Source organism: Podarcis melisellensis (assembly GCF_964234715.1).
Source record: "Podarcis melisellensis genome assembly, chromosome: 18".
NCBI classification, from domain to species: Eukaryota; Metazoa; Chordata; class Lepidosauria; order Squamata; family Lacertidae; genus Podarcis; species Podarcis melisellensis.
The window spans coordinates 8155204-8730470 of record NC_138536.1 but is presented as its reverse complement, the minus strand read 5'-3'; the positions used below and the strand labels follow the sequence as shown (position 1 = coordinate 8730470).

The following is a 575267-nucleotide window of genomic DNA, read 5'->3' as shown; positions in this document are numbered from 1 at the left end:
CAGGACAAAAATTGGAAAAGATGGAAAGGATTTGCTGAAATAGTTAACTGAACTGAACTGATACAAAAAAGGGAGGTGTGAGGAGGTCAAGGAAACAAGCAAAGGAAAGGTAAGTTATGTGAAGTTTTGCTGTGGGTTTTTTTAATGGATTTTATTTTTCTGTATTTTTTTCTCTTTCTTTTTCTTTTCCCCCCCTTATTGTGATGTGTTGTTTTGTTTTTGTTTATTTTTTCTTTTTGTAACTTTTAAAACTTTAATAAACATTATTTTTAAAAAATTGAATTTTGCAAGGGGATGTTGTCGGTTCAAATATGGGGTCAGAAACCATCGCCAGCCAGCTGGCTGCTTAGTCCACTTCACGGCAGTCAGGTCAGTAAGAGCAGAGCGGCTTTCTCTTCCGAGGGCCGCATGCCAGTGTTGGGCGGGGCCAGAGGCAAAAGAGGCGGAGCAACACATGCCAATATTGCCTGCCCAAGCAAGAGTCGTCGTCAGAATTCAAGGACACATTCCCGGCTGGCGAAAACGTGTGGGGTGGGAGGCAGGGGCAGTGAGGGGGTTGGCATTCAGGGGGGGTTGTGCATGTCTTGCGGGAGGATTTTGAGGGCCAGGTAGCGAGGCCTGAAGGGCCACACCTGCTCCTTCCACCCCTGGCTTAGGATAACATTTGCCAGTGCAGCTAGGATCTGGTTTTGCTCTGTCTGCCATTAAGAGGGATGATTGTGCCGCTGGCGATTTGATGGAGCAAAATCTACAGGCTTGAGTCAATCTCTGTGTGTGTGTGTGAGAAAGGGGGCCAAGAAATTCTGAGCCAAATTTCTGCATTCGTTAGGAACTTTGCTTGGTTGAGCTTATTCCTAAACCTCTGCTCAAGGATGCCTTTAAATCTGTAGGATAGATTTGGATACAGCTTGAAATTTGGAAGGTGTTTCCTGACTCGCCTGTTCGTCAGTTTATGAGAGACGAATGCAGTACAGTTGTACCTTGGTTCTCAAACGCTTTGGTACTCGTACGTTTTGGTTCCCGAACGGCGCAAACCCGGAAGTGAGTGTTCCGGTTTTCGAACGTTCTTTGGAACCTGAACGTCCGACGCGGCTTCCGATTGGGTGCAGGAAGCTGCTGCAGCCAATCAGAAGCCGTGCCCTGGTTTCCGAACGTTTTCTGAAGTCAAACAGACTTCTGGAAGTTTGAGAACCAAGGTATCAGGTGCAGCTGAAGAATTCAGAGGTGGCGATGCTAGAGCCCTTCGAGATCTTTGCCACGAATTGTGCTGGTTTTGGCAACAGGAAACAGCGTCCAAAATGCGTCATTGGGTGACACAGCTTGCCTGGCCTAACGTAGAAGTCCTGAGCTTGCACGCTGCGCCTCTTCAAAGGGGTCCAAGTCTGCAAACGTAGATGGCTTTCGGCTGTAGCTTTGTCACTCACGCTGACCCTCCCACGAAGGCTTGGTGGTCATTGATGCTGAGTTTATGATTCCAACTTTTCGTTCCGGCTCAAGCAGCTGACTCGAAGGGGTCTGGGTTAGTGCACCCACCCAGACCAGCTCTGGGTTTAGGCAAGGTTCTCTAGAGCACCCTGAAGGTCGTCGGATCCAGAAAACGTGGTGGTGTTGAGAACAGAAAAGAAACGGAAGACAAACCTAAAAATTCCCGGAGATGTAGGAGACCTCATTTTATATTTAGAAAACCAGCCGAGACATTTTGAGCTGCTTGTGCTTTTTCGGGAGCTGAGCGTCGGAGAAGCTCTTGCATAGAGATGAAGGAGTGGTAATTACGGACGGCGATGCTTTTCGGCTAAGGAACAGAGCGCTTCTTAAAGGGCAAGAGATTCTGGGGAGGGAAATGTGGTGCTTTCTTTTCCCACCCCCAACCCCGCAAAGCAAGGGGGCGGAGGGAGAAGTGGGTGGGAGGCTTAGGTAAGAATAACCTAAGTATGATGCTCAAATTTTAAAGGAAATGCGTTCTGAAGGCAGTAATCATTTTTTAATAAAGTATTTGCATTCTACAGACTCCTTGGCCTTGCATATTATTAAGCGCTCATGTATATAATGAGGGTGGGAGCAATTAATGCGTATGAATGTATTTTCGGCTTACCCTTGAAACAGAAGAGCTAGCTTGAAATGGAGCAGGGAAGCTTTTTAAATGGAAAAGGCAGAAATAAATTGTTCTTCTGCAAAATAAAAAAATTCCTTCCAGTAGCACCTTAAAGACCAACTAAGTCAGTTCTTGGTGTGAGCTTTCGTGTGCATGCACACTTCTTCAGATACACTGAAACAGAAGTCACCAGACCCTTCTATATAGTGAGAAGGTGGGGAGGGGTATTACTCAGAAGGGTGGTAGGAATGGGTGATTGGCAGATAGCTGTGATGAGCCTGTTGACGACTCTTAATGACTGCAATAGGTCTTACAGGAAAAAGCAAGGGGTGAGAAGGTGAAAAATGGCTTTGTCATGTATAATGAGATAAGAATCCAATGTCTTTGTTCAGACCAGGTCTCTCCATGGTTTTAAGTTTGGTAATAAGTTGCAATTCAGCAGCTTGCTTCTCACCCCTTGCTTTTTCCTGTAAGACCTATTGCAGTCGTTAAGAGTCGTCAACAGGCTCATCACAGCTATCTGCCAATCACCCATTCCTACCACCCTTCTGAGTAATACCCCTCCCCACCTTCTCACTATATAGAAGGGTCTGGTGACTTCTATTTCAGTGTATCTGAAGAAGTGTGCATGCACACGAAAGCTCATACCAAGAACTGACTTAGTTGGTCTTTAAGGTGCTACTGGAAGGAATTTTTTTATTTTGTTTTGACTATGGCAGACCAACACGGCTACCTATCTGTAACTTGTTCTTCTGCGTTCACCTTTTTTGCCTGGTCCATCGTGTCGGGATCCCTTTGGGTCTCTCTCCCCCAACTCTTTTTTTAAAAAACAGTCACATCTTGCCTTTCCTTCAAGGAAACACACATGGTTTTCCACTTTCTTCCTGTTTTTCCTCACGCCACCCCTGTGAGGTAGACCAGGCTAAAGGAGGAGGCAACTGGTCCAAGGTCACTCACTGAGCACCACAGCTGAGTGGAGAGATTTGAACCTGGATGTGCTGGTCCCGGGGGGGTGGGGTTGCCGTGCGGCATGGTCTACGTCCGGTCCTAGGTTGAGGGTAAGGAGGCTGTCCGTCAGGGGCGAAGCGAGGTCCAAAGCGAGGAGTCAGGCGGGATCAGGAACTCAGGAGAGCAGGTCAGGGTGCTGGTAGGGACAGGTTACCAACTATGTTGCTCCCGCGACCTGGGACTGGGCTGGCTGGCTTTTATCTCCTCTGAGGCATAGGGCGGCCCCGATCCTCAGGTGACTCGCCTCTCCTGGCCTGAAGGTGAAGCACTCCTCCTGAGAGAACTTAGTTCCCTCCGCCTCTCTGCCCTGAGCCTCTGCAGCTCAGGAGAGGCTGGAGGGTGACCGGACCCACAGGCAACCTCCGCTTCCCCTGATGGGGCTGGGAGTGGAGCACCTGCAGGCAATGGGTCCTCCATCCCCTCAGGAGCCAGAGTGGATTCACCTGGTGCCTGCTCCTGAGGATCCGGCACAGGTGCAGGCCCTTCAGATTCAAGCCCCTGCCCCAGTTCAGCCGGCCCTGGAGGAGGGGACTCCTGTGCAGGCTGGGATCCCTCAGGTTCAGCCACTGAATCAGATTCCCAGGCCATCACACCGGACCTCCCAGCCCCTAGTCCGACACTCTAACCCAGGGTTTCCCCAGACTTGGGTCTCCAGCTGTTTTTGGACTACAACTCCCATCATCCCTAGCTAGCAGTGCCAGTGGTCAGGGGTGATGGGAATTGTAGTCTAAAAGCAACTGAAGACCCAAGTTTGGGAAGACCTGCTCTAACCTTACGCCTGGGGGCCTAATCCAGCCCTTCAAGGCTCTGTGCCTAGCCCTTGGGGCTTGCCCCAGGCCACACCCCTCTCCTCAGCCCCACATCATATCCTCATTGAGTGTTTCTTTTCCTGACTGCGATATGCCCTTGACCATTCGGCGCCCTGCCCACTTTTGCCTGCTAGCCCCGCCCACCACGGACCTGTCCCTTGTCCCTTGGGAAGTTAGAGAGATCCCTTGGGCTGCAAAGGGCTTCCCCACACCTGCTGTAGCTGCTGGAAGCAGTGAAGAACCACCGACTGGGGTGTATTGGCCAGTACCCGAGACGCAATTTTGCGCTGGGTCTCTTTCCCTTCGCCTGCAGGGTGTGAGTCGATCAGCTTGGCTGCAGCTGAGGTGGACAACTTTGTTAAATTGCTCCAGGGCAGGCATAGGCAAGCTCCGGCCCTCCAGATGTTGGGGACTACAATTCCCATCACCCCTAGCTAACAGGACCAGTGGTGAGGGGTGATGGGAATTGTAGTCCCCAACATCTGGAGGGCCAGAGTTTGCCTAGGCCTTCTCTAGGGGCTGCATTGAGGTAAGACCACAGAACCGAAACAATCTCTGCATGGCGGTTCTTAAAGAGAAATTAGAAGGCCATCGGCCGGCGGTTATTTGGCTGAGATTCCCGCACCACAGGGGTTGGACCAGATGCCCTTGGGCTTCCTCCCAAATCTGCTATTCTGTGATTCTGTGCTTCTCCTCTTTATTCCCGCCCTCCCTTCCTCTGCTGCCTCCCTTATGATTTCAGATTGTAAGCTCCTCCAGGCAGAGACCTCCCCTCTTCATAAACTGAAGTATGCAGTGAAGATGCAATGTGAACAACAGTCCAGGCTTCCAGCGGTGGCTGCACATCTTTCACGCTTGGAAATTTAATTGTTTTTTGAATGCCTTCCAATCTTCCAAAGTGTGTAAATATATATATATATTTCCCATTCTGACCCAGTGCCCTATTAAAATCGCATGCTGAGCGACTTAGCGGCCTGCAAGCGACTTCTCCAGCTGCGCTGAAGGAAAGTGCCAAAATTGTACCCAATAGGAACCCTGAAGGCTGTTTTCTCGCTCGCTGTCTCATTAGGTTGCTCCTAATGTGTTCTGAAAAGCCCAAAATTAAGTACGGAGGTTTTTTTTTTTAATTTGCGTGGCGCTGCGGGTTAAACCACAGAGCCTAGGACTTGCCGATCAGAAGGTCGGCGGTTCGAATCCCCGCAACGGGGTGAGCTCCCGTTGCTCGGTCCCTGCTCCTGTCTACCTAGTAGTTCGAAAGCATGCCAGCGCAAGTAGATAAATAGGTACCGCTCCGGCAGGAAGGTAAATGGTGTTTCCGTGTGCTGCTCTGGTTCGCCAGAAGCGGCTTAGTCATGCTGGCCACATGACCCGGAAGCTGTACGCCGGCTCCCTTGGCCAATAAAGTGAGATGAGCACCGCAACCCCAGAGTCGGCCACGACTGGACCTAATGGTCAGGGGTCCCTTTACCTTAAGACAGGAAATGTAATCTGCCGTTTTGAGTGTCTCTGGAAGGGGCTTTGGGAAATGTGAATTTCCCAGGGTACCCGAGTCTTGATCTTTTTTTATGTTGGGTCATCACGGGAAGCCACATATCCGAGGGCTATCCTGGCTGCCCTAGAGGAGCAACTCTCTTGTGGGGAAAGGTTGCGGCGCTTGCGAGTTTTGTTAGCAGCCTGGGTCCAAGGGCAGCCCTGTGCTCGGAGCATTGCAGTAGTCCACCCTGGAAGTGACCGGTGGCTGCAGACTGTGTGCATTCTTGGCTGTAGATCATGGGGAAAGAGAAGAGAGAGGCTACCATCTTTCTTTTTTTCCTTTTTTTCCCATATCATTTTTATTAGGTTTACAATAAAACTTTCCGTTGCAATATCACATATTATACATTTTGGCTTTTTAGGGCCCTGACTTCCTTCAAACCTTCCTTACGATTTTCTGTCTTTCATTTCAAATTTCTGCATTTTCACTATCTAACGATTGCTTTATAATCAAAAACGTTGAAACACCATACGTTCTTATTCTTATCTGCAGTGGTTTTTGTACCTTTCCTTACAAAGCTTCTTGCAATCCTACCAACGTGTATTTGATTGAATACAATTGTCTTTCAAATAATTTACAAATTTGGTCCAGTCCTTGATTAACTTTTGGTCCTGCTGTTCTCAGATTCTTCCAGTCATTTTGGCCAGTTCCGCATACTCCATTAGCTTCAATTTCCATTCTTCCTTTGCTGGTAAATCCCCTTGTTTCCACTTCTGAAGCTATCACCTTTCATTCCTTGTTTGTGAGATTATTTCGTGTGGCGGAGGGGATCTTCTGTTGCTCTTAAACATGGCTAGGCAAACTAAGTACCGGGGGCCGGATCCGGCCCAATCGCCTTCTAAATCTGGCCCACAGGCGGTCCAGGAATCAGCGAGTTTTTACATGAGTAGAATGTGTGCTTTTTTTAATAAAATGCATTTCTGGGTTATTTGTGGGGCCTGCCTGGTGTTTTTACAGGAGTAAAATGTGTGCTTTTAAATAAAATAATCTCTGGGTTATTTGTAGTGCATAGGAATTTGTTCATTTACCTGTATTTTTCGCTCTATAAGATGCACCAGACCACAAGATGCACCTAGTTTTGGGAGGAGGAAAACAAGAAAAAAAATATTCTGAATCTCAGAAGCCAGAACAGCAAGAGGGATCGCTGTGCAGTGAAAGCAGCGATCCTTCTTGCTGTTCTGGCTTCTGTGATAGCTGCGCAGCCTGCATTCGCTCTATAAGACGCACACACATTTCCCCTTACTTTTCAGGAGGGAAAAAGTGAGTCTTATAGAGCAAAAAATACGAAATATAGTCCGGCCCCCCCACAAGATCTGAGGGACAGTGGACTGGCCCCCTGCTGAAAAAGTTTACTCTTGGAGATTAGAGTGCTTGGCTGCATGCGCAGTTCTGCAGTAGCCACCTTGGAAAACCCTTCGCAGTCTAAACTTGCATCTCTTTCCCTCCCTCCGCAGGTTTTGACGCCGTTCCAGAGGCGCTGTGAGTTCTGCTAAACTGGGGGGGCCGCCAGGCCGGGGTCGGAGACCTCCACCCGCCGCCAGCATGATTCCTGCCTCTGGATTAACACTGCTGCTCCCCCTTGCCAACCTCGTCTACTTGCTGCTGGTGGGCTGCACCGCTGAAAGTAAGTGAAAAACCCCAAAATCTATTATGGCATCGTGTGCTCATTTTCTGAAATTGCACAGTCTTCATTTAAAACATATCCTCAGGTCTGGGTGCAAATGAGTAGCAAGCTCCCTGCATGCTCTCAAGGTGCTCTTTGTTATTGCATGTTTTTTTACTCTAAGGATTTGTTGGAGTGGGGGAGAGGAGTCCCTAAAACCTAAGAGCTCCATATAGATGTGCTGATAGGGCAGTTCTTCTTTGGCGATCCCTTGTAGCCAAGTAAACACAGTCTTAACAATGAGTCCATAAGTGACTGTGGAGGCCAATTCTGGATCCACACATTCTTCCACAGTGGGGACATTGGTTTCCAGGTGGGAGTTGATCACGGTGTGGATTTGCCAATCTTAGCACGTTTCTCCCTTGCGTTCTGAGTTCGAGTGTCTTCAAAGCCCATGACGCCTTTGGTAAAGGCTGTTCTCCAACTGGATCGCTCGCAGGCCAGTGTTTCCCAGTTATCTGGGTTTATACTACATTTTTAAAGATTTGCCTTGAGAGAGTCTTTACATCTCTTTTGTTGACCACCAGCATTACGCTTTCCATTTTTAAGTTCGGAATAGAGTAGTAGTTGCTTTGGAAGACGATAGTCTGGAATCCGAACAACATGGCCAGTCCAACATGACAGCCCTGAAAGATTGTGTCTCTCTCTACTAACGGGTGCTAAGATCTTCAGATGAGAACCATCTCTAGGTCCCATCTACTACAGAGGCAATGGTTAGTGGTGACACAAGAGACAGAGCCTTTTCTGCAGCTGCTCCCAGGCTGAGAAAGACAAGACCCTTTTAGTGCTTGAGACCCTGGAGAGGTGCTGCCTGCCAGAGTGGAGAGTACTGAGCTAGATAGATGCCGTGGACCGGTTGGACCCAGAGGAATGGTGTGAGGCACCAGCTGGGGGACCCGCCAAGGGAAGAAGGCTCAGAGCCCGGGGAGGGGTGGTGGGGTGACAATGAGTAGTTAGAGGGAGAAGACTGGGAGGAGGAGGTGTCAGAAGCTGAAGAGGCAACAGGGCTTAGTGAGCGGGGAGAGTCTGTGGCAGAGAGAAGACCAGACTCAGTGGCAGAAGCTGAAGCAGGAGAGGAGGGAGGCCAAAAGGCAGAGATGAGTCCGACTGGTGAAGAGGCACGGGTATCTCCTTGTCCTGCTGCAACAAGCTCCCCTTCCCTCTGGTCTCCCAGCACCCGGAGAGGCATGAAGAGGGCAATGGAGATGTTAGTTCCAGGCAGGCACAGTCTCAGATTGCATGAGGGGAACTCTGCAGAGGAGGGGACTTAGGCAGCGGTGGGGAGGTAGAGACTTCCAGTCCCAGCAACTGGGGGCAATATTTGCCAGAGATGGGTCGCTGTGCTCATTAGACCTGACACTCCTGTGCAGATCCTGGTTTTTTTTTGTTTTGTTAATAAAGAGTTAACTCCAACTTGCACAGTGTGATTTACTGCTGGCTCAGTCTTGGGACGCGGGTGGCGCTGTGGGTTAAACCACAGAGCCTAGGACTTGCTGATCAGAAGGTTGGCGGTTCGAATGCCTGCAACGGGGTGAGCTCTCGTTGCTCGGTCCCTGCTCCTTCCAACCTAGCAGTTCGAAAGCACCTCAAAGTGCAAGTAGATAAATAGGTACCGCTCTGGAGGGAAGGTAAATGGCATTTCCGTGCGCTGCTCTGGTTCGCCAGAAGCGGCTTAGTCCTGCTGGCCACATGATCCGGAAGCTGTACGCCGGCTCCCTCGGCCAATAAAGCGAGATGAGAGCCGCAACCCCAGAGTCAGTCACGACTGAACCTAATGGTCAGGGGTCCCTTTACCTTTACTTTTTACAGTCTTGTCAGTGGAGGAACAGCCCCACCTGGAAGAAGGCTTGCTCGGTGTTAGGATTCCTGCTTTGCTTCCAGAAGGGCCTAGATTCCATGCCAGGTATCTCCAGATTTATTCATCATTTTTAACAACACAGATTCTTTACAAGTCTGCTCAGAAGTAACTCCCTGTGAGCCCAGTAGGGTTTGTTCTTGGGTAAATAGATTGCAGCCAAAGTATTAACTGTCTGACCCTGGCATAAGGACGTTTGCTGTGTTCCTTTGTGTGGGTTGACCCCTGATTGTTGTCTCCATGGTGGGGACATCCTGACCTGAGTCCCGGAGGAATTCACGTACCTGAGCCATCTGGAGACATGAGATTTGCCAACCTGGGTGAGAGTTGTCCTAGGCGAATTTGCAGGGATGCCATATTTGAAAAAGCAAAACAGGGAGAACTTTCCCCATGCTACCTTGGTTATATACACCTGACTTTTCTTTTAAGTATGTGGCTTGAATCGCTTGCTTGAGCCCTTTCAGGCTGGTTCTGCCCCAAAGTACCTTTCTGTGAACTTGTCTGGCTGGTGATGTTTGGTTCTACAGTGATACCTCGGGTTAAGAATTTAATTTGTTCTGGAGGTCCGTTCTTAACCTGAAACTGTTCTTAACCTGAGGTACCACTTTAGCTAATGGGGCCTCCCGCTGCTGCCAGCGTGCGATTTCTGTTCTCATCCTGGGGCAAAGTTCTTAACCCGAGGTAATTTTTCTGGGTTAGCGGAGTCTGTAACCTGAAGCGTATGTAACCTGAAGTGTCTGTAACCTGAAGCATCTTTAACCCGAGGTACCACTGTAGCTGGGGTGCGGGTGGCGCTGTGGGTTAAACCACAGAGCTTAGGACTTGCCGATCAGAAGGTCGTCAGTTTGAATCCCCACGACGGGATGAGCTCCTGTTGCTCAGTCCCTGCTCCTGCCAACCTAGCAGTTTGAAAGCACGTCAAAGTACAAATAGATAACTAGGTACCACTCCGGCGGGAAGGTAAACGGCGTTTCCGTGCGCTGCTCTGGTTCGCCAGAAGCGGCTCAGTCCTGCTGGCCACATGACCTGGAAGCTGTACGCCGGCTCCCACAGCCAATAAAGCGAGAGGAGCGCTGCAGCCCCAGAGTCGGCCACGACTGGACCGAATGGTCAGGGGTCCCGTTACCTTTACTTTACCACTGTAGTTGAGGTGGAAACCCCACAGACAGACATACACCTATTGTTTTGGGGAGGCTCTCCCCAAAATCTTCCATCTCTGGTTGGTGGTTCCTTCTCTCGTATTTCATGCTGTCGTGGTGGGAGAGTTTGGGACAGTTGCTCTTGTCATTGTCGTACCCCCTCCCCTTTCTCTCTCTCTCTCTCTCTCTCTCTCTCTCTCTCTCTCTCTCTGTTTCTTTTGGATCCAAGGACACTGAATTAAACTTTAGTGTCACCTTGTTTAACTGCTTGATCAAATTAAATCAAGTCGCAGTGATGTCATCTTCTCTTCCCACACTTCCATCCCTCCGATAGTGCTATATAAATAAGTCAGATGGGGCGGGCGGGGGGGGGGGACGGGACAAGAGGACAAGGTGAGCAAAGGGAACCCTTGCCAGGTTCTTCAGCTGGGAATTAAAAACAGAGCTGCAACCGAGTGCAGTCGCATGATTCCTCTGAATGTTCAAGATGGGCTCTTGGATGGGCTTAGATTAGATGAATTAGATTAGAAAAGGAGCGCCAAAATGATGGAACGACACCCCTTTGAGGGAAAGGTGTATATAAATTAGGTTACTGCAATGCATTGTATGTACGGCTGCTTCTGAACACGGTTTGGAAAATTCGGCCAAGGCAGAATTTGGGGCAAGATGCTTTGATCATATCATGCCAATCCTGGCCCAACCGCACCGGCTGCCAGTTAGTTTCTGGCCCAAATCAAAGTGCTTGTTTTGACCTAGGAAAAGGTAAAGGGATGCCTGCCCATTAGGTCCAGTCGTGGCCGACTCTGGGGTTGCGGCGCTCATCTCGCTTTACTGGCAGAAGGGGGCCAACATACAGCTTCCGGGTCATGTGGCCAGCAGGACTAAGCCGCTTCTGGCGAACCAGAGCAGCGCACAGAAACTCCGTTTACCTTCCCCCTGGAGTGGTACCTATTTATCTAGTTGCACTTTGATGTGCTTTCGAACTGCTAGGTTGGCAGGTGCAGGGACCGAGCAACGGGAGCTCACCCCGTCATTGCGGGGATTCGAACCGCCGACCTTCTGATCGGCAAGTCCTAGGCTCTGTGGTTTAACCCACAGTGCCACCCGTGTCCCAAAGTGCTGGTTTTGACTTACAAAGCCTTAAATGGTTCAGGACTGCAAAAACTCAAGGACCCCCTCTCTGTATGTGAACTGCCCCGGACCGTGAGATCATCATCCATGCCCCTCTTCATCTGCCGCCTCTGCCAGAGGTCTGGAGGTGTGGCAGCATGAGAACAGGGCCTTTGCTGCAGTGGCTCCCTGTTTGTGGGATGCTCTCTCCAGGGAGGCTCACTCCATTGGTTACAGCTTGGCACTGATGGCGCAAAAGTTGCAGGTTCAGCCCCCATACGGGAGAGTTGCATATTCCTGCATTTCAGGGTCTTGGATTAGATTATTTTTACAGTCTCTTCTAACTCTCCAATTCTACGATTCTATATCTTTAGGCACCAGGCTAAAACATTCATCTTTTCCCAGGCTAATTAAACAACCTATGGCCTTTTAAACTTTTTTGGGGGGGGGGGTTATAGAGTTTGTTATTATTATGGTATGCATTTCCTTTAAGCAGCCCTGTAATTTTTGGGTGAAGGGTGGTATAGAAATTTAATAAATGGATTTAAAAGAGTAAAAATACTCCTTCTCTATATTCCTCAAACCTGGGAGGTTGAACCCTCTCTATATTCCCTTTTTGGGGGTGGGCAGCAAAAACGACCAAAGGGGCTGTGGCGAGTCCCCGATGAGGAACGGTCGCAGCATATGGGGCTTTTCTGGTTTAGAGAAAAGGCGAGTTAAGAAGGGACCTGATAGGAATTTATAAAATGATGTATGGCAAGGAGAAAGCAGACAAGGGAGAAGTTTTTTTCTCTCTCTCTGTCATCTGGGACATCGAAGGAAGCTGAATGTTTGGAGATTCAGGGCAGAGGAAAGAAAGCCCTTCTTCCATGGAGCAGTGAGTTCAACTACGGAACTCATTGCCACAGGAAGCAGTGATGGGCGCCACCCTAGACGCTTTTAAAAGCAGATTGGGCAAATTATTTGGGGAGGATGCTATTGATGGCATGGAAACCACAGGAGAGGAAAGTTTGCTCTTGTTCTCAAATTCTGCTTGCTGATTTCCTAGGGGATCTGGTCAGCCACTGTGCAAACTAGGTGGGTCGCCGGCCTGATCCGGCAGGTGGTTCTCCCAAGTCACGCAGTGTAGAAGCTCCATCCTGTTTTGTATTGGGGGGCGGGACAGAGGGGAGGTTGTTAAGCAGAGCCACCGCCCCACTGCTGGACACTGTGGGTCACGAATGGCTATAAATATAATATAATGGCTATAGCCACATATCTTGCACTAGCCAGCCCAGTGCTAATAGACCAGTGGTTGAAAATTGCTCTCTTCCTTCTTGCATTTTTGTGGAATCAATTTCTTTTTCTATATGCTCTTGTTTCTGGGCTGAACACAGGCCATTCCCTATTGGAAGCAGGAGAGCGGGTTTGGTCGGCCTTCTCTGTCCAATCCAACCAGGACACCCTCAACTGGTGTCTTATGGAAGCAAAGGCCAGCACCATGGTTTTAGTTTGTTGTTGCTGTTGTTTAGTCGTGTCCGACTCTTTGTGACCCCCTGGACCAGAGCACGCCAGACACTCCTGTCTTCCACTGCCTCCCGCAGTTTGGTCAAACTCATGTTTGTAGCTTCGAGAACACTGTCCCACCATCTCGTCCTCTGTCGTCCCCTTCTCCTTGTGCCCTCCATCTTTCCCAACATCAGGGAGTCTTCTCTTCTCATGAGGTGGCCAAAGTCTTGGAGCCTCAGCTTCAGGATCTGTCCTTCCAGTGAGCAGTCAGGGCTGATTTCCTTCAGAATGGAGAGGTTGGATCTTCTTGCAGTCCATGGGACTCTCAAGAGTCTCCTCCAGCACCATAATTCAAAAGCATCCATTCTTCGGCGATCAGCCTTCTTGATGGTCCAGCTCTCACTTCCATTCATCACCACTGGGAAAACCATACGGACCTTTGTCGGCAAGGTGGTGTCTCTGCTTTTTAAGATGCTGTCTAGGTTTGTCATCGCTTTTCCCAAAGTGGTTTCTCCCAACCCTTTTCTCTCCATGGTTTTAGTTAGGAACGTCAAAGGGGCTATTTGCCCAGATTTTTCAAGCTTTTACTCAGTTCGTTTGCAGGCAGGTGGATTGAAGCAGGAAGAGATTTATTTCCATATAGAGTAGGCACACACAAATATGAATATGAATTTTATTTATACACTAGCCTAGTTTAAGATACTCTAAAGTATCAACTCCACCACCCCCCAGCACCCAAAAAAACCCCTTTAATTGACTCAAGAGCATAGCATCATGAAGTGGGGGAAGAGAAGAGAGAAAGTGGGGAGGGGGGAGAGTGAAAATGCAGGAGCTATTTGAATAATTTATTGTCCTTTGAAGTTGCAAGAGAAATTTCATCTGCCTTGGGGAGTAATTTCTCCCCGTTCTAAAAGGGTTTTCTCCTCCTTTTAAACTCATCTAGAGGATGGTGGTTTTGGGTGGTGTGGGGGGTGGATTCCCCCCTCCTTTTTGCATTTTCTGCATAATTAATGAAGCCATCACTCCTCTCTCTCTCTCTCTCTCTCTCTCTCTCTCTCTCTCTCTCTCTTTTCCTTTTCTGTCTCTTACAAACCTTAGAAAAGGAGAGGAGATGGTTGTGGGGGAAGGGATTTCTTCTTAATTAATAGAAATCATTAGAGATGGTTAGATCACATAGATAGATCACATAGATAGATAGTCAGACCAGGGGTCAGCAAACTTTTTCAGCAGGGGGCTGGTCCACTGTCCCTCAGACCCAGAGATGCATTTTAAATAAAAACACACATTCCACTCATGCAAAAACACCAGGCAGGCCCCACAAATAACCCAGAGATGCATTTTAAATAAAAAACACACATTCTACTCATGTAAAAACACGCTGGTTCCCGGACCATCTGCGGTCTGGATTTAGAAGGTGATTGGGCCGGATCCGGCCCCCGGGCCTTAGTTTGCCTACCCACGATAGAAACCATAAGGTTCCTTTTAAAGCCATCTATGTTGGGTTAGGGTTAGGGTTTGACTAACTTTTGCAAAAAGACAAAACAGTGATCCTAATTAAATTATGCCAAGAAATGGAAAACATCTAAAGAAGGCAGTTAAGGAAAGGAAAAATGACTCAAATTGAGATGGTGGATGGAAGTCAGTCCAAAAGATTAGAATATGAAGGTTTGATCATTTAGATTTGCAATTATGGGGAATGGGTGGTTGGGGAAAATATTTAGTTATTATGTATTTTTATGCATTTTTTATCTTTAGGCTTAGTTTGAATTATGTATGGAAAATGTCTATGGATGTATGCAAAGCAAAATGTAATAAAAATATTATTTTAAAAAGGTTGCTTTCACACGGCAGTTCGTTTCCTTAACGGCTAATTCCCGCACCAAATGTGAGCTTTAGCATGACGCATTCTGCAAAACCGAGGGAGTACATTGCGTGCTTGTCGCTCATTTCTGTGCTATCCGGTTCCACGTTATACCTGAGCTTTTGCACCACATAAAAGCCACTTCCGGAAATCTAGCAGAGCACATTGGAAGTTCAGTGCTCATGTGTTATTTGATGGGGGGGGGGAGAGATTCGTTTGCAGGCCGCTCAAACCAGAAAAGTGTGGGAGGGAAGTGACAGCCTCCTTGCTGTCGCTCCCACCGCCTCCTCTGGGCTGGGGGGCAGAGAGGCTGGTCCTGCAGCGCCAGTTCTGTGGCCTGCTACTTCTCTGAGCCCCTTTGGTGGCGGGGGGCTGCAAGGCGGTCCCTGCTCCTCTGCGGGAGGGGTACTCTTCCTTCCCAGCCTGGGCCCCCCACTGTATTTGTCCTGGTTCACCCAGAGGGGAAGTAGCTGCCCGAGTCCTGTTAGAATTCCTGCTCCGTGATTGCAGTCATGGGATTGTTGCCTTTCACATGACGGTATATGTTTTGACTCCACAGAGTGGGAAGTGATGGAAACGGGATGTTTGTGTTACTGTGTTCCGTGAAGTGGGAGTACAGTGGTACCTCGGGTTAAGTACTTAATTCGTTCCGGAGGTCCGTACTTAACCTGAAACTGTTCTTAACCTGAAGCACCACTTTAGCTAATGGGGCCTCCTGCTGCTGCCGTGCCGCTGGAGCATGATTTCTGTTCTCAACCTGAAGCAAAGTTCTTAACCTGAAGCATTATTTCTGGATTAGCGGAGTCTGTAACCTGAAACGTATGTAACCTGAAGCGTATGTAACCCGAGGTACCACTGTATTGTCTTTTGTTCTTTTTCTCTTTGCTGTCTGATGCTAGAGAGAGAGGGAGCCGTGTTACAGTGCTCCGTGTGTGTTTATATGTAAATAAAATAGATTAGCCAAAATGCTGAGTTGCTGAGGTCTGTTACGCAACTGTGAAGAGACTGCAGATCCCTAAGTGTGCTGGTGTCTGTTGGCATCGGTCACTTTGATGTTCGGGCTGAAGAAAGCTTTTGAAGCTCCCGAACGAAAGACCAGGAGGGAGAGAACATGCCAGTCGGGCATGTGTCTCTGCCAGGGTCCTACTCGAGTGTAGGACAAGCTCCTGACAAGTCCCTCAGGGGCGTTTCCTCCTCGCCGCCGCTGCACAGGTATTAATCCTTGTGATCCACTGCGGCCGGTCTCCCACCTCCTCCTAGCTGGACATGATGAAGTCACATTGGCTCTGGGTGGACGTGGCCGCGGTGCTGGCCAGTCCACCATCTCAGTCGCCTGCCCAGCGGCCTCCCCTCCGCTGGTGCCCTGCTGCTGGTGCTGGGTTGCGCCGATGGCGCTGAAGACCTTCCGGACCCAGGAGCTTCCTGCACTCAACTGGAAGCAGTGTCGGATGTTTGGCTTCCGAAAAAACGTTCACAAACCGGAACACTTATTTCCAGGTTTGCGGCGTTCAGGATCCAATTTGTTCGGGAGCCAAGCCGTTTGAGTAGCAAGGTACCACTGTAGTTGTTAATTCCCTTGACATCTGATGGGAGGGTGTTCCACAGATAGGGCACCACCACCGAGAAGGCCCTCTGCCTGGTTCCCTGTAACTTTGCTTATCACAGTGAGGGAACCGCCAGAAGGCCCTCGGAGCCCAAGCTGGGCAATGGGGGTGGAGACGCTCCTTCCAGTATACTGAGCCGAGGCCATTTAGGGCTTTCAAAGTCAGCACCGACACTTTGAATTGCGCTCAGAAACGTTCTGGGAGCCAATGTAGGTCTTTCAGGACCGGTGTTATGTGGTCTCGGTGGACACACCCAGTCCACAGTCTAGCTGCTGCATTCTGGATTAGTTGTAGTTTCCGGGTCACCTTCAAAGGTAGCCCCACGTAGAGCACATTGAAGCAGTCTAAGCAGGAAAAAACCAGAGGATGGACCACTCAAGTGAGACAGGCAGGTAGGGTCTCAGCCTGCGTACCAGATGGAGCTGGTAAACAGCTGCCCTGGACACAGAATTAACCTGCGCCTCCATGGACAGCTGTGAGTCCAAAATGGCTCCCAGGCTGCGCACCTGGTCCTTCAGGGGCACTTCTTGTTTCTTTTCCTTTTTTATAGGTTGGGGAAATTTGAGGCATCAACACCTTTTGGTTCTAAGAGAGTTATATAAACCTTTTGCCAAAGAAGAGAGGGGGTGTTGAAGAGCTTTAATTGTAATCAAAGTGCTGACACCGTGTTCGCTATAACTTTGCAAGCAGCTATGCTATAATATCCGTCCAGCAGAAAGGAAAGCGAGGGGGTGGATTGGTAATTCATACCCAGAGTACCTAACTGCAGACATATGTTTGCAAATCAATTTTGCTGCTCTCCTGTCTCTCCAGGAGTAACTTCAAACCAAGCGCAAGCGTTCATGTTGAAATACCCTCTCCTCTCCCTGCTTTTAGAAGACAGGCAGGTTTCTTAAAAGTCTTATTATACAGTGGTACCTCGGGTTAAGTACTTAATTCGTTCCGGAGGTCCGTTCTTAACCTGAAACTGTTCTTAACCTGAAGCACCACTTTAGCTAATGGGGCCTCCTGCTGCTGCCACGCCACCAGAGCATGATTTCTGTTCTCATCCTGAAGCAAAGTTCTTAACCTGAAGCACTATTTCTGGGTTAGCGGAGTCTGTAACCCGAAGCATATGTAACCCGAGGTACCACTCTACACACTCAAGTCAGGTTCACGAAAAGTAACACACTCCATGAGGCTCAGGAGAGAAATCGCACACACTCAATAAGGCTCGGGGGGGGGAATCCAAGATCGGGAGGGGGGGTGGAGGGCAGAGGGTGCTCTCATTCTCTGCATTCACCCAGCCCTCTGCGGGGGGCACCCGGCCCCCCCCCCGATTCTGCACCCGGGGACACACCTGCCCCCATGCTATGGCACTGACAGAAGTGAGCCAGCAGTAAATCACATGGAACTAGTTGGAATTAGCAAAACCAGGGTCATAGAATCATAGAATCATAGAGTTGGAAGAGACCCCAAGGGCCATGGAGTCCAACCCTCTGCCAAGCAGGAAACACCATCAGAGCACTCCTGACATATGGTTGTCAAGCCTCTGCTTAAAGACCTCCAAAGAAGGAGACTCCACCCCACTCCTTGGCAGCAAATTCCACTGTCAAACAGCTCTTACTGTCAGGAAGTTCTTCCTAATGTTGAGGTGGAATCTTCTTTCTTGTAGTTTGGATCCATTGCTCCGTGTCCGCTTCTCTGGAGCAGCAGAAAACAACCTTTCTCCCTCCTCTATGTGACATCCTTTTCTATATTTGAACATGGCTATCATATCACCCCTTAACCTCCTCTTCTCCAGGCTAAACATGCCCAGCTCCCTTAGCCGTTCCTCATAAGACATCGTTTCCAGGCCTTTGACCATTTTGGTTGCCCTCCTCTGGACACGTTCCAGTTTGTCAGTGTCCTTCTTGAACTGTGGTGCCCAGAACTGGACACAGTACCCCAGGTGAGGTCTGGAGTACTCAGGCCTCACGAGCGCAGCAATTCAACCTCCATCGGATCTTGCCCCCGTGAAGCGGTTGCCAAGACTTCAAGGTCCCTGCCTCCCCAGAGCTGTCTTATACCTCTTCCTCTCCAGGATTTCTTCCTCCAGGCACTCTGAGACTGTGCGCCTGTCTTGGCTCCTCTCACGTCATGCCTCTCCTGGTTCTGCGAAACCAGGTGGGCAACAGGACGGGGAGACACCTGTGTCTCTTCGCCAGCCAGACTCCACTCTCCCTTCTCCCAGCCTCTGATTCTGAACTGCTCTCTGGCACCGACTCTCCCCGCTCACTAAGCCCTGTTACCTCTTCTGCTTCAGACACCTCTCCCTCCCAGTTTTCTCCCTCTTGGCTCTCTGACCTTCTTCCCCAGCTGGTCTCTCTCCCCCCCCCCCCACTACTCCTCTGCATCCATGACACTCCAACAGGCTCTTCTCATCTTACCATCACTCTGCTGTGCAATTTTGCAATACAAGGCGATTTCGGCCCCCCATCACCTAACCTGCCCCCTATCTGTGGTGGTAGAGTGTCCAGACATAAGGTCAACCACATTCTATGGCAGGGGTCAGCAAGCGTTTTCTAGCCGTGGGCCGGTCCACTGTCCCTCAGACCTTGTGGGGGGCCGGACTATATTTTGGGGAAAAATAATAATGAACTAATTCCTATGCCCCACAAATAACCCAGAGATGCATTTTAAATAAAACACATTCTAAAGGGACCCCTGACCATTAGGTCCAGTCGTGGCCGACTCTGGGGTTGCGGCGCTCATCTCTCTTTACTGGCCGAAGGAGCCAGCGTACAGCTTCCGGGTCATGTGGCCAGCAGGACTAAGCCGCTTCTGGCGAACCAGAGCAGCGCACGGAAACGCCGTTTACCTTCCCACCGGAGCGGTACCTATTGATCTACTTGCCCTTTGATGTGCTTTCAAACTGCTAGGTTGGCAGGAGCAGGGACCGAGTAACGGGAGCTCGCCCCGTGGCGGGGATTCGAACCGCTGACCTTTTTGCAAGTCCTAGGCTCTGTTGTTTAACCCACAGCGCCATTCGACTCATGTAAAAACACCAGGCAGGCCCCACAAATAACTCAGAGATGCATTTTAAATAAAAGCACACATTCTACTCAGGTAAAAACACGCTGATTCCCGGACCGTCCACGGTCTGGATTTAGAAGGTGATTGGGCCGCATCCAGCCCCCCAGGCCTTAGGTTACCTACCCCTGTTCTAGGGGGAATTGAGTTTAAAAATAACAGCCATCACTTCTAAAAAGAAAGTTCCCTTCCTTCATCCTGCCATTTCCTCTGTTTTCACTTGAGGGGAAACTGACAGGCGCAGTCCGTTAAAGGAACTCTCTCTCTGTAATTATCTTGTCTTGATGGTTAAAGTGAGGGGTCTGTCCTCCCCCCTCCGTACTTCCCCACCGGATATTCTTAATGGACTTTCTGTGACAAGGGGGCGATTTGCTGAAGGCAGATGGACACCGACAGGAAAATGATTATAATTTTCTGCTTGCTGTTTTTTCCACAGTTTTTTTTTTCATGGCGGGGGGGGGGGGTGAGGAGCCCTTGCTTCTCCCCCACATGCAACAAAAGGGAGAGAATCGTCACCTGGTATTAATCTCATTTTTTCCCTGTTCCATATGAGGCAGGAGGGGCGGCTGAGGAAGAGGGGGGGGAAAGATGGGGGGAATCTGTTAGCAGAGATTTTGGTTCTAGAGCCAAGCATACACCCAAGAGCATTTTGTTTTGTGTGGTATAGGCAGGAGTCTATATACACAATATATTTAATTAAGTATATGTAATTAAATGCACAGTTGATTGATTTAATAAATTAGATTCTCAAACAAATCTAATCATTCACAACTACTTCCATTACATTCGTAGCAATGCAGTTCTTAAAATACCGTATTTTTTGCTCTATAAGACTCACTTTTTCTCTCCTAAAAAGTAAGGGGAAATGTGCGTGCGTCTTATGGAGCGAATGCAGGCTGCGCAGCTATCCCAGAAGCCAGAACAGCAAGAGGGATTGCTGCTTTCGCTGCGCAGAGATCCCTCTTGCTGTTCTGGCTTCTGAGATTCAGAATATTTCTTTTCTTGTTTTCCTCCTCCAAAAACTAGGTGCGTCTTGTGGTCTGGTGCGTCTTACAGGGCGAAAAATACATTATGTTCTAAGTTGCCTTGGTGTTAACTTTGGAAAGGTGGCATACAAATAAAAGGACTGGTCGATCGGTTATTTGACGTTACTCCCAAACGTGTCATGCAAATGGGGACCACAGTGAAGCAAAAACTGGATATCATCATATGTTCAATTTAGAGAGATTTCTGCCTTGCAGAGGATTGGAATAGATTGTGCTTGAGGTCCCTTCTAACTCTCACTTCTATGGTTCTCGGACATGGGTAGGCAAACTAAGGCCCGGGGGCCGGATCTCGCCCAATCGCCTTCTCAATCCGGCCCACAGACGGTCCAAGAATCAGCTTGTTTTCACATGAGTAGAATGTGTCCTTTTATTTAAAATGCACCTCTGGGTTATTTGTGGGTCCTGCCTGGTGTTTGTACATGAGCAGAATGTGTCCTTTTATTTAAAATGCACCTCTGGGTTATTTGTGGGTCCTGCCTGGTGTTTGTACATGAGCAGAATGTGTCCTTTTATTTAAAATGCACCTCTGGGTTATTTGTGGGTCCTGCCTGGTGTTTTCACATGAGCAGAATGTGGCCTTTTATTTAAAATGCACCTCTGGGTTATTTGTGGGTCCTGCCTGGTGTTTGTACATGAGCAGAATGTGTCCTTTTATTTAAAATGCACCCCTGGGTTATTTGTGGGTCCTGCCTGGTGTTTTCACATGAGCAGAATGTGTCCTTTTATTTAAAATGCACCTCTGGGTTATTTGTGGGGCCTGCCTGGTGTTTTCACATGAGCAGAATGTGTCCTTTTATTTAAAATGCACCTCTGGGTTATTTGTGGGGCCTGCCTGGTGTTTTCACATGAGCAGAATGTGTCCTTTTATTTAAAATGCACCTCTGAGTTATTTGTGGGGCATAGGAATTCGTTCACCCCCCCCAAAAAAAAATATAGTCTGGCCCCCCACAAGGTCTGGGGCACAGTGGACCGGCCCCCTGCTTGCTGACCCCCTGTTCTAGGATGTGTCTCCTTAGCAAAATATAAGCGAGTGTTTCAGCCACACAGCTCACCCCCTTCTCTTCAGACAAACCAACAAATCCAGGAAGTTTTACACTTAACTACAACTTCCCGTTTGAGGACCGCAGGAAGGGAACTGACTTCCAAGCCTAGCCTCATATCCTGACTACATTTGCCAGAGCTCCCCAGTTTGGGTGGAAACGGGAAACGATCGCTAACCAAAAACTTCCTTCTTTTGTTTGCTGTCTTTGCACCAAGGGAAGAAAGAGCAAAGGGGTCGCATCCAAAATAGGTTTGCCACACCTGTCCTGACTCCTACAGGTGTGCCTGGGTCCCTCCTGGTGGAGGGCCTTTATTGGTTTATATCTGTTGTTGTTATTGTTGTTTAGTCGTTTAGTCGTGTCTGCCTCTTCGTGACCCCCTGGACCAGAGCACGCCAGGCCCTCCTGTCTTCCACTGCCTCCCGCAGTTTGGTCAACCTCATGCTGGTAGCTTCGAGAACACTGTCCCACCATCTCGTCCTCTGTCGTCCCCTTCTCCTTGTGCCCTCCATCTTTCCCATCATCAGGGTCTTTTCCAGGGAGTCTTCTCTTCTCATGAGGTGGCCAAAGTCTTGGAGCCTCAGCTTCACGATCTGTCCTTCCAGTGAGCACTCAGGGCTGATTTCCTTCAGAATGGAGAGGTTGGATCCTCTTGCAGTCCAGGGGACTCTCAAGAGTCTCATCCAGCACCAGAATTCAAAAGCATCAATTCTTCGGCGACCAGCCTTCTTTATGGGTTTTATATCTATAAATCTAAGGGACACGGGTGGCGCTGTGGGTTAAACCACAGAGCCTAAGGACTTGCCAATCAGAAGGTCGGTGGTTCGAATCCCCGCGACGGGGTGAGCTCCTGTTTCTCAATCCCTGCTCCTGCCAACCTAGCAGTTCGAAAGCGCCTCAAAGTGCAAGTAGATAAATAGGTACCGCTCTGGCGGGAAGGTAAACGGCGTTTCCGTGCGCTGCTCTGGTTCGCCAGAAGCGGCTTAGTCCTGCTGGCCACATGACCCGGAAGCTGTACGCCGGCTCCCTCGGCCAGTAAAGCGAGATGAGCGCCGCAACCCCAGAGTCAGCCACGAATGGACCTAACGGTCAGGGGTCCCTTTACCTTTTTTATCTATAAATCTAATAGATATAGGTATCAAGTTTGAGCCCTGACATCTCAGGATCTGGGATACTGCTGACCTGGCGATCCTAGTCCAGAATACTTTTTCATTTTTTTAAAAAAATGAACTTGTGTATGTAATTTTTATTAAATGTTCTGTTTTAGAATTTATAAAGTACTCATTTTTGCATGCTTAAGATATCAGTGACATCACTTCTCTTTCCATGGTTCATTTTGCGTATCATAAATCCCTGCATATTTTTAAAAAACGAAACCATTATTACATCCATCAAAACTTATTTACACTGTTTATCTTAATGCTTCCAGCATTTTCAGCTATACACAGTTGTTTCCCATATATTCAACAAACATTTCCCAATCTTTTCTAAACGTATGTTCTTCTTGTTCTCTTATTCTATAGGTTAAGCCTGCAAGCTGCGCGTATTCTGTCAATTTAAGTTGCAATTCTTCTTTAGTTTGGACCTCGCTCGTTTTCCATTTTGGGCCTAACAAAACACAGGCCGCAGTAGTGGAATACATAAATAACCTTTTTTGACACCTGGGAATTTCAGTCTGGATTATCCCCGACAGAAAGGGCTCTGGCCCAGAATACTTTTTCATTTCTCATCCTGTTAAGGCAATATACAATTCTCCAAATGAGACCACCACCAGAGGGGGAAAAGTCACCTCTCGGTGCATAGTTTATAAATATATCACGTCTTCCCTTAAGGGGGGGTTTGCCCCCCTGCCTCCTCACTTTTCTCCTCCTACAGCCGCAAGGAGTAATAAATTTAATTTCCTGTTCGTTTATTGTTGTGATCATCGATTCTGGATTTTTTTTATTATTATTACTATAAAAAAGATACAATTCAAGATGTAAAAAGAAGAGAGAGAAAGAATGCCAGGCGTGAGAACAATAATCAAAATTACCATTTGCGGCCAGATAACACAAGGTGTGTGTGGATTTAAATTTTCTTTTACTTTATTAAACCAATGAATAAATGAAAAGCACGACATCTGGAGGTCCACAGGTCTCCCATAGAGACCAAGGATTCCTTTCTCTCTCTTCTTTAAAGAGAACACAAATTAGAAGCTGTGCAAAGTGCAAGCCAGTAAGTGCTCCGTGAGATTTGTGTCCTATTAAGTCCTGCTCAGAGTAGACTGGTTGAAATTGATGGACAGGACTCACTCAAGTCCATTAATTTCCATGGGATTGCTCTGATAAGACCAGGCCACATCTGTCCTGTGCATTTTAAGCAATACAGTGGTACCTTGGTTCTCAAACGACTTAATAGTTGAACAACTTGGAACCTAAATGTTGCAAACCCAGAAGTAAGTGTTCCAGTTTGCAAACTTTTTTCAGAAGCCGAATGTGCTCCGTTTTGAGTGTTACGCTTCTGATTTGAGTGCTACACTGAGGTCTGTCTGTTTTTGCTATTTATTTTGTGCTTCTGTTTTTGCGGCTCTTTTTTCATTTTGTTTTTATGACAGCTTGGAACCCAGTCCAGCTACTGATGGATTGATTGTGTGACTGCAGTACATTGTTTATTGCTCTCATTTTATGGATCAATAGTCACATTAGATAGTAAAGTCCATGTAAAATTGCCCTTTTAGGGGTTGTTTTTAAAAGTCTGGAACGGATTAATCCGTTTCGCATTACTTTCTATGGGAAAGCGCGCCTTGGTTTTGGAACGCTTTGGTGTTGGAACAGACTTCTGGAACGGATTAAGTTTGAGAACCAAGGTACCACTGTATCATCCTGCTTTAAGCAGACATGGCTTCTCCCAAAGCATCCTGGGAGGTGTAGTTTTTTAAGGGTGCGTACAGGCATGCTTTCATATTGGCACGGGACTCTGGGAACTGCAGATTTCTTAAGGGGGCCAGAGGGTCCAATCAGCAACCATAACAAAGTTTTCTCAGAATGCTTTGGGGAAAACCACGACTGTTTCAAGTGGGTTGGCTCTGCTTTAAATGCATAGTGCATGGATAGGCAAACTAAGGCCCGAGGGCCGGATCTGGCCCAATCGCCTTCTAAATCCAGCCCACGGACAGTCCGGGAATCAGCGTGTTTTTACATGAGTAGAATGTGTCCTTTTATTTAAAATGCATCTCTGGGTTATTTGTGGGACATAGGAATTCATTCATTTACAGTGGTACCTCGGGTTACATATGCTTCAGGTTACATACGCTTCAGGTTACACACTCCGCTAACCCAGAAATAGTGCTTCAGGTTAAGAACTTTGCTGCAGGATGAGAACAGAAATTGTGCTCCGGCGGAGCGGCAGCAGTGGGAGGCCCCGTTAGCTAAAGTGGTCCTTCAGGTTAAGGACAGTTTCAGGTTAAGTACGGACCTCCGAAGCGAATTAAGTACTTAACCCGAGGTACCACTGTATTTTTTTCCAAAGTATAGTCCGGCCCCCCACAAGGTCTGCAGGACAGTGGGCCGGCCCCCTGCTGAAAAAGTTTGCTGACCCCTGGCGTAGTTCATTTGGGACCTCCTAGATTCCCATCTTTTGGCCTTCTCTGATCCCGGGGGGCTGCATTCCCACCCCCACCCCAAAAGATCTACATTTGCCTAGGTAGATATGCACGAAATTTTCAGCATGCCAATCCCACAGGTTCCTTGCATCAGCAGAATTTGAATTGTGAAGGGGGTTCTCTTTGCCCCTGTGCTGATGACGGATGCCACAGAGGCGGCGAGAAGAATAGGACGTTTATTTCACTATTTCCTTTTAAAGATATGCACATATATATTCACCACCCAACAGGCCCTCTCTTGTTACCGGTGGGTTTTTTAAAAATACAAAAAAATACTTCACTTCCGTGGGTAGAAGGCTCCTCTCAGACACCTTCATGCCAGATAAAAGAATAGGTTTATTTTGCCCTGTGTACTTTGGCCTAAAATCAGCCCTGAGTGCTCACTGGAAGGACAGATCCTGAAGCTGAGGCTCCAAGACTTTGGCCACCTCATGAGAAGAGAAGACTCCCTGGAGAAGACACTGATGCTGGGAAAGATGGAGGGCACAAGGAGAAGGGGACCATAGAGGACGAGATGGTGGGACAGTGTTCTCGAAGCTGCCAGCATGAGTTTGACCAAACTGCGGGAGGCAGTGGAAGACAGGAGTGCCTGGCGTGCTCTGGTCCAGGGGGTCACGAAGAGGCGGACACGACTAGACGACTAAACAACAACAACAAGAATTTTCTTCGTATTTCACATTATGAGGCTTATTTCAATTCTACCTGTTTCACTATTTCACCTTATCTTCCCTATGTACGACATAAATTTTTCCCATTCTTTTTGAAATGTTTCTTCGCCCTGTTGTCAAATTTCCCCTGTTAATTTAGCTATTTCTGCATATTCCATTACCTTCTGCCGCCATTCTTCTACTGTTGGCAATTGCTGTTGTTTCCAAACCTCCAATTCAGGGATTTGGGATTACATGACCCTTGCGGTCCGTTCCAGCCCTACAATTCTTGTTGTTGTTCAGTCATTTAGTCGTGTCCGACTCTTCGTGACCCCCTGGACCAGAGCACGCCAGGCCCTCCTGTCTTCCACTGCCTCCCGCAGTTTGGTCAAACTCATGCTGGTAGCTTCGAGAACACTGTCCCACCATCTCGTCCTCTGTTGTCCCCTTCTCCTTGTGCCCTCCATCTTTCCCAACATCAGGGTCTTTTCCAGGGGGTCTTCTCTTCTCATGAGGTGGCCAAAGTCTTGGAGCCTACAATTCTAGGACCCCACGAAACTTCAGAAACGGTGCTTTGAGATGTATACAGGCAACCCATTTTTTGTGTTCCCCCTTCGCCTGCATGGAATGTCTCCAAACGTGCTCTGTGCTGGAGCTGAGTTAAATCCAAGCGGATCGTGCCCCTGATGCGCATCAAAAGACAAAGCTTGCGCGCCTTTTGTCAGCGGCTCATGCTCTGCTCCATGTGGCAGCGATGTCAAGTGTTGTGACAGGGACAGAACACGCTTGAGGGCACGAGCAGGTCAGAGTTCACTCTGGAAGGTGCAGAAGGCATTTGGGTACCTTGTAATCGCCGAGTCTGGAAGAAGCTGCTGGTATTCTTTTTTGGGGAGGGTGTGTGAATTTTGCTGCTTCTATTTCACTGGACACTTACCTGCCTGCAAGAATCTTCCCCACAATGAGACAAGGCTAAAAAGACATTTTCAGTCAAGGAAGACGAGGCAATTCAGGGAAATACTGTAAGTTGAAGTTGGGGTGGGGAAATTATATCTAGATGCTAGAGAGAGAATGCAGATGACAAAACCTTGATGGCAGAAAGTGAGGGGGAATTAAAGAACCTTTTAATGAGGGTGGAAGAGGAGAGCGCAAAATATGGTCTGAAGCTCAACATCAAAAAAAACTAAGATCATGGCCACTGGGCCCATCACCTCCTGGCAATTAGAAGGGGGAAGAAATGGAGGCAGTGAGAGATTTTACTTTCTTGGGCTCCATGATCACTGCAGATGGTGACAGCAGTCACGAAATTAAAATTATGCCTGCTTCTTGGGAGAAAAGCAATGACAAACCTAGACAGCATCTTAAAAAGCAGAGACATCACCTTGCCAACAAAGGTCCGTATAGTTAAAGCTATGGTTTTCCCAGCAGTGATGTATGGAAGTGAGAGCTGGACCATAAAGAAGGCTGATCGCCGAAGAATTGATGCTTTTGAATTATGGTGCTGGAGGAGACTCTTGAGAGTCCCTTTCCCGCCCCAACCTGGCCACAGTGATCTATGCGACGGTCACCTCCAGGCTTGACTACTGTAATTCGCTCTACGCGGGGCTGCCCTTGAAGCTGTCCCAGAAACTCCAGCGGGTGCAGAATGCTGCAGCGAGGCTCCTCACGGGGTCTCTGCCATGGGAGCATATTCACCCAGTGCTTTTCAAGCTGCACTGGCTCCCGGTGGAGTACAGGGTCAGGTTTAAGGTGCTGCTTTTGACCTTGAAAGCCCTTCACGGCCTAGGACCCTTGTACCTACGGGACCGCCTCTCCTGGTCGGCCCCACAGAGAGCCTCAAGGTCCATAAATAGCAACACCCTAGAGGTCCCAGGTCCTAAAGAAGTCAGATTAGCCTCAACCAGAGCCAGGGCCTTCTCAACACTGGCCCCGGCCTGGTGGAACGCTCTGCCTCATGAGACCAGGGCCCTGCGGGATCTGATTTCTTTCCGCAGGGCCTGTAAGACAGAGTTGTTCTGCCTGGCCTTTGGCTTGGAGCCAATTTGATTCCCTCCCCCTCTTTTTTCTTTTTTCCTTTCTCCTTCTGTGTTGAGGCTGCATTTTAATACTTTAATGTCTCAATATTTTAATGTTGTATTTTAACCTTGTTTTTAAGTTTTATTCATTCAACTTGTTTTTATTATTGCTTGTTAGCTGCCCTGAGCTCGGCCTTGGCTGGGGAGGGCGGGGTATAAATAAAAATTATTATTTTTTTTTATTATTATTATTATATTGTATGTTGAAAAGTCTCAATAAAAATATTTTAAAAGGGAATTGCTGTGCTGTGAGCAGAATTGGGGTGGGTCTTCTAACAATTCCCAGTGCCCACAGCAAACCACACAATTCCCAGGATTTTGATCTTTCCATTCAAACGAATCTCAAAGTGGCTTACAAACAATAAACAAGAATAACATAATAGAGCATCAGAAATAAATGCTCATATGAAAAAAAGAAACACATCGGTGGAACAATGGATAGATCAATGGATCTATGAAACGCTGTTTAACGAAACAGCAGCTTAGAATAAGCTAAACAACTACAGCAAACGTCGTATTATATGATTAACAAATCAATGCGGCATTTGTAATCTATAAAACAGTATTAACAACATTATCTAAACAGCGACCCCAAAATCAGCTAAGTGCTGTTAAGTTCAGACACACTCTCCCTAAGTCATAATCTTTTAACCATTTAAAGTGGACCAATGATGCATCGATTGCATGGTGCAACTGGGCCTCTGCAGCAGAAAAATAAATTGTGAGGTCGGTTTTGGGGTGGGGTTCTGCTCATAGCTGTCAACTTACAGGTTTGAAAATAAGGGACCAGCAGCCTCGAAAATAAGGGATCAGCAGCCAAAATAAGGGATTTTCCAAGAAAGCCCAGCCAGCAGCCAAACGAAGCCTCAAGCGGTGGTTCCCACAGCGCAGCAACCCGGCAAAGGGGATGCAGCAAGGAAAACCACCGTCACCTCTCCGCTGGGAAGCGCTGAGCAAAGGCGAGTCCCCAAGCAAGCAGGGAGGGAGGGAGGGAGGGAGGGAGAGGAGCTGCTTCCTTTGAAACCCGGGAAATTTAAGGGACATCATCAATAAGGGACAGCAGCGGGACACGGCGCTGGGATAAGGGAGTTTCCCGCCAAATAAGGGACAGTTGACAACTATGGTTCTGCTTGGTTTGGGTTCCGACTGTAAGTTACCCAGAGCCGATTTGGGACAGGACCCGATGTGAGGAACTCTTTCTCTCTGCCTGGCATCTGTCTCTCCTTATTTCACTTCCTGTCTCGTTAGTTTGAAATTTACTGAAATATTGAAATAGCAGAGCCACAGCTGTGCTCGGGTGATTTCCTCCCCTTCCAAAAAAAACACAAAACCGCAGCCCGCACAAACGCTCTTGATCATAAAGCTGCCTTCTGCTGTTCTTGAGGACAGGGAATGGGTTTACGTGCAGCTGCATAGTTGCAGAGTGCAGATTGCACATGCCTGCTGGGTGTGATGCAGCTGCAGCGAACGCCACCCCCGCCATCCCATAAATGTATTCTGACACTAATGGAAAGGGTGCCAGGTGTGCGTGCAGGAGCCAGGCCCTGTGACCAGCAGGGCTTCGCAGGACTGGGGGCTTCCTAAGTTTGTTCTGAAGAGGCAAGGCGCGGCCGCACAGGTGAGGCCGATTGGTAATTCACAGCACCTGGTGGCAAGAGCCGGGAAGGGATATAAGGTCAGCATTTCCCTTCGGCTCTTTGCCACAGCAACACGTCCCCTGCCCTGCTGTGTTTGACTTTGTGACTCCCTGCTTCTCGATCCTTGGACCCTTGGCTTCTTGACTCCCGGCTCCCAGACCCTCGGACTCTTCGCTTCCCAACTCCAGGCTTGTGGACTCCCGTTCCTGCTCCCACCCCGCCAACTTTCACCCTTTCCCGATGTCCTTCGCCAGGACTTTGAATGTCCCGATCAACCATTAAACCAGCAAACCACATGATGGGTGAATTTTAAGGCCTGTGGCTGTTCCAGAATTTTGTTGCCTCTCTGTCCCCAGCCCTAAAAGGTACAGGGACCCCTGACCATTAGGTCCAGTCGTGGCCGACTCTGGGGTTGCGGCGCTCATCTCGCTTTACAGGCTGAGGGAGCCGACGTTTGTCCGCAGACAGTTTTCCCGGGTCATGTGGCCAGCATGACTAAGCCACTTCTGGTGATCCTAGGACCCCTGACTTCGTGACTCCTTCCTTCCTGATCCTTGGACCCTTGACTTCGTGACTCCTTCCTTCCTGATCCTCGGACCCTTAACTTTGTGACTCCTTGCTTCTTGATTCTCGGACCCTTGACTTCATGACTCCCTGCTTCCTGACCCTCAGACCCTTGACTTTGTGACTCCTTGCTTCTTGTCCCCGGACCCTTGACTTCGTGACTCCTTGCTTCCTGACCCTCGGACCCTTGGCTTCTTGACTTCCGGCTCTCTGACCCTCAGACTCTTGGCTTCCTGACTCCTGCCTTCTGGACTCCCATTCCTGCTCCCACCCCGCCATCTTGCCCCCGGTCCTGACACCCCCAGCTTTGATCGCCCGTGAACTGGACTGTGACAAAGGGTCCGTAAGGGATGGGGAAATTCAGGCCACGGGGCCAGGTGTCTCTGTATCTGGCCCCCGGAATCCTCTCCAAGGCCCTGCACCTTTCCCAGGCCATGCCCCCTCACCAGCCCTGATCTGCATCCCTTTGGGTGCACTTTCTGGTCGTTGCTGAGCTGCCATGACAGGTTGAAAAGGTTGGTGTGAGCATGGAGCTCGCTGTACGAAACCCGGGAGTCTCTTTCGTTGCACTGGTTCCCACGCCTGGTCAGTGACGAGAACAAGCCGTGTGCATGTTCCCTCCATCTCTTACGGCGATGTGTTTATTTCTGCGTAGAAACCCCCTTCGCAAGCGCCATTTTGCACCTTAGCAGGGCTGTTGCGGACTGGTTGGATGCAGAGGAACCCCCAAAAGATGAAGGCTCAGAGCCTGGGGTTTGGTGGTGGGATGACGACGTGTGGGCAGAGGGAGAAGACCGGGGGGAGGAGGTGTTGGAAGCTGTAGGGGCAACAGGGTTTGGTGAGCAGGAAGAGGCTGAGGCAGAGAGCAGTCCAGAATCAAAGGCAGAGAGGGGTCTGGTTGGTGAAGAGTCCATCCTGCTGCAATGAGCTCCCTTCCCCACTTGTCTCCCAGAATCAGAAGAGGCGTGAAGAGCGCCAAGGGGAAGTTAGCTTCTTGCTGGCCCAGTCTCAGGTTGCTTGGCTGGAGGAAGACAGGGACCTTTGGTCTCGGTGACTGATCCACGGAGGCAAGACATGCCGGAGACGAATGCTGTGCTCATTGGGCTTGACATTCCTGTGCAGATCCCCCCCCCTTTTTTTTGCTAATAAAGTGTTAGCTCCAACTTCCACAGTGTGATTTATTGCTGGCTGTATTGCTCCTTTCCGCCACTCAAGAAAGGAGATATAGTGGTGGAGTTCTGTAGATTGTAGGATGTTTGGCTACGCAGGAATAGGCAGCTGTGGTTTTCAGTGGCTGATGTCACACAGAGGGAGAACGGGGGTCAGTCTCCTCCCTCTTGAGTGGCCTGGCTCCCACTCAGGGAAGACTCAAATTCAGGCTGCAGCTCCTACCAAAATGTTTAATGCTCAGATCGGTGTGATCCGTGCGTTGAAAAGCACAGCAGGTGCTATGCATGGCTCTGCAAGCCAAGATGTTGATCCAACCCATCACATGTTCCCGTTGTAAGGTGGAAAATGTAAAGATAAAGGACCCCTGACAGTTAAGTCCAGTCGCAGACGACTCTGGGGTTGCGATGCTCATTTCGCTTTACTGGCCAAGGGAGCCGTTGTTTGTCCGCAGACAGTTTTTCCGGGTCATGTGGCCAGCATGACTAAGCCACTTCTGGTGAAACCAGAGCAGCGCACGGAATCACCGTTTACCTTCCCGCCGCTGTGGTACCTATTTATCTACTTGCACTTTGACGTGCTTTCGAACTGCTAGGTGGGCAGGAGCAGGGACCGAGCAACGGGAGCTCACCCCGTCGCAGGGATTCGAGCCGCCGACCTTCTGATTGGCAAGCCCAAGAGGCTCAGTAGTTTAGACCACAGCGCCACCCGGGTCCCTATTGTAAGGCAAAGGGGCATCAGTTTCACATTTCACCCATCGTATCTGTTATAAATAATAGGATGTTAAACCCACATAGCTCTGCAATCTTCATAGAATCGTACAGTTGGAAGGGACCCCACAAGTCATCTAGTCTAACCCCCTACAATGCAGGAATCTCAACTAAAGCATCCATGACAGAGGGCCTTCTGGTGGTTCCCTCGCTGCGAGAAGCCACGTTACAGGGAACCAGGCAGAGGGCCTTCTCGGTGGTGGCGCCCGCCCTGTGGAACGCCCTCCCACCAGATGTCAAAGAGAACAACAACTACCAGATTTTTAGAAGACATCTGAAGGCAGCCCTGTTTAGGGAAGCTTTTAATGTTTGGTGTATGACAGTATTTTAATATTTTGTTGGAAGCTGCCCAGAGTGGCTGGGGAATAAATAATAAATTGTTGTTGTTGTTGTTGTTGTTGTTGTTATCCAAACACTGCTTAAAAACCTCCAAGGAAGGAGAGTCCACAACCTCCTGAGGGAGACCGTTCCACAGTCTTAACAGCTCTTACTGTCAGAAAGTTCTTCCTGGTGTTTAGTCGGAATCTCATTCCTTGTAATGTGAAGCCCTGAGTTCGAGTCCTACCCTCCAGAGCAGGAGAAAACAAGACTTCTCAATCCTCCATATGACAGAGATATCTGAAGATGGCTATCATATCTCCTCTCGGTTTCCTCTTTTCCAGTCTAAACATACCTAATTCCCTCCGCAATTCAGCATGTGTCTTAATTTCCAGACCCTTGACAACTTGGTTGCCTTCCTCGGCACACATTATATGCTGCCAAATGCTTAAACAGGTGTGCAATAAGGCAAACTAATAGTTAAAGAGCGAAGCAACAAACCTTAGGTTTGCTGGTTTTTGAAAGCTTACAAATTTGTTTTTAAAATCCGTACATTTTGACTCTTTCTTTACTCATCATTTGTGAAATATTTCAAGTTATTCAATATTCTCTCCCACCCCTTTCTGTTTCTTGCACATAAAGGTCCCCCCGAGTTCATCAAGAATCCTGTGGACCAGATCGGGGTCTCGGGAGGGGTCGCATCCTTCGTCTGCCAAGCGAGGGGAGACCCCAAGCCCCGCGTGACCTGGAACAAGAAGGGGAAGAAAGTGAACTCCCAGAGGTTTGAGGTAAGCGTCTCCTGCCTTTACAGGGGAGAGAATAAGGGCACCCTAGCATCCTGGAGTCGGAAGGCACCCCGGGGTCATTTAGTCCAACCCCTGCGATGGAAAAAAAATTAGATTCTTGACATGGGAGCATTTAGGGCTCTAGTGTTGCTTCAAACACCTCTGTTGTTTGCGTCTTTTTAAAATGCTCTCAAGGGTCTTATGTTTAGATCAGGGGTGCCCAAACTTTTTTCAAAGAGGGCCAGATTTTCAAAGAGGGCCAGTTTTGTTGAAGTGAACATGAACAACAACTACCAGACTTTTAGAGGACATCTGAAGGCAGCCCTGTTTAGGGAAGCTTTTAATGTTTGAGGCATTACTGTGTTTTAATATTGTGTTGGAAGCCGTCCAGAGTGGCTGGGGAAGCCCAGCCAGATGGGCGGGATATAAATAATAAATTATTATTATTATTATGCGTGAGGGCCAACCAAAGTTGTTGACTTTTTTAAGGATTGAAATTGTTCCGCTTTTTTAAGGATTTGACCCCGAGAAATAAACTGCCACAGGGGCCAGATAAAACCTGGATTAGGCCCTCCGAAACGGACTTTGGACATTCCTGGTTTAGATGATGTTTAGGAGGTGATTTATAAATCAGTGATTATAATCAGTGGTTCGTGTGTTGGAGGAGGACCAGGGAAACCAGGGTGGAAATCCCTGCTTGGCCACATGAAGCTCACAGGATGACCACATTCTCTCCACCTCAGCCCTACCTCACAGAGTTGTTGTGGGAGAGAACCATGTACATCACATTGAGCTCCTCGGGTTGTTGGGAGAGGAACTGGGAGCCAGGTTCGAATCCCGGAGAAACAAACTGGGTGTCCTTCAGCCAGTTGCTGTCTCTCAGCCTACCTCACAGGCTTGCTGAGAAGAGACAGTGGTACCTCGGGATGCGAACGTGATCCGTTCCGGAGCCCCGTTGGCACCCTGAACAGAACGTAAGACGCAATAGCGCATCTGCACGGGTCGTGTCTCGCCACTTCCACGTATGTGCGTGACGTCATTTTGACGGTCTGCGCATGCGCGAGCGGCGAAACCCAGAAGTAACACGCTCCGTTACTTCCGGGTCGCCGCAGAGCGCAACCTGAAGCGTATTTATCCCGAGGTATGACTGTAAAGTGGGGGGGGGGGGATAGAGCAACAGCAGTGCGTCCTTTTTGGAGGACCGGTAGGATAAAATCGTGCATGTGCAATCTTTGGTCCCTCAAAGTGTTGTTTGAGATGGAAATGCCGCTTAAATTTTTTAAAGCGTCCTTTCGGCGTCTCCAGTGCGTTTTGTTCTGTGCCCCCCTCTCTCGCCACTCGTGCAAAGTCTTTTACGTCTCTTCAGATGTTTCTCTATGCACAAGCTCGTTAGGGAGATGGATTTTCATCTCCTGCACAAAATAGCTGTCGTGCGGTGCAGGAAATAGGAAATCCAAATGGCAAATCTGTTTCTGGGTTGTTTTTTCTTTCTGATGGACTCAGAGGAAGGGCAGTGTGAAGTGTGTATGTGTGTGAGATTTTAGTCCCTGTTTTTGTCAACGTACGTATGCAACAGATTTCTCTCCCGTCGTTTTTAAGGGCAACCTGCAACTCTCAGCCTGGTTTCAAAAGGCTCTCTGTAGTCACTCCGTTGAGACATCTTGAAAGCATTGCTCTTCCTCTGGAAGGCTGCTGAGTGGGGGGAGTGAGATTGGGGGAGTGGGGTGTCAGAAGAGGAAGCAGGGAGAGCAGGAGAGAGAAGGGGTGACAGAGAAAAAAAGAGAAACTGGCAAAAAACGTATACCATATTTTTCGCTCTATAGGACGCACGTTTTCCCCTCCAAAAATTAAGGGGAAATGTGTGTGCGTCCTATGGAGCGAATGCAGGCTCCTTGGCTTCAGCAAAAGCAACGCGAAGCTTCCAGAGCATGGAGGGAGCGCTCCCTCTGCGCTCCGGAGGCTTCGCGTTGCTTTCGCTGAAGCCTAGAGAGCAAGAGGGGTCGGTGCGCACCGACCCCTCTCGCTCTCCAGGCTTCAGGGATAGCCACCTGAAGCCTTCGGAGCGCAGCGCGAGTTCCCACAAGCTTCAGGTTTCTTTCGCTGAAGCCAGGAGAGTCTTGCTCTCCCGGCTTCAGCAAAAGGAAACCGAAGCCTTTGGAGCGCAGCGGGAACTCGCACTGCGCTCCGAAGGCTTCGGGTTCCTTTTGCTGAAGCTGGGGGAGCAAGACTCCTGGCTTCAGCAGAGAGGGAGAGCTGCTCAGCGCCCCTTCAGCCAAGTGGGGGGAGCAATGGAAGGGGGTCCGTTTCTCCTGCCGCTTCACTGAAGGGGCGCTAAGCAGAGAGGGGGTTTTTTTTTTTTCTTGTTCTCCCCCTCTAAAACAAGGTGCGTCCTATGGTCCGGTACGTCCTATAGAGCGAAAAATACGGCAAATACAAATCAAGCGAGTGCTGGAAATGTAAAGAGAAAGAAAGTTCTTTTTATCATATGCTGTATACTGGGAAATGATATATAATGAATTGTAAAAGATGTTTAAAATATCGTTTGTAAAAGAAAAATCCCAGAAGCTTTCCTTTTGGGGAATTACAGGGGCTGAACTACCCAAACTCTATAGAAATTTATTCATGCATGCAACCACAGCGGCAAGAATGTTACTTGCCCAAAAATGGAAAGAAGAAGCAGCTCCAGCGAAAGAAGAATGGATGTGAAAACTCATGGAATATGCAGAAATACTGGAATAAGAAATCAAGATATCGAACTTTTTATAAAAGAATGGAAATGGTTTATTGAACATTTACAAACAAACTGTAAACAGATAAGAACGTTGGTAGGGCTATCGCAATAGCCTGCAGTTTTATAAGAGTATCTATTTAAAGTAGATGAATAAACGAGCAAATTTAAGTTCATTTGGATATGCAGAAAATATTAAAAATAAATTTAAGGAACCGCAGAAAGAGGGAGAAGGAAGTCGAGTTTTGAAATGTTAAAACGATTGTAAAATTATTGAAATGTATAAAACTGAAAATCATAAATAAAAAATATAAAAGAGAGAAAGAAGGGGTGTCAGAGGGGGATGTCAGAGAGAGAACAGTGGTTGACTCAAAATTGCAAGAAGTCAGACCCAAACTATCCATCTTCTGCATGAATGTTATCATTGCACCCTCAGTTTTAAAATACAGCCGTACCTTGGAAGTCGAACGGAATCTGTTCCAGAAGTCCATTCGACTTCCAAAACGTTCAGAAACCAAAGCGCGGCTTCTGATTGGCTGCAGGAAGCTCCTTCAGCCAATCGGAAGCCCCGCCAGATGTTCAACTTCCAAAAGTAGTTCGTAAACCGGAACAGTCACTTCCAGGTTTGCGGCGTTGGGGAGCCAAAAACCTTCGAGAACTAAGCTTTTTGAAAACCAAGGTACAGTGTTATTTCCTTTGAGTCTGAGACAACAAAATACGGGAAGGGGGGGATCAGAGATGTTCTCTGCTAACAGCGACCCCCCCCCCGAAAACTTTTAACACTTACTTTCTCCTCCTCTCCCCGTCTCAGACGATTGAGTTTGACGAAGGGGCCGGCGCTGTCCTGAGGATCCAGCCCCTCCGCACCCCCAGGGACGAAAACATTTACGAATGCGTTGCTCAGAACTCCGTGGCAGAGATCACCGTCAACGCCAAACTGACTGTCCTGAGAGGTAAATTCCTGCGACGGGGCAGATCTTTCATTGCTTGGTGTCTCGTCTCTCCAATATTCCAAGGCTGCTTATCTGGGATAAAGCTCTACAGGGCAAGTTGAATGTGGGTTGGATCTGCCAGTAGAAAATTCCGGCAGACTGAGTTCTTTTAAGGCAAGGGCTGGCGCTGTGACATTTTTAATGCAATTGTCTGTATGCTTTTAATAGGTAGACTTAACTCTATCCATGTTTAATTGTTTTTTAACGATTTCCCCCTATGTCGCCAGCTGTTCTTATTTTTAACTGCCTTAAGTCCATGTCTAATAATAATAATAATAATAATAATAATAATAATAATAGCAGATAGTTCCTGCAGGAAGTTCTGCACCTCCTCATTGTTTTCTCAACAAGGGAACACCTTGCACTTTCTCTTGCTCCCATAAAAAAAAGGTAAAGGTAAGGCGCTGTGGGTTAAACCACAGAGCCTAGGACTTGCCGATCGGAAGGTCAGTGGTTCGAATCCCCGTGACGGGGTGAGCTCCCGTTGCTCGGTCCCTGTCCTGCCAACCTAGCAATTCAAAAGCACGTCAAAGTGCAAGGAGGTAACTAGGTACCGCTCCGGCGGGAAGGTAAACGGTGTTTCCGTGCGCTGCTCTGGTTCGCCAGAAGCAGCTTAGTCATGCTGGCCACATCATGTCAAGCTGTATGCCGGCTTCCTCTGCCAATAAAGCGAGATGAGCGCCGCAACCCCAGAGTCGTCCACAACTGGACCTAATGGTCAGGGGTCCCTTTACCTTTAAGGGACCCCTGACAGTTAAGTCCAGTCGCGGATGACTCTGGGGTTGCGACGCTCATCTCGCTTTACAGGCCGAGGGAGCCGGCGTTTGTCCGCAGACAGTTTTTCCGGGTCATGTGGCCAGCAGGACTAAGCCACTTCTGGCAAAACCATAGCAGTGCACAGAAACGTTGTTTACCTTCCTGCCGGTGTGGTACCTATTTATCTACTTGCACTTTGACGTGCTTTCGAACTGCTAGGTTGGCAGGAGCTGGGACTGAGCAACGGGAGCTCACCCCGTCGCGGCGATTCGAACCGCCAACCTTCTGATCGGCAAGCCCAAGAGGCTCAGTGGTTTAGACCACAGCGCCAACCCCTATTCCCCGTTGCTCCCGTACGTTCAACCAACTGCCACTCTGCCTTGCAAAGGAGCAGGGTGCATTCCTGGAGCTCAGCAAGAGGCCCCCAAGTCCTCGTTCTGCGATGCCAACACGTTGTGCTGCCTAGCCGCCTCCCTCTCCCAGTGAATGGCAAGGTGTCGCTTTGACGAGGATCTCCGCTGTCGGGAGTTAAGCAGGGAGACGTTTCCGTATCAGGCGAAGCACCGCTTTATCTTAACAGCGTCTCAAGGGGCTGGGATTGGAGGGCAACAGATATGTCTTCGCTGCCTTTCCAGTTGTTTGTGATGGTTTCTGGGAAAATGAAATATTACCCTTCTTGTTGTTGGAGCACAGGAAGCTCTTTTACTGCGATAGACTGTCTCCCCTGATATTGCTCTTAATTCTGACTGACAGCGTGTCTCTAGGGTATCGGGCCGAGAGAGGGATTCCTCCCCCCCCCCCATCACTGAACATCTCATCATTTTAAACAGGACTGGATCTGGGGCCTTCTGCCAGCACGCCCAGCCACTGAACTTCTCTTCCCCAAAGCATGACATTTTTTTATTATTTTTTAAAATAAAACTTTAGTCTCCTCCCCCCTCTGCACAATTCACTGTTCTGAGCTCCCTCCTTTAACACCGGCACCCGCTGAGGGTGCATAACTTTGCCACTCCACTGTGTAAGTTGTTGCAGGATCGTTTGGTCAAAACTGCCTTCCATGGATTGTTTGCAGGGACTGCCACGCTGAACTTGCCTTCTTCCAATCAGCCCAGTGGCTGGATCAGTCCCTCGCATCTCTGTTGTTGGGCTCAGTCAATTACGCCTGGTGCAGTGATGACGAGAGAGCAAGTTTGTATACCTTAGACCAGGGGTCAGCAAGCTTTTTCAGCAGGGGGCCGGTCCACTGTCCCTCAGACCTTGGGGGGGGGGCGGACTATGTTTTTTTTTGGGGGGGTGAACGAATTCCTATGCCGCACAAAGAACCTAGAGATGCATTTTAAATAAAACCACAACGGTACCTATTTATCTACTTGCACTTTGACGTGCTTCCGAACTGCTAGGTTGGCAGGAGCTGGGACCGAGCAACGGGAGCTCACCCCGTCGCAGGGATTCGAACCACCAACCTTCTGATCAGCAAGCCTAAGAGGCTCAGTGGTTTAGACCACAGCGCCACCCGCATATATTTGCGATAGTTTCCATGCCACACCCCAAAGCGATTTGCTACTATGCTGCAAAATGTGGTCATGTAGAGTGCGTCAGCCTGTTAAGAGCACCAGCCAGCCAGCTATTCCTTTTCCAAGATGTGCCATTCCATGTGTTCTGCTGCTCAGTTTCCAATTTCTTTCCCCTCTGTGGGCAGTCAGTTCTGTGGCTTCCTGGGAATTGCTCAGTCCTTATTGGGCAGGTTTCGAGTCTACGCACACTTAAGATGTTGCTGTATTTCTGCAAATTTTGGAATCCCCTACACCCCCCCAAAAAAAAGAAAGCTTCTTTCCACGCAGATTTTCCCAGGTTCACTCCTCAGCATCTCTAGGTAGGGCTGAGAAAGACCAGTTTGAAATCTTGGAGAGCAGCTGCCAGTCAGTGTAGACAATATTGGGCTAGGTGAACCAGAAGTCTGAAGCCGTATAATTGTAGCCTTATTGGAGTTCACCGATAGGGTCTGCGTTGCTCCCGAGAGGGAGGAAGGAAGTTCAATGACACCGAGGTTTGGTTCAGAGAAAGAGTTTATTCTGCTCTCCGGATAGCAGAAGGCACTTGCGTGGTCAGTCCACAGCAAGTCCAAAGAAATGAGAAATTTCATGCAGTATATATATCCTCCAGACACCCTCTCCCTCCTTCCCCAGGAATCCAACCACGTCAGCCTATACACGCAGGTTGACATCACATATGTTCCTGCTCCGGCACTCTTAACCATAAAAGGGTATTCCTTCCTATACTTCTGATCATAAAAGGTTTTTCCTTCCTACACTCATATCTCGGAGCAAGAGGTCACCATCTCCAAGAACACCCTCTGGCGCTGTTCCCAGACTAGGTCTGTGTGTGTTTGTGGTCAGGATATAAGATAAGGCACAGACGTGTCTTCCCTGTTCTACTGGTACAGTCAAGGCCATCCTTGCCATCACAAACTGATAAAGGAGAGGGCTCTGAGCACTTGTTTATACAGCTGGGTTTTGGCTCAAGAGCTCAAGTTAAAGCATTTTAGTTAAGGAAAAATAGGGATTTTGGTGCAGTTTCAAACTGCCTGCACAGTCAATTTTGGGTTTGGGAAACCCATTCCTTCAATATTACTGCTTAAATCAGCTCTTTATTCAGAGTCACGAGGGCTGACTCTTTAGGGGATGAGCTGTAGCTCATATGTGGAGTGCAGAAGGCTCCAAGTTCAAGCATATTCCAGTAAGTCCGGGAGAGAACCCCTCTCAGAAATACTGGAGAGCTGCTGCCAGCCAGTGTAGACAACACTGGGCTAGATGGAGCAATTGGTCTATGTCAGTAGAAGGCATATTCCAACGTTACCATTACTAACAACTTAAAAACACAGTAGCGGAGTATAACGTCATGCAATGTATGAATACGAGTAATATTTATTCGTGAAGCCGGAGCCATTATGAAATAAAATACATTAAACAGAATTAAAAACACCCAGTAAAAATAGTCATTAAAACCAGGGCTTCTTTTAGATAAGAGTTGGAGTTTAACTTCTCATCCCCCACAGACTTTCCTCCTTAAAATCGCCGCTTTCGAGGCAAAAACTGGCCACTTTTTCAAACGTGTGTCAGGGGGACCTATCCCCTAACAAAAAGTTAAATCAGATACCTGATCAGTCTCTCTCACCTGAGAGATCCGAGTCTTTGAGCAAGCCTGCTTCTGCTATACAGTGGTACCTCGGGTTACATATGCTTCAGGTTACAGACTCCGCTAACCCAGAAATAGTGCTTCAGGTTAAGAACTTTGCTTCAGGATGAGAACAGAAATCATGCTCTGGCGGCGTGGTGGCAGCGGAAGGCCCCATTAGCTAAAGTGGTGCTTCAGGTTAAGAACAGTTTCAGGTTAAGAACGGACCTCCGGAACGAATTAAGTACTAAACCTGAGGTACCACTGTATAAAAAGCAAAGAAACAATAAATGATAAGGGGGAAGAAATGGGAAAACACCAATATTAATCACAACTTCCGTATTTCCTGAGCTAGCGTGGATGATCAACGTTGGGCATCTTGAGTCCAAAGCGCAGGAAATAAAATCATAGAATTGAGAAGGGACCAGAAATGTGCATGTTTTCCTCAGTAGCCCAAATCCGTAGGTTCCGAAACCACCACAACAAATGTATATTTCCCCCCCAAATATTTCCATCACTCGGCTGCCAGAATTCCTGCCTGCAGCCGACACCCGGATCAAAAGTTCTTCAGAGCAACGAGCTTTCATGCTGTCAGTCTGCATATTCACTACAGAGAGCTCTGCTAACATCTGCGGGCCTGCAGTCGGGATGGCTGCGCCAGATGCAAGCCTAGACTCTTATTTAAGGCTTCTCCCCACATTCCTGGGACACGGGTGGCGCTGTGGGTTAAACCACAGAGCCTAGGGCTTGCCGATCGGAAGGTCGGCGGTTCGAATCCCCACAATGACAGGGTGAGCTCCCGTTGCTCAGTCCCTGCTCCTGCCCACCTTGCAGTTCAAAAGCACGTCAAAGTGCAAGTAGATAAATAGGTACCACTCCGGTGGGAAGGTAAACGGCGTTTCCGTGCGCTACTCTGGTTCGCCAGAAGCGGCTTAGTCATGTGGCCACATGACCCAGAAGCTGTACGCCGGCTCCCTCGGCCAGTAAAGCGAGATGAGCGCCGCAACCCCAGAGTCGGCCACGACTGGACCTAATGGTCAGGGGTCCCTTTACCTTTTTACCCACATTCCTAGGAGTGAGCAATGGCAAAAAGCAACAACAAGAAAAACGGGGGAAAGGCCGTCTCCCCCCCCCCAAAAAAAAACAACTGGGGAAAAGAACAAGGTAGCAAAACAAACAAGCACAAATAATGAACATTAAGTACTGGAGCGCTGATAGCGAATAAATCACATAGCGGGCACTGTTTTAAATGGATCCTTAGTGCTGTGGTGGGGGAGCCCTCTTTGGTGACAAATACAAATGTGCGGAAAGAGCGGGGTTGGGGGGGGAATAGATCAAGGGAAGTAATAGTGCCACTGTATTCTGCTCTGGTCAGACCTCACCTGGAGTACTGTGTCCAGTTCTGGGCACCACAGTTCAAGAAGAACACTGACAAACTGGAAGGTGTCCAGAGGAGGGCAACCAAAATGGTCAAAGGCCTGGAAACGATGCCTTATGAGGAAGGGCTAAGGGAGCTGGGCATGTTTAGCCTGGAGAAGAGGAGGTTAAGGGGTGATATGATAGCCATGTTCCAATATAGAAAAGGATGTCACATAGAGGAGGGAGAAAGGTTGTTTTCTGCTGCTCCAGAGAAGCAGACACGGAGCAATGGATCCAAACTACAAGAAAGAAGATTCCACCTAAACATTAGGAAGAACTTCCTGACAGTAAGAGCTGTTTGACAGTGGAATTTGCTGCCAAGGAGTGTGGTGGAGTCTCCTTCTATGGAGGTCTTTAAGCAGAGGCTTGACAGCCATATGTCAGGAGTGCTCTGAAGGTTTTTCCTGCTTGGCAGGGGGTTGGACTCCATGGCCCTTGGGGTCTCTTCCAATTCTAGGATTCTATGATATTACGCAAGGCTGGAATTGCCCTGCAACTGCAGCTGTTCAAGCTCTGGGCCTCTGCAAGCTCCACAGCTGTCGCTCGTCTGGGGTGGGGACCCACGAAGCAGTCTGCCTTGTCTCCCCCTCCGTTGGGGGCTGGCAAACAGGCAAAAGTGTCAGCCGAGGAGGGACCCGGCTGACAAGGGGGGGTTGCCACCGAACAGCTGGCACGCTCATTACGCGGCCGACTAGTGCTTCCCGGTTCAAACACAGCCGACATCCCCTCGCTGGGCTCTCAAAGCTTCGTTAGGTGATGTGCTAATTGCTGCGGCTCTCTCCGGCTAGCAAAAAAAGGGGGCCACCCAGCCGGAAAAAATCTGCTGGCGTTAAGCAGAAGTTGTCTGCGTCACCCCACCCCACCCCCACCCCCCACTGGCCCGCTGCCAGAACTGGAGAGTGGGGAATAAGAATAATAAAAGTCCTTTCCTCCATGAATTTGCATCCTGGGAGCTCTGAGCTGTTGCGTGGGGGCAGCAGGAACCCCATCTTGGGGGGGGCTGAGCAGGAATGTTGGGGGCTGAGTGAGCTGCTGCAACGCTGGACGCCTCTAGACAACCTGTTAATTGAGCATATTTATCCTGATTTGTTGCCAGGCAGATTAGACATCAGTGGCTTGTTTAGTGAGCATGCATCGTTCATTTGTTTGCGTGGAGTTTAGAAGGTGGGTAGGCCGACTAAGGCCCGGGGGCCGGATCCGGCCCAATCGCCTTCTCATTCCGGCCCGCGGACGGTCCAGGAATCAGCGTGTTTTTACATGAGTAGAATGTGTCCTTTTATTTAAAATGCATCTCTGCATTATTTGTGGGGCATAGGAATTTGTTCATTTATTTTTTCAAAATAATGTCTGAGGGATAGTGGACCGGCCCCCTGCTGAAAAAGTTTGCTGACCCCTGGTTTAGAAGATGCTGCGTCAAAGCAAGGAGGACAAAGATGGCGAAGGGTCTGGACACCAAGCCTTGTGAGGAGCGGTTGAAGGAGTTGGGGATGTTTAGCTTGGAAAAGTGGAGACAGACAGGAGGATAGGATAGTCGTCTTCAAATATCTCAAGGGCTGTCCCATGGAAGAGGAAGCATGCTTATATTCTCCTGCTCTGGAGGGTAGGATTCGAACCCATGGCTTCCATTTACAAAAGAATGAGATTCCGACTCAACACCAAGACGAACTTTCTGGTCATAGGAGCTGTTCCACAGTGAAAAAGACTCTCTCAGAAGGTGGTGGACTCTTATTTGCTGGAAGTTTTTAAACAAAGGTTGGTTGGCCATCTGTCAGGGATTCTTAAACTGTGAATCCTGCATTACAGGGGGCTAGTCTAGATGACTCTTTGGGATCCCTTACAATGCTGCAATTCAGTGATTCGTTGACCTTTCATCCAGGGCTTCCCTGTGCAAAATCTTCTATACAAGATCTCAAAGTAGCTGTCTTATTCCAAAACAATTTCAGAAATAGACTGGGAAGAGAAGTTGCTGAGTTGCAACTTACTACCAAACTTAAAACCATGGAGAGACCTGGTCTGAATAGAGACATTGGATTCTTATCTCATTATACAGGATAAAGCTATTTTTAGCCATCTCACCCCTTGCTTTTTCCTGTAAGACCAATCGCAGTCGTTAACAGGTTTACCACACCTATCAGCCAATCACCCATTCCCACCATCCTTCTGAGTAATCCCCCTCCCCACCCTCTCACTATATATAAGGGTCTGGGGACTTCTGTTTCAGTGTATCTGAAGAAGTGTGCATGCACACGAAAGCTCATACCAAGAACAAACCTAGTTGGTCTCTCAGGTGCCACTGGTCCCCTCACCTCCTGGCAAATAGAAGGGGAAGAAATGGAGGCAGTGAGAGATTTTACTTTCTTGGGCTCCATGGTCACTGCAGATGGTGACAGCAGTCATGAAATTAAAAGACGCCTGCTTCTTGGGAGAAAAACGATGACAAACCTGGACAGCATCTTAAAAAGCAGAGACATCACCTTGAAGACAAAGGTCCGTATAGTTAAAGCTCTGGTTTTCCCAGTAGTGATGTATGGAAGTGAGAGCTGGACCATAAAGAAGTCTGATCGCCAAAGAATGGATGCTTTTGAATTCTGGTGCTGGAGGAGACTCTTCAGAGTCCCATGGACTGCAAGAAGAGCAAACCTCTCCATTCGGAAGGAAATCAGCCCTGAGTGCTCACTGGAAGGACAGATCCTGAAGCTGAGGCTCCAAGACTTTGGCCACCTCAGGAGAAGAGAAGACTCCCTGGGAAAGACCCTGATGTTGGGAAAGATGGAGGGCACAAGGAGAAGGGGACGCCAGAGGACGAGATGGTGGGACAGTGTTCTCGAAGCTACCAGCATGAGTTTGACCAAACTGCGGGAGGCAGTGGAAGACAGGAATGCCTGGCATGCTCTGGTCCAGGGGGTCACGAAGAGGCGGACACGACTAAGCGACTAAACAAGAAGGTGCCAGTGGAAGGAATTTATTTTATTTTGTTTCGACTACAGCAGACCAACACGGCCACCTACCTGTAACTCTCCCTAGAGAGTTTTGCAATACTTGCTGCCCTAGAAAAGAGGAGTTCATCCTGATCTGAAAGAAGAAACAAAGCATAAAACTTATTCCTTGAAAGTTGGATGTTCATCAGCCACAGATGCTTTCATTGAGATTCCTGCTTTGCAGGGGGTGGGCTGGAATTCCAACTCTGCAATCCTCTGAACCTATGAGCGAATCCCTTCACCACACATTTTCCTTGTTGCAGAAGTCCAGTTTTTTCAAGAAGCGAGTCTGGGGTGCAAGGGCTCCAGGGCTGCTTTAATTGCTCACCCCGGAGTTGCCAGTTTGCAATTGAATCCCCTCCGAAAGCAGCGAGGGTCCAGAAAGTATCACTAGATTTGGTTTTGGTTTCTAGTGACACTTTCTGGACCCTCGCTGCTTTCGGAGGGGATTCACCTCCGAAAGGTACATTCTTGCACCTTTGGTGGACATGCCCAAGGATTAAGGTTTTCTGGGAGATGATCTATAATGAAATGAAAAAGGTATTTAAATATACCTTTCTGAAGAAACCAGAGGCCTTTCTCCTGGGCATGGTTGGCCAATTGGTGCCAAAGAAGGACAGACCTTTCTTCATGTATGCAACAACAGCAACAAGAATACTTTTTGCAAAGTATTGGAAGACACAAGAACTACCCACTCTGGAAGAATGGCAGGTGAAGGTGATGGACTACATGGAACTGGCGGAAATGACTGGCAGAATCCGAGACCAGGGAGAAGAGACGGTGGAGGAAGATTGGAAGAAATTTAAAGACTATTTACAAAAGATCAATGAATGTTAGAATGATGTTGGAATGAATTTATGTGACTCTAGCAATAATGTAACAAAGATTTAAGAAAAATAGACTGTTAATTGGTGAAAGGAAGGAAAGTAAACTCATATTAGTATCAAGAAAAATTCTCAGGACAAAAATTTGAAAAGAGGGAAAGGATTTGCTGAAATGGATAATTGACTTAGAATACAGTGGTGCCCCGCAAGACGAATGCCTCGCAAGACGAAAAACCCGCAAGACGAAAGGGTTTTTCGGGTTTTGCGACGCTTCGCTAGACGATTTTCCCTATGGGCTTGCATCGCAAGACGAAAGCCCATAGGGAAATCTCGGGGACCTTTTTTTAAATGCTGGCGGTGGGGAGCAAAGCCTTTTCCCCCCCTCCGGACTTCAGAAGAGGTCCAGGAAGGCCGGCGGGGGCGAAAGGCTTTGCTCCCCACCGCCAGCATTTTAAAAGCGGTCCGGGATAGCAGGGAAGCGCTTCCCGCTATCCCGGACGGCTTTTGAAGGCAGGCAGGGGGGGCAAAGACTTTTGCCCCCCCCGCCCGCCTTGGGAAGAGGTCCTGGACCTCTTCCCAAGGCGGGCGGGGGGCAAAAGTCTTTGCCCCCCCCCTGCCTGCCTAACCGGGGGCTTTTAAATCGCCCCGGGACTGTCCGGGGCGATTTAAAAGCCCCCGGACGGCTTTTGAAGCCTCCCCCCGCCGCCCGGCATCGGGGCAGGAACGCCTCCCCCCGCCGCCTGGCATCGGAACCATGTCCCGATGCCGGGCGACAGGGCGAGAAAGCCTCCCCCCGCCGCCCGGCTTCGGGGCATCGTCCCGATGCAGGGCGGCCGGGCAGGAACGCCTCCCCCCGCCGCCCGGCTTCGGGGCATCGTCCCGATGCCGGGCGACGGGGCGAGAAAGCCTCCCCCCGCCGCCCGGCATCGGAACCATGTCCCGATGCCGGGCGACGGGGCGGGAAAGCCTCCCCCCGCCGCCCGGCTTCGGGGCATCGTCCCGATGCCGGGCGACGGGGCGGGAAAGCCTCCCCTCGCCGCCCGGCTTCGGGGCATCGTCCCGATGCCGGGCGACGGGGCGAGAAAGCCTCCCCCCGCCGCCCGGCATCGGAACCATGTCCCGATGCCGGGCGACGGGGCGGGAAAGCCTCCCCCCGCCGCCCGGCATCGGAACCATGTCCCGATGCCGGGCGACGGGGCGGGAAAGCCTCCCCCCGCCGCCCGGCATCGGAACCATGTCCCGATGCCGGGCGACGGGGCGGGAAAGCCTCCCCCCGCCGCCCGGCATCGGAACGATGTCCCGAAGCCGGGCGGCCGGGCGGGAAAGCCTCCCCCCGCCGCCCGGCTTAGGGGCATCGTCCCGATGCCGGGCGGTGGGGCAGGAACGCCTCCCCCAGCCGCCCGGCTTCGGGGCATCGTCCCGATGCCGGGCGGTGGGGCAGGAACGCCTCCCCCAGCCGCCCGGCTTCGGGGCATCGTTCCGATGCCGGGCGGTGGGGCAGGAACGCCTCCCCCCACCGCCCGGCATCGGAACGATGTCCCGAAGCCGGGCGGCCGGGCGAGAAAGCCTCCCCCCGCCGCCCGGCATCGGAACGATGTCCCGAAGCCGAGCGGCGGGGCGAGAAAGCCTTTGTCCCCCCTGCCTGCCTTCCCAGGGGCTTTTAAATCGCCCCGGACAGCGGAGAAGTCCTCCGCTGTCCCGGGTGATTTTAAAATGCCGCCCGCCAGAAGAGGTCGGGGGAAGGCGTTTTCCATAGGAACGCATTAATTGATTTTCAATGCATTCCTATGGAAAACCGTGCATCGCAAGACGAAAAACTCGCAAGACGAAGAGACTTGCGGAACGAATTAATTTCGTCTTGCGAGGCACCACTGTACAAGAAAGGGAGGTGTGAGGAGGTTAGGGAAATAAGCTAATGAAAGGAAAGTAATGGGAAGATTTGTTGTTTTTTCTTTTTTTTCGTCTTGATTCTTCTTTTTGCTTACCGATTTTTCTTTTTTTCCTTTTTGTATTTTATCTTTTCTTATTTAAAAGGATGTTTTCTTGATTTCTCTTTTTGTACTTCTAAAACTTTAATAAATATCTTATATAAAAAACCCCAGAAAGTGTCACTAGATTCTTCTGTGCAGCCACACACTCTCTCTCCCCCACCCCCATTCCTTTTCTCAGACAAAGTTATCCTTTTGACCTGTCTTTGGATTTCGGGCCGCAAAGATCGACTTCTCCTTCCCCTTGTGCCGGACTCATTTCTAACTGCTGGGGAGAGTTAAAAGGACAAAGACCGAATCTATTAACCTCTGCTTTTTCACAAAGAGCAGGCGAGGGAGTGTGGACAGCCTCCCTGACTCTTTGTGCCTCCCCAAACCCCTTCCCCCCTCCTCCCCCCTCCTCGTGCTTTTCTTTCTTCCCTCTTCTCCCTACTCCAAACCTCCACCGTCTCTGCTACCTAGGGTAGCCCTCTCAACAAAGCTTTCCAACAGGAATACACTGGACGCTGCCTTAAATCAGGGACGCTTATTATTTGTACAGTCATACCTCTGGTTACAGAAACTTCAGGTTGCGTTTTTTTGGGTTACAGACCACCGAAACCCGGAAGGACCGGAACGGGTTACTTCCGGGTTTCGGCAGTCGTGCATGCGCAAAAGTGCTAAATTGCGCTTTGCACATGCACAGACGCGCCGAATCGCAACCTGCAGAGACGCGCCGCTGCGGGTTGCAAATGTTGCAAGTTGCGAGCGTTCATCCTGCATGGATCACGTTCGCAACCCGAGCGTCCACTGTATTAAAGGTAAAGGATAAAGGGACCCCTGACCATTAGGTCCAGTCGTGGCCGACACTGGGGTTGCGGCGCTCATCTCGCTTTATTGGCCGAGGGAGCCGGCGTACAGCTTCCGGGTCATGTGGCCAGCAGGACTAAACCGCTTCTGGCAAACCAGAGCAGTGCACGGAAACGCCGTTTACCTTCCCGCCGGAGTGGTACCTATTTATCTACTTGCACTTTGACATGCTTTCGAACTGCTAGGTTGGCAGGAGCAGGGACCGAGCAACGGGAGGTCACCCCGTCACCGGGATTTGAACCACCGACCTTCTGATCAGCAAGTCCTAGGCTCTATGGTTTAACCCACAGTGCCACCCGCGTCCCACTGTATTATTATTGCATTTATTTCCCACCTGTTGCCCCAAGGAGCCCAAGGTGGCTTGTGCCTGGTTCTCCCTTTTCTCATTTATTCCCGACAACAACCCTGCAAGGTAGCAACCTCTCTTCGCAGGGGAATCAATCCATCCCCTTGATCATTTTTGGTTGGTGGAGCACGAGACTCTTAATCTCAGGCTTGTGGGTTAGATCCCCACACTGGGCAAAAGATTCTTACATTGGAACGGGTCGGGCTACTGGATGAGACCCCCATGGCCCCTTCCGACTTTGCATCTCTATGAGTCTGGTTTCCCTTTCCTGAACCTTTTCCCAACTCCATGATACCCTTTTTGGACCAAGGCGACCAGAACCCTTCACGGTATTCCATGCGCGGCTTCCCCCAGATTTGCTTAGCAGCGTTATGATATCGGCAGTTTTATTTTCAACGATCCTTAGCGTGGGATCGTCCTTTTCCGTTTGTTTCTCAATGCACCCTATTAAAAGAGCAGCTGTTGGCTTCCCTGGGAGACCTTTGCACTTTCACTTAACAAGCGGCTGATTCCAGCAAGGAGAGTCGGGGACGGACAGACAACAAGGGGTGCACAGCAAGGGGGAGAACCCTCTGGGAAGGGCTGCTGCGAACAGAGAAGACCAAGCCCTGCAGATGTGGCCGTGTAGGGGTGACATCATCCCAAGGAGAGGCGACTGACGTCTGCGTTGTACCTGTTCCAAGACAAACGTAGACCCCCAAAAGGCCTGACCTGAAAGCAGCCCCCTCACTTTGCCAAGGCACAATGTGTGCTTTCAACTGAAGTTTGGTGACAGCGGGGAATGCTTTGCATGCACCAAATAAGAATGGATCAGGCCAGAGCGGGTCCATCTTTTCCAACATCCTGTTCTCGCAGGGGCTAACCAGGCGATCTGAGCACAAGAGCATGGGTAGGCAACTAAGGCCCGGCGGCCGGATCTGTCCCAATTGCCTTCTAAATCTGGCCTGCAGGCGGTCTAGGAATCAGTGTGTTTTTACACAAGTAGAATGTGTCCTTTTATTTAAAACATATCTCTGGGTTATTTGTGGAGCCTGCCTGGTGTTTTTACATGAGCAGAACGTGTCCTTTTATTTAAAATGCATCTCTGGGTTATTTGTGAAGCATAGGAATCCGTTCATTATTATTTTTTCCAAAGTGTGGTCTGGCCCCGACACAAGGCCTGAGGGACAGTGGACCGGCCCCCTGCTGAAAAAGTTTGCTGACTCCTGCACAAGAGCAATTCTTTCCGCCTGCAGGCAACTGGTATTCTGGAGCATCGCAGGCCCCAACAGTGGAGCCTTATTCTCCCCCATGCAATTGTCTAACCCCCTTTCAAAGCCAAGCATTTTAGAGCCCACCGCTACTTTCTTTGCAGTTCAGCCCTGCGTTGCGTGAAGGAGTTCAAGGCACATGCTTCCCCTGTTGGAGGCTGGTTCCGGGTCACCCACGCCGCCTGTTCGGCCACCAACGCTGCATCTGAACTTGTCAAAAACCATCCCCATCCATCTCTGTTGTTATTGTTGTTTAGTTGTGCCCGACTCTTCGTGACCCCCTGTACCAGAGCACGCCGGGCACTCCTGTCTTCTACTGCCTCCCGCAGTTTGGTCAGACTCATGCTGGTAGCTTTGAGAACAGTGTCCCACCATCTCCTCCTCTGTCGTCCCCTTCTCCTTGTGCCCTCCATCTTTCCCAACATCAGGGAGTCTTCTCTTCTCATGAGATGGCCAAAGTACTGGAGCCTCAGCTTCAGGATCTGTCCTTCCAGTGAGCACTCAGGGCTGATTTCCTTCAGAATGGAGAGGTTGGATCTTCTTGCAGTCCATGGGACTCTCAAGAGTCTCCTCCAGCACCAGAATTCAAAAGCATCCATTCTTTGGCGATCAGCCTTCTTGATGGTCCAGCTCTCACTTCCATACATCACTACTGGGAAAACCATGGCTTTAACTATACGGACCTTTGTTGGCATTTGTTGACCTTTGTTGTTCCTTCATGGATTACTGCCTTGCCGTGGCGAAGGGGCTTGAATAACTCAGAGAAGCTATGAGCTATGCCGTGCAGGGCCACCCAAGATGGACAGATCATAGGGGAGAGTTTTGACCAAACATGATCCACCTGGAGCAGGAACCGGCAAGCCACTCCATTATCCCTGCCAAGAAAACTCCATGGACAAAGACAACAGGCATCCATCTCTGAGGAGGCCTAACACCTCCTCCTTCAACGCCTTTGCTTGTGTGGTGTCTGTGTGCGTTTGGCTCCTTCATCGCCCCAATCTGTTAATCAAAGGTTTGGGCAGGAACCACGCCCTGAGTTTGAGTTCGCCAGTGAGCAGGCGCCAAGAGCTTTGCCCTCAGATACCAGTCTGCCACTGAACCTACTGAGAGCAGTGTTGAACAGGATGCTGGACCAGATCGCAAGGCTCGATCGATTTTTTTATTTTATTAGTTTTCCAAATATATAACAGACATATTAACAAACAAGAAAAACATCAAAGAACAAACAAACAAACATTTATCCTGACTGTAATAATCCCAATTTTGTTATCATTTTTGGGTGACTTCCTTGAATCCCCCTTGCTGAGTTTCCATATACAGTGGTACCTCGGGTTACATACAGTTCAGGTTACATACGCTTCAGGTTACAGACTCCACTAACCCAGAAATAATGCCTTGGATTAAGAACTTTGCTTCAGGATGAGAACAGAAATCGCGGCGGCAGCGGGACGCCCCATTAGCTAAAGTGGTGCTTCAGGTTAAGAACAGTTTCAGGTTAAGTACGGACCTCCGGAATGAATCAAGTTAACCTGAGGTACCTGAGGTACCACTGTAGATCATTGTAGCAGTTTTCCAAAGCTATTTTCACATAGAATTTAATTGGTCAATTAACATCTTTCTTTCTTTTCATTTTGACTTTTCTCCTTAGTCTTCACAATATCACATATTTAAATCCTAGGCCAATCTGTTACTCCCAAGTATTTCTGTTTAAGTTATCTTAACATATTTAACTAAATCATCTTTAAATTTTTTCCCATTCCTCTTGATACTCCTTCTGGTTGCGGACTCTTCCGGTCAGGTCGGCTAGCTCCAAAAAGTCCATCATCTTCATCTGCCAATCTTCCACTGTTGGCACTTCTTGTAGTTTCCAATTTTTGGCCAGCAAAATTCTAGCTGCAAGGCTCGATCGATTGCTTGTTGGGAACCCCGGGCGTTTGGGGTGTTTAGATGCGCATCAGTGGCCCCTGTTTTTCATGCCAACGGCTCCCTTCTCGGCTGGGTGGGCGGGCTCTCCTCTTCCCCCCTATTCCCCCACCCCGGTCTGTGGCATGTTCCAGCCTCTGGGAGCCACGTCCTTCGCAGATCTCATCTCCAATCTGATCACGCCTCCAGCCGCGGTTGTTTTAATTAAACTCCGAGGAATTCTGCACAATGTGCCACAAGATTAACATTTTTGTTTAATTAGAAACACTCCGTAATAATAGTTGTCGCAGGCACCCTCCCTTCGCCGCCCTCCCTCCCTGATCTCCCCGCTCATATAGTATCCACCCACCCATCTCCTGCCTGTCAAGAGGGGCTGATCTATCTCTTGGCAGATTAATTAGTTTGTGGAATTAACAAGCTTCGGGAAGGGGCGGCATCTGAGCGGAGGAGCTGGAAGCTTCAGAGCATGATGTCACATCCAGCCAATCAGGTGCAAGACGCTCCCGGTTCCACATGGAACGATGCAAACAAACCGGCTGCTGGGTGCGCTTCGGATGAATGCACAGGAAATTCTGAATGGTGTGGAGCATGGGTAGGCAAACTAAGACCTGGGGGGGCCAGATCCGGCCCAATCGCCTTCTCATTCCGGCCCACGGACGGTCTGGGAATCAGCGTGTTTTTACATGAGTAGAAAGTGTCCTTTTATTTAAAATGCATCTCTGGGTTATTTGTGGGGCCTGCCTGGTGTTTTCACATGAGTAGAATGTTCACTTTTACAGTGGTACCTCTGGATACGAACGGGATCTGTTCTGGAGCCCCATTCACATCCAGAAGCAAACAAAACTAGCAAGTCTGAGCACGCACGCATTGTTTTTTGCCACTTCTGCGCATGCGCGTGATGTCATTTTGAGCGTATGCGCAAGCGGCGAAACCCGGAAGTAACACGCTCCGTTACTTCCGGCTTGCCGCGGAGCGCAACTCGAACGAGCTCAACATGAAGCATATTCAACCTGAGGTGTGACTGTGCAATGGTACCTCGGGTTACACATGCTTCAGGTTACAGGCACCGCTAACCCAGAAATAGTGCTTCAGGTTAAGAACTTTGCTTCAGGATGAGAACAGAAATCGTGCTCCGGCGGCGCAGCAGCAGCGGGAGGCCCCATTAGCCAAAGTGGTGCTTCAGGTTAAGAACAGTTTCAGGTTAAGTACGGACCTCCGGAACAAATTAAGTACTTAACCTGAGGTACCACTGTATTTAAAATGCATCTCTGGGTTATTTGTGGGGCATAGGAATTCATTCATTCCCCCCCCCCAAAAAAAAAATTTAGTCCGGCCCCCCACAAGGTCTGAGGGACAGTGGACTGGCCCCCTGCTGAAAAAGTTTGCTGGCGCCTGTGTGGAGAGAGGCAGCCTTTCTCTCCCTCCCTCACATCATACTAAAACCTTATCTGTCTATTCTGAACTTCAACCCTTGGCCCAATCAAGACCTTCAGGGTCCCAAAGCTGTGAAGACTATATCTGTAATAATTAATATTTATGATTGATAGAATAATAGAGCATAGATTTGCTGCAGCACATGGCGGGATATTGCGTCCTTGCATTATTTTTGCTTGCATTTGTAGGAAGTGTCCCTCCACCGTCCAGTTTAGCTGGGGGACAAGTGATAAAAAGAGAAGAGGAAAAAATGGGGGAATAATGTGGCGTTCAAAGAAGCCTATGTTCTGATTCCCCCCCCCCCATGATGGCTCCTAAGTTTTGGGGTTTTTTTAAACTAGAAAATGTACAAACTCCTAAATAATAATAATATATTTGTGTGTATGCTCCCCTGCTTTGCTAGTGCCAGTCGGCCTTGTGAGTTTCCCCGTTGTTGTTGTTGTTGTTAAGGTTGCAAACCCCTGCTTTGCTAGTGCCAGTCGGCCTTAACGTTGCAAAACCGGAAGTGACTGTCCTGGTTTGCGAGCTATTTTTGGAAGCCAAACGTCCAACGGGGCTTCCGATTGGCTGCAGAAGTTTCCTGCAGCCAATCAGCAGCCGTGCTTTGGTTTTGGAACTCTGACAGACTTCTGGAACGGATTCCGTTTGACTTCCAAGGTGCGACTGTATTGGTCTTTGGTCCATCTAATTCGATTCACACTTCCCTCACGACCCAGAAGCTGTGGTTAGTGCAGAATGCTGCGGCACAATCGCTGACAGGAGTGAGGCCTTGCCTGCGCATGGCGCATGGTGCCTGTGCTCAGAACCGGTTGCCAGTTTGTTGCTGGACCAAGTCCAAGGTGTTACTCTTAAAGCCCTTAGCAACTGGGGACCAGTTTACCCGCGAGATCACACCGTATTTGCCCATTGCCTGCCAGCGACGCTGGGTGTTTTGTGTGCTCCAGAAGCCTGAGATTACATTGTGCAAAGGAACGAGTTAGTTAGTTAGTTTGATTTATTACGGCCATTGGCCCATATCTAAAACAATACATCATAATTTATCCATAAACAATACAATTTAAACAGTTCCAAGTTAAAACACCCATATACAGTGGTGCCCCGCAAGACGAACGCCTCGCAAGACGAAAAACCCGCTAGACGAAAGGGTTTTCCGTTTTGGAGGCGCTTCGCAAAACGAATTCCCCTATGGGGTTGCTTCGCAAGACGAAAAAAAATCTTGCATCCCCCCACGGGTTTTTTCCGCTTTTTCCGCCCTTTTCTTAAGCCGCTAAGCCGCTTAGCAGCTGTTCCGCTGATAAGCCGCTTAACAGCTGATCGCTGGAAGCCGCTTGACAGCTGTAGCGCTAATCCGCTAAGCTGTCAATGGGCTTGCTTCGCAAGACGAAAAAACCGCTAGACGAAGAGCCTCACGGAACGGATTAATTTCGTCTTGCGAGGCACCACTGTAAAACCAATTTTACTTCAATTAAGTAAACACTATACACAATAAGCTCCCTCTATGTCAACCGCAATTCAAATCCCTCAGATTTTGGGGGATATGCGTCTTAGTTCTGGCACTTATTGATGGTTCTTAAGTGATCCATTTCTCCTCTTATGAAATAAGACATTAATCAGGTATCTAGCGACTGCAAGGGATCTACTTGAGTCTTCATCGTTTAATAAGTATATTATTTGGGCTTCCTGAGGTCTGTCAGCAATTCTCGATAAATATGGGGCCAGAAACTTGGACCGTGAAGCTGAATGTAAAGGACAACAGAAGATTATATGATATAACGATTCTATAGATCCACTTTTACAGTCACAGAGGAGTGAGATCTGTCCGTTGGAGAGTCTGTTACCCAACACATTTGATGGGAAAACATTGAATCTAGCCTTTATAAAGGCATACCTGTGCATCACCACAGATAAGGTACTTAAATAAGATGGAAGTTTCGTTGGTGGTGTTAAGCCAAGGTTTATCGGCGAACAGGTGCCACCACCTGTCGCAATATTAAATTGTAAATGAAGGAACGAGTGGTGGCTCCTTTCTTTGAGGATGCCAAACCAAATTCTGATGGTCTGAGGCAGAGGTGGTGACGCAGGGAACTGAGAAAGCGAGAAAGTACCGTATTTTTCGCTCTATAAGACGCACCAGACCACAAGACGCACCTAGTTTTTGGAGGAGGAAAACAGGGGGAAAAATATTCTGAATCCCAGAAGCCAGAACAGCAAGAGGGATCACTGCGCAGTGAAAGCAGCAATCCCTCTTGCTGTTCTGTCTTCTGGGAGAGCTGTGCAGCCTGCATTCGCTCCATAAGACGCACACACACTTCCCCTTACTTTTTAGGAGGGAAAAAGTGAGTCTTATAGAGCAAAAAATACGGTATGTGTCTCCTAACACAAGGACTCGTGGGCATTCGGCCTAAAAAAGAGTACTTCTTCACGACAGTGTACAGTTAATAATAATAATAATAATAATAATAATTTACTTATACCCCGCCCCTCCCATGCCAGAGCCGGGCTCAGGCCGGCCATCACCAGTAAAATTACAGGAAAAACGTAACGGGGGGGGGGGACAATTTAAAATACAGGTTAAAATGGAATTTAAAATGCAGCCTCGTTTTAAAAGTTAAACTGTGGAACTCCCTTCCACAAGAGGCAGTGGGGGGCACAACCTGGGATGCTTTAACAGAGGAAGGCTCCTAGCCACAATGTTCTGTCTCCACTCTTGGGTGCAGTATGCTTCTGAATACTGCAAGGGGATGGGAGCTGCAGCTGTAGACTTCCCATCTTGCTTGTGGACTTCCCATTGGGGCGTCTGGTCGGCCACCGGGAGAACAGGACGCTGGACTAGATGAGCTTGATCCAGCTGCTAATGTTCTTATAAGAGAGCATTTCCTACCGGGGTGCATGGGAGTCACAGTTTCCCATGCCTCCCCGGGTGGCAATTTCCCATGCTTCCCTGAGACGCATTATCCCATGCTTCCCCGAGTCGCAATTTCCCACGCCCCCAAGTCGCAATATCCCACGCTTCCTCGAGTCGCAGTTTCCCACGCCCCCAAGTCGCAGTTTCCCATGCCTCCCCGAGTACAATTTCCCACGCCCCCAAGTCGCAATTTCCCATGCCTCCCCAAGTCACAATTTCCCACGCCCCCGAATCACAATTTCCCATGCTTCCCCGAGTCGCAATTTCCCATGCTTCCCCGAGTCGCAATTTCCCATGCCTCCCCAAGTCGCAATTTCCCATGCTTCCCCAAGTCGCAATTTCCCACGCTCCCGAGTCACAATTTCCCATGCTTCCCCAAGTTGTGATTTCCCATGCCTCCCTGAGTCGCAATTTCCCATGCTTCCCCAAGTTGCAATTTCCCACGCCCCTGAGTCGCAATTTCCCATGCCTCCCCGAGTCGCAATTTCCCATGCCTCCCCGAGTCGCACTTTCCCATGCCCCCAGTCGCAATTTCCCACGCCCCCGAGTCACAATTTCCCATGCCTCCCCGAGTCGCAATTTCCCATGCTTCCCGAGTCGCAATTTCCCACGCCCCTGAGTCGCAATTTCCCATGCTTCCCCGAGTCGCAATTTCCCATGCTTCCCCGAGTCGCAATTTCCCATGCCTTCCCGAGTCACAATTTCCCATGCCTCCCCGAGTCGCAATTTCCCATGGTTCCCCGAGTCGCAATTTCCCATGCCTCCCTGAGTCACAATTTCCCACGCCCCCCAGTCGCAATTTCCCACGCCTCCCCGAGTCGCAATATCCCACGCTTCCTCGAGTCGCCGTTTCCCATGCCTCCCGGAGCCCTTTGCAGAGAATCCTGCCTCCTGCCGCCTCCTCAGAGTCTAACCCTTTCCCCTTTTGCCCGTGTCGTTTCGAACAGAGGACCAGCTGCCCTCCGGCTTCCCCATCATCGACATGGGACCCCAACTGAAAGTGGTGGAGCGCACCAGGACCGCCACCATGCTCTGCGCGGCCAGTGGGAACCCCGATCCAGAGATCACGTGGTTCAAAGATTTCCTGCCCGTCGACCCCAGCGCCAGCAACGGAAGGATAAAGCAGCTGAGATCAGGTGAGGCGAACAGGTCGGCTTGGCGGGGCAGGTGACGCTTCGGTCAAGATCCTGCTCGGACGTTTGTGTGTGCTGTCTGCAGAGTAAACCGCTCTCTGTGCCAGAGAGTCCTCTTTGGAACCCTGAGCTGACTCTGGGAAAGGATTGGGGGATCACAAGGTCTTATATATACTTATTTATTGCGTCCATATATTCTCCAGCGAGCTCATGGTGGCATCCCACCTTCTCTGAGAGGCAGGTCCGGGTCTGGAATTCTAACCACTATGCTAGCACTGCCTGTTTCAGGAATAATAACAATAATAATTTATTATTTATTCCCCATCCCATCTGGCTGGGCTTCCCCAGCCACTCTGGGCGGCTTCCAAAAGAATATTAAAATACTGTGATACATCAAACATTAAAAGCTTCCCTAAACAGGGCTGCCTTCAGATGTCTTCTAAAAGTCTGGTAGTTGTTGTTCTCTTTGACATCTGGTGGGAGGGCGTTCCACAGGGCAGGTGTCACCACCAAGAAGGCCCTTTGCCTGGTTCCCTCTAACCTCACTTCTCACAGGCCCTCAGAGCTGGACCTCAGTGTCCGGGCCGAAAGATGGGGCTGGAGACGCTTCTTCAGGTATACTGGGCCTTTGAGGCCGTTTGGGGCTTTCAAGGTCAGCACCAACCCTTTGAATTGTGCTCTGAAACGTACTGGGAGCCAGTGTAGTTCTTTCAAGACCGGTGTTATGTGGTCTCGGCGGCCGCTCCCAGCCACCAGTCCGGCTGCCGCATTCTGGATTAGTTGCAATTGCAAAGGTGGCCCCACATAGAGCGCATTGCAGTAGTCCAAGCGAGAGATAACTAGAGCATGCACCACTCTGGCGAGACAGCCTGCTGGCAGGGAGGGTCTCAGCCTGCGTACCAGATGGAGCTGGACACAGAATTGACCTGCGCCTCCATACACACAGTGCTTAACATGCGCTGTATGTTAAGCACGCAAGTATCTGGAAAAGTTAACTTTATGCAGCTGGGCACACTTGCAGTTTTGCCAGAACTCGGCTGCATTTAAATAGCCTTTGCCAGGGTTGAGTATTATAAACCCACTTGTGTGAATGTTTGTGGCAGTTTGGAAGCTAGCGTGACGGCTGGTACAATGATTTGAGGGACGTCGTGGGCCCAGGACTCTGCCGCCCCTACCTGGGCTTTGTGACCGAAGTAACGGATGTGGAAACGACCACATGAAATTCCATTTGTTGGGTCTTTTCCATCTTCTCATTTTTCAGGAGTGCTTGGCTTCTGTCTCTTGTATCAAGGGACAGATGAATCTGTGTTGGTTTCCATTTCTTAAATTCAGTTCTCCACGCTTATTTTTTCATTTATTTATTTATCGCATTTATAGATACCGCCTCCCCCCCCCCCCAAAAGAGCTCAAGGTGGTCAAAAGGTTCTCCAAACCCAATTTATCCTCACAGTAACCCTGCGAAGTAGTTTAGGCTGAGAGGTGGTGACTGGTGGACAGGTCACACAGAAAGAGCTTCATGGCCGAGTGAGGATTCGAACCCAGCTTCTCCCAGGTCCTGCTCCAACCCACTAACCAACACACTAAGCGGCATGCCGCATTACACAACACGCAGGGTGTGCTGCTCAAACAGATCAAAGAACGGTAGAGTTGGAAGGGGACCCCCAAAGGACATCTATTTCAACCCTTCTGAGGTGCAGGAATCACTGCAGGTGAGGCCTCTACTTCCACCTGTCCGTTTGTTTACCTGCCCTTCAGTTAATTTTGAGTTGCGGTTTTGTGTCTCGTGATGTGGCTTTGCGTTCAGAGTTGTTTCCTCGTTCCCTCCCCTGGTTGTGTGTTGTGTAACCCTGTTTGTGTGTGTTTAGCTTTGAGGTGTTGGCCGCTCTTAGTTCCAACACGGAGACCTCCTTTGTTACGGCTAAAGAAAGCCACGCTTTGCAGAGTTGGAATAACCATCTCTGACGGATGCTTTTGTTGAGATTCCTGCATGGAAGGGGGTTGGATGAGATGGCGCTTCAAGTATACGATTCTATGATTCTGCACTGTTTTGTTTCCCAGTTGCAATCTCCAAAAAGGGACGCGGGTGGCACTGTGGGTTAAACCACAGAGCCTAGGGCTTGCCGATCAGAAGGTCGGTGGTTCGAAGCCCCACAATGGGGTGAGCTCCCATTGCTCAGTCCCTGCTCCTGCCAACCTAGCAGTTCAAAAGCACCTCAAAGTGCAAGTAGATAAATAGGTACCGCTCCGGCAGGAAGGTAAACGGCGTTTCCGTGTGCTGCTCTGGTTCGCCAGAAGCGGCTTAGTTCTGCTGGCCACATGACCCGGAAGCTGTATGCCGGCTCCCTCGGCCAATAAAGCGAGATGAGCGCCGCAACCCCAGAGTCAGCCACGACTGGACCTAATGGTCAGGGGTCCCTTTACCTTTACTTTACCTTGCAATCTCCAAACACGAGTGCTCTGCTTGCAAAAAGAACTCCTGAACAGGTGGCCAGCAGAGATGAACCCCATACATTTAAAGCACTTAGCATCCCCCACTCTGCTAAAATCCTGAGTACTGTAGTTTAGCTTCTCAGAAAGTTATACTTCTCTGCACCCTTAAAAAACTGCATTCTGGATTAGTTGTAGTTTCCAAGTCACCTTCCAAGGGTAGACCCACGTAGCGCGCACTGCAGTAGTCCAAGCAGGAGCTAACTAAAGCATGCACCACTCTGGCGAAACAGTGCGCAGGCAGGGAGGGTCTCAGCCTGCGTACCAGATGGGGCTGGTAGACAGCTGCCCTGGACACAGACCTGACCTGCGCCTTATATTCAGGCCAATACGGTATATACAGCTATTAGTTTGCTGCAATAGTACCTTGAAGCCATACAATTAAAAAAAAAACATATAAAAAGAAATCAGCTAGCCGTTGTGGAAAGACACGTTCCCTGCGTAAGCCTGACGGAACCAAAACGTTTGGCGCAGGCCGCCTGCTGGATCTCCAGTGGCAGGCAGTTCCACAAGACTGTCCGATGGCAATAAAGTTTCTTGCTGCTGTCAGAGGAGCCTTGCCAACTGAATGGGGAATTTCCGGTGTTGCTCCTGCAGGTGATCTCGGCGATCCAGCCGGGATATAAGGGCCCAGGCAGTCCCTGAGTTATACTGAACCCAGGTGGATTAGGGCTTCACAGAACCATAGCATTGTTGGATGGGACCCCCAAGGGCCATCGAACCCAACCCCGTGCAGTGCAGGAACCACAGTTAGGTCGGCACGAAGGCCTCAAACCCAGCTCTTGTCTCGCAGCGGCAGCATGAACCTGCCCTTTGTTCCGACGTCGCTGCGGGAACGTTTAGGATTGGAGGGGAAAACCCGTTTCTGCAGGGCAGCAGACCCCCATGCGGCGAGCACCCGGCAAACAAACAGCCCTTCTGCAAACCAGCCTGCCAGGCAGCACGCCGCCCCCTCCCGTCGGAAATGCGGCCTGCGTTGGAATTTCTGGAAGCCTGACAACCGCCTAATTTGTCCTCTCCCTTTTCGCTTTCCTTTCTGGCATGAGTTAGCCGTCTTGCTTAATGGGTGGCCGGAGTTGATTCATTCCTTCGTTGCCTCCCACTCTGCTCCTCGCTCTCTTTCTCTCTCCTGCCCCCGCCCTCGCGAGAACCGCTGCATTTTGCATTCTGGCAGGTCCAAGATTTCATTAAAACGAGTGCTTTGTGCAAAAAGTGCTTTGAAACACTGCCAGTCCCTGCACGTTAAAACGTTCTGTTTTGAGGAATGCCGTTTTAATTAAGAACGTCAGGAGGAGCCTGAATCTGGATCAGACCAAAGCGGTATGTGTGTTGTGTGTGTGTGTGTGTGTGTGTGTGTGTGTGTGTTTGCATGAAAGGGTTGCCTAGTCCAGCATCCTGTTCTCCAGGGGCCAAACAGATTCCCCAAACGAGAAAACTCCATTTGTGAGTCCCAGAAACTGATGTGTAGAAGCACTTAACTGTCTCTGATCCTGGAGGGAAATCCTATTACTGGTGGTCATGGATACTTTTACACACACACCCTCCATGAATTTGTCTGATCCTCATCTGAATTGGTGGCCATCATAGAGTTGTAAAGACGGAAGGGTCCCCCAGAGTCATCTAGTCCAACCCCCTGCTATGCAGGAATTTTTTCCCCCAATGTGGGGCTGAAAACCCACAACCCTGAGATTAAGAGTCTTCACCTCGGTCTACCCCACCCCAATATTTCTGGTGGTGTCAATCCAAGTAAACGCTACTACAGTGGATGCTCGGGTTGCGAACGTGATCCGTGCGGGATGCACGTTCTCAACCTGCAGCGGCGCGTCTGCACACGCACCGGTGGCGATTCGGCGCTTATGCGCAAAGCACAGTTCAGCTGCGCATGCGTGACCGCCAAAACCCGGAAGTAACCCGTTCCGGTACTTCTGTGTTTCGGCAGTCCGTAACCTGAAAAAAAAGCATCTGTAAGCCGAGGTATGACTGTATTTTAAAAAACAGGGAGGGTCATAGCTCGGGGGTGAACCTGCAAACGGGACCCGAGCACGAGAGCACTTTTTCTCCTCTCCAGCAGCTGGCGTTCAGATGCATCGGGGCCTCTGACTGCGGAGGCAAGAGCGTCGCCATTGTGGCTAGTAGCCACCGACACCCCCTTCTCCAATGGTGGGGGACGCTAGTGTCAAAAGAGGGTTGAGCCGGAATAATACCTTCCCTTCTGCCAACTTGATGCCTTGGTTGTCTGGAAGCAGAACAGCAATGGGAGCGGGCAAGTGGAAAGCAAGGGTACCCTACAGAGAAAAGGTACCGGTCACTCTTATAACTCCGCCCACTTTTCTCTCTGGCCCTGCCCACCCACACCACGTGTGGGCCCACCCCCAGTTGAATGTGGCCCCAGGGATGAAAAAGTCCCGTCTCCCCTGCTCTGTGCCTGGTTTTCATTCTTTGGGCACAGAAGTGCCCCACTGAGCTCAGGCGCTGACCCGAGACAGGGGTGTTTTGATTCACAGACGTGGGATGAATCAAAAAGGGGGTTAGAAATCAATTAGAAATCAAGGGATTTTAAGAGATTTCTATCCCTGAATGTTGTCTCCCCCCAAAAAAAGAAATCCTACTGGAATATAAATACAAGTCTTTGATAAATGCTGAAAGTTCAATAAGGAAGGGGCCGTTTTGAGTCCACAGAGTTGGGCCCGGGATACTGAGCACGCAGCTCATGTTGGATCCGAGCCGCGGGGAACTAAAAAAGGTGACTCCCTCACAGCGATCCAGCAGGGATGTTGTCAGAAGCCAGAGTCACGCATAGATCAGCAATGAAATACCCAGTGTCAGTGAAGTTAACTCTCTGTTCAAAGAAACCAAGGCAGCGCAGGCCTAGCGGTCACAGCGACTCTTCCCCTGGGGGTTCCCTTGGGGGGGGTTTCCCCAGCTGATGCCTCCCACCAGTTACCCAGACAAACCCCTGTGTTGCAAAAGAGAACAATGACCACATACATACGTAATAGACAATCTTTGTAGAAGTCTTTCAAACAATAACAAGTTCAAAATGAAATCTTAGACTCCAAATCTCCAAAAGTCTTTAAATGAAGCGAGGTACCAAACTTTGTACGATGAAAGATAAGCAGTGAAGCTTTGTGTATTCAACAAATATAATGTCCAACACTTGCAACCTCCGCTTTAGACCTCTGAACTAACAGTAGCATTAAATCAAAGGAACATTTGTTAAGAATGGCTACCCATTTCTGTTTAAACTCAATGTCATTAACAAATAAGGTTGGCGCTCTCTGCAATCTCAACCCCCTGGGTATGCGGCTAGATTTAAGATACAGTGGTACCTCAGGTTAAGTTCTTAATTCGTTCCGGAGGTCCGTTCTTAACCTGAAACTGTTCTTAACCTGAAGCACCACTTTAGCTAATGGGGCCTCCTGCTGCCGCCGCGCCGCCGGAGCACGATTTCTGTTCTCATCCTGAAGCGAAGTTCTTAACCTGAAGCACTATTTCTGGGTCCGCGGAGTCGGCAAACTGAAGCGTACACAACAAGAAGCGTATGTAACCTGAGGTACCATTGTAATTGGGAGAGTGAAGAGGCACGAAATTCATAGCGAATCTTGCACTTCTGTGCATTAAGAGGTTGTGGAAAATCCACATTAGAAGGACGGGTATCAAAATCCAGCGAAGGTATATCACAGAGAATGTCCTCAGAATCCTTGTCAGAAAAAGCCCATTTGGCCATGGACTTTCAGAGGCATGGAGTCTAAGATTTCATTTTGAACTTGTTATTGTTTGAAAGAATTCTATAAAGATTGTCTGTTACGTATGTATGTGGTCATTGTGTTGCCCAAACATGGTGACATTTCCACCAGTTATCAGCATCCAGCCAGTCCACGACATCTCTAAGGGGGTCAGGCGGTCTGTGATGGATGCTAAGCCCATCCAGGACCCTCCGACAGCAGAAGAGCCCCCTCCTCTCCAATGTCTTTTGTCCCTTGAACTCGAGAAAGCTTTGGTGGGAGTCTTCTCAAAACGGAGGAAAGACGCCAGACTTAATTTTGACAGGCCTGGGAAGGTCGGTTTTTGTGCATGTGTTTGTTGTGGCACTTCAGGAGGGGGAGAGGGGTGCTCGGTGGTGTTTGCCGGTTGCAAGCCTCGAAGCTTGTGCTCGCCTCGGGCGACTCGAGAGGAAGAGCAGAAGACCTCGCGCAGACTGGACGTTTGCATCGCGCGAACACCAGGCGTTCCCAAAGGGGGCCTGGTAGCATGCTTGGAGGGAGAGTGGCCCTCCGACCGCCCCCCAAAATGGCCAACATGGTGAATACTCCATGTTGCTTCTCTGTGTGAGTCCCTGGCCTGGTGCCTTCCTCGTTTGAGTATGCCATCCCCCCATTCAGTGGCTCATGCAGAGACACGGCGGTGAGAGTGCGGCAGTTCCTCCCCTCCTATAACTCTCAAAGTAAAACTTTTCAGAAGGTAAGGATGAAATGTGTCTCCTCTACTCGTTTGGGAGGCGGTGGGGAACCTCAGCTGTCATGTCTGGGAATCAATGTCTAAACTTCTGTATGTGATAACCTCTGTCTTATCTATGTCCTGTCCTGTGTTGGTTTTTTTTTTTTGGAAAGATTTCTTTTAAAAGTAACTGGCTTATAACCACACTTTTAATTTTTTCCCCCTTTTCTGTTTCCTTTTTAATTTTATTTCACTCAGACACCTTTGGTAAGTGTGCTTTCCACATAAATCAAGTCAATTCTTCATTTTCTTAAATATTAATAGTTCTTTTTTTTAAAAAAAATGACAACCAGTCAACCCCAAACCTGTTGCCTGCCCCACCCTTAAAACTAATTCCTTCTTTTAACAGCTTCCCTGCACCCTTTCAAAGTAGGCATGCGGCATAACTCTTCTACTAACGCCTTTATTTCAGTAGGGATATTCTGCCATTTTTAACAAAACCTTTGTGACCTGGGAGGTTGTCGTAGGTACCTAAAAGCAAAAATTGCCGGCGTCTCAAACCTCATGGCTGTTTACAAGGAAAAGGAGAAAATGCAAACTCTTCCAAAATTAGGTAAATTCGGTAGTTATAAAATAAAGTCGTCCTGGAATCCCCACTAACACAATATGGTGAGCTACCTTAAAACTGCATCGTGTCTCATTTTGCCCCCGCCCACAAACTGATTTGGGGCTTGGAGTTTCACATTTAACAACTGTGTGTTAGAAATTTCCTGGAAATCGCAAGGGGGTCCGCTATGGTTTCAAATAAACAAGCTACAGCACCTGTTGTACTCCAGCCTGCCCCTTTTGCTTATTAATGGATGGGCTAGAGGAAGAGCCCACCGCCAGGGAGTTGAGAATCCATCCCCGCCATAGAGTCCAGTGTGACTGCTGATTCCGGATGAATGCAGGGGGGCGGGGGTTGGACTGGATGACCCTTGGGGTCCCATCCAGCTGCACAGCTCTCTGATTCTACGATTGCCTTATAACTGGTTCAGCCTTTTAAGAAGGGGGTCCAGGAGTAAAACAAGCTCCTTCCTTGCTTTCCTGCTTCGGGAGCTCTCGGCCCGGTCTCGATTCACAAAGTCTCCCTTTAAATTATGGACCTTGTTTACTTGCCAGATGCCACAACTGCCCGCCCACCAAATAAAAATCTCCGGCCTACTGCCCTAGAAGCAAGGTTCTGGGCAATTGCCACAATATACTGTTCAGGAGGGACACAGGTGGCGCTGTGAGGTAAACCACAGAGCCTAGGACTTGCCGATCAGAAGGTCGGCGGTTCGAATCCCCGCAATGGGGTGAGCTCCCGTTGCTCAGTCCCTGCTCCTGCCAACCTAGCAGTTTGAAAGCACAACAAAGTGCAAGTAGATAAATAGGTACGGCTCCGGTGGGAAGGTAAACGGCGTTTCCGTGTGCTGCTCTGGTTCACCAGAAGCGGCTTAGTCCTGCTGGCCACATGACCCAGAAGCTGTACGCCGGCTCCCTCGGCCAATAAAGCAAGATGAGTGCTGCAACCCCAGAGTCTGCCACGACTGGACCTAATGGTCAGGGGTCCCTTTACCTTTACCTTTACTGTTTGTGAGTATTTGGGGAAAATAGGAACTCTTCTCAAAATCAATTTATTCCTGCACTGGAGGGGGTCGGTCTACAGCAGTGTTTCCTTCCCCACCTTGCAAATATTCTCCAGCTTCTTAGATGTGAAACTCCAACAGGTTTTTTTAAAAATAAAAATCTGCCACCTGTGCCCTGTAGTCCTAGTTTATTTTCCCCCCCTCATAAATTTTCTTTCTGCCCCCACCCCCAGTAGTTTAAATAACTCTTCATGAGCCAAGCAAAGCCATGCCCATTAGAACTTCCACCTGGCGTTACTGCAATTCAGGGCTAGCGCATGGCAACTGCTGCCTGATGCGACGGACGAGATCCCTGTCTCCCGTTCCTTGTGCAACACCGTTTAGGTGTTGGTGAAGCATCACCTCCGCATACAAACCCCTGAGGGGGAAGAATGCAAGTTTAGGGGGTGCAAGGCAGGCTTCTGTGGCGCACAGGATGAACAGCCACTGCTGATGCCAGTATCTGCTGCCGAAAGGTGGCTGGGTCAATTCCCCTAATGGTAGGGCCGGCCTTACTGGAATGGAGTATTAAGGGGAAATTTGCCTAATGGTAGGGTTGGCCTTACTGGAATGAAATCTCGAGGGGGAGAAAGGTTTTTCTAAAAAGTGTTCATCAGCGTTACACAGGGGTCAGCAAACTTCTTCAGCAGGGGGCTGGTCCACTGTCCCTTGGACCTTGTGGGGGGGACGACTATATTTTGGGGGGAAATAAATGAACGAATTCCTATGCCCCACAAATAACCCAGAGATGCATTTTAAATAAATGGACACATTCTACTCAGGTAAAAACACGCTGACCGTCCGCGGGCCGGATTTAGAAGGCGATTGGGCCGGATCTGGCCCCCGGGCCTTAGGTTGCCTTCCCATGGCATTACATGTAAAATTTCACCGGGAGCAGCAAAACTGGGAGCAAATCCCATTCACAGGCAAATAGGATGCAGGTATAGACCCCAGTTGGGACATGGGTGGCGCTGTGGGTTAAACCACAGAGCCTAGGACTTGCCGATCAGAAGGTCGGCGGTTCGAATCCCCGCAACAGGGTGAGCTCCCCTTGCTCGGTCCCTGCTCCTGCCAACCTAGCAGTTCAAAAGCACGTCAAAGTGTAAGTAGATAAATAGGTACCACTCCGGCGGGAAGGTAAACGGTGTTTCCGTGCGCTGCTCTGGTTCGCCAGAAGCGGCTTGGTCATGCTGGCCACATGACCGGAAGCTGTACGCCGGCTCCCTCGGCCAATAAAGCGAGATGAGCACCGCAACCCCAGAGTTGGCCGCGACTGGACCTAATGGTCAGGGGTCCCTTTACCTTTACTTTTACCTATGACTTCCCTAAGGACACGGGTGGTGCTATGGTCTAAACCACTGAGCCTCTTGGTCTTGCCAATCAGAAGGCTGGCGGTTCGAATCCCCGTGATGGGGTGAGCTCCCATTGCTCGGTCCCTGCTCCTGCCAACCTAGCAGTTTGAAAGCACATCAAAGTGCAAGTAGATAAATAGGTACCACTCCAGCGGGAAGGTAAACGGCGTTTCCGTGCGCTGCTCTGGTTCGCCAGAAGCGGCTTAGTCATGCTGGCCACACGACCCGGAAGCTGTACGCCGGCTCCCTCGGCCAATAAAGCAAGATGAGTGCCGCAACCCTAGAGTTGGTCGCGACTGGACCTAATGGTCAGGGGTCCCTTTACCTTTATAGACCCCAGTTTTCTGACCTGAAGGCAGGGCAAGGGGGTGGCAACCTGGATAGTCACAAAGATTATCAACACAAGCCGTCACTGGGGTTGCACTGGTTTGCAGAGGTAATGGTTTTTGGCCATGCCAATTGGACACCGCCATTTTGGGACTGGGGACCCCTCTTTCCTCTCTCCTCCCCCCCCCAGACCCAAGTTTGATGTTCGCCCCCCCCCCCCCGAATGCCCTCGTAGGCTCCAGATAATTTGTTCCTATTGGAAACAATTGTTTTGCGGTAGCACACCAGTGATGCAGCAAAGATACCTTTCAAGTGAGTCAGACTCCCATAGACCAGCACCTCCGCCCCCTTCTCCCCACTGGTCCTCTCCCCGCATTGCTCCAGATTGTTGTCACAGATGGCAGATTTTTGAATGTGTTTCGTTTCCAAGCCTGATTTTCTGAGACGGAAAGATGAGTTCAAGGCTGTTCTATTTCCACTGAATAAATCCACAACCCTTTGCTAATTTCCCCCTCTTCTCTCCCTCGCTTTCTCTCTCTCTCGCTGCCTTTTTTAAAACCACCCAGTTGCTCCTCTGCAGAGATTTGCCCAAATTAACGCTCCCTTTATTCCCCCTTTCCTTACTCCTTTTCATTTATTTCCACACTGTTTCCCCCCAGCGAGTGTACCTTGCTTTGATTAACATTTACTAGCTAGTAACCTTAACTAGACGCTAACTAATGCCTTTCTGTAGATTCCTGTTTTTTGTAACCTGTTGTCCACCCAGAAGCTGACTCTCTAACTAGAACCTTAACCAGCTTTAACCAAATAACATCTCGCCCTATCCTCACCCAGCTGACACTAACTAATCATAATAACTAGGTGGTTTATTTTACCCCTATCCTGAAAACAGGGCACATTCATCTAGGAGGTTTGGGGTGGGAAGAGTATTAGAGACATTTAAACTCTTAAAAAAGAAAGCCGGTTATTTCAGGGCGGACCTGGAGGTTCCAGCGAGATTCCTCTGCTGCAGACATTGATGATGTTTAGCAAGACCGGGGAATGCCAATATTTGGAGATTCTGCAAAGGGGGAGTTTTTTGGACTTGGAAGAATGGGCCGTGCTTTGCAAAACCTGCTCTGTTTTCAGGATCGGAGTAAAACCCTAGAGATCTTCTTACGATAATACATTTCTTGACTGAGATGTGCAGCAATCTCTTGGAAAGCCAGTGGGGGCTGGGAACGGGGGAAGGATCCAGCAATTTTATGAGGAAGGCTTTTTGAACCCAAACCATGAGGAGAACGCCCAGTCCACCCATTTGGACTGGGGTGTTGGGTTCAATGCTGGATGTCCAGTTCGACCCATCCTCCAAGGATAACAGTGCCTCTGAGCACGTGGAAAGTGGCTCACCTTGTTGTCCCATGGTTTGTAGGAAGCTGCCTCTTTCCAAGTCAGTCTGCTTACCCACCCGGGCCATTGTTCTGTGCTCAGACTGGCAGCAGCTCAGAGTTTAGTGCAGCGAAGGGTTCCTTTTAAGCAGAGATTGGACCTGGGACCTTCTGCAGTCAAAGCACGTGTCCTGTGACGAAAAGCTGCCGTTTTATAACATTGCCCAGAATTGTCTGATTGGCAGAGGCCTTTCCTATTTAACTGCTTCCTGACCCGTAGTTGTTGACCAGTGAGATGACCAATATGGAACCTGGGACATTCTACCTGCCAAGCAGCCGCACTAGACCATCAGGTGTTGGCTCCTCCCCCTTGATGCTTTCTTGGGCGACCAATGGCGTCCGCAGCTGTTGCCTTCCTGATTGGCCAAAGTGAACATGAAATCATCCATTCAGAATTTTAAGTGCCGTATTTTTAGCTCTATAAGATGCACCAGACCACAAGACGCCCCTAGTTTTTGGAGGAGGAAAACAAGAAAAAAATATTCTGAATCTCAGAAGCCAGAACAGCAAGAGGGATCGCTGTGCAGTGAAAGCAGCAATCCCTCTTGCTGTTCCGGCTTCTGGGATAGCTGTGCAGCCTGCATTCGCTCCATAAGACGCACACACATTTCCCCTTACTTTTTAGGAGGGAAAAAGTGAGTCTTATAGAGCAAAAAATACGGTACTTCTACATCTCTCAGCCCACTCAAAATAGGACAGCGTTAGAGATTCTCCAAACCTTCCTTCTCCTTAGGATCCTTTCTCCCACTGGCACATCCAGGGAAACGAAAAACAAAAAAACTCCCACTATTTTCCTCCCCGCTCGTTTTCACTTCTGTTTTTTTTCCTTTTTTCTTTCGTTTTTCCTTGCAGAAGGTACTCCGATCCGAGGTAAGAAAACACCCTGCGCACACTCACACAAAACACCTGTCCCACACGGCGCTCTCACTTTCCCTGCTAGCCTATTTGCCACCTCAACCTCTCGATTATAACCAGTTCTTGTTCCGTGTTAGTTGTGTGATTTTTTATTTTTTTAAATATATATATATATATATATATATATATTAACAACAATCTTGGAGTTTTGTCAGCCTTTCACTGTTGTGGGTGTTTATTTACTGTCCTGCCTCTTGTCCTGTCTTCTGTGACTCCTCCCCCCCATTTATTTCCTCCCCTCAATTCTGCATTTATTTTCAATACGTGTATAATTCTCTTTCTTCCTTGGCTGGCTGAATGGAACGGGCCACTGTGTCTGTCGGGGGCCAGGGGAGGAAGACTTCCCAAGCTCCCGGCCACACTTGCAATTTATGACATAGCGCCAAGAAGCACCGAAGGTGTATTTCTGGTTTTCCTTGTGGTTCCTAATACTATTATAAAATCACTCCTGTTATTAATTCATTTCTCCTTCACAGTCCACAAAAGTGGTAAGGTTTCATTTGAACCCGAAACGGTTGTGAATTGGGAAATTAATGCAATTGTATTTGTATTTTCTGGTAAAAATGGAGAGGGGGGAGGAGGAGGAAAATATATCTTAAATGTCTTAAGAGAAGCGCTGATCAGACCAAAGATAATAATTTACCTCTGGATAGCCTACAGTGTTCCTCTTCCACTGTTGGTCTCTAGCAACAGTGCCTCTGAGCATGGAGGGTCTGTTTCACCATAGATAGACTCATCCTTTTGTGGGGTCTTGGACAGAGGTCTGTAAAGCTAGGGAATAGAGGGTGAAGAATATGGACAAAGAGGATATTTATCCTCTTCCTCTCCAGGAGTGACCAGCACCACCTGCTTTCTCTGCTGCCTCTGCCAATTTTGTGGTGACGTTAGAGGGTTAGCCTGAGCCAAGAGAGCTCATTATAAGCCTTTGAATTTGTGTGACACCTCTTAGTCTGCTGGCTCGCTTTTTTCTAGATGGAGAGCTCGGTTTATGCAAATTCCTGCATCGGGCTGCAGTCTGGCATGCACATAGCACTAAGCACTGTGTTCACGACTGTCTGGTTTGCATACTCCTCAACCCCCGTCTCTTTCCCGGAGGGGATTGCAAACATCTGTTTCCAGTTTGAACTCACTGCACAGTTAGTTGGCAAGATGTCTGAGCCAGGGCAGAGTGTGGCAAGCGTTCATTTTAATGATGGTTTGTTGAAACTTTAGGCACTGGTTGGTGCCCCTGGCTTGCCCAGATAAACCATAGTTGCCGCTAAACTAACCATGATTAACACTAACTACACTTCCCAAGTCCAAACTTTGGAACACGTAAACCATGGTTAACACTAACCACACTTCCAAGGTCCAAACTATGGAACACATAAACCATGGTTAACACTAACCACAGTTCCCAGGTCTAAACTATGGAACACGTAAACCATGGTTAACACTAACCACACTTCCCAGGTCCAAACTTTGGAACACGTAAACCATGGTTAACACTAATCACAGTTCCCAGGTCTAAACTATGGAACACATAAACCATGGTTAACACTAACCACACTTCCCAGGTCCAAACTTTTGAACACATAAACCATGGTTAACACTAACCACACTTCCTGGATCCAAACTCTGGAGTAGATAAACCATGGTTAACATTAACCACCGTTTCCAGGTCTGGTGTTCAGAGCAGATAAACCATAGTTAGCATTAACAACTTTTCTCAGGTCCAACAATCGAAACATGCATCTGCGCCAGAGGAGGAGAGGGAGCTTGAGAATCGTATGCTGGCTGGGAGAGCCATAATGTAAGATGATAGATAGATAGATAGATAGATAGATAGATAGATGATAGATAGAAGAGCTATCGATGGTGGGAGAAGAATGAATAATGTGAACCAAGCCCATGTCCACAAATGGCTACCACTTCTCACCCATGACCTATGCTATGTGAACAAGAGCATGCTGGGGTCGCAATCCTGCGTGCCCTTACTAGCGAGTAAGTCCCACTGAGCCCAGCTGGTGAGTAAGCCTCAGGGCGCCGCTTTTGGGTAAGACGAAGAAGCACCGAGTGAGCGCTGGAAGCGTTGAGCTGCGATGGAGAGGGAAGTGGGGAAGAGGTTGCCCTTTCCCTCCTGGGCTGCTGGTCCTCTGAACTAACACGTTTCCCTTCCTCTCCCTGCTCCCGTTTCCAGGTGGCCTTCAGATCGAAAGCAGCGAAGAGACCGACCAGGGGAAGTACGAGTGCGTGGCCAGCAACAGCGCCGGCGTGCGCTACTCCTCACCCGCAAACCTATATGTGAGAGGTAGGGAACGCCGTGACTCGCAAGAGTGGCAAATGCCGTCCTCTCCAAATTCCTCTCCCCCCCCCCAGCCTACACGTGTGCAGAGACGCACACACACTTCTGAAGGCTTCTGTTTTTTGCTGCGTTTCTCGTTTTCTCAAGACCCAGAAGGTGTTTGGGGTGGGTTGAAAAGTCCGTATCGGAGACAAATGGGTGGCCCAGAGCCTGGCTGGACATTGGAGAGACCCAACTGTTTGGGAATATGCACTGGGGAGCAGGAGGAAATGTCTGATATATGGGTCTGCGCCTACACTTCAGGAGGCCTCCGGCTAACAACTGGCTCAGTTTCCCCACTTTTTCCAACCAACACTAGGGCATGCCAAGGGGCGGTCTCGAACCTGGAGCTGCCCCTGTAAATATCCCACACCAACCCGAACTACATATGTCATTCCTGCTTTGCAGCGGGTTGGGATGAATGACCCTTTAGGTCCCGACTCTTGTGAGTTTGCATGGACTGCGCCAGCGGAGGGAGTGTTTGGGTGTGCAATTGCCCCGAGCAAGGAGCTGTCGCCCTGCCCTTATTTCTAAACTCTTGTGTTTTTCTCTCTAGCCCGCCTAAAAATATACCTTGCTCTTTCGGTTCCCCCTGTCAAATAAAAGTTTTTTTCCCTACCACCATTGTGGTAGCCAATACTTATGGGCTGGTCCTGAGCCTCTCCGCCATTTAGACATTATTTCTGGGCCAATTGGCTCAGCCAAACTGGCATGGGACTGCAAGAAATGAGAGAGGCAAGTCTCTCAAGGCCATCTTTTAAGACACTCACACATTCCTGGACCCTTCCTCTCGGGATTCTGGGAATTGTACTCTACCCAGAAGGAGGGGGCAGGGGTGCCAAAAGTACTGGAATTCCCACAAATCCTCACCCGCCAAGATGTAAACCAGTTGTTAAAGCTGGTCCATGTTTGCGGTGTGGGTCAGCCTTTCCCTGATAATTCGGATTTGGTTTGTAATGCGGCCATCCTCCTTTTTTCCTCCCTTGAGGCCGGAGGTACATCCTTATTTATTTATTCCTGTACATCACCTTTAAGGGGCGCTGTGGGTTAAACCACAAAGCCTAGGACTTGCCAATCAGAAGGTCGGCGGTTCGATTCCCCGCTACGGGGTGAGCTCCCGTTGCTCGGTCCCTGCTCCTGCCAACTTAGCAGTTCGAAAGCACATCAAAGTGCAAGTAAATAAATAGATACCACTCCAGTGGGAAGATAAACGGCGTTTCCGTGCGCTGCTCTAGTTCGCCAGAAGCGGCTTAGTCCTGCTGGCCACATGACCCGGAAGGTGTACACTGGCTCCCTCAGCCAACAAAGCGAGATGAGCGCCGCAACCCCAGAGTCGGCCACGACTGGACCTAATGGTCAGGGGTCCCTTTACCTTTAACTTTACATCACCTTTGCCAACCTGGTTCCTCTAGACCAGCCTTTCTCAACCTGTGGGTCCCCATATGTTGTTGGACTACAACTCCCATCACCCCTAGCTAGCAAGGCCAGAGCTCAGGGATGATGGGAGTTGTATTCCAACCACATCTGGGGACCCACAGGTTGAGAACCGCTGCTAGACTACAGTAAACAGTAATGTCTGGAGCGCACCAAGTTGGTGATGGATGCCGTAAAGGAATGTTTTAAGGAGAGTTGTGCAGTCCCGCCACAGAATTATGATCAAACACCTGACCTTTCAAGCCGTCCCAACAACAGCACCCCACTTAAAAAAAAAGGGAACCCCTTTTCATATGTGATTCCTTGAGCCACCTAGCAAAAGCCCAGGATCTGACCCTGTCAGGTGCTTAGACAAAATCGTGCACAAACACAACACCGTGTGCGAAGGGATGATAAAACCCCCTAAAAGACGTGTTTCAGAGTCTACATCCGTGTTCCTTGGGTCTCCAGTTGCTGTTGTGCTACAGACACACCAACTGCAGCCAGTTGTCATCAAAGATGATGGGGAATTGTGGTCCATCAGCACCTTAGGGCCCAAGGTGAGAGAGCTGTGGTCTTGGTGAGGTTCAGACGGCTGCACGAATCAGGTGGCGTTGGGGTTCTTGGAAGGCCCCTGCCCCAAATGGCCAGAAGTGACCTGTTCACCACCATCAGAGTATAGAGTCTCACGGTGCAGCCAGAGGTCTCCCAAGCCCCAGCCCTCATAGGCTCACGCCGTTCCGTCAAGGCTTGACAAACTCCCCTTTTGGGGAATGTTTTTGGAAGCCTGGGCACACACAAAATGGGTCTTCGCCGTCTCTGATCAGAAGGGCGCACTCATCAACAGAGGTGGGGCGCGTGGGGGGGTGCCTCTTGCAGTTATTGTGAAGAGATAGGCTGCGACACTTTTTCTTCCTCTTTCCAGTCTGATGTCAGGTGCACAAAAATTAAAATAACTTTCTGTATCAATGACTTGCCAAACCGCACATCCCTTTCAAACTATGGATTCTGGAAGCTGTGGCCGTCCTAGATATCTCCTAGGAGTACACCTTCCGTCATCTCCTAAGCATAGGTTTCCCCAGCCTCCCACTAGATACCCGATAAGCCTCCTTGTTTTCACTACCTGGGACAATGAGGTTGTTGGCGTCTCTGCTATGGACCAGTCCATGGCTTCATGCACCACAGTAGATCAAAAGCTATATAGGCCTTTAGAAATTTCAATGTCTAACAGTAAAGTGACCTCTTTTTCCAGTCTGCTTGGGGCCACATGCCTGATAACACTGCTTATTTTCTGGGTTTTGTGTGTGTGTGTGTGTTTTTTTTACACCCAAGCTAAATTTTTTAAGGAGGCTTTTGTCTTTGTTTGCTGTTGTTACTGTTGATGTTGTGGCCCAATGACAAAAAAATGAGAAATGATGTCTGTTGCCTCCATTGTTGATGCAACCAGCAACGTAGAGCGTAACATCTGGTGCTGTGCTGAAGGAAATGTTTCTCAGAGTTTTTGTGCCATGGGTGAAATCTCCTCAGGCCTCGAGGGCCGAGCTCACATGATCCAAGACTCATGTGGGTTTGTCCCTTCCGTCGTGGGTCTTGTCTGGGGGTGAGAATTTTAACCTGCCACAGTTCAGAAATTGGGAGCTTTCTCTTGCCCCATTTGTTCAATTTGGTTGCTTAATTTTGTGTAAAAACGCTTCATTCTTCCCCTACAAAGCTGGGATGGTTTGGCCCACTCAGTCATGGAAAATGTTGGAGCGGTGAACGATGGTAACCATGTCAGTCCATCCAAAAAAAGCAATCCAAAACCCGATACCTTGGGGGGGGGGGCTGGCCAAAGTGTCAGAAAAGTGGCCAAATTTACGAGTTCCTTTTTGTCCTGAAATCTAGACAGAGCTCATTCTCCCCAATATCAATGCTTTGTGTTGTTGTTTGCTCAGCACTACGCAGTAGCGACACCTGGTGGGGTAATACCAGCATTGCATGATATTACAACACCCGCCCAACCTGTTCCCTCACCTCCTAGGAATCCAGAAAAGAAATGATTTGAAAAATGAGCTCTTTCCAAGTACAGAATAGTCACTGAATGATGCAGGTTGCGCAGGCTCCCTCCGGAGCTGCTTACTGTTTCAAACCCAGCTTTGGAAAGCCACAGGTGTGGCGCATGTGTTTACGGAGACATCTGTTTGGGTTCAAAACGTAAGATCTTCCATAGAGTCAGGCAGCACCTCGCATCGTAGATGGGGCGAAAGAAGCTCACCTTGGGAGTTCACCTGGACAACGGAGCGCTCTCTCTAATAATTTCTGCTTCCTTATTGTATTTTACGATTATCGCGCAAAGGGGAGAAATGGTTTGGATTGTGTGACTGGGGCCTTACCAGTATTAGCATTATTTTCCTTTTCTTTCATTATTTCCAAAGAGCCTTGAACATGATTGCGGGGTTTATGGTTGATGTTTCCCCCTCCTCCCAATTTTTCAAACTGTTTCTCCCATAATATGCTTTTATCCCCTCCCAAAAAGGGAATTTCAGGTGCACAGAGTAGGGCGTTTGCACCGTTTGGTTTCCTCCCCATTTCTGCCCTTTTCCTGTCGTCGTTAGTAATTTTAACAACCATAGGGAACTTCCTTCCACCCCCACCCCTTTCATGTCTGAATGAGTTTGGATGGAGAGGGGAGGAGCCTGTGTTGGAAGGGGCGGGGCTTTAAGGCATGTCTGAATGGGCGCTGGGAAATCGGTTTGGCAGCTTCACAGGAAGCCAGAAGTACGGGAAACAGCATCCTTTTTTTAAGAATAAAAAAGAGCCCCCAAATATTCCAAGGGTTGAATTGCGAGCCTCAGTTCTCTTACCTGGTGAATGGGTCCAGGGAGACAGACGCGACGCTTCTATCCAGGTGCAACTCACCTGGATTGGCACAGGGTTGCGGGGACAGGATTGCACCGCCTCCGTTCCCCTGCAGTTCCCATGAAGACATGCCTTGGAGGGGTTTTCGAGGGCACCTCAAAATATTCGGGCGGGCGGCTGGAACTTCCCGGACGACGACTGACAGTGCCAAGGTGGAAACGGAGTAGAAGACATCCTTTGTTTTGTTTTGTTTGGGATGCCATGCTGTAAATGTTGTTTAACCTCCCTTTCTTTGAGCTACAGGGGCTTTTTGCCAGATCTATGAATGCAGGGTAGAATCCACCGAGGGTTGGGGGGTTTGGGGGAGGGTCTGATGGGGTGCGGGGGGGTCATTCCTGCCGAATTGTCAAGGAAGGGCCATGCTAACACAGGGAGTGGGGTCACGTGGCTAAATGTGGTGGGGGAAGACGGTCGCTGGAAAAAATTAAAAATATATATGGACATTTTGAGATGATATATATTACTTTTTTTAGCTCGATATTTTTATTTTTTTAAGTTAAAAGGCGGAAATGCGAAAGGAAAGGAAAGGAAAGCAATTGAAATTGCAGTTGCCAGCCGTGAAGGCCTTTTTTTACTCTCTCTGTGTTTCCCTTATTTTTCTTCTCTCCTCTTCTCATGTCATTGTGTTCTGCATCAAACCCCTTTAAAACATCCCTCAGAGCTACGAGAAGGTTGGTGTGGTTTTTTTTTTTCCTTTTTTACTTTCTTTACCCACATATTTTTACATTTCTTAATTAAAAAAATAAAAAAAATTAAAAAAGAGAGAAATATATAAATAACCCTATATCTTATTATTGCGATATATATCTTTTTTTTATAAAAAAAAAATTAATAATAAATAACATAAAGATAAAATGGCGAATATATATATATATATGATTGAATATTCTTTTTTTAAAAAAAATTAGAGAAAAAGAAAGAAAATCTCTGCGTTTATATATATATCTATATATATATTTTATATATTAAAAAAAAAAAAGTTGACAAAGCGAGACCCCCCCCCCTCTTCGTTCTCGGGTCTCGTTGGAGATGAGTTGAGTTGCATTGTGGGACGGTGTGAGCAATCTTCTGCATCCGTTCGTTGCATTTCTGTGTGCACTTTTTTCTGTCGTCATGGTTACCTTGCTGTATGGACATTTTGGGCCTGGTCTGCATGACAGGAGAATGTTTACGAAGCAACGATCTTTTGCATGCCGGTCCTTTTCAGTTTTGTTTTGTTTTTTTATTAAATTAATATTATTTCGTTTCTCCCGCCCCACCCCCCCTTTAAATTTTTATGGTTATTTCCGTTCTTTCAAATTGTGTGCGTGAGTGTGCGTGCATGTATATATATATATATACATATATACATATAATTTCAAAGGAACCTTTTTTTTTTTTTTTACGTTATCAGTGGGATTTTTTCCCCCTTTCCCCCCACCCGCAAATTTATTTCTTTTTAAACATTTTGATTTTGGGTTTTTTTTGCTTTTTTTCCGTTTCTCTCTTTTTTTCTTTTTTCTTTTTAAAAAAAACCCCTTCCTTTGTCGGTTTGTCAAGTCGGTTGGTTTCGATCGGTTATGCTGTGCTGTAATTTTATTCCAATTGCATTGTGGAAAAAAGCCAGTGTTCCTGCTTCCCTTTCTTCCACCCCCTCCTCCAAATCTTACCCCCCCAACCCACACCCCTCTGACGATTTAACAACCTCCAGCCCGATAATATTGCAGCCACACAGCTCTAATGCCTGTCTGAGGAACAGCCTCCCGGGACAAGGGGGGGGGGGTCTTAGCTAGACGGTCCCAAAAGGAACTTGAACTTTACATTTCATGGGCTGCTAAAAAGGGAACTTAAGCCTTGCCCTCAAGTTGGCAGAACAACCAGAAGTTTACTTTCCTTAAATTTAATCGCTTCCGGATAACCACCGCACCAAAGTGGTTTTAATCACCCAGAAAAACACACGTGCAAATCATTATGCTCTTGCAAATTTTTGCAGCAGGGGGCCGGTCCACTGTCCCTCAGACCTTGTGGGGGGGGGCGGACTATATTTTGGAAAAAATAGTAATGAACGAATTCCTATGCCCCACCAATAACCCAGAGGTGCGTTTTAAATAAAAGCACACATTCTACTCATGTGAAAACACCAGGCAGGCCCCACAAATAACCCAGAGGTGCATTTTAAATAAAAGCACACATTCTACTCATGATTCCCGGACCGTCCGCGCGCCAGATTTGGCAGGCGATTGGGCCAGATCCAGCCCCTGGGCCTTAGTTTGCCTATCCATGGTCAAGACTGCATTGCAGAGGGTTGGGCGGGATGAACCCCCTACCTGTGTCATCTAATGATGACTCTGTCTGCAAAGGTTGCGAACGTTTAAAGTAAGCCGATAAACGTCTCTTTCAGCGCCCTGCTTGAAAGTACGTCGCAGCAGGAGGATTAAAGAATTCTCTTTTAAAGCTTCAGCTAAACCGCTGGTTATTCTCAAGATCCCCCACAAAGTGCCTGGGCTTCCACACAGAACAAAATCGCCTTCTGAGACTTTGCTCCAGGGATGAAGAGCCTGTGTGGCCCTCCGAAATATTGGTGGACTACAATGCCCATCATCCCTGACGGTTGGCCATGTTGGCTGAGGCAGGCGGCATCTAATAAGGACCACTTTCCTGCCATTTTTAGTTCAGGGCTGGGTTACCTGTCACACCCTGGGCTCCTTTTCCTATTTAGAATTTATATGCCACTCGGTTTACAATAAATGTTTAAAGGATCAGTGGAGACTGTCGAAAGCTTCCAAAGGGATTAGGATCAACAGCGAAACAGATTAAAATCACATTATTTATTTGACAAAATTAACTTTGCCTCCCTGGGTGAGAACCAGAAATCTGGGAAGTGCAGTTTGTTGAGGGTGCTGAGCCTTGTTTGGAGAGCCCCTCAGAGCGCTATAGTTCTCAGAGCAAGCCATCAAGAATAGGGGGGTCTCCTTACAATTTAAAATATATAGTGCAGATGGAGACAAAGTCCTGCTAGGAGTAAACCAGTTCAAAGCGACATTCAAATTACTTGTCTCGGTAGGCCTGCCTGAGCAAAGTTTTCAACAGGACCAAGAAAGAAGCAGCACGAAGGCCTTTGTCTAATATCAAGTAGTAGAGAGTTCCAGAGAGTAATCCACCCTGATGGACTTTCTTATGTGACTGAGATGAGTGCCACATGAATACCCCTGGAAACCATCTGGATATTTTTGGATATTTTGGATATTTTTAAAGCTAAACTTTGAAATCCTTTGTATTTGCGGGATGGAATCATCATAGGGTATAGATTACTGCAATGTGTTATATGTAGGGCTACCTCTGAAGACGATTCAAAAACTTCAGCTAATGCAAAATTCAGTTGCCAGGTTGCTCACTGGAGCAAGACAGTTTGAGCATATTAGGTCTGACTGCACTGGCTACCAATTCATTTCTGGGCCCAATTCAAAGTGCTGGTACTGACCTATAAAGCCTTAAACGGCTCAGGACCACAACACTTCCAGGACCGCCTCTTTCAGTATCAACCAACCTGGACCCTGACATCAACCTCTTGTGCCTCCTCCTCAAGAGGTCCAGAAGGTGGCAACACAAGAACAGGGCCTTCTCTGCAGTGGCTCCCCATCTGTGGAATGCTCTTCCCAAGGAAGTTCGCCTGGCGCCTTGATTATACACCTTTGGGCTCCAGGCGAAAATATTCATCTTCAACCAGGCCTTTGGTTGACTGACATTCAATGCCCTTTTAAAATGTGTTGGGAGGAGGTTACTGGGTTTTTCTTGTTTGTTTTTTCGTTATTATTATGTAGTATGTCTTTGGGGGGGGCGGGGGGGCTGTTGTCTAAACCACAGAGCCTCTTGGGCTTGCCAATCAGAAGGTCGGCAGTTCGAATCCCTGTAATGGAGTGAGCTCCCATTGCTTGGTCCCTGCTCCTGCCAACCTAGCAGTTCGAAAGCACATCAAAGTGCAAGTAGATAAATAGGTACAGGAAGGTTAACGGCGTTTCCGTGCGCTGCTCTGGTTCGCCAGAAGCGGCTTAGTCCTGCTGGGCACATGACCCGGAAGCTGTACGCCGGCTCCCTTGGCCAGTAAAGTGAGATGAGCGCCGCAACCCCAGAGTCGGCCACGAGTGGCCCTAACGGTTAGGGGTCCCTTTACCTTTATGTCTTTTTTATATCATGATTTTATGTTGTGAACCGCCCTGAGACATGCAGGTATAGGGCAGTATACAAATTTAATTAATTAATTAATTAATTAATTAATTAATTAATTAATTAAATGCACCACCCCATACACACTTCAGACAGCATCGGTTTGATAAGACTCCCCATTGCAAACTTTTGAAGAGTGCTGCTACTGCTGCTAATAAATGGCTCTCTGACTGACACACACACACACATACGTATTCCGGCATTCCCAAATCTCCCCCCACCCACCCCAAAAAACCCCACCCCTCTTCTATATACTCCTATTTCCTTAATTATGACAAAGATGACAGCCTTATAAAACCCAGTGGGCAAGTTCCTAATGTGCAGGTATTAAAGCTGTGTGGTCGATCTGTTTGTGTATTTATTTATTGAGAAATCCGGTGCAGCTTTGACAGTTATCTGTCTCATTATTATTTCCTCTCTCTTCTACTTTCGCTTTCTCTTCCTCTCTCTTTCATTCTTTCTCTCTCTCTCTCTCTCTCTCTTTCTCTCTCTGTCTGTCTTTCTCTAAAGATGCTGGTATTTCTATGCTCAAGAACGCCTGGGTGCTGGCGCTTTTACATGCACACACTTCATCCTTTCAGAGATGCTCCCCTCGCTTCTGGGGTTCGGGGGAGGGCGTGTGCCTCACCCCAGAACGCCCAAAAGCAGGGGATCCAGAGTATGGATCTGAACTCCAGTTTCTGGGTATCCACAATCTTCCCAGAAGAATCCCTAGATAGACATTTGATCTGGACCAGCGTAGCTCATCCAATGTTCTCATGAAACAATAGAGGTTTCTTCCTTGCACCCCACTTGCATCCTTGACCCCACTTGCCCTTTCCTCTGGAGATTAATTAGCAAGGCTTCACTCAGTGTCCTCTTGACTGGGTTTTGCAAATGATTACCGCAGCTAGAGGACAGGGTGAGCTTGCAAGTCAATGTGAGCTACCTTTCAGGCAAGTCTCAAGACTCAGTTGTGGTCCAAAATCTCTGCAGGGCAGCAATCTGGTGATGGCTGCCGTAGGGCTTCGAGGCAGCAATAACCCCCTGGAGTTAGTCTGCAAACGTGTGAGAAATGTGGAAAATAAATGAAATATATAGGGCCAGATCCCAGGCTTACAGTGGTACCTCGCAAGACGGAATTAATTCGTTCCGCGAGTTTTTTCGTCTTGCGAATTTTTCGTCTTGCGAAGCACGGATTCCCATAGGAATGCATTGAAAATCATTCCCATAGGAATGCATTGAAAATCATTCCCATAGGAATGCATTGAACGTTTTCGTCTTGCCAAGCAAGCCCATAAGGAAATTCGTCTTGCGAAGCAACTCAAAAAACGAAAAACTCTTTCGTCTTGCGAGTTTTTCGTCTTACGAGGCATTCGTCTTGCAAGGTACCACTGTAGTTGAAATTGGGTCTTGTCAAAAGCTATGGGGCAAGAGTAATCTTGGCTTGGGTTTGGTCCTGCCTGGAGCAGACCCCGGCTAATTAACGACCTAAGTAATGTAGGACAGCTAACTCCAATGAGTCTACTCTGAGTAGGACTTAGTTGGATGAAACCCTTGACGTTTAAGCCCCCGCTTATTTCGGTGGGAACTTAAGCACAGCTGACTTGTTCCGAATCCAACAGGTGGATGGAGCTTGCAGTGTAAAATATTTTGAGGCGAGGGACTGACATACCTTGTGCTAGAGTAAGGGGTTAAGGCTACAGTGCTGACCAAGTGAGGACAGGAATTTGAGAAGGCCAAACCTGCATGAAGATTATTTTGTTGGTATGTCAACATCTCCCATTCCTAAAAAATAAAAAATAAAAAGCAGGAACATGAATTTTGCGGTCTGAGAACTTCCCTGCCCTATGGATTCCTCCACTGGGATTTCTTCCCACAGAGTAGTGTAGTTTGTTTGGGGTTTTTTTTAGTCTTCCCCACATAAAAGTCCTCAGAGAGTTATCAGAGGTCCTCAGTTTTTAAGCTCGTCTTCAAAGATACCATTCATTAACTTGCCCTGGTCCTTCAGGGGAGAGTCAAGCATCTTCATATAACATCATTGGGGAGGCCGCTTGAGGGTAGAAAGTTTTGAAAAACACCACCTGTGGAGGAAGGACCATTCAAGGATAACCTGCCCATTGTAGGAGAACAGGTGTACTTGAAAACCTTGGGCATCTTCAATTCCGGTGGGGTATAAACCAGCCAGGCCCGTTACGGAAAAAACAACACGCATGTTCTGTAACATGCCTATGAAAAATCAAGCAAAAAAAATCAAGTCCATGGCCTACAGTGAGTAGAACAAACTCGGCCCTCCAGATGTTTTGGGACTACAATTCCCATCATCCCTGACCACTGGTCCTGTTAGCTTGGGATGATGGGAGTTGTAGTCCCAAAACATCTGGAGGGCCGAGTTTGCCTATGCCTGGAGTATAATGTCTGGGTGGCCACTGTGAGACCGAGATGCTGGACTATTCGGGCCCTGATCCAGCTGTGATCATCTTTGGGCTCTTGCAGTAATAACCAAACCGTCTTCAGGATATCAAAGCTTTGGGGGTGACCATATCTCAGTATTTCACTGCTGTGGACATTTCAGAACACATTGATGTGACATTAGCATTCAGTGTGGCAAAGCTACATTAAGAGGTTGCTTGGTTATTACTGCAATTCTCTCATCCATAGGCTTCCTCTTTGTAAAGTTATTGATTCCCCCCCCCCCATACCTGTGTTCCAGATTTAGTCCCTTGAATTTATTTACTCTTTTGGCATGACACCTTTTGCTCTCCCCACCCCCCGCCCGAGTTCTCAGTATTAATTGCTTTGATGTAGGGAGGGTTGGAGGGACACAGGTGGCGCTGTGGTCTAAACCACTGAGCCTCTTGGGCTTGCCGATCAGAAGGTCGGCGGTTCGAATCCCCGCGACGGGGTGAGCTCCCGTTGCTCGGTCCCTGCTCCTGCCAACCTAGCAGTTTGAAAGCACGTCAAAGTGCAAGTAGATAAATAGGTACCACTCCGGTGGGAAGGTAAACGGCGTTTCCGTGCGCTGCTCTGGTTTCGCCAGAAGCGGCTTAGTCATGCTGGCCACATGACCCGGAAAAACTGCGGACAAACGCCGGCTCCCTCGACCAGTAAAGCGAGATGAGCGCCGCAACCCCAGAGTCGTCTGCGACTGGATTTAACTGTCAGGGGGCCCTTTACCTTTTTTCTTTTTTTTTTAAGGGAGTGTTAGGTTGGGTTTTTTTTTTTTTGCAGGGTGCATCTCTTTAAACATCCCCCACACACACACACCCCACTGAGGAATTACCCACTCCCACCTCACCTGCAAACAAGGGACACCAGGGAGGTATCTAGAATACAGAAAGTAAGGGAAAACTTTGCCGGTTATGGGTTGTCTTCAGTGTCAGTCCTACTCAGAGCAGAGCTGCTGAAATTAAAGGACACAGCTAACCATTAACTGTTGTAGGTCTACTCTTGAGTAGGATTTAGTTGGGTGCAAGCCATCCCTCCAGCTTTCTACCCTGATCTCTGGAACTCAGGGTGAGAGATCTGTCTCTTGCAGTATTATTTATTAAAATTCAGTCATCTCCACATTTGCATTGAAAGAGAGAGAGAAAGAAAGAGAGAGAGAATGAAAGAAAGAAAGAGAATTGGTTGCGGGGTAAGTGGAATGCCCCCTGCTATTTTTGGAAAGCCTGCTACTTTTAAAATCTGTATGATCTGAGCCGAAAAGATGCTGAACAAAACGAGAATCAGTTAAATTAACACTCTGTTTCTGCAGAAGGATTTCTCAAGAGTTTCAGGGAAGTATATGCCTTAAGACCAAATTACTTGCTGCAGGAACACTGTGCTATTTGTGATTTCGAAATCCTCTGCCTGCTTTTGTCTTATGCCTTTTTGCATTGCTGTTCTCTTTCTTTTTAAGGGGGTGGGTGGGGAATTTGGATTACACCTTGTCACACACACGGCAGACGAAAAAACAAAACAAAACAACAACCACAATTTTTAACAAATGCCACCCTTAATTTGGGGGGTGTCGATCGGAGCATCCGGCCGGGATCCAATTTGGCTTCCGAATGATCCCATTTGCCCGTCGTGCAAAATGAACCAACCGATTCACTAAAAAGGAAACCAGCTGAACAACCAAATTGGGGTGGGTGTTTAGAACAATTCCCGTGAGTTGCTGTATTTGGTTAGCCAACACGCTAAATTGTTTAAGGGGGAAGGAAAGAAACCCATCGTTTTGGGGGGTAAGGGGTAAATAATTCCACTCATACCCTGCTTATGACAGGCAACATAGCCGAAATTTGCATCTAGGGGGAGACGAAAGGAAGAAGGAGCAGAGAGGTACCCACAAATCACCTGTTTGAGAAGGGACGGGACAGGTGTAATCTAATATTCACTACAAATATGTATATCAAGGCTGCACATTATTTTGCCCCCCCTTTCCTCCCCCCCTCCTCATTTTGGAGTAAGACAGAACGGACTACTCCTCTGTCTTGCCCAAAATGGTAATAATGTCCGCCTTCTCACCTCATTCGGAGATATGGGCTTGCTGGGTGTCAAAATGTTTTAAGACCATTTCGGTTTCCTTTGGTGCTTTCTCAACCAGTCACCCTTCAGTTTTGATTTGGTGTTCTTTTGGTTTTTTTTTCCGTTGTGTGGTTGTTTTAGTATTTTTTATTTTTTTATTTTGAATTTTATTAAACGTAAAACAAAGCACAATTATTTCCCGCCCGTTCCTTATGTCATTACAATTGCAGTTGACTTCTATTTTACCACGTTTTAATTCCACATGGATTTTTTGTTCTTCTCCTCTCCCCCCGACCCATGACCTTCCCTCCCACCTACCTACCTACCTTTCCCTTCCTGTCTTAATTTTGACTTGATTTTCTACGTGAATCGGGGTTTGAAGCGACGAGAACTCGCCCAAAAGGCTACCCCACCCTCTTCTCCACGTTCCCAACCCTTTACAATCCCTTGCAAATTGTTCCTCTTCCATGGTCAAATCTGGGTGGATCCGGGTCGGGGGGTGAGGGCTGGGCACGGGGGGGGGGGATAAATTATGATCATAAAGCAAAAAAACCAGCAGGGAGACAATGGAATCAGAACTTTCCTTCCAGCATGGGAGTTCGGTCCCAGGGCAGTCTGCAGGGGTCGCCGTTGCCCCACAAAGCTGGACTCTCCGTTCCTCTACAAGCAGGTCTGTAAAAAAACAAAAAATAAAGCTTGCACCCCCCCTTTCTCCCTTCACCCCCTCATGGATCCTTTTGGTTCTCATACAGGTCAAATAAGTAAGGACAGCACAGGGGTTTTTAGAAGCTAACTGGAAACTGTCTCTCCAGAGTCTCAGGCCAAGAGAAGGTCCTCTCAACCTTTATCTCCCCCCCCCCAAAAAAAAATAATGACTTTTTGCACACATAGTGTGTTCTCTGTCACTGAGCTAAACCGCTCCCCTCCCATAAAAGAAAAGCTGTAGAGATAAAATTACAAGCTGCAAGAGCTCTTCTCTTTTCCGGTTCCAGTCTAGCGTAACGTGGCACTTGGCATTGCCTGCACACTAAACTGTAGTTTGGTGCTGCATGACCAAGGCTTGGGCCACCTTAGCAGCATCCTTTTAAACTCAGGGGTCAGCAGGCTTTTTAAGCAGGGGGCCGGTCCCTCAGACCTTGTGGGGGGCCGGACTATATTTTGGGGAAAAAATAATGAACGAATTCCTATGCCCCACATATAACCCAGAGATGCATTTTAAATAAAAGGACACATCCCACTCATGTAAAAACACGCTGATTCCCGGACCGTCCGCAGGCCGGATTTGGCAGGCGATTGGGCTGGATCTGGCCCCCGGGCCTTAGTTTGCCTACCCATGATTTAAAGCAGCGGTTCTCAACCTGTGGGTCCCCAGATGTTGTTGGACTACAACTCCCATCGTCCCTGAGCTCTGGCCTTGCTAGCTAGGGGTGATGGGAGTTGTAGTCCAACAACATCTGGGGACCCACAGGTTGAGAAAGGCTGATTTAAAGGGTTGTGAGGCTTCTTCAAAGAGCCGTGGCTTCTCTCACAAAAGTGGTGGGGGCCATCATTTCTTAAGACCTGCTAAGACTTGTTAGGACGAACTCTCTTCCCATCCTTCCTTCCCATGGAGCTGAAATCCCCTGTGAAAAGATATTGACTGTTAAACCGCTCCTGGAGATGAATTGGGGCCTCCTAACCAACTCTCAGCCTACTTCAGAAACTACATATCCCAGGATTCTTTGGGGGGCAGCCATGATTGCTTAAAGTTGTTTTGATAATGCAGTGTTTCCCAACCTTGTGCCTCCAGCTGTTTTTGAACTACAACTCCCATCATCCCTGACTAGCAAGACCAGTGGCAAGGGATGATGGGAATTGTAGTCCAAAAACAGCTGGAGGCACAAGGTTGGGAAACACTGTGATAATGCTTTAAATGGTGTGAATGTATTCATGCCCGTTTTGAAATAAGCTCGGCTGTCGTTTTGTCCAAACTGGCTAGCGTAAACTCTACCCTGAGAAGCCAAGATCAAACTTTGGATTCTGATCCTGGCTCGTTGGCAGGGCATGAGACACTTAAATCTCGGGGTTAAGGGTTTGAGCCCCGTGTTGGGTGAACGATTCCTGCAATTCTGTTAAAAAAAACAACAACAGTAGTGCCCCCACCCTACAGTGCCCAGATAATCGGGTGCCGTCCAGCTATTTTGGGACTGACGTGAGTTTTATTCATTTGTTTATTTCATAAAACTTACACACCTCTTGATTTAGAAAAAAGAAAAGAAACGTCTAAGCAGTTTACAGAAAGAATCAATCAGTAAAACTACCAGTTAAAAAATACCCCATAGAACCATGGAATTGTAGAGTCCAACCGACTGAGCCTCTTAAAAAACACCTTTTGCCCCAAAAACGCATGTTTTGGGGTGCTATAAGAGCACAGCCCCCCAAAATTGTGTCTTTCGGGCCCACGATCTCGCATGAATCATGTGAGTTGCACAGGAACGCAAACCCAGGAGATGGGTTGGAGGTCTGCAACTCCAAGGAAAAGACCGGAACCGTCTGCTTCCTGTTCTTGACCAGTCATTGTTAATCTTTACCTCCAAACTGGAAACTGGTTAGTTAAACTTGCCAGGGTCACAGGCTACAGTGTGATCCTGACTTCCCCCGCAATAAAACCATAGTTTAAACTAACCACCGTTTGCTGTTTTCAAATGTTAACAGTAAACCATGGTTGGTTTAAACCACAGAGCCTAACCGTCCAGAGCAGTTTAACAGTGGGGAAATAAACCACCTTTGAGCACTCTCAAGATGACAGAGAGCTGAGATGGTGTTGAACCCATATTTTCTGTTTTGTAGTTGTTGTTTTTTATGACACCTTCACTCCAAATGTTCTCTTCCACCTTCCTCTCCCCAGCTTTTGCATAAATATGCTCCCCTTTCCTCCCAGTCAGCCATATGATCATCAGGAGAGGGGAGGGGTATCGTGAATTGTTTCACACTAAATGTGAACGGGGGCCCATTTTCTCTCCCCCCCCATGGGAACATTTCCTTCCTCCCTTCCTTCCCGGCCACTTTGCAAGGAGAGCGCTGAAACGCTCCCTTTATCCTCCTGGCTAACTTGAGAACAACGATTTGGGTTCCCTTCAGACTTCGATTCACAGCACTGGTCTTTCTTTTGAACTATGGTTTACCGGTTTTACTTAATTCTGGTTTGTTCTTTCTTTCCTTTCTCCCTTCTTCCCTTTCTTTCCTTCCCCTGTTTTCCTCCACCCCTCCCCTCGCAAGTGCAAGTCTCCCTTCAGTTCTCCTGTTCTGTTTCCAATTATTATTTAGGTGTGTGTGTTTTTGCATTCATTCCTGCCATTTGTTTTCCACCTGAACGCCGTTTGCTGACCAGATCTGCTCCGTTCAGTTGAATACCTCCCAAGTTTTCTTCCCCTTTGCTTCTTCCCTTGTTACTCCCATCCTTTCCCAAAAACTGGGTTCCCAACCCCACAGAAATTTTTTAAAAAGCTCATTCCTCCTGCCCCTTTTCCTGCCTGCATTCCTTCAACCGGTTCCCTCTCTCGCCACCCCTCTCCCCTTCGTTTTCCAAAGTCCGCCTCTCCATTTTGATTTAAAAAATGGGCTCCATTAAAAAATACCTATTATTTCTCTTAACTGCCACTTTTTGCTGAATTTGGACAGTATCCCAAGCAGATAAGACAATATTTAGTCTCAAAAGGAATAATTTTTTGGGTGGAGAGGCTGAGATTCCCTCACACTCATACTTCCATCTCTCGCGGTGAATCTGTGTCTCTCCAAAGCGTTGTTGGACTACAACTCTCAATCGGCCCCAGCCAGTGGACTCAGGGATGATGGGAATTGTAGTCCAGGAGCGTTTAGAAGGTCGCAGATTGTCATTCCTAGTTAAGATCATGAGCAGAAGCATTTAGATGATAGGCAGATGCCTTGACGCGGGTGGCACTGTGGGTTAAACCACAGAGCCTAGGACTTGCCAATCAGAAGGTCGGCAGTTCAAATCCCCGTGATGGGGTGAGCTCCCGTTGCTCGGTCCTTGCTCCTGCTCACCTAGCAGTTCGAAATCACGTCATAAGTGCAAGTAGATAAATAGGTACCGCTCTGGCGGGAAGGTAAATGGCGTTTCCGTGCGCTGCTCTGGTTCGCCAGAAGCGGCTTAGTCATGCTGGCCACATGACCCGGAAGCTGTACACCGGCTCCCTCGGCCAGTAAAGCGAGATAAGCACCGCAACCCCAGAGTCAGTCACGACTGGACCTAATGGTCAGGGGTCCCTTTACCTTTACCACTGGCTGAAAGAGCCTTGCACTGTTTCAGAGAAGGGGCGTTTCCAGTCCTACCTGGAGATGTCAGGAATTGAATCCAGTCCCAAGATGCTCTCCAGTTGAGGTAGAGCGTTCCTTCCCCTGAACAGATAAGTCTCTTAACCCTCATGGTTAAGAGTAAGAGGGGACGATTTAAATAGGAATATAGGAAGCTGCCTTGTAATAAGCCCACTGTAATGAGTGGAGCATAGCTGTCAACTTACAGATTTGAAAATAAGGGGCCAGCAGCCAAAATAAGGGATTTTCCAGGCACAGGTATATTCAACTTCTGAGCCCCTGCGAGCCAAAGGCAGAAAGCCCAGCCAGCAGCCAAACGAAGCCTCAAGCGGTGGTTCCCACAGCGCAGCAACCCGGCAAAGGGGATGCAGCAAGGAAAACCACGTCACCTCTCCGCTGGGAAGCGCTGAGCAAAGGCGAGTCCCCAGGCAACGCGGCCGATTTGATCGGCACAAGGCATGCAAGCTCCACCCCCCATTCGTTCTTAGACTCCTTATTGGGTGAGCAACGCAGCCAAGCAACACAGTTGGAGCCTCCCTCCTCCCTGGCCGGCAGGGAGGGAGGGAGAGGAGCTGCTTCCTTTGAAACCCAGGAAATTTAAAGGACATCATCAATAAGGGACAGCAGCGGGACACGGCGCTGGGATAAGGGACTTTCCTGCCAAATAAGGGACAGTTGACAGCTATGGAGTGGAGCTTAAGTCTGAATACAACCCAGAGGTTGCAGGAGGGATTACTTTGAAATCTTCATAAAATTGTAAGAAAGGCTTGCTAAATCGGGGGGGGGGGTGTTTCTCTTGCAGAAGGGCCCTGGACATTGCAGGGCCCCCACCCAGAAACCAGTTCCACAGCCTTTAGATCACTGCCCCCACCCACTTCTGGGGCCAGTGAGAGAACAGGAGATTTTCAGAATTCAGAATAAAATAAAATATGGACCCACCCCTGCCTGCTCCCACCCCGCCCTGGAAAAAGTACCCTCTCCTTGCCCTTTTTGCCCCCCCCTCCCCCATTTAAAGGTCTGCAAAGCTTCGTCCTTCCACCTAGGAAGTGCACTGGGCATCCATCCATCCATCCTTTCGTTTGTTTGTTTCCTTTTTCGAAGTTGCCCGTTTCCATGAACTTGTTTTTCCTTCCTCTTATGATTATTATCAATTGTTTTAATATTATTATTATTATTATTATGCCAGGGCTGCGATGTGCCAATGTTAAAACCTACTGCGCATTGGTTCACATCGGCAAGAAAAAAATAACAAAAATGAGTATGCAGCATTTTTAAAAAGTGGGTTTCCCCCCCCCGACCCTTAACCCTTCTCTCTGTCTCTCTCTCTCTCTCTCTCTCTCTCTCTCTCTCTCTCTCTCTCTCTCTCCTGGTCTCTTTTTCTATTTTCCTTCCCCATGTGGGCATTTGCAGTGGCCCACAAACCAGTTCCAATTCTCTCCATTCTCCTTTTTTCCTCCTCCTCCTCCTCCTCCTCCTCCCTGTCTCTGTCTCTCTCTCTCTCCTCCTCCTCCTCCTCTCTCGTTCTCTTCTCTACATTCTTCTCTTTTGCATGATGTTTGTGATTCTGAGAGCTGCATCTATTGATGGAATCATGTCAGATCTTTCAAAGAGGCTTCGTTAGGGTTTCACTGCCCGAAAACCACAAAAATTTCATTAGAGTTTCTCATCTTTTCCCTCTCGCCGGCTCTCGCCTCGCCGCCACGTTCCCTCTCGCCCTGCACTCCTCTGGGTCGCTTCGTGGAGGCGGGGGTGGGGTGAGGACAGGAAATGGGGGGACGACCCCTCACCACCACCACCCAGAGAGGACACCCTTGTGAACTCCCCACTTCCGGTTTGCAGGCTAGATTTTGGCCACCTCCAGAGAACAACCCCCTTTCCCTCCCACCCAGCTCCCAATCCCACCCATTTTTACCTGCCTTAAGTTTTGGGGGGAACTGCTCTGTCCCTCCAGTCTCCCTTAGGAGACATTTCTAGAAAGGACAGGGTTTTTGAGCCCATGCAGATGTTCATTGTAGCCCACATCTGCACCAGATGTTAGGATGGGCAAGTCCTACCAGCCCCTGCAACCAGCATGGCCAATGTCCGAGGTACGGTGGTGTCCAGACTTATTTCAAAGAGGGCCAGATTTGATGAAGTGAAGGGCCGTGAGGGCCAACCAAAGTTCTTGACCTTTTTTAGGATTGCAGTTGGGTTAAAGGATTGAGGTTTTTTACCCTAGGAAATTAACTGCCACAGAGGCCGGATTAAACCGACCAGCGGGCAGGATTAGGCCCCGAAATGGGCTTTGGATGATGGGCATTGTAGTTCTGCAATATCTCAAAGGCTGCAGGTTCCTAATTCCTGAGCCTGAGAAGCATCCTGCTCCATGCAAGAGAGGGAAGAATGCCTCATTTAAAAGAGGCATTTCCTCCTGAGACCAGAAAATGCTTCTTCTTAGCTCAGGGAGGGGTAAGCTGTTCCCCCACGCCAGAGATGTTGTTGAAGCCTATTTCCCATCAGGGGACGGTGGGAGTTTTACTCCAGCGGCATCTGGAGGATCGCAGGCTCGGCAAACAGGGCTGCTGCTTCTTTCCACCAAAGCTCAGTTATGGCACCTCTCAGGTGGGCGCCATTGTAAGAGTACGAGGGAGGCCTTCGTGGTGAGGACTTTCTTCCCTAGAAAAACAGCACTTTCTGCAACCCCTATCCTAATGGGTAGGTGGGTCTTCCTTCCCTTTTGGAAAGTCGACGTGGATGGGCAGGCTACCCTCTCAAGATTGTTGTGGCGGTGCGTGGTTCTGTGTGCGAAAGATGCACCAGTCTCGGCACGTGTGACCTTCTCACTTGAAAATTTGCATTCCCCTTCCCCCCCCCTCTCTCTTTTTCCATTCTTGCTTCCCCTGCCCACCGTTTTGTTTCAAGGGGCGTTGGTCTCTGGAGGGGGCCAATTTAGCTTTGCAAGGGTCCGCTTTGAAAACCTGATTTGAGGGAAGGTCCTCTTCCCTTCGCCGCCTCCGCCGGAAAGGGGCCTTGCCGAAAATGTTGGGGAAGGGGAGTAGAAGGATAGCCCACCCCAACGTACGCAGGGAGGGGGCCCCACCATCCGGAAGTGCCACGCCCAGCTTCTTTTGCTCTCTTAAAGATGAGAAATTGCTAATAAATTTTTGTGTATTTATTTGTGCTGTGATGGGTCTTAAAATCGATCAATGGACTCCTGTTGCTATGAGATACCGCTTTTATGTCTATATTCTACATATCGTTTGTGAAAGTAAAATTATTTTCGAAGTTCTGTTCGTTTGGTTTTTTCCTTTATCGATTGATTATCATTTCTCGGTATTCTGATGATTTTTAATTTCAGCTTCTTTTTTTTGTCCCCCTCCCCCCTTTAAATGAAGGAACGACAACAAAATGATAACAGCAGAATCCCCGTCTGTATTTAAAATCTCTTCTGCTCTTCTTTCCCCCTTATCTTTCTTTTTCTTTTTCTTTTTTTCCCTCTCTCTCTCTTTCTCCTTTTTCTTTCCCCCCCTTTTTTATTTTGCTTTTGTTTTTGTTACCTCTGTGCCTTTTGTCCGCAGTGCGCCGCGTGGCCCCACGGTTCTCCATCCCTCCCTCCAGCCACGAGATTATGCCTGGAGGCAATGTCAACATCACCTGCGTAGCGGTTGGTTCCCCCATGCCCTATGTCAAGTGGATGCAGGGGGCGGAAGACCTGACGCCGGAGGACGACATGCCCGTGGGGCGGAACGTCCTGGAACTGACCGACGTGAAGGATTCGGCCAACTACACCTGCGTGGCCATGTCTAGCCTGGGCGTCATCGAAGCCGTGGCACAGATCACCGTGAAATGTAAGCAGGGCTAGTTTTCCCGCCGTCGGGCGCTTGGCATGACGGGGGCTCCGCTCGCGTCTTCCTGGCTGGTCTTCACAGCCCTCACGTGGCCAGGGGTCCAGCCTGGTTAGCAGAGGCAGGGAAAGCTGTGCCCTTCCACACACGGACTCCAACGCCTATCATCCTCCAGCGAGCAGGACCAGCGTGGAGGATGATGGGAGTGGGAGCCCAGCAAGATATCATCATTCTCTCTCCCTTGCCTCTGTTTGCATCAGGAGCCTCACCTTGCCTCCCAGGTGGAAGAGCTGTTGCTTAAGCCCTGTTTTGACTTCCCTGCTTGTCCCCTCCCTCATGTTTGCATGCCTATTTCTGCATCGCCCACCTCTCCGTCAGTTGCTCCTCCTTGCTTGTTCCTTGGCTGATCTGGAGAGCTTGCTGCCGGGGCAGAACTTTTGGGCAGTGGTCAGCGGGGCTGGGGCTCCCGGGCTCAATCGGCTGGTACCCCTTTGCCCAACCCCTTTGCTCGCATGTGTAGAGAAAGCTTGAACGAAGCGTTCAGAGCTGCATCTGTGCGTGATGTTGCTGCTAACCATCTGTCAGGTCAACTTCCGCATGTCTCCCAAATCGCCCGAGAGCTCTAGCAACAGGCTGCTGCATGAAGAATGAAAGCCCTGGGCTTTTCGGAAAACTCGAGATGTGGCCAAAACACACCTTGGGTACTCCATGCATCCGTTCTTAAGTGTGCACGGGTTTCCTGTGAATTTTGCATGAGTCTTTTTGCCAATGTTGTATGATGTGTGACGGTTTACTTCCCGTTCGTTTTTTAATGAAGCATGTGGCGTTTTTGCAGAGCGACGACAGCAAAAAAAAAAAGGCAGGCCTCTGCCCCCAAGGAGAATACAATCAACAATTTGACACAGGGATAAGAGGGAGCTGGGAAACGAGGAACGACTGGGGGACAGAGGACACACACTTGGTTTTGGGTTGTGTTCAGGCTTTGAAGAGTGGTTTTGAGAGGGGCAGAGGGGGCATCAGATACGAGTTCTCTAATGGAGTTGGGGAGGGGGTTAAAGGGGCTCTTGGAAGGGGTTGAACCTGAAAGCCCTGAGTTCAAACTTTGCCATCTGCAGTTAATAGGCTCAAGTAGCAGAGACTGGGAAGGCCCCGAAGGGAGAGATGGTCGGTCAGCAGAAACACTGGACTCTGTTGGCCAGTGGTCAGACTCAGCTGCCCAATAACAAACTGCATTGCAGAAATAATATTGAGCAGGGTAGTAATAATAATAATAATAATAATAATAATAATAATAATAATAATAATAATTTATACCCCGCCCATCTGGCTGGGTTGCCACTCTGGGTGGCTTCAAACACAATATTAAAATACAGTAATGCATCAAACATTAAAAGCTTCCCTAAACAGGGCTGCCTTCAGATGTCGTCTAAAAGTCTGGTAGTAGTTGTTCTCTTTGACATCTGGTGGGAGAGTGTTCCATAGGGCGGGTGCCACCACCGAGAAGGCCCTCTGCCAGGTTCCCTGTTCTCGCAGGGAGGGAACAGCCAGAAGGCCCTCAGCGCTGCACCTCAGTGTCTGGGCTGGACGATGGGGGTGGAGATGCTCCTTCAGGTATACTGGACCGAGGCCGTTTAGGGCTTTCAAGGTCAGCAGCAACACTTTGAATTGTGTGTATAAGCATAATATGCCCCCTTCCCGCATGAACAGTAGTTTGACAGTGGAATGGGCTCCCATGAGAGGTAGTGGACTCTCCTTCCTTGGAGGTTTTTAAGCTGAGGTTGGGGTGCCCGTCTCTCATGTATGATCTAGTAGAGATTCCTGGGTTGCAACGGTTTGGACTGGATGACCCTTGGGGTCCTTTTCAACCCCATGATTTCAGGATCCATATTCTTCAAAACCCTCAACGTTACTCTACAAGTAGAATTGAGAAACTTCCATTTAGCAGAATATTCAGTCTACTGTAATGCACAGTATTTCTTCCTTTGCGGCATTCGTTTGTTTTCTACAGCCAATTATCAAAACAAATGATGCTATTCATCCGATCCACATTTTGTGTTTATTTTTCTCTTAATTTGCCTAACCACCTCCAATTAGCCTTTCAAAAGACCAAACCATTTTTCTGTGTGGTTGAGACTAATCTACCAGATTCCTGGCTGTTGATAAAATCAAATAAGCAAAGACCAGCCTGACAGGAAAAAAGGCTTTTCCATCTTGCTTTATTCTTTCATTAATTGAGAGCCTGTGTGACGTAGTGGTTAGCTTGTCGGACTTGGGCCTGGGAGAGCCGGGTTCGAATTCCCACATGGCCATGAAACTCGTGGGGTGGCTAGTCACTGCCTCGCAGCCTAACCTACCTCTCAGGGTGGTTGTGGGGATTAAGTGAGGGTGGTCTTGCCGATCAGAAGGTTGGCGGTTCGAATCCCCGCGACGGGGTGAGCTCCCATTGCTCGGTCCATGCTCCTGCCAACCTAGCAGTTCGAAAGCACGTCAAGTGCAAGTAGATAAATAGGTACCGCTCTGGCGGGAAGGTAAACGGAGTTTCTGTTCGCTGCTCTGGTTCGCCAGAAGCAGCTTAGTCCTGCTGGCCACATGACCCGGAAGCTGTACGCCGGCTCCCTCGGCCAATAAAGCGAGATGAGCGCCGCAACCCCAGAGTCGGCCATGACTGGACCTAATGGTCAGGGATCCCTTTACCTTTACTCATGAATTTTAGACTCATGAACTTAACTTAACTACCTGCCCGACCCCAGTATTTAGCTGTCACCATTCTTGCTGTAAAAAAAATGAGTTGAGGTAAGATTAACAAATAAACTACGTGAACAGATTAAGAAAGATGGCTTTACCCCTGCGTGGTTTAGCATAACATATGCCAGTATTCCAGAAAAGGAACATCGGCCCCTCTCACACCTCTGCATTTCGCTCAGTCTGGTCGATCTAAATTTAAAATTAAACATAAATCTAAACATAAAATTAAACATAAATCTTCACTTTGAACGCCCCCCCCCGCCACGTTCACCAATATACACATTATATTGTTTTATTGGTAACATAAGAGCCACGGGGTGAGCTCCCGTTGCTCGGTCCCTGCTCCTGCCAACCTAGCAGTTCAAAAGCACGTCAAAGTGCAAGTAGATAAATAGGTACCGTTCCAGCGGGAAGGTAAACGGTGTTTCCGTGCGCTGCTCTGGTTCGCCAGAAGCGGCTTAGTCCTGCTGGCCACATGACCCGGAAGCTGCACACTGGCTCCCTCGGCCAGTAAAGCGAGATGAGCGCCGCAACCCCAGAGTCGTCCGCGACTGGACCTAACGGTCAGGGGTCCCTTTACCTTTACTTTAAGAGGAAAAATGGCAATTACTCATATTTAATCTAAGCTCAGCCACAAGGGATCCTGATTGGAATTTTGTCGAATGTTATCTGTTCATTCTGCTCCTATCCTGTTTCCCTTCTGTTTTGGTTTAAACCAATTCACGAACCAAGAACCTATACATTGACCACCGTTAATGTACTATGTGTCACAGATACTTCTGCAAATTTACTGTGCTCTTTTCATGATATGCAAATACCACGAGAAGACCTGGTCTATTTATTTGTATCGTTCGTTATTCCTATGATCCCTGTCTAAAACCCAATAAAACATTTAAAAAAGAGGGAGGTGTTGAGTAACCAGTTCCTTCTCTTTCAGATCTTCATTATCATTGAACATTACTATGTTCTAAAATAATGGGAGTGATTCCCATCTCTCCCCACTTTCCTCCAGGCTCCCTAGTACGGTGGATATTTTGCCCTTTCCTTTCTTTTAAATTTTTTTTTTATTCAAAATTATAACAAGACATATTGTCCAAAAACATATCATCCTTGTTCCCCCACCCATTTTTCCTCCCTCCCCCCTCCCACACAAAACCCACCCCATCCCCCGACTTTCCTCAGTTCCAGTCTTTGGTTTCTCTAAGAATGCTGTTTTCTGCATGTTACAAAGTTGTATAGATCCTCAAACTATTTAGCTGATTATTATCAATAAAAAGTTCGTGAATGTTTATTCAAAACCTGCCAAGGAGTCCAGTTCGCTTGGTTGCGTCTTCAGGTACTTTGTAAAAGGTTCCCATTTATCCGTAAAGTCACAGTTATCCTTGTCCCATAGCTTATATGTCAGTTTTGCCAGTTCTGCATAGTCCATCAATTTTTCTTGCCATGATTCTTTCGTTGGGGTTTCTTCAGTCTTCTATCCTTGTGCTACCAGAACTCTTGCGGCCGTTGTCGCATACATGAAGATGTTTTTCAATATTTTGCCCTTTCCAGTATGTTTTCTGAGCAAGACGTGTTCCAAAATGGCGGCCGTGCTCAAGGCGCTCAGCTCCCACCTGTCTTCTTCGGAAACCGTGTCTCCATTTAGACACACACTCACAAGCAAAGCTGTTGGTTGGCGGGTTGTTAGTTTTTTAGCTCTGAGCTCACGTTAATGATTCCAGATGCCGAGCTGAGCACTTTCCCTTTTGATTGAGCCGTTTAAGGAGGATAATAAACTGTGCCTAACAAGGCTGGGAACATTTCTCCAAACAGCCGCGCCGTCTATAGACCTGCGCTGCCGGCTCCCCATGCCCTAACGCACCAATTAGGTGCAGCATTTAGCATATGGCGTCCTGCTGTTTGCATTTGCTTTTCGTTTCCCTGAGTTTTCCCTCTCCCGGTTTGCTTCTCAGCGCTCCCCAAGGCTCCGGGAACCCCCATCGTGACGGAGACGACCGCGACGAGCATCACCATCACTTGGGATTCGGGGAACCCTGACCCTGTGTCCTACTACGTGATCGAGTACAAGTCGAAGAGCCAGGACGGACCCTACCAGATCAAGGAAGACATCACTACCACCCGCTACAGCATTGGTGGGCTCAGCCCCAACTCGGAGTACGAGATCTGGGTGTCGGCCGTCAACACCATCGGGCAGGGGCCGCCCAGCGACCCCGTGGTGATGCGGACAGGGGAGCAGGCCCCCGCCAGCGCCCCGCGCAATGTCCAGGGCCGGATGCTGAGCGCCTCAACCATGATCATCCAGTGGGAGGAGCCCGTGGAGCCGAACGGTCAGATCCGGGGCTACAGGGTCTACTACACCATGGAGCCAGACCAGCCGGTCAGCAACTGGCAGAAGCACAACGTCGACGACAGCCTCTTGACCACCGTCAGCAGTCTCCTGGAGATGGAAACCTACACCGTTCGGGTCCTGGCTTTCACTTCCGTGGGAGACGGGCCGCTCTCGGACCCGATCCAAGTCAAAACCAAGCAAGGAGGTGAGTCCTCGCCGAGCCAGTGTTGTGACTACAACACGGGTCCCACCATCCGAATGCAGCACGTTCTCAGGAATAATCATTTGCTAGGCGAGTGTTCACACGACAAGTCAATGTTGATTCCTATAAATTTATACAGTCATACCTGGGACCGCCGAAACCCAGAAGTACCGGAACGGGTTACTTCCGGGTTTCGGCGGTCGCGCATGTGAAGAAGCGCTAAATTGCACTTTGCGCATGTGCAGAAGCGCTGGGTCGCAACCCGCACATGTGCAAACGCGCCGTTGTGGGTTGTGAACGCTGCGGGTTGCGAATGTGCATCCCGCACGGATCACGTTCGCAACCCGAGCGACCACTGTGATTTATATAAGTGGTGGGGAGGTGGGGGGACACACACAGGAAAACAACTTGCAAAAAAACAAGCAAGGAAAGGGGGGGGGGAATGCTTTCTTGTTTGTCCAATCTCTCCCCCTTCCTCCCTCCTTCAGTGAAAGCAGGGTGCTGGGCCCTGATCCGGCAGGTCTCATCTTACGTTCTTATATTCTTACCTACAACAACGTCTGGGTCTTTTTGTTTTTCCTGCTCTCATCAGTTCCCGGGCAACCCATGAACTTCCGTGCAGAAGCCAAGAGCGATAGCAGCATTTTGCTGACCTGGAGTCCTCCCCGCCAGGACATCATATTGAAGTATGAGCTGGTTTTCAAAGACGCCACACAGGCAAAACCCGAGGTAAGTGCTTTTTTCGCGGGGGCTTCTTTGTGGTGACTCCCCTGGTGACGGAATGCTCTCTTCGGAGAGACTCACCTGGCACTTGTGTTAGGACCCATTCAGGGCACAGAGCAGAACTCCCCGTCCTCCAAAGCCCTTTCCCAAAACAAAAAAAAACCACATTATTTTTATTTCTTAGAACAATCACGCTTCCTGAGCCCCACTTCCTGGTTCTCAAAACTATTTTCTATATCGATTTCACCCTACTTCGTATGGCTTTATGCCGGCTTGCACTAAACGTTGTGCTGGCACCGCTTCCACGTCAATAGTTTTTAAGTTGTTTATTGATTGCGTTTTGTCGTGTTTAATTCAGGGGCTTCCTGGAGTAATAGCGAGGAAGGAGTCCCTGTTTGGCCTTTGGTACCCGGACCAGAACATTCGCCTCTCTGAGCCACACCCTTCACTGCTGTGGGCTCCCCCTCCAGTCCTTTTTAAGGAAATTTGTAATGTTTTGATTAGATAGATAGATAGATAGATAGATAGATAGATAGATAGATAGATATAAAAGGAAAAAACACAAATACCAAATTACACACAGGAAGAACCATAGGCACATAATTTTCTTAACAAACAATAAAACATATATTGGTCTTAACACTAAAGCCGCAACCTCCCATCTATTCCGTATTTCGATTTCATATTACTTATTGCCAATACACACTTTTATCATAATTAAACTTTTAATTTCTTATATCTACCTTGCAACTATCACTGAAGTTCCTCGAATGCTGCAACAGAATTTGAACTACTATATTTATTTTTTTCAGATATTCTTTGAAAACCTCCCATTTTGAAACAAATTCCTGTTTTGATTTGTTCTTTATTTTTTCTGACAGACCGTCTAATTCGGCATATTCTGTCAGCTTTTTGGATCCAATCGTGTATAGAAGGGATTTGTAATGTTTGGATGTTTTATTATGCTTTTACATCTGTTGGAAGCTGCCCAGAGTGGCTGGGGCGACCCATTCAGATGGGCGGGGTACAAATAATTAAATTATTCTTGTTGTTTTACCTGACCAGGATATGCCCTTGAATGTAGATAACTCCTCTTGCTTACCTGAGGATGGTAAGCAAATAAAATAATATGTGCCCCTCTCCGCGACATCGGTTCGGCTGAAAAGGGTTTTTGGATAGAAATCCAGATCTTAATCATAAAGGCGGCCGAGTCGTTTACTCTCGGCTGCCGGAGCAGTTGCAGCTCATAACTGGAAGAGCGTAAATATCGACCGGCGACATCAGAAAGTTTGGCAAAGTGCTCCTTTGGAGAAATGAGCACAGAAGATAAAAGGGCATCTGAGAATGCGCAGAAAGCGTTTGTTGACTCTGCTGGTGTAAAAAGATGTTGCCTGCTCCCCAGTCATGCTGGGAGGTGTAGTGTTAGAGCGCTGGACCGGACCTGGAAGAGCTGGGTTCGAATCTCCGCTCAGCCATGAAGCACGCCAGGTGTGACCGTGGGCCAATCCCAGTTCTCAGCCTGACCTACCTCTCAAGGTTGTTGCTGTGGGGATTAAATGAAGACCAGGGGGTCATCCCGTGAATGCTGCTTTCAGCTCCTTAGAGAGAAAGGGGGGTGTAAATCCAGTAAAAACTAATAACTCAAAAAGGCCCATAATATATGAATCGCTCCGTCTCAAAAACCTGTAAAAGAGAAAGGGAGTATTAAGATAATCTGTGTGTGCTGTTAATCGAGCTGTCCTAAGCTGCCTCCTTGCATCTACAGTGGTACCTCGGGTTACATACGCTTCAGGTTACAGACGCTTCAGGTTACAGACTCCACTAACCCAGAAATAGTGCTTCAGGTTAAGAACTTTGCTTCAGGATAAGAACAGAAATTGTGCTCTGGCAGCACGGCAGCAGCAGGAGGCCCCATTAGCTAAAGTGGTGCTTCAGGTTAAGAACAGTTTCAGGTTAAGAACGGACCTCTGGAACGAATTAAATACTTAACCCGAGGTACCACTGTATCCTGTTTCTTTCATTTGTAAATTCAAGAATGAAATGTTGTTTTTAAGTGTAGTTCCCCCTCAGACCACCCCTGCCCCCCCCTGCTAGTTCCAGATGCATGACCATCGGCCATGCTTCTCATGAAATCATTTAATTGTATGGTTTAGGGACCCCTAAGGCTCATCTAGACCAACCCCCAGCAATGCAGGAGTCACAGCTAAAGAATCCCAGGCAGGTGGCCACCGAACCTTCTTAAAGACCTCTGCGGAAGAAGAGCTGACCCCCTTTCCAGGGCTGAGCCCATTCCATGCTGCTGAGGCTCATGGGAGTTGTAGTTCGGGAGCAACACAAACGGCGCGTTCGCAAGAACTGAGCGTTCGTTGTATGGAAACGGGTGTGCCTCTTGTTCCTGTTCACACTTTTTGCACTTTGGTTTGTCTCCCCGTCTCCCCCCCCCAATCATCTCCCCGCTGCCCCCCTTCTGCAGACGAGGACCTTTGACCCTGTGACCTCGTTCACCGTGAGAGACCTGAAGCCCAACACAGAGTATGTCTTCAAACTGGCTGCTCGCTCGGCCTTGGGCATTGGGGCCGAAACCCCGGAGGTCAGGGAGCGAACCCTGCAGGCTAGTAGGTGTCTTTTTTTCCTTTCCCCAAAATTCTCCGCCAGTGGGGGGGGGGGAATCCCTTGTCTGGGAGGAGGTGTGGATGGTGGTCAAGGGATGGTGAGTGGGGGAAGGGGGCGCCGGAGGGCGGGCATGGGAAGCTGCGTGACTCAATTCGGTCCTTTCGCTTGGTCTCACCCCCTGGCACTTAATCCGAGGGTCTCTTTTGCTCTCTGGGCTCCGTTCGGTCCAAACCAGCTGGTGATCATGCGTGTTGTGTGGAAGTGTAGGCAGGTGGGCAGCCCGTCCTGGTCCCTCTGTCCGCACAGGTGTCTGCATTTAAACCCTCGTTTGCAGAGGGCACAGGTGCATAGCTGTCAACTGTCCCTTATTTGGCGGGACAGTCCCTTATCCCAGCCCTGTGTCCTGCTGCTGTCCCTTATTGATGATGTCCCTTAAATTTCCCGGGTTTCAAAGGAAGCAGCTCCTCTCCCTCCCTCCCTGCTAGCCAGGGAGGAGGGAGGCTCCAACTGTGTTGCTTGACTGCATTGCTTACCCAATAAGGAGTCTAAGAACGACTGGGGGGTGGAGCTTGCATGCCTTGTGCCGATCAAATCGGCCGTGTTGCCTGGGGACTCGCCTTTGCTCAGCGCTTCCCAGCAGAGAGGTGACGGTGGTTTTCCTTGCTGCATCCCCTTTTCCGGGTTGCTGCGCTGTGGGAACCACCGCTTGAGGCTTCGTTTGTCTGCTGGCTGGGCTTTCTGCCTTTGGCTCGGAGGGTCTCAGAAGTTGAACATACATGTGCTGGGAAAATCCCTTATCTGTAAGCTGACAGCTATGCACAGGTGCCTCTTGAATGAACTAATGATACCTGTCTCCCACCTCCCTCTGCACCAAGGGAACATTGCACTTCTTCTGTTTGTCCCCAAACCAGAGGTCAGCTGCCTGCTTCCTTTAGGTTCTGAGCCGTTTCTTTCAAGTTCCACTTCGTTGCCAAACTTTTAAGTGGCAAGAGGGCCACCTGTAGCTGATGGGCAGGGTGGGCTTGGGGCAAATGGATGTGTGGCCTCTTAGTGTCCCAAGAGGGGTAAGGTGCGAGAGTTGTTGTTTTCCCATATCGGGTGCCTTGTGCCTGCTTGGCGAGAATGTCCCCGCACCGGTGCTTTTGCCAACCTGGCGCCTTCCAGGTGTGTTTCGAACTCAAAGCATCTGTGGCGCGGTCCGAGCCGCCCCCCTCTTCGGCTGCATTCCCACAGCGGTTTGTTCCATTTCTGTGGCTTCCGCCTAGCTGCCAAGTTCGTATCTTGAGCTCTCGCACAGCGTAAAAGCCATCCGTAGCCGGACAAAGAGCCCGTTCACTCGCTTGCAGGAAAGGAGACGAAGAGTTCGCCGGTTATACGGAAACTGAGCGCGAAACCTCTGTTCGGCTGTAGCTCTGGGTGTGGCTTTTACGTTGTGCCGAAGCTTGAACGCAGCGTAGGGAATTGGGCCCTAGGGAATGCAGCCACTGAGAGGAGCACATTGACAGCCACACGGGGCTTGTTTTGCAGAAGAAAGCAACAGAGCACTGATGAAGAGGAAGGAAAATGGCTGGGAGCCAGCGCTCCTTTCTCGAACCCCGCTGCCCCGCCGGCCCAACCCCTTGCCCATGATCCACGATGCTTTCTAGCCTTTAGAACAAAGGCAGCCTTTTGGCCACCCTAACCCCTGAGTGGCGGAGGGCGCTGGGATTAATGGTGACACCAGGATGCAATCTGGTGGTGGTTTTAGTTTAATGGATTGTCTCCCTTCGCTGTTGTTTCCCCTTCCCCTCCACCCACCTCTCCCCCACAACCACCGGGGATGGCCACGATCCCTGGCTGGCAGCACCGCAACCTGGGCTTCTCACGGATCTTTGCTTTTATTATTTTTTTAAGAAACAACAACGGACGAGGTGGTTTTCACACACACACAGGCACAAACATAACACACACAAACCCTCCTTTCTCTCTCTCTCTCTCTCTCTCTCTCTCTCTCACTCACTTTTTATTTTCTATTTTTCCAACCGCATGATTGGCTGTGGCAGGCTGTTCTCTGTGTCTCCCTGTCCTCTCTTTACCGTTTTTTTAATTTAAAAAAACAACCCACAAAAACTTGGCCAGGGCTTCAGAGTAGCCGTGAACGGGGTGGGGTTCCTTTGAGTTGGAGCGGAAAGCAGTCTTTGCAGAGGATTCTCCTCCTCCCAAGGAATCCTGCCTTATGTCACCACTAGGTAACTCTGCCTCCCTCTAACAGCCTTGTAGAGTCGATTTTTCTCCCCACGCTTCCTGTTGTCTCTGCCTTGGCTTGTTTTGGGCGACTCTTCGTTTCTGTTTTCTCCCTGACTTCCACACCTCGACTCTACCCTTGCCCTCGCGCATTGTGGCTTCTGCACAGCGTGAAACCAGAATCGTAGGTGCTGTTCTCATATGGGTTATGCCTGTGGAGGATGCAAAATTACCGTATTTTTCACTCTATAGGATGCACCTTGTTTTAGAGGGGGAGAACAAGGGAAAAAAATTCTCCCCCTCTCTGCTCAGCGCCCCTTCAGCGAAGCGGCAGGAGAAACGGAGCCCCTTCCATTTCTCCTCCCGCTTCGCTGAAGGGGCGCTGCGCAAAGAGGGGGAGAATTTTTTTTTTCTACTCGCCCTCTAAAACAAGGTGCGTTCAACTGTGCTGCCCCCTGAGTTTGTGGGGCTGGCGGTGGGGGGAAGCGATGCATTCCCCCCCCACCAGCCTCAAAGATCCCTGAAGCCTCCAGAGCGCAGTGTGAGTTCTATTCATCCCGCGACGGGATGAGCTCCCGTTTCTCTGTCCCAGCTCCTGCCAACCTAGCAGTTTGAAAGCACGCCAGTGCAAGTAGATAAATAGCTACCACTGTAGCAGGAAGGTAAACGATGTTTCCATGCGCTCTGGTTTTCATCACGGTGTTCTTTTGCGCCAGAAGCGGTTTAGTCCTGCTGGCCACATGACCCAGAAAGCTGTCTGTGGACAAACACCGGCTCCCTTAGCCTGAAAGCGAGATGAGCGCCACAACCCCATAGTCGCCTTGGATTGGACCTAACTGTCCAGGGGTCCCTTACTTTTTTGCATATACCTGAACTGCTTATATCCAGATATGATTTTAACCTGAAGATTCCAACTCTTGCTCTCTGCTGTTCCCAAAAAAAGCACCTACATGCTAGGAAAAATTGGAGAAAGGTGTCTGCAGAAAGCCAAGAGAAGCTCTTTTAAAGCTGAGCAGATGTCCCTTTTGGATTTTCTGAGGATTAGGAAGCTCTCAATTTTAGCAGGGAGAAGGTTTGGGGTGACAGCTCTTTCCGATGAAAAGAGCTCACACTGTGCAGTGTGAAGAGAGCAAGACTCTCCCGGCTTCAGCAAAAGGAACCTGAAGCCTCTGGAACGCAGCAGGAACTCGCACTGCACTCTGGAGGCTTCAGGCGGCTATCTTTGAAGCCCGGATAGCGAGGGGTCGGTGCACACCGACCCCTCTCGCTCTCCAGGCTTCAGCGAAAGCAACGCGAAGCCTCCGGACCGCGGAGGGAGCGCTCCCTCTGCGCTTTGGAGGCTTCGCGTTGCTATCGCTGAAGCCAAGGAGCCTGCATTCGCTTCATAGGACGCACACACATTTCCCCTTCATTTTTGGAGGGAAAAAGTGCGTCCTACAGAGCGAAAAATACGGTATCTCTGTGCTCTTTGAGTGAAAATCCAGCTCGTTTTGTGTTTGGGCGGGAAGCAGGGCTTTCTCTCTCCTCCCCCCCCCCCATTTTTAACCTTTATTAATGCCACTAACAAGCCAGAAATGTGGTAGCAGGGTATTACTGCCATTGAATTCTACTCAGTATTCATCCAGAGCAGATTCCAATGTATAGTAAGCAGAGTAACAACTTAAACATGTTGCAGGATTCCCCAAAAATAGACCAGAGGCAAATAATATTTCATCCAGCAGAGCTTTACTAAAGGCAAATGAGCATAGTGGTCACAAATCCAATAGAGTCAGTATTGGCCCTGTCCATAAGAAAACCAGTTGCAACAGACTTAACTTAAACTTACAATAACTTACAATAAGTCTAAATCTTAACAGTCTATACCAGGCATAGCCAAACTTGGCCCTCCAGCTGTTTTGGGACTACAACTCCCATCATCCCTAGCTAACAGGACCAGTGGTCAGGGATGATGGGAATTGTAGTCCCAAAACAGCTGGAGGGCCAAGTTTGGCCATGCCTGCTCTGTACGGAACACCACACCAGAAGGAAGAGAGATAGAAAGAGAAAGTGAAACCTTCTGGCCTTACTTTCATAGTCATCATGACCTTGACAGAAAGAGATAACAGGACCAGTTTAAGCCAGCGGCACTCAGCTTCTCGGAAGGAATAACCCAAACATCAGGAACCTTCTGCCTGTTTCTTTCACACAGAGAAGCTTCCAGAACCCTCTCGAATTACGTAGAATAGGAAAGATCTCTACACATCAGCTCAAAACTTCCTGTGCTACGAAATGCAAGCTGACAATTATATCATACAAAGCAAGCAAGCAGTTAATAATAAGAGACAGAACGAGTGATGCACCAGTACAGATCCAAACATCCATATTTACTCAGGTGGCATGAATGGTGAATGCTGAGCATCAAAGTCCAAAGCGTAGAAAATAAAAGTCCCACCAGAGGACATAAAAATGTCCTGGATGCTCCACGCCCCTGGATACAGGCAGTTTATGTTTGATTTTCTCCCCCCCGTCAACACGGTCCTACGCAGATTTTCTCCCCCCCGTCAACACGGTCCTACGCAGATTTTTCAAAGTTTACCACTGCTGGACAATCGAACTCCTGGCTCCAGTGAGCACCCACGTCAAAAGTCCTTCAGAGCAACAAGCTTTCATGTCCACGTACTCAGTAATGAGACTAATAATTTGATTATTTCAGAAATTTATTTGAGTACTTGGGACTAGAATAATGAAACCGGAGGGCATTCCCACCAAAGATAACAGAATGCCCCTCAAGAGTTCACTACCATTCCAGCAATCCTGTGTCGATTGCGATGTGATCAGAGATATCCGCACAGTTGTGTGATGCCATCTATGCAGAACAGGGCCTTTTCTGCGATGGCTCCCGTTTTGTGAAATGCTGTCCCCTGGGAGGCTCACTGGGCGCCTTCACAACATATATTTAGGAGCCAACCCAAAGCAGGCCCTTGACTAATTAAACCATCAATGACCTTATATGGGTTGTTGCTTCATTTGTCATTATGCTGTTTTTTGTGTTTTTATACAGTAAAGCAGTCTGATGAGAGATGGTCTATAAATTTAATAAGTCGATAAATAACTTTGAGGGAACGTTCCCTCACATATAATGAAACAGGTTTATAGGATTTAGCTGGACTTGTCTCCAGCGAAGGTATAGTTTATTCTCCGCATTTTATGTGAGCCAATTTGTCCCCTGGCAGTTATACCTGAGCTAGGGTTGCGGGTAGCACTGTGGTCTAAACCACTGAGCCTCTTGAGCTTGCTAATCAGAAGGTCGGCTGTTCAAATCCCCGCGACGGGGTGAGCTCCCGTTTCTTTGTCCCAGCTCCTGCCAACCTAGCACTTTGAAAGCACGCCAGTGCAAGTAGATAAATAGGTACCACTGTAGCAGGAAGGTAAACGATGTTTCCATGTGCTCTGGTTTTCATCACGGTGTTCTTTTGCGCCAGAAGCGGTTTAGTCCTGCTGGCCACATGACCCAGAAAGCTGTCTGTGGACAAACGCCAGCTCCCTCAGCCTGAAAGCGAGATGAGCGCCACAACCCCATAGTCGCCTTGGACTGGACCTAACCGTCCAGGGATCCTTTACTTTTTGCATATACCTGAATTGCTTATATCCAGATATGATTTTAACCTGAAGATTCCAACTCCATTCTCTTGCTCTCTGCTGTTCCCAAAAAAAGCACCTACATGCTAGGAAAAATTGGAGAAAGGTGTCTGCAGAAAGCCAACAGAAGCTCTTTTAAAGCTGAGCAGATGTCCCTTTTGGATTTTCTGAGGATTAGGAAGCTCTGAATTTTAGCAGGGAGAAGGTTTGGGGCGACAGCTCTTTCCGATGAATGTTGTACGAATGGGGGTGGGTTTGATGGGTGCAGAAACGGTACCCTAACGGACGTTAAGCTGAGGTGCGGATGCGCCCTGAATAATGGCGTAAAAGGTCTTCAGCCAAAACAGCGCTCAGATGATAACGAATAGTGGTTGTTGCCTCTCCCCAGAAACTGTGGAGTTTGCTGGCGAATAACAGGAAAGGAAGTTAATTTCTGCTTTGGTTTTTCTCCCTTTCTTTTGCGTATAAAACCCAAGTCTTAGAAGTACAACAAGGCTATAGTAAAAGGTGTAAACGTTGTGGAAGAATGGTGTTTGGGTCCAGTCGATGGTAGTTAATTGAAAATCTACGGGGGGGGGGGGACTCTAGTTAAGTTACATTTTAGCAAAACTGAAAATACGCAGTAGTTAAGGATGGATGGATGGTTAGAGGGATGCGTAGATAGAGATAGATGATAGATGATAGATATAGATAGATAGATGATAGATAGATGATAGATAGATGATAGATAGATAGATAGATAGATAGATAGATAGATAGATAGATAGATAGATATAGATGCCTAGATAGATAGATAGATAGATAGATGATAGATAGATAGATAGATAGATAGATAGATAGATAGATAGATAGATATAGATAGATGATAGATAGATAGATAGATGATAGATAGATAGATGATAGATAGATAGATAGATAGATAGATAGATATAGATGCCTAGATAGATAGATAGATAGATAGATAGATGATAGATAGATAGATAGATAGATAGATAGATAGATAGATTAGATAGATAGATAGATAGATAGATAGATAGATGATAGATAGATAGATAGATGATAGATAGATAGATGATAGATAGATAATAGATAGATAGATGATAGATAGATAGATAGATAGATAGATAGATAGATAGATGATAGATAGATGATAGATAGATAGATAGATAGATAGATAGATAGATAGATAGATAGATATAGATGCCTAGATGATAGATAGATAGATAGATAGATAGATAGATAGATAGATAGATAGATAGATAGATAGATAGATGATGATAGATAGATAGATAGATAGATAGATAGATAGATAGATAGATCATAGATAGATGATAGATAGATAGATGATAGATAGATAGATAGATGATAGATAGATAGATAGATAGATAGATAGATAGATAGATAGATAGATAGGTAGATGATAGATAGATAGATGATAGATAGATGATAGATATAGATAGATAGATAGATAGATAGATAGATAGATAGATAGATAGATAGAGATAGATAGATGATAGATAGATAGATAGATAGATAGATAGATAGATAGATAGATGATAGATAGATAGATGATAGATAGATAGATAGATAGATAGATAGATAGATAGATGATAGATAGATAGATAGATATAGATGCCTAGATGATAGATAGATAGATAGATAGATAGATAGATAGATAGATAGATAGATAGATGATAGATAGATAGATAGATAGATAGATAGATGATAGATAGATAGATAGATAGATAGATAGATAGATAGATAGATAGATAGATGATAGATGATAGATGATGATAGATAGATAGATAGATGATAGATAGATAGATAGATAGATAGATAGATAGATATAGATAGATATAGATAGATGCCTAGATAGACGGATTTAGAAGATGTCTTGATTGGAGTCATCTGATCCATGGTAAAACCTTTGCGAAATCTCCCCCCCTCACACACACACACCATTTATATTTTTGCATCCTCCACAGTTATATATCTGCCCCACAGCAGCAGGTCCTATGAGGACAACAGCCGTCCAAATAATCTCACCCAAAGTTTTTCAGAGGCCTCGCGCGCCCGTGGCAGTGATGATGGTGGTTCTGTTGCCTTCCTGTTAAATGTTTGGTTCTCATATCTGTCCCGTTCGAAAGGGAAAAGAGGTCCTCTTTGGTGGTTTTCCGCAGGCATGCTGTTTCGCTGCTAACGGAGGAAATGTGTCGATTGTCGGAGATGGGTCTTTGTCTTGTAATGCTGTTGTTTGTTGGTTTTGTTTTGTTTTGAAAAATGAAACAAGCGTCAGTAGAAGAAGCAGTGTGGGACCGCGGTTAACCTTTCGACTCACTGCTTGCCTCCTTAAAAGAGAAGGACCCTTCTCCATCACAGGAGAGGCGTCCCTGGAAATCCTTTAGGAGCTCAGGAACCAGGGGAGAAGTTGGCGATGGTTCTGGGCTCGCATCAAGGTTCCTTGCATGTACCCCTTGGAGAGACCCTCTCACCACATTTTGGTTATTCTGTGTGTGAAAAGCCCCTAGGTTTTCGTGAATGGGGTGCAGGGATATCCCCATTTCTCTCTCTCTCTCTCTTTCCCTTTCTCTCTCTCTCTCTCTTTCTCTCTCTCTTTCCTTCCTCCCTTCCTTTCTCTCATTAATTAGTTCAGAGAGGATTTGCTTCCCGGCTTGAAGACCTGGTTTTGGGGTGGCCTGGGGATAAGAAGAGGAGTGGGGCTTTGTAACGTGGTCTTGTAACGTGGTGAAACCAATTCTTTTTGTTTCCTGGCTGGCTGTTGGAGGAACGAGTTCAATTCTTCCCTGATCCCGGCGGCATCCTTCGGCGCTCAGACCTCCCAGCTTGGGACAGGCTTTTTGTGTCTCTCCTTTTCCCACCCCCATGCAGTCGTCCCCCCCCCCAACTCCATACAGCTCCCTCCCCGCAGTCTTAACATCATGGCGAGACCCTTTCCTCCTTTTCTTCCTTCTCTAGCTGGCATGCCTGTTCAAACGCATGGGGAACTAGAGCCTTGTAGATTTTATTTCTCCCTTTCTCTTTTCTGGGCGTATCCGCAGGGGCTGTCCTCCGTAGTAAAAAAGGATCTAGTAAAAAGGATCTAGGAGTCTTGGTTGACCACAAACTTGACATGAGCCAACAGTGTGACGCGGCAGCTAAAAAAGCCAATGCAATTCTGGGCTGCATCAATAGGAGTATAGCATCTAGATCAAGGGAAGTAATAGTGCCACTGTATTCTGCTCTGGTCAGACCTCACCTGGAGTACTGTGTCCAGTTCTGGGCACCACAGTTCAAGAAGGACACTGACAAACTGGAACGTGTCCAGAGGAGGGCAACCAAAATGGTCAAAGGCCTGGAAACGATGCCTTATGAGGAACGGCTAAGGGAGCTGGGCATGTTTAGCCTGGAGAAGAGGAGGTTAAGGGGTGATATGATAGCCATGTTCAAATATATGAGAGGATGTCGCATAGAGGAGGGAGAAAGGTTGTTTTCTGCTGCTCCAGAGAAGCGGACACGGAGCACTGGATCCAAACTACAAGAAAGAAGATTCCACCTAAACATTAGGAAGAACTTCCTGACAGTAAGAGCTGTTCGAAGCTGGAATTTGCTGCCAAGGAGTGTGGTGGAGTCTCCTTCTTTGGAGGTCTTTAAGCAGAGGCTTGACAACCATATGTCAGGAGTGCTCTGATGGTGTTTCCTGCTTGGCAGGGGGTTGGACTCGATGGCCCTTGGGGTCTCTTCCAACTCTATGATTCTAGGATTCTAGTGCTCAGATCCTCCCTCCCTGAGAAAGTTTACGTCCTACGTCGAAGGCGTTGCGATACCGCTTCAGAAAAGCATGGCTTCTTCCCCCAAAGAATCTTGGGAGTTGTAGTTTGCTAAGGGCACGGAGAGTTGTCAAGAGACCCCCTATTCCCCTCACAGAGCTACAATTCCCATAATGGTTTAAAAGCCAATGCCTCTTCGCAGGGAACTATGGGAACAGCAGCTTCACAAGGAGAAGACGAGGCCTACTAACAACTCTCAGGACCCTTAACAAACTAAAGTGGTACCTCCAGTTGTAGACAGGATCCGTTCCAGAGGTCTGGTCAGAACCCGAGGTTTCTGCCACCTGAGGACCGCTTCTGCGCATGCGCGGTCTACTGCCTCTGCGCATGCGCGCGCGGTGAAACCCGGTAAAATACTTCCAGGGTTGCCGCGCACGCATCCTGAAGTTTACATAACCTGTACAGCTCTCCCGGGATTATTTGGGGGAATCCATGGCTGTTTAAATTGGGATTACTAAAATGGAATTAGACTGCTTTAAATGTGCACTGTGAATGCAGCCTAAGTTAAATTAAGAGTGTCGTAGAATCACAGAATTGTAGAGTTGGGAGGGACCCCACGAGCCATCTAGTCCAACCCGCTGCAATGCAGGAAACTTTTGCCCAGTGTGGTTTTCGAACCCATAACCCTGAGATTAAGCGTCTCGTGCTCTACTGACTGAGCTATCCGTCGACTTGTGTTTTTTTAAGACAGTGTTGCTATTAAAGAACCTACGGTATGAATATCATACCTTAGGTCCATTGATGGACCTATGAATATCAATGGGATCTACTCTGAGCATGGCTAACATTGGATTCAATTTCTACTCTTGAGAATTAGTAACATTAACTGCAACTCTTTGTTTTTTCCTTCCTTGGTGTGCAGAGAGTGAGCTCTGAAAAAAATGGACAGTATGGTCATTCAGGCTAACCCAGGCGAAAGCAAATTCATTCACTGCTACTGATTGCTTTTCAGCCTATTGGCCAGTGCCAGTGTCGTCACCCGACGCTCACAGCAAGGTCCATTGCATTTTCCTTGTGGTTCCTTTTTAGTAAGGTTCGCCAAGGTTAGTCTTCCCCAACGTGGTGCCCTCCAGATGTTGTTGGACTCGGTTTCCCATCAGTCCTACCCAGTGTGGCTGGGAATGATGGGAACTAGTGCCAGACCACATACCACCTGCCCTGCTTGAAGAAGCTCCCAGGTCCAGAGGCTTGGGCAGGTGCTAGCAATGCCAGCCCTGACACTAGAGTAGGAGGGAAATACCAAACCTGTCTTCCCACCTTATGTATAAAGTGCATTCGTCCCCCCAAAGAATTCAGGGGGTTAGACTGGATGACCCCATGGGGACCCCCATCCAATTCTACAATTCTGTGAAATGTCCTTGCGTGCAGCCCCCGTCTTCCTTCATAGTTCCGCCTGGCAGAACAGCAATAACTGAATTTGTTCCTAATTCACCCCCAGCTTCCCACAACCCTATTAGAAAACATTGTTCAGAAAATCTGTTTGCACGACCCACAAAGGGAGATAAAAACATGACAAAATTGAAACCAGGAGCAGCTATTTAGGCACATTTATTCGGAATCCATTTGAAACGATTCTGTTCAATTAATTCAGCAAAAGTAGAACTGTAGAGGGGGAAGGGACCTCTCAGGGTCATCTAGTCCAACCCCCTGCAATGAAGGAATCTCAACGGAAGCATCCATGGAAGGTGGCCATCCAACCTCTGCTTAAAAAACTCTGAGGAAGGAGAGTCCACAATCTCCCTGGGAGTCGAACAGCTCTTACCTTCAGAACGTTCTTCCTGATGTTTAGCTGAAATCTCCTTTCTTGTAACTTGAAAACTATAGCTTGCTCCATCTTCCATATGACAGCCCTTTGAAGATGCGGGTGGCGCTGTGGTCTAAACCACTGAGCCTCTTGGGCTTGCCGATCAGAAGGTTGGCGGTTCGAATCCCCACGACAGGGTGAGCTCCTGTTGTTCGCTCCCAGCTCCTGCCAACCTAGCAGTTTGAAAGCACATCAAAGTGCAAGTAGATAAATAGGTACCACTCCGGCGGGAAGGTAAACGGCGTTTCCATGCGCTGCTCTGGTTTCGCCAGAAGCGACTTAGTCCTGCTGGCCACATGACCCGGAAAAACTGCCTGCGGACAAACACTGGGTCCCTCGGCCTGTAAAGCGAGGTGAGCACCCCAGAGTCGTCTGCGACTGGACTAAACTGTCAGGGGTCCCTTCACCCTTTACCTTTGTTGTCTCCAAATATCTTGATCCAGGGATGCCAGCTTTTCAAAGTCTGGTATTCTCCAGTGCCTTCCTGCTGCCCCCTTGCCAATTCGCACCCCACTAGATAATCCCACCCCCCACCTTTGGAAACCACTGTACCAATCGCCAGGCCTGTGCTGGATTTCCAATAAAACCTTCCCAGAATTGTGGTTTGATGCTAAAGGCTCTGGCCTTATGAGAAGCCAGGATAAAGCTTCAATACGGATACACCTTTCTCTTATTCTATCTCTCTCTCTCTCTCTCTGATTTCATGCTTCTCTTTTCTTTCCCTCGCTCCCCTGCCTGCGATTCTTCTCCGCCTCAGCTTTTCACACGCAAGCGTGCATGGTTTGGGCAAAATTTCCTTTCCCTACCCCCCCCCACCATCCTCCCCCCGCATGCCAGCACATCCCGCTACACCATTTTCCGTGCTACTCCGCCAGGGTGGCGTTCCCGAGCATCAAAAACCCGTTTTTTGTTTCAAAAAAAATCCATTAAACTAAAGGTAAAGTATTATTTTTTGATCTTGCAAAAGAATTCTGCCTTTAACTCTTCAAGTACCAGAGACAATAGACTGTAGAACACCTGGAGGAAAATCTAGTGGAACGAAAAGAAAATTGGCTGGGAGGGACCTAAAAAACAATTTTTAAAAAAGGAAACCAGATCAGTGATTATTGGTGGATATAATGCCATTTCTAACCCAACAGTAAAAGTGACAGAGTTGGCCTTTGCTCTTGCTGGGCGATTGGTTCCCTTAGAAATAACAACAACAACAATTTCTTTTCAGTATTTTTGGGAAGCGCTAACCCATTCAAAGGACTTTCACTGGCGTGCAAAGTGCACGGGACAGATTTGTAAGGAAACAGGGAGGGCAGGATAAAGAGAGAGAGCCCCCGCCCCACCCCTCCAGAGCTTTTAACTCTGTTGAAAACACATTTAATGGGGAGAAAAGGTTGTCTTTGTGATTTAGAACTCTTAAAAGAGTTCCAAGCTTGCCCCCCTCTTTTTCTGCGCATAGAATAAGCCAGTGACATTGAACAGATGTATGCAAAGTCTATGGTACCTAAAGGGTTAAAAACAAACAAACAACAACAAGTAAAGCCACTTTGCATTTGGTATATGGCAACTCAGTGAAGGGGCCCGATTCTTGAGGCCTGGACAGTCATCTTTTAAGGCCGCGTGAAAGCAGCGGCAGAAGGTGAGTACTGGCTGGTCTCAAGCGGATTCACAAATACAGCCCAACCTGTCACCTTTCCCGCATGCTCGGCACCCCTCTCTCTCGGCCACGCTCCACGCAGCTCTGGGCACGCTCCCCTACTCCTGGCGGCCTTCGGGAAACCCCCCCAGGGGGTGGGGGAGGAAGGAGGCGCAGGACAAGTGAGTTGGAGGTGGGCGAAGGCTTTTTTCGGAGCTCTCTCCAAAGTTCTGACCTCGCTCCAGTCGCTGCAAAACCTCCTGCGTCCTCTTGTCGGGAATGGCTGTCTCTCATGCAACGCACACATGCAGGCAGACACCCCTGGATTTGCACAGGTTGGGCTGGATTGTGATGGAACGGCCATGAAACCCCCCTACGAAGGGGTCCTCCTTCGCAGACGATGCGGTCCAGACAAGTAGGAGCTGTGGTTCTTCTGCCTCCCTTGCTTTGGTTGGATAGGAGGAGGTTCCCTGTCTCCTCGCCTCTTTCCCTGCCCCTCTAAGGAAGGACGGGCGTTCACACACGCACACCGTGTCTTCCTCTCGGAGCTTTTAGAGGGGTGAGTGATCAGGGCCATCCTCTGGAATAGCAGCACAGCCAAAGAAACTCTGCACTCCGCTTTTGTTTTTATAAAACATTATTTTGGACCGGGGCTGGACTCTTTTTTTTGGTACTGGCTGGGGAGGTTTTTTGGCTCAGAATGCAAACAGGGGAAAAAGGGGGGAAGAAGTTGGGTAGGTGAGGCCAGGTCTGACTCTGCAGTGGGTTTCTGGAAAGTTTTAGCTGAAGAACTGTCCCATGGTTACAAGCAGTTGAAAGAGCCAGAGTCGGCATGTGAGGGCAGCCGGTTTTAGGCATTGAGAAGAAGTCTTCTCCCTGATCAGAGCGAAAGGCGGGTGAGTTGGGCGCCGAGGATGAGAAAAGGCGCAGGGAAAACACTAAGGAGGAGTTACTCTGCATATTCCGAAGCTAAGCCATTTAGGTGCTTCAGTTTAAAGACAACAGGACGCCAGTTCTGCTCTGCAGAAAGGAAAACGCAACTCGGAGTCGCTCCAGAATAATGCGTTGGAGCACTCCAAACCGTTTGCCCGCGCCCGCCACAGAAAATAGACCTAGCTGAAAGGCAACCCGCAGAGATCTGCATTTAGCACTGCAGTGTAAAACCAAGAGGCCGAGGAGGAAACGGAAACTGTTCTGAAGAGGACGCATAAAGCCCTCCGTTCGAATCCCGACATCTCCTGGTCAGGACGGGAGAGACTCCTGCCATGTGATGGCACCGTCCCCCTGCTGACGAGGGCCGTCTTTGAGAAAAGCCCAGGTGGTGGGGGCATCAAGTGAGTTAGTGTCTCGTTCTTTCAAAGAGGCAGACCGTTGGAGGAATGCCTTAGAAACCCACCAGGAGTGCGGTCTGGCCTCCGCCGCACCAAGCGACCCTAGCCCTCTCGTAAGAAAGTCTTATAAAGTTAGCCGATGCGCGGAAGGTAGGTAAAAGAGACTACGAGGACTCTGGAAGTACTTGATTTATATTTTTTTGTATAACTAGAGAAATTATTATTATTATTATTTTATTTTGTTACAATCATCATTTCCCTTCTTTTGAATTTGTCCCCCCCCCTTTAATGCAGCGACTTGCTTTCGTTACTAATTTTCCGTTGCTGCCCCAAGCTTGCCGTTTGCTTTTTAGTGCCGTCCACCACCCCACCCCCAGCTTTCTTCTGAACGTCTGGTGTGTTGGAAGAACATTAATCCAGGGGTTGCTGATGGGCTGTTTAGCAAGTTGCTTGGACTTTTTTTACTCACAAAGCGGTGCTCTAATAAAAAGGCTCTAAGGCTGTGAAGGTCTGCGCACTCTTGCGAGGGGGGGGGCGGGGAGAAGAGAGATGGGGCCCTAAATGCACCTCTCCAAACCTCACAAGAGGAACCCTGTGGCCTCTTGTGGTTTTGGAGGGTAAGAGACAGCTAGCCTAGGCTTCTTGTGACCTTAACAGTTGCTTGGGTTGCGAACGTGATCAGTCGCGTAGCGTGGGTTGTCAGCACCCGGGGCAAGGCAAGTAATTTGCGCCCCCTAACCTGCCTCCGCTGCCAGCTTCTTCTTGCTGCTGCCTGGGCTGGTCTGGTGTGGTTCTCTCCCGCGCTCAGCGCTGCGCTGGGCGGTCGCTGCACTGTCCCTCCCCCAGATAGTCCCTCGCTCTCTCTCCGCACCGCACACCTGGCACCCACCCCCTCCACAGTGGGCAGCGACCCGGCGGCTCGGATCGGATTCGCACAGCCAGCACTGCAGTGAGAGAGAGTGAGTGAGCCAGGTAGGGGCAAAGAGCTGCGAGTGCAAGCGCGCCCCCCCCAGATGTTGCGCCCGGTGCGGCCGGCCCCCCCTGCAGCCCCCACGCTACGCCACTGTGCGGGATGCACGTTCACAACCTGCAGTGGCACGTCTGCACACGCGCGGGTTGTGATTCTGTGCCTCTGCCCATGCGCAAAGTGCGATTTAGTGCAACTGCCGAAACCTGGAAGTGACCCATTCCAGTACTTCCAGGTTTTGGCGGTCCATAACCCAAAAAAACCACAACCTGAAGCCTCTGTAACTCGAGGTATGACTGCACTTAGTTACAGATACACCCACCCCTTGGCTAATTTAAGAGACCTCCATTTGGATTGCAACCCCGATTTGCAAAGTAGGAAAACTTTGCCCCTCTCCCTCCGCCCCGCCGTGGTCCCGATCTAGAGCACTGCAGCTTTGCAGTACCAAAAAAAATGTCTCATCCGAATTAATGGAAGCGTTTTATTTATTTTTGTACTGGGTTGGGGAAACCAACCCTACACTCAAGGTGAAGAACGGGGCAATTAATATCACAAGCTGGAGCAGTGCCAGAATTTGGGGGTGTGGAGGGGGGAGAAGATGAGAATATCGTCTCCGAATTCAGAGCTCAACTCTCTCTGTATCTCGAAAGCAGCTTTGGAACAAAGCCTGGTGGATGTGTGTCTAGCACAGCCAACTCTCTGTTTAGTTTTGCCTAACTTCAGTATCCATTGAAATCCTGGTTCCAATTGTTATTCCAGCAACCCAACAGCTGTATTCCCACCTGAGCTGGGGGATCTGGGGCATAAATTTAGGAGGAGAGCAAAATCAGAAGGATGGATCCAGAGATTCATCACAAGTGATTGACGCTGTGTGATTGTACTCATTTTCAGAGTAGACCTCTCCCGCGTAAGTCAGAGGTGACCCATTGAAATTAATGGATGCCATTTACTTAGGCCTGTTCATTTCGGTGGGTCTACTTGCGAGTAGAGCTTAGTTGGAAGACCCTCCTGATTTCCCTCCCCCTGTTGAAACAGGGTGGGCTGTTCTCCCCATGTCTGAACAACTTTGTGGGAAAGAGGGAAGAAAATGCAAAATTGCCGTGCAAAATTAGGACCGTAACCCCAGCGTGAAGAGAGCTGCTTTATGAAAGACTCCCTTCTTCTTCCAGCAAATCTTTATGCCGTGAGCCCTGCAAGGAATTGCTCGCTGGGTTGCAGCGAGCCCTGCAAAACACCTTTTGAGCAGGTGTTCAGCAATAGGAAGCGGGGCTGTGGACCGCCGTAGGTCAGCAACAGAGCATCTGTTTTGCATGCACAAGGTCCTGGGGTCAGGCATCTGGCATCTGCCGGTAGGGCAGAGAAGGTCCAATGCCTGAAACTTGGGGACAGCTGCCACAGCGCTAGCCACCACTTTAGAGAGCCCAGTGGGACAATGATCTGACTTACTTTAAGGCAGTTTCCTGTAAATGCCAGCTCTCCACTGGGAACCATGAGGACTAGAACAAGGGTCAGCAAGGTTTATCTTGCCTGGGCCGGATCGGTCCCGCGGTGATCCCTCTGTGGGCCGGATCCTGTGATTTTCAGCATCTGCGCAGACGCAATTTTCGGCACTGCAGTAGCGAGTCCCCTGCACTGGTTTAGTGCGGCAGCTCGGTTCGGGGGCTGGTCAAACGACCTCCGCAGGCCGCTTCTGGCCCACGGGCCTTAGGTTGCAGACCCCTGGACTAGAACCTTCCACTTACAGGAGGACCGCAGCTCCATGATAGAGCACAGGCTGAAGTTCCCAGGTTCAGTGCCAGCACCTCCAGTTAGGACTGGGAACGCTGCCTGCCTGAAATCGGGCAGAGCTTCTGCCACTCAGTGTAGTCCGTCCTGCGCCAGATGTTGCAGAGGCGCAAAGCACCTTGCTATACTTCAGTGTAGCACTCAAGCTTTTAATGTTTGATGTATTACAGTATTTTAATATTTTTTGGGAAGCCACCCAGAGTGGCTGGGGAAGCCCAGCCAGATGAGCGGGGTATAAATAATAAATTATTATTATTATTATCAGACGGAGGGACCCCCTTTGCAGTTCTTCCCTGGGGGGGAATTGGCAGCCGGGAAGCAGGGAAGAAAAAGTTGCCCTCCGTGCTCCCGCCTCCAAATAGACTTTTGCAGATCAAGGCCACATCTTCCCCAAAGCAGCAGAGCTACTCGGGAGTAAGCAGCACCGCCTGCCGAAATGTGTAGCAGCAGACTGGACTGCTTAATAGTCAAGTAGATCTGATGGCCTTTCTTGGTCGAAGGATCTGTCTGCCCATTTTGTGTCCCTGCTTCAATTTTCTGCTGGCCTATGGCGCCTGCGGAAGTTTATTTTCCCCGTGTGAAGAACTGGAGGAGGTGTCCAATCCTTTGGACCGGGGAGAACCGAGGGAAATTTCCCCTTGCTGCGTTTGTGGAAGCACTGCAGAGAATCGCAGCAGGATCCACCACCTATGTGGGTTTTTTCCCTATTTAAAATGGGCACAATCTCTTCTGGCGTGGGGAGGGGGACCCCGTCTCCCCGTCCCCCAAATCCATGTAGATGAGTAATTCTGGCTGTTGAGCTTGGCCACATTCACACCGTAAAGCTCTGTGCTGCCGCTTTAAACAGTCGCGTCTTTCCCCTCGAAGAATCCTGGGACCTGTAATTTGTTCCTAGGTAAACTCCTGCCCTCCAGATGTTTGGGACTACAATTCCCATCATCCCTGACCACTGGTCCTGTTAGCTATGGATGATGGGAATTGTAGTCCCAAACATCTGGAGGGCAGGAGTTTACCTACGGCTGTCCTACCCTGAACCAATTGCAGATCCCAGGATTCTTTGGGTGATCAAAGTGGCATTGTAGCACTGGAAGCACACAGTGCAAATTTGGCCCTAGATAGATTCTGTTCCGGGCAGGAGTTAAATCTGTAGTAGCCTTACAAGCAGTTGAGAAGAGACCTTTGCCAATCTGTGCAAGCCATTTTGTTTTGTACGATTCGCATCGCAAGACCCCCCCCCCCCCCGCTTTGTTTCTGTTGCAATTTTGGCTTTGTTCGTTTTGTTTTTGTTTTTTAATTTAAAGGAAGCAGAGCTCCGTTTCTTTTTTTTTTAATTTCTCCCCCCTTTTAAATTTTGTCCTCCTAAGCCAAATTTTCGTACGTTTCGTTTTAGATTTTTTTGTTATCATTTTTCCTGTTTTTCTTTTCCCCCCTTCCCCATCTTTTGTTGTTTTCCTGACCCGACCCCCCCTCCCGCTGTCCCCAATACCTCTCCCCTTCCTCCTTGCCCCCGCCCCGCCCCGGACTTCCCCTACTGCTCCCTTCTTCCCTCCCCCCACCCAACAACAGAACCGTCCGCCCCCCCTCGAGACGTAAAATGTGTCAGCACCAGATCCACGGCCATTCTGGTAAGTTGGCGGCCCCCTCCAGCCGAGAGCCAAAATGGCGTCTTGAACGGATATAGCGTTCGCTACCGAGCCCTGGACTCAGAGGACACGGAGCCGAGAGAGGTGACCAACATTCACCCAAGCACCAATCAGATCCTGCTGGAATCGCTGGAGAAGTGGACCGAATACCGGATCACTGTGGTGGCGCACACGATGGTGGGACCCGGGCCAGAAAGCTCACCGGTCATCGTCCGCACCGACGAAGACGGTAATTGGTTCCTCGGCTTCTCTGCTGAGCCTCCTGGAGAGTTAGGCCAGAGATATTGGGTGGGGCAAGGATGGAGGGCAGTCTTACCCATAGGTGCTAAGGGTGCAGGAATAGATAGATAGATAGATAAACTTTATTCGCATTAGCCAACGGCCATAGCAACAAAAAAACAAGCAATATATACAATTAAAAAGACAACAATGGGTAAAAGGGGCATTCAAATGACCAAGATTATCGTCCAGATAGTGGCCCTTAATCTCATTGCACCCTCGATAAACCTAGCAACCTGTTGTCTGATCATTTTGATCTGAATAATAATAATAATAATAAGGGACGCGGGTGGCGCTGTGGGTAAAAGCCTCAGCGCCTAGGGCTTGCCGATCGAAAGGTTGGCGGTTCGAATCCCCGCCGCGGGGTGCGCTCCTGTTGCTCGGTCCCAGCGCCTGCCAACCTAGCAGTTCGAAAGCACCCTCGGGTGCAAGTAGATAAATAGGGACCGCTTTCTAGCGGGAAGGTAAACGGCGTTTCCGTGTGCAGCTCTGGCTTGCCAGAGCAGCGATGTCACGCTGGCCACGCGACCCGGAAGTGTCTCCGGACAGCGCTGGCCCCTGGCCTCTTGAGTGAGATGGGCGCACAACCCCAGAGTCTGGCAAGACTGGCCCGAACGGGCAGGGGTACCTTTACCTTTTTACTTTAATAATAATAATAATAAATTATTTATTCATATATATATTATATACCCCACCCTCCCCAGCCAAGGCCGGGCTCAGGGCGGCTAACAACCAATAATAAAAACGAGTTGAATGAATACAACTTAAAAACAAGATTAAAATACAACATTAAAACAGTTAAAATGCACAAAGAAAGAACAATGTGGCCACAGATGGGCAGCCTGGGATGGCAAGTAAGAGTGGGGTGATGATCTCATTCCTCAGATCTTTATAAAGGGGACAAGAGAACATGAGCCACTGTTTCCAAATTGCCGTCAGTCGGAGTGCCGCAGCAGGCTCTGCTACTGCGGGGGGCTCTGCGCCGCAAGTTCAGGCGCAACTGAGTCAGCGAGACGCTGAGGTGGCCACGCTCCTGTGCGCCTGGGACTGGGCAACCTGGAGGGGTTTCCATCGGGCAGATCTTTGCAGCTGCATATGCTTAAGACACCTCTGGGCCGGGTGTCCCAAACACAGCTATAAGGAGCCTTTTAAGGCAGGGTTTCCAAAACCTATGCACTCTCCATCGCTCTTTCTGGTAACTTCCAGGCTGGGCTACCGCAATTCGCTGTACAGGGGGCCGCCCTTGAAGGCGACCCAGAAACGTCAGTCTGAAATGCAACCTCCCAGAGTTGGGTTTCAAATACAAATGTGTAGTTCGCTTTTTAAAACATGCCGGTTTATTCCCAAGCCCAGTTTGAGGTGTTCGTGTTGGTCTTGAAAGCCCTCAACGACTTGAGCCGCAAATAATAATAATAATAATAATAATAATAATAATAATAATAATAATAATTTATTATTTGTACCCCGCCCATCTGGCTGGGTCTCCCCAGCCACTCTGGGCGGCTTCCAACAGAACACTAAAATAAAATAAAATAAAATATCTGAAAGGCCACCACGTAGCCTCTCAGGTGCTGAGATCAACAGTGGGGAGGGGGCTCTTGGTTGTTCCTTAGAGTGGCAGCCCAGGGGGACGGGGCCTTCTCTGCGGCAGCCCCTAAGCTAGCCGTGGAACTCTCTGCATTCAGAGGTGCGCCTGGCACCTTCATTATAGAGCTTGCAGAGAATGCTGAGGACATCCCTACTGGCTTTTGGGCCCCAACTTAATCTCTTCTCATTGTAATTCACTTTACACTGCTTTGTAATGTAAGGCAATAGACAAACAGTTGGTGAGACCACGGTGGTGATAACAGCTAAGGCTGCAGGTTCGATCCCTTTACAGGACAGGTGCATACTTCACACTTGCTCCCCTGTAAAAAGAAAAGATCTACTTTCCAATGGTGTGTGATTGAGGGCTTAGCTCCATCCGAGGAGCCTCTTCCCCTTTATTTGTGCACGAGATTAGCCCGGAGCAGGGACTCATGCAGAGACGCAACTCTCGTAGAATAATTCCACTATGTGCGCGTGCTTTTGGCCTCACCCTGGCAGGGGGACCTCCCTGCTCCGAGTGGAAATGTATTGGAAAGGGGGGGTGCCGGAGCACTCGCCCAGAGGGGCAACAGGCAGCCTTCCCCTCCCTGCCTTTCTCCCACCGTGGTTGGGCGTTCGATATGCCGTTAATTAATTCCTAGTGGCACTTTCTTTGTTTTAGAGGGCCGTAAATATCCCACTCTCTGCCAAAGACTGAGCACCCGAAGCCACATCTGTAATGTAGTAAGATAAACCAATTACAGCGCAGAACAATTTTAAAAAGAGAGAGAGAGAGACCTGTGTTAGGATTTAAGGACTATATCGCTGCTTTGTTTGAGATATTCGTTTATCTCCGCATTGTGGCGTTTTAGTCCGTCAGCGCAGTGTTCGGGGGGCAGGGGGCTGTCCCTCGGCAAAAATAATTCCCTTTGTTGACTGTGCCCGGCTGCAAGGGGTTGGACTAGAGGGACTTTGGGGTTCCCTTCCAAATCTACGATTCTGCGGTTCCGCAAAAAGACAGCCGGATCTGGCTTCTTCGCCACGCACCGTTCCTCGCAGCACAATTTGCTTTCGGCAAATGCTGAACTTGTGGCTCTTGGATTCCTGGGACGAGTGTTTTGAAGGCCCACCCCTGTCTGTGATTCCCACATTACAGGGGGTTGGTCTAGATGACCCTTGGCCCCTTCCCAGCTCTCCAGTTCTGCGATTCTAACAATCCTGCCCAACTCTCCCTGTGGCTCCCGTCCGTCTTTAGCTGTTTTTAATTCTGAATTTTCAATTGTTTCAGCCTGCCCTGGGACATTCCACTGCTGGTGGGGGTAATAAATTTAATAATAAGAAGAACAATGCTTTATAGCAACGGTTCTCAAACTTTTCCCCCTGGGCCACACTTCCCAAAAAAAAAATTTTTTTTAAAGGCTTGCGCCACACCAGATTTTTTTAATTCACAAGAAATACATTTAAAAATAAAAACCAACAATGCCTACTAGTGCTTGATTTTGAAAAGATCCATATTCTGAAAATAAATTTTAAAAATTGATGCTGTACTATATTATTTCCCCTAAATTGATTTTTGATTTTTGAATTTTATTGTTATACTGTATTTTATGCTGCTTTTATAATTAAGTGTTTTAAATTTGTTGTTAGCTACCCTGAGCCCAGTCTCTGAACCGGGAAGGGAGGAGTATAAATAAATAAAAATTATTATTATTATTTATTATATTACACTGAAGTATTTAAATGTTTATTTGATTGTCCTTGAGTCTTCCTACATAACCTATCATAGAATAGTAGAGTTGGAAGGGACCCCAAAGGACATCTAGTCCAACCCCCTGCAATGCAGGAATCTCAACTAAATCATCCACGACAGAGCACCATCCCGCCTCCTCTTGCTGTCAGAAAGCTCTTCTTGTTTAGTCATGTTTAGTCAGAATCTCCTTTCTTGTAACTTGAAGCTGTGGGTTCGAGTCCTACCCTCCTCCAGAGCAGGAGAAAAGCAAGCTTGCTCCCTCTTCCATGTTGACAGCTGCCACACCTTGAACCCAGGATCGCTGCTTTGCAGAGTGGGATTAACTGACCGAAATACTATCCTAGCTTAATTCCTGCTTTTGTTTCTCAGCAACCATGGCAGCTCCAGGTTAGGCTGTGACCGTCCCCTGGAGAGCTACCGTTAGTCATCATAGCACTAAGCTACATGAGCGGGACGCGGGTGGCGCTGTGGGTTAAACCACAGAGCCTAGGGCTTGCCGATCAGAAGGTTGGCGGTTCGAATCCCCGCGACGGCGTGAGCTCCCGTTGCTCGGTCCCTGCTCCTGCCAACCTAGCAGTTCGAAAGCACGTCAAAGTGCAAGTAGATAAATAGGTACCACTCCAGCGGGAAGATAAACGGCGTTTCTTTGCGCTGCTCTGGTTCGCCAGAAGCGGCTTAGTCATGCTGGCCACATGACCCGGAAGCTGTACGCCGGCTCCCTCAGCCAGTAAAGAGAGATGAGCGCCGCAACCCCAGATTCAGTCACGACTGGACCTAATGGTCAGGGGTCCCTTTACCTTTACATGAGCCAATGGCTACTCATTGTAGACCACTGTTTCTCAAACTTGGGTCCCCAGATGCTTTTGGACTCCCATCACCCCTAGCTGTCAGGAGCTAGTCAGGAGCAGGTCAGCAATGAAACACCTGGTGCCAGTGAACTCTATATTCAAGGAAACAAGGTCGGCCCAGGAAGCCAGGCCTAGTGAGCAAAGCAACTTGCCCTGGCAAGACCCAGCCCCTATGAGGCGGTTGCTAGGACTGAAGGGCCCTGCCCGCCCACAGTCTGTCCTTCGGGCACTGGCAGAGGAAGAGGGGTGTGGGGGAGCGCATAGCCCCCGGCAGCGCGATCCCGGTGGGGTGCCATCGCAGCTGCCCCCCGCCTGCTCTCCACACCCCGGTGCCGGACCATGAAGCTCCGCCACTGCCTTCGAGTCCTTCCCCAGCAATCTGAGACTTCTCTACCTCATTTATCCCTGCTCCACCCTTTTCATGCCTCTTCTGGTTCTGGGAGACCAGTGGAGAGGGTAGTTGGCCACAGCAGGAAAGAGCCTGCCTCATATCTGCCTCCTAGTCCCCACCAAACTGGGTCTGGACTGCTCTCTGCCCCAGCTTCTTCCTGCTCACTAAAGCCTGTTGCCTCTTCAGCTTCTGACACCTCCTCCTCCTGCCAATCTTCCGGGCTCTGAGCCTTCTTCCCCTGGGGGTTCCCTCGGGGTTTCCCCAACTGGTCCCTCCCTCCTCATCCATGCAGCCCGTGGCACTACGTAGCAGGACCAGGGGTCGGGGATAGTGGTAGTCCCAACAACTGCTGGAGACTCAAGCTTTGAGAACCATGTGGACTAGTGCCTTTAGATATGAGGGAGAGGTTGCAACTCACTCACAAAGCTCACTCCTACACCTTTGGGAACTGACACTCCTGAACCGCTGTGTTTGCGTGGAAAATAAAATTGGGCTAAATGGCAAAGAAGCCTATCTCAGGTCCTCTGAACCCTGGATGCTTTGAGCGTCGTGTGAATTTCCTGTGTTAAAGCTGAAACATGCACCTTCTCTCTGTCTCTCTCCTCTCTCTCTGTTCCTCTGGCTCCTTCCTTTCCCTCTCTTCCAGTGCCCAGTGCCCCGCCACGCAAAGTGGAAGTGGAGGTTCTGAATTCGACCGCCATACAAGTGTCCTGGCGCTCGCCGCTCCAGAACCGCCAACACGGGCAGATTCGCGGCTACCAAGTACACTACATCCGAATGGAGAACGGGGAAGCCAGCGGTCTACCCCAGATCAAAGACGTGATGCTGGCCGATGCTCAGGTAATGATCTGTGATAGCCTAACATCCATTCTCTGCACGCTCTGCTGGGTTAGGCTACTGCAAGGTGCTAAGTGTGGGGCTACCCTTGAAGATGGTTCAGCGCCTGGGCGCATAACACCAAGTCCTGGCTGACCCCTAGGCTCAACAAACCCCTGTGCTGCAAAGAGAACGTCAGCAATGTCCAGGCAACACGATGACCGTGTACATACGCAATAGACAATCTGTTATACAATTCCTTTTTTAAAAAAAAAGATATTTATTAACATTTCAAAGGTTATACAAAATAATAATAATAAAAACAAAACACAAACACAAAAAATAACAAATATAGAAAAATACAAAACTAAAAACAATTTAAAAACAAGTAAAATTTCATTCCCTTGTTTTCTTATACCTTACTTCCCAGACCTCCTCATACCTCCCCTTTTTGTATTCCAGTTCTAATTATTAATTCAGCAAATCCTCACCCTTAGTTTTCATTTAATTTTCAACCTTTCTTTTCTTTTTACTTAATCATTACAGCTGAAAACCACTTAATTTCTAAACCAACATCATTCTAACATTCATTAATTTTGCAGTATTTCCCAAGATAGTCCTTAAATTTCTTCCAATCTTCTTCCGCCGTCTCTCTTCCCTGGTCTCGGATTCTGCCAGTCATTTCTGCCAGTCCCATATAGTCTATCACCTTCATCTGCCATCAATTCCTTCAAACCATAGCAAGTCCTTCATAAACCCATCTTATTTTGAATGAATGTATGTAAATGAAAATATCAAATGCTGGGGAACAGTGCTCATGTAATAACGTAGTGACTATTTTAATTTACATACATTCATTTGAAATAAGATGGGTTTATGAAGCAATTCTATATCCTCCCACCACGCTGACGAAGAATTCTATGAAACAGTAGTCAATATCCGGAATCACTGTTCAGTGTTGGTCATCATATTTGCTGAATACACAATGCTTCACAGCTTGACTTTCATCATACAAAGTCGGGTACATTTAAAGATTTTCAGAGATTTTGAGACTAAAGATTTCATTTTGGACTTGTTATGGTTTTAAGGAATTCTATAAAAGATTGTCTATTGTGTATGTACATGGTCATCATGTTGCCTAGACATTGCTGACACCTAGACTGCACTGGCTACCAATTAGTTTCCTTGTCCAATCCAGCGCTGGATTTGACCTACAAAGCCTTATCAGCTCAGGACCCTAGTACCAGCGCCGAGGGCCTTCTGGCGGTTCCCTCGCTGCGAAAAGCCAAGTCACAGGGAACCAGGCAGAGGGCCTTCTCGGTGGTGGCTCCCGCCCTGTGGAACGCCCTCCCACCAGATGTCTAATAGAACAACAACTACCAGACTTTTAGAAGACATATGAAGGCAGCCCTGTTTAGGGAAGCTTTTAATGTTTGACGGACTATTTTATTTTAATATTTTGTTGGAAGCTGCCCAGAGTGGCTGGGGAAACCCAGCCAGATGGGGAGGGTATAAATTTTATTATTATTATTATTATTATTACCCTGCTCAATATTATTTCTGCAATGCAGTTTGTTATTGGGCAGCTGAGTCTGACCACTGGCCAACAGAGTCCAGTGTTTCTGCTGACCGACCATCTCTCCCTTCGGGGCCTTCCCAGTCTCTGCTACTTGAGCCTATTAACTGCAGATGGCAAAGTTTGAACTCAGGGCTTTCAGGTTCAACCCCTTCCAAGAGCCCCTTTAACCCCCTCCCCAACTCCATTAGAGAACTCGTATCTGATGCCCCCTCTGCCCCTCTCAAAACCAGGACCGCCTCTCTCCTTATGAACCAACCTGGACCCTGAAATTGTCCTCTGAGGCTCTTATCTTTGTGTCCCCTCCAAGGGAGCTCTAGAGCAGCGGTTCTCAACCTGTGGGTCCCCAGATGTTGTTGGACTACAACTCCCATCATCCCTGAGCTCCGGCCTTGCTAGCTAGGGGTGATGGGAGTTGTAGTCCAACAACATCGGGGGACCCACAGGTTGAGAAAGGCTGTTCTGGAGCATGGCAACATGAGAACAGGCCTTTTCAGTGGTGGGCCCCTGCTTGTGAAACGCTCTCCCCAGAGAGACTCACCTGTCGACATCATTATCTGCTTTTAGTCAACAAGGCGAAAGCATTTTCCCCCACCCCACTTCGGCTCTTAGTTATTATCTGCAGCCTCTTGCTAGTGGGCGGGATGTTTTAATCCTGCCTTTCAAAAGGGGGGGGGGATGAATGTGTTTCAGATGGTCATATGCGCTTTGAATTGCTTCAGTAAGAGATAAAGAAGCTCTTCCTAAATACAGTGGTGCGAAGCAACCTTATTAGCGGATTAGCGCTATTAGCGGCTATTAGCGGCTTAGAAAAGGGGGGGGGAGCGAAAAAAATCACAAGTCTCGCAAGACGTTTTCATCTTGCGAAGCAAGCCCATAGGGAAATTCGTCTTGCGAAGCGCATCGAAAAACGGAAAACCCTTTCGTCTAGCGGGTTTTTCGTCTTGCGAGGCATTCGTCTTGCGGGGCACCACTGTATTTTTCGCTCTATAGGATGCACCCAACCATAGGACGCACCTTGTTTTAGAGGGAGAGAACAAGGGAAAAAATTCTCCCCCTCTCTGCCCAGCGCCCCTTCAGCGAAGCGGCAGGAGAAACGGAGCCCCTTCCATTTCTCCTCCCGCTTGGCTGAAGAGGCACTGCGCAGCTCTCCCTCTCTGCCAAAGCCAGGAGAGTCTTGCTCTCCCGGCTTCAGCAAAAGGAACCCAAAGCCTTCGGAGCACAGCGCAAGTTCCTGCTGCACTCCAAAGGCTTCAGGCGGCTATCCCTGAACCTGGTGAGCGAGAGGGGTCGGTGCGCACCGACCCCTCTCGCTCTCCAGTCTTCAGCAAAAGCCAGTCTTCAGCAAAAGCAACGCGAAGCCTCTGGACTGCGGAGGGGGTGCTCCCTCTGCACTTCGGAGGCTTTGCGTTGCTCTCGCTGAAGCCAAGGAGCCTGCATTCGCTCCATAGGACGCACACACATTTCCCCTTAATTTTTGGAGGGGGAAAAGTGCGTCCTATAGCGCGAAAAATACGGTATGTTGGTGGTTAAACCTGGGAGCTTAGGCAATATGCAATGCAGCTGAGCTCTGCCTGCATCAAGTATAAGTTGCCTTCTGAACCGCTGGTCCATTTGGCTCAGCGTCGGCCCCACTGACTGGCACCAGCTGTCCAGGGTTTCAGGCAGGGACTGCATGCACACAGGAGCTCTAACCACTGAGCAACATTCCCCCCACCCCCCAAAAGCAAACCTTTCACCTTGAAAATGTTCCACGCTCCGAAAAGGGTTGTTGTTTTCCCCCCAGTTGGCGCCACTGCAGATGCTTCCTTTTCAAAGCTCTGCCACTGCTATCTGTAAGAATCATAAAATTCTAGTTGGGGGGGAGCCCAAAGGTCATCTAGTCCAACCCCCCAAGTAGCGCATCCTACTAACCTCATCCCTCCTTGGACCTCCCCCTCTTCACGGGCTTCCGAGAAGCGGACTATTTTGCTTCCAAACTGCTCCTCTGCAAACTTTCTCTCTCTCTGTCTGTCTTACACGTTTTCCTCTTTCTGTCCTTAACCGCATACCCTCTTTTGCTCAGTGGGAAACCGATGACACTGCAGAATACGTAAGTACGGACTCTTTCTTGTCCGGGGTGACCCTTTCGCTCTGCTCCCCAGCCCCCTTTCCCTTCCGTTGGTGATGCTGTGGCATTCGTGGATTTCTGCTTTCGCCCTTTTTCTATTCCCATGCCCCGTTCTGGCAGTTTCCTTTGCATCGCTCCAGCCAAAGGGAGGCCTTGCCAGCCGTTTAACTGGGCCGCCGCACTATCACTATCTTCTGTGATGTCTCTCCTAATTTATAGCTCTCATAGTGGCTTTCAACCACACGTGTACAGTCTGGGGCAAATGTGGCCCTCCAGACCTCTCTACCTGGCCCAGGAAGCTCTCCACAGGCACCACCGCCCATAGCTGTCAACCGTCCCTTATTTGGCGGGACAGTCCCTTATCCCAGCGCCGTGTCCCGCTGCTGTCCCTTATTGATGATGTCCCTTAAATTTCCCGGGTTTCAAAGGAAGCAGCTCTTCTCCTTCCCTCCCTGCCGGCCAGGGAGGAGGGAGGCTCCAACTGTGTTGCTTGGCTGCGTTGCTCACCCAATAAGGAGTCTAAGAACGACTGGGGGGTGGAGCTTGCATGCCTTGTGCCGATCAAATCAGCCGCGTTGCCTGGGGACTCGCCTTTGCTCAGCGCTTCCCAGCGGAGAGGTGACGGTGGTTTTCCTTGCTGCATCCCCTTTGCCGGGTTGCTGCGCTGTGGGAACCACCGCTTGAGGCTTCGTTTGGCTGCTGGTTGACTAAAATCCCTTATTTTGGCTGCTGACCCCTTATTTTTGAGGCTGCTGGTCCCTTATTTTCAAATCTGTAAGTTGACAGCTATGCCCCTGCCCCTTCGCCAGCCCTGATTCGCACTCTCCTTCCATTTTTTTCTGAGCTCTTCTTGGAAGCGTAGTTTGTCCAGAGGGCTGGAATTCATTCGCCTTGCCTGGAGCATGGAGAGGGGGAATTAGGGAAAGTAGGGAAATTAGGGAAAGGTGGCGTTTGGCAAATCGCACTGCCCACCACTGATAAGTGGCCCCCTAAGGTCGCCCAGGAGAAAATGTGGCCCCCGGGTTCAGGGGGGAGGGGCCTTCCCCAGGCTTGCTGCACAGGAACAGAGACTGCGCAGTGTCCTTGCAGAACCAGGATTCTCCAAGCAGCGCTTCCTGGTCTGTCCAGGGGCCATATCAGCAGAGCATCCCTCGCACCTGCCCTGCAGCAAGCCAGCTAGGCCTCCCTTAGCCCACGGTAGAAGCCCCCTTTCCTTTGCTGGGAATTATGGGTAGGGGGCAGGTAAGCCCCAGCCCAAAGAATTGATCAGAAGACCACACCACAGGCACACAATTTGAGCGGCAATGCCAATTATTATTATTATTATTATTATTATTATTATTATTATTATTATTATTATTATTAAATCCCGCCCTCCCCAGCCCAAGCCAGGCTCAGAGCATCTAACAACAGTAAAATGATACCACATTCTAAAATCAATTCATTATAAAATCAGTTCAAATCAAATTAATGGCACCATTGGGCGAGAGTTCTATGAGGATTACCAAAGGAGGGGGTCAGACTGTGCCTTGGCCATAGGCCTGGCGGAACAGCTCTGTCTTGCAGGCCCTGCAGAAAGATGTCAAGTCCTGCAGTGCCCTAGTTTCACCAGATCGGGGCCACGGCCGAAAAAGCCCTGGCTCTGGTTGAGGCCAGCCTAACCTCCCTGTGGCCCAGGACCTCCAAGATGTTTTTGTTTGAAGACCGCAGGGTCCTCCGTGGGATATACCAGGAGAGCTTTGGGTTCCCAGCCCCCACAAATATTTAATTGGGGGGAGCCAAAGGGACCTTGGTGGGACGCGGGTGGCGCTGTGGGTTAAACCATTGAGCCTAGGACTTGCCAATCAGAAGGTTGGTGGTTCGAATCCCCGCAATGACGGGGTGAGCTCCCGTTGCTCGGTCCCTGCTCCTGCCAACCTAGCAGTTTGAAAGCACGTCAAGTGCAAGTAGATAAATAGGTACCACTCCGGCGGGAAGGTAAACTGCGTTTCCATGCGCTGCTCTGGTTCGCCAGAAGCGGCTTCATCGTGCTGCACACCGGCTCCCTCGGCCAGTAAAGCGAGATGAGCACCGCAACCCCAGAGTCGGCCCCGACTGGACCTAATGGTCAGGGGTCCCTTTACCTTTAAAGAGACCTTGGCTCCTGCACTAGCTGCCCTGCTCCCCACCTCTCCCGTCTCTGAAACAAGGGAAGGGAGACCGTGGCAAAGTGGCCTTGAGCTGACGACGCAGTACCCCAAAACAGCTGCATTCACAGTCCCAAAAGGCACCCCCTGCCTGGAATTAAAGTGCCCCATAGCCGCCACCGCCCTCAAACACACACGCACCCTCTTCCAGAATCGGCTTGTCGGCAGGGGAGGGGTGCATGGTGTTTGCACGTGTAAAGGAGGTTTTTAATCTCCTTGAAGCTGCTGGATTCTCTTTTCCTCCCCTCTCCTCCGAGACTCTGGACTCCTTTGAAGAACCCGGCAAAGCGTTTTGACAGCGGATGCATTTTCTGCCGAGATAGAAGCTGGGAGGCAGATGGAGGAGCAAAGGGCCCCCCTCTCTCTATCTCGGCTGCACGTTTTGCATAAAGAGGATTCCTCAGAGTTTGTGTGTGTTTTCGTAGCTAAACTGTGTGCATTTCCTTCCCGCAACCTCACAACCTTTTCCTTTTCCTCTCGCTTGCTTTGTGTCGTGTTCCCTGCATGCATCGCCGTTGTTGGTTTCTCCCCCCCCCCCCAGCCACCGCCAAGCTCAAACTGTTCTGCCTTCTGTATTTTAAAAGGGTAAAAATCTCTCTCTCTCTCCTTCTCTTGGATTCCCGTCTCCAGGAGATGATCATTGCTGGGTTGCAGCCAGAGACTGCCTATTCCATCACTGTGGCTGCCTATACCATGAAAGGCGACGGCGCCCGCAGCAAACCCAAGGTGGCCGTGACCAAGGGGGCAGGTGAGCATCTCTCGGAGGGTAACACCGCCCAGCCTTCATTGCAGGGCAGTTGCACAAAGGCAGCTCCAGAATGCTTCCTTTTCTACTTTTAAAATCATTTTTAAAAACATTAAAATGCCACAGTGATCCATGTGACGGTCACCTCCAGGCTTGACTACTGTAATTCGCTCTACGCGGGGCTGCCCTTGAAGCTGTCCCAGAAACTCCAGCGGGTGCAGAATGCAGCAGCGAGGCTCCTCACGGGGTCTCTGCCATGGGAGCATATTCACCCAGTGCTTTTCCAGCTGCACTGGCTCCCGGTGGAGTACAGGGTCAGGTTTAAGGTGCTGCTTTTGACCTTTAAAGCCCTTCACAGCCTAGGACCCTCGTACCTACGGGACCGCCTCTCCTGGTATGCCCCACGGAGAGCCTCAAAGTCCATAAATAGCAACACCCTAGTGGTCCCGGGCCCTAAGGAAGTTAGATTGGCTTCAACCAGAGCCAGGGCCTTTTCAACACTGGCCCCGGCCTGGTGGAACGCTCTGCCTCATGAGACCAGGGCCCTGCAGGATCTGATCTCTTTCCACAGGGCCTGTAAGACAGAGTTGTTCCGCCTGGCTTTTGGCTTGGAGCCAATTTGATTCCCTCCCCCTCTTTCTTTTTTCCTTTCCTTCTCCTCCTGCGATGAGGCTACATTTTAATATTTTAATGTTTCAATAATTTAATGTTGTCTTTTAATTTTGTTTTTAAGTTGTAATCATTCAACTTGTTTTTATTATTGCTTGTAAGCCGCTCTGAGCCTGGCCTTGGCTGGGGAGGGCAGAGTATAAATAAAAATTATTATTATTATTATTATTATTATTATTATTATTATTATTTTATCATCAACAACCATTACTAAACCCAGAAGTGCATCATCAGGGTATTGTCTCGTGCCATGTACAAAGCAAGCGAGAAATAAGAAGCAAAAGTGATGGTAGCACCCCGTTATCAACCAAGGCACCCATATTTCCCAAGGTGGCGTGAGCATCCGAGTTTGAAGCGCAGGAAATAAAAAATCCCACTCAGTGCCGTAAGCGCAGGCAGTGATTTTCTAGAAGCTCATGAGAGTGATTGGCTAGAAGATAAGGATTCTGATTGGTGTCAAGCTGACAATTCTGATTGGCTAGAAAATAACGGTGTAAATTGGCTAGACGATCAGGATCCCGATTGGTGTGCAGCTGAGGATTCTGATTGGCTAGAAGATCAGCATTCCGATTGGTGCGAAGCTGAGGATTCTGGTTGGCTAGAAAATAAGGGTGTAGATTGGCTAGATGATCAGGATCCTGATTGGCTAGAAAATAAGGATGTAGATTGGCTAGAAAATAAGGATGTAGATTGGCTAGAAGATCAAGATTCTGATTAGTGTGAAGCTGAGGATTCTGATTGGCTATAAAATAAGGATATAGATTGGCTAGATGATCAGGATCCTGATTGTCTAGAAGATAAGGATTCTGATTGGTTTCAAGCTGGCAATTCTGATTGGCAAGAAAATAAGGGTTTAAATTGGCTAGACGATCAGGGTCCTGATTGGTGTGCAGCTGAGGATTCTGATTGGCTAGAAGATCAGGATCCTGATTGGTGTGAAGCTGAGGGTTTTGATTGGCTAGAAAATAAGGATGTAGATTGGCTAAGTGATCAGGATCCTGATTGGCTAGAAAATAAGGGTGTAGATTGGCTAGATGATCAGGATATAGATTGGCTAGAAGATCAGGATCCCGATTGGCTAGAAAATAATGATGTAGATTGGCTAGAGGATCAAGATTCTAATTAGTGTGAAGCTGAGGATTAGCTAGACTATATGATTGGCTAGAAGATTATTAGTGTGATTCACTAGATGACTAGACCTTCCAGGAAACTCCCCTGCAAAAAACCGAATATTTTGTGAAGATTTATCTTCATGTTTTTCTCCCTTTCCTCCTCCTCCTCCTCATTTTCTTCCTGGATCTTATTTCATTGCTGCTGGGTTTGTCCATCCATCCATCACTGAAGGAGCATCTCTCCAGCAGATAAGCTCTTATCCAAGAACTTGTTCCACTTAGCTCCAGATAGATAATTTGTTTTATTTCCTTTTTTAAAGGAAAAAAAAATCCTAATTTGGGGAAATTGCTTCTTTTCCTTGCCAAATCTTTCAAATGGGTCTTTGGCGATCTTTTATCTGCTTTGTGCTGTTCAGTCAATAATTCACATTTTGGTAAAGGGAAAAGAATTTCCCAAGCTCACATCATCCCCGAAGCTCACGGGGTGTTTGGGGGCCAGCCGCTGCCCCTCTCGGCCAAACCTGCCTCACAGGGCTGTTGTGAAAATAAAAACAGGGAGAAAGAACCGTCCTCAAATACAGAAATGCCAAGCTCAGCCCCTGGCAGTCTCAAGACAGCCGGTGATAAGGGCAGAGGGAACCCTTCTTTGCCCATTGCAACGCTGGAGAGCAATTGTTGGTCAGAATCAGGCAATCCTGGACAAGCAGATGATCTGGAGTCCCAGTTTCGGCCCCTCCAGATGTCCTTTTTTAAAAAGTGTGCATTTGCGATGATTCGTGCTCAGGGCAGTCACACACAATCCCACTTTCAGTCCAGTCGCACTGCGACGGATATCCAGTATCCTCCTGCTGAAGTCCTGTAATGTTTCATCCTGCAGGTAATTCTGGTTTCTTTTTCTCCTGATTTTGCAGTGCCATAGCTTCTCTCTCATATATATATATTCATATAAAATTTTCAAGAGACGCGGGTGGCGCTGTGGGTTAAACCACAGAGCCTAGGACTTGCCGATCAGAAGGTCAGCGCTTCGAATCCCCGCAATGATGGGGTGAGCTCCCTTTGGTCGGTCCCTGCTCCTGCCAACCTAGCGGTTCGAAAGCACGTCAAAGTGCAAGTAGATAAATAGGTACCGCTCCGGCGGGAAGGTAAACGGCGTTTCCGTGCGCTGCTCTGGTTCGCCAGAAGCGGCTTAGTCATACTGGCCACATGACCCAGAAGCTGTACGCCGGCTCCCTCGGCCAGTAAAGCGAGATGAGCGCCGCAACCCTAGAGTCGGCCACAACTGGACCTAATGGTCAGGGGTGCCTTTACCTTTTATATATAATTTTCAACAGTTATTAAACATACTTTTATACCTTACACAATTTCTTTGACTTCCATCAATCACATCTGAAAATTTTCCAATCTTCTCACTTAATATCCATTTCTTACTTTCACTATTACATTAAAATCTCATAACTAATGTCTCTCTTCTTTCTTTTCTTTGCAATATTTCATATATTTTTCCTTACAAAACTTCTTGTAGTCCTACTAGCGTAATTTGTTGATTACAATTGCTCTTCAAGTAGTTCGCATATTTCTTCCGATCTTCTGCAAATCTCTGGTCGCGCAGGTTTCGAATCCTTCCTGTCATTTTATCCAGTTCTGCGTAGTCCATTAGTTCCGCCTGCCATTCTTCTTTCGTCGGGATTTCTTCCTGCTTCCATTTCTGAGCCGACAATACTCTTGCCGCTGTTGTTGCATATAAGAAGCAGTGCCATAGCTTCTCAGGGCAGGAACAAAGCGGTGTCACAACTGGGGAAGCGATTGCACAGCGAACAGTTAAAGCAGGATGGATCCAACGCTGAGGCACTGCTATTTTGTCAAGAAGGTGTTGCAGGGAGTCAGAACAAATCCTGAACCATCTTGGAATGTTTTCCTCCCTAAGAGAGCAAGAATAGGGAGTGCCCATCTCCACTATACATTTAAAGCAGTGCCATATCACTTTAAACTGCCCCCTCCCAAAGGATTCTGGGAACTGCAGTTTGTTCTGAGTCCTGAGAGCCCCTTATCTCTCTGCACTTCGGTCCCAAAATATGTCCCTTCTCTAAGGCCCCATATAAGCCATACCTTTAAGGCAGGATCAGACCACTTCAAACAGTCATGACTCCCCCCCCCAAAGGATTCTGGGAAGTGTGGTTTGTTCAGAGTGCTGAAATTTGTTAGGCAACCCCGGCTCCCTCTTACAGAGCCATCCTCAGCCTTCTAAAATTCTCATTTCTTTAAACTGGCCATCTGTCAGTAGAGCATGAGACTTTATCTCAGGGCTGTGAGTTCGAGTTTACCCACGTTGGGCAAAAGGTTCCTGCATTGTAGGCAGTTGGACTAGATGGCCCTCATGGTCTCTTCCAGCTGTACAATTCTATGATTCTGTGGGAGGAGGAGGAGATGTCAGATGCAGAAGAGGTAGAAGGGTTTAGGGAGAGGCTGTGGCAGAGAAAAGTTCAGAAACAGAAAAGGAGAGGCGCCAAGAGGTAGAGAGGAAGTCTGTCTGGTGAAGAGTCGCGGATTTCTCCCCCTCCTGCGGCAACCAACTCCCCTCCCTCTGGTCTCACAGAACCAAGAGAGGCATGAAAAGGGTGGAGGAAAGGTTGGTCTCCATGCAGGCACAGTCTCTGGTGGCCTGGAAAAAGCCCTGGAGGGGAGGGGGCTTTGGCAGCTGTGGGGAGGCGAGGACTTTCAAGTCAACCTCCTGGGGATAATCTGCTGTGCTTAATAATAATAATAATAATAATAATAATTTATTATTTATACCCCGCCCATCTGGCTGAGTTTCCCAATCAAGTGTTAAAAAACAACACAGCATTAAATATTAAAAACTTCCTTGAACAGAGCTGCCTTCAGATGTCTTTTAAAAATAAGATAGCTGCTTATTTTCTTCACATCTGAAGGGTGGGCGCCACTACCGAGAAGGCCCTCTGCCTGGTTCCCTGTAACCTCACTTCTCGCAATGAGGGAACCGCCAGAAGGCCCTCGGCGCTGGACCTCAGTGTCTGGGCTGAACAATGGGGGTGGAGATGCTCCTTCAGGTATACTGGACCGAGGCTGTTTAGGGCTTTCAAGGTCAGCACCAACACTTTGAATTGTGCTCGGAAACATCCTGGGAGCCAATGCAGATCTCTCAGGACCAGTGTTATATGGTCCCGGCGGCCACTCCCAGTCACCAGTCTAGCTGCCGCATTCTGGATTAATTGCAGTTTCCGGGTCACCTTCAAAGGCAGCCCCACATAGAGCGCATTGCAGTAATCCAAGCGGGAGATAACTAGAGCATGCACCACTCTGGCAAGACAGTCTGCGGGCAGGGAGGGTCTCAGCCTGTGTACCTGATGGAGCTGGTAGACAGCTGCCCTGGATACAGAATTGACCTGCGCCTCCATGGACAGCGGTGAGTCCAGAATGACTCCCAGGCTGTGCACCTGGTCCTTCAGGGGCACAGTTACCCCATTCAGGACCAGGGAGTCCCCCACACCCGCCCGCCCCCTGTCCTCCAAAAACAGTACTTCAGTCTTGTCAGGATTCAACCTCAATCTGTTAGCCGCCATCCATCCTCCAACCGCCTCCAGGCACATTAGGCCTGACATCCCACCAAGCCTGTTCAAGTCGTGTTCTTGCTCATCAACTCCCAACTCGCACGGTGTGTGATTTACTGCCGCCTCTCATCCTGACCTGGTCTGCCTCTCTTCTCTCCTCAAGTCCCAGGGAAGCCGATCCTGTCCGTCCACCCAACTCAAGAAAACGCCCTGCTGGTCAAGTGGGAGCCTCCTCTGGACGCAGAGGGTCAGGTGCTGGGCTACCGCTTGCAGTTCGGCCGCAAGGACGTTGACCCATTGGCGACGCTGGAATTCTCCTCGGAGGAGGACAGGTATACCGCCACCAACATCCACCGAGGGGCCACCTACGTCTTCAAGCTGGCCGTCAAAAGCCGGTCCGGCTTTGGGGAGGAAGCAGTCCAGGAGCTCACCATCCCAGAAGACGTGCCCAAGGGGTACCCGCAGATCCTCGAGGCCAGCAACATCACCTCCAAGTCGGTGCAGTTCCACTGGATGCCCCCGGTCCTGGCCGAGAGGAATGGGGTCATTGTGAAGTACACCGTGGCCTATCGCGAGGCCACGTCTTCCGGGAGCCCGCAGGAGAAGGATCTCCCTCCGTCTCCCGAGAACTCGTACACGCTGAACGGCCTCAAGCCCAACACGGCCTACGATGTTAAAATCCGAGCCCACACCAGTAAAGGTCCGGGGCCGTACAGCCCTTCTGTCCAATACCGGACGTTCCTCCTGGACCAAGGTAGGACTTGCCGACTTCTCCACGGTGACTCTCTCTCCCTGTATCCTGAGCTGCTCCCGGGAGGCAGAGAAGTAAACAAAACCACAAAGCGATTAAAAATGAAATGCAAACAAAAACACGCAAGCCCGCAAATCAAAAGCCATTAAGCTCCCCGCTGGCTTGGAAGACAGGCATGCGAGTACATTCCTTTAAAAAAAAAAATCAAAATTAGAAAGGCAGGTGGCTTCTCTCTGCCTTCGGCAGGTAAGTCCTCTTTCCTCTTTCTTCCGAAAGTCAAGTCCAGACAGTCCTCCTTGATTGACAGCTGGGCGGAGCAGTCGCTATCACAGGTGGGAGGAGCCTTTTCTTCTGCTTTCTCGCCTTTTCTTTCTCTTTTTCTCTTTCTCTCTCTCTCTCTTTTGCAAACCACAAAACAGGGGAAGGGGAGATAAACGAAACACGAGCCCCACATGTCCGTCCCCCCACAGAGGCCCTTTTCTCCTCAGCAGCCAATCAGGAGCTACATAGCCTGTTTTCGAGGGGCGGGCACAGGGAGGAGGGGTGTGTCCCGTTGTGTGATGTCATGGCGCCATGGTTGGGTGTGGGATGAAACGGAATGGGCAACCGTTCTGGGCGGAAGCCGTAGCGTTGTGTATTTCGGAAGGCGTTGCCGATTGGTTGGAAGATGATTCTTGCCGGTTGTTTGGAATTCCAAAATGTGGCTCTTTTCACCCCGTTCCCCTTGCTCCCCGCCTCCCCTCACTGCTTTTGTTTCCAACAGTTTTCCCCAAAAACTTCAAAGTGAGGATGGTGACCAAGACGTCCGTTCTCCTCGGATGGGAGTTCCCAGAGAATTACAATTCTGCAGTTCCGTACACGGTACAGATCTATATTATGTTTGGGGAGCGTTGCGCTACCTGTCGGGGTGGCTAGGGGGTGGAGGGAGCCCCCCTTCACCCTGAGGTTCACGTTCCCTCACTTGCCAACCTCTCGTAAATCTCGATTCGCTTCTCCCCTCTCCCCCCCGAACTTCAGATCCAGTACGAGGGCAAAGAGATCGAGGTGGACGGCCGTGCCACTAAGAAGCTCATCACGAACTTGAGACCTCACACGTTGTACAGGTTCGTCCTGAAAGGTCCCAAGGGCACCTTGGGGAACCTCCAACAGCAGGTGGAGGTTTCGACGGCAGCCAACCTGCTCAGCCGGAAGCCGGAGGTGACCTACAGACACGACCTGGACGGGAGCATCGTGGTGAACCTGCCGGAAGTGAAAGGCTCAGATTCACCTGCGCAGTACGTAAAAATAACGGGGAGGCAGTGTTAGGATATTTCCGTTCCTCCTTAAAAAGGGAGCAGGCTGTTGTGTGTCACAAGCCTGCGTACTTCCTTCTCACAGGGAGTTTCCGTTTTGTATATAGCTTTTGTTTTCTGTCTGTTGCCTCGACACGAAGGCAGGCAGTCATGTTTTTCCTTTGTTCTGACCAACGCTGAATAAAGTTGTAAATAATAATAATAATAATTTATTATTTGTACCCCGCCCATCTGGCTGGGTTTCCCCAGCCACTCTGGGCGGCTTCCATAGAAACAAAAAAACCCCCAAAATGTCACACATTAAAAACTTCCCTGAACAGGGCTGCCTTAAGATGTCTTCTGAATGTTAGGTAGTTGTTTATCGCTTTGACATCTGATGGGAGGGCGTTCCACAGGGAGGGCGCCACCACCGAGAAGGCCCTCTGCCTGGTTCCCTGTAGCTTTGCTTCTCGCAATGAGGGAACCGCCAGAAGGCCCTCGGCGCTGGACCTCAGCGTCCGGGCAGAACGATGGGGGCGGAGATGCTCCTTCAGGTATACTGGGCCGAGGCCGTTTAGGGCTTTAAAGGTCAACACCAGCACTTGTGCTCGGAAACGTACTGGGAGCCAATGTAGGTCTTTCAAGACCGGTGTTATGTGGTCTCGGCGGCCGCCCCCAGTCACCAGTCTAGCTGCCGCATTCTGGATTAGTTGTAGTTTCCAGGTCACCTTCAAAGGTAGCCCCACGTAGAGCGCATTGCAGTAGTCCAAGTGGGAGATAACTAGAGCATGCACCACTCTGCTCTTCTGGGTGCATCTTCTGTTGCGGAGTCTGCTGCAAGGGCGTGCATGAGTCCTGGAATGTGTCTGAGGCTCGTGTCGCTAACTGACTGATGCTGTTCTACGGGAGATCGATGGATCGTCTGGAGATGACTGTCTCCCTGGCAGTATCCCAAGAGGCAGGGCCGTCTTACCCATAGGCACCAGGGGTGCGGGGCACCCGGGCACCAGGCTCTTAGGGGCGCCAGGCCGAGAGTCCAGGGGCCTGGAGTTGAGGCCGGGGAAAAGCCCACCGCTGGCCAGAGTGCCATGGCGGGCTTTTCTGAGCCACAAGTTCGAGGGCGACCAAGCCAGCGAGATGCTGAGGCAGCCGGCTGGCTCCGCCCTCCTGCGCACCCGGGACTGGGCAACCTGGGGGGTGAATCTTTGCACCCCAGCGCCACATATGCTTAAGATAGCCCTGCTGGGAAGTCAAGCAACTTGTAGCCCACAAGCCTGGTTTCATGTAGCTCCCTGCCAGGGATTTTAATGTATTTATTTCTGAATAATAATGGTGATAACAATGTCACACGGGTGTGGGGTGGGGACTTAAACACGTTGTTGAGTTTCCAAAAAATAGACCAGAGGCAATTGTATTTCATCCAGCAGAGCTTTACTGCTACTGAAGGCAAATGAGCAGAATGGTCACAAATCCAATAGAGTCAGGATTGGCCCTGTCCATAAGAAATCCAGTTGCAGCTTAATTTAAAACTTACAAGAACTTATAATAAGACTAAACCATAACACTATAGCATACAGAACACCGTGCCAGAACAAAGAGTTAGAAAGAGAACATAAATAAAAACCAGCCTCCTTCTGGCCTGATTATTATAGTCAGCATGATCTTGCCAGAAAGAGATAACAGAACCAGTTCAAACCCGCTGTACTCAGCTTCTCAGAAGGAATAACCCAAACAAGAACCTTCTTTCACACAGAGAAGAAACCTTCCAGAACCCTCCTGAACTAAACAGAACAGGAAAGATCTCTACACATCAGATCAATATTTTCTGTACTAAGAAATGCAAACAGACAAATAATAATAATCTTATTACAGTGGTGCCTCGCAAGACGAAATTAATTCGTTCCGCAAGTCTTTTCGTCTTGCGAGTTTTTCGTCTTGCGAAGCACGGCTTCCCATAGGAATGCACTAAAAATCAATTAATGCGTTCCTATGGAAACCGCCTTCAGACCAGGTCCGGGGACAGTCTGTCCCCCGACCTCTTCTGAAGGCTGGCGGGGGGCGAAAGTCTTTGCTTCCCCCCCGCCTGCCTTCCCGGGACAGCGGAGACTTCTCCGCTGTCCCAGGGCGATCTTAAAATGCTGGCGGGCGGCAGCGAAGGACAGCCCCGGGGCGATTTAAAAGCCCCCGGGAAGGCAGGCAGGGGGGACAAAGACTTTTGCCCCCCGCCCGCCTTCAGAAGAGGTCCAGGACCTCTTCTGAAGGCGGGCGGGGGGCAAAAGTCTTTGCTCCCCCCGCCTGTCTTCAAAAGCCCTCCGGGATAGCGAGAAGCGCTTCCCTGCTATCCCGGACTGCTTTTAAAATGCTGGCGGTGGGGAGCAAAGCCTTTCGGCCCCCGCCGGCCTTCCTGGACCTCTTCTGAAGGCCGGAGGGGGGGAAAGGCTTTGCTCCCCACCGCTAGCATTTAAAAGAGGTCCCCGGAGATTTCCCTATGGCCTTTCTTCTTGCGAAGCAAGCCCATAGGGAAATTCATTTTGCGAAGCGCCTCCAAAACGGAAAACCCTTTCGTCTAGCGGGTTTTTCGTCTTGCGAGGCGTTCGTCTTGCGGGGCACCACTGTATTAATATGCTGCCCATCTGACCGGCTTGCCCTATATCCCTTTTTTAAAAAAGTTTAAAATTCTGTGGTATTTCATTCCACCTTTAACGTTTTATTTCTTAGCTAGGTTGGTGCTAGGTTTGCTTTTTAGCCTATTCCCCATCTCAGTTCCTTCTCCTTTCCTGATCTGCCAGGGCATACTACATCGTCGTCGTTCCGCTGAAGAAATCCAAAAGTGGCCAGTTTCAGAACATATACCACAGTCCGGAAGAGATGGACTTGGAGGAGGTGAGTGGCAGCCGTCATTCATGTACCCCGCACCCCAGCCAACTCGGGGTTGGCCCGGGACATCTCCCAGAATCCTCTTGGGTAGATCAAAGAATGGGGGGCAGTGGGATGGTTTAGGGCGTGCAAAGAGCAATAAACGACTACCAGACTTTGAAAAGCTGGTATCACTCCATCAAGTTCATCTGGTTTGTTCAATTCATTTGAATTAATGCACAATTAAATGTTGCTGTTCTGGATTTTCTTTTACTGTTCTCCTTTTCAGTGGGTTCTGCAAACCGCTGTTCTGAATTTTCTGGATTTTCCTTTTACTATTCGTTTCTTTAGTGGATTCTGCAAATCACTATTCTGAACAATGCTTTTTATAGGGTGGGGGGAACTGGGGGTGAGTTTATGGAACGGGGGTGGGAGTGAAAAAGTTTGGGAAGCACTTCTCTAAGACGTCAGCAAATGTCAGAGGAAGTCAACCCTGGATATTTACAGAAGCCTACAAACTTGTGGGGACGCAAGTGGCACTGTGGGTTAAACCACAGAGCCTAGGACTTGCCGATCAGAAGGTCTGCGGTTCGAATCCCCACGACGGGGTGAGCTCCCGTCGCTCAGTCCCTGTTCCTGCCAACCTAGCAGTTCAAAAGCACCTCAAAGTGCAAGTAGATAAATAGGTACCGCTCCGGCGGGAAGGTAAACGGCGTTTCCATGCGCTGCTCTGGTTTGCTAGAAGCAGCTTAGTCATGCTGGCCACATGACCCGGAAGCTGTACGCTGGCTCCCTCGGCCAGTAAAGCGAGATGAGCGCCACAACCCCAGAGTCGGACACAACTGGACCTAATGGTCAGGGGTCCCTTTACCTTTACCTCTTTACAAACTTGTGAGTCTGTCAGGAGAAAGAGTCTACAGCACCTCGAAACCTGCATGTTTCTAGACCTCATTGCCGCAGGGAGAAGATTTGAAAGTGGTGCATAGAGAAGTTTTAAGTAGCCCAGGGATGGAGGGCTTGGGACAGGTTGTTGTGGGGCAGGGAGGGGGAGCTTCTGCCCTCTGGGTGCTGCCGAACTACAACTCCCATCATCCACAGCCAGCATGTGCAGTTGCCAGGGATGATGGGAGTTGTAGTTCAGCAACAAGCAGAGGCACAGAAATGCCCCCTATACCTGGCTTAGAAGGAACTTCCATAGCGGTGTGGAGGCCCTACACATCTTCATATATAAACCCTCTTCCAGGGGCGTATTTAGGCACAGCTAAGCTTTGTTCTTTGGTCTCTGATTCGTCCAACGAATTGCAATGTTGGAAGGGACCCCTGAGAGTCATCTAGCTTAATCCCTTGCAATACAGGAATCTCAGAACGGGGTCTCCCATCCGATTGGAAACCACACCGGGCCCCGCTTAGCTTTGCAAACATGCTAGCAGTTTTATTGCCCCACTTCTACGAAGGTCTGTGCCATTGTGCCCCTGAGGGATAGGTGAGCACAAGACCTTTAAATCTCAAGGTCATGGGCTTGAGCTCCACGTTGTATGAAAGATTCCTGCATTGCATGGAGTTGCATGATCCTCAGGGTCCCCTCCTACTCTGTGAAGAAGGAATTACCATATTTTTTGCTCTATAAGACTCACTTTTTCCCTCCTAAAAAGTAAGGGGAAATGTGTGTGTGTGTTATGGAGCAAATGCAGGCTGCACAGCTTTCCTAGAAGCCAGAACAGCAAAAGGGATCACTGCTTTCACTGCGCAGCGATCCCTCTAGCTGTTCTGGCTTCTGGGATTCAGAATATTTTTTTTTCTTGTTTTCCTCCTCCAAAAACTAGGTGCGTCTTGTGGTCTGATGCATCTTATAAAGCGAAAAATACGGTATATCTGCAGAGGTGGGGGACATGTTGATCTCAGTAAACCAGAGGTCAGCAACCTTAGGCCCATAGGCCAGAAGCAGCCCATAAGGGTTGCTTAACTGGCCCGTGAGCCACCCCCGAATTGAGCCACCCGCTCGGCGAGTCCCCACGCACTGCGCTAAACCAGCGCGGCACGGGGGCTCTCTTCCGCGGCTCCGGAAATCACTTCTGCGCATGCCCAGACGCTGAAAATCACTTCTGCGCAGGCGCAGTTTCCGGCACTGGTCCGGCCCACGGAGGATCTCCACGGATCTGGCCCATGCCCAGTAAGCCTTGCCAGCCTCTGCAGTAAACACTGTCCAGACCCTTATATTTTCTTCTGAGACTGTTCTCCCTGAGGGAGGCTGGGATAGTTTAATAAAGGAGAAGAGTAACCAAACTTTTGTGCACCTGGAAGCTTTTGCCTTGCCTTCTTCTCAATCTCTGTGGTGCCTCGCGTAGCTGATTTGAATCTCCTTCCTCGTGGTCCCCTTCCCCAGTTGATTCAGATTTCCCGGCTGCAACGGCGCAGTCTCCGCCACTCCCGCCAGCTGGACCTCCACAAGCCCTACATCGCAGCCCGCTTCAACACCCTGCCCTCCTACTTCATCCTCGGGGACTTGAAGCGCTACGACGGCTTTGAGAACAAAGCCTTGGAACCCGGTCAGAAGTACGTCATTTTCGTCCTGGCTGTGCTGCGGGCCTCCGATCCGGTGAGTTCTCTTCTGCTTCTGAACTTTGTGCGTAATGCTCTGGATCCCTTTGGCTCAGACAGATTGCATCCAATGTAATTTGAATCCCCGTGACAGGGTGAGATCCCGTTGCTCTGTCCCAGCTCCGGCCAACGTAGCAGTTTGGAAGCACGCCAGCGCAAGTAGATAAATAGGTACCGCTGCGGCGGGAAGGTAAACGTCGATTCCGTGTGCTCTGGTTTCCGTCATGGTGTCCCGTTGCGCCAGAAGCAGTTTAGTCTTGCTGGCCACATGACCTGGAAAAGTTGTCTCTCCTAGTCTTGGAAACCCCACCAGTGCCATATAGGGTGGCAAGCCAAAGGGGGCAAATAATAATACATAATACATAATATTAATTAAAATCCCTATATTTATACAAGTACCAACTGAGAAGATTGTTTTACTGACATTACATATGTTTCTATATGATTTATGCTGCAATTGCAGCATAGTATGTCCTGTTCTGTTCTGTTACTATGGTGTATTGTTTGTAAGCTACTTTGGGATTCATTTGAATGAAAAGCAGCCTAGAACTACTAATAAATCAATCAATATCCGTTTTTTAATATATTTTTTAAAAAGCATGGAAAAGCTTCGACCCACAATACAGATGCAACCCTTTCCAGCAAGTTTTTTTTCCTTCAGATCCCCGCAGAACACCCACCAGTGTTAATTGAACACCCACTGTTAATTTAACTGCAATTCTTACATTGCAGCCGGGGGCTGGACTAGAGGACCGCTGGGGGTCCCCCTTCCAGCTGTTTGATTCTAAGTGACTCCACGTTTGCCGTCGCCTGCGCGTTACTGATTCCCTTCCCTCGGCTCTCCTTGTTTTCCCTCCCTCAGTTATACACTGCCAGCCCCTTTTCAGACCCGATTCAGATAGACAACCCTGACCCACAACCAAAGATTGACGGCGAGGAGGGACTGATCTGGGTGATTGGACCGGTCTTGGCCGTGGTTTTCATCATCTGCATCGTCATCGCAATCCTCCTCTACAAAAAGTGAGTGGCTTTCTCGTGCACGTTTTGCGCTTCCAAAGCATGTGTGTTTACCCCCATGCTGCTGGCTGTGCGGTGCAGTGGTTAAGGCAGTGGCTCTCAGAGTGGGCGATACTGCCCCCTGTGGGTCAGCGGGGTGATCTTGAGGGGGGCGTGCTGGGAGGCAGGGGGCACTCAACAACTCACGGTCTTCCAAACAACAACAACAACAAATGTTTATTCAGCTTTACGCCCATCATGAAACACAACACAACAAAACAAATCAAATAAAACAGCGGACTCGTACAAACCACAAGTAGTATAACACAGTTCGCAACTCACAAGGACGGATATTAGCCATTCATAAAAAGTTTAAGATTAAATTTTTTTGGCACTACACTAAAATCAATATCTGATGTCATTATGGAAAATTCTTATAACTATCAATAATCAGCTAACATTCCGTTCCGTCTCTTGTACGAGAGGACGGCTGTTAGGAATTTAGCAACCTGTAGGGTAATATAAGGATACACATCTTGAAGAACCCAGGCACGGTTTTCCAAAAGCTGTTGTTACTATATCCAGGCACCACTATGCATTAGAAGCAGAATCATACCTCTTAAAACATGTCCAAAGTTTGCTTCAGGGGCCTCATTCGACCCGCCGGTCAATTTAATCTGGCCCCCATGGCAGCACCGTATTTTTCGCTCTATAAGACGCACCTAGTTTTGGAAGAGGAGAAGAAGAAAAAAAATATTCTGAATCCCAGAAGCTTGCTGTCCTGGCTTTATGGGATAGCCACATGCAGCCTTTCCTGGGCTGGGGAGGCTGCACACGGCTATCCCATAAACCAGGGCAGCCAGCAGGATCGCAGCGCAGCGATCCTGGCTTCTTGCTTGGCCGCGCGCAGACTCTCCCGGGCAAGGGGAGCCTTCATTCCCTGCCCAGGAGAGGCTGCGCATGGCTAAGGCTCCCCCAAGAGCCATGCTCCCTTTAAAGAGCGTGCGGAGTATGTGTGCGGCTCTTGGGGGCTTTTCCCCGAGGAGGGAGAAGAGCAGCCCCAAAGAGCCACACACACGCTCCGCGCGGCTCTTTAAAGGGAGCGCTGAGCAGAGCCTCCCGCCTGCAGTCGCTCCATAAGACGCACACACATTTCCCCTTACCTTTTTTGGGGGGGGAGGGGCGTTTTATAGAGCGAAAATTACGGTTTATGTCCTGGGGTAAAATCCTAAAAAAAACTCAGAAACTTTGGTCGGCCCTCACCATAGCTGTCAACCATCCCTTATTTGGCGGGAAAGTCCCTTATCCCAGCGCCGTGTCCCGCTGCTGTCCCTTATTGATGATGTCCCTTAAATTTCCCGGGTTTCAAAGGAAGCAGCTCCTCTCCCTCCCTCCCTGCTGGCCAGGGAGGAGGGAGGCTCCAACTGTGTTGCTTGGCTGCGTTGCTCACCCAATAAGGAGTCTAAGAACGACTGGGGGGTGGAGCTTGCATGCCTTGTGCCGATCAAATCGGCCGCGTTGCCTGGGGACTCGCCTTTGCTCAGCGCTTCCCAGCGGAGAGGTGATGGTGGTTTTCCTTGCTGCATCCCCTTTGCTGGGTTGCTGCGCTGTGGGAACCACCGCTTGAGGCTTCGTTTGGCTGCTGGCTGGGCTTTCTGCCTTTGGCTCGGAGGGGCTCAGAAGTTGAACATGCCTGTGCTTGGAAAATCCCTTATTTTGGCTGCTGATCCCTTATTTTTGAGGCTGCTGGTCCCTTATTTTCAAATCTGTAGGTTGACAGCTATGGCCCTCATGCATGTTCACTTCATAAAATCTGGCCCTCTTTGGAAAATGTTTGGGCACCCCTGATAAAACAATAATGGCTCCCCCCTCGCCCCAATGAATCCTGGGAATTGTAGTTTGCTAAAGTAGCCCGGAGTTGTTGGGAGACAACCCCGCAGAGCTGCAATTCCCAGAGTTCCCTGGGGAAAGGGGTCGACTGTTAAAGCGCTCTAACCTTTGAAGTGCTGGAGAGCTGGCCAAAATCTTTGGCAGAAGACTGCGAGGTTTGGACCTGGCGCAAGATGGCTCCTTCCTTCCGCCAGATTCGTGGGGTTGATCTGCAAGCGACTCTCAGCACCCTTAGCAAACTACACCCCCCAGAATCCTCTGGGGGTGGAGGAAGCCATGGCCGCTTTGTGACGGGCTGTGACCTTTAATATGTTTAGTACGGCATCTCACTCTTGAATGTACGGTGGTTGTGGGGACACAGCGAAGCGAGGATCAGCTCCGTTTGAATCTTCGCATGTGATTTAGCTGCGGTTCGTACATGGCTGGGGGCTGGACAGGATAGCTCTAGGAGTCCCTTCCAACCGCAGAGTCCTGAGTTCATCCATTTTATGGCGTTAAACTAAGCCATTTTCATTGTACTTTTAACATGGTGTAATCATGGACATTTTGAAATCTATTGCGTTGCAATCTTCCTTAGCAAAACTTCGAATAACGCCTTTTCTATAGGGTAGCAGGCACTGGGGATGAGTTTGTGGAACCAAGGATGCAGTGGCTCAAAAAGAGTTCAGCAACCGCTGAGTTAGAGTATTGGGCTCGGACCTGGGAGACCAGGGTTCGAATCCTGCCCACTGAGTGACCATGAGGACCAGTCCACTTCTTTTCTCAGACTGCCCTACCTCACAGGGACGTGGAGAGGATAAAACGAAGGAACACAAAGGTTTTAATGTACTTGCCACTCTCTGAGCTCCTGGGAGGAAACATGGGATATAAATCAAATCGGTGAATAAATAAATAAATGTGGAAGATTGTGCGTGGCAGGGGGGAGGTAAGCCATTCACTTCCTACGGAAGTGTCAAGAGCTGCCATGACCAGAGACAACATGTTGCAAGGGGTCAATCACACACGATTTATTATTTATACCCCAGTTTCCCCAGCCACTCTGGCCGGCTCCCAATCAAGTGGTAAAAACACGATAAAACATTAAAGACTTCCCTAAACAGGGCTGCCTTCAGATGTCTTTTAAAAATAAGATAGCTGCTTATTTCCTTGACATCTGATGGGAGGGCGTTCTACAGGGTGGGCGCCACCACCGAGAAGGCCCTCTGTCTGGTTCCCTGTAACCTCACTTCTCGCAGTGAGGGAACCGCCAGAAGGCCCTCGGCGCTGGATCTCAGTGTCCGGGCAGAACGATGGGGGTGGAGACGCTCCTTCAGGTATACAGGTATATACGACCCACTATTTTAAAGATTCATATAATTCAGATGGTTGAGAGTCCTGGTGAAGGGGTGTGAAGGGCGACTCTCACTAACCACATCTTTATCTTTTCCTCCTTCTCTTCTTTCTTTCTTTCTTTCTTTCTTTTTTTACTGCTTCCCTGGACAGCAAACCAGACAGGTAAGAGTTTTTAAAAGCTCCCCGTCTCTGATTCAGGTGGCAGTCAGGTGCACTTTAGGAACCAAGAGGCAATCAGTAAAACAAAGGTGGCACTTTAAGCTGCAGCTGAGCTACTGAAACATCGCTGCTCCTAAAAGTGCCAGCAAGGTTTAACCCTTGAGTAAAGAGGGAGGACAACCCAAAGGGAACGATATTGCAAGCTGTCCAAAAACAGGTTGCAGGTGGAGAGGGCAGTTTCCTGGCAACACTGCTAGGCTCTTGGAATTATTTGGGTTTGGGTCGCATATTTCTCCACTCGCACTAGAGCTCAGGGTTCTCAAGGGGAGAGAACAAGCCATTTCTCAAGGCTTTAGACAATAAAGTTTGGGCTTTCCAGATGGCTGGCTATTGGATTGCTGGCTTACAACCATAGATTTGACGTTTTGTATGTTGACGCTGCTTTTTCTTCTTGGAAAAAAACCGCAACAAAACCCTGATAGGTCCGGGTGCTGTTTGTCTTTATTTATTTGCATTGTTTATATCCCACTTTTCCAGCCTTAACAGAACACGCAAGGGAAGCTCACAAGGCAATTAAAACCAGTACGCAAACAACATCTAAATTCCAGATCATGCCGTTGAAAGATAATCACTGCTAAACAAAAGCCAGGAAAGGGGGGGGGAATACATTTAGTGAAACAGAAAAGGCAAGAGTAACGTAACAAGAAAAAAAGACTTAGCTTGGAGGCAGAAAATCACCAAGGATGGGACAAAATGGATTCTCATGAGGCAGAGAGTTCCACAGACTAGGTATTGCTTCTTAGGTGATATTTTCCATTGTTCCCTCTCCATCCGTGAAGGAAAAACTTTCTGGCTGATCTTGGTAGATAGGCAAGGAGGATGAGATGGTTTGGGCTCCGTTTAGGGGTTTGGGGGTAACAGGTTGGCGGCCCCCTGGGCTGATCCAGAAGCCTTTTCTTATGGCCTTAATCACAGAGCCTGGGGACTCCCAGATCACAAAGAGCCTTGTCTCCTCCTTGCCGTAGTTTTCATCCGCTTGGAGATGTCTGTCCCAGCAATATCTTCAATGTCAAGCCTAGATGAACTCTGCTGCGTTCTCCTTTTCTGAATAATAAAAAAGTTGACTTCGCGTTGAGTCTCGAGTCTTCATTCTGACCTGTGAATTGTCCTGCCTGTCTGACCGTCCTGACATTCAGCAGCCATAATTTATCAAAGCCAAGCATTCTTCTGGTTTTAACGCTCGTTCCCTCGGCTGTTGGAAATCTAGGTAGCAACAACTAGACTGTGGAACACCCTGCCTCATGAGATTCACTTTGCCCTGCACAGATTTTGTCAGAATTAATTTGACACTGCTTTTGAGAGCCTGTTTGGGAACCGTAATGTGCAGTTCTGTGGTGGTGGTGTTTTTCATTTAAGCGCAGCGTAAGCCAAGTCGAGGGACGCGGGTGGCGCTGTGGGTTAAGACACAGAGCCTAGGGCTTGCCGATCAGAAGGTCGGCGGTTCGAATCCCCGCGACGGGGTGAGCTCCCGTTGCTCGGTCCCTGCTCCTGCCAACCTAGCAGTTCGAAAGCACCTCAAAGTGCAAGTAGATCAATAGGTACCGCTCCAGCGGGAAGGTAAACGGTGTTCTGGTTCACCAGAAGCGGCTGAGTCCTGCTGGCCACATGAGCCAGAAGCTGTACGCTGGCTCCCTCGGCCAATAAAGCGAGATGAGCGCCGCAACCCCAGAGTCGGTCACGACTGGACCTAATGGTCTGGGGTCATGACCCATGACTTCCCCCTTCCACAGCTGTCCACCTTCCCTATTTTTGCGGGAAATTCCCTTATTCCAGCGCTGCTATCCCAGATTGTTAGATATCCCATAGACTGTCCCCGGGACAGGTGAGGCTGCTGATCCCTTGTTTTCAAATCTGAAAGTTGACAGCTGTGCCCCCCTCCCCGGCCCAAAAGTTGCTGGACTCTTGGGCTCCCATCCTCCTTGACCGTTGGCTGCTATGACTCCTGGAGGGGCCCCAGGGGGTCCCCAAAACTGACAGAGGTGCAGCGCTGCACACACTCCTTAAAGCCTTGCCTTTTATCTGCTCTCTCTCTCTCTCCCTCCTTCCTGCTCCTCAGCAAACGAAAAGACTCGGAGCCGCGCATCAAATGCATGTTGAACAACGCAGAGATCACCCCACACCACCCCAAGGACCCTGTGGAGATGAGGCGCATCAATTTCCAGACCCCAGGTAAACAGGCCGCACACCACCAGCACCCCCGGAGTCTCCCCCCGCCCCATGAAACTTCACTCGAAGAGAAACCGACCCGGCTTGGTTGCTGCCAGCCAGAGTGTGAGGCCCTGCGGCCTTTGCAAACGGCTGCCGTCGCCATGCAACATCTCAGGTAGGAGGAGGAAATGCCCAGATCGTGTGGGGCAGAGGCGGCAGCGGCAGGTTTGCCTGCTAGGGAGGCCTCTAGCAAATCATAACTGACCTTTGGCAGGGCTGTTTGTGTCCGCGATATTTGACCATCGCCGAAAAGCTGCAGAATGAGATGGTGGCCACAGGATTTGATTTCTTTTCTTTTTCTCTCTCTTTTTTTAATTAAAAAAAAGCAAGTTCCTGGTCCTCATTATTATGGAATGAACACGAGCAATGCAAGGGGGAAATCCCATACGTTTCTCTGCCTGGTGCTCTGACTGATACTTTTCTCATTTTCCTGGGAAAGGGAGTAAGGGCTGTAGGCTTTCCTGGTTTAAAACAATTACTGTTTTATCTGTGCCTTCTGCCGATATGTAAGCTTGCCTTTTGACTTCTAATGACTTGTTTTCTTTTCTGGTTTTTGTTTTTTTAAAAAAAAACAACCCGAAGGTTTCTGGATTTAGGTAGGTAGGTTTAGGCAGCACTGCTCCGTGCAGAAGTGAACAAAAAAAAAAATGCAAAATTTAATTTATTAGTTTGGCTTTTTAAAGGCAAGGCGCTAGTCCTCATGACCAGACAGAGAAGTCTGAAAGTGTGCAGGGAACGCTTGGCAGAAGCTCAGGGCGCAAGGCAAGGCTGCCTGGATGGGAATTCTAGTGCTTGGATGGGCTGTGGGTGCGATTTGATGTGTGTCCCCCCCTCGATTTGCCTAGTGGAACTCAAAATTAGTGATGCCAAATTTGTGGGAGGTGGAGCACAATAAATAACGCCCCCAAAAAAGTGGATTAGTGGAAACGCACTTACGTTTTGCAAGGATTTATAGTCCAGAATCCAACTTTCATTGGTGCGGGATTTTGATGATAATAATGAGAGCAGCTATTATTATTATTATTATTATTACTGCTACTGTTATTTGTTGTAACTGATGTTATTGGCACATTCTCAGCCCTGGCTTCAGAGAAGGGGAACAAGGGGGGGGGCTTAATTTCCAGGGCTCTTTGTCAGTTGCCGCTAGTTTATCAGCCTCTCTAGGCACACAAGATGTCTGTTGACGGAAATACCTTTTTGTTGGTGGGGGGGCAGAGGGGGGGTCCAGATCCGGTCCATAATTTGCCTCCTTCCTTGGAGGTTTCTAAGCAGAGGTTGGGTGTCCATCTGCCACGGATGCTTTAGCTGAGATTCCTGCGATTGCAGGGTCTAGACCAGTGTTTCCCAACCTTGTGCCTCCAGCTGTTTTTGGACTACAATTCCCATCATCCCTGACCACTGGTCCTGCTAGCTAGGGATCATGGGAGTTGTAGGCCAAAAACATCTGGAGGGCTGCAGTTTGGGGGTGCCTGGTCTAGGTTACCGTAGGGTTCCCTTCCAGTTCTGCAATTCTGTGATTCTCTGATTCCCATTGCCATCAGACAGATTAGCCAGCGCTCCAGGATGATGGGGTTTGTAGTCCAGATTTGGGGACACCAAGGTTCCTTTATATCTAGCTAAATATAGTGCACGGGTTTTGCACTCAATGGTGCAACAGCTGCTGCTGTTTATTATAGGCTATCGCTAACTGAATGTTGTATGGCAATGGGGTTGCACCCATTGCTCCTCTCCCTTGTTTGCCGCCCCACCGAAAGCATGCAGCCCCAAGTAGCGGGATTGGGGAAACCCAGTCAGATGGGCAGGGTACAAATAATAGAATTATTATTCTTATAAAGTTGCCATTATGGCATGTGAAGGATAAACCAAGAACTCTGGCCACAAGTTTCAATGTAAGGATTAACTACTACTCAAGAGTTGAAAAGAAAGAAACGTATATATTCTGCAAAAAATGACAGTTTAAAGCTAATAGTAAATTTAAACGCAACGTGTGAGTACAATAGTTTTAAGATAATAATAAATTTAGATATAACGTTTAAGTGCCGAAATAATGTAGTTTCAAATGTGCAATAATATAGTATAAAGGTACATAAAATACCAGTACACAACAATAGTTTTATACAAGTCTCAATGGTAGTCAAAAAGAGTCCATATTATATAAACTCAGAATAAAGAATAAAGAGCCAAAAAGGAGTATCCGGAGTATGAATCAGATGTACGACTCAGTAGTGGTGACCAGGACGGGGCCCTGTTTCGGAGTAAACGCCTTCTTCAGCTCGGTTTTTTGAGGACTATAATTCTGTTGGAAGTCTATATCATATCATATTATTCTTTTATGTTTCTTTTTCAACATGCGTCTTAGATAATTGAATCCAAGTTTTCTAGCGTTTCTCTGTGCGTTTTTTGCAGAATATATACGCTTCTTTCTTTTCAACTCTTGAGTAGTAGTTAATCCTTACATTGAAACTTGTGGCCAGAGTTCTTGGTTTATCCTTTTCAGTGCATTTTCCACAAGAACTCCAATTTCTTTACGATTATTATGGCATGTGAGGCAGCCACCCCCCAAGCTGAGAAAAGACTCTCCACACCGGACATATAGGAAAGCTGCAAGGTGCCGCTTCCCATCTCAGAAGCGGAGAACAGTGTGTCAGCGTTTGGCATCTCTGGGCATCTGGTGAGGAATCATCTGTGTCCCACCTGGAACTCCTTCGAGAGCCAGTGTGGTGTAGTGGTTCAGAGCGGCGGACTCATAATCTGGTGAACCGCGTTCGCTTCCCCGCTCCTCCACCTGCAGCTGCTGGGTGACCTTAGGCCAGTCACACTTCTCTGAAGTCTCTCAGCCCCACTCACCTCAGGGGGAAAACAACGCTGTCCAGGGTTGTAAAGACTGCGGAGAGAATAATTGGGTGCGCTCTTCCCACCTTGCATCAAATCTATGCTTCCAGATGCCATAAGAAAGCTGCAGAGATAGCGCAGGAGAGTGCGCAGCCCGGAAATGTTCTCTTTCAGCTTCTGCCTTCTGGAAGAAGTTACAGGGTTATAAAGACTAGGACTAGCCGCCTGAGAAACAGTTTCTATCCAAATGCGGTTTTGGTTTTAAACGCAGTGTAAGGAGTCTCTATGGGAGTATATTGTATTTTAAAAATGGGGTATCAGAATTTTTAGGGGGCTGACCAGGCTGGGATAGCAGGCTTGTTTTTGAATGTCTTATGCAGATTTTTCAATTTCGTTGTTCTGTATGGGCCAATGACAATAAAGATTATCGTATCGTAGAGTGTTTGTTGTGGGGGAGGAGGGGAAAGGAGATGGTTAGCCACTTTGAGACTCCTTAAGGGGAGTGAAAGGTGGGATATCAAGTCCAAATTCTTCTTCTTCTCCTTCTTCTCCTTCTTCTCCTTCTTCTCCTTCTTCTCTTCCCCTTTGCAGGCTGCTTGCATGTTCCCCCTTGCTTTGGCCAAAGGACAAAAGCCCTTTCTTCATTAATGCAGTGATAGTTAATCTGCGGAACTCCCCCCTGCAGTAGGCAACTATGTCCCCCAACCTGGTTGGCTTTTATATTTGTTAAAAGCTGCCCAGTGTGGCTGGGGCCCACAAGTCAGATGGGCGGAGTATTATTATTATTATTATTCATTGAGGAGAGGGCTCTGTCTCCATTGTGGCTTTCTGCACAATGAGCAAACTGTTGGTACCAAGGACGAAAAAGAGTCATTGCCACATCTGCTGGTGCTATTGGCAGGATCACAGGGGGAGAAGAAATTGGAGAGCGAGAGGAACCGATATCTCCCTCTCAAATGTTGGCGGGAGGGAGGGGATTCAGCCCTTACTAACCCAAACTTTCCAAAAGAGTCTGAGAACCGGGAAAAGGTGGCCGTTTTCTTTGCCAATTCTCTCTCCCTCCGAAATTTGCACTGTAGTTCTTCACGCCAAAGTGATCAGGGCAAAGCGCGGTTTTTAAAAAATGAAATGAAATGCATGCGTTAGAGAAAACGACGGTACAAAAGGGTGTGTCGCTTATGGGGAGTTTGCATTGCGAAAAGTACGCACGCTGGGCAAAAATGCACGGGAACGTTTGTGCGTTAGGATTTGATCTGCATTTAAACGCTGATGGGTTTTTAATTGCGGTTTTCTTTTTGCAAACCGAAGCGGAGAGCTGAACTTAAAGACAGGAGGAAATGGAGAAAGTATTTCCCGCGCCTAACTTTTAGTGCAAAACTTAACATGTAACGAGACTTTGACGGTTGGGGGGTGGGGGTCGCCTCCTCCAAATTTTCTTCGGTGTTTCCTTGAAATCAAGATATTCATTCAATCGTTTTTTCGTTACTCAGACGCTTTTTTGGGTGGGTGGGGGAGGCGAAGGGGCTTAAGGTGGGGGTAAGATTCTGGATAAAACAAAGCAGCTCTTTTGTTTTAAGCCCTGCCCCCCCTCCCCCCATGCACGCACCCAAGAACGTGGCCAAAAAAACAGACAAAGCCCAACCCTTTGTGAAAAGGAGAAAAAAGTGGGGGGGGCGAGAGAGGGAGGGGAAAGAAGAAAAAAACACCTTTCATTTCCTCTCGGATTTTGTGTTGCTTTTTTCCGTTTTCTGTTTTCTTGGTTGAGTAGTGTTTTTTCCTTTTTTATAAAAGTCTATATATTTTGTTTTTTTTGTTTTTGTTTTTTTTTGTTTTTGTTTTTTTGTTTTCCTGTTTTCTGCAGATTCTGGGCTGAGCAGTCCCCTCAGTGACCCTGAGTTTGACCTTGAAAGTTAGTTCCTGTGTGTTTTCGTTCCTGTCCGTTTCATTGGTTGTGCTCCCCCCCCTCTTCTTCTCAGCGCCACCCGACCTCCCCCCCCCTCTCCCCACTCCCCAAATATATATATTTCGTTTTCCTTCTGTTGCACTTTCTTCCTTCCATCTTCATTCTCACACCCCTCTCTCTCCCTGCATATCTGTGGCCTTTGCCATTGCGTCCCTCGTGCTGCCGCTTGTCTCATTTCCAAACCGTGCTTCCAGTTTTACAGTTCTCGAAACGAAAAGGCTTTTTGCAAAACGGTCGAAATTGCGACTGGGTCAGTGTGTTGCGCTTCGCTGCAATCCTGCGCATAACCTTCGCAGAAGTCAGCCCCGTTGAGTTCAATGGGATTTACTCCTATAGGACTGCAGCAGAATTCCAACTTGAATTCTACTCAAGAGTAGACCCACCAGGTTGTATCCAGCGGCAGTCCCATTGAAATGAATTGTCTTTGGTCCATTAATCTCAGTGGGTACCACTAACTAAGCGTCTGGTGGAAATCAGCGGGCCTAAGAAAGTCACTTTCATTCGCTTCCTTGGTTTACACCCAACTAAATCCTACTCTGAGTAAACCCACGTACATTAATGGACACTGCAAACTTACGACTTGGGCTGCAATCCTAACCTCACATCCCTTGGGGTTATGTTTTGCAATTGGGCACATTCATGAGCAGGCGGGATTGCAGCCCTACTCAGAGTAGATCCATTGCAGTTAAAGGTCTTGGCTAACTTGGGTTCAATGGGTTTACTCTTGAGCGGAACTCAGTTGGATGTAACCCTCCCAGGTGTTTATCGGTATAGCAGTTTGCATTTATATATTACGATAGTTAATTTCCCCCCCATTTCCCCTACTTTTTGGCAGTTCAGAGAATTCAGGGCCACCTTTGAACAGCCAGCACAGTCAGCTGTTTCCCCGAACTTGCTCCGAGGGTCTTTTGTGTGTGGAAGTGGGGTGGGACAAAGTGGGGGGGCGGCCCTCCCCCTGCATCTCTCCCGCACATTAGGTTTCCTGTTAGGGACTGCAGCCCCCGGGCTGAGAAAATATTCCCCGCCCCTGATGTATAGGAAATTCAGCAGTTCTCAACCTGTGGGTCCCCAGAAGTTGTTGGACTACAACTCCCATCATCCCCGAGCTGTGGCCTCGCTGGCTTGGGGTGATGGGAGTTGTAGTTCAACAACATCTGGGGACCCACAGTTTGAGAAAAGCTGCGCTAGGTGCTGTTTCCCATCTCAGAAGCAGAGACAACGTTCGTCATCTCCCGGCATCCTTAGAACTGTTGTTTACCCCCCAAGCGCCCTGTGCAAACTATAGTTCCCAGCCTTCTTTGTGGGCGGAGGGGAGGCGCATGTGCTTTAAATGTGGATGTCTTTTAGGAAAGGAACGCAGAGCTGGCATTTTCACGACTGTGGGAGCAAAAAAAAACAACCCACGACCATTACCGTATTTTTTGCTCCATAGGGCGCACCGGACCATAGGGCGCACCTAATTTTTAGGGGGGAAATAAAGGGGGAAAATATTTTTTTCCCCAGCCCCAAAGAGCAAAGAAGCCAAGACAGCCTGTGGGATCCATCCCGCTGGCTGTCTTGGCTTCCTCTTTAGCCACGTGCAACCTCTCCAGCCGGGAGGATGGATCCCGGTCGCTGTCTTGGCTTCGTTTTTAGCCAGAACAGGTCTGGGAGCGGCGACAAGGTTGCGCGCAGCCTTGCTGCCGCTCCCGGAGCTTGTGGGGCTGGGGGGCACGCTCCGGAGGTTTGCGGATAGCTGTCTGAAGCCCAGGGAGCGTAGCGGGAGTTGGCGCTGCGCTCCTCGGGCTGCAGGCTGCTATTCACAAGCCTTTGGAGCCCAGCAGGAACTCCCATCGGGCTCCAAAAGCTTGTGGATAGCTGCCTGAAGCCCGTGGAGCGCACACCGACCCCTCTTGCTCTCCAGGCTTCAGCGAAAGCCTGCATTCGCTCCATAGGACGCACACACATTTCCCCTTCATTTTTGGAGGGGGAAAAGTGCGTCCTATAGGGTGAAAAATACGGCAACTCCTCAGCTGCAGAATAATTTCCAGGGGACTGCAATCCTCTCTGGAGCCCAGCGTTTTGCTAAGCACCTCAGTTGTTTTTTTTGCTTTTTATTTAAAGAAGCAAGCGGCGACAGCAGGCCTCTCCTGTTGAGCTGCAATTACTTCAGCGGCAGCAGCGGAGGCCTCTGGTCTACGCAGCAGATGTTGGGCCGATTTTGTCCATCAAATGATCTGGCTCGTAGAAAGAGTGAAAGGGGGGGGGTGGAGAGAGAGAGGAGCTTGAATTCTTTGCAATAACAAGATTAAGGAGATTTCAAGGGATTTGAAACGCTAGATGAGAACTCTCTCCCCTAAGATCTCTCTCTTTCAAAGCCTGAAAATATGGACTCGGTCAACAGCTTGATTTCCCGGAAAGCTGCTTTGACTTTGAGCAAAATGGGGGGGCGGGGGGCGCGGAGAGAGAAGGGAGGGGCGGCCTCTCTCTCCCATGCACCAAAATGCAGAAAGTAGTACGAGAAGCAGATAGGTGGTTAAAGCCAGATTCCCGCAATCATAGCAACCCTTGAGGGTAGGGGCTGGTACCAGAATCAAAAGGAGGAATTGCAGTGGTTTGGGGGGGGGTTAGAATGCTTCCCCCGCACTCCCCAAGTTGGCAAGGGGAGCCTGAGGAAACTTGGGGTGTTTCTGAAACTCTTGTGAATGGGGAGAAGCGTAGGATTGGAAGGGACCCAAGGATCATCTAGTCCAACCCTCTGCAATGAGGGATTTTCAGATAGATCATCCCGGACTGGTGGCCGTCCAAGCTCTGCTTAAAAACCTCCAAGGTCCATCACCATCTGAGGGAAGTCCGTTCTACTGTCAAATGGCTCTTAAGCATCAGAATATCCGCCCTAATGTTGAGTCAGAATCGCCTTTCTCATAATTTAATCCATGGATTTGGGTCCTGGTCTCCGGAACAGGAGATAACAAGCTTGTTTCCTCTTCCACGTGGCAGCCCTTGAGATATTTCAAGATGGCTATCTCCTCTCGGTCCCCTCTTTTCCAAGCTGAACATACCCAGATCCTTCAACCGTTCCTCATCAGGCTTGGTTTCCCGAGCCTTGATCATCTTGGTCGCCCTCCTCTGCACACCTTCCAGCTTGTCAATAACCTTCTTAAATTGTGCTGCCCAGAACTGGACACAGCGTTCCATTTGTGGTCTGACCAAGGCAGAATAGAGAGCTTTGCTCAGGGTTGCAGCAGTCAGCCTTCTCTGAGCTGGGCTAATTCTGTTGCATCTCCCCATCAGGAGTGCAAATTAACTCATCTGCAGGGAACCCGAAGAGAAAGAGGTATGCTCAGGGTAATGAATCATTCAGAGATACAGTGGGCACCCTCTGTGGATGAGTACTTTTGACTCACAGAGGCTTTCTGTTATTTAACTTGCTCCTTTCCCATGCGAAGCAAACACAATTTGGTTTTTGGGGGGTGGGGTTTACTGGCCTTTTTCATAGGTGTCTGCTTAAATCCCCGGGAATTTCAAGTGCAGTGGTACCTCTGGATGTGAACGGGATCTGTTCTGGAGCCCCGTTTGCATCCTGAAGCGAACGCAATCCGCATCCGCGGGTCGTGATTCGCCACCTCCGCGCATGTCTGTGATGTCATTTTGAGCATCCGCGCATGCGCGAGCAGCAAAACCCGGAAGTAACGTGCTCTGTTACTTCCGTGTCGCTGCGGAGCGCAACCCGAAAAGGCTTAACCTGAAGCGACTTCAGCCCGAGCTATGACTGTACTTTTTTTATTCCTTTGGCAGGTTTTTTTTGCAGTCCACTTGCAAAAGATGACTGAGCCCCATCGAGCTCAGGGAAACTTGCGCCCGAGTAAGCACGCAAAAGGCTTCACTGCTACTGATCTCACTGGGTAGCTAAAGCTGCAGTCCTGCCCATTGAACTGAATGTCTGAACTTACGAGTAGACACTAGGTTAGGCCCTGTCTGTTTACCTGTTCTGGATCCGGGGTTAAAGATGGAGAATAGTTGGGTGAGAGGTTTCAGGAAGGAGTCTGCATAGCTCTTTTGGGGACATTTATGAAGTCCAGAGGTCTGGATAAAAACTAATCGAAGCAGGAAATGTATTACCTAGCTAAGCTGCCCTTTCAGGTCTACAGAGGTATGTGCTAGGTTTCAGTGGTTGACAACTGCTATTCTCCTGTGTTTTCTGGCTCCCAGGTTTGCCTTTTGCACCTCTAAGGGTGGGAGTGGGGAGCAGAGAGACCCTCTTTCTCAATCTCCACCCCTTCCACGTGTTATGGTCTTTGTTCCTTGCTGGGTTTGGTGAATAAGAAAGCCAGCTTTTTGCAAAAGCACACTGTAAAACTGGTGAACACAGCACTGGCTTTTGCCATCCTTGTCCCCGAGTTCTCAGGTTATTTTATCGCTATGCTGCCGCTGCTGCTTGATGCTGCTTTTAACCATGCAATACCCAATAGGGCTCGAAATTCTCCATGGCTCTCCATCATCTCCCCCCACCTCTCCCTTTCCCGTTCCCAAGTCACAGCGGTGGTTTCTCAGAAGGAGGAATGAACTTCCCATGATTCCCAACTCGCTTCCCATGGTTCCCAATTCACTTCCCATGGTTCCCAACTCATTTCCGATGACCACCAACTGACTCCCCATGGCTCTCAATGCCTTTGGAACTTGACAGGCAGAGCTGATGATCCATTGTACACACACACACACACACACACACACACAACCCCCAAATATTTTTTGTCCCATCTAGGCAACCGTCAGAGAGTGAGTTCCTTCTTAGGGTGCATGCCTACACTGCACATTTTAAACCGGTTTAACTGCCATAGGTTCTCTCTGAGAACTCCCAAGAATTTGCAGGCTTTGCTGAGATTGGCACCTATCTCTTTTGCAAACTGCAATTCCCCGGAAAGACATCTGTGGCAGTGAAACCATAAGGCGTCTAAGTGCAGGCGAGAGGGAGCTGTTTTTTGAGTGCTCCCCTTTATTAAACAAAAGCTTGCACCTGCCGAAGGTTATCATGGTTAGGGAGAAAGGGATGGGACGCCTTGGGACCCGATTTGCTAGCTTACTTCCTGCAAGGAGGTTTTTTTACATAAGGCGAACATTTAGAACCGAAATACACAGCTCATCTGCAACTGTCTGTTGTAGTAGAGTCCAGAAATCTACCCCCCCCCTTTTCGGAATAAAGTGTAGAATTGCTCTGAGATGACAGTCCTATTTGTCCTTTCTTGGAAGTAAGTCCTGCTGAAGTCACCACTGAGTAAGCATGCATGAAATTGGCCTGTAACTGAGTTATGCCACGGTGTTTTCTAGGCAGTAACTTCTCTGGATCTATGCATTGTCATAAGACGGTTCCACAATGAATCAGCTTAATTAATGTGAACGTTTCCTTAGCGGCGCTGATTCTGCGTCCTCACATTCCTTCCACAAATTCAAGCAGTGTGGAATCTTTAAAAAAATGTAATAAGATACTATTTTCATGCACACACCACTTTTTCTATTTCTCCTTGCAATTCCAGTCGTCATTCTCATGCACCAACTCCCTTGCAGCCTTCTTAATCATATCGAAATTCTGTTTGTCGGGGCTGGTTTAACACACACACACACAAAAACACGCTAGCTGCAGAGAGAAGGGGAAATCCTGTGGATCTCATACCTAAACAGCTACCAGAACTGGAAAGGGGTACAAGGGGGTTTGGGGGGACAGCTGCCCAATTTCAAAAGGAGGAATGAGTTCTGTCCGTGGTTCCTTTGTCCAACAACCTCAGACATGTGAGGACAGGCTGAAGTCTTTCAGGTTAAGCAAAGGCATTCTGAACACTGGCATTTGTCAAGCAAGATGAGTGTTGGAAGATTTCTGACAGATAAAAGGAAGGACTTTTTCATGCAGCACACAGGTTAAACTGAGGAACTTCCTGCTGCAGGAGGCAGAAATGCTCACCTTTTTAAAAGCAGTGGCTTTAAAAGAGAGTTAGACTTATTCACAGATGGGAGGGCTGTTGCTGAACTGATGGCTCGGCTTTGCCCCCCAGTTTCCCTGGGGAGAAGGATCCAAAACTGCTGCTATGTTTTAAAAAAAACTGCAGCAGAATTAGAGATCTGGGAATAGTTTCATTGGGCAGATTCTGCCCTCCTTTCGAGGGGAACAGCACCAAACCACCAAGGGGGTTTCTTTCCTCCAGATTTGCAAATGATGAAGAGAAGACCTGCAGTCTCTTTAACAAACACCCTCTCCAAAAAAGAGGCCTGACTTTTTTTAATTAAAAAATATGAGAAAGAAGTTGAAAACATCTCCAAAATGCTGTAGAAGTGGTTTGTAGCCAACTTAAGTCCTGTTCAGAATAGACCCATTGAAATTAATGGGTATCGGTCACATCCATTAATTTCAATGGATTTGCTCTGAGTAGGACTTAAAATTGGGTTCATCCAAGTGACCTTTTCCATAAACGTCGGTTTTTTTGGAAGTGGAGAAATCTACCACCCCACCCCACCCAGTGCAGTAGAACGTTTCTCCCCCTCCCCATGTGATAAGATTTCAAATAACTATATCCTGCATTTTATAGCATTGTTTTCAGGAAACCTCTGATATTAGCTGGGGCGGCAGCTTTCACAAGACCAATTTATTATCCCCAAATGGTGGAGAGAAAGGAGTCTCTTAGTGACTCAGAAATGGGCTCTTCCAGGAAGATAAATGAATGTTAGGTGTTATTAGGGGACGGTGATGTGACCCACCTCTGCCTCAAAGGCAAGTTCCGAACATTTAAATGACACCCGATCCTCCGTAGTGTGCATTGTGGTGCAACGCACTACTATGGCATTCTTCCTGTAGAACTTCTCGCCTTCCAGAGCCCTTATGGGAAGGTCCACAGCTCACCTGTTTGGCATGCAGAAGGCCCCAAATTCAGTTCCCGGCATCTCCAAGCAGGGCTGGCAGAGAACCCTGCAGATTCAGCGCTATTCAGCATGGGCAATATTGAGCTCATTGACTCAGTGCAAGGTAGTTTCTCCCTATAGAATATTTGCACGAGTCTGTCGTCAGGCTGCCGGAAACCATGCAGAGCTGCTGCTTCCGGTACAGACCAGGTGTTGCCCAAGTGGTGCCCCCACCCAGATGTTGTCAGGGATGATGGGAGTTGTAGTCAAAGCAACTACCTCCGGGGGGGGGCACCACTCTGGCTGCCTGCAGCAGCTGCTTCCTTTATCTTCACGGCTAGAAAAAGCCACTCTTACCTTTTGGGAAACCTCTGCTTTTCCTCCTCCATTTCCAGCACCAACCCCAGGCGCATCGCGCTCTCCTCATTTCACTGGCCAACTCAACCATACGCGCCCCCCCCCCCTTTTGAAACCTCTGTGCGGTGTGTCTTGTTTATATCTGGGTTTCTATATATATATTAGTATTATTTATCATTGCAACGAACCTCTTTGCCCTTGACACATCGTTTGTTTGCTGTGTTGGCACTGGCGTTCTGCCGACTTTGTTTTGCTTTTCTCGGAGGGGGGGCCCGTTCCCTCGCTTCCTTCAACCTGACACCACCCTCCTTTCGCCACGTCACCATTTGGAATCGCTGCGAAGTGCCTGCTATCAGAATCTTTTTTTTTCTCTTCTGTTCTCGTTTGCTCCTTTTGTTAGTTCGTCTCTTTACAAAAACGAAGGGGGGAAGAATCCCCTTTCCCCTCCCTTCCGATTTATCGATAAATGTCGAGAACGGGCGGAAAGAACTCTCTTCATTTCCCTCTCCAGTTTCCAAGGACACAATTTCGAGCCCTCACAGTTTTTCTCTCTCCCCCCACACCCACCCCACCCTCCGCACTCCTTTCTAACCCTCCTTTCATTGCAGTTTTTTGTTTTCGAAAATAATTTTTTTTAAAAAAATCTGAATTGTATGTTTGCTACGGAACGGTGTGTGTTGTTTTTGTTTAATTGAAGGCCACTTTTCCCTCCCACGTCTCTCTCCCCTCCCCCATCTGTCTCCCGCCCCCCCCCCCCGCCAGGTATGCTGAGCCACCCACCCATTCCCATTTCGGAGCTGGCAGACCACACGGAGCACCTCAAGGCCAACGACAACCTGAAGCTCTCTCAGGAGTACGAGGTACAAAGGAGCATTATGGGTTGGCAGTGGATGGCGGGGGGGAACGCATCATAGGTGGGGTGGAGGATGGGGCTATGTGTTATGGGGGACACGGCCTAAAATTGCAGCCCTCTGCTCCGTAACGGCCAGCCCAGGAACTGGGGGTGTTTGTGGACCTCTGCGTGTTTCTTAAACGCTTAGCTCTGGAGCATCCAGAACTACTCAGCATTCTTCCTATGCCTTTTCTCTCTTTACTGGCCCCAAGAGCCCATCCTCAGGCACCGATTCGCTTCCGTCCTCTCGGATTGGCTCCGATCAGATCAAAGGGCGAGCCTCTTAGTGGCTGAAAAGCACCACCTTCGTGCTGATTGGTCAGCTCGAGTAAGACGGTGTGTCAGCAATAAAGAAAAACCACTTGTGTCAGTGAAGTTAGCTCTTCATTCAACCCCCCCTCCCAAAACAGTGCATGCCTAGTGAGCACAGCAAGTCTTCCCAGTAAGTTCGAATCCCCGCAACAGGGTGAGCTCCCATTGCTCTGTCCCAACTCCTGCCAACCTAGCAGTTTGAAAGCACACCAGCGCAAGTAGATAAATAGGTACCACTGCGGCGGGAAGGTAAACGGCGTTTCCGTGCACTCTGGTTTCTGTCACAGTGTGCCATTGTGCCAGAAGCAGTTTAGACCTGCTGGCCACGTGACCTGGAAAGCTGTCTGCGGACAAACGCCAGCTCCCTCTGCCTGAAAGCGAGATGAGCGCTGCAGCCTCTTAGTCGCCTTTGACCGGACTTAATCATCCAGGGGTCCTTTACCTTTCTTCCCAGTAGGTCTTGTTCCAGTGAGGCAGTTGCAAGACCCTTCCCCAGCAGCTGAAGGCTCTGTCTCTCTTTGCTCCAGCCTCTTCATACCTCTTCTGGTCCTGGGAGACCAGGAGGAGGGGAGACTGCTATGCTTCTTCACCAGCCTGCCTCATCTCTGCCTCTTGGTCTCCCTCCTCACCTGCCTCTGAGTCTGGGCTGCCCTCTGCCACAGACTCTTCCCGCTCACTAAGCCCTGTCACCTTTTCAGCTTCCTTTAATATACAATCGTAGCTTGGAAGTCGAACAGACTTCCAGAATTCGCAAACCAAAGCACGGCTTCTTATTCCTGCAGCCACTCGGAAGCCGTGTCGGACGTTCGGCTTCCAAAAGAACGTTCGCGAACCGGAACACTCACTTCCGGGTTTGCAACATTTGGGAGCCGATTTGTTCAACAAGTAAGGCGTTTGACTACCAAGGTAGTCTGTGTGCTGGACTGTTAGATAGATAGATGATTGATAGATAGATAAATGATAGATAGATGATAGATAGATAGATAGATAGATAGATAGATGATAGATAGATAGATAGATGATAGATAGATAGATAGATAGATAGATAGATAGATAGATAGATAGATAGATAGATAGATTATAGATAACTTGTCCAAAGATATACAAAAGTTCATAAAGATAAAGGACCCCGACAGTTAAGTCCAGTCGCAGGCGACTCTGGGGTTGCGGCACTCATCTCGCTTTACAGGCCGAGGGATCCAGCATTTGTCCGCAGACAGTTTTTCCGGGTCATGTGGCCAGCATGACTAAGCCACTTCTGGTGCAACGGAACACCAAAACCAGAGCAGCGCAGGAAAACGCCATTTACCTTCCCGCTACAGTGGTACCTATTTATCTACTTGCACTGGCATGCTTTCAAACTGCTAGGTTGGCAGGAGCAGGGACCGAGCAACGGGAGCTCACCCCGTCGCGGGGATTCGAACCACCGACCTTCTGATCGGCAAGCCCAAGAGGCTCAGTGGTTTAGACCACAATCCCTTTTACCCAGTACAAAATAACTTTTTATAATACACTGAAGTAAAAGAAATGCTTAATCTAAGAAGGAAGAGGGGCAGAGAGGAGATGGAGGAATGCTTCCAACATCTCCTCCCACCCTAGTCTTCTCCCTCTGAGCACTCATCATTCTCCTGCCCCCAATCCTCTGGCTCTGAGCCTTGGAAGTCCACCAGATGTTGTCTTCTCTGCATTCAGCCACGGGAGGCAGGGACCGTGTTGCAGGAATAGTAACGGGTCTTTGCCCTCTCCCTGATCCCAGGCAGCTACACCGCTGCATGCATCTGCCCACAGCACCTTCTGCATAGGGGGTGAGAAAAGTCAGCCAAACCGAGGATTTGCAAAAAGTTTGGGGGACTGAGGGGCTGAGAATTGGACCTGACAGCGCCAGGAAAGGCATCAAGATGAGCAATGGCAGAAGCCCACCCGCAGGTCGGCAGAGGAGGAGGCAGGTGTTGGGATACATTCGTCAACAACTAAAAAATGCTAGGAACCAAAAGTCTTTTGGCTGCAGACTCCGAGCCGTCGTTGTTGTTGTTTTTTTGCACAGCGTATGAATTGCTAATTGCTGGGAAGATGATGGGAAGAGATCCTCAGCGCTCTGCTGGGATCTTTCCTAACCCGCCTCCGCACTCGGGCAAGGCAAGCGAGCGTAGAGAAGCCTAATGTGCTCGTGCTCTCTCTCTCTCTCTCTCTGCCAGTTCTCCCCTCCCATTGCCCACCCCCCTGCCAGCAGATAATCTGCATAATGTAATATTGGCGCTTTTCCAGGGCAGCCTTCCTCCCGAGCTGCGGATCTGGAGATACTTTTAACAAAAAAAGCCACAGCACACCTAATGAAAGAAATGCGGAGGTGCAAGATTGGAGAGGGACTGTGGTTGCGGAGGCAGTTTGGAACTGCTCAGAAGATAAGGAGAGTCTTGCTAGAGAACAGGTCAATGGCCCATTTAGTACAGCGTCCTATTTGTTGCATATATATTGCACCTTCTCCTCCGAGCAGCTCAAGGTAGCATGCACAGTCTTCGTTTTCCGCTCCTTATTCAGTCCCCTGCACAACAACCCCCCTGCAAGGTAGGTTAGTCTCAGGGCCGCCTTACCCATAGGTGCTAGGGGTGCGCGGCACCCAGGCGCCAGGCTCTCAGGGGCGCCAGGCCGAGAATCCCGGGCCCGAGAGTTGGAGTCCAAGGGAGACGCCCATTGGTTGGAGCGTCGCGGAGGGCTTTTCTGCTGCGGCGCGAGTTCGAGGGAGAACGAGCCAGCAAGGTGCTGAGGCGGGCGGCCGGCTGTGCCCTGCCTGCCTGCCTGGGATTGGCATAGGGCTGTGGAGAAGTCTGCCCAGCGCATGTCCCCTACACCGCGAGGCACACAGCTGGTTTGTTCTGCAGGGCTCCTTACGTTTCCTGTTTTCTTTTCCCAAGCAGAGATAATCGCGGCGTCAGCTCCCTAAAAAAAAGGTCGACAACTCTAGGGAACCTTTCCTAAAAAAGGCCAACAACTTTGCTTAAGACGGCCCTGGTTAGGCAATGACTGTGTCCCCCCAGGCCGGACCCAGTGAGGTCCCCAGTGATGAGGGGAGCGTCTGTTAGCGTAGCTCGTGGGACTACAGCAGGAACAGAGGTGGCTTTTGTCTGGTATTATTATTCCACCTTCCTTCCGAAGAAAGGAAAAAAGGAGCACGTCAAAGGAGATTTGTGCAAATGTTTTTCCCTACCTTTATGGCCAGATTATGGCAGCAGGTGATTGGCAAGGGATTGGGAGCAGAGGAGGGTGTTGTGGCCCTGCTCACTCGCCAGCCACCGTTCCCCAGACACCGTTCAATTTACACCCCACCTTTTCCTCCAAGATCAAGGCGGCGTACATGGGTGTCCCGCTGCTCAATTGATCCCCACAAACAACAGCAACCCTGCAGAGTTGGGTTAGGCTGAGAGAGGCAGCAACTAGAACCCAGCGAGCTTTTTCCGTGGCCAAGGTGGCAGGATTTGAACCCTGGTCTCTCCTAGGGCCTAGTCGTTGGAGACTCTAACCACTGCACCACACCAGCTCTGAGTTGGTTGCACCTGTGAATTGTTTTCAGGTCATGTTCCCTGGGAGAAAGTGAAGTCGGCCGCTCTTTAGCTTCTACTCTTATATTTTGGAATTTTCGCTGACGTTTCTCTCTTTCTGCTCCTGCAGTCCATTGACCCGGGTCAGCAGTTCACTTGGGAACACTCCAACCTCGAGGTGAACAAGCCGAAAAACCGATACGCCAATGTGATCGCCTATGACCATTCCCGCGTCATTTTGCTGCCCATTGAAGGTACAAACCACTTTGTCGCAAGGGGAGGAGGGGCTGAGGTCAGATTTTTCAAGCTTTTGTCAGCTCGTTTTTGGCATTTCTGACATTTTAAAAGCCCCCCAAGGAGGGAGAGTCCAGCACCTTCCGAAGGAGTCCGTTCCCCAGTCCGACAGCTCTTACCGGCAGAGAACGACATCACATGATTGACAGTTGAGTGGGGCCGCCCACCTGTCAGAATCCTTCGCTTTGCAAGTTGCCGTGCGCTCCCCTTTTGAACCCCCCACTCTTAAAGGGGGAGTGCGGGGAGACGTGCAAAGCGCTCTGTGAGTCTCCTCCCACCCCTTTCCCCTTTAAGTCCTCCCAGAAGCTTCAAGGTGACTTGCTGGTCAACTCTGACCTACCTTTCAGGGCTATTATCGGGATTTCAACCGGGCAGTGTGCGCTTAGCAGCGTCCGTAGGTTATGCACCTAATTGATCAGGAAATTACATCACCTCCCAGAAAAAGAAATGGAGAATTTGCGGGTCTTCCAAGGTGCTGTTGGGAATCTAACTCCCAGTGGGTCCAGTGGCAAGCATGACTAATGGTCAGGTATGGTGGCCTTTGAGAGTTCAGCAACATCTGCGGAGAAGGGAGCACAGATTCTGCCTTCCCTGCACAGTCTATGCGTTTTTTCGGCCCCAAAACCTCCAGCCCTTTTTGTTTCCAATGCTTCCCAGATGTGATTCCTGCATTGCTGGGAGTCGACCTTTCAATCAGGTGCCTTTCAATCTCTACACTTCTATGACAGCTCATCTCGTCGTGAAACCCTCTTGGGCTTCACCTCTGCAGAGAGGGGGAGAGAAGGAGAGAGGAAAAGGTGTTTGCTTTCACCTCTCCAATCTCCCACCCGAAATCCCATCAAACGCTCACGGGCTTTTGCACCGCCCAGCTCCCTTGCTCCCTATCCTTGCTTCTCGCCTGCCACCTCTCTGAGGGCAGGGAAGCAGTTGGCCGAAGGTTAAAGCATCAGGCTGCCACTGATCCCATACAGGAGCCAGGGAAGGCGATTAGCTTTCCTCCCATCTCTGAAAGCTCCTGTACCAAGTTAAAACCTCGCAAAGAACCTTAAACCAGACCCAGCGGCTTTCTTGTAAGCAGGTCGCAGCAGATTCCCTGGACACCAAAGGGCGATGTTCCTTCGCCGCCGCCACCGGTAATTTCTTTGAACTGTATATGTGTATATAAATGGGGGGCCCTGCAGCGGCAGGAGAAGACGCCGCAGCCGCAATCGCCACCTGGTTCGTGATTGGTGCCTCCGCGCTCCCTTCCAGCAAGGATCCCTGCCTTCTGCTAACTTGGGAAGTGAAGCAGCGTGGCGGCTCTGACCTGACATACTTTTAAATTAAAAGGAGCGCTTGGAAGAGAACACCCACACATAACAGGCCCGCGTAATTAAAAGGGGGTCACGGTTGCTAATTTCAAAGCCGCGCTTAATTCCCTGCTTCCATCTGTGGCCCCGATAGGAATTGCAACAAGGGTTCCCCTTCTCTCTCTCTCCTCTTGCCACTGCTGCAACGCTTAAGCCGTATCTCACGAAAGAAAAGGAGGGAATTCAGACCGGGGCTGATGAAGGCGTTCAAACGGATGCAATCCAGAGTTCCCAAATGACAGCTCCCGTCAGCCACAGCAAACATGGTCCCTTTGGCCAGTGCCAATGGGAGTCGTCATTCAGCAAAAGCAGGAGGACTGAAAGGTCCCGCACACCTGCGCAAAGCCTGGGGCTGAGAACCTCTGGCTAGTCCTGCCCAAGTACAGAACCAGACACTTGTCCCTTTTGAAATTCATTTTGTTAGTCATGGCCCACTTGTTACTTTTGGCCCAGCTCCCCAGTCTGTTAAGGGACGTGAGTGGCGCTGTGAGTTAAACCACAGAGCCCAGGACTTGCCGACCAGAAGGTCGGCGGTTCGAATCCCCATGACGGGGTGAGCTCCCATTGCTCGGCCCCAGCTCCTGCCAACCTAGCAGTTTGCAAGCACGTCAAAGTGCAAATAGATAAATAGGTACCGCTCCGGCGGGAAGGTAAACGGTGTTTCCGTGCGCTGCTCTGGTTCGCCAGAAGCGGCTTAGTCCTGCTGGCCACATGACCCGGAAGCTGTACGCCGGCTCCCTCGGCCAATAAAGCGAGATGAGTGCCACAACCCCAGAGTCGGCCATGACTGGACCTAATGGTCAGGGGTCCCTTTACCTTTACCCCAGTCTGTTAACGTCATCTTGAATTCTTTCTTCTGCGTTATCAGCTGCTCCTCCCAGTTTGGGGTCACCTGCAAATTTGAAGGCCCTCAATTCCTTCATCCAAGTCGTTTATAATAAGTTGTTGAACCCACCTGGAGTTCTGTGTCTGTTCCAGGCACCGCAGTTTAATATGATTATTGACAAGCTGAAACATGTGTAAAAGACAGCGAACCAAGCCGAATGAGGAACGGTTGAGGGAGCTGGGTATGTTTAGCCTGGATAGTAGGAGACTGAGAGGAGATAGCAGAGCCATCTTCAAATATCTGAAGGGCTGTTGTCACTTGGAGGATGGAACCAGCTTGTTTTCTGCTGCTCCAGAATCTGGGACCCGAACCAGCGGCTTCAAATTGCAAGGAATAACTTTCTGACAGTAAGAGCTATTCGGCCTTGAGGTGGCAGGCTCTCCTTCCTTGGAGGTTTTTAAGCAGAGACTGGACGGCTTTCTGTCCTGGATACTTTAGCTGAGATGCCTGCGTTGTAGGGGGTTGGACTAGATGAACTCTGGGGGTCCCTTTCGACTCCGCAATTATATGGCTGTGGGCACTGCCACCGCCCCGATCGCCTAGGGTCCCTGGAGGACAGGGTTTGCTCATCGCAGCTGTTTGGTTTCTGACTGTTTCGACGCAGGAATCGTGGGCAGCGACTACATCAACGCCAACTACATTGACGGCTACCGTAAGCAAAATGCGTACATCGCTACGCAGGGGCCCCTTCCGGAGACTTTTGGGGACTTCTGGAGGATGGTGTGGGAGCAGCGCTCGGCCACGGTGGTGATGATGACCAAGCTGGAGGAGAAGTCGCGGGTGAGAAAAACGCACACGCCTTTCCAGTGCGGAAGGGGCAACTGCTTGGGCTGTGGCATCTAATAATAATAATAATAATTTATTTATACCCTGCCCATCTGGCCGGGCTTCCCCAGCCACTCTGGGTGGCTTCCAAAAAATATTAAAATACAATAATCTATTAAACATTAAAAGCTTCCCTAAAGAGGGCTGCCTTCAGATGTCTTCTAAAAGTCTGGTAGTTATTTTCTCTTTGACATCTGATGGGAGGGCATTCCACAGGGTGGGCGCCACCACCAAGAAGGCCCTCTGCCTGGATCCCTGTAACTTGGCTTCTCGCAGTGAGGGAACGGCCAGAAGGCCCTGAGAGCTGGACCTCAGTGTCCAGGCAGAACGATCGGGTGGAGACGCTCCTTCAGATATACTGGACCGAGGCCGTTTAGGGCTTTCAAGGTCAGCACTTTTTCCGAATTGTGATCGGAAACGTACTGGGAGCCAATGTAGGTCTTTCAAGACTGGTGTTATATGGTCTTGGCGGCCGCTCCCAGTCACCAGTAATCCAGTGGTTCGTTGTTTATTGCGTTGTTGCCGTGCTGTTTTCCTTCAAAGGACCTCAAGGTGTGGTGTAAACGGTCCTTCTCCCCCTCCTCTTTTAATCTCCCCAACAAACCTGCGAGGTAGGCCACCCAAAAACACCCAGGGAGCTCTCATGACTGAGTGGGGGATTTGAAACCTGGTCTCCCAGAGAGTTCTTGCCCCTGAGGGGAGGTAGGATGACCTGGGGGGGCACTAAGAGGCATGAGGAGAGGCAGGGGGTGTTGGAGGTATAAACTTTGAAAATCTGGTGCCCCCCTGGATCAGGTCCGTCAATTTCCTTTAATTAAGCTCACGTTTTAATTGGATTTTGAGTAAATGTGCGACTGTTTTGAGCTGTATTGTATTATTATCTTCCTGGGTGGGTCATACAAACCGCTATTCTGAATAATGATTTGTGTAATGTAGGGGGCACCGGGGGGGTGAACTTATGAAACCAAGGGGGCAAGTGGCCTGGAAAAGGGTTTCAAACCAGTGATCTAATTGATTAAGAACAGTTTGATCAGCTTAAAAGGTGATCACAATAAACTAGATAGCAAATCTTGATTTTTAGGTTTATTTTTTTAAAAAGTACTTTTTTAAAAGAAAACAAAAAAAAACTGCAAATCCCCCCCCCCCAAAAAAAGACATGTGTGGAATCTTTCTTAACAGGTGTGGAATCTGGAGCAAAAACCGCGGAATCTGGTTCTGGGTTTCAGTTCTTTGAAAACCCCTCACGGGTTTAGTTCAAGTTTCTAGCACTTATGGCCTTGAAATTACACTTTGAAAATGTGAGGGCTCTGCATACAGAGGCTGGCTGAATGAGAATTCCCCCACGTGGATGGCTCAGTGCTCCGATTTGCTCGTGCGAGAAAGAGAGTCGCGTTCCAACCAATTCGCAGCGTCTAGTTTTGCATTTATTTACTGAATTTGCAACCTACCTTGTTCATGTTCTGTGCTTCTAATGAGCTCAAGAGGCAATTTAATCCCCACAAATTCCTCGTTTAATCCTCACACCAACCCTGCCATGTAGGTTAGGCAGAGAAAAAGGCAGTGCCGGGTCCTCAAAGCTCATCCATTGAGCTTCATGGCTGAATGGTAATTCGAACCCAGGTCCTAGTCCGACACTCAGTAACCACTGTGCTGACCACATGGATGCACGGACAGATTGGAGATGATGCTGCCACTTTCCAAAGAGCCACTAGCTTGAAGCTAGATAATAATGATAATGATAATAATGTATTATTTCCTTCCAGATCAAGTGTGACCAGTACTGGCCGGGCCGGGGCACTGAGACGTACGGAATGATTCAAGTCACCTTGCTGGATACAATCGAGCTGGCCACGTTCTGCGTCCGAACCTTCTCGCTTCACAAGGTAAGAGAAACCTAGGCAACACAGAAAGCGAAGGCTGGATTTCCTTCCCCGTTCCAAAACGCGGCTTGGCTTACTTGCGTCGAGACGCCTATGCCTTGCCGAGGTTCCCTTTGTGCTGTGGATTGCTCCGTTGCTCTGTGCCTTGGCTCAGTTTCAACTCATGCTGTCGTCTCTCTTCTCCCTCCACCCCCAACCTATCACAGAACGGCTCCAGCGAGAAACGAGAAGTTCGGCAGTTCCAGTTCACGGCCTGGCCAGATCACGGTGTCCCCGAGTACCCGACCCCATTCCTGGCCTTCCTCAGGAGAGTGAAAACCTGCAACCCGCCCGATGCAGGGCCCATTGTTGTGCACTGCAGGTGTGTATGTGTTTGTGTGTGTGTTTAATTTAATTTATACCCCACCTTTCCTCCCCCAGTTGCCCAGGCAAGCAAACGTAGTTACACAATTTTCATTATTGTTCCTTGTTAAATTCATTGGGTGCTTTCTCCCCCCCCCCCCCCAAGATCTCTCAAAGCAAAACGCAATGTATTGCCCTGAGATCTTCAGATGAAGGGCAGTGTATCGATCTAATAAATAATAATAATAATAAGAGTAATTATATAAGAACAAACAAAAATGGCTTAAAATAGAAGACAAAGAAAACTCTAAAACACTGTTTTTAAAAGACAGGATTAAAGCATTCCACCTGGTCAGGGTTTTTTTTTGGTGGGGGGGGGGGACAAGGTATAAACCACCGTCAGACAGGTTAAAACTTTTTAATAGTTTTAAAACATCTAAAAGCATTTTTCGGTTAAAAGTGTTCTTCCGTCCAGTGATCTCAGGGTTGCCGAGATCAGTATCCCTCTACCAAACAAATGCCTGAGCAAACGGGAATGTTTTTAAATCCCTCCTGAGTGTTAACAGTGATGGAGACCGGTGTACCCCACCAAGGGAGGGCATGCCACAACTAGGGAGCCACCACTACAAAGGCCCTGTCACAGGTCAGGGCTAATCGGGCAACCCCCCAGTGGGGGAACCACCAAAAAGGCCGGATCATCTTGCCCAGTCGTAGGGCACAAGACAGCTGATAATTGGAGAAGGCGCTCTGATAGGGACCGGGGCCTTCTCAATTAAATCAACTCAAGCTTGCTTTGCAGGAACTGCAATGATTTGAAAGATCTAGTTCAGGGCGGTCCAGCACTAGGCCAGAGGACCGCATGTTTCCTTCAAGGCCATCTTCGGTGGTCTTCAGCAACACTTGACACCCCCCCTCCCCGTCTGCAGCCCTTCCCATAGCTGGGTAACCGAGGCACTAGGCTGCGGGAAGGAGGCCCGGGGGCTTTGAGAGGGTCCCGGAGTCCTCCCCAAAGCCTAATCAGCACTTTTCCCAGCTTTGGAAAGGAGGTGGGAGGCAGTGTGGTGCAGTGGTTAGAGTGCTATACTAGGAGCTGGGTTCAAATTCCCCACTGGGTCAGGAAAGCTCACTTGGGCCAATCGCTGCCTCTGAGCCTAACCTGCCTCTCACGATTGCTATGGGCATCCGATGAGGAGGGCAAGGACTGTGTACCTGGAGCGCCTTAGAGAAAATGGTAAGAAACAAGCGCAGTAAATATTGCAGCGCAGGGAAACGCCATTTACCTTCCCGCCACAGTGGTACCTATTTATCTACTTGCACTTGCGTGCTTTCAGACTGCTAGGTTGGCAGGAGCTGGGACCGAGCAACGGGAGCTCACCCCGTCGCGGGGATTTGAAGTGCCGACCTTCTGATCGGCAAGTCCTAGGCTCTGTGGTTTAACCCACAGCGCCACCTGCGTCCCTTAGTGTGCCTACCCATGTCTTATATCCTCAAGCTTTTTTCAATTCCAACTGATGCTCTTCTTCTACCTACCGTATATGTTGCCCAACCTTCTGTGTCCGCCTTCTTTCAGCGCTGGGGTCGGCCGCACGGGCTGCTTCATCGTGATTGACGCCATGCTGGAGAGGATAAAACACGAGAAGACGGTGGACATTTACGGCCACGTCACTCTCATGAGGTCGCAGAGAAATTACATGGTGCAGACGGAGGACCAGTATAGTTTCATACACGACTCCTTGCTGGAAGCTGTCGCCTGTGGCAACACAGAAGTCCCCGCTCGCAATCTGTACACCTACATTCAGAAGCTGGCGCAGATAGAAGTTGGGGAGCACGTCACTGGCATGGAGCTCGAATTCAAGGTGAGCTGCTTCCAGCGTCCGGCCTCCATACCTAGGGGTTTCAGGTAAACATTAGGAAGACGTTGACTGGGAGTGGCCGCCGGGACCACATAACACCGCTTCTGAGAGATCTGCATTGGCTCCCAGTACGTTTCCGAGCACAATTCAAAGTGTTGGTGCTGACCTTGAAAGCCCTAAACGGCCTCAAAGGCCATCGTTCAGCCCAGACACTGAGGTCCAGCGCCAAGGGCCTTCTGGCGGTTCCCTCATTGCGAGAAGTGAGGTTACAGGGAACCAGACAGAGGGCCTTCTCGGTGGTGGCGCCCGCCCTGTGAAACACCCTCCCTTCAGATGTGAAGGAAATAAGCAGCTATCTATCTTTAAAAGACATCTGAAGGCAGCCCTGTTCAGGGAAGTTTTTAATGTTTAACGCTGTATTGTTTTTAATATTCGGTTGGAAGCCGCCCAGAGCGGCTGGGGAAACTCAGCCAGATGGGCGGGGTATACATAATAAATTATTATTATATAAGTTCCTGGTGGTAAGGAGCTGTTGGGCAGTGGAACAGACCCCTCCCCCCAGGAAAAGGATGGGCGGATGGGCGCAGGTCAGGGATGCTTGAGCAGAGATTGCTGGAGCCCTGCAATTCTTTTCCAGCCCTACGATTCTTAGGGTGTTGACAGGGGCATAGAAAGCGTGGGAGCAATTTAGCAGGGAAAAAACAAGTATTGTTAAGAGTTTGGGGTTGTCCAGTCTGGACGGGGCCTTGGCAACAGGCTCCCATTTCAAGAAGGGTCAAGCGCCCACTGACAGTAGCGGGCGCCGGGGTCTCAAATTTCAGCCGCACCCTGTGCAATGCCCAAATTCTGAGCCCCATCCCTGCACCTCTTGTTTTCCACTCTACATCGTAGCTGCGGCTTGCCCGAGGCTCCGTGCGTAAGGCGACCAAATAATAATAATAATATTTTTTTATTTGTACCCCGCACATCTGGCTGGGTTTCCCCAGCCACTCTGGGCGGCTTCCAACAAAGATTAAAAATACATTAAAATGTCACACATCAAAAACTTCCCTGAACAGGGCTGCCTTCAGATGTCTTCTAAATGTCAGGGAGTTGTTTATCTCTTTGACATCTGGTGGGAGGGCGATCCACAGGGCGGGTGCCACCACCGAGAAGGCCCTCTGCCTGGTTCCCTGTAACTTGGCTGTAACTCACAGAGGCCAACCAGATGCCCCAATGATGCAAACCCCTCAAGCAGGATTCGAACACAAGATCCGTCTCCCCTTCCTGCGGTTTCCAGCAGCTGGCATTCAGAAACATCGCTTCCTCGAGCTGTGGAGGCGCAGAGCAAAGCCATGGATAGGCCTGCCCTTCATGAGTTTGTCCGGTCCTGGTTTAAAGCCATCTCAGTTGACAGCCGACGCTGTCTCCAGTGGAAGGGAGTTCCACTGTCTAACTTTGCACTGTGTGAAGAAGGGCTTTTCTTTTTCTGTCCTGAGGTAGCCCCTGGAGCCTTGGCACTGCTTTCTAGGCCACAGCTGGCACAATGTCGTTCCTTCTTTTCTTTCTTTTTTGCAGTTTTATTTATTTATTAACATTCTTATATTACATTGGTAAACACTGTCATATTACATTAGAGAGCTCATTACAGTGGTGCCTCGCTAGACGAAAAGAATCCGTTCCGCGATTCTCTTCGTCTAGCGGTTTCTTCGTCTTGCGAAGCAAGCCCATTGACAGCTTAGCGGATTAGCGCTACAGCGGTCTAGCGGCTTCTAGCGATCAGCTGTTAAGCGGCTTATTAGCGGATCAGCTGTTTAGCGGCTTAGGAAAAGGGCGAAAAAAGCAGGGGGGAAACGCGGGGACTCGCAAGATTTTTTCGTCTTGCGAAGCAACCCCATAGAGAAATTCGTTTTGCGAAGCGCCTCCAAAACGGAAAACCCTTTCGTCTAGCGGGTTTTCCGTCTTGCGAGGCGTTCGTCTTGCGGGGCACCACTGTATAATATATTTTCTAAAGAGATTACGGTATATACACACTTTATATACCTAAAAAGAAAGAAAAATAAAACAAAGAGAAAAAGAGAAAAGGTTCCCTCCCCCCAAATCATATACGTACCAACACATTGGACTTCTTGTGTTCCTGTTGTATATTCCTTTTTTTACAAATGAATGTACTCATATTAGTGTATCTTTCTTTTACCTATAACAATATATGCTCTTGTTCTTATTTCTCAACTCAACTTCTTATTTCTCAACTCAGTCTCTCTCCAGCATCATTCAGATGCTAGCAGAGATAACGAACCTTTACTGTATTTTTGAACATACATTTTATATCTATCCCATTTTTCCATAAATTTTTGATTTGAATTGCCTCTCAGGCTATTTGTCAGCTGCGCCATCTCAGCAAATTCTTGTAGCTTATATTGCCAGTCCGTTATTGTCGGGGCTTCTTGTTCCTTCCACCCCTTGGCCACCGAAGTCTGAGTTGCATCTGTTGCATATAAGAAAATCTCCCTAAAGGCCTTCGGGATGTCCCTGCCAACAGTGCTCAACAGAAATGCCTCTGGTCTTTTTTAGAAAGGTTATTCCAAACTTTTTTTTTTAACTCCTCGTAAATTAAACCCCAGAACACCTTGATCTTTCTACATGTCCACCACATTGTGATACAGTGGTACCTCGGGTTACATACGCTTCAGGTTACAGACTCCGCTAACTCAGAAATAGTGCTTCAGGTTAAGAACTTTGCTTCAGGGTGAGAACAGAAATCGTGCTCCGACGGCACAGCGGCAGCAGGAGGCCCCATTAGCTAGTGGTGCTTCAGGTTAAGAACAGCTTCAGGTTAAGTACAGACCTCCAGAACAAATTAAGTACTTAACCTGAGGTACCACTGTACATATCGCCATTACTTCCACCACAGCTCCAACAAATGCCGTATTTTTCGCTCTATAAGATGCACCAGACCACAAGACGCACCTAGTTTTTGGACGAGGAAAACAAGAAAAAAAAATATTCTGAATCTCAGAAGCCAGAACAGCAAGAGGGATCGCTGCGCAGTGAAAGCAGCAATCCCTCTTGCTGTTCTGGCTTCTGGGATAGCTGCGCAGCCTGCATTCGCTCCATAAGACGCACACACATTTCCCCTTACTTTTTAGGAGGGGAAAAGTGAGTCTTATAGAGCAAAAAATACGGTATTTGCTGGCACAATGTCATTCCTGGGTGGTGAACGCTTTTCCTTCTCTCTCTCTCTCGCCACGCCAGAGACTCGCCAACTCCAAAGCCCACACCTCCCGGTTCATCAGCGCCAACCTCCCCTGCAACAAGTTCAAGAACCGCCTTGTGAACATCATGCCATATGAGACCACGCGGGTCTGCCTACAGCCTATCCGAGGGGTTGAGGGGTCCGACTACATCAACTCCAGCTTCATCGATGGGTACAGGTAAGACTTGGGCATCTCCTGGGCTGCGGGGCCTGCAAAGAGCCTCACTGAATCCAGCCGGATGGGCGACTTAGCCCACCCTCCTCGTTTTCCAACACAGGGTTAATGGGCCTACCCCCTTCTTCCTTCAGAAATAGCTAAGGGGGCAGAATAAAATGCAGCAGCCTCACTCTACCCCTAGCGACGCGTCATTGTGTGATTATCATATACCTATGGCATGTGACAAAGGGACACAGGTGGGGCTGTGGGTTAAACCACAGAGCCTAGGACTTGCCGATCAGAAGGTCAGCGGTTCGAATCCCCGCGACAGGGTGAGCTCCCGTTGCTCGGTCCCTGCTCCTGCCAACCTAGCAGTTCGAAAGCACATCAAAGTGCAAGTAGATAAATAGGTACCACTCTGGCAGGAAGGTAAACGGCGTTTCCGTGCACTGCTCTGGTTTTCCAGAAGCGGCTTCGTCATGCTGGCCACATGACCCGGAAGCTGCACGCCGGCTCCCTTGGCCAGTAAAGTGAGATGAATGCCACAACCCCAGAGTCGGCCACGACTGGACCTAATGGTCAGGGGTCCCTTTATGGCACGTGACATGTATATTATAGACGTACAGACAATCACCATAAAAAACAACACAGAGCCAGCCCTTTCCTTAAAAGCAGTCAGTTCCCCCAAAGTCTCTTGGAAGAAGAAAGTATTCACCTGCTGGAGGAAGGACAGCAAGGAGGGAAGCCAGCCAGGATTCTTGAGGGAGGGAGTTCCAAAGTTGCCTGTGAGGAGCCACCACCAAGAAGGCCCTCTCCCACACCCTCCCCAAGCAGGCCTGTGAGGTTGGCGGGACCCTGAGAAGGGCCTCTCCTGAAGATCTCAAAACCCAGGCAGGTTCATATGACGGAATACGGTCCCTCAGATGTAGGTCTTTCTTTTCTAATTAAAAAAAAAAAGTTTTTATTTATACTTTTCAAGTTTATACATTTCATTAGTTTTACAATCAATTTAACATTTCACAATTTGACTTCCTCCCCCCCCCTTTCTGCAGTTCCTTAAATTTATTATTTTTAATATCTTCTGCATATCCAAATTCATTCAACGTTCTCATTTAATTATCTACTGTAAATATATACTCTTGTGAAACTGCAGCTTATTACAATAACCCTGCTAGTGTTTTTATCTGTTTACAATTTTATCTGTCAATATTCAATAAACCGTTAACATTCTTTTATAAAAATGTTACCTTGATTTCTTATTCTTCCGGTAAGTTCTGCCATTTCTGCATATTCCACAAGTTTTTGTATCCGTTCTTCCTTTGCTGGGACATCTGCTTCTTTCCATTTTGGGGCAAGTAGCGTTCTTGCTGCTGTAGTAGCATACAGGAATAAATTTCTATGCAATCTAGGTAGTTCTGTCCCTATAATTCCCAAAGAAAAGCTGGTATACCCCGCAGAGGACCTTAAGGTCCATGAATAATCATAGTTTGGAGGTCCCGGGCCCTAAGGAGGTCAGACTATCCTCCCCCAGGGCCAGGGCCTTCTCAGTGATGGCTCCGACCTGGTGGAATGCTCTGTCCCATGAGACCAGGGCCCTGCGGGATTTAACCTCCTTCCACAGGGCCTGTAAGACAGAGCTATTCCACCTGACTTTCAATCTGAACTTAGCCTGATCTTTTATTCCCCTTCCTTCCCTCCCCCTCCCCTTTTTATGAAGATTCACCGCTCTGGGATCCCACAGCTAATTCTCCCCTGGTCTCACCGGCCCAAATAGGACTAATTTAGCCAGCTAGCCCTGGTGATCATCTAATGTTTATGGATTTCCCCCTAAATTTATTTTAGAACTTTGAATTTATTGTCATTAACGCTTTTATACTGTTTTTTGTTGTATCGCAATTAAATGTTTTAAATTTGTTGTTAGCCACCCTGAGCCCTCTTTTCTGAACCGGGAAGGGCGGGGTATAAATACAAAATTATTTATGTTATTATTTATTTATATTCTGGGGTTGTTGGGGTTTTTTTTAATAAAAGTTATTTTGAACACCCTTTTCAATTCATTGCATATCATTTCCCAGCAAGCTTTAACCTTACTTACAAGACAGCCACATATGATAAAAAGTCCTGTATGCAGAAGCCCACCTGTGTTTTTATGACAGTTGGCCTTCTCTCTCCCTGGCAGGCAACAGAGGGCCTACATCGCCACGCAAGGTCCGCTGGCGGAGACCACGGAGGACTTTTGGCGGATGCTGTGGGAGAACAATTCCACCATTGTTGTGATGCTGACCAAACTACGAGAGATGGGGCGGGTAAGCCGAAGGAGGCGGGCTGGTGGCGGTGGAAAGGAGAAGAGAGAATCTCCCTGGTCATGCCCTGGAGTCCGTAGCTTGAAGCTCCTGTCTGGACATTTAAAGTACGGTGCAGATAGATAGATGATAGATAGATAGATAGATAGATAGATAGATAGATAGATAGATAGATAGATAGATAGATAGATAGATAGATATAGATAGATGATAGATAGATGATAGATAGATAGATAGATAGATAGATAGATAGATAGATAGATAGATAGATAGATAGATAGATAGATGATAGATAGATAGATGATATAGATAGATAGATAGATAGATAGATAGATAGATAGATGATAGATAGATAGATAGATAGATAGATAGATAGATAGATAGATGATAGATAGATGATAGATAGATAGATAATTTATTATGGTGGGAGACCAGGTTATAAAACACACTTGGGGGTTTTCCCAGAAGGAAAACAAACATTTAAAACAATGTACAACAATAAATTGGGACGCAGGTGGCGCTGTGGGTTAAACCACAGGGCCTAGGACTTGCCGATCAGAAGGTCGGCGGTTCGAATCCCCGCGATGGGCTGAGCTCCCGTTGCTCGGTCCCACTCCTGCCAACCTAGCAGTTCGAAAGCACGTCAAAGTGCAAGTAGATAAATAGGTACTGCTCCGGTGGGAAGGTAAACGGCATTTCCGTGCGCTGCTCTGGTTCGCCAGAAGTGGCTTAGTCATGCTGGCCACATGACCCGGAAGCTGTACGCCGGCTCCCTCGGCCAGTAAAGCGAGATGAGCGCCGCAACCCCAGAGTCGTCCATGACTGGACCTTTACCTTTACAACTATAAATTTACAATTTATAAATGCGATAGGCGCATAGGCACTGAAAACTTTGAGATAAGCTATTGCATTGATGGTTCAGTGGTAGAATTCCCGCCTGCCACTGTGCAGTTCTTTCCCTAAAGAATCGTGGGAAAGGGGGCGAGCAGAAACAGAGGAAAGGGACATTGGTGATGTTCACCATCAGATAGAAGTCCCGGAAGAGGTGGAGGGAAGGAGCAGGCAGGGAATTACTGCCGAAACATTTCTGGGTCTTAAGAGCCGGGTCAGTGACCTTGTTTTCCCAAAGCAACACGGAACAACTCTCTGCCCTCCATTAAAATCTGCAGCTTGGCATCTTCCGAAGCAGACCCAGCCTGTTTTTCCTAATTGCACTATGTTTAGTTCCCGGAGCTTCCGTGGGGAATGCAAATCAGGGTTTGTATTTTTAGGTCAAGCAGGATAGATTGCAGAAGCCAGGTGGGCCTTCCTTCGTAGCTGTGGTATTAAATTGTTGTGATCGCCACTGCAGCCTTTGCCAGGAGGTCCTGGGGGTGCCTTGCAGCAACATATAGAGCAGTCGAAACAAATTGTGACCACAGCTAGGGTGTGGGTCCTAAAAGGGGCAGAGCTCTGGGGTTCCAGACCCTTTGTCGTTTGTGTAGCAGGGGGTCCCCGTCCCCAGCATCCTACAGTTGCTGAATCAGCAAGAAAGGGGCGTCTGGGGGCCTCCTCGCCCTTTGTACTGAGGGAAAGGAGGGGAGTCGGCCGCCGAGGATGGGCTCCTTGGGTCATTCTTGAGAACAGCAAGGAGTTGTCCTCTGAAGTCCGGAGCTAAGCCATTTAGGAACGCTGAAAATACAAGGTTCCTTCCGTTTCAAGAGAAGGGCGTGCCAAGTTTTGTGACCTACGCTGGAACACCAAGGAAAGCACTCTTTAAAATTAGGATTATTGGAGGATTCCAAATCAACCGTGCAGAGGAAATAGATAAGCTGAAAGGCAGATATCCCCTGATCATCGCAATGCTAATTGTTGTAATTTAGTACCGTATTTTTTGCTCTATAAGACTCACTTCCCCCCCCCTAAAAAGTAAGGGGAAATGTGTGTGCGTCTTATGGAGCGAATGCAGGCTGCGCAGCTATCCCAGAAGCCAGAACAACAAGAGGGATTGCTGCTTTCATTCCGCAGCGATCCCTCTTGCTGTTCTGGCTTCTGAGATTCAGAATATTTTTTTCCCTTGTTTTCCTCCTCCAAAAACTAGGTGCGTCTTGTGGTCTGGTGCGTCTTATAGAGCAAAAAATACAGTGATTATAAGATTATGTATAAGCTTAGAAGGCTGTGTGATCTTAGGAGGGGCGTGGTCACGGGGGGGCGTGGCTCGATGATTGTTGTGAAAGGACCTTGCCCACCTGACTTTGCCGCTAAACGGCTGCTCTTGAGTGTCCACAAAAGGGCAGGGTGAAGGGGTCTGTCTCTAGCATATGGCGAAAGCTGAGCTACAAATAGGGTGTGATTCCTTCTCTTTGGGCCAACAGGAAAAATGCCACCAATACTGGCCAGCAGAGAGGTCCGCCCGGTACCAGTACTTTGTGGTCGACCCCATGGCTGAATACAACATGCCTCAATACATCCTCCGGGAGTTCAAGGTCACCGATGCCAGGGTGAGTCCACACTCCACGCCGTTGGTGCTTAGCACGCCAAGGAAGGCCATTGGTCAGTTTGGGGCCATATTGTCGCCGAATTCTACTCACTTTTGATCCAGAGCAGATTCCAGCGTATAGTCAGCAGAGTAAAAACTTAAACACGTTGCGGGATTCCCCCCCAAATAGACCATAGGCAATTGTATTTCATCCAGCAGAGCTTTACTGAAGGCAAATGAGCATAGTGGCCACAAATCCAATACATTCAGGATTGGCCCTGTCCATAAGAAATCCAGTTGCAGCAGACTTAGCCTAAACTTTGTTGTTGTTTAGTTGTTTAGTCGTGTCCGCCTCTTCATGACCCCCTGGACCAGAGCATGCCAGGCACTCCTGTCTTCCACTGCCTCCCGCAGTTTGGTCAGGCTCATGTTTGTAGCTTCGAGAACACTGTCCCACCATCTCGTCCTCTGTGGTCCCCTTCTCCTTGTGCCCTCCATCTTTCCCAACATCAGGGTCTTTTCCAGGGAGTCTTCTCTTCTCATGAGGTGGCCAAGGTCTTGGAGCCTCAGCTTCAGGATCTGTCCTTCCAGTGAGCACTCAGGGCTGATTTCCTTCAGAATGGAGAGGTTGGATCTTCTTGCAGTCCATGGGACTCTCAAGAGTCTCCTCCAACACCATAATTCAAAAGCATCAATTCTTCGGCGATCAGTCTTCTTGATGGTCCAGCTCTCATTTCCATACATCACTACTGGGAAAACCATAGCTTTTACTATACGGACCTTTGTTGGCAAGGTGATGTCTCTACTGTTTAATATGCTGCCTAGGTTTTTCATTGCTTTTCTCCCAAGAAGCAGGCATCTTTTAATTTCGTGACTGCTGTCACCATCTGCAGTGATCACAGAGCCCAAGAAAGTGAAATCTCTCACTGCCTCCATTTCTTCCCCTTCTATTTGCCAGGAGGTGATGGGACCAGTGGCCATGATCTTCGTTTTTTTGATGTTGAGCTTAGGTCTTAGCAGTGAGTCTGTAAGTGACTGTGGAGGCCAAGGTTGGATCTACACACATATTTAAAAAACGTTCTGAAAACGCTATTTTAAAAGCCTTTTTAAAAATACATTTGTACTTGGTTGAGTCGAACGTTTTGGCTCCCAAACGCCGCAAACCCGGAAGTGAGTGTTCCGGTTTGTGAACTATTTTCTACGGCTTCTGATTGGCTGCAGGACCTTCCTGCAGCCAATCAGAAGCTGCGCTTTGGTTTCCGAACGTTTTGGAAGCCGAATGGACTTCCTAAGCGGATTCTGTTCGACTTCCAAGGTACTACTGTACCTTGAATTTTCCATAAGGCTCATCATCGCCATCTAGTGTCACACGTTGTATATTGCACTTAAAACACACTTAAAGTGTTTTATTTGCAGCTGAGTCCCAATCCTGGATCCACATAGGTTTCTGGGCAAGAGTTTGCCAAACGTTTGGGACTCAGGTGTTTCTCCCAGACCTGCCTAGAGATGCTGAGGATTAAAGCGAGACCTTCTGCATGCCCAGCACGTGTTCTTAACTCCTGAGATTTGGTCCTCCCTCAACTTTGTCACGCTGGAGCCAGAGAGAAATGGCGCACTGTTTTCTCTTGAAACAATGCAGCTCTCTTGCTAGCCTCTCTCTCTCGCTTCCTCGCTGGCTGTTCTGATGATGTTGTTTTTCCTCCTGTCGGCTTATCGCAATTTTTCTCCACCACGATGCAAGGCCCCCCGCAATTCGTACTGCGTGAGCTCTGGCGATGGAGCTGCTGCTATGTGTTTCCCACTGTGTAATTTCTTTGAACTCATTTCAAGAGATTATTACGTTTTGGGATGCGAGAACACACCGTCGCCAGTTGTACAGAAAGTGTCTGATTGGAAACGGTTTCCTGTTGTTCGTGTGTGTGGCTGTTTTAAGCGCACACAGCAACATACAGGGCAACCTGCCCTTGCTACAAAAAGGAGCTGAGGATGGCTGGCGTACATAAAGAGATGGAGGGAACTCAATTCGCTTTGCATTAAAATGTGAATTTGCCCAGGTCACACTTTTCGAAACAATGTGCGGGCCTAACAAATGATTTTAAATTTGCACTTCTCCAAGGGAAGTGGGAGGGGCGCGGGTGGCGCTGTGGGTTAAACCACAGAGCCTAGGACTTGCTGATCAGAAGGTCGGCGGTTTGAATCCCCGCAATGACGGGGTGAGCTCCCGTTGCTCGGTCCCTGCTCCTGCCAACCTAGCAGTTCGAAAGCACGTCAAAGTGCAAGTAGATAAATAGGTACCACTCTGGCGGGAAGGTAAACGGCGTTTCCGTGTGCTGCTCTGGTTCGCCAGAAGCGGCTTAGTCATGCTGGCCGCATGACCCGGAAGCTGTACGCCGGCTCCCTCGGCCAATAAAGCGAGATGAGCGCCGCAACCCCAGAGTCGGCCAAGACTGGACCTAATGGTCAGGGGTCCCTTTGCCTTTAAATGTTGCCATGCAGTTCTTCGCGTGCAAAAATGCAAAACGAAACAAAAAAACAACAACGCCCTGATGTCAAGTGTGCATGAAAATGCATATATAACAGTCAAAACTTCATTGCATTAGGGGAAATTGCATCTCCAAAAATGTGCATGTGTTTATGTTAGAAGGCTGGTGGATTTTCATGCGGACTTTTTAAAGGAGGGCCAAAAATCTGAGCCAAGTGGAAGGGAAGCAGCTTTATGGGCTGCCCCTTGCCCCTGAGAAGAAGGGAGAGTGGGAGGAAAAAGCAATACAGTTAAATTAAAATCTTTTATTCATCCTCCACAGGCAAGGCCAGCTTGGCTGCGGAGGAAACGCCAGCCAGCCGGGGGTTTGAAAGAACCCAAATCAAATTTGCTCAAGTCTACAGCCATCGCTCAGCTCTCAAAAATCTCGCTTTCCTGCTTACGGGATTCAAACTCAATTTCATTCCCTTGCATTTCCCCCCAGCCTAACAGAGACGTGTTGTGTTTTGTCCTCCCTCTCCCCGTTCTCCACCCCCAGGATGGCCAGTCACGGACCGTGCGTCAGTTCCAGTTCACGGACTGGCCAGAGCAAGGTGTGCCAAAATCCGGCGAAGGCTTCATTGATTTCATCGGGCAGGTGCATAAAACTAAGGAGCAGTTTGGCCAAGACGGGCCGATCTCCGTCCACTGCAGGTAAGCCCCTTCGCAGACAGCAGTTGAGGAGCGAGGAGCAATCCTGGAACCAGCAACACAAACTCTGCGAAAGGAAATAATCCAGCTCAAGACCGTTTGCAAATTCTCCTGCTTAATTTGCACCTTGGAATGGAAAGAGGGCTGCTCAGCCATCCTTTGGTGCTAAGCTTAAGCCTCTGTGGATTGGCTGTCTCCTGATTGGATGGGAAGCCAGAGTTTCCCGCCTCCCTAAATCCTTGGCATTAGCACAGGACTTAGCCCAAAAATGCAGACTTTTTATTGTGTATCCTTTTCCTCCCTCCCTTTCTCTTAATTTGAGGGTGGTGGCGGTGGTTATTCAAGGCCACCTTCTAATTGTGGCAAGTGGTTTCTGAACTTTTTTGGGGGGCCACCACCCACTAGGTCCCGCAGACTCATCCCCAATGTCCCCCTCGCTACCCCTATGAAAAGCATTATTTGGAATAGCAGTTTGCAGGGAAGCCGCAGAGGAAAGTAATAGCACAGTGAACTCCCAAACCATAACAATTAATTGCATGTTTATTCAAAATCCAGTTTGAACTAATTAGTTTAATGCATTCAGCAAAACTGATGGGGCTTGGTGCACTCTGATAGTCATATATAAAAATCCCCTCTCAATTGAATGTTGAAAGGTTCAGGACAGATAAAGTCCTCCTTACCACAGCACATACACTAGCGGCCAAAATTGTGGAACTGTCAGAGCTGCCCGAGGTCCCAGCTCACAAAGGACCATCGCCAGTTCGTTACTATTTATAAAAGTCTCTATTGAAATTCAGTTTCGATTTCAAAGCCGCGGCGCGCAGCTCTACGTCTCAAACCCTAGACCGCTGAAGCTCCGTCTGAATCTCCTCCCCCCAGACACCAGTTTAAGACTCTAGCCTTGCTCCACCTCTTCCTTTGCTCTCTTCTCCTCTGGGCCCGCCTGTCCGCTGGGGTCTTGCCCTTTCTAGACTCTTCTGACCCTGAGTCCCCTGAGTCTTCCCCCTGCCTCCGGCGGGCTTTAGGATCTGGTTCCCAATCCGGGTTTCCTGCTGTCCCGCGCGCCTGTACATTCGAACTTGGCCTGCGCGCCCAGCCGGCCACCTTCCTCCTGACCGTTACACTGCTCCTGTCACTGCTTCCCCCTTCGGGGAGGCTAGCTGGGTCTGACTTCCCCTCCGTCCCCTCACTCTCCGAATGTAGCGTGGTCAGCCCTGGCTCATCTTCTCTCCCTGCTGGAGGAGACGCTGGCCCTGATACATGGGACTCTTCCCCCCCCCACTACGCTCTGGTGGGGGAGCTGGTCCTGATCTCCCGCTGCTGCTTTGGGAGTCCCCGCTGGACCCTTGCTTCTGGTGCGTCCCCCCTGGGATCCCCCTTGCCCTGGCCATTGGCGCCCCCCTCTGGGAATCTTCTGATTCGCTGGAGAAGCTCATGGAATCTCTCGGGCCACTGTCATACTCTCCTACGCTGCCCTCAGATTCTTCCCCTTCGCTCTCCATTTCCTCTCTCCCCTGTGCCTCTGCTCCTGAGCCCCTGACAGGAACCTTTTGGGAAAAGTGCATTTCTGAGGTTTGATGGCACATAACACCTGATTGGCTCTCTAAACACCCATGCTACTGGCTGCATTCAAATGAACAAAAACTGCATATCTACCTAAGCAAGTTGTGCTTCCTTTTTTCTGGTTATTTGGCTATAACTTTTGATAGAACACAGATAATTGAACAAACTTTGTTGCGTTACATTCTTCATTAAATCACCTTTCCATTGATAAATACTTTTATGGTGTCACATCCACCCCCCCGAAGAAAGTGGAGTTATGAACCATCAAACCTCGGATGTTTTGAGGAGTATATGGAAAAACACTGCTCTAAAAGAGTTTGTTGATATGCATGGATTAAGTATGTAAAGTACAAGCGAGAACAATAATTAGAGATGGCTATAAGAGACGTGTTATCCAAAGAATACAATGATAGTACTTAAATTTGAGCTAAAGGAAGTCGAGTCGTGGTGGAGGGAAGTCACGGGGGTACGTAGGGTTTCTATTTGCAGTGTAGGGAGTATATGTATTTTCTTTAGTTTAATTTTGTATTTGTTTATTTTATTACAATTTTCTGTATCATTTATTAAGATTTTTTTTAAAAAAATAAAATTATATTTCCATTGATATATACATTTATGGTGTTGCTCCAAAAAAAAGGGGGGGTGTTATGAGCCATCAAACCTCAGAAATACACTTTTTCCAAAAAGGTTTCCACAATTTTGGCCTAGTCTCTTGGGCTTGCCGATCGGAAGGTCGGCGGTTCGAATTCCCACGACGGAGTGAGCTCCCGTTTCTCAGTCCCTGCTCCTGCCAACCTAGCAGTTTGAAATCACACCAGTGCAAGTAGATAAATAGGTACCGCTCTGGCAGGAAGGTAAACGGCATTTCCATGCTCTCTGGTTTCCGTCACAGTGTCCTGTTGCGCCAGAAGCGGTTCAGTGCTCCTGGCCACATGACCCGGAAAGCTGTCTGCAGACCAATGCTGGCTCCCTCAACCTGAAAGCGAGATGAGCGACACAACCCCATAGTTGCCTTTGACTGGCTTGAACCGTCCAGGGGTCCTTTACCTTTAAATAATAATAATAATAATAATAATAATAATAATAATAATAATAATAATAATATCATCAATTTGCTAATTGCCTTCTAAGCACTATGGTAATTCACACACAAGATACCGGTAATTCACTGTGGTAATTCACACACAAGATAATTAAAAACATTTACAACCAGGCGAAATCCTTAACATATTTTAGGGGACGATGACCCTCAAACCAGTTTGCTAAAACAAAAAAGATAACACAATAAAACGGTCACTTTAAAAATTGCAGCCATGATTTAGAAAGTAAAAGCCACAGTAATGAAAAGGTAAAGGGACCCCTGACCATTAGGTCCAGTCTTGACCGACTCTGGGGTTGCGGTGCTCATCTCGCTTTACTGGCTGAGGGAGCCGGCGTACAGCTTCCGGGTCATGTGGCCAGCATGGCTGAGCCGCTTCTGGCGAACCAGAGCAGCGCACGGAAATGCCGTTTACCTTTGAGGTGCTTTTGAACTGCTAGGTGGGCAGGAGCAGGGACCGAGCAACGGGAGCTCACCCCGTCATTGCGGGGATTCGAACCGCCGACCTTCTGATCGGCAAGCCCTAGGCTCTGTGGTTTAACCCACAGCGCCACCAGCATCCCTAAAAGTCACAGTAGGCTAGAATAAAAACTCATGCAAGCTTTCTAAGATTTGTCTAGATAAAAAGGTTGCCATCCTGAGTTGTATAGGCCTCAGCTTTCAGGACGAACACCTAAACTTGGGCCGGGAGCAATCGGTAGCCGGTGCAGATCCCGCAATTGGGGTGTTATATGCTGCCGGTAATTCACCCCCAGAAGCAGTCTAGCCGCTCCAGACCAGCCCCACATAGGGTGCATTGCAGTGATCCAACCGATGCCCCCCAGAGGCCCCTAAACAGCAGCGACTGAGGGCCACAACTTTCCCTTCCACTCTGCCTTAACGGCCGGATGCCACTGGCTTTATTACGGACTCCAGGGTGGGATTGGTGCCTCAAAACTGCGATGGCCAAACAAAGGAGTAGCTCTCCCTAAGTGTGGCAAACAGAGCCCCCTTTCTCTCCCCCCCCCCCGCCCTGTCCAATTTATGCCCACGGAAGCACCGGTCCTCCTCTGAATTACTATTTTGCTCCCCACCCCGCCAAACTCCTTCAAGAGCACCAAATCCCCTGGGCAGTGGCTTGTTGTTAATCTGCGATTAAAGCCTTAGTTGATTAATCGCACCACTGGAGAGATTAAAGGCTCCCCGTCCAAGCCCCTTGGCTTGCTGGCTTTCAGACTTAGCATCGCAGTTGCTAAGTCGCCGTGCGGAATATATATTGTCTGTGTGAGCCAGCACCTTCCTCCCTCTCCAACCCCCCACCCCCCGCCGCCTCGTTCTCCCGCTCGCCTCTCGAGCTGCAGCTCAAGGAAGCGAGCGAGACCAGCCAAGCGACTAGGAGGACGGCAAAGTTGACAAGCTATTCACTCTCAAGCGCCGACTTGGTCCTGAGAGAGAAGTCTGTGTCAGTCATCTCGGGTGCGGAGAGAGACATGTGCAGCAGAAATTCACCAGCTTGTCAGTTTCGTCTCTTGCAAGCCGGTTTTTGGTTTTATATTTTTGCACGGACAACAGTGGTGGTAGCTTTTTCCGTTTTTGGCATTGTTAGGATTCGCGTTTGTTTGTTTTAAATATACACACAGCTCCTGCTATCCAAAGGTTGGTTATGCAAAGATTCACTTATCCAAACAAGAGTCTGCGTAGGTACCCAAGCCTCACTCTACACACCAAAAGATTCAGATATCCAAACAGGCAGATCTGCATGTAGAGCTGTAAGGAAATAAGCAGCCTTAAACAAGACTTGCTTGTTTGCTTTTTTTCTGGTGCGCAGCAGACGTTTCGCCAGAAACCACAGAGGGAAGGAGGGGAAAGAGACTAAGCAAATCAGACAGCATTTCCCCCCAACTTCCTTGTTGGCGCTTGTTGGTTTTTGAATGTCTGGTGTAGATTTTCACTTTCATTGTTCTGTACGGGACAATGACAATAAAGATTATCGTATCGTATCGTACTTCTCCATCTAACAACTGTTTGGATCTGTCATGATGATATCCAAATATACTGTATTTTTTGCTATATAAGACTTCACCTTTTCCCTCCTAAAAAGTAAGGGGAAATGTGTGTGCGTCTTATGGAGCGAATACAGGCTGCGCAGCTGCCCCAGAAGCCAGAACAGCAAGAGGGATTGCTGCTTTCACTGCGCAGCGATCCCTCTTGCTGTTCTGGCTTCTGAGATTCAGAACATTTTTTTTCTTGTTTTCCTCCTCCAAAAACTAGGTGCATCTTGTGGTCTGGTGCGTCTGATTTTGGGGGGGACACAGAGACTCCCATTTCTTCCCAGGGAGGTTTCCGAGCGTTGCGTCCAAAGCACGGGGTCCCTGCCAATTCCATGACGTTTTCCTTTCTCCTCCTCTGCAGCGCCGGTGTGGGCAGAACCGGAGTCTTCATCACCCTCAGCATCGTCCTGGAGAGAATGCGCTACGAGGGCGTGGTGGACATCTTCCAGACGGTGAAGATGCTTCGGACACAGAGGCCTGCCATGGTGCAGACGGAGGTAAACAAAGAGAAAGGGTGTGTTTTCCTCCCTGCCGGCTGGACTCAGGGAGCAGGACTCCTCTGCCTGGCTGCGGGGGCGAGAGGCAGCCTTCCTGCCACCTCTGGGGCGGTAGAGTTTGGGCAGGGATTCCCTTCAGCAGCTGTGCAGTGGCAACAGGAAGGAAGGCTGTGCGGCAGAGTGGCCAAAGCCGGGAGCCTCCTTCGCAGCTGGCTGCTCTTCCTGCTCTGAAGTAGTAAGGAATGATGCGGTTGGGTTAGTGGTTAGAGCAGTGTTTCTCAAACTCCAACAGTGTTTAGACTACAGTTCCCATCATCCCTGACCACTGGTCCTGAGAGCTAGGGATGATAGGAGTTGTAGTCCACATTGGGCAAAATGATTCGGGGTCCCTTCCAACTGTCATTCTAAGTGCAATTCAATTTCCCCGCGTTGCTCTAGCGCAACATCACGTTGCAGCATGGGCAGAAATAAAAATTCATAGCAATAATCAGTATTCACTGTACTTATTTTTCACTTTTTTGGCGGAAGGGAAGGCTGGTTATTCATAACAATAATTATAACAACCTGGACTACATTCATTCTTCGCTCCCCAGGGAGGCTCGTCTGGCGCTTTCATTATATCTTTAGGCGCCAGGCAAAAATGTTCCTTCTTCAACCAGGCCTTGGGTTGATTGATTCATATTCTACAGGCTTCTAAATGTGTTTGTGGGGAGGGGGGTGTTACTGCTTTGTTGCTTTTGTTTTAACTATCTATTTGAGCTTTCACCTTGTGTTTTTATCCACCCTGAGATCTTAAGATGAAGGGCAGCAGGTACCGTATTTTTCGCCCCAGAGGGTGCACCGGCCCATACGGCGCACCTAGTTTTTTTTGGGGGGGGGGGATAAAGGGAAATAAATTATTTCCCGCCCCAGGCTTCCTTCGACCCCAGCCCCCAGAACAGGCTGCTATCCGCAAGCCTTCCCCCATCAGCCCCGACAAGCTCTGGGAGTATTCCCCACCTCCCGCAGAAGCCGCACACTCTTTAAAGGGGCTGTGCGGCTTCTATTGGCTTTTCTAGGAAAAGCCCGCAGGCTGCTGTCTGCAAGCCTTGGGAGCCCGGCGGGAACTCCCGCTGGGCTCCCAAGGCTTGTGGATAGCTTCCTGAAGCCTGCATTCACCCCATAGGACACACACACACATTTCCCCTTCATTTGTGGAGGGGGAAAAGTGCGTCCTACGGGGCGAAAAATATGGTGTATCAATACAATAAAAACAGATACAGTGGTACCTCTGGTTGCAAACGGGATCCGTTCCGGAGGCCCGTTTGCAACATGAAAGGAATGCAACCCTCAGCGGCACATCTGCGCTCACATGGGTTGCGATTCAACACTTCTGTTGACGTCATTTTGCGATTCTGCGCATGCGCGAGTGGCGAAACCCGGAAGTAACCCTTTCCGGTACTTCCGGGTCGCCGCAAGACGTAACCTGAAAGAACGTAACATGAAGCGGACGCCACATGAGGTATGACGTGCCCTTTCCTTATTTCCTTCCAGGATGAATATCAGTTTTGTTACCAAGCGGCGCTGGAATACCTGGGCAGTTTTGATCACTATGCAACATAAAACAAAACAAAACGCCAACTCTGAAACAGAAAAAAAAAACAAAGCCATCCGTTGCACGGACTCTGACCACTTGCAGTCCTGGAAGGTCTTTTCGAGCCAGAGAGGTGAACTTTGACCTTTTTCTATTAGGAGAAAAAAAAGAAAAAAAAGAAAATCGCAGACTGAATTCCGAAGGAAGCTGCCGCCTGCGCCCACTCAGCTCCTGCTACAGTGGGGGGGACAATCAGCTAGTGAAGCGGCCAGCAGTTCCGCGCCCCCCCCAGCAAACCCTGCACCTCTGGGGCTGCCTCCAGCTCCCTCTCTCTCCTGCCCTGAGGTGGTTCAGACGGAGGGTGTCCCCCCCTTCCCCATTTTCTCTTTAAAAGTGGTGAACTTGTCGTTCTTACCTCATGTGGTGTTCGCGGCGTGGGGGAGCGGTTCCGGACGGACCCCAATTGCTTCGGCGGCATTTTTGAAACAAACAAACATCCAAGAGAGAGAGAGAGCCCCCGCACAGACACCAAATGGAAGAACGAACCAGGCGGGGGCCGTCGAGGAACGACAAGCATGGCCCCTGGCACACTCGCGTTTTAAGAGTTCGGTTTGCGTACTAATCTAGTTGGTGAGTTTTAGAGGAAGCCACTGGCAGGGTTGTTGTTGTTTTTTGCAGACAGGAACAGAGAGAGAGAGAGAGAGAGAGAGAGAGAGAGGGTTTGGGACAGAAAGCAAGAATCAGCCAGCCTTGAGCACCAACTGAGCCAATCTTTCACCCAGCAAGCAGCATTTCAATGGCGGATATATGTTTTGCCAACCTGCAGAAAGGTGGGGTGTGCGCAGTGCTTTTTCTGGGGGTACGCAAGGGGTACACCGTACCAGCACCCCTTTTTTTTCCTCAGAGAAAAGCACTGGGTGTGAGATTCCTCAAACACACACGGTCATGTATCTCTCACCTTTCGAAAACTCAGAACATTCCACATCCTTATGATTCCACGGTTTTTTATGTTGAAATAAAAACTGCAATAAGGAGCTATCAGGGACCCAAAACGTCTCTCAATCAGGAAAACACTCTCCCTTCCTCCTCCTCCTCCTCCTCCACAAACACCCTTTTTCATTTGACCCCCTTCCCCACACAAAATTAACCCTGCATCTGTTCGGTTTCATTTCAACTCCCTCGCAGCCTTTTACTCTCACGGGTGGAGGTTATGAAACACCTTTTTAATTTTATTTTTTAAAAAAAGGCCACACGATTCCATTAGCGCATCAAAAGCTGACTTTTTTTTTCCTTTTCCTGTTGCAAAACCATGTATTTTGGGGGGGGGGGAGTCTTTTGTGCCCTTCCACCGGATGCCAAAGAGAAAAATGGTGAATTTTTTCAGAGGCCCCTGGAACAGAATGGATCTTTTGAAAAAAGGGGAGGATTTTTTTGTTGTTGTTGTCAAGGCTGATGCATCAACAGAGGAAAAGATCATCTCCCATCTGCAGCCCACAGGCAGGACCCAGGACCTATGGAAATTGGGGGGGGGGGGCGGGACTGGAGAGAACCTTGCAAGTGGCTGTCTTTAAAGAGATGTTCATGTATCTCTAGCAAGTGGCATTCATATATTTTTTTTATTTTGAGTCTCTCTCTCTCTCTTTTTAAAATAGTGTATTTTTTTTCCTTTTTAAAAAAAACATGTAAAAAAAATTACAGGAGAATATCAGTCAACGAATTTACACGAAAAAAGCAAAAAAAAAAAGCAAATTACTTATTTGTTCATATTATGTTCAAAGACAGTCTATTTTTTCACTGTAGAAACGTTATGTGTAATGGCTGTGTGAGATAAGATTGGGCAGGGGGGGGGAAGGACGTATGATTATAATTGCTACTTTTACATCTTGCGGGTTGTTTTTTTTACCATTTTGAAAAGAAATGAAGAAGAAGAAAGGTTTAACTTGCTCACATACAAACAAACCTTCGCCGTTTTTCTTTTCTTTTAAAAAAAAGAGTTACGCTTCTTGTTGTTGTTAGCTGTTTATTATTTTCTTCCTTTTCCAAGGGGCTTGGCCAATAAGGGGCGTGAGGGATGAGGAGGGGGCACAGACAGGATCCATCGCTTTAAATTTTTTTTGGGGGGGTAGCCTTCCCCACTCCGGCAGCCTGCATTTTGTATGCCTGACCCATGGCAAAACGGAACATTTTAAACCAGGCACCCGTCCGCCACCAGGACACATGAATCCAGAGAACTATACTTGGGAGTTTGCCCACTTCTCAAGGCATGGACAGCGGTAGCAAACACCCTGCTTTTAGCCAGCACGGTGGGACACAGGTGGCACTGTGGGTTAAACCACAAAGCCTAGGACTTGCTGATCAGAAGGTCGGCGGTTCGAATCCCCACGACGGGGTGAGCTCCCGTTGCTCGGTCCCTGCTCCTGCCAACCTAGCAGTTCGAAAGCACGTCAAAGTGCAAGTAGATAAATAGGTACCACTCCAGCGGGAAGGTAAATGGTGTTTTCGTGTGCTGCTCTGGTTCGCCAGAAGCGGCTTAGACATGCTGGCCACATGACTGTACGCCATACGCCGGCTCCCTCGGCCAATAAAGCGAGATGAGTGCCGCAACCCCAGAGTCGGTCACGACTGGACCTAATGGTCAGGGGTCCCTCTACCTTTACTAAAAGGGGCTGTGAAAAAACGAAAACAAAAAAACAAGGTGTTTGCTGATCGCCATTAACTGCTTGGAGGGCTGTATTCAGCAGGGGAGGGGGGGTCATAGGAAGAGCTTTTCACTGCAAAAAGGGACAGTTTATTGGATCTGCTGAATGTCGGTTCGAAACCCTGCTCAGCCTTAACAGAGACATACTGGGTGGCATTGGGCCAGTATCTCTCTATTTCTTTCTCTCTCTCTCTCTCTCTGCCTCTCTGCCTAACCTACCTCGCAAGGTTGTTTTGAGGCTGAAACGCTGCCCCCCCCCCGGCCACTCCAGAGCTTCGTAGGCTGTAAAACCGTGGCTTTTGCTACTTCCCACATGTTCTCTGGATTAAGGCAGCAAGACCTTTTGGATAGCGGTAAAAAACAAACAAACCAATCTCTTCTCCCCAACCCCTGCAGCAATATTTTCTTTTCCTCCAGTACTGAGCGAAGAAGCCAAGGCGTACCAAAGGGTGCAGCTTAACCCACCACACACCCTAAACCACCTCGGCCCTCCAGATGTTTTGGGACTACAATTCCCAGCATCCCTGACCACTGGTCCTGCTAGCTAGGCATCATGGGAGTTGTAGGCCAAAAACATCTGGAGAGCCGAGGTTGAGGAAGGCTGCCGTAAACATATTGGGTTCCGTTTACACCATTCCTCAGTTTTGCAATTTTGCAGCTGGGTTAAACCCCCCCACCCCCGGGCAATGGTGGGCTGGGGAGAGGATGATCCAGCAGCAACTTACTGCCTTGATAATAATGATAAAGGGGGGGGCGGAGGTCTTTGAGATGTCCCTTCCCCACAATGTTGCCTAACATTTCCTTAAGGACATATATATTGGTAGATGTTTGGGAGGAAGAGGAGAGATTGGAGGGGGGCAGCTGGGTGTGCCAACCTTTTATTTTTTATTCCCCGCCCCGCCCCCATTTTTTAAAAAATATAAAAAAAATCTTTTTCTCCCTTCCTTTGTATGAAAGCAAGACCCTGTTGCTATCACACTGTTATTTCGAAATGAAACAGTTTAAGTGGTCTCCATGCCACTGTTTATGTAGATATATATATTGACTTTGTATTAAAGGAAGATTGTCTGAAAAAAACTGAAGAATTGTTTGAAAGGTGGGGGGGTTCGTGGGCAGGGGGAGGTAAATGGGATCTGATTGGGGCAACCATTTCTATTTCTTTCCAGGAAGGTTTTACGACATCACGGCAAACGGTGGGGTGGAATGAGGACCCTATGGGGTTCGTTCCTTCTTCCTCCACAGGTCTATGAAGTCTTGTAGGGACGCGGGTGGCGCTGTGGTCTAAACCACTGAGCCTCTTGGGTTTGCCGATCAGAAGGTCAGCAGTTTGAATCCCCGCGACGGGGTGAGCTCCCACCACTCTGTCCCTGCTCCTGCCAACATAGCAGTTTGAAAGCATGCCAGTGCAAGTAGATAAATAGGTTCCGCTCCTGCGGGAAGGTAAACGGTGTTTCCGTGTGCTCTGGTTTCCGTCACGGAGTCCCGTTGCACCAGAAGCAGTTTAGTCCTGCTGGCTACACAGAAAAGTTGCCTGTGGACAAACGCCGTCTCCCACGGCCTGAAAGCGAGATGAGCACCACAACCCCATAATCACCTTTGACTGGACTTAACCGTCCAGGGGTCCTTTACATTACCATTACCTATGAAGTCTTACCCAACGCTTTGCAGCGTTTTATCCCATCATTTCCTTAACACCAAAACTCCCTTCCAAATCTACAATTCTATGAAATTCTGACTCTTGAGGCCATATTCACATCATACAGTTAAAAGCACTAGGATATCACTCTAAACAATCCTAGGTAAAGGTAAAGGGACCCCTGACCATTAGGCCCAGTTGTGGCCGACTCTGGGGTTGCGGCGCTCATCTCGCTTTACTGGCCGAGGGAGCCGGCGTACAGCTTCCGGGTCATGTGGCCAGCAGGACTAAGCCGCTTCTGGCGAACCAGAGCAGCACACGGAAACGCCGTTTACCTTCCCGCCAGAGTGGTACCTATTTATCTACTTGCACTTTGACATGCTTTCGAACTGCTAGGTTGGCAGGAGCAGGGAGCGAGCAATGGGAGCTCACCCCGTCGCGGGGATTCGAACCACCAACCTTCTGATCGGCAAGCCCTAGGCTTTGTGGTTTAACCCACAGTGCCACCCGCATTTCTTAACAGTCCTAGCCTCCCCAAAAAAGAGTTCTAGTAACCTTTGGAAGACCCCTATTTCCCTCCCAGAGCTTCCTGGGAAGAGGGTTCTATTGATAAACCACTCCAGGAAACAGCATCTCTGAGAGGAGAATAGGGGTCTCCTCACTGGTTGCTCTCAGCTCCCAGGACTCTTTGATTTCGCATTAAGTGGGTCCTGTGAATAGTCCAGGCCCTGTCTCCCATCTTCCCCTCTGTTCACTGCTCGGAGCTGGGCTGGGTGATGTATCGCTACATCGACCAAAACCGGTTTGAAGTCTGCATCATCGTAATGGCTCCATAACTATTTGACACGGCAACATATTGCAAATCACAAGGCGTGCCCGCGCTATGTAAAAAATCCCGATGCAGGGGAAACCCATTAAGCCGGTCATCGTTTCTCTCATGATTCCTTCTGCGCCTGTTGCTCTCGACTATAAAATTAACAGTTGTAGCAAAACGTTAACGGCAAGTAAAAATTGCATCCGTTTTAGACCCTTAAATAGTAGCAGTTGCCAGGACAATATACCCTGTTCGCCCCCACATACCGTATTTTTTGCCATATAAGTCTCACTTGTTTCCCCCTAAAAAGTGAGGGGAAATGTGTGTGCATCTTATGGAGCGAATGCAGGCTGCGCAGCTATCCCAGAAACCAGAACAGCAAGAGGGATTGCTGCTTTCGCTGCGCAGCGATCCCTCTTGCTGTCCTGGCTTCTGGGATTCGGAATATTTTTTTTCTTGTTTTCCTCCTCCAAAAACTAGGTGCGTCTTGTGGTCTGGTGCGTCTTATAGAGCGAAAAATACAGTAGTTTCCATCCTTATTTCAGACATTGTGATATGTCAGTGCATCACAATACTTTGCTGGCGGTTCATCCACAATGATGGAAAACAGACATCGCCATTGTGGCTAGTGGCCACTGAGAGCCTTCCCCCCCCCTCCATGAATTTGTCATTTGTCTAATCCTCTTTGAAAGCTCCCCAAAAACACTGTGCATTATTCCAAATGCAGTCACACCACAGATTTGTATGACAGCAGTTTATTTTCAATTTCTTTCCCTAATTCTCCCTAGCATGGAATTTGGGTTTTTCATAGCTGCTGCACCCTAGGTCAGCATCTTCATCGAGCTTTCTGCTGTTGTTATTAGTTATTAAATTTAAACACCACCCTTCATCCAAAGATCACAGAGCACAGTATGAAAACACAAAAAATAACATAACAAAAAATATGAACACACACAGTTAAGAAGGTCAGAGATTAATTAACCAAAGGCATGGGAGAGGAGGGACGTTTTTGCCTGGTGCCTAAGGGTGCATAATGAAGGTGACAGGTGAGCCTGCCTGGGGAGAGCATCTCACAAATGGGGGGCCACCACGGAAAAGGCCCTGTTCTCGTGCTGCTACCCTCTGGACCCCTCGTGGAGGAGGCACACAAAGAAGGGTCTCAGAGGATGATTGCAGGGTCCAGGTGGGATCGTATGGGGAGAGTCAGATCCCACAAGTGTATATATGAAATTCATCATCATCAACCTTGATTACGGTCCAGAGACCCAACAAATCGTTACAAAGCAATACACAATTCAGACAGCCTACCTCCAGGTTAAACAAGCATTTTGTTCAGAATAATAGGGATCATTGGTTCTTGCAACCACCGATAAAAACTTGGCCACTGTTCTAGCATTTGTCCGGTCTTCTAAATAGGAACCTGACATAGTGAGCCTCTGATTTTTCCAGGAAAGGTACCAGCAAGGGTAATATCAGTTCAGCCCTGGCTTGCTCATATTTCGCACAGCGCAACAAAATACGTTTTATGGAATTTTGTCTTGAGCACACGAGCAAAGTCTGTCCTGGTAGGGAACTCCTCTCAACCTGCCGTCCAACACTGCAGAAGGAAGGAATGTGAACTTAAGTTTTGCTTGCCCTGCATCTCTCTACACTTGTTTGCAATGAGTTGCATTCACCCATTCACTCTGTTTGGAAAGATCATTTAGGAGTTCCTATGCAGCCCTCTTTGGCTTTTTAAGCTCCATGAACAAATTGGTATCGTCGGCAAACTTTGCTGCCTCACTGCTCACCCCAAACTCCAGCTCATTTATGAACTATTATGAACAATTTATGAACTAGTAGGTCCTTGGGATACTCCACCTGCTACATCCCTCCATTGGGAGGACTGTCCATTTATCCCTACTCTGTTTCCTGCTTCATAACCCGTTGTTGGTTCACACGAGGACCTCTCCTCTTATCCTACAACTGACTGCTAAGCTTACTCAGGAGTCTGTGGTGAGTTCCTTTGTCAAAAGCCCAAGTACACAATGTCAGCCAGCTCACCGCCATACACTTGTTGACATTCTCATCTAACTCTTAATAGGTTGGTGAGAAGCCATGCTAATTCTACTTCAGCGATGCTTGTTCTTCATGCTCGGTAATTCAATCGCCCAACAACCACCGGTTTTCCTGGTTAAGCTAACCAACATGAAATTTCCAGGATCTCCCCCCTTTTTAAAATTGACACTACATTGGCTACTTTCCTGTCCTCAGATAGGGAGGCAGAGGATGATCCGAGGGACAAGCTATGTATTTTTGTTACAAGGTCAGCAATATCACACTGGCGTTCTTTAAGAGCTCTTGGGTAGATGCCAACCAGGCTTGGCGGTTTGTTGGTTTTCATTTTGCCTATTAGGGCTACAACGTTGTCTGCACTATTTGCCTCCGTTCCTCCCTTCCTGTGAATCTGCCCTGCGTCTTTCTGCTGCGAAGGCAGACTCAAAGAATTCGCCCAGCGACCTCCTCCTTTAGCACACCTCAGCCTGCCTTTGGGACGCGGGTGGCGCTGTGGGTTAAACCACAGAGCCTAGGACTTGCCGATCAGAAGGTCGGCGGTTCAAATCCCTGCGACGGGGTGAGCTCCCGTTGCTCGGTCCCTGCTCCTGCCAACCTAGCAGTTCGAAAGCACATCAAAGTGCAAGTAGATAAATAGGTACCACTCCGGCGGGAAGGTAAGCAGCGTTTCCGTGGTCTGCTCTGGTTCACCAGAAGCGGCTTAGTCCTGCTGGCCACATGACCCGGAAGCTGTACGCCGGCTCCCTCGGCCAATAAAGCGAGATGAGCGCCGCAACCCCAGAGTTGGTCACAACAGGACCTAATGGTCAGGGGTCCCTTTATCTTTACCTAGCCTGTCTTTATCATCCAAAGGAGGAGGATCCAACATGGCGGCGAAGGTAGTTTCCGAGTAATTTCGCTTACCCTTATCAGAGTTTTTAAGTGGTTTTAAGCGGGTTTTATCCTCCCTTGTTTTTATCCGTGAGTTTTAATGACCTGCTGGCTGTGCTGGCTGTCTTTTAGTATCTTTTAGTATCCCGCTGCTTGTGTTATCTTTGTTTTCTTTTTATCTGGGATACTCTGACGCCCGGACTTGCCGCCACGGCTGCCGCCGCCTCCCTAACTGGGAGAGACAAGTGAAAGGTTCTCCTGGGCATAAATCCTCTGCCCTGTCGACCAGCTCTTTCCTTTAGCTTTCAGTTTATTGCATACTACGAAGTGAATTTTGCCCGACTGCTGGAACCGAGCTGTCTCAAAAATCCTAGGAACAAGGAAGAGGGGAAGGAAGAGGCTTGAACTAACTGCCTTACTGTGAGTAATTTTTTATGGCACCACTCTCCTGGAAGTGGTAGTATTCTTGTGAGGAAGACTAAAGGATTTAAGGAGCTCCCCAGCACAGTGCCCACGCCATTTCTCCTGCAAAATTGACTTATGGGTCATGGAAAACGTCCAAGAGACTCTGACGAGGCATTATCCTCTCCGAGGCCTAAGCAATTAAGAAAGGGTTCACCTAAAGGAGGGAGAGGCCCCGAGGAATGCACCTACTCAATAGCAACTCAAAATCGTTTCGATCCTCTAACTGCCCTTGAAACAACATCAGAAGATGAGGCCCCTGAGACGTTACAAATTGGAAACGCTAATGGTAACACAAATGGGGATGGTCCCTATCCGAAGGAGGAGTTGGTAGCTGAATCGGACTGCACAGGATGCGAGCAACTCCATCTAATAATTAGAACTCTAAACTGTATATTTAAGAGAATTGACGGCCTATCCTCTCAGCTGCATAGCCTTCAGCAAAAACTGGATGACCAGCCGGCACAGACAGCCCAAGATGGGGCAGGAGATGTTCCATTGCGCCAGCAGAAAGCTCCACCGAACACTGATTGTATGAGGAACTGCAAATACAATCTCAACCCCGCACTGAATCGCCAATCCCTGATTCTACATCCAAGGAAGATTTCCCTAACCATCCGGGAAAGGGACCTAAGTTGGACAACGCTACATGGGTCTAAAGAGCACCTCAGATGGCTTCTAAAACTCGAGACATCACAAATAGATCTTTGTGCTGTGCTTCCCTTAGTCCGCCAGAACAGATATCAGAGAATAATGTTGGCTTTCCACTCTGCAAAAATCCCCTCTCTTCTTATTCAGCAAAAAGTGTTTTTGAATAGTCTTGGCATTTTTCCAACGAGAGTTTTCATGGACTCCATAATTAGACCCCTCCTATCGGAGAGATTAATCAAGGAGACGGTACAACCTTCCCATCCTGAACCACAAAAGAGGGCTGAGCTGTACACCTCATGTCGGGGCCAGTCCCATAGCACCCCCACTCCTACAACTAAACACTATGATTGTGCCAGTAACTCTTTGACACCCCAGGAGGAAAGAGAGCTTATCGCCTCCTTTGGAGAGTTACCAGCGATGGAACAACAAGAAATTATAAATAGGCTGGACTCACTTAAACTTCAGCTCCTAAGTATCGCCTGCAACGGAGTTACTATGAATAATACCCACTCTAACTTAGCGGTGCCATGCCCCATGGAGGTGGAAACAACAATCCCCCAATATCCAGCATATAAGGTGCCATCAGCATTGGATGGGAAGGTCCCACTGCTGGAGGCAGACTCTTCCCCTCCCCTTCACACTGGTAACTCATCCCTGCTTTTAATAGACTTATCTGTTCCCTCTGAGATTAACCGATCAAAGAATGAATCTCAGGATAACACTCCCCTGGATAAATCGTCGCCCCTGCACCCCTCCATGCCGGACTTGGAATCAACATACATCGAAGACCATCCACGACCTGAGACGGTAGTGGCCACTCCAAGTCAGGCTTCTCCACCAAAAATCCAAAAATTACGCGAGGAAGACACTATAGTGTCGAGAGTCAACACAGAGTGGACTGAAGACCCAGCAGGACATATAAATCAAATGATCACAAGTGTTTCGGTTAGATCCCCAAAGAGGACGGCTCCAGCGGATTTGGCAGGAGCCTCTTCAGAGCCTAGTTGGGCCCGACAGCTAAAATCGCCAAATATTATCTCTACTCACCAGGATGCTAACTCTTTTCTGCCCCCCCAAAATTCAGGCCCTTGCGACTTGATCGTGCCACAACCGGCTCGCACTAGAGCAAAAGACCCACCACACCAGGACGTCAACCTTCAGCAAAGGAAAATAACGGACTTCTTTAAGGGAGCGTCCTTGCTGCATAAGAGCTTCCCACAAGAATTTAAATGACGGTTAGCCGGACAACCCAAAAAACCACCAATATCGATCCTCTGTTGGAACATCGCTGGCTGGCGTAGGAAAAAATGTGACCCAGAATTCCAGTCGTATATCAATTCGTTTCATATCATTCTATTGCAAGAAACTTGGGAGGAGGGTGAAATTGTTATAAACGGATTCGACCTTCTATCTCTTCCAGCTTGCCCCTCCCAGAAAGGAGGACGGCCGAAAGGTGGTCTAGTAATTGGTATCTCACTGAAGCTGCATTTCAAATTTTCATTAGTTTTGACTGCTCCCCCCTATGCTTTATCCGGGTTGATGTCAGGGGGGGAAGTATCACTGCTAATCTCCAATGTCTACCTCCCGCCAGGGGGTTCGTCCCTTGAACTGCATGATAGATGGGAAATATTAGAAGATCATTTAGTATCATGCCGAGTTAAATATTCCAATAGCCAATCCTTAATTGGGGGTGACTTTAACGCACGCATAGCAGCAAATTGGGTCGATTTAACTAAAGCTAAATGGTGGTCTGCTCCATGCCTCGACAATTATGATTTGAGACATGCCGTGAGGAGAACCTCAAAAGACTCTAAAGTAAACGAGGCGGGAGTACTTCTTTACCAAATGGCTATTCGCTTAAATCTAGTACCCCTGAATGGTTGCTGCCCTCCCGATATACCGGGGGAGTATACCCACCTAGGCATAAAATCAAACAGTGTACTAGATTACCTTTTAGCCTCGAGTGATCTGATGCCGAAAGCTCTCTCTTTTAAGATTGACAATATTCAGTTCAGTGACCACCTTCCACTTGCTGCTATGTTTGACCTAGACTGGCACGGGGACGAGTACAGTCATCCAACTCAATTAGACACTAACACAGAAAACCCGGTAGAGGGCATTAATACAGCATTACGAGTGAAAGGTATAAAGTGGTCTGTAACGCAGGCTCAAAAATATTCTCAATTTTTTCAGCAGGAGATCATACAAACCTATTCAGCCCTTGACATAACCTCATATGAACACGATCAAACTATTAATCTATTTGCCAATCTGTTGAATGACCTTACGTCATTCTTTACTGTCCCAACCCACCAGGTAAATCGGGCCCACTCCAAAACAGGTGCACTGTGGTTTAACCGTAATTGCAAACAAGCCAAACAACATCTTTGTGCTATTTATAATGATTACAAATCCTCAGGGGCGACTATGCTTCCCAAGGAGTACTATCAGGCAAAATCAGCTTACAAATATGTGCAAAAAAAGGCCAAACAGGAATGGCAACTGAACCGCTGGCATGCACTTATAGCTGCCTCAAATACCGGTAATTCCCGAAAATTCTGGCTGTTGGTTAACAGAAAATCTAAAAGTTACCCACTAACCGTTATCCCTGCCCCAGTTTGGGAATCATTTCTAAGGAACTATTTTGCCTTACCAGACCTTAATATTAATACAATCGATGGATCCTATGAGCAGCTCCCGCTTTGGCCACCCACTGACCCGGAAGAAATCCACGGACTCATTTCCAATCTCAAAGTTGGAAAAGCCCCCGGTCCCGACCTAGTCCCGGCGGAAGCTATAAAACTTCATGCACACTGGTGGGCGAAAATCCTGGCCGTTACTTTTGATGCCGTAAACAACAGTGGGAAGGTTCCAAGAATATGGAAGGATGCGATTATTATTCCAATCCATAAAAAGGGCTCAACAGATGACCCGGGAAATTACAGGAATATCAGCTTATTGTCAATAATTGGGAAAATATATGCACGGTTCTTGTTAACTAAGCTTACTAAGTGGGCCGAAGAGAACAACCTGATTGGGCCTGAACAGGCTGGTTTTAGACCGAATCAGTCAGCGGTTGAGCATGTCTTAGTTTTATACCACCTTGCCCGGAAATATTCCGCCCCAAATAGAGGCCAACTTTGTGCAGCCTTTATTGATTTAAAGGCCGCTTTTGACAGCATCCCCAGGGGATTACTTTGGGGGAAATTAGCACGATGGGGAATAGACAAAAGACTTTTGTGGCTAATAACTAAATTGCATGACGGATCAGCCGCAAGGGTGAGAATCACTCCGGCCGGTGACCTCTCAAATTCAGTAACCATCAATAGAGGTGTCCGTCAAGGATGTATCCTTGCTCCGACCCTTTTTAATCTATTTATAAGTGATATGAGGGCGCCTCTGATAGATTCTCAAGAAACGATCCATGCCCCTCGCCTTGCCCAATATCGTTGCCCCCTTCTACTCTACGCAGACGACGCAGTGATCCTATCTTTCTCAAGAGTAGGCCTTAGGAGGGCACTGAAAATTTTTGATGCTTACTGCAAATCAAATTTTCTTACAATTAATCATGCCAAGTCCAAAGTTTTAATTTTCACCAAGAGTCGAAAAACCTATAATTGGAGAATAGACGGAAAAGCCATCGACCAAGTCTTTAAATTTCAATACTTGGGAGTCCTTCTCCAACACAACATGGGCTGGAAGGTCCATCTGGCATATGTATTAAATAGAGCTAAAGCCCTTTCCTTTGCGCTACTGCGTTTTTTCTTTTCAGATGGGGCTTTCCATATTCCATCAGTGTTAAAAGTTTTCAAGGCAAAGGTGATTGCAACAATAGCATATGCAATCCCAATATGGGGGTCCTTTGTTAATCTAACCCAATTGGAGGTAATCCAAAACCAGCTGCTAAGAAGGTTGCTAAAATTACCCAGGTGTGTAGGCAATACTGCTATACGTCTCGAACTAAATATTGCATCTCTAGAAACCTCATTATGGAAATGCATCCTCTGTTACTGGTTGGCATTATGGCATAAACTTCCAAATCTCCACTTGATACAGTGTCTCTGGAGAGACGACTTCCCTAGCCCTTGGGCAAAAATAATACATGGGAAACTTGTGTCCTTAGGGCTATCTCCATCTGAACTACTAAAATTGGATTTAATTTCTGCCAAGAGAATTATAACTCACAAATTAGAGGAGATGGATTTACAATTTAATATTGCGACAGGTGGTGGCACCTGTTCGCCGATAAACCTTGGCTTAACACCACCAACGAAGCTTCCATCTTATTTAACTACCTTATCTGTGGTGATGCACAGGTACGCCTTTATAAAGGCTAGATTCAATGTTTTCCCATCAAATGTGTTGGGTAACAGACTCTCCAACGGACAGATCTCACTCCTCTGTGACTGTAAAAGTGGATCTACAGAATCGTTATATCATATAATCTTCTGTTGTCCTATACATTCGGCTTCACGGTCCAAGTTTCTGGCCCCATATTTATCGAGAATAGCTGACAGACCTCAGGAAGCCCAAATAATATACTTATTAAACGACGAAGACTCAAGTAGATCCCTTGCAGTCGCTAGATACCTGATTAATGTCTTATTTCATAAGAGGAGAAATGGCTCACTGTATGACTCTGACAGCTTAGCCAAACTTAAGAACCATCAATAAGTGCCAGAACTAAGACGCATATCCCCCAAAATCTGAGGGATTTGAATTGCGGTCGACATAGAGGGAGCTTATTACTTCAAACCAATTGAAGTAAAATTGGTTTTATAGGGGTGTTTTAACTTGGAACTGTTTAAATTGTATTGTTTATGGATAAATTTTGATGTATTGTTTTTAGATATGGGCCAATGGCCGTAATAAACCAATCAATCAATCAATCATCCAAAGGTCCGGCTGCTTCCCTAACTGGTCTCTCATTCCAGCAATGTGTCTAAAAGGATTATTGTTGATATTTTATGCTTGCAGCAATGTGCTCCTTAAATTCTTTTTCTTTTTCGGCACCTCCTTTATTGATGCTAAAAAGCACTTTGCAGCTGGATAAAGCAATCCAATCTGAATAAGGCTCTGGCTTTGAGCTCAGTCTATATACGCCGCCTCCCAGTAACCCACAGCTGCTAACACACTCACACTTCCACAGCAGCCTTTTGCATTGCAAGCAATGAGCATATGCTAGGCATTCATTGCTAGCTGCCAACGCACCTGGTCTGCTTCTGATGCAGGCGGAGAAGGAGCCTTCAAGCAAGAAAGATAAACGGCACACTCACCCTCTCTCTCCGTGGAGGAAGGAAGGGAATTGTTGCATAATGCACACACTCACATCTGCAAAAGCCTGTGGGCAGCATATGCACATCTGCGCACTGCAAACAAGGAGTGTGCAAATGCCTGTACTCCAGGGATGCCCAAACTACAGCTGTCAACTTTTCCCTTTTCTTGCGAGGAATCCTATTCAGAATAAGGGTAAAGGTAAAGGGACCCCTGACCATTAGGTCCAGTCATGGCCGACTCTGGGGTTGCAGCGCTCATCTTGCTTTATTGGCCAAGGGAGCCAGCACACAGCTTCCGGGTCATGTGGCCAGCATGACTAAGCCGCTTCTGGAGAACCAGACCAGTGCACAAAAATGCTGTTTACCTTCCCGCCAGAGTGGTAACTATTTATCTACTTGCACTTGACGTGCTTTCAAACTGCTAGGTTGGCAGGAGCAGGGACCGAGCAAAGGGAGCTCACCCCGTCGTGGGGATTCAAACCGCCGACCTTCTGATCGGCAAGTCCTAGGCTCAGTGGTTTAACCCACAGCGCCACCCGCGTCCCTCAGAATAAGGGAATTCCCCTTTAAAAAAAGGAAAACGTTGACAGCTATGGCCCAAACTTTTTTCAAAGAGGGCCAGATTTGATGAAGTAAAGAATGTGTGAGGGCCGACCAAAGTTGTTGAGCTTTCTTTTGGATTTTACCCCACGACATATACTGTGGCAAGGGCCGGATGGGTCGCCTGGTGGGTCGATTAGGCCCCAGAAATGGACTTTGGACCTGCCTGATACTTGCTCTCACTTGGCTGCTCCCCTGGGGCGAGCAACTGAAACAAGCAAGGCATCTACCCGGGTTACTGCTCACAACCACGAGTCCCCCTCTAGGTCTTGTCTCAGCTTCTACCCACAAGTGGTGCATGACGATACGTGGGAGGGGCTGTAACACAAGGACCATGCATCCCCATGTGATGGCCCTGTCAAGGTGGCAAAATTCTGGGATGCTATATTTAGTGAAATGAGCAAAGTAATAGGCCAAACCCAACAGTGATGGGGCATGTATTGGTAGCCACAAGGAGAGTTGTGGCTTGCTTTTTGAAGGGCTTAAGGGGAGCAAGGGACGCAGGTGGCGCTGTGGGTTAAACCACAGAGCCTAGGACTTGCCAATCAGAAGGTCGGCAGTTCGAATCCCCGCAACGGGGTGAGCTCCCATTGCTCAGTCCCTGCTCCTGCCAACCCAGCAGTTCGAAAGCACGTCAAAGTGCAAGTAGATAAATAGGTACTGCTCTGGCGGGAAGGTAAACGGCGTTTCCATGCGCTGCTCTGGTTTGCCAGAAGCGGCTTAGTCCTGCTGGCCACATGACCCGGAAGCTGTACGCTGGCTCCCTCAGCCAGTAAAGAGAGATGAGCGCCGCAACCCCAGAGTCGGCCACGACTGGGCCTAATGTGTCTCCGCTCCTCCACCTGCAGCTGCTGGGTGACCTTGGGCCAGTCACACTTCTCTGAAGTCTCTCAGCCCCACTCACCTCACAGAGTGTTTGTTGTGGGGGAGGTAGGGAAAGGAGAATGTGAGCCACTTTGAGACTCCTGAAGGGGAGTGAAAGGCGGGATATCAAATCCAAACTCTTCTTCTTCTTCTAATGGTCAGGGGTCCCTTTACCTTTAAGGGGAGCAAACCTGGGTCTGTGCTGTGCTAAACTCTGGCAAATGGCCTTGTTGGGTTTATAAAGCCACGTTGCAACGAAAACCACTGAAGCAGTGCACAGTGAGATAAAACACAAAAGACTGCAAACTCAATAAATGAAAAGCAAGAAAGCCATTTCTGCAATTAATATGCCGTAAAATGACTTCAGCGAAAGCTTTCTTTATCAGCTGCCTAAATATCAATGTGCTCAGCGCTTGGCTCATTTCAGCTGGCAATTGATTCCAGAGAGCAAGGACCGCAACACTAAAAGCCCAGTTTCTAATACATGCTAAACACACCTCCGGGGTGTGCATTCCTCTCTGCAGTGCCCCCACCTGAGGAGTGCAGGGTCCCGGGAAGGATCAATAGGGGTGAGGTGGTCCCTTAGATAAGGACCTTAGCTTAGGGGCCTCGTATTTACGGGACCACCTCTCCTGGTCTGCCCTGCAGAGGACCTTAAGGTCCATGAATAACCATAGTTTAGAGGTCCCGGGCCCTAAAGAAGTCAGACTATCCTCCACCAGGGTCAGGGCCTTCTCAGTGATGGCTCCGACCTGGTGGAATGCTCTGTCCCAGGAGACCAGGGCCCTGCAGGATTTAACTTCCTTCCGCAGGGCCTGTAAGACAGAGCTATTCCGCCTGGCCTTTAATTTGAATTCAGCCTGATCACCTATTTCCCTTCTCTTCCTTCCCCCTCCCCTTTTATGAAGATCACCTGCTCTGAGACCCCACAGCTAATTCTCCCCTGGGCTCCTCGCTGGCCCAAGTAGAACCAATTCAGCCAGCTAGCCCTGGGGAATATCTAATGCTTATTAGATGGATTTCCCCTGAATTGATTTTTGAACTTTGAATTTTATTGTTATTCGTGTTTTTATACTGTATTTTATGCTGCTTTTACAATTAAGTGTTTTAAATTTGCTGTTAGCTGCCCTGAGCCCAGTTTTTGAACCAGGAAGGGCGGGGTATAAATAAAAATATATTGTTATTATTATTATTATTATTAGATGACCTAGAATCCTTGACCCAAGATGACTAGGAACTCAAATGCTAAAAGAAAAAATATTGAACTGTGCCCCAGTGCATACTGACAGCCAGTCCTGCTCCCACAGCAGATACGCTATCAACAAGATGCACTAGTTGCTGAGTCCAAGGGAAGCCCCACACAGACTGCACTGCAGTAATCCAGCCCTGGGGCTGTTGTTGTTGTTTAGTCGTTTAGTCATGTCCGCCCCATTGTGACCCCCTGGACCAGAGCACGCCAGGCCCTCCTGTCTTCCACTGCCTCCCGCAGTTTGGTCAAACTCATGCTGGTAGCTTCGAGAACACTGTCCAACCATCTCGTCCTCCGTCGTCCCCTTCTCCTTGTGCCCCCCCTCTTTCCCAACATCAGGGTCTTTTCCAGGGAGTCTTCTCTTCTCATGAGGTGGCCAAAGTCTTGGAGCCTCAGCTTCAGGATCTGTCCTTCCAGTGAGCACTCAGGGCTGATTTCCTTCAGAATGGAGAGGTTTGATCTTCTTGCAGTCCATGGGACTCTCAGGAGTCTCCTCCAGCACCAGAATTCAAAAGCATCCATTCTTCGGCAATCAGCCTTCTTGATGGTCCAGCTCTCACTTCCATACATCACTACTGGGAAAACCAGAGCTTTGACTATACGGACCCAAACCATCATTGGTCCAGGAATGGATGCAGCTGTCATACCAACTGAAGCTGGTAAAAGGCTCCCCCAGCCTTCAGCTATGATCCATGCATTGCAGGGGAACCTTCCAACTCCAAGTTCTATAATTCCAGCCACCAAGGTCACCTGTGCCTCGAGATCCAGGGACACTCCAAAACTATGTGTCTGTTTCTCTAAAGGGAGCACAACCTTGCCCAGAATAGGTACCTGACCTGTCTCATTCATAGGGCCATCACCTTGCCAACCTGCTTGGCTGCTCCTGATACAGTGGTACCTCGGGTTAAGAACTTAATTCGCTCCGGAGGTCGGTTCTTAACCTGAAACTGTTCTTAACCTGAAGCACCACTTTAGCTAATGGGGCCTCCCGCTGCTGCCACACGATTTCTGTTCTCATCCTGAAGCAAAGTTCTTAACCCGAGGTACTATTTCTGGGTTAGCGGAGTCTGTAACCTGAAGCGTATGTAACCTGAAGCATCTTTAACCTGAGGTACCACTGTATTACAAAGAGGCAGAGCTGGGTGCCCTCAGCCACACACACACAGGGCCATTCCCCCCCCCCCCAATCCTACCAAGGCCACTCACAACAGCTTCATGTACCTGTTAAAGAGCATTGGAGGGCAAAACACCCCCCAATACCTGAATGCAAATGCCGGGGGGGCAGTCAAAGCATTCCTGTCCCAGTGCCAGCTCTCTGGAACCAACTCTGCAACCATTTTCACACAATGCCCTCTCCACTCAGCCCAGAGCGCGAACTCAGAGAGAGAGAGGCTTCATCAATATCACCATCATCAAATCTTTTATTGGCACCACATATAAACATCCAAGAAGGGACGCGGGTGGCGCTGTGGGTTAAAGCCTCAGCGCCTAGGACTTGCCGATCGAAAGGTCGGTGGTTCGAATCCCCGCGGCGGGGTGCGCTCCCGTTGCTTGGTCCCAGCGCCTGCCAACCTAGCAGTTCGAAAGCACCCCCGGGTGCAAGTAGATAAATAGGGACCGCTTACTGGCGGGAAGGTAAATGGCGTTTCCGTGTGCTGCGCTGGCTCGCCAGATGCAGCTTGTCACACTGGCCACGTGACCCGGAAGTGTCTCTGGACAGCGCTGGCCCCTGGCCTCTTAAGTGAGATGGGCGCACAACCCCAGAGTCTGTCAAGACTGGCCCTTACGGGCAGGGGTACCTTTACCTTTACCTTACAAACATCCAAAACAAATCAATACAGAATTACCACTTCCCCAGTGGTAAACATTTAGCAAAACTTTTGCTCAAAGAAAGGAGGCAGAGCAGTCTATCGCCACATCTCCAGGTCCCCAGGGAGATCAGACGCCTGCAGAGTATTTTGATGACGATAAACCAAATAGAGATATTTAGCCACTAACTTGGTGATCATTCGCCGGTAATAGAAAATGTATGACCTCCAACTCTGGTTTCCATTTAGGGATACAGAGTTGATCTAGAAATTGCTGGCGGAGATCTGCATATAGTTTACAATTAAGAACCAGGTGTGTAAGGGTTTCCACCAGGTGGTCTTCACCTGGGCAAGGTCTTTCTCCTTCCACCCTGCCTGAGAACCTTCCCCAAAGGAGGTTAAACCTGGCCAGCGAAAATGCCCTTCTTTCTTGAGGGTTGAGCAGAAATTCAAGGTGATTGTGGTTAGACTCATGTGCCCAAGAAAGTTGAAAATAAAGAGGGGGACATGTTTTCTCTGCTGCTACTGTTAGTTCTTGGCGTTCAATATCCCACAGCCTAGTTTTTATTATAGCCTTGGCAGATGGTAGGGATGGTTCATCAATGCGTTCATATAATTGTAGAGCTGGAAGGGACCACACACACACACACACACACACACACACACACACACACCTGCTTTCAAGGGTTATCCTGTCTAACCCCCTGCAATGCAGGAATCTCAATTAGATCATACATGACAGGTGGACATCCAACCTCTGCTTAAAAACCTCCAAGGAAGGAGACTCTAGTACCATCTTCTGAGGAAGTCTGTTCCACTGTGAAACAGCTCTTACTGTCAGAATATTATTCCTGACGCTTAGTTGCGATCTCCTTTCTTATAACTTGAAGCCATTGTTTTGAGTATTGGAAGATGGTTCTTCCCATCTCTCCTTTTCCAGGCTTCCTCATAAGCCTTGGTTTCCAGACCCTTGATCATCTTGGTTGCTCTTCTCTGCACACCTCTCAGACTGAGTCCTGTTGTTACGCACCCAGTCAGTGCTTCTTCTAAGCTTCCAGGGTCTCTTTATCTCCTGGTTAGTCACTGCCAGCTCTGGCCCAGCCTTCCTGAAGTGAAGAATTCCCCTCTACCCTGCACTGGCTCCCGTGGAGTACAGAATCAGGTTTAAGGTGTTGGTTTTAACCTTCAAAGCCCTATACAGCCTAGGACCCTTGTACCTACGGGACCGCCTCTCCTGGTATGTCCAACGGAGGACCTTACGGTCTTCAAACAAAAACATCTTGGAGATCGAGGGCCACAGGGCGGTTAGGCTGGCCTCGACAAGAGCCAGGGCCTTTTCGGCTGTGGCCCCAATCTGGTGGAACGCTCTGTCACAAGAGACTAGGGCCCTGCGGGACTTGACATCTTTCCACAGGGCCTGCAAGACAGAGCTGTTCCACCAGGCCTTTGGCCAGGGCACAGTCTGACCCCCTCCTTTGGTAATCCCCACAGAACACTAGCCCAATGGTTGCCATTAATTTGATTCTGAATTGATTTTAGAATGAATTGATTTTAGAATGCTGTGTTACTTTTATTGCTGTTAGCCGCTCTGAGCCCGGCTTCGGCTGGGGAGGGCGGGATATAAATAAAGTTTTATTATATTATTATTCTCTTCTGCAAGACTTTCCGCATCTTAGGACACTGGCTATTCCACAGGGCCAGTGAGAGTCAGGGTGAGGGAGAAAGTTGTTTAGTTCCCATTTCAATGCAAATCTTCCTACACTGCAGGGGGTTTTGGCTAGATGACGCTTTGGGGTCCAATCCCACTTGGCCAACCTTTCCTCCCTCACCTTTCTGCTTCACAGCTAGCCCAAACCTTCCCTCCCCTCCCAGCTCACAGCTCTCTGAAGTGCCTCCGCCCTCCATTAAACAGCTCACCTGCCGCTGTCATGCTGGAGTTGGTGTGGCCGCCTAGTGGCGACCATGTGAACTGCAGCGTGACGACCAACCTTACATTGTTCTGTACAGTCATACCTCATGTTGCGTTAGGTTCATGTTGCGTCTTTTCGGCTTGTCGCACATATTCTGCGCGCTTCGCACATGCACAGAAGTGCTCTATCACGCTTGAACAGAAGCGCCGCTCTAGTTGCGGACTTTTCAGGGTGCAAACGGCACCCCGGAACGGATCGTGTCCGCAACTAGAGGTACCACTGTCTTAGAGGAAGATTATTCACAGTAGTGTGCAAAAAATGCATTCTTTTTGGGGGGGCGGGGGAGAGAGAGAGATAGCTTGCAAAAATGGTTATACTAGCTTCAAAAATTTTCTTCCCTCCTGGACCACTGGGAAATTGCTGAGGGTCTTTGCTTAGCGATTCTGCCCCTCCCCCCCCCGCTGCTGCAACCACCCACTGTTCAGCAATTGTAACGAGCTGTGCTACATACAGACTTTTTAAATATAAAAAACAAAAAAGTCATATGAGATTAAGATTTTAACAGAGTGAAATACCAAACAAAAGAAGGAATAAAGAAAATTTGTTTATTTGAGTCTCCCTTGAAGCCCACCTGAAGGAAACTCACAGGTCGGGGGGGGGGTGTCTGTGCACAACGATTTTGGTCACCCCTGTACTTAAATTTGGGGGGGAGGGGAGAGACGCATATTGCACGAAAATATATTTTTAAAAAAATATTTTCCAACCCTATAATTGGGGTGGGATGGGTGTGGGGGGGGAAATGTTGCAAGAAGCAAAAGTTGACAGGTTAGTTCCCAGTGTAAGATCTCCTAACTTACCCAGTTCAGAGACAAATAAAACATCAAAAGGTTCCTTTGCTCAGTCCAAGTGCCTCCCCCTGCCCCCCCCCCCCGCACAACCTCCATTTAAGCAGACAGGCCTTAATTAGATTCCAGAGCTTGCATACTGAAAAGCTCCAGCCATGTAGACTTAGGGGAGCCCGGATTATCCTAAATTGCTACTGAGACTTTATTTTCCCCCAAGCCTGCAGCAGCCACTTAGATCAGCTGCAGGTGGACTTTTGAGAAAGAGAAGAGTTGCCCCCCCCCTTCTCTCCAGCCAAAACCATCCTTTGCAATCATTTATATGCAAATCCTGAAAGGAGAGGGAGAAAGGGAAGGAGGGGGAACCGCAACCTTTTCATACTTTAATAAATGGCTCTTTAAAGCTTCTCTGGAGCCCGGCTCCCCTCCTTTTAAACATAAATGTTCTATTTAAGTTGCTTCAAAAGGTCACATCTCAATTGTTCTCTCTTAACTCAAAGCCTCAATTGTTGGTGTTGGGGGGTTGTTTGGTTTTTAAAAGGAGGGGAGAGGCAGAGGGGAGCGGCTCTTGCTGCCCCCTAAAGGCTGGTACTGGCTATTGCAGGGGCCACATGCCTTTTTGGACCACCTTGTAGGAGCCACAGCATAGCTGTCAACTTCCAGATTTGAAAATAAGGGACCGGCAGCCTTGAAAATAAGGGATTTTAGTCAACCAGTTAAAAGGGACCAGGTAATTTTGGAGAGCAGCACCGGATTTTAGCCCTTCGTTTCCAGAGGTTGCTGCTCAAGACACCAGCCGATGAAACACTGCAATTAAAGAACTACAAGCAGCGACCACTTTTCGCGCAAAACGAAGTCCAAGCTACGAAGATGCTGCTGCAGTTCTGTATCTTTTCTCTCGTGCTCCACCTGCAGCTCTCAGTTCCATCAGGCGGGGTGGGAGGAAGCGGGGAAATAGCAGCCAAAGTAAACCCGCGGATCAGTCCATCTATGCTAGTCTACCACTACAAATCTATGGGAGAAGCGCTTGCGGTCCTTCCCTTGTAGCCCTTGGAACACCTGCCCGCGCCTCCGCCTCCTCTTCCTCCTCTTCCTCCTCTCTCTGAACTGCTTTCTCTATGGTTGCCCTCGCTCTCCTCTCAAGGCTCTTCAGCAATTCATAGGTCATGCCAGGTTGCCCATCTCATCCGGGTCCCTCGGCGGCACAGCTGCAGTACTAATGGGAGTGGCGGCGATGGGCAGAGGAGAGGCCCCAGGCAGAGACACTGCCACGAGGAGGATGGCGCGGAAGGGCCCGAGGCTCCCACCTGTCCTGGCGGGGTGGGGCTCCCAGGGGCCGAGGCTGGTGAGAGGAGGCCAGAGGGGGACGGGACGGGCAGCCAAGCCACACAGTTGGAGCCTCCTTCCTCCCTGGGAGGTTGGCAAGGAGGGAGAGGAGCTACTTCCTTTGAAACCTGGGAAATTTAAGGGACATCCATCAATAAGGGACAGCAGCGGGACACGGCGCTGGGATCAGGGACTTTCCCGCCAAATAAGGGACGCTTGACAGCTATGAGCCACAGGCAGAGCGACACATGTAAATTTTACATTTTGGGCATCACATGGCAGGATGGCGTCTCAGACAAAGCTGCACTCTCCCAGGCCCATCTTGGGGAATGGCAGGATCCTTTGGCAGTACAAAGGTGTCTGCAAACAAGACATAAAGCAACATGAACCCCTCCAGGTGAGAATCCCTTGCAGACAATTGCCCTGGAGACAGGTGGTCAAGTCGTGCATCGATAGCAGTGACTGGAGGAGGAATGACCGCTGGGAGCAGCGCAGAGAGAAGGAACGCCCTGGTGCATCTGCAGCAGCAACACCAGACACCTTCGCTTTCCCCGGCTGCAACAAAACATGTCCCTCCCACGTCATTCTCTACAGCCAGGCTTGACCTCACCCTCAAAGGCACATTCCTCCGCTGTCTCCCAAAGCAGACGGAGGCCAACCAACAAGTGAGCTAGTTTCTGCAAACAGACCTCTCCATCTAGCTTTGGTCTGGGTCAGAGGTCAGCAAGCTTTTTCAGCAGGGGGCCGGTCCACTGTCCCTCAGACCTTGTGGGGGGTGGACTATATTTTTTTGGGGGGGGATGAACGAATTCCTATGCCCCACAAATAACCAGAGATGCGTTTTAAATCAAAGGACACATTCTACTCATGTAAAAACACGCTGATTCCTGGACCGTCCATGGGCCGGATTGAGAAGGCAATTGGGCCGGATCCGGCCCCCAGGCCTTAGTTTGCCTACCCATGGTCTGGGTAGTTAAAGACCACAATTTTGCATATCTAAAGGTGATGCCCTGTGCTGTAGAAGAAATGAGGGGGCCTTTCTGCCCTGTCACACATAACTGCTACATGGGAGAACCATGTGCAGAGTTGTGTGTGTGTGTGTGTGTGTGTGTGTGTGTGTGTGTGTGTGTGTGTAAAGCTGGATGCTGAAAACTGCAGACAGTGAGACGTGTTTGCTCTGCACTGGACTGTGGGGCTGGAGACCTAAAAGGGCAGCAAGATCTCTGGGGCTGTTAACCCTATGAGCCTCTCCACCCCATGCTTAGGTTGTATATGAGACCTAGCATGGTGTAGCCACACAAGGACCCAGGAGAGATGAGGGTTCAGATCCCTCAGCCACTTGAAGCTCTCGGGGTGAACTTGGGGGCCAGTAGTCGCTCTCTCTCTCAGCCTAACCAAAATGTTATTTATAAATAACCAACAAATAGACAGGGTTGCTGCAGAGAACCACCTTGAGCCCTTAGAGCAGGGTTCAGCAAACTTTCTCAGCAGGGGGCCGGTCCACTGTCCCTCAGACCTTGTGGGGGGCCAGACTATTTTTTTTTGGGGGGGGGAATGAACGAATTCCTATGCCCCACACATAACCCAGAGATGCATTTTAAATAAAAGCACACATTCTGCTCATGTAAAAACAACAGGCAGGCCCCACAAATAACCCAGAGATGCATTTTTAGTAAAAGGACACATCCTACTCATGTAAAATACGCTCATTCCCAGACCGTCCACGGGCCAGATTGAGAAGGCGATTGGGCTGGATCCAGCCCCTGGGCCTTAGTTTGCCTACCCATGCTCTAAATGTTAAGTTGTGGGTGAACGTATCAGACGACACAGCGATTCTTCAAACAGCTCTTGTTTATTCACAGGCCAGAACAGAACTGAACTGAAGGGTTCAGCCAACCTGCTTATATAGAGTTTCACTACAAAGCAACAGTAGCAACTTTCTGTAACTATCCAATCACTGAATGTCACTTTCAATTCCTTATTTGCATATGTGGACCTGAGTGAAAACTATCTACGGTATCCCCCTGCTGGCCCAGGGTGAGAACTCCAGTACATAACACCAAACCTCCAACCACCACGGCTCTCATAATTAACCATTGCACAAAGACTGTTTCCCGCCGATTCGTTTAACGAACACAACATGCGCCTTTCAGCAAGTGAAACATGCATTGCGCTCAGGTGTCCAAAGCAGCTGTTTTGCTCCACATGCATTCATCCAACACCAACTTCACCCCCAAAACAAGCCGATGGAGGGGGAAGATGCAAGAATGTTGAATACACAGTCTTCTAATATCTATTTTTTTCCTGACCACAGTTAACTTGTAAAATAAGCACATTACAGGAAAATGAAACTAGGAAAGCAATTACCCTTGAGAGAGAAGAAAGCGGGTGGGGGTAAGCCAAGGAGGGGGGAGAATGCAAACATTTATCCAAATTGGTCTCCAGCTACAGACTGCGGCACATAGAGTATGTCTGCGGACAAACACCGGCTCCCTTATCCTCAGCCTGAATGCAAGATGAGCATCGCAACCCCATAGTCACCTTTGACTGGACTTAACCATCCAGGGGGCCTTTTACCTTTTACCTTATGTAGAGAGAGACAGACAGACAGAGGTTTGCAGGAAGATAAAAAGACAAAGGAGCTCGCAGCAGCAGCAGCATTGAGACTTCTTTTTTTTTTAAAAAAAAGCAGATTTTGGACCCTGCAGGTGTTGGGATTGGATGTTAAAATTAACAACACATCACAGGTGGGCTGCTTTCGGAATTTCAAAACACAATATATCCAGCGGCTGAGATGGTATCAAGGCAAGGGAACCAGTTCAGGGCAGAGAGAGAAAGAGAAAGAGAGAAAGAGAGAAAGAGAGAAAGAGAGAAAGAGAGAGAGAGAGAGAGAGAGAGAGAGAGAGAGAGAGAGAGAGAGAAGTCATGCAGAACAAATGCAAGCCATGGTTCAAGCAAGAGAGTTGGAAAGGAATCCCACCCTCCCAGCCACTTTTACACACCCCAAAATATGGATTACAAAATAATATGCAGTTGAACATTTTGTCAATTAGGATCCACGGAGGGGATGAGGTGGGGGGAGGAAGTCTCGAGATTCAGAGTAATTTCTCTATATGGGTGTGTATTTGGTATGGTTATAAATTTATATTTGTAAAATCAAATAAATGGTTTTCATGAGGGAAGTTCCAGAGCAGGAAAGAATAAAAAATAAAAGTGCTCAGGTATGGAGCTTTAAAAGAAGCTTTTAGAAGATACCTGAAGGCAGCCCTGTTTAGGGAAGTTTTTAATGTGTGATGTTTTGTTCTGTTTTTAATCTGTTGGCAGCTGCCCGGAGTGGCTTGGGGAACCCAGCCAGATGGGCGGGGTATAAATTAATAATAATAATAAGGATCATGCCTGGAAATAGCTCTACTGCTGAATAGGCAAACGGCATTAGGGTTTTCCGCAGTGTAAGGAGGGCAGCTGCCCCCCCCCAAATCAGGTAAATAAATAAAAATACTTAACTGACCAAATGCATCACAGATAGCTCGGTTCTGCCCCCCAAACATAGAGCCCCTTCAGCCCCCCCCAAAGAAATAAATCTTGGCTATGCCCATGACACAGACCTGTGCCTAGAATATGTGGCACAAAGGACGCGGAGGCGTGCTGGGCCCATAACCTATGAGATAAGATGGCGCCTGGCACACTTCTGCTGCGCCGATGGACGCCCGTGCCGATAGAAAAAACTTGAGCTCTCTTAGCTCTCTTAGCAAAGTCCTTAGCAGAGTTTTGCAGTGGCAGAAAGTGTTGCCTTGTGTGTGGATAATAAATCGGACTGAATGCAGGCTTCTTGCTAATCTCCAACAGCCTTTAATGAGAAGAAAAACATCACAAATCAGCCCGGCGAGAGAGCAGGCATTCTTTCGTCTCTCAGCCAAAAACGAAAGGAAACTCACACACAAAGAAAGATTCCCGTATGTGAACATAACCACGCCTCATAATGTGAGACGTCACACAGAACTGTTTAACCCTGTAAATTCTGATTCTCCTCACACCTACCTGTAACAAATTGGCCAGGATTCAAAGCCTCATGCCTCTCCATGAGTAAAAGGACAACAGTTCCCATTGCTCTTGCCAGTCCCCATCTTCAAGAGGAACAATCTCCTCCCTAGATCCCTAGGCTTTGGAGATTTGAATGGGAGAGTCACCTCACCTGCACAAGGAATCTCAGGAGTTAGGGAGCAGAAAGTGTTAGATGGCCGGAGTTGGAAGAGAATGTTACACGGACCAGGGCAAGTTAAAGGAGCCACAAGTGGTTCACAATCCAAATTAAGCCGAGGTGTGGACAGGCGCTTACCTTCCCCAGTGTCGAAGCAATGATTCTTCAACATCCACTTCGTTGGACTGGTCATGTTGTGCGGATGCCGAACTGAAAAATGGAAAGCTGGTGGTCAACAAAAGAGGTTCAAAGACTCTCTCAAGGCAAATCTTTAAAAATGTAGTACAATGACAACTGGGAAACATTGGCCTGCAAGAGCTCCAGTTGGAGGACAGCCTTGACCAAAGGTGTCATGGGTTTTGAAGATGCTCAAACTCAGAATGGAAGGGAGAACCGTGCTAAGAGGAAGAAACGCTTGGCAAACCCTCACTGTGATCAACTCCTGCCTGGAAACCTATGTCCCCACTGTGGAAAGACGTGTGGATCCAGAATTGGCCTCCACAGTCACTTATGGACTCACTTTTGAAACCGTGTTTATGGAAGACAATCTTACTCGGCTACGAGGGATCGCCAAAGAAGAAGACTTGTGAGCACATTGTGTTCCAGTCTTGGTTTTACTCTCATCCAGGGCAGAAATGATTTTCTCCAGTTTTCATTGTTATCTTTTCTTTCCACTGGGAACCCTCTCTTTGCCCCCAAGATCCTTCCACTAATCTCTGGCTTTGCTCATTCCATCCATCTCCTGCAAATCCTTCGCCTCCAATTTGCATTTTCTGGAATATCTGCTTCTCAACACATTGCAGTTGTTGTCCTCTGCCCCCTCCTCTGCAGGAACATCCCCTCCCCCTCTCTTTTGTAATTAAAGGAGGGGGGAAAGATCTATCTCACCAGGGGAAACCAGCATAACCTGAGATCGCAACATTTTTCTAATCTAAATAAAAGTTTAAATTTTGAAAAGGCGGGAGGGGGAGGGAGGGGAGGGCCAAGGCAAAATGTAACTAATTACATCTTGGCATGTTAGATCATAAATCACATAATTATGGTGGGAGCAAGCACATCCCGCCAGATAGACAAAGAACAGACCACACAAATTCTTATCTCATTACAGTTTAATTAAGAATTATGTTAGAGCATCATCTTTTTAATTATCACAGACCCCCCAGAAGATTTCAAATCTCTCTCCCACCTCCCACCCCCCATTTTTAAAAATACATTTTAAAGGCACAGAACAAGGAAAAGCTACCCTTCTCAAGATGGTCACTAAATGCATTTTGCAGTTTGCTCTGGGGTCGGGGGAGACTTTAATGAAATCAGCCCTCTCTACACAATTTTTATTTTTTATTTTTTTAAAAAACCCTGATAAAGTGAAATTTCCAAAAAAAAAGCAACATTTGTCTTACGTCAGCTAATAATCTTGCAGACAGATGGTGGTTTGGATTTGGGAGACCTGGGGGGCAGCGGCAGAGCAGAGGGAGGAAGGAGGAGGAGGAGGAAAGACTTTACACTTCTGTGATTAGAGCAGTGTGACCCAACCTTGGGCCTCCAGCTGTTTTTGGACTACAGCTCCCATCACCCCTTGTTAGCAAGACCAGTGGTCAAGAATGATGGGAATTGTAGTCCAAAAACAGCTGGAGGCCCAAGGTTGGGGAACACTGAATTAGAGGATGAGGCAGAATTCCCTGGGCCAAGTTTCCAGGAGACAGTGAATTGGGGTTCCTAGCCCTCTAGGGCTGACCCAAAGCCTTCCAGGTTTGCCTGGACCCCTCCAGAGGGCAACTGGGGGCCTCAATCTCCAGGGGGGCAGACAAATTACAGTATAGAGACTCGAGGTGGGGGACTTTCCTCCTCTACTCCCTTTCTCCCAATTAACTTCCATCTCCAGGGCCTGCTCCAGGGTCTCCCTGCAATGACATCTCCAGGGATTGCCTCCAAAGACTCTGGGTTGGCCCCTGAAATCTCTGGGTCTGGGATGCTCCTCACCTGGAACCCCCCACAGTGAATTAAGGTCACCCCATGAGCATTCCGAGACCTCCAAGACTGTGTTTTACAAAACCAGTGTGGTGTAGTTGCTAGTTCACTGGACGAGGACTGGGGAAGTAGGAATGCAAAAAAACAAATACCGTATTTTTCGCTCTATAGGACGCACCAGACTACAAGACGCACCTAGTTTTTGGAGGAGGAAAACAAGAAAATGAATATTCTGAATCCCAGAAGCCAGAACAGCAAGAGGGATCGCTGCGCAGTGAAAGCAGCAATGTCTCTTGCTGTTCTGGCTTCTGGATAGCTGCGCAGCCTGCATTCGCTCCATAAAACGCACACACATTTCCCCTTACTTTTTAGGAGGGGAAAAGTGAGTCTTATAGAGCAAAAAATACGGTAAGTGGTCCTCAATTGCACAGATTTTCCCATCTACAGGGAAGGAGGCATAGTCATCAACTGTGTTGCATGGAAAAGGGCCCAGATTCAATCTTTGTCCTCTCCAGGCAGGGCTAGGAGAGAGAGACACCCCCCGTCTAAACCCTGGAGAGCCTCACCCTTCAAATACTGCTGGACTCCAAATCCCACAAGCCCTGGGACAGCAGAGACAATGGTTAGTTATAGACCAACATCTGGAGAGCACCGTGTTGGCTGCCTCTACTCAGTACACCAGTGTCGAAGCGATGATTCTTCAACATCAGCTTCGTTGGACTGGTCATGTTGTGTGGATGCCTGATGATCGTCTTCCAAAGCAACTACTCTGTTCTGAACTTAAAAATGGAAAGTGTAATGCTGGTGGTCAACAAAAGAGGTTTAAAGACTCTCTCAAGGCAGATCTTTAAAATAAAAGTAGTATAAACATGTCCACAGTGGGGACATTGGTTTCTGGGTGGGAGTTGATCACGGTGTGGATTTGCCAAGCGTGCCTTCCTCTTAGCACGTTTCTCCCTTGCGTCCTGAGTTTGAGTGTCTTCAAAGCCCATGACACCTTTGGTCAAGGCTGTTCTCCAATTGGAGCACTCGTGGGCCAGTGTTTCCCAGTTGTTGGCGTTTATACTACACTTTTTAAGATTTCCTTGAGAGAGTCTTTGAACCTCTTTTGTTGACCACCAGCATTACGCTTTCCATTTTTAAGTTAGGAATAGAGTAGTTGCTTTGGAAGACGTTAATCAAGCATCTGAACAATATAACCAGTCCAACAAAGTTGATGTTGAAGAATCATTGCTTTGACACTGGCGATCTTTGCTTCTTCCAGTACACTAGCATTAGTTCACCTGTCTTCCCAAGTGATGTGTAAAATTTTTCGGGGACACCATTGATGGAATTGATTTCTTTAGGGAGGGGTGAAACTGATGAAACAATCACAACTGGAGACCTAGAAGTTCTATTAGCAGGGCTCTTTGGCACTTCCCCCGTGGCATGAAGGAGATGAAATAACTCACCACCTTTGCAGAGTTCTCTTTCTAGTTGATTTCGAGGGGAATCTTGCCTCACAGGTATTCGACCCAGCAAGGGAGGAGGCCTCATTGTCAGAGCACCTGCTTCTCGTTTTCAAGGCTCCCAGTTCAATCCCTGGAAACTCCAGGTAAGGTTGGGAAAGAAATCCTGGAGAGTCAGCAGAGGGAAAACTGAGGCACACGGACTTGCTTCTCTCAGAACCATGAGAACTAGAACCTAGCTTTATTTGAAGTGGGGTGCGGGTGGCGCTGTGGGTTAAACCACAGAGCCTAGGACTTGCCAATCAGAAGGTCGGCGGTTCGAATCCCCGCGACGGGGTGAGCTCCCGTTGCTCAGTCCCTGCTCCTGCCAACCTAGCAGTTCAAAATCATGTCAAAGTGCAAGTAGAGAAATAGGTACCACTCCAGCGGGAAGGTAAACAGCGTTTCCTTGCGCTGCTCTGGTTCGCCAGAAGCGGCTTAGTCCTGCTGGCCACCTGACCTGGAAGCTGTACGCCGGCTCCCTCGGCCAATAAAGCGAGATGAGCGCCGCAACCCCAGAGTTGGCCACGACTGGACCTAATGGTCAGGGGTCCCTTTACCTTTACTTATTTGAAGTACAGTGGTACCTCAGGTTAAGTACTTAATTTGTTCCGGAGGTCCATACTTAACCTGAAACTGTTCTTAACCTGAAGCACCACTTTAGCTAATGGGGCCTCCCGCTGCCGCTGGAGCACGATTTCTGTTCTCATCCTGAAGCCAAGTTCTTAACCCGAGTTAATATTTCTGGGTTAGGGGAGTCTGTAACCTGAAGCCTCTGTAACCTGAGGTACCACTGTAGAGGGAGTTGCAGCTCAGCAGCAGGGTCCAGAAGGACCAGTCCCTGGTATCTCTTTGTAGGGCTGGAAGCCCTGGAGGGCGGCTGCCACTCAGGGTTGGCAACACTAAGGTAAACTGGGCTGATGCCCTGAGTCGTCGTACAGGCAGCTTCCTCTGTTCCCAACCCTCTGCCGCCTTCTGCCAGCCAGATAAAATATTCAGCTGCAGTAGATAGCAGCGAGACCAGACGCTCCATGCCTCATTGGCTGCCAAAATTTTTCAGATTAAGTCAACATCTGAAGAGGAAAATCCCAGAAGTGACTGTATTTATTCCCCCCTCCCCCCCCATTTCCTTCCCTGGATAAAATCTCGAGGGAAATGAAATAGAGCCTGTACTTTATCTCTCTCCCTCAACCTGAGGGATTGTTTACAACCAAATGCAGGCTTTGTGTCGAAATATTCTGGTTTGCCTTTTGAGGCGGATGCTTTGGGAATTTCGTTTCCTTAATTCTTTGGGGTTTGCCCCGTAAAATGATGAAGGAATTGCTCTTCCACACGGAGGTCAAAGGATTGATTTGAGCAGCTATCGGCATCATGACCAGCCAGGACCTTAAGGAGAAGCCACTTGCCTTCCACAAACCACAGCACTACAAGCAGTGGGCTTCAGGACCCCCTGGGTCACGGCCTGATCCAAGACGGGTCAAAACAGAAGCACTACCAGCGTGCAGATCTATGGCAGAAGGTTAAAAATGAGTCCCCAAGGGCATGTCTGGGGGACGGAGGTGGGCAGGTGTGGGGGCTCCCTGGTCCTGAATGGGGCAAATGTGCCCCTGAAGGACCAGGTGCGCAGGGAGTCATTCTGGACTCACAGCTGTCCATGGAGGCACAAGTCAATTCTGTGTCCAGGGCGGCTGTCTACCAGCTCCATCTGGTACGTAGGCTGAGACCCTACCTGCCTGATCCCTGTTTTGCCAAAGTGGGACATGATCTGGTTATCTCTCGCTTGGACTACTGCAATGCGCTCTATGTGGGTTACCTTTGAAGGTGACCCAGAAACTACAACTAATTCAGAATGCGGCAGCTAGACTGGTGATTGGCAGTGGCTGCCGAGACCATATAACACTGGTCCTGAAAGACCTACATTGGCTCCCAGTTACATTTTCAAGCACAATTAAATGTTGGTGCTGACCTTTGAAGCCCTGAATAGCTTCTGCCCAGTATACCTGAAGTAGCGTCTCCACCCCCATCATTCTGCCCAGACGCTGAGGTCCAGTGCTGAGGGCCTTCCGGCGGTTCCCTCCTTGCGACAAGTAAGGTTACAGGGAACCAGGCAGAGGGCCTTCTTGGTGGTGGTGCCCGCCCTGTGGAACACCCTCCCATCAGATGTCAAGGAAATAAACAACTATCTGACTTTTAGAAGACATCTGAAGGCAGCCCTGTTTAGGGAAGCTTTTAATGTTTGATGTTTTATTGTGTTTTTAATATTCTGTTGGGAGGTGCCCAGAGTGGCTAGGGAAAGTCAGCCAGATGGGCGGGGTATAAATATTTATTATTATTATTTATTATTATTAGTTCTGGGTATGAAAAGAGTAACAGAATCATAGAGCCAACTTCAAGGGCCCAGGGAGCACGAACCCAACCCAAAAGTACGGTAATCTTTTGCCCAATGTGACAAATAACATAAGAACAGTTTGTAGGATCAAGTCCAGCATCTTGTTCTCACAGTGGCCAACCATCTGCTTGCAGTAAACCCACAAGCGGGACCCAAGCACAAGATCCACTCTCCCCTCCTGGGAGGAATCAAGGCTCATTACTGCAGCTGAGCATGGAGGGAGAGCCTAGTCCCCAAAGCTTCAATTGTCATCTTCTCTTTCGCAAATTTCCCCAATCCTCTTTTAAGTCGGTGGCCATCACTGCCTCCTGTGGGAAGGAGTTCCATAGATAAACTAGCTTAACACAGTTTAAGGCAGACCACTACAGTGGTACCTCGGGTTACATACGCTTCAGGTTACACACGCCGCTAACCCAGAAATAGTGCTTCAGCTTAAGAACTTTGCTTCAGGATGAGAACAGAAATTGTGCTCCGGCGGCGTGGCAGCAGCAGGAGGTCCCATTAGCTAAAGTGGTGCTTCAGGTTAAGAACAGTTTCAAGTTAAGAGCTGACCTCCGGAATAAATTAAGTACTTGACCCGAGGTACCACTGTATTCCTATTTCGCAGGAAAGCACACGACTCGGGTGTCAAAAGCCACAGCAAAGAGGTGCACCTCTGACCCTCGTGCCCTACATGTAGGCTTCTGTGAGGCATCTAGCTGGCCACAAAATGCTGGGCAAGATAAGGACTGCATCTGATTTAGCAGGGCTCTTGTGTTCTTAGCCCAGAATCTAAGAGGACTGGACTCACCCAACATCATCAGTTCACGTAGCCAGCATGACCAAGCCACTTCTGGCACAATGGAACACCGTAACAGAAACCAGAGCACATGGAAACGCCATTTGCCTTCCTACCTATTTATCTACTTGCACTTTGACGTGCTTTCGAACTGCTAGGTGGGCAGGAGCAGGGAGCTCACCCCGTCGCGGGGATTAGAACCGCCAACCTTCTGATCAGCAAGCCCAAGAGGCTCAGGGGTTTAGACCACAGCGCCACCCGCTCCCTATTCCATTATAATGGGTTGTTTCCAATGCTGATTATACTCACAGAGGACAGACAATGAAATTTACAGATCTAGGTTAGCAATGCACATTAATTTCAATGACTCCCATCTTCCTCACCTGCTGGATTTCTGCTTGACAGAAGAATGGTAAATCCAGAAGCTGTACAGTAATGCACCTCTGTGGAGAGCAAGTCCCACAGCAGAGGGGCTGCCACAGAGAAGGCCCACTCCCTCTGGGCCAACCACTTAGGGCAGAGGTATTGCCCATAAGGTCCCCTCTGTTGATCTCATCTCCCAAGATGGTCTGTAGCGGAAAAGGTGGCATTTCAGACATTGGGGGCCTGGGTTGTTAAGGAATTTAAACCCTGAAGTGAGCACCTAGAATTGGGTCCACAAACAAACTGGTAAGCAGTGCAGCTGTTTCAAATCAGGGTTTATTGTAAGATCTAAATGGAACCCCAGCTGCTGCAGTTTGAGCCAATTGAAGTTTCTAAGTTGTCTTTAAGGACTCAGCTACAAAAACTAGGCAAGCTCCAAGCATACTTACTTCTCACAAAGGCATTTTCAAGTCTTCCCCAATGCAGAAGTGATCCAGAAAGTAAGTCTCCTGTAAATAAGTTTCCAGTGGACCTAAAGTTTTTCAAGAATGCCAGGAAGGTGGATTTGCTGCTTTAGTTACAGGTCAGTTCATGATGTCTGCACACCCCAGTTAAGAGAGGTATACCCAGTGACCATACTGAGAGGTATGGCGCTGTGGTCTAAACCACTGAGCCTCTTGGGCTTGCTGATCAGAAGGTTGGCAGTTCAAATCCCCGCAACGGGGTGAGCTCCCGTTGCTCAGTCCCTGCTCCTGCCAACCTAGCAGTTCGAAAGCACGCCAGGGCAAGTAGATAAATAGGTACCCCTGCATCAGGAAGGTAAATGGTGTTTCCATGCGCTCTGGTTTCCGTCACGGTGTTCCGTTGCACCAGAAGCAGTTAAGTCCTGCTGGCCACATGACCCGGAAAGCTGCCTGTGGACAAACACTGGAAAATGATATGAGTGCTGCAACCCCATAGTCGCCTTTGACTGGACTTAACCGTCCAGTGGTCCTTTACCTTTTTTACCTATCTGGCAGGTGTAGCTACGTATTAAGTGGGCACCCTGATTTGCTGTGAAGGAACATTAAAGTGAGTAGACAGCCTTAAAAGTGATCATCCTTGGCTCAGTCATACCTCTCTTCAAGTCACACACAGGAAAAAGGGGGGCGTTGAAACAAAAAACGCCCAACACACCTTTTAAATTCAAGTGGCTATACCAACAAAAGGAGATTAGTAGCTTTCTGCCTCAGTTAATTACCCAAGAAATATCAGCCCTGCCAGGCAGGCAAAGCGAAACAGAGATAAATCCACGCCAGAGCTGGGTGCTGCTTCATCTTTTTAAAGGCAATTAACTCTTAGTTATTAGCTTTTAATTAGGGAATAATAATGACACCATTAATACAGTTTATTAGACTTGTCACTAGGCAGCTGTTCCAAACAGATTTTGTTATCAGATCCTGGCAGATTTTTGACTGTTGGTGCTTCCTTTAATTTATACGTTATCTGATTGAATTTGGTTGCGGGTGTGGGCGAAGGGGCGGGCAGGGAAGAGTCTGTGTGCGTTTGTGTGTGAAAGGGAGCAGGCTTCGGGGTGTCTACAGCCAGGGGAGGACCACAGCTGGGGGGGGGGGAGAGCTGCGTCACATGCAATAGGTCACAGTTCAATCTGCAGAATCCATATTTGAAAAGGGTCAGAAAGGAGGCGAGACCCTTTGCACATTTCTCTCCCCAAGGGCGAAAACACAGGCTCCCCATCCCCGAAGCACAACAGCAGTGTCTCTTACCTGAGAGTCAGGGAGAGCTCTTCATTCAGGCTGATAGCGGAACAAGTTCAGCAGCAAGGTCAAGATTGCGAGGTCCATGAGCAAGGAAAGAAGTTCGCAACTGGAAGCACGAAGACGTTCCAACATGTGACACTCACCATCCTGCCAAGCTTTTAAAGATGGAGTGATGAGCTCATGAAATTCTCTCCCCCCACCTACGGTTCTGTCATGCAAGTGAACGCACATTAGTTCATTTGAGCAGGTGTCCCTGATCATACCTATAAAGGTGGCACCTGGTTTTCAGCAAGAAGGCTGTGTTTGGCCCCCTCTGCATTCAGCTCCAGCTCTTTCTCTATAGCCTGCGCCCCTCTGGCTGGTCAAAGTCCTCCCCACTCCCCAATGAGACTCCTAGCGGATAACCTCCCATCTCTACCTCTGTGTGCCACCTTCCAGCCCCTCCCCCTTCTTTCACCTTCCTCCTCCAAATGAAGCTTCCAAGCTATGCCCAATCATTAAAGCCTACTGGATCAAGCCAGTGGTCCACCATAGTCCATCATCTTGTTCTCACCACGGCAGAACAGATGCCTGTGGGGAACCTACAAACAGAGCCCTCCTCTCCTGTGGTCTATAATCATAGAATAGCAGAGTGGAAAGGGACCCCAAAACACATCTAGTCCAACTGCCTACAATGCAGGTCTCAGCTAAAGCATCCATGACGGATGTCCGGTCAACCTCTGCTTAAAACCTTCAAGGGACAAGAGTCCACCACCTCCCAAGGGAGTCCATTCCACTGTCGAACGGCTCTTACTGCCAGAAAGTTCTTCCTGACGTTGAATCAGAATCTCCATTCTTGTAAGTTGAATCTGTTGGTTCAGGTCCTACCCTCCTCCGGAGGAGAAGACAAGCTTGCACGTTTTCCTTGTGAGAGCCCTTGAGATATTGGAAGATGGCTCTCATATCTCCTTCTTTTCCAGGCTAAACAGACCCAGCTCACTCAACCATTCCGCATAAGGCTTGGTTTCCAGACCCTTGATAATCCTGGTCCTCCTCCTCTGCACATCTTCCAGCTTGTCAATATCCTTCTTAAATTGTGGCTCCCAGAACTGGACACCAGGTGTGGTTTGACCAAGGCAGAATGTGAAGGGATCCCTGACTCTTAGGTCCAGTCGTGACCGACTCTGGGGTTGCGGCACTCATCTCACTTTATTGGCCGAAGGAGCCGGCGTACAGCTTCTGCATGTGGCCAGCATGACTAAGCCGCTTCTGGCGAACCAGAGCAGCACACGGAAACACTGTTTACCTTCCTGCCAGAGTGGTACCTATTTATCTACTTGCGCTTTGATGTGCTTTCAAACTGCTAGGTGGGCAGGAGCAGGGACCGAGCAACGGGAGCTCACCCCGTCGTGGGGATTCGAACTGCCAACCTTCTGACTGGCAAGTCCTAGGCTCTGTGGTTTAACTCACAGCGCCACCCACGTCCCAAGGCAGAATAGAGCGGTACTATTAATTCCCTTGATGCAGCCCAGAGTAGCATTAGCTCTTTTTTTGCTGCTGCATCACACTCTTGATTCCACTAAGACTGCTAGATCCTTTTCACATGCCCTACCAGAAAGCCATGTGTCTCCAGCAACAGGCATTTAGAACTGTTACTCCTTCTGAGTGGAGGCAGAGAACAGCCCTCCTTTCTAGCTCTTACAAACTGGTCAGATGAGTGAAAGGGCAATAATGCAAGAGAGAACCCGAAATGACACTGCAGAGTTCGCACACAGCTGAGAAGCTGATTGTGTGTTGAATATTTGCTGTATGGGCACTCTTTGTCCTTAAATCACCACAATGAAGCTCTCTGAATATGAAAAATCAGAGTGCTGTTGCTGGAACTCATCAGAACTCAGTCCGGGCACCTCTCAGGTGGGAGCCATTGCCATTGTAAGAGAACAAAAGGTTTGGGCACTCAAAACCTCGGCTAGTAGTGAAATCCTCTCCTTGGGAGCCGAGGTGCCTGAGCACCCACAAAATTCCCCATGGAGGGACTGGGCACCCACAAATTTCGGTGCCAGGGCCATGCACGCTACATGGCACCCACAGTCGCGGGGCCAAGTTGGCAATCCTGCTTGGGAGGATTAAGATTCCCCAGGAGATCCAAGGCTGTTGACAATCCCGCCGACATGGGGAGCTAAGAGACCACCTCTCTTAGCACGCCCCCCCCCCCGGTACCTGGAAGGTCTGGGGAGGAGACAGATCAGCTCATGACGGGGCTGCCTGATGCCCCCCACCCACCCCCAGGCAGCACCCAATTCCCACAGATCTGGGCCCCCTCCTTCCCTCTGCCATAGCTGCACCCTCACCTGTGTTGCTGCCATGATGCTGGCAGGGGGAAAGATCTGGTAGTAGCCCAGCAGTTGGGGTGACAGGGTTGGACCTGCCCCCCATGGCAAATGGCTTCACTTTGCCTCATTGGTGGGCTGCTCCTTGTTCAGGATTACACCACCCCTTTCTTTGGAGCAGGGTTTTTGGTTTATTTGTTTTCCAGAACAGCAGTTGATGTCCCCATGGTATCAATGAACAAAAGAAAACTGATTTTGTTTTTAGATCTGAGCGGATTGAAATAAGCAAACGACCTTCTCTTTCCTACCTACAAGAAAGGGAGGGGGGGACAGAGGCAAGGTTTCCCCCTCCCCATTCTCTCTCTCTCTTTTAAAGAGATGCCTTGAGTAAGTTGTTAGCAGCAATCCAGCGATAACCATGTCATTCTCTTGCCAGGGGATTAATTTCTGATTTTACCGCTGCTCTTTATCACACAGACAGCTCTGAAAGGCACAAATTTCCCACCCCACAATGGGCCTGTCACAATGACAATTATATTTAATAGCGGGTGGCTTTCGTTCTCTCCCTTTTAGGGGCTTCCGATTATGGCAGTAAATAGACGTGCTTTAGGAGGAGCTGCAGCCTGACAAGGTGTGCAGACAGGCTGGCAATGATGCCCCACTTCCACCCAGGCCTGTGGGGAACACAACACCTTGGCAGAGGTGTTGCTGTAAGAGATTTTGTGCGTCTCCCTCCCCTCCCCCCCAAAAGATAAGAGGAAAATGCAAAGCCAACAAAGATGGGGTGTAAGGGGTTGGTTAAGGGTGGTGGAGAGAACTGGCAAGTCCACCTAGCCACTTGCTGTCCGTATTTAGGGCTAGCACCGACCTCCCTTTGGAGAGTTGTTGTACTGTGTATTAAGATGATGTACATTATCCCTATGAGGATTTGTGCACCTGCTTTAAATATGTTTTTCTCACCTGAGAAAAGGGTGTGGGGACAGGTCCTCTTGCCCTCTGCTGACCGCAACGCAGTATCACAAGGAAGGCAGACTGGTCATGGCTTGGCACAGCTCCCAGAGAAACGAGTGACACACAACCTGACAATATCACAGGAGCCCAAGGTAAAGGACCCCTGGACAGTTAAATCCAGTCAAAGGCGATTATGGGGTTGCGGCACTCATCTTGCTTTCAGGCCGAGGGAGACGGCGTTGGTCCACAGACAGTTTTCCGCGTCATGTGGCCAGCAGGACTAAACCACTTCTGGCGCAATGGGACACCACGACGAAAACCAGAGCGCACGGAAAAGCCGTTTACCTTCCTGCCGGAGTGGTACCTATTTATCTACTTGAACTGGCATGCTTTCGAACTGCTATGTTGGCAGGAGCTGGGACAGAGCAACAGGAGCTCACCCCTTCGCAGGGATTCGAACCGCTGACCTTCTGATCGGCAACCCAAGAGGCTCAGTGGTTTAGACTACAGCGCCACCCACGTCCCATGTAGGCCCAGGATGCCTTAAACAGAGTTGGGTCCATTTAAGCGTAGTATTGCCTCTACTGAGTAGGGGTGACTCTCCAGGGTTTCAGGCAGAAGACATTCCCAGCCCTGCCTAGAGATGCTGCCCGCGCCTTCTGAGCCCAGGGCTTAACTGAATGTTTGTCATCCTCCTAGCAGGGTGCAGATGATGGCAGGCAACATAGAGAATTTATGCAGGGCAAGCTTGGTTTGGTACACTGTGGAGTTGTCAAGCAGCTTTATGTTGTGTCCTCTGTCTTCTCCGAGAGGAGCAGAGAATTTCGACAGGTGGCTGGATGGAGTCAGACTCTGCACCCTGAGGTCTGAAGAGATCCTCCCAAGTTTGGAAACTGCCCCCCCCCCCCCGAGGAGAACAATGCTTTCAGGAGTCTCCCTGTAAAAAACTTCCAAGGTCCAGAGGGCTCAGGGGTCGTGGTCGGAGGAGACAAGAGACATCCAACAGCTGACACCAAACTGGGAGGGGTGGCTAACACCCCAGAGGACAGGATCACACTTCAAAACGACCTTGACAGATTAGAGAACTGGGCCAAAACAAACCAGATGAATTTTAACGGGGAGAAATGTAAAGTATTGCACTTGGGCAAAAAAAATGAGAGGCACAAATACAAGATGGGTGACACCTGGCTTGAGAGCAGTACATGTGAAAAGGATCTAGGAGTCTTGGTTGACCACAAACTTGACATGAGCCAACAGTGTGACGCGGCAGCTAAAAAAGCCAATGCAATTCTGGGCTGCATCAATAGGAGTATAGCATCTAGATCAAGGGAAGGAATAGTGCCACTGTATTCTGCTCTGGTCAGACCTCACCTGGAGTACTGTGTCCAGTTCTGGGCGCCACAGTTCAAGAAGGACACTGACAAACTGGAACGTGTCCAGAGGAGGGCAACCAAAATGGTCAAAGGCCTGGAAACGATGCCTTATGAGGAACGGCTAAGGGAGCTGGGCATGTTTAGCCTGGGGAAGAGGAGGTTAAGGGGTGATATGATAGCCATGTTCAAATATATAAAAGGATGTCACATAGAGGAGGGAGAAAGGTTGTTTTCTGCTGCTCCAGAGAAGCGGACACGGAGCAATGGATCCAAACTACAAGAAAGAAGATTCCACCTCAACATTAGGAAGAACTTCCTGACAGTAAGAGCTGTTTGACAGTGGAATTTGCTGCCAAGGAGTGTGGTGGAGTCTCCTTCTTTGGAGGTCTTTAAGCAGAGGCTTGACAACCATATGTCAGGAGTGCTCTGATGGTGTTTCCTGCTTGGCAGGGGGTTGGACTCGATGGCCCTTGTGGTCTCTTCCAACTCTATGATTCTATGTGGCACAGCCACATTACTAAGGCCAGGTCTGGGTTGCCCAGTCTCAAGAGGGATATCACAGCAGCCGGAAAGGGAAAGGTAGCAAGAAGGTTGGGATACTTTCCCAGTGGGAACAGGCAACTACACTGGGGGCTTTTCAGTTTAGAAGTGACTAAGGAGGAGTGTGATGAGAATTATATTATTATGATGCACAGGTAAGGCAACATGGAGGGGGCAGACGCATTTCTTCCTCCTTTGCTGTGCTAGAATTTGGGGACCGCCCCAAGAAAAATGATAAGTGGGGTATTCAGGGCAGACAAATGGGACTAATGTCACATTGGCTATTCGCAACCTTCAGCTTCAGAAGCCACAATGCCTCTGCTGGGAAATGGCTGTGTTTGCTCCCTCCTCTCCTCCACTTTGGCCTTAGACAAGAAGATAGTTGGGTTTGGAGCAACAAAACACAAAATTTTGGAGAGAAATCTTCCCTCTTCAGGGAAGGGACAACTCTGGGCCATCCCGCACCCCCCCCCCAAGGAAATCCCTGAGTTCCCCATCATTAATTATAGAGAGGGAAGGGGGGAACTAAAACAAAACCAGATTGTTTTAAGAGGAAGCAAACCCCAATAGCTAGAGATGTATCACACACAGACCACTAGCAAATGTGAATTCAGGGGAGGGGAGGGCTGGCAAGGAAGTGAGGAGGATTTGCTAGTGCTTCCTCCTACGGAGGCCCTTTCCCCAAAGAGATCACAAAAACATTCCAAAACTGGTAAGTGTATTAGAAAAAGAAGAAGTGGGGTGGATGGGGGATAAAACAGAAACAACAGCCAACAAAAAGAAAAGATGTTCTACAAAAGCCAGGTTCACGGCATAAGCAGAAACAAAGGTCACCATCTGAATATTTTTTTTGTGGGGGGGGGGCAGGGGAGAACAACATTTTTGTTTTCTTTTTTTGTACAATTTAAATATACACAATAAATACAGCAATGGTGATATTTCAGTCAGCATTTATGCATACAGTGGACCCCACCATGCCCCCCCTTCTCTTGCAACCAACCCCTCCTGAACAAATGCACCCCTCCCCTCCCAGGGATTATCAAGAAAATAAAGAGGCAGCTCCTTTCACGCCCCCCCCCATACTGACTTGAACTATGCCAACCCAGTAACCAGCACAAATTGTGTTTTTTTTTAATGTCCTTTATACAAGCAGTGCTACCCTTTATGCCATTTTCTTCTTCCAGGGAGGGGGGAACCTTTGCACACATGGATGGGTGTGAAATAAGTGTGTGTGTGTGTTGAGGTGAGACAGGGGAACACAACACAGAGGAAAGTTTCAGCTGCCTTCTGATTCTCCACGGCAAGGAAGTTTAGAAACTGCTTGCTAAGATCCTGTTTGTCGGTTAAGTTTTGGGTTTGATTTTTTCCCCCTGGGGGCCGAGGGTGTGGGGAGGGGGAAAAAAGGAAACGATGTTAGTGAGATGAAAGCTGGGGGGCTTCCAAGCTCACCTTTACCTGTCTCTCTCTCTCTCCCCCTTCGCTAACCCGGCAGACAATCTTATTGGCACCCATCGGTGAGGAAGGGTAAAAAGCAGGGTCCATTACGGAATGCATCTTGTAGCAAAGATTCTACAAGCTCCTGGAGGAATCTTCCATTTAAATACTTCCTTTTCTTCTTTGCTTAAGCCATGTGACATGGATGCACACCCAGGGGGTGGAAGAGGATGAGGCCTGCCACGTAAAAGACACAGAATGCCGTGTTTGCCAGCCTTAACAGAACCTGCGTGGAAATTCTAACATGCCGGGCTCTTTGCCTTGTGCAAATGATAAAGCCAGGGCATAAAGGCAAGTCAGGGCGAGGGATGACCCCCCACACCTCCCACATATGGATTGAACATCTGCAAAGGCTAATGTAGCTGGAAACTTTAGCAGGGCCCCCAACTTGCTTGTCTTGGTTCCTCCTCAAACCCCCAAGAAATTCAAAGCCTTTGTCTCAGGAAAGGGTGTTTCCAGAAGCGGAAAACGGCCGTGGGAAGAAGCCCTCTCCCAGACCCACAACCAAGGAAGAGCTTCTCAGTAAATGGTGCAGTGAGGGCAAAATTATTTTTGGTACAGATCATACTCGGGACCATTTGAAGCATGCGGCAAACCCCCTGTATACAGAGTACAAGCTAACCTCTTCTCTCCCCCCTCCAAAAGGGTTGATTTGTGCAGCCATCAAGTTGCCGGAACTGAGCAAAAGCAAGCTGTCACCAGTTCAAGCTGACCCAAGACATCCTGTCATGTCTCGCTCCTGCTAAAATAACTTCGTCTGCACGGGGAGTCAAGACCACCCGCCCGGCCAATGTAGTAACAGTTCATTTGACTACCTCCTTCCATCACCTGCTAAAGAACTGCCAATTGACTTATGCCTCATATCTGAAACCCCTTGCTTATGCAATGCCAGGGAGATAATATTCAACCTTCCTAAACGCCCAACACAAAATTCCCCAGTGGTGGTGATGCGACAGGCAACCTAGTGACTTTTATGAAAGCGTTAACACTGAATTCTGTCCAGTAGCAGTTCTGTTGTGATGCTCTCATTTATTATAAAACATTTCGGCTAAAGGAAAACTTTCTTTGTTCAACACAAACATTACCCCAACATATTTACTCCCCTTAAAAGAGGTGTTTCGATAAAACCTGCCCTCCCTCCAATAAAACCAGGCATCAACTCTTTTTTTTCTTTTTAAAAGAAAATCAGAATGGGGAGGGGGGGGAGTTCATTTGTTTTAAAGCCATGTTCGGGGGGGAGTAGAAACACTTCACTTTTTCATTACATTGCTGCTGCTTGTATTGTTTTGTTTTTAAAATGCAATTGCTTTTTTCTTCCTTTTTTATAGAAAGTGTGTGTGTGTGTGTCACACATAAATTGCTAATTCCAAAAAGGCGGCTTCAGTAGTCAGGGAAATAGCACCTTTTCAAGAAATACAGGAAAGAAGAAAAATATATACTGAGAGAGTAAGGGAGAAAAAAACAGATTTGAAAACTGGAGTGAATGCTTCTCCAGGTTTTTAACCACTGAAAACAAACAAAAAACAAACAAAGAATCAAAGGTTCAGTTGCACGAAGCTCCATTGAAACATATTCTTCCAAAGTTTCTGTGCGGAAGGTTAACGCGCCCCCCCCCCCAAGGTTTTTTCTACTCAAAAGTTCGTCAAAAGGAAGAACAGAGGTAGGCCAGAGCAGGACAAACTCCTCTGAAGTCCACACCAAGAACAGAATAAAATAATTAATTTGCAAGTTATTGCACAAAGGCTGGGTCTCCCACGCCACAGTTTTCTAGTTAAATTACTTTCCGCAGGGATGTGAAAAAGGATGTTTTAAAAAGTTGCGTCTTTTTTTTTTTTTTTTAGAAAAAACATTAAATCAACTGTTCCTCTGGGTTTAGAACATAGTGCTGCTCTGTGCTCCTGGCTGGAAGGGTGCCTGCAGCAGGGTCTCCATGATGGCAAAGTAGTTGGGTCTGGGGCCAGGGTCTTCAGGGCTCTTGGTGTTGCCCACCCGAGGGCGCTTGGCTGCTTTCAAGTCGTCTCCCGGGACGGCGTCTTCCTGAGGCGCCCCAGTGCTGAGCGACTAGAAGGGCAACAGGAGAATGACAGGTGTGAGAGGAAGGCAGAAGGCACACAGGCAGAGAGAACTCAAGCACAATTTCAGACGAGGAGGCAACATTTCACAAAAGCCACTGCTTTGTTGGCAGGAGACCCTCGGACCAAGGCTCTTCAATTAATCCTGAGGTGGACACTTGGTGAAAGCATCTCCTCGTGGACCCAAGCTTCACTTTATGAGATTTCTGAATGAATACAACACCATTTATTGATCACTCGGTTTCTCCAAGGGGTGAGTAGAGTCACAAATATGGTGGTGTAATAATAATAATAATAAGAAGAAGAAGAAGAAGAAGAAGAATGCCACATTCACACCATATAATACTGATGATAAAGATAATGATAATAGCAGCAGCAGCAATCGTGATATACAACAAATTATATAACATGATATAACAACAACAACAAATTATTTTATATTTTGTTGGAAGCTGCCCAGAGTGGCTGGGGCACTATACATTATTTTTCCTCGGGTGCCAAAATGCCTCAGGCTGCCCCTAGCCAACAGGTAACCGATTTAGCAAAGTCACTACAGTGGTACCTCCGGTTAAGAACTTATTTCGTTCTGGAGGTCTGTTCTTAAGCTGAAACTGTTCTTAACCTGAAGCACCACTTTAGCTAATGGGGCCTCCTGCTGCCGCCGCGCCGCAATTTCTGTTCTCATCCTGAAGCAAAGTTCTTAACCCGAGGTAATATTTCTGGGTTAGCGGAGTCTATAACCTGAAGCGTATGTAACCCGAGGTACCACTGTAACTAGAAAGGAGACATGACCTCTCTCCACTGCAGCAAAAACTGTCCTGGAAAACAATTCAAAGCAGCAGCAGCAGCAGCTTTGTAAAAAGTAGCCCTGAGATACCTACCAAGCGTGATTTTACTCTCTTGGGAAGCTCCTCTTCCAGGGTGTAGATATTGCCTCTTGTGACCATCAGCTGAGAGCCATCTTCAAACTCTACCTACAGAAGGGAATGAGAGTGGCCATCAGACAACCTTACATTTCACAACCTCTGTGGGATCGACCAAACCACCCTTCCTTCTAAACCTAACCAAGGCTACTTAGCCCCAGAAAACGGGTTCTCGTTCTCTTCACTGTTTGGTTGTATGCGCTATTCCTCTTAAGCGATGCATTTCCAATTGGGAAATGATGGCGCCGTGAATCAAGATGGCTCCAATTTAAAGGGCATAACCCTCTCAGCTTTGCTTTCCCCGTTTGGATCCACCAGCTGGAGCAAAGGCAGGGCTTGCTTGCTAACACAGCGTTCTCCACAGAGGAGAAGCACACTCATCAGGAAACATCACTCCAGGGAAGTCACCAGTCCATCTTTGAATTCCAGAAGCAAGTCCATTTCTCTGCTAGTAAAAGTATCTGGCCTGGAAGGCAAAGGCAAAGGCACTGCTGGGCTCTTACCTGAAAGATCTGGCTGATCTGGGCAGCGATAAACTTGGCTTGGTAAGTGATGCCATCCGTCAACTGCAGCTGAACCACCTCCCCCTCAGCGGGTGGCCCCATCTTGAGGCAGTCTCTGCTCTGAGAGGCAAGTCAGGGAAGAAAGTCAGAGGGACTGTGGGAGGGAGGAGAGCACGCAGAAATGGCTGGCACTGTAACACGTTCAGCTAAGGAAGTCTGGGATGGGGCTGTATCAGGCAAGCACCCACAGACATGTTTTACAGGATTTTCAAGGGCAGACCCCGGGCACAAATAATAAGATAAGGCTATAAATCAGCCTTTCTCAACCTGTGGGTGCCCAGATGTTGTTGGACTACAACTCCCATCACCCCTCGCTAACAAGGCCAGAGCTCAGGGATGATGGCAGTTGTAGTCCAACAACATCTGGGGACCCACAGGTTGAGAACCGCTGCTATAAAGGCTACCAGACATGATCTCTACACACTTCCTGCAGTATGAGAGGCGGTAAGCCCATGACTACAAGGGGGGAAGAGTTGATGCTTGTGCAGATCCTGTTTGCTGGCTTCTCACAGGCCTCTGACTAGCCACGTGTGAGAATAGGATACAGAGAATAGTCTGACCCAGCTTGGTTTTTTAAAATAATTGCATACACAAAATATAGAATACAAGGGGCTGCTATACCTGCTCGCCAACCCTGCATACCTGCAAACTCCATTGCCAACCCTTCTCCCACACCTGGGCCAATCCCTCCTCTCTTGACATCCCGCTCCCTCCTCGCCTACCCCAGATGTCCCCACCTGAAGCACCTCTCCACTGAAGCAATGTTTAACAGAAGGGAGGAGGGTCTTCAGAAAGCTGTTTGCCAAACCACACTCTGAAATGCCTACCGCCCTACTTTAAACAGCTCGCTACCACTTTCCGCTGTTTGCTTGCCTGCCTGCCGTTCTGTCACCATGCTGGAGGTGGCCACACAAACTGCAGCACGATTACGGCTTTACAATTTTAATATATAGCAGAGAGAATACACACACCTCTATCAATTTTAATCTCTCATATATCTAACATGCCCCCATTTATGAGAGTAGTGGAAAAGCCCTATATAAGCTGATGTACAGTTGTACCTTGGAAGTCAAATGGAATCCATTCCGGAAGTCCATTTGACTTCCAAAATGTTCAAAAACCAAAGCGCAGCTTTCGATTGGCTGCAGGAAGCTCCCTCCTGCAGCCAATTGGAAGCTGTGCCAGACGTTCGGCTTCTGAAAATCTTCGAAAACAGGAACAATCACTTCTGGGTTTCGATCATCCAGGAGCTGATTTGTTTGGAAGCCAAGGCATTTGAGATCCAAGGTACGACTATATAGAATAAATAAATTGAAGCATCTTTTATCACAAACTTCTTGATCTCGTAAATACACATATTCTGCAAGTTTTACCAGCGAACCTTATGAAACCACTCTTTCTCGGATGGTACAACAGAAGCAATCCTCCCCCCCCCCGCCATTCATAAATTCCATACTAGATCTAGAACTTCAGCTCAAACTATCTTTTCTGTTCTGTTTTTTTAAATCTAACTCAAGAAGACAGAATTCTTATTTTAGCGATAATAGAAACAAGACTCACGGCCATGTAAGCAGAAAAGTAATACACACCCTTCAGAATGGCAGAGAGACCTATAGAACATTTTCCCACCTGAAACCTATGCTAACTTACAATAATGTTCTCTGGGTAAATGTTGTCGCTGTAGGAGCCATCTTCAAAATTGACTTCGTAGAAGGTTTGCGTTGTCACGCCAATCACTTTGCACCGGTAGTAGAGACCATTCCGGTTCTTTGTAATCACCGTCTGGGCCAGCGATACCTCCCTTGAAAATGGGATCTACGAACGGCAGATTAAAAACAGCAACGAGATTAGGCTCCTTTAAAACGAGAGAGAGGAGTGAAGGAAGAGAGATAAGCCACCGAGGAGACCTACCATGTGGCTCGCCGCTTTGTGTTTGAAGCAGGTGATGGACACTGCGTAAGGCCAATCATCTGGCTCGATTGGCACCCCTGCTGCGTGGGCGCAGGTGACATGGAAAGAGGTGGAACAGTGCTCATAAGAGCACTGGATGCAGGCGCCTGACACTTTCTTCATCCACCTCCGGCAGTACACACATTTCTGGGGAAGGAATAAAGGTTGGTGTTACTGCATGGCACAGAGCTACACATCACCACGGACATTTCTGGCAATTTTAACCTGACTTCTTATGCTTCCTCCACCTGCAGCTTGGCTCACGTGTTCGAATCTCTTGGAACAATTTGCTTTGCAGATAAAACTGCTGTTAGGGTAGGCCACATTCCAGATCAGCCATGAGGTAAACCTATGAGAGGCCCTGCTCTTTCAGCCCCCACTTTGTGATTCAAGTATTATATAGCTGGGTTTACTGGAAGGGTGATGCTTGTCTCCTGTCTTCATCAGTGAATTGCCAGCCCAGAGGCAGATACGTACATATGGGGTTGGGCAAGACTTTGAGTGGTTATTGCATCAACAAGAAACCCATTTATTTGTTTAAATCCAAATATCTGGGGGGATTGAATTCAGAACCTGACTTCAATTGTTTTATGTGAATGTTGTTTTATGTAAAATCCGTTGTATACTATCCAAATCTGTTCTATTTCAAGCCTGTCGTTTTATGGGCCGTCTCTGCATTGTAATGCCAGAATTGACGTACTGTTGCTTTAGGTTTCTTTACATTGTCTGCAACAATTGTGATGTGAAACACCTGTGGTCAACTTTGTATGTTCTATGCGTTTGTGTTGTAAGCATCAGCAGCTACATTATCCAATGAGAACTGAATCCACTAGTATGATCTTCCCTAGTATGTATATCTCATTGATAATTATTCGGTATGTACCTCTTTCTATATTTTGTTCTACATACAGGTTGCTCAGTTTTGTTGTCATTCATTGCTTGCAATTCCATTTCTAGCTGATGAAGACTTTATTCCGAAAAAGTTGAACTATTCCGGATGCACTGTCCTTTTGAGACTTTGGAGAGACGTCTTCCTTTGAGAGACAGTTTGGAGTTCTTCGCTATTCATTGGTTGTTTGAACCTTTGTTTGACTCTGATACATATAACAACTTGCAGTTACTTGTATATTTTGTGAGAAGTGTTGTATGATATATACATTATTTTGAAGTGGCTTATTCGTGTATTTTGAATGACATCATACTGATTATATATTTACTAAGAGTTATTAGCCAGCGTGTTGGGTTTGCATTGTTGCAGTCTGAGCTGAGAAAAGCTGAAGATTCCCTTCAGGTGCCACTACAGGGCATGTCATATATCAGCACTTGGTTCTAATCAGGGAGGGATTTGGGTATTGGCAATTTAATAATGAGATTTCATTGGTATTGACTAGCTGACTTGATCGCACACTTCACAACAGGCCCCCAACCCTGGCATTTTGTGTTCGTTTTCAAAACTGAAGTATCAAAATGTGCACAAATGAAAACACATCAAAACTACATGCCAGACCAATACAGGAACATACACAAAAATATATCGACCACTAAAAACATTACTCATATAGCATGTCAGCCACTGTTGCGGATTTATTCCATGTACTAATTGTTCCTCGAAAAACTCAAAAGTTCCACCCTATAGCTACATCAAAATAATTTACCCCCAAAAATTTATTCAGCTTGCCCAATTTCTTCTTGAACTATGACTTCTTTCGTCCCATTATTAGAAGAAACAACCCAATATTCCTTATACTGCTTCAATACCTTTCAATATACAGTGGTGCCTCGCAAGACGAAAAGAATCTGTTCCGCGATTCTCTTCGTCTAGCGGTTTTTTCGTCTTGCGAAGAAAGCCCATTGACAGCTTAGCGGATTAGCGCTACAGCGGTCTAGCGGCTTCTAGCGATCAGCTGTTAAGCGGCTTATCAGCGGATCAGCTGTTAAGCGGCTTAGCGGCTTAGGAAAAGGGCGAAAAAAGCGGGGGGGAAACCCGCGGGGACTCGCAAAACATTTTTGTCTTGCGAAGCAACCCCATAGGGAAATTCGTTTTGCGAAGCGCCTCCAAAACGGAAAACCCTTTCGTCTAGTGGGTTTTCCGTCTTGCAAGGCGTTCATCTTGCGGGGCACCACTGTAGCTAGTGGTCAGATGATTCCATCATGCCTGTCATTCTCAAACATCTGACCACTAGCTGTCACTATGGCATTTGAACAGACCTTGCACAGTGATAGAAAGGCAGAGATTATTAAGAGCAACTACATCTGCCGCCCGCCAGAAGAGGTCGGGGGAAGGCGGTTTCCATAGGAATGCATTAATTGATTTTCAATGCATTCCTATGGAAAACCGTGCATCGCAAGACGAAAAACTCGCAAGACGAAGAGACTTGCGGAACGAATTAATTTCGTCTTGCGAGGCACCACTGTATTTGGACCATGTCACTTGCCTTGAGCCCAGGAGCTCTTTTCCAGGAGTGAGCTTGCCTGCTTTTCTTCTCATTGAGAAAAACTTCTGGGGTTCCCTGAAACACCGTTTGAAACTTGCTGATCTAGAACCACCCACTCATCCACATTCCGCCTCTCGTCATCGCCTCCGGTCACTCAACCCACGCAACTCAAAACCAATTTTCTAGCAAATTAAGTTAACAACACAGCAAAGCAGGGGGAGGAGGAGACTCACTCTGCCATAAATGCATCCTGACAAGCCAGACAAGGAGGAAGGAGCTGAGCATCTCCCTTAGCCATTATCAGTCTCGCAAGATAAAATGTTACCAGGGAAGAAGCAGCAGAAATCTGTTAAAGGTATGAGATGAAGGGAGCAAAGGAGAAACCATGCGCCTACAAACATATCCCGGAAATAAAGCCATGTTGAAAAATCGTATCATCATCGCCACCATCATCGCTAAGAGTAAGAAATGGCCTGTCTGCCTCAGGATGGAAGCTACATTTCATGTATTCCACAGAGAAGATGACAGCTAATTATTCCGAATCTGTATGCCGTAAATAATTTACAGATGCGGGCCCCGCAAAGCCCCATTAATCAGGAGCCACACAAATGGTGTTGTTGATAAACCAAGCGGCACACAGCACTTATGACAAAGGAGAACTTGGCCTTGATACCTGACATGGGCCACAGCTCAGGACCCTGCCCCCTAAAGGAAGGACCCCCTCCACCGCCCAGCTAACAAAATTTGTGAATCAAACAGAAATAGCAAGATGAAGACAGCTGTCTTCCTTCACTGTGCCATATCAGCATTTATTACACAGCATCAAAATCAAATATTAGTCAAGGGGTCAGCAACTAGAAACTCTGGGGCCAAATCTGGTCCCCCAAAGCTAAGAACAGTGATGAGGTCAATGGAACCTTGGCAGCAGGCTATGTGTGCATGTGCGTGTATGTGTATGTCTTATCAAAGACATACATCTTGGAATCACAGAACTGAAGAGTTGGAAGAGTTGCCATCTAGTCCAACCCTCTGCAATGCAGGAAACTCAGCTAAAGCATCTGTGACAGATGACCATCCAACCTCTGCTTAAAATCCCCCATGGAAGGAGAGGGAAGAACAGCTGCTAATCATATGCCAAATTCCACACTCCTGGTAACAACACACACACAATGTAACAGGCTGTTTTGACTATGTAACTTCTATTTCAAAGACAATTCAACCTATAATATCTCTCAAAGTGTAATTCCATAGACCAACACATCATGCAAACAGAACATATCAAGAGAAATAAAAGCCCAATGGATGGTCAGGAGACAAAGTCCATTCGGTTCCTAAATCGGCATACCGGCAATAACCACAATATGGTATGCTTATCTTACGATGTTCCACGTACCGCTGCTTTGAGGATGTAGATATCAGATCAGATGAAAAACTTGAAGGTATGGCACAGGGTGAATGCAGAAGTACGGGGTTCGTGGACATACCCTGCCCTGCCCTTAGCAGTTACAGGCCTCATCTCCTTGACCAGGCCTCATCTCCTTGTTCAGCTATGGAGTCTTTGGGTAGACCTGGGCAAATTCTCTAGCTTTCAGCCTTTGTTCTGGAAACAATAGGCCTAGTCCCAGGTGACACCACATGGAGGGAAGACAGAAAACCTGTCTTTTCTAAACTCAAGATAACTGTCTGCTTAAGCCTTTATTATCGCAATATGCTCTTCCTGCCCTCTCCCCAATTCTTTGTTCTGCCACATAAGATCCCAAGCCTCATTGACCTTTATATCATCATCTGCTCCTGCTTCGAAGCAAGACCCAGCTCACAGAACTTTTTTCCCTGAAGCAGCTAAACAGTTGTGCCTGAGTGTTTCCTTAAAAGACCTCCTGTCACTGCATGGTGAAATGTGCAAAGGAGAACAAGCCGTGGATTTGGTTTCCAGCTTTTAAGCTAGTTAACTGCGGCAGGGGGCTCATCTTCTGCAAGATGTCTTGCCTGATTCGCTTTCCCACTGAGACTAATTCAAGCCCGGTCTATTTAATCCACTCAAGATTTCAATGCAAAAAAAAAAAGGGGGGGAGCTATTTCTCTCTTTATGGAACGAGGAGCTGCACAATCTGAACAAGAACACAAATACTAGGCTAGATTACTGCAATGCATTATACATGGGGCTGCCTCTGAAAGAATCTTCAGCCGCTGCAGAATTCATTGGCCAAGTTGCTCAAGACGATTTGAGCATATAATGCCAATCCTGTCCTGACTGCACCGGCTGCCAATCAGTTTCCAGGCCGAATTGAAAGTGCTGGTTTTGACCTATTAAACTTTAAATGGCTCAGGACTGCAATATCTTCAGGACTGCCTCTCCCCATATGAACCAACCTGGACAATCATCATCAGAGGCGTTCTTCATGTGCCTTAATCAGACCCCATCTGTTCTCCAAGACAGACAGAGATCTTCCCAGACCCTGATAAGAGCCCTTTAATGGAGGACTGAACGAGGGACCCTCTAGAGGCAAAGTATGTGCTCTACTATTAAGCTAAGGATTCTTTCAACAGATTCTTGCAGCAAGGTGGAGGACTGTGCCTCTTCATTTCTGTTTGCTGCAGTTCAGCACAGCTCCTTACGTGGAGTGCCGTAGTTAAGACTCAATACCATGATTTGCCCAGCCCTTCAGATCTGCTCATCCCACCACCCAAGGAAGGAAGGGATTATTGGGAGCAGCTGGAAACTCTCCCGATTGGTGTTTATGTGTGTATCCGCGTGTTTGCATTTTAAGGCTACTTGCATATGGGCCAGTGCATGCGGTTCCTGAAACAACAAGGGCTAGTGACATGGTTCATGCAAAATAAAATAAAATAAAAAGGCAGAAAATCCAGACCAAACGTATTCTGTGAAACTGCTATTCAAAACAGCAAGGAAATGCAGAGCAGACAAAGGGATGGGACAAGCCGTAAAGCCTCATGGCAGCTGCAGAGGACTTAACAGATTTCTCTGGGGAGGCCCATTAAGCGGTACAAGCAAGTCCCATGTAAAAAAAGGATTTTTAATTTGCTGTTACAAGCGTGGGTAATGAAGAGGACGGCGAGCTGGAAATGTCAGGTTATCCATAAAGGAGCTAGCTCCACACAATTTATCGCTTGTGTATCAATTCAGAGCCGTCACTCTGGCCTGAATAATGAATGCATTTTACCTCCACCGCATGAACCAAAGCCCCCTTTGTAGGGGGAGGGAGAAGCTCAACAGCATAACAGAAGCCTCTCCTAACCTCCAAGCCAAAGTCTGCCAGAGCTCTCAGCAGGCTAACGCCCTGCGTCACTTTTCAAGTCATGCCCCTCCTTTTTCCTACCCATTTTGATGGGTCCTTACCAGTTTCCACCTTTGCTCCAAAACGGCAGTGATGTCTACAGGGTGGCGCTCAATGACATTGAGGAAGCGGGCTTCAGGGACAGCGATTGCACAGATTACATGGACCCACCTGCAAAACAACGAAGATGAAAATAATGATGATGATGAAAAACTACTCTCTTCATGGTCCATAGGCTAGCAGTTGCTGGTCCCTGGCAGAAAGCTAACTGGCAGTAATGAAACTGGACTAATCGACTCTCCGGTTATCTAGGAGCACTTATTACAGAAGCAACAATTCTGGCACACCTCACAACAGAAAGGGGGTGTGTTGTGCCACAGCCTATCTCACTTTAGAACTCACTAGTTGAATGCCTGCAACATTTATTTCTCCAAGTTTTGGGAGAAGTCTCTAAAGCATGAAATAGGGAACATGAGGTCCTGCATATGCTGTCGGACTCCCAGCCTCAGCCTGCGCGGCCAACGCTCAGGGAAGATGAGAATTATCATTCAAGAACATACGGAGGGCCACAGCTCCCCCAGCCTAGTTCTGGAGAATGGCCCTTTCCCCTGCTTAACCCCTCCCCATCGTCCCCGGGGAAGGAAGAAAACGGCCCTGCCACTGCTAAGCCACAGCGCCACTAACTTAAAAATAAAAATGCAAAACAGAAATATTAAACAGAAAGCTTAGCTGCAAATCTCCCTGAAGACTTAAAAAGGCATGGGGGGGGGGGCGACTCACACAGATTAAGGTAGCCTAAACCACCCAAGAGACTTTGCAAATGGAAATAACAAATCCAAGTCCACCTAGAAAGGTAGCCATAGCAATGGGATTTTGAGGATCTTCTTGTTATAAACTTATAAAATCCTGGTGGGTTGAGAGGCATGCAAATTATTTCATTTTATATTATTATTTTTTTGTATTCTATATACCTTCCATCTGTGGTCCTTTGAAGGGCTCCTCCCCTGAGATTACAAAGACAGCAATCCTACAGGCACAATATTGGGGGGAAAAACAGGTTAGCAATTAAAGAAGAAAAAAGACATTTCAAGGAAGAGTCCAAACGTTTTCACATTAGGGGCATGTCTATTGATGTAGCGTCTTTTAAAACAAAACAAGCAAGCATATGTTTATAGCCCACATGGTTATGAAGTTAAGCTTGAACCCTAAATTGGGACGTGTACAATATAGCCTTGCCCCAATGTCCTTTTGGCCACTTCCAAAAAGGCTTGACTTACCGCTAGCAATGCATTGGCTGAGCACCGGGAACAGGTCCAGCCTTCATTCACTATGTCAGGATGTATCCCATAGCAACCTGTGACAAATAGAAAAGCATCAGGTTGAAATAAATAGAAAGCAACACTAAAAATCCAGGCACATATTTCACATTTTGGCTCTTCCGAGGAGCGGAATTGATGCCATGGGAGTAATGCAGGAAACCATCTTAGTAAAACCAGAGGCTCAGAGAGAGGAAGGGAAAACCATCTTGTGCACAAAGCTCAGCTAATGAATTATCCGCATGCCTAGCTCACTCATTTCTGGTGCTCAGAACAAGATATGAATAACACACCTAATAAAAACAGACAAAAGATGAATACTACGCCTTCTCTCCTCCCTACCATCCAAAATCTTCCCCTCTAAATGCTAGCCCAAATAAAAAAAACATTTCACAATGCTTTTGCAAGAAGCTCAAAAGCTAGGGCACTGGCCCTCCTTCGGGACAGGAGAGTTCCGCAGCTGAGAAGCAGCCACCACTGGTGCTCTACGCACATCTCTGCACTTCAGATGGACAGAAAAGAAGTTTACAAGGGCATTTCATATTTAATATATAAAAGAGGAGGCAGGCCCTTCGACCCTGTGCACACAATGAGTTAAAACACCCGCTTTACATCAGGGGTGGGGAATCCAGTGTAGGGGTGTAGGAAAGTTGGGGGGGGGGCGACCCTGGGTGTCATCTCTGAGGGGGGTGTCAAAAAAGCACACCGCGGGGGGGGGGTGGGCTCGCTCCGCTGCCGCCGTGCGTGGCACATTGCCCCCCCCTCAACCCGTGCAGCTCGCCCCTGGTGCACGGCATGGCCACAGCTCCTGGCGTCCATGTGGCTAACTCTGTCACTGATCCAGTGGCCCTTCAGCCTCAGTCTCCGTGGCTAACAGACAAGTCTGCATGGCTTTCGGATGCTGCTGGTTCCCCACTCTGGTTCTACATGATTTAACTCTAGGAGAAGGGCCAAAGCAAAGTGAAAGGCTCCAAGAAAGACACGGCCACTCTCTCTCTTTCAACAGGATATTTGGGTGAGGTACTTTAATACTTTATTTCTACAATCTCGGTGGTGGGGAGAGAATAAACCTTCAGGTAATGCTGAAGCCTTTTGAGTTACATAAAAGGCAGCTACTTAACAGAGGCAGATATAATCCCCATAAGGGAAAGGATGGGGCAGTGGTTAAGTCAATAATGTAAAGCCCATAGTCTCCTTGAAGTCTCCCCCCCCCCTCTCTCTCTCTCTCTCTCTCACACACACACACACACACACACACACACGCCAGGGCGGGGGAAGCAGAAGATTTAATCTAGACCTTGTGAAAAAGAAAGACCTCGGTTGTCACACCTTCAGAAAGCTGATCAGGAAAGCAAAATGGAAACTGTTGTCTTTAATTAAAATATTTATGGAGTCCCAAAGAGCTGTGTGAAGAGACTGTGAAATTTCAACATCGATTTCTTGCTTCAAGAGAGCACAGAAAAATATGCTTCTGTATTTGGGGAGAGGATGGAAGAATAGGTCTTTTGGAAGAGCAGATGCATTTTTTGAAAGATGCAAACTAAAAACAAAATGCAAACAGAGGGAGAGAGACAATAAGGAAGTATTGATTGTGCGGGGCGGGGGGGAGTGTTTGCAACAACCACAGTGTGGTTTTCGAGCTCTGCTTCTTAAAAGGTATGGGGGAAAAGAGCCTGGCTAGATTAGATGGATTGTGACCATTCTTGAACATTTCAAAGTATGACAAATAACTGCATTTTATATACTGAGTTCAGATATCTCTTATGGAACTAGTAAAACCGGTGAAACCTGCAACAAAATGCCACAGTGCAAAGTGCTCCTGTTCTGAGTTACGGCAAGGCAGCCATATCTCCTTCCCATACGGTCCCTTCTGGAGAGCCATGGGCTGGTATAGAATACGTCTCTTATGACTCTGGTGGGGTGTGTACAGATGCAGGGACTGTATATACTGTGGATTCATGGGGAGGGAGCAGCACAGGAGGAATCAACCTTGCTAACCTGATCCAAAACTCCACACATACACCCCTCACTCACACACGTAAGCAAATCTCACTACAGCCAACCAAAGACAACCAACCACACCCTTGGCCACCCCCAACCTCTCTCACCACCAAGGAAATATAACAAGCAAATAGTAAGAGAATGCATACAAGTGATGCTGACACAAAACCCCACACATACAATAAGTAGAAAAATAGAAGCATTCTCACCCCACTTGCCATTTCACTCTCCCCCTCTTTCCTTCCCAACCGAATACCGCATGCAACACTAATGTCTCACAACAAAGGAAACTGATCACAGAAAACACAACTTGAAAAAAGAGACAATGCACATATTTTTGAAAACTAATAAATCTTTAACAAAAAAGAGATGTTTCAGAAACTTTCCCTTGTCCTTCCTAGACCTTCTCTGCCTTCCCAATTAACCATTCTGCTCAGGCTGGAAGCTTTGAAGGAGGCTGGCCTATAATGGATGTGTCAGAGGGGGGAAAAGACCCAATAAAATAATGGACTCTCCTCTAATAGATACTGTCTTGCCAGGAGCCCAATCTATAAACAGAAAACATCAGAGGGGAGGCTTGAGCATCTGAAACAAATAAAAAAAAAATGCCCTTTGGTTTATGGCAGGTGACATTCCCAACCCTTGCTTGGGGTGAGGCAGAGAGGCTTGGACCTGGCTTCTTGTTTCTCTTGGGGGTTTGCTTTCAAATGGGAACTGCAGCTGCTTCCTATTGCTCAAGTATTTTGCTTTGGCATCTCTGTTGGAAGATGCCCTCAAGGTTTCTTGCGAAGGACTGTTTGCATATACTTATACGCACCACAGCCTGTTCCTCACAAGGGTTATAGAAGGATAAGCCAGAGAGGAAGAAATCGATACCCAGTAGGCGGAGGGCACCCTGGGAAAGACGCCACAAACCCCACTCTGATAACTTTCGCAAAAGAATACATGAGTAAGGTGTCTATGTGGTACACCCACCCCTTCCCTCCTCATTTAATACTCTCCGTAAAATTAAAAACCCTTAAGTGTCTGCTCGGGTCTGAAGACACTCCTTAAAGGCATTCCGTTCTCCCAAAACTCACATCTCCATTCTCTTCCCACTTCCCAGAAGGGAAGGGGAAGCAGACCAATGGCAACTTCAGGAATAACATCTTAATGAGGAACAAATTGTATTAGGCCACAGCTCCGGGGCAGGGGTACATGCCCTCCATGCAGGCCCCAGGTCCATGAATGGGAAACAAAGAGCAAGGGAGAAAAGTGGACCAAAAGGCAAACTGTTCAATTTATGCAAAACAATCCTGCAGGACTGAAAAGTTTACATCCTGGTGTTTAAACACACACTGGCCAAAACATGGATAGCTATCCCCAAAGATGTCAGTCTGTGTTATACCTTGTGATTCAAGGAATAGGTACATTAATGGATTGTCTGGAGGTTTTTGGAGGATGGATGGTGGCTACTGAGGTTGAATCCTGACAAGACAGAAGTATTGTTTTAGGGGGACAGGGGGTGGGCAGGTGTGGGGGGACCCCTGGTTCTGAATGAGGTAATTGTGCCCCTGAAGGACCAGGTGTGCAACCTGGGAGTCATTTTGAACTGATAGCTGTCCATGGAGCTGTGTCCAGGGCAGCTGTTTATCAGCTCCATCTGGTACGCAGGCTAAGACCCTCCCTGCCCGCAGACTGTCTCGCCAGAGTGGTGCATGCTCTGGTTATCTCCCGCTTGAACTACTGCAATGAGCTCTATGTGGAGCTACCCTTGAAGGTGACCCGGAAACTACATCTAATCCAGAATGTGGCAGCTAGACTGGTGACTGGCAGTGGCCGCTGAGACCACATAACACCAGACCTGACCTACACTGAAGACCTACACTGAAAGACCTACACTGGCTCACAGTACGTTTCCGAGCACAATTCAAAGTGTTGGTGCTGACCTTTAAAGCCCTAAATGGCCTTGGCCCAGTATACCTGAAGGAGCGTCTCCACCCCAATCATTCAGGCCAGACACCGAGATCCAGTGCTGAGGGCCTTCTGGCAGTTCCCTCACTGCAATAAGTGAGTGTGATGGGACGATGAGCTGCTTGTGCGTAAAATGCAAGTCCCTCAGAGTTTGATCAGGTTTTCAAACCTCTGCCTGTGACGGAGCCCCTCCAGCATGGCTGCGTCAATCACTAGTAGAATCCGAAAGTGGCTGCTTTCGGAATCTTTTCCAACATAAAAGCTCTTTAACGGAAACACGTCGTCTGGCCTCTCGGCGTGACAGTTTCCGGCGAGGTGTGGGTGTCCCTATAGGAGGTCCTGAGACCTCCCCACTGTTTTCGCTGGAAGTGTCTCTGAGCCATCCCTCCGACTCACTTTCCCTTGGAGTTCTTGCTCGCCCTCTACTGGTTCCCTCTTCCGCTGCTACTCCTCTCTCAACCTCAGTGAGCCTTTGCGCCCCCGGCGCTTTAGATGGCAGTTCCCTGACATCCACCTCCCCTCCAGGGCCCCCTTCACCCCCTCCCGTCTCCTCCCCTACTGGCGGTGAGGAGGTAAAACCCCTGAAAGAACCTCCCTCATCTTCCGACGTCGCGAACACTTCCCTCCACTTGTTGCTGTTCCTACTCTCTCGGTAATCTTCGTCATCGGAGTCCACTCCCTCTTCCAACTCCGACTCCGCGAACCCTTCCATTTCCTCTTCCTCATCGGTGGTGCCGAAATACTCCCTCCTAAACCTTGCTATCGGCTGAGGTTTCCTCGGGAACCTTTGGTGGAACGTTTCTGTTAAAACCTCGTCATTGACTTCCTCTGCACTTACCCAGGTGTTTTCTGACTCCGGTTCCCCTTCCCACGCCACCAAATACTCCACCTGATTTCCCTTCCACCTGGAATCGAGGATTTCCGCTACATGGTTGCGGCGTTCCCTCTCTTCCAAGGCTGGTCCCCTGACGTACTCCCCTTCACGTCCCCCCCTGTATGGTGACAGTAACGACCTGTGGAACACTGGGTGCAATTTCATGTGGTTGGGTAATCGGAGTTTGAAAGCTACCGGGTTGACCTGCTGAATGACCTCAAAGGGTCCCAATCTTCTGGGCCTCAATTTCTTACAACCCCCTTTGAACGGCAACCCTTGGGTTGACAACCACACTTGATCCCCCACCCTTATGGTTTCACCTTCCCTTCTGTTCTTGTCTGCCTGCTTCTTATATTGTGCCTTAGCCCTTTCTAAGTTGAGCTGGAGCTGATGATGGATCGCTTCCATCTCTTCTACAAAATGTTCAGCCGCTGGGACGCTCCATCTCTCCCCTCCTTCCCCTGGAAATGCCCTGGGGTGACACCCGTAATTAGCCAAAAAGGGACTCATCCCTGTGGACACATTCTCCGCATTATTGTAGGCAAATTCTGCCAACGCCAACTTTTCGACCCAATCGTTCTCTCTGTCATTGACATAACACCTCAGATATTGTTGAAGAATGCCATTTGCTCTTTCCGCCTGCCCGTTGGTTTCAGGGTGCCGGGCAGTTGAAAAATTGACTTCCACGTGCAGCAAGCTCATGAGCTTCCTCCAGAACCTGGAAGTAAATTGTTTGCCGCGATCTGAGATCACCCTCAAGGGAGCCCCGTGCAACCTAAAGATGTGTTCTACAAACAACTTCGCTGTTTCTTCCGCTGTGACTGCATGTGAGCATGCTACAAAGTGGCACATCTTAGTTAACAGGTCTACTACTACCATGATGGCTGTTTTCCCCTTGGACTTTGGCAGATCCGTCATAAAATCTATTGATATCGCTTCCCAAGGCCGTTCTGGTGTGGGTAATGGTTCTAATAACCCTGCCGGCGCCCTTCTTTCCCCTTTGGCTCGCTGACATTGGTCACACCCTCTTACATACTCCCTTACATCTTCCCTCACCTTAGGCCACCAAAATTCCCTGGTAACCAACCACATGGTCTTGTGTTGTCCAAAATGTCCCGCCGTGGGGCTATCATGCAACTGCTTGAGTACTCTCCCCCTCAATTCACCTTCGGGTATATACAGTGCCCCTTTGTAATACAATGCCCCATTTCTTTCCTCAAAACCTCCGGGACTCTCGCCCTCCCCCCTGAGACCTCTGAGCTTATCCTGGGCATATTCATCATTTTCCGTTTCCTCTACCAGTTCTCGTTGCCCCACCAGCGCCGCCCCACACACCCAGCGGTCCTCAGGGATGACATGTCTCTCTTCGATCACCCCCTCCCCTTCCCAATACTCTGGTTTGCGTGAGAGCGCGTCCGCCCTGACGTTTTCTGGGCCTGGCACATAACAAATTTCAAAGTTGAATTTGGAGAATTCCTGTGCCCATCTCACTTGTCGTTGGTTGAGCACTCGAGCTGTTCTCCAATACTCTAAATTCTTGTGGTCGGTGCACACTTGCACCTTGTGTTGTGCCCCAATTAATAAATGTCTCCACCTCCGGAATGCTTCGTGAATGGCAAGTAGTTCCCTGTCATACACCGTGTAATTCCTCTCGGATTTATTCAGCTTCCGCGAGAAGAAGGCACACGGTCTCCACTCCGACGCACTCCTCCCCGGTTGAAGAAGGACCGCCCCTACCGCCCGGTCGGATGCATCGGTTTCCACTCTCATGGGTTTTCGTAAATCCACATGCAGAAGTTGTTCTTCCGAGGCGAAAGCCCTTTTCAGTTCTTCAAAGGCTCGATCCGCCTCTACCGTCCAAACAAATTTCTTCTTGCTGCTGAGGCAGTCGTGATGGGCGCCGTCAAGTGGGCAAAGTTCTTGATGAACTTCCGATAAAAGTTCCCAAACCCCAAGAATCTTTGCACGTCCTTCTTGGTCTTCGGTGTCTTCCATTCCAGTACCGCTTGGACCTTGCCTGGATCCATGGCCAATCCCTTGTCTGACAAGCGATACCCCAGGAATTCCACCTCCTTGGTATGAAACTGGCACTTCTCCAGTTTCACCCACAGCTGGTTGGCTTGCAGCCTGCCCAACGCTTCTCGAACGTCCCTCACATGCTGTTCCTCATCTTCCGAATACACCAACACGTCGTCTAAAAAGGCCACACAATTCTTGTAGAGCAAAGGTCCCAGAACGTGGTTTATAAAAGCTTGAAAATACGCGGAGCCCCCTTGTAGACCGAAGGGCATAACGAGGTATTCAAAGGCTCCCAAAGGGGTAAACATGGTGGTCTTCCATTCATCTCCCTTCCTTATGCGTATCAGATTGTACGCCCCCCGCAGGTCCAGCTTTGTAAAAATCTTTCCCTTCCTTACTCTGGTCAAAATGTCATCAATTCGGGGCATAGGGAAAGCCAGGGGCTCCGACACTGCATTGAGGGCCCTAAAGTCACACACCAGTCTCGGTTTGTCTGTGTTCTTTTTGTCCACAAAAAACACTGGGCTGCCCCCCACCGCTCGGGACTCTCTGATGAAACCTCGCTTCAGGTTTTTGTCAATGAACTCCCTCAGCTCCTGCATCTCCCTGTCTGACATGGCGTACAGCTTGCCTACTGGGAGTTGGGCCCCAGGGAGTAGGTTGATTTGACAGTCAAAGGGTCTATGCGGTGGCAGTTTGTCTGCTTCCCTTTCGCTGAATACGTTGCTCAGATCTGCGTATTGCGGGGGCACCTTCCCTTTGTCCATTACTTCCATCCCGGCTAGGGTGACTCTGTCTCCTCCCGAAACCTTCCCCTCCTTGCAGTGTTCTAGGCAATGCGCTGACCCAAAGGAGACCACCCTCTGATGCCAGCCCACTAGCGGATCGTGTAGCGCCAGCCAGCTCATCCCCAAAATGATGGGCGCTCCTCCCAGGATGGCCACATTAAACGCTATCTGTTCGGTGTGCCTTGCCACCCTCATTATCATCGGGACAGTCTGTTGGCTAACTTCTCCCCCCAACAGCTCTCTGCCGTCAATCGTAGTCACCTGCAAGGGGTTACTTAAAGGGATGGTCTGTATCTGATGCTCAGCTGCAAACTCCTTACTCATGAAATTACAGGAGCTGCCTGAATCCAAAAGCGCCTTGATCTTTAGTGGGTGTCCGTTTGGCAGTTCTAGTAACACCTCTATCACTAAAGCGGGTCTGGGAGGTTCCGGCGTGGGCACTTTCACTGCTCTTTGGCCTGGCTGCTGTGCCCCGACGGTGGCAGCCAGGCGTTGGCTTTTACTTGCTCCTTGCCTTCCTCTTCCTTTCCCCCAACAGCTCCTGCCATCCCTTGCCATTCCTTTCTTTGTGGGCAGACTCTGGCAAAGTGCCCTGGCTGTTGGCAGAGATAACATCTCTTGGCGCTCTTTCCCTCCTTCTTCCGCCCTTCACTGGGATTTGAAACTGCGCGCGCCCGCGCTGTTCCAACTTCCATCGGCTCTGCCGGCGGGAAAGGTGGCTCTGGAATGTCTGGAATGCGGAACTCCCTCCAACGGTCTCCTTTCCCTTCCCGCTTTTCCAAAGCCCTCGCCTCCTGGCGCGCTCCTATGGACAGCGCAGATTTGGTTAACTGATCCATAGACTCCGCCCTGGGCCCCCGGGAAAGCTCATCTTTGACGGTTGAAGAAAGCCCCTCTTCGAAAAGCATTTGGATGGGCTCCGCCGATAGGTCCCACCCCAATTTATGAATCAGCATAGTAAATTCAGTCCAGTACTCACGGACAGATCTGCTTCCTTGCTGGCAAGCCATTAACTGCCTTCGCACCACCCCCTGCTCAATATCGCTGGAAAACATCAGGTCCATGGCACGAAAAAACTTCCTCGTGTCCTTTAGGATCTCATTATTCGCTGCCATCAGGGGTCTAACCCAATCTTTCGCCCCGGATTCGAGATGGCCAATCACAAAAGCCACTCGCGATTCCTCGTCGGGGAAGTCATCAAACTGCAAGTTTAGAGCGTATTGCATCTCTGTTCTAAAGGCATGATAGTTCCTGGGATCCCCCCCGAATTTCTGCACCAATCCTGGTACCTTTCTGGCGAGCGGGGTGGTTTTCTCCTTTCCCTTTTCTGCATCCTGAGCCCTCCTCTCCTCAAGCCTCGCCGTTTGCAGCGCCAACTGGATCTCCAACGCCCTGTACCTTTCTTCCAGGCTTGGACCCCCTCCAGCTGCTCCTGCTCCTCCGGTTTCGGCTGGGTTGCTCATGATGCTTCTCCCTGCACAAGCTGGCTTTCGGTGACTTTCGGATTGCTGTGATGGGACGATGAGCTGCTTGTGCGTAAAATGCAAGTCCCTCAGAGTTTGATCAGGTTTTCAAACCTCTGCCTGTGACGGAGCCCCTCCAGCATGGCTGCGTCAATCACTAGTAGAATCCGAAAGTGGCTGCTTTCGGAATCTTTTCCAACATAAAAGCTCTTAAACGAAACACGTCGTCTGGCCTCTCGGCGTGACAGTTTCCGGCGAGGTGTGGGTGTCCCTATAGGAGGTCCTGAGACCTCCCCACTGTTTTCGCTGGAAGTGTCTCTGAGCCATCCCTCCGACTCACTTTCCCTTGGAGTTCTTGCTCGCCCTCTACTGGTTCCCTCTTCCGCTGCTACTCCTCTCTCAACCTCAGTGAGCCTTTGCGCCCCCGGCGCTTTAGATGGCAGTTCCCTGACAGTGAGGTTACAGGGAACCAGGCAGAGGGCCTTCTCAGCAGTGGCGCCTGCCCTTTGGGACACCCTCCCATCAGATGTCAAGGAAATAAATCACTACCTGACTTTTAGAAGACATCTGAAGGCAACCCTATATCAGAAATTTTTTAATGTTTAATGCTTTACATTTTTTTATGTGGTGTAAGCTGCCCAGAGTGACTGGGGAAACCCTGCCAGATGGGCAGGGTATTAATAATAATAATAATAACAACAGCAACAACGACAATACCAATAGATTCAAATCTCAGTAGTCATGAGGCTCCCAAAGAACATGAAAGAGAGTCTGTGAAATGCTGCTTGTGTTCACTGACAGCCAGCCTGGAAAGACAGGTGAGGGGTGGCAGGGTATAGCTTCAAGAAATAATTGAGCCAAATTCACAGAGAAGAAACAAGGAGAAATGCTCATGGTTGACGAAGATTTAACCAGAGGTCAGAAAGATGAAGGATAATCGGTTGAAGACAAAAGAGGGACATTAAGTTACAGGATGGGAGAAGGAGCATAGCATAAGGGGCAGAGCGCTTGCTCTGCAGACAGAAGATCACAGGGCTGGTTCCTGGCATCTCCATTTGGAAATATCAGGTAGAAAGTGCAAGCATAGAATTGTAGAGTTGGAAGGGATGCCGAGAGTCTTCTAGTCGAACCCCCTTGTATTACAGGAAACAAGACCTCTCTGTGTCTGCAACACACAGACCTCTCTGCCAGCCACAGTGGACCAACCTGGGCTATGTGGACTATCTAAGGCAGCTTTCGATGCCTCTGTGCTTTGTGGTGGTTGAGGGAGTTGACAATGAAACCCAGAGAAAGGCAGTTCTAGTTCTAAGCATGCACAGACCTCCTTGGAAATCTACATCCCTCCCAGGGATGCTCTCAGGTGGCTGTTCTTACCAGGCAACCTGTGCTGCAGCAACAGGTGGAGGGTGTTTTCCTCCAACGCAATGCTGCAAGGCAGAGGGGGAAGGAGCGACAGAAGTTCTGATGCCACCAAAAAGAAAGGAAGGGCTGGGCCCAAAATACAACCACAACAGAGAAACGCAGCGTAGACTTACTGGCATGGACCTGCAGGCAGCACTTGGCACAGGAAATCAAGGGGCTGCTTCCATCCTCTCCGATGTAGGAGTTGGAAGGGAGGGGCTCTGTGTTTTCGCCACTTGAGGTGAAGCACATCTCAGGAATAAGAGGCTTGGTCTTCCGCTCGTATTTCAGAGGTGGCTGGAGCGAAGAGCTTTCTCCAGGGGAGACTGTGGCTCTCTCTTTTTCCAACTACAAGAAGGGGGGGATACAAATTACTACTGAGTAGAGCTTGCTCATCATCCAGAGAGTCTGGAAAGCAATTACAGTGGTGCCTCGCAAGACGAAATTAATTCGTTCTGCGAGTTGTTTCGTCTTGCAATTTTTTCATCTTGCGAAGCGCGGATTCCCTGGGTATTAATGGTTTTAAGAAAAAAGCGAACAAACTCGCAAGATGTTTTCGTCTTGTGAAGCAAGCCCATAGGGAAAATCGTCTTGTGAAGCAACTCAAAAAACGAAAAACCCTTTCGTCTTGCGCGTTTTTCGTCTTGCGAGGCATTCGTCTTGCGAGGTACCACTGTAAATAGACAGGTCAACCTCTGATGATCACGTCAGGCCCCCTTTATTTTTACAGTTCATTCCCTTTTGCCATGGAAACAATGCAACTCCATCCAACTGATTCGATTTACACGACTTATCTGTCTCATTCACCATACAACTACTCAAAGGCCTGGGTTCAGACGTAACAGAAAGCCCGTTTCCCCCTATGTGAACGAGCTGCAGTGAGCCTCGAGTTCAGACCTCTTCTCTTGTGCGGCTACAAGGAGATGAGAAACGCTTGATAACCATTTTAAACAAGTTCTAGTTTCCCCATGCCGTCTGAACTTGGGGACCTTCAGTCTGTTTAAACTCTGGTTAGAGAGAAGTCAAGATCAAACTGTGGTCTCATGATCTGGTTTACTCACTAACTAGAGCTAGGCAGACCACAGCTGAGCTCAGGTGTAAATCTCAAAGAACTGTAGAGCTGGAAGGGACCCTGACGGTCATCTAGTCCAATCCCCTGCAATGCAGGAATCCTGTCCACAACTATCCCAGGGTGGGGGTGGCCTTGAACCACCAATCTTCTAGTTGACAGCCAGACACACTGACCCATTGCTCCTCAGGAAGCTGTGGTTTGGTTATTGCAGTCACAAGGAGATGGGATAGGCAGCGAGCTAAACTGGGGCAAAAATAGGTTTTATTTTCATGCGGGTCAAAGATGCACACACTTGCATGTGCATTTGCGTACACACACAGGCTGGGAGCCTCAATGGTGCTCCTCTGGAGGCTTCCTGGGCAAAAAAAACCCGGCTAGCCCACCCCCCCCCCGCCTGCCCAACCAGCTATGGCACCAGCGAAATGACACAGTGGGGAAATTCACACTGGAGGAAAACATGGTCTCCCTTGAGCTCTGAACTGAGCTGAAGTGACTCACATTGAAAAACTAAGAAAGAATACAATTTTAAAATCCTGTAAAGTTGTGTGTCAGCTTAACGTGGGATTCTGATTGATGTGACATTTCTTAAACTAAGGAGTAGCCCCACCCAACGGTGCAGTCGTGGGGAAGACGATGCAAACAGTTTATCACGACTTCTTGGTGCCAGAGCTATGAAAAGCTGCAGCTGACACATCCCCCAATTTCAGTGGAACCATTGGAAAAAACCAAGGGTTCATGGTGGCCGCAGGATGTGCTGCAGATAAAGAATATGGGGGAGGAGGTGGGGAGGAGGAGAAGAAAAAGGACATGGTAGGTTTTGTAGGAGATGGATGAGCAAGGGAGGGAGGAAACATGAAAGGGGGTGGGGTGGAGAAGCTGGGTGGGCAGATCCAGTAATGAGCCTTCAGGGAGGAGACAGAGGAATGAGGCTTAAGCAGGGGCAGTGTCTCATTAGACTTGAGAAACATCAATTCAACATTTATTTGATGCTAACTGCATGGCCAGCACTGCAAAGCATTTGATCCATCATGCTCAGAGGAAGGAGCAAAGGAGGTTCACAGGTAGGTGAAAATGCAGAAAGGGTTACACGCTGCTGTTTTCTGAAGGAGTTATGACAGAGAAGCAGGTTTTGGGGAGAGAACAGGACATTAAGAAAGGGGACATTAACGCAACGTGTTTATGATCATATACTTGCACTGTGATCATCAATCAGGAACAACCATGTCTTGGCTCTCTATGTTCCCAACTAGCCTGGAATCCTAATTTTTCCCACGCAGTGAGCTTATTCAAGATCACTTCATATGGATTAGCTAGCCCTGTTAACTACTTTGGTGGAGGGGCAGTGAAATGGTGTGAGGTCCAGGAGGGTTCTTGCCTCCATTTCAGTGCCTGCAATGCCACAACAAGGCAAGACAAAGGGAAACAGAACTTGTTTGGGGCAGCTTTTCCTTTCTGTCCTTGAGGAAAAAATGAATTTATTTCAAGCGAATGAGAGCAGAGAAAGGAACCACTGCTCACCCCACAAGAACAGTGAAGCTATGAGTCACATTTGTTGCTATTTTCCTTTCCCCAAAGGGATCTGTATCACCCAAATGCACCAGTTGCCAAACATCCTTTGAAAAGGGTTTTAGGGGAACGGATGGAAGAGAGAGAGATGCACAAGGAGACAGACGAAAAGCAAGACTCGCAGTTCCGCCCCCACTTCCTTGCAACTGTCTCCTGCTCCTTCAGCAGGATTCTCTCTCCAGAAGGGCACCTCAAGGCTTCTGGTAGCAAAACCAGCACCGAGGGACAAAGGATTAAACAGAGACCAAGTCTCCTTATAAGTTCACTGCAGAACAGCACTGTGAACTGCTAGGGAGACACACTCCATTGTCCGACAGCAGGAGAAATCAGGAAAGTTCTCATGCCCCCACAACAACACACTTTCACTGCGAAACTTTTGTTTTTAAATAGTGTTTACCCACGTGCAAAGGGTAGGCGGGCACAAACTGAGGCCAGCATTGGGAGAACCATCAATTCATTATGAAGAAACTGAAGCCCCAGCAGCAAGCATGAAATTCCATGTCCCTTTACTGACTAGAACAGATATGCATGGTTTTGTCTGATTGCAAAAACTCCTACAAACAAACCTCTTCTCAGGAAAATTTAACAACTGCATGCACAATTTTGTTAAACCACCCAGAGTCTTGACTCTCGGCAGCTCAATAAGGGTTGGTAAGAATGCCCGCTGTCATCTCCTTGGTTTGGCAATAGGCTAATTCGACAAGTCCATTTTATTGTGTTGCACACACAGTGCTACTCAACCCTAATGTGCTTGGTTCTCATGTAGAATTCCTTGCTCTACGACAGCTTAAAACAGCTCTGGTTGTCTTCAATCAAATAGGCTTCTTCAGTCCCAAACCAAAGTCCGTAGTCAGTTGGCTGATTCAGGCTAGTTCTCTGCATGCTTCAGTTGCAGCTACATAATCTTAACTCTGTGGTAGACAAAGCTACATTTCTGCTTATAACTGCCCCAAGAAATGGATCATTTCCAAACAAAAAGAGGAACCCACCTGTTGACTTGTAATCCTTAGTGTCTCCTGCCAAATCAGCAGCCGTGTAACCTACAACTTATGGATTGCAATCTGCTGGCAGCTTAAGTTTACAATTCATGGTTCCGTTTTAGGTATCTGACAACTCTCTTCGCAACAGTCCAGTCCATCCTGGTGGGGGAACTCACTTTCCTATTCAAGATTCCCACTGCATTTGCAATGTCTGGTCTCATTGTCATGGTCAGGTATAAAAGCTTCCCTATTGCTGACCTGTACTGGTAGTTGTCTGGTAAGAGTTTAGATTCATTTCAACTCTTTAGGAAGTCAGTAATCCTTGGTATGGTTACTGAGTTGGCTTCTTGCAGATTTAGGCTATCAAGCAATTCAATGACCATCTGCTTTTGGCTTAGAAGATAAGATCCATCTTCTTTTCTTTCAATTTGGACACCTAGGTAATAGGAAACTTTCCCAAGATTTTTCACCGTCACATCCTTTGCTCAAATCAAATCAAATTTTATTAAACGGTCACAGACCAGATTAACTCGTACAGCTAGTCAGCAAAGCATAACACCGGAAAAACAAAGGACAATTTCAATACAGATTAGGCCATAACAGCAATTTAAAATTAGACAGCATAAATAAAATTAAGTATTTGCCTTCGCCTGCATATTGACATTGGAAAGCTCTTGTTTCCTGCGCCTAATAGCGGCTACACAGAATTTGGCAACATTGATCGTAATTTCAGGAACCTTATCTTCTACCAAGGCCCTCATACGTTGGAGTTCTGGTTCATTTTTAAGCTTTTGTAGAACTGGGGCAATAAAGGTCAGGCGTAGATCCTCGTAGTAACTACAGTGCAGCAATACATGCAGACTTGTTTCCACTTCTGATGAGCCACATGGGCAAACACGTGACTCATATGGTTTGCCCTCATATCTGCCTAGCAGCAGGGCAGAGGGCAGGACGTTGAATCTGGCCAGGGTAAAGGAGTGTCTGTACTTAGGTATTTGTAAATCAGCCAGATAATTTGCGGGTGAAAACCCTCTCCCAAAGTCTCTGATTGTGGCATGTTTATCCATTTTGCCCATATGACATTGTAACTCTATGTCCCTAATGCGTTGAAGCACTTGACTTTTGGCTCTCTCATATCCTGCCGCTATCAAGATCTGCGGGGAGAATCCCAAGCTTCTTACATCCTTGGCTAAGTGCCTCATGACTTGGAAATTGTCTTGGAAATTTTTAGTTGTAATGATCAAGTCGCCCACAAATGCCAAAACATAAGAAAATTGTCCATTTTTGCATTTGGAGTACAAACACTTGTCTGTGTGACCTCGCGTATATCTTGGCTGTTTGAGCATGCTGTGCCACTTCTCATTCTATGCATTTGCAGCCTTGTTTCATTCCAGAAAGCCCTTCTGAAGCCTGCATATTGGATGAACTTCCTTTGGCTTGACGAAACCTTTGGGCTGTTCTTTGAGATTCTGCTATGCAAAAATGCAGTCTTTATATGTCTCACGTCCATTTGTTTAGAAGCTAGTATGCTTAAAAGGAGTGGGACACGGGTAGCGCTGTGGGTTAAACCACAGAGCCTAGGACTTGCCAATCAGAAGGTTGGTGGTTTGAATCCCCGCGACGGGGTGAGCTCCCATTGCTCGGTCCCTGCTCTTGCCAACCTAGCAGTTCGAAAGCACGTCAAAGTGCAAGTAGATAAATAGGAAGCACTCCGGCGGGAAGGAAAACGGCGTTTCTGTGCGCTGCTGTGGTTCGCCAGAAGCGGCTTAGTCCTGCTGGCCACATGACCCAGAAGCTGTACGCCGGCTCCCTCGGCCTATAGAGAGAGATGAGCGCCGCAACCCCAGAGTCGGCCACGACTGGAAATAACGGTCAGGCGTTCCTTTACCTTTATGTTTAAAAGCATTTTAATGGCGGTGTACCTCACCACAGGTGCGGAAGTACCATCCAAGTCCTCTCCATACATTTACGAGTAGCCTTTTGCTACAAGTCTTGCTTTGTAGTGCTCGACTTTCCCTTCTGCACCTGCCTCACCTTGAATACTCACTTGCTTCCAACTGCCTTCTTCCCAAGCAGCAGCTGGGTGAGGCTCCAGGTCTTGTTCTGGTGCATCAAACTCCTCCTGTGCCGCATCCTTCCACAGGCAAGCTTCAGTGGCCAGGTGGAAGGTCCTAGGGGACATGCCAACCTTGCAATGTAGGACAGTCGTGGAGACTGGATGCCTTTGTTGGGTCTCAATTAGCGACTGACCTTTGGGCCACATCTGCATCCTCTTCACCCTCCTGTTCAGGCATCTCGTCATCGGTCTCCATCTCCTCCCTTCTGGCAGTACTGCTACTTGGAATCTGCTCCTCTGCTTCTTCCTCCTGTTCATCATCTGTGCCAGGTGGTGTGGTAGCAGAAGGCAGATATGAACTGTTATATATCATTCAGGAAAGTATATGAGGTCCTGTGTGTCTTCCTCAGACGGCTCAGAATAATCTATTACTGCTCCTCTCTTATCAGCTCTGCTGGGCTCATCAAAATGAACCATATGTCTTGCGCTGACCTTTCCTGATCTTAAGTCCATAACTCCGTAACCAGGCAAAAATGTTCCTTTGGCTGATTGACATCCAATGCCCTTTTAAAATGTGTTGGAGTGGGGGTTATTAGGTTGTTTTTGTTTTGATTATGTATTTTGAGTTTCTAAATTGTGATTTTATCCTATGAACAGCCCTGAGACCTATAGGGTGCTGTAAAAATATCCTCCTCTTCCTCCTCTTCTTCTTCCCACCAAGCATGAAAATATGTTGCAGGGTTCCCACAACACCTTCATCAAATGCAGCGATAGGGGTTTATTGTTCTTGTTTAAAATTTTATTTTTCATTTTCTCATTTCATAAATATTTTAACAGAAAAAACTTAGGTCTTTACATAATCATTCCACATTTCTCTCCTTTCTGCAGTTACTTAGCTTACATCTTTTTGTTACTGCATATCCAGTTCAAACCTCTTTACTAATATTCCCTTTGTATTCCCTCTTAATTATTCCTTACTGCACATGTTTATATCAATCCTGCTAATGCTTTGTTTACAACACATCTTCAAACAGTCAGTAATTTCCCATTCTGTTTTAAAAAGTCTCTTTTCTTGGTTTCTTATTTTTCCGGTAAGTTTCACTATTTCTGCATACTCCATCAATTTCAATTGCCAGTCTTCCTTCGTTGTAACTGTTTCCTCTTTTCATCTCTGGGCATAAATCATTCGGGCAGCCATTGTAGCGTACATAAATATATATTCTTCCTGTTCTTTGGGTACCTCTCCACCAATTATACCTAAAAGCAAAGCTACTGGGTTTTTTTTAAACAAAAGTGATCTTCAACATTTTCCCCCTAACTCATTTATAAATCATTTCCCAAAAAGCTTTTGCTACCTTACATGACCACCACATTTGGAAAAAGGTACCTCCCTTCTCTTTACATTTCCAACAGATATTGGATTCAGACTTATGCATTTTTGCTAATTTACTGGGAGTCAGATACTATCTATACATCATTTTCATTGAATTTTATTTTATCACACCACACTTTGTAAATTTCAAATCCACATTCCACAACCTTTCCCTTCCTGTCAATTCAATACAGTGGTGCCTCGCAAGACGAAATTAATTCGTTCCGCAAGTCTCTTCGTCTTGCGAGTTTTTCGTCTTGCGATGCACGGTTTTCCATAGGAATGCATTGAAAATCAATTAATGCGTTCCTATGGAAAAAGCCTTCCCCCGACCTCTTCTGGCGGGCGGCATTTTAAAATCGCCCGGGACAGCAGAGGACTTCTCCGCTGTCCGGGGCGATTTAAAAGCCCCTGGGAAGGCAGGCAGGGGGGACAAAGGCTTTCCCGCCCGGCCGCCCGGCTTCGGGACATCGTTCCGATGCCGGGCGGCTGGGGGAGGCGTTCCTGCCTCACCGCCCGGCATCGGGACGATGCCCCGAAGCCGGGTGGCTGGGGGAGGCGTTCCTGCCCCACCGCCCGGCATCGGGACGATGCCCCGAAGCCGGGCGGCTGGGGGAGGCGTTCCTGCCCCACCGCCCGGCATCGGGACGATGCCCCGAAGCCGGGCGGCTGGGGGAGGCGTTCCTGCCCCACCGCCCGGCATCGGGATGATGCCCCGAAGCCGGGCGGGGGGGGAGGCTTTCCCGCCCGGCCGCCCGGCTTCGGGACATCGTTCCGATGCCGGGCGGCTGGGGGAGGCTTTCCTGCCCCACCGCCCGGCATCGGGACGATGCCCCGAAGCCGGGCGGCTGGGGGAGGCTTTCCCGCCCGGCCGCCCGGCTTCGGGACATCGTTCCGATGCCGGGCGGCTGGGGGAGGCGTTCCTGCCCCACCGCCCGGCATCGGGACGATGCCCCGAAGCCGGGCGGCTGGGGGAGGCGTTCCTGCCCCACCGCCCGGCATCGGGATGATGCCCCGAAGCCGGGCGGGGGGGGAGGCTTTCCCGCCCGGCCGCCCGGCTTCGGGACATCGTTCCGATGCCGGGCGGCTGGGGGAGGCGTTCCTGCCCCACCGCCCGGCATCGGGACGATGCCCCGAAGCCGGGCGGCTGGGGGAGGCGTTCCTGCCCCACCGCCCGGCATCGGGACGATGCCCCGAAGCCGGGCGGCTGGGGGAGGCTTTCCTGCCCCACCGCCCGGCATCGGGACGATGCCCCGAAGCCGGGCGGCTGGGGGAGGCTTTCCCGCCCGGCCGCCCGGCTTCGGGACATCGTTCCGATGCCGGGCGGCTGGGGGAGGCGTTCCTGCCCCACCGCCCGGCATCGGGACGATGCCCCGAAGCCGGGCGGCTGGGGGAGGCGTTCCTGCCCCACCGCCCGGCATCGGGACGATGCCCCGAAGCCGGGCGGCTGGGGGAGGCTTTCCTGCCCCACCGCCCGGCATCGGGACGATGCCCCGAAGCCGGGCGGCTGGGGGAGGCTTTCCCGCCCGGCCGCCCGGCTTCGGGACATCGTTCCGATGCCGGGCGGCTGGGGGAGGCTTTCCTGCCCCACCGCCCGGCATCGGGACGATGCCCCGAAGCCAGGCGGCGGGGGGAGGCTTTCCCGCCCGGCCGCCCGGCTTCGGGACATCGTTCCGATGCCGGGCGGCTGGGGGAGGCGTTCCTGCCCCACCGCCCGGCATCGGGACGATGCCCCGAAGCCGGGCGGCGGAGGGAGGCTTCAAAAGCCGTCCGGGGGCTTTTAAATCGCCCCGGACAGTCCCGGGGCGATTTAAAAGCCCCCGGTTAGGCAGGCAGGGGGGGCAAAAGTCTTTGCCCCCCCTGCCTGCCTTCAAAAGCCGTCCGGGATAGCGGGAAGCGCTTCCCTGCTATCCCGGAGGCTTTTAAAATGCTGGCGGTGGGGAGCAAAGCCTTTCGCCCCCGCCGGCCTTCCTGGACCTCTTCTGAAGTCCGGAGGGGGGGAAAAGGCTTTGCTCCCCACCGCCAGCATTTAAAAAAAGGTCCCCGAGATTTCCCTATGGGCTTTCGTCTTGCGATGCAAGCCCATAGGGAAAATCGTCTAGCGAAGCGTCGCAAAAACCGAAAAACCCTTTCGTCTTGCGGGTTTTTCGTCTTGCGAGGCATTCGTCTAGCGGGGCACCACTGTATTATGTCCTATATACATTGCCCAGAGGGGTTTATTGTTTTTGGCTAGAAGAGAAGAAGAAGAGAAGAGTTTGGATTTGATATCCCGCTTTATCACTACCCTAAGGAGTCTCAAAGCGGCTAACAATCTCCTTTCCCTTCCTCCCCCACAACAAACACTCTGTGAGGTGAGTGGGGCTGAGAGACTTCAGAGAAGTGTGACTGGCCCAAGGTCACCCAGCAGCTGCAGGTGGAGGAGCGGGGAAGCGAACCTGGTTCCTCAGATTACGAGTCCACCGCTCTTAACCACTACACCACGCTGGCTCTCAGTGGCTAGATGAACCAGAGTACAATGCCACCTGAGAATGACCTTCAGAGAAGCTTCTTGAAGGTGAGATGAGATAGTTCTTAAGGGTGAGGTCCTCCATATGCCATCCCACTCAATCACATTAATTTCATTGCATTCCCCATATAGTGTTCTGCAAGTATACTATAGATCAATGAAACCAATATACTTTGGTTTCAATATACTTTGATTCAAATATTGTGAGGGAATGAAATCCTTCCCCTCTTTCTTCTACATGTGTTGCAAATGAGCAGCACTGGAGAAGTTGAAGCCAATTAGGATGCAGGTCTTTTAGCTTTCCCTTTAGCCTTTCTTTCATTTTTGCTTTGTCTTTGTATATTAGGACTTGAATTCTATATATGTCCATTTCCCCATTCTTTATATTGCCAGTATTTGTCTTCTTGTATAAAGGTGGGGTGGTCTAGAAAGGGAATTAATGGAGACGGTTCAGTGGCCAACATTTTCCTTTGATTTTTCCATGTCATAACTGCTGTTTTTAGGGTTAGGGTTATCAATTCCCTTTATCTCCAAATCTGATAGCTTTAAGAAGGAAAGTGCTTGGAATAGTGGCATGGAAGGGGATAGTTCAATTTGGCCCCTAATCAGTGGAATTAGTGATTTAATTTTAAATGCCGCATAGCAGAATTGTAAGTTTGGCATTCCAAGTCCTCCCTTAGATCTATGTTTATACACCATGTTGGAACTAATATGCATTCGTTTACCCAGCATTTTCCATTTTCAAATTACACACAGAAACCTTTTCTGTCCAGCGTAGACACACTAAGCATGGTGCAGTTCAACATGCAACTTTCTCTCTCAATTGATTGTTTAGCTTGTAATTTAAGCCTCCTGAACTTGGACTAGATACCTTTATGGGAATATTGCAAACCATTAATGGGTTAATATTGTTAATGCCTTCAAAGAAATTATCATAACTCGTGTGCAAAGAACATCCAAATCTATTTGATTTTGTGCCATAATTGTTTACAGTTAGATTCTTCCCTTGCAAAAGACAACACTTTTTCTTTGCTCCCCTTATTTTGGCTTGCTTGCTTAAATGCAGGGGATTTTCCTGAATTCACGGCTTCAAAGATGTGTCCCTCTCTGTTGCACTTGAAGCAAACCATTTTTCTGGTTGTAGCCTTGGCTCTCCTTTGGGACACAGAGTTGAGTCACTGCGTCTTACACTGCTGGCTGAAGAGTTTGCTCTTTTCTCCACATATTCCTCTTTCAGGTGCCCAATCACATTTCCTAGCGTTAAGCTTGGCTTATAACCCATGAGAGTTGCAATTGTTTGAAATTTAGGTCCTGGTGTCCCCAGGAAATTGCAAACTTTCTGTTCCTCATCCATTTTGTATTGTGAAATTTCTAGCTTTTCAATAATTGATAGGAACACTGTCATGTGACTGTTGGTCCTTCTTGGATTCAAGCTTTAAATTAAATAAATATCTCACCCAGGCACGGCGTGAATGCTTGCTTGCTAATCAAATTCTTTTTGCAAATTTTCAATCATCTGAGCTGATATGTCACCTCTCTCGGTGTGAACCATTTGGGCACCTGAAATACCATCCAGAATGATAGACACTGCCAATTTATTCTGCTGCTCCCAATCCTCTGAGGCTCTATCCTCAATGGATTTCTCTTTCTCAATACATTCTAAAATACCTTTCATATCATATTTGGCTTCTAATCATTTTTTACACTGGATGAAATTGCTTTGTGCAAGCTTAGGTAATTTGAAGCTTTCTTCAACAACAGAATTCCTGCTATCCCTTTCATTTTAGAAAAATCAAAAAAGAAACACCCCCCAATAAAAATTTGAAAAACTGCCATAAATAGAACATTCTCAAAATCTCCAAAAGGGAAGTAAAAATTATCTAAGCCTGTTTCCTAAAAATCCGAAACGAAAACCAAAAAGCCAAAATCCTTAAAAGGAAAATAAGTACCGTATTTTTTGCTCTGTAAGACTCACTTTCCCCCTCCTAAAAAGTAAGGGGAAATGTGTGTGCGTCTTATGGAGCGAATGCAGGCTGCGCAGCTATCCCAGAAGCCAGAACAGCAAGAGGGATTGCTGCTTTCACTGCACAGCGATCCCTCTTGCTGTTCTGGCTTCTGAGATTCAGAATAATTTTTTTTCTTGTTTTCCTTCTCCAAAAACTAGGTGCGTCTTGTGGTCTGGTGCGTCTTATAGAGCGAAAAATACGGTATATTTTTATCTTGCTGTTCTGCACTGGAAGAGCAGGTCGAGAAAGTAAGGGTGTGTTATTCCTCTCACAACAGAAACAAAAGCACCATGTGGCAACTAGGAAATAAAACACACACAAAATGTTTTTTCTGGTTAAAAATCACTTTTGAAAACCCAAAACTCTGCAAAATACTCTTACAACTAAAGTCCTTAACTCTGCCATTTAATAACTAGCATAGATATATATTGTTATACTTATTTGGCAGCTTCCAGGTTGGATGGCTGCAATGCACTGTCCTGCACAGTACAAAGTGCAGCTGCTAGAGTATTAACTGGGACCAGTCAATAGACATGCATCTTGTCTGTGTTGAGAGAGCTCTGCTGGCTCCTGGTCATTTTAGGAGCCCAATTCAAAGTGCCTTCAACCAGCCTTCCCCTGCATGATGATCTCCAGATGCTGTAGGACTCCCAACCCCCATAAGCATGGCTAATGGTCAGTGATGATGGGATCGGTAGTCAAACGACATGTCTGTGGCACCAGGCTGGGAAAGGCTACACAACTTGGGACCTGTTTATCTAACGAAGTGTTTGCTTCCGCATCAAGCCAACAAGCACTGTAGTGATCTTTGGAGGCATCTGAGGTGAAGCAGGTAGCAACCAGAGAGAGGATCTTCTTTTATGTGGCTACTCGGCTTAAGGAATTCTCTCTTTGGGGAGTCCTGCCTGGCACCTATGTACAGTGGTGCCTCGCAAGACGAAAAGAATCCGTTCCGTGAGTCTCTTCGCCTTGCGGTTTTTTCGTCTTGCGAAGCAAGCCCATTAGCGGCTTAGCGCTATTAGCAGCTTAGTGGCCTTAGCAGATCAGCTGATAAGCGGCTTAGCGGATCAGCTGTTAAGTGGCTTAGCGGATCAGCTGATAAGCGGCTTAGCGGCTTGGGAAAAAGGGGGGAAGGGGGGGGAATCGCAGGAACTCGCAAGACATTTTCGTCTTGCGAAGCAAGCCCATAGGAAATTCGTTTTGCGAAGCACCTCCAAAACGGAAAACCCTTTCGTCTAGCAGGTTTTCCGTCTTGCGAGGCATTCGTCTTGCGGGGTACCACTGTACATATCTTTTTAGCACCAAGCAGAGATCTTTTCATTTTCCATTGCTTTTATTTCCCGAGGAGTTATAGCCACTGGTTTTATTCAACTTATTTACCCATTGTCATTTATTGGCTATTTACGATTTTTATTGTAAGCTGGTCTGTCAGTCACTGAGCTGAAGGGTGCCACAGAAAGCCAATAAATAAAATGCAAGTGTTGTCTTCCTAGATCACACTGATAGTCCATCTATTCTAGCTCCTGTTCCCAGCAGTGGCCAACCTGAGGTCTCAAGAGAGCTCACAAGAGGAACATAAAAACAATTTGTTTGCACCCTGCATTTGGTCCCTTGAAGTGTTCAGAGGTTTTTTGGCTGGGCTGGGCTGGGGGTGGATGTTGACTCTCATGATTGAGGAGATTTCTTACAGTAGATATGCCTTTCCTCCTTGCAGCTTGCCTCCTGCAACCCATTTCCCTGCAACCCATTATGATGTGGAAAGCCCGGGGGGGGGGCCACTGGGTGCAGCTAGGACTTCCTCTTGGTTCCCATAGTTCCCACTTCAGGTGAAATGAACTTCCCAGAATACTATATGATGCAGGGGGATTCCTTGGCAGGTTATCACTGAGAAACAACTTTTGCATTCACCTGAATGTAATCAGTTTAAGGCCACTGATAATCTGGAGGTCAAGCAAGGTCAAGCAAAGATGACTATTGCTGCATTCCTCTCCTTTTGGTTCCCCCTGGATAACTGGTTGGTTGTTGTGGAAGACAGAGCACTGGGCTAGGCTGGTCTTTTGGCTTCATCCAGCTCAGCAGATGTTACAGCTATACCACCTCCAGAGCAAAGAGTTCTGTACAATGTTTTGGCTGGCCCATGTCCTACATGGTCTGATTCCTAATGTACTTTTGAAACGAAAGGAAGTGATGATTAGATGTGGTGCATTTAGTAAGTGCTTAACACTTGGCTGTTGCCAAGAAAAAAAATAGCACACCCACCCCGCCCCCGCAAACAGAACTTCCCAAATCTTGAAATGCCAGCAACCGCTTCTGTTAATCAGTGAAGCTTGGACTGTGCCCAGAAAACATACACAAATATTATATGTTATTTACCCTGACGATAGGGAGATTAAACCCAACATGATGGAGAAGAGAGTGTTACATCCTATCCTTCCAGTTCCTGCTCTACAAAGTGAGGCATGAGGCCCAGATGATCACTAAATTGGATCCTTCAATTCAGTTACCTGCCAATTAAAAAAACCAAGTTCTTCCACATCCTACCATGGTTTAAAATCAGTAGCTCTTAAATATTTTACTACTGATTGCCACCTGCAGGGCCAAGGAGATAGTGGTACTATAAATAGCTCCTCCTCTGAACAGCTGGAAGTCAGATACCTGTATGTAGGACTGACCCATAATATGACCATCTTTAAACAACTCCTTCTAAGGTGCAGTCTGCATGTGCAGCAGAAAAGGCACTAGAGCACTGAGGGGGTAGACAGAACAATTTCTGATTACAGGTGCATACTTAAAAAAAATGCTTTTCAAACTTGCCGAAAGAAAAAACTGGCAAAGCGGGAGGAAGGCTGGGCTAGAACCTGACTGGCTGCCTGATATGCTAGTTTAGAATTTGCAGTGAAATTTCACACAAAGTAAATGGTATAGCACGCCTACAATACAATGTGGAGCAGCCCATCTCAATCTGACACATGTCAAGAGCCAAGGCTGACACTGTAGATCCGTATGTTTGGGGGTGCTGCTGCTGCTTTGGCTTTAACAAGGGAGGGGAAGAAGGTTTTGTTGGCATAGTATGTAATGAATTTTAATATTTTTAACTATTGTAGTGTTGATTTTTGTGTACAGGCATGGTCCTCACAATAAACGGATTTGTTGTTGTTGTTTAACAAGGGAGGTATCAGCAGGCTTGGGGGACCCAACAAAGATTTAGGGGAAAATGAACTCTAAATGGGTAGAGAACTCCCCCAAGAGTGGCCACAGAATGCTCACAGGTGTTGCTGGGGCAGGGTGGGGTTATGTGAACTGGAAGGGGGAAATGGCTGGGAAGGGTAATGGAATTGAGTATCCTGGGGAAGGCAGACTGGAACAGGCTAATCAGAAATCAGATGACCAAGTGCCTATTAGTTTGGAAGCAAACTGAAGTCACCCACAAATGATATTGAGGATATTATCACCATCACCATCACCACCACCACCAGTTGAACTGGAGGTGAGTAATAATAAATCAAGCATACGCCCATCTGCATAACTGCTGGCATGCAATGTGACCAAGAAGAAAGCTGCCATCTCAAACATTGATATCAATAGATGAGACACCTACATACTTACTGTTCTTCACCCAAAGCTAGAAAGAAAGATGAAGCATGCCAGAATTATGGTTCTTCCGCAGGGGACTTAAGAGCTTTCTAAAACCCTTACACCCCTTTCTAAAGGATTACAGGTATTTAAAGAAATTGCTTGCTGATTGAGGGGACCTTGGGGTATTGTGTGCTTGCTCCTCTACTGAAGCTGCAGAATTACCTGATTATAGGGATAAAAGAGGGTGCAGATGGCGCAGTATGGCTCAGTCGATGCTGCAGCAGCATTGAATCGCCTCTCCGCAGCAAAGTTGGGTGCTTTGTTTTTCCACAGCAGGGAAAGCAAGGACTTCAAGGGCTCAGGGTCACCAACATCCTCCTCACCAGAGAATGGTAGGGTTTCTAAAGAACAAGAGAGAGAGAGAGAGAGAGAGAGAGAGAGAGAGATAGATCAGGGTTTGGTAAAGAGGCAGGAACAATGACTAGGGATGACCGACTTTGTAAGGCCAATCCACTCAGCCATAAAGGAGACACAAAAGCCAATCAATTAATGAAATAAACACACACACATTTTTTGTAAACTTGTACCTACCAAATAACTGAACACTAAGTCTAAGTGAACTTTTGTTTATCAAAAATATAAGCTTAGACTTCTGGACCTACTCAACCTTAATGGCTGGTTAAAATAATTGTAAAAAAAGAAAATATAAAGTGAAAAGCAACCACAGTACTGCTATAGAGAAGTTAGCTAGCCTTGGAGCAGTCCAACTCCAAACCATCCTAAAATGTCATGGAGGAGGCAGTAACTTTTCAGTGCATCAGAAGTTCTTATCTCCTCTTTGTCAGCTGCCTCAGGATCCATATGTGGAAGCCATTACTGGCTGCAAGCTACCTCTAGAATCCAAAACCGCATGTCTCTGAATACCAGTTGCCAGACAACAAGGGGGAGAGAGAGGGCCACTGACTTCATGTCCTGCTTAGGAAACAGGATGCTGGGCTAGACAGGCCTTTGGTTGAATTCTGCAGGGCTATTCTAAAGAAGTACTACTATGACTACCAATAATAATGATGATGATGATGATAACTACTACTACTACTACTACTACTACTACTTTATTATTAATATGCTTCCCATCTGATTGGGTTGCCTCAGCCACTTTGGGTGGCTTCCAACAAAATATTAAAACACAAAAACATTAAAAAACCTCCCTGTGCAGGGTTGCCTTCAGATGTCTACTCAGTGGCGTAGCGTGGGTTGTCAGCACCCGGGGCAAGGCAAGTAATTTGCGCCCCCTAACCCCTGGATTTTAGCACTCGAGTGCGAGCGCGCCCCCCCAGATGTTGCGGCCGGCCCCCCCTGCACCCCCACGCTACGCCACTGGGGCTGGGGGCGAGCGAAGGAGCCAAGGACCCCCCCTAAGGCTCAGCAGGAATTTATTAAATTTATTATTTGCGGCGCCCCCGCGGGCCGAGGCAGCCAAAGCCCCCTCCCCTCGGGTGTCTCCCCGCCCCCTCCTCTCCTTGGGCTGTAGGTGGAGCCCGCGCTCCGAGGCGCTGCAGATCGGGGCTTGGCGAGCGCCTCTCCTCCCCCCCCCCGGCCTGGACCGGGGGCTTCCAGCCGCGCTCTGTCCTCGCCCGACCCCCCCCCCCCGCAGCTGAGAGTTGCGCTGAGAGCCGGAGCCAGCCCCCTTCCGCCGGGAGACCATCGCCCGCCCGCCGGCTTCCTCTCGGAGGGTGTTGGGGAGCGCAGGGCGCGGCGAGGCCCCTCGGAGCTCTCCTCCCCCCCAGTCGGCAGAAGCAGCCGCCGCCTGTGGCTGGGCCGAGGGGATGGCGGCGGGGGCGGGGTGCGGAGGCTGCCCATGCCGGCCAGGCGTTGGTGGTGGCGGCGGCGCTGCTGCAGCGGCTGCTCCTCCTGCGAGCAGTGAGTGGAGCGCAGCCGCAGCGGCGGCGGCGGGGGGCGCGCGCACACTAGGGCGCAAGGCTGGCGGTGGCGGCGGGGAGCCCGGCGGAGGAAGGAACATGTCCCTTCCCTCTGGACTCGCGCCCCCCCAGAAGTTGCGGCCGGTGCGGCCGGCACCCCTGGCACCCCCCACGCTACGCCACTGTGTCTACTAAAAGTCAAACAGATGCCTATTTCCTGGCATCTGATGGGAGCGTGTCCCACAGGGCAGGTGCCACCACCAAGAAGGCCCTCTGCCTGGTTCCCTGTAACCTCACTTCTCACAAGGAGGGAATTGCCAGAAGGCCGTTGGAGCTAGACCTCAGTGTCCAGGATGCTGGAGACACTCCTTCAGGTATACAGGTATAACATGCACGGGGTTAAAAAGTGAAGGAAGCAACTGGCACATTATCTGTCTGGATTGTTCGGCACAGAGTGTTGTTCCCCCAAACACTTCCATGCAGGCCTCTCATTTCCCAGCTTTCCTCCCCATGCACAGTGGTCTTGTCTATATCGGTAAGAGATGCTCAGTTCAGAAGTGCTGCCAATTCCTTGACGGGGAGCAGGAAAAGTCACAGTTTCATGTGGCCAGGCTTGACAGCTCTGTGACTCAAGCCCCTGAGAAGGACCAGTGCTTCATGACAATATCCTTCAGGTGGGAGGCGAGGCCTCCTGGCTAAGATCTGGCAAGCCAATGGGTAGAGAGGTGAAGCTATCACCAGAAACAGAAATGATACAAAGGATAAAAAAAAAACTGCTGCCAGCTGTCACCTGCAAACCTCTCCCCTAGACGACTGTGGAGGTGCTGTGATGCAATCAATGTTCACTCCATTCTAATTGTTCAGGGGAGAGCTGTCAGCGAATAAAATGTCGATATCTTGCACAGATTCTGTGAAGGAATGGAAAAGCTAGTTTTCTGGCTGTTAATCTATATTGTAATGCAACCAGGGACATTGTGGTGGCAAAGTCAACGAAGCCTGATTGGCAGAGCTGTCTTCGTGTCAGAGATAGGCAGGAGGGCTGCAGCCTGCCAGAAGTTCAGCTGCTTAGGATTTAAAGAGAGCTAGGGCAATTCAAACAGCCCAGGAGAAGGATAGGCCTAAGAGAAGTGGAGGGCAGGGGAATAAAATACGAGGAAGCTGGAAGGGGCTTGCAATGGGTGTAATCTAGAAGAACGAGGGAATGAAGAAAAATCCAGAGGGACGCATCTGAGAGAAGGACAAGGGGTAAGAAGAGAAAGGAAGTATGCACATGTAGTAACTTAAAGTGGCTAACCAAAGTATCTCTTCTGTGTCTCGCGATGGGCTTAATGTGATAAGTTCCTTTTTCACAATGTATGGAAGGTATGCTCAAATGTGCTGGTCCTACTCTCTTGCAATAGAAAAATCAATGCAATTCTGCTTTGTAGCTTGCAATCCTGTGCAGGAGAGACTTCCCAGTTTCAGGACCTAGCACATCAGCAAACAGTGAATACTTTCAGATATGCTAACTTTTCCTTAGCAGGTATGGAGTATCTCCAGGCCCAAATAGCACTGGCTGAGAGTCAAATACCACCACCCTACTCTCCCCAGCAGAGAGAACCAATTCTCTGGGGTGCACAGCATACGTGCCACCCACTGCAAAACTTTTGCCATGAGTGTTCCAGTGTTCCACTTTTCTACAGTGAATGAGGATATCATTGAACTAGATGTTCATAGCTGCAGCCATCCCAGGGTGCAACTTCTGCAGAAAAGGCAACATCTAAGCATGGATTGTCCCCAATCCAGAACTAGTTTAGGAGCTGTGCCTGTGGGGAAGGGAGAGGGGAGAAAGGAAGTATTCCTCTCTTTGCTTGACAGTCCTGGTGACAGAGTAGGGCCCAAACTCTACCTAAAAGAGGAGATGGGGTTTCCTGCCTTTCCCTGGACTGTGCCTCAGGGAAACAAGGCATCTGCAGCTGGTCGTGCATCAGGACCTAGATCATGACCTCCACCAGCAGAATGTGGCATGTAGGCCTTGTGCCATCCTAATGGGATGGAAGAACTTCCAGTGGAAGTTCCTCCTTTCAGAGGAATCTATCAGTAATGTATGACTACCCTCCCCTGTCTGGAACAAAAATGTTACAGCTGCACTGCTCACCTGTTGAAACTGCACCTGCAACTTAAATGTGTGTATTTTTTCTGCCCGAACTCCCCTAAGGGGAAATGATGAGGGAAGAGAACAGAAACAGGCAAACGGAAAAAGTTTTGCAGAACTCCATCAACACCCTGTCCCTTGGCACGAGACTGGAGGAATCTCTCCCATGCACTGTGGCAGTTACAAATCTGATTAGCACAGCCTTGCAGATTCAAGCACTTGAGGATAATCCTCTTCACCGGGGGGGGGGGGGGACGACAGGACGACATTTTGTTTCGAAGAAGACTTGAACCATCAGTCTGGACATAGGATAACAATGGCACAGCATTGCCCATTTGTATAGTCATAGGGAAGGGGGACCTCTGGCTCCTGAGCACTTTCCGCAGTCCACGCCAGGTGTGTGTCCATGTATGCACAACTGTGTGTCTGATCATGTGCTAAGAGGCATTTGTGCTTTGCCCTGCCTGCTACTGGAATGTGCCACATCCCAGTGTCAGGAGCTACAAAGTTGTTCCTTTCTGATGCCCAAATTCTAAAAAGGAAGCCACTGGCCTGTATTGGCAGATAAAACTCCTGAAATGCTATGGCACCTGGTGGATTCACAGATTCCTTATGGCATGTGAGGTTTTGAAAGATACAGATGACTTGGTTGGATATTATGATTTACTATTGCTAATTAAATTGGTTGGTCAATTTTTCTTGTCCAAGGCACCTCACAGCAACTTACGAGCAATCAACCAAACAAACTTGAAACAAATCCACATAGATACATTAAAATCAAGGGGGTATGGGAAATTAATAAATCTCACCCACTCGAAAAGGCCACAGGTAGTTAAGAGGCAAAATTATAGAGGAATTATAGAGGAACATTTCTGCCTGGCAACTAAATACATATAATACAGTGGTTACCAGGTGAGCCTCCCTGCGGAAAGCATTCCACAAACAGGGAGCCACCACTGAAAAGGCCCATTCTTGTGCTATCACCCTCCAAACCTCTGGTGGAGGTGGTACAGGATTGTAGGGTCTATCTTGGTGCATATGGGGAAGAGGTACTGGTTCCTCAGTCAGCAAGCAACCAGACAGGCGAGGGGGAAATTGAGAGCGTCAGCATGGTGTAGTGGTTAAGAGTACTGGCCTAGGACCTGGAAGACAAGAGTTCAAATCCCCACTTGGCTCACGGGGTGTGACCTTGGGCCAGTCACAATTCTCAGCCTAACCTACCTCACAGGGTTGTTGTGGGGAAGGGGAGAAGTGTATACATCGCCTTGGAGAAAAAGATGGGATAGAATAACTGAATGAATGAATGAATGAAAATATCATTCTGGTGGCCTTATAGAGATGTACAGATGAAGACTTAATAAAGAGCAACTAATATGTCCTTCCTCACTCAACAGGTTTGTATGCACAAGGTCTCAAGTTCAATCCCGGGCGCCTGCAGTTAAAAGGTTGCAGGTTAAGTGAAAGACCTTTGGGCTGCTGCCATATGCTGCAAGTTTGGATACCCAGGTGGGGATCCACTGGCTGAGAGGAACAATACTATAACTATCTGTAGAGAGCGAGAGGCAGGTGAAGACACACACACACACCCCTACCTCCACCTACCTGGGAATATTTCCACCAGGAAAGATGGGGAGGGTTGGACAGCATAGCTGGAAGGTGCTTGGAAGAACCTGTATACTTACCCTCATCACTTGAAGCTTCCTGTTTCACCACAGAAAGTGGGGAGCGTGTGGGTGGCTTGCCTAGTGGGTGCCGGCGACTTTTCTTAATCTCCATCTTCAGTTTAGAGAAAGTAGAAGTTGTCTGGCGGGGGGGAACAACGAGAAAACAATACAACCGTATTATTTCAATATATGTCAGCTAACTCAGGATGGTGGAAGCAAGGCGCATGTTACAGTGAAAAGCTTCAAGGCAGGTCATCGCTACCCTTGGCCCTGTGGTGATACCAGGTCAGTAAAGTCCTGCGAGTTGAGGGGGGGGAGCATAGTCAGAGCTGTGCATCCCCTTATGCTACTAAAGCCCAAATTCCACAACAGAGCAATGTAAACTCTGAAAGTGAACGCAGTGTCTAGCAATTTTGCTTAACCCAGCCTGCTTCTGCCATGAATGAGGATTATAGAACCACAGAAGTCACTGAAAGGACTCTTCTGCATTGTACATACGCTTTCAAGCCTTTCTCCGTCACCACAAGGGCTAGAAACCTCAATCTAATCAAAGCAGAAGCCCTCAAGGCCCTGAATTCTACAGCAAATCCCTCCCCTTGCACAGGATTGCAAGAGCATGTAACACATGTACCTTTGAGAAGGGTTACGGTTATTTTCTATATGGATACTCCAGCCTGAAAGTTCTGAAGACCTTTTTAATGACATTAGAGACAGCATTTGGGCAATGAAAACAGCTAATGGGGGGGGGTGTTGAAAAATTTTCTTTTCTAAAAGAGGCTTTTAAAAGCAGGACTGGATAAGCATGTGGCAGAGGCACTCTATTCAAAGAGCTACTAAAGAGAGGGCTTTCTCAATAGTGACACTCCACTTGTGAAACAGGCTCGTCTGGCACAAGTCTTGTAGTCTTTTCATCCCCAAATGAATATCTTTCTATTAAAACCAGGTTTTTTTAGAACACTTGTGGTTTTTATAATCTGGGTGTTTCGGTTTAACAAGTCACATTTTATTGCAAAGATTTTTTTTTAAAATGGGCAATCAAATTAAACCATACTCAGTTATGACTAACACAAGATATCACCCATTTTGTGTTGATTTTAAGACAGTATTTTATTTTAACTTTCGCCAACCTTCTAGAGACAGGGAAGGGATTGCACACAGGCAAGGGTCACATCCATGCCATAGATCTGAAGCACTCTCGTGCCACTTTAACAGTCATAGCTTCATTGGTCCACCAAACTAAGTGTTGTCTATAAGCTGACTGGCAGCAGCCCCCTGGGGTTTCAGATGGGAGTCCCATTCCTATCTGGAGATGCTGGGGACAAAATCTGAGACCTTAGTCTACCAGATCTGAGCTATGGTCCTTTCTCCCAAGATAAAGTATGAGTCCAGTCATCCTGGTTCTAAAAAATAAAATAAAAGAGGGTCGATTTAAAAAGGAACTCATATCAAGGCAGATCAAGGGGGGCAGCCCTAGATCAAGGCAGACTGGGGGGCAGCCTTGCTCAGTATTGACAGTGATAACTCAGGGTTCCTTACAGGGGTCTTTCCCAGATTTACCAGGTGATGCCAGCAATTGGGTCTGAGGACTTTGGCATACAAAGCAGTTGTTCTACACCGGGCAGCCACAGCCCTCCTTCTAATGAATGGTCCAGATGGTGAACACTTCACTATACTGATTGACAAGGAGCTCTGCTAATGTTGCAAGATACACATTCAGACTCTTGGGCTGCATTCTGGAGAACATGGTGACTCATGGGCATCCAGGAGCTGGCCACCTCCACTCCCGTGATAGCGTAGCCTGCGCCTGCGCAGGAAGGCTGGATTAAACGATGCACAGAGCTGGGAGAACCATAACTGAACAGTTCTTACTGACATAAGCTTTTCATTTACCAGGCAGACTTCATGTCCCCAGTTGAGGCACCGGCTTGTTTCTCCTTCCTCATGCGTTGTGTTCAAACTCCTAGTAGCTTTCATAGCAAAACCAATGAATGCACACAATTGCCACACCTACCTGCTGGCATATATGCACACACACACCCATCTGAATTTTAAAGCCCGCAAAGCCAATTGTGCTAGAAACGCTCTGTCAGAGAAAGGGTTGCCTAGCGATGGTGACTCAGTATAGGCACTCCAAGGAAATCAGTGTGTTTCAGTAATTCTCAGTTCTGCAGTGGAGAAGAGTCAGGGCCCTTTTCTTCATCTACATTCTTTGTGCACCACTGAGGGGGCTTTTCATTTTTACCCAGAAATCAATTTACTTTTTAAAAAAAAAAAAGTGTCAGGGACTGTGCTAAGGTAAGGTTCGTGGAATGCTGACTGAGTATACAGTGCCAGAGAAGGGCCTTCCAATCACAACTTTTTATGCCAAAACAAAACTCAGAGGTAATCTATCTAGAATTAATTGTGCTATTTTTATTCTCAATGCCAATATCCATGGGTGAGTGGAAAGGAGAAAATATACACTTTTACGACCCGGACTGGGGACTTGTTCCATGGGACAAAGACCTGTGGAAAGTAATGGCTCAGTCGGTCGTGTCCTTTAGTTTCCTCAGTGTGCGCGCACGCCTGTGTGTGCCTCCACATGCCTACAAAGGTTCAGTCACATGAGCAGTCTGAAGCAATACAGCTCAGACACAACTGTGCTGCTCTTATGTCTTGGCTGGGGAGAAAATCCAAACACCTTTGCTCTCTGCTTCTGAGAATTGGGACAGTGTACGAAGGGGAACTGCAGGAGGAGGTTCAGTATTTGCTGCTCTGGGTTCTGGGGGGGGGGGGACTCACTACAAACTAAGACAGCCCTGCAGTTATTTCCTACTTACACATTTTTATAAAAACACTTCACCACTTGGCAGCAGAGAGGAAGAGCTCTTCTGGAATACACTTCTCGTTCTACCTTTTTGGGGACATTGCCCTGAAGTAACGACGTCTGTCAGCAAGGAGTTCCCAAGTAGTTCAGCCACATGTTGTTTCTCTGTGGAACTGCAAGCTCTATGCTCCCCTGAGATGGCAGCCCTGCTCTTGGCTATGGGGGAACTTATTCTATGATAGCTGACACTTTTTCAGCCTGCTTCCACTATCAACCAAAAAATATAATTGCAGCCTTCAAAGTGTATTTCATTCAGGGCCCAAACTTCCCCCTCACCCCCCTATTCTGCTCCTAGCTGTCCCCAGCTTCTTATAATACTACTAATGCATTCTTCTTCTTCTTCTTCTTCTTCTTCTTCTTCTTCTTCTTCTTGTGCAATTTTAAGGAAATCCTGTGACACCAGCATGCGCAAAAAGTGGAAAGCTGCATGGGCCAATAAGGGATAGAAACTCGACAGTGAAAAAATGCCCATCTTTAAAGAGCAATGGGGTATTTATGCCAGGGAAAACCGTATGTTCACAGGCCCTCCTGCCACATCGGAAGTGCTGCCCTCCATCACCACCTGGGGCTGCCAAGCATAGGTTCCATTTGTTTCTAATGCTCAGTCAGATGGTCTTACATCAAACAGACACGGAATACCAGCCTAAAAACTCAAAGGGGGACAAAAGAGACCACAAGGAAAGAAAGAAAATGAAAACAGCAACACTTCCACCATTTATTGCCAGGCTACACGCCACAGGCACTTCACAGCCAGACAGTGTAGAACATTGCACCCGCTCCGCCCATGCGCTGGCCAGCAGCACAAACACGGGCAAACAAGAGTTCTGCTTTGGCACCAGGCACTTAACACGTTGCAGCACAGTCTGATTTCTTGGAGGCGTCTGGCGCAGCCAGCCATGGAGAACTCCCATGAAGAGCCAAGTGCATTCCAGCGCCACTCAGGACTGGGCAGAGGCACCCAGAGGCGGCCCCGTTAAGCCCAAAGGATCTTGTTGATTTTCAACCGGATTTTTCTCCAGTCAGCCGCCACTATGTCCGAGTACTGCTTGTACAAAAGGCGCCTCAAGCGGGCAACCACGTTGTGTGGCAGAGCGCGCTTCCCTCTGCCCCCGCGATAGCTAACAGTGCTTCGCCACCTCCGCAGCTCATCCGGGGGGACCATACGGGTGAACAAAGCTGCAGCGTATCTCGCTGGCTTGCCGCTAACTCGCTTGAACAACTCCCGCCTCTCCCTTCTAGGGATCCTCCACAAGGTGATATCATCCGAGCGTAGGACTGCCTGCAACAGGTGAAGGTGCATTACTTACACTGGAATGTGCAATGGCCTCCTCCCCACATTAGAAAAAAATAATAATACATCCTGAACCACTCAGTTTACACTGCACCACACTCATCTGGGCAACCCTGTTCACATTCCAGGGGCTGAGGGAGGAATGCAGCGTTCGAAAGGGCACACAATTCGACACAGACAAACAATTCGACAGAGAAACAGACAACACACAACAAGAGCACCCCAAATTTCTTGGGCTTTGGAGATCTGCCTGATTTACTTCAAGTTTATCTCACTTCAACAATGGTACAGTGATTCTTTGCTTATAAGCACAAATTCTTCCCTATCAAGGGCTCCCTTATTAAGGTCACTCCTCTTGGGCCCTGAGGAAATATTATACTCAGGGAACAAAATGATATAAAGTATATAACATTAACATAAATGACAGAGTCATTAAGCAAATCTCTCTGCTTGGAGAGAAATATAATGGGTGCATGTGGGGTGGGTGAGGCAGGGGTGGTGGTCATGTGAAGAGCCAGTGTGGAGTAGTGGTTAGCGTACTGGACTAAGACCTGGGATTCTAGTCCCCCCTCAAGTTGTGAAGCTCTGTGGGTGACTTTGGGCCAGTCATGGTCTCTTAGCTGAACCTACCTCACAGGGCTGCTGTGAGGATAAAATGGGAGAGGAAAAACCATGTATGCCACCTTGAGCTCCTTGGAAGAAAGATGCAATATACATGTAATAAAATAAATAAAAAGTTTGCAGGCCAACTGAGTGAGCCACTTAAAGGCTGAAGAAGAAGGTGATATCACCGGCCAAACACAACAGGTCAAAGACAGAGTCAGATGAGAAGCACACAGAAAGAAGAGTCTGCCCAGTGAGCTGATGGGGCTTTGTCTCAACAAGAAGCCATTTCAAACTCCTATAAGCCTGACAAGATCACATTGCACTTTCAGATGAACTGTCTGTAGCCACCAATTCCAATACCGCATTCTGAGATATCACTGGGGGAATTCCCACTTGGCAAGAGTCAAACTCTAGGTCAAACCTCTACTCAATGCCTGCCCAATTTAAAAGGAATTCCAAAAACACAAGACTTACAAAGCTACTAGGTGATTTACAGAAGGGTAGACAGATTGACTAAGTATACAAAACCCCAAACTCCTTTTAAAGTGAGGGTAGGCACTGAACATTAAAATCTGATGAACTTGATTCAAAGCACTGTTTCAAAATTGGTATAATTCCTCTCCGGGTAACACACAAACCATGAGAAAATGCTACAACAGGGCAGTTCTGTCAGGACACTGCAGACTACAAGCCCACAAGGTGCCCTTTTTGTTCTCTCACTATGTGCAAATGCACACAGACCACATGTGTGGCTGAAAAAATAGATACAGCAAACTTCCTATTTGCCATCATTTAATTTCTAAGCATCAAGTCCCTCCCCTCAGTCCAACTTTTTGAACTGTGTGTGTAAATTATCTGGCTGAGGCAGGGATCATTCCTTTTGCTGGAGCACAAGATAGCAAAAAAACAAACAAAAAAAACAGAAGGGATGTGATGTGCTCAAGAGCTAAAAAGAACAGTGCTAAAAAGCAAGCCTTGCAAGCAAGCCCAAAAATGTTTGTACTAGCCTGCCAATACCTAGATGGCCTGAAAGGATGAGGGTCAACTAAGTTTCCCTGCCTTGTCACCTGGGGGAGTGATTCTTAGTCCTCACAGTTGAGGTTATTTCATGTTCGGATTCATCTGAGGGGGAAAGCAGCATTAATGTCTCTGAGAAATAATCAGGTGTTTGGGGATGGGCAAGCACTAAGCCATTCCTGTCATCATCTTCCCGGCCTGGCAAGCTAAGCACATGGTGTTCACAAACAATCCAAGCACCAACAGATTATCAATGCTGCATCTTCAATCAGAAGACTAAGTTATGATCCAAAAAGGCAATCTCATCAGAGAACCCATGTTGTTCCAGTGACAAGGAGGCTTGGCTTCTCCCTGGGCTCAGGTCTGTCCTCTGTTATGCACTGACTGTGAAGACACAAGCACTCTGTTCCCCACCAGTGAAATGGAACCAATAGTGACCTATCTTGCAGAGCTGCAAAGGAGGCGTTGGATTTGTATTTGTCTTTAAAAAAGGGGGGGGGGGGAAGAATGCTATAAGGCAGCGGAGGCTTTTGCCAAAAACATTTATCTTTGCCGGATTTGTTTGGGAAGAGCAGCCTTGTGCACCAGGCAACAGAAGTCTCATCATCCTGGATGTGGGGGATTGGAGCAGGGGAAAAGAGAGATCTTGAAGCCTGGACTTGGGACTCTGCTCACACCAGCACAGGTCTACAAGCTGATTACACACAGGACACACAACTGATCCACAGCAGGCACAACTGCACCATTAGCTTCTACAGTGCACTGGCAGTGATAGTAGCATGGATTACCAAGCACTGCATCAATCCTCTTTTGTTAAAAAAGGAGTGCTTTGTGGAAGGATGGGTTTGTCCGGCACTTCTTTGGATGCAACCTGAGTGCTAGCCCAGGCGATACTGGAAGCAGCATGTCAACACTCTGAATCCCTTCATGTCACCCCTACTAGGGACTGACAGTTCAACCAATATTGGCTAAACCTATTCTACATCTCTCTGGGCAGGGAAGACAGAGTGACATGAGCAGAGAAGGGAGCAGAAGGAAGAACAATGACACACCAGGAAGAAAGGAAACCAGCCCCCTGAAACATCCTATAAACAGACTAGAAGCCCACAGCACTGTCACTCATAGAACTTCCAGTTCTTACAAGAAACCAGAGTCAACGTTAAACAGTGGAGGCCACTGTGTTTGAGGCCCAGAAAATAGTGGCTGCCCAAAAGATTTCAGGGGCTCTGAAATGTAAGCCTTTCACTGTGTGTCATCAGAGGGAGGCTGTCCAGCGTGGACATGGAACACGGCATATAGGGAAATGGAGGAGTTTATGGTGCAGCGGCCTCTATGCAACTTTTCAAGGATTGGTTTGGAATGTGGTGGCTGCTTCTGCTTCCTTGTCCACTATGTTTGGAGGCGCAAGGAATTTCAAATGAGGACCTAGGGAAACTTGCTATACCCTGACCTGGCTGCTTAACCACGAGACGTTCATTACGCAGACCCCACCACACTCAACACTACCTGCAATTTACTAGGCTCAGCAGGCACATCTGCGTTTTCTCCCTCGCCGCTCTCATCTTTCACCCCAAGATCCAAGGGGGCCATCTGCTCTTGCGTGGCAAACCTCTCAAGAACGTCTTGGGACAAGGCATGCTTCTTTTCTGAAGATGTCTTTTTGGGCCGTGGAACCACAAAGAGCATTGGGATAATGCGGCGTGGCTTCAACCCTTCCTCCTCACCAGGAGCTTCGGAGGGCAGGGCATCGAGGGCAGGCATTGGGGGGATGCTTTCTTCCACTGATGCAGACTTGGGCGACTGGGCTTCAGGGCCCCCCTTCTCCGAACGGACCTGATGCTGCCCCTCCCGCTGCTTCAGCAAAGGTGGCTGTGGGAGTAACAGTGGAGGCAGACGTTGTTGCAGCGGGAGCTGAGGTGGCTGGGGCAAGGGGTGGGGGTGCTGCTGCTGCTTCTTCTTCCTTTCTCCTTTTACTTTTGGGATTCGGGTCTTCGGCTTGCATTCACCTGTTTTGACAAAAGGAGATGATCAGTTCCAACAAGGCTACTGCCAAACTCACAACAACAAAGCCTCACATTAAATTATCCCTTTCACCCCATAACTGTAATTATTACCTGCCCTTCACTAGCAGCTCCCATGCCAGGTTACGATGATTTAGAATTCATAATTTAAAACATTTACAAGAAGTTACAGCCACAGGAATAGGGAGGGTCCTGAACACACACATTTCAGGAGTCAAAGACCAGGGTGTAGCATTTGCCCAAAGCTGTACATTTAAATCATCAGACACACCTCTGCAGTGAAGGAATCCTACAACATAGGGACTACCACAGAGAATTCCCTCTTCCAGGCCACTTTCACCTGTACTTCCAAGGGCAGCAAAACTACCCAAATGGACTTCTGCTGATCTTAACACCCAAGAAAGTCTGTACAGAAGGATCCCTGCCTTAGATTCACAATTCATTATCACCAGACATTCCCTAACCAGTATTTAATCTTAAATACTCAGCTTTAAGACCTAGACCCATGTCACCTAACCTTAAGGGCTAAAAAATCAGCATGCTGCTGGTGCTTAATTGGAAAATTGATAATAATATTGCACAACAATTGATTTCAGGGTGGATTACAACCCCACTAAAGCATACCAGCAAAACAGAACCCATTTAATCTACCAAAAATTAAAATCAACCACCTCTGTGGCAAACACCGGGGATGGAATTCCATGCCACACTAAGAAGATTTGTTTCACCAGTGCAAGCATTTCTGCTTGGCAGACAGAACAATATCTCCTTTCTCAAGGTGCTGTTCTGGGGGTTCTCCCAAGTAGATTTGGGGAGATTTGGGGGGGGGGACTTAGCTGAACCTGGCCCAGGAAGTCTTAACCTGGCATCTAAATGAAAAACAGGGCAGAATTGGTCATATCTCTCTGGGGCTAAAGTTCCACAAATACAACACCAGTCAAAAATGCCTTCAAAAATGCTGAGATTCTCCGGATTTTATATAAAACACCAAATCACCCTCTTTCCTGAAGTCTCTGATGGTGCAGGGAGACAAAGCAGAGCTTCTGCTAAAACTCTTAATTCCATCTCTGTGCTACCAACACCCTCCTTGTGTAGAAGAATACATCCCTCACCTGTTCCCAAGACGGGTGGCATTCAGTGAAGTCATGTGAAGACGTGCTTCCAGTACAAATGATTCAAGAACACAGGCAGGTTTTAAACGAAAGCCTGCAATGACTTTCATCTCCTCTCTCAGTGTGAAGAGAACAGGAGTTAATGTGAATTAAGGGATGGCACAAACTGAAGTAACCGTTAATGCAAACACGGCCTAAGTGAGTGATGAGAAAGTAGAAGGCTCATTGTCAGGCCGGAGAGAATGAAGAGTGAACAAAGCCTCAGAAGTGACCAAGAAGAAGTTATAAAACTCAACATAGTCCATCTTTTATTTTTATTTTTTTTTAAAAAAAACAACATTAACCTGTGTGGTTTCCAGATTGCTGGGGTTCAGTTTCTTCTACTACTCTAAAAAAGATCTAAGAACAGGCAAGAGCTCCTTTTGTGGCAAAAGATGAGTCTTGGCTCCCCGATGCCTTTAAGCCCAGCAGTCAGACACTCGGTTTAAGTTCATTCCATACACATAAGCCCTGCCATTACACGCTGGGCAGTCAACAAAACTTGGGAAATGAGGCATTGAACAGAGACCCCTAAATCACTTCTCTGCCAAACAGCTTCTCCTGCAAGGTCTCCGAAAGCAGCGGCAGCAACGTAGGACATGAATCAAGCCAGGCATTGAACTGGGGTCTATCACAAAATGCCGGTGATGCGTTTTTTTTCTTTTTCTCCCAATTCTCTCTTCTCATCTCTTTCCTACCCAGTGCCCCCACCCTGCTCAGAAGCCACCACCATCCATTTTATCTCCCCACTGTCAACTCACGAGTGCACTTTTGAGATCGCACGCAGACTCACTAGGCAGATAGATGCCTCAGTATTTTCCCATCTAGACAGAGGGCCACCCATAAAACAAAAGAGAACTCCCCACCCCCGACTGCCACTTTGTTTTCCGAGTATTTGCACCCCCAAATTGAAATTTCTGCCAGCCTTCCAGTGGGTCATGATGGCAGCTGCCTTTATTGCATTTGTAGTGAATTAATGGAACTTTATTCCCCCTCCCCCAGTAGCTTCATGAATAAAGTTATCAAGTCCATTCAAGGGACAGTAAATAATAGATGTTCCACTGAGAAAGCGCCAACCCCTTCAGCGCGCGTGCACACACACACACACACACACACACACAATTTGATTCTTGAGAGATTGTTTTTCACCTACAAGATGTCTGGACAACTATAAAAGGTCACTCTCCTTTACAAATAGGATACTCAAAGGGGAGTGAGATGGAAGGCAAAGAGAAATGGGGAACTGTAACCACCATCAGGAAGATTTAACAGCTCGCCTCCCAATCTTGAGATGCTGACATTAAAGCCCAGCAAAGGCTATAGGCCAGGGCTTAACACATTGCAAAGCCCGGGGAGGGGGATCAGCTAAGCCAAAGCACAGCATGGGGCTCTACGAAATGAGTAAGCTCGGAGCGAGATGAAGTTGTTAAGACTCCCCCTGCAGAAGCCTATTGCTGGCAGAAGTCTGTGTCACAACATTTCCCAGAAGCCGGTTATTCCAAGAGCCTTATTTACACCAATTTATTTAAAAATAAAATAAAGAAAAGTTAATGAGATCTAGCCAAAAATAGTCAGGGGTGCATTTCTGTAAACAATGCTTCAAGATAAAGCTGGTTTTGAGGCACTGCATGAAAGGAATTTAGAATTTCCTTAGAGAAATGAATGCATCAAATGAGAAGTCAAATTGGATCTCTCCCTGGCCACAAAATGTAAGATTGCATTTACACTCCGTGTTGGGTAGGGGGGTGGAAGCTGCCCCCTTCCTGCGATTACAATGCACTGTCCTTCACTGACTTCTAAACAGGTGGCTTTGGCAGAAGTCGGTGGCAAGTGGAACTATTTCAGAGCAGGGGTGCGGAAGCTTTTTGACCTGGTGGACAAGACCTTTTATCTCCCCAATACCTCTGGCAAGCCAACTTTTGGGAATTATCTGATGTCATTATGACATCACGTGATTAACAGGTCGGTTACCCCTGAACACACTGGCACTCTCCCCACTAGTGATCTCAACATCTGGCACTCAGAAGCCTTATCCTCTGTGGATCTAATTCTCTTTTAAAGCCATCCACTTTTGTGGCCCTCGCTGACGAATTCCATAGTTCAACTACACATTGTGTGAAAAATGTAATTTGTCCTGAATCTTCCAACTTCTGGCTTCATGGGATGCCTACCAGTTCTGGCGTCGTGAGAGGGAGAAAACATTCCTCTATCCGTTTTCTCCATGCCATGCATAATTTTATACACCTCTATCTTGTCTCCATTTACACACTTTCCCCTCTAAACTATAAAGCCCCCCAAATGCTGTAACCTTTCCTCACAGTTGATTTGGTAGGATGAAAGCAGCAGCAGCAGGGGGGCTTGCAAAGCTCTTTGCAAGCAGCCTTGAGCTGCTGCTTTCAACCTCTGCTGAAGAGGTTGAAAGGAGCAGGGCAAGGTGGCTTCAAAGAGGAGGGATGGGGAAGAGCTGAATGGGAACCAGTCCCCTTCCCTGAGCAAGGCATGGTCCGCCAGCTGATTGCTCCTCTGCTGGATCAAGGTGCATTCTCAGCTAATGGGCGGTGTGGGGGGTACACCTTGCTTCAGCAAAGGAACAATTCTGATCCTTCTAAAATCCACATTCTAAAATCACCGGGCAGGCAAGATGGGGAGGAGTCGAGGGCTGGCCCTTTTATTGGGGTTCTTTGTCCAATGCTTCCTGTCTTTCGGCACTTAACAGGTATGGTGATGGTGATCAGTATTTTTCCTTAAAGAGGCCTGCTGCCTGAGGCCAGACCCATGTCAGGTTGTTCTTCAGGAGTATGCTGTACCATTGCCACATGCTCCACGTGCCAGAGTCCATTACCCTCTCAGAAGAGCTTAAATCAATCTAGCCAACAGCAAAGTGTTACTCTCTGAGATGCTTATATACACCCTTCAGGTTCAGACGCAATTATGTCACTGAATACCAGCTGCTGAGAGCAGCAACAGGCCCATGAAGACAATTTGCCTTTGTGTTCTGCTTACGGGCTTTCTGGAAACATCTAGTGGGCCATTGTGGGGAACAAGATGCTGGACAACGAGATGAGCCTTTGGTCTGAATCCACAAGGTCTCCTTTTTTCTGTTTCTAGAGGGGAATCTGCCCTAATTATGAAGAGATGCAGATGTAACGATTCACAGAAGAAACAGTTCATAGGCAGGTTTTGGAGAGGAGTCTGCACTCCTAACTCTTTTCCAAGGGCGGATTCACATCACTTAATTTTTGTACATTTCATTGACTGGCAACTGTACACGCAATCATCTCCATGAATGAGAACTGTATTTGAGGGCCATAAAAATACTCTGCAGTTGTCTGACGCTACTCACAGATGAATTGCTTGACACTTATTTCCTTCACACAATTTAGGGTTGCTGTTTTTTTGTACATTTACTTATAAGGTCTAAGTGGGAGCCTGAAGAAAAGGCTGGCTCTCTACTCCAGAGCTCACAATAAACAAGCACTGCTTCCTAAGGTTTCAACTGAAAATAAGTAAGTCCAGGCTGATAACAGCAACATCCTAGAAGCAGCATCAAAAGCTACTCAGCCACAAAGTCAGAATTTCAGTAACAGGGCTGGAAGAAAAGTCTCCATCCCACCGATGCAGGCAGTTAAGCAGTTGCCAGTAGCGGGGCTCAGCTCCAATTTAAAAGCTGTTCATCTTGAACACAGCAATTCATCTTCCCCTCTTCTCTTCTCAAGGCTCCTCAGCTCTGCCTGTGCCACTTATCTCTCATCCCCCCAGGAGACATCGGCATTTTTCAGGCCATTTATTCCATGCTGTAACTGTTGGGGCTCGTACAGAAGCCAAGCACGTCCTGCTCAATGTGCTGTTGGCTCTTTCAAGATGGAGCGGCAGGGAGTCACTTGCTCTGGTTGTGCAACTCCTTTGCCGCACACCAGTGGCTCCTTGCCTAAGGAGTAAAACAAATGGGTCCCACAAAATCTAGGAGCGACAAGGACTGGGAGCAGTGTATTGTATTCCTGGCTTTCCTGCACAGAATTATTGCAGAATCAAACTACTGAAAAAAGAAACATGGGCAGATCCCAATTAAATCAGGGTTGTACAGTGCAATGTTTGCAAACAATTTTTTTACCCTGCCTTTTCATTTCAAATAGTGCCCAAAGAAGCTAAAAAATCAGTATTTTATTAAACACAAACACATTACACACATGCAAGAGTGAAAGAGGAGGAATATTCCCCAAACCTCTGATTGCTAAAGGCACACTTCTTTTCTGAAATTAAACTGAAGGCACGCTTCCCTCTTGCAGTCAGAGAGGGTTAACTTTTTGAGTTCCTACGGAGTTAATAGTTATCCATTCTCAGAGAAGCCCACCTGCTCTGCTTATGACCATACCTCCCCTAAGTACAGGTAATTCTGCTGTGTCATGAATGACTGGATGATCCAAACACTTCTGATAAAGGCATATCAAAAAATTATCTCCCCAACCCCACTCAACATAAGCTATCTGGACAGAAGAAATGCAAAACAGGGAAACATGTTGAGATGCAGTAGGCAGCCTCTTCTCTGAGTTCTCAGGAGACTTAATTTTAATTAAATGTGTTTTTCAGAACACATTAATGTCCCTCAACCCACAGTCTGAGGAGTAATGGAGCAGAGCCTTTGCGATAGAAATCTAAGTTCTACAACTTGAAGCCCGCCCCCACCGCAAACTAGCTTATTCTATTTCTGCTAGCCGTTTTTATGTTGTGAACTGCCCTGAGATCTGTGGGTGAAGGGCGGTATACCAATTTAATAAATGAAAGAAAAATAACAAATGGCAAAGGGTTGTGCAGGATAAAGAAGTGACACTGCTTTGATACTGGAAGTCCTGCTCAGACACCCGGCTCCCAGTAGCCGTTAGCAAACTATAGCCTCCTGCCATTTTATTTAAGAATGGAAATGAAGAATTTTTCACCTGTTACTAACGCTCCCTTATGACCAATCAGAGTAATTGCAAACATATATATTTCTCACCACCTAGTTTTTTACCCGCCTGTCAAATTTCTTACATTTCCACACAGTGGAATTACAAGCTGAGGGATTGCTGATGTTAGAACATAAGAATATGAGAAGGGGCCTGAAGCTGGAGAAGAGCGAAGGTGAATCTAGTCCCGCATCCTAATCTCACAATGGCCAACCGGGTACCTGTAGGAAGCTTGCAAGGGGGATTTTAAGTGTTGGTTGTATTATGCTCTTTATTATTGCTTTTAGAAATTGCGTTGTGCTTTCTTATTGATTATATGTTTTGCGGTTATGCTGCATGCCACTCGGGGTACCGTTCGCAGAGAAGCAGGATATATAAGCAAACAAATAAATGCTGCTGCTGATTACACTGCGCCCCTCGGAATCTTCCACAAGCCTCCCTTGTTCTAATGAAAGGTATAGCAGCCATACAGATGAGAGATTCCACCCTTTCCAAAGTATTGAAGAAAAATGTATGTCTGTTAGAAAAGCTTAAGCAGCTTTGAAGAAACTTCCAAGGCCTGTCAAGAAAGCTATTTTAGGCTGAATCCTTAATGGCTGTAGTAAATGATGATATATTTCAGCAAGCATAGATTTCATTCTGGCAAAGAAGCCATGGTACTCTCCAAAAGAACCAACAATGCCCAATGAGAATTTGAGAACTGAATTCTGGAGAAATTGCCCCACTTTTGCCCTCTTGTGCCTCAAAGGTGTCATTCTGAAGGGCTGCATTTGGGCAAAATCGGGAAGCAGCAAAGAACAGCTTGCTTTCACCATGATGTGCACGAGCTGTATGCTGGTTCACACAGCTCAAGCAAACCCTCCTTGCTCCCCACTTAATCCAGGGGGAAATGAACCCAGAGATTAGCATTACACCCAGACCCACACTCGCGGTTCCTTTCTCCCATGAATTCTGGTTTGGACAATGCTAAGCCAGCTGCTCTGTGGTTTGTACCCTTGCTGGACAAAGGAAGAGGGCAACCAGAAACACTTCAAGCTGCCTGCACCCATAAACAGTCAGGATATTGTGTCGTAAAGCTGGGAATGATCTTGAAAGCCATTCCCAGTCAGGTACCCTAACAGTTTTAATCAGTTTTAAGGTGGTTTCATATGGTCCTATCTTGAAGATTCTCTAGATCAGTGTTCCCCAACCTTGGGCCTCCAGCTGTTTTGGACTACAATTCCCATCATCCTTGACCACTGGTCTTGCTAGCGAGGGATGATGGGAGTTGTAGTCCAAAAACAGCTGGAGGCCCAAGGTTGGGGAACACTGCTCTAGATCACTGGGAGAGGGTTGGGATCATTGCCATCAGTGAGCCACTGAGTCCATTTGCGGCCCCTTCTACCAATCTCTCTCTAGAGGAAGAGTCTGGCACCTGGACTGTGAGATCCACTGCCAAGAGCCATAAGAAATGGTCCCCCCTGCCCCCGCCAACATATCCTTGATTATATTGTATCTTTGTATGGAACTTAATTTAAAGTTGCTTTGGGAGGCAATCTTGGCTGAAAAGTAGGGCATAAACATAGTCAAGGCTTGCTTACAAAGCCCGTTGGCATCATGCTCATGAAGTGTTCCAAAAACTCCAGTGTCCTATTTACTCACTTGCTGAAGAAAGACAGCAAAGCCTCTTTTTCCAGCAGCTCATGACATTTCTGCGCTGGGAGAGATAGAGCACTCGGTCCCTGTCTCCACCAGGCAATTCTTTGTTGACTCTGGTTAGCAGGTGAGTGCTAAAATGTAAGCCTGATCTAGAGGGGCAAGAAACATTTTCAATGAGAGCTTAGATGCTCATGATATAGAGTTCTATAATGTCCAATAAGCCTTACCCTCTTTGCCATCCAAGGCTTTGTTTTTGTCCTCTTCATCCAAACTTGGGACTCTCCTCTGCTCCTCCTTCACCTTCACCTCATCCAAGGCAGTCTCCATCCCCATGGCATCCCCAAGCAACTTTTGATCCTGTGTCTTATGCCTTCGGGATTGGCTTCGTTTTCTGTTAGCCCTGGATTTGGGAAGGGAAAGAAATGGCAATGCCTCATGAGTGGAAAGGCTCTGGCAGAGGGAGGAAAGCAATTGCTTGGGAGCAATTTTGTAGCAGGATCACCTGGATGAATTTTACCCTTATGATTTCTATATAATCATCTATCCATAGATATATATCCATATATATCCATATATCTTTATGATGATTCTTATATACCCATGTATCTAACTGATTTTGAATCTGCAGAGCTAAATGCTTAGATTTTAGAAATCCAAAAATGACCTCTGCCCCATTTCTCTCCCCCTTGTTCTTCTAATGTACTCAACGACTCACTAACATAGTAGGAAGCAATAAATCTGATGTGTTTGCACTTTCCTCCGTACAGGCAAGCTCCTCAGCAGCTAAAAACAGGAAAACGCTAACCACAATGTTCTAGACAGGAGCAGATGTTGTGTTGATCCATATTATCAACGGACAAAATTAAGTTTCTTTTCCTCTTGATTATTGTAAGTTGGGGAAAAGGTCAGGCTGGTGTACCATCTGAGGAAAGCAGAAGTTGGGGAGTATTCTTTACATGGCCAGGGGAAAGGCTTATGTATGCACTCACTGGTTCGATTTTTGCTGCCATATGCGAATATATACGATTATATCATGTTTTAGGATGTATGTACTCAGGTATAAAGCCTTACTGCACTAGGGCTTCGGGGCCCAGTCTTTGGAAATCATTCCACTGGGTCATTATTGCTCAGCAATAAAATATCACTTTCTCTTTCTCCATTGCTGAGTCTGTCAATTCCTGGACACAATTTGAGTCGGCCACAGGTACTCTATAAATCCTTGCAACAATTTCATAAGAGAGACCCGGATAGCTAACACTGTAACGAGCCAGGCAACAGGTCAGAGCAAACATATGAAGAAAACCTTTCTGAAGACCCTTAGTGGGGACACAGAGTGGGGATTCTAATGTGCTCAGAAGGACCCCGTGTATGCACAGCTCAGTCCACCAGTCTCAGCAACAAGCCTGAAGATGGAGAGGACGGAGCTTTGTTAATGGGTATAATCACCCTCTATGTACATGAAGACAGAAAAGAATAGGTTTCAAATCAACGATATAGGGTGACCCAATCTTGGCTGAAAAACAGGTCATATTAAGGCATGGGTAGGCAAACTAAGGCCGAGGGGCCGGGGACGGCCCAATCGCCTTCTAAATCCGGCCCGCAGACAATCCGCGAATCAGCGTGTTTTTACATGAGTAGAATGTGTGCTTTTATTTAAAATGCATCTCTGGGTTATTTGTGGGACATAGGAATTCATTCATTCCCCCCCCCCAACTATAGTCCAGCCTCCCACATCCCTGTATTAAGGGATGAATAAAGATCAGAAATAAAGGCATGGAACATCCTGATATTAAAGTCTGGAAGAATGTTTGTACTGTATGTATTTTTTAAAGCAATTTTTTTTTAAATGCCCCAAAATTATCAGTTTCATAACTAATGGAAAAAATTGGATTTGAATAAAGGAATACAGATTGTTGGTAACCAATGAGAAGTGTCGAAGCCGCAAAGAGAGAGAGGGAAGTCAACTAACATAACAGGGATTCAAACAAGTTTACTGGAACAGAAAGCAAGTGAATGTAAGGGAAGAAAGAGAAGAAGAAATATAAATGTAATTTCTTTCTGGGAGCCTTTTGTATAGAATACTCAAATTATGGTTTGTACCCTTTGAACAATTTTGTGTATCTCATTAATTCCCTCCCCCCTTTATTATTGTATTTTTTCTTTTCTTTTTCTTTATTCAGGTGTAATTTTTAATTTATTCTTTCTCTGTAATTTTCATAAAAAAATAAATAACAAAACAAAACAATCAGTTGTAGTCCTGGATCCCCAGAGCTCATAAAATGTCCCTTCCCTTCCTCTCTATCTCCTTGTGCAACAACAGGTCGCCTCATACAGCCAAAATTGTGCGGGTTCTGGGTTTTTTTGCAGGAAGTAATGTTGCCTTTACTCGGTGTTTCTGATAAAGCAAACATCCTACATGCAGTGACAGCCAAGAGGCGACACAACTGTTAGTAACAAACATCTTTCTGAAGCATTAAAAAAGTTGAAAAAACTTCTCTGAAACACAGAAGCAAGATTTACCAACACCTGTCTGTAAATACTCTCCCCCCCGACCTCTGTGTATGTATATGTGTGAGCATGTGTGTGCATCCATAGCTACATCTCTGTTAATTAAGTTGCTTCCTGTTGCTTTCAACCCATTAAGTGTCCCCATGCCACTGGTCTCCTGCATGCCATTGGTTCCAGCAAACAGATATGGCAAGAAAGAAAGAAAGAAAGAAAGAAAGAAAGAAAGAAAGAAAGAAAGAAAGAAAGAAAGAAAGAGCCCCCACATATTGTGGTCCCCTCTCCACTCTCTTCTCAGCCACTACCAATATAGCACACAGCAACTCAAGGCAACTTTAAATAGTCCAAAACCTACCGCCCACGTTCCACACCTTTTACAGCCTGTCGGTGGTGGGGGCGGGAAACATTAATTCTGTCACAGCAGAACACAGCTAACGGGAACTTTTAATGAGGCAACAAGCCCAACCGGCTGGTAGTGATATGGGGGCTAGGTAGAGAAATGCTCTACATCCAAAAAGAAAAGAAGAAAAACCCAGAAAGGCAGACACTAGCAGAGGAATTACTAATGACCAGAGTTGAGCCATATGGTCCCTCTCCAAGTGAGTTTACTTCACACTTACAAGACAATTTGTTAGCAGGAACCCACCAGTGGAACCCAAGTCTTGGAATTTTGTTTCACTAAGATTCAGGAGAAGTTGCAATGCTTCCTCAGGAGGGAAGTGAAATAGTCTCCCAATTAATAACCAGATGTTTGGGGGCTATATTTTTAGCGACTGGGGGGGGGCTGCTTGCAGAAAAATTTGGAGCAAACTTCACCTAGTTTAACCCCATCTCTACAAGTAGAAATCAGGAGCTGCATGCTTCACTTTCATAAAGTTACACTGCCTTATGCATCACAATCCAAGTCTGTACACTCATGTTATCTAAAAGTAACGTGAACAAGGCTACTTGTCAATCTCACCACTGCTGAGAATAAACGGGGTAACTTAGCCAAGACCCTGAGGAACTGCCAGTTACAGACATTCTCATACAGTGGTGCCCCGCAAGACGAATGCCTCGCAAAACGAAAAATGCGCAAGACGAAAGGGTTTTTCGGTTTTTGTGTCGCTTCGCAAGACGAATTTCCCTATGGGCTTGCTTCGCAAGACAAAAACGTCTTGCGAGTTTGTCCGCTTTTTTCCTAAAGCCGCTTGAAGAGGCGCAATTGTGACGGACCGTGCTTCGCAAGACAAAAAATATCGCAAGACGAAAAGACTCGCGGAACGAATTAATTTCGTCTTGCGAGGCACCACTGTAGACTGCTGAAAATACCTACAAGTCCAGCACACCATGGATGACTCCTACGTTGACCCTCTTGATGTGAACAGGAGTGTATTCTGCCTAGCTGCAGAATCATATCTGGATCATATCTGGATCCTTTAGCTGGGGAAGACAAACCTCTCCCACATCCATGACATCAAAATGGGTAAGCCATACTGTCAGGGAACTGACATCGGAGCCAGAAGTGGAGGCAAGGCTCCCAAGCGATGCCGGAGAAGGGCCAAGCAGGGAGAGAGGGAACTCATCGGCTGGGGAAGGAAATCAGCGTAACACCAGGGATAAAGGGGGGCGGATGGGGGAATTGGAGAGGGGGCTCCAGGACTCTTCACCGGAGATTAGCGGGGAGAGCACAGGTCCTCCTCTACCCACACCCACCCTGCGCAGAAGACTTCCGCGCAGGGAAAGTAGGCGTAGACTTGGCGTCAAAGAACTAATTTGCTGGAAGAAGTTCAAGAAACGCCCACTGACGGATTCTGCTAGCGACTGAAACAGCCACGAAGTGAAGGGCTGTCCAGCCAGGAAAAGGTTTAACCAGGCAACCTAGCCAGGAGTGGCGCCAACTTACGCACGAGCAACCCCATATAACCATTACACATACAGATATCCTTTCTGTAAAAACTACCATGATACGGAGGTAGAAACTTTTGTTTTCAGCTCAGCCTCCACTGTCTGGCCTTTCACTGACCAGACAGTTCAAAATATCCAAAACACACAATGCAGGTGCCTTATGGAAGCTAAGCAAGTCCAGATCTGGTAGTGCCTGAGAGGAGGAGACCAGCTGGGACCCCATCACGGAAGAAAAGGCAAGATAATAAACACAAATGCAACAAAACAACCCTTCAAATCTTTTCTGGTTTCCTATCCCAGATTGTAAACTGCCCTGTGATATTCAGGTGAAGGGTGGTATAGACATTTTAATAACAATAACAGTAACAATATCCTTGCTCTGCTCTACAGCCTATTTCTCTGCTCAAGGTCTTGCTCATGGCTGTTGTTGGCACCTTGAAATAAGTCACAAGTGAAACAGATCTCGGAGACCTGAGCCACTGCTGGATGCCCTCTTGCCTGCAAGACAACTCCAACTGGGGTAAGGCACAGTCCTGCTTTGCAGGAAGGAACCAACTGCAGGAGAAAGAAGGGGGACCCCTCTAATATACAAGAATAAGTTTTTACTGAGCCGAATGCATTTTTAACAAAGCTCTCCCTCGGGGGCACTCTTGAACAATAAAGAACTTTGTGTGTGTGTATGTGCACCTGGAGTTTTCCTCCCTCTGGATCCAACCAGCACAGACGCTGTAACTTTTTGGATCTCCTTGGAAAGCTGTTTTGGCCAATATTCTAATGCAAGACTTAGTCATCTAGGACTAGGCAGAGTACGGAGGTAAAAAGGTAAGAAGCAGCTAAGGGAGGAGAGCTATAAATAACATGGTGAATGAGCAGGTACCTGACCATCTCCAGGTAAGGCTAGGAAAGGACTTCTGTCCGAATCTCTGGAGAGCTGATGCCAGTTAGGGTAGCCCGTACTAAGATAAACTGACCAATGGTTTCTATAACACAGCTTTCTAGAAAGGGCAGCATACTCCTAGGATTTGGTTCTTCCCCTACAGTGTTACCACTAAACCTCCTCATGTAGAGGCTGCTTTCTTCCTAAAGCGTGCTTGATTTGGGGGGGGTGGGGGGTGGAGCAGGAGACACACACATACACTTGGTTTCATGTCTTGTGGCAGAACAAACCATTTATAAAAACCTTCAAATCCAATGAAAGTCTGTGGAATGGGATCACTGCTCTCTATTGACAATCCACTCTGTTGACCAATTAGCTTTAGCCGCAATCAATTAACCGTTATGTAAATAGCAGCCATGTTTCAAGCCAACAGCTTCACTAAGTTAGGCAGATTTGGGGACAAAATCAGCTACAGGCTTGATAAATAAGAGTCAAGGGCAGTGTGACAAATGGCTCCTGGCAGAGATGGGAAAGTAATGCAAATTTCTTAGGTGCCAGCACACATTTTTTAGGAGCCTGCAATATCTAGTTGTCAGGCACCAGGTCTGCACAGGGCAGGGAAAATCTGTTAAAATTCCTCTCTTTTTTTGGCAGCCCAGACACCCAGGTGCCTGGGATTTTTCCAGCCCTGGTTCCCAGCAGGTCACGCTCAGCTGACAGTAGGGCCTGTGTGCCCTGCTAGAGGATGAGAAGGGACGATTAAAGGCAACTTGAAAAACTGGATCCTCAGCCAACCATCCTCTACTCTGCCAGGAGCAGACATGATAGGATTGCTGATTTAGAGTTAACAAGGTTTTCAAGCAGAAAAATGGTATTGCTCGCATGGTAGTCTGCCCGAGCAGAGAAAATGCATTTTGGTTTAAAACCATAAAACACTTTTAAGCAAGAGAGGGTTGAGGGTGAGGAATGCAGGAAGGAGTAGGAGAAACAAAAGCAAAAATTAAAATAAGTAAAAGGTGATTATACCTGTGAGGTTACTCTAGCTAGCAAATAATTTGCAGCGGTATGTGATGGAAGCATGACATACATATATGCAGAGCACACTTGAAGATGGACTGAGAGCATAAGCTGCTTCATGAGGCATAACGACCACAGAGTGCAAGCACTGTAATGCTGCTGCTGACAATTGACAAATGACATAACAGAGAGCTACCAAAATAATGAGGAGGAGGAAAGGCTAAGAGAGCAAAGTGCATTAGGTTGAGGGTGGGGCAGGAGGGGAGAAAAGAGAGAGGATAACATTTGTACCTCACTAATAGTCATTATCAGGGACGCGGGTGGCGCTGTGGGTTAAACCACAGAGCCTAGGACTTCTGATCGGCATCAGAAGGTCGGTGGTTCAAATCCCCGCAACGGGGTGAGATCCCGTTGCTCGGTCCCTGCTCCTGCCCACCTAGCAGTTCGAAAGCACGTCAAAGTGCAAGTAGATAAATAGGTACCACTCCGGCGGGAAGGTAAACGGCGTTTCCCTGCGCTGCTCTGGTTCGCCAGAAATGGCTTAGTCCTGCTGGCCACATGACTCGGAAGCTGTACGCCGGCTCCCTCGGCCAATAAAGCGAGATGAGCGCCGAAACCCCTGAGTCGGTCACGACTGGACCTAATGGTCAGGGATACCTTTACCTAATAGTCATTATTCCACTGTGGTGACCATTTAGAGGTCAGATTTGCCGTGAATCCTTTATGAAAGGACTAATTAAGCAGACAACTATCATAAATTCTCTCTCTCTCTCTCTCTCACACACACACACACACAAAATTACCAACACTGCATAGTCTTCTGAAGTGTGATGGGGCCTAGAAGCCTGTGCATGTCCTGGTACAGATGATGTCCTCTCTGCCATTGCCTGCTTCACACTACAGTGGTACCTCTAGTTACAAACTTAATTCGTTCCGGAGGTCCGTTCTTAATATGAAACTGTTCTTGCTAATGGGGCCTCTTGCTGCCGCTGCGCCACCAGCACACGATTTCCGTTCTCATCCTGGGACAAAGTTCTCAACTAGAGGTAACTCTTCCAGGTTAGCGGAGTTTGTAACCTGAAGCGTTTATAACCTGAGGTGTTTGTAACTCAAGGTACCACTGCACTTCCTAGGGAAGTTTCATCCAAGGTATCCAGAACTCTGGGAACTGCATCTCCTATGACCTCTACTGCATTGAGTGCACCATGTATGTGAAGCACTCTCCAAGCTCTTCCAGGCTTAAATGGAGAGTCTCAGTAGAGATTAGGACACTTTCTAGATGTCCATAGGGATACCCTGTATGTCACAATCTATTGAAGAAATGTAAACCGATCCTAGTAAAAACAGAGCTAACTCCCATACTGGTTTTGGTTTTTTTAATAGCTTTAGAGGACATAAGACCTTTGGGCAGTTTTTTAGTAGAGGCAGTGAAATCCACTGCTGGAGCAACTGGAAGAAATAATGGGATGGGGAAAGGAGAAAGGCACAAAGGCATCCCAAGCCTTCTTCTGCAATAGTAAGGGCTGGAAACTTGTTTCAAAAATGAACACTCAAACTGGGAGGGAAATGTTCTCAGGATATTAAACTCTATGACAGATAAGTCCGCTCTATGCTAACATAAAGTGTACAGAAGTGGAGAATATACACACAGCCCTGGCTGTATCAAGATCTCCGCACTAGGATTCTGAAACTGAATCCTGACTGGTATAATAAATTGAGTGTGGCAAATAAGCTTGACACTAGATAGCCATCTAAAACGCAAGAGCAAGCGAGCGCAGCTCAAGTCAGACATGTCAACATTAAATGACCTGACAGGGATATTTCAAAATTATGAAAGGATTTGAGGGAGTACGATAAAGAACTATATTTTTTACACTGGAATGGAGAGGGGGGAAACTAAAAACAACGGAAGCAGCATTCTATTGTCATAAATTAGGTGTTAGCCTGCAACCCACCCAGGTAAGGTTTGTTCTCTTCCAGAAAACAGAAAGGCACAAAAAATGCTATCTAATTCAGAAAAAAAGTTGAATTACGGAGCCATTTTATATAAAGGCCCATCATTGTAGATATTTTAAAGGCTGGCACAAAAGACTGCAAAACCTGTTGGGTGTTTTCTATGACACAAAAAAGCTACCACAGTTGAAAGTCAGCAGGAAGTGGGAGGGAGAATTTTGAAGGCAGCATTCCAATGGCTTCAAGTTGCAAGGAAGGAGATTCCAACTAAACATTTGGAAAAACTTTCTGACAGAAAGAGCTGTTTGACAGTGGAACAGACTCCCACGAGAGGTGGTGGTTTTTAAACAGAGGCTGGGTGGTCATCTGTCATGGATTCTTTAGCTGAGGCTCCTGCATTGCAGGGGGTTGGACTAGATGACCCCTTGGGGTCCCCTTCAACTCTAAGATTCTATGATTCAAAAGAAAAGAAGCAAATAATATTGGGTACTCTTGCAGATATTGGGTTTGCTGAACGGGCGGGGGGGGGGGTAATGCCCTATCACTGTATCTATGTGACTCCATTGGACAAAACTCTTCCCCACAAGAGAGGATCATGTTTAGTAAGGTTGTGTCACAATATTCCTCCTTTGGCCCAGTGGCACAGGAATGGGGTGCAATGGGTGCAGGCTGCCCCAGGTGTCATCACTGAGGGGGATGACAAAATGGCAACTTTTTTTTGGAAAAAGTAACTTCCGCACCCACCGCACCCCCCTTCCTACGCCACTGGTAGCTAGCTGAGGCGGGGGGCACTGGGCGCCACACTGTGGGGCCTGCAGCATGCCTGAGCCACACGTCTCTCCTGAGGGGGGGAGGCAGCGGGCGGACTGCCTGCAAGCTCTGTGCTGCTTTTTTGAGCAGCGTGGGGCTTGTGTCTGCCCACCGCCTCAGCTGCCCTACAGCTCAGGGGGAGGCTGCGGAGAGGCTCCACGCAGAGTGCCCTGCCTTGGCCCGCCCCGTGGGCAGCTCACCCCACCCCTGGCTGCAGGACACACACGCCACACCGGGCACGCGAGCGGCTAGCTATGCCGCTGCTTGGGCCTGCCCTCCAAACTGGAAGCAATGTTATTTTTCTTCTCTGACAGTTCAGCAGTGACATCAGGACTCCTGTGGTCTCTCCAGAGCAACTTTGGACATTCTAAGCAAGCAGACAAGAAGTGGGCAAAAATGGACCTTCTTACTTGCGCAGCATCTTTGCTTTCAGGGCATTCTTCGTCTGATTCCAGGTTTCTAGCTCTGGGCTGGTTAGAGCTGTAGGTTTCATGTGGTCCAAGACAGTGATGTCTTTCCCTTGCTTCCATAAGTCGTATCGGTCAGGCTGGAGGACCCGTACAAAAACATCCATAGAGATTTTCACCATGTCTTTCCGGCACGTGCACTGAAAAACAAAGTCCAGACACCCATCAGTCTAGTGTTACAAGGAAAAGGTGGTGGTGGTGATGTACCAACAGAATTGCATTACAGTCCACATAACCCCAAACTGGCTGCCACCAGTGTTCAAAATTCCCATTGTTCTAGGCGCATTTCATGACGAGGAACTTCATTAGCGCAAGCAGTTTCTGAGCTCTGGGCCTAAGATTTCAGATTAAAACTGCAGAGTGGAAGGAAAGGAGGGCCTCTTTCTGCCTCCCCACTTCCAGCTACTCTCTGAAGACTGGAGAAGAGACCCTCTTAAGAATATTAGGGGGGTGGGCTAGACCATGTGAAAATGAACATATTTTAGCCGCAGTTCATTCATTTTCAGCTTTGTCTTCTAGTTATAAAAAAGCACGCCTAGACATTCCGTTGTTGCACCCATGCTCCTAGCTTTCATATCTCGGTTTCTAACACTGGCTGCCACCCATCAACATCTCCAAGCCCCTCTTGTTCTGACTGAACTGCTGTGAGGACATGGAATATGCGCAATCACTGCCTGCTAAGGTTGAAGACAATAGCCCCTAAGCAGAAAGTGAAAAACCTTGCCCACACTTAGGTCCAGGAGGAGCTGCGAATAGACTTGAATAATGGGAGATGGCGGCAGAGGCATGTAGGAAAGAAGGGTGGCAAAATGGAGGGCAAAAACAAGGGACTAAGATGCCCATGTGTATGGGAAGCAAACTCACAGTCCCAAAGACAGGAGGGGATGAGAGCCATTGATGAGAAATGAATGCCCAGGCAAGACAGATTTGGAGGCAGTGGCTGTAGGCCAGAGAGGCCGAAGAGGCAATGGGATGGGACACATATTTGCACATACAGATTTAAAGTTAACCAACCAATGTGGAGGTGGCTGTCTTGGCTCTATTTTGAAAATATTTATGGCTCTGAAAGTGAAGCAGGCAGGAGAGGAGAAGGGGAAGGCTCTCCCTTGCCAGGCTCCCGCTCCTTTGCTGGAGGATTGTCCCCTCCTCCCATTTTCTCATTTCAGAGAGAGAGTTCAGGGCACCACCTTCTGCTCTGCAGTGAAAAACAAGCAATAATAACCCACCAGCGCCAAGCAGGGAGAGAATATTTATGGCCGGGCGATTTCCAGCAAACCCAATTCGCTTAATGAAAAATAGCAGAGGACAGAAAGAAAGATCCCAGAATGTAATTTGGCTACGGAGCTGCAGACTACAGATGGTGCCCGTGTTTCAGGTTCCTGGCTGGGCTGGAGCTCTCCCCAGAGCCTCCATCAACAGTAGCTTAAGGGATTTGTATCGAACAGCTTTCCAATAGTCCCCCCCCCAAAGTAATTAAAAAAGGCACCTGAGTGTGTTCCCAGGGAGGGAAGGGAGGCAAGGCACTCACTTGGAGAAGCAGGGTGCTAGTCTACTGTGGTCTAAGCTGCAATAATGCTGCATCAACAAACCCACTATTGCCCTGCCTGACTCATATGGATCAAAGTGGGAACTATCTGCAAAGAGATAGCACAGGCCAAAGTTGGCCCCTGCAATGCATAGAGAGGACAGGTAATGCAGCTGTGCAACTGAGTCCATACATTTCAATAGCTTACAACTAGCGTGTGGGGTGTGCAGAGAGGGGGGAAAAACTCTTCTATCAAAGTTTCCCTGTCGGTCTCTTGGAGAAGATTCTTAATCGCCATGGGTTGTTCTCTCACTACAAAAAATTAACATTTCCTTTTCCCGGACTACAAAAATAGAGGTCATTTCCAAGCATCAATGAAAGAAGTGGTTAAGAACCCTTTGCCTGTGGTTTGATTAATACAGGAGTAAGGCAGCCAATGGAGCCAAAGTTGCCATTGATCCATTCAAAATGCTGGTTGGCAAATAATATTGAACAGGCACCATATTTTGAACTGAGCAAGGCCTGAAGGGCATTCATCAAAGCACAGGCAAGGGGACATTGAACAGTTTCCTCCCCAGTTTTTAGTAAAGGATTTTCATAGTTAACAAGGGTACATACAATGACTCTGTTTTCAGTTCATAGAGTTCTTTCTATAGGTCAGCTATGTTCAGTTTGAGACACTGCTGTCACAGACATTGCAAGGTTGGAACAACAGAGGCTCAGGCAGAACACTGTCCCTTATTGTGCCTCTTAAGGCATGGGCAAAGAGCTCCTTTTCTTGGAGAAAGAGGTCATAGCTCAGTGGTAGAGCCCCAGGTCAGTGAAAACAATGGACATGTAGTCTGGTTTTCTACAGGGCAGCTCTCCATCATGCAAATAGCAATTCTGTCCTGCCCTTTATTTCCTTCTTCGCCTCGTATCTTCAGTCCTCAACAGGCAAATTCTGACACCCATCTGAACATGAGTGGACCTTGCATGCAGCCAGACTGGAAAACAAGCTTCAAGTTGCTATTCCAAAGGGGTAGCTTTGCCAACAGCAGACTCTGGTGGCATTTTAAAGACATTTGCTACAAAAGCTTAACATAGTTAAATTGTAAGCAAATCTTGGTGGCATATAAAATTTGCCTAGAAACAGTAAGACAACACACCCCTGAGAAACTGAAGATACGCTCTCATGGTTTGACGAACATGATTCTGCTAGAGAGAAGGAAGGGGGGGGAGTGTACCTCCTGGATACAAAATGTTTCTGTCACTCCCAAAGGGAAGGATCCCTCTGGGAGTACTTAATCCCAGCGTAGATTCTCTCGCTGCAACTGGTGTTATTAATGTAGGCACACCCCATGAAGGCTCCAGGAGAAAAGGGGGAACAGGGAGTCCTCAGAGAGCAACACCCAGAGCTGCTTTACTGTCACTTGGCCGCAACGTCTCTCTCTGGTTCTCCCTCCCCCAGTCTCTCTGCAATGCCTCAGCTCAACAGCAGGCACATTTCCTTCTCCCTCGCCCACCTCTTTACATGCACAAATCTACCATGATGTATGTTTATATTTCAATTTTAATATTATTTTATTGCTTTCACACTGGTGCACATGAATAATTTACACCCGGGCTGGGTCCTCGGGGGCCTCTTTCTGCCCAGGCGGCGATATTTTCTCAGCCACTGTGCCGCATTGCTCCCACAAAAGCCTCTTGCCAAAAAGACGTGCGCACCCCCCGCCCTGCATTCCAGCTCCAGCACAGCTGTGTAATCCTTTCTGGAGCAGTGAGCAGCCTGGTGCAGCAGCAAATCAGAGCGCTGCTGACAGATATAAAGGGACTGGGGGACTATTTTCTTTTTCCTTCACTGCACCAGGACCCTAAGCCAAGCTTACGTCTCCGCTTTTTGCTTTGGCACTGTTAACACCTTCACTTGAAGTTCATTAACAAAAGTGACACCTGACCTGATGATCTGAATAAGGAATATGGGTTGTTCTCTCACTACAAAAAAAGGAACATTTCCCTTTCCCTGACTACAAAAATAAACACTGAAGCAGTTGCGTTTGTAACCCTGCTGTGACACTTTAGCAAAGGCAGGTTGCCTGGTGGGAAAATGCTGTGATTACTAAGAACCAAACTGTACATTAAAAGGGAAAAAAAGTATTAAGAGCTCCCATCACAGAATGTGTGTGGGGAGGGGGGGACCCCATGATTTAATGCTTCCTCATGTTAAAAACAAATAGACAAGACTATACCTGGCAGAAGAGGCTGGAATCATCAGCTTCTGATATGCTTTCTACTGAAAGGGTGGGGCGTTTCCATATCAGGGCTCCCAACCTCCACTGCTAAATTTCAGAAGGACTATATACCACGGGCTGCTTCTTAACAAGTGGATTGCACTGGCTTCATCTCTGAAATGAACCTCAACACTCACATTTGTGTTTTCCAAAATTCATGAAGCTCAAAGTTCAGAATAAAGAGTGATGGATTGCTAAAACATATAAACCGGAGTTGTGCTACGAAACATTGTTTACTGGGATGAAGCAGAACATAAATCAGTTTCCAGTTATGATGACACTTGCTCTGTCTGGTTATGAAAACAACATTGGAAATTTCAATACTATTATATAAGAACAAAATCCAAATTTATTGCCATTATAGGGATGTTTATTTCCTGAGCTTTTTCTCTAAAAGTATGAATTTATTTAGGTTTTTTTTCCCTGACTGATACATATGTTTCCAACGTCTTACTGTTATTTGCTGTAATATTGATGGTTTCAGTTTTCAACTTTTTGTTTATTCTCCCCTAACTGGCAAAAAGATACACTTAGGCACCTTAGACTGTGGCCACACCTGTATGTGTTAGTACAACAGAAACAGTTATACTTTTACAATTTTATAAACATACAAGAAAGCACAACCCTGCCCCTTGCAAATTTTCTTGCTCCTCCTACCCCCAAAACCCAATTTTCCCTCCGAGCTTCAAGGTTTCAGGGTAGAAATTCAATACCTGTGGAATTGGGAGTGTCATCTAGAAAATAAACTATTGTGATGGAGAAAGGTAAAAGACAAGCTAATCCATAAATAATGCTTGATGAGTGGTATTTGGAGTGGTACAGATACACCTATTGGATCTGCACCCGTACAAGATTCAGATTCCTCTAGGTCAGGGATCAGAAACCAGTGGCCCTCCAGATGTTGCTGGACTACAATTCCTATCATCCTGCCTGGGGCTGAGTTCCTGGAATGTCGTTTGAAAACTGCTGGTTTTAGCATGTTTTGACTGGCCTTTTCACTGCAACAGACTAACGCCACCCCTCTTCTGGAATTTCCTCAGTTTCTAACACACAATGGCCGGGCCAGTCATACTGCAGCCTCTTGCCAATCAATTTTCAATGTATTTCCTCCCCATGACCTCTAATTGTAGCAATCAACGTGCTGGCGTTTCAAGCCCAGTGATCCAACACATATGCTCCCCATTACCCTTTCTCTGGAAAGAAAGGTGCTTGTTCTCAAAAAGGTTTTTTTAACAATGCCATTCCTTTTTAAGAGAGAAAATTAAAACAAACTGGGACACAAAGAATGCTTGAACGGTTCTCTCAAATACCGGCAGAACCCTAGATCCCTCCCAAGAATCCCAAGCTATTGCTTAAAATATTAAGTGGCCAATAGAAAGATAAAAATAAAAAATGATTGGAAACTCCGCTCCCCAGAGGTCTGTGTAGCACAGTTGATGGACTCTGAAGCTCTTTTCCACTATAATCCACCTGAGGATAATGCAGGACTTCCAAATAGCTAAATTAGCGAGCAAGGTGCTTTCTACTTTTAAATCAGGAACCAATAAAAGAAAATGAGGCTTCTGAAGATAGGCCTGTTTGGTTCTGGAGAGCTTTCTGTAACAAAGGGCTAAGCCCCTTTCACCCCTTGCAGTTGGGAAGCAGTACAGATGTGGACGAAGGGGTGCAATATTAGCCAGGTGATGTGCCAAGAGAGCACAGAGAGGGGCAATGGTTGGGGTTAGGTAGAAAAAGACACTGGAAGCTTAGGAAGGAGGCAACAGGAAGGTTCAAAGCTGGATAGGCAATCAGATGGTGAATGCCGTCAACCACCCATTCTCAGTAACTCTCTGTATCAGTCACTTGTTGCAGTGCTCCAACTGTAAGATGCCTCTTTAAATTATGTCTTGTCGCCCACCTGAGCGGCCCAACACTACCTCTGACCTTGTGGTTCTAACCATGCTGCCTTCCTATGCCTAGAGCAACCACTCCTCTTCATCAATCAAGCCACTATGCAATGTAGAAAGCAGAACCTCTTGACTTCCACTCCAGAGCTAAAAGTAGGAGCTGCCAAGCTGCTTTTCTGGTTCTGCACCTACCGTATTTTTCGTCCCATAGGACGCACCTAGTTTTTTTTGGGGGGGGGAATAAAGGGGGGAATTTCCTTTATTCCCCCCCCCAAAACCAGGTCGGGAAACAGCAGTGTGGCGGCGCTTCGCTGTCTCCCGAGCTTGTGGGGCTGGCCAATGTCTGCCTGGCGCGAGGGGCGCTCTGCTTCAGGGCGCCCCGCACGCCGGGTGGCAGGCTGCTATCCGAAGCGTGGGGAGCCCTGCGGGACCTCCCTGAAAAACAGCGCCCCTCGCGCCAGGCAGCAGGCTGCTATCCACAGCATGGGGAGCCCTGCGGGACCTCCCTGAAGCAGAGCGCCCCGCGCGCCGGGCGGCAGACTGCTATCCGCAGCATAGGGAGCCCTGTGGGACCTCCCACAGGCTCCCCAGGCTTGGTGATAGCTTCAGCGAAAGCCTGTATTCGCCCCATAGGATGCACACAGATTTCCCCTTCATTTTTGGAGGGGGAAAAGTGCGTCCTATAGGGCGAAAAATACGGTAGGTTAAGTCCACTGCCACATGAATCCCATCTAGAACACCCCTTCTGTAAGCAACTCCTTCTCCAACTATGACACTCCAACAGGCCTGGGTCCAGAGCAGGATCTAATATTCTGCAAGCAGCAAGCAACTGCCTCTGACGCCTGTCTGTCCAGAGGTCTATGTGGCCTGCGTGGTAGATCCCCCATTCTGAGCATGGCAAGTGTGAAGAAGGGCCCTGATCTGCCCACCATATCTCTAAGTGAGGCTATCAGGTATCTCCTGCCAGTCCTCTTCATATGCAAAACAGGTACTTAAGGGGTCTACCTGAGGAAAGGGACCAGAAAGAACCAATACTTCCCCTACCCCCCCCAAAAAAAGAAGAAGAATGGGATGAGACTTTAAAAAATCAAGCTGTTTCTTGCAGCTTGTTCTCCTCCCAACATAAAGGTATCCAGTTCTCTTTCCAGAACCAGGATTTCCTATGAAGCTGCCAGGCTTTGCTGATTCTTTGCGAGTGAACTTAAACAATTAGTGTAGTGAATAGATTAGGATTAGTTCAGTTTTAGAGCCAGTGTCCAGGTTTATTTTGTATTCTGTTTGGACTTTCTGCCTGCTTTCCCACAATCTTTAGTCCTAATAAGGTTTCTTAATTTCCCTGTTGAAGTGTGGAGGTTTGCAAGCCTCAGAGTTTTAGGATCCCCACATGCACAGATGCTTGGCATTCAGGCTACTGGGAGTTTAGGACTGAAGTTGTAAGTGACTAGCATGCTCTTATAAGGTCTGAGAGAGCCTCAGATACAGTGCAGGCTGCACTCAAGTAAGCCACAAAGGTGCAGGTTGAACTTAAGGAGTGCTGGAGCACAGGCTCAGAACCATTTAAAAAGTAATTCACTAGTGCATCCCAGATTCCCTCCCACCTGGGTTACAGGAGTAAATGGTGGGAAGGCAGAAACTACTGGAGAGTAAGGTCTGCTGGCAGCACTGCAGGGCTGTTGTGTTGCAGTTGAATAACAAAGGAGTGTGTGAGCGACTCTCTTGGGGATCGCTCCTTCATCAAGTTCCTTGGGAAATAAGTAGCAAACATTTCCAGATGTGCAGCGCTAAATCAACAGCATCAAAGTCTATCTTGTGAGGGATTTCTTTGGGCCATACCAGAAAGGCCCCCCAAACCAGATCCTGGGGTTTACACCCCAAACTCATGGTATAACTGCATAATACTCCACTTCTTTTTCCCCTCCTTCTACCTCCCTCCTGCCCCACTCCCCCCAAAAAATTTTGGGGTGAAATTTGTCCTGCTTCTTCACCCCCAGAAATGCTTCAGAATGACAAGGTCATCAGAAGCAGCCTCCGTAACTAAGGCGGCTGTACGCTTGTCACATCAAAAAATGACAGATGAAAACACACAAAAGTACAGCTACAGTGTTCGGGGACTCTGGGATCTAATCAAGCATCTTTGCATCTCTCACCATTTTCCTCTCTCATTTGGTGCCCAGGCTGCCACGCCGAAGAGCCAAGGAACAGACAGCGTGGCTGTCACCAAGCATCCCAGGAGAGTGTCAGATCAAAGAGCAGAATATTCATAAGCCAGCTCTCCCAGGACCAGCTCGTGAGTTAAGAGGAAAGCGAGGGGGGAAGAAAATAGCAAGCATTCCAAGGTTGACTGTTTGCTTCCAGTTACAGGGCATCAAAGACCCAACAGCAGCAACTAATTGACTTCTGGAAAATAAAATGAATGACAGTTCACTGGCAGCAGGCTTTGGGCAGACTTCATCAACTTCTTGGATTCACTGGCCCAAGATGTTATGATGGCCACTAGCCCACGTAGCTTTAAGGGCATGCTTTTGTTTTGTTTTGTTGCAAGTTGCCTGAAAGGCAGGGTAAGGAACACAAGCAATAATTCACAGAGAGATTAAACAGCTATCAACCATGGTAGCTAAGAACAGAATGTCCATGTTTAAAAAGACAAGATATCCATCATTATCAGATGCTGGGGACAAACCATAAGAGACATCCACCTGTCACCAGCCTGCCTGTGAGCTTCCCTGGAACATCTGACCAGCCACTCTCACAGAAAGTGCTGCAAGGATCTTTGTTCTGCTTTAGCACAGCAATACGGGTCAAGAGGTGTGATCTTCAGGAGGATGTTACAATACCTACTGGGGGAGGTTAAACACACTAATAGGGGTATTATTAAATTTTACTGGGTCATTTCCTATTTATTTATATAATTCATATCCCACACTGTCAACAACAACAAAAAGTTAGTCCCTGGGTGCCTAACAAAGTAGTAAGAAAAAAGAGTAGCAATTACCATAATTATTATCACTGATACAAACATATTAATATAAAGCATGTGAATTAATAGAGGAAATTAAAAGCAACAAACTAAAGCGACAACAGTCCATTCAAATACAAAGAAAAACAAACTGCTCTGCGTTGAAAATGCTTACATTTAGTAATTCTTAGAAGCCTGAGGGAAATGGTGTTGCCTGGCATGTATATGATAGCAATGAGGCCTTAAGACAGACATTGTGGCGGCGACATTCCAAATGCCAGGAGCCATCACAGAAAAGTCTCTCTCGCTCTCTGCTTGCTACTGGCGACACTCCAAAAATGGTTAGATTCAAATTCCCATCACCTCTGACCATTAGCCTGGAGTCCAACAAACATCTGGGTGGCCACACATTTTCCATTCTTGGTGCAGGGTTTTAAAGATTAAGACTAATGCTTTGAATTGAGCTCAGAAACTCACTGTGAGCCAATAGGGTTGTTTCAACTTCAGCAAGATCTTTGCTCAGTGCCATTTAGCAACCTAGTTGCAGTGATCTCGACCAGCTTCAGTTTCTGAACTACAGTGGTACCTCGGGTTATGTACTTAATTCGTTCCGGAGGTCCGTACTTAATCTGAAACTGTTCTTAACCTGAAGCACCACGTTAGCTAATGGGGCCTCCTGCTGCCGCCGTAGCACAATTTCTGTTCTCATCCTGAAGCAAAGTTCTTAACCTGAAGCACTATTTCTGGGTTAGCGGAGTTTGTAACCTGAAGCATATGTAACCTGAAGCGTATGAAACCCGAGGTACCACTGTATCTTCAAAGACAGCCCCACATAGAGCGCATAATAATAAACTAACACAAAGCTACCAGGTCATGGGTGATGGTGGCTAAGTTCTCTCTACCCAGAAGGGTCCTCAAGCCGCAAGAAGCCTTCTGTCAGGACACGGATCAGAATCTTAACCCCTTTAAAAACCACTGTCAGGCTTGGAAAGAAGGCCAGTGTAGCAAGTGCACGAAGTGCCACCCTTGGTCTTCAAAATCAGAACAGAAATCCCAGCTCCGCTATGGGGTCTCTGAGTGGGCTATGGGCCAAGCCTCACAAACCTTGATCTCTTCTCACACCTCTTCCCCACGTGTAAAATTGAGAGGAGACTTTAGGCAAGCTTAATGTGGTAAGAGTATATGCGGATGCCCTCCAGTTGCAATGAAATAAGCTACTAGTCAGATCCTGATCACTGCACCAGTAGACCAACCTCAAAACACTGAAGTAAGGCTCGTATTACACAAACATAACATTTTTTGCAGTTTCATACTACTACTTGCCAAAATGCCCCATCCTCAGCTGGTATTTGCTGGTGAAGCAAATATTATTTCCTCTTTTAAAAATCTATGGCACCCCGTTGCACCCTACGCTGATGTTAAATAAAACTATGAAGCTGGCCAACCCAATGAATGGTTTGTCTCCTGCCTTGAGGTACCTGCAGCTGGGGCCCCAAAACCCGCTGCCAAGCTTCTTCAAAAACATGTGTGTGCGCATGCACCAGTTTAAAACAAAACCATGACTCACAGCTGCTGATGCCCCAATGCATTGTGAGCAGGAGAAAAAATATGTAAGATGCAGAAGAAAATTAGGTCTGAGGACAGGCATGATGTGGCTGAGTGATGACTGATAGGCAGTCAACCTCCCCCCCCCCCGAAAAGGTGTAGATAAACTTTTCTCTATAGAGCCCCAAAGCTTGGCATAGGCAAACTCCGCCCTCCAGATGTTTTGGGACTACAACTCCCATCATCCCTAGCTAAGAGGTCAGGGATGATGGGAATTGCAGTCTCAAAACATCTGGAGGGCTGAGTTTGCCCATGCCTGCCCAAAGCCCTCCCTCTACCCTTCAAGCTTTCCAAAATCTGCAAAGATCCAAAGGATTCAGTCCACCAGCAACCGAGGGAGCTCCTTCCCCCACATCTGCCTCTCAAGAAAGGGTAGAAGAAAGGCACAAATTCTCATCAAGGTTTTATCGTGTCCCCCGGATATGTTAAATTATCTTTTATGCCTGCTAATAATCGTCCATGTAATGAGTGAAATTAAGGAAAATGGCTCGTTTTTATTAAAAAAATAAGTAATAACATAGCATAAAAATGTAAAGCAAAGCCCAGTTCTATATCTCTTGTACAGAAGGTGGATCCTCTTCTCAACAATAAACCATTAAGCCAAAAGCTGAATGCTATCTGCTCAGCAGTGCGTGGAATGTTAACATAAAACCTCATTTATTGCCGTGTAGAAACAGATCAGATTAAAGATAAGTTTAAAGAGCTGCTACTATGACTCCCCTTACTGTGGGCTATGTGGAAGGATAAAGTATTTTTCAAATTGTTTTTTAAAAACTGTGGTGACTAACACTGCAATCACATGGGAAGCTGGTCACCTTTCATGCCCCGCATGCAGTGAGGACAGCTATTATCACTCTTTGTGCTAGATTAAGGGCAAGTGTCATCCTATTCTGGAATTATAAAATCAAACTGCATTGTGGGGTGCAGGGATGCAAATGTCAACCCCATTCCTTCCACCCGTGACCTATGCACTTTGAGCTCCCAGATGCGGGAACATGCTTAGAAAATACCCCCAGACCTTGCCGTTCAACACAGCAAGGAGGGAGGGGGCATGCACAACTTTTTACAGCACCTGAACTGGGCTTGTGTGGCAAACATATCCCCCATGGATGGATGTTTTACACAACTGGCTGCTCACATTGACGGTATGTATGCAGCCTGGCTTCAGAGAGGAAGCAGAAGGTGCCTCCTAGGCCAACCCTTCGGATTGGGGTTATCCTGAGGTTTGGAGTATGTTGTCAGCTATATGCTGATGACACTCAGCTCTGTTTCTCCTTTACAGCTGCAGGTGAGGCAGTGGGAGTGCTGGACCAGTGTCTTGCCTCAATAATGGACTGGATGAGAGCCAACCAACTGAAGCTCAATCCAGAAAGACTGGGGCACTGTTAGTGGGTGGTTCCCTAGACCAGATGGGTGGGAGGTCGCCTGCTTTTGATGGGATTACGCTTCCTCTGAAGGAGCAGGTTTGTAGCTTGGGGGTACACAAGAGGTCTGGAGGGTGGCAACATGAGAATGGGGCCTTTTCTGCAGTGGGTCATCATCTGTGGAATGCTCTCCCAAGATTGATTCTCCCGGTGCCTTCATTATATACCCTTCGGTGCCAGCAAAAACATTCATCTTCAACCAGGCCTTTGGTTGATTTGATTGACATCCTATGCCCTTTTAAAATGTGTTGGGGGGTTATTGGGTTGCTGTTGTTGTTATTTTGATTGCACACTTTGTGGTTTTATATTCTGATTATATCCTGTGAACTGCCCTGAGACCTGTGAGTATAGTAAAAGGTGAAGGTACCCCTGCCTGTACGGACCAGTCGTGACCGACTCTAGGGTTGCGCGCTCATCTCGCTCAAGAGGCCGGGAGCCGGCGCCGTCCGAAGACACTTCTGGGTCACGTGGCCAGCGTGACGAAGCTGCAACTGGTGAGCCAGCACCAGTGCCGCACACGGAAACACCGTTTACCTTCCCACAATAAAGCGGTACCTATTTATCTACTTGCACTTAGGGGTGCCTATTTATCTACTTGCACTTAAGGGTGCTTTCGAACTGCTAGGTGGGCAGGAGCTGGTGGCATATAAATTCAAGAAGAAGAAGAAGACGAAGAGGAGGAGGAGGAGGAGGAGGAGGAAGACTTTCTTCAATGAGTCTCTTATGGATGGAATGGGGTGGAGGGAGGAACCTTGCTTTTCTGGACCACCAGATGAGCAGGAGTAGGGAGAAGCATGCGAACAGTTTCCCACATATATAATAAGAAGAAATTGTGCAACCAGCAACAAAGGAAAGCCACAGAACTTCATTATACACCTTTAGGCACCAGGCAAAAACGTTCCTCTTCAACCAGGCCTTTGGCTGATTAACATTCTATACCCTTTTAAATGTGATTGTGGGAGGAGAAGCGGGGTTATTGTTTTGTGATGTACTTGTATGTATTATGCATATTGTGTTCTTATCTTGTGAACTGTCAGTATACAAATTTTATTATTATTATTATTATTAACAACAGCAACTAGCCCACATTTAAGGACCTAGACTTCCTTGACTGATCAGCATTCTTTTTCTGTAGGCAGTCAATCTCTCTCCTCTGCACACATGCATTAAGTACACGCGTTGTCAAAGCACATATTTAAAAGGGTCATGTTAGAAGATGACAAGTATCGACCATAGGTTCATCAAGGGTTAAATTATCTTTTTCATATAAAAAATATGGAAAATTGAAAAGATGATGTGTACGTTGCCAGCAGGTAGCCAAAGGCTTGCGCTGAAGAAGATGAGCCCTAACCACCCCATTTCTGGTGTAATTACCACCACTGCGGCAAGTCTTGACAACATACTGGCTCATTAGAAAATCTGCTGGAAACAACAGAGTGCTTCATAAACAAAGCGATTAGGCAGGGTTTTCTGTGAGCTCCCTCGATCCATAGCTGTAGGGCCCACACCCCCAATAGTCTTCTTCATTTGCTCCTGCAGTGCTGAGCACTGGTATTTAGGAGAAAACATGGGTGGGCAAGAGGAGAGAAAGCAGGGCCTGAAAATGCCTATCTCGCAAAGCTTAGTGTCGTTCTCTCAAGCCCTGTATCGAACCTTGCTCTTCTGCTTATGGTGGGCATGTGAGAACAGCTACAAGGGGAAGGTCAGTCCCCCATGGGAGTTGGCATTCCCAGGAGAATTCTACTAAATCAGAGTAAATGACAGAGCACGACAGAAGTAAATGTTGCCTCATGTTGTAAAGGGCAAGTGGAAATTCTTTTTCTGGAGATCACTTGGTTCAAGCCCTGCTGTGAACGTAAGGAACCCAAGAGAACTGAGTAGCTCCTTCTTGGGAGTTGTTTTCTACGTTCTGGTTTACTGTGGAAGGCTCACTCAAGGAATGAACCATAGTTTGGTTTGAGGAAGCCATGATGAGGAGCATAAGACAAGATGCTGGCAAAGTACCCTTGAATACAAGGGGTTTATTGATTTTTTGTTAATCAAGATGAGTCTTAAATAAGTAAACAAATTGGATTAAAGAATCGGATTAAGGAAATATTAAACTGCAGGATTATGGTATTTAACATTTGTCTGTTTTCAGACTGAAGCAGCCATTTTTTCTTGGGTAAACATTTTTGTTTGCTAAAAGGAAACATACTCCTCCCAGGAAAAGCCTGGCAAAAACCACATGGTTCTTAGGCCTTTTTCGTCCTGTTGTTCTCCTAATTCCAGTGTATCCTTTTTGTCTGAGTATCTTGCAATAGAAAACAGTAGACCTTCCTACAACAAGTCAGATAGACATGGGCCTTTTACTCTCATGTAGATTAGGCAGTTGTTATTAATTTATGAAAAGAAACCAGAGTTTATTGTTTGGTTGGTGACTGGTTACTTTGCCAAGGACAACCAGTGTTCTTAAAGAGAGTTTTGTGCCTTACATTATTTTCAAATTCATAACCGTTTATTCAGTAAGCCCTACTGAATTAAATGGAATGCAGTTCAAAGTTATCCTGCATAGACACAGCCAAAAATTCTGCTAATTCTAGATCCAGAAGCCCAAGCAACCCACTGTATAGACAGCTGTCTCTCCTTGCAGGTCAAGACAGGGAGTTGTAGCTCAGTCTCCTCAGTAAAGACCATCTGCATATTGGTAAAATGTTTTCTTTTTAGAAAGGCACTTGGACTATGAACCATACTGCCTTGCATGAACTGTTTCTGGATTTGTTTTAGTTTTTTAACGGCTGCTGTATTCTGGCATTTTCTGCTGCTGTTCTGTTGTTAAATCATAAGGATTGCTTTAAATTGTTAGTTAATGGTTATTTTCCTTGTTCTTAGCTGCCTTGAACACTCTGGAGGCAAAGTGGGAGAATACTGTTTCAGGGCTGCTTAAAAAAATAAATAAATCACATGTGCTGGATTCCACTAGTACTTTACCTAGTCCAGCATCTCATTTTCAGGGGACCAAGCAGACACTTCTGGGAAGTCTACAAACAGAGCATTCAGGGTTGCTGTTCATCCTCTAGAAACAACTTCCAAGCAAGTGCTTGAATTAAGCCTTGGGTCCTCTGTGGATGACCACAGAGCAGGGCCACAGCATACTGCAAATCTGTTTTCAACGAATTCTAGCTTTCATTTCCAAGCCAAGGCCACCTGGGACTAAAGGCAAAATTTTCTGACACAATCCTTCTAAGGAGTCATGAATTTGGGAACCCTAAAATATCCAACCCTCTCTGTTCCCTGACAGCCCTGCTTCAGCGCATGCATTAAATTAAACAACTGTCTAGTTTGTACAGTACTTTATAAATCTATAGTGAATGATGCCTGCTGGGTGCATCTTCAGTCACTGATTTGCAGGCAGAAGCTTCATTTCCTGCTATCGGTGCATGGAATTCACCAGCCTGCTGGAAGAGACAGCTACTTTTCAATGATGACTCACGGGAAAGGTACAAATTCTGCTGGATGGAGACCCATTGAAATGCTGAGCAGCAGTAATATTGGATACAATCCAATGTGTCTCAACCACTCCGGCATCATGATCTGAAGCACAAACTCTGAAAATTCCAATGGCGCTGTTGGCATTATAGGGGCAGAGGATGGGCAGGACTACCCGGGTGCAGCTGCAAAGATCACCAGCTTCACTACTTGGTCTTTTCTCAATTGAAATTCATTGTCTTTCAATATCCACTCAAGCCCAATTCCCACATATCCTACTTGGGAAATGCAAGGCCATTTCACTCCACGGTATCACCTCCCCCTACCCCCCAATCTTCCATTATCTGAAATACTGCACTGCGATTCCCCCGCTCTCCTCCATCCAGTGGTACTCAAAAGACAAAATGATGGAGAAGACAAAGAGCAAAGTGCTGGCAGCAGATGTGATTAAAAGTCTTCAATTTAAAATTTGGTAATTATACAGAGGCTGACAACACATAATCAGGATTTCTGAATCCTTTCTGCTTTCATGCAACTGTCACTGGTGACCGGAGCGGCCATGGGCCAATGCCTCAGCTTTATGGGTTAGATTTATACAGCTGTTTAGCATTAGTTATACTACTAGGGACGCGGGTGGCGCTGTGGGTAAAACCTCAGCGCCTAGGACTTGCCGATCGCATGGTCGGCGGTTCGAATCCCCGTGGCGGGGTGCGCTCCTGTCGTTCGGTCCCAGCGCCTGCCAACCTAGCAGTTCGAAAGCACCTCCAGGTGCAAGTAGATAAATAGGGACCACTTACCAGCAGGAAGGTAAACGGCGTTCCGTGTGCTGCGCTGGCTCGCCAGATGCAGCTTGTCACGCTAGCCACGTGACCCGGAAGTGTCTGCGGACAGCGCTGGCTCCCGGCCTATAGAGTGAGATGAGCGCACAACCCTAGAGTCTGGCAAGACTGGCCCGTATGGGCAGGGGTACCTTTACCTTTACCTTTTATACTACTGGTCTATCAGGAAGGAGATGTGGAATCACAGCGTTGGAAGGGACCCTGAGGATCATCTCGTCCAACGCCTGCAATGCAGTAATATGTAGTTGTAAGGGGACCAAACCTGCAACCTTGGCATTATCAGCACCATGCTCTAACCCACTGAGCTATCCAGGCTGATTTCAGTGAAGCTTTCTGACATGCTAATTTTTCCATCTGCAAAAAACCTGTCTGCTCCCCAACAGTGGAAGAGTCGAATGCACAGCTCCCCCTTCCCTGCCCCCAAGTGATACAATCAAGGTGGGGGGGGGATACTGCTCATTTCTGATTAATATATTGACTTTATTCGTTCCAAACTGTGGCCTTCTGGCAAATAGTCAGCGATGGTGAAAGTTTGGTGTTTGGCTGTATTCACTGTGGAACTTGGTCCACCTACTCTCTAACCATCATCTGGTTGTACAGCCTAAATTTCCATCGAAAGCCAAGAAGCAAGCACATCAGCAGGGCTCCTCATATCACCATATGTACTGTAACAAGACCAGGGCTTCAACAGGAGGGGCAGCCACAGCAACAGCTTATATGAAGAACATTACTTTGCAGATTGTGACCTGTTCATAAACCTTTTTGAGCTAGTACTAGTCTGGTGCAAAATTACTGCTGTCAACCAGAACCCAGTAGGGTCTTGGGGGCACACATGGAGCAGCACACAAAGAGCATCTACAGGCACACAAGTGCATTATCCAGCCTAGAAATGTACACGGCAGGCCCTGCTTACAGCTCAGCTCTGTGTGCACAATGGAAGTGCTTGCTCAGAGCAATTACTGTTACTTCCTCTCCCCCCTCTCATCTTACAAGTATCACTGGCCCGATCACACCAATTTCAGCGGACAAGACAGCTGACGATAACCGCCAGCTAGATTGCTAACAAAGGGGGAGAGGGAAGAGAAGCAGCAAGAATTGTTTTGTGGATTGAGAGCCTTGAGGGAAGGGGGAAGGGAGCTTGGAAACAAGAGGTCAGGCTAAACAGCCAAATGATTTAAACAGAGGCAGGAGCAGGATTGCAAATGGAGAACATGCTTCTCGGCTGTAGTGACATCAGTTTAATGCACACATTTATCACTTGCAAGGAAGCGCACAGAGAGGGTTCTTCAATTTACCCTTCTGACTCTCTGAAGCGACACACACACACACACACACACACACACACACACCCCTGTGCACATCTACCCTCAGAAACCCGCAAAACATTTCTACTGAGCAAGTCCAGGAATGATTCCCCAGGCCACAAGAAGAAAAAGAGAGACAGACAACTTGTTTCTCCCCAAAGCGAGTTTGCTGCAAAACAATAAAGATGTGTTAAAATTGCACTGGTAATCATTTCCGAGGACTCCTGCAGAGTTCCTAGTCACCAGCGAGGAAAAGTCACAAGAGCAGAGATGACTGGAAGGACAGAAAAGACAACTGGTGTCTCAGAGCGGGGGGGGGGGGGGGGGAGGGGAGGAGACAGGCTTTTTACCCACCAGCGTGAACAATTGCAGCCATATTCTCTATTTAGCCAGACCACTATGGACACTGGCCCCAGCCAGGATGGGCAAAAGGTTTTCTAGTTCAGCCTCCTAGAGGGTCTGCCCAGAGTGCTCTCCTGCGCACCAGCTCCTCTCCTCCACAGACCAGCCAGGACAGAGGCAAAGGGGGAAAAGCAGCCGGAGTTATGAAAGAAGAGGGCTCTGCCCAAAGTCTTCATTACTATTCAAACTAAAGGAAAGGCCAGAGCCCTTTGGGCATAAAGGAGTGAGTGGGTGAAAAAATGTAACATGGAGGGGTGCATGTTTTCCATCATGGGATATTAGGATCTGTTAGTGGAAAGGGATCCTGAAGGAGAGGGCGGAAAGTATGTTATCTGCCCTGTCAGAGGATATGTACTGACCACAATTGTCTGCATAAAGATGATGGTACTTTTTGTTTGTGTGAATGTAGCCTAAAACTATGAATGAGAGATTTAAGGCGTGGGGCAGAGACTGCAAGGACTGGTCCCATCACTGCAAGGACTAGTCTTCATTTAGCTATAGTTATGGACTGACCATAATTAGCAGGCATTCCATGCACATGGCTTTCAGGGATATCCCTTGCACCTAACCCAAACATGCACCCCTCCATGAGCCTAAATGCTGCAGAACTGGCTTTATGATAAGGAAAGAAAAATCATGGGGTAGTCCTATAGCTGTCACCCCCACCTTTCTTGAAGCTAGACAGACTTTGAGCTGGCACCTCCCAAAAGACGAGCAATTTCCCACTGGTGGGCAGAGAATAAGTCATGGAGAGACTAAGCCGCAGGCAAGTCGTTCTTCAGTTAACTCTTTACCACAGCCACAGAACACACGCCCCCTTCAGCCCTATAAATCAGATTGCTAGCGAGGCAGAGAAGAGAGAGATCATGGCAACCTGGATACCTACAGATTCAACTGGGTCAGGGGCAGGTACTTTACATTCCAGAAGAGCAGCCTCATCTCCCCACTCTCAGGAACCTGCCTGGGTAATCACTCAAAGCAAGCAAACTGATTAACCAAACAGGGAGAAGCAAGCCATCTTTGGAAGCCGCAGAACCAATCTGTGAAATGTATTATGTGAAACAATTAATGTTTAAAAAGAAAGAAAAGGCGGGGGGACTGCTGAGTATTAGCATAGTCCTTTCCCCTTGTTAAAACTGCCTTGAACGCTGAATTTACAATATCTAGGGCTCTGTGCTCTCTTCCACAGGCTCAGCCACTAATTCCACACTTTGGAATAAGTGCTAAATTGCTTCATTTATTCTGACTGCAGTTATAGGTATTTTGCACAACCTTGCATTTTCGGCAAGGAACTGGGGTAGAATGCAGAATAATATCAAAGAGCCCTATATGTCTGTGGGTGGCGGCAACCGCATAAATAACCCCACAGAAGTGTCAATTGCAAACAGAGAATTCCAACAGAAGTATTCAAATGCCTTACTTGCACCTTGCACGGCACATATGCTTCTGTAAGACACTGGACAGTCTCTAAGTGAAGAATTGGCAGTCAAGCCCAAGCTCCTTACTCTGCAGCACTGTACCAGCCTGCCCAAAGAGACAGACTATCTGCTGTCCTCGAGCACCACAAACACAGCTGGTCAGATGAAGGTACTACAACTTATTCGCTGCAGTTGTGAAAAATGGGTTTGAAGATTCCTTTGACCTTGTCAGCGTGAGTGGCTAAGGCAAATATTATGGGGTGTTGGTGGCGAGAGCTTCTATGAAGGGGCCAGAGGGCCTTTGTGGGATGCCTCTACTTACACTAGCAAGAAGGGGGATTTTCTAACCTGCCATAACTAAAATTAATAAGCAGACTGTCAAACTCCATGATCTACTGCCCTGAGGGGCGAGGGGAGGGGGGGTGAGATAATCAAACCTCAATTGGATTTGACCTGGTTCTTTAAAGCACCCGACTCTGACCTAACTGCTCAGTCTAGGCAGCTCATCTCTAGAAATAGACCAAGCTGCTCTGCCATCTTTCAGCCCAGGGAATGTCCTGTTTCACCTCCTCACTGTGTGGCAACCAGTCTCCTGTCTTGACACAGGCTCAAAAAAGAAGATTCCTTGAACCCAACGTACATACTCATACTTCAGAACTTCATCACCAACTAGCCTCCATATTGCAAAGTGAGTGACAGCTAGTACTTCAACCCCTAGCTAACCCTCCAATCATGGCCCACCAGGAATTTTGGTTGCCGTCTGCTGATATTTTGGGGAGAACTCCTGCCTGCCAATATGGGACTGCATCTTTGGGTGGAGTAGATTTTGGCCCTGGGCCTCCAGTTCCCGGCCCCTATCTGGCAACACTGGGGTCCAAGTGTGAACCTGCTCCGGTGAGATTGCTAAAGGGGGTCCAATGTATTAAAGTGAGTTTGAGGCCAAAATACCTGATTGCAATCACATGGCTCTAAAGGAGGGGTAGCCAAAGTGATACTCTCTAGAAGTTGTTGGACTGCAACTCCCATTATCCTCAGCTAGCATGGCCAAAGGCTAGGGATGATTAAAGTTGGAATCCAACAACATATTGAGGGCACCACATCTGCTACCCCTGCCCTAAATGAATCTATCACTTGAGCAACCCACAGACTAGCCTGGGAACAGACTGGAATGTGTTAGAAACAAGACAAGCCCCTGTGTTGGAGAATGGAAAAAGCTCAAACAGAGATCAGTGATGGAAAGCTTGAAAAAAGATGTGAGGTGGGGGTTGGGAAGAGATGAATCCTACTTGTGCGCAGCTGATCGAAATGGGAGACAGGCAACAAGAGGAGGAAATTGACCCCATTTTGTATTGAAATAGATAATTTTAAGGCTTCTTAGGAGCAAATGGGAGATAAAAATGAAGCCGTGAAAATATAAGACTGAGGTAGCACAGATGTTATCATCTCCCACAGCCTGCTACTATTAATGTAATAGGGAGCCTAAGAAATTGCTCTCATCCACCAATTTCCAGTCAAGGTTTGTCAAAGAAATAGAAAGCCTGACATGCACAGCAAGACACGGGGGTGGTGGGGATATAATGCATAAGTGTTTCCATAAGAAAATTGCTGCTTCAGCAAACACCTTTAAAGAGAGACTGGGGGGGCGGCGGCTCTGGGTTGGGCAACCTTATAAACGCTGACTATGAAAATGAGGCAGCAGGATCCCATCATCCCCTACCATGGACATACAGCACACCTGAAGAAGGGCTGTAGCTCAGCCACAAAGCACACACTTAGCATGTAGAAGATGGTCCTAGACTCACCAAAATCCTGGAGAGCCACTGCCAGTAGATAAAACTGAGCTGGGCAGTCTGAGTCAGTAGAATGGGGGATTTTAACCACAGCCTCTCTGATCCAAGACTATCACCCTCCCATATAATGCAGTTTGCACAACAAAAGAACAGAAAGAACTGATGAGTTGCCAACGTAACTAGTTTCAGTGGTTCCTAGCCACTGTGATCCATGCGACGGTCACCTCCAGACTGGATTATTGTAACTCGCTCTACGTGGGGCTGCCCTTGAGACTGACCCAGAAACTCCAGCGGGTGCAGAATGCCGCGGCGAGACTCCTTATGGGGTCTTTGCTGCGAGATCACATTCACCCGGTGCTATACCAGCTGCACTGGCTCCCGGTGGAGTACAGAATCAGGTTTAAGGTGCTGGTTTTAACCTTTAAAGCCCTATGCGGCCTAGGACCCTCGTACCTACGGGACCGCCTCTCCTGGTATGCCCCACAGAGGAACTTACGGTCTTCAAACAAAAATATCCTGAAGGTCCCAGGCCACAGAGAGGTCAGGCTGGCCTCAACTAGAGCCAGGGCCTTTTCGGCTGCGGCTCCAATCTGGTGGAACGCTCTGTCACAAGAGACTAGGGCTCTGCGGGACCTGACATCTTTCCACAGGGCCTGCAAGACAGAGTTGTTCCGCCAGGCCTTTGGTCAGGGCGCAGCCTGACTCCCTCCTCTGGCAACCTGCACAGAATTTTGCTTAATCGGTTGCCATCAATTTGATTTTAATTTATATTTTTAATGAAATATTTTTAGAATGTGTGATTATTTGACTGTTTGATTATTTGATTGTTGTTAGCCGCCCTGAGCCTGGCTTCGGCTGCGGAGGGTGGGATATAAATAAAATTTATTATTATTATTATTATTATTATTATTATTATTATTATTATTATTATTATTATTCAAGTCAACATTACACGCACCGAGTACTTCTTTGCCTTTAAAGATGCCCAGGGTGTCACTGCAATCCACATCAGAACAATAAGCAATGAATAAACGGACCAGAACAAGTCCTGTTTCGTTGGGAAGGATGCCTGCTGCACAAGGCAGGGTGTACCAAAGCAGCTTGTTCAAAGGAAACTATGTTTGGAGGCTGAGCCACAGTAGCTATACTCCCATGCACTAGACAGAGCAGGCAGCTTGGAAACATGTTTTCATTAAGTGCTGCTGCAGGAGGTGGGAAACACAATACTTCCTGGTTGGAGTTATGTCACAGCTCTTGAAAGGTGTGCTTTAATTTAACACTATTAACAAATTCCACCATAGCCTTGTCTCATTTAAAGTTACAGCCACTGTATATTTAAAGACATCAGGATTTCCTCCTTGTGACCTGTGAACCTTAGTCAGTGAACCTCTTGCATTTAAGCTTATTGTATCTCCCACTGCATTTTTAACTATTTCAATGACTTCTCCGTAGTGTGCCAGGAAGGAACCAGACTGCAAACCTGAGGCTCTTGGGACTATGACAGCAGCAACAACACAGACATATGCTGGCACAAAGGACAGGGCTGCACAAATATTTGAGGGTTTCTTAGCAGGGGATTCATACACGTAATTCATGCCCCCTGGTGTCAAACAGTATCATTAACATGGATTAGAATTGGACTTTCAGAGCAGTAAGATGGCGGCCACCATGGGATGCTGAGCTGCTGAGAAACAGCACCGCTGACTGGACTGACTGAGTGGCCCCTGCATTGCTGCCACCTCCACCGCTGCTGCTGAGAAAGGGCTCAGAGAGGAGCCAGGAGAACAACTGGCGATCACACCTCCCTGGGTGACTGGCCACAAGGAGGGCCTACTGACCATCTGCCAGTGAACAGAGACCCCAGAGTTGGGAGACCTAGTTTGGGGGGTGGGCAGCCTGTCTTCAGCAGGGGAAAACGCCAGCCATGAAAGAAACAAAGCAAGCATCAAGGCAGAAATTGGTGGTGCACAGGAGAGAAGCCTAATCCTGACCCCACTCTTGGGAGTTGTCTGTCCCTGAGACTGCAGCCATTGCCTCGACCCTCAGGCAGCCGAGCCCAGTGAGCTCCCTGCTGTGAAGTGGACCACTCCCAGATTTGTGCATTCATGACCCAGTAGAAGTAACCCTAAAAATAGGAGAGGAAACACAAACCACCCCATCATGGTCCTTTTAGCCCCCAAAGAGTTGTGGGGGGTTGTCAATGTAGGGCACTGTTCAAGAATGACAGATCAAAAAAGGAGTCCCTTAAACTCCTCCTTTTATCCTTCTGAAAAGGTATAAGCAAGTGTCACGAGCTGCTTGCCTGCTGACCCCGAGGGCTATCAGTTTCCTATGTTGGCATTTTATCTAGATTTGGGGAAGTCACAAAAGGGGAGTGGTATCCTTAAAATCAGAGGCAAGGACTTCTTTTTAAGGTGTACAAAACTCCAAGGTTAAGTCCATTTTAATCTGTACAGTCCTTCCCTTCAGGGGAATATCCAATGTCAAATGCATCTACATTAAAAACAGCAATGTTTAAATAAGTACAGCTGCCTTCCACTTACAAGTTCCACTATGCTCCCAGTTGAGAGAATCAGGTACATCTTTATGCAGTTACATTTGACCTTGAATACTGCCCTGAAATACATCTCAAAACACACTGGGATCTTGACTACTGTCTGGGAGATAGATAGATTGAACACCTCATCTTAGTTACAGTTCAACAGTGCATAGCTAGGTTCTGGAACTAGCCTGACCAACTGTGGCACAAGAAACACAGAAAAGCACACAGAGAGGTTGTCAAGTCGTAAGACGCATGCACACAGCTAATAGAGGGGAGACAAAATGATTTCAAAATTAAAAAACCAACAACCTAGAAAAGATTATTCAAATGGAAGAAAATGGACTGGGGAGATGGGGAGGTGGAAGAGAAGAGAAGCAGCGTCTCAACACTATCAGTGTTGTGGCATTATCGCTGCATGACAGACTCTGTAATGAGCAATCCACAAGCAGTCAAGTAACACTTGGATTTGAAGTAATGCAAAAATAAAATTAAGCACAGAGGAAGCAGCAAGACGCTACCTGTTACTTACAAAGCCATCCTTGCTGTGTGAGCAGGGATTCTGTCAGGGTTCCCACTGCTGTATGCTGAAAGGATGGGGGAGTGAGAATTCAATTCTAAGAGTCAGGAATCAGAGACAGCCAGGAAGGCAGAGAGACAGGCAATCACACTCAACAGAAACCAACACTGAAGAACCAAGAAAAACCCCTCAAGACGAAAAAGGAGAAAGCCCTGTTACAAACCACTTTACAAGTGACTTGCCGAGGGAGCATTTGCAGGTGGCTCAAGGGCTGGTTTCATCCTAGAAGTAAGACAAGACGAGGTCTGAGCAAGAGACTTCGGCCTATTGGTCACAATCTACATTCTTGAACTGAACACTCTCAATGCAATCTGAACCTGCTGCTGAATGTCTTGTGAAGCACTTCTTGTAATTTGCAAACAACACAAATGTTTTCATGTCTGTTATCTACAGGGTGAATGCAAAGAAGCATGCTAGCTATTGAATATGTAAATTGATAAAAACAGAGTGGCCTTTTGATTCTGCACACAGAACAGCTTTGTGCAGTTCGAAAACTCGTATGCTACTCTATGAGAACAAGTTGGCCAATAAAAGCTATTGGTTTCTCTCTTTGAATTCTACCCTATGGGATTAAAACATCTTTTACTGCCTACTGCAATGACTTCTCATTGAAGCATGGCATCAATTGGTGACAAGAAGGTTGGAAATATAAATACACACACACAAGGCAGAGGGAGTGACTAGGAAGTAGGAGAAAAGGAGTAACCAGAGGGACTGATGCCCAGAGCACTCTCAACATTTTGAATAAGCCCATGGGCTCAAAAAGGTTTGTGGCCCCTAAGAAATACAGACACCTAAAAATGCACTGGGCTAAAAGCATGGTGTATTCGCCTGCCACTCCCATGGCTAAGGAGGAAAATCGTGATAATATTAGTAAGTAGGGCTGCAATGTTTAACGTGGGGCGAGGCCGAATAGCCATCTCTCTCACACAACTCTCTCTTCCCCACACCTATACCCTTGCTGGAGGCTTAGTCCGCCAATGTGGGAAAATCTGGGTGATTTTTCAGAGGGGGCTTAATTTTCAGAAAGGAGACCCAACGGATCTCCCCACTACCACCCTCTTTTCTAACTGAAACCAAAGCTCCAAGTAGTAGTTTGGCTGCACTCAAGCGCTCAAAAAATGACACAGAGATTGCCCCGTGGGAACAATGATATAGCTATTTTTTTGAACAAACAAATAAGCAAGCAAGCTTGCACTTATAAAACAGGAAAGTGGCAAGCACTGTCTTAAAAGTGGCATTCTCCTATTTCTCAACCAGAAGAAATGCCTCTTCTAAGATGATGCCAGCTATGATACATGTGCATATCATCTAAAACCAAAGGGAAATTCCTTCTTCAGAAATATTGCCTCTACTCATATGCAAGCTGAATCAATAATTAGCTTTAAATTTATTTAACCAGATTGCAGCTCCAAATATTAGCCTTGAAGGTACACTAGGTTTGCGAAAAATGTTAGAAAGCCATTTCTAAAGCTTATTTGGGCTGGTGCTAGATGCACCATCAATAATTTTGCTTATAATCCTTAGTTCATAATCTTCACAATTCTGCCCTACCTGAGTTAAGTAGGTGGTTCTTCTCCCCTGAGAGAAGGAAACTATGAGTGGTCCACATACATAAAGCCATGGAAATAAAAGCAATTATGACTGTAGTGCAGATATATACACACATTAAGACTCAGCAGGCCAATTTTCAGTCAAATCAGAGAGTTTAGAAGGCCTACTTGTGGATTCTCTCAGGTATAATCTGCTTTTCTTCCCAACAGCCAACTTTGCACCTTTAAACCTGCCACTGAAGAGCACATTTCCTGTTAATACCAATGCTTGTCCAACAATTACAGTGGAACTCGCTTCTAATGAGCCGATCATTAAACTCCCCCCTGTGTGCATTTGTGAAGCGCAGGCAAATCGTGTCCTGCCATAGTTAGCACCAACATCGGTCCAGTGAGTTATTAGCACTGCTTGCTTTAGGACTGTGTATAATCACTCAAGTGTGAGTAACTAAAGAGCACACTGGCAAATGTAGTGTTGACTGCAGGTAGGAGGTGAAATGTAAATATTCTAAATGTTCTGAAGCCATAAGTCAGGAGTTGGGAAACTTTGGGCTTCCAGATGTTGCTGAACTACAACTTACATAGTTCCTTGAAAGCATGGGCAATGGTCAGGGGTGGTGGGAGTTGTCAGCAACATCTGGAGGAGAAAACGGAACCTGCCATAGTGGAAAACATGTTCCACCTGACAAATACCACACCAAAGATTCAGGAAAGAGTGAAATAAATGAAATAGTCACCTTTTCGCATCCTAAACTTCCTTAACTGCTTTAAGAACATAAATATATGTATAACTTTACATACAGAACATACTGTCTGGTACAATCATGAGTATAGATGTTTTTCTTTTAACAAACCTATCTCACGTTTAAGAGTGAGACACAAACTATAGGGAAAAGGGACACAAACTATAGTCATGGGAAAAAGAAAGCGCACCCTCTTTGAATTCTGTGGTTTTGCATATGAAGACATAACAACAATCATCCGTTCCTAAGCACATCTTAAAATTAGGTAACTACAACCTCAGATAAACAACATGACATATTACACTGTGTCATGATTTATTTAACAGAAATAAAGCCAAAAGCTGGTAGAACCACCTTTAGCAGCAATAACTTGAAGTAATCATTTTCTGTAGAACTTTATCAGTCTCTTACATCATTGTGGAAGAATTTTGTACATGATGGTACATGTTTCTGATCCATCCACCCTGGAGTTTAACATGGAACTGAAGCTACTTCTTGTTTTTTGGTGGTATCCACCAGATCAAAGGAGCAGCCCACACCTTTCTCCCACTAAATTTAGATTTTTCCAATCCATCAATAATGAGATCCAATATAGGAATACCACTCTATTCTCTATTCTATACCACTCTATTCTGCCTTGGTTAGACCACACCTGGAATACTGTGTCCAATTCTGGGCCCCACAATTTAAGAAGGATGGTGAGAAGCTGGAACATGTGCAGAGGAGGGCAACCAAGATGATCAAGGGTCTGGAAACGAAGCCTTACGAGGAGTGCTTGAAGGAGCTGGGTATGGTTAGAATTGAAAGAAGGAGAATGAGAGGAGATATGATGCCCATCTTCCAATATCTCAAGGGCTGTCACATGGAAGAAGGAACAAGCCGGTTTTCTCCTGCTCTGGAGGGGAGGACTCGAACCCATGGCTTCAAGTTACAAGAAAGGAGCTTCCGACTGAACATCAGGAAAAACTTCCGGACAGTAAGAGCTGTTTGACAGTGGAACAGTCTCCCATGGGAGGTTGTGAACTCTCCGTCTGTGGTGGTTTTTAAGCAGAGTTTGGATAGCTATCTGTCATGAATGCTTTAGCTGAGATTCCTGCATGGTAGGGGGTTGGACTAGAGGACCCTTGAGATCCCTTCCAACTCTTAAGATTCTATGATTCTGTGATAAATTTACATGTTGCCTGGTTGTGGATGCAGTGTAGCACACTATTTGGGTAGGGTTTTTCTTGTTTTTATATGTTTGGTAATGTTTTGCTGGGTGCTTTCAACCATCACATCCCCTAGTTTGTTTCCATCAACCAGAAGGAAAGGATGCAGCCTGCCCTTCTCGACCAGCTGGCACATCTGTCATATTTTTGTTTTTACAACTGCTCTTTTGCACAACACTGTTCTTGCACAGAACAGCTTTTATTATTTAAAAATAAAAAAAAAATTATTTGGGTTAGGGTTAGGTTAATTGGGTGTTTGAAACTAAAGTACTAAAAAGATGGCAAAGACTACTAAAAAGACGGCAAAGTGGAGCTGAGCGAGATTTGGACATGGATGTGGGGTCTCCAGGCTGACAACAGATAGATTGATGGATATTGGGGATCGAAACCGGGAAAGGAGGGAGGGAAATTCGGAATCCAAAGGGTGTAAAATTATATTTTGTTCTTTACTTTGTTATTTCATTCTGTTCTGTGTATTAAAGAGGGGAATTCGTGGAAGGGAACAGGGGTCGATCTTAGGGGAAAAATATTTTTAAGTGGAAGGACGGTGGAATATAAAGGGAAAGTGGTTATATAAGATGAATTAAATTGAACATTGGTCAATGATAATAACGATAATAAGCTTAAAATTTGGGGTAAGAACTTGTGGAACTAATTTGATGGAAATGGAATACAAGAGGGAGTGGGGTGGGGAAGTCCTGGGAAGATGTTAATGAAAGTAAGGCCTAAATGCAAATCTTTTCTTTTTCTTTTTTTCTTTTTTCTTTTTTTTCCCTTTTATATTTTGTATTTTTCTGGAAATTTCAATAAATATTATTTAAAAAATAAAAAATAAAAATAAAAATTCCCCTTGTGGATAAAGGCTTGGGGAAAGGGAAAACCAGGAACGGCGGAGGGGGGTGGGGCAGCGAACCACTTCATATGAAAGCTATTCCAAATCACTGCCTGCAGTAAACTTCTTTTAAACATTTATTTTGTTCAAAACTTGCATTTAAAAAAATAATAAGGTGTGAGCAAACAAGCTAACAAATAGCTTCACACAAGCCCATAAGTTTCTGAAATTGGGTGGGGAAGTGCCAATTGAGGGGACAACAATATACATGCTTTTAAGCAGCACCAACTAGTGAATGAGAAATACCCAACAGTCTTTGGAGGCATGAAACTGAAACTGCTCATGTACAGACAAAGCCAAACACGGAAAGAGTGACCCACATATGCATGAATGCCCTAGTGTGGACTCAGACAATCTGCTGGGGAAATAGTTGGTTTTTTTCCCTAAGATAAAAGCTGCAGTAATGTAAAAAGAGGATTATTTGGGCTTCAAGATAGTATGTAAACCACAGCACTGTTAGGAAGAAACAGAAGACACTCAATCCTATGCACACTTACCTGGGAGTAAACCCAGTGAATTCAGTGAAACGAATTTCTTAATAACAAATGAATAAGCATGGTTTTTTTGACTATTAGATTTATATCCTAATCTATTCCAATAAATAATATATCCTTGAAAAATAAAAACATAACTCAGTTTCTGCAAGGTCCACAGCTTCTGATTCTCAATGTTCACTTGGAGCTTCATGGATTTCAAAAAAGGGAAGATCTGTTTGCTTCCACTCTTACTGCATGTTAGTTACTTGCTTTATTTTGTGTGTGTTATTCACAATCACTTATCAGTTTATTTCACCCGAAGATAAAGGAATCAAAGCAAAGTTAGAGGAGAGAGGAGAGAGGCTCTACCCTGCTACCCTGTTGCAGGGGAAGATGTTTGGCTACCTCCCAGATGCTGCTCCACGCCCCAAATCCTTAAAATGTCCCTTTCCTCTCCCCCCCCCACCCCCCCACTTCTCTGTGTATTGTTTTTCATCCTGGCTCCTCCTCGGAGTAGACTCTGGTTCCCAGTCTGGGGGCAAGGCTGAAGCCCAGCAGGTTCCATCAAAGGAGTCAGGGTTCTTTGTGACTGAAGTATCACAGAATGAAATAGGCTTACATTCCCTTTTCCTTCTATACAACTTTCCCTCAGCTAAAGTCTTCCACCTTTGTTCCTAACATACAGGAAGCTTATAAGAACTTCCTCAGTGGGATCACAAGATCTCCTGAAAGACAGCTTGCCCAGTGCTATCAATCTGGAAGGGAGTTCAGGGCTTGCTAGAAGGGCACTCTCTATTGACCTGGGCAGCAGCAATGTCTGATGCCGGTATGAGCAATTACACTTGGAATGTGTTCCAGAACAGAGATTCCTCAATGGGGAAGTTGACATGGAAAGGTTTCCCTAAAGGCAGAAATTCTGAAAAGCCAAATTACCATTCTGGATAACACCAACTACGTAAGCATGCACTGTGGGGTAATTGTCAGTGTGGAAAGAGAAGCACTGCTGCCCCTTGTGATAAAAAGCGAACAGCTGGGACATCTTCTCCTCCTCCTCTCCCTAGGTCCCCCTACCTAGAGTGGATTGGAAAGTCTCCCCATCACTGCTTGTTCAGTAATTTCATGCTACAATGCCCAACAATGTAAGCACGGAGCCTCAATCTAAAGTCTCCACATCCCAAATGTCACTTGTTTTTGAACACACGGCTAAGCCCAAAATTGCTTTTAATATTAGAGCAGTTGCCCACTGGCAGCTGCCATAGTTAAAACTCTTCTCAGAATTTCCATGGCAAACTACCATTTTCTGGGGTCCAAAACAATGAAATTAGAGGTGTTGGGGTGAAACCCTAGCAAGCAAGGCCACAGCAGACAGGATCAGATTCCAAGTCCTCTAATAATAAAATTTGCTTAGATTAGCATGCTTTGTTTTAAAACGGAAGGTCTTCAGACACAATTTGTACTTAGGCCTCAGCACTACTTTAAAACCGAGTCTTGGGGTTACAATTTCTCATGTGTGCTTCACTTGCACCAGTGATTTCCCAGAGACCTGGAAGTAGAGACCCACTCCCCCAATCCCCAATTCAGAACTGGAATAACCCTCAACTCTTACATAGTCTGAAAATAAACCTTTTCAGGTGCAAGAGTAGAAACTGACTACCCGAGGCAAGCCCAACCCATTTCTCCACGAGTCAATGTGTCTCATACAGTGGTGCCCCGCAAGACGAACGCCTCGCAAGACGGAAAACCCGCTAGACGAAAGGGTTTTCCGTTTTGGAGGCGCTTCGCAAAACGAATTTCCCTATGGGCTTGCTTCGCAAAACGAAAAAGTCTTGCGAGTTCCTTCGGTTTTTTCCCCCTTCCCCCCCTTTTCCTAGGCCGCTAAGCCGCTTATCAGCTGATCCGCTGATAAGCCGCTTAACAGCTGATCGCTAAAAGCCGCTAAACCGCTAATAGCGCTAATCCGCTAAGCTGTCAATGGGCTTGCTTCGCAAGACGAAAAAACCGCTATACGAAGAGCCTCACGGAACGAATTAATTTCGTCTTGCGAGGCACCACTGTATAAAGGACCAGTAGTCAACCTCGTCCAGAAAGGGCTATTCTGTTTCAGGGATAGCTGGTGGTCACACCTTAGAAGGAGAGACAAGGCAGAATTATCTGCCCACAGTGGAGGCTAATTGGAAAGAGGCAAAGAGCAGTAAATCAAGCAGAGATACAGCAGGCAGCTTTTTCTGTGGGACAGGTACTCTGGCCCAACCAGCACCTATTAACCATTTAACTGTTTTCTCTCTCACACATGAGTAGTTCTCTCATGGCACACACTTTGAAAATTACTGATGGACACAAACATATTGTTACATTGTAGCACACTATCGGGGGAAAGCTAGGGCTCGCACCAGTGTGCCATGTTAGCCACATCAAAGGAAAAAGAACCATCGGGCGCATGCGACAGAGGCTCCAGGCATACAAACAAGCAGCTTAATGTCTAATGTTTTACAAATTTTTAATGTACTGTAAGCTGCAGAGTGACTTGGGAAACCCAGTCAGATGTGCGGGGTATAAATATTATTATTATTATTAGCCAGAAATAGATGGAAGAGGCTGAGTCACATATCCTTAGCTAAGTAAAAAATGACGGTAAACCCCAGGAAACCATGGTTTGCTAACTGGGAGCCAGCCTGAGGAGTGTGAACTCTTTTCCAACCCCAGCACATGTTCCACATACACACCCGCTCCTTGTTTGCCTTGACTGTGGTTAGGCCTTACATGTGCTAACTCTATCTGTTAACACTAGGCAGGGTTCCCATCTGAAAGAGATTTTAAAACCAGAGTTTGAAGTGCCTTTGCAAACTTCAGCAGATGACATGAACCATGATGCTGGTCACGGTTTAGGCAGAAAATCAGCAGGAAACCTGTGCCAGGCAGACCGGCTCCCAATTTGCAAGGCAAGCTTTGCAATTTGCCCCATACCAACTAAAGCACCAGGATGTGGGAACTTACTTGGGTGGCCATCTTGCCATAGTCGATCCACCGAAGTGTGGCGAAGTTGGTGGACTCTGCACAGTTGAACCCGTGATTAAATCCTGCATGGTAGCCATAAGGAAAAGTAATCATGAACTCTCCGGCTTCTTGGGTGATCTGAAAACAGGAAAGGAAGAAAAGAATATGCCATTATCAAGCAAAGAGGTAGCAAAGCTTTGACCAAGGCCTGGAAACGATGCCTTATGAGGAACGGCTAAGGGAGCTGGGCATGTTTAGCCTGGAGAAGAGGAGGTTAAGGGGTGATATGATAGCCATGTTCAAATATATAAAAGGATGTCACCTAGAGGAGGGAGAAAGGTTGTTTTCTGCTGCTCCAGAGAAGCGGACACGGAGTAATGGATCCAAACTACAATAAAGGAGATTCCACCTAAACATTAGGAAGAACTTCCTGACAGTAAGAGCTGTTTGACAGTGGAATTTGCTGCCAAGGAGTGTGGTGGAGTCTCCTTCTTTGGAGGTCTTGAAGCAGAGGCTTGACAACCATATGTCAGGAGTGCTCTGATGGTGTTTCCTGCTTGGCAGGGGGTTGGACTCGATGGCCCTTGTGGTCTCTTCCAACTCTATGATTCTAATGTGACCTTTTAAAATAAATCTGTATTTGTAGTAAGAGGTGACAAGAAGTACCCCTACACTGAAACCAAGATGGTGGGCTGATTATGGTGACCCAGCACTGCTTTCAGGATTCTCCATATATCTTTGCGGGATCTGTTAGGAAAGATAGCTACCCCTTCTAGAAATATGGTTTTCCACAAGGAATTCTCATGGGAACAAACTAATGCAGGGAGGAAATGCATACATTCACCAACCCAGGTGACCTGCAATCAACTCTTTGCATGCCCCACCAGGGTCCCAACCAACTCCCCACACATTGGCTTTATGCTGCCTGAAATCCAAGCCCCACAATCTTTTAGTGTTCTGGGAAGGTCAAAGGCACACTTCTCCAGCCAGACATCACATGCAACAAAAACATTTCAGAAAGGCTTTTGACAAAGTGCCCTATGATATTCTTGTGAGGAGGTTGGTAAAATGTGGGTTGAATGAGGTAACTGTTAGGTAGATTCATAGCTGGTTGACTGACCAAACCCAAAGAGTACTCATTAATGGTTCCTTATCATCCTGGGGAAAAGTGATAAGTGGGTGCCGCAGGGTTCTGCCCTGGGCCCATTAACGTCTTTGTAAATGACTTGAAGGAACAGAGGGGATGCTCATCAATTTTGCAGATGACACCAAACTGGGAGAGGTAGCCAATGCCGCAGAAGACAGAATCAGAATTCAGAATGACCTTAACAGATTGGAGACCTGGGCCCAAACTAACAAAATGAATTTCAATGCGGGCAAATGCCAGGTTATAAACCAGCTGCACACATATAAGGTGGGGGACACCTGGCTTGCCAGTGGTACATGTGAAAAGAATCTAGGAGTCTTGGTGGACCATAAGCTTAACATGAGTAAACACTGTGAGGCAGGAGCAAAAAAAAGCTAATGCTATTCTAGCCTGCATTAACAGAAGTAGAATGTCCAGATCAAGGGAAGTAATAGTACCACTTATTTTGACTTGGAGTTCTGTGTTCATTTCTGGGCACCACAATTTAAGAAGGATGGTGACAAGCTGGAACATGTGCAGAGGAGGACAAACAAGCTGATCAAGGGTCTGGAAACGCAGCCTTATGAGGAATGGTTGAAGGAGCTGGGTATGTTTAGCCTGGAAAAGAGGAGACTGAGAGGAGATATGATATCCATCTTCAAATATCTCAAGGACTGTCACATGGAAGAGGGAACAAGCTTGTTCTCTCTTGCTCTGGAGGGAAAGACTTGCACCAATGGCTTCAAGTTACAAGAAAGGAGGTTCTGACTAAACATTAGGAATAGCTTTCGGAAGGCAAGAGCTGTTTGACAGTGGAACAGACTCCCACAAGAGGTGGTGGACTCTCCTTCCTTGGAGGTTTTTAAGTAGAGATTGGACGACCATCTGTCATGCATGCTTTAGCTGAGATTCCTGCATTGCAGGGGTCGGACTAGATGACCCTTGGTTCTCTTTCAGCTCTATGATTCTATGAAATATAATAAAGAAATCTCAAGACCACCACCATAAACTACAGAAATGCTGTCACTGTCTGCAGAAGAGGATCGAAGTGACAGTATTGAGTCTGGCAATTTCAGTTGCTATGGCAAATGTGCAGCATCCTCATATGACAGGCCCCAGGTATTCTTGCCAAACTTAGGTGCTGCTGTGGGGGGGGGGGGGAGAACGGCTGTCTCTGCAGTAGCAGAGTTCCAGTGTTAAGAGGAAGACTGGAAATTGTTTGGCCATTGCATTAGCAAACCACTCCAGAGGAACAAATTAATCAGCCCCCTCAACTCTTCCCAGCTCTGTAGTTGGAAAAGTGGAGGAGGCTTCTGCAGGCAGTGCCTTGCCAGGACATCTTGGAGCTGGGAAGGGGAGCAAAAGATTGTCCTTGACCTTGCACAGAGAAGCAGCCCAAGAAGCAAATAGAGGGCAGGTTTCTGGCAACCACAGTTTTTGGCTTAGTTATCAAGTCCAGGCAAAAATAGTGGACCTCTACTCTAAAACCATTATTTGCCAGTCTCAAGTGCAGCATATCAGGCAGGTGTAGTCTGAGTCCTGGCAAAAAGCGCTGCACATATCTCAACAGCTGTATACTCAAAACACACGCATATTTGTACAGTGGGGGAATCAAAGACTAGAGAAGCACTGTAGTTTCAACCACCCACAAAAGTCCACAATACAGTAACTCTGCTTTCATGTTTTTGCGTCTTTCACAAAGATTTCCCCCACATTCCCCTAAACCATTCCCCTTTCACTTATATTACACACGTGAGACATCTAAATCAGAGGTACCAAGGAAGAAATCAAGAGTGGGACAAACTTTCATAGGATGAGATTAAAGAACCAGGATGTCAAGCACCAATTTCATATCCATCATGTTTGCAACAGCACTGTATGTATGTGTGTGTGTGTGTGTGTGTGTGTGTGTGTGTGAGAGAGAGAGAGAGGGAGGGAGGGAGGGAGGGAGGGAGGGAGGGAGGGAGGGGGGAATATGAATGAGCTGGCACCCACTTTTCTTGTTTCTCTGCCACCAGAGTGGAGAGGTTTGGGGAAAACCACATCCTTACTTATTATGTAATTGGGGAGCTGAGGTCTTAAAACATCCGGTTTCCCTCATTTCAGAGGGAAAGAGAGTTTGATTCCTCAGATCATTTGATTTGATTTGATTTGGACAACCAAAGAAGGGCGAAACTGGCTCATGCATAAAAGAAGGCCTTCTGCACACCTCCATGTACTCACAACTTGGGTGTTTGCTTTAAAAACTGGGATCCCTCTGAAGAACAACTAGCATCAGGTCTGCTGAGCATCACCAACTAGCCTGCCACCCTCTGGATTGGTTGTCTCAATCTTTATTACCACATATTTGTACCAAAACTTTTCAACTGGCTGAGTTGGGCATTAACTAACATAAGAAGGGGAAATGTCATAAGGATTTCTCCACCTGATGGGCCAAAATGTCTTCAGCCAGCCCTGACTGAGGCAGCAGCAGCAGCAGCAGCAGCAATGCTCCTGAGGTGCATGAAAAGTGACTGGTTAAAATGCTGCTGCGACTTACTGAGGTGCTAATGTGTCACAGCCTAATTCTTAAGCATGAGGACTTTACTCCAAAGAATGTTTAAGAGGGACAACCATCTGCACTCGCGACCTCCCTCCCCTCCCCTGAGGAAAGCCAGCCTGACAGCAGTACTGTAAGAGCCTTTGTATTCCTCTGCTTACAGGTGAGAGAAGTTCAGGCCTGGCCTCTGGTGCCCAGCTCCACTTGAACCTGTTCATAAATCAAGGCAAAGCTGCAGACAGTTAAGTTAAGCAGACAGAGAGATTATGCTCCTGTCAGAAAATCTACATCCTTGTGTCTTCATCCCAAGACCCACAGAGCATATCCTCCTCACATCACTGCTGTCAACATTATCCCGCCAATAAATTAGAAAAGCACTCCAGGTGACGGATGGGCTTGGGTAGAAAAGTAATAACTATTGAGGAAAAGCCAGCACCGGCTGCCACTCACAGTGAGAAGCCCTGAATTTACTGACTTCTGCAAGGCCTTCACAGAATAAATGGAGAAATCAATAGCGGATTACAGAAATACACATTTTTAATTATTAAAAAGCTCAGGTATCGATCTGATTTCTTTAGAGAAGTAAATACCATTACTAAGATTTATAAACACCCAGGTATTTGCCCTGTTTGAAGCCTGCCAGGAATTTTGATGCATTTGTGGAGGGAGAAATGGGAGGATCCTTTGGCTTGCTTTCTGTGAATGGAGGCCACTTCTGGGGAGGGCTGCTGCTTTAAGTTAGGTTGGACTTGCTTGGGGCCCAGGCTCATTACACAAAGGAGGTCCTCCTGCATCACCTTACCACAATGTGGCCTCAGAGGAGGAGCAAGGAGCTGTCAGGAAAGCAACATCCCTCCCCTGCTGGGGGCCAGGCCCTCAGAATCTTAAGACCAACCTTCCCTTGCCTTCAAAAGAAAAGGCATTCAGCATTCACAGATTCACCAGCCGTTAAGAGGCCTCCATTCTTGCATTGTGCACACATTGAAACAGAATTCTATGCCAGTTTCCCACATAGCTAGCACGGAGATTTTGCAAGGGCTCTCTCCCATGTTCTGTGTAAATGCTGCAGCCTGACCAACATCTACTCAGCTTGACAAATAAAGTGTCAGAAAAAGCAGGCTAAACACAAAGTCTTAATGCCAAAGATAGAACACCCTCTCTGGTGTGCTGCAAGTCATATTCTTCCCTACTGTGAACAGCCATTCCTTTCAGGACTGTGTGATACCCCTTTCTCAGGTGGTGTTTAAGACTGCACTAAACTTCCTACATCCTTAAAATAATTAGGAAGCGTAAAGAGAGGTGTGCAATTCGGGAAAACTTTTATAACACTATTTTTCATGCTGAAAGCTGAAATGATTCTTCTCACTCCATTTTCAATGAAGACATCATTACACTTTGGAAAAGAGCTATGCAGGTTGCTTAATGGCCAATGCATGCTTTGCTTAAACCTGTCTTCTATATTCTCACAACTACAAACTACCTTAAACATCAACAGTTCAACTGGGAAAGAAAAATGGTGGACTGGAGAGGTGAAGGCTCCATAATGTTAAGTCCCTGTAGGATTCCAACACAATTCCTCCCCTGCAGGGAATGGGGGAAGGGGACTGAATTTCTACCCTGTTTTTCAGTTCCCACACTCAATGAAAAAGGAAAGAGAAGCAGAATGGCGCTAATGTTTCTGGCAGGATCTTGTGCTACACCTTTTAATTTCATTTTTGCACAGATTTAGGGTAGAAGAAATGAAAGTGGTCCCATTTTATCCTCCCAACAGTAAGGATGAGAGACTTGGCCAAGGCCATCAAGCGAAGAACACTTCCTTCAACCCTGAGTATTATTCTAGCTAGCAACCAGTCACAAATATATGGTGGTGGGTTTTTTTTTAACAATGTCCTCAAGTGAATGGTTGCCACACAACATCAGGCATTCTTCAGGAATGCCAATCATCTAGATTAATTTCAATTGGGTTTCTTCAATTGGGAAACCCAGCCAGATGGGCAGCTGAGGAAGGAATTAAAGAGTACCATGCTTCACAAGTTCCACAGTACTAGTTTTGATGGCTCTTTTTCAACCTCTACAATCTCAAACCGCCATGGATCTCAAAGGGTTCAGAATAATAAAACAAAATTTGTAGATTTGTCTCTGAAAGTAAAAATGCATCACCATCAAGTTATTTCCCTCAACCAGAACACTGAACCTAGCTCAGAACCCTACTTTTGAGTGTTTAACGTAACATAACAGTAAGCTGGAGGATTCGGCTCTCGACCAGCATTCTCTGAAAACCTGTGTGCGTCCTGAAACATTATCCATACATACCCGGTCAAAAGGGATGCCGTATTTCTTCAAGATAGATGGTGAAATGAGGGTCATCTTGTGGCGGAGGAAGGCGTCGCACCCTTGAGAGCTCCCAGGGAAAAATCCTGCAGGAGGATTCAGGAGAGAAACTATTACCATCACTGACCCTCAGGCCCCCTTCCAACTCTACAATTCGATGCTTTTGTATCCCGAGGGAATCCCCTCTGACCACCTAGAGGAAGTGCCAACAGCTGCATACTTGTTACTTATCCAGGCATCGTTTTTCTCATGTATGTATAAAAACTCTGAGGGTTTACGATGGTGGAGACCTTAAAGTTCAAACTAGGTAAGTAAAATGCACAAGGACCGCCTCTCTCCATATGAACCTACCTGGACTCTGAGATCATCTTCTGAAGCCCTTCTTTGTGTGCCGCCTCAAAGTCCATGAGAGGTCCAGTGGGTGGCAACACAAGAACAGGCCTTTTCTGCAGTGGTTCCCTGTTTGTGGAATGCTCTCCCTAGAAAGGTTTAGCTCACGCCTTCATTATACACTTTTAAGTGCCAGGCAAAAATGTTCCTGTTTAACCAGGCCTTTTAAATGTGTTGTGGTCAGGGGGGTTGTTTGGGTTTTTATTATGTATTTTGTGTCTTTTATACTGTGATTTTATGTTGTGAACTGCCCTGAGATCTACAGGTATAAGGTGGAATACAATAATAATCAATAAAAATAATAATAATGAAAAGTAATAATGTGTAATAGGGAGCTCCCTGCCCCACCCACCCATAATCTCAAATAAATATGTTTTGAACATGCTCAGACTAACTATGACCAGATGAAGATGAATCAGCAGGCAGAGCCCCTAGGTTTGTGCAAGCAGGAAAGTGGAGAAAGGTGGAAACATGGTAGTTTTGCTTGGTAATCTCTGGAGGGAAGCAAAACCTACTGGAAACAGAAGCTGCACTTTCAGCCTAATCCACACAAACAGCAGGTGGTGTCAAAACTGTTTCTCTGACAGTATGCAGACTGCAGGTGATGGATCACAGATCTAAGTTCCCCTGTGAAAAATACTCTCTACTAGGCTCAAAACCAGATCAAACTATTTTTTTCTCCCATGCCAGTTTTTTTACACATGATTGTGTGTCTAATCTCTCAGCTGCCGTCCAAAAACAGTTTTACCACCTTATCCTCTGGGTTGGATTTTGCTCACTGTAGACCTACTGAAATTAATGGATTAAACAAAATAAAAAAATTCCTTCCAGTAGCACCTTAGAGACCAACTAAGTTTGTTATTAGTATGAGCTTTTGTGTACAAGCACACTTCTTCAGATACCAATGGATTAAAGTTACTAGTATGACTAACATTGGATACCACCGCATGTGTGAGTATAATAAATACTGAATAGCTTTGTTGATAGAGCAAGAGACTCTTAATCTCAAGGCTGTGGGTATGAGCCCCACAATGAGCAAAAAGATCCCTGCATTGCATAGATTCCTATGGGAAACCATCATGGCAAGAGTGTGAGTGTGTGCATCTCTTCAAAATGGAATGGAAAGGAGCTACAAGGGATACAAAATTCTGTTGTCCGTTATGTGTGGGGCAGCAATATGAGATTATATTACACCCATCCTCAACATACAGCACTGGCTGTTACTGAGCTATCAGGCACAATTCAAGATGCTGGCACTATAGTACAAAGCCATAAATGGCTCAGGAACACCTTTTTTATTTATTTAACAGAATTTGCATACTGCAGAAGCATAAAAGGTTTCTAAGCGTATGTTTTTTTTACTTACCCATTACTAACCAACCTTGGGAAAACATCACCACCAGAGGCAAAACCCCATTTAATGTGACACTTACTGAACATCAACTGCAATTGCAACAGTTGAGCTTTAGCTGATATCTTATGATGCAACTTGTGTGTGTTACTTTAGGCTGTAGAGTACCCAAGTTAATATGCTATGGTCATCCTGAAGGTTACATTTCTCCACAGCTCTATCCGCCTCCTCCTCAGCAGGCCTTTACACATTTCATGGTTAGCACTGAGAAGAATGTTCTCCAGTGGGGGTTTGTGCTCCCTCGAAATCAGAAGGAAATATCCTAATGCAAGCTCTTATGCATGCCGTTATGATGCATGTTACATGAATGCACCTGAAGCATGAAGAAAAAAATGCTGGGTCTCAGAAAACTACCACAGGTATAAGGTATTTGTTCTTTTAAACGATTCTTCAGCGCTCAAGATTTCTATAGCAGCTGGCAGAATCCGGTGAACATGCTTGCAAAAGTTCAGATATATCCCTGAAACCATCTTTCTGAATAACCCTGCAGCAAACCAGTATTCCAGATTGAATAAGCACTGAATGGCCCATTTTGTGTGAAATCCTCCAAAGTGGTTACTGAATTCTGAAAGCTTTCCTTTGCTTGCACCATCAAGACCACTCTTCCAATCGCAAGGTTATGTGCAACCATTATGTAGATCTAATCAGACTCAGGTTGAGAGACACACTGTGCAGCTTTGTTTCTACATCTATAATCAGAAATATTGACCTGATATTTTGCTGAGGAACAGAGAGTATTGTTGAATTCCACTGCACCCAAACTAGTCCTCCTTTAATCTGAAGTGCCGGCAACAGAATCCAAGGTTCTCACCCATTTTGAGAACAAGCATAATCTAGTAGAAATGTAACCGTCCCACACAACTAAGGCATGGCCAACATCCTGTTCCTTTCTGTATGCCTCGTGTCAATGCCACACATCTCACACCATCAGCTTCACCAGCTTTGGTATCTTGATCTGCAAACACCTATATTGCCATACAATGTATTTTTACCCACTTAAAAGAGTTTTTAACAAATTGGCTCTCGTTATCAAAAGCAACATACGCAGTGGCAATTTTCAGGCGTTGTGAACAGTACCCTCATTGCTACATGTCAATTTCTATTTTCGGTTTTTCAAGCTATGTTGCAGCAGACAATGACCTTGTAGGCCTCCAACTTCAATGACCTTTCAATGACCTTTCTATTTCCAACCCTGCTATTATAGCTAACCCAAGCTGAGAATGCCTTGCTGGCTTCATTCTTCTATTAGTGGCAGCATAAAACACATCCTGAGAGAATGATTTAATCTCCCTTTTCGTGTCCTCAAGAATGGCTTCAGTTTAAGTCTGGAGCACCTTCCTCTCCTTCTAAATAACATGCTTCAGAGAGAGTGTCTGGAATGGGGCATCTGTCACGTCAGCACTGAATAACCCCTTGTTCAGAAGAAAAGTTGTATCCTTTACACAAGTGCTCAATTCAATTATTGCTCCTCTCATAACACTTTGTCGATCCAGATGGAACCCTTACATTAGCAAGTACTATGTGGAGACTCCACAGCCTGCTATCCACATCACTTCCGTCAACATGCCAAGGTTTTCACCTATAGGTACTACCGATTTAAAAGTTCCTGCTGTGCCTGCTATGTTTACGGTAAGTCCTTTCATTGTCTGTAACCAGTTGTGTAGGGCCTGAATGTCCTCTGGCAGAAACGCTACACTTTCCTGAAGGAGACACTCATCTATTAAAGTACAAAACGCCACCACATGTGGATGACTGTACCTGCCTTGTTCTGATACCACAATATCTTCTGCTGGCTCTTCTGATTGCATTTGGAATTCAAAAAATGTACAATAATAAACCTCCTTTGCACCTATGCCATGGATTCCAGTGGCAATGGCTTCAACCTTAGGCAGCTAGTGATGACCTTTAAAGCTCTAAATAGCATGGGGCCAGATTATTTGACGGACCACCGGCATCCCTATCTGCCTGCCCATACCTCTGAAGCACTACTGAGGTGTTCACCTATCAAGGTGAGACTGGAGAGCACATGGATGACAGCACTATTGGCAGTGGCTCCACAATTATGGAATGCAATTCTTCAGGATATAAGCCAGACACCATTCCTCATGGGTTATAAAATGCTTTAAATATGCAATGTAGCCGTAGTAAACAAATGGGATTGAAGTTGCAGAATTATTATTTCAGTCTGGTCTGGATAATTTTTGCACCTTCCTGGCCATAAAGTCAGCTTTTAATACTGCATGTAATATCATTTTGTTGTCTAAAAGGTAAAGGTACCCCTGACTGCTAGATCCAGTCGTGGATGACTCTGGGTTTGCGCGCTCATCTCGCTTTCAGGCCGAGCAAGCCAGCGTTTGTAGACAGCTTCCGGGTCATGTGGCCAGCGTGACTAAGCCGCTTCTGGTGAACCAGAGCAGTGCACGGAAATGCCATTTACCTTCCCGCCAGAGCGCTAACTATTTATCTACTTGCACTTGACGTGCTTTCGAACTGCTAAGTGGGCAGGAGCTGGACTGAGCAACGGGAGCTCACTCCATCGCGGGGATTCAAACTGCCGACCTTCCGATCGGCAAGCCCTAGGCTTTGTGGTTTAGACCACAGCGCCACCTGCTTACAAACACTTGTTGTCTTACAAGGTTTTAAATTTGCATTTTATTGTAAGCATTGTACTGTATGACATGCAGTTATAAACACATTTATTAAATCAACTAACCATGGCTAGAAGAATACAGATCTCCAAGTTAGGAACCTTGGAAGTTGCATGGTACAGAGTCAGACCATTGGGTCCATCTAGCTCAGTATCATTCAGATTGGCTGGTAATGGCTCTCAAGGGTTTCATGTAGGGTTTCTATTAACCTTACCTTGAGATAAAACTGAAACCTTCTGCATGCAAAATAAATTCTCTACCAGAGGATTTCAATCTCCTTTACATGTGTGCAGAAGGAGAAGGGGGGGAAGGAAATGTGCTAGCCACAGGCTTCTCCAGACCCATTCCCATAACCGGGCCATAAGTTAATTTAGGAAGATGATAAATTTTGTTTTTGAACAGTAATTTGTTTGGTTACATGTGCAAAAGCAAATCTGGGGACTCACCTGAAGCATGGAAAAATTGAGGTGGCAGATGCAACATTTGTGCTGGGAGGATAAACTAGTTTGAAAAATGAGGCAAACCACGGAAAATACAGCCACAGAGAGAAATCTTGTCTGTTTTCTATCACTGCGACCAAATATGTTAATGCTTATAAGAACTGGCCCCTGCTAAAGTTGTCCTCACTGCACATGTCTCTGAAGGAGAGTACTGTTAAGAGTTTGTTGCGAAATTTGGAAAATAAGGACCTTATCTCGAAGGCAACACCATTGTGGGCTCTGGCTCCAGCACATGCTGCACAACTGAATTCTGCTGGGATAATGTGGAAGCAGACTTGGAAAATTCCCCAAGGGTACCTGGCATTTGCTTCTGGTACCTAGGAATTTACATTTTCTCATTATTGCACAAGGCAGGTGCTAGTGTCAATGTGCTGCTGGCTTCAGAATGGCATCTGGGAGTGTAAGATATTTTTCTACCCTTGGATTGATCCAAAGGAGATTCTGGCTAAAAACTTTCTGGAAGTAAGAGGCGTTCGACATTGGAACGGTTTCCCTTGGAAGGTTGTGGACTCTCCTTCCTTGAAGGTTTTTCAGCAGAGGTTGGGTGGCCCTCTGTTATGGATGAGATTCCGGCGTTGAAGGAGGTTGAACTGGGTGACCCTTGCAGGCCTTTTCAACTCTACAATTCTCTGATTTGATGATCCTGGTCATGGCTCATGGCACTGAAGTAGCTCACTCTCTAGCCTTAGGATCTGACATCAGTCAATGCTTCCACTATATGCTGCTGATTAAACAGGTCCCAGTGGGCAGGCAGGGGGAGAATGCTGGGAGTGGAGGTAGGGAAGAGGAGGAAGTATACAGGGAGCAAAATGTAATTCCAACACTTGAACAACAAAACACTAATTGATGCTACATAATGGAGGAGGGTTTTAAAAGTGCAAAGAATTACTGGCTTCTGGCAACTCCCCCCCCCCCATACTAAAAGCATTTCAATTAGAATTATGAGTGCCTGCCACCCAGTTCATCGTCCTTCTCTGCAGTTCCTCTTTTTAATGCACAGTTTAAGTGGCTCTCATTAAAGCTACTAATAAAGGAGCACATTTTAAGTGATTAGCACCAATAACGTGGCAACACATTAATGGTCCCTCCATGGGCTCTGCAACTCTCCCAGCGAGCCCATTTATAGCTCAGCTATTCATTTTCCATATTAATTGCAAGCTCATTCCATGCTCTGAACATCTTTGGAACAGTGATGCACTGGAAAGCAGGGCGTTACTGCTGTTTGTTGCTCTTCACCGCAAATGCTGACCCCACCTCCTCCTAAACCACAAATGCTATAGGGGAGTTTGTTTAAGACCGGAATATGCAAGTCTAGAGGGTAAACAGACTACTGATATGATAAACCCATAAACTCCTAGAGATTAAGGAAATAAATGTGATCTCATTTCTGCTGAGGCCTGGCCCTTAGAAACTGAAAAGTTCTTCTCTAACTCTAGCAGAGGGGAACAGCTACAGTAATACCTCGGGTTACAGGCGCTTCAGGTGGTACCTCGGGTTACAGACTCCGCTAACCTAGAAATAGTACCTTGGGTTAAGAAATTTGCTTCAGGATGAGAACAGAAATTGTGTGGCGGCAGCAGGAGGCCCCATTAGCTAAAGTGGTACCTCAGGTTAAGAACAGTTTCAGGTTAAGAATGGACCTCCAGAACAAATTAAGTTCTTAACCCGAGATACCACTGTATTGCCATAGCAGACAGAGAAGACACATTTCTATTTTCTGTCAGGTGTCTGAAGATTTTAAGAGAAGTTTATAAGAAGTAATGATTTAGTGTACAGTAGTACCTCGGAGGTTGAACGGAATCCGTTCCAAAAGTCTTTTCGACTTCCAGAACGTTCGGAAACTAAGGCCCGGCTTCTGATTGGCTATAGCCAATCAGAAGCCGGGTCAGACGTTCAGGTTCCAAAGAACATTCACAAACTAGAACACTCCCTTCCAGGTTTGCGGTGTTCGGGAGCCAAAATGTTTGACTCGCAAGGTGTTCAGGATCCAAGGTACAACTGTATTACGTTGTTACCCACCTTGTGTATGCCAAGGGGAAAGTGCAATATACATTTAAGCAAATATTCGTACACAGAAGGTGTTTTGTGTATGCTAAAAATTAGACCAATTAATGTGGAAGAGGGATTTATCAGCAGTTATTAGCCATGAAAACTTAGAAGTCAAACATCCATGCAGTATACCTTCAGTTAACAGGTGCTGGGGTGTGACCGACACCCTGATCATTTTGTTTTCCCTAGGGCATCTGACTGGTCACTAGCACTGAGTGCTGAGCTAAATAATTCAGCAAAGCTATCAACAGAACAACACCCAAAATTTCCAAGTTGTTCCAACTTTAGGTTCAAATAAGAAGGATATACTTAAAATGAAAGCCACACTCCATGCTTTTCATTTAATGCAGATTTCCAAATTCTATTTTAAAAAACAAAACACCACATACACATACCCTCTTATCAGCAATTGGGACTTATGGAGCTCTATGCTTGCTGAAATTGTAGTTTTTGTAAAGCTTTGACATATGACCGAGTGAAAATGGTGTGAATATAAAATTGCTTTGAAGCTCTCATTTTCCAGTCAGTGGTTTTCAATATGTTATTTCTATTTTATACGATGTCACTAGAGTGAATGGCTTCCAAGAGAAAGGCGATGATGGTTTCCTTCATCTGGGCACCTCGTGTGTTTTTCTATTTACTTGACACTATAATTTCAGTCCAATCACTGGCCAGCCTTATTTCTTTTGCCCCCCCCCGCCACCCCCCCAAGAAATGGTCAGTTAGGTATGTCAATGAAAAGGCTTCACACACTGACAGACTATTTTGGGTGTTGAAAGTAAGAGGGGGGAATGCAGCTGTCTGGATAGCGTTCATTGTCACCCAGCAGCCCTAAACTTCCAGTAATAATTTGGTGTTACCAAATAAAACCCTGCTTTACCTTGCTGTTTGGAACTCCTTTGGAAGGGAGGGGACTCACTTCTACAGTCACTTACAACAAGTTTTCTACCCCACTCACTCTGCAATCTTGGAAAAGGGATAAGATGAAACACTGCTGCCTCACACCAATCTATTCTCCTCCTTCAAGCAACAGTTAGCTGACTACAGCAGAAGCTGCTCTCTGACAATGCAACAAGAACCACTGCTTCAAGACCACAGACTCAGATGCAGAGGAGGATGTGCTCCTGTGGTCAAGTAGTAGCAACAGCTCCTCCTACACCACTATATTCTTAGAGAGTGTGGGTAAAGTGAGAGTAAGCCAGTCCCTAAAACCTATTCCCTGTTGGCTGAAGCGCGGTCACTTCCCTTTCAAAGCATTCAAATAGGTGAAGGATGGCTTGCATTAAAATATTCCCCCAGTGAATAAACCAAGCTTTAAGTTTAAGTATTTTAAATATTAACACAGGGAGTAGGCTTGACGTCTTGCTATTGATGTTTGGAGAGGTAGTGGACACAGAAAGATTGTATCTCAAAGGCCGGCATGGCTCTGACCACAGGGGCCTTACATGTGTGTGACGAAGGGAGAGGAGAAGGAGAAGGAGAAGGAGGAGGAGAGAGAGAGATGATATCAGGCCAAAAATCCTCAATGGAACAATTTTATCAGATATGTGCTCAGTATTCTTCTATAATATATAGCACAAGGCTGTCTCAGAGGGGTCTGCTTATCAAGTAATTAGCCTATCTCTGGGTAGCTGCCACCTCACCACATAAATTATATTAGCCCTTACGGGGGGTGGGGGGGGGAGACAGGCCCAAATGCATACCCTCCAACATTTTTCTGATGAATATAGGGACATACCATTCCATAATGATAATTTTACTATTTATATCCCACACATCTTATTGGGTTGCCCAATAAGCACTCTGTGTTGTTTTTTTAAAAAAACTTCCCTATACAGGATCGCCTTCAAATGGCTCAGGGGTTGGATAACTCCATACCCTGCAACATTTCTCCAGTGAAAATAGGGACATCCTAAGGATAAGTGTGACATTCAAGATCAGAAACCAGGGCGGCTTCTCTAAATCAGGGACATCCCTGGAAAATCGAGACACATGGAGGGTCTGCACATGTGCTCTTGATTCTGTGGCTTTTAAAAATTCAGTTTGCTTCCGGGTGTGTAAAGTGGGAGGATGTCATGGAGTTGATAGTGCAGTAGAGATGGGCAAGGAAAGATGAGAAGACTATCATCCCCACAAATAGGTATTCAGACCATAACATAACACTGTCAGCTGAACCAGCACATGCCTTGTTATATATATCACAAAGAACTTCGATAATTATGTCCCACTAAATCCACAGTTATTGAACCTGTAAGCACTTTCTAAATGAAAAATGCTCAGCAATCAATATGAATGGTGTTTGTATTTAACAGACTAAATACAAATGAAGAAATGAGAAACGTATTATGAAGACATTCTGCATTATTATTAAGTTTTCAGTAAGGATCAAGAGAGCAAGCAGAGGGATATTGCCTATCCTGCCCTAGCCTACACCATTCCAAAGGCACACATATCAAAACCCACTTTCCACTGGGACAAGCATTTTAAAACATACCCATTTAAATCCCGCCAGGAGCCTCTGGGTGTGCCTTTGGAGGCTGCCTAAAAGAAATTAATTAATTTAAAGAATGGGAGCCAGTTTACTGATTAAATCTGGCTGGGGCAGCCGTACCAGACTGGCCTTAGAACAGTACATTAGTTACCAGCTTGTTTTCAGGCACTATTCAAAGAGCTAGTGTGTACAGCCCTGAATAGTCTGGGATCTTGGTTATCTGAAGGAACCACTTTAATTGAGATAAATAGAATAGCCTCTGCTAAAGTGGCTGTAGCCGCCTCTGTCCGAGGCCCAAACAGGTCACATGACCACCTCACTCCTCTCAGTCCAGAAGCTAGCAAAGAGGAAGAGAGCTCTTTAGAAGGGCTTCAATCAACTTCTGCTCTTTTATAATGTACTGTTTTAATAAATGCTCTGATATTCTGTGTGATCCTTTACTGCTTGACTAGAATGCTCCGCACTTGTTTTAAAACAGGAAGCAAAACAGCAAGTTCAAAAATATAACAGCTTCAAAGAGGTTAACCTGCCTCTCTCTGAGCTTCAGTCAGAACTGCTACAAAGATTCCTCATTTGCCAAATAGAAAAACAAAGCACTGATACATCAACATGAGGTGTGTGGGCAAAGAATGCCATAAATTTCAAGTGGTTGTGGGCAGACTGCTTGGAGCCATGAGGCTACCACCTGCTTGCTTGATTCTGGGCTAGTGAAAACATCAAGATCAGGACTTGGTGCTTCCCTAAGGGAAGGAGAGCTGCCTCAAGGAGGTGTTAGCAAGGCTACTCCTTTAAAAAGCTGGATTTAAAATTTGTTATTCTGAATAATTATTGACACATCCCGAAATCTGTCTTTTCTAGGGGCAGTGATTAAGAGGCTGGTGGCCACATAGCTCTAGGCTATGGATGAAGCTGATTATTTGAATCCATTCCAATCTGGATTCAGCCCTGGTTTTGGAATGGACACAGTCTTGGTCACCCCAGAAGGTGCCTGAGGATGAACAGGGTGTGTGTGCTACCCTGGAAGTCCTCCTGGCCCTTGCAGAAGCATTCAGTACCACTGATCATGGTAACTTCCTGGGCCATCTGTTGGGGTTGGGCTGCCTTCAGTCCTTCCTGGATGGATGTACTCAGTAGGTGATGCGGGGAGATTTTTGCTCTTCCCCATGACTATTGATTTATGGGGCTCTGCAGGGCTCTAGATTAACCCCCATGCTATCCATTATCTACATGAAGATGCTGGAGGAAGACATCCAAGAATGGGTGCCACTCACTTCTACCTTTTGGTTCCCTCTTCTGACCTCAGAGAGGCTGTTGAAAATTTGAACTGATGCTTGGAGGCTGCTCTGGGATGGACAAAGGCAAACAAATTGCAATTAACTCTGAGCAACACATAGGCATTGTGGGTTGGGAGAGTCCAGCACCAGAAGGTATTGGGCAGCTGGTAATGGATGGGGTAGCACTCCCTCTCAAAGGTCAAATATGCTGTTTGGGATTGATATTGGATTTTGCACTGCCTGGGGAATCCCAGAGACTAGTAGCGACCTTTACCAGTTTCAGCTGGTAAGCCAATTGTGGCCCTATCTGGTAAGGTCTGATTTTGGCAAATTTATTCCAGGCATGAGATATTACTGTTTGTTGTCTGGTTGTCATTGTTTTAATTGTGGGGGTTTTTTTATTACAGGTTTGTGTCTCTATAGCTTATTTATTGTTCACCCGTTGTGAGGGTTCTGAATGTTGTAACCCACTTTGAATGGGCTTTCCCAGAAAAAGCAACTTTTAAAATCCATTAAATAAAATGAATAAGTAAGTGTATGCTGCAAGAGGTCCTCTGACAACAATACATCACATATACATTTGCACCAAGTCAGCATTTCATTCCGGATGCTCGCCAGAGCTAGTTTTCATTTTTTCATACTGGATGAAAAATGCTAGCCTTTTCAAGCTATTTCAGTTCCTTGGCAAAGAACAGTTCCTCAGTCCTTACTGCTAGCTAATAAAAACCCAGCTCGAGTGACACATTTAAGGAAATGATTGGAGTACACTATCACAGGTAAGACAGTCAAGAGCTCGGCTTTGTATCAGTTGCTTTTGGGGGCAGAGAGCTTCCAATTTATCTCAATACACTTTCTGGGCTATATTCATAGTACTCACCTAGAACAAATGAAGACACTCCATAAAAGGTAAAGGGACCCCTGACCATTAGGTCCAGTCGTGGCCGACTCTGGGGTTGCGGCGCTCATCTCGCTTTACTGGCCGAGGGAGCCAGTGTACAGCTTCTGGGTCATGTGGCCAGCAGGACTAAGCCGCTTCTGGCGAACGAGAGCAGCGCACGGAAACGCCATTTACCTTCCCACCAGAGGGGTTCCTATTTATCTACTTGCACTTTGACGTGCTTTCAAACTGCTAGGTTGGCAGGAGCAGGGACTGAGCAACGGGAGTTGACCCTGTCGCGGGGATTGGAACCGCCGACCTTCTGATCGGCAAGTCCTAGGCTCTGTGGTTTAACCCACAGCGCCACCTGCGTCCCTAGTCCCATACTGACTCTTTAACAAGCTGTTTGCAGTGTGACAAGGTATGGCTTTTGATAAGATTAACCATGGTGTGTTACTAAACTCGCTTAGCGCAAATCGATTGGATGTTTTGTTACAATCAAGTGGGTTGGAAGCTGGAGGCAATATTCTGCTCCTGCCTGCAGGGTTGGCATTAAGGGACTATACTTCAGTTCCTGCTAGTGATTTTATGGGATGCCACAAGGTACCACCTTGCTTCCAATGATTTTTTAACACAGCATCATCAGCATGTTAATGACACACTTATTTTGAGTCTGAGCCAAGAATCATAGAAGATGGAAGAGACCCCAAGGGTAATCTAGTCCAAACCCTTGCAATGCAGAAATCTCAGCTAAAGCATCCACGACAGATGGCCATCCAAACTCTGTTTGAAGGGGAGTCCACCACTTCTTGTGAGAGTCTGTTCCATAGTCGAACAGCTCTTACTGTCCGAAAGTTTTTTTGAAAGTCCTTTCTTGTAACTTGAAGCGATTGGTTCAAGTCCTACCCTCCAGAGAAGAAAACAAGCATATTTCCTCTTCCATGTGACAGACCTTAAGAGATTTGAAGATGGCTCTCGTATCTCCTCTCAGTCTCTTCTCCAGGCTAAACATGCTCAGCTCCTTCAACCATACTTCATAAGGCTTAGTTTCCAGACCTTTGACCATCTTGGTTCCCCTCCTTTGCACACATTCCAGCTTGTCACCATCCTTCTTAAATTGTGGTGCCCAGAATTAGACACAATATTCCACGTGTGGTCCAACCAAGGCAGAATACAGTGGTACTGTTACTTTTTGATCTGGACACTCTACTTCTGTTGATGCAGCCTAGAATAGCTTTAGGTTTTTTTGCTGCCGCATCACACTATTGACGCATGTTGAGCTTGTGGTCCACCAAGACCCCTACCTAAATCCTTTTCACATGTACTTCTAGTAAGCCAGGTGTCCCCCATCCTACATTTGTGCATGTGGTTCTTCCTCCCTAGGTGTAGAACCTTACATTTGTCCCTTTTGAAATTCATTTTGCACCCAGTTCTCCAATCTGTTAAGGTCATTTTGAATTCTGTTTCTGTTTCCTGCGACATGAGCTACCTCTTGCAGTTTGGCGTCATCTGCAGATTTGATGAGCATCCCCTCAATTCTTTCATCCAAGTCATTTATAAAGACGTTGAACAACAATGGGCCCAGGACAGAACCCTGCCTCCCCACTTGTCACTTTTTTCCAGGATGATGAGGAACCATTAATGAGTACTCTTTGGGTTCGGTCAGTCAGCCAGCTGCAAATCCACCTACAGTTACATCATTCAGCCCACATTTTACCAGCTTCTTGAGAGAATATAACGGGGGACTTTGTCAAAAGCCTTACTGAAATCAAGACACACTGTGTCCACAACCTTTCCCTGATCCACGACGTTCGTAATTCCATCAAAAATAGAAATCAGATTGGTCTGGCATGACCTATTTTTGAGAAACCCATGCTGGGTCATAGTAATCACAGCATCCTTTTCTAAATGCTCATAGACCAACTGTTGAATTATCTGTTCTAGGTCCTTCCTTGGTACTCACCAGGTGGTAGTTACCTGGGTCTCCCTTTTCTCCATTTTTGAAGATGGAAACATTTGCCCACTTCCAATCTGTAGGGACTTCACCTGTTCTCCAAGAATTCTCAAAGATCATAGACAAAGACAGTGTTCCTGCACAAATTGCGGCATGCTGCCTGGATGCAGCAGCAGTCTGGATGAGGCCAAGAAGCTGAGGCTGGATCCCAATATGAGGGGCCTTGTGGGTTTTCTATGTCCAGGAATTATTAGGTGACCTCCCTGTTTTTGATGAGCTGCACTCCCGCTGAAGAAACAGGTACATAGTGCTCCTAGGTCCATCATTGCAGCTGGAGGCCCAGTTGGCTGCAGTGGTTAAGAGCGCCTCAAGAGTTCCCAGACTCAAAAAGCCTGACTGCAGTGTCCCATGTATTGCTAACCTCAAGACTGGGCCACTGTAATCTGCTCGCCATGGGGCTGCCCTTAAGGCTGGTCCAGGGCGATTAGATTGCTAACAGGAGAAGCTTACCAGAAGCATGTTACACCACTCTTAAAAGAACTGCAGCGGCTGCCAACATATTACTGGGTCTATGAAGCCCTAAACAACTTAGAACAGGTTATCTGAGGAAATGCTGTGTACTGGATAGACCAGTCCAAGTCACTAAAATATTTGAACAAGGCTTTTGTGGTTGTGGCACAGCCTGCGAAAGGTCCATCTTGTGACAACTTGGAGGGGGTTTTTCGTTGTGTCTCCCAGCTTATAGAACCACCTGCCTTGTGAGATAAGGCAAGCATCTACTGTTCTAGTTTTTTGGCACTTGCTAAAAATTATTCTCCAAGGCCTTTCCTGATCCTTAATACCAGTGTGCTGAATTTATCCTGACTTTGTCACTGCTGTATTTACCGTATCCATCATATTAGAATGTTTTTTGTAAACTGCCTTGAGATATTCATATTGAAGGTGATATAAAAGTATTTTAAAATAAAATGTGAGCACACAGCAAAATTCATAAATCTAGATATATCATATAATGTGCATGAGCTGCATGGGTCTTTCTGTTATAGAATTGTGTCTCAGTCTGAAGCAGCCCCAAATTACTCTCTCACACCTCCTCAAAAATAAGGCCTTGGGCAGTTGCTTGAACATACAAGGTCACTAGCAGATACAAACTTACCTTTTGCCAGTCTCTCCAACCGCTTCCCATGTTCTGGAGGTATAGCATACCTAGCAACAGAAACAAAAGTGCCCATCAGTAACACTGAAATTTTAAAAACAGAGCTCATTACCACACTGATTCACTGAGAGCCTGTTTGTAGATTATGCTACTTACCCTCATCCACCACACTGACGCCAACTCTAGGGGACGCTGGGTGCTTGGGCACTCAACAATTTTTTTGTGAGGGCTAAGACCACGGGGCTCTAATGCAACTTCTGGTTTTGTACCGGAAGTTGAGTCGGAGGCCCAACACGACCTCCAAGGCGACATCCGAGGCCCGGCAAAGCCTCCAAGTGACTGGTATAAAACCAGAAGCTGTATTGGAGGTCTCTCGAGGCTTTGGACGTGGCCTTGGAAGCCTCCAAGACAACTTCTGGTAGAATTTTTATTATTATTTTAATAATGTTCAGTGTTTCACTTTAATTGTATTTAACCTATTAGAATGTATTAGGCTTGATTTTTGTGTGTTCTGCATTTGTGAGTCTCCCCCTCCCACACACACACTGCATTTCATCTCTCCTTATCTACCCCTGAAAGTGGTACAAATGGCAGGATGTTTTAGAACCAGAGTGTAAATCAGCTATCCTTGAAGCTATCTGAGACCCAGGAAGAGGATTTTATGATGCTCTTCCCTCACTGAAGGCTAGGTTGCCAGGGTAACGCCAGACATCCGAGACCTAAAATGGTCAAATGGTCTGGGCACATCGGGGCCATTCCAAGGTGATGTGGGGTCCAGTATGGAGTCCCAGTATGATACCAGTAGGGAGCCATGTTTGCTTTACTTCCTGACGTATGTGAAGATGTTTTATGACTCTTTGTTTGCTGTGTTTGAAGTACTATATAAGCTTTTGTTCCAAAGTGCCTTGCGGCAGACCTTCTCGACTGGCACATTGAGTGGAGTGAGCTCTGCCCAATTGCAATAGCTATAATACCAACACTGGGTCCCGAAATATGGATGCTGGACTTGGAAATAAGTTTCCTTGTTTCTATGGTTTATTCAAAAGGTGGTTGATCCTCACCTGGGTAACAAACAAGGTGGTGAAGACATGAATTCTTACCACACCATGCAGCCTCAGAAGCACCGCTGCAGCGTGCCTACCTAACGTGATGTTATGATGTCATGTTACGTTGCGGGCGCCATTGGGCACCCATATCCTGGGGCCCAAATTGGCACCCTCCAGCCACCATGGTTTCCCTGAAGAGATGTCTGGAGCAAGCTATAGGCTCTAATCTCCACCCACCCTCTGCACCAATAACTGAACCAGGAGGTCCTACACTTTTGGATACTTCTGCATTTCCTCAGGGCCTCTTCTACCTTTCCCTCATAATTCAAGTACAGTCATACCTCGGGATAAATATGCTTCAGGTTGAGCGCTTTCGGGTTGCACTCCGTGGCAACCCGGAAGTAACAGAGTGCGTTACTTCCGGGTTTCGCCGCTCGCGCATGCGCAGATGGTCAAAATGCCGTCATGCACATGCACAGAAGCGGTGAAACGCGACCCACAGACGTGCTGTCGCGTCTTGCAATCCATTCGGGATGCAAACAGGCCTCCGGAACGGATCCCGTTCACATCCCAAGGTACCACTGTACAGTGGTACCTCTGGTTACGAACTTAATTCGTTCCAGAGGTCCGTTCTTAACCTGAAACCATTCTTAACCTGAGGTACCACTTTAGCTAATGGGGCCTCCTGATGCCACCGTGCCGCCAGCACACGATTTCTGTTCTCATCCTGAGGTAAAGTTCTTAACCCGAGGTACTACTTCTCGGTTAGCGGAGTCAGTAACCCGAAGTGTTTGTAACCCGAGGTACCACTGCACTGTTTCATTGGTCAGAGGGCAGGACCTCAAGGCTGTTTATAGCTCTTCGCCCCTTGTTCCAACAAGCAGCAAAATCAGAATGATATAGAACTGCATAAACAGAAGGTGGAAACCTGACTTTTGCATGGCTAGAATGTAGCCGACTCCTCAAAGGGAACTTTTGCCTCTGGCTCAACCCACCACTAGCATGTGGCCCCAGAAGGTTTCTCATGAGGGAATACAGCCCTCTGGCTAAGACAGATTCCCCATGCCTCCTGGAAATAATACTCTTGCCTCAGTGCTTGTGTACACACTCAGTGTTTCATTTATCACCCTGCTGTACCCCTCCCATGAGGGAAGTTTGCAAAATGGTAGCTTTAACCATAGTGGAAATTCAAATGAAAGAATGGAAATCATATCCTAAATTCCCCCTAGACCAAAGTGATATTTTCTGCCCTCTGAAGTGATCTGAAGACTCATAATGTAAAATCTAATGTAACGGGATGTCCAGGAAGAAAAATTGTACGGAAAGAGGATTCTTCAAGACTTAGTGTTTAAGCCGATTTAAACTGGCAGCTTAAAACAGAAACAAAAAACAATTTTCCAGGAACAGAAAGCCATCCTGTAACAGCTAATCTTATGAAATAAGAAGAAATCTTTAGTGTGACCCACAACACTTTTAACTAAAGCCACAACAATGGCCCTTTAAACTGTGTAATTATCAAATAATTCAGTTTTGCTCATCTTGGACTTTTTAATTTTTTTAATGCCATTTATCGGTAACATGAAACAAATGAGTAAATTAATCCAGATACAAACACTCCTTTGTGGGATTAACAACCCTAAAAAAAAAAAAAAGAAGAACAGGAACTGAACTATTCCGTTCCTTCTGGGAATATGTCGAAGAATTTGGAAAAGGCGTATGAGGCAGCAGATGATTAATGCAACATCCTTAGGTCTACTATGCTACTTTCACTTAATTAGTGCCTGTAATTGGGAGTTGTAAAGATAAGATTAATTGAATCTTGAGGATGTTAAAAGTTTAATATGTTGGAACATGGTTACTGCGTTATCAGAGTCTGCAGACTGCAAAGGCAATGCATGAAGTTCTAGAGAGGAGTCCCAGGGAGAGAATTAAAAGGAGTTTGCTTGGACAGTGTGATGGGACGATGAGCTGCTTGTGCGTAAAATGCAAGTCCCTCAGAGTTTGATCAGGTTTTCAAACCTCTGCCTGTGACGGAGCCCCTCCAGCATGGCTGCGTCAATCACTAGTAGAATCCGAAAGTGGCTGCTTTCGGAAACGTTTCCAACATAAAAGCTCCTTAACGGAAACACGTCGTCTGGCCTCTCGGCGTGACAGTTTCCGGCGAGGTGTGGGTGTCCCTATAGGAGGTCCTGAGACCTCCCCACTGGTTTCGCTTGAAGCGTCTCTGAGCCATCCCTCCGACTCACTTTCCCTTGGAGTTCTTGCTCGCCCTCTACTGGTTCCCTCTTCCGCTGCTACTGCTCTCTCAACCTCAGGGAGCCTTTGCACCTGCGGCGCTTTAGATGTCAGTTCCCTGACATCCACCTCCCCTCCAGGGCCCCCTTCACCCCCTCCCGTCTCCTCTCCTACTGGCGGTGAGGAGGTAAAACCCCTGAAAGAACCTCCCTCATCTTCCGACGTCGCGAACACTTCCTTCCACTTGTTGCTGTTCCTACTCTCTAGGTACTCTTCGTCATCAGAGTCCACTCCATCTTCCAACTCCGACTCCGTGAACCCTTCCATTTCCTCTTCCTCATCGGTGGTGCCGAAATACTCCCTCCTAAACCTTGCTATCGGCTGAGGTTTCCTCGGGAACCTTTGGTGGAACGTTTCTGTTAAAACCTTGTCATTGACTTCCTCTGCACTTACCCAGGTGTTTTCTGACTCCGGTTCCCCTTCCCACGCCACCAAATACTCCACCTGATTACCCTTCCACCTGGAATCGAGGATTTCCGCTACATGGTTGCGGCGTTCCCTCTCTTCCAAGGCTGGTCCCCTGACGTGCTCCCCTTCACGTCCCCCCCTGTATGGTGACAGTAACGACCTGTGGAACACTGGGTGCAATTTCATGTGGTTGGGTAATCGGAGTTTGAAAGCTACCGGGTTGACCTGCTGAATCACCTCAAAGGGTCCCAATCTTCTGGGCCTCAGTTTCTTACAACCCCCTTTGAACGGCAACCCTTGGGTTGACAACCACACTTGATCCCCCACCCTTATGGTTTCACCTTCCCTTCTGTTCTTGTCTGCCTGCTTCTTATATTGTGCCTTGGCCCTTTCTAAGTTGAGCTGGAGCTGCTGATGGATGGCTTCCATCTCTTCTACAAAATGTTCAGCCGCTGGAACGCTCCATCTCTCCCCTCCTTCCCCTGGAAATGCCCTGGGGTGACACCCGTAATTAGCCAAAAAGGGACTCATCCCTGTGGACACATTCTCCGCATTATTGTAGGCAAATTCTGCCAACGCCAACTTTTCGACCCAATCGTTCTCTCTGTCATTGACATAACACCTAAGATATTGTTGAAGAATGCCATTTGCCCTTTCCGCCTGCCCGTTGGTTTCAGGGTGCCGGGCAGTTGAAAAATTAACTTCCACGTGTAGCAAGCTCATGAGCTTCCTCCAGAACCTGGAAGTAAATTGTTTGCCTCGATCTGAGATCACCCTCAAGGGAGCCCCGTGCAACCTAAAGATATGTTCCACAAACAACTTCGCCGTTTCTTCCGCTGTGACTGCATGTGAGCATGCTACAAAATGGCACATCTTAGTTAACAGGTCTACTACTACCATGATGGCTGTTTTCCCCTTGGACCTTGGCAGATCCGTCATAAAATCTATTGATATCGCTTCCCAAGGCCGTTCTGGTGTGGGTAAAGGTTCTAATAACCCTGCCGGCGCCCTTCTTTCCCCTTTGGCTCGCTGACATTGGTCACACCCTCTTACATACTCCCTTACATCTTCCCTCACCTTAGGCCACCAAAATTCCCTGGTAACCAACCACATGGTTTTGTGTTGCCCAAAATGTCCCGCCGTGGGGCTATCATGCAACTGCTTGAGTACTCTCCCCCTCAATTCACCTTCGGGTATATACAGTGCCCCTTTGTAATACAATGCCCCATTTCTTTCCTCAAAACCTCCGGGGCTCTCGCCCTCCCCCCTGAGACCTCTGAGCTTATCCTGGGCATATTCATCATTTTCCGTTTCCTCCACCAGTTCCCGTTGCCCCACCAGCGCCGCCCCACACACCCAGCGGTCCTCCGGGATGACATGTCTCTCTTCGATCACCTCCTCCCCTTCCCAATATTCTGGTTTGCGTGAGAGCGCATCCGCCCTGACGTTTTCTGGGCCTGGCACATAACAAATCTCAAAGTTAAATTTGGAGAATTCCTGTGCCCATCTCACTTGTCGTTGGTTGAGCACTCGAGCTGTTCTCCAATACTCTAAATTTTTGTGGTCGGTGCACACTTGCACCTTGTGTTGTGCCCCAATTAATAAATGTCTCCACCTCCGGAATGCTTCGTGAATGGCAAGTAGTTCCCTGTCATACACCGTGTAATTCCTCTCGGACTTATTCAGTTTCCGCGAGAAGAATGCACACGGTCTCCACTCCGACGCACTCCTCCCCGGTTGAAGAAGGACCGCCCCTATAGCCCGGTCGGATGCATCTGTTTCCACTCTCATGGGTTTTTGTAAATCCACATGCAGAAGTTGTTCTTCCGAGGCGAAAGCCCTTTTCAGTTCTTCAAAGGCTCGATCCGCCTCCACCGTCCAAACAAATTTCTTCTTGCTGCTGAGGCAGTCGGTGATGGGCGCCGTCAAGTGGGCAAAGTTCTTGATGAACTTCCGATAAAAGTTCCCAAACCCCAAGAATCTTTGCACGTCCTTCTTGGTCTTCGGTGTCTTCCATTCCAGTACCGCTTGAACCTTGCCTGGATCCATGGCCAATCCCTTGTCTGACAAGCGGTACCCCAGGAATTCCACCTCCTTGGTATGAAACTGGCACTTCTCCAGTTTCACCCACAGCTGGTTGGCTTGCAGCCTGCCCAACACTTCTCGAACGTCCCTCACATGCTGTTCCTCATCTTCCGAATACACCAACACGTCGTCTAAAAAGGCCACACAGTTCTTGTAGAGCAAAGGTCCCAGAACGTGGTTTATAAAAGCTTGAAAACAGGCGGAGCCCCCTTGTAGACCGAAGGGCATAACGAGGTATTCAAAGGCTCCCAAAGGGGTAAACATGGTGGTCTTCCATTCATCTCCCTTCCTTATGCGTATCAGATTGTACGCCCCCCGCAGGTCCAGTTTTGTAAAAATCTTTCCCTTCCTTACTCTGGTCAAAATGTCGTCAATTCGGGGCATAGGGAAAGCCAGGGGCTCCGACACTGCATTGAGGGCCCTGAAGTCACACACCAGTCTCGGTTTGTCTGTGTTCTTTTTGTCCACAAAAAACACTGGGCTGCCCCCCACCGCTCGGGACTCTCTGATGAAACCTCGCTTCAAGTTTTTGTCAATGAACTCCCTCAGCTCCTGCATCTCCCTGTCTGACATGGCGTACAGCTTGCCTACTGGGAGTTGGGCCCCTGGGAGTAGGTTGATTTGACAGTCAAAGGGTCTATGCGGTGGCAGTTTGTCTGCTTCCCTTTCGCTGAATACGTTGCTCAGATCTGCGTATTGCGGGGGCACCTTCCCTTTGCCCATCACTTCCATCCCCGCTAGGGTGACTCTGTCTCCTCCCGAGACCTTCCCCTCCTTGCAGTGTTCTAGGCAATGCGCTGACCCAAAGGAGACCACCCTCTGATGCCAGCCCACTAGCGGATCGTGTAGCGCCAGCCAGCTCATCCCCAAAATGATGGGCGCTCCTCCCAGGATGGCCACATTAAACGCTATCTGTTCGGTGTGCCTTGCCACTCTCATTATCATCGGGACAGTCTGTTGGCTAACTTCTCCCCCCAACAGCTCTCTGCCGTCAATCGTAGTCACCTGCAAGGGGTTACTTAAAGGGATGGTCTGTATCTGGTGCTCAGCTGCAAACTCCTTACTCATGAAATTACAGGAGCTGCCTGAATCCAAAAGCGCCTTGACCTTTAGTGGGTGTCCGTTTGGCAGTTCTAGTAACACCTCTATCACTAAAGCAGGTCTGGGAGGTTCTGGCATGGGCACTTTCATTGCTCTTTGGCCTGGCTGCTGTGCCCCGACGGTGGCAGCCAGGCGTTGGCTTTTACTTGCTCCTTGCTTTCCTCTTCCTTTCCCCCAACAGCTCCTGCCATCCCTTGCCATTCCTTTCTTTGTGGGCAGACTCTGGCAAAGTGCCCTGGCTGTTGGCAGAGATAACATCTCTTGGCGCTCTTTCCCTCCTTCTTCCGCCCTTCACTGGGATTTGAAACTGCGCGCGCCCGCGCTGTTCCAACTTCCATCGGCTCTGCCGGCGGGAAAGATGGCTCTGGAATGTCTGGAATGCGGAACTCCCTCCAACGGTCTCCTTTCCCTTCCCGCCTTTCCAAAGCCCTCGCCTCCTGGCGCGCTCCTATGGCCAGCGCAGATTTGGTTAATTGGTCCATAGACTCCGCCCTGGGCCCCCGGGAAAGCTCATCTTTGACGGTTGAAGAAAGCCCCTCTTCGAAAAGCATTTGGATGGGCTCCGCCGATAGGTCCCACCCCAATTTATGAATCAGCATAGTAAATTCAGTCCAGTACTCACGGACAGATCTGCTTCCTTGCTGGCAAGCCATTAACTGCCTTCGCACCACCCCCTGCTCAATATCGCTGGAAAACATCAGGTCCATGGCACGAAAAAACTTCCTCGTGTCCTTTAAGATCTCATTATTCGCTGCCATCAGGGGTCTAACCCAATCTTTCGCCCCGGATTCGAGATGGCCAATCACATACGCCACTCGCGATTCCTCGTCGGGGAAGTCATCAAACTGCAAGTTTAGAGCGTATTGCATCTCTGTTCTAAAGGCATGATAGTTCCTGGGATCCCCCCCGAATTTCTGCACCAATCCTGGTACCTTTCTGGCGAGCGGGGTGGTTTTCTCCTTTCCCTTTTCTGCATCCTGAGCCCTCCTCTCCTCAAGCCTCGCCGTTTGCAGCGCCAACTGGATCTCCAACGCTCTGTACCTTTCTTCCAGGCTTGGACCCCCTCCAGCTGCTCCTGCACCCCCGGTTCCGGCTGGGTTGCTCATGATGCTTCTCTCTGCACAAGCTGGCTTTCGGTGACTTTCGGATTGCTGTGATGGGACGATGAGCTGCTTGTGCGTAAAATGCAAGTCCCTCAGAGTTTGATCAGGTTTTCAAACCTCTGCCTGTGACGGAGCCCCTCCAGCATGGCTGCGTCAATCACTAGTAGAATCCGAAAGTGGCTGCTTTCGGAAACGTTTCCAACATAAAAGCTCCTTAACGGAAACACGTCGTCTGGCCTCTCGGCGTGACAGTTTCCGTCGAGGTGTGGGTGTCCCTATAGGAGGTCCTGAGACCTCCCCACTGGTTTCGCTTGAAGCGTCTCTGAGCCATCCCTCCGACTCACTTTCCCTTGGAGTTCTTGCTCGCCCTCTACTGGTTCCCTCTTCCGCTGCTACTGCTCTCTCAACCTCAGGGAGCCTTTGCACCTGTGGCGCTTTAGATGTCAGTTCCCTGACAGACAGGAACCCAGAAAATTGTGTTAATGCGCTTAAAAGCAGAATAGGAGGAAATATCTGCAGCCCATGGCCAACAAACACACAGAAAGAACAGCCAGAGCACGCTTGGCTTGCATTTAACAGGAGGGGACTCAGTTCCTTCTTTCAAGTGATCAACAAATTTAAGAATGGAAGAAAAAATGAACGGAGCCCAGCCGTTGCAGTAGTAGCACATCACATACAGAACCACATAACGAAGGAGGAGATGGTTTCTCCTGGGCATGGTCGGCCAATTGGTGCCAAAGAAGGATAGAACTTTCTTTATGTATGCTACAACAGCAGCAAGAATACTCATTGCAAAGTACTGGAAGACACAAGATTTACCCACTCTGGAAGAATGGCAGATGAAGGTGATGGACTATATGGGATTGGCAGAAATGACTGGCAGAATCCGAGACCTGGGAGAAGAGTCGGCGGAAGAAGATTGGAAGAAATTTAAAGACTATTTACAGAAATATTGCAAAATTAATGAATGTTAGAATGATGTCGGATAGAAACTAAGTGGTTTCCAGCTGTAATGCTTTAAGAGAATATGGAAAAAAAGGTTTAGAAATAGGTTAAAATTTATTGATAAGGATTTGCTGAACTAACAATTTGAATTGGAATACAAAAAAGGGAGGTATGAGGAGGTCTGGGAAATAAGTTAATGGAAAATAAGTTACAGATAGGTAGCCGTGTTGGTGTGCCATAGTCAAAACAAAAAAATTCCTTCCAGTAGCACCTTAAAGACCAACTAAGTTAGTTCTTGGTATGAGCTTTCGTGTGCATGCACACTTCTTATTCTTCAGTGTATCTGAAGAAGTGTGCATGCACACGAAAGCTCATACCAAGAACTAACTTAGTTGGTCTTTAAGGTGCTACTGGAAGGAATTTTTTTGTTTTGACAATGGAAAATAAGTAATGGAAATTCTGTGTGTTTTTAATTATTATTATTTTTGTATTTTTCTTTTTTTTTCTTTTTGTTTTTTGATTTTTATTGTATTACTATTGAAAACTTCAATAAATATTCTTACAAAAAAAACCCCGAAGGAGGAGATGGATGGGACGGGGTGAAACCTAACCCTCCTCCAGCAATGCTCTCTCTTGGCTATAGGAAGAAGTCAACAAACAGTTGTGGTTGTCAGAACTCTGGCCCACCCAAGATGGGTGGGGTCTTGCCTATGATTTGCGCTGCATCTCCAAACCTCAGCAACAGTGCCTCGCTCCCCTCCCCGTTCCAACATTTAATATACAGAGGGACAGAGGATCAACCTGGTGGTTCTGAGGTGCTCCAGAGGCCCTCACAGCACCTCTGAAGCACAGCAGCCGCCGGGATCATCCCCCACTCCAAGTGCAGTAGGAGGAAAGCACAGCACAACTGTTGATGTGATCTTGCATCTTCTCCCCAGCTCCAAGAAGAAGGCAGCGGCTCAGTTCGTCACACACATAAGGCAGAAGGATCCCTGCCATTGTAAGTGGAATTGTGAGCCCCTAAGTCATGGAGGTTTAGAAATCAGAGGGCAAATTAATGGATAGCATCCAGTTAAAACTGTTACCATAAAGCAACAATGCAGCAGCAAGCAAAGGCTATAGCAGCCAAGTCAGCTGCTTGTGGCTGGAAAGCCAAACAGGATGTTTGTGACTGTTGCCATGGGAAGAAATGGGCAGTCCATTCTGTACTGAGCACCGGATGTTAGCTCAGTGTGTGTGTGTCATATGACCCGTACTGGAAGTACATGGGTGGAGTTTTTTATTCTTACTGCTGTTGAGTGCAGACATGTTTCTCTGTACTGATGTAAGAGACAGAAATAAAGAATGTAAATAGTTTTCTGTCTGCTTCTTTCCCCTCCCTGGGGACACCAAAGGGGAGAGAGAAAAAATGGTGTGTTCTTCTCACACATCTGGGAAGAATCGCCGAGACCTCGCCTGCTTATCTGCCGGGAGTAGCAGCGGGGAGGTCGACAAGGAATATCTGCCGGTGCCTACGTTGTGGCACATTCCTCTGACCCAGGCAGAATTCCAACAAAAACAGCCACCTAATGCACTCCTATGTGATGGATATTTATTTCAGTTATTTATATTCCACCTGTCAGGATACAAATCCTTCCAAGGCAGACTACAGGTAACATTAAACTGCATTATAAAGTTAACAGCAAACAGTGTCAACATACAGGTAGGTAGCCGTGATGGTCTACCATAGTCGAAACAAAATTTAAAAATTCCTTTCAACTAAGTTTGTATATAATCACATAGAATTTCATCAGGACACTTCTCACAGTGCAACTGGTGGGGGTAAGAAGAGGGCAAGGTAAGCTGGAGTGGCTTCTGAAATGCTTTGCCTGCAACCCTCCCTCTCCTGGAATATTCTAAATGACTTGGACATACCGTTGCACCAGATTCATTCAATCTATATCCTAGTTTTGCTCCAAGGAGTTCAAGGTTGTGTACGTGGTTCTCTCACATCAATTCTATCCTTACTACAACACTATGAAGTAGGCTAGGCTGAGAGACAGTGAAGATCATGCAGCTGAATGAGGATACAAACCCTGGTCTCCAAGGTCTTAATGCAACACTCTAACTACTGTATCACACTGTTAATGTTCAGCTTAAGCCTTTTTGGTTTCTGCTTGAGCAATGTCTTCCACAAACAAGAGCAACTGACCCTCATATTCCCCTAAGGAATACGTGTTAGAGGATTTAACCAGGTTTTATTATCTCAAAGACTTTTTGAAAACCCAGAACCTCTAAAATTAAAAGCATGCATTGCTCATCAAATGCTGTTGTCCTCCATTTGTTCTCAGAAGGAAACCGATCAAGCATGTATAAAGAGCCCACAATAATTAGTCATATCAGATTAGAATCCCCATGAGAAAACAGAAGTCCATGGATTTTATTCAGAAGGACAGACTACAACTTCAACATACAATGGCTATTTGATAGAGGAGCAAGTCCCAAATTAAAACCCTGATTTAATACTTTGGCTTCCAGTTCTCAAGTTCACAGGGTCAGACCTAGAAATGTTTCAGGAATCTGGTTATGCAATCACCTTGAAAACTGATGCTGGCACCTATATTTCCTCCTCCCACAAAATGAAGTCTTAAAATGGCATGGTTTCTGCAGGTGTTATTCTAACATCTCAATGTGAAGTATTTCCGCAGCGCAATAGCAGCCTAGGGGCTGAGGTCCCTTCGGACCTCCCCTTAAAATATTTGAGAGGACCCCCCCCCCCGTTGTTGGGCATTGCCAAATAGTGTGCGAGTACCGTTTCATGAAGTTGATTGTGGAGGAGAGGCTTACCTGCTCTCCCCCCCACCGGCAATATTTTGTTCAAGTAGGCACCCCTGCCCAGCGCCATGCATGATATCAGAAAATAAAGGGTAGTCTCTGCCTAAAAGCACCCCGCTCATATTCTTTGCACTTCCCCATGACTAAGTACGTGTGTGTATGTTTAGGTAGCAAAAACAGCAAGAAGGAATACCAACAATGAACAAGGATCTTTGGTTTTCAGTCACTGGCAGCAGTTCAGAAGATATTTCTCCCTGCAGCCTGACACAAGCACTGATCCCTGAAAAAACATTTTATCAATCCGAAGGCAAAACAGGACTCCTGTAATCTCTGCATGCCACGCCCTGCTGATTAACATCTCATCTACCAGCAGCCTTCCTGCAAAGTAACATTTCACATCTATACAGCTGCTGCATTATCGATCTTTGGTGTTTTCAAAGCACTCCATATCTTTCCAAACAACCATGTATGTAGGGCAGTTTTGCTATCCATATCTTGCAGACGGGGGAAAGGGGTGAGGCAGAGACACAGGGGCTTGCTTGAGGCCATTAAGCAAGCTCATGGCAGAAGCTAGATCAGAGCCCAGTTCGCAGCATAGCCTCTTAAGACACAAGGCTACATCTGTATCATAACCCCACATTTTCTTAGAGATCCGTATTTTATGCCAAATGCTAGCTTTCCATAGGAAATTCCAGGTAGCTAACAACTGTACTCATAGGAATTCTGATCTGGAACCTCAGCACTCAAGCACCTAACCAGTTTTGCCACATTGGTGGGATAGCTTCCCCACTTGCCCACCCTGATGGCCACCAGCTCCTTTCTCCAGTGCTTAACCTACCTGCCTATCGCCAAACAGCAATTTAATCTTCTGTTTTAAGCTCTCTGGTTTCTCTGCTCCAGGAGAGACAGTGATAACAGGCTATCCTCGGGGAGGAAGTCAAAATGTCAGGGAAGATCAAACTGTTCGCTCATTAACCTCAAGGCGAGGTGTCAAAACAAAAGGGAGATGTTCAAATATCCAGAAATATCATTTCTGCCAGTTGCTCTGAAACCCTTCCATTACGGCTGCAGCCCAGGCACAGCACTACCTCCAGATCTCATCTTGTAAATGCATTTCTCTTAATAGATAAGCCACACACCCCCTAGAAAAATAAGGTTTATAATGGCAAGTGGTTAACCTAGAAACCTCCTTTTATTTTTTAAAAAGGAGAGAGCATGACCCAAACAAACATTCTGAATTCCCAAATGTCAGCATGTTACTAGAGCAAGCTGCCACATGTAAGTTTTCAAAACAAGGATATAAACTTTAAAGTCAGAGGGGTTGTACCCAGCGAAATTCTACTCAGATTAGAGCTACTGAAATTAATGGAGCTAGGTTTGTCATCTCCTTTCATTTCAGTGGGTCTACTGACATTGGATACAACAACCCAAGCTTGGGAAAAGTGAACTATACAGCCTTCCCAGGAAGGCAGCACTTCAGGAAGCCTGACGACATGTTTCCGGTTGTGGCAAAAAGAACTGCATTCAAATGGCCACTCTCCCTGTTGAACTTCAGCCAACTGGCAAAGACTTTTCTATTTCAACAGGCATTTAAGGGGTTTTCTGTTTGTATGATTAATTTTAATTTATTTCCCCCCACTATGCTACTTGTAATTTTTTCTGCACCATGCTGAGAAACTTCAATGATCAAGTGGCATATAAATAGCTGAAATAAATAAACTAACACAAGGGGCACACCTATGGTTTTCACTTACTAGTCATCCTCCAGTTCAGGTGTGGAGAACCTCTGGCCTTCCAGATGTTACTAAACTACAACTTCTATCACCTTATATATTTCCTATCCGCACTTTCATAAACATACCAAGGTGGCTTACAAAATATGGTAAAAACAGTCCAGAAATATCCCTAAAATATAATTTAAAATCTGGGTAGGCAAACTAAGACCTGGGGGCCGGATCCAGCCCAATCACCTTCTAAATCCAGCCAGCAGACCGTCTGGGAATCATGTTTTTACATGCGTATAATGTGCCCTTTTATTTAAAATGCATCTCTGGGTTATTTGTGTGGCATAGGAGTTTGTTCTTTTCTTTTTCTTTTTTCAAGATATAGTCCGGCCCCCCACAAGGTCTGAGGGACAGTGGACCAGCCCCCTGCTGAAAATGTTTGCTGACCCCTAATTTAAAATGTCAATGATTCAGTACATACTGGTTGGTTAAAAAGAGAAATCCATATTGTGAAAGCCTGCCTAAATGGTAGCTTTCAGAAGAAGTCTGAAAAAAGGCATGGTTGGTTTCTGATAGATCTGTACTGACAGGGAGTTCCACAGGGCACGCCTGCCACCCTGAAGCCTCTCCCCTGGTGAAGGCCACCCAAACTTCAGAGGCATGGGGAATTAGCAGAAGTGCCCCATCAGAGGATCTCAGTGATCAAAGAATGACAAGTCTTCTACTGTTTCTTACCTCCTCGAAGCCACAGAGCAGAGCAAGCAAGAGCTCTTTTTTGGGGGGGGGGGTCAGCACGCTGGGCCCTTTGGCAAGAAAAGGGGCTCCAATTCAACCCCTAGCTTCTCCAGCTGAAGAACCCAGCCTTCTACCCAAGACCCTGGAGAGCTGCTGCCAGTTTGGGACAAGTGGGGCAATAGTTTGCCCTCATTATCAAAGTAGCTTCATATGTTCATAGATACTGGAATTTTTGACACATGTCCCATAGCATTGATTCCAAATGTTTTCAACTACCTATGTGTCTTTGGCTGTCCCATTTTCCCTACACAGGAAGCTTCTGATATGATTCCCTGTATGCTTAAGTATCAAAGTACTAGGAAGACAGCACATTGCACCAGTTATTTCATTCACTGTTTGTTGACTCTTCGATTATATGTGTGCAACCTGAACTGAAATGATGGAACAGTTCCAAATACTGCAGATTTAGGCAGTGCTTGGTGCAGCGGTGGGGGTGGAATCACAAACACCAGTATTCCATGCCACATGTATTTATTAGTGCTGAAACGTTTAAAAAGAGATGTGAGAAATTTATGATATGCAACCCATTGAGCCCCAGGTATTATCTGGCCCTTTGAACGTCTAACTACAAATGATTTCCCCTAACCCCAGTGGATCAAAAAATACATCCTTTTTAAATCTAAGAACCAAGCCAGCACAGCCAGGAAAAGTTCATAGTGAGGTGGAGCAACGTTGCTGAAATTCAGTAGCTCTCACCATGTAGGACATATCTTCGCATTCCAAGAGGCTGGAAAGCACCCCCTCTTCAGCAGATACAGTGGTGCCCCGCAAGACGAATGCCTCGCAAGACGAAAAACCCGCAAGACGAAAGGGTTTTTCGGTTTTTGCGACGCTTCGCTAGACGATTTTCCCTATGGGCTTGCATCGCAAGACGAAAGCCCATAGGGAAATCTCGGGGACCTCTTTTAAATGCTGGCGGTGGGGAGCAAAGCCTTTTCCCCCCCTCCGGACTTCAGAAGAGGTCCAGGAAGGCCGGCGGGGGCGAAAGGCTTTGCTTCCCACCGCCAGCATTTTAAAAGCGGTCCGGGATAGCAGGGAAGCGCTTCCCGCTATCCCGGACGGCTTTTGAAGGCAGGCGGGGGGGAGCAAAGACTTTCGCCCCCGCCAGCCTTCAGAAGAGGTCGGGGGACAGACTGTCCCCAGACCTGGTCTGAAGGCGGTTCGGTTTCCATAGGAACGCATTAATTGATTTTTAATGCATTCCTATGGGAAACCGTGCTTCGCAAGACGAAAAACTCGCAAGACGAAAAGACTTGTGGAACGAATTGATTTCGTCTTGCGAGGCACCACTGTATGTTGCTCACTCCTTAAGTAAGTTGTGACAACCTTCCAACCTTCTTGACAAAGAGAAGCACACATAAAACCTTCTCTTTACAAATACAGCACACCTACACACTCCCTTTGTAAACAGCATAAGCCAAAGAAGCCTGGATTTTAGATATCTACCCATCTCCTGGGTAACAGATTGATTTGCAGTCACAAAACTCAGTACCTGTCTATGACACTCACTCAAAGAGCCACAACAGCCTCCCACCCTGCATTTCAAGGGCTCTGTAAATTATCACTCCCCACACCCACCAGCAAGCCCACACAAAAGAGCTCCCCTTTAAGACCGACTAAGACAGCTTGCAAAGGAAAAATTCATTCCTTGTACAGTGTTTTTTGCTTTCATCAGTTTCACTGCCGGCCCCCATTTCATCCCTCAGATCTCAGCTCTTACTCCTGCCAGCCAGTTACCAGCTCCCTTGGCTGCAAACTTGCAAGTCAAGGTTCTCGGGTTGCCCCTAGCAACCCAACAGGTTTAGAGCTGCTCCTCTCCTCCTGGCCCCTGCTTCTCCTACATGAAACAGCTGAAGCTGCTTCCTGCCCCCTTCCCACAAAGACATTTTTCTCTAGGGCTTCACTCTTTTGATAAGAGCTTCCCCTCTAGGTGTCTCATTTCAGAAACTGGATGAGCAGAGAAAATCATCCAGGGCATTTCAACTATGAAATGGCTGCAAAGCTAGTGCACCCTGGCAGTAGCCAGAGGTTGAATTCATCTATGCCCATCTCTTTATATATTTAAGTGTGCACTGAACTCAGCTATTAAGCTATGCCTGTTGCCTTAATACTCTTCGCAAACACAGTTTGGAGCACAATGCGACAAATTAGCTAACTTAAGGCTGTTGGCAGTAAATAGGTAGCTTATGAATGGCTTTCTTCATGGCTTCAGCTGCCAAAATTATAAGGTAGCCTAGGGATTAGTTAACTGCAACAATTCTGGAACCAAGAAAAAGTTATAGAGTTTCTGACTGGTGTTCTGTCTAAATCCTTTCCCGATCAGGCAGGATATTCTGCATGCCACACAATAAATCTTGACTGTGTTTTTCACCACTGCCCCACTTGGACTACTGCAATGCGCTCTATTTGGGGCTACCTTTGAAGGTGACCCGGAAACTGCAACTAATCCAGAATGTGGCAGCTAGACTGGTGACTGGGAGCGGTCGCTGAGACCACATAACACCAGTCTTGAAATACTTACATTGGCTCCCAGTACGTTTCCGAGCACAATTCAAAGTGTTGGTGCTGACCTTGAAAGCCCTAAATGGCCTCGCTCCAGTATATCTGAAGGAGTGTCTCCACCCCCATCGCTCTACCCAGACACTGAGGTCCAGCACCGAGGGCCTTCTGGTGGTTCCCTCACTGCGAGAAGCCAAGTTATAGGGAACCAGGCAGAAGGCCTTCTCGGTAGTAGCGCCCGCCCTGTGGAATGCCCTCCCACCAGATGTCAAAGAGAACAACAACTACCAAACTTTTAGAGGATATCTGAAGGCAGCCCTGTTCAGGGAAGCTTTTAATGTTTGATGCATTACTGTAATTTATTATTATTATTATTATTATTATTATTATTATTATTATTATTATTATTATTACATTAATGGGGCCTCCCGACGCACGATTTCTGTTCTTATCCTGAAGCTAAGTTCTTAACCCGAGTTACTATGTCTGGGTTAGCAGAGTCTGTAACCTGGAGCATCTGTAACCTGAAGCGTCTGTAACTAACCCGAGGTACCACTGTATATAAAGCAAGCTAATCTGTGTCACTGGTGATGGGAAACAAGTATCATCTCTGGTCAAGCAAGCAAGGAAGCACCTGTAAAGTGGGGAGCCTATCCACATTTCAAGCCATCAACAGATCAGAGATAACAGTGGTGCCTCGCAAGACGAAATTAATTCGTTCCGCAAGTTTTTTCCTCTTGCGAGTTTTTCGTCTTGTGAAGCACGGTTTCCCATAGGAATGCATTGAAAATCAATTAATGCGTTCCTATGGAGACCGCCTTCAGACCAGGTCCGGGGACAGTCTGTCCCCGGACCTCTTCTGAAGGCTGGCGGGGGGAGAAGGACTTAAGCCGAGCGCCCCTCGCGCGGGGCAGACATCCGCAGCTTGGGGAACCCTGCAGGACTTCCCCGTAGGGCTCTCCAACCTGCGGATAGCAGCCTGCTGCCCTGCGCGAGGGGCGCTCTGCTTCAGAGCACCCCTCGCGCGGGGCATACATTCGCAGCTTGGGGAGCCCTGCAGGACTCCCCCGCAGGGCTCTCCAAGCTGCGGGTAGGGATAGCAGGCTGCGCGCCTTCCCCTCTGTTCCCGGACCTGTCCTGAAGGCTTGCGGTGGGAGGAGGGCTTTCCTCCCCACCGCCAACATTCAGAAAGCTGTTCTGAATGTTGGCAGTGGGGAGGAAAAACCTTCCTCCCACCGCAAGCCCTGGGAACAGAGGAGAAGCGCTGTGCGCCTTCTCCTCTGTTCCCGGACCTCCCACCACAAGCCTTCAGGACAGGTCCGGGAACAGAGAAGGCGCGCTGCGCTTCCCCGCTGTCCCCAGAGATTTCCCTATGGGCTTTCGTCTTGCGAAGCAAGCCCATAGGGAAATTCGTCTTGCGAAGCCGCTAAAAATCGGAAAACCCTTTCATCTTGCGGGTTTTTCGTTTAGCGAGGCATTCGTCTTGCGGGGCACCACTGTATATAGTTATGAATGGGTGGATTGGTGGGATTCTGGGTGTTCCAAGATAAAAACAAGAGAGTTCAAATTTGTGAATATCGTTCAAAAATAACGTTCTGTGTGACATTGCTAACTATAAATAATCACTCATTAAAACTGTTTAGAACATATTTGGTTGTTGTTGTTGGCTTAAGTTTCTTACACTGGATGCATATTCTCAATACCTGTCCAGAGGTTCACCTCAGGAACACCTTATAGCACACTAATTCCCTAACTCTTCACCAAGCCCATATTAATGTGTCATAAGGAAACTGATAGTGCTCTGCAATCAATGTGAATTGAATAGAAGCTCCTGTGAGCCCAGAATAGCCACTCACAGATCAGGCTGCCTGCTCACTGCCCTGATGCTTCTACTCAGCCCTCCCTGGATGTATTTCAACTTTGTCCTTGCAGCACGACTGGATCACTCAATCATTCTCAATTAAGAAACAGGTTGAACTAACCACTTTCAGAAAAGGCTGTCTGTTGTATCTCTGCCTGAGCTGGCGTCCCTCCAAGCGGGAGCCACACCAAGAGTAGCAATTCATACAAAAATGCTGGGGAGGGGGCCCTTAGGGAGGGGACAGGTAGGAGGTATTAATCTTGGTGGATGTATAACTTAGCCTAACCTAACCAGTAAACCACCAGAGGAAAGCATGTCTCCAATTTGTGACTGTTCTACACTTCCCTAACAACCACACATCCTCTAATGTTTAATCTACAGGGTAATCAGATTAAAAAACTGTTTGCTTGGCAAAAAGCAGAAGCTTTATAGTTGCTTACAGGGAGCCTCCTAACTGGACAATCCCATGAGAAAGATACTTTTCATTGTTGCTGAAGAGAATGCTATTAATAGTGCGGTTTTCTCAGTGTTTTGTTTATTCCCCTGGAATGGCTTGATGGATGTGAATAATTATGAGACTATAAAAGCAAGCAAATGTGTTATTTTCTATCACTCCAGATCATCAAACAAATAAAGTGTGAAACAGCATTTTTGAATACAATTTTCCCCTCTAATGGCTTAGAATTATTATCAAGCACAATGAACATAAATAAGCAAAAGCCCGGCGAGCTTAAAAATTAAATGAGTGTGTCAAGAAAGAGGAAGACAGACCAGCCATCTCAGGATACAATGACTGAATCAGAAAACCTACAAAAGATGACAAGGCAGGCAGATACAGATTCACAGATACAGAGACATCACTGCCACTAGGGCCAAGTGATCTATAGAGACCTTCCCATCTACACTATATTACAACCCCCACCCCTTCAGGCTTCTCTCTTGAGAAAGGGAGGAAATTCATTTACCTTATCCCCAAGCAATGAATGCTGTTAACATTTTATTTGCAGCAGCCCTAAGCAAACCTGCGCTGGTTCTCCCTATTCAAACATAACTGTTTCCACCTGCAACTCAACAACATTAGATGAGGGTTAGCCAACATGGGACTCTCCAGGTGTTGCTGGACTACAGTTCTCAAAATCCCTGACCACTGACTATGCTAGCTGTGAGAAGTGGGAATTGAGAGCTCAACCACTCCTGGAGGGCACCCCAACTGTAGACAGTTGCCATCCTCCGTTTTCCTATTCAGTCTTTCCCTGCTCCACAAAAGGGCACAAACTTCAAAAGCTTTATAGAGGACATCTATTTCAACTGCTACTCTGAAGAGGAGCCGCCCAGAGTGGCTGGAGAAGCCCAGCCAGATGGGCGGGGTATAAATAATAAATTATTATTATTATTTATATTAGCCAAGACAGCAAGTTGTACCCTCCACCATCAGAGGCAATATTCCTCCCATTACCAGTTGCTGGCAATAGCAGTGGGCAGGGGCGCCAACTGGCCCTTAGGATTGCGGGTGACCGCCGCTGTAACACAGACATGCGACGTCATGCGCACACATACCTGCACAGTGTGGCATCACACGCACAACACACGTCGGGTTGTGTTTTTGGAGAGGGGCTCATTGGGGCATCTGGTTGGCCACTGTGAGAAGAGTGCTGAACCAGATGGGTCTTTGGGCTGATCCAGCAGTTCTCCTTCTCCTCCTTCTAATTTTGAAACAAACCTCCACAGAAAGATCCCACACTTTCTCCAGGAAGCTCATTCTGCCGCTGAACTACTGCTAGAGTAACACAGCCTACTCCCAACATTTAGCGTAAATGCATTTTCTCATAATTTAAACTCATTCCTTTTTAGCAAACAGAGTGGACACAATTGCTTTTATCCAAATTTCCTTTTAGACATTAAAAAAAACGAGTTTCCCTTTTACTGTATTCCTATGAACAAAGAACATTACATATTCTTCCAGGGATTAATTCAGGGGGGTGCATCTTGTTTTTGTACTCCCCATACGCTCTTTATGTCCAGCACAGTTACACCTTACAGAGAAAGTTATTCCTGAGCTACTCCTGCTGCCTCCCTGGATGGAAATCATTTCTCTCTCAATAGAGGTGCTCTGTGAAGGGGTAGAGTGATGGTCCCTGTTCTGGTAACTATGTGTCAGGGTTCACGAACAGGATGTGATGGGCTCATCTGCCACTCAATGATCCCTGGATGCGGAAGGCACATTATATATAGAATATATATATATATATATATATATATGCAGGTTTTGGTGTCCTCGGGTGTCTTCCCGTGTAAAAGTTGGGGTGTCTAGGCGACGTTTCGACGAGGTCTCACTCGTCATCTTCAGGCTGGTGCTTTCGGCTTCTTGTTACTGGAACAGAGCAGGATCCAGTAACAAGAAGCCGAAAGCACCAGCCTGAAGATGACGAGTGAGACCTCGTCGAAACGTCGCCTAGACACCCCAACTTTTACACGGGAAGACACCCGAGGACACCAAAACCTGCATTCCTGTACCCGTGAAAATCTACGAAAGCATATATATATATATATATATATATATATATATATATATATATATATATATAGAAGCAAAATGTTTTTGAATGAGGCAGCACTGCAGCTCAAGAGATGTGGCATCACTCCAAGGCCTTACATTTAAACCTTTAAGTACTAGACTATGAAATATTATTTCAATACACTATCATAGTGGCGAGACTTTTATATGCACAAGATGGAAAGATTCAGCATCACTTACCAGGGAGGAATGGTTGTTAAAATTATTGGACTTAGCTCAGATGGCAAACTTAACATGTAGAATAAGAGAAAAATAATTTTCAATAGTTACTAAAGATTTGGAACTCTTCATAGACCTTTCGTGTGAAAAAGAAAATGAACTTATGATACCTGGGTTTGAGGATTGAAGAAAATATTGGTTTATAGAAAGCAGACTTGTTGGATGTTATCTTGGAGTAGATGTGTTGAATATTTTTTTTACATAGCTGACAGACGAAGAATTGGAAGTTCTCCCTTTCCTTCCTTCCTTCCTTCCTTCCTTCCTTCCTTCCTTCCTTCCTTCCTTCCTTCTTCTTCTTTCTTTTCCTCTTATTGGTTTGTGTTTTTATCTCAATTAGTTTTTTATCTTTGATAAAAAGATATTGGATATTTGATTTTTACCTTCGTATACAGTGGTACCTTGGGTTACATGCGCTTCAGGTTACATACGCTTCAGGTTACAGACTCTGCTAACCATAAATAGTACCTCAGGTTAAGAACTTTGCTTCAGGATGAGAACAGAAATCGTGCTCTGGCGGTGCAGCAGCAGCAGGAGGCCCCATTAGCTAAAGTGGTGCTTCAGGTTAAGAACAGTTTAGGTTAAGAATGGTCCTCCAGAATGAATAAAGTACTTAACCCGAGGTAACACTGTATTTTCTTTTAGACTTTAATAAAAATTATTGGGAATTGGACAGTGTTGTACTGGGCAAACTGATGAGTGGGATGTCAAGAGACCACATGAAAAGGGTTATTTTACAGATGCAAAGAGGGTGGCTGTCTTTAAACAAAATGTAAGACACTTTATCTAGCACAACAGTGAAGTGTGTCTCAGATTTTAGTCTGGGTAGGATAGGTGGGGAGAAAATGTGCCCCAAGCTACAACAATTTAGGGAACACTGAAGTAAACACCCATGTAAAGGTTGCTGTTTTTATTTTATTTTTGCTTCCCTGACTGAACACACCAAGCTCCTTCCACTACATGGCTTGCCTTCCAGCTTCTTCTAAGGTCTCCTTTGGGTTATTCTTAATTTGTCAACAAGAGTTCCACAGAGATGTAGAGTTTTAGAAAGCCATTCAAAGTGCTCCCATTCTGATCCCTACCACCATCACCACTTCAGCACCACAGCAATTAAGTGGTGATTAGATTGCTCAACCTCCTTGCAGCCAACCTCCTTGCAGCGTCCCTTCCACCAAAGAGCAAATGCCAAGAGTTCAACCGGCAGACTTTTGAAAATGTCACTTCCATCCAACTCATGTTGGAAGGTGCAAAAGTTAATTTCACAGTCTCTGCACAAGGTCTGGGCAAAAGAGGCTCCATATAGTTTTTAACATGCTATAATTACCAAAACCAGAAACAGTAACCAAAAGAAAAGGAGTGGATATTAGTGCATTTAAAATGACCAAGACCATTAGTCAAGTGAAGGGTTAGCTGTCTTCAAAGTTTACTCATGTCAAACTTAGTGACCATTCACAGAAACTAATACCTACATAACCTCTTCCTGATGACAAGAGCTGAAAGCTGTCAATTAAATGTTCTGCAAGATGCAAATGTGTCCAGGGACAGATAATGTGAACATTGGCATTTATGTCCACAACCTGGGGATTGGAGAAACGTGATCCAAGACAAATCTGTGCTCCCATCAAAAATAGACTCATTGGTGGGAGAAGCTACATGCATCCACCTCCATCAGCAGGGTGTTAATAGGACAAATTAAAGTCTGCTCTTAAAGCCCTAACACATCAAAGGAAAAGGCAGGGAAAGGTAAGTTGCTTGATGACATGGCTCATGCTTTTACTTTATGCTCCAGCTTCTGGGGCTGAGAAACAGAAACAATGCAGTACACAATATATTACAATGAGCCTGGAGCAGTGCTGTTGTTGGCATCCATCAGTCTCACACCCCAGAGCAATGCTAAGCTATAGTAAAACAGCCCATTTATTTAAAAAAAATACCAGCACATCTCTGTGTTCAAGGTAGAAAATGGCTGCCAAAAAGTGGGCGCAAAAGAAACCATAAACTGATATGAACCAAGAATGGGGATTTGGGTTGCATTCCCTCACAAGCAATCTTCTGAGGGCTCCCTGCCAGTGGTGGACAGGGCCAGAGATAAAAGCAGACACAGCAATGGATGGGTTTCTTAACTTTGTACAGTAGGCTACATTCTAACCAAACAAAAGCCAGTGGTTTCTACACACACAGAGATGTATGCCTCTCTCCAGCCAGGCAAGAAAGAGGCTTTATCACAGTTCAAACGACATATGCAAGCCAGGCTAATGTACTCAAGCATGGTGTAGAGCAAGACCAATGAGGGACAGGGCATCTCTGGAGATCCCAGAGAGTCAGGTAAGAGAGGGTTGCAGAACCACACTGCTCAAACTAATCCACATTTGCAACATTTTAATGGTACCCCTCAGTATTTGCAAATTGCTCCCAATCTAGAAACTTTAGTGTGTGTACAGGTCCAGTTTCTCACTTCCATGCCACTTTGCTTCTCCCTAACCTGACCTACTCCTGCCAACCTAGCAGTTCGAAAGCACGTCAAAGTGCAAGTAGATAAATAGGTACCACTCTGGCAGGAAGGTAAACGGCGTTTCCGTGCGCTGCTCTGGTTCGCCAGAAGCGGCTTAGTCATGCTGGCCACATGACCCCGAAGCTGTACGCCGGCTCCCTCGGCCAAGAAAGTGAGATGAGCACCGCAACCCCAGAGTCAGTCACAACTGGACCTAATGGCCATGGGTCCCTTTACCTTTAACCTGCCCTACCCAGATCCTACACACTCCTACATCAGCAGACTGAAAGAACCTGGGCCAACAGCAAGCACAGCTCCCTTTCAATTATCTTATCAGGATTGGGTCATTTGAGAAAGTTTGACAGAGGTAATAACTGGAACTGTCCTATAGTAAAATAAATGATATGCACAAGTTGCCCTTTCAACTTGAAAAAATTTGGCAAATGAAGTGAGGAAACCTCAATGTGAGTTCCTGCCTCCATCGGAAGCCATTTATTCACTGTATGATTATGATTACCTGCTCCAAAGATAAGATCAGGCATGAATCAAGTTCCTACTTCATGGGAAAGGACTGTTACCAAGATAATGCAGTTTTATCTTCAATTGATCATTTTACAGGACAACAGAGGATTGAATTCGGTATCTTTAACCGGCACCTGCCAGTGATTTTTAACACTGATTTTCTTCTTTCTTGAAATACATACACACTTACAACTCTGTCAGATAAACATGGGGACTAGAGTGTATTTACTCGGACTCAAAACAATAGAGTAAAATGGAAAATGGCAGGATCAGAGTGCAATCACACAAAGTGCTCTCACATTAGAAAGCCCAAAGCAAGCAGGCAGGCAGGCAGATGCAACGCTTTCAGAAAGACTAATGTTTGCATCCACCTCTTGTGCAAAGGAGACTGAAGCTAAGTGGTGTCTCAACAAGCCCCAGATTGGGAACAATTTGGTTTTTTAAAAAATCAAGATACCCACATGGCCACCCTTTTTCAAGTCAGAGGGCCTCAGCTTAACTTCACTTAGTTTGGGGGTGGGGGTAGGTAGGAGAGCAAACTAGACTAATGTAAGACACCCTGAAGGATGGGTCAGTACACATGTGAATGGTTGCTTTCTCTGGCAGATTTTTAGCTCCAGGTGAGGCTTGTGAGTGGAGTCACACTACGTGACGAAACCCACCAATTCCAGAAGATGTAAGAGCTTACACAATTTGCGCCCTGAGTTCAGAATCACCTGCAAGTTAGGGGAGGAGTACACACCCTTCCTCCATGGTCAGCCTAGCATAGCTGCACCATCTCACACATCGGGCACCAAGCTGCAAACTGGTTGTATTTCAAACAATAAATTGTTTTGGACAAGGAGCATGACCCTGGGCTGCAGAATCCTATGCCTGCTGGTCCTTTTAGCTGTCCAAATCAGTATTAATCCACTTACCTGAGCGAAGAGTTTTAACACAGAATCCTACATCCATTGTCCCAGGAGAAGAAATTTAATAAATTCTTAGAGGGGGGGGGAAATGAAAAAATGTCAACCTGTGTTATCAGCTGCTGAATGCCTGTTAGATAAAAATGTGCAACCACAAGCCAAGCATTTCAAGTACTCCCATCAACTAGGCAAGGTCCAGTTACAGGACACTGGAGGTCAGATATACCTTCTCCCTCACTTAAAGCTTTGCTCCATTCCTGTAAAGATACCTTTAAACTGCCTGCTAAATCAAAACCCTGTATAGGTCTATTTTTCCAGCAACAGCTTGTAGCAGACTTAAAGCACAGGGGGAAAAACCACTGGGTGGTAGGCACTGCCCAAAAACATTGAAACATTTCCTTGTTTCATAAGCTCCCTGTTAATATTGTGGAAGTTAGGCATATGGTAATTAGGAGTGAGGGGAAAGAGAAAGTGAGAAAAGAGAAACACTAAAGTCAAGGCTGTTTCTACTCTGCACCAACTTGTACATGCAAGCTGCCCATTTCACTGGGTACAAACACATCTGGGTTTAGAGCAATCTGGCTTGGTTTAAAGTTAGTCTCATTATTATGCTTGCAGTTTGCATCAACCCAAAGATCTATTTCCCACTGCTGAGCAAAACAGAAAACATGCCTGTATTAATGAACTGCATACATGAAGATACCCTTCCAGCAAATACTCATTCATGCAGATCCTTTGGAATGGGGTCGTATCATTCCAGCACCTGGTTATCTACAGGTGTTTCCTACTCCTCACTCCAAAGTACTCAAGAGTTGCCACCCTGTGAGTATTGTTAAAGTATGCAGAAGCAACATGCCCTGCCTACCCTCCCCCACTCCCCAAGGCAAGTGAGGTTTACTGCTGAGTTGGGCTTTGGACAGAGCACAGCCCTTAGCAGTAGATAAAGCTGGGCTCACTGAGTCAGAGTGGGTGGTCCCACGTTCTTTAACGTGGATCTGTGTGTGGCTAATGGAGAGGATGTCTCTTTATACCTTTCACTAGCATAACTTTGTTATCAGACAGGAGACAAGCTGCTTCCCTTCCATAGGGGAAACCTATGCCAGAAGATCGGGTTGGCAGAAGAGTTGCATGGCGTGGGGAAAAGACAAAGTCTGCACAACGTTATTAAACCCAATCTGTGATGCTGTCAGATTTCCAGAGATCTTCATTTCAAACTAGGGCCAGGCTTTGAGCAGATGCTTTGTTTCTCTTCCTTTTTGAAACGGAGTGAGAGGGAGGAGAGAGTGCAGCTTTTAGCTGGAGACTTCTGGCTCACCCCTCCTTCCAGAGAGGATCCTGACAGACTACGGAGCTGGGATGAATTATTAGTATTGTAGGAGGGGTGGGGAGGAGGCGGTTCCCTCATCAAGACAACACACTGACAGATCAGGAGTCTTTTTTAGAGGAACAGCTGTAGAAAAGAGGAAAGAAGTATCTTTTGGCCAACACCCCTGCCAGGGTGAGAAAACAATTTAAACTCTCCTCATTATTCCACCTGTTACACCTTGAGTGGCAGATTCAAAGCCAGGGTTCAGGAGGCACACAGGCAAAAGCTTTAGCACCTTATAATTCTCTCCTTCATCCTCTTTACTTACTCGAAGGCCAGAATCTCCTTGTTGCTAGAAACAAATGGCCATTGCTATAACTCCACCTGCTGGCTGAACAGGGCCATGTTGGCTCCAGTAAGGCCCGTTTGAATGTTAGCAGGTGGGCTGGCAGGGTTCACATTGATTAACTAATGACTGCGGTATATGAAGCCTGAAAGCTTGCATTAATAACTCCATGCTGCACTCCTCCCATCTATCACCAAATTACTGGGGGATGCAAACTCTTAATATATACATCATTTCTCCTTGTGAGTCTCAGAGCTACACACAGACTTCTAATGAAGAATTCTTTTCCCAGGCAGTTTGGGCGAGCCAGAGAAGGCAGGAGCAGGCTTCTCTCCACACCACTTGGAGAGCCCTCCCTGTCTCTGGCTATAGGAAATAAACGGGAGTGCGTGCCATCCAAGCCCCCAACTAGCTCATCAATTGAGAAGAGCTTTGCTCTGCCAAATGGTGCTGCAGCTGAGCCATAAATCATGCCACAATAAATCTTGCTTTGCAGGGCCATTTCTATTTAAAAAACAGAAATTTACCAGAGTATAGCGTATGTGCCAGAGGGATGGAACAGTTCGCATTTCATTGCTGTTTTGTATTTTTCTCTTGCTTCCTCCCTGTTGTTGGCATCCACCTGTCTCAGGAGACAATGCAGTGCACCTCCAGGGGTGAAGTCAAACCACTGCATGAGCAGCCCCAAAGTGACCTCCCCGGGGCGCAAGCCTGGGCTGCCCAGACAACAAGTGTTAGAAACTGAGATATGAAAGCTAGGAGCTAAATGACACCTTAAACTTAGAGCCTGGGAAACCCCTCGCCTCCAGCACAACCGACCGCTGGATCCAGGGGAGGCATTGTCACCGTCCCACAACAGTTCCCGGCTTCGCAGTAAGCATCATTACACAACAGATGAATCATGTACAACCGTTTTTCAAAATTCCCTTCTCTTCTTTCTTTATGTTTCCACTGCCCCCTTATTTTATTCAACATCCCCCAATTGCACTTGAACACTCCCCTCCAAGGAGTGGTAACACCCAGTTTGGGAAACACTGGCTTAAACCAATATTGCATCTTATTATGAAAGCAGGAGACAAACCCCAAAGGAAATTAAGTGCATTTGCTTTGTGCCTATTTTTTTGTGTCCCCAGTGCTGCTATGAACATCCTGAAACGTTCTCTAAGGAATTCTGTAACCTACCAAAGGACAAAAACAGGCATGTTATCACTGAGGCCCTCTTCAATATGGAACTGAGCTCTTAAACAGTATCAAACACCAAACCCTCTAGTTAGGCTAAGTAATGCCATGAAAATGACTCTGAACTGGATGGGTTTTTCCAAACCTCTAGCTTCTCTAGGCTGACTAATTCAATTTTCCCTATCCATTCTCCACCTTGCAAGCGCACACACACCGCGCCCCACCAGGGGGTTTCAACATTGCCAAAAAAAGCAAATGTATAGCTGTTTCATGCATTATTTGCAATGTTTTTTTCGTTAACTGATTTGCCAAAGGATTTGCATAACCCAATTTCCTCAAACAAAGATAGACAATTTGTAATCTGATTACTAAGAGATCTGGTTCAAACCTTTCTGTTCCTTGGTTCTATACAGTAAATACTCTGAGTTGGGTTAACAGAATTAGAAGGGGCCAGGTGGCCATCTATTCTAATCCCCTGCCAGCCCTCTGTCTAACAGCCTTCTGAACAGATTTCCTACTAGATTTGGTGGAAACATGCAGCCGTCTCCACCGTGGCGGGATGTTTTGAGGGTGCTGTTGTGCAGCCTGAAGGCTGCTCATGCTTCCTGCCACCACGCCTGGTCTCACAAGAGAACCCAGCCTCCTCAGAGTGAGAATCTGCCATCATCGCCCTGTTTCAATGCCCTTCCTGCCCAGGGTGTCACCAGCAAAGGATGCTGTTGCTCCACCAATTAAGACTCCATTCTTCATAGCTGCTACCTTGGTCCCTGCCCAAAGTCTACTCACTTTCCTTCCCTTTCCTTGGGTAGCTACCTCCATTCCACTTCTTCCTATTTCCTGCCTGCCTGACCTAGAAAGCCGACACAAGAATCCTCCTCCACATTTGTATCCTCCTCCTCATTTTTGCTAGCTTGCCTCAAAACTCTCACTCGACAGTATTTTAATACAGTGGATCCTCAGGTTATGGCGGGGATCCATTCCAGAGGCCCTGCCACAACTCAAAAATGGCGCACATCAAAGCGCCGCGTCTGCGCATGCACAATTTAGCACTTCTACGCATGCGCCAAACCCAGAGATAACCCATTCCGGTACTTCCGGGTTTGCTGCAGACATCCGCCAAAGCGGATGCAAGCGGAGGCGGACGCAGAACAAGGTTTGACTGTATCCAAAATATTCAGCCAAGCTTTATTTGGAATTATTTTTAATGGAGTGATAGTTTCCTTTGGTTTTCTTTAATATTTGCTAAAACGGTATTTGGGTCTACCACATCTCTTGCTTGTGTCGATCATTCTGTGGACCAACATTGGTATCAATATTCTGAACAGAAGTAACGCCACCTATGCTTCCTTAATGCCCTCAAAAGACATGGGGGGTTATAAAGGCCAGCACATAAATATTCATAAGCTTGGTTGTATTTTGGGGAGGGAAAGGAAGGAAGAGTTCAATTGTTTTTCCTTCTTTCCCTCTCAAAAAGAAAAAACATTACGCTTTCCAGTAATGTAATTTAGCAATTTGCTACATTTTAATCATTGCATATAAGTGTATAAGGTAATTATATATAATATGCCTAATTGATACAGCGCAAACCTCCCACCACCACCAGAGGTTCAATATGGGATGCAGAATAGGACTGAATGCAAAGACTGAGGGCAGGCTGGGAAAAGGTGGTAATTAGAGCAAGGAATGAAAGAGCTGTGTATTATAATTAGATGAAGAGAAGCATGCAAAGCTATGGGCTCAATTTGGCAGCTCCCCACGTGGGCGGCTTAATATGAAATTTCTTGGCAGCACAAAAGCTCCCAATGGTGTGGATTTTGAAGCCAGTTGTCCTCCTCCCGAATACTCCATGTTATACCCTGCCCCATGAATTCATGTTCCAGTGCAAGGGCAGATAAGGGAACGTACTGCAGATTTCAAACTTACTGCACCATGACAGCTGACCAAGGACTCCAGGCTTTGGGCAAAAAACCGCAAGGGCCAGGAAACTAGACTCATGAGAGACTCAGGTGGACTAAAACTAGTTCACTCCTCAGTGATTCCTCAAGTTTAGAAGGGAACAGTCAGCCCCTAGGACTGGCAGGCCATCTGCGTTTGCCTGATCAACAGAGCAATGGATTCTTCTTGTGGCATTTCTGATTCCAGCTTCCATTCATCCAGCTTAGTGCATTGACCTTCAAAGTGTCTAGCAATGGTTGTGGTTGCTCCCAACCACACTCTGGCCTCGGAGGAACCAAAAGCTGCTACTTCTCAGAAATACGGCATCAGTTTCCAGGTCACACCAGCAAAATCCAAAACCACCTCACCTGCAGCTAACCATTTTGGGTGGCAGAGAAAGGACACACATATTACTAAAAGTAGAATGGCCCTAGGTTAATTTTAACTCTGCCCCAATGGTAAATGCAAAGTAGCTTTATAAATACACAACTAGCTGGCCACATTCTCCAATACTGTTGCAGAATACCAAGGCACACTTGAAAAAGCTAAAAAATCTAGAAGAATTGAGGAAGATCTTTTGTCAATCCATCACCTGTCATTTAACTAATTTATCAATCAATTATATTTATAAAACTGCACAATACCACAGCCTCAATATTTACCCCTTTAAAACACATGGAAGTATGATATAATTTATAATTCAGCATAAGCTACAACTCAGTGATGGGTCATTTGCTATTAGAATAATATCCCCCCTTTTTTCCCATATCAAATCTTTATTACAGCCTTAATAAGATACCCCATTGATTAAAACTGATTCCTACTGATTAATCAACCCAAACTTTAGTTGGTTAAGCCACCGAATAAATTCTTGCATATGTAATAGGGGAAGGGAACTGACATGAACAAAGATTTTATTGTGAAGGGACTATTTTTAAGGCATGGAAGGGCACTCATGTAGAAATGAGTGCAATGTCCTGATGCATAAATATCTCCTGCCAGTGGCTGTTAACACCAACTCTGCCTCTGTTATTGCACAGCATGACTTCCAAACTGGTGGAGTTCGTAACTCTCTTCACTCCTACTATTCCCCGAGGTACTCTAAGATTATCACTACCAGGGTCGAAGAGTCTATAAAAAGGATGAAGGGAGCTGGGAAAATTCCACAGAGGTAGAACCAGAGAAGGAGAGTCACGGAATCATCATTAACAAGCATTTCTGACAAAAGGCAGCCAGCTGCACCAGTCTTTTTTTCTTGAAATCAAAGAGCTCCCCCTGCTGACTTATGGCATCCTTATTATTTGCAATAGCAAGAATGGTGGTCTGTGTTGGTCTCACAGAAATTAGGATCACCGAAATAGTATCATATTGCTCCAGCCTGGAGCTTAAACCTGGAGAGGGAGGGATCAGTGGTACAGGGCATAGTATGCAGATAGCAGTTGGTGGAGGAAACCCATCTTGACCTGAAATCATGGACAGCTGCTGTCAGGCGAGTAGGAAAATCTAGGTGAAATGGGGAAATAGCCCGACCCTCATTTTTGCAGTATTCTTTAATTAGAAAGGCAATGTAGAACTCAGAACATTTAAAATTTCCTTTTTTATTTATTCGTTCCACTACATCCCAACTACTTAGTCCCCCCAAAGAGGCTCATAATGAATTACCGTATTTTTTGCACCATAGGACGCACTTTTTCCCCTCCAAAAATGAAGGGGAAATGTGTGTGCGTCCTATGGTGCGAATGCAGGCTTTCGCTGAAGCCTGGAGAGTGAGAGGGGTCAGTGCGCACCGACCCCTCACGCTCTCCAGGCTTCGCACACCTCTCCGCAAGCAGCGGGAGCGCTCCCGCTGCTTGCGGAGAGTTGCCAGCATGCCGAAGCCTGCGCACGCTGAGCTCAGCGCGCCCAGGCTTCGCGGACCTCTCCGCAAGCAGCGGGAGCGCTCCCACGGCTTGCAGAGAGCTGCCTGTTTGGGGGCTGGGGTCGGGGGAAGCTCGAGCTTCCCCCGCCCCAGCCCGCGCCTGGGGGGGAAATAATTTTTTTCCCTTTATTTCCCCCCAAAAAAACTGGGTGCGCCCTATGGTCCGGTGCGCCCTATGGTGCGAAAAATACGGTAACACAAAAACTGAAGCACTCATGTGATAAACCAGTAAGATGCATAAAGTAAGAGATTGTGTAAAAGTGAAGGATAAAAACTCAAAAGGTCAGACAAAAGAAAAATGTTTTAACTCCCTTTCTCAAAGGGCATGGATCTAATGAGTTTCCTTTTGGGAAGGAATTCCATGACGCTGGAACTTCCATTGACTCCTGGTTCACACATACTGCTAAGCCAAACAAGTTGTCCCTTAGGCAATCAAACAAACCACAGCTTGTTTCTACCTTAATTAATTGTAGCCTTAGGTGCAAACCAGGCATAAAAAAGGCACGACTTTCTGGTAGATGGCAAGTCTTGTCTCCTGCGGTGTATGGAATCCATGCAGGATAGTGGATTCTAATCCAGTTTTTGAAATAGAGCAAGTCAACATCTACAGAGCAACACCTTAACCAGAAGCTGCATTCAGCTTAAAAGCAGCTCTGTTCTGCTTTCTATGCCATGTTAACACGCATGCAGCACAATCCTATCTTCAATGGGGCTTGCTCCCTAGTAGGAGAGTATATGTTTGAAGCCCTAAAGGCACTTGCGGAACAAAGCAAAAAGCTGCAAGCCTCTAGACAAGGCTCTGAAACTGTGTGTGAGCAAGCCCTGGCTCAGACACACATGTAACGCTGTGTGTGATTTCTCTACACTTAGGTTACCCTACAGTTGATAGAAAGCTGGAAGCATGAACTGACTCCGGAAAAACAATCACTTTGATTTTGTATCATAATTATGTTTTACTGACATCCTATTGAGAAACATAAAGGCACCTGATGACGCATAGTCAAGTGGGAAATATGCATGTGTAAACCAGCTCTGCAAACAACGTTATAAACACACGTTGTAATGGTGGTTTCCACCTGCGTGGATAGGTACCAACTTGCTGTGCTTTATGCTTTTCATTAAGCAGGGTCTGGGGGCTATTTGTACTAAGCAACTTGATTCATCAGAGGCCAAAATGTCCACCTACCACATCCCTCAGTCAAACTCCTGATGCCCGCTGAGTCACCTTCATCACCAAGCCCTGCTTCAGTGGCAGGGGGTCAGCTTATGGGAATCTCATTAATGAATGCAGATCTATGCTGCAACAGCTTTAGAGGAAGAGCTGGCTGTCCTTGGCAAAGACGTACCCTGGAAGCATGTGTGAAGCTGGCTTTTCTTTCTTTTTTTTAATCAATCTCAGGAGGACAGAGTTTCAAATCAGAAATCCCAAGCCCTCCTGCATTGGCCAGAAGAGGTTTCAACTAATCTCTGTTAATAAATCTTTGCCCAGAAAGCCCAACTGCTTTTGGCCTTAATACAAAAGCAACATCTGCTAGAGTGGTCTTCTGATTACAGAACCCCCATCAGGAAGCAGGATTAGTCTTCTCTTATCAAAACTGCACGGGCTCAGAGGGTATTCTCAGACCTCCCTTTAATGCTGGACTAAGTAGCACTGAATCCAGCCAAGTATTAACGCTGCATTTGCTAGTGGGCTTCTGTTCTGTTTCCACCTGACAGTTCTGTGCAAAGGCAATCAATCCTAGCCTATTCCTGAATGGAATAGGCTCTAACCGCAGTGCATGGAATATAATCCATTCAGCTCAATTTATATAAAGAAACAGTAAACATTCACATGAGCAATAAACGCTGAAAAAAGCAAAGTAATCCAATTGGCACATTCTACAGATTGGAGAAGGGGAGGAAGTCAGAAAAGAAAAGGGTTGGTCAGATGCAGAGCGCAGACTATGCAAAGGAAGCCAGAATACTTTCTTCATACCCAGAGGCAGATCTTGGAATACAATTCCACTACTAAATCAGTTTGATGTCTTTTTCACAGAGGAAGAGCCCAATGTCTTCATGCCCCTTTGTAAACCATGGCATCCAACTTGCAACAGATAGAAACACAAATGCTCAATTCACCTTGGTGTAAGCCTGCAAGGAGAGTCTGGTGCTACCGCTCCCAACCAGGGGACACAGTGAAGTAAGGTAAAGGTAAAGGGACCCCTGACCATTAGGTCCAGTCGTGGCCGACTCTGGGGTTGCGGCGCTCATCTTGCTTTATTGGCCGCTTCCAGGTCATGTGACCAGCATGACTAAGCCACTTCTGGTGAGCCAGAGCAGCGCACGGAAACGCCATTTACCTTCCCGCCGGAACGGTACCTATTTATCTATTTGCACTTTGAGGTGCTTTCGAACTGCTAGGTTGGCAGGAGCAGGGACCGAGCAACAGGAGCTCACCCCATCGCGGGGATTCAAACCGCCGACCTTCTGATCAGCAAGTCCTAGGCTCTGTGGTTTAACCCACAGCGCCACCTGCATCCCTCACACACAGTGAAGTACAATTTATCAAAAAGGCTGATGATCTCAAAGCAGTCTCAGTACCCCTCATGAAACTACAGTTCCCAGGCTATTTTATTCTATTTTACTTATTTTAGTGAGGGGGAGGAGAGCTACGACAGTAAAATGGGACTTAAGCCAATGGAAATTGGTGTTGTACATGTACCATCAAGTGCAAACCATTCCAGTGGCAGGATTTTGGTTCACAACAAATAGTATTTTCCCTGTCCTGCATACAGAACACAAATATAGAAAGTTGCCATACAGAAGGGCAAACTATTTGTCAATTGAGCCCATTATCATTAACTCTGACCAGCAGCATCTCTCCAGAGTCTCAGGGAGAAGGAAGACTTTCCCATCAACTGCTACCAGATCCTTTTAACAAGATGCACTATTGAGTGAATCTTGGACTTTCTGCATACAAAGCAGGTGCTCTATCATTGAGTTATGGTCCCTCTGCTTTCTGGAGGCTTTTATATTGTGCTCCTGTTTTACAAGGTGCCAACCATTCTGCCTTTGCTACTCCTGAAGGATATTAATGTAGAGAAAAAGACAAAGGGTTACAAAATCCCTTTGTGTATTCGCAATGGATGGGGAAAGGCAGAGCCATCAGGATAAAAAGAGAGGTGCAAGGAGGAGCAAATTGACTGGGAGGTCTAGCTGCAACTCAGAACAGATTTCAACCACCACACCCTCCACTTTGAATAAATCACTACGTGAGAATTATATTGCTACTATTAACATTATTAATTTCATTTGTAAAGGCACCTACTACAAAAAGGCTCAAGGCAACCTACAATACAAAAAACCAACAAAATAATTAAAAGCAAGCACTCAAAATGATCATAAACTAATTCTAAAAGAAACAGACAGAAACTCAATCCTCTCATCACATATACAAGCCAGCTAAAACAACCCTAAGAGTAACAGCGAAGTTAACAATCAAATGCCTGGGAGGAGAGGCAAATCTTCAATTGATGTCAAAAAGATGTAAATGCAACGTTCTAGTGCCACTTATGCTAGTCCAACGGGGGAAGAACTTTGCTAAGGATTGCCTTTACCTCTGTAGATCTGAAAACTAATGAAACAGAGAAAAATTAAAGTAGGAAAAATATACTCCTTTCCTGCTAGAGGTCTGTCTTAGAGCTTTGTCAGAAGCTCAGCTCCCAGCCCCATTAGCATGCTAAAATCAAACCACTGAAAATATAGCTGTGTCTAAAGAGCCAAGAGAACTTCTAGCTTTGGAACTAGCACCACCTAGCGGAGGCCAGGAAGCAAATAAAGCAAGATTTTTTGAGCTTTCAAAAATGAAGAGATGAGCTGTGAGGGTGTACAATAAAGCAATCTCTAAATTAAAGTGTGTTTCAGAAACAAAAAGGTGCCCCTGGAAGAGGTATGTCTTTTGAACTAAATGTGAAAAATCCTGAGGCCATGTTTTGTTTTTTATTTAAAACAACAACAACAACTGCACCATGACACCAAAGCCCTAGTTGGATTAGTCCATTCCTAGGCGGAAGGCAATGGCAACTGCAAAAATGGTCTCATTAACTGGGGTCTGAGCCATGCTCCTGGCACCTCTTGCACACCCTCAGGCATTGTCATCCTGGAGACCAGTAGTGCCAGCGGGAAATCATACTGCAGAAAATAATCTCGTTACAGTGCTCTGTCAGACAACAGCTTTCCAGTGACATTTCAGATCCACTTTGCCTGGAAATGTCAGTATTTATAAGTTGCATCACTAATCTCAGGAAAGTACACTTTTGGGACATCCATCAAGTTGCCACACATTAAATGCAATTAAAAAACCATGCACCCAGGAATCAGAAGGCTGCCTCTTCCCTGACAGCTCTTTTCCACATCAACAGTAGCATATATGGACATACCATTTACTAATGAAGCTACAGCGGTAGCAAAACTCCCAGCCCATATGCTGCTACATAGGAAAGGCCTGCCCATTTCTCAACTTAACAGGTTCTGACCGTTGCAGATTTCCCCCAAAGGGCACAGTGTGCCAAGGGTATGACAAGACATGACACACTCACGCTTTGCATCACTGCAGCAGGAGTTTGCCAAACAGGAGATTACCAGAAACTGCCTGATTTGCATATTCCTATATTTGCCTGATATTATGTTTTCCTGGGTGAAGGAGCAGAATTGTCGGTTTTTGGAGTCACATCACAAGGAGGCTTCCTCAACTGCTGTATGTGATTGGATTCTGTCCCTTACTCTGCAGACACTTTCAGGTGACACGCCCATTCTCTGGATGATCTCTGTGCAAAGGGTGAGGTTTCACCAGGACACTGGACTACATAGCCCTGCCATGTACCAGGAGACTGAACCACTCAGCTATGGCCATTCCAGCTTTGGTAGGTAATGTTGCCTTGGTTCAAAGCTGGTGGTTCCTTGGTACAGAGCATCCAGGGGTAGGATTTGAGCGCAAAGAAGCTTCCCTGGAATGCCAACCCTGCCAGTGGTCCTGCTCTGGACCCAGATGGCTCTGTGGTCTCTTTGGTAATGCTAAATACCCACCCACAACATACTCACCAAGATTTGGGCTCTCCAAAATGCAGGTAGTTGATGCTGTAAAGATCCATGTCCTCTGTATGCCAAGCAAATGTGGTTTTCCACATCCCAAAGTAGAGGTAGGGGGTGTTCACGCCTTCGATGATAATTCCACACTGATGTTCCACCATATCTAGTAGAGTGTTCAGATTCCCAATATTCCACTGTTCCACATCCTATAGGAGGAGAAAGAAGCCACTCTCAGGAGGGAAAGCAAGAGCTCCTTTTGCTTCAGGACAGAGAGGCTGCTGACTGCCACATCCACATGCAATGTCTTAAGCAGTGGCGTAGCGTGGGGGGTGTAGGGGGGGCCGGACGCACCGGGTGCAACATCTGGGGGGGGGGCGCTCGCCGCCTCCGGAGTCGCCGAAGAGCCTCGGGCGCAGGCTGTAACAGAGCCCCATGTCTCGCGGAACCGAAGAGCTGTGCGCGCGTCCGGGGTGAAGGCGTCCGGCAGGCAGCGGCTCTCAGTGCTCGCCGCGGTCCCTGCGCGGTCCTCACAGCCCCGCCGCCGCTGCTGCTGCAACTGCTGGACCATGTTGCATTTTCCTCGCCTCTCTGCCCTCCTCCTCCTCCGGGCAAGCAGCATCGTTTGGGCGGCAGCGCCAGCGGCAACTCGCCTCAGATCGCCTGACATGAACCCGCCACCGTGGCTACCTTACCATAAATGCCCCAGCCCAGGCAGCAGCAAGAAGAAGCTGGCAGCGGTGGCAGGTTAGGGGGCGCAAATTACTTTCCTTGCCCCGGGTGCTGACAACCCACGCTACGCCGCTGGTCTTAAGGAAACACATGTGGCAAGAGCAGGGTGCCTGCAGCCATTACCAACAGCAGGGGTGTGGGACATGCAATGGTCCACTGGGCAGCAGGTCTGAGGGAAAGAACTGGCATACCCCCACACACACCATCAAACAGGTACAAAAACTCCCCTCTGCAACATGAATTACTCTCCACCAATGTTAAGGAGTGATCTGATTCACAGAGGAAGGGGGGGGGAGGGTGACAATGGAAGTTGGAAGAGGGAGACAAATCATGACTGAAACCTGCTCTAAGTATAATGCACGTATGGCTATATCCACCGAGTTCTGCTTAAGGGTCACCTTAAGCCAGTCACAGCTCCTAACTAGGGAATCACAAGAAATGCAGTACTTTTGAAAGAAGCCAGAAATCCCTGCACAAAAGGTTCTCAGCACTTTCATTTAATTAGAATTGATATTAGAAACTGATCTGGGTCTGCAGAGCGGACACACACTCATCTCATCTCATTGTCGCTTACTGCATCATAGAGGGAACCGCTGATATCTGCTCCATAAATAGGAGACACAAAAGTCAGATTCTTCCAGTATTTGCGTTCCAAGTCATCAAAATCTTGGTGCCGGGGGGTACAGTACCTGGTAAATGAAAAAAAAGAGGAAGCAAAAGATTAGACATGGGAATCCCACTTAATCTCACATGCTTGTACTTCACACACCTGATCACTTTTATAAGGAATGTGCTTCTATGTAGGGAACAGCGTGCAAACTACACAGCTGCAGCCACACGACACACATATACGTGTGGAGGAGCTTTAAATCACTGGAGCTGGCACATAGGGTTGAAAGTGTGCATGACTTTCCTGCAGAAAAGCAATTTCTATGTAAAGATTTATTCCACCTGACAAGCCACATCAGGGCAACTAGACTACTGGGGAGCCTCTCCCTCCCCCCCGCCCCCCAATGTGGCTTAGCCAGTTACCTTAAAAGCACCAGAATTGTGGTAGCTGATGACTGCAGGCAACAAAACAAAACAAACACACACACACACACACACACAGAAAATTTAGGTTACCCCTCTTTGCTCAACAGCAGGGCCATGCAGCCTTTTATGCCCAGTCCCATATTAAGAACCATGCGGGAAAGGTGCTTAGCCGTGTGTACTCCAGCATGCACCTGTGGGAATCACTTTATTTGATGCACCTCCCCTTTCTCTGATTCCTCCTGAAGCTGCCCTCATTCTTCAAACCCCATTAGACTTCCTTCCTTCCCTCCTGTTCATTCCCTACTTATTTTCTCTGGCTTTCAAACTGCTTTCTCTTCCTTTCTATGTAATTTCAGAGCAACTGAGACAATATTTTACATTATTTTCAAAAAAGCATTTCCCCTTTTTTGTATAGCTTGGGTAGCATATGTTTTCCCCCAGATAGCTAAGAACAAATTGTTGAGATTCTGCTGTATCTGCACGCATTTGTAGAGAGAAATTACTTCAGCTTGCTTTCCAGAACAGCAGGAGGGCAATCCCATCAAACCCCAGTGGGGCTTCCTTTGAGTAGACCTCAGTAGGACTGAGAAGTCTAATCTAAAGTAGCCATAGTAGAAATTGAAGGAGGGAAAGTCTTTATTCCAGATGAGTTAATCCAGAGTACTTTTGTCTCTGGCTCTGACCATAGCAGGCATGCAGCTTCTTAGAGATTATCCCCGAGAGTGTGGCCCTTGACAGAAAAAGACCGTCCATCTCTGCCATAAAAGTGTGTAGGCTCAAACCCTATAAAAAGGACAGGAAGGTGCATCACAGAGGAAGCTAAACATGGCCAACACCCAGGCTGCCTCTATCAATACTAAATAAAAAAGTGCTTCTCCCACTGTTAAATAATGGTCCATTTTAAAACAAACACCATAATGGTCCTAACATGTACATACTTCTCACTATTGGCCAAGTGACGATAATCTCCAACCAGCATTGGTTTCTTCTGAATATTATACTGGGTGAAGAGTCCCGACTGCCCAGTCACCACCTGTTGGATGGGAGCGGGGATGACCATGCTGTCAATATCGTCATAGGTCCTGCGTGGCTGCCACTCCTTGGGAGGAATCACCTGGAAAGCAGGTGGGAAAGCACATGTCAAGATCTCACTACTAAAAGGCACAAGGATTACAGTAACATAATTATTTTTGTCATTGAAACAGCAGCCAGGATTACCTTGGCTTCATTACTTCTTTAGTTTGGAGGAAGCTCCTTTACTATTATTATAATACTATACTAATATCATCATCAGTTGTAGAGCTAGTATACTTGGCATCCTGGTCAAGTCACTGGTCAAATATCAACTGAGAGTCAATTGATCACATATTGGTCAAATATTTCAATGAAGCTAAGAATGCCACTGTATACAGAGTCAGCTATTTATTTCATTATGGTGCCACTACTAGAAAGGGCAGGAGTAAAGGTTATTTGAATCCATTCCTACATCAGTCAGCTGCAAACCTAGCAGATGAGCAAAGTTTCTGCTGCCTATGAGTTATAACTGCAGTAGGAACAGGAGCAGTCGTCAACAGCAAAGGTCACTGCCTCCAATTCTTTGTGACTCCAACTTATTTGCTACAGGAACCAGGTGGTGCCAGTTCTATAACTGTAGGCTGATTGTGGTCTTCTAAGATAAAAGCCAAGACAAGTAGTTGCTCTGCGATAAATGGTTCACATTTAAGACAAATCAAACCTAAAATTGGTTATAATAGCGAGAGAGGGAGGGAGGGAGTGCTACTGCAAAACAATGAAATTAATGAATTCGATTTTTCTTAATTTCACTTAATTCATTTTTACTTTATTGTTCTTACATATCAAATTTGTTGATAAGGCTTTCAAAACATCTGACCACTCTTTGACAGTATATTTGGTCAGTTGACCAAATTTTTTTGGCAAATGCCCAACCCTAGATGTAGGGTTCTTCTGAGCAGAAACTGCTAGCATGAATATCCCTATCAAAGGCAGTATTCTCAACGCTCCCTCACTCAAAGCAAGAGAACATGGAAGAGTCACATTTTGGCTGGAGATAAAGGAGGCATCAAAGTACCTCGAGGGGCATTCTTGGAATTAAAAAAGTGACTCCACACTGGCAACTTATTAAGCCTGAGCATCTTATGTAACAGCAATTAAACTGCCTTGCTTATATTGGCTTCTCCACCCAATCTCAGTTCACATATCCCTTCCTTCCTTGTCCTTTGTCACACCAACTCCAACCAATACCGAGAGGATTTTTTTTTGTCTTATGTTGGCACCTTGAAAAGGGCAAGAAGCTTTCTGATTGTACAACACAGCCTATTTGTAGGATACTGATAAGCTGCTGCTACACACAGTGCAACTCAACTAAGAAAACAAACCATCTGTTTCACCGTGATCAAGGAGCCCATGCTGAGTCTAGTGGAGACCAGCTAACTGGAATATATCCAAGGAAGTCCTGGGAAACTGAACAATGCAGAAAACAGCAACAGCAAAGCAAAATTAAATGGCACCTGGCCAGGCTGAATTAGGAAATTACTGCCTACAAACCTCTGGATTAAAAAGGCTGAAGTTTACTTCCTTTCTTAGGCAGGCAAGGACCTACAGCTCAGGTGGGGCTCACTAGCTCAGGGAGAAGGCGTGTCATTCCTCAACTGGAATACGCTCAGAACAAGCATGCTAATGTGCTTCATGTTTTGCACATAGAGAAAAAAAGTGTCCCAGGTTCCAAAGATTTGGAGGGGGAAATGGAATTCACTGTGGGCACCCTTGCTACAGTGGTGCCCCGCAAGACGAACGTCTTGCAAGACGGAAAACCCGCTAGACAAAAGGGTTTTCCGTTTTGGAGGCGCTTCGCAAAATGAATTTCCCTATGGGCTTGCTTCACAAGACGAAAATGTCTTGCGAGTTCCTGCGGGTTTTTTCCCCTCCCCCCCTTTTTCTAAGCAGCTAAGACACTTATCAGCTGATCCGCTAAGCTGATAAGCCGCTAAAAGCCGCTAAACCGCTAATAGTGCTAATCCGCTAAGCTGTCAATGGGCTTGCTTCGCAAGACAAAAAAACTGCTATATGAAGAGCCTCACGGAACGGATTAATTTCGTCTTGCGAGGCACCACTGTATTCTTAATTCACACCTAAAATAGTAACACTCCCCCTGCCCCTATTCTCCAAAAGAAAGCCCTTTTGCTATCTGCCTAAAAAGGTAGTTAAGACACAATAATTAAGCACCCAGCAAAGCAAAAAGCCTCATACAATAGAAGAGGAAAACCTCATTGTACCTGCCACCTACAACTGGCTGATAGCTAGTTAGAATAATCTACCTCCAAGGAAGCAAACCTAGTGAAATTCATTAGTACACTTGACTGGACAAGGACACATGACCTGGAAAGCTTTCAACAACACTCCTTTCCCCTGTGAATCTGTAATAAGATTAGTAATGGACCTGCTTCAATGAGGACCTTGTGTTTCCTGACTCAACTCACTCCTTGCTGAAGCTGTTTTGTTCTGCTGAATGTCCCCTGCGTCAGTGGCGTAGCGTGGGAGTTGCAGGGGGGGCCGGCCGCACCGGGCGCAACATTGGGGGGGGGAGCGCGCTCACACTCACAGTGCTAAAATCAGTGCTAAAATCCACAGGTTAGGGGGGCGCAAATTACTTGCCTTGCCCCGGGTGCTGACAACCCACGCTACGCCACTGCCCTGCGTGTGTTTTTGTGCCAGGTTGTGGCAAATAAGGCTCAACTATGCGGAGACAACTTTCCTGATGCTCCAACACACTTAAATGCCCATGTTGAAAATATTAAAGAGAAAGCAATTATATAAATACAAACTAAGCCTTTTCCAGCTAGATTTTCCACTTCCCCACTCCCACGCCTTCCTCAGGGCCACCACTTTTTAACATTAGTCAGGGGCGAAACTAGGCTTTATTTCACCCAGGTCAAAGACCTTGTTTAGCACCCCTCTGTGAACATTTGTGTACAAATAAAACCTGGCTAGCCCTCCCATAGCTACAGCTCTGTGTTAGTATTACTAGCTGCATTTTAAAAATATATAATTGAATGTTACCCACAAGCTACTTTGAAGGACTTGTAACCTAAAAGGTAGAATACAAATTATTATGATTAATAAAATAAATATTGTGCACTTTAAGTGTGATGAATAGAATAGATTTTTTTTTAAGGGGAAAGCCTGGAAATTGTGAAGCAGCCCCCGCTGCCGTTCCAACCATCCACCTAATAATAATAATAATAATAATAATAATAATAATAATAATAATAATAATAAATTATTTATACCCTGCCCATCTGGCTGGGCTTCCCCAGCCACTCTGGGCGGCTTCCAAAAAAGTATTAAAATACTGTAATACATCAAACATTAAAAGCTTCCCTCACACAGGCCATGGTGGGTACAGGGGGCTGGAAGCATTGGTACTTTATTTAAAGGTGTTGGGGTGCCAACAGAGTACATTCAACAGATGGCATTCCCTTTGTGCTCATTTGCCCAAATCCCAAAGCTACCCCCAAAAGCCAGTATCAAACTTTAAGCTGGCACTGGTATTTGTGGACAGCACAGTAAAAAACACTTTTCTTGTGCTAGCCAGCATTATTACGTATCAAAAACACGATTTCAAAGTGCAGGATATACCGTATTTTTTGCACCATAACACTCACTTTTTTCCTCCCAGAAAGTAAGGGGAAATGTCTGTGCGTGTTATGGAGGAAATGCCTACGGGTGGCATGCCTACGGATTTTCTTCCTCTAAAAACTATGTGCGTGTTATGGTCGGGTGCGTGTTACAGAGCGAAAAATATGGTATGTATCCTGACGATTTTGACAACTGATCTTCCCCAAACCATTATCTAAATATAGGTGTGTTCTGTGGTGCACAATGGTCTGAGAGAAATCCCATGTAAAAAATCATACAGATCTGTGCCCCAGATCTGTTTGTGTATCATGTTGGTGCTACACTGATGAAGAGATTCAAACAGGGTCCCTGCGAACACTGTGGTTAAGTGGAAGTTTGAACTTTCCTGGTCAGCTGTTAATTTGGAGGAAGATAGGGGTGTGTTTTACTTTCAGGTGGCTCTTGGCTTTTTCTATTGTGTTTTCCTGCTCTTCACGCACCAAACTTCTACTTGGTGAGTGTCATTTACACATCTTTCTCTTGGGAAGGTTGGGTAGGAGGTCCTGAATCAAGAGCTAAGTGGGATTTTGCTATTTTTTCCGGGAGGTTCCTGAAACGTCTTTTGCTATTTAAACCCACATTTCAAACGAAGTGGAAATGTAAAAAGAAATAATTTCTAGAAAATCTTTCACGTTTGCACTATTTTGTGGTTCTGCTACCCCCACCCTCGTTTAGATGTGGCAGCCATTTTGTGAATCCTCATGTCTCAAAGGCAACCATTTTGTGACTGGTACGCACAACCCTCTCAGAATTTAACAACTGAAGGACCGAAAGGTTGACAATCCCTGATCTTTACTTTAATCCCAATTAAAACCAAGCTCCTACCAATTAAACCCTTTACTGCCCCAGACCATAGGAAGATCATCTGGGACCACTTCCTGGACCACTGAGATCAAACTCACCTTAGCAAGTCCAGCTCTGTGAGCTCCCTGGGATTCGATATAAGCAATATATTTTCCAAAGTCCTGGAATTCTTCTAGTGTTGGACGGAACGTCATGATTTTACAGCTGGGATTCTGTGGACTTGGGTTTTCAGACCCCATCATGCTGGTGAGTTTTTAGCCCCTATACAGGAAAGAAAGTAAGAGAGGATAAAAATAAAAGTTAAATGAAGACCACCACACTCCCTTTGATTCATTTCTTTTTGTGTTCTTTTTTAGTTTTATGCATCCAATGGGAAATGCTTATTTATATTTAGCAGTCCAAGAAGTCAACATGGAACAAGGACAATCTTCTTAGAGATTTTCTTTAAAATGTTATTGCAGAATACCTACTTGTCAGTTGTAGGAATATTATATATGTAGTGCTGGAAGCTGATCCGAGTGGCTGGGGCAACCCAGTCAGAGGGGGTAAGGTACAAAATATAAATTAGTATTATTACTATTAAAATTAAGAAATCATATTTGCACAACTTACGCAGCTATCAGAGGTGGGCAACGTGGCAGATCCACTGACACATTCCATGCCCTGGTTAGGAGGTAGCAAAGCAGTTTATTGAGATTTTACACTAAGCAATCTAAGGTTTTGGATCCAAAGTGATACGGCTTTCTGCTTGCTGTCACCGGGGAGGGGAAAGAACTGGCTGCAGTCGCTTTCCAGACATCTGGGCCAAGTGGGAGACTGCTGTAGAAGAGCTTTCCACAACCACCAGAATCAGGGAGGAGAAAAGAACTCTTAATTTGACAACTTATTTTATTCTAGCTTCTAGTTATAGTATAAAATTAAAATTAAGTAAGAGATGAAGTTATTGTTCAGCAATACTCAAGAGCAAACCTACTGAAATTTATGAATTTAGACTACTCAAGTCCATTTATTCCAGTGGCTCTATGCGGAATATGGCTAACATGGGGTATCACCCATTGCAATTGCAGTAACTCTAACCATGATTGTGACTATTTGGTTTTTTTAAAAAAATCCTGCACCCTCAGAAAAATGATTCCCAGGGTGGCTAAAAAGTAATTTTAAACAATCACTAGTTATATCTGTACAAACCATACTTCCTCTTATTCTCTACAAGGGAATGCAAAGCACAGGGAAAAGTTTTGGTGTGCCATCACTTCTTTCTGTATTAGAACATTTTACATTTTACAGTACATTTTAAACTTCTCAGGTTAGGTCGCCTGCAAAACGTATTCCTACCCCTGACAAAAGACCCATTGCACCCAGAGCTACCTTCCCAGATTATTGCCATTTTTCATACTTTAAACCCAAAGCAAACAATCTTAGATTTAACCATGCTGCTGGTCTCACTATTAGTGCCCTTTCAAGCTACAAGGGACTCGGCTACATTAGTAAAGAAAAAACATTTTATATGTGTTATAACACAGTAACACCAGATGGCGCTGTGGAGTTCTGTCTTTCGCCGTGATTTCCCCCTTTGAGGTTTACAACGTGTTTTTCTGAAACACCTTTTTGCTGTGTCTAGGTTCAGTCAAGGACAGAGGAAACTGGAACAGTACAATTTGCAGTTATCCACTCTTGGCAGCTTCCAACATGTATTAAAATATTTTTAAAAAACATTAAACAATTAAAAAAAAACCTTCCCTATACAGGATTGCCTTCCGACTGCTCAGGAGTTGAATAACTCCATACCTTCCAACATTTCTCCAATGAAAATAGGGGCATCCTAAGTAAAAGCGGGACATTCCAGGATCAAATCAGAAACTGGGATGGCTTCACTTAATCAGGGATGTCCCTGGAAAAGAGGGACACTTGGAGGGTCTGTACTCATAGCATGGTCCAGGGCCTGATCACCCATGAAGCAAGGTAAGGCGACTGCTCCTCAACAAGAGCCTCTCGGTGAATAAAAGTTGCTGCTGGTCTTACTGCTAGGAAGGAAAGTGTGGGGGAGCCTGCCTTCTGGGGTCATCTCAGTATTACAATAATTCAGCTTCGTCTTTGGAACAGGCTGCCTTTGAAAATATGCATTAACAGCTACTACAATGCGCTGCTAAGAAAGAGGGAACATTGGTAGTTTTCTTTAACTTGTGGAATATACTAATTATAGAGCATCACAGAGTCTGATTGGTATCAATTTTGCTCTGTACACCAGAGGCAGCAGAATAGCACTCAGAATTTTAAAAACCATCAACCAACCTGAAAAGAACTGTGTCATTTGCTTTAGATTTCCAAGTCAGCGCCTCATCTACTTTGGCATGTTAGCCAAGATTTTTGTTAAAGAGTACCTTTATATGAGGAAACACCTTATAGAAGTAGATGCCATAATTAATTTCAGCATAATCATTCTATTGGCAAACATAAAAGCTACAGGATTATATTTTAAAATGATAATAAGATATTCACTTGAAGTATCAGCAGAGGGCAGCAGAGGGTTATGGGATGATGGCATTCCCCACAACCTAGTCTAGCCCTAAGCAATGCCTCAATCTGTTTGCATAAAAACAAAAGGCAGCAGGATGCAAAACTATTTAAGTACAGTGGTACCTCTGGTTGCGAACAGGATCTGTTCCGGAGCCCCGTTCACAACCTGAGCAGAACGCAACCCGCGTCTTCGCGTGCACGGGTCGCGATTTGCCGCTTCTGTGTATGCGCGTGACATCATTTTGAGCGTCTACGCATGCGCAAGCAGCAAGACCTGGAAGTAACCCTTTCTGTTACTTCCGGGTCGCCGCAAAAGGCACTCATTATAAAAGTCCTTTATTTATTATATTACATTTATTTGGCACCTATTAAAGCACTATGGCTTGAAAATATGCAGGCAATTCCTGGCAAAATCGGAGCAGCAGGAGATGTAGCAGGAATTCCAAAAGGTCAGAGGACTCAGCTTCAGAGACCTGCATGCATCTTTGCTCCTCTTCATGTCTAGCCAAAGAAGAATTATGAAAAATAATAATGTATGTGCAGAAAATACCACTGGCTGCTGGATTAGGTGCATCTTGCTAATAATAATAATTTTATTATTTAAACCCTACCCATCTGGCTGGGTTTCCCCGGCCACTCTAGGCAGCTCATAGCATATATCAGAACATACCAAAACGTCAGGTATTAAACACTTCCTGATACAGGGAAGCACTGATATGATCCAGCAAGACCATACTTAAGCAAGAGTGCAAACATGGGGTCACTTAAGAGTGCCTGAGGATGCACTCTTGCTCCCTAGACTGAACACATATATTATTGGATTGTTAGTGGATTTCAAGTTGTTGGTTTTTTAAAGACTATGAAAGACTGACCTTAGACCACTCCTGATCTAGAGTGTCTTTGACCATAATCTATTCCACCAGAAGAAAGCCCAGGTTCTTATCAAATCTGCATCGAAGAGCCTTGTAAAATTCGGGATTTCTGCATTCTAACAAGCAAACAAAAAAGCTTCTCAAGTACTTTATCTAATTCCATATCTAAGTAAAATTTCATGGCAATGAAACCAAATAAGGAAAAATCTGGGTCACCAAATGAGTCTCAGTTGCCACTGCTGCCCAGATTAGAAAAATGTGGGTGGGAAGCATCTTATACCAATCAGGATCCACAACAATCAAAGAGGGAAAGACATGTACTTCTCAGACTGAAGACTCCCCAGATGATGCTAGCTGAAAGGTACATCCAGCTAATTAACACAAATAAGCTTATTGCAACAGCTAACTATAGAACCCACAGTGGAAGGAGAGGAGGAAACTCAGCACTCACAATCTCTAATTATCTAAAAGCACAGCAAACCAGCACTGCTTCTGGCAAATGAAGGAGACCACATGTCACTGCATGAACAGAAAGGGGATGAAGCAACATTCCTACGAGGAAAGGTTACAGAACCTGAGATTGTTAGTTTAGAGAAAAGATAAGAGGTGACATCATAGAAATTTATAAAATTGGAATGTATTGGAAAGTGGATGGAGAAAAGTTTTGCTCCCTCCCTCATAACACTAGAACTCGGGGAAAGCCAATGAAGTTTAATGCCATGTCAGATAGCAAAAGTACTTATTCACAAAGCATGGAGCTAAATTATGGGACTCTCCCCCAGGAGGAAATGAGCAGCCAAATGCATCGTTTTAAAAGATGACTGGACAGATTCATGGAGGATAGAGGCTATCAACAGCTAATCGCTACAATGACTATGTCCTACCTCCACTGTCAGAGGCAGTAGGTCTCTGAACACCAGCGGCTTGTTGGCCACTGTGAGAACAGGATGCTAGACTAGAGAAACTACTAGCTTGATTCAGCAGGTCCTTTAACTAAGGTTATCACAGATGCCACCCCCACACCATGCCATACAACATTTGTATGTAATGTTCATGCAATGAAGTACTAAAAAGAATTCTTTCAAAGCAACAGCAAGCTATCCCTCTGCTTTGGAACACTTAAAAAATAACAATAAAAGCCCAACTAGCTTTTCAGATACCTTTTAATTGAATAACTCTCTAAAAGAAATGCCTGAAGTAACAGATATCATAGTTTGAAGTCTTATTTGGTTACATTTTACTCCAAAAAGACCCATTTATCCTAAATAGAACTCAATTAAGGCAGATGGTTTCCCCAATGTGGACACCATTAACACCTCTTCCAGCAATGGTATTGGGCTGTTTCATTTAGCAGGTGACAATGTCAGCTCCAGCTCCCCTAGAATGCAGAATCCTGGCAACAGCAAATCTTGCAGCTGCAGCAGCCAAGGTTAACAGCAAAGAGGGCAACGAAGAAGAGGAGGTGTCAAGAGACCACATCTGTCCTGATTCACGCTAGCAACCAGACTGGAGCTGATGGTAGTATCTCTTTTCCATCTGGACCAGTGGCCATGAATGACAGATGTTCTATGGTTAGCCAGGATGCTTGTTGATAGTGTAATTTCCTGTTTAATTTCTGCCCACCATGCAGCTGTTAAAGGCACAAAAAAACCTACTCCCCCCCCCAAAAAAAATCCAGCAAGCTTACCCACTCCTGCTCTATATGTGGGACATTTAGATTCACCACTTCACAGCTCCTGCCTTCAGGTTATCTTATTTTTTTCCTGTTGAGGTCTCCAAACACCAGAATAAAATTAACAGAAACAGACAATAACGAACAACTAATTGCATTCTTTCTCAGAAATACAAATGTTATGTGGTGCTTATGATGGGGTCAATCTATTCTGCGCAGCAGCAACTCTTTGGAAATATAGGTTTCACGACTATACAAAATTTGATTAATCTTTCATCATAAGGATGCAATAATGCTGATGTAATTCCACTGATGTCATGAGACTTACATGCTCTATCTGGGATAGAAGAAAGCATTGCCCAAATGTTTCGCAGACTTCCATATGCATACGTCAGGTGAAATGCAGTATTTTGGCCCTATCAGGCACGAACCTGCACTAAATTTATGGACAAAGCTGTGGCTAGAGAATTAGATACTGAAGAAGATATACTTTTTTAACTACAGAAAAGTTTGATCCAATTTGAAAACTCTATAGAAAAAACCGGGAGCTCTGCAAGAAACATGTCTATTACTCAAATTCAACTCTTCCAGTGTTAAAAATGTGCAATTTTTTTATAAAAAATAGTACAATATTTTCCCACACCCTAACTTTTAGCAAACAAGGAGCATGTGGACTTACATGGCCTAAAGCTTTTTTCAGACTAGCAACCACAGCACATCTGTATGAAGCCAAAACAGTTGACATAAAACAAAAATAAATATGCAAAAATCTTTCCACAAGACACAACTGCGGAAAAATCAAGAGGAAATAAATTTTCATATCTCAAGCTTTGCCTTGAAACTAAATGTCTGGAACAAATGTTTGATTTGCCAGCATTGTTACAGGGGTATGTGGACAAATGTAATTCCTAATCCTATGAACCAGACAAGTAAAACCTACAAAGGATTCAAAACCATTCAACACTCAATGTTTTTGCACATGGCAGCACAAATTTTGAATTGATACACACTAAAAAATGTTCATGGTAGCTGAGCTTTTTCCATCCCAATAATTATTGATTTGATACTCCTGTAGATCACTTTATAATCTGAAAGCAAAAATGACAAAATTGTTTTCCCCCTCTCCACAAAAAAATACAACAGGGTATTACTACAAAGTACCAAGTTAGGCAGGTTCTGCTAATTGCCATTTAAAGTCAGCATCTGTTCGTTAGCATCAAATGCCCCCATTTAAGCTTGGAATAAGGACACACTGTACAGAAGTGATTATAGTATACAACAGAAGGCACAAAAATATAAACAAAGAAAGATTAAACTTGGGTATCCTATGTTACAAGTTCAATTTGATTCCATGATTTAACTCCGCAAGTCTTCCTTTAGTAATCTGTCAAGGAATATGATCCACTCACAGTAATTCAGCAAAGAGTTCCTTTGCACCTTAGACTGCTACATCCAACTCATAATGCCTTGTCTTCACAACCCACTTGCATTGCACGAATGGAATGATTACATTTATCACAGCTCTCTCTTTTCATTAATCAAATCAACCCACAATGTATCTTGTCATGAAGTAAAAAAAAAAAAATGATGATGATGCAGAGCTACAGTAAGTATGGTGCAAATTTAAGATAAACAATTTCTTTGGTCAATGCTGGCTGAACAAGAAACAAAGGTAGTGCATTCTGAATTACAAAGTAAATTGAGACGGTATGAGGAAGTTCTAAGTCAGATCGCACCTCTGTGATGGATCGTGGAAGGCATCTCGAGTCTAATTGTAGACTCCCAAACTTTCTAAGTCATTCTGTAGCCTTGTCTGTCCAAAAAATACAGAACTGTGGTTTTGTTCATCTGAAGTCAATGGCGACTGGGGAAAATGCTTACAGCTCAAGATAGAAGATGGGAAGGATGGGGGGAAATCTTCATTTTGTCTCTTTTAATCCCAGTGAATTATTTTTCCAACTCACTACAATCACAGTACTTTGAGGGTCCCGTGACTCCCTTTATGCAAGTCAACGGTGAAATCTTTATCACATACCCAAAACTTCACGGGGACAGAAGCCCACCTCTCAAGAACAACCCTCTGGGTAAGATGCATGTAATGGTTGTGAGGGGTTACTTGTGCGTAACCTTACTTCAGTTCAGTTAGTTTGCCTGCCCCAACCATGCCTAGGGTCGGAGCTCGCCCTCTGTGACCTGTTAGTCACTTGCAGAATCCGTCAGTGGGCGTCTCTTGAACCTCTTCCAGCATAAAAGCTGTTTGACCCCGAGTCTCCTCCTATGTTCTCTGCGCGGAACGCGTCTGCGCAAGTAAGGGGAAGGCAGGGGCGTCCCAGCGCTCTCTCCACTATCGTCGGGGGAAGGGTCTTGGAGCCCTGTCACCAATTCCTCCATCTCCCTCTCTTCTCTATGGGTGTTACGCTGAAATCCAACCCCCTGCTCGTCCCCTCTCCGGCATCGCTGGGTAGCCCTGCCTCCGTTTCTCGCCCTGATGGCAGTTCCCTGACAATGCACATTGCTAGGGGGGATGCATCTACCCCATCCCTGTCTTCCATGAAGATTTATGTTACTTTATAGCTACTGTTCCCTGCCCCCTATCCAACTCTATGTCTATGGTTCTTTTCCACCTACCTCAAAACTACAAAGTTTGTTGAAGGAAAATCACTGCACCTATCATTCTAAAAACTGGTAGGCTTCAACCCCTCAGGTGGGATGCCCATGCCTGCAAATTGCTTCCAATTCTGACAGAAAATGAAAATTGTACACTTTTTCTTCATTATTTTTTTTTAAAAAAGCTTTAATGGACCCTGCACAAACTCTCCTGAGTGTATCTTACAATTTGGCAGACTGGATCAACTTGAGAGGAGCTATGCCAGTACATTTCACCCATTTCCATAAAAAAGGGTGGGAAGTTACAATCATTTTTTGATTCCCCATTATGTTGAATAGGGAGAAAACAACACTTCTTTTTTAACAGATCTAATTCATTCTCGAATAACAGTACAAACTGGAAAGACAGAGTGCGGCTCCAAAGTAGACCAGGCTGCTTCCCAAAGGTACAGATACAATTGCAATCTTTGACCAGTGTTTACCCCTACCAGAAACTATTTCCCCTACGTTTTCATGAAAATCTCACAAGCACTGCTTTCAAGGGTTGGTTAAACTAACATTTGCTTAGATCTTTCTTTGCTACATTTGATACATGCAATGTTTAAAGATGTAATATATCCCCCTTTTTTTCTTTTCCAGTACCAACAGAAGATGTACAATTTCAGCTTTCCTTCTCAGGACTATTACAGTATGTGGGCTAAAATGTCTTCACTAAGACACCTACTATTTGCCCAGGGCCAGTTTAATATTTCATCTGGAACATACCAACAAAAACCTACTGCAATACAGAGAAGGTTCTTAATGTGCTCCTTAATGATTTCACATGGAGAGAACAGAAAATAGTACATAAAAAATAATAGCATGTCTTCCTCAATTCAAAGAATAAACAGTTCCAACTTCAAGTGTAGTTCCTTATTTTGGAGCCAGGATCTCATATCTACAAATCGTCATCCTCAATGAAATTAGAAATGGAACAGCAGTCAAGTTTAGAGAAAGTTATTCTAGAATTATCTAGCTATTTACATTTGTTGGTTTTCCAGAAAATTTTAAATTTTTGTTTCAATTTTTCCTGTGCGAATTAAGGTAATTTGCACCTGGCAATTTACAGTTTGCACACAAAAAATCTCTGATGCTCTACAGTGTGGTCTCATTTAGAATGTTTGTTTTACTTGTATTTAGAAAACAAAGCCAAAAACTCTAAAACTGCCATGTTTGCCTAATACTGTATTTGCAATTGCCATCCATTCACTGTTACTAATGAAGCTAGAAAATGATTTTTTTTTATATAAGGAAGCATTAAACACTGAAGAGGGTCCAGGAAAAAGAATCTGCCCACATTCTATGCTTGAGAAATAGGGGGTTGCTGGTATCTTCAGTCTGACTAGCATTTTCTTATAATAAACTATTTTCAGACCTCTTATTGTAATGACAATGGACAAAGTAGGGTGTGATCTAAGGTAAAGGTAAAGGTACCCCTGCCCGTACGGGCCAGTCTTGCCAGACTCTGGGGTTGTGCGCCCATCTCACTTAAGAGGCCAGGGGCCAGCGCTGTCCGGAGACACTTCCGGGTCACGTGGCCAGCGTGACATTGCTGCTCTGGCGAGCCAGAGCTGCACACGGAAACGCCGTTTACCTTCCCGCTGGTAAGCGGTCCCTATTTATCTACTTGCACCCGAGGGTGCTTTCGAACTGCTAGGTTGGCAGGCGCTGGGACCGAGCAGCGGGAGCGCACCCCGCAGCAGGGATTCGAACCGCCGACCTTTCAATCGGCAAGCCCTAGGCGCTGAGGCTTTTACCCACAGCGCCACCCGCGTCCCAGGGTGTGATCTACAATCCAATATAAAAAACTGGCAGTGATCTATCACCCTCCGAAGTCATTTTAAATAAATAAATAAATGGATGGATGGATGGATGGATGGAACTTTATTTCACAGATACAGTAGTTATGTTTGGATATCACCATGACAGATCCAAATAGTTGTTAGATGGACAAGTAACTAAACAAGTGAGAAAAGTCAAGCTATATTTTTATATTAGTTTACACAGATCTGAGGAGCGTGCCCCGGGCTTCTCGGTCTTTCCCCTACTGTTGCTTTAAATCTCAGCTGGCTTCGAGTCAGCATCCCAACTAAGCCCTTACTCCGCCTCTCTTTCCCCTGCTGTTGCGTTAAGCTTGCTCAAACTCATGGAGCACTAAGGGGGCTTTCCCCCATGTGTTTTGTTATTTGCCTTCCTCGCTGTTTGGGGTGCGCTCCTTTCTTATTCTTTTCCTTGCATTTGAACTAGCGAGCAAGCAGACCCAGAGCTTTTCGTTTCCTGCCTCCCCCCCCTCCACCGCAGCTCTACTCCCCCCACCCCAAGAAGGTAAACTGGCTTCAGAAGGAGGAAGAGGAGCCTGCAATCAATCCCAGGATTTCCAAGTCAATAGCGATGGTAAATGTAGCATGCCAGGTACCAATATCTGTTTTACATCTTAAATCCTCCTGCTGTTGCCTCTTGCTCACCACTTTAGGAACACTGCTATATAATTTGAGTGTCTTCTTGTATGCCTCTTTTATTGGCACTACCAATGGTCATTATGAAGATCAGAAGCTTCGGCTTCCATCTTAGTTTAACCAGAGTTTAGCTGCTCTATGCTTGAAAACTAAACTATATTTAATCTTAACTACTGTTTGTTGTATCAACAAACAACCCAAAACCATCCCAACTTCTTAAGCTATGGTTGGAGCTTCGTTTCTTTCAACGTTACGTATTTTAAACCACTCACACTTTTTCAGGTTCAGCTGACATGACACGGTGTGGTTAATTAAAAACAGAAATGAGAACCTACAAGCCCCTCACAGCCATGCAGAGTGAGCATATGAGCCTGAGATTTGTTCTTGTAACGGTAAACTATGGTTGAGCAATATATCTGAACCATTCCACTGTAGAAGCTAGAGGCGATGGTTTATTAAGTACAAAATATGTGAAATTGATAGGTGCATATGCCATAGTGGGTGACAAAGCATTTGTGCAGGGAAGCTAGGTGTGCAGGGAGCATTTGTGCAGGGAGGCACACCTAATGGATTGAATTTTGGGGGTTTCGGACATGGGGAAAGCCTGACAAACATCTTAATGTTTCATGTATGGGACGCAGTGGTGCTGTGGTCTAAACCACCGAGCCTCTTGGGCTTACCGATCGTAAGGTCGGCAGTTTGAATCCACACGACCGGGTGAGCTCCCATTGCTCTGTTCCAGCTCCTGCCAACCTAGCAGTTCGAAAGCATACCAGCACGAGTAGATAAATAGGTACCACTGTGGCAGGAAGTTAAATGGCGTTTCTGTGTGCTCTGGCTTCCATCACGGTGTTCCGTTGCACCAGAAGATGTTTAGTCATGCTGGCCACATGACCCGGAAAGCTGTCTTCAGACAAACGCCAGCTCCCTCAGCCTGAAAGCAGAGATGAGTGCTGCACCCTATAATCGACTTTGACCCACTCAGGGGTGCTTTACCTTTTTTTACCTTTACTTATGTTTCATATGTATATAGGTTTATATTTTGAAAGAAAAGCAAATTAGAGTTTTACCCACTAAAAACCGCTAGTGAGATATGCTGCTTGAGACAAATATGTAAATAGCTTTGATTTAGTTGTAAACACAGACAGTTAAAGCACCAAAAGTATCATCCTCAACAACACAGACCTCCTTTCCTCAACAGTGCACATGAGCAAAGTCATATTTACTTTACCTATTTTTAGAGCGGGGGAGTGGGAGAGGTGGTAGCAAATACATTACAAAATTAATGCTACATAAACAATCCTACCCCCCAGAAAACCCACTACCATAAAAATTACAAGCCTGCAATTATATCTTTCAGTATTGATTGATTGATTGATTCATTCATTCATTCAGTCAGTCAGTCTCTTTCTCTTCCTCTGCATTTTGACAATATACAAATGCAACCATTTTCTGTTCAGCGCCACAAGCTAGTCTAAAAGCCATTATTGTATTGTACTGCCTCTCTAAACTCAACTTATTCGCACTCCTGGTCACAGGACATGCTTTCAGGCCCTCCAACAGTGGGTGTGACACACTGACCCAGATTCAGAGCTTTACTGCAGATGAATGCTAGCAAGTGTACAGCTGTGAGAAGAGAATAAGCAATTGTATAAAGAACTTGGGGGCAGGGAGAGAATTATCTAAAATGCTTCATAAAGCCATCTTCAAAGAGGTCATCTTACAATAATCTTTAACTACATCAAGAAACATGGATTTAAAATAAAATCTTCACCCAACTATATAAATTGTATATAATTCCATGTATGAAATAGCAAATTGTTTAATGTACAGCTGCTTGGGGGGTGGCATGCTATTCCAATATCCTTGGAGGAAGGCAAATATCCATAACCACCTATTCTTGGACCACAGGACACAAATAAACTGCATTGAGTAAAGTTAAGAATCCCTCTGTGAAGGAATAAGCGAACCTCTTTACAGTGGTACCTCTGGATACGAACGCTTCTGGTTGTGCATGCGTCGGGTTACAAGCTGTGCTAACCTGGAAGTAGTTGCTCCCGGATGCGAACTTTGCCCCAGGATGTGAGGTAATGGCACCTCATGTTAAGAACAGTTTCAGGATAAGAACAGACCTCCAGAACAAATTACCGTATTTTTCGCCCTATAGGACGCACTTTTTCCCCTCCAAAAGTGAAGGGGAAATCTGGGTGCGTCCTACGGGGCGAATGCAGGCTTTCGCTGAAGCTTGGAGTGCAAGAGGCGTCGTTGCGCACCAACCCCTCTCGCTCTCCAGGCTTCAGGAAGAAATCCGCAGCCTAGGCAGCCCTGCGGGAGTTCCCGCAGGGCTGTCTAGGCTGCGGAAAGCAGCCTGCTTCCTGGAGCATTGGGCGCTTTGCTTTCAGGGCGACCGGCGCTTCGGGAACACATCCGCAGCCTAGGCAGCCCCACGCTGCGGCCAGCCCCACAAGCTCAGGGGCAGCAGGGAGGCGCAGCGCCGCCATCTCACTGTTCCTTGACCTGGTTCGGTTCCCCCAACCTGCTTTGGGGGGGGGGGAAATAAAGGAATTTCCCCCCCATTTATTTCCCCCCAAAAAAACTAGGTGCATCCTATGGGACGAAAAATACGGTAAGTTCATATCCAGAGGTACCACTGTATTTTATTGTTTCTATTATGGTATCATCTGCTTGCAATACTTACCGCATTTTTTGCTCTATAAGACTCACTTTTCCCCTCCTAAAAAGTAAGGGGAAATGTCTGTGCGTCTTATGGAGCGAATGCAGGCTGCACAGCTATGCCAGAAGCCAGAACAGCAAGAGGGATTGCTGCTTTCACTGTGCAGCGATCCCTCTTGCTGTTCTGGCTTCTGAGATTCAGAATATTTTTTTTTCTTGTTTTCCTCCTCCAAAAACTAGGTGCGTCTTGTGGTCTGGTGTGTCTTATAGAGCAAAAAAATACGGTACTTCCCCACCGTAGGGTTTAATGATGGGATTAGCTTGTGACATATTGAAATACTTTGTACTGAATATATTTCAATCAAAATACTAAATTTTAACATTTATGTTTATTTCTGTAGTTTTTCTCTTCTCTTCATTTACAAGAAAATAGCTATAGCAAAAGAAAAGAAAAAAGTAAATATAATTTATATTGAACAGCTTACAGAGAGCATGAGACACAAAACCAGACCTAAGTAAAAATAATATATACTATATACACTAAAATCACTTTCAGGTCTTTCACAGGTCTAACAAAAAATTATCTTGGGAAAGTTGACTAATAAGAGACAGAGAAGGTTAAAAAAGAAAAGAAGGAAGACCACAAAAATTTAATGTATCAATAATACTGTATTATTTGTATAAGATAGTAATGTTTGTTTCAGATTATTGTTTGACAAGGTTAATTACACTATTTCACTCAATAAAAGTATTTCACAATGATTTAGTAACTTAATACCTTTGTGCAATGCCAGCTCCTGTTCTAAAAGTCCACTGTTGACATTATAGAGGTAAAAGACCCAGTTTTTCTTAACGTATATCACAGAAATGTAGAGTTGGAAGGGGCCTCAAGGGTCGTCTAGCCCAACTTCCTGCAATGCAGGAATCCCCCAGGTGTCCCTGGGTGGTTTTGATTCAACAACAGCCGAGTGCCAAGAGTCCCTTCAGCATCAGAGGATGTGTGTTTGCAAAATGTAGTGGTACCTCCTTCTCCTTTAATCGATATTTAAAGGTATTTTCTGATTCAAATGCAAGAATGCACCTGAAAAATCAACTGCTTCAAAACTATGCTTCTATCATACGCACATGCATACTACTGTTATATTAACACTAAATGTGTGTCTGTTCATCTTAAAGTTTCCCAAATGCCCTAAGAACTCCCAATTTCCTATGGGGGTGGGGTGGGGGTAACATCCAATACATCTATTATTACAATAGCCTCTTTATAAATTTTAAGTGGGAACACCGTGACAGTATTAGAAAGTGAGGTGTATAAGCTAGGAGCCAAATGACTCCTGGAACCTGGGTTGCAGGCGCAAAAACAGAATGGGTAGTCACCAGTGCCCCCCCCCCGCCCCAATGCAGCAGAGCACTTTCTATTTGTTTTTTCTAAACGCATGAACTAATACACAATTCACAGCAGTGACACATTGTTAATATCACATTTTTAATTGCAGTTCTTAATTGGACACCACAAATAAAAATGGGAATCAGCCTCAGCAACAGTAACCAACCATAAGTATTTACAAATACTGGTATGTATATGTGTGCGCGCATGCGTGTAATGTAATGCTACACACACAGAGACAGCACAATATGTTATGTCACTTCTTCAGCAAGTACTGCAGTCACAGCTAAATAGGTCTATTATATCAACATTATTGGAAGAACAGCCCTAACAGCACAATCCTTAACCATTTTTACACAGAAGTAGATCCTACTGAATTCAAAAGGCCTTACACCCATGCAAATAGGATTGGGATTGCAACCTAATCCATTATTTTTGAGCAGTACCTCTTCAATCGCAATACACTGGTACCTCAGGTTAAGTACTTAATTTGTTCCAGAGGTCCGTTCTTAACCTGAAACTGTTCTTAACCTGAAGCACCACTTTAGCTAATGGGGCCTCCCGCTGCCACTGCGCCGCCGGAGCACGATTTCTGTTCTTATCCTGAAGCAAAGTTCTTAACCTGAAGCACTATTTCTGGGTTAGCGGAGTGTGTAACCTGAAGCGTATTTAACCTGAAGTGTATGTAACCCAGGGTACCACTGTACTGTGTAACTGTTTTGCAGGACTGCCTGTACAGTTGCGCCTTCAAAATCCTGTTACATGAAAGGTTACCTGGCATGCCACATTTACCATGGCAAACTATGTAAATGTTGATGCATTTTGCATTTTAATATCCAGAATTCGAGAATCTCAAAACATTAAAAGATTAATGTAAACACCATCCAATCCACCCTCTCTCCCGTGATGGGTGTTTTCTTGTGTAAATACAGCCAATGGGTCCCTGATATTAAGGAGTTTCCTCACAATACAACAACAAGGAGATGTCAGACTTTAATGTGTTTCTTTAAAATGCCACAACATTCCTCCTAATAATGGAGGTTGGGGGAAGAGAGATCCCAAACCTCTCTAAAGCAGCCCCCATTACGTAAACAAGAAAGGAATACTCACCAAGTAAACTTGTTGAAACAACAACAAAACAACCTCCCCACTCTTCTATGATTCCCTTCCCCCAAAGCAAAACTCATTTTGCTTAAAAGCACACCCATACAGCCCTTCTCTTCTGAAATAAAGGGGGGTGTCAACCTCTCCTATTCAGGAACCAAAAGGGAAGCTGAAAATGGGCCTCCTGAACAGCAAAAGGCAGAGAGAGGTAAAAGCAGGAGTGCCAACTTGAATAAAATGGGGGGGGGGTAGGCACTGCCCTGCATAATCGACCACGTGATGCCATGCATGCACACACACCATTTGAATGGCAATGCCCATCAACTTGGGGGGTGCCCCCTCAAATATTTTATTGGGATGGTGTGGACCCCTTGGCCCCTAGGAGTTGGCTCCTATAGGCAGAGGGAGAGGTATGGGTGGGTTGAAACCACATGCAAGAGCTTTGCAGTTTGTGTTTGTTTGTTTGTTTGTTCACTAATGCAAACAGAACCACAATGGAGTCTCTTCAGCATATCAAAAGGCTTCAGGGGAGTAGCATGTAAAGGGGATGAAAGCAGCTGCCCTGGCTCTCTTGCAGTGAAGAATTATTTCACTAGTAAATGACGGAACGGGAACTTGGTCACTAGGTGGCACTGCTGAGTCACCAAGAAACAACTGGCGACAAGTTCTAATCCTACAACCTGTGGGCCTCCTGAAAATGTGTAGAATGTACTGTAGATTGAAGTATACTGCAGACTGCTTTATTTACAACTGTTTCAAGCTGTTAAGAAAAAGAGGCAGGAATGGGTCAATATATAGGTGGACCATCTCTGGATCAAGCTCTCCTTCAGAACATGAGGGAGCTATGGATGTCAGCTTCCTCACATGGCGGCCTAACACTGCCAGCCGGCCACAGCTCCACTCCCAGGTCAGGCCTGACTCAGGGGCAGAAGCGGCAGGCTCCAGTGTGTGAGTGCACCGTCCAGCAGGGCCACCCACCCCCCGCCCCAGGCAGCAATAAGAGACACTATGCCCCAGTCTCCACCACAGGAGTCGCTTAGTGTTCAGACGTGATGTCCTTGAAAGTGTACAATACATTCTTCCTCTCTCTGCTATCTCCAGCCACTCAGAAAAAAGGTACACACTGATAATAATAAAGATGCTGCAGACTTTTTTCCTTATTGGTGGCGAGACGTTCAGTTATTGTGTTGTTTGTATTGTTGAATGACTGGCCCAAGGACACCCAGTGAGCTTCATGAGTCAGTGGGGATTTGAACCTTGGTCGCCCACTCTAACACTTAACCACTGCAACTCTCTGCTTTCCTTTGCAAATGACTAACTTCCCTCCCAGTATTTCCTCCCCACTTTGCCCCTCTGCCTCTTCAAAAAGAAAGTCACACAAAAGAGAAAAGTGGTGATATTGGTAACACGAACCACTTTAAGTTGAGGGAAGAACAGTGAGTGCTGGAGGACCGGCTCCCTACTGCAAGTTCCTTTCTCCCTGGCCTAGGGTGTGTGGCCCAGACTCACATACACCAGCTACGAGATGCTCCTGGGAGGCCACAGTAACATCTGCTAGTGTGAGTGCTGAAGGACCTGCTCCCTGCTGCAAGACTCACTGGAACAAACTCTTGGGTTGGGGCGAGTGTTTAGGGGCTGTTAATGGTTTTACTGCTCCAGCTGCCGGAAATGTTTTTAAACAGCTTTTAATCTGTGGAGCTTTAAATTTTGTTGTTTTGTTTTGATTGGGTTGGGGTCATTTTAGTTTGTGTATAACTGTAAATTGTTTCTTTTTAAGAAGAGTTTGGATTTGATATCTGGCTTTATCACTACCCGAAGGAGTCTCAAAGAGGATAACATTCTCCTTTCCCTTCCTCCCCCACAACAAACACTCTGTGAGGTGAGTGAGGCTGAGAGACTTCAGAGAAGTGTGACTGGCCCAAGGTCACCCAGCAGCTGCAGGTGAAGGAGTGGGGAAGCGAACCTGGTTCACCAGATTACGAGTCCACCACTCTTAACCACTACACCACATTAGTTTCTATTGGTTTACTTTATAGTTGGCATAATTTATTTTGTTTTTATAAGGGGAGAGGGTCAGGGCTGCCCCAGGAGTGGGCCCTAGCAAGCAGAATGGCTGGTCCATTCTGACCTTACATTGACACGTTCTCCCAATAGTTCCAGCCTGATAGGTCATCATAAATGCGGTAGATGAATATCTTGCCCTTTTGTGTTACAGACGAAAGAGATCTATGATGCTTATTCTAACTTTAGATTTACCATCCGTCATTTCAGTACATGTCATACCAAAGATACTGTATACCTGTATACAAAGATGCTGTAGTGTGGTGTAGTGGTTAAGAGCAGCGGACTCGTAATCTTGTGAACCGGGTTCAATTTCACACTCCTCCACATGCAGCTGCTGGGTGACCTTAGGCTAGTCACACTTCTCTGAAGTCTCTCAGCCTCACTCACCTCACAGAGTGTTTGTTGTGGGGGAGGAAGGGAAAGGAGATTGTTAGCCGCTTTGAGACTCCTTAGGGTAGTGATATCAAATCCAAACTCTTCTACCTAATAAGATGCCCTTGCAATCTGCTTTATATTGGATCGACCATACTGGCGGGCAGTGTCCGATAGGAGAACATCGATCCCACATTAGGAATCAAGTCATGGAAGTGCCTCTAGTTGAGCACTTTTGCCAGCTGATGAAGAATTATCATTGAAACAGTTCGTTATCCTGCAAGAGCTGTTCTGTCTGCTGCTGTGCTCAGAGTACCCTATTGCTATGTTTGGAGCACCTATCATCGCATTTGTAGGATATTGACTGTGGAAAGGCATTTTGCCTCCATCTCAGTGATCTTTGATAGTGACTCACTACTCCTACATTCCTGTTCTTGGAACATTTAGTTAATTCCTATTATTTGTGACTCCATGCACATATTATATGTCTTCTGTTTATGAATTTTGAAACAGTATAATGTTACAAATATTCTGTTAGTATATTATTAGTTGACGTGTTGCTTGTTGTTGTTCAGAACAGAATGGCTGCGGCAGGTTCCACAGGGGAGAGGCATTGGGACATTCAATCCCAGTGATCACAGGCAGGAGGAAGAGTTACACTAGGACGAGACTTATGTCATTACCGAGGCAGCAACTTTAGTTGTCATGGAAGAATTGTGAATGGAGGAATTGACCTGGCATGTGTTACAGAGACCTGGTTGGACATGTTAGGTGGGTCTGTTCTTGCTGCTTACTCACCGCAACCCAGGTCCTGTGGGGAGGTAGGGGGGTTTGCACTGATTTTTAGGATGTCATTAGTTTTCAACCGGCATCCTATTAGGGAGACCCAGTTTGCCGAGTGCACGTTCTGGAAGTTGGGCAATAGGGTTAGCGCAGGATTCCTATTGGTGTACTGACCTCCCTGCTGCACCAAGGATTCCCTGCCTTGCCATGGCGGAGGCTGTTGATTACATATGAGCCGTTTCGCATAGGATATTTTGAGGATGAGATGGGAGTAATCATCCTCCCAACCGCCCCCCAGGGCTGGGGGAGGGCAGCTTCACCCACAGATCGCCCAATACCGGCCCCAATCCAGTAGGAATGAGAGGGCAGGGGGCGCTGGGTGGAAAACACCGTACGTCTCTTTGACAACACTCCAAAATTGCTGCCATGAGCGAACGAACACCTGTTTTTTAAGATGATATTTCGGACTTAATTAACGGGCATGCTGTGAGTGAGGGGAGATAAACTTCTCTGCCAACTGATTCAGCCAGTGAGGAGCTAAAGGATTCGAGTGGAAGAGAGACTATATTTACTATGGAACTGGTATGTCAGAACGGAAAGGGAGGGGGAGCCTCCTTTGTTTCTTTTTGAATATACTGTGTATTTGCTAGTATACTCGGCAAATCCCCCTGGAAAGCCTGAATACCGATTATGTACGCAAGCAAGACTGTACTGTACTGTAATATTGATATATTTTTGATCTAATTATTAACTGTGCAGAAAAGATTTACAAATTTGCAATTAATTCTGATGGACTGTTAAGAGTGGAAGATGGGAATTGAGGCTTCTTGCCAAAGTACAGGCCTATCTGTTCTGGTATGAGATGAAACGAAGAGGTTTGGACATACACCTAGAACAACTGACAGAAAGCCTGATTTCCTCCATTTTGGGACGTGTCGTATTGGATAATTACTGACATTAAGAAGTGAAAGTGAAAGACACGGAAGGAAATAAAACACGCACACAGAAACATGCTGTTTTGATATAACTTGCTTGCTGGATGAATTCAGAGGCTATGAAAACAAACTAAGGTTTAATATTGGATTGAATTATGGGAACCACCTGGACTATTAAAGAAAGCAGTGCAAATGTGAGGTGATGGCAATCCTCTGACCTCAGAGCATGGGAAGTCAAACAAAGATTTATGATTTGGCTTAATATTTGGACTGTTAGATTATTTTATAATTTGGAATGTCTCTAATGTGGCCTTTATTGGATAATTAAATTGGAAAACTTAAGTATTATTTTTTTTTAAATGGATTCCCTGCCTGAGCTGCTTCAGGTTGGGTTGGATGTTCTCCTGGAGACACCTAGTCTGGTGGTCCTAGGGGATTCTAACATCCATGCTGTCCCTGAATAAATCTGGCCCTACTCATAGCCATGGGCATGCCTTAGATCTGGTGTTTACCTCTGTGGATGATCTGACATTAAGTTCCAGTGGAACAGAATAAATGCCATGGTCAGATCATTTCCTGGTGCAACTAGACTTCTCTGTAACCCTTCCCCTCCGCAGGGAGGTGGGACCAATTTGAATTGTTTGCCCCCGCCAGTTAATGGATCCAAATGGCTTCCAGAGTGTTGAGGGATATATTATTCCATATTGGTTCCCTGGTGGCTCACTGGAATATGGAGCTAACAAGGGCTATTAACTGTGTGGCTCTGAAGTGCCCTCTCCAATTGCAGGGAGCCTGAATGGCCCTGTAGTTTTCCCCGGAGGTGAGGGTGATGAAACAATTGCTAAGATGGTTAGAGTAGCAGTGGGGGGAAAAAACCTCACTCTAAATCGGACCAAACACGAGTTAAGAGTTCAATGTTGAGCCTACCAAGTGGCGATAGTGATGGCAAAGAGGATATTCTTCGCCACCTCTATTGCATTTGCGGAAAACAGGTCCAGGTGACTCTTTCAGGTTGTTCATAGTCTAACAGAACCACCTTTTCCATCAGTGTCCAAAAAGGATCACTGCAAAAAGGAATTTTGCAGTTTTTTGCAGCTATAATCACTCAAGATTTGGAAAAAGCTAGATGCCACTGTAGTAGCAGGGCCAAGGCAGGAGAGTGCCAGAGACCTGTGCCTGGTCAAGTTGTATGGGATCAGTTTCAACCTGTTACCACAGAGGACGTGGACAGGCTTCTTGGGCAAGTGAAACAGACCACCTTGATCCTTACCCGTCCTGGCTCTTAAAACCAAGCCAGGCAGGGCTGGGCAATGGATTCTGTGGGGTGGTGAATGCTCCCCTCTCTGAGGAATTTTCCATGGACCCCTTTAAAGAAGCTATCATCAAACCGCTTCTTTAAAAAAAGAGCTCCTTGGAGGAAAGGTGGAACATAAATGAAGGAAATAAATAACCGTCACAATACTATGCACTAGCTCTGTTGGTTAGAGTGTGGTGCTGATAATGCCAAGGTTGCAGTTCTGACCCCATAAGGGATAACTGCATTGCAGGGGGTTGGACTAGATGATACTCAGGGTGCCCTCCATGATTCTATTCTATTCCCAGCAGCAAAGTAAAAAGCACAAATATAACTGTAGAAACAAGAGACAATGCCAACAAATGTTCCCACAACAACCCTGGCAATTCTGTTGCAACCCACCAATCAAGACATTGAGCCCTGACCATTTTAGGCTATGCATAACATGCAGTTGGAGTGCAGTATGTTAGCGGGTGGCGCACTGGGACACGGGTGGCACTGTGGTCTAAACCACAGAGCCTAGGGCTTGCCGATCAGAAGGTTCGAATCCCCGCGATGGAGTAAGCTCCCGTTGTTCGGTCCCAGCTCCTGCCAAACTAGCAGTTCGAAAGCACGTCAAGTGCAAGTAGATAAATAGGTACCGCTCTGGCGGGAAGGTAAACAGAGTTTCTGTGCGCTGCTCTGGTTCGCCAGAAGCGGCTTAGTCATGCTGGCCACATGACCCAGAAGCTGTCTGCGGACAAATGCCAGCTCCCTCGGCCTAGAGAGCGAGATGAGCGTGCAACCCTAGAGTCATTCATGACTGGACCTAAAGGTCAGGGGTACCCTTACCTTTATGTTAGATCTAGCATCATATAAGCATTGATCTTCAGGCAAAGGTACAGCTATTGAGAATGTGCATCAGTGATTGTGCAAGTAATGGAAAGATTTTTTGGTCAGTTCCCTATCTGACCATCTGTATTTTATTTCTACATCTATATATACATAAAACATACTCAGTTTTTCTTTATACAGTAAATTAAGCTCACAGAGGCTAACAAAAAGTTCAGCAAACACAGGAAAACAGTCAAAATTCCAAAAAAAAAAAAATCAGGTAAGAAAACCAGGCACAAGATAAAAATAGGGAGACAGAAATTTCACCCACACTAAAAATTTGGCAAATGAAAAAAGTTCTTAACTGCTTGCTTGACACTTAAAAACAAGTGTGCCAACCAAAGGTCCCTAGAGAGCCAAGGTGCTGCAAATGAATTAAGGCTAGGGCTTCAAAGGAAGAATTGGGAACAAATGTTTCTTTTGTATTGCAGAAGTTAATTGAAGTTCAAATCACCTGTAGTGGACTCCATCCACTTGCCAAAGTGGTCTGTGGAAAGTTGGCCATTTCTGGATCTGGCCTTCTGACTAGGTCAACTTGCCTTATGGGAAACTTTGCTGGATCTTTTTCGTCATATCAGGAAAGTGACCTTCACCTCTACACACACAACACCAGACAGACTGATTTCAAAGCATTTGCTTCAATATATATAAAGTAAAATGTTTAATTTTTTTAATGGATGAGTCTTTTTTTGCAAAAATGCAAGTCTTACACTGTAAGAAAACAAATCTAACCACACTGGATATGCTTGTGTGCTCTCTCTTCCTTTTTATTTGTTCGTTAACAGCAGCAGCTGTGTAGTTAGTAATGTTTTTCTAGTCGGATGCTCTACTGTGTTACTGTAAACTGGGTGCTGGCATTTAGTTGGCCATAATTAGGCTCAAAGTTTAGACCTCAGGAGTGTGGCTTTTGAAGGGCTTGTATCAATTACATACTGAGAGCAGGATGTATTTTGCTGCTCTTAAAAGTGCCAACCTGGATCTTACTAAAATATGTCACGTTATTTAAGGTGTCTAAGAATTAAGTTTCTCCCACTGTTCCTTCATTTATCTCAAAAGTTGTTGCTTGCTCATTTGCCTGTGAAGCGTCTTGTAGCTCAGAGTTATACCTGAGTTGCTGGATTGGCAGCAGCATTAGAAACCAGGCACATTTTGTGACTGGTGTGGGTCTAATTACAACCACGTGGAGATCTCTGGATGCCAGGTTAGCTAGCGACTGACATCTCTATCTGGTTGGTCCCTCCAGTGGGGCTGGGCAATAACTGGTTTTCAACATTGTGCTGTATCACCAGCTAAACATCACGATATACCAATATATCACGATGTCTGAAATAAGGATGGAACTATGTAGCCACATTGACTGGCTTCACAATTTCTCCTGCATCAGGATTTTTGCCGGTGCCTGATCTTGTGAATTGCTGCCCCATGAATGAAGCTGGGGAGAGCTGAGCCGGCAGAGTTAACAGGGACTGCAGGAATCGAAAGAAGCATTGGTTGGCTTCACATTGTTTTTCCCACATTGTGATTTTTGCACAGCACACACACATTTGTTATATACTGTATTGCCAGGTCAAACATTATGAAACCAACATTACGATATGGACTTCAAACCAGTTTTGGACGATATACATATCACCCAGCCCTACCCTCCAGCTTTCTGAAGCAGGTAAGCAGAAGAATTTGTCGCATGTACATCTGAAGAGAAACCAGCTGCCGCATTTAGTGGGCAGTCACTTTGAAGATGTCAAAGGGGGATTGGACAAATTAATAGATAATAAATTTGTCAATGGCTACAAGCAGTGTTAGAAATTCAGATATAAAAGCCGAGTGCCAAATGGCTCCTTAAGCCGTATTTTTCAATATGACTTTTTGGTTCCTAAAATCCATTCAGATTGTGCAGATAAAAGATAACTGATAGAATTCTGTAGGATGCAGTATTAGTGTATGAAAACAGTCAGGATCTAATGATCCCTCGGTATACACCTCCAGATAGTGGAGATGTCAGGCGCCATCCCGGCACCTTCACTTGATCGCAAGTGGTCAATAGCCAGGTGCAAAATGCACCTGGTGCCTTGCAAATCTCAAATGCTGCTCCCAGATAGCACCCAGCTGGTACTTGTTGACCACACTTCAGTGAGAAAGAAAGTTGTGAAGTTGCTTTCACTTTCAAGTCACTTATGTAATAACATGGGTGAGAAGGGAGAAGTGGGGTATCTTTTGGCTATAGTACATAGTGTCAGAACATTGTGAGCAGGCTTTCCTACCTCCCCAAGTAAGACCAACTGCTGTAAACTCTTTTTATAATAGTACAGATGAGGAGGTCCCCACATTAAGCCTGTTGCTTCTGCTACACGAAGACAAGAATCTTGTGGTTTCTCTCTCTCCAATTTATTATCATCGTCATTGTTTTATTAATTGCCTTGTACAATGTACAAACCAGCAAAAAAACTTACACACAAATAGCCGATACTTTTAGAATAAAACTAAAACAAAACAATATAGACTACTATCATCATCAATTTACATAATACATCGCCAGATTTACATTCACCACACTAACAGTGAAGACAAAAAGACCCACAGGCAACTTGAAAAAGAGTAACAATCTCAAATACAATTATTATAAATAAGGTAAAAAGGTAAAGGACCCTGGACGGTTAAGTCCAGTCAAAAGCGGCTATGGAGTGCAGCGCTCAACTCGCTTTTCAGGCCAAGGTAGCCGGTGTTTGTCAAAGAAGACTCACTGAAATTAACTGATCCAAATTCGTCATGCTTTTTGATTTCAGTGGGTCTGCTCCGAATATGATTGGATACAACCCATAAAAAAAGCAACAATTACCATTAAACCATTAACTTTTAACAAACTGTTCTACTCAGACTAGGACCACTATTAAAGAACCAAAGTTAGCCATCTTCACTTATTTCAATGGGTCTCTACTACGACTATGATGCCCTCTATTCATCGCGTTTTATACATCTCCAAGTTTCACTCAGACCCATTGAAATGATAGGCCCAAAGCTAGTAACATTCATTCATTTCCATGGGTCTAACACTGGATACAACTTAATATTTGTGTCCAGCTAAATTCCATTCAAGAGCAGACCCCCTGAAGTGAACAGGACACATCAGACACTTTTGAGTTGCCCAGGTTAAAAGAAAAACAACAACCAATAAATTCAATACCGTAAATAATTTGGTGGGTATGCTCAGAGTAGGACTTGGTTTAATATATACATATGTTACAGGGGGAAGGGACGCGGGTGGCGCTGTGGGTAAAAGCCTCAGCGCCTAGGACTGGCCGATCGAAAGATCGGCGGTTCGAATCCCTGCTGCGGGGTGCGCTCCCGTTGCTCGGTCCCAGCGCCTGCCAACCTAGCAGTTCGAAAGCACCCCCGGGTGCAAGTAGATAAATAGGGACCGCTTACTAGCGGGAAGGTAAACGGCGTTTCCGTGTGCGGCTCTGGCTCGCCAGAGCAGCGATGTCACGCTGGCCACGTGACCTGGAAGTGTCTGCGGACAGCGCTGGCCCCTGGCCTCTTGAGTGAGATGGGCGCACAACCCCAGAGTCTGTCAAGACTGGCCCGTACGGGCAGGGGTACCTTTACCTTTACCTTATGTTACAGGGGCAGCAAGTTGAGGCATTAGGGATTCAATAATATGCTATTATATTTACACATAAATGTGTATGTATTAGTATATATTTGCCATTATATATGTGCGGGGGTTTTGGTGTGTGTATAGGGATATGTGTGTGTGTGTATCCCTATTATATATGTGTGTGCATTCATTTTGCCTCTTATTTATATGTGGGTGTGTATATCCCTATTATATGTGTGCATGTGTGTTTGTGTATGCAATTTGCCTCTTATTTATGTGCATGTATCCCTATCATATATGTGTGTGCATGTGTTTGCGCATGCAATCTGCCTCTTATTTATGTGTGCGCGTGCATGTGTTTGTGCATGCAATTTGCCTCTTTTTTATGTGTGTGTGCATGTGTTTGCGCATGCAATTTGCCTCTTATTTATGTGTGCATGTGCATGTGTTTGTGCATGCAAGTCGCCTTTTTTATGTGTGCATGTGCATGTGTTTGTGCATGCAAGTCGCCTCTTATTTATGTGTGTGCATGTGTTTGTGCATGCAAGTCGCCTCTTATTTATGTGTGCGTGTGCATGTGTTTGCGCATGCAATTTGCCTCTTATTTATGTGTGCATGTGCACGCGTTTGCACATGCAACTCGCCTCTTATTTATGTATGCATGTGTTTGTGCATGCAAGTCGCCTCTTATTTATGTGACAGATGAAAGATCTCGGTTTCTAACTCCTCTCGTGAACAAGCTTCATCTCCCAATCCAGCCTTGGATAGTGTCCCTTCTTCTGCAGGATTCTGACTGTTGGATTACCGAGATGACAGCTAATTTCCTGCTTAGTGTGATGAAGAGGAAAGCGGCACCAACTCCTTCCTCAATACCACAGATGTAGTCGATACGCCGCACAATCGAACCTGTTTTTTGTATTCTCTGTCACTCGATGTTTTAAATCTCCCGTTACCTTTGTTATCCCCATTTTCTCAAAGTATTCGCCCAGAACGGCATACACTTTTATGTCCCCACCCCCATTTTATGTTATTTCTATGTATACTATGCTATGGCCGCATGGCTAATGCAATAAAATCATTATTATTATTATGTGTGTGCATGTGTTTGCGCATGCAATTCGCCTCTTATTTATGTTTGTGCATGTGTTTGTGCATGCAATCTGCCTTATTTATGTGTGTGCATGTGTCTGCGCATGCAATTCGCCTCTTATTTATGTGTGCATGTGTCTGCGCACGCAAGTCGCCTCTTATTTATGTGCGCGTGTGCATGCAATTCGCCTCTTATGTGTGCAGGCGTGTATCTACTGACCTGCTGTTGGCTCCTGAACTCTCCTCCAGCACTGGAAATACAAAACACTCTCAAAACACCCCACAAACAAGAATACGAAGAGGCAAGCGGGTCTCCTGGCCCCGCCAGAGCCTGACCCAGTGCTGCAAATCCCTCACATATGTAAGTGGGGGGGGGGGAGGCAGTGCAGCGTCTGGGGGTCTTGACTTTCCCCCTCGCAGCTCACCCAAAACTTGTGATTTGAGGGAGGGACGGGGGGGGGCGTCCCATGAGGGAGGCGGTCCCCGCGCCCCTTCCTTCCTCCTGAGGTAAAAAGAACGAGCGACCCCGACCGCCTCCCTCAGAGAAGGAGGGAGTTGTGAGGCGGGGCTTCCGTTCCGAGGCGGCGGCGGCGGCGGCGGCATCCCCTCCCCTCCCCCCGCTCTCCGCAGGCCCGGCCCCCTTTCCCTGAGGTAAAATAATAAGACATAAAGCGATAACACCCCCCTCCTCCTCCCGTCGCGATAATGGACGACAGCCACACCGACGCCTCCACACACGCCGCAACCCCCCCGTCGCCGTCTTGGCAAGGCCCTTACCACACTCTCGGCCTTCCCGGGGGGGCTGGCGACCAGCACGACGACGCTGCCGCAAGGCCTCCAACGGGTCTCCTCGGAGGCAGGTCCGGGGGTGAAGCAGTTGGGGGCGGGCTGAGGGATGTGGGGGGGGGGGATCGGCCGTTGCCAATCTTCTCCTCCTCCAACGGCCGAGGAGGTCCCGCCCTCCGCCGCGCGCGAGATTGGCTGGCCGCTGGCGAGTGAAGGGCAGGCGCGAGGACCAATTCCCGGGGGAGGCGGGGGGGGAAGGGGGAGGAAAACACCGCCACGGCTGGCCACGCCCCCCCTCCTCGCTCTTCTTCATCATCATCATCAAGCCACGCCCCTCTCTCTTTTTTTCTGGTCAGCCCAATGGCAAGAGCTCTCGAGCCTTTCCCCCGCCCTCTCCCCTCTCCCGACTGCGGTATTGGTTGAGCCGCAGAACCAATGAGGAAGGCGGGGGAAGGAGGTCAGTGGCAAGCTGCGCTCCTGATTGGGTAGAGGGAGAGGCTTAAGGGAGCCCACGGGACACGCCCTTTTCTGGGTCCTCCTCCTCCTCTCGCACTGGGCTGGATGGTAAAGCCAGCACCGGCGGCCTACGTGAGGACGTGCACACACAATCAGCGTGCAGGAGGAGGAGGGGGCTGCAGGGTTATGAGAACCAATGAGGGAGGGGCCGCAAGGCCGGCTGGCTGCTTTTCCAGCATCGCGGGCGCCCCGGAAGGGAGAATTGGTTTGCAAATTGGATCAAGAGAAGATCTGCACCCTTTCTCTCCAATTCACGTCCCGCAATCTGCACCCCACACCCTCGGCACAAAAGATCTGCACCCTTTCCCCCCTAATCTCTCCAATTCACCGCCCACCTCCCGCAATCTGCACCCCACACCCTTGGCACAATGCATTGTTATTCAAAACAGTTGTACGAGCAAGCAGCGGGCAATGTAAACATAAATGGGGGCCGAAGGTCACTACAGTACTGCAAATCATAAAAGCATGCTTTTGAGGCTGCGGGGAGGGGATCATGGGATTTGGGACTCTCCCAAGGATCGCCCAAGTTCAAATGCGCGCCCCTGGCAAAAGCTGCAGGATGCGCTTTCGCTTTCCTAATCTGCCCTTCATACAGATGTAGGGTATTGAGCCAGCTGGTGGTATTTGGAAGAGAAAGGACAAAATAAAAAACGCAGAATACTACAAAACAGGAATTGGCTCAGAAGGCAAGGGAAAACACATCATTTGGTTATGGAAACAGGTTTCAGAAGGAAGGGTGTTTCATCTGAAGGTGAAGGCGGGGTGGGGCGTGCATAGAAACCCTCTTCAAATACTTGAGGGTCTCCTAGAGAGAAGAGGCCGGACTAGATCAAACAGACTTAACAGGAAAGAGGGTAGGCTCCGTTTAAGGTATGGAGGATAAAGAGCAATTCATGGAGCCAACAGCCTAGAGAGAGATCTACATGCTGCAAATGTTCAAGCACCTGTTGAAGAGTCTAGCTCAGACTCCTTGATTTATTATCTTACCCCATAGCCTTGTTTTAAAAAGACAGCTCTGACCACTGCATTTTTTAAAATCTCTCAGCCAAAGTCGAAGCCATTGCCCTAACACATAAATCCCACTAATTGCATTTGATGGAGCCCTTTGAATCACAACCAAAGCCAACCAACTGGAAGTCTAACGAGTTCACATCTTCTGATGAACAACTGTAAGCAAGAAAAGTCTTGCATTGTGAGCCTTAGCATCTATCCTTCTGTGTCCATTGGAAATGACTCCTTAGGACAGGCAACCTTCATATTTTAAGAGCCAGAATTGTCCCTCAACACTTGATAGCAAATTCCAAGTTTAATAATCTTGGCCTCGGAAAGTACAATCCACACTTTGTGTTTCTGTAACATAACTATTCTTTTTGGCCAAAGCTAACACAAGGTAGTGCCTTCCATAGGTTTGTGATTACAATTTCCACCAGCCTCGGCCAGCATGGCCAATTGTCAGGGATGATGGGAGGCGTAGTCCGTATGAGGGACAATAACTTCCTGATCCCTTGGCAAAGGGACTATGGGATGAAGGCAGGGGCTGATGGGAGTATTATTATTAATAATAATTACATTTATTGGCCCCTTTTTACCAAGGTGATGTTATAAGAATTTTAAGGTCATATAGAAAAAAACTAAGTGTTCATAACTGTATATATAAACCACGTGTCTGAAACCCCACAGATTAGGTCCTGAACAAATTGACCTCAAATATTTCTCTGGAAGGTCAAAGTAGGAAACCTCCCCATTGTCTCTTTCCTCACAAATCCTGTCCTCAGGGCACATTCAAGATATGAACAGGGTGTGAGCCTGTGACCTATGACCTAGATTCAGGAATTAAGTAGTTATAATAACAAAAGCATGCCCAAAATCCAGATAATGCAATCAGGTATAGTGGTACCTCAGGTTACATACGCTTCAGGTTACAGACTCCGCTAGTCCAGAAATATTACCTCGGGTTAAGAACTTTGCTTCAGGTGACCTTGGACTCCCAAGGTGGGCAATTTAAAATGTCTATATAAGGGCTTGCACACCTTTGTTCTGGTTCCTCTTCCTCTTTCCTGCATGTTATTTTCTCCTACCGATAGAGAACCTACAAAAGAACTCTATATGGGCTCTTGGCTACCCTATAAGGGGAAAGGAGCAGTTTTATTACTTATAACAGTGACTCAAAGCAACCTACAATATATAAAACAGACAGATACATACATAAAAGAAAGGGAAATTTAAAGACAATCCTATATTTAAAAGGAAGTTTTAGTCTGAAAAATCTGGAGGGCACCAACTTGGAGCATAGTCTGGACCTTTATGAATCAGTTAGTTCTTCCACAACAAGCTATGCAATCAAGAACAACAACAATAAAAGTTTAAACAAATTTATTTCCTCACAGTCCCTGAAATTGCTGCTACTGCTAGCATTTTCCCTCAATTTGTAACCAGCGTTCATTCCACATGCTAAAAACAGGCAGTCAGCTATTTCAAGATAAGGTTGTCAACTCCTTGATTAAATGTGGGGTAGGGGGAGCAACAGCTGGGCTAAAAGTTATCTAGATCTCCAGCCACACAGATCTAATCATCACCAAACTAAAAACCGAATTCCAAAATTTAATCAGGCACATTCTCTTTGATACGAAAAGGTATTTTATTTTTGAGAACTTTTGTTTGTACAAAACTGTGGCATAATTCAAAAGTCATAAAAGTTTCCAAACAATATTATACATTTATAAGGAGGTAAAGAGGCTAAAAAGGTTAAACAAGCACATTTATTCCAGTCTGTATGATGTGAAGAGTGATTTAATATCAACTCTGCTTTATCCTGAGGTATTAAACTGTAAAGTTTTGGTACTGTTTGAAGCAAGAATGACCAACCACCAAATATACAACCAAGCCTTCTCATGTCTAATTTCCCATTCTAAGAAGATAAAAAGGAATATTCAGACATGCACAAAGCAGGACACTGATCTAAAGCTAATGATCTAGAGCAGCGGTAGTGACATTTTGGAATCCCAGGAGCAAAAAAATTGTTGGCAGTTTAGAAAATTCAGTGCTTTTCCAATGTTCAAAGCTCAGTCTTTCACAGCAAAAAAAGCAGTAAAAAGGCACTTCCAAATGGCTTTTGTGTGTTCCCATATGGCACTATTAAGTAGGAAGCAGCACCTGGCTGATTAAATGTGGAGACTGAGGTAGTAACTTTTACATAAAGACGGTTAAGACAGGTAACCAGTAGAGAAGGGGGCTTTTAGCAAAAAATGTCAACACTCCAAGAATCAAGAGGTCTCAAATGATCACTGTGGCGGGTCCTAAACGGACAATAGTAAAAAATGCTGTGATAAGTTTTTTTAAAATGCTGCCACAAAAAGATCAAGAGCATCAAACCTAACAGTAAAAAAAAATCCATAGATCAAAGAGATTGTTCTAGCAACCAAGCCATGTACTAGGTTTTTTGTTTTAAAAGAAAATGACACCCCATTTAAAAAAACTGCAATTCTGTAGATTTTAGTAGCACACAATGAGAAATTTGCAATTCCTACAACCATGAAGGTTTCCTTTTAAAAAAGATGCAATCCTTACTACAAAAATACATAAGCAGATTCCTCAACCTTTATAGTTTTCAGGGAAGGGAGACAACAGTGACAGCTTTTCTGAAAGGCTATTTAGTTAAATAAAACCCCGTCAAAAAACCCCACAAGGTTTTGCTTTTTTAAAAAAAAAAAAATTCTTAATGAAACTAGAAGTGCTTTTTGGAATCACCGTCCATTGCCATAGCCAGGGAAGAGCTGGCTCAGGAGGGTCTGCAGCAGTTCATTCACTTGCATTGTATAGTTTTTGCCAAGATCATAACGGCAGGCTGGGCAGCTGTAGACTTCTGCTCGGAAGGATCGATCTAGGCAGTCCTGGGGAGTAAAAGAGACATCAAAGAAATGAGAATTTTTTTAAAGACCACTAGCATACTAAACAAAGGGACGCGGGTGGCGCTGTGGGTAAAACCTCAGCGCCTAGGACTTGCAGATCGTCACGTCAGCAGCTTGAATCCACACGACCGGATGAGCTCCCGTTGCTCAGTCCCAGCGCCTGCCAACCTAGCAGTACGAAAGCACCCCCGGGTACAAGTAGATAAATAGGGACCGCTTACTAGCGGGAAGGTAAACGGCGTTTCCGTGTGCTGCGCTGGCTCGCCAGATGCAGCTTGTCACGCTGGCCACGTGCCCCAGAAGTGTCTGCGGACAGCGCTGGCCCCTGGCCTCTTAAGCGAGATGGGCGTGCAACCCCAGAGTCGGACACGACTGGCCCGTATGGGCAGGGGTACCTGTACCTTTACCTTTAGCATACTAAACAGGGACATAAAAGCCATCCACTATAGGTTTTGTCATAGCTATTAAAGTGCATCTGGTTTTTGTTTATTGATTGCCAAAACCATGAAAGCCAATAGGAGTGTAGTATGTTTCCTCGGGGAAAATATAGCTACTACTTATGAAAGAGTAGAAGACCATCTCCTTTGCATGAAAAATCTCTGGTTTCAATCCCCAGACTATCCAGGTGGGGCTGAGAAAGACACCTGCCTGGAAGCCTGTAGAACCACTACCACTCAGTATAAGACAAAACAAAAAACCATACTTTGGCAAATATTCTTTGATCCTTGCATTAAGAAAACAAATTTCTAATTTAAGATTCTAGACTGTGGAGTAAAAATAATAATAATGAATGGGTGATCAAAAGATACCAGCTATCTTTACACTGAACAAGAGATCAAAGATTCAACCCTTCCCCCACAGTACCACCCCTTGCTGATTGCAATGAGAAATAGAGTGCTAACCCACATCTAAGATAAGATCTTGCTTTAATTCTAACTTAAGAATATTCTGGTTTGGTGATAAAACTGCCAACATTCACAGGAACTGCAGCAAACTTAATTCTGGTAAAGGGCAACAAGGAGGGTCCTCTGTCAAGCCAGTTATGTTAATACTTTTATTGTTCTGTAGACTAGGTATATCAAGTTTGTATTAAAAAAAAAACAACAGCCTGTGTTGAGGAGTTATTGCTGAAACTTGTCTGTCCTTTATTAAATACAGTACCAATTAAACCCGCCTGTTTTTGTGAAGGGTGATGAGAATTCTTCACCACACACACAAAGAAAGATTGAATCACCCCCCCCCCCCCGAGATAACAGCTAAAGTCTATACAGAAAAAAGGAGCACCAGGATATTTCAGTCACACCCTATCCAGCCATCATCTCGCTCTATTCACTTTAAGAGTTCTACCCTGCAACTATTTGCATCTTCACTAATCCCAGGACAAAAGCAATGACCCAATATTGCCTGAGGAGGTATTCTTTCACCTTGCTTCAGCTGACAATTAACTTTTTGAACAAAGCAGGAGACTGAAGTGAGTCAAGGGATGTTACCAGAGGGCATGTGGCCTTATCACAGAGTAACTAGGGACAGAGGAAGATTAGGCTACAGATCTCGGTACAGCACCTCCTTTCTGCCCTTAAAGGTAAAGGTACCCCTGCCCGTTCGGGCCAGTCTTGCCAGGCTCTAGGGTTGTGCGCTCATCTCACTCTACAGGCCGGGAGCCAGCCCTGTCCGCAGACACATCTGAGTCACGTGGCCAGCGTGACAAGCTGCATCTGGCAAGCCAGCGCAGCACACGGAACGCCGTTTACCTTCCCGCTGGTAAGCGGTCCCTATTTATCTACTTGTACCCGGGGGTGCTTTCGAACTGCTAGGTTGGCAGGCGCTGGGACCGAACGACGGGAGCGCACCCCGCCGCGGGGATTCGAACCGCCGACCTTTCGATCAGCAAGTCCTAGGTACTGAGGCTTTTACCCACAGCGCCACCTGTGTCCCTATAGTCTCTTAGTCTCTTGCTATTCACAGATTACAGTGATTGGCTACCAAGAGCTAGTGGTCTTACAAAATTAGTTTTTTGCTGCTGCTGCTTCCTTTTAACAACCTTCAGGGAAAGAGAATCCCAAGAATTTTGCGATCTTGACTTAAGTAGGACCTTCCCATTTCCCATTAAATACTACAGTGGAAGATCGGAGTGGCCTCTTAGAACAGGCTAACAAATATTGCAAGATAACACAATTTTTGTACTTTATTCTGCATGCAGCCACCCTGTAGGGCAAGGATGGAAAGCTGTGCAGTTCCAGAGGTTAGACTCCAATTCCCATTATTCCTGACCACTGGCCATGTTGAAGCGAGTTGCAAGTCCAACAACAGCTGGAGGTGCACTGGTTCCCCGTCCCTGTAGAGTTTGGCTCTGCCTACTGGTGACACCTTGTTCACTCACACAATATTGCACACCCTAGGACAAGAGTGGGAACACTTTTGGCCCAGATCTCTATCTGTTCTCAGTCAACACAGGACAACTTTGGTGACCTGTGGGAAGGACAACTCAATTGCCTGCCATCTTGATGGTGTCAGATGATTGACGGATGGTTTTTCTCCCCCATAAAGCCCTTTGCACAGTATTTTTCCAAGCACATGACAGCCAGCAGGGTGCCGGACGCTTGGGAACCAGAGCACAAGGGGCTTTGCCAGTCCTATGCTCAGAAAAGGGCAGAGAAAAGGGCTTGCAATGCTGTCTTCTGCAGGCAATTGGTTATGCGATTGAATAACCAAACTCGTTTGTGCAACCTATTCACTTGCTCCACACCTGACTGGACTCAGACCAGGCGAAATTTGGCCCACAGGCCTGAGGTTCCCCACCCCTACTTTAGAATGCTTCCAGAGCCATTCATCAGGTTTCAAGTCTTAAAAATTATAGGAAGAGTCAATGTTCTGAAATAGGCACAGCAGTGAAAATCAATGGCAGCTCCTCACCTTGCATACATTGTGCTGGCACACCGTTGTTATTGGCCGAAACACCACTTCCTGACAGCAAATGCACAGGAAAGTTTCTTCCACTTTGTTGAGGAATTTCTGTCGTGAAAAGGGTGACAGAGGAGTTACAGTAATACTACTTCTGTTCTCCTATTGCTTAAACATTAAATGGGCCTTTTCTGCAGTGGCTCCCCACTTGTGGAATGTTCTCCCCAGGAAGGCTGTAAGCTTCCCAGTTGCATGGTAGAGGCAAAGACGTGGTCCCAGCCTCGCTTATTGCTAGGTTTCTACTTTGAGAGAGAGCTTAGGTTTTGTCTTGGGTGCTGCTTTTAATGTGGGAAGCCTTTTTAAAAAAGCATTATGCTGCATGTACAGACCAGGGCGATCCCAAGTTAAACAGAATGCCAATAAGCATTGCTTCTTAACCCTGTTTGGGGGCAAGCGGTACCCGCCCCACACATACCGGGCCGTCCTTAAGGGCTTCTAGTGCTTCACTCCACAACTTTGCATTGGCTTCGTCATCTTTAATGAGGGCCCTCTGCTTGGGGGTGAGCTTGTAGACTTCAACCTTGGTCTTCTTTGGTGTGCCAGCAGGAGAAACAGAGACGTCCATCTCATTTCCTGGAAACGAAAATACAGGATGTGCTTTATCTCAGTTTTATTTTCTGCCTGCCCCCCTCCAAAGAAGAAAACTGTAGACAATTGGATAGGGTATACTGTTACCAGAAAAGTTCCCACTGCATACCCCCTTTCTTTTCTCTAAACATCGGTTTTGTGCCACCATGTGCCCCACCACATCTCCCAAGGATGCACATAAAATAAGTGCACCCTTATGTCACCCCAAAGCACCACACCACACATGCTGTCCAGAAAATCCACCCTGTCCCCCTTCCTCGTTTGCCTGGTTCTAATGGAGGCATGTACCCCAATCTTTCCTCATTTAAGCCAGATAGTTTAAATCTAGCCTGTTAAAACAAGGGAAGCTTGAATTTCCTTATGGAGCAATGTGTAATTCTTACTTTTGGAATCTGTTGGTCATGTGTGCCTCTTTGCATTGTGGGAGACTCTACATCCTCCATAACCCCATTGCCTGAGATCATATAGGCTGCTGCCTGTCAGGGCCAGTGTCTGAGAGGTTTACCTCCCCACTTTTTAGCTTCAATAAGTGTCAACTGTCTTCAAATATTGTATGGTTTTGCCCAGGTGTGCGACGTTCCTGATTGCCATATCAATCAATCCCTAGGACAGGCATGTCCAAAGTCCATATCGGGGGCCTAATCTGGCCCACCAGCCGATTTAATTCAGCCCCCGTGGCAGCATATGTCCTCGGGTAAAACCCTTTTAAAAAGCTCAACTACTTTGGTCGGCCCTCAAGCATGTTCATTTCATCAAATCTGGCCCTCTTTGAAAAAAGTTTTGGCACCCCTGCCCTAGGAGAACCTATTTCCAGTGTTAATGCTCTGCATAACCTCTGTTTGGAACTATGTAAATCTTGCTAAGCCTCAGAAATTTAACACATCTTGGCTTGCCCAAGCGACTGCGACCCCACCTTATGTGTGATATATTTGTGACACTGAGGTTAAGGGGATGTCCTCCTCCTGCGGGCCAAAATGCAAACATTTAAAAGATGTGACACACTTGTTCTTGGTCTCTCTCACCTCCCTACAGGGAGGAGGGGGCGTGCTGCAGCAGAAAAATAAAGATCTACCTTGTTTTCACTGGACCCTGCCTCAGCTCAGCTCTTTATTCTCTGACCGATAACAAATCTGAGGGACTCTGAGTCTTGTAAAAGAAAGCTAGGCCTTAAAAGACACACACACACACACACACCTATTTTCCATTATCAGTACCTACCAGATTTCCGCTTCCTTTTCCCTTGCCCCGGGGTTTCAAGCTCTTCTGTTTTCTTACTGTTTTCTTTTTCTTTGTTTGCAACAGATTCCAGATACCCTTCAGGATACTGAATTAGGGATGAGAAATGGTTAGCCTGTGCATAGCCCTCAGAGACAACATCCCACTGCCCTCAGAGACAACATCCAACATTGGCCACTGATCTGGTCTAATCTCACAGGGAAGCTCTTAGGATTCCTTTCTCCTACAATACAAATACTGAGTTGCACCATCTAAATCAGGCTTCCTCAACCTCGACCCTCGAGATGTTTTTGGCCTACAACTCCCATGATCGCTAGCTAGCAGGACCAGTGGTCAGGGATGCTGGGAACTGTAGTCTCAAAACATCAGGAGGGTCGAGGTTGAGGAAGCCTGATCTAAATCCATCAACCACAGCACTGCTCTTGCTGCCACCAGTGCCAAAGACTAATAATTGGTGTTACACATAACTGCAGCAATGGGAGGTACGGATGTAAAGCAAAATGTATTGCCAGAGAGCTAGGCTGCCTACTGGATGGCACTGGTGTAAATGCATCTTCTATCAAGATCTAAGCATGTTCCACTGCAACTGTTGAGCTGAAAAGGGGGACAGCTAGTTTTTTTTCTAATGAAAAAGCAGCCACTAATTACTGGGGAATGGTTTCTAGCTTAATGTCTACATGGCTCTAACATGCTGCTCAGAATCTGAAAGTTTCAGCAGTAGGTATTGAACACAGGACGTTCAATGGGCATTACAGGGAGAGAAAAATCAAGCACACCTGAACCGGGTGTGCACTCCTGTTCAACTACCAGAGAAAGAAAACAAAGTCAAGTAAGTGGCCAGAAGCATAACACAATCCTGAGAGGTTACCTTACCCACCATTTCTCTCGCAGCAGCTGGACTCCTGACCCTTCAAAGGACAATGCTTTGCAACACTCTACAGCATGACTTACCTGCATTGTCAGCCCAAGTTTCTTCATTCTCTCCTTCCCTTCCCGGGTCCAAGGGGCTGGCTCATCATCATCTCTCCTGAGCAGGTAGCGCCACACTAAGAAGCCAGATTTCCCTGTTTCAGGCCAATATTTAACAACCTTAAAAAGGAAATGAGAAGAGAGGTTTAAATGCCACATAAAGCTTTCCTAATGAGCCCACCTTGAATCCACATCGCCTTACACTTAGGCAAACTTCCTTACCTTATATATGCCGTCATATCTGTTCCCCTCCTTAGGGGCATATTTGCTATGCCTGCCCCCCTTTGCATTCCGCACCACCCTCACTGGTTTTCCGGCTCTCCAGTCCTTAGCCTCTGAGCCCTCTTTATCATTGATTGGAGCACTGCAGTTGAGCGCCAACGCCCTACAAAATAATTTTGAAAAAGAGAAAGTGTTTGTGGGAACCCAGCCCTTAGTTCTTAAAGAGATCAGAGAGGAGGAGCCTGTGACCCTCCTTTTTAAGTCCCATCAGCACCAGCCAGTCTGGCCAATTGTCAGGGGTGATGCAAACAGGAATCCGGCAACATCTGGAGGATCACAGGTTCCCAAAACCAGTTGTAGATCTTTGGTATGGAGATGAGGGCAGAAGACGCAAGTAGCTTCTCTTCCAGCATCACAGAATAAGCCATGGTTAAGGACAGAGAAGCCTCACTTGACCAGGCCAAAAATCCATCTGCTCCCCACACAAAAATCCATTTGCTTCCCGCACTGCTGAGCCAGATGCCTCCAGGAAGCCCATAAGCAAATCGTGAAGGAGTCATGCTGCTTTTCAGCATATTTCCAAAACAAAGCAAAGAGAATGCTCAATGTATATTTCCCATGTAATAATAAACATTATGTTTATTATTACAACCTAGAGAGATAGTCAACAAAGCAAGAATGTTTCAAGAGCCACCACATTAGGCAGGCCAGTAAACATCTATAAAACATCTATAAAACAACTGCTTCTTTTCTTTCTTTAAACGCTTGCAAAAAAATAGCTTTCATAGCTTGCTATTTCCTGAAAACCCCTTGGAAGATAAGCTCTTTTGCCTCACCTGTTCATGTTTGTAAGTTTTTGATCACAAGACTGTTCAGCTGTACGTTTGTTTCCAGAAAGGTCACGACCTCCGCTTCCCGTGTAAGTGAAAGAATTTCCATGGTCCTGAAATATATTCAGATGGTTCAATCCAGGACTGGGAAAATCCCAATCACCTGGTCACTCAAGCACCTGAATAAACTGGTGTTGGCACATAAAACACTTAGATACTTGCCAAACTCCACCAATCTGTGCTTTAAAAAAAAACCTGTGGCAACCAAGGAATTATGCAATATTTTCCCCAGCCCAATTTCAAATCACATGCATCGCTTAACTCAAATGTTACTATATTATTGTGTCCTCCCAAACTGGTGATATTCAAGAGGATTTTTAATTCCAGTTCTGCCAACTTGCCTCTTACTGTAACCTCTCAAGGACAGCATACTGCTTTTTTGGTGGCGTGGGTGATAATGATCATATTGTTTTATTGTTAAACACGATGAGTCCTTTAACTGAGTATGTAAGTCTCCTAGAGACTCTTTGTATTAGGCAACAAATAAATTGAACAAGAGCATACAGCAGACTGTAACTACTATAGGATTGATACATGCATTCATCCAGTACTAACATTGTGTCACACATTATATGACAAACAAAAATAGTATTAACCTCAGTGGTTCATACCAGTGTAGACAGAGGGCTTACAGGAGTGCTTCTGACATCTGACACTCTTTTCCTCTCTACACAACTTACACCATGTTCATACCACAAGCAATTCATGTTTTAAAGTGTGAAGAAGTAAGAGCAGCACCCCATTGGAGGAGTCCATCCCATGATCCAAACTGGGATGGGAGAAAGAGGACAAACCTTTTGCCTAACAGGGTACTTCTTAAGAGCAATTTATCGGGCCTTCTAGAAAAGAGGTGAGAATGATGAGATGAGCTAACTGACACACACAACACTTACTATATCATCTTCGTAGCCGCCTGCCAGGACCAGTGAATAGGCTCCATCATTGCTTCTGCCATGTATACCCGCAACATGGGGCCTGTGGACACCCGACTCGCTTACCTATGGAGGAATGCAAATCCATGAGGTCAAGTACAGGCAGTCACATGGAAGCATTCAATTACCAAAGGATCGATGGGGTGGGGAGATATGGAAACCTTGTAATGGTAATGAACATGAAACACTTCACCCACTAGACCACCTACGAGTAATAACTGCCATGGCTCCATTTGCTGTGAAAGTGCAGTTCCCCAAGAGCTCTTCACGTTACATTTCAGGCAGGTAAGTAACAGTGGGGAAAGCAGTATTCCCCTTCTGAACGAAAAAGGTCAGGGCCACAATAATTAAAAAATGGCAGTAGCCACTTGCCAGTCCAGAATTTGTAGTTCTTGCAAACAGAGCTAAATGAGCAGCCTCCTGCTTGCCATCAGATTCAAGGGCCTCCTTGCACATTCGTAAAGGTAAAGGTAAAGGTACCCCTGCCCGTATGGGCCAGTCTTGCCAGACTCTAGGGTTGAGCCAGCGCTGTCCGCAGACACTTCCGGGTCACGTGCCCAGCGTGACAAGCTGCATCTGGCGAGCCAGCGCAGCACACGGAACGCCGTTTACCTCCCTGCTGGTAAGCAGTCCCTATTTATCTACTTGCACCCGGAGGTGCTTTCGAACTGCTAGGTTGGCAGGCGCTGGGACCGAGCGACGGGAGCGCACCCCGCCGCGGGGATTCGAACCGCCGACCATGCGATCGGCAAGTCCTAGGCGCTGAGGTTTTACCCACAGCGCCACCCGCGTCCCGCTTGCACATTCGTACCCAGATATAAATAGCAGTTGTCGGTTGTTCCCAGGAACACCCACCCACTCCACAATGGAAAAAGAATGGGGCCAGATACAGCAGCATCTCACCTGGACTCTGAACTTCCACATGGTTCCAACTGGAACTCCAGGGATCGGCCCATAGTGGTTGGACGGCACTATAGTACACTCTCTTGTGCGACCGACACATGCCATGCCCTAGAAAATAAAGAATTCGCAGGTCAAAACAGAAATTGCCACAAATTAGCCCACCAATTTATTGTGCTATTGAGCTATTAAGAGAAGGAGACATTCATCCATTACGTTCCCCCAAATAAAACCCATGTAACAAAGCAGTCCCATCTAAGGTTAGCACAGAATCATTCCTGCTACCTATTTAACAAATGGGTAGTTAAACCTGCCCTATGCTGTTGAAAGGTAGAGGTTTCCACTGAAAGCCACTGTAACTAGCAATTGTTCTCAGGGCTTCCTAAGACAAGCTAGTTGTCAAGAGACAACTCTGCTTGGACCGACTTGTCACCCCTATGACTTTTCTCTTTGTGGAACACAAATGACATTCTATTTTTTTTAAAAAAATAAAATAATATTTATTAAAGTTTTAAAGGTTACAAAAAGCAAAAGTAAAAACACCATATTAAACAAAAGCAAATCAACACATCACAATGAGTAAAAAAGAAATGAAAGAGAAAGGGGAAAAAAGAAGAAAAAAGAAGAACAAAACCAAAAAAATACAAACAATTAAAAAAAAACCCAGCAACTCTTCCCATAACTTATCTTTCATTAGCTTGTTTCCTTGACCTCCTCACACCTCCCTTTTTTGTATTCTAGTTTGGTTAGCTATTTCAGCAAATCCTTCCCATCTTTTCCATTTTTTGTCCTGTAATTTATCTTAGTATTAATGTAACTTTACTTTCCCTCCTTTCACCAATTAACAGTCTGTTTTTTCCTAAAGCTTTGTAACATTTCTGCTAAAATCACATAAATTCATTCCAACATCATTCTAACATTCACAAATGACATTCTAGTAGATTAGAGAACATGTGAAATACTTTGAGCTGGCTGAGCCATGTAGTTGTGTACACATCCGTCTTGAGGTTTTTACATGTGCCAAGCAGCAGTGCCAGCCTGCAGTCTGGCACTGCAGGAGAGCAAGACAAAACAAACCAGGATGGACCGACCTTGCCCCAGTCCCGCTGAGAGGATGAATTTGCAGATGCCATCTTGGCTTTCTTTTTGCTTTCTTTCAGCTTCTCACCAGCCAAAACCACCTCACTTGCATCATTGCGACATTCAGGACAATACCTAGTTATCAAAAAATTAAAAAACAGAAGCGTCATGGGGGGTGGGGGGCAAGGATTGGTTCCTAGGACTATTTTTAATATGCACCATTAGAAGAAGAAAAAACCTGTTAAAAGCTGCACCCACAATTTCATATACAGTTATTTCTAATTTTCCCCAAGATTGGTGAATGTGTGTTAGAGCACAGAGCCAACACTGATGCACAGTGAACCTGACAAAACTCTTTCAGCCAGTTTTCCTCCTTGTGAAACTGGCAGTTAGAAGTATATGAAGACAGACAAAACGGGCAAAACTAAAAAAAGACATACCCAGCTTAATAACTCAAATGCTTTTAGCTGGGCAAAAATTTAGAAATCCAAGTAGAGGTGACTTACACAGAATATATACTAAGCTGTTTCTCTTTCTTCTATTGGTTGACCCAGCACAATACTGCCTACAGTGGTTTTTCACAGCCCGGATAGCTGGCAGTGCCAGTTAACATACAAAGAACATGGTATTCCACTGAACTACAGCCTTCCTACCCTGAGAGCAAAGTTGAGGTGCAAGGAAAAGAGGAGAGCCAGGCTGGAGCCCACACCCGACATGCTATTAAGAACCATGCTCATTACACATCAGATCACCAAGTGTATTGCGAACACCCTTTAAAAAGGTACACAACAAACTCCTGACTAAGCCAGGAAATAGTTAGAATTTACAGAACACATATGTTGTATGTAGAAAGTGTCAGAGCTAGACCTCGGGCATTTCCAAAGGACGGGATATCACTTTTCATAAAAACAAGCTGAAAGGAGATAGAAGGAAATATCACAAAAGTATTTGCTGTAATCAAAAGAACCCCTTGTCTTTGGGGTATTTAGGAGGACCCTTGCAAACAGGGTTGTGAAAGCCTTGGTCCTGTGATCCATGACTGGCTAAGAAGCAGTGCTTTGACTCTTAATGGGCTTCATTTGCTTTCAATGGCAAAAGGAAACAGCCATGTCTGATTGCTAGATAGTATGTCAGCATCTCCAGTACATGCTCAATGATTGTCCAGAGTAAATTAGGCAAAAATGGAAGGAAGGAAGGAACAGGCACCAAAATCTCAACAATGGTTTTAATCAGCCATATGGGGGGGGGGGGGGTTTCCAGGGTATTGATCCCACCCCCAAGATTACTTTCAAACCAGAAGGGCCATGGGTCATGTGACCTTAAGACTTGCCGTAAGCATCCACTGCTTCTATAATACTTAAAATTATTTTCTGTCTGCTTACGAATCAATTTAAAAAGCTGCCAATATTTGTCTTCTCACTACAGTGGTGCCTCGCAAGACGAAATTAATTCGTTCCACGAGTTTTTTCTTCTTGCGAGTTTTTCTTCTTGCGAAGCACGGTTTCCCATAGGAATGCATTGAAAATCAATTAATGCGTTCCTAGGGAAACCGCCTTCAGACCAGGTCCGGGGACAGTCTGTCCCCCGACCTCTTCTGAAGGCTGGGTGGGGGGGACAAGGGCTTTTCTTCCCACCGCCAGCCTTCAGTAGGCTGTTCTGAAGGCTGGGGGTAGGAAGAAAAGCCCTTCTCCCCCCACCGGACTTCAAAAGAGCTGCGGGAAGTCCGGAGGGGGTCCAAGGGATTCCCCCACTGCCGCCTGCGTTTAAAAGGACTCTGGGGAAAGCAGCGAAGCGCGCTGCTTTCCCCGAGCGCTTCTAAAGGTGGGCGGCGGTGAGGGAATCCCTTGGACCCCCGCCGGACTTCCCGCAGCTCTTTTGAAGTCCGGCGAGGGTCCAAGGGATTCCCCCCCCCAGCCGCCCGCGTTTAAAAGCACTCCGGGGAAAGCAACAAAGCGCGCCGCGCTTTGCTGCTTTCCCCGAGCGCTTCTAAAGGTGGGCGTTGGGGAGGGAATCCCTTGGACCCCCGGGACTTCCCGCAGCTCTTTTGAAGTCCGGCGAGGGTCCTAGGGATTCCCCCCCCCCAGCCGCCCGCGTTTAAAAGCACTCCGGGGAAAGCAACAAAGCGCGCCGCGCTTTGCTGCTTTCCCCGGAGTGCTTTTAAAGGCGGGGGCTGGGAGGGAATCCCTTGGACCCCCGCCGGACTTCCCGCAGCTCTTTTGAAGTCCGGCGAGGGTCCAAGGGATTCCCCCCCCCCAGCCGCCCGCGTTTAAAAGCACTCCGGGGAAAGCAACAAAGCGCGCCGCGCTTTGCTGCTTTCCCCGAGCGCTTCTAAAGGTGGGCGGTGGGGAGGGAATCCCTTGGACCCCCCGGACTTCCCGCAGCTCTTTTGAAGTCCGGCGAGGGTCCTAGGGATTCCCCCCCCCCAGCCGCCCGCGTTTAAAAGCACTCCGGGGAAAGCAACAAAGCGCGCCGCGCTTTGCTGCTTTCCCCGGAGTGCTTTTAAAGGCGGGGGCTGGGAGGGAATCCCAAGGACCCCCGCCGGACTTCCCGATGCTCGGGGAAAGCAGCGCGCTTCGCTGCTTTCCCCAGAGTGCTTTTAAACGCCGGCGGCGGTGACCATGCCCCGCCTCGTCCCCGCCGCCCGGCATCGGGGCATGGTCCCGATGGCGGGGGCGGGGGGAGGCGTTCCCGCCCGCCCCCGGCATCGGGGCATGGTCCCGATGGCGGGCGGCGGGGGGAGGCGTTCCCGCCCGCCCCCGGCATCGGGGCATGGTCCCGATGGCGGGCGGCGGGGGGAGGCGTTCCCGTCCGCCCCCCGGCATCGGGGCATGGTCCCGATGGCGGGCGGCGGGGGGAGGCGTTCCCGTCCGCCCCCCGGCATCGGGGCATGGTCCCGATGGCGGGCGGCGGGGGGAGGCGTTCCCGCCCGCCCCCGGCATCGGGGCATGGTCCCGATGGCGGGCGGCGGGGGGAGGCGTTCCCGCCCGCCGCCCGGCATTGGGGCATCGTTCCGAAGCCCGGCGGCGGCGGGAGGAGCTGTCCCCGCCCCACCGCCAGCCTTCGGAGGAGGTCCGAGGACAGCGGGGAAGACGCGCTGCGCTTCCCCGCTGTCCCGGAGATTTCCCTATGGGCTGTCGTCTTGTGAAGCAAGCCCATAGGGAAATTTGTTTTGCGAAGCGCCTCCAAAACGGAAAACCCTTTCGTCTAGCGGGTTTTCCGTCTTGCGAGGCGTTCGTCTTGCGAGGTACCACTGTATTTTACTGGCTTACCATATTTGTTCAGTTAATTTTATGTTATGTATGTTCACCTGTTTTATTATGTGCCGTTAAAACTTCAATAAACATTATAATTTTCAAAAAGTGTTCATTGCTACTTACCAGTCCTCATCATCAGGTATCCTGTTAAGAGGTGGGTTAAGACAGTAGATGTGGAAGGCCATGTCACACTCATCACACATCAGCTGTTTCTCTGGATCCTGTTTCCCTCCACACACATGGCAGGCGCACATCCGGCAGGTTTTGCTAGGGTTGTCTTTGCAGTGCTTACACACAGGTCCACTCTGCCCTGTGAAAAAGGAAACACAACACACACCATACTGATCAGGCCAAGGAGAGCAAGCCACAAGAAACCTCACAGCGGGCAGTTATTTGCTAGGATAACTAAATGGGAACTTTATGCCACCAACTGGGGATGGACGACGGCTGGTTTGCTGGAAGATTTCAGAGAATGCTTTATCCTGACCCAGTACGGCATTTTTTTCCAGTGACAGCTATCCTTTAAGTGTTTAGGAGGGAGAAGTGATACGACTTACTTTTTAGTGGGCTCTCAGCAGTAAGTGGAACAGCACAGCCAGGTTCTTCAATCTTGTAGATTTCATCCACAAGAGTAATTCGGCAATCATTCAAGGTATCTCCAGCATCCCTAGAAGGGAAGCATATAAGAATTGGCTGCACGTCAACAAGAAGAAGAAGAAGAAGAAGAAGAAGAAGAAGAAGAAGAAAAGATTTTGGTGCACACATATGGCATGTTAAGAGAAATGCCTCTCCCATCCCTGGGCTTAGGTCATCAGACCGCACAAAATAAGGATTTGGGGTGTCGCAGAATAAAATTTCCCATGGAGGCTTGGCAGATGGGATTCCCTGCTCATAATCTATCACTTACCCAAGAACTATCTTGGCATATAACTCCTTGTATGTTCTGGTTTCTCGTTTTTGCAGGATCTCTGCATCATACCAAAATCCCCTCTCCTTTGGATCATCAGGATTGTAATTCAGCATGACGACATCTCCTATTTCTAGCTCCTCCCACTTCAGAGTCGTCCTGGCACGAGCACGCACGTCTCTGGAGCTCAGCTGAATGACACCATTCTCTGGATAGCTTCATTGGGGGACAGGGGATGGCAGTAAGAAAACAATCCCACATGGTAAAAATGCAACCCACCTTACCATAGCAACATAAGTCTTAAAATTGTTAACTTAAACTGTTAAGAATTTGAACTTAAACTGTTCAAGCACTGTACAGAGAGTAAAAACTAAAAGAAGTCCCTGCTTGCACTGGAAATGTGGAGGCATGGACAAGATAACAAGAACAAAAAGGGTCTCTCCTGAGGACTTTTTGCCTATTTCTCCGACAACAAAAAATGTAAATAAGGGGGAACACTGGATGTGTGGAGAAATTCTATTAAAAATTATCTCACTTGGAATAAGAGAAATGCATTTTAAGACAAGATACGCAATACGTGAAAATCTGTAGAATTCTAGTAACGGTGAGGAACCCTTTAGGCCTGCCAAACCTTGGAGGTTGACCTGCCAGGCAGTTTTGGGTAAACCACACTCCTCTTTCCCTGGGCTGCTGTCATATACGATGTCAGGCGCAGGAAAGTTTACACTGCAGGTTGAAACCTCAGAGTGCAGCTAAAAGACTATTTTTTCCCCACCGTAGTCACAGCTTGAACTCAGAAGTGTTCCTTGTGAAGCCAGATTCTGTATTCAAGGCAGGCTGCAAAGGAGGATTCAAGAGCACACTTAAGAGTGCCTTACCAATTCGTTCCTTTGAAACTGAGTCACATGACCATGATGTGATGTAACTGATACCTGTCAAATTACACCTATCTGTCAAAGTGGCTCACAGTGGGTAGGGGAGATCAGGATCTGGCTTGCCTGCTCTATTCTCTTCTTCACCCCTGCACTAGAAAGTGATCATTCCTGTGTACACTGTAGTATAAACATATGCAGCACTCAGACCCAAGTTGCATTTCTGCACCTAGCGGGTGCTGCCATCTTCATGAGTACAGTGGTGCCTCGGAAGACGAAAAGAATCCGTTCCGCGAGTCTCTTCGTCTTGCGGTTTTTTCGTTTTTCGAAGCAAGCCCATTAGCGGCTTAGCGCTATTAGCAGCTTAGCGGATCAGCTGATAAGCGGCTTAGCGGATCAGCTGTTAAGCGGCTTAGCGGCTTGGGGGAAAAGGGGGGGAGAAAAAAAAAACCCCGCAGGAACTCGCAAGACATTTTCGTCTTGCGAAGCAAGCCCATAGGAAATTCGTTTTGCGAAGCACCTCCAAAACGGAAAACCCTTTCGTCTAGCGGGTTTTCCGTCTTGTGAGGCATTCGTCTTGCGGGGCACCACTGTAGTATACTGGGACCTCCAGTTTCTTGTGAACTGCCATCTTTTGGTGATCTACTGCAACACAGAGGCTGCCTCATTCTTGATTATAGAAAAGAGTGCAGGGAAAACTAGGAGCAAACCATTTCTAAAAGCAGCCACTTACAGCCAGCAGCAAAGTGGCCCATGTTCTGCCAAAGAAAAAGATAGCCTCACATGGCAGCCAAGGAAAGCCCCCCACTTTTCCAAGGGGGAAGGGGGCAGGAAGGAGTGGCAGAGGGCTTGCCTGTTGTCCTGCACAGTAAGGCACTCCGGGTGCTTCAAGCAACTCCCAGAGATGGAGAGCAGCCAGGGGTCATCATGCAGCTCCACGACTATCACCACCTACCTCTGCAGCTCCAAGTTTAGGAAGGTGGCTGGGGCATATAGCGGGTTCAGCATGTGAATGCCTGGCTACATCTATACCCAAAAGACATTCCCAATGCTTTAGTTGAGATTCCTGCATTGCAGAGGGTTGAACTAGATGACCCTCAGGGACCCTTCAACACTACAATTCTATGATGATTCTTTGAATGCTAGGCTGAACTCCACCATCAGGTGTTTGCAAAAAAAAAAAAAAAAGCCTGTTGTTCTAAAGGGACTAGAAAAAAACCAAAACACTCACTCTTCATATTTCACATGATATACAATGTCCTCTTCAGCAATGGCTTCTTGCAGATCAGATTCCTCATCACTCTCACTTGCCTTGTTGGCAGCTTTTTCTTTCTGGGTCACGTTGACAACCTGAGCTTCAAACCAGGCCCCCATGCTTGTATCACGAGCATCCACTAGCTCATTGATCTAAAAACAAAAGCCCAGAGTCCAGCTATTTAGTTGTTTTTAAATAAACTCAATCTTGAAAATTACAAGCCATTTCAAAGGATAAACAGCATTCATTTCTGAAAAGCAATAGAGACGAAGGGAAATGGGTATTTGGAGTGTTACATCATAGGTGGCCAATCTTCTGGGGGCACATACCAGAAGGAAAGAAGGATCAACAAATGGGCACTTTTATAGTTAAAGACACATTCCAACCAGGCAGAAATATTTTAGAACAGGCTTTCCCAAACTAAGGTCTCTGGCTGTTTCTAGACTATGACTCCCATCATCCCTGGCCACTGGTTCTGCTATCTAGGGATGATGGGAGTTGTAGTTCAACAACAACTGGAGACCTGGGTTTGGGATACCCCGTTCTAGAATGGCATGGAGCAACACTGGAGAAAGTCCCGAGGGCCATGTAGAGGTCTGAAGAGCCACAATCGTCTCCAAGGCCTGAGGTTCTCCATCCCTGGCACACAAATAGGGCCTCACTACTTCTGTTTCCTTCTCCTGTTCTGTGCTATTGCCTGACCCCTGCCTCACTAGCCTAGGAAACAAAAAAGACATGAAGATGATGGATTTTTCGGGGCTAGCTGACCTGACCGTAAGAGTCCGCGATCACAAGGAGGAGCAGTACCAGGAGGAATGGATGAAATTCAAAGACTATTTAGTTAAATATGTTAAGATAATTTAATTGGAAAAGCTTGCAAATACCAGACAGGCTTAGGATTTAAATATGTAATGTTAGAGATTAAAATGTTTAAAGTTAAAATAGAAAGAAAGAAAGATGTTAAGTGATTAAGTTAATTTTATGAGAAAATTGGTTTTGGAAAACTTATAATGATATACACTGAAATTCAACTAGGGCGCTTCGAGGAACTCACTTAACAATGTTACTAAGATTTGTTTAAATACAGTTGAGATATATGTTTGTTTAATTTTTTGGGGAAAATTAATTTTAAAAAATGAAGAAAAAAAAGGAAACAAAGAACACAAAGGACCACCTGTGGATTGTAAAATGCACCAGATACTTTCAGGCTAGACTTGTACCCCATTCTGCTTCATCCTTAATCTATGACATTAACCTTGTGCAGCAGTGCAGATGCTGTTTAGGTTTTCAGACCAGTCTTTTAATATGGGCAGAAATATTCTTCTGCAAATGCATTTTTTAAAGAAAGCTAAGGAGTACCATAGCATGCCCTTTCCTTCCCCCTTTATCAAATTAACAAAAAGCTGGGCAATTGCAATAAAAGTATTATATTTCATTTTTCAGAAAGGAAGTACTCCAAATGCAAGTGTTCACAGTTGGACTGGTATTCAACTTCATGCATTTGTACTATAGCATGCCTTCCCTTTCTCCATCCAGAAATCAATGTTGTATAGGTTTTATCCCATTGCAGTGGCTAACAGCTCAGTTTCAACATGTGTCCAATTTGTTGATATTTTGCTTGTTTTTAGATACAGCTGCCTATTTATTTAGGAAAGTGTCAAAATACATTTTCTCATTTGATTAACTGACCAATGAAATTGACCAATGAATTAGTATAAACTGCAAAATGAAATCAATTCTAACATGCTTGGAGTTGTTTTTTTAAGAATTTATAGACATTTTTGCTTTGCTCATTTGATATTAAAATTAAGCCCAAAACCACCTCACCTTGTAGAATCCAAAGCCTGGGTCCACCAGATCAGTTTGGCCTGCTGTGCTTGGTGGTCCCTCCATTTCCACAGCCCCCTCCCCATTATTGGAGTTTTTATCAGATTCACTCTGGCCTGAACCACACCCAGAGTCTGTGTCTGAAAGTTCAGAATCCTTCTCTTTGTTAGCCAAAGGCAGGAGGGCAGGGCTTTGCCTCACCAGCAGTTGGACTATATCATTCAGGCCAACGCTGTAATCGAAAAGGGAATGACCGTCTTCCATCTGTAAAATAAAGAGTAGGAAGACCACCAGTCACATATCAACATCCAACAACTTAACACACAACCAACCCAAAAACCATTTGAAGTGGGTCAAAATGTTTTGCTCCATTCAGTTTTAATTCCTAGGTTCGATGCCCATTTTGTTTTTATCCCAGCATTTCTGTGAATAGATTAAACAAAGTTAAAGCAAAATGTTGTGCAGTGTTGGCTGTACCAAGCATAAGATGCTAGTCTCCATTCCCTAGTACAACAAAAAGCTTTGAGACCATCACCTAGTTGAAGAATAGGTTCATCCTACACATAAAATGCTTTTCTGTACAACTGTCCTCTTTTCAACTCCCAAGGAATCCATTATACTACTCAGCAAGCTACCCATACAACTCACACCATATCGTCCTGTTATCACTATCTTCAGAAATATCACAAGTTGCTTCATTTCTTTTCAACACTATAAGAAAGCAAAACATAGCTCCATCCTTATTTCAGTTATCATGATACTGTATATATTGAAATATTGCAATGTTTAGCTCAAAGCTTTCCAAACTGTGTGTCATGACATGTTAAGTATGTTGGCTCCAGTGTACAGGTGTTACAGTGTATAGGTATGTCGCACTAACGCTTCCCATGCTCCTCCTGGGCTGGAAAGGGGTTAGCTTAACCTCCAGTTTGCTAGTAAAACTCAATTACTGTGTCGTGAAATGATGCATGTCTAGAAAGTGTGTCACCAACATGAAAAGTTTTGAAAGCTCTGGTTTAGCTGGTAATATATCGTGATGTTGAAAACCAAATATTGCCCAGCCCTAGTCTTTTGTTGTTGTTGTTGTTTATTTTATTTTATTATTTTAAACAAAGTAATAATGATAAACAGAAATAAAACTGTGCCCCCCACCCCCAAGACCATTTCATTATAACTATCCAACCTCCTCAAATTTCAACACCTCTTGCGATGGTCTGACCAATTCCCCTCATCACAGCTTTCATTGTACAGTATCCCATATTATTGCTTGAGTATTTTGCCCCTTCTCATTAATTTCCCATATGTCTAATAATTATTTCCCTATCTTATTTACTGTTTGACTATTATTGAAGATCCTCATATCTAACCATCCTCTGGCTTCCTTATAATCTTTCTTACCCAGCCCTAGTCTTATGTATTACAGTGGTACCTCGGGTTAAGAACTTAATTCATTCTTGAGGTCTGTTCTTAACCTGAAACTGTTCTTAACCTGAAGCACCACTTTAGCTAATGGAGCCTCCTGCCACCGCTGCACAATTTCTGTTCTCATCCTGAAGCAAAGTTCTTAACCCAAGGTAATATTTCTGGGTTAGCAGAGTCTGTAACCTGAAGCATCTGTAACCCGAGGTACCACTGTACAGTGGTGCCTCACAAGACGAAATTAATCCGTTCCGCGAGTCTCTTCGTCTTGCGAAGCACGGCTATTAGCGGCTATTAACGGCTTAGCGGCTTTAAGAAAAAGGAAACAAACTCGCAAGAACTCGCAAGACGTTTCATCTTGCGAAGCAAGCCCATAGGGAAATTCATCTTGCGGAACAAATAAAAAAACGGAAAACTCTTTCGTCTTGCGCGTTTTTCGTCTTGCGAGGCACCACTGTATAGCATAAGCTCTTGTGGGTTAGAGACGCTTTGTCATATGCAACTGGCCTAAGAAAGTTGCCAAACGGACTAATGCTGCAACTTCTCTGAAAGTTATTGCAAACACTGCAGGTCGTTACATTCTTCCATTTCTTTGACAATTCAGAACACCTAGTGTGTGCCCCCCCCCAACAACCAACCAACAAATCAATCTACAGGTTTCATCAACAATTTAGGTCTGTATTACTCATATGGGAACACTAGAAGCTGGGAACAGGAATTAGCCTGCAAAGTTTTCCATTGATTCTGCACCTTACAGTACGTATCTTAGGACAAAGATGTCCACATGCATTTATCAGACAATTATTCCTAAAGAGATACTCTCAACCAAAAGAAATTCAACTAATGCTCTTTGGTGAGGACATGTTTGTACTTGCAGTGCAAGTTCCTCAGCATGTGGCATACGTAACAGCAGGATCTCTAAAGAAAGCCAAAGTAAAAGCAAGAATAAAGCATTCTTTTCTCTTTCTTAATTCAATCAATGTCATCATTTAGTGAATACGCATAGCACAATAAACAGTACTACAGTAAACCAAAGTGAAGAGGAATGACTGGAATAGTGGCATGGCATCCTTAGGAAAAGGTTTTCTAACTTGAAAAGCATACTCTGAGGACTCCCAAGCAGAGGGGAGGGGGAGGCTGAGGGAACACTCCACAATGAAGGGTGTTTGAAAAAGTATAAGGCTGCCAGCTCTGCAGGCAAGGGGTGACATATCTGGGCTCCTGAGCCCCACAGGGGTGCCACAGAAAGAGTATCAGGGGAGCCATGGACTTTAAAAAGGTTGAAAACCTCTGGGATAGGACATTGCCATGTTTCTCTTACTGCTCCTGCTCCTGGGTCTCTTAACAGCAGCCTGCAACCAAAGTTTCAGTTGCGAGGAAACTTAACTATCTCCAGCAACATTCTAGGAGATAAAGTAAAAGTTTTAGCTATGAATGCTTAGCTTTTTTTTTTTTTTAGTTGTGATTTTATTAATGTGGCCGATATTGTTTTATAGATTAAAAATGTCTTCTTGATTTATTAATCGTATAGTGACTTTTGCTGTAATTGTGATTTTTAGCTTATTTTTGTTGCAATTTTGTTAATAGTGTTTTACAGATTGTAATTGTTTTATTGATGTTTGTTAATTATTTTGTATTATTTATGCTGGATTTGTGATGTTCTATTGCGTTTTGTTACGTTATTGTTATTTATTGTTTGCAAGCCACTTTGAGATTCATTCGAATTAAAAGTGGCATAGAAGTATAAGCAATCTATATTTAATTAAGTTTCCCAAGCACACACACACCCCTCTGCAACTATAGCAATGTCCCCGCTCACAGGCTTGCAATGTAATCAATGTGGCACAAAAGGAATAGGGAAGAGGAAAACAATCCTTGGAGCACCTACAGCTTCACTGGCCAATGACGGGGCCAATTTGATCTCTCTATTGCCATTATGTTCTTCCTGGGAGACACAGTGTCCAACCACCCAGGGGCTCCAAGTCACCGGGCTGGCGCCAAGATGCCACTGTGCCTCCCTTCAGCTATGAAATCTCATGTAACTGGCAGCTGGAACATAGTGCCCTTTCATGCAGGGAGCTCCTCCTCCTCTGGCCAATAGATGGGGCAGGCTTGACTTCCACTTGCTATAGATTAAGCCACAGCAAGTAAACATGAATTTAAAGTTTAACAAACCCTAGAACTCTTGCATTAGTGCACATAAGGGAGCACTGACAAAAAAATATGTCACATCGGAACCACACCATAGTCTCACTCCATTTTCTCTTCTGTCCCCATCCCTTTTTATACTGGATTTATGACAGCATGCAGGGTTGTTTAAGATCTGCACAGTGCTTACAAAAGCTTTCGTAAAGTTCATGGCTAGCTCCTAACTAGCATCAAATAAGGACAGACCACTTCCTCCAAACAAAGATATAGCTCAAGTTTTAACACAGCAGCAATCCACCTAACTAGCATTTCTGGAAGCCTAAAGGAAATAATTTTCAGCTTCACCACCTTCAGCAAACCCTCTCTATACTGAAGTGCTTGCCAAGGAACCCCAGTCTATATACCCCTGGATTCCTCTCTTGCTGCAATACTGAGTCAGCTTCCTATGTTCCTAGCCTGGGATGTATTCTAGGGCAGGAATAGTGAACATGTGGCCCTGCAGATGTTGTGGGACTTCCAGCTCCCATCAGTCCTAGCCAGCACAGCCAGTGGTCGGGGATTATTTGAGCTGCAGCCCTCTAGATGCTGCCAGACTACATATTCCCCATCCCTCTTATGGGGTGTATACCGTATTTTTCGTCCCATAGGACGCTCCGTCCCATAGGACGCACCTAGTTTCAGGGACCTCCCGCAGGGCTCCCCAGGCTGCGGATGTCTGCCGGGCACGCGGGGCGCTCTGCTTCAGGGTGCTCTGTACGCCGGGCGGCAGACTGCTATCCGCAGAACTCCCGCAGGGCTCCCCAGGCTTGCGGATAGCTTCCTGAAGCCTTGAGAGCGAGAGGGGCCCCATAGGACGCACACAGATTTCCCCTTCATTTTTGGAGGGGGAAAAGTGCGTCCTATAGGGCGAAAAATAAGGTAGTTCATTCTCCCATCACTATCTACATGAAACAAGAATGCATCCTTGAATGAAATGCTCCCCTATGCTGTGCATTTCAGACTAGCTGTCTTTTGGGGAAGCTTATCCACAATTAGTGGCCTGTGCACTGAGGAGCCAGGGATCCCTGGAACAAATCACCGGTTTAAGGGAAATTATTCACCCCTTCAAATGCTATGGGAATGTTATGATGTATTAAAGTGGGTATGTAAAATACCAAATCAAACAGACAAAACAACAGCCCACATTTTCAACAGTTTTGAACAATCTCAAGCTCAGACCTTGACAGTTCTTCAAGGTCTTGCAAACACATACACACTCAGAGCTATAATCTAATCACCAAATGGCACCTTAAACCTAAGCTATGGTCGCCACAATAGAATGTGATGACGCTGATTCCCCTCCAATGGGATTTTTATTATTTATTCTATTTCTATACCGCTTTAGTTTAAAGAACAAAACTCAAAGCACCTTACAACAAATTAAGACATCAAATAAAACAATCCAAAATAAAACTAATACAAGCTTCAAGAAAAATATTTCAGATCTTTCTCTAAGTAACATTTTTCTTTCCCCAGTCGCCAACCTGGCATCCAGAGATCTACACATGGTCGCAATGGACTTGCACCAGTTGCAGAACATGCCTGACTAATTTCGAAAGACAGTAACATTAAGAAAGCACTCGCTCACCTGGACAAGGACCCTATTTTCCTTCTCATTCTGAACGCACCCCTGAATTATTTTTTCATTTCAATACTGCAAAGTCACAAAAAAATACTGATATGGTGCACAATATCTCAAATTACAACTAAAACCATCAAAAAATGAAATTAAAGCAAAATACATTAAAGAATCACAAGTACAGAATGGGTCATATAACAAGAAAGAGTAAATGTTCTCCTATAGTGGCATGCTGAAATAACCAAGTCTTCAGTTGGTGTCCAAAACTCATTACAGACAGTGCCAGCTTGATGTCATTAGGTAAAGAGTTTCGTAACTGCAGTGTGCCATCACACTAAGCGCACAATTTCATGCAGAGGACAGTTTGACATGCTAGAAATGTCTCAGTGACAGATCACCAAGTTCAGGAAGATATACAGTACAGTATAAGGAATAAGGTGATCTTTTAAAGTACACTGGCTCCGGGTTATTTAGCTTTATATGAAAAAAGTAAAACCTTGAATATAGGTTGCCACTGTACTGGCACACAAAGCAGCTCTCAACAGAGGTGTTATGTTGTCATTAGCCAACATAACTGGGCTGCAGAATTCTCACCAGATGAAGTTTCTACGGTACACCAACCTCAAGAATAAGCCCCACATAGACCACATGCAATACTGTAGTCTATCCACATTACAGTGCTTGAGCCACTGTAACCAACCTATCCCAGACAGATGTGAAGCTGGTAAAAGGTATACCTAGCCACTAAGGTATCCTAAGCCTCAAGTGACACATCTACATCCCAAGTACCCACAAAATGTGTGTGTACTTCTCCAGAGTTTGTGCAAGCCCACCCAGAACAGGCAACTAGTGAATCTCCCAAACATGGGAACCATGCATCCACAGTGCTTCTGTTTTGCCAAGATTTAAACTCAAGTATTACCCCTCATCTTTTCACAAGCTTTTCAAATTCACAGAACGCACCATCAAGCAGAATGGAAGAGCAGCTAAATGCAAATATATTTACTTAACAAAAGACAATTACTTTATATATCACTCTGAATCCCATTTACAAGGACTGAAGCAACAACAATCTTTCCAAAATGCCAACTTAACATCAAAACACTGATTTCAGCAGAACACTAGAGGAAACAAGTACATTGAGATACCTCAGGACTAAGAGGGAGAGATCACTGAAAGAGCATGTGTCAGTAGAAAGTCGCTAGATGGCAGTGCAAGTCAGGGTTGTTGTTGTTTTCCTTTTTAACAAACTTAGCTCAAAAGTTCTCAATCGATTCATGCAACTCTCTCCAAAGAGGCTACTAGCCAGGACTCATTCTCAGTCTAAGCACATTTGTAAAGTTAACAATCTAGCTACGAATTTCAATCCTTGGTTGCCCATTAACATCAATGACCAAGCAGCTGCTACCAACCGCAGGATGAAAACCTGCATTAGTTCTACCCTGCAGGCACAACAGCTCCAGCAGCACTCAATGCATGCATGCTATGTTAAGATGCATATCTGCCAGCTCCTTACATAACCCCACCAGTAGGTGTGCTTGCTTCACAAAGCACTGTGCTTCATCAGAACCCTAGCATTCATTGCAACAATACTTTATTAGTGGAAAACTCAAGCTTAAAAGCCCTTATATTAAAAGTGGTGGCGCAAACCCATAGCTTCCTTTTTAAAGCCAATCTTTGCTTCTTTCAACCGAGACTTGAAAAATGCATATCCTTCTTCTGCACCACACATAAAGATTTGGGCCCAATCAGCACTATACCTTTAAAGCAGTATCGTCCCACTTTAAAGAGTCATGGTATTTTCCGAAGAACCCTTGGGAAATGTAGTTTGTTACAGGCACTGAGAGCTGCTCAGAGACTCCCTATTCCCCTCACAGAGCTGCAGTGCTCAGAGTTCATTGTTAAATGACTGAGAATTGGGAATAGGGGTGTCCTAACAACTCAGCATTCTTAACTAGCTGAAGTTTCCAAGATTCTTTGGGGGAACCACAGCTGTTTAAAGTGGGATGGTACTGCTTTAAATGTACAGAGTAGTTGGGGCCTGGATGGCAGTGAGGACGCACAAGATGGCAATTACGAGAGGGAAGAACAATGGGAGACGGGTACCTGTTTGCCCCTGTAGAAGAGCCTTTGCTTATCAGGTGCCACCCTGAACACTTCATGTATCCTCTGCCGGAGCTCTTCCACCTTGGTGAGCTTGGAAAGGGAGTCCACTCGGTGCGTCTCTTTCCCATCCATGCTGCGCACTTGAATCCACATTGTGGCTGTACCTTTGCCAAGGGACAAGCAAAGGACAAGATTACAAACACAAGAAGGGGAAATGGGGCAAAGCAGGAATAAGAAATGCTACTCCCTCCCTTCAGTCACACCACAAATTATTAGCAGCATTTTTCTTCCCTCTACACTGCATGCATACGGTTATTATTTCATAATATATACACGCCCAAACGAATTTATTTGCCCATCAACTTTTTTAAAAACTGTGATAACTCTCTAAATGTTGTACTAATACAAGGTTATAAAGTGGGAGGGAGAAAAACTGGGGGGAAAGAGAAAATATTTTTTAAATGGAAAAAGTTACACAGGACAATTCTACTACCAGAAATTCAGCAGGCATAACTTTTCCTACTTTCACTGTAATTAAAGAAGACGACCCACACTGGCCCCCCTCTAAATATCATACTGATAAGAACTAAAGATGAAACTGGCCAAAGGCCCTCTAGTTCTTACAAAGGCCAACAAGGTACCCACATGAGTACTGCTGTGTTTAGGTCCCGCCATTGGGGTACCCCAGTTGGCCACTGTGAGAACAGTATGCCGGACTGGCCTGAGCCAGCCGGTTTCCTCTCACGTTCTCAAGCCCACAACCAGGAGCTGAATTATACCGAATCGGACCATGAAGAACCTAGTTACTGGTCAGGCCAAAAGAACCCATCTGGCCCAGCATCCCAGGGTGAAATTTGCCTGGCACGTGTTTTACACCTTCCTGCCCCCTTGATATTGTGCTCCTCAGAAACATCCCCCCTTCGCTTTCCCAGACCCCAGCAACCCTTCCAGTCTCTCCCCATGCGCCCCCCATGCACACACGTACATATATACTAGGTGCATCCCCTCATATGCAAACCCAATTACTACCAGCGCCCCCGAAAATACGATTCCTTCCAAGCCACAACCACCCCTGCTAAAGAACGGGGTTTTTTTATTTAACGCTTTTTATTGATTGCTTTTTAACTCAAGGCTCCCAAAGCAGTGAACGGCACTATCTATACACAGTGGTACCTCGGGTTAAGAACTTAATTCGTTCCGGAGGTCTGTTCTTAACCTGAAACTGTTCTTAACCTGAAGCACCACTTTAGCTAATGGGGCCTCCTGCTGCCGCTGGAGCACGATTTCTGTTCTCATCCTGAAGCCAAGTTCTTAACCCGAAGCACTATTTCTGGGTTGGCGGAGTCTGTAACCTGAAGCGAATGTAACCTGAAGCGTAGGTAACCCGAGGTACCACCGTGTATATGTGTGTGTGTGTATATACATACATATATATATATATATATATATATATATATATATATATATATATGCAGGTTTTGGTGTCCTCGGGTGTCTTCCCGTGTAAAAGTTGGGGTGTCTAGGCGACGTTTCGACGAGGTCTCACTCGTCATCTTCAGGCTGAAGATGACGAGTGAGACCTCGTCGAAACGTCGCCTAGACACCCCAACTTTTACACGGGAAGACACCCGAGGACACCAAAACCTGCATTCCTGTACCCGTGAAAATCTACGAAAGCATATATATATATATATATACACACACACACACACAAAAGTAACAAAATAAAATACATAAAAAGTATTATTATTAACTATTAATTCTCCTACCCCTTTTCCACCCCTAGTGCAGCAGAGACGCCCCAGTGCGAAAGTACCGCTTTCCCCCCCACACCCTCCTATAGATTCTGGCCCATGAGCCCCCTCAGAAGTAGGCCATCCACTTTGAGCCCCACAACCACCCCCAACCCCCCCTGCTTACCCCACCTTTGCCCCCCTCCACTGCCGTTTGCCAGGAATACGCAACACCTGGTTGCCCCCAGTCCCCCCCACAGCCCCCCACCACCACCAAAACAAACCACTCGCCTGCTGCTACCCCCTTTGTCTCACTATTTTATGCACCCCCCCCCACAAAAAGTGCACCCCCCCCTCCACTTTGCACGCCCCCCAACCCAAAAAGCGACTCCCCCCCTCTCCACAATTAACGAGCCCTATGCCCGCCTTCATTAAAAAGAGCCCCAGCCCCACAATTACGCACCCCAGCGACAAAAATCCCCTCAGAGCTGGTCTTACTCAGCGCGACCTCTCAGCCAAACTTGGGCTTCTTTCGCTCCCGCATTTTTTTTTCCCTCCCGCCCCGCCTCCTGTTTTTTTTTTTTAATCTCTCTCTCCACCTCCACCACCCATTGGCTGAGTCCCCGGATAGCGGCGGACCGCATTGGCCGCCGCTTATGGCACCGCCCCCGTCCCCGCCCACCCCTACCAAAAGCAAGTTCGCCTGCGCCAAGTGCGTGTCTCGCTTCCCTTCTCCCTCGCGGACTTGGAAGGCGCGCGCCACAAAAAATTGAAAAAAACCGCCCCCGGCGCGAGGGTTGGACGGGAATTTGAGAGCACCTCTCGCGATATTATGTAAAAGAGCGGACAGAGGGAGCAGGAAGGAGAGCGCTTTATGCTTCTGAGTTCATTTAAAGGGGCAGGCGGTAAAATAAATATTCATCAACAACAACCACCTTAATTTTAAAAAGCCATTGAGATTATGGAGGGGCTCTCCGTAGCAGCACCACGGAAATTGAAATAATTTCAATTGCCACTCTAAACTCAATTGCATAAATCCCATTTCAGAAATAAATGGCATTTCTTTTGCCTTTATGCTATTTAACTTCGCTTTAATACATCAAAGATGTATCCACACACACAAGAATAACGGAAAATAAACTACCTAGGCTGACTTAGCTCTGTTAATTTCAGTGGGTCTATTGCAAAGAGAATTTACCTGGGTGCAAGTCGCCCAAAATTAAAAACTGGATACTTATTTATCATTATCAATTAATTCATTAAAATGATGCATCTTCTGGACACGCCTAAAGGCAGTTAAGGCTGAAACTCTGTGATGGCTTATTTGGAAGTAAGTAAGTCAGTTAGTTCCCTTAAGTTTAAAATGAGCATGCAGTTTATTAAGTCCAGCAGGTTTCTTTCTTTTTAAAGGTTTTTTTTTATTAACAATTCTCCCTAAATACAGTAAAATTACAACTACAGAAGATGCAAATTGAATTAAGCCCAGAAGGTTTCAACTGACAAATGTAACCATCTCAGGATTGTTGATTACATTAACACTTGTAGTTGGGACAAAGGGAATGAATAGATCTTAGTTCTTATTCAGCTTTTTGCTCCTTTAATGCAGTAAGCCAGAAATCCCCAGAACAAAGACTTAAGGCCACATTCACGCCATGGGTTTAAGGCACTATGAGGCGGCTTTGAACAAAAATGAGTTGTTAGGAGACCCCCTCTTCCTCTCCCAGAGATCTCCTGGAAGAAAGATCAATTGTTAAACCACTCAGGGAATGGCATAACACCCACAAACCCTAGCTTAGTAGGAGAGCACCTTCAGTGCATGCAGAACGTCTCAGGTTTGATCCTTAGTCTCCAGGAAAGTCTGGAGGGGGAGAACAAAGTAAACCACCTTTGAGCTCTTTGAGATAAAAGTGGAATAGGAAGTAGGGAAAGACAGGTTCCTGGGTTTGAGGCATGGACGCCCAGGTACCAAGATGGAGCCTGATGTCTTCACCATCGGGAGGTGCATGCCTTGGGAATCCTTGCATCCCCTGACTGTTTTCACACATCCTGTAGAATTCTGTCCATTATATGTCATCTGCACAATCATAAATGAATTTTAGGAACCAAAAAGTCGTATAGAAAAATACAACTTTTGAGCCGTCTGATCCCCAAATGGCAACTAGACATTCCGTTTTGGCGACTGCAAGCCTGGTTTAAGGAGCCATTTGGCGCCAAGCTTATACGTATATGAGAGTTTCTAACACTGGTTTTAGTGTGTTGTCAATCACTTTGAGGTTTTTTTTCTTTAAAATATTAAGTGTTATAGAAATTAAATGAATAATAATAATAATTATAATAACCACCCTACCAGGGGAATAGCAGCTAGATATTCCGTTGCAGCAATCATAGGTAAAGGGATCCCTGACCATTAGGTCCAGTCGTGACCGACTCTGGGGTTGTGGCGCTGATCTCGCTTTATTGGCCGATCATAACCCAGGTTTAAAGTGCAATTTGGCAATTAGCATATATATCCGAGTTTCTCACACTATCTAACCACTATGCCACGCTGTTGGCACTGCAACTCCCATCATCCACAGCCAGATTGGCCAATAGTTGAGGATGATGGGAGTTGTAGTCCAACATCATCTGGCAACCCAAGGTTGAAGAGCACTGGATTAAAAGATCCAAGGGAAAGATAAACCAATAATGTCCTCATTAATTTGGGTTTACGTAACCTAAACAAAGGGATGGGGGTGGCACTGTGGTCTAAACCACTGAGCCTCTTGGGCTTGCCGATCAGAAGGTCGGCAGTTCGAATCCCCGTGATGGGGTGAGCTCCTGCCAACCTAGCAGTTCGAAAGCACACCAAAGTGCAAGTAGATAAATAGGTACCACTTGGGCGGGAAAGTAAACTGTGTGTGCGTGCGCTGCTCTGGTTTCGCCCGAAGCGGCTTAGCCATGCTGGCCACATGACCCGGAAAAACTGTCTGCGGACAAATGTTGACTGCCTTGGCCAGTAAAGTGAGATGAGCGCTGCAACCCGAGAGTCGTTCACAACTGGACTTAACTGTCAGGGGTCCCTTTACCTTTACCCGTAACAAAATACCCCCCCAAGATATTACTGCAAAGGTCAAAAGCTGGAGCTGTGGAGGAGAACACCCTCTCCACTTCTGGAACAACAAGATCAGCCTCTGCCAACCTCCTGGTTGGACTACAACTCCCATGAGCCCCCAGCCAGCATGGCGGCGAAGACTGAAGCAGATTTGCAAGCTTGCCGCCTTCATGTTCTAGAAGCCGGTTAATTGCACTTCCTCCTGTTACAGCCTGCAGTAGGAAAACCACAAAGCATCAGTTTGTCTGCAAGCCCCACCAAGGTGCAGCTGTCTATAAATAGGGACAGGCCCGATTGCTCCATGACCAAAACAAAACAAAAAGCTTTAGAAATCCCTGTCTCACTTTCCTGCAAGAAACAACAACACTCATTGCTCACACCGTTTCAACGGCAACCTGAGCTGAAAAAGGTTTGCTCCTCTTGCCATTCCCTCCAAGGGGCTCCCATTTTATCTTCACAACAGCCCTGCAGAGTGGGCCAGGTGTGGGGACTGCAGTCCCCAGAAGCTGGGGTTGAGGGTGGGAGTTTGCAGCTTAGCAATGCCTGGAGGACCACAAGCAAAACGATTCTAAAATGTTCACCAACTGCAGCTGTGTCCTGAGAAACCCACGAGCAACCCATGAGTGCAAACAGCCCTTTCCTGCTGTTTCCCCTCCCATCCATTGCCTGGGGTTGGACTAGATTATCCTTAGTGTCCCTGCCAGCTCAAAAATTCTTTGAATACTCATATTCCTTCCAAAAGCCACCCTCAGCCTGGGGGTATTCAATGGGTTGGATTCAATTATGCCCTGCTCAGAACAGACCCACCAAAAGAAAATAAGTTAACTCCAATGGGTAAGAGCTAGGGGTGAACCGATGGAGGGAAAAACTGAATAATATTATAATTTTAGAATACTTAACTGTGAAGATACATAGATGAGGTCAGTGAGAAAGAGGAAGATTGGTTTGAGAAGATATTGAATTATTTGTGTAGGTTTGAACAATTTGGGGCAATTAACATGTTAAAAGTTAAATAAACCTTGTGGAAGGAGGAGTGTTAAGGTATATAGAAGTGTACATATGGTTGATTTGAATATGTTATTATGGAATATTATTGAATATGTACATTATTGAATATGTATACCCAATGTATCAGCTGCCTGGGGTTTCACTGTTTGTGTTTTGGTGGTTGCTAAAAAATTTTATATATATATATATATATATATATATATATATATATATATATACACACACACACACACACATACATGCACATATATATATATATATATATATATATATATATATATATATATATACACATACACACACACACACACACACACACACACACACACTCCAATGGGTTCTAGTCAGAGTAGGACTGACTCCCACCCCTTAGTTCAGACACAGTCAAACTCCGGCCCTCCAGATGGTCCGGACTACAATTCCCATCATCCCTAGCTAACAGGACCAGATGGAAAAGGACTATGACTTGGGGCCAGAATAAACCAATAGGTGTATGCACACGTTTTCTTAGGAATAAGTCCCATTGAACTCAATGAAATGTACTTCTGAAAAACTTGAAAAATTTCAAGGGGGAACTGTTGTGCAAAAGGCTGGCAACAATCACACTGTTTCTGCTAAAACAGGCTCCCTCAGCCCTCCAGATGTTTTGAAGCTGCAATTCCCATCATCCCTGACCACTGGTCCTGCTAGCTAGGGATCATGGGAGTTGTATAGGCCCAAAACATCTGGAGGGCTGAGGTTGAGGAAGCCTTTGCTAAATCTGAGGTGGAGCAAAGGAAACCTTGACCCTGTCGATTTCAGTGGGATTTCTAGCAAGCTTTCTTCCAAGGACTCAGGAGGGGATATCCAACTTTAGCCACTCAAGAGTGGATCCGTTCCTGGGCATGGCCAGGATTTATTTGGGAGCAGGGGCAGGCTTTATGTCCGGAAGGGCAAAACCGAGTTATCTGCCACACAACTGGTCAGTGAGTTCTTTTTATATCTTTACTTGATTTAAGGGGGGGCAGCTTACCGCTACCCATGGATCCATTGAAATCAATGGGTCTACTCTCAGTGTGGCTAACATTGGCCATTACCCCACATTAATAATAATAATAATAATTTATTATTTGTACCCCGCCCATCTGGCTGGGTTTCCCCAGCCACTCTGGGCGGCTTCCATAGAAACCAGGAAACACTAAAATATCATACATTAAAAACTTCCCTGAACAGGGCTGCCTTAAGATGTCTTCTGAATGTCAAGTAGTTGTTTATCGTTTTTGACATCTGATGGGAGGGCGTTCCACAGGGCGGGCGCCACTACCGAAAAGGCCCTCTGCCTGGTTCCCTGTAGCTTTGCTTCTCACAATGAGGGAACCGCCAGAAGGCCCTCGGCGCTGGACCTCAGCGTCTGGGCAGAACGATGGGGGTGGAGACGCTCCTTCAGGTAATACTACAGATGCTATGCTACTTGGGAGCAAATCCCAGTACAGTGGTACCTCGGGTTAAGTACTTAATTCGTCCCAGAGGTCCGTACTTAACCTGAAACTGTTCTTAACCTGAAGCACCACTTTAGCTAATGGGGCCTCCTGCCGCTGCCGCGCCGCCGGAGCACGATTTCTGTTCTCAACCTGAAGCAAAGTTCTTAACCTGAAGCATTATTTCTGGGTTAGTGGAGTATGTAACCTGAAGCGTATGTAACCCGAGGTAGCACTGTAAACCTAATTGGGACCTCCTTTCCCACTGAAAGGCATGGCCAAACTTGGCCCTCCAGCTGTTTGAGGACTACAGTTCCCATCATCCCTGACCACTGGTCCTGTTACCTAGGGATGATGGGAGTTGTAGTCCCCAAACAGCTGGAGGGCCAAGTTTGGCCATGCCTGCATGCAGAGGCTTTCACTCTGCACGACGCCACAGGGATGACGTGGAAGTTCGTGCACAGGTCTATAAGTGGGTTTTTTTTCCTTCCCATTCATTGCAATGAATGCTCCTACTCCAGGGGATGTTTCATGAATGTGTGTGGCCGTTTTTAAAAATTGTGTGGTCAGCCACCCACCGCTGCAGCCCTTGCCCTACAACGATCTGGGAGTTAAGTCCATCTGGCTTAACTGAGTAGACTGGAAGGGCAGAATATAGACTCTGCTTAAACAACGAACAGTATATTAGCAGTATATTAAGGTTAACAGAAAATTGCAACTTATTTTCCCGCTGTATTCCCGCTATTGCAGCACCACCACCTCTCGGGCAGCCGACCCACCCCGCAAATCTCTTCTGCAATGCTAGGCAGATCGCCTTGAGATCCACCACACGCTCCACTTCTGAAATACAATTGCTTTGCGGATTTCTGTCTTAAAAAGGACACTCACCTGGTTTACTTGTCTTTTTAAAAAAAATAAAAATAAAACTTCTCTCTCTTTCTCTCGGCTCTGCTTCTTTGCAAATCCGAAGACGGGGAAAGCGCGCCTTTTTTTCCTTCCTCCGATGGAAAAAAATAATAAAAAAATTAAAACTGTATCACTCAATCCCAAATGCTGCCGTTTGATCCAGATGTACAGATCTCGCGTGGCAATATTCTACATATTATATTATATATATATATATATATTATATATGTGTCTATTCAAAAAGCTGGAAGCGAAAGGTCACCCGCAAGTGGCGCAGCCCGCGCAAAATGCTCCTTTTTTACGCCTCCAGTCTTTAGAGTTTGGCGGGGAAAGTTGCTGTGGGCCGTTCGGAGCCTCCTGATTGGTCGGCGGTGGCGGGAACTGGGAGGAAGTGGGCGTGGCTTCATCCCGGCTCACTTGCCATTCCGGCCCGCCGCTCGGAGGGTTGAGTGCGCATGCGCGACGAGTGATAGCTCAGACCTCGACTGATCGAGAGACTTTGTTGCTGTTTAGTCCTTTAGTCGTGTCCGCCTCTTCGTGACCCCCTGGACCAGAGCATGCCAGGCACTCCTGTCTTCCACTGCCTCCCGCAGTTTGGTCAGACTCATGTTTGTAGCTTCCAGAACACTGTCCCACCATCTCGTCCTCTGTCGTCCCCTTCTCCTTGTGCCCTCCATCTTTCCCAACATCAGGGTCTTTTCCAGGGAGTCTTCTCTTCTCATGAGGTGGCCAAAGTCTTGGAGCCTCAGCTTCAGGAACTGTCCTTCCAGTGAGCACTCAGGGCTGATTTCCTTCAGAATGGAGAGGTTTGATCTTCTTGCAGTCCATGGGACTCTGTAGAGTCTCCTCCAGCACCAGAATTCAAAAGCATCCATTCTTTGGCGATCAGCCTTCTTTATGGTCCAGCTCTCACTTCCATACATCACTACTGGGAAAACCAGAGCTTGAACTATACGAACCTTTGTTGACAAGGTGATGTCTCTGCTTTTTAAGATGCTGTCCAGGTTTGCCATCGCCTTTCTCCCAAGAAGCAGGCGTCTTTTAATTTCGTGGCTGCTGTCACCATCTGCAGTGGTCATGGAGCCCAAGAAAGTAAAATCTCTCACTGCCTCCATTTCTTCCCCTTCTATTTGCCAGGAGGTGATGGGACCAGTGGCCATGATCTTCGTTTTTTTGATGTTGAGCTTCAAGAGATTACTGTACTTGAAACACTCAGCTTGACCCGATCATCCCAGCTCTGGAAACTATTTTGCTTTTGCCTCTTGAGGTTGCAAACCCTCTACTCATTTACCTGGGCGTAAGCGGTGTTCAGTTCAATGGCAGTTACTTTTGAGTAGGGATGTGCAAAAGTTAATTTAGTTTGCATTTAGTTTGCAACAATGAATATATCAAATTTGTGTTTTCTGGGACTGAAAACACCACCCATTTAAAGCAGAAGTCTTCTCCCAAATAATATTTGGAATCGTATTATTAAGTGTGCTGGGAATTGGACTCCTGACCATTAGGTCCAGTCGTGGCCGACTCTGGGGTTGTGGCGCTCATCTCGCTTTACTGGCCGAGGGATCCAGTGTACAGCTTCCAGGTCATGTGGCCAGCATGACTAAGCCGCTGCCACAGCAAACCACAGCAGCACACAGAAACGCCATTTACCTTCCTGCCAGAGCGGTACCTATTTACTGTATCTACTTGCACTTTGAGGTGCTTTTGAACTGCTAGGTTGGCAGGAGCAGGGACCGAGCAACGGGCACTCACCCCGTCACGGGGAATCGAACTGCCAACCCGGCAAGTCCTAAGCTCTGTGGTTTAACCCACAGCGCCACCCGCGTCTTACTTGGTTGCTTTTGATCAGTCCTTTAGGTCAAGTTTCCTCACTTTTCTTTCTGTCATTAAAAGCTCAAAGACACACACACACACACAGCCCTACCAGTGATGAACTGGCAGGGAAACCATCAAAAACTACAAAATAGTGTGTGTCATTTTAACAGGTGAATTTCTTCAATGAGGGGTCTTAAAAAATAGGATTTTGGGTATGAAGAATTCAAATCTGCTGCTGTTTTTGTGCCTGGACAATGTTTAGCTTGGTAAGTCTACATTTGATGAAGAAGCACATAAACTGTATCCGGGAAACCAAATAACTTTAATTTTACCCTGTGAAAATGTCAGGCAATGATAAATAATAATATATAACTGCAATTACTTGGCAATCATTTTTAATTATTTCTGTGCAATTTTACCCACATTTTACTTACCAGGCAAAACTGAATTACTGTATATTAAATTAACTAAAGTTCCCAAGTCATGTTACAATTTTTTGGCACCCCTCATTTTTGGAATTTGAAAGCTGAAAAATTCAATGTACCCTAATACAACCACAACGGGGAAATATTTCTAAATATCTTGTTTTGTCTAGCATGCTAGCAAAGTTTTAAAATGTTCTGCTTTATGTCAAACCTATAGACTTCAGAGTGCCTTGCTACACCCTAATTAAGCATGCTGACTTGCTCAAAATGGCTAAATCCCATCATTTAATTTGCATAGAGGCCTTTTGATCTTCCAGTATTATCCTTCCAATGTTATCTTGACTACCATAATCATATCAAAGAGTGAAATTGCTGAAAGAGTCAAACATATCCCAGTTGTATTCATTCAGGATTTTGAAGAGAGGCAAAGGCATTTAAATTTAAGTCTTAAATTTACTCAGCAATGCTGATTGTTGTTATCAGCACAATTGCTGCTTTTATGAGGAGTCTCTGTGCTGATTTTGTAAAAGTTTAAGCCCTAATTTAATTGTCGCGGACTGTACTTTTTGCATTCATTGCCAATTAGCATTCTTATCTCCCCCTTCATTCCTGGCAGTTTAACTTTTCATTCATCTGGTGAAACTTTTGGTACATCTTGGGTCCTCTAGCCTGCAAAAGCTTGCATCAGAACACATTTACTTTTTATAGCAAAACCCAGAGTAAAATTAACCCAGAGTAAAATTAAAATTAATAATTATTTTAACCCAGAGTTAAAAGCATGTGCACATCACTACAGAGGTTAATATAATCATCTCAGCAATAACCAACATTTGTCAGATATTTAATTATTACTGATAAATAACAAGTCTCTTAAAGGCACTGTGAGGCTCTTTGATTTTCTTTGTTGCCACACTGGAAATACTGGAACAATTTGTTCGGCAAAAAAGAGGAAAAAAATGATGGATCTCTAAAGGTAAAGGGAACCCTGACAGGTCCAGCCGTGACCGACTCTGGGGTTGTGGCGCTCATCTCGCTTTACTGGCCGAGGGAGCCGGCGTCCAGCTTCCGGGTCATGTGGCCGGCATGACTAAGCCGCTTCTGGCGAACCAAAGCAGCGCACGGAAACGCCGTTTACCTTCCTGCCGGAGTGGTACCTATTCATCTACTTGCACTTTGAGGTGCTTTTGAACTGCTAGGTGGACAGGAGCAGCGACCGAGCAATGGGAGCGGATTCGAACCACCGACCTTCTGATCAGCAAGCCCTAGGCTCAGTGCTATAGACCACAGCGCCACCCTTATGGTCTACTGGGGATTTATTATATAGAACTGTGATGTCCTGAGTATGATCTTCCTGTCTCATGTCCTCCCACAGAGAACAAAACCTCTGAGGCTGAACTTAAAATCCCAGAAATTTCACACCCACGCTATATATTTAAAACACATTTTTACTGCGTTAAGAATACTGGAAATTGTAGTTTACCCCCAGCAACGCTACAGTCCCAAGCACCTTTAACAGATTTCACTTCCCAAGGTTCTTTGAGGGGGGAGCTATGCACTTCAGGTGTGCTTCAGATGCATGGGGTGGAAGTATCTGACAGGTCAGGAAGGTAACCCATTGCTGGCATCCATCAAGAGACAATGGAGTCTGCCTCCGGGGGTGAAGTCAAACCACTGTGTTAGCCAGGGCCGTCTTAAGCATATCTGGCGCAGTGGTGGAAAGATCCCTCTGACACCCCCCCCCCGGGTGGTCAATCTTTTTTTAAGGGGGGGAGCCCCAAAGTTGTTGACCTTTTTTTTAGGAAAGGTCCCCCAGATCCCAGACCTGTTTTTTAGGGAGCGGACTCAGGAGTTCTTCTAATTCATCCTCATGATTCAAATCACCACATATCAAAAAGTTAAAGCAATCACCAGTTTGTTGTTCTTTAAATAAACTGATAAAGACCCAAACAAGGACGTTCCTGGCAAGTTTGTGTTTAAATACAAAGCTGACGTTTTCAAATATTGGGGGGGGGGGTTGGGTATAAAGCAGTGACACCCTGAACCTAAAAAGGACCCAAAACCTGGGTCACAAAGGGTGCAGCCCTAAATGCACTTACCTGAGAGTAAGCCCTGCTGAATCTAATAGGACCTTAAAACCTGCCCCCGTCTTTAAAGGTTTGTTTGTTTTTAACCACTACAGTGGTACCTTGGGATGCGAACGGGATCAGTTCCAGAGCCCCGTTCGCATCCCAAATGGAACGCAAAACGTGACAGCGGTCTGCGCGTGTCGCGGGTCACATTTTGCCGCTACCGCGCATGCGCGTGACGTCATTTTGAGCATCTGCGCATGCACGAGCGGCGGAACCCGGAAGTAACGCGCTCCGTTACTTCTGGGTTGCTGCGGAGCCCAATTCAACTCAAGGTATAACTGTAACTGCATGGAGAGCATGCTCTCAAGTTCATCCTTACCTCCCAGCTGAGTCCTAATGGTAGTGCGCCCCCACTCAGCTTTCCCCTCCCAGCGCACCAAATCTGAATGAATCCCTCCTCCACCTTTTCCCCCTTCGTGACCCCCTGGACCAGAGCACACCAGGCACTCCTGTCTTCCACTGCCTCCCGCAGTTTGGTCAAACTCATGTTCATAGCTTTGAGAACACTGTCCCACCATCTCGTCCTCTGTCGTCCCCTTCTCCTTATGCCCTCCATCTTTCCCAGCATCAGTGTCTTTTCTTCTTATGAGGTGGCCAAAGTCTTGGAGCCTCAGCTTCAGGATCTGTCTTTCCAGTGAGTACTCAGGGCTGATTTCCTTCAGAATGAAGGAAATTAGTATCTGAAGAAGTGTGCATGTACACGAAAGCTCATACCAATAACAAACTTAGATGGTCTCTAAGGTGCTACTATAAGGAATTTTTATTTTGTTTTGATTACGGCAGACCAACACTGCTACCTACCTGTTCCTTCAGAACGGATAGGTTTGATCTTCTTGCAGTCCATGGGACTCTCAAGTGTCTCCTCCAGCACCAGAATTCAAAAGCATCCATTCTTCGGCCATCAACCGTCCAGCTCTCACTTCCATACATCACTACTGGGAAAATCACAGCTTTAACTATATGGACCTTTGTCGGCAAAGTGGTGTCTCTTGTAGTAGCCAGAGTTACTACCCCTCCCCTAACAGCCCATAACTCCCCATAGCAAGAAACTTGACTATTCAAGTGCTTTAAATGGTGTCACCATTGGGTTCTCCCTGTCAGGAGTTCAGCCTACACTCGAGTAGGACCCCGGCAGAGACACATGCTTGACTGGCATGTTCTCTCCCTCCTGGTCAATCGTTCGGGAGCTTCAAAAGCTTTCTTCTTCCCGAACATCACAGTGACCAATGCCAACCGACACACTTAGGGATCCGCAGACCTCAGCAACTCAGCATTTTGGCTAATCTACTTTATTTACACGGAGCACTGCAACATGGCTCCCTCTCTCTCTAGCATCAGACAGCAAAGAGAGAAAGAACAAAGGGCAACAGTCCCACTTCACGGAACACAGTAACACAAACATCCTGTCTCCGTCACTTCCCACTCTGTGGAGTCAAAACATATACCGTCATGCGATAGACAACAATCCCATGACTGCAATCATGGAGTAGGAATTCTAACATTCCCTCTGCAAGCAGCTGCTCTTTCTTGAAACACACTGTTGTGACGTCACAAGCCCTTTTGACATCATCCAACGCAGCCCTTGCAGGGATTCTAGACCCCGGAGGGAACAGTCTCCGGAGCTCCTTCCGGGCCACCCATGTCGGTGGTGAAGTCTATCGAGCTGGTGATTCCGAAGGATGTGTACGTAGCCGGCTCGGTGGTGGAAGGGCAACTAGTTCTCAGCCTCCACAGCACCCTGGTGGACCCCCTGGTGAAAGTCGAGCTGATTGGAAGGGGCTACCTTGAGTGGATCGAAGAGACCAACGTCGAGAAAGACTACAGCCAGCCCGGGACCTGCGTCAACAAGGCAGATTACGTCCACAAGACAAAAACTTTCAAGATAGAGCGTGAGGAAAGAGGGTTGTCTGTTGCTGCTTAAACTTTTTATTTGTGCACAAAAAATGGGGAGACAAATCTTAATATTAAAAAAAAGTTGAGACCATACTGCTTACAGTTAAAATGCTGGCTATTCTTACCTCAGAGGTTTAAATTGTTCTGCAATATTTTATTTACCTGATGGACACTGTCAATTATGTCAGAACTACTATATAATATTCTAGGCAGGGCACCAAACTGCAAGGGTTATATTCATAGAGAATCATATTCTTTTAAAAGGAATGCAAGAGGATGTCATGCACATTTTTCAATTACATGTTAAAAGAATATGATTCTCTATGAATATAACCCCAAACTACTAAACCTCTTGGGCTTACCGATCAGAAGGTCAGCGGTTCGAATCCCTGTAATGGAGTGAGCTCCCGTTGCTCGGTCCCTGCTCCTGCCCACCTAGCAGTTCGAAAGCATGTCAAAGTGCAAGTAGATAAATAGGTACCACTCTAGCGGGAAGGTAAACGGTGTTTCCGTGCGCTGCTCTGGTTCGCCACATGACCCGGAAGCTGTACTCGTCCAGTAAAGCGAGATGAGCGCCGCAACCCCAGAGTCGGCCACGACTGGACCTAACCGTCCAGGTGTCATTTACCTTTACCTTTCATCTAGCCCAACTCCTTGCAAATGCAGGAATCTTCTGCCCAACATAGGGCTGAAACCCGCGATTCAGAGTCTCATGCTCTACGGACTGAGCTATCCCAGCTTCAGTGAGGTCTTCTCATCCTGAAAGCCCAGGACCTCCAGACATACAGCCCAGGGCTTGCATCCCAGGGAAGTCACTTTGGCGCTGCTAATGCAGCAAAAGCAACTCAGGAGGCTGCAGTTACAAGTTGCCTGTCTCTGCAGCCACAGCAGACGCTGTGATTCTCCAGCCCCAGATGCCAGCAAATTTTTTAATAAAATAAAATAAATAAACAAGGTCTGGTTTGAAAACGAGACTTCCCTCCCCAGATCTGGACTGCAGGGCCTGGTAATGAACACAAGAGGGCCTCTGAGCACAGGAAGAGAGTCATTATAGCTGAGGAGTCATCATAACAAGTTCCCTAGTATCTTTCACAAAATGGCCTCCAGGCAGAACCAAAATAAGCATGTAAAAGAAGGTGTGTCGATCTTAAGAATTAACTTGATGGCAAGTGAATTGGGTTCCGGCTCCCATGAGCTAGACAATATTGAGCTAGCTGGACCAGGGGCCTGGCTCTGTCTATTTGTATTTGAACCAGGCTTCTATTCAGAACAATGAGGACTGGAACCTTACTTAAATTTTAGGGGAGGGGCTGTAGCTCAGTGATAGAGCACAGAAGGACCCGAATCTTGTTCTAGCCCATAGCTGTCAACCGTCCCTTATTTGGCAGGAAAGTCCCTTATCCCAGCGGCGTGTCCCGCTGCTGTCCCTTATTGATGATGTCCCTTAAATTTCCCGGGTTTCAAAGGAAGCAGCTCCTCTCCCCAGTGGCGTAGCGTGGGGGGTGCAGGGGGGGCCGGCCGCACTGGGCGCAACATCTGGGGGTTAGGGTTAGGGGGCGCAAATCCACAGGTTAGGAGGCACAAATCCATGGGTTAGGGGGCGCAAATCCACGGGTTAGGGGGTGCAAATCCACGGGTTAGGGGGCGCAAATCCACGGGTTAGGGGGCGCAAATTACTTGCCTTGCCCCGGGTGCTGACAACCCACGCTACGCCACTGCCTCTCCCTCCCTGCCGGCCTGGGAGGAGGGAGGCTCCAACTGTGTTGCTTGGCTGCGTTGCTCACCCAATAAGGAGTCTAAGAACGACTGAGGGGTGGAGCTTGCATGCCTTGTGACGATCAAATCGGCCGCGTTGCCTGGGGACTCGCCTTTGCTCAGCGCTTCCCAGCGGAGAGGTGACAGTGGTTTTCCTTGCTGCATCCCCTTTGCTGGGTTGCTGCGCCGTGGGAACCACCGCTTGAGGCTTCGTTTGGCTGCTGGGCTGGCTGGGCTTTCTGCCTTTGGCTCGGGAGCTGGCTGGCTAAAATCCCTTATTTTGGCTGCTGGTCCCTTATTTTCAAATCTGTAAGTTGACAGCTATGCTCTAGCCTAGTCCTCACAGGGGCAATTTCAAGCCAGTGGCTTCCCAGGGCTCACACGTCAGCTCCAACCACAGAAAACGAAGAGAAAGTGAGAAGAATTTCTTTTTGGCCTGCAGGGAACTGGCTGGGTCCGGGTGTCCACCCTTTTGATTTCCACTTCGTCTTGCCTCCCAGGATCCCTTCCACTTTCACTAGCCGGGTCGGACGAATCAGCTACTTCCTCCAAGGCACCTGCGCAACGAGGGAGCTTATTCTCCGGAAGCAGAAGAAGTACCTACTGGTTCAAGGGATCTCCGTCTTCAGGCAGGACGTTGTCATATCGGAGGTCAGTCTCTCAGAGCTGCGGGTTCAAAGCGAGTTGCATTGTAGGAGGGCTGGACCACATGAGCCCTTGGGGATTCCTTCCAACGCAACAGTTCTATGGTTCTACAACTGAATCCTCCTTTCCCTTTTTGAGCTTGGCCAAATTTCTGGGCTGCATCCATAAGAGTATAGCATCTAGATCAAGGGAAGTAATAGTGCCACTGTATTCTGCTCTGGTCAGACCTCACCTGGAGTACTGTGTCCAGTTCTGGGCACCACAGTTCAAGAAGGACACTGACAAACTGGAACGTGTCCAGAGGAGGGCAACCAAAATGGTCAAAGGCCTGGAAACGATGCCTTATGAGGAACGGCTAAGGGAGCTGGGCATGTTTAGCCTGGGGAAGAGGAGGTTAAGGGGTGATATGATAGCCATGTTCAAATATAGAAAAGGATGTCACATACAGGAGGGAGAAAGGTTGTTTTCTGCTGCTCCAGAGAAGCGGACACGGAGCAATGGATCCAAACTACAAGAAAGAAGATTCCACCTCAACATTAGGAAGAACTTCCTGACAGTAAGAGCTGTTTGACAGTGGGATTTGCTGCCAAGGAGTGTGGTGGAGTCTCCTTCTTTGGAGGTCTTTAAGCAGAGGCTTGACAACCATATGTCAGGAGTGCTCTGATGGTGTTTCCTGCTTGGCAGGGGGTTGGACTCGATGGCCCTTGGGGTCTCTTCCAACTCTATGATTCTATGATTCTATTAAATTCCATTTTTCCGCTATCCACAGACACCACAAATCTTCTAAAATTTCAAAGTCCATTATTATTATTATTACAGTCGTACCTTGGTTTTCAAACAGCTTGGTTCTCAAACATTTTGGCTCCCGAACACCACAAACCCGGAAATGAGTCTTCCTGTTTGCAAACTACTATATTTTTCCATGATAATACTAGGTTCCCCCCCCTAAAAAATCCCCAAAATGCCAAAAATTAGGGGGCATCTTATACACGGGGCCATCTCCCCCCATTATCTTAAATCCCCCAAAATATAGACAGAAAAATACTGTCTATAGACAGAAAAATATAGACAGAAAAATACGGTATTTTTGGAAGCTGAACTTCCGATGGGGCTTCCACAGCTTCTGACTGAGTGCCGGAGCTTCCTGCAGCCAATCAGAAGCCGCGCTTTGGTTTCGGAACATTTTGGAAGTCAAACAGACTTCCGGAACTGATTCCGTTCGCCTTCCAAGGTACGACTGTATTATTACTATTATTATTATTATTACTACTACTACTACAACTACAACTACTACTACAGTGACACCTTGGTTTATGAACTTAATCCATTCTGGAAGTCTTAAACCAAAGCGTTCTTAAACCAAAGCGTTCTTAAACCAAGGCGTGCTTTCCATAGCAGCGGGGGACTCAATTTACGAATGGAACACACTCAACAGGAAGCGTGTTCTGCTTCCAAGGCAAAGTTCACAAACCAAAACACCTACTTCCAGGTTTGCAGCGTTCTTAATCCAAGTTGTTCATAAACTAAGCTGTTCTTAAACCAAGGTGCCACTGTATTATTATTTCGTATCCTGCTTTTCCTCCAAGGAGTTTAAGGTGCCATGCAGTTGTCCAGCTCCCCTTCATTTTATCTTCACAACAACCTTGGATAGTAAGTTAGACTGAGAGTGACCAGTGACTGGGCCAAAGTCACCCTATGAGCTTTATATCTGAGTGAAGACTCATCTCATCCCTGGTCTTTCCCGGGTCCTACTGTGACACACTAACCACTACAGAACACTGCTGAAGTTTTAATGTTGTATTTGATAGGAATAAGTTTCATTTATGCTCTGTAGTGGACCTACATTTTGGGAGGATAGCTCCAGAAGCGACTTTCGTCCACCTCGCTTTAGAAAAAATGGGTCTAGTAGACCCAAGTTGTGTCACACAACTCAAATGGATTTTTGGCATATATTTCAACAATTTCAAAGAACCATCGTGCAAGGTTTGGTTAAAACAGGCACAGTTTTGAAAGGTTCAGCCTGCCATCTTGATTCAAAAGGGTGCCCAGTGATATCCCAATATGAGCTAAAATCTCATTGATCTCAGGAACCATCATGCAGAATGTGGTTACGGTATCTCAGGAGGTGCTCAAAATGCGTAACAAACACGAGATAGATTAGATCAGGCTTCCTCAACCTCGGCCCTCCAGATGTTTTGAGACTACAATTCCCATCATCCCTGACCGCTGGTCCTGCTAGCTAGGGATCATGGGAATTGTAGGCCAAAAACATCTGGAGGGCCGAGTTTGAGGAAGCCTAGATTGGATGGATGATGGGTGATTTGGCCGCAACCTGCTTCAGTGACAAGGAAATTCTTCTGTTTCTTACATTCACCCGGTGTTTGCATCCCCTTTTCTCCCGCTGCCCGATGGCTTTGAAGTTCCCCTTGGTGGTGGAAGTCGAGAAGGCCCTCCTGTACAACTGCTGCTTCAAGAGCTCCCCCATAACCCTGCGCCTCTCCCTTGGCAAAAACATCTACGCGCCGGGAGATGACATCACTTTCACGACGGAGATCACCAACCGGACAGGGAAGTCCATCAAGAAAGTGGTCTTCGCCCTGCACACTGTGGTCCTCTACAAGGCCTTCAACCTCCGGGCCGAGAAGCGCACTTTGGAGCAGCGGGAGGAGATGATGCGCCTGGAGTCTCACATCGGGAGAGGGTCCCCCTGCGAGGCCACCAAGATCAACAGCACCCTCTCCCTGCCCAAAGTCATGTCCGTCAGCAGCTCATGGAAGTCCGACGACATCATGGATGTCGGGTACGAGTTGACGGCCACCGTCCACTTCCCCTGGTGTATGAGCACTTTGGTGGCAAAGATCCCTATCATTATCCAGAATGAAATTGCAGATGTTCAGGAATAATCCAAAGAGTGTTAGGGCGAAGGATCATGGCTCCAGCACTCCAGAGACTCCTTTTACCAAGAGATGTTCATAGTTTTTGGAACCACCCAGGTGAATTAAAGTTTATGTTTACGTTTTCATGACCCTTTGTGGTTCTGTTAAGAAAATGGCACATTGGGAACACGGGTGGCGCTGTGGGTTAAACCACAGAGCCTAGGACTTGCCAATCAGAAGGTCGGCGGTTCAAATCCCTGCGACGGGGTGAGCTCCCTTTGCTCGGTCCTTGCTCCTGCCAACCTAGCAGTTCAAAAGCACGTCAAAGTGCAAGTAGATAAATAGGTACCGCTCCGGCAGGAAGGTAAACGGCGTTTTTGTGCGCTGCTCTGGTTTGCCAGAAGCGGCTTAGTCCTGCTGGCTACATGACCCGGAAGCTGTACGCCGGCTCCCTCGGCCAATAAAGTGAGATGAGCGCCGCAACCCCAGAGTCGGCCATGGTTGGACCTAATGGCCAGGGGTCCCTTTAACATTTAACACACACATATATATGTATATAGTGAGATTTATGTCTGTTTATTTTGGGGGAGCGTCAGCTGCCTCAAGAGCCTCTTTGAGGTCCAAAAGTCAGGGTAGAAATAAATCATTTTGCAAGCATAAGAACATAAGAGGAGCCTTCTGATTCGGGCTAATGATCAGACTGTCTCGCCAGAGTGGTGCATGCTCTAGTTATCTCCCGCTTAGACTCCTGCAATGCGCTCTACGTGGGGCTGCCTTTGAAGGTGACCCAGAAACAACAACTAATCCATAATGCAGCAGCTAGACTGGGGACTGGAAGAGGCCGCCGAGACCACATAACACCTGTCTTGAAAGACCTACATTGGCTCCCAGTACGTTTCCGAGCACAATTCAAAGTGTTGGTGCTGACCTTGAAAGCCCTAAACGGCCTCAGCCCAGAATACCTGAAGGAGTGTCTCCATCCTCATCGTTCATCCCAGACACAAGTTCAGCACTGAGGGCCTTCTGGCAGTTCCCTCATTGCAAGGTTACAGGGAACCAGGCAGAAGGCCTTCTCGGTGGTGGCCTTCCCATCAGATGTCAAGGAAAGAAACAACTGTCTGACTTTTAGAAGACATCTGAAGGCAGCCCCGTTTAGGGAAGTTTTTAATGTTTGACATTTTATCGTGTTTAATGTTAGGAGCCACAAAGAGTGGCTGGGGAAACCCAGCCAGATGGGCAGGGTACAAATATTATTATTATTATTATTATTATTATTATTATTATTATTATTATTATTATTAATTGGCCCACCTAGTCCAGCATCCTGTTCTCACAGTGACCAAACAGATGCTCCAATTGGAAGCTCACAAGCAGAATCCAAACTTGTGATTCCCAGAAACAGGAATTCAGGACATTACTGTCTCTGAGAGTGGTGGTGTAGCGTGGAGCCAGCGTGGTGTAGTGGTTAAGAGCGGTTGACTCGTAGTCTGGTGAACCGGGTTCGCTTCCTCGCTCCTCCACATGCAGCTGCTGGGTGACCTTGGGTCAGTCACATTTCTCTGAAGTCTCTCAGTCTCACTCACCTCACAGAGTGTTTGTTGTGGGGGAGGAAGGGAAAGGAGAACGTTAGCTGCTTTGAGACTCCTTCGGGTAGTGATAAAGCGGGATATCAAATCCAAACTCTCTCTTTGTCTCTGATGGTAGAAGGAGAACGTGGTGATTGTGGCCAGCAGCCATTGACAGGGTTATCCGCCAGGAATGTGTCCAAACCTTTTTAAAGCCATCCAAGTTGATGGCCATCATTACCCATCCTTTTGATGCCCCACCCCATATCTGGCGATCCTCAAAGCACGAATTAAAAATGCACCTCCCTTCCACCCACACTTGTAAGAAATCAGTTGTTTGCTTTTTCAGCACCCTGCGTGAAACTTTTTTTGTTTTGTTTAGGCAAGCTTATCCAGATGTGCTGTATCTCTTTTTTAGCTGCTTTTGACATTAAATGATCTTTTAAACGATTTTAAGTACCTATCTTTAAGCCGGATTCTTATCAATGATTTTAACATTTTGCTTTATATTTTTCTAAACAGCTTAGAGGTTTTGTTTGTTTGTTTACAGCCAAGCAGTTTAAATTTTTTTGTTAAATAAAAGGTGATCATTATAACAGAGCGGATGTTCTCACCACTGACAACAGGGTTCTGAGGTTGATCGTTGGTGACCCCCCTGCCTCAAATCAAGGGCTGCAAACACACCATAAAGAGGGGGTGCGGGTGGCGCTGTGGTCTAAACCACTGAGCCTCTTGGGCTTGCCGATCAGAAGGTCAGCGGTTCGAATCCCCGCGATGGGGTGAGCTCCCGTTGCTCTGTCCCAGCTCCTGTCAACCTAGCAGTTCGAAAGCACACCAGCACAAGTAGATAAACAGGTACCGCTGTGGCGGGAAGGTAAACAGCATTTCTGTGCGCTCTGGCATCCGTCATGGTGTCCCGTTGCACCAGAAGCGGCTTAGTCCTGCTGGCCACATGACCCGGAAAGCTGTCTGTGGACAAACGCCAGCTCCCTCGACCTGAAAGCAAGATGAGCGCCGCAACCCCATAGTCGCCTTTGGCTGGACTTAACCGTCCAGGGGTCCTTTACCTTTGTTTTTTTTTTACAGTAAAGCATACCTTTGACACATAAAAAGATCCCTGGAAGCTGTTGTTTGCCCCTCAGAGATCTATGGTTCCCAGTACCTTTAACACACAGGAATCAGGGTGGCTGTGTGCTTTCAACTCTCCCTTCACTTTCATCTGCACCTGCCCATTTATGTTGGAGCTTTGGGTGAATCTCAGCTTTCAGAAGTGGGGTTTGCATGAGTTGACCGATCAGGGACTGCTCCACCCCCATCGTTCTACCCAGACACTGAGGTCCAGCACCGAGGGCCTTCTGGCGGTTCCCTCACTGCGAGAAGTAAAGCTATGGGGAACCAGGTAGAGGGCCTTCTCAGTGGTGGCGCCTGTTAAGTTGTGGGTGAACATATTAGACGACACAGTGATTCTTCAAACAGCTCTTGTTTATTCACAGGCCAGGACAGAACTGAACTGAAGGGTTCAGTCAGCCTGCTTATATAGAGCTCCAGTACAACGTTACTGTAACAACTTTCTAAAACTATCCATCACTGAACGTCACTTTAGATCCCTTATTTGCATAACCATCTACAGTATCCCCCTGCTGGCCCAGGGTGAGAACTTCAGTACATAACAGGGCCCTCCCTGTGGAACTCCCTCCCACCAGATGTCAAAGAGAACAACAACTACCTGACTTTTAGAAGACATCTGAAGGCAGCCCTGTTTAGGGAAGCTTTTAATGTTTGATGTATTACAGTATTTTAATATTTTTTGGGAAGCCGCCCAGAGTGGCTGGGGAAGCCCAGCCAGATGGGCGGGGTATAAATAAATTATTATTATTATTATTATTATTATTATTATTATTATTATTATTATCATCATCATCATCATCATCATCTGTCTCTTTCTCACACACACCTGAAGATGAGAGGTCTCATCTTCTGTGGAAACAGAGGAGCAAACACAGCCACCTTCCTTTTTTCTCTAGCCCTGTTAGTTCGAACAAGAAATCATTTTCTATTCAATGAAGATGATGGGTTTTTCGGAGCTAGCCGACCTGACCGGAAGAGTCAACGACCAGAAGGAGGAGGAGTACCAAGAGGAATGGAAGAAATTCAAAGATTATTTAGTGAAATATGTTAAGATAACTTAAATAGAATTACTTGCGAGTATCAGATTGGCCTAGATATGTGATGTTGTAGAACACTATGGATAAAAGTCAAAATGAAAAGAAAGAAATATGTTAATGGACCAAGTAAATCTATGTGAAACTAGTTTTGGAAAACTACTACAATGATTTATATGGAAACTCAGCCAGGGGGATTCAAGGAAGTCACCCAACCATGATAACAAAAGTGGAATTTTTACAGTTTGGATATATGTTTGCTTGTTTGCTTGTTTTCTTTTTTGTTTGTGGATATGTTTGTTATAAATTTGGAAAACTAATAAATTTCTTTGGAAAAAAAAGAAATCATTTTCTATTCTGGCTATTTCCTGCAACAAACAACTTTGTGATTTCCTCTCTGCCTGTGTTTGCAACAGGTAAAGTCCACTCTCTCTAAAACCGGGACTGCCTAGCCCTAACCGAAAGGGCTTCCATAGGGAATTGACCCGGATTATCCCATTTATACGCCCTTGTTTGGGGTGCGGGGACTCCTCCTACTGGACGGTCCTGGGATCTGTCCCCTCTCACCTAGTTTCAAAGTCCAGGCAACCTCTGCAAGGAGCATAGCGCACTGGAAGTTTTGCAAGGCGGTGCTGCGATTCGTACAGATGTTGCAATGTCCCACCCCCAGTTGTTGCTCCTGGGAAGCTGTGGGAAACTCCCTGGCTGAGCGCCTCCCCTTCCACCCATCACATGCCTCTGGCAATTAGCTATATTAGAAGATTTCAGGCGCGTCAGCTGTGCTGTGTGACTCTTCCGGGGCCAAGAAGAAGAATCACAACGAGCAGGTAAGGCTGGTGGGGTATTGTGCTGGGACAGGGGCAGCTTAATGGAACTCACTGGGAAACCTTGGAGGACCAGCCTCTGTCTCTCAGCATAACCTACCTTGCAAGGTTGTTTGGAGGAAAAAATGGAGAGGGGAAGAACCTCTTCCTTCCATGGGAATCTGGGATAGAAACTGTAATGGCAGCCCCCAAAAATTAATACGGTGAGATGTAATTATGCTAAACAGAAATGGGACGACATTTCAGTGGCGTCTGAGAGAACCAGGAGGGTTGGAAGAACTGTTTGTGCCTATTTAACAATGGGAAAAAACCAGCATTTCCCAAGATCTCTCCCAAAAAGGCACTTTGCAAATTGGTGTTGTGGGTCTGTGCCTGAGATCTTTGAAACGTCTAGCAACGCCCTTAATGGGGGTTACAGATAGGTAGCCGTGTTGGTCTGCCATAGTCAAAACAAAAAAAATTCCTTCCAGTAGCACCTTAGTTGGTCTTTAAGGTGCTACTGGAAGGAATTTTTTTTGTCTTAATGGGGGTTGTGTTTTACCAGGCGTGTGTGTGTGTGTGCAAACTAGAGCAGTCCCCGATACTACACAAGCATTCTTCGATCTTTGTATCGTCACTCATGTCTCAGGAACATCCAGTTTAAGACTACAGTACTGCGACTCAGCCTAGAGATGTGATGTCATTTGGAGAAAATGGAAGCTGGTTGCAGGATTCCACTGCTAGGTTGATGTAGCTGGAATATAATATCAGTCTGGTTTCCACTGGGGTGACCAGCTCCCGCCACCGGTCTCAGAGCCCAATTCAAAGGGTTGGTTGGGTTTTGAACTTTTAAAACCATAAATTCGTCCAGAAATCAGGAAGATCCTGTCTCTCTCTTATGCCTAATTCCTTAGATTAAGGGAAGGAAATAATAGGACCACTCTATTCTGCAGTGGTCAGACCCCACCTGGAATCCTGTGTCCCGTTCTGGGCAGCTCAGTTTGAGAAGGATATCGACAAACTGGTCTGGAATCGAGCTTTATAGGGAAAACTTGAAGGAGCTGGGGATGTTTAAACTGGAGAAGAGAAGACTTGAGGAGTGGTAGGCTAGCCACCATAAAATATCTGAAGGGCTGTCATAAAATCAAGTTTGGGCAGGACTCGGATTCAAATGACCATAAAGGAGATTCCATGTAAACAGTAGGATGAACCTCCTGACAGTAAGAGCAGTTTGACGAGTGGAACTGACAACCTCAGAAGATGGTTGTGGGTTTTTAAGCAGAGATTGGATGGCCGTCTGTCAGGAATTCTTCAGCTGTGATTCCTGCATTGCAGCGGGTTGGACTAGATGACCCTGAGGGTCCCTTCCAGCTCTAGAATTCTATGGTTCTATGAATATAGTATCATCTCCTATCCCCTTCCCCATCTTCCCACTATCTGATGTTTGCTGAGTGTCGTCTGTGGGTTGAGGGTGTTTCAAGTGGTGGCATCCCAAGTCCTTGGGATGAACTACAGTGGTACCTCGGGTTACATACGCTTCAGGTTACATACGCTTCAGGTTACAGACTCTGCTAACCCAGAAATAGTGCTTCAGGTTAAGAACTTTGCTTCAGGATGAGAATGGAAATCATTTTCCGGCAGCGCAGCTGCAGTGGGAGGCCCCATTAGCTAAAGTGGTGCTTCAGGTTAAGAACAGTTTCAGGTTAAGAACGGACCTCCGGAATGAATTAAGTTCTTAACCCGAGGTACCACTGTACTAGGTCAGTTCATTGAAGTTCACAGAGTTAGGTCAGGAATCTCTGAACTACAACCGGAAGTGGTTTCCATAATTGCCTGGTGAACTCAGCACGTATTAAATTCATTTTAGGGCAGAACTTTGAAGGATTTCCTGTTCAAATTTATTCTTTCACATTTCTGGCTCTTTACACTCTTTTGAACCTTGAACCTTAAAGGTCAGAACTGCTGCTTGGACGTTTCATTAGTCCTATGTAAAATCCATACTTTGGCACAGCAGCTTAATAATAATAATAATAATAATAATAATAATAATAATAATAATAATAATAATAATTTATATCCCGCCCTCCCCAGCCGAAGCCGGGCCCAGGGCGGCTAACAACAATAAAATAGTGCAACATTCTAAAAACATTTCATTATAAAAATTAATTCAAATCAAATTAATGGCAACCATTGGGCCAGAGTTCTGTGAAGATTGCCAAAGGAGGAAGACAGGCTGTGCCCTGGCCAAAGGCCTGGTGGAACAGCTCCGTCTTGCAGGCCCTGCGGAAAGATGTCAAGTCCCGCAGGGCCCTAGTCTCTTGTGACAGAGCGTTCCACCAGATTGGAGCCACAGCCGAAAAAGCCCTGGCTCTGGTTGAGGCCAGCCTAACCTCTCTGTGGCCTGGGACCTTCAGGATGTTTTTGTTTGAAGACCGTAAGGTCCTCCGTGGGACATACCAGGAGAGGCGGTCCCGTAGGTACAAGGGTCCTAGGCCGTATAGGGCTTTGAAGGTTAAAACCAGCACCTTAAACCTGATCCTGTACTCCACCGGGAGCCAGTGCAGCTGGTACAGCACTGGGTGAATGTGAATGGCTTGCACCCTTTTCTTGCTACAGCCAGGATGGGGAACCTGCGGCCCTCCAGATGTTACTGGACTCCAACTCCCATTAGCCCCAGTCAGAATATCCAGTGACCAGGGGTGATAGGAGCCGTTGACTTAACAACATCTGGAGGTTCTCTGTCCCTGATCCACACCTCATGACTTGAATACAGGTGTGGGGAGCCTTTGAACTACAATTCCCATCACCCCTGGCAAGCATGGCCAATGATCAAGGATGATGGGATTTGTAGCATCTGGAGGGACAAAGGTTCCCTCTACAACTTAGCACAGTGTTTCTTAAGCTTGGTCAGGGATGAGTTGCGGTCCAGCAAGAGCTGGAGACCCAAGTTTGAGAAAGACTGTTTAGTACAGTGGTACCTCGGGTTACAGACACTTCAGGTTACATACGCTTCAGGTTGCAGACTCCGCTAACCCAGAAATAGTGCTTCAGGTTAAGAACTTTGCTTCAGGATGAGAACAGAAATCGTGCTCCGGCGGTGCGGCGGCAGAAGGAGGCCCCATTAGCTAAAGTGGTGCTTCAGGTTAAGAATAGTTTCAGGTTAAGAACAGACCTCCGGAACGAATTAAGTACTTAACCCGAGGTACCACTGTATAAGACTTTGGTAGCATGAGCAAAAGCTTGTGCTATAAGAAATTTGCCTGTTTTTAAGGTGCCCACCAGACTATTGTTTTCACAGCATGGTTTAGACTTTGCTCTTTTGGGAAATGGGCTGTTAGTTTACCTGAAGACAGGTGTGGTGAACCTTTGCTCCTCCAGACGCTGCTGAACTCCCATCATCCTGGCATGCATTGGACAATGACCAGGGATGATGATGAGTTGTTGTTGCAGAGCTACACATGGAGGGACAAATGTCCCCCACCCCTGCTTTCCCTAATAGTAGGGCTGGCCAGAATGGAAAGATGCCTGTAAGCTTTCGTATGTATCAGGGATGGGGAAAGAGTGGCCCTCCTGTTGTTGTTGGACTCCAACTCCCATCAGCCTCAGCAAGCATGACCAATGGCCAAGGAGGATGGGAGTTGTGGTTGAGCAACACCTGGAGGTCCAAAGCTCTATCTCAAGCATTCCTGGTCGTTTTGTCTTATTTCTGGTGTTTGAGCCGCCTTGCGGGTCCCAGAGAATGACAAGGCAAGGGGACGGATCCTTTACATGGCGGGTATGGAAGGCACATTCTGGAAGGACACCCTGGACCTAATTATTCCCCCGCCGCAAAGATGCGTGGGTGCCTTTCAGATCCTTACAGCCGACTCATTCCATCAGAAGCTATCATTACCTTCCTATCCCGCAAGGGACTGATGCAAGGTGCACCACAGGTCGTTAGCAGACAATTGTGTAATGAGGAAGCGGCTGCTTTACTCGTAAGTGGGTGGGTAGGTGGATTTGGGCTCGAGGTCCAATGAAGGGAGGGGTGTCCACTAATTCCACAAGGCTGTTGACCATCCTTGAATCCTTTGCAGCTCCTCCGCCGAATGCAAGACCTTGCCCTTTGCTGAAACCTAGGCATGGGCAACCTTTGACAATATTCTGGGGGCCTCCTGCTAATGTTGGGCATGGCCAGGTGCAACATGGACAGAGCAATTAATGTAAATGTTTCAGGAGTCTACTTTCTACACACAGACACACACACACAGAGCTCACTCGAGAGCCAGTGTGGTGTAGTGGTTAAGAGCGGTGGACTTGTAATCTGGTGAACTGGGTTCGCTTCCCCGCTCCTCCACATGCAGCTTCTGGGTGACCTTGGGCTAGTCACGCTTCTCTGAAGTCTCTCAGCCCCACTCACCTCACAGAGTGTTTGTTGTGGGGGAGGAAGGGAAAGGAGATTGTTAGCCGCTTTGAGACTCCTTAGGGTAGTGATAAAGCGGGATATGAAATCCAAACTCCTCTTCTTCACTATCCTCGCATCTAGACAAGCAAGGGGCATGAGGATGCATGCACACATTTCGGCAGGCTTGGGGGAACCCCAAGGAGTGCAAATAATATTTAGGGGAGGCCTTGGTGGGGCAGCCCCCAAAACAGCCCAATGAGGACTGAGCATGCTCAGCGGCCATGGGATGGTGGCTGACGGGTGGGGGTGGGAGGTGGGTTGAAGGAAAGGAGAATGGAGAGGAGGGATAATGGATTGGAGTGTCTGGAATATTGAAGCACAGAGCACCACGCTGCAACACTTGGTTGCAGTCCCCACTTGCAGCATTTACTTATGTGCAAGGTGTGTTACAAAAAAAGTACCGAACTGGTTTGACAGGTCCCTGATGCCAAGATGTATAAGACTGAATCAGATAAGTGCTGGAGATGCAAAGAGGCAGAGGGAACGTTCTTTCATATGTGGTGGACCTGTAAAAGGGTAAAAGAGTATTGGGAAATGATCCATAATGAATTGAAAAAAATGTTTAAAAGTACCCCCCCCCCAAAAAAAACCCACACATAACCCAGAGTCCTTTCTGTTGGGGACAACTCAGACTGAAATTACCAGGTGTCAAAAAAGACTATTTATGTATGCCACTACTGCAACCCATGTTTTGTTAGCCCAAAAATTGAAAATGAGTGAGGTCCCAACCAAAGAAGAATGGCAACTTAAGCTGACAGAATATGCACAACTTGCAGACTTAACGTATGGAATAAGAGAACAAGAAGAACATATGTCTAGAAACATTTATTGAATATATGGGGGGAAACTGTGTAAAGCTGAAAACAGTAGCAGCATTAAGATAAATTCAACAGTATAAATAAGTTTTGATGGATGCAATAATGGAATAATGAACGGTATAGTTTTTGTAAAATATGCAGGGATTTGTGATATGCAAAAGGAACCATGAAAAGAGAAGAAGGGAAGTCATTGATATCTTAAGGATGTAAAAATGAGTACTTTAAATTGTAAAACAGAAAATTTAATTAAAATATTATTTTTAGAAAAAACCAACCAAACAAGATAGGTCCCTGCTCTGAAGTGGCTTACAATGTAAAATACGCAAAGGAAAACAACATAGTTGGATACCAGTGGCTCAGAAATAACAGCAGGAGAGAGTTAGGGTAAGGTTACCAGAATCCGGGGAGACTTTTCAACTTCAATGGATATTGTATGTGGACTTATTTGTAAATCCAGGGACTGTTCCCCGGGAAACGGGGACGTCTGGTAACCTTAAGCTAGGGACCTCATCGCCAGCTTGTGGACTTCTCAGAAAGACATCCAGTTGACCCCTGGGGGGGGAAACAGGATGCTGGACTAGATAGTCCCTTGGCCTAATCCAGCAGGGCTCTTCTGTTGTTTCATTTGTAGATCCCTTCGATGCCAAAATAGTTTCTGAGTAGTAAAGGTAAAGGGAGCCCTGACCATTAGGTCTAGTCGTGGCTGACTGGGGTTGCGGCGCTCATCTCGCTTTATTGGCCGAGGGAGCCGGCGTACAGCTTCCGGGTCATGTGGCCAGCGTGACTAAGCCGCTTCTGGCGAACCAGAGCAGCGCACGGAAACGCCATTTACCTTCCCGCCAGAGTGGTATCTATTTATCCACTTGGACTGGCATGCTTTTGAACTGCTAGGTTGGCAGGAGCAGGGACCAAGAAACAGGAGCTCACCCCATCGTGGGGATTCGAACCGCCGACCTTCTGATCGGCAAGTCCTAGGCTCTGTGGTTTAACCCACAGCGCCACCCGCCACCCCTGGTTTCTGAGTAAGTTTGCGATAAAATATGCAATACATTTTGTTTGATTTCCCCCTCTTCCTGTCCCCTTCCCCTTGTGTGTTGTGGGATGTTGTTTTTTAAGATTGTAAGTCTGCACGCAGAGCCTGCCTTGTTTTTAATTCATTGCATGTAAGTCGATTTGGGGAGTTTTTTTGGGCTGAACAGTGGAGTGCAATTGCTCTCAATAAATGAATACAGTGGTACCTCGGGTTACAGACGCTTCAGATTACAGACTCCGCTTACCCAGAAATAGTACCTCAGGTTAAGAACTTTGCTTCGGAATGAGAACAGAAATTGCATGGTGGTGGCAGCGGGAGGCCCCATTAGCTAAAGTGGCACCTCAGGTTAAGAACAGTTTCAGGTTAAGAACGGACCTCCAGAACGAATTAAGTTCTTAACCCGAGGTACCTCTGTATATGTATACCATATTTTTTGCTCTATAAGACTCACTTTTTCTCTCCTAAAAAGTAAGGGGAAATGTGTGTGCGTCTTATGGAGCGAATGCAGGCTGCGCAGCTATCCCAGAAGCCAGAACAGCAAGAGGAATCGCTGCTTTCACTGCGCAGCGATCCCTCTTGCTGTTCTGGCTTCTGAGATTCAGGATATTTTTTTTTTCTTGTTTTCCTCCTCCAAAAACTAGGTGCATCTTGTGGTCTGGTGCGTCTTATAGAGCAAATAAAATTAAATTAAAACATTAAAACATCCTTAGTAAAAATATACAGTGAAATAAACAAACAAGAAGCATAACAGCTAGAATGGTTTATTTAAAATCAGTTGAAACAATGAAATCACAAGTGCAGTTCAGGGGAACGCTTGTCTAAACAGGTGTGTCTTCAAGAGCAAGTGGAATGACGGGGCATCGAATATTCCAGCATGGATTAGAGGAACGGTGTCGTGTGTGTTTGTGTAGCACGGGTGGAGGAAGCAGGGCTGAACAGGCCACATTTTGTTAGGACAAGGTTCACCTGCCCACAGCCATCTACCAACCATCCACCCATCTCAGTCATGCCACCTCTGTCCCTGAGGAAAACAAAATATCATTATGAGGTTACACAACTGCATTGCCCAATCGCCCCCGTGTTAGATCAGGTGATGGAGCAAAGAAAAAGCTCCAAGGCACAAAAGATGGACAGATGTCCAGGTCAGATAAGACAAACTCACATTTGCTTTGTGCTTTAGATGGAGACGATGATAGGTGTACTTTGAAGTTCAATTCAAGGGGGAGAGTCATCCCCACATATACGACGGGATGCCCTGAAAGCAGCTATGCAAGAGGGGAACAGCTAAGATTTTAAAACATCGAAATGTTTAAAAAGAGCGTAAGCTACCTGCAGGTTCACCTGAGAGCTCTTCTGGTTCCCCTTCTGCTTCAGAGTCTTCATCCTCTGAAGATGAGGAATCTGACCCTCATGATCATGACACCTTGGATCTCAAAGCTGAAATATGGCAAATCCAACAGCTTTTTTGGGTGCATGCTATGTTTGGATAGATCCTTGGTTCACATTTAGAATGGGTTTTTTTATGACTTTGGGGAGGAGGCTCCTATTCTAGGAAGAATCCTAGAATCACGATAATGCTAACATCTGGCAGAAACCTAGAATACATAGCTGTCAACGTTTCCCCCTTTTTAAGGGAAATTTCCTTATTCCGAATAGGTTTCCTTGCAAGAAAAGGGAAAAGTTGACAGCTATGCTAGAATGATATAGACCCATATATTTACTTAATTTGAATCAAAAGGAGATTACTGCTATTTTCACCTCTAGACTGAATAACATTACCACTAGTATCATCAGCCCAGATGATACCAGGGTGTCATATATCATTGGATCTAGCCCACAGATTTCTGAATAGTAGGACAGCAGAGCAAAAGGAATAGTAACCAGTTGGTTTTGATCACGCTGGACTTGCAAAAGGCATTTGACCAGCTGGAGTGGCTGTTGCATCTAAATTTTCTGAAATTGCCTCATCTGAGAAATAAATTTGTGGGTGCTATTACAAAATCTCATAGTACCTCAATGGCAGTGCTGAGAAACAATTATTTTAATTTCTCTTTGTCTTAACTTCACACAGCTGCAAATTTAGTTTGTATCGTTGAAAGTGGATGTGGCATTCTTGCAGAACAAGCTCATTTCTACCACCCCCAAGCCCATAAACCGATGGCAAATTGCACAGGGGAGTGTGGACCAACAGGAACATCTGTGTAAACATCTCAGAGCGTTTACTCACTAAACAGTTACGTCATATAACCTTCATGCAAACTTTGTAGAACAACTTGGGAAAAGCATTCAATAAACAAGTCATCTGGGAGCGTCCCTATCTGATTAATAATAATAATAGTAATAATAATTGATTTGTACCCTGCCCATCTGGGTTGCCCCAGCCACTCTGGGGAGCTTTCAACATATAAAACATAATAAAGCATGAGGATGTTTTCTTTTGTTTGATTTGAATGGGATAGTAGTGTTTGTTTTCTTCTATTTTGGACCCTTAATGAGAGATAATATTACATCAGCTGTTGTGTCATTTTCCTTGTTTGGGTGTTTTCTCTGGTACTGAGTTGTTGCTTTATCGGTGCTTCTGTTGGACACATGCAAATAATTGTACTTCTTGGTAACGGACGGCAGTGGCAGAACATCTGCCTTGCATGTCGAAGGCCCAAGGTTTGATCCCCAGCATTTCAAGGTAGAACAGGGGGTGTTGCCATCAGAGTAGAAAGGCATGCGCTTAGCCGCATCTCATGCACCCAGAGGCAAAGGATATATAAGAGCGGAAGTTTTGAAAGGCAGTGTGTGTGTCAGGAGCTCGGCCTACACTTGAGTAGGACCCTGGCAGAGACACATGCCCGACTGGCATGTTCTCTCCCTCCCGGTCGATCGTTTGGGAGCTTCAAAAGCTTTCTTGTTCCCAAACATCACAGCGACCAATGCCAACCGACACTGGCACACTTAGGGATCCGCAGAGTTTGTGCAGTTGCGTAACGGACCTCAGCAACTCAGCCTAATCTACTTTATTTATATATAAACACACACGGAGCACTGCAACATGGCTTCCTCTCTCTCTAGCATCAGAAAGCAAAGAGAGAAAGAACAAAGGACAATAGTCGCACTTCACGGAACACAGTAACACAACATCCTGTTTCCGTCACTTCCCACTCTGTGGAGTCAAAACATACACCGTCATGTGAAAGACAACAATCCCAGGGCTGCAATCACGGAGCAGGAATTCTAACAGTGTGGTGTCATGGTCAGAATGCTGGACGAGGACCTGGAATGCCAGGGTTCAGAAAAGAAAGATATTTGCCTAAGCACCGAAAGGGCGTTAAAGGAACTGCCAGATAGGGAATCAGGAACAGGTAGAGGACTGTTGCATTCATGCTTTGGCGCATCCCTTGGGGAAACCTGGTTGGTCAATGTGACAACAGGATAGGTGCACCCTGATTAAGCAGGCCTCTTACGATATGCTCTTACGATATGTGTTGACTTTTATACAGACAGCCTGTTCAAGGACATGGTGAAAGGGAGGTGCATTTTTTTAATCCGTGTTTGGGAGGATCCCCAGGTGTGGGGTGGAGTGTCAAAAGGACATGCAACGATGGCCACCAACTTGGACAGCTGTAAAAGAGGATTAAAGATATTTAAGGAGGACAAGGCTATCTTATGAACTGATCCACACCCTGCAATCATCCTCTGAGGCCTTTCATTGTGTGTCTCCTCTGCGAGAGGTGGCAACACGAGAACAGGGCCTTTTCTACAGTGGCTCCCTGTTTGCATAATACTCTCCCAAAGGAGGCCCTTGCCTTGTACTTTCATTACATATCTTTAGGTGCCAGGCAAAAAATGTTCCTCTACAACAAGGCCTTTGGCTGATTAACATTCTACGGTCTTTTAAATGTGTTTGTATGGGTTGTGTGTGGTGTTATTGGTTTGTTTTTGTTTTATTATATATATTGCGTGTTCTCATTTTGTATTTTTATGTTGTGAGCTGCCCTGTGATCTTCGGACAAAGGGCAGCGTACAATTTTAATTAATTAATAATAGACGCGGGTGGCGCTGTGGGTTAAACCACAGAGCCTAGGACTTGCCGATCAGAAGGTCGGCTGTTCGAATCCCCGTGACGGGGCGAGCTCCCGTTGCTCGGTCCCTGCTCCTGCCAACCTAGCAGTTCGAAAGCATGTCAAAGTGCAAGTAGATAAATAGGTACCGCTCTGGAGGGAAGGTAAACAGCATTTCCATGCACTGCTCTGGTTTGCCAGAAGCGGCTTAGTCATACTGGCCACATGACCCGGAAGATGTACGCCGGCTCCCTCGGCCAATAAAGCGAGATGAGCGTCGCAACACCAGAGTCGGCCACGACTGGACCTAATGGTCAGGGGTCCCTTTACCTTTTAGCAGCCGCGATGTCTGTGTTCTCCCACCAGTGCCAGAGGCAGAATGCATTTGAATGGCCGTTGTTGGAACTGCAGGAAGGGAGAGATGCTCATGTGCTCAGGCCCTGCTTCTGCGGCATTTATCTGGTTGGCCTCTGTGAGAACAGGATGCCGGACTAGGTGGGCCATTAGCCTGACCCAGCAAGCTGCTACTACATTTCAATGGTCTGGTCAAGTTTTGGACAGACAATATTGTTGCAAGATGCTCTGACAGCTGCACAGAGTCCATAGCATGACAGGGTGGGGCAGGAATCTTCCTTAACTGGCTCCTGAAGGTCTTCTCTGACTCCTAAAAATCCCTTTTTAAACAGGGATTGAAGCCTAGTGCTTTCTCTGGTTGCTTATCTTCTCGACTCCATCTTTAATCTAGGAGATTGGACACTGTAGAAATGAGCAGGCACATGGTGCGGCCTCATGACTTATGCGGAACACAAATGTTTTGCAAACCGTTCTGCATTTTATGGCACATGTGTGGGTGGGTGTGGGTGGGTGATTGGAGCCATAATACATCCCTTCGATGTGCAGCGCAGGTTTCATCATCACTCCTACCACGTGGTTATGCCAGGAGACTACAGGTAAATGCAAAACACTACTAAACCTTAGGGACGCGGGTGGCGCTGTGGGTTAAACTACAGAGCCTAGGGCTTGCCAATCAGAAGGTCAGCGGTTTGAATCCCCGCGATGGGGTGAGCTCCTGTTTCTCGGTCCCTGCTCCTGCCAACCTAGCAGTTCGAAAGCAAATCAGTGCAAGTAGATAAATAGATACCGCTCCAGCGGGAAGGTAAACGGCGTTTCCGTGCGCTGCTCTGGTTCGTCAGAAGCGGCTTAGTCCTGCTGGCCACATGACCCAGAAGCTGTACGCCGGCTCCCTCGGCCAATAAAGCGAGATGAGCGCGCAACCCCAGAGTCAGCCACGACTGGACCGAATGGTCAGGGGTCCCTTTAGCTTTACTAAACCTTAGGTTACGTAAATACAATCCTGGTAACAACACACGCAACGTAGCAGGCTGTTTTTGACTATGTAACTTCTATTTCAAACACAATTCAACATATAATATCTCACAAAGTATAATTCCATAGACCAACACATCATGCAAACAGAACATCTCAAGAGAAATTAAAGTCCAATGGAGAGTCAGGAGATAAAGTCCATTCGGTTCCTAAATTGGCATTTTGGCAATAACCACAATATGGTATGCTTATTTTACGATGTTCCGCGTATGAACCATAATAAGAGGGCCCTGCGCTGCAACGAAATGTAACAGAGTGGAGAATGCCAGCCATGCCCTTTCCATTCATTGTCTCTGTTTTGCAGGTGTGTTTGACTTTTGCCATGGCTACTGATGTGAAAGGAGATGGCCAAGAGGCTCCACACACAACGGTAAGTGAATATCCACCAACGGCCGTGAAACATGTGCTGCAGACATGGCCCTGAAACAGAGGTAGTTTCCTAGCAGGAGGAAGGCAAAGGAGAGGGTTTGGGGATCTCTTAAAGAACAGCGGGAAGGGCAGATCTGACCTGTGTGGGGCACGTATAGTCCCTCTAGAAGTGCCCTGTTGAAATGCCCTTGCGGCGAATGCCAGCAGAGGCCGGTCTATTGACAGGAGCAAACCAGCAGATCACAGCAAGCAATTTGGAGTTATCTCTTTATTAGCAACAGCAGGATCTGCACAGGAGTGTCAAGGCCAATGATCACAGCAAGCCCACCTCCAGCAGGTCTTGCCCCCATGAAGCAGTTGTTGAGACTGAAGATCTGCACCTCCCCAAAGCCAGGATCTCCCCCAAGCAATCTGAGACTGCTCCTGCAAGAAGCTAACTTCTCCACACTCTTCATGCCTCTACTGGTTCTAAGAGACCGTGGCAGGGAAGGGAGCTTGTCACAGCGGGATGAGGAGACCCTTCACCAGCCTCTTGGCCTCTGGCTGGATGCAGAAGAGTGGTGGGAGGAATCAGCTGGGACACCCCCCAAGGAAGCAGGCTCAGAGCCCAGGGAATGGTGGTAGAACAATGGGGAATGGTCAGAAGGAGAAGAGAGAGCAGACTGGGAGGAAAATATGTCAGAAGCAGAATGGTAACAGGGTTTAGTGAGCAGGAAGAGGCTGTGACAGAGAGCAGTCTAGAATTAGAGGCAGAAGAGGTGGGATTCCAAGAGGCTGAGATGAGGTGTGTTTGAGTCATGCTGCTGAAGAAACCAGGTTTTTTATCCCCCTCCTGCTTTGACCAGCTACCCTCCCTACTGATCTATAAGTGCAACAAACCACCCTGTGATTTTCAGATGAAATTGAATAAATTTAATAAATAAATGGACCCTTCTTGAATTGCCCCTGTGCTATAAAACTCTCACCATTTTCCACCCTCTTCCAGAATGTCGTGACCAGGGTGACCAGCCTTCCCCTAGTCAGCTCCACCTACGACATTTGCCACTCTCTGTATAACTACGCCAAGGAGAATTACCCGTTCATCAATTCTGCCTGCAGCGTGGCGGAGACAGTGGCGGCGATGGCTGTTGGGAGTGCCGTTGGGGGTGCCCAGCCGCTTCTCGGCCACCTCGAGCCCCAAAGTGAGTCCTTGAATGCCACAGAATGAGGGGAAGTTGTGGTGTGTATGTGGGAGAACTCTTTGTGGAGTGCTGCTATAATAATAATAATAATAATAATAATAATAATAATAATAATAATAATAATAATAAATTTATTATTTGTACCCCGCCCATCTGGCTGGGTTTCCCCAGCCACTCTGGGCGGCTTCCACAGAGACCAAAAATACACTAAAATGTCACACATTAAAAACTTCCCTAAAAAGGGCTGCCTTCAGATGTCTTCTAAGTGCTAGGTGGTTGTTTATCTCTTTGACATCTGGTGGGAGGGCATTCCACAGGGCGGGTGCCGCTACTGAGAAGGCCCTCTGCCTGGTTCCCTGTAGCTTTGCTTGTCGCAATGAGGGAACCGCCAGAAGGCCCTCGGTGCTGGACCTCCGCGTCCGGGCAGAAAAATGGGGTGGTGACGCTCTTTCAGGTATACTGGGCCTTTGAGGCCGTTTAGGGCTTTAAAGGTCAGCACCAACACCTTTAATTGTGTTCGGAAACGTACTGGGAGCCAACGTAGGTCTTTCAAGACCGGTGTTATGTGGTCTCGGCAGCCGCTCCCAGTCCCCAGTCTAGCTGCCGCATTCTGAATTAGTTGTAGTTTCTGGGTCACCTTCAAAGGTAGCCCCACACAGAGCGCATTGCAGTAGTCCAAGCGGGAGATAACTAGAGGACACTAGTGCTGAAGGACACTCTGCCCCTGTGGTTCTGCCTGCATTGGGGGGCAAGCAGAATTTCATCCAGAAGGCTGCTCCGGATTCAGACCCCATTTTACAGTGGCTGTCTTTGCAGTGCTGTCCTTTTGTCCCTGCTAGTTTGTCGGTTGCTGATGTTTCCCGTGCTCCCTCCCTAAGAAGCAGACAAAAGAGCTGCACGGCCCACGCTTGCTGAATCGAAAGGCAAAAGTCTTCCTTTAAAAGTCAGCGCAGCTGCGCTTAAAACACACTTTGCAAAACCCGAGCACTTGCATGAAAGGAGAGCTCTTTCCGCCGCCTCAACTCCCTCACAAACAAATGGAGACCGACTTTGCTAAACCTGAGCTCATGGGTGTAGCCAGGGGGGGGCACAAGGGTACCCCCCCCCGAGAGATGCTGGAACCAAGTTCCGGCGCGTTCCAGTTGGGAAAAAAGCCTTTGAGTAGGAAGAGACCACAAGAATCATCTTCTCCAGCCTTTCTCAACCTGTGGGTCCCCAGATGTTGTTGGACTACAACTCCCATCACCCCTAGCTAGCAAGGCCAGAGCTCAGGGATGATGGGAGTTGTAGTCCAACAACATCTGGGGACCCACAGGTTGAGAAATACTGAATTCTAGTGCAACCCCCTGCAATGCAGGAATCTTTCACCCATATGGTTCTTGAACCCACAGCCCTGAGATTAAGAGTCTCACGGTCTACCAGTCTACCGGCGGCTATAGATTATTGTTTTCCATGGTTGTGATCTTTGTTTTGTTATTTTCCTGCCTTGGAAATGTTTGCTTTTAAATAATAATAATAATAATAATAATAATAATAATAATAATAATAAGTGTGTGTGTGTGTGTTTTATAACACACTGAATTTGTGTCATCTGCCTTCTTTCCTTCTGCCAGTTGCTGCTGTCAATCAATATGCTTGCAAAGGGCTGGACCAGCTGGAAGAGACTCTCCCTATCCTTCACCAGCCGGCCCATCAGGTACAAGTACAATAATAGAATCACAGAACTGCAGAGTTAGAAGGGACCCCGATGGTCATCTAGTCCAGCCCCCTGCAGTGAAGGAATATTTTGCCCAGCGTTCCCCGCGATTCTGAAACGGAAAAGTCTCACGCTTTGCTGTTTGAGTTATCGTCCTAGGCAGGCCAGTTGTGGGTGGGGCCGACCCACGGTTCTCTGCATTCTCACCCTCACAACAACCCTGAGAGGTAGGCCAGGCAACTGGCCACTCCAGGTGACCCAGTGAGCCTCAAGGCCAAGTGGGGAGATTTGAACCCTGGTCTCTCCCATGTCCTCCTAGTCCCCTACGCCACACTGGCTTTTTTTTTTTAGCTGTTAATCAGTATTTCTCCCATTCAAATTAGATTGAAGTAGTCTGCACGCTGTAGTTTTCCCCTGGCAGAGCTACAATTCCCAGTATACTTTAGCAAATTACAGCTCTTGAAATTCTTTGGTGGGGAGGTCACCAGCTTTAAATGTTGTGCTTTAGATCTCTGGTGCTGGTCTGCCCAGAGTTAATATGGTATTATTCAGCACCTTTGCACTGCAAGTAATATGGTATAGCTGTTAGAGAATTGGGCAAGGACCAAGAGACCGTGGCTCAAGTCCCTGCTCACTGGGTGACCATGGACCAGTCAAAATCTTTCAGCCTAACCTGCCTCCCAGGGTTGTTGTGAAGATGAAATGGAGACAGGGAAACCATGTACCTGACAGGAGCGAGCCAGCAATAAATCACACTGAGGAAGTTGGAGTTAACTCTTTATTAGCAAAAAAACAGGATCTGCATAGGAGTGTAAGGCCTAATGAGCACAGCAACCCATCTCTGGCAGCTCTTGCCCCCAAGAAGCTGTTGCTGAGACTGGAGGTCTCCACCTCCCCATAGCTGCCTAAGTCCCCTTCTCTGCAGGGTTTCCCCCCATGCAATCTGAGACTGTTCCTGCATGAAACTAACATCTCCCCTGCCCTCTTCATGCCTCTCCTGGTGCTGGGAGACCAGAGGGAAGGGGAGCTTGTCATAGCAGGCCAGGGAGACACCCGTGTCTCTTCACCAGCTGAAGTATCTCTCCTCTGCTGGTTCAGCTTCCGCCACTGATTCTGCACTCCCTTGCTCACTAAGCCCTGTTGCCTCTTCCACTTCTGACACATTTCCTCCCAGTCTCCCCCCTCTGACCACTCATTGTTGTCCCACCACCACTCCCTGGGCTCTGAGCCTTCTTCTCCTGAGGGTTCCCTAGCTGGTTCCTCCCACCGTATCTTTGCATCCAACCAGTCCGTGACAGTACCTTGGGCTCCTCAAAGGAAAGGTGGGGTATAAATGTTGTTGTAGTAGTAGTAATAGTAATAGTGAGTTGACCTTTGGTCTGCCTCCTTTTCTTTCTAGGTGATTGAAGACGGTGTCACCATAACCAAAACGGTCATCTGTTCCACGGTCAATGTAGCCAATGATGCTGCTTCCGGGGCCAAACAACTCTGGTCGAACAGAGTATCTGAAGCTGTCGATCTCACCAAGGACATTGTCCAGGACAGCGTCAACTTGACCAAATCGGTGGTGAGCTCCACCGTCAACACTGCGGTGAACGCTGCAAATGAGGCGAAGGAGCTCGTCACTCATAGGGTGGCCGACGTCGTCAACCTGGGCAAGGAGACGGCCCAGGACAGCGTGGAGTTGACCAAGTCGGTGGTCAATACCGCCCTCCAAGCTGCCCAAGAGACGAGGGAACTTGTGACTGGCCAAGTCAAGACCTGTGGGCCTGTCCAAGAAGGCATTGAGATGAGCAGCCTCTTGAAGCAGGCGCTGAGCAGCGGTGTGGACGTCATGTTGGGGAAGACAGAGGATATGGTGGACTACTACCTGCCCATGACTGACGAGGAGCTGGGTGAGAATGGGCTTGGGTGCTCCGCAGCATTGGCTGACACTTTGGGAACTGTAGTTTGGTCAGGATCATGGGGGCATCCAACAGCTCTCAGCACCTTTGACAAACTAGGCACAGTGGTGCCTCGCAAGACGAAAAGAATCCATTCCGCGAGTCTCTTCATCTTGTGTTTTTTTCGTCTTGCAAAGCAAGCCCATTAGCGGCTTAGCCGGCTTAGCGGATCAGCTGATTAGCGGCTTAACGGATCAGCTGTTAAGCGGCTTAGCGGATCAGCTGTTAAGCGGTTTAGCAGCTTAGCGGATCAGCTGATAAGTGGCTTAGCGGCTTGGGAAAAAGGGGGGGGAAAGGGAAAAAAAACCCCGCAGGAACTCACAAGACTTTTTCGTCTTGCGAAGCAAGCCCATAGGAAATTCGTTTTGCGAAGCACCTCCAAAACGGAAAACCCTTTCGTCTAGCGGGTTTTCCGTCTTGTGAGGCGTTCGTCTTGCGGGGCACCACTGTAAAGGTAAAGGTAACCCTGGCTATTAGGTCCAGTAGTGACCGACTCTGGGGTTGCGGCGCTCATCTCGCTTTACTGGCCGAGGGAGCCGGCATACAGCTTCCGGGTCCTGTGGCCAGCAGGACTAAGCCACTTCTGGCGAATCAGAGCAGCGCACGGAAATGCCGTTTACCTTCCCGCTGGAGCGGTACCTATTTATCTACTTGCATTTTGACGTGCTTTTGAACTGCTAGGTTGGCAGGAGCAGGGACCGAGCAATGGGAGCTCACCCCGTCGTGGGGATTTGAACTGCCGACCTTCTGATCGGCAGGTCCTAGGCTCTGTGGTTTAACCCACAGCACCAACTACACCTGCCATAATTCAGTGGAGTTAGCCATGTGGTCTCCTCATGCTTTAGATGTATGTGTGAACGTACCCCAAGCCATCGCCAGGTTTGATTGCTCAGCCAAATACAGGTTATAGCCACGAACAAACAAAACAAAGCCAAGCAGGTCTCAAAAACATATTATAGCACATATGATTAAAACATTACAAAACACTTCACAAATGGCGGAAAACTCAGGGAACAAGACTCTAGGGCTTTCCTGAGTTGAGATGCTTTTAGTGCAAACTTTGCTGTGCTAAACATAAAAGGTTTGTTTGAGCTGGACAGCAGGTAATTGATTTTTTTTTTACATATTTTTTAATTAAAGGTTTACAACAGGTAATTGATTTTATCGATGTCACTAAAGGTGACAGTTGACTGGAGGGGTTTCTTTAATTATTTAGCCCTTGGAATGGTGGTTTTAGGCCTTGGCCGGTATTCTATAGTCTTACCTGTGAGTCGGGGGCAGCATATTGATGCACCCCCATGTGGCGGCGATTGCAGGGCCCGTTAAAGGGTTGAATGCGGGAGCCCTACAGTGGCGGCACATAGGTCAAACTCCCGGCTAGGTGAAGTGGGAGGGCATGCTGGGTAAGTTAACACTTTACAGTCCCCTCCCACAACACCCGATTGCCCTGCGCACCCTCAGCCCCTGTCAGGTATGAGAGGGATACCTTCCAAGGCCTAAGCCAAGGTTCCTACACCTGAGATTAAATAAAGTTACGGCCGAATTGAAACCCATACATTGTTGTCATGTCATCTCTCGGAGGTGGGGTAGGCTCCAGGGACAGGGTTTAGCGCATGGGCTCTCAAACAAATGAGAAGTGGCCCAAACGAGTCATGATGGCTGTGTTGTGGTTCCACAACTGCAGTAATGTTTCTACACACCAGTTGCTTATGGAGCCAAAATGGTACCTCTCACACACTCAAAAGGATGGGTATTAGCAAGCTTGAGGGAGGCCCCCAAGTTCTGCAGAACATAGAATTGTGGAATTGGAAGGGCCCCATCTGGTCCAACCCCCCTGCAATGTACAAATAATTTTTTTTTGGGGGGGAAGCCCCCCAACCTTCCAGATTTGCCCATCTTTCCCACCCATGCTGATGTTTATCTGTTCGTATTTGTTGCAGCCAAGCTGGCCACGGAGGTCCGAGGTTTTGGAGAAGCCTTGGAAGAGCAGAGGAAGCAGCAGGGTTACTTCGTCCGCCTGGGGTCGCTCTCGAGCAAAGTCCGCCGTCGCGCTTACCTGCATTCCCTGGACAAGCTGCGTCTCATCAGAGAGAACACTCAGGATACGCTTTCTCAGCTGCAGCTTGTGATCAACCTGGTGAGTCTGGTGCGTTCATACTTAGCAGACACGACCCAGCTGCCTCCACGCCATTGTACCACCATTCTCCGTTTTCTCCCTCTTCCACAACACTACATCAATCAATACTTTATTGCGGTCCAAAGACCCACAAAACAATTTCAAAACTTGTTGTTGTTGTTTGGTCGTGTCCGACTCTTCGTGACCCCCTGGACCAGAGCACGCCAGGCACTCCTGTCTTCCACTGCCTCCCGCAGTTTGGTCAGACTCATGTTCGTAGCTTCGAGAACACTGTCCCACCATCTCGTCCTCTGTCGTCCCCATCTCCTTGCGCCCTCCATCTTTCCCAACATCAGGGTCTTTTCCAGGGAGTCTTCTCTTCTCATGAGGTGGCCAAAGTCTTGGAGCCTCAGCGTCAGGATCTGTCCTTCCAGTGATTTCAAAACTAGATACAGTTAAAATGACCTGACAGATAGAACATTACAGGTTGCTAGATTCCTGATTTCAGTTCTTTCATATAAAAGACTTCATGGAATGCTGCATGACTATTAAAAATCCAGTAAACTCTATGCACCATCTTTATCTTCAAGGCCATAACATGGTACATCTAGAGATTGTAAGTAATGTGAAGGAGATTATGCGTTGAAATATTTTAGTTGATATTTTAGATTGTAAAATGCTATTTTATCTATTGATTTGTTTTACCTTGTGGGCTTATAGCCGAATAAAGTATCATCTATCTGACCTGACAAAACAGATGGAAGAAACCAAGGCTGTCATTTTGTTTTATCTAGGGCAGAATGGTCTTTCTTTCTTATAGCCTCCTAAAGAAACTTTGCCATGGCCCTTGTAATATCATTTAACCTGTCTTCCAAAGACATTTAATATGGGAGGCTTCAGATTTCAAGAGATTTTTCTTACAAAATATAATGCGGTATAGAAATGAAATTAATAATGTATACGTTATACCAGTGTTGGCCAAACTTGGCCTTCCAGCTGTTTTGGGACTACAATTCCCATCATCCCTGACCACTGGTCCTGTTAGCTAGGGATGATGGGAGTTGTAGTCCCCAAACAGCTGGAGGGCCAGGTTTGGCCATGCCTGCATTATACAAAACACAACACTGACACACATTGCATTAAAACTTTCCGCTTTTATTGTTGACATCCATTTTATCTCCCCTCCATGATGTTTTTGCATGGTTTCATAATCTGGTTTCATCTGTCACTTAGAGAGAGAAGCAGTGTAAAAATGCAAAAGTTAATCTCTTCCGTTGTCAGCATCCCTTGACCCCCATTCTGACTTCTTGCACCCCACTTGCCTCCGCAGGTTGAAGCCGCGCAGCGAGGCCTTGGGAAGCGACTTCAAGAGGCTCAGGAGAAGCTGAGCCAGGTCTTGCTCGAGTGGACCCAGGCACAGCCGGAGGAGAGGCAGGCCGTGGCCGGAGGCCCAAGGCCAGAGGTAAATCTCGTCTCTGTATCGCAGCAGTGACAAAGAAGACGCTTCAAAAGCTGCTGTTGGTTTTTTTAAACTGAGGGGAACTACAAGTTAGTCGTGCTCATCAACTGCAGTGGGTCTACTCTAAGTAGTATGCAGTTGGATATAACCTTATATTTGAATTGCACAAACAGCAAGGGGCTCTTTAAGCTACTCCCCCATGGTGCAAACAGCAAGGGGCTCTTTAAGCCACTCCCCCATGATGCAAACAGCAAAGGGCTCTTTAAGCCACTCCCCCATGGTGCAAACAGCAAGGGGCTCCATAAGCCACTCCCCCATGGTGCAAACAGCAAGGGGCTCTTTAAGCCACTCTCCCATGGTGCTAACAGCAAGGGGCTCTTTAAGCCACTCCCCCATGGTGCGAACAGCAAGGGTCTCTTTAAGCCACTCCCCCACGGTGCGAACAGCAAGGGGCTCTTTAAGCCACTCCCCCATGGTGCAAACAGCAAGGGGCTCTTTAAGCCACTCCCCCATGGTGCGAACAGCAAGGGGCTCTTTAAGCCACTCCCCCATGGTGCGAACAGCAAGGGGCTCTTTAAGCCACTCCCCCATGGTGCGAACAGCAAGGGGCTCTTTAAGCCACTCCCCCATGGTGCGAACAGCAAGGGGCTCTTTAAGCCACTCCCCCATGGTGCGAACAGCAAAGGGCTCTTTAAGCCACTCCCCCATTATGCGAACAGCAAGGGGCTCTTTAAGCAACCTCCCCTCTGTGATTGTGTTGTTTTGCCCTGGCAGGTTGAATCAGGTACCCTGGCTATGCTTCGCTTTGTCACCCAGGACCTCGGGCCGGTCTACGCTCACTTGGCATCCACCGTTGAAGGCCTGCCCAGCAACCTCCGCGAGAGGGTGGCCCAAGCCCGCGGCAACGTCCGCCAGCTTCACTCTTCTTTCGCCTCGGTCTCGTCCTTCCAGGACTTGTCCTCCAGCCTCCTGGCCCAGAGCCGGGACAAAATCGCCCAGGCGCAGGAGGCCCTGGAGACGCTGGTGGACCACATAGTCCAAAATACGCCCTTGAACTGGGTCGTGGGGCCCTTCCGGCCATCGGCAGGCGCCGAGATGGAGACGGAGAGCCAGGAGATGGAAAGTTTGGCCCCGGAGGAGCCCATGGATGAGGGCGAGGCCCTAGAGGAGAGGGAGACGGTATCCAAACCGGAGAAGGTCGCAGTCAAATCAGCAAAGAAAAAGGCAGAAAGCGAGGGGGAAGGAAGTCCTGGCGTGGCCAGGAAAGCAAAGAAAGAGATGAACGAGCGAGAGGAGATGAAGAAGAAGCCCAGCAAGAGCACTCTGAATCAGCTCTCCGGTGCTGCTGAGAAGCAGGCATAACAGTCTGGGGCTATTCCAGCACCCACCCCCCAAAAAACCCCAATGGTTCAGCCATTGCCATTTTGCACCCACGCATAAACACAGCGCAAGAAGCCAATCCGTTAAAGGGAAACAAAAGCAGGGAGATGGAAGGACCGGTTCGGAGGGGAGGGTGCCCTCTGCCCCTCTGCATGAGTTCACTCTCCAGATGCAGATACTCCGGGACAGCCTCCTCTCAAAGCGTGGGTCATTTCACTTCTAGGGTGCGAAGGCTGAAACGTGCATGTTTTTCATTTGGTGGTGGGGAATGCGCCAGTTATCGGGGGCTTGCGTTAAGTGAGAGCAAGCTGAATCTTGCACAGATTGGGCTGGCTGATTTATGTGCTACGACGGGGAATCCTGGGACCCGCTGGATGGATGGCTTCCGTCGTCCTTGATGGGAGCTGAAGTCTCCTATTTCTCATTCTCACCAATTCTCTATAGATAGCTGCAGGTGTGGGTCTGTGTTTAGACACCCATCCATCATTGTGGCAGACAGGCAGGGGGGTTAAAACCTCAGGTTCAAAACGGAGTGGGTAGTCCTCATTGTTGCAGAGATGAGCTTGGAAGAGAAGCAACAGAGGAGGATTGAGGAATGAAGGTAGACGTTTACAAGGCTTTGTGAACATGGTGGGTTTCAAAGGTGGCGTTCGGTGTGCGTCTTAAGTTGTACTTCCATTACTTTGCGCGGCCGTTTTGTGTAGCTCTTGCCTGCCTGACCCTCTGGGGGAAAAAATAAAATGTCCTTCTTTTGCACTGTTTATGCTGATAGCAGACTCCTGTCTTTTCTGAGTACAGAATCCGAGTTCCTCAAGAGCCCTTCAGTTGGTTCCTGCTGCTTTGAAGCACAATATGCAAGCAGCCTGAGTAGCAAGGATGTTGCTAATAGCTTCATGGAATTTATTAGCTGGCAAAAATAATCTGCTAGCCTAACTGCCTACACATGCTTCTGGGAGTCACACGTGGCCTGGAAATAAAAGGAGCCAACTTTTTTTTTAAAAAAAAGCTCCCCTCTTTGTTTGCCTGGAAATTACTCTTTTCACCATAGGTGACTAGGAAAGCATGTGTTGCTTAGAAGCCTGGGGGGGGGGGGAGAAGGAATTGTCTAGTTATTATTTGCTTTTCTCCACGAGGTGCGACTTGAAGTGACTTACAAAGTGATGCAAACTTTAAAAGCAATTATAAAAAAACCAGAGTAAAATTTTTTAAACCCCAAAAAACAAACACCAGTACGTGGGGGCGGGGAACAATCACTAAAAAGAGAAAGTGAACATTGATAGAATTAAAACAATATCTACAGATGATCTATTAAAAACACAGATAATAAAAAAAAACCCAATACAGCATGGCACTAGTCAGTTACCAGAAGAAGGCATCACCTGCCAGTGTAAGGAGGGAGCAGAGAGGGAGCCAGTCAGGCTTCTCCAGGGATGGAGTTCCAAACTTGCCTGGGAGGAGCCACCGCCAAGAAGGCCCTGTCTCACCAAGAAGGCCCTGTCCTCGCCAAGCAGGCCTGCGAAACAGGCCTTCCCCGAAGATCACAGAGCCTGGGCAGGTTTGCATGAGGGAACAGCCTAGTGACCTAAGCCTTGTAGGGATTTATGGGGCATAACCAGCACTTTTAACCGAGGCCCCGAAACAGATCGGTAGCCAGTGGAGGTGTTGCATCAAGGGAGTCGTCTGTTCCCTGTAACCAGGCGGCAAACTCTTTGCGCCGGTTGACATTTCTGAGCACTGTTCGAGGGCAGCCCCACGCAGAGAGCGTTGCAGTAGTCCAAATGGGGTATAACTCAGGCATGTGTCACTGGGGCCAAAACAGACATAGAATAGAGTTGGTGGGGACCCCCAGAGTCATCTAGTCCAACCCCTCCGTGCAAGAATCTTCTCAATCTTCTCTCAGACTGTATCTTTTGTTTTTCTTTCTATAACACATACCAGCCTTCCACAATATTTCTTATTCTGTCCATTTTATTTCTTTTTCATCACTATTATAGATACATTTCATTTTATTATCCTATTTGCCTCCCTGGGTTCCTTTGGGTGGAAAAGCTAGGATATACTAAAGGAATAATATAAAAATAGAGATTTGTTACAGCACACTTCCAATGGTCTTGATGCAGACTTCAGTCAATAGAATCATAGAGCTGGAAGGGACCCCTGAGGCTCATCTAGTCCAACCCCCTGCAATGCAGGAATCTCAGCTAAAGCATCCTTGACAGGTGGCCATCCAACCTCTGCTTAAAAACCTCCAAGCCTCCCAAGGGAGTCTATTCCACTTTCAAATGGCTCTTTCTGTCAGAAAGTTTTTCCTCATGTTTAGTCAGAACCTCCTCTCTCGTAACTTGAAGCCAAGGGTTCGAGTCCTACCCTCCAGAACAGGAGAAAACAAGCTTTCTCCATCTTCCATGTGACAGTACTTTTGAAGGTGGCTCTCATATCTCCTCAGTCTCCTCTTTTCCAGGCTAAACATACCCAGTTCCTTCAACCAGGTTCCTCATCAGGCTTGGCTTCCAGACCCTTGATCATCTTGGTTGCCCTCCTCTGCACATGTTCCAGCTTGTCAACATCTTTCTTAAATTGTGGTGCCCAGAACTGGACACAGGACTCCCGGTAGGGCCTGACCAAGGCAGAATAGAGCGGTACTATGAGTTCCCTTGATAGGGACACTATCAAGTCCTCGGTATGAGCTTTCGTGTGCATGCACACTTCTTCAGATACACGTGTATCTGAAGAAGTGTGCATGCACACGAAAGCTCATACCAAGAACTAACTTAGTTGGTCTTTAAGGTGCTACTGGAAGGAATTTTTTTTGTTTTGACTATGGCAGACCAACACAGCTACCTATCTGTATCAAGTCCTCGTCATCCTTCCAGAAGAACTGTGGCGGCAAATCCCATGTACAAAGCTTTGCTTAAATATATAAACATCCAGAATTTCTTGCAGCTGAGGTCAGTGGGGTTTTGTTCCCAGGGTGATGAAGACTGCAACCCTAAGATGCAGAGAGCAGGTGTGGTTTTGGTGCAGCTGGCAGCCTGACTCAGCGAAGCAGCAAATCAGAAGTTCAGCAAGACGTTGCACTCCTTACGCCCTGGAAACCGAAAGTTAAGAGTTGTGCTTTCTTCCTCAAGACAGCCCTGCGCTCTGACTCCCCACCGGGGAGAGGAAACGGGGAGGAGGGTGTCTGACCGATCAGCTTCCGCCTCTCAGTTCCTCCTCCAGGGCCAAAACTTTTCAAGGGGGCTTGCGAACCAAGTTTGCAAGGAAAATCCAGGCTTTTTGCAGCTCTGTGCCAGGTAGGTCAACCTACGTAGTTCTCGCCAAAGAGGAATTTTATTTGTTCTGCCAGGGGAGTGAAAAGATTCTGGCCTCTTTCCCAAGCCCAGGCCCCACGACTTGAGACAGACGGGCGGAACGAGAGGCTGGTTCTCAGCAGCCAGACACCTGGGATGGATGCAAAAGGACAGCCCTTTTAACAGGACTGAATGGCTGAATCCTAAAGAGTTGGGTTTTTTTTTTGCAATAGTGCTGAGGTTGAGCTGAATCAGTCTGGCACCCTTGAGATTCCCGGGGCTTCAGCTGCCCCCAAGCCCAGTGCTGCTGCCTGGATCCAATCGGTGCTGAGTCCCAAATATGCCAAGTTAGCAAAGGTTGAGCTAGGTGCAGCAGCAACACAGCATAAGGCCTTTTCAGACACTCCTTTGAAATCAGGCCTTTTATGCAGACCCCATGAGGACTGGAAACTTGCTGTGTTTTTAGCAAATTGCTGTAGTTAAGCAGCAGAGCCTGCAAATGATCCTTCCCCTGGGAATCTGACAAGCCCCTGCATGTCAGTTTAGCGGAGGGTTGGCAATCTGGCCACATTTGGAAATGTTGGGTCCGGCGCGAACATCGGCCGAGCTGCATGCGGCGAGAGGGAAGGAGAGAGCGAGGCCATAACCGAGCCTTGAGGGCTGCCAGCGCATGAGTCACCTTTGAGGTGAGACCACAAGGCAGCAGACGTCTCAAACGTGGCAAGTTTTCAATCCCACGCTAAAAAAAGGTTTTTGCATGGCTCTGCTTGAGATCTTGAAGAGGTGCTGCCGGTCAGAGCCCTGACCTAGCCACTGTAATCCACGCGACTGTCACCTCCAGACTGGATTATTGTAACTCGCTCTACGTGGGGCTGCCCTTGAGACTGACCCAGAAACTCCAGCGGGTGCAGAATGCCGCGGCGAGACTCCTTACGGGGTCCTCGCTGCGGGATCACATTCATCCAGTGCTATACCAGCTGCACTGGCTCCCGGTGGAGTACAGGATCAGGTTCAAGGTGCTGGTTTTAACCTTTAAAGCCCTATATGGCCTAGGACCCTCGTACCTATGGGATCGCCTCTCCTGGTATGTCCCACGGAGGACCTTACGGTCTTCAAACAAAAACATCTTGAAGGTCCCAGGCCACAGAGAGGTCAGGCTGGCCTCAACCAGAGCCAGGGCTTTTTCGGTTGTGGCCCCGATCTGGTGGAATGCTCTGCCCCAAGAGACTAGGGCCCTGCGGGACTTGACATCTTTCCACAGGGCTTGCAAGACGGAGCTGTTCCACCAGGCCTTTGGCCAGGGCACAGCCTGACTCCCTCCTTTGGCAATCACAGAGCTCTAGCCCAATGGTTGCCATCAATTTGATTTGAATTAATTTTATAATGAAATGATTTTAGAATGTTGTATTATTTTATTGTTGTTAGCTGGCCTGAGCCCGGCTTTGGCTGGGGAGGGCGGGATATAAATAATAATAATAAAAGGACCAGTGGTCTGACTTGGTCTGAAAACAGCTTCGTGCATTTGGATTGGGCGAGGGGCTATAGATCAGTGGCAGTGTCTGTGTGTTGCCTGTTTTTTGGGGGGAGTGGGGGAACCCACCCCCTGCCTCCTCCAGCATTTCCAGCTAAATCTTGTAAAAATAATAATAATCAAAGTTTATATATGCCCCTCACTTGAATACCCTGTTTCCTGCCAGCACCCATAACAGTGACCAGTTCTGGATGCTGTTAGCTTAACTTAAAGATATTTGAAACAGAGTCGGTCAAACAATATTCAGAAAGCCGGTTCTTAGAATTGCCTTGAAATCCATCCGCAAAGAGCATTATTTATGTTTTAATCTTCCCAGTTGATCAAAATCCGGAGGGCTACATTAATTTAATTTCCCCCTTCTTTAAATGAATTCATATATTATAACTTATTTATTAATTTCCTTCTAAGCCTTCTCAAGGCCATTTGAAAGATAAGATAATTTAAAAAGCAGCTAAAAGCGCGAGAACAAGAAGCACATATAAAACAAGGCCAATTCTCGGTTGGCTCGTAAGGACCAAAGGTTTGGGAGCCGCTGATTAATTGTTTTCTAAGCAATTAATCCAGGACGCAGGTGGCGCTGTGGGTCAAACCACAGAGCCTAGGGCTTGCCGATCAGAAGGTTGGCGGTTTGAATCCCCACGATGGGGTGAGCTCCCGTTGTTCGGTCCTTGCTCCTGCCAACCTAGCAGTTCGAAAGCACGTCAAAGTGAAAGTAGATAAATAGGTACCACTCCGGCGGGAAGATAAATGGTGTTTCCGTGTGCTGCTCTGGTTCGCCAGAAGCGGCTTAGTCCTGCTGGCCACATGACCCGGAAGCTGCACGCCGGCTCCCTCGGCCAATAAAGCGAGATGAGCGCCGCAACCCCAGAGTCGTCCGCGACTGGACCTAATGGTCAGGGGTCCCTTTACCTTTTAAGCAATTAATCCAGGGCATAAATGAGGCTTGCCAAGACCCAGAGATGTTCCCAATATTTTATCCACCTTTTGCGTTGCAGGTTTGCACAGAAGACAAAACACCAAAGCAAAAAAAAAACCAGAGGGTAAAGATGGCAGTCTGATGACATCTGCTCTTTCTCGAAAGTTTCGGTGAAGATCTGAGTAAAAATCTCACTGGGAAAAGGCTGATGGCCTGCCGGCATGGTGGAGAACCTCCCTCTGCTGCCACGCTTTCACCCCTCCAGGCCCCAAGATGGTCTTCCAACTGGGGCGTTGGCCTCTCCAGACCACTCGCCAAGGCGGCAGAGGGCTGTACGGCACCTCCGAGCATGGAGGGCATCTTCAGGGTCTTGGCCGCGATCCCGGTAGACAGGCTGGTCCAGTACAAACACAAGCTGAGCTGCAGGCGGCAAGGCGGGAAGAGTTGCAGGCTCCTTCAGGCCATGATCCTCTTGACCCTGGGCAGAGAGACGGAGGCCAGACTGAGCCTGGAAGCGTTGGAGGATTGCGCTGCGGTGGCAGACATCTACAAGAGCCACCAGCGGAGCGCTGCAGCCAGCAGGGCTGATCCAGCCCCTTCAAACCAGGGTGCAGGAGTGGCGCTGGCTGTGGCCCAGATCTATTCATTATTAGTAGAGGAAAAGCTCTGTGGGCCCCTGGCCAGAGATGAGGCTTACCGTATCGCCATCAAGGCTTTCCTTGAGAGTGATGTCCCAAGATCTGCTTTTGAGAGCCTCTTGAGTGAAGCGGAGCGTAAGTGTGGGCTGGATTTTGTGCCTGCGGTGGCAAGCAACAGCTCCAGCGCTCCGAGATGCGATGTGGGGAAGCCTTCCTCCAGAGCAGCAAAGAGCTCGCCCATGCCAGTTTTGAGTTCCTGGGCTCCCTCCGAAATCCAGCCTCTGTGCTCCACGGGCAGCCCGGCCTCGCTGCTCAGCCACCTGGAGATCAGCCAGTCTCCAACCTTGCCGTTCCTCACCAATTCCATTCAGCATGGCGTCCCCGAGCCCAGCAAGCTGTGCGGAAGTGGCCCCAACTCTCTGGTGCAGCCTGGAGAAGGGGGAGCCGCTGCCGAGTCTCCAGCCAGTTCTTGCTCTGGGGGAGCAGCGGAGCCCGTCATGCAAGACCAAGAGAAAACCAGGCAAACCAGCGATCCTGGAGGCAACCATTCTTGCTTGTCGGTTCAGCCTCCCCCTAAAATTACGCAGCCGCTGGAAGATGGAGAAAACAGGGAACCCCGAAGTCTGGTGGCCTCGGAACTGCAGGGCTGTGCAGGATGTCCACTCCAAAACTCACAAGCGCCATCCACACCTCTGCCTGGTTTAGCATCTTCTGCACCGCTTGTTCCAAGAACCGTGGAAGATTCCTCTTCCCTGAAGCCGAGCTTGGAGACTGGGTCCTCTTCAAGCTCTGGTCCTCCTCCTCCTCATTCATCAGGACCTCCCTCAGCAGATCTGCCAGCTGAGGAGCAACCCTTCTTCACTTTTGTTGTGGTCCATGCCCCTGAAGACGAGACAGTCGCCTGCCGGGTGAGGGAGCGGCTGGAGGCCCTGGGTGTTGCCGACGGGGCGACGGTCAGCGAAGACTTCCTGGTCCCTGGGCACTGCCAGCTCAGCTGCTTCCAGGATGCCCTGGATAACTCGGCCTTCACACTCCTCCTCCTGACGGAAAACTTCAAGAGCCGCTTCTGCGCCTTCCAGGCAAACGTGGCCTTGATGGACTCTTTCCAGCGCTTCTGCAAAACCAACTCGGTGGTGCCCTTCATTGCCAAAGAGAGCCCCATGAAGAGGCGAGAGATGCCTTTCCTGCTGGCCGCGATCGTGCCGCTGGATGAGACCTCGCCCGTCTTCGCCAGGCGGGTCAAGAAAACGTTCTCCCCAGCGGTGATCCGGGAGAAGAGGGCCCTGTGGAATATCTCGAGGCAGATCCGGACCCGGGAGCGCTTGCAGGAACAGCAGAGTGATTACAGGCAAGCCCTTCAGCGCCTGTCTGCCCTCCGGGTCAGCTCGCAAGCTGCGATGCCCTCGCAGAGGGGCTTTCTGGGGCTGCAAACCCCACTTGACCAGCCATTTTTCTACTCTGAAATGCTTCAACCTCAGCTGGGGCCTGATCAACTCTCCCATCCATATGCCTTCTCACGGGGTTCCCCAGGGCTCATGTCTGGGGCGCCTCCGTCGCACCTCATAATCCAGAATGCCCAAATGGTCCAGATTGGAGACTACAACCAAATGCAGGTGGAGAAGGCAGGTGCGGCGGCAGAAGAGGAAGAAGGTGGTTTGGACGGGAGAGAGAGACCTGGAGGCTGAAGCTCAAAGTGCCTCCGTCCCTTTGTGACGTTGTGATCAATGGCACGGCCACATTTAGAAACTCTGCTCTGCTCCTCATCAACCCAAAATGGGCGTCAGAAGATCTGGAAAAGGGAGCCCTCCTGGAATGAGTTGGTACGGTATAACGAAGTTTGTCAAATCGCATCGGAAATGTCTGAACGACACCCAGAAGCAGTTCGAGTAACTCTCAGGGGAAGCGAATGAGAATCAAGTTCGTTTCGGAGCAGAACTCAGAACAATTTCTCTCCGGTTGCCTGACTTGAGTTGACTTGCATGCTGCTTCTCGACAACGAAATTTATTTCATAAATTATATATCAGAATGCTAATACAGTCGTACCTCAGAAGTCAAACGCCTTGCAACTTGAACGTTTTGGCTCCCGAACGCTGCAGATCCTGGAAGTGAGTGTTCCAGTTTGCGAACGTTCTTTGGAACCTGGACGCAGGTTCCACGGGTTCCAATTGGCTACAGAAGCTTCCAATCTGAAGCTGAGCCTTGGTTTCTGAACGTTTTGGAAGTCGAATGGACTTCCGGAACAGATTTCGTTCGATTTCCAAGGTACGAATGTCTATGAAATACAGAGCACAGTTTAACAAACACAGAATGAATTCAACATTACCAAAAACAAGAAAACAAAACATGCAGCAGTCTAGGTTTAAGTACATATAAGCAAATCAAATTGAGAGTTAACTGACAATCAAGAATGGGTATAGTTCATCTCTAAGTTTATTCTCTTACCTGTGCTTTTGGTCTCTTTAGGACTTCAACCTTAAAGACCATAATAGTTGGGGGGAAATAAATTAAACCGTTCACATTCCACTCTGTCTCTATTCGTTCTGCTGCTTTCTTCTTAGGACACTTTTGGCCTAATCAATTTGTTCCCTAGCTTCTATTTGGACGCGATTTTAACCCGGAATTTTCCTGCCCATTTCCCCTGTTTTCCACGATTTGCTGATTCAGGTCACCCTGCCTCTCTGGAAGCTGCTCCACACAAAAACACTCCCATCGAAAACAAAAAACGGACAAAGGTTTCATCCACGTAAAGCTGACAGAAGAGCTTTTAAAAAAGTAAATTTTATTAGTATTTTCCACACAACAACAACAAAACAAACAAAACAAAAATTCCTTCCAGTAGCACCTTAAAGACCAACTAAGTTAGTTCTTGGTATGAGCTTTCGTGTGCATGCACACTTCTTCAGATACACTTCTGAAGAAGTGTGCATGCACACGAAAGCTCATACCAAGAACTAACTTAGTTGGTCTTTAAGGTGCTACTGGAAGGAATTTTTTTTGTTTTGACTATGGCAGACCAACACGGCTACCTATCTGTAACTAAAACAAACAAAAAAATACACAAAACACAAAAACAAGCATTTTAAAAAGCAAATCCAAATCCTAAAAATTTAAACACTAAAAAGGAAAACAAACATTGACTTCCACCAATCCCACAGCACCTCCTTTACCTCTCATTGTATCTTCCTGTTTTCCTGATCATCTCTATCCTAACATCTAGATATAAATCCCTCTTTGTTATCCTTTCATAAGGTTATTCCAGACTCAGCCAGATTTCTATCCTCGAACCTTGGCTTTTAAGGTATTCATTTAGGCACTCCCATTCCTTTTTCACTTCACTTTTTGGTCTTTGTCTTATTATAAACGTCAATTTGGCTAATTCTAAATATTCTGAAAGCTTACATAACCATTCTCCCCTAGTGGGTAACTGATTTCCTTTCTAGTACTTAGCCACCAGGATTCTTGCTGCAGACGTTGTGTATAAGAAAAAATTAGTTTTGTCTTTTGGAATATCGTCGTTTAAAATTCCTAAAAGGAATGCCTCTGGCCTTTTGCTATATGATATAGTATTTTCTTTATTTCTTCGTGGATCATGCCCCAAAATTTCCCAATTTCGGGGCATGTCCACCACATATGGTAGAAGATTCCTTCCTCCAGCACTAATTATTATATGTTTTATCCATTTTTGCCAGCCTTTCTGGTACCAGGGATCACCTATGATGCATTTTCATATAATTCTCTCTTATTCGGTAACATGCTGTTAAATTTATCTTTTTTGTCCACAGTCTTTCCCATTCATTATATTCAGTTGAGCGGCCCAGATCTTCTTCCCATTTTTTAATAGCGTCACCTTTTCCCACCTTTTCTATTTTCCAATTTTGTAACAATTTATATATTTTTGGGACGTGGGTGGCGCTGTGGGTCAAACCACAAAGCCTAGGACTTGCCAATCAGAAGGTCAGCGTTTCGAATCCCCGCGACGGGGTGAGCTCCCATTGCTCGGTCCCTGCTCCTGCCAACCTAGCAGTTCGAAAGCACGTCAAGTGCAAGTAGATAAATAGGTACCACTCCAGCGGGAAGGTAAATGGCGTTTCCGTGCGCTGCTCTGGTTCGCCAGAAGCGGCTTAGTCATGCTGTCCACATGACCCAGAAGCTGTACCCGGCCAATAAAGCGAGATGAGCGCCACAACCCCAGAGTCGTCCGTGACTAGACCTAATGGTCAGGGGTCACTTTACCCCAGTCTTAACTGTCGGGCAATCCTTTATCTCTTCTACGAGTTCCCTATACGTTAGCCAACTGTCTTTCATATTATTTCTATGCATGGCTGATGACTCTATAGGCAATAGCCACCAGGGAGTTTTGGCTGTTACTACTCTATAGGCAATAGCCACCAGGGAGTTTGGGCTGTTACTATGGTTTTATTTCTTTCCCAAACTTTGAATAGGGCCTTTCTCACCAAATGATTAGTGAAGCCTCTGTGTGCTTTTATTTTATCGTGACCCAGGTAGCCATGCCACCCGAAAACTTTATCCCAGCCCTCCAGGTCTAGGATTTCTGTAGCTGTCAGTAACACCCAATCTTTCAGCCATGTCATGAATGTGGCCTCAAAATACAGCTTGAGGTCTGGGATCACGAACCCGCCCTTTTCTTTGGGCTCCATCAATACTTTGAACCTTACTCTTGGCTTCTTACCCTGCCAAATAAAATTAGAAAGATCCCTTTGCCAGCCTTTAAAACATTTTGTCCCAATAATTATTGGGATCGTCTGGAAAAGAAAGAGCATTTTGGGGAGAACTGACATTTTTATCAAGCATATCCTACCCCATAAAGACAAGTTCAGTTTATTCCATTTATTTAAATATCCTTTTATTTCCTTCCTCTATTTCACATAATTCTCCTTGTACAAATTGGTATTTCTATTTGCAATACAGAACCCCAAATACTTAGCTTTTGTGGTGATTTTAAGGCCTGTTACCCTTTCCAATTCTTCCTGTTCCTTTACCCCCATATTTTTCATTAATAATTTAGATTTTTCTTTATTTAACTTGAAGCCCGATACTCCTCCGTACTCAGTCAATTTCTTTAGGGCTTCTTGTATATTTCCTTCTGGGTATTCTGGAGTAATAATTACATCGTCCGCAAATGCTTTAACTTTATATTGTCTAGACTAATCCCCTTAATTTTTGGGTCCTTTCTTATCACTCTTAGGAGTGTTTCCAGCGTCACAATAAACAAAAGTGGGGATAGAGGGCATCCTGGTTTGGTGCCTCTTTCAATTTGGAATTCTTCAGTTATTTCATTGTTAATTATTAACTTAGCTTTCTGGTTTTCATAAATCGCTTCCATACCATTCAAAATTTTGTTCCCAAGTTTCAAACTTTCCACAGTGTGAACCAGAAAGTTCCAGGCCACACTGTCGAAGGCCTTCTCCGCATCCACCAGTGACAATGCCACCTTCTTACTAGGTTTCATATCAATAAATTCTAGAAAATCAATCACTACTCTTGTATTATTTTTTTTATCTGTCTTCTTGGTAAAAAGCCATTCTGATCCTTACCTATTATTCTGTTCAAGCATTTTCCAATCTATTTGCTCACACACCTGCGAAGATTTTATAATCGATATTCAATAATGAAATTGGCCTGTAATTCTTTATAATATTTGGGTCCATTCCTTGTTTTGGTAGTAAGGTTATCAACGCTTCATGCCAAGAATCGGGGACAGAAGAGCTTTTAAAGTGGAGCAGATACACTTTTCGGATTTTCTGAGGACAGGGAAACTCAGGATTTAGCAGGGTGAAAGTTTGGGACAGCAGCTGTTTGCAGCGAACATTGTATAGACGAAGGGGTAATTAAAATATGTGCGTTAGATTAAAGCAATGGGTGCTACCACCCCCTAGGGTGGGTGGGATGACTCAGGGGGCGCTAATAGGTGAGGGGGAGCTGGGGTGCTGGAGGTGCAAATGAATATCGGACTTCGAAAAGCTGGTATCGCTGGATCAAGTTCACGAGTCTCTCTGAATTAATTAAACTCAATAGTTTCAACTGGATTTTGACTGAATGTGTAATCAATTGTCGCCGTTTTGAATTTTATCGTGCTGTTATCTCCCTTAGGGGGTTGTGCAAACCACTGGTTTTAGTGTGGTAGGGAGTACTGGGGGACCCAGGAGGGAGGGAGTGGCCTGGAAAAAAATTTTGGAACCACTAGATTAAAGGATCCATATTAAAACGAGGTGTGAATGGGCCTTAAGTCTGCTTAAGGAGGTTTCATAGGTTAAGCCAGTGGTTTTCAGGTGTGTCCTTGCACCCTGAGATGACTTGAATGATGGTCAGGGGTGCAACATTGGCCTCTGTCCCTCTTTCCTTCTCTCCCTCCTCTGATGCCCTCTTGCGTCTCTGCCTCCCAATGTCTTGCACGGCTGTTTGTTGCAGCAGCTCCCCAGTGAACAACTGCGCCACCAAAATGCTCCACCAGCTCAAGTTTCCAAACCGTCTTCTGAGGTGTATAATGCATTGCAATAATCTAACTTGTACAGAGCCCGGGGAGGCGGGTGGCGCTGTGGGTTAAACCACAGGGCCTAGAACTTGCCGATCAGAAGGTTGGTGGTTCAAATCCCCGCGACTGGGTGAGCTCCCGTTGCTCGGTCCCTGCTCCTGCCAAACTAGCAGTTCAAAAGCACCTCAAAGTGCAGGTAGATAAATAGGTACCACTCCGGCAGGAAGGTAAATGGCGTTTCCGTGCGCTGCTCTGGTTCGCCAGAAGCGGCTTAGTCATGCTGTCCACATGACCCAGAAGCTGTACGCTGGCTCCCTTGGCCAAAAAAGCGAGATGAGAGCTGCAACCCCAGAGTCAGACACTACTGGACCTAATGGTCAGGGGTCCCTTTACCTTTTTATAGAGCCCAGAGGAGCGAGAGGCCAGCCAACCAGCAGAGTCTCAGAGGGGTACTTGCCTGGAAACAGAGCCCATAAGCAAAGTCAGGTCCAGTCCTAAGGTTGGACGTATGGCGGACGGTCCAGGGGTCAGGGAATCCAACAATCTAACCGAAAAGCAGCAAAGGTCGGACCAGGAACGACAAAACGTTTCCAGCAACTGACAGGGGGCTGGAAGCCCCGCTTAAGAAGGCTGGAGCCAGCTGGTTCTCCTCCGAGTCCTTGAAGGCTGATCAGCAGCAGGTGGAGTCAGTAAACCTGCTGCCCTCTTCAGGCTGCTGTTCAGCGGGTAAAGCTGATACCTGGCCCATGCACCAGGAAGTTGCTCCATCCCCTTAATGGTTTGGCTTGCCCCTTTCTGAAGTTTTCTTCGCAACTCTACCATTCCTTTACAAAGGTGTGTGTGTGTGCGTGAAATGCCTGTCGCACCACCGCTGTGAACAGAGTTCACGAGCCAGAGTTGCCAGTTCTGTTTTGTTCCTGACAGGAAAGTGGGGGGGGGGGTGAGGGTGGGTATTTGTATTATACCTTAATACATTTGTATTAAGGCTTGCTAGGGTCAGTAGGCTCCATGATCACGGCAGATGGTGACAGCAGCCACGAAATTAAGACGCCTGCTTCTTGGGAGAAAAGCAATGAAAAACCTAGACAGTATCTTAAAAAGCAGAGACATCACCTTGCCGACAAAGGTCCGTATAGTAAAAGCTATGGTTTTCCCAGTAGTGATGTATGGAAGTGAGAGCTGGACCATAAAGAAGGCTGATCGCCGGAGAATTGATGCTTTTGAATTCTGGTGCTGGAGGAGACTCTTGAGAGTCCCATGGACTGCAAGAAGATCCAAGCTCTCCATTCTGAAGGAAATCAGCCCTGAGTGCTCACTGGAAGGACAGATCGTGAAGCTGAGGCTCCAAGACTTTGGCCACCTCATGAGAAGAGAAGACTCCCTGGAAAAGACCCTGATGTTGGGAAAGATGGAGGGCGCAAGGAGAAGGGGACGCCAGAGGACGAGATGGTTGGACAGTGTTCTCGAAGCTACCAGCATGAGTTTGACCAAACTGCGGGAGGTGGTGGAAGACGGAAGTGCCTGGCGTGCTCTGATCCATGGGGTCAAGAAGAGTCGGACACGACTAAACAACCACCACAACAAAGGGCCAGTGGTGTAGCGTGGGTTGTCAGTGCACAGGGCTGTGTGGAAGGAGGGAAACGGATGGAGCATGCATGTGCATTCGACTCCCTTGAGTGTTTCAGGAGATTGCAGCCACAGAGGTAAAAATGAGTTGTTCTGTTGTCTGGAGAGGCCATTTCCAGGTTCACACAGAGCAGCTGCTTTCAGTGGAGCCCAGCGATGGAAGCACACAGTCCGTCCCTGTACACACACACATACCCAAAAGGCTACGCCACTGGCTCTTGGTTCAGGTGAGGTTTGAATCAGACACAAGCTGTTCTTCATTAATTCATCCTTGCGAATAAGGCCACGAAAGTTTCTAGCTCGCTCACTCAACTTGATCAGAATCCTAGGGCACTCCCCTGCATTGAACAGAGTGTCACCTATGGTGACTATACAGGTAGGCATGCAAGCCAGCTCTTGTTATGCAGGAATGAAGGACCAGTGTTCTTGCAAAGCCCTCGCCTGGGGGAAACCACCCCTGGCTGGAATAGAGCTTGCTAAGTTTCTTGTTTCACATGCAACCCTCTCAGCTGCTCAGCTCCAAATCTGGACCAACCTGACGGCAGCTTTTATTTTTAACCTGCTGGATCCCAACAAAGGCCAAAGCAATAGGCTGGCACTCAAGGTTTCGCACACTTGAGGTTTCAGAAGCCTAGCTGCTTAATAATAGCAGCAGCAGCAGCAGAACCTTCGGTACCTAAATCTAGGTGCGGAAATTAAGCAAGCTAAGCAGGTGTGGTGCTTTTAGGTGGGGGAAAGGCAAGCCAGCTTCAGTGCTGGCCATATATCCTTAGGCTCAGGAATCCTTGGGGACTGGGCTTGTGCCACTGTGTGCCGTTCTGGGCACCTGCCCTCAAAAAGGAGATGGAAAAGCGTTGGGAAAGGGCGACCAAACTGATTGAGGGGTGTGCGCGGAGTGACTCCCCTATGGAAATAAAGTGTTGTCACTTGGAGCTTTTTAGAGAGAAGGCGAGAAAGAGGAGACAAGGAAGACATCTACGAAATGTATGCATGGAGTTGAGAGAGGGAAATCCTTTGTGGCGGCTGCACACTGGGTCAACGTCTTAATCGAGTGGTCCATTATTTATTAGTTGATTGATTTAGCCACCTTTGTTTTCCAAGGATCTCAAGGTGGTTTCACATGGTTTCCCCAAGGTCCATGCCCCATGAGCATGTAAATGAAATTAAGGTTGCCCTCCAGGTAAAAACTTTCTACATGCATCTTTCTACCATGGGCATGCATGCCAGGACCAGGGTCCGAATATGCCCCCCCAAACCTCTCTACCTGGCACCCAGGACTCTGCATAGGCCCCAACCCTCAATGGCCTTGCTTTGCACTGCCTCCACCCCCTTGAGTCTTTCTGACCGGCCAGAATGCGCCCCTGAACTCTGCTGAATGTTTCCTTCTTTCCTGGATGGAAGACAGAGAAGGCTTGGGTGGGTGCAGAGGCTAGACTACTGAGAAAGGTTAAAATCTACAACTGTTGCTCCCGCCCCCCCTTTTGCTCCTGCCCCCGCCCACCAATGGCATGTGGCTCCCAGGGGTTTGGCCAGCCCTTTGGGGCTGAAATATTAAGCAATAGATGTCTTGGCTGCTGTCCAGAGTCCTCTGCCCCCATCCAAACAAGGTTTCGGCTGGAGCCCCACGCAGATATACCGCATTTTTCGCTCCATAAGACGCACCCAGTTTTTGGAGGAGGAAAACGAGAGAAAAATATTCTGAATCCCAGAAGCCAGAACAGCAAGAGGGATCACTGCACAGCCAAAGCAGCGATCCCTCTTGCTGTTCTGGCTTCTGGGATAGCGGCGCAGCCTGCATTCGCTCCATAAGGCGCACACACATTTCCCCTTACTTTTTAGGAGGGGAACAGTGAGTCTTATAGAGCAAAAAAATACGGTACCTGAATCCTAACCTGGAATCAAGTGTACAAAATTCCCCAGGCACCAGGTGCATTCTGAGACTGACGCAGGTCCAACTGCGACCACGTGGAGATCTTTCTGGATCTCAGGTGGGCGACTGGGATCTCCATCTGGTTGGGCCCTCCAGCCCTCTTAGGTCAGCAGAGGAGCTTATTGATTGCAATTAGCTCCCCCCCCCCTTTTTCTCCAAGGAGTCCATGGTTTGCCCCTGCTCCTCAGTTAATCCCTACAACAACTGGGGGTTGAATCTGGGCCCCCCCTGTTTGCAAGGGAGATGCTGTGAACCACGGCCAGAATATCCCCAAATACCAGCTACCGCTGGGGAGCTATTGCCAGAAGCCTCTCTAGCTGACAACAGGACTTTAATGGCCTGACGCTGCGCACCGATTCCTCCATCCATAAATAAACCTGTTTCCCTGTGAGAAAACGGGGAGCTCCCCTTCTGCAGAATAAATGTCATCCCTCAAGCAACCCCTACCAACCAACCAACCAACCAGATCCCAACAGACATAAGAACAAGAAAGCCAGAGGAAATTGGGGTTTGTTTGTTTTTAGCAGCAGGGTTTTCTTTTCCTTCTTTTCCTTTTTATTTTTTTAAAGTGTCATTTCATTCACTTCGACATAGGAGTTGCCACCGGCTGACGAGTTTAACACACTCCGCTTCTTGAGTATTCTGCTCAACGCGTTGCTAAACGAACACTTTTCTTTGCAGCAAGAAAACAGCAGCAGCAGCAGCCGTACCCTGAAATCATCTTTCTTTACCCCTCGAAACTGTCGTTTGCTTTTTTAACAAAGCGGGAGGCCGGGGGGGGGGGGGAAGGACAGTCGAAGTGATTCCTCCTCTGAGGAAAACCTTTCTGAGGTTGCTATGGTTCAGCTGAGCCATCCAGTCTCAAGCAGGGAAAGGACGTGGTCAGCGGTCCCGAGGGGTGTTGTGAAGAGCGAGAGAGCCTTGAGGGGTGGGCAGCTGGCGGGGGGGTCACCCCTTCCTCTACTCCCCCCACCCAACCTCAGCGGCTGTTTTCTACCCTTGCTCTCCTGCCCACACCAAGAGAGCCTTCTGAAACCAAACTTGGAGCCCACAACTCTGGTGGTCAACACACAACACTCCATCAACTTTTGCCATACACCCCCCCTCCAACAAAAACCCCAAACAAAAATGTAAGGAGATGGATTCAGACAAAGCCCTCATGCTACAGAGGCGTACATTGATTTGTTGGGAAATGGCACCTTGCAGATCTAGTGGGACTGGGGGCAGCAGTGGCCCGGTGAGGCCACGAAAGAGTCCGTGGACCAGCGTCCGAAACGCCTCAATTTTCCAGAAGACATTGGCTTGGGAGAGGGACCCACATGCATTGCGTCCTCTGGGACGAACCATGTGGAATTGTAAAGTTGGAAGCGACTATGAGGGTCACCCTAATCCAGGGGTCCCCAAGCTAAGGCCCGCGGGCTGGATAAGGCCCGAGGGACTTATTTATCCGGCCTGCGGCGACCCCGCCACCCACTCTTACCGGCGCTGTGCAGCTGCCCACTTCTGGGTTGTTGGAGCACCAGAAGTAGCTTGCGCACATGCGCAAGTGTTCTCTGCGCATGCACGTTATTTGTGCATGCGCAAGCATTTTTCCAGTGCACATCCGGGTTAGAGGAGGCCCATGCACATGCGCACAAACTATTTTCGGTGCTCCTCCAACCCAGAAGTGCACTGGAAATATCATGTGTGCATGTGTATGGGCACACGCTCCCATGCCCTCTGCGTGGTAAGTTTGCTGACCCCTGCCCTAATCCCACCCCCTGCCATGTGGGAATCTTCTGCCCGAGGTGGGGCGTGAACCTGCGACCCTGAGATTAAAGGCCTCATGCTCTACTGACTGAGCTATAGATCAGGAGCCACCTTGCCAGTTCACTGAATTCCCAACCCTGTAAAGTCAGGGCAGGGGGCGGGAGGAGGATGAAACTGTTGTCTGAATCCGCCCTCCAAAAGCCATGCCAGATGAACTCTTGAACCATTCCAGATGTTCATCCCCTGAAGGGCTATTGTGGGGGAGGAACACTTCTGGACTAACAAGCAGCCATCGCCTTCCAATGCCCCCCTCCCAGTTTCCTGCTTGGCAGGGGGTTGGACTCGATGGCCCTTGTGGTCTCTTCCAACTCTATGATTCTATGATTCAATCTGCATTCTGCGCAAGCTCTGTCCTTGTCAACGGCGCTTTCTAGTGGCTGGCTGGCTGACAAAAGATGGCAGCCGAGAACCGTGCTCTGGTCGACCTGCCTTCCGGCCAGGAGATGGTACCACTGCTCCAAACATCTCTGCAAACAGCGCTGGCAACTGCGAACAGCTATGCTCCCCCTGCTACAAGTACACCTTTCAGCCGCATGATCTGCCGTGCTGTCGGGTTAATGCGATGCAACCAAATGGGAAGCAGCTCAACATGCCTTTTCCCCAGACTCAGCTTGCTTTGGGTACCCTTTGAATTCCAGATAAAGCCCTGAGCCCTGCTTCCTTCTTCAAAGACCTGAGACTCCTGACTCCCACCAAGCCCTGGGCCAGCATGTCTGGGATAACAGGGTTTGGGAATCCATTTTCAGGGAGGACAGAGCAAGTTTCTTTTCTCCGGCTCCGGAGGGTAGGACCTGAATCAACGGATTCAAATTGCAAGGAAGGAGATTCCGACTGGACGCCAGGAAGAACCCCACAGGTGGTGGACTCTCCCTTCCTTGGAGGCTTTTGAACAAAGGTTTGATGGCCACCTGTCAACTGAGATTCCTGCACTGCAGGGAGTTGGGACTAGACTCTCAGGGTCCCTTCGGACTCTACAACTCTCTTGATTCCCGGACTGAAGAACAGTTCAATTAACACGACCTCAAAAGTCTGCTGATTACAGGTCCCGTCTTTCAGAGAGGGAGCAACTGCGAATGAAGTGTACAGCCGTCTAGAATGGCAGAATTGGAGAGTTGGAAAGAGACCACCAAGATCATCGAGCCCAACCCCACGCAATGTAGGGGTTGTCCCTTATTAGACACCTCTCTCAATGCAACTGGGAGAGGTGGTGCAAGCGCAGAAACCCACTAAGGCTGCTTGACACCCCCCCCCCACTTTTAAGACCTGCCAGAGACGCAGCAAAACCAGCCGGTGGAGAAAGGGGTCGTCAGCCACAGTCTGGGACAAAACCTGCCAACTAGGTCTGTGGGCCTGTGCACAGCATTTTATGTGCAAGAACGACAAGGGCCACTGTCTCCCCCTACCCTGATACCACCAAAAGACCTTTAAAGGAGCACATCTGACCCCTTTCTGCAGCTGTGCAAAGGAAGAAGGGTCTGTAGGCGCAGGACCTATTAGAAGAAGCAGATCCTAGCCGCCCGACAGTCTGGAAGACGTTCCCCTCTTAAAAAGCAAAACACAACAACCCCTATCTGCACTCTGAAAAGAATGGGGCTGTCTTAACGCAAAGGATCATCTTTAACACACTCGAAAAAGAAGCCTGATAACGGTTTTTCTGCCTCTGGTCTTTCTGTGGGGAGGAAGGCGGGTGGCCGCTGGTTTGATCCTAAAGGCAACTTCAGAGTTTGTGGTTTTTCCACACACACACACCCCTCAACTGCCTGAACCAGTGATAGCGCCAGCTTGATCTTAAAAAAAAAAATGAGGAAAAAAACAGCAAAACACAGCACAACACCACAACCAGCCTCTCAATACAGCAGCAAAATCTCAGCAATGCAATATGGGGCACTGGAAAATGAAGTAAAATCAAACGCACCATACCGGGTTGGGTCAGCTGCGCGAAGCGTAACAAAGCTAACTTTCAACATTACCCGCAGTGTTTGGCTGAAACTTTCACACACACACCCTCCGGCACAGGCTGTCACTGAAAAAAGGGTAGAGCATGTTTTGTTTTGTTTTAAGACTTGACCGCAGGCTCGCCTAAAACCCCTCGCTTGCTTTCAAGGGAGGCAGAGGAGGAATGGCATGCAAACCTAGCTGCTCTTAAAGCTTGTAAGGCAGGCTGGGCTTCAGAAAGCAAGAGGTCAAACATAGGATTTGCAAGTGTGTGTGTGTGCTTTGAAGAGGGAAAAAAAATTAGTTGGCTGGCAATGGAGGGCAGCAGCAATTCTGACCTGACCATGCTGCTGTGTGAGCTGGGAAGTGCCCGTCACTCAGGGGATCCTGGTGGGCTCCCTTTCCTTTCAGGGGGCAGGGCGATGAGCAGCTGGTTTTGGCCACCCTTATTCTGCCCCCAACCCCCCTAGAGCCACACTAGGTCACAGAGCTCAGGGGTGCAGCCACACCAAGGTGGCACGGCGAAAGCAGCTCTCAATTTCCACAGGTTCCCTTTCTCACTCGAGTCCCGGAGCGAGAGAGGGGAGGTCAACTCGGCCCAGTGTGCAAATGGAAGCATTTTAAAATCCGAACCCCAGCGGAGGCGGGCCGAGTCCCAGCCGCAGCGGGAGGGGGCTCGCGATGCCGCCCACCCCCTCCTCAGTGGAGCTCGATGAAGGCCTCCAGCTCTTCGGGGATGAATCCTTTGTAGGGAATCTTGTGCTTGTCGAGGACGCGGGCGGCAAGGCACTGCAACGTGATGTAGTTGAAGGGTTGCATCATGGCTTTGGTGAGGAGCTTCTCGTCCAGGAGCTCGTAGGCCGTCTGCTTGAAGGCGTTGGTGGCGTCCATGTGCGCCCCGGCCTCTATGAGGGCGCTCATGATGAGTGGGCAGTTGTTGCGCGCGGCCACGTGCAGAGGGGTGTTGTTGTCGTAGTCGCGCCCGTCGGGGTCGGCCCCGCACTCCAGGAGGAGGTTGACCACGTGGAGGGAGGGGAACTTCCCCACTGGGTAGCGGCCGACAGAGGTGGTGTCCTTGTCGACCGCCATGTGCAGCGGCGTGAAGCCGTTCTTGCCCCGCGGGTTGCACTTCAGGAGGCGGTAGATGGTCTGCCGCTTCTGGTGCTCCTGCTCCGGGGCGCACTCCACCTTCTCCAGAAGGAAGACCAGGTGCAGGATGATGGCCAGGGCTTTGGTGAACTGGGCGCAGTCCGCCACGGGGTCCTTGCGGTGCAGGAGCGCCCGCTCCACCTCGCGCACCCCTTTGCTCAGCACGCCCATGAGGTCGGGGAAGCCCAGCTGCGTGGCCAAGGTGCCCTTTGAGCGGTCCTGCAGCACGTAGGAGAACAGCTCGGCGAAGGAGAGGAAGCTGCTGGCCGTCATGGGGCTCAGTGGCTCTAGGTTGCCCTGTTGCATCTCCAGCGCATACTTCCACAAGTTGATGCAGCGCTCGAAGTTCCCCGAGTCAGCGTAGACGGCCCCCCGGTAGCGGATGTAGTAGGAGGTGTCTGGGTGCGAGGGGCCGAGGACGCGCTCACGGATCAAAAGGGCCTGCATCCGCATTTCGTCCGGGTCAATCACCAACGTCTCCAGCTCCTCCGCCGTGCTCACCTCCCGCGAATAGTCATAGGCCAGCACCAATTGGCGAGGCTCCGGTTTGGCCAGGTACTGCCCGCCCTGGTGGCGCAGGCTCATGGCCCTCCGCCAGTGCTTGTAGGCCCCCAGCAGGTCGCGCTTCTTGTCCACAAAGGTAGCTCCCAGGAGCTCCAGTGCTTCCACAGCTGCCTCCCGTGTGCAGTAAACTTGGGGACGGCCGTCGCCGGCAGCAGAACACCCATCATCGTCTTTGGCCTGGCTGCCGCCGTGCTCCCCTAGGGCTGTCTCCTCCTCCTCCAACGCTCCCTCTATAAAGTATTCAACAATGTTGGTGTGGCCAGTCACGCTGGCGGCCAGCAGCGGGGTCATGCCGTACCCATCCTTCTCCATCCTCGCCCCGGAGGCCAGCAGCAGGCGCAGGATCTCCAGGCTCCCGGACTCGGCGCAGTCGTGCAGGGCCGTGTTCCCCTTGACGCTGTGGCGGTTGACGTCCGCCCCCCTCTGCAGGAGGTAGCGGGCGATCTCCGTGTGGCCCTTGTAGCACGAGATCATCAGGCAGGTGTGGCCGTGGCGGTTGGCCACTTCCAGATCGGCCCCTCTCTCGCCCACCAGGTAGCGCACGATCTCCAGGTGCCCATCGAAGCAGGCCGCCCGCAGTGGCGTCGAGTTGGTGAGCGTGGTCTGGTTGACGTTGGCCCCCCGCTCCAGCAGGCTGCGAGCCACGTCCAGGTGGCCGGCGGCCGACGCGGCCCAAAGCGGAGGGGCTCCCTCGATGGTCTCGCCGTCAAAGCTGACCGAGCCGCCCGCCTCCACCTGGGCGCCGCAGTGGTCCAGGAGGTACTCCACCACCTCGCGGTGGCCGTGGCGCGAGGCGATCAACAGCGGCGTGCCCCCGGACCCTTCTCCGCCGCCGGGGCCGGCCGTCAGCTCCTCCAGCTCCTCTCGGCTCCGGGTTCCCAGCAGCTTCTGCAGCAGCTTCAGCTTGCCTTCGCGGGCGGCGTTGTAGACGGCCAAGCGGAGGTCCATGGCTCTGGCCAGGGGGGCTGCCCACTCCCCATGAGCTGGCAGGGGGCTCTGCTTGCGCACCTTTTCCAATAGGTGAGGGGGCTCAGGCCATGGGGGGCTTTCCTTCCTCTGGGTGCCCCTGGGCAGCAAGGCTTGGGGGGGTGGGGTGGTAACCTAGCAACCAAGCCTTCCTCCCCAGCGCCTCTCTCCTCCCTCCACAGCTGCAACCTTCAGTCTATTCCTGCCCCCGCCGCCATCTTAAGTATATTCAGGGGGATATAGGGGTGGGAGGGGGGAAGGAAAACACCACCCCAAAATGGCCGGCCGCAGAAATGCATGCCGGTAGTCGTAGTCCTGCGCGCCAGGCCCGCTCTATGGCTTTCCAGGAAGCGCGCCTGCGCAGGAAGACTACGATCCCCAGGCGGCTTCAGAGGCAGGATGTGGCCGCGCGGTGGCTCCTGGGAAGCGGAGTCCGCGGAGGACTACAGCCCGGGAGCGTCACGGAGGGCGAGGGACTCCATTTCCCAGAAGGCAGAGCGGGAATGGAGCGAGGGAAGCAAAGGTTTCTGGGAAGGGAGGGAGGGGGGTTCTAGGGAAATGGAGTAAGGGGCGAGGGGGCTTGCTCATGAGTAAACCTGCTTAGGACGAGGCAGGTTTCTCCACCTAAAAACCCTCCGCACCCTGAGCAAACTGCAGTTCCCAGGGAGGGTGGGGAGCCAGGACTGTTTAATGCGGTGTGATAACTGCCTTAAATATGCGGTGCAGACTTGGGGAGGGGTCTTTTATTTTATTTTTAAAAAGTAATATTTATTAAGAATTTAAAGATTACAGAATAAAAAGAGGGGTCTTTTAAGGCGTATCTTTGCACTGGGGGAGCAAAAATACACATTTTACTGAGTTTATCCATTTGGAGTGGTTATATATATAGATAGATAGATAGATAGATAGATAGATATATCAACAGGTAGATAAACAACAAGAAGAACAGCTCAGTGTGTAGAGCATGAGACTCTTAGAATCACAGAATCACAGAGTTGGAAGAGACCCCAAGGGCCATCGAGTCCAACCCCCTGCCAAGCACGAAACCCCATCAGAGCACTCCTGACATATGGTTGTCAAGCCTCTGCTTAAAGACCTCCAAAGAAGGAGACTCCACCACACTCCTTGGCAGCAAATTCCACTGTCAAGCAGCTCTTACTGTCAGGAAGTTCTTCCTAATGTTTAGGTGGAATCTTCTTTCTTGTAGTTTGGATCCATTGCTCCGTGTCCGCTTCTCTGGAGCAGCAGAAAACAACCTTTCTCCCTCCTCTATGTGACATCCTTTTATATATTTGAACATGGCTATCATATCACCCCTTCACCTCCTCTTCTCCAGGCTAAACATGCCCAGCTCCCTTAGCCGTTCCTCATAAGGCATCGTTTCCAGGCCTTTGACCATTTTGGTTGCCCTCCTCTGGACATGTTCCAGTTTGTCAGTGTCCTTCTTGAACTGTGGTGCCCAGAACTGGACACAGTACTCCAGGTGAGGTCTGACCAGAGCAGAATACAGTGGCACTATTACTTCCCTTGATCTAGATGCTATACTCCTATGGATGCAGCCCAGAATTGCATTGGCTTTTTTAGCTGCTGCGTCACACTGTTGGCTCATGTCAAGTTTGTGGTCAACCAAGACTCCTAGATCCTTTTCACATGAACTGCTCTCAAGCCAGGTGTCACCCATCTTGTATTTGTGCCTCTCATATTTTTTGCCCAAGTGCAATACTTCACATTTCTCCCTGTTAAAATTCTTAATCTCAGGGCCTTGGGTTCGAGTCTCACACTGGCCAACGGATTCCTGCATTGCCCCTTCCAACTCTACGATTTGGTGACATGATTCTCAGCCGTTTCAAACTGTTCTTAAGTTGCAATGTGCCCCGGGACATTAAGGCGAAGGGTGGGTAACAAAATATATTATAAATAAATGGGATTATTGTCCGTCCCCCCCACTGGTGTGTGCATATTTTCATGGTGGGTGCTAGTAAAGAACCAGAAAGCCAGGTCAGTGGTGGGGTGTGTGTGTGATGGAGGAGTGGTGCAACGACCAGAAAAGCTTCACCTGCCAGTCCACCTGTCCATCATTCTGCTCTTGGACACAGAGCGGCGAGATCTCCAGCCATAGCGGGTTGTGTGTGGTGGGGGGTAAAGGTAAAGGGACCCCTGACCATTAGGTCTAGTCGTGACCAACTCTGGGGTTGTGGCGCTCAATTTGCTTTATTGGCCGAGCGAGCCGGCGTACAGCTTCCGGGTCATGTGGCCAGCAGGACTAAGCCGCTTCTGGCAAACCAGAGCAGCGCATGGAAACACCATTTACCTTCCTGCTGGAGCGGTACCTATTTATCTACTTGCAATTTGATGTGCTTTCGAACTGCTAGGTTGGCAGGAGCAAGGACCGAGCAACGGGAGCTCACCCCGTCGCGGGGATTCGAACCGCCAACCTTCTAATCAGCAAGTCCTAGGCTCTGTGGTTTAACCCACAGCACCACCCGCTTTATACCTGGTTGCTTTTGAACTGCTAGGTTGGCAGGAGAAAGACCGAGCAACGGCAGCTCACCCCATCGCTGGGATTTGAGCCACCGACCTTCTGATCGGCAAGCCCAAGAGGCTCAGTGGACCCAGTCCTGAAGAAGGAATGATTTGCAGCTTTGAAGCGGGAGAGTGGAATGTACCCTGTTGCTATGGTACCCAGATACACTCTGACATTTTCCTCTGAAGGACCCATTAGCCAGGGACAATTGGCAACATCCCTCCATTGTGTTGCATTTGCAGATCTCTCTCCCTCTCTTTGGCCTGCAAGCAGATCTGGCGGATGATATTCTTCCAATGTTCTTTAGGAGCATTTTGATTTACTGGGGACTGGTGAGTCAGGAGGGGGTAGGGACCAAGTTCCACCAGACACAGGTTGCCACACCAGGGGGAGAAACCAGCCTCTTAAGACCCTTCTGGAGAGGTAGCAAATCCCCGTCGTCTTCTAACGCTCGGCTGAAGAAGCTTATTTCAGTTTTTTAAATCGGAAGATTTTCGCCCTGCTCTTCAGGGCCCTCGCCCCACCCCCAAATGTGTCACAGAGTGGCTTGCAGTGATGAGTAATAAGCTGCCTGCATTCTCAGGCTTAAAATCTAAAAGACACGGCACAAAAGGAAAAGCGGCTGGGAAGGAGAAGGGGGGAAAGCAAGCTCTCAGCTGCATGGTCCTTCTAAGCGTTCTTTCCTCTGGGAGGGGGAAAGGACTCCCCAGTCGGTTCCCTCCTTGCAGTGATGTTCATTTTGGGAGGCAGGGGTCCAGCCTCCCCGGAGCTCATGATGGGGGCTGCCTTTCAAGTCTGCAGCCCCCTAGGCAACAGTTCATCACTAAGTTTTATTGCAGCTGGGGGACAGGGGTTTCCATCCCTGTCCCTTTAAATCAGGGGTCAGCAAACATACCGTGCCTCCAGCGCTGATTGCGTGGCGGGCCAGAGGGCGCGGGAGTGCGTGCCCATATGCGTGCACACACGCTATTTCTGGCGCACTTCCGGGTCAAAGGAGCACCAGAAATAGCTTGTGTGCATGTGCACGGGCCTCCTCTGACCGGATGTGCACCGGAAATAACACGCATGCACACAAGCTATTTCCGGTGCTCCTCCGACCTGGAAGTGGGCAGCTGTGCAGCACGGCAGTGGAGGTCTTTGCAGGCCAGATAAACGAGTCCCTCGGGCCTTAGCCGGCCCGCGGACCTTAGTTTGGGGACCCCTGCTTTAAATAATCTGTGCATACAGCCTTCTTATTTATTTCTTGTTGGTGTCTTGCTGCTGCGAATTGACCGTTCCAACTTGCGGGACAGTCAACGGCTCTTCTGAGCTGGAATGCAAGGGCTTTGGCGGTCCCTGAACCTAAATTTCTCAGGGCTTTGTAAATTAAGCGGATCAAAGACCGTCCTGGCCAGAGAGGACATTTGGGCCTCTAGGGAAAAATAATTGTAGAGTTGGATCTAGTCCAATCCTCTGCTATGCAGGCATCTCATCTAAAGTATCCTTGACAAATGGACGTCCAACTTCTGCTTAAAAACCTCCAAGGAAGGAGAGTCCACCACCTTCCGAGGGAGACCGTTCCACTGTCAAACAGCTCTTGCCTTCCTAATGTTATTCCTAATGTTTATTCCTCCTTTCTTGTAACTTGAAGCCATTGGTTCAAGTCCTGCCTTCCAGAACAGGAGAAAACAAACCTTGTTTCCTCTTCCATGCAACAGCCTTTTAGATGTTTGATGATGGCTCTCCTATCTCCTCTCTGTCTCCTCTTTTCCAGGCTAAACATACCCAGCTCCTTCAACTGTTCCTCATAAGGCTTGCTTTTTAGACCCTTAATCATCTTGGTCGCCCTCCTCTGCACACCTTCCAGCTTACGCCTTCCATCCCTTTTAAATTGTGGTGCCTGGAATTGGACACAGTATTCCAGCCGTGGTCTGACCAGGGCAGAATAGAGCGCAGTGGCGTAGCATGGGGGGTGCAGGGGGGGCCGGCCACACCGGGTGCAACATCTGGGGGTTAGGGGGCGCAAATCCACGGGTTGGGGGCACAAATCCATGGGTTAGGGGGCGCAAATTACTTGCCTTGCCCCGGGTGCTGACAACCCACGCTACGCCACTGATTTGTTGTTGTTGTTTAGTCGTTTAGTCGTGTCCGACTCTTCGTGACCCCATGGACCAGAGAACGCCAGGCACCTCTGTCCTCCACTGCCTCCCGCAGTTTGGTCAAACTCATGCTGGTAACCTCGAAAACACTATCCAACCATCTCGTCCTCTGTCGCCCCCTTCTCCTTGTGCCCTCCATCTTTCCCAACATCAGGGTCTTCTCCAGGGAGTCTTCTCATGAGGTGGCCAAAGTACTGGAGCCTCAGCTTCAGGATCTGTCCTTCCAGTGAGCACTCAGGGCTGATTTCCTTCAGAATGGCGAGGTTTGATCTTCTTGCAGTCCATGGGACTCTCAAGAGTCTCCTCCAGCACCAGAATTCAAAAGCATCCATTCTTTGGCGATCAGCCTTCTTTATGGTCCAGCTCTCACTTCCATACATCACTACTGGGAAAACCATAGCTTTAACTATACGAACCTTTGTTGGCAAGGTGATGTCTCTACTTGTCAAGATGCTGAGCGGTACTATTACTTCCCTTGAGCTAGACACTAGGCTTCTGTTGATGCAGTGCAGAACTGCATTAGCTTTTTTTCGCTGCTGCCTCACACTATTGACTCATGCTCAGCTTGTGGTCCACCAAGACCCCTAAGGTCCTTTTCACATGGAATGCCAGTAAGCTAGGTCTCCCCTCCCTTATATTTGTGCATCTGGTTCTTCCTGGCTAAGTGCAAAACTTGTTTTGTTAGCTTGGGCCCGGTTCTCCAATCTTCTGGAGGTATTCAAGAGGTATCCAAGAGCACAAACAAGCTGTGCCCTTGCTCCTTAAAAGCGAATACAACCCCACCTTAAACAGGTAACCTTCACAGCTAGATGCTCTGCATGTAGGAGGTTCGATTCCTGACATGTGGGTCCAGGCTTCAAAACGACCATGCAGTGGGATGCTGCCGCCACCAGATTTGATGAATTGAAGAACCGTGAAGATTGAAGTTCTTGAGCTTTTTAATGATTTTACCCCAAATTTGTTGAGTTGTGTTTTTTTTTAAGATTGCAGTTGTGCTTTTCTTAGGATTGAAGTTGTGGAGGGTTTTTTTTAAGGAATTTACCCCAGGAAATAAACTGGATTAAACCAACCAGCGGGCCGGATTAGGCCCTGGAAACGGACTTTGGACATGCTAGATCTAAGCGGATGTCTACATGGAACGGAAAGTCCGGATTAAATAAGAAGTGGGGAGCATGACTTTTAGCAACTCAGCAGTGTTCCTGTCACAAAGGCAACTTATCTCGGCAGGGACACACACACACACACACACACACACACACACACACAGAAAAGCCTCTGTTCTGCCAGGAAGGCAATTGCCAATAGCACCCTTGTTTTCCTGGAATCCAAAACACAGGCCAACCAAGACCCGGAGAGATACACACAGCACATCTCGGCAGGAACACTTGTCCTCCATTTCGCCTTCGACGTGGTAAATAAATAATTGAGGTCACAGCTATGTGGGCTAGAGGACAGTCAATCAGGTAGGAAGTGGGGCAGCAGAAGGCAGGAGAGAGAAGGCACTCGGGTCCCTCCTGCTGAGAGGCTGTGGGGTTTCTCGGGAGCCCAGCTGCAGCAGCGGAGTGTGGGATGTGCTGTTGAAAAAAACCCAAAGCACAACGTCCAAGAAAGATTGGCAAAATGGCCCCCCAAAAAGGGGCAGCAATCTGGGGAGGGGATGTGGAAAGGTTTCAGAGGCCTGAATTCTAATAATAAGTGGGACTAGACCCAAATGTGAGCAGGGCAAACATGGAGTCACAGAATCAGCGTGGGAAGGGACCCCCAAGGGTCATCTAGACCAACCCCCTGCAATGCAGGAATCTCAGATCATACATGACAGGTGGCCATTCCACCTCTGCTTAAAAACCGCCAACGAACACCTGCTTAAAAACCACCACCTCTCGTAGGAGTCCATTCTATCATGAACAGTACTCACCATCTAAAAAGTTCTTCCAAAAAGTTTAGTCGCCAAAGGGGTAGATTTAATTTTCTTTACAACTCAGGAATCCAATACCTTTTGGCCTGGCTTCTCCCAATATGATCCTACCTGAACCTTTCAATCTCCCTCTGTGGAAAGAGGCTTGGAGGACAATGTCAAGGCACAGGGCCTTTTTGGTGGTGACTTCCCGTTTGAGGAACACTCTGCCCGAGAAGGTCTGCCTGGCACCAGGTCAAAACTTAGTTTCCTGCCAGGCTTTTGATGGGCAGTGATCACGAAGGGGTCCCTGCCCCATTAACCTCCGCTTGCGCTCAGCCAGGCCTCACCCACCAACCTCAAAACCAGTCCTGGGTTGGCAGCACTGCCTGGCAGTTTCCTCCTATAGCATTTCAGGGTTGCCCCTTGTAGAAATCAGCAGTGAGGAGGGGGATGGGGACAAAAGTCGAATGAGTTGGCTCCGCTTGCTCTGTCATTGGTTCTGGCGCCACCTATTGCTGGGCTCCCAGGATACCACCCTACCCAGTCCCATTAAGTACCAGCCCCCACTGACTGTGATGTTGTCATTGGATGTTGGTTGTGCTGGGCTGCCTTGCGGGAGAAGGGCTAAGGTGTAAACCAAGAGACGCAGGTGGCGCTGTGGGTTAAACCACAGAGCCTAGGGCTTGCAGATCAGAAGGTCGGCGGTTCGAATCCCCGCAATGACCTGGTGAGCTCCTGTTGCTCGGTCCCTGCTCCTGCCAACCTAGCAGTTCAAAAGCACGTCAAAGTGCAAGTAGATAAATAGGTACCACTCTGGCGGGAAGGTAAACGGCGTTTCCGTGCGCTGCTCTGGTTCGCCAGAAGTGGCTTAGTCATGCTGGCCACATGACCCGGAAGTTGTACGGCGGCTCCCTCGGCCAATAAAGCGAGATGAGCGCCGCAACCCCAGAGTCCTCCATGACTGAACTTAATGGTCAGGGGTCCCTTTAGCTTTTTAAACCGACTGAAGCCAATGACACAAAGGTACTCACTCTCAGTAACTTTAATGGGTCTACTCTGAGCAGGACCACATTTGGTTGCAACCCGGTGATTTTTGTACTCGTGCTTTTAAGATACGTTGCAAGTTAAAATATGTTGGCTTTATAACTGGTATACATTTGAATTGTAATTTGACATTGATAAAATGTGGTTTATATTGGATTTTAATAATTGAAATATTAATACAAAGTATTGTTTAAAAATAACATAAAATATGTTGCAAGTCGCCTGGAAGCCTTGTTGCATAACAAGCAGCTAACAAATTCTATGGATAATCATGACGATCATTCTTAGTAAGGTTCCCCATTCTCCGTAGTTTTTTTTTTATTTAAACAGTTTGTTAAATAATACTTTTTTTGTAAAAAGAAAAGAAACAGCAGCACCTCAGCAGTACCCTTCTTTTTGCAAAAGGCAAAAAGAACCCAAACAGTAGAATAAAAATAAGGTCAAAGCACAGCTGGACTGTCAAGCCTTGCCCTGCCCCTATTCAAAGCTTCAGACACAAAATGCCATTGCACACACAAACATATGCACACCGCAAACTGACATGCATGCAAATGGAAAAAGCATGGATGATGTTATGTGACTGAGGCTTTGAACAGGGACAGGACACACATACATATATGGAACGCAGGTTGGCTGAGATTTGTTTTGCTCTTCTTGCAGATTGTACCCCTGACACAACAACTCATTCCCCTTCCATACTGAACAGTTGATGCTGGGGAGGGGAACCGGAGTTCTAGATTAAATCTGGCTGTGATAATTATAATAATAATTTGTTATTTATACCCCGCCATACTGGCTGGGTTTCCCCAGCCACTCTGGGCGGCTTCGAACCGAATATTAAAAACAATACAGCATCAGACATTAAAAACCTCCCGAAACAGGGCCGCCTTCAGTTGTCTTCTAAAATAGTTGTTTATTGCCTTGACATTTGCTGGGAGGAAGTTCCACAGGGCGGGTGCCACTACCGAGAAGGCCCTCTGCCTGGTTCCCTGTAACCAACACCTGGCTCAACAGTCTTGGATTCCCGCTCCTAGCTTAGTGTTGTTACAGAAAGGGGGGGGGCATGTGTTCTTCACCTTCTTCTCTACAATATATTTGCTCAATTTCTCTAGGACTCCATCACCCCTCCCCTGTCCTCCATAATCCCTCAAGTAAGGTGTCAAGACCCTAATCCTGTCAAATCCCTCTGCCAAACCTTTCCTCCGGGCAATGCCAGGTGGCAGACTATGCATACATGGACCATTGTCTTCCCATCACCGGCACTCAGGAAGCGCTTATCTGCGCATATCTCCAGCTCTGCATATTCCCCCCTCCCTCCTCCATATGTTAATCCGGTGTAACTCAACCTCTCCTTAATGTATTCATGATGTAACTGGGATGTATTTTGCATTGTATTCTGGGACATGGAGGGAGTTTCAAAAGTTCATGTCACCCCTTTCTCGCTGTTCAATCTCGTCTTGAACCTGTTGCGCAATAAACCTTGGATCTCTGCATTTTGCTCCTGGCCGGCTGAGCTCATTTTCTTCCGCAAGGACCCGCGGACACTTAGTCCGACAAGCTGGGTGGCAGAGTAGCCCCGCACCCAGATTTTAGCCGTAACAGTGTGCTGTGCAAAACAAGTCAATTTCAATTTATTTATTTATTTCAAAAAAGGACACCAGCATAATTAATTATACAGAAAACTGTTCATCAAAAGCTTGGGGAGAGAAGATATTGACAATTCACTCTGCTCTGCCTTTAACCGGAAGCAGTGGTGGGTTGTGGCACGTTTTGCAAGGCGCCAACTTCTCTCTAATAAAATAAAACCCAGCGACCAGAAAGTTGGGGGAATGCCCCTCTTTCTTAGGGATACTTACACAAGGCACTGAAAGCACAGGACGGGAAAAGCACAAGGCTGCCTATATAAAAGCCCAACTATTATGCAGCCAGTTTCAAGCTCATGACCTCAGGGAAAGGAAGGAGGAAGAAGCAGAACGGAGGGGGGGGGACGTGGTCTTGCGATTTGTGGGGAGGGTGGGCCTGTGCTAGATGGTAGACTGTGATTTGTTGTCTTCTCTATACGTCACAACAACAAAATCACTAGTCTTCCAACCAGAAGCAGGCCAAAAACATCGAGGAAATCCTTTTCGTCCCCCCGCTCCTTGGCCAGGGCTCTGTTCTGAAAAGGGTTTGCGATGAGTTTTGAGTTCAAGCCTGCAAACGTCCAGAAACGTCTCCAAGCCGCTATGGTTCCATTGCAGAGTTCACGAGCTCTCCAGATTTTCTCTAATCTAATCCCCGGTGTGTGATGGGGGGTTAGTAAACTTGTTTTGGGGGTAGGATTCTGAATGCCTCTTGAACTCTTTGCTTGTCTGGGTAGGGGACAGATAAAGGGATATATTCGCAGAATCAACCTACTGTATAAATGTTAAATTTGCATTAGTTCCTCTGCCCACGTTTGGCCTCTGGGCTTGCTCCCACACTGGCATATTTTGCCCAGATAGAAATACGGCCCTCAGGTTTCCCAAAATGCTCTTGGGATGTGATGATGAGGAAGGTTCCTTCGAAAGTCTATGAAGATGGAGAATTTTGAATGCAGGGGTCTGAAGGAGTCTGCTCAGCCTGTCGCTCCCCGAACCAGCAGGTCTTTGGACAACACAGACTCCCCTGGGCTCCCTCCATATTCAACCTCAAGGAAAAAACACGGGTTAATATTCGAACATGCAACCACTGGAGGGTGGTGGAGTTGAGCAAAGGGGGCACTGCCCCATAATCTGCCCCCAGCTGGCTCCTACCTGCCTGCCCTCTTACTGACAACTAGCCTTGGGGGTGACCCTGCCTAGGGTTGCCAGGTCAAGAGCATCTCAACCACTGGATGAGGCCCAGGAGATAACAGAATTGTAGAATTGGAAGGGACCAATCCCTTGCAATGCAGGAATCTTTTGCCCAATGCGGGGCGCGAACCCACAGCCCTGGGATTAAGAGTCCTATGCCCCACAAATAACCCAGAGATGCATTTTAAATAAAAGGACACTTCTACTCATGTAAAAATATGCTGATTCCCGGACTGTCCGCGGGCCGGATTGAGAAGGCGATTGGGCCGGATCCGGCCCCCAGGCCTTAGTTTGCCTACCCATGGTCTATGCTGTCATTTTCAGCCAGCTCCTGCCAGACTGAAGCCTGCAAGCTGCATACACATTCTCCTTTAAAAAATAATCACAATAATAATAATGAGAAAAAATATATAAAATTGTGCATGGCATGGAGATAGTGGACGGGATATTCTCTCATAACGCTAGAATTCACAGGCATTCAATGAAGCTGAATGTTGGGACGATTCAGGACGGATAAAAAAGGGGCTTTTTCTTGCAGCGCAAACTGTGGAACTCCCTTCCACAAGAGGTATATAATGTGTGTGACGCATTGTGGCGGCTGGTGACTCCTCATCCTCCTATCCACAGCCAGCAAGGCACCCTTTTCCATGGGGAAGGGCTCAGGCTGAGAGGCAGAGAGACGGCCTACGTGTTAGAGCAGCGGTTCTCAACCTGTGGGTCCCCAGACGTGGTTGGACTACAACTCCCATCATCTCTGACCACTGGTCATGCCGGCTAGGAATGATGGGAGTTGTAGTCCAACAATGTCTGGGGACCCACAGGTTGAGAAACACTGTGTTAGGGCCTCACCCCCCCCCGAAAAAAGGTTGCCTCGCTCACTGGCTGTGGAGGGTGCAGCTGAACCCTTTCTCTCTCGAAGGCAGCGCCGCTGCTGCCTGCCGACTATTTTCGTTGACTTTGTGTGTGTCTGGCCCTCACAATGATATTATCACGAACCCCCTGGAGTTGGCTCCTATACTCCCAGTCCAGGGGCAGTCTATCTGGATTCCTAGGTTCTTAAGGCCACTGTGAGAACAGGTATAGGCTGGGTGGGCCAACATAAGGCTTGTTCTTATGTCATTATATTCTTGTACGTAAAATTTTTTAAGGCGCTCTTCCCACCTGCAGTTTCAATGCTTACCCCTTCCAATTCTGTATTACATTATTATTAATTTTTATTATATTCATTTTTCTATCACCCTTCCTCCAAAGAACACAGCACGCTTGACAATGTAAAAACCAACTAATAATAATTTATTTCTACCCCGCCCATCTGGCTGGGTTTCCCCAGCCACTCTGGGCGGCTTCCAACACAATATTAAAATACAGTAATGCCTCAAACATTAAAAGCTTCCCTAAACAGGGCTGCCTTCAGATGTCTTCTAAAAGTCTGGTAGTTGTTTTTCTCTTTGACATCTGGTGGGAGGGCGTTCCACAGGGCGGGTGCCACCACCGAGAAGGCCCTCTGCCTGGTTCCCTGAGGGAACTGCCAGAAGGCGCTCAGAGCTGGGCCTCCGTGTTATTTCTTTGTGACATTTAGATCCCTCCTTTTCCTCCCTGGATTTCAGCATGGTCCACCATTTCATCTCCACAACAAGCCTGTGAGGTAGGCCGACCCACGCAAGGGTCACCCAGCGAGCTTTGTGGCCGAGGGGGGGATTCGAACCCTGGTCTCGCAGGTCCCAACCCAACGCTCTGGCCTCTACACTGCGCCAACTCCCCCTGCTCTCCTGCCTATTCCTTTCCTTCGGGTGCCGCTCAGACCTGGTTCCCTAAAAAGCCTGCAGAATTATAATAATAAGAAGAAATTTTCACTGCCAGCGAAACGATTGCCGCTTAATTGCCCCTAAAGTCCTGCCCGGATCCACTCAGCCGCTTTGTGAGAGAGCTGGGTGGGCTCCCTCTCTCTCTCTGGCCTTTTTGGCAAGCTATTGACGGGTCTTGATAGCTTCCTTTGTCCTACAGCCATTTCTCCTTTCTAGTCTACAATTTTCTACTTCTCCTTTTCTTTAAAAGATAGCCCTTTCGGGGAGAGAAAAGGGAGGAGAGAGTAATTTCGAAAATAAAAGCACCAGTCTGGGAATGAACAATTGCAGGGCGGGTGTCTGAAAATGAACAACATTTCAAAGTCTCTCTTCTCTCTCCTCCCCCCATCCCAGCACTCCCTTCACTTCCCAAAAGGTATGCTAAGGCTCCTTCTGAGGTCCACATCCTAACATTGCAATCCTGTGGGTGCGCCTCCCCCTTTCAATTCAGTGGGACTTACTCCCAGGTAAAGTGGGTATGGGATTGCAGCCTTTATCTGCAAGCCTCCCCGCAAAGAAGCACTCATTCAGTTTAAGAAAGTTCACTGAACTAGTTCAAAAATCTCCAGAAAGGAGTCCCAGGAATTTCCAGGTGAACTGAAGGTGAATTAACTTCATCTGAGGGTAGGACTTTGATTGGTTCCTTGCTCACCTTTGTGTTATTTCTCTTGCAAGTGGTTTTCCTTGGGCCCTGAAGCTTAAAGATAATAATTTTGGGGGATAGAAGAGTATATTAAACCTATGGGACTGCCTCTCCTGGTATGCCCCACGGAGGACCTTAAGTTCCACAAATGACAACACCTTGTTAAAGGTAAAGGGACCCCTGACCATTAGGTCCAGTCGTGGCCGACTCTGGGGTTGCGGCGCTCATCTCGCTTTATTGGCCGAGGGAGCTGGCGTACAGCTTCTGGGTCATGTGGCCAGCATGACTAAGCCGCTTCTGGCGAACCAGAGCAGCGCACGGAAACGCCGTTTACCTTCCCGCCAGAGTGGTACCTATTTATCTACTTGCACTTTGACGTGTTTTCGAACTGCCAGGTGGGCAGGAGCAGGGACCGAGCAATGGGAGCTCATCATGTCGCGGGGATTCGAACCGCCAACCTTCTGATCAGCAAGTCCTAGGCTCTGTGGTTTAACCCACGTCCCCACCTAACTGTACAGCCCCACCAAAAAGCAACAGGTCTTCACAGAGACTATGCCTGAGATTAGAGTGAAGCCAAGCGTTATTTCTCTTCCATAAACCTGACACGTGGGGCAAAGCTAATGTCCTCCCCAGAATGTTGCTAGGACTGCCAGGTCAGGAATAAGTACCCCAGACCCTGAAATTCCAGGGCTCAGACTCGAGACCCAGGGGGAGGATTCTGGTGCCTGGCATGCACGCACACTCACAATCCTCTCCTCTTCTTGAGCCCAGCCCAGGCCCCCCCTTCCTCTGTGCTCCTTCCCAACACTAAGCCCTGGAGATGGAGGTTAATAGGGAGGGGGGAGGGGGGAGCAGAGGAAGCCTGACCCCCCACTCAAGAGAGTCTATGCAATCATTTGCAGCCCGATCGTGCCTAGCTGAATCCTGCAAGCTACACAGTCACACAGTTACACACAGTTACACACACACACACTATTCAGGTCAGCCCTGGGGGGTCTGGCAAACCTAGTGCCTGTCCACCCAAAACATTTACTGTATTTTTTGCTCTATAAGACTCACTTTTCCCCTCCTAAAAAGTAAGGGGAAATGTGTGTGCGTCTTATGGAGCGAATGCAGGCTGCGCAGCTATCCCAGAAGCCAGAACAGCAAGAGGGATTGCTGCTTTCACTGCGCAGCGATCCCTCTTGCTGTTCTGGCTTCTGAGATCCAGAACATTTTTTTTTTCTTGTTTTCCTCCTCCAAAAACTAGGTGCTTCTTGTGGTCTGGTGCGTCTTACAGAGCGAAAAATACGGCATTATTATTCTTGCTGGTGCTGTCACTGACAATTTTACTGGTGCATAAATCTGTCAAATAAACTAGAAGTGGCTCTTGCATTCCCCCACCCCACTTGCAAATGGAAATTCAAGGCGGTGGTGCATGCTCACAAAATCAAGGGTTAGGAACTGAACTTCATTTCTCCTGAAAGAGCGAATTGTCTGCCCTCGTCCTCCCCAGGTCTGCAGAATGAATATCTTCCATCCCTGCAGGGCTAAACCGAGTGGTTCCTTCCTGAAGCTTTCTGCCCTGGAGCGGCATTTCATTCCCCTCCGAAGCAACATCTTTTCATGGTTTAATGATGCCCAGCTGGGCTGCTGGGCTTCACAGCCAGCCGAGGTCATGTTCAAGTTCTCTTTGGCGCATGCACGATCGCCGTGTATAAATGGAAACCTGCGCTGAATAGTAACTCTTGCATTAAGACACTTTCTCCAAAAGTGTGGCAAACTTCCGTGATCAGAACCGCTGGCATTCCAGCCCTCCGTAGTCAAAAATTATCTTTTTTTTTTTAATCTCTCTCTCTTTTTTTTAAAAAAATCTATCCCTTGGTTTAAAAATCTTCTCCCCTGGAGAAGCAAAAGAGGAACAGAGAGGCCAATACATTAAAAAGCTCAGGCTGGTGTTGAGTTCAAAGATTAGAACTGCAAGCTATTTGGAGGGTTCATCTCAGCTGGGGTTCCTCTTTCAATTTCGCTGCCTGGGACGTAATTCAGAATTCTCAGGTCAGCTTGAAAATACTCAAAACGGGAGATGTGCTGATTGGAACGGTGGTGGTGGGAGAGGCAGGGGAAATTAAGTTTCTGGCCTTTACGGATACGAATCAAAGCTTGGAGTCACAACGCCCAGTAAAAGAGGAGCATACGGCGATATGAAGGCTAAAGGAAACTTCGAGAGGAAGGGCGTGCCAGTCTCCCCCTTTCCCTGACCCCTTTTAAGTGGCAGGGGGGGTGAGAGGGTCCTTAAATTTGCAGCTTGCAAATGTCAGTGCAGCAGGTAAAAGGTAAAGGGACCCCTGACCATTAGGTCCAGTCTTGACCAACTCTGGGGTTGTGGTGCTCATCTCGCTTTATTGGCCGAGGGAGCCGGCGTACAGCTTCCGGGTCATGTGGCCAGCATGACTAAGCCGCTTCTGGCGAACCAGAGCAGCGCATGGAAACGCCGTTTACTTTCCTGCCGGAGCGGTACCTATTTATCTACTTGCACTTTGACGTGCTTTCGAACTGCTAGGTTGGCAGGAGCAGGGACCGGGAAACGGGAGCTCACCCCGTCACAGGGATTCGAACCGCCGACCTTCTGATTGTCCTAGGCTCTGTGGTTTAACCCACAGCGCCACCCATGTCCCAAACAGCTACAGGTTTGAAGCCCGCACTCCAGACCACTGAGGATCATCCGGGCAGAGACTCCTTACACTGCGTTTAAAACCAAAATCGCATTTGGGTAGAAACTGTTTCTCAGGCGGCTAGTCCTAGTCTGGACCTTCTTCCAGAAGGCAGAAGCTGAAAGAGATCATTTCCGGGGTGCACACTATCCTGCGCTATCTCTGCAGCTTTCTTACGGCACCTGGAAGCATAGATTTGCTCCAAGGTGGGAAGAGCGCACCCAATTATTCTCTCCACAGTCTTTACAACCCTGGACAGCATTGTTTTTCCCCTGACCGTGCAGCTCCCAAACCACACACACAGACCATAAGTTAATGCACTCTCCACAGTACAATGGTAAAATGCCATCAACAGGTCCTTTGAGAGATTGTTTTTTTCCGGAGGATTCTCAGAAAATATAACTGAAGCACCATCAGCCCCAACCACTGACCACAGCACTAGTGCTGGCATCACCCCCCAGCTTCAGGACTGGGTTAACCCCCCCTCCCTGCGCAGCCAATAGGTGGAGATGCCTCCCCATATTCTCAGGAGGCTGAGCTGGAAACACCAGCCCAGCCCTGACAGCATCGTTTGTGGTGCTTGGACCCCTGGTAGCAATGTCTCCCCAACATCCTGGATAGTGGGAGTTGTCCCCTTCCCCCTGCTGTCCCACGACTCCTAGCAGGAAAGGGACCAAGGTGTCCACCATTATTCCTGCACTGCAGGAGGTTGGACTAGACGGCACTATGGTTTCAGCCTGGGAAATAATACAAAATTTCATGTGTTGCTAGGCAAGCAAAGGGTTAAGACGCATGGAGTTCCCCTGTAAATTCCTAGAGAGGGCACTCTGTGAGGTCACATCCCCTGCTTGCCCCGGTACAACTTCCTCACTCCCCCACCCTTTGCCATGTAACTAAAGAGACAAGGGTGTTTGTTTTGTGTTCCCCTGAGCACAGACTCCATTTTTTTTATCTCAACCACGTATTTTGTAATATATTCTGCCTGTCTTGTTTTTCACCGCTGCAACAAGTCTGATGCTTTACGCAGATAAACAATATTTTCATTCCTGCATCGCAGGCTTCTGTGCGATTATTTTGTTTAGAGGGATTTTTTTTTAAAAAAGAGGAAGATCCAGTCTGCGAAAGCGTCCTGGATAAATATGAATAAGGTCAAGCAATTTGGTCCCAGAGGGTTTCCACATTTTATGCTGCAAAGGGTAATTTTAAACTCTAGCTAGCTAGACGTTAATCTCAAACACAAGTTGTTCAGAGGAAGGACAAGCAATAAATAATACCCTCTCGAGATCCATGCAGCATTCGGGACCCTTGCCCCCAGGGGGAGCTAGAGATCAGAAAAGAGCAGAAGCAGTTTCAGCACCATGGATAGATCTCGCTGGCTTCTGTGCTGCTTCTTCCATCCCTGCAACAACGCCTACTTCTTGGCATTCAAAGAGCAGGGTTGTGCCAGAATGGGCACCTTGGCCAACTCTTTAGCTCACCCCGCAGCGCCTCTCATCATGTCCTTCTCCCAGACTTGAGGAACTTCAGCTGTGGGTAGGTCCTCAGCACCGACTTGGCTCTCTTCCTCCTCCTCTTCCTCAGTAGGGTCTGTGGGGAGAAGGGGAGGGAGTCAGGACACCCAGACTATGCACAAACACTCTCCAGACCTTTCCCACCTGGGAAGCCCACCTGCAAAGGCACCTGCTCTGATCCTGTGTACCAACCTCATCAAAGGGCACCGTCTGGGCAAGGATCTTCCAATCTCGCAGCAACACCTTATCCAGATTTTTCTTAAAGCACACCTGGTTGCAGGGTGTAATGCCTGTAGTGTTGGGTGAACCTGCTGGTTTTAGTTCCCCCCGGTCCATTTCTACATCATGATTTATTTTACACACACACACACACACACACACACACACACGTACGTGTACACACACCCCTGCTAGCTTTGCAGCCATACATAAAAAGGAGGAGAGAAGCCATTAAGTTTACAGACAAAGGAGGCTTTGAATGTTATACCCAGAAGAAGCACAGTGGCTCTCTGAGGACCTGGAGGGCAATTGCGTACTACATCTGCAAGAACAGGGCCAACCCAAGACGTTTTGCTGACCATGAGACCAATTGCAACCTTGGTTTCTTCCCTCCCATTCCATTTAGAAAAGTCGGCAGGCAATTGGGGCGCAGGTCCATGTAGGCGCAGGTTAATTCTGCGCCCAGGGTGGCTGTTTACCAGCTCCATCTGGTACGCTGACTGACAGCCTCCCTGCCTGCTCCCTGTCTCGCCAGAGTGCTACATTTTCTGCTTGGACTACTGCAATGTGCTCTACACCTTTGAAGGAGACTCAGAAACTACAACTAATCCAGAATGTGGCAGCTAGACTAGTGACTGGGAGTGGACGCCAGGACCACATAAGACTGGTCTTGAAAGACCTACATTGGCTCCCAGTACGTTTCAGTGCTATTCAAAGTGTTGAGGCAGACCTTTAAAGCCCTAAAGGACCTCAGCCCAGTAGACCTGAAGGAGTGTCTTCACCCCCATCGTTCAGCCTGGACACTGAGGTCCAGCTCCAAGGGCCTTCTGGCGGTTCCCTCCCTGCGAGAAGTGAGGTTACAGGGAACCAGGCAGAGGGCCTTCTTGGTAGTGGCACCTGCCCTGTGGAACACCCTCCCATCAGGTGTCAACTGCACAACCTTTAGAAGACATCTTTTTAATGTTTAATGCTTTACTATGTCTTTATAAGGGATGAAGGTGGTGCTGTGGGTTAAACCACAGAGCCTAGGACTTCTGATCGGAATCAGAAGGTTGGTGGTTCAAATCCCCGCAACGGGGTGAGCTCCCGTTGCTCGGTCCCTGCTCCTGCCCACCTAGCAGTTCGAAAGCACGTCAAAGTGCAAGTAGATAAATAGGTACCACTCCGGCAGGAAGGTAAACGACGTTTCCATGCACTGCTCTGGTTCGCCAGAAGCGGCTTAGTCATGCTGGCCACATGACCCGGAAGCTGTACGCCGGCTCCCTCGGCCAATAAAGCAAGATGAGCGCTGCAACCCCAGAGTCGGTCACAACTGGACCTAATGGTCAGGGGTCCCTTTACCTTTACCTTATGTCATTATATATGCTGGAAGCCGCCCAGAGTAGCAACCCAGTCAGTTGGGCTGGGTACATATAAATTGTTGTTGTTGTTGAATGGCAATGAGGCAGTGCTCTCCACTGCACTGAGGGCAACAGCTGAGCTTAGTTGTCACTTGGCAGTAGACCTGCTAGATCAGGAAAAAGTGATCAGGGATCAGAAAGTGCAGACAGCTTGTCCCACTCTACTCCATCCCTAGGGGCCTTCGTAATGTGGCTGCTTAATTAATGCTTCCATTTGACCTCCTAGTGAGTGGAACGCTCTCTCAAACGCTTCTAGGTGTTAAATGAACTGTTAATTGCTAAGTGTAAATTGTTTCAGCCCGTTATCCTGCATTTATTCGAAGCTGAGGTAATTTTATAACTCGCTAGATTTCAAAACAACAGCAAGTGGTTTGCAAAAGGTAAAGCAGTAAAATGAAGCAACGGAAGTTAAGATAGTAAAACAAATAAAAATCACCTCGGCTTTTAGCAGGTGCCGAAAAGCGTAGAATTGAGGCGTCTGCTTGTTCTCAGTAGGCAGGTGGTTCTAAAGTGAGTTCTTACAAATGGAGAATGACGTTTGTAGCAGTGCTAAATGCACGCAAGGGGGCTGGACTAGACGACTCTTGAGGTCCCTTCCGACTGCCATTTCCTGATCTTATGTGCCTTTGTTATATATTGCTGCATTTGGATTCAGATTCCCCCCCAAACCACTTTGTTGTTTTTTTTTAAAGAATATTTATTAAAGTTTTCAACAACTTAATTAACATAAAAAAACAAAAAAACCAAAACAAAAATGACAATAAGATAGACATACATACAAAACAAATAACAAGTATAATTTCATTCCCTTATAGTCGTATACCTTACTTTCCCGACCTCCTCGTACCTCCCCTCTCTGTATTCCAATCTCTAATCAAGCCAATTCAGCAAATCCTTCCCCTAATTTCTAATTTAATTTTTAATCTTCCTTTTCTTATACATAATCATTACAGCTAAAAACCCCTTAATTTCTAAGTCAACATCGTTCTAACATTCAATAATCTTTCAATGTTTCTTAAGATAGTCTTCTTCCGCCGTCTCTTTTCCCTGGTCACGGATTCTGCCAGTCATTTCTGCCAGTCCCATATAGTCTATAACTTTCATCTGCCCCCCCAAAACCACTTTGAACACAGGCTTGACTTGTGGGGGGAGGGATGCAGCACATAAATTAATCGACAATGGCAGCATATACACACACAAGCCAATGAAATATAGAACAAACGGTGGCACACTCAACAAACCGAAACAGAGTCTGCCCCACAAACTCTTATTACGATGGATGGAAGCAAGGGAGTCGGAAATCATTTTACGCAATCACAGGAAAAGCTAAGAGCACACCAATAATGAAAATTCGTCAGAATTCAGCGCAACTTTGTCCTAATATGGAATTTGCAATTTGGCTGGAGAGCTGCGTTGCGGCATTCGTAGAAGCGCGGGTTTGAAAGGAACGGCTGTGCTTCGATTCACATTTTCATTTTGGAAAATGCGAAAGCCTTTAAATGCTAAGTGAATCGAATTCCTCTCCCACCTCCAGCAGTTCCCACAATTCTGCCCCCCCTCCAGTTTGCAAAGGTGCCCACCAGGGCCGAAAGGTTGGCAACCAAAATATCACCCCCAGATCTCTAGCAAGAACTGTGCTGACCCCCCAAAAAAACTGACAAATAATATCCAAAGCTGCAAAGGTGATGTTAGTTGCATCTAACAAGCTGATCTACCCCTAAGTAGTTTTGCTTTATTAATGCTTTAATCTTAAATAGGCTTACTTTAGATTAAGGCTGAGTTCATTGCAGCTTATGTAGCAGAAGGTGTGTGCGCTTAAGAACGAAATATGAGCCTGCTGGATTAAGCCAATCGCCTATCCTGTCTCTTTCTTACTTGCTTTTTATCTAAACAGAAAAGTCCCAAACAGGGTGGATTTGATTTAAATCACATCGATTTAAATCACAATTTAAATCACTAGTCGGTAAGACTTGATTGAAATCATTTTTTTTTTAACAGAAAGATTCATTCTTGCTGCTATCATCTTAATATTCACAACCAGAGGAAGGTTTCATTTTTGGAAGAATAAATTTTCAGAGCAGTTTTTACAGTTATATCAAAAATTGCTGATTTGGTTATAGAAATACATAGATAATTATGAAATTATGGTGAGGTTTAATAAGTTAACTGTTTACATTTGGGCAACTTTTCTGCTGTACTTTATTGGAAGGAGAAAAATAATCATTTCCTTAATAACAATTTAGACAATTTATTTAACTAAAACAATAACATTATAGCATATGTATCCATGTTTGTTAACTTATGTGGTTAAACAATTAAAAACACACACACACAAAAATCTTTGAGCTTTAGCACACATGAAAAACTTAAATCAAATCCTTATTTCCTGATGAATAGCCTTCGGACTATAATGTAACTTAAAAAGAAAACTATCTTTGGAAAGATTTTTCTTCCAAAAGCACTTTATTTTAAAAATCGAATTGATTTATTTTTTTTAAAAATCCAATTGAAATAAAAAAATAATCCAATTTTATTTATTTATTTATTTAAAAATATCATTGATTTTCATCCACCCAGGTCCCAAATTCTGCAACATTTCCTTAGGGGGAAAGGTTCCCCCTAATTCTGTTATAATTTTGCTTGCCCCTTTCTGAACCTTTTCCAAACTCTACAATATCCTTTTTCAGGTGAGGCGACCAGAACCGGAAGCAATATCCCAAATATGGTCACACCATAGATTTGCATAATGGCATTACGATATCGGCTGTTTCATTTTCAATTGCTTTCCTAATGATATCGCTGGCATGGGACCTGCTGTTCCCGCAGCTGCTACACTATGAGTCAGAAAACGCACTAGCAAATCTGTGCTCGAGGTTTGTACCAGAGGCAGAATAATAATAATAATAATAAATTGCAGATATTCAGCACTTGGTAAACACTTCAGAATTCAATATGGAAGTGTTAGATATATGCACTCCCTGTACCAGCGAACTCAGCTGCTGAGCGCCGACAGAAATGGAGACAAAATTTGGGGAGTGGGAAACAAAAATACAGGTGTACAGTGGTACCTCTGGTTATGTACTTAATTCGTTCCGGAGGTCTGTTCTTAACCTGAAACTGTTCTTAACCTGAAGCACCACTTTAGCTAATGGGGCCTCCTGCTGCCGCCGGGCCGCTGGAGCCCAATTTCTGTTCTTATCCTGAAGCAAGGTTCTTAACCTGAAGCACTATTTCTGGGTTAGCAGAGTCTGTAACCTGAAGCGTATGTAACCCGAGGTACCACTGTATTTACGGTGTGGTGGCATACACATCACATACTTCATGAATGCAACATACAGTGGACGCTCGGGTTGCGAAGATGATCCGTGCGGGAAGCGCATCCACAACCCGAACGTCTGCAACCCGTCTGCGCACGTGTGGGTTGCGATTCGGCGCTTCTGCACATGGGCAAGCACCAAACCCCGGAAGTGACGCGTTCCGGTACTTCTGGGTTTGGCGCAAGCCAAAATCGCGCAACCCGAAGCGCGGGAAACCCGAGGTATGACTGTACTGCCCCAGGATCTTAGTTATCACAGAATGAACCATGGAAGGAGAAGAAGAGAAGTCATTGATACTTTAAGGATGTAAAATGAGTATTTCAAATTGCCAAAACATTCGTTTTTAACCAGGTCTTTAGATCATTAGATTAAAATTAATAATAATAATAATTTTTATTATTTATACCACACCCATCTGGCTGGGTTTCCTCTGCCCTTTTAAAATGTCGGGGGGTTTTTTTGGGGGGGGTCATTGGGTTGTTGATTTTATTCTGATTATGTATTTTGCGGTTTTATATTTTGATTTTTTTTCTGTGAACCACCCTGAGACCTTTGGGTATAGGGTGGAATAATAATTTATAATAATAATATTATTATTAATATTATTAATTATAATAATAATAGGGTGGAATAATAATAATAATAATAATAATAATAATAATACATCAAATAAATAAATAAATAAATAAAATAAGAAGGAATTGGCATGATTTTACATGGCATCCTCAAAAAGCCACCATCAAATGTAAGCTTTCATTAGCCTTGTAGTAAAAGCTTGCAAAATAATAATTATTATTAATAATAATAATAATAATAATTGTACCCTGATATAAAAACGCAACAAAACATCAAACAGTCAAAGCACAACAGCACAAATCCACATGGATCTTCTTGGTTTTTACATGGAATGGTCACATACACACCGTAATAATAGTAATAATTATAATTATATCCCGCCCTTCCCGGTTCAAAAACTGGGCTCAGGGCGGATAACAACAAATTTAAAACACTTAATTGATGCCACAAAAAACAGCATAAAATACAGTATAAAACGTGAATAACAATAAATTCACAATTCAAAAATCAATTTAGGGAGGAAATCCATCCAATAAACATTAGATGATCACCATGGAGACCAGGGGAGAATTAGCTGTGGGATCCCAGAGTGGGTTATACACTTATACAGTTTATACATATAAACTGCATTTAAAGCCCCTCACCAAAAGAGCCCCGGGAACTGCAGTTTCTTCTCGCAGAATGACACCCCCTCAACAGAACCCTCAGCAAACTACAGTTCCCAGGAGGGATGTATGGTGTGTGTGTGGGGGGGGGGGGCTGATGGCACAGATCACAGGACATGTTGCTGAGCCCAATAGGCTGGCAACCCCAGTTCAGGTGCCAGTCTGGCATTTGAGAAGCCCACAGAGCTGAAAGAGGAAGTGCGCCACTCTTCCCATCTTCCTCTGTCAACTCTAGACTCAGCCACACAGCTGCAAATAAAACGTTTTAAATGTGCAATATACGAAGGTGACACTAGATGGCGGCAGTGAGCTATGCAAAATTCAATGTAATTTTCAAAACTTTTCTTTAAAAAATTTCCCCCCACAGCTATATGTGTGTAGAGTCCACCTCTATGTACTTTTCTAACCTGTGGTGGGGAGAGAAATATAGCCACGCTCACCTTCTCATGGCAAAAGGGGGTAGTGGGGAGGGGAGGGGCTGGGAGGCTTTTTGGGCAGTGAGGGAAAGCCCCAAGGGCATAATTGCACCCACAGGGGAGCCATGGGGTCAGTCTAGGGTTTACAGTATACTGCAAGTTGGAATGGTTGGCTTGCTAGAACTCCGAACTGGCTAGTAGGCAGTTCAAGGTGTTAAAAGGTAAAGGGACCCCTGACCGTTAGGTCCAGTCGTGGCCGACTCTGGGGTTGCGGCGCTCATCTCGCTTTATTGGCCGAGGGAGCCGGCATACAGCTTCCAGGTCATGTGGCCAGCTGGACTAAGCCGCTTCTGGCGAACCAGAGCAGCGCACGGAAACGCCGTTTACGTTCCCGCCGGAGTGGTACCTATTTATCTAATTGCGCTGGCGTGCTTTCAAATTGCTAGGTTGGCAGGAGCAGGGACCAAGCAACGGGAGCTCACCCCATCGCGGGGATTCGAACCGCCGACCTTCTGATCGGCAAGATCTAGGCTCTGTGGTTTAACCCACAACGCCACCCATGTCATACTATTAATATATAAAGCCCTTAGCAACATGCAACCAATTTACCTGCAAGGGCACCTTACCACATATTCACAGCGTTACAATTTCCCCAAGCACCAGGTGTGTTTTGCAACTGCAGATCCGATTGCAACCATGCGTAGATTCCCGGATACCAGGCTGGCGACTGACATCTCCATCTGGCCGCCCCCTCCAGCTTTCTTATGCAGATAAGGAGAAGAGCTTATTTATTGCATTTATCTCCTATATTTTTCCCCAAGGAGTCCATGGTTCACTCCCCTCCTCAGTTAATCCGTACAACAACCCTATGAGGTAGGTTGAGAGACTGTGACTGGCTCCAAGGTCAACCCAGTAAGCTTCATGAGAGAAGGGGGATTTGAACCCTCATCTCCCAGGTCCTACTCTGACACTCTAACCCAGCCATAGGCAAACTCGGCCCTCCAGTTGTTTTGGGACTACAAGTCCCATCATTCCTGACCACTGGTCCTGTTAGCTAGGGATGGTGGGAGTTGTAGTACCAAAACATCTCGAGGGCCGAGTTTGCCGATGCCTGCTCTAACCACTACACCACACTGCCTTCCTAGAATGCTTCTGCTATGGGGCAACTCTATAAATTAAGTAGGGAAATAAATAGGGGAGGGAGGAGCCAAAGGACCCAAAGTTTTTTCCTTGGAGCTTGAATTTGTTGGATGTTTCCTTTTTTGCCATTGTATCTTCTTTTATTAATGAAATTCATTAATGTCATTACAGATTTAACTTCACACACACACACACACACACTTAAATTAGTTTAATTTAGAATGTAAATTTGACCTTCTAATTCCACTTAGATCTAAGTGGATTGTACGACTGGATGTTTCAATGTGTTGTAAACTGCTTTGAGACTTTTTTCTTTAAAATGCACAGTGGATAATCTCATTTCTATACCACTGTGCATTTTAAAGAAAAAAGTCTCAAAGCAGTTTACAACACATTGAAACATCCAGTCGTACAATCAACTTAGATCTAAGTGGAATTAGAAGGTCAAATTTACATTCTAAATTAAACTAATTAAAGTGTGTGTGTGTGTGTGTGAAGTTAAATCTGTAATGACATTAATGAATTTCATTAATAAAAGAATATTATTATTCTTTATTCATTAATATTAATATTATAATAAATAATATTTTAATAATAATAATAATAATAATAATAATAATAATAATAATAATTGCTATTGGGGGAAAAGGTGCCTACACATTACGTTGTCGCAACTGCAACCTCGGTTTAAGGTGCCATTTGGTGATTAGCTAGATCAGAGCTTTCCAAACTGTCGCGACACGTCCGTGTGTCGGCTGCAGTGTGCAGGCGTGTCGTGCAAACGCCCCCCGCGCTCCTCAGGGGCCTGGGAAAAGGTTAGTTTAACCTCTGGTTTGCTAGTAAAACTGAATTACCGTGTCGCGAAATGATGCATGCCTAAAAAGCGTGTCACCGACATGAAAAGTTTGGAAATGACCCCTTGACTGAGAAAAGCATTTAGAACAGTTCGTGCCATTAAATAATAATCTCACCAGTATCCAGAACAGAGCGTTCGTAGATTTGTGGAATTCGAGGTGTTGCGAGGGACCCCCAAAGGTCAACTAGCCCCACCCCCCATGCAGGAATCACAGATCAATCATCCCTGATTGCCGCAGGCGAGTGGGTTGCAATTACTCAGATGGAGAGAGGGTTTCCTTGGGGGCAGGGATGGGAAACACCTGTGGCCCTCCAGATGTCGTTGGACTACAACCCCCATCATCCCTCATTCTAGCTGCTGGGAGTGGCAGTCCAGTCACATCTGGAGGAGACGATAACTGGGCTGTGTGGTCAAAGAGCCTGATCGCTCCCTCTGTTAGTATTTATGTATGAAAAAGGGAGGAATTAATGAACCTTTTAATGAGGGTGAAAGAGGAGAGCACAAAATATGGTCTGAAGCTCAACATCAAAAAAACCAAGATCATGGCCACTGGTCCCATCACCTCCTGGCAAATAGAAGGGGAAGAAATGGAGGCAGTGAGAGATTTTACTTTCTTGGGCTCCATAATCACTGCAGATGGTGACAGCAGTCACGAAATTAAAAGACGCCTGCTTCTTGGGAGAAAGGCGATGGCAAACCTGGACAGCATCTTAAAAAGCAGAGACATCACCTTGCCAACAAAGGTCTGTATAGTAAAAGCTATGGTTTCCCCAGTAGTGATGTATGGAAGTGAGAGCTGGACCATAAAGAAGACTGATCGCCGAAGAATGGATGCTTTTGAATTGTGGTGCTGGAGGAGACTCTGGAGAGTCCCATGGACTGCAAGAAGATCAAACCTCGCCATTCTGAAGGAAATCAGCCCTGAGTGCTCACTGGAAGGACAGATCCTGAAGCTGAGGCTCCAAGACTTTGGCCACCTCATGAGAAGAGAAGACTCCCTGGAAAAGACCCTGATGTTGGGAAAGATGGATGGCACAAGGAGAAGGGGACGACAGAGGACGAGATGGTGGGACAGTGTTCTCGAAGCTACCAGCATGAGTCTGACCAAACTGCGGGAGGCAGTGGAAGACAGGAGTGCCTGGCGTGCTCTGGTCCAGGGGGTCACAAAGAGGCGAACACGACTAAACGACTAAACAACAAAATGAAAAAGGGCATAAGAGGGAAATTTTAGCAGGGTTTTCCAACAGATATAATTGTAGAGCTGATAAATATTACAAAGGGTGGGACCAGGTGCTGTAAGCTCACGTACCTTCTGTCTGAGATGCAAGGATTTACCTCTGAGTAAACAGACAAGCTAGAGGGACGCGGGTGGCGCTGTGGGTTAAACCACAGAGCCTAGGACTTGCTGATCAGAAGGTTGGCAGTTCGAATCCCCGCGACGGGGTGAGCTCCCATTGCTCAGTCCCTGCTCCTGCCCACCTAGCAGTTCAAAAGCACATCAAAGTGCAAGTAGATAAATAGGTACCACTCCGGCGGGAAGGTAAACGGCGTTTCTGTATGCTGCTCTGGTTCGCCAGAAGCGGCTTAGTCATGCTGGCCACATGACCCGGAAGATGTACACTGGCTCCCTCGGCCGATAAAGCAAAATGAGCGCCGCAACCTCAGAGCCGGTCACAACTGGACCTAATGGTCCTTTACCTAAACAGACAAGCTATTCTGAAGCTCTTTTGAAAAAAAAGCTATGCATTTTGAAACATGCTATGAACTTATCATCGGGATTATAATTCTAATCAGCACAGTTCATGCCCGTATATGATGGCAGACCTTTTCCCAGACTAGATCCCATGTGATCAAGAGGAGCGTTTCAGGGGCTGTATAGGTCAGTGAGAGAGCCTTACATGCAGAAAGTTGCAGGTTCAACCCCTGGCAACTCCTGGAAGAGCAGCGGGTTAGTGTGATTGGCTGTTAACCAGGAGATTGGTGGTTTGAGCCCAGCTAGGGACAGCTGTGGACAGGATTCCTGAATCGCAGGGAGCTGGACTCGATGATCCTTGGGATCCCTTCCAACTCTACAATTCCATGATTCTATGACTACCTGCCTGAAACTGTTGCCAGTCAGTGTAGACACAACTGGGTTAAATGGTCTGACCTGGCAGAGGGCAGTTTACTATACAGTGGTACCTTGGTTCTCAAATGCCTTGCTACTCAAACGCCTTGGTTCCTAAATGCCGAAAACCCGGAAATGAGCGTTCCCGTTTTCGAACATTTTTCGGAAGCCGAACGTCCGATGCGGCGGTCAGCTATTGTTTCCGGGGCACCTGCACCAATCAGAAGCTGCGCCTTGGTTTTCAAACATTTCGGAAGTCAAACCGACTTCCGGAACGGATTAACTTTGGCGCTTTTGTTTTTGCTATTTACATTGCGTTTCTGTTTTTGAGGCATTTTCGGTTAATTTGTTTTTGTGACTGTGTGGAACCCAGTTCAGCTACTGACTTGATTGCTTGATTGTGTGACTGCAGAAATGGATAAAAGCCCCGCATACAAACAAAGACTATCATCAGTGCAGGTAAGAAATTTTGTAAAAAATAAATTTTTATCATCTACAATTCTGTCTTATTTATTTTATAGTACAGTACATTGATTATTGCTTTCATTTTTATGGATCAATGGTTTCATTAGATAGTAAAATTCCTGTTAAAATGCTGTTTTAGGGCTTGTTTTTAAAAGCCTGGATTAATCTGTTTTGCATTACTTTCTATGGGAAAGCACGTCTTGGTTTTGGAACACTTTGGTTTCGGAACGGATTAAGTTTTAGAACCAAGTACTACAATATATCCAAAACAATGGGAGAAATTGGAAGGATCTGAAAAGAGAAGATATACAGGGACTGGAAGGTGTTTAAAGGATACTTGCAAAACCATATCGAAAAATCAGAACTCCTATTAGAATAAACAAGTTCCGTTTTAAATACTGGAATACTAAATAAGATGGATAACAATGTGTAATAGAAAAAGAAGCATGAAATTAGGTTAAGGTGTGTGAAAGAAAGTAATAGAAGTGGAAAGAAATTGCAATTGAGTAGATTGGAAGTCTAACACAAAGGTGGGGTGAGGGGTGCTAGATGGTGATGGGAAAAGAAATTATCTGTGAGATTGAGCGTAGGTATCTTTGAACATTTTTAAGGATTGTATAAAATGTTTGTTTGTTTGCTTGTATATTTGCAATATGTGCGTATTAGTTCTGAATTATTTTAACAATAATAAAAAATAATAATAAAAGTTTTAGAACCAAGGTGCCACTGTCTTCCTATTTAAACAAGCCCTTTCTTTCAAAGTCATGTGGACTGAAATCTTGCTTTAGTTTATTTTTTTTCCAAGGAAATGAACGTAACTCAGCAGCTGAGCTCTGGCTTTGTACCCAGAAAGCACTGAGTTCGATCCTCAGAGTTTCCAGAAAGCGCTAGGAACATAGATGCGCGGATATTATTGGCCCAGAGATGGAAAGAAGATAAAGTCACGACCAGAGAAAAATGGCAGATTAAGTCAATGGATTATGCCGAAATGGCTAAAATGACGGGAAGAATTAGAAATCAGGAAGACCAAAATTTTAATAAAGAATGGGGGGAAATTATAATTTATCTTAAAAAACCATTGTGAACAGTTAAAATGGCTACTAGGATTGGAATAACATTTGTAGTTTAAAGGTGAATTTTGGATATACAGTGGTACCTCAGGTTACAGACGCTTCAGGTTACAGACTCTGCTAACCCAGAAATAGTACCTTGGGTTAAGAACTTTGCTTCAGGATGAGAACAGAAATTGCGTGGCGGCGGCAGCGGGAGGCCCCATTAGCTAAAGTGGTGCCTCAGGTCAGTGGCGTAGCGTGGGGGGTGCAGGGGGGGGCGGCCGCACCGGGCGCAACATCAGGGGGCGCGCTCGCACTCGCAGCTCTCTGCCCCTACCTAAAATCCACGGGTTAGGGGGCGCAAATTACTTGCCTTGCCCCGGGTGCTGACAACCCACGCTACGCCACTGCCTCAGGTTAAGAATAATTTCAGGTTAAGAACAGACCTCCAGAATGAAGTAAGTTCTTAACCCGAGGTACCACTCTAATGTAGAAGTAAAAGATTTGGATGATCATAAAAGGTGAAGGAAATGATGAATAACAGAATCCTCCACAAAGGGAAGGAGGGAAGACCAGGAGATTCTTTGGAATCTTGTTTTTATGATCTATGTTCAATATACGACTGGAAAATTTTAATCTGCAAAACCAAATAAATAAATGAAACAAATATATATTCTAAATGAAACAAAGAATGGAGGTCCACACATTTTTAGGCTTCATTACAGTAGAAAATGGGGCCGGTTTTGAGTTGTGCATGGTTGGAATTTGTTAAAACTGGGGCAACTCTTCCACCTTTCCTTTCCAAGGAAATCAAAGTGGAGTACAGTGAGACCTCAGGTTAAGAACTTAATTCGTTCCGGAGGTCCGTTCTTAACCTGAAACTGTTCTTAACCTGAAGCACCACTTTAGCTAATGGGGCCTCCCGCTGCCGCTGCTGCGTGATTTCTGTTCTGATCCTGAAGCAAAGTTCTTAACCCGAGGTAATATTTCTGGGTTAGTGGAGTCTGTAACCTGAAGCGTCTTTAACCCGAGGTACCACTGTACGTGGTTCTCCCCCTCCCCCCTCATTCGATCCCTACAACAACCTTGTGAGGTAGGTTAGGCTGAGATGAAGCGATGGGACCCCAACGTCCACCCCCTCCATGGCCAAGTGGGGGATTTGAACCCTAGTCCCGACGCTCTAACCACTGCACCGCCCAGTCTCTCTTCCTACACCCCTGGGGAACCGAAAAGAGGAGAAGCACATCATTTTGATCCCCCTCCTCCGATTCATGCGGATATTAAGAGACAAAACAGACAAGTACCAGAATACCAGGACTTTCCTTCCTTCCTGCACTCCAACACCTTCTGCAAATTGCGCCCCACACAAGAGGACACCCAACCCCAGAGGCTAACCCGCCCCCCAAAATGCCCAGACTGGAGGAGGGATTTTGCAGCCTTAATGGACAGGACAAAGGTGGAGACCGTGGGAAGGGATGCGAAGGAGCGATGGAGAGGGATCTTTGGCAAGAGGAGACGCTTGCAACTTTTCGCCTGGCAAGTCCACAGGTGGCTTCTCCATCCCGAGTTTCTCCACTTGCCTGGGAGATCAGAAACAGCTGCGGTGGGGGGGGGGGGGAAGAGATGCAGCCCCTTCCCCTCTCCCCTCCCTCCCCGCCTGATTCCCTTTCTTCCCATTCCCCAAAGGAAGAAAAGGCACAGAATCCAGACCTCACCTGCGTCTCTCTGTCTCTCAAGGCACCTTTGCAATTCAGAGCTCCGGAAAGGCAGCCCGAGACGGAGAACCCCCTCTTTTTATAGAGGGGGCACATGGGAGGGGCTGCCATGCTGATTCTCTGCCCCCCCTTCCCCTCCTTTAATGCAACCAGTAAGTTTTCAGCTACCCACCCTCTCCTCTCTCATCTGTGCAAAGGCGCAGATTACATCATAGATATAGTAGCCTCTCTTTCAGAATAAGAGTCTCCTCCCACCCTGGGTGGGAGGGGAGGAAAAGAGGGGGGCAAGGGAGGGACAAAAGCAGGCTAGCAACAGGTTTGATGAAGCTGGCATCTCTGGAAGTTTGGAGGGAGCAGTGGCGTAGCGTGGGGGTTGCAGGGGGGGCCGGCCGCACCGGGCGCAGCATCTGGGGTTTAGGGTTAGGGGGCGCAAATCCACGGGTTAGGGGGCGCAAATTACTTGCCTTGCCCCGGGTGCTGACAACCCGCGCTACGCCACTGGGAGGGAGGGAGGGAGACTGGGAATTAAGGCGAGCTGGCAGTGACAGTGACATGGCATCATTAGGGAAGCACATCTTGCCACCAAACACCTGTGCCATCTCCCTGAACTTTAGGTGCCCGGCTATTTCTCTGCTTCTAACTTTACTCGCAGGCTCCATGGAGGGGAAGAGGTCAAGCTGCCAAAAAGACGGTTCTTTGCAAACCTCCAAGTGTCCCTGTTTTTCAGTGACACTCTGGGCCGGGTTTGCAGAAGCCGTCCCAAGTTTCCGATTTGATTTCCCTTAAGGTAGGGACACAGGTGGCGCTGTGGTCTAAACCACAGAGCCTAGGGCTTGCAGATTAGAAGGTTGGCGGTTCGAATCCCTGCGACAGGGTTGCTCGGTCCCTGCTCCTGCCAACCTAGCAGTTCGAAAGCACGTCCAAGTGCAAGTAGATAAATAGGTACGGCTCTGGCAGGAAGGTAAACGGTGTTTCCGTGTGCTGTTCTTGGTTCGCCAAAAGCGGCTTAGTCATGCTGGCCACATGACCCGGAAACTGTACGCCGGCTCCCTCGGCCAGTAAAGCGAGATGAGCGCCGCAACCCCAGAGTCAGCCACGACTGGGCTTAACCTTCAGGGGTTAACTCTGGGGTTGCGCCGCTCATCTCGCTTTACTGGCCAAGGGAGCCGGCGTTCGTTCACAGACAGTTTTTCCGGGTCATGTGGGCAGCATGACTAAGCCGCTTCTGGCGAACCAGAGCAGCGCACGGAAACGCCGTTTACCTTCCCGCCGGAGTGGTACCTATTTATCTACTTGCACTTTGACGTGCTTTCGAGCTGCTAGGTTGGCAGGAGCAGGGACCGAGCAACGGAAGCTCATCCATCACGGGGATTCGAACCGCCGACCTTCTGATCCTAGGCTCAGTGGTGTCCCCATTGCTACTGTGCCCTTCCTTCTTCCAAGCATGTCCAATAGGTAGATCGTGATGTACCAGTAGATCACTGGACGTCTGTGGTAGATCGCTGGTGGATCACTGGCTCCCCTCAAAGAAGCTCAACAACTTTGACCTGAACCCCAAAAAAGAGGGTAGATCATGGCCAGTTTTTAACTCTATGAGTAGATCGCAGTCTCTCGGGAGTTGGCCACTCCTGTGACAGATGATAGCAAAAACTGCAAGTATTTTTAGCGGGGGGGGGGGGGGCAATTAGAACAAGATCTATTATTTGATTTTTGAAGTAAACCTCCAAAATTGTTATTACCTCTATCTTCAGTATATTTCATTTTATTGCTATGGCTGATGCAAATAAAGATTTTCCTGATCTGATCTGTTTTCGTTTGCTCTTTCGACAGATATTTTATTTCACTTCAAAGGGACAGAGATATATAATATGCGTTCATTGGAGAAAGGGTATGGAGTTCAGCGACCCCCGAGCCAAGGAGTTAAAAGGAGTTAAAAACCTTTAGAGGACATCTGAAGGCAGCCCTGTATAGGGAAGTTTTTTTAAAAAAAGTTTAATGTTTTACTATGTTTTTATATATGTTGGAAGCTGCCCAGAGTGGCTGGAGCAACCCAGTCAGATGGGCAGGGTACAAATAGGATTATTATTATTATTATTGAAAAGGACATCCTTATTTTCATTGGAAAAAATGTTGGAGGATTTGTTTCTGTAGAGGGAAGTGAGGCGCAGGTGGGACTCCCCCACCTGGGAAGGTGGCCCATGCAGGAGAAGGGCCACATCATCAAGGCTGAGGGGGGGGGGGTCTTGTCTAAGGTTACCAGATGTCCCCGTTTCCCAGGGACAGTCCCCGGATTTACAAATCAGTCCCTATACAAAATCCATCTACAGTGGTACCTCAGAAAAAGAACTTAATTCGTTCCGGAGGTCCGTTCTTAACCTAAAGCTGTTCTTAACCCGAAGCACCACTTTAGCTAATGGGGCCTCCTGCTGCTGCCACACGATTTCTGTTCTCATCCTGAAGTTCTTAACCCGAGGTACTATTTCTGGGTTAGCGGAGTCTGTAACTTGAAGCGTCTGTAACCTGAAGTGAATGTAACCCGAGGTACCACTGTATTTAAGAGGAAGTTGAAAAGTGTCCCCGGATTCGTTGAGTGAAATCTGGTAACCTTAGTCTTGCCACCTGGGCAGCCCAGGATCTCCATGCACGCTACGCAGGTCTGCGCCCCAGGGAAATCACTTCAGGGCTTCACCCCTGGAGACACACTCCATTGTCTCTCTCGAGACAGACAGGTGCCAACATCAACTCTGAATTCCCCCACCTTCAAGCAGGATGGCGCTCTCCTGTTCACCAGCAACCGTACTTCAGAGGCAAGCTTTCTCTGATAGCTGAGGGAGCTTGCACGATCAGGCTCACTGGTAGCCTTCCCTTTTGCGAATTAGCCCAACCCTCCCCTTTAATGTCATCGGGTGGCGCTGTGGTCTAAACCACAGAGCCTAGGGCTTGCTGATCAGAAGGTTGGTGGTTCGAATCCCCACGACGGGGTGAGCTCCCGTTGTTCGGTCCCTGCTCCTGCCCACCTAGCAGTTCGAAAGCACGTCAAAGTGCAAGTAGATAAATAGGTACCACTCCGGCGGGAAGGTAAACGGCGTTTCCGTGCGCTGCTCTGGTTCGCCAGAAGCGGCTTAGTCCTGCTGGCCACATGACCCGGAAGCTGTACGCCGGCTCCCTCGGCCAATAAAGCGAAATGAGCGTCGCAACCCCAGAGTCGGTCACAACTGGACCTAATGGTCAGGGGTCCCTTTACCTAAGCATTATTACCGTAACTTCCTTCCGCAGGGCCTGTAAGACAGAGCTATTCCGCCTGGCTTTCAATTTGAACTTAGCCTGATCTTTTATTCCCCTTCCTTCCCTCCCCCTCCCCTTTTTATGAAGATTGCACACTCTGGGATCCCACAGCTAATTCTCCCCTGGTCTCCTCGCTGGCCCAAAAAGGACTAATTTAGTCAGCTAGCCCTGGTTATCATTTAATGCTTATTGGATGGATTTCCCCCCAAATTGATTTTTGAATTCTGAATTTATGGTTATTCACGTTTTATACTGTATTTTATGCTCTTTTTTTTGTTGCATCAATTAAGTGTTTTAAATTTGTTGTTAGCCGCCCTGAGCCCGGTTTTTTGAACCGCGAAGGGCGGGGTGTAATAAAAAAATATTTATTTATTATTTATTATTTATTATTTATTAATTATTAATTATTAATTCCTGCGGTGGTGATTCCCATTGATCAGGGGTCAGCAAACATTTTCAGCAGGGGGCCGGTCCACTATCCCTCAGACCTTGTGGGGAGCCGGACTATATTTTGAAGTGGGGGGAAATGAACAAATTTCTGTGCCCCACAAATAACCCAGAGGTGCATTTTAAATAAAAGCACACATTCTACTCATGTAAAAACATGCTGATTCCTGGACCGTCCGCGGGCCGGATGTAGAAGGCGGTTGGGCTGGATTTGGCCCCCGGGCCTTAGGTTGCCAACCCATGCCATAGATTGTGCCCCAAATCTCCTGACATTCCTCTTCACTGGATGACCCAGGTTCTCATGTCCTGGGGAGTTTTCACACCTGTGTGTCCATTTGTCTCACCTGATGCTATTAATGATAGACACATCCTCTCTCTCTCTCTCTCTCTCTCTCTCTCTCTCTCTCTCTCTCTCACGCACACACACACACACACACACACACACACACATCACCAATTCTCTAAGCTAAGTCAGAGAACTGTGGAGTTGAAAAGGCCCCCAAGGCCATATCGTATGGGTGAATCTTAATTTTTGCAAATTTCTTCTATAAGGGGTGTTAAAAAGATGTGAGGAATTCAAATCTGCTATTATTTTTGTGACTGTGCAACATTTTGCTTCGTACGTTTACAGCTGAACGAGAAGCATGTCAAACTGCTTTCGGCAAACCAAATAATGTTAATTTTACCTTCCGAAAATGTCCAGGTATGCTAAATTTGCTATACCGTATTGGCCTGAATATAAGCCTCACTCCCCACCCCCCCAAATTCTGACTGTGAAAAGTTAAAGTGTGGCTTAAATTTGCGAGCTTACAAAAATTGGCTTTTATGCTATCGCTGCTGAAACAGACATATGGTAAAATGGAACAGGTGTGAGTGCCTGCAGAATTTTAAGGGAGCGGCTCATATTCGGGTACAGTGATACCTTGGTTCTCAAACGCCTTGGTTCTCAAACGCCGAAAACCCGAAAGTAAGTGTTCTGGTTTTCAAACGTTTTCCGGAAGCCCAACGTCCGATGTGGCTGTTGGTTATTGCTTCCGGGACGCCTGCCCCAATCAAAAGCTGTGCCTTGGTTTTCGAACATTTCGGAAGTCAAATGGACTTCTGGAACTGATTCTTTGCTATTTACATTGCGTTTTTGTTTTTGAGGCATTTTCGGTTCATTTGTTTTTGTGACTGTGTGGAACCCAGTTCAGCTACTGATTGATTGATTGATTGATTGTGTGACTGCAGAAATGGATAAAAGCCCCCCATCCAAACAATAACTATCATCAGTGCAGGCAAGGGGGGGGAATAATTTTAATTTTTATCATCTACAATACTGTCTTATTTATTTTATAGCACAGTACATTGATTATTGCTTTCATTTTTATGGATCAATAGTCTCGTTAGATAGTAAAATTCATGTTAAATTGCTGTTTTAGGGGTTGTTTTTACAAGTCTGGAACGGATTAATCTGTTCTGCATTACTTTCTATGGCAAAGCGCGCCTTGGTTTTGGAACACTTTGGTTTTGGAACAGACTTCTGGAACTGATTAAGTTTGAGAACCAAGGTACCACTGTATTGTCTTTTTTCTCTCCCCCCCCCCCCAATTTTAAAGGTGTGGCTTATATTCGGGCCAATATAGTATTTTAAATCCTTTTAAAGCATCATCTTTTATATGTTGTTAGCTTTCTGTGTTTTATTCATGCTTGTTTTAATTTTTGTGAGTCACCTTGAGTCCTGGTATTGGGAGAAAGGTGGGATATAAATAAAATTAACAACAACAACTGCAACTACTTGGCAGTCGTTTTTTTAAACAAGTTCTATGCAATTTTACAAACATTTTACTTACCAAGCAAAACTAAACTATATTAATTTAACCAAAACATCTTTCAAATTCCCAATTCAAGTTACAACTTTTTAGCACCCTTGTTTTTTCGGAATTTGAAAGCTGAAAAATTCAGCACACCTTAGTCTAGCAGGAATCTCAACACTCGGGGATTGCATAAATATTGGGGGGTGGATACTATTTTTGTTTGCTACTATGGTATGTATTCTTGTGTTTTATATTGTAAATCACCCTGGGATACTTGGATGAAGGGCGGTATAGAAATTTAATAATAATAATAATAATAATAATAATAATAATAATAATAATACCAGCCCCACATTCACACCACACTTTTAAAGCACCATAGTAAAGGGTAAAGGGACCCCTGACCATTAGGTCCAGTCACGGCCAACTCTGGGGTTGCAGCGCTCATCTCGCTTTATTGGCCAAAGGAGCTGGCGTACAGCTTCCGGGTCATGTGGCCAGCATGACTAAGCTGCTTCTGGCGAACCAGAGCAGCGCACGGAAACGCCGTTTACCTTCCCGCCGGAGTGGTACCTATTTACCTATTTGCACTTTGACGTGCTTTCGAACTGCTAGGTTGGCAGGAGCAGGGACCGAGCAACGGGAGCTCACCCCATCATTGCGGGGATTTGAACCGCCGACCTTCTGATCAGCAAGTCCTAGCCTCTGTGGTTTAACCCACAGCGCCACCTGCGTCCCCTTTTTTGAACATAGTTTGGTGGGAAAATGGGATACAAATTTAACAAATTTAAATTGGCCCAGCGCCTCACGGTAAACAAGCCGCGATCTGAACCCAGGTCTCCCCAGCCTTAGTCCAACACTCTAACCATCACAGGACACTAGCAGGGACCAAGCCACGGTGAAACTAATGAAATTTAAGCTCCAGGGCCTAATCCCAGCAGGGCTCCAGAAGTGGTTTTAGCCCACATTGCTTTAAAAAATTGGGTCTAGTAGACCCAACTGAGTCTCATTGACTTGAGTCAAATTGATTAACTTTTTGGTGTGTGGGTGTGTGTACACACACACACACACACACACACACACACACACACACAGTCCCAAAGCCTGAAAGTCAGTAGCACAGAAGTTGTACTGTATTTTTTGCTCTATAAGACACACCAGACCATAAGACGCATCTAGTTTTTGGAGGAAGAAAACAAGAAAAAAAATATTCTGAATCCCAGAAGCCAGAACAGCAAGAGGGATCTCTGCGCAGCGAAAGCAGCAATCCCTCTTGCTGTTCTGGCTTCTGGGATAGCTGCGCAGCCTGCATTCGCTCCATAAGACACACACACATTTCCCCTTACTTTTTGGGAGGGGAAAAGTGAGTCTTACAGAGCGAAAAATACGGTAAATGTTTGGTGATCTGCCATGGAATTTTCTCACTGAAGATGATGTCAGTGGGTCCCCCAGACCTCGTCGCTGGTTGCGAAGAGCCCCCCATGACTGTTCAAGCTTCAAATAATTAAGATGGAAAGCCATCAGAGATGCTGAAGGAAGTCCAAATAAGGATATATGTATAATAATTTGTGTGGTATGTCTTAAAAATTTTGTATGCTAATATTAATAAAAAATATTACAAAACAAAGACTGTTCAAGCTTCAGGGCCCCCGAAAAGGTCTGCTACCCCACTCTCGTCCTTGTGGTGCAAACGGAAACTTCGTGCCCCTTTCGCCTCCCAGACGCTTCTTAAAGTAGGATACAGTTATACCTCGGGTTACAGACACTTCAGGTCGCTTTTTTGGGGGTTACGGACCCGCCAGAACCTGGAAGCACTGGAACGGGTTACTTCTGGGTTTTGGCGGTCGCGCATGCACATAAGCGCTGAATCGCAACGCACGTGCGCAGACGTGGCGCTGCGGGTTGCGAACGTGCCTCCTGCATGGATCACGTTCGCGACCCGAGCGTCCACTGTATCTTGAATCACTGGACAGACTTTTTAAAAAAGAAATATGAGGCCTCTGTGATGGTTTCTGCCCTCTCTTCCTCTGCCACCAGGTTTCAACAGCATAACACAAACCTCCAGAGTTTACCCTCTGGGGAAAGACTAAAAGTCTTGTTTCGCAACGCTTTTTGCAAAGTTGCAATCCCTGCGGCTGGAGGGAGGCCTTCCCAGTTTTTAAAAAACGGACGTCCCCTTGAGAGGAGGAAGATGCTCACAGCACATCCGTTTGCAAGATTTTGGCCCCTGTCTCTTTATCCTCCCTCGACAAGCTACACTGCAGGAGGACCCTGTCCACCTCCATGGTGGATCCAGCCACGGCTCTCCCCTGCTCTCTCTCTCGCTTTCTCCGCTGTTACTATAGAGACGCTAATGTCGCTCTTAGAAAGTGTTTACAAGGCCACTGGCAGACAGATGGTGGCCTCCAGCCCACCTCAACCTGCCTTGCGTGTTTTTCCATCCAGGCTGGGATCTGGAGCTTGCTGAGGATTAGAAAGGAGGGTTAAATTTTACACATCTGTTGTGGCTCTGAAACCTGAGCTTTTCCTCCAGGTTTGGGGGGATTAGCTGGCATGGCAAAGGGAAAGTCTCACATGGAAACAGCTGGTCTGGCAGTAGGTGCCTGCTGCAGGCAGCTCACCTGGTTGGGAGTGTATTACTGGTTTTGGAGAGAGTGTGATTTTTTTTTGCTTCTACTGGAGATGTGTATGTAGGGACTGGGGCAGCGGGGATAAGTTCGGTTCCGTTCACATTTAAAGGCAGTTCGGCATGATTTGTGCTGTCTGAAACAACGCAACCCCCCCCCCCCCGCTCCTTTAAAAATTGCACTGCCCCAAATTTTGCAACCCAGTTTATTAGGGGAAACTGTGACTATGATGCATATCTTAGCAGAATCAACCTACAAGAATTGGTAGCTTGAAGCGACTGGGTGCATAAAAACTGACTCCTGTTGGAAATAAAACATTGTCAAGGCCCAATAAGTTTAATTAAAGCTTTCCTTGCATAACTTTCTTCAAAACAAAACAAAAACCTCCAGTAAATTATACAACCAAATAAATCCATACAATATCTTGTGCTGTCCAGCATCAGGCTTAGTATCTGGGAACTAAAAGAAAATCCCAAACAGACCTAAAAGCAAAGGTCTCTCCCATTACAGCCTCCGTTTTGCCTGCAGTTGTGTACCTGGACATTTGCATCCTTACTCTCACAGAACCTGGGAACAGAGACCAAAGGCAACTTCTTTTCAAATTGGAGATTTGCAACCCAATACCTTTGTCACTTGATCTCAGTAGAGGACAACAGAAATTAATTATCATCCCATCAAGGAGTTCAGAGACCACTCAGTATACTTTAGTGGAATTGTTGTTGTTGTTTAGTCGTGTCCGACTCCTGGTGACCCCATGGACCAGAGTACCCCAATGCCGCTACTACAGCAGCCCCTTGGCCAATAGGAGGCGCTGATGGTCTCCTCCCACCCTTGTTCCCGGATGTAGATCCTACCTCAAGCCTCCTTCCCTGGTGGTAGGACGCCATTTTGTGGTTAGCCTCGGGCACCAAAATATCTTTGGCAGGCCCTGCCCCCGATGACAGCTTTTGCAATGCACTTGTTGGTTTAAACAACAACCTTGAATCAAACTGGAGATGAACCAGATTCTGTTTCTTTATTTCTTAAAAAAGAAGGGCTATTCATGGCAAGTAAAAGTGCTGGGAGTGCTGGGCGAGGACTCTCAAAGAGATTATCTGCATTGATTTTGACCAAATCCATAACCTGTCCCATCTGGTGTTGAGTAGGTATGTGGCAAGCAGGGAGAGCCTTCGTTTTTAAAATCTACTTTCAAGTCTGTTGTGTGCTGTCCGTCTCCATCAACGATAATGTTGGTCTTATGTGAAAACCTCTTATAATTTATCTGCTTATTGCTGCTTGACTAACCATCGCCCAGGGATGAAGGATGAACTCATCCTTGATACCTGGTTTAAAGTAAAGGTAAAGGGAGGTAAAGGTACGCCTGACCATTAGGTCCAGTTGTGGCTGACTCTGGGGTTGCAGCGCTCATCTCGCTTTACTGGCCGAGGGAGCCGGCGTACAGCTTCTGGGTCATGTGGCCAGCATGACTAAGCCGCTTCTGGCGAACCAGAGCAGTGCACAGAAACGCCGTTTACCTTCCCGCCAGAGCGGTACCTATTTATCTACTTGCACTTTGACGTGCTTTTGAACTGCTAGGTTGGCAGGAGCAGGGACCGAGCAAAGGGAGCTCACCTCGTCGTGGGGATTCGAACCGCCGACCTTCTGATTGGCAAGTCCTAGGCTCTGTGGTTTAACCCACAGCGCCACCCACGTCCCTTGATACAGTGGTACCTCGGGTTAAGTACTTAATTCATTCCGGAGGTCTGTTCTTAACCTGAAGCACCACTTTAGCTAATGGGGCCTCCCGCTGCCGCTGCGTCGCCTTTGCACGATTTCTGTTCTCATCCTGAAGCAAAGCTCTTAACCCGAGGTACTATTTCTGGGTTAGCGGAGTCTGTAACCTGAAGTGTATGTAACCCGAGGTACCACTGTACCTGGCTTAAGAAGGTCTTATTGCAATATCTCTTTATAAAAATATTGTTGTTAATTACTCTGTATGGTTTTATCAATGTTTGTTAAGTATCTTATGTGATTTACCGTATTTTTTGCTCTATAAGACTCACTTTTTCCCTCCTAAAAAGTAAGGGGTAACGTGTGTGCGTCTTATGGAGCGAATGCAGGCTGCACAGCTATCCCAGAAGCCAGAACAGCAAGAGGGATTGCTGCTTTCACTGCGCAGCGATCCCTCTTGTTCTGGCTTCTGAGATTCAGAATATTTTTTTTCTTGTTTTCCTCCTCCCAAAACTAGGTGTGTCTTATGGTCTGGTGCGTCTTATAGAGCGAAAAATACGGCATGTCACATTTGCCATGTTCCATTTTGTTTGAAAGCCGCTTTATTATTAAATTTTATTTATACCCCGCCCTCCCCAGCCAAGACCGGGTTCAGGGCGGCTAACGGCAGTATAAAACAATGGACTGAAATACAACTTAAAGATTTGAGATTCATTTGAATGAAAAGCAGAATAGGAATGCGATAAATAGCTCAGCTGGTTGGAGAGTGGTGCTGATAACGCCAAGGTTGCGGGTTCAAATCCCTGTCTGGGGACAGTTGCAGGGTCCCTTCCAACTCTACAATTCTATGAAACCAAATCAAATAAAGGGGATGTTTCCAGAAGACTGAGAAAGAAATGGGAGAAAGGTAAGAAGAACATACAACGAAAGCCGCTGGGTCAGGCCAGAGAGCCATGTAGTTTAGCTGCGTTTTCCCCAAAGGGAACAATCAGTTGCCTTTTCCAGGAAGCCAGGAGCAGGCAGAGATAACTTGTCTTTGGGACTTAATTCTGTGTAGGAGGATATAGGATTACAGCCTTAAGCTCGAGTGGGCGGCGCAGAGAATACGTTCATTTCATGTTCTTTCCGTTCCTCATTTCCCCCAGCCTCAAATTCGGTTCTCCCCATTTCCACACCTGCCTACTGCCGCGCACATTTTTTTCAAAAGTCCTTGTGGAAATGGACCAGCGTTTTAGTGAAAATTTCCCCTCGTGTTTGCATGCAGGTCTGTCTAAATAGACACGTTTCTGCAAAGCGATTCTGCAGAACGTAATGCTTTATTGCATGTTATTTTCACCAATGTGTGCATTTATTTACTGTATTTGTTAAAACGACACATTGGTATGTGGCACACGTTTACAGTGGTATCTCGGGTTACATACGCTTCAGGTTACATATGCTTCAGATTACAGACTCCGCTAGCCCAGAAATAGTACCTCAGGTTAAGAACTTTGCTTCAGGATGAGAACAGAAATCGTGCTCCAGAGGCGCAGCGGCAGCAGCAGCAGGAGGCCCCATTAGCTAAAGTGGTGCTTCAGGTTAAGAACAGCTTCAGGTTAAGTACGGACCTCCGGAACGAATTAAGTACTTAACTTGATGTACCACTGTATTGGCCGGAGAACTGTATTGTGAAACTGCTAGTCAGTTTGCATATTGTTTCTGAAAGTGAGAATTCGGATATTTTCCATGAAATGCACCAACCGAATTAAATTTATTATCTCTGCCTGGGAGGGACCGGATATTTCCTGACTCTGAATGCACAGCCAAGTAAACAGAGGAGCATGAAAACAACTGCCAAGACCCAGCCTAACATTTCACACACGGTGTCTAATGCAGTCTGTGCCTGCCTTACGGTAAGATAAGTATGATTTTCAAGTATATCCCTGCTCCCAGGCACCAAGTACCCTCTCTTGGCTTTTAAATCAATGGAAGCTGCAGTCAATAAATAGCTGAAACTAAGTGGGACTTGGACAATGGCCCTTGACAAGAACATAAGAACGGAAAAGAGCCGGCTGGATCGAGCAGGGATGGTGGTGGGGGCGGCCAGCCCAGCAGTCTGTTGTCACAGCGCCTTTTGGGAAACCCTCAAATAAGATCCGAGCACAAAAATAACACTCCTTTCCTCCTGCGGCCGCCGGCAGCTGGAGTTCAGAAGCATTGCTGCCTCCATGACTGTGGAAGTCGAGCGCAGCCATCATAGCTAGTAGCCATTGATGGCTCCAAGAATTACCACGATCCTCTTTTAAGGCCATCCAACTCGGTGGCCATCGCTGTTGTAGCCTTATTAGACTTTACCGATTGGTGGGGGTCTGCGTTGCTCCCGGACAGGAGGAAGGAAGTCAAATGACACCGAGGTTTTGGTTCAGAGAAAGAGTTTATTCTGCTCTCCGGATAGCAGAAGGCACCTGCGTGGTCAGTCCACAGCAAGTCCAAAGAAATGAGAAATTTCATGCAGTATATATATCCTCCAGACACCCTCTCCCCCCTTCCCCAGGAATCCAACCACGTCAGCTTATACACGTAAGTTGACATCCATGACCATAAACAGATATTCCTGTTCTGGTACTCTTGACCATAAAAGGTTGTTCCTGTTCCTATACTCTTATCTTGGGGCAGGAAGGTCACCAACTCTAAGAGCACTCCTGGCGCCGTTCCCAGGTCTGTTGTCAAACCTGACAAGGTATGTGCGTCAGTGTGTAAGATAAGACCCAGATGTGCCATCCCTGCTCCACTCGGAACTGGCAAGGCCATCCATTGCCGTCACGGACTGATAAAGGAGAGGGCTTTGAGCACTTGTTTATACAGCTGGGTTTCTGTTTATACATTGGCTCAAGAGCTCAAGTTAATGCATTTTAGAAATGCTCTCTTGGAGAAGGAAAAGTGCAGATTTTGGGACCTGTTTCAGACTGACTGCACAGAAACCCATTCCTTCCCCCTTCACTGTCTCCTGTGGGAGAGAGTTCCACAGGTTAACGAGGTGCCGAGTGAAGGAGTACTTTTGTTTATCAGTCCTGAATCTTTCAACCTTCGGCTTTATTGGCCGTCTTGCGAGTTGTGGTGTTCTGGGGAAGGGTGAAAAACTTCTCTCTCTCCACTCTTTCTACACCAAAATACTTCTTTTTACACACATATATACCGTATTTTTCACTCTATAAGACACACTTCCCCCTCCTAAAAAGTAAGGGGAAATGTGTGTGCGTCTTATGGAGTGAATGCAGGCGGGAGGCTCTGCTCAGTGCTCCCTTTAAAGAGCTGCAAGGAGCGTGTGTGCGGCTCTTGGGGGTCACGAAGAGTTGGACACGACTAAACGACTAAGCAACAACACATGGCCGGAGAACCCCACCGCAAAATTCAGAGAAGTGAGGCTCTCAGACGTCTGTGCTTTTGGTTTGCCTACTGTTTCTGGAAGTGCAAGCCGAGTAAGTTAAGACTTCAAAGGTGAGCTGTGTCAAATTTCCTCCCCGTCCCTTCTTTCAGACCTTTGAAGAGGATCCTCTGGAAGTGGCCCTGAAGAGGCTCCCCTAGACTCTCCGTCTCTCCAGGGTTGGTGATGGGGGACCCCGTCTGCTCCCCCAAATCTTCAGCTGGTAGGAGGTTTGGTTTGTCGTCTGAGGAGCCCATGTAGCAGGAGGACTGTAGAGCTGGAAGGGACCACGAGGGTCATCTAGTCCAACCCCCTGCAATGCAGGAATCTCGTTTGAACCCAGAACCCTAAGATTAAGAGTCTCACTGGCAATAACTTGCTAAACAGGCAAGGTATTCTTCAGTTTCCACATCAATTTTATTTCTTTCATTTACCATATTTTTCGCTCTATAGGACGCACCAGACCACAAGACGCACCTAGTTTTTGGAGGAGGAAAACAAGAAAAAAAATATTCTGAATCTCAGAAGCCAGAACAGCAAGAGGGATCGCTGCGCAGTGAAAGCATCAATCCCTCTTGCTGTTCTGGCTTCTGGGATAGCTGCGCAGCCTGCATTCGCTCCATAAGATGCTCACACATTTCCCCTTACTTTTTAGGAGGGGAAAAGTGAGTCTTATAGAGCAAAAAATACGGTATATCCCTCCCTTTTCTGCATGGAGCTGAAGGTGGAGATCATGATGTGTGTGTGTGTGTGTGTTACCCCTGGCTCATTCAATCCCCACAACAACCATGTGAGGTAGGTTAGGGGCTGAGAGGCAGCGACTGGCCCCAGGTCACACACCCTGTGAGCTTCATGACTTGAGTGTACAGATTCGAATCTCTGTCTCCCAGACCCCAGTCCGGTGCTCTAACCACTGCACCACACTTGAAATGCCTCTATGGATTCCCACACCCCTCCAAAAAATATTGTTTTTTTATGTCTTGGAGAAATGTTGATGTGGCAACTCTTTGTATGTTTTTGTATACTTTATTCCCACCCCTCAAAAAAACAAAAAAAACACACACCTTTATTTGATGATTTGTTGTGCGTACCAATTTTACTTCTAAATTTTTGGCGTTTGCAGCAGAGTTCTCCGGAGGTTCATTTCTGTTTATCAAGTCGGCGAAGCTCAGGGCAGGTGGGGGGGGGTTTCTGTCACCGGAAAGCGTGGGCGAGGGCAGAGGAAAGACCTTAGTGAAGGAACAGGTGAGCCAGGCAGATGCAACTGCAAAAGGTCAGGGTTGAAAATGCCGTAATTTCGGAGTTGTTTTCTACCCAGGTGTCAGCTTCCTCCATCCTAATCGTTCTTTGGGGTAATTAGTCGTCCAATCTGATCTTGGCAAGGACGGAGGCGGCGTTTTCATCAGACAGAGGGGATTAGTTGGACTTTGGCCTTTGCCAACCCAATTTTTGCAGCTTGCCTGGTTAACCCCCACTCCGTGCTAACCACACGACAGGTGTTGGCA

At 47.3% G+C, this 575267-nt stretch overlaps 7 protein-coding genes and 1 long non-coding RNA gene across 30 annotated transcripts in view; 4 read left to right on the top strand and 4 right to left on the bottom strand.

The window, feature by feature from the left end:
* Positions 1-195263, top strand: part of PTPRS (protein tyrosine phosphatase receptor type S) — a 305911-nt gene extending 110648 nt beyond the window's left edge. For 3 of the 14 annotated variants that reach the window (XM_081895351.1, XM_081895349.1, XM_081895343.1), the window contains 33 exons: positions 6898-7067; positions 32758-32903; positions 36440-36581; positions 57414-57602; positions 72373-72495; positions 93390-93659; positions 98354-98935; positions 99525-99661; positions 102129-102270; positions 121017-121322; positions 126574-126767; positions 130385-130411; positions 133246-133363; positions 138871-139461; positions 140222-140319; positions 140476-140732; positions 143519-143612; positions 145969-146181; positions 147046-147203; positions 152677-152789; positions 157522-157569; positions 165610-165707; positions 169718-169841; positions 172721-172896; positions 174705-174824; positions 175028-175182; positions 176734-177019; positions 180251-180429; positions 182588-182714; positions 185066-185191; positions 188190-188344; positions 193395-193530; positions 195064-195263. In XM_081895351.1, the coding sequence (XP_081751477.1) occupies positions 6986-7067; positions 32758-32903; positions 36440-36581; positions 57414-57602; positions 72373-72495; positions 93390-93659; positions 98354-98935; positions 99525-99661; positions 102129-102270; positions 121017-121322; positions 126574-126767; positions 130385-130411; positions 133246-133363; positions 138871-139461; positions 140222-140319; positions 140476-140732; positions 143519-143612; positions 145969-146181; positions 147046-147203; positions 152677-152789; positions 157522-157569; positions 165610-165707; positions 169718-169841; positions 172721-172896; positions 174705-174824; positions 175028-175182; positions 176734-177019; positions 180251-180429; positions 182588-182714; positions 185066-185191; positions 188190-188344; positions 193395-193530; positions 195064-195132 (5781 nt within the window). In that variant the 5' untranslated portion in view covers positions 6898-6985 and the 3' untranslated portion in view covers positions 195133-195263. Of the gene's footprint in view, positions 1-6897; positions 7068-32757; positions 32904-36439; positions 36582-57413; positions 57603-72372; positions 72496-77486; positions 77499-93389; positions 93660-98353; positions 98936-99524; positions 99662-102128; positions 102271-121016; positions 121323-126573; positions 126768-130384; positions 130412-133245; positions 133364-138870; positions 139462-140221; positions 140320-140475; positions 140733-143518; positions 143613-145968; positions 146182-147045; positions 147204-152676; positions 152790-157521; positions 157570-165609; positions 165708-169717; positions 169842-172720; positions 172897-174704; positions 174825-175027; positions 175183-176733; positions 177020-180250; positions 180430-182587; positions 182715-185065; positions 185192-188189; positions 188345-193394; positions 193531-195063 lie in introns of all 14 variants that reach the window. The other 11 variants (XM_081895350.1, XM_081895352.1, XM_081895354.1 and 8 more) reach the window with 11 other exon arrangements.
* Positions 195264-236981: 41718 nt separating this feature from the next.
* KDM4B (lysine demethylase 4B) lies at positions 236982-404033 on the bottom strand. 3 transcript variants are annotated; one of them, XM_081895424.1, is made up of 21 exons: positions 403844-404032; positions 399185-399360; positions 397786-397900; positions 396495-396688; positions 359344-359393; positions 344576-344679; positions 338598-338735; positions 306672-306868; positions 297440-297612; positions 288966-289465; positions 281698-281818; positions 276185-276363; positions 260963-261176; positions 250291-250367; positions 249985-250040; positions 249076-249184; positions 243244-243429; positions 242983-243147; positions 241273-241392; positions 240728-240820; positions 236982-239835 (listed from the first exon to the last, which is right to left on the bottom strand). In XM_081895424.1, exons 1-21 carry the CDS (start codon positions 403985-403987, stop codon positions 239647-239649), a joined length of 3300 nt encoding a protein of 1099 aa, XP_081751550.1. In that variant the 5' UTR covers positions 403988-404032; the 3' UTR covers positions 236982-239646. The 3 variants fall into 3 exon arrangements, with proteins under 3 accessions (XP_081751550.1, XP_081751551.1, XP_081751552.1); XM_081895425.1 differs by lacking the exon at positions 403844-404032 and adding an exon at positions 401704-401770; XM_081895426.1 differs by lacking the exons at positions 236982-239835; positions 240728-240820; positions 241273-241392; ... (6 more) ...; positions 276185-276363; positions 281698-281818 and adding an exon at positions 285232-285824 and having other exon boundaries at positions 403844-404033.
* On the bottom strand, positions 270368-275327 carry LOC309361038. The gene is made up of 2 exons (XR_014164322.1): positions 273666-275327; positions 270368-273298 (listed from the first exon to the last, which is right to left on the bottom strand). It is a non-coding gene; the product is annotated as an uncharacterized lncRNA (long non-coding RNA).
* On the top strand, positions 321218-507372 carry LOC309360765 (perilipin-3-like). Of its 3 annotated transcripts, none has more exons than XM_081895627.1 (8): positions 321218-321222; positions 496768-496837; positions 497822-498017; positions 499631-499713; positions 501113-501608; positions 503597-503793; positions 505103-505234; positions 506006-507372. In XM_081895627.1, the coding sequence occupies exons 2-8, from the start codon at positions 496790-496792 to the stop codon at positions 506591-506593; spliced, it is 1740 nt and encodes a 579-aa protein (XP_081751753.1). In that variant the 5' UTR covers positions 321218-321222; positions 496768-496789; the 3' UTR covers positions 506594-507372. The 3 variants fall into 3 exon arrangements, with proteins under 3 accessions (XP_081751753.1, XP_081751754.1, XP_081751752.1); XM_081895628.1 differs by lacking the exon at positions 321218-321222 and adding an exon at positions 409088-409091; XM_081895626.1 differs by lacking the exon at positions 321218-321222 and adding an exon at positions 484673-484758 and having other exon boundaries at positions 496772-496837.
* UHRF1 (ubiquitin like with PHD and ring finger domains 1) lies at positions 435084-468828 on the bottom strand. Of its 4 annotated transcripts, none has more exons than XM_081895495.1 (17): positions 468649-468828; positions 460472-460635; positions 453181-453444; positions 451330-451505; positions 449227-449442; positions 448877-448986; positions 448443-448629; positions 445077-445200; positions 443989-444096; positions 443047-443151; positions 442100-442206; positions 441264-441426; positions 441024-441161; positions 440055-440160; positions 438664-438821; positions 438201-438299; positions 435084-435269 (listed from the first exon to the last, which is right to left on the bottom strand). In XM_081895495.1, exons 2-17 carry the CDS (start codon positions 460622-460624, stop codon positions 435123-435125), a joined length of 2361 nt encoding a protein of 786 aa, XP_081751621.1. In that variant the 5' UTR covers positions 460625-460635; positions 468649-468828; the 3' UTR covers positions 435084-435122. The 4 variants fall into 4 exon arrangements, with proteins under 4 accessions (XP_081751621.1, XP_081751622.1, XP_081751619.1 ...); XM_081895496.1 differs by lacking the exon at positions 468649-468828 and adding an exon at positions 462893-462916; XM_081895493.1 differs by lacking the exon at positions 468649-468828 and adding an exon at positions 462668-462766.
* ARRDC5 (arrestin domain containing 5) lies at positions 474616-480353 on the top strand. Of its 2 annotated transcripts, none has more exons than XM_081895829.1 (3): positions 474616-474937; positions 477184-477334; positions 479749-480353. In XM_081895829.1, the coding sequence occupies exons 1-3, from the start codon at positions 474675-474677 to the stop codon at positions 480229-480231; spliced, it is 897 nt and encodes a 298-aa protein (XP_081751955.1). In that variant the 5' UTR covers positions 474616-474674; the 3' UTR covers positions 480232-480353. The 2 variants fall into 2 exon arrangements, with proteins under 2 accessions (XP_081751955.1, XP_081751954.1); XM_081895828.1 differs by having other exon boundaries at positions 474618-474924; positions 477126-477334.
* A 2156-nt stretch (positions 507373-509528) lies between the features above and the next one.
* TICAM1 (TIR domain containing adaptor molecule 1) lies at positions 509529-514774 on the top strand. Of its 2 annotated transcripts, none has more exons than XM_081896071.1 (2): positions 509529-509904; positions 512428-514774. In XM_081896071.1, the coding sequence occupies exon 2, from the start codon at positions 512557-512559 to the stop codon at positions 514669-514671; it is 2115 nt and encodes a 704-aa protein (XP_081752197.1). In that variant the 5' UTR covers positions 509529-509904; positions 512428-512556; the 3' UTR covers positions 514672-514774. The 2 variants fall into 2 exon arrangements, with proteins under 2 accessions (XP_081752197.1, XP_081752198.1); XM_081896072.1 differs by having other exon boundaries at positions 509529-510587.
* A 12500-nt stretch (positions 514775-527274) lies between these two features.
* FEM1A (fem-1 homolog A) lies at positions 527275-529702 on the bottom strand. The gene has a single exon (XM_081896061.1). It carries the CDS (start codon positions 529439-529441, stop codon positions 527480-527482), a length of 1962 nt encoding a protein of 653 aa, XP_081752187.1. The 5' UTR covers positions 529442-529702; the 3' UTR covers positions 527275-527479.
* Positions 529703-575267: the final 45565 nt, after the last annotated feature.

Excerpts from the sequence above, each read along its gene's own strand:
- KDM4B (XM_081895424.1), bottom strand. The coding sequence starts at position 403,987 with ATGATGGGGTCTGAAAACCCAAGTCCACAGAATCCCAGCTGTAAAATC. Across the intron at positions 397,901-399,184 it reads CACTTGGCCAATAGTGAGAA|GTACTGTACCCCCCGGCACC; the intron begins GTATGTACATGT and ends TTCATTTACCAG. Across the intron at positions 276,364-281,697 it reads GGAAGCTTCAAGTGATGAGG|AAACCCTACCATTCTCTGGT; the intron begins GTAAGTATACAG and ends CTTGTTCTTTAG.
- UHRF1 (XM_081895495.1), bottom strand. The coding sequence starts at position 460,624 with ATGTGGATTCAAGTGCGCAGCATGGATGGGAAAGAGACGCACCGAGTG. Across the intron at positions 449,443-451,329 it reads TATCATGTGAAATATGAAGA|CTATCCAGAGAATGGTGTCA; the intron begins GTGAGTGTTTTG and ends CCCCCAATGAAG. Across the intron at positions 440,161-441,023 it reads AACTTGGGCTGACAATGCAG|TATCCTGAAGGGTATCTGGA; the intron begins GTAAGTCATGCT and ends TCCCTAATTCAG.
- ARRDC5 (XM_081895828.1), top strand. The coding sequence starts at position 474,675 with ATGTCGGTGGTGAAGTCTATCGAGCTGGTGATTCCGAAGGATGTGTAC. Across the intron at positions 474,925-477,125 it reads AAAAACTTTCAAGATAGAGC|GGAACTGGCTGGGTCCGGGT; the intron begins GTGAGGAAAGAG and ends TTTGGCCTGCAG. Across the intron at positions 477,335-479,748 it reads AGGACGTTGTCATATCGGAG|TTCCCCTTGGTGGTGGAAGT; the intron begins GTCAGTCTCTCA and ends ATGGCTTTGAAG.
- LOC309360765 (XM_081895627.1), top strand. The coding sequence starts at position 496,790 with ATGGCTACTGATGTGAAAGGAGATGGCCAAGAGGCTCCACACACAACG. Across the intron at positions 496,838-497,821 it reads AAGAGGCTCCACACACAACG|AATGTCGTGACCAGGGTGAC; the intron begins GTAAGTGAATAT and ends ACCCTCTTCCAG. Across the intron at positions 501,609-503,596 it reads CATGACTGACGAGGAGCTGG|CCAAGCTGGCCACGGAGGTC; the intron begins GTGAGAATGGGC and ends TATTTGTTGCAG.
- TICAM1 (XM_081896071.1), top strand. The coding sequence starts at position 512,557 with ATGGCCTGCCGGCATGGTGGAGAACCTCCCTCTGCTGCCACGCTTTCA.
- FEM1A (XM_081896061.1), bottom strand. The coding sequence starts at position 529,441 with ATGGACCTCCGCTTGGCCGTCTACAACGCCGCCCGCGAAGGCAAGCTG.